We start from the raw sequence: 408,114 nt of genomic DNA, 5'->3' as shown, positions 1-408,114 counted from the left end.
TCACACCGCTTGCACCCACCTCCTGCTCTTCTTACCACCAATCGGCAAGCGCTTATTCGTTTTTTACTTCCGGGAAGTCCGCCATTGATCTGAACCACAAGAAACCTACCGGCGCTAATAACGCTAGCTCCCCGCCGGCCACGAGTAGACTACCAGCGCTCTGCAAGATGACTAAACGAGGCATAATGATTTTACTGCAACGAATGTTATAATAAAAGCTTTTCTATACATTTGTCTGATTGAAAACTTTATTAACAGATTGCAGAATGGGTACAATTCAGTACGGGCTCTCTGAGCAAAGGAAGGAAGTGAGAGATATGAATGAGTAATGCTTGCTATGTTCGGGTAAATATGCTGATGTTATTGAACGTGTAACTATATAACGTTAATGCCACAAAACGAATGCCTTTGTTAATCATAAGTAACTTTGATGCAGTAGCGTGTAGGCTTGGGCGGTATGACGGTATTACGGTATATCAGGGTATTTAGAAATCCAGACGTATTGAAAATCAATACCGTCTAAACGGAGTTTTGTTGTAGTGCACACACGCGCCAGCAGAGGGCGAGACCAGTCCTCACTAATGGAGCGAGCCATGCAAAACGGACATATGCTGATAAACTGGAGACACAAATGGCACAAAACGACACAAGAGGCTTATGGCGGGGACTGAAGACAATAACTGACTACAAAGTCAGCGCCCCCTCAATGGGGAGCGACGACGCCTCTCTCGCGGACAAACTCAACTCCTTCTACACACGGTTTGGTGCAAACAGTGGTGACGCTAGCCCACCGGCTAGTGACGTCACTGGCGCGCCGGCTGTTGTGGAGGGGGGGGGGCAACCGCGGGGACGCTCTCGTTGTCGGAACACAGTGTGAGAAGAGCATTTATGCAGGTGAACACCAGGAAGGCTGCTGGCCCAGATGGTATAACAGGACGCATACTTAAGTCCTGTGCCAACCAGCTAGCCCCGGTGTTCACCGCCATATTTAATCAATCCCTGGCGGAGTCAGTGGTCCCTGCCTGCTTCAAGATGTCTACCATCATCCCTGTACCGAAGAAACCCTCCCCAACATGTCTCAATGACTACAGACCGGTGGCACTCACCTCTGTGGTCATGAAATGTTTCGAGAGGCTGGTCAAGGACCACATTTGTGCCTCCCTCCCCAGTGATATGGACCCTATGCAATTTGCATACAGGACAAACAGGTCCACTGACGACGCGGTCTCCCAGGTACTGCACAGCACCCTCTCTCACATTGACCGTCAGAAGGGGGGCTATGTGAGACTGTTGTTCATTGACTACAGCTCAGCGTTCAACACCATAGTCCCCACCAGACTGGTGGACAAGCTGATCGAGCTGGGTCTGAGCTCCGCCCTGAGCGCCTGGGTACTGGACTTTCTGAGTGAAAGACCCCAGGCGGTCAGGGTGGGGGGTCAGACCTCCAACACCATCACCCTGAGCATCGGGTCCCCCCAGGGCTGTGTTCTGAGCCCCCTGCTGTACTCACTCTACACACACGATTGTGTGGCCAAGTTCAGCTCCAACTCCATAGTGAAGTTTGCAGACGACACGGTGGTGGTGGGGCTGATCTCGGACAACGACGAGAAGGCCTACCGGGAGGAGGTTGAGGTACTGGAACGCTGGTGCCAGGACAACAGCCTGCTCCTGAACATTGGTAAAACCAAGGAGCTGATCGTGGATTATAGGAGAGGACAGCAGGAGACACACACACCACTGATGATAAACGGGGCTACCGTGGACAGGGTGAGCAGCTTTAAGTACCTGGGGGTCCACATCTCAGAGGATCTGACATGGTCAACACACATAGACACAGTCGTAAAAAAGGCGAAGCAGCGCCTCTACCACCTGAGACAGTTAAGGAAGTTCAGAGTATCGGGGAAGATACTCCAGCAGGGACCGAAACTAAAGCCCGCCGCCCGCCAGGGGCGGTCTGTTTTTACCTTTGGCGCATGACACTTAGAGGGCTGCCCGCCGTGTGGCGTGTAGACGTGTAGTTCATAAGCAGGCCCTTAAAAATATTTGTATGCGAACGGTAAAAATCAATTACGCGCACGCTGTGCGAATACAGATTATAGCCTCTCTCGTCTTTTTTTTCCTCCGCTGCGAGATCGTTAAAAAACTACAAGTCCCACATTGCACTCAAGCCAACGGTCCAATCACAGTAGAGTGAAGTGACTGGTTTCATGGGAAATAAAGCAAATGACCAATCAGAAGCTCTCATTTTTCTTGTTTACTTCCTGAAACTCCGCGATCAGGGCTCTCGTTTTCCGAGACACCAATTTATTATAGTCTCTCTTACCAATAGCAATAGATTTTAGAACACCTAGATTTATCGATAGCAATAGTAATATAACGTTAATGCAACAAAACGAATGCCTTGCTTTGTTAATCATAACGTTGATGCAGACAATAACATAACGTGTACACATTAAAATTGCGATAATCTATTCTAACATTTTCAAATCGATGCAGTTGAATTTCCCCCTTAGGATCGATGCATTGTTACACCCCTACACCAAAGTCACTGGCCCACTGTGTATCTGTGTGTATAATAACTTGGCTAGCGTTATCAACAGCAGAGGTGGGCAATGGGTCCAGCTGCAGCACCGGAGTGCAAGCGATGTGATGTAATTGGCAGACTCGACTGTCAATCAATGGTCTACCTGACACGCAAACTCAAACAATGTTTCTGTACTGGAGGTGTGATTGATTGATTGATTGAAAACTTTATTAACAGATTGCAGAATGGGTACAATACAGTACAGCTCAATACACACAATTGTTAAGGGGATGCAGACCAGAGAAAGACTTTCGTCTTGTTTACATCAGGGTCCCCCATTTCAATTAATCAGGAAAGTGTACAGTAGGAAAGTGTACAGTATTTCAATAGGCAACCCTGAAAGGATTATTTTTCTAGAAGAGCAACACAGCCAAAACAGACAGTGGAGCTGTTTGCAGATAGCAAGCATTTTGACTTATTGCGTGGTGGCGATGTCTCGCAGATAATACAACTACAAGTATGATTATATAATATATATTTTATTTAAAAAAAAAAAGTATATATAAAATATATATTGGCAGGTAAGAAATATGCTTGGCGGGTAGACTCTTCCCATCTACCCGCCACTGGCCGGTGAGTAAAAAAGTTAATTTCGCTCCCTGTACTCCAGTCCTTCTACTCCGGAGCTGTAGAGAGCATCTTGACTGGAAACATCACTGCCTGGTATGGAAACAGCACGGCACAGGACAAGAAGGCCCTACAGAGAGTGGTGCGCTCAGCCGAGCGTACCACGGGTATTGCACTACCTCCCCTGCAGGTGCTATACAACAAGAGGTGCAAATCCAGAGCCTGCAGAATAATGAAAGACCCCCACCACCCCAATAACAGCCTGTTCCAGCTGCTGAGGTCAGGCAGACGCCTGCGAACCCCAGCTACTAGGACAGAGAGGCTTCGGCTCAGCTTCTTCCCCCAGGCCATCAGAGCCTTGAACAATGAACACTGAGTGCCACAGAACACTGAACTTCTCACACACAAGCACACATGAGCACACACACGACACGCACGCTGTGCACGCTCACACACTAGCAGCCACTTTAACATGAGCAGGCACACTCATGCCGCACACGCCCACACTTATGGCCAAAAAGGAAAGGTCACTTTAGAAATAGTATAACAACAGTAACAGTGTATTGCACTACCAAAGGACCCAGCATGTCCTATATGCTCTGTAAATAACTATGTACAGATACCGAGATGTCCCACCATGTTACCTGTTACCTGTTTATTGCACAATGTTGTTGTTTTATTGGATTCTATTATCAAATCAAATCAAATCAAATTTATTTATAGGGCCCGACAACACACGTTAATGTCCCCATGGGCCGTACAGGTCTTCTTTAAACAAGTCAAGAAGACAACATAACAATAAGTCAAGAACAGAACAAGAACACAATAGGGTCCAAACATTTTTTAGATGAATGCAAATAAATGAAAGAATGCAAGCACTCCCAGACATACCCCACGCGAAGGTAAGGAAAAACTCACTAAAACCTAACAATAGGGAAAAAAGCTCCACAGGCAGTGTGGAGGAGAGAAACCTTAGAAGGGCCATTCAAGGGGGGATCTCCCTTCTTAGATGTTGGTGATAGTAGTGTTGCAGACGGACAGTTGGTAAGCATGCACTCATGTGTGTGGTGAAACACAGATGAGTGCATGCAATAGCAACTGTACATTTTGAAAAATTAAAGATAGAGCAAATAGCGATAGCAACTGAACATTTTGAAAGATTAAAGATAGAGTTGATAGCGGATCTATTTGAGGCACAGGGGCGGCGCAAAGAGGGTCACGTCCAATTATATGTTGTACCACTGTATTGCACATCGTTGCGGGCAAGACCACCCGCATTTCATTGTATACTTGTATGCCGTGACAAATAAAACTCTTGACTTGACTTGACAGAGCTGGTTGTCTACACACAGGAGGAGGAGGAGGAGGAGGGGAACCCCGCTTCAGTGGGTGAAATTAAATGAGACACGCTTACCGTTGCTGGTGCTGCAGGCTAACTGGCTATTCTGAGAGCTAACTGTAGTGTTGTGTATGATCACAACGGTGTTCACGCTTTACGGTAATGTTGCGACAGTGTGAAAATACCGTAAAGCGTTGTGGTAACGAGAGTGTGTGTTGTTGTGTGTAGGATGCTGCGGGCGAGCTGCTACCATTTTTTTTTTTTTTTTATCTTTTTCCCCCTCCATTTTCCTCCGATTTTCTCCCATCCCAATGTTAGTCGTATGCCAATTCCCAGTCCCTTCCTGGTCGCTGCGCACTTACCCCCCACAGTCGGTCTGGGAGAGTGGAGGCTACCACGTGCTTCCTCCGACACACGTCCAGCCAATCACCGCTTCTTTTCACCTGGCAGCGCGGATTCTCATCGAGAGGGCGTAGCGTGTGGGAGGATCACACTATCCCGCTCAAGTCCTATCCGCGCTTAGCAGGCGCCCCGACCGAACTGTAGGAGTCGCTGTTTACAACGACCCGGACCCACCCCGCCAGCTTCTCCCACCCTCTAATACAGCCAATTGTATTAGTGCAGACGGCCAGCCAAGCTGGTGACAACCCCGGAGCTGTGAGCTGGACTCGAACAGGCGAATCCAGCTCACAGCTCCGGGGTTGGTGACGAACGCAATCTCCGCTCGGCCACCTAACCGCCCCCGAGCTGCTACCATTCTGAGAGCTTAACGATAGCACTAGATGCTGCGGGCGAGCTGCTACCATTCTGAGAGCTAACGTTAGCACTAGATGCTGCGGGAGAACTGCTACCATTCTGAGAGCTTAACGTTAGCACTAGATGCTGCGGGAGAACTGCTACCATTCTGAGAGCTTAAGGTTAGCACTAGATGCTGCGGGAGAACTGCTACCATTCTGAGAGCTTAAGGTTAGCACTAGATGCTGCGGGCGAACTGCTACCATTCTGAGAGCTTAAGGTTAGCACTAGATGCTGCGGGCGAGCTGCTACCATTCTGAGAGCTTAACATTAGCACTAGATTGCTGCGGGAGAACTGCTACCATTCTGAGAGCTTAAGGTTAGCACTAGATGCTGCGGGCGAACTGCTACCATTCTGAGAGCTTAACGTTAGCACTAGATGCTGCGGGAGAACTGCTACCATTCTGAGAGCTTAAGGTTAGCACTAGATGCTGCGGGCGAGCTGCTACCATTCTGAGAGCTTAACGTTAGCACTAGATTGCTGCGGGCTAACTGCTACCATTCTGAGAGCTTAACATTAGCACTAGATTGCTGCGGGCGAACTGGCCATCTCCGTGATTTGTTTACTTGGTAACACCCCCCCCCCCCCCCCCGCTGATGATAATGAAAGTCATACCGTCATGTGTGGGCGGGGTTGTGCAGGTTGCTTGACTGAAACTTTTTTCAAAGTTTGAACATGTGGACCAAATTGACGCGACACAAATTGACGGATATTAATCGGCCACTGCCATCTGCAAATTTGAGCTTATCGGCCGAAAGGCCGATGGTAGTCAACAAGGCACTTATCGGCCGATACCGATACCCGACCGATATATCGGTGCACCCCTTAACAACAAAATACCACTTACAGCAGCACCTTTAATTTATTAGGCTATATTTTTCTGTGATTGTGCGGTACTGCACAGCCTATCGCACCCAAATGGAAATTCCAGCTGGCAAAAAACAAACGCTGCAAATGATTTGACACCATCGACTCCCAGTGTATCTTGATGAGAGCGCCATCGTTCATACTGCCATTGTTCTTGCATGTGTGTGTGTGTGTCTGTCTGTGTTGGTACTCTGTAGTGATTACATTCAAACTATTGTTTGCCCTCTAGAGAAAGACAGGTTGGTCTGTTGTCTACAGGCTTTTCAAGCCGGCAGCCGCACAACAAAGAAGCTCCGCTCGAAACGCCAGATCAACCGTAACATCACCGTGACAGAGGAATGGAGTGGCGTTAAAAAGGGCCACTTGCTGATTTAACAATGCTGATTTATTCTGCTCATAAGCTCACACATACACAGCCCAAAACTCAGTTTTTGCACACATTCATTTAGTTTGACATTAGTCATCGAGGGTAATATTAATAATAAAATAAAGCTTTATTTGTATAGCACCTTTCATACAGAAACTGCAGTTCAAAGTGCTTCACAACAGAAAAAAGACAGGAAAATGAGCACATGAAGTGCAGACATATAAAATCACAGTTTTTCACATTAGGATCTAACATCCCAACAGGCCACCTTGTTTATGGTTTGATTCAGTTTAAAAAACTGACAGCGACTCCTACAGGTCGGTTGGTGCGCCTGCGCAGCAGAATCAGGAAGCGACGGGGGCGGCGTGACCCTCCCACGCAGACCCTCGCCGCTGAGAGATCGCGCTGTGCAGGTGAAAAGATGCGACGGCTGCCTCCTCGTGTACCGGAGGGGACGCGTGATGCAAGGCTTTGTCCACATTGCAGCCGGCCTGTGGGAGGCATGGCCTAACAACGTTCGAGACAGGGGAGGGGAGAATTGGACAATACGAAATTGGGGATGGGAGAAAAATTGAAAATGGGAGAACAAGTTGATAAAAAAAAAGACAATAATAAAAAGAGTAAGATAGAATCAATAGACAGAGTAAAATAGTGCAATAAGTAGTGGTATAGAATAGACATGAAATGAGCACATAAAGTGCAGACATATAAACGTTTTTTTTTTTTATCCACTTTTTCTCCTTATTTTTCTATTTTTCTCCCATCCCAATTTCGCCTCGCCAATTCTCCCTTCAATTCTCCCCTCCCCTGTCTCAAACGTTGCTAGACTATGCCTCCCACTGGTCGGCTGCAGTGAGGACCAAGCCTTGCATCACGTGTCCCCTCCGGTACACGAGGAGGCAGCCGTCACATCTTTTCACCTGAACAGCGCGATCTCTCAGTGGCGAGGAGTAACGCGTGGGAGGCTCACACTACCCCCGATACTTCCTGATTCTGCTGTACAGGCGCACCAACCGACCTGTAGGAGTCGCTGTCCACAACGTCCAATCCCCACCCACCGGCTTTCCCACCCCCTAATACTGCCAATTGTGTTAGTATGAACGACCAGCCAAGCTGGTAGCAACGCCGAGAGCTGGGCTCGAACCCAGCATATCCTGTGTTAGTGGCGAGCGCCTTGCCCACTGCGCCACTTAGCCGCCCGATATAAAAGTGTTTTTTAACAGTGCAATAAAATAGTTCTGGATTACTGTTTAACAGTTTAAAGTCGTCTCTACCTTCTCTGTTTGGTATCCACAGTTTAAAACCTGACAGTCTTCCCTCCTGTTTGATACCCACTTTGACCCTTCGAACCTCCCTCTCAGGGCAAACCTCCCTCTCAGGGCAAACCTCCCCCTCAGGGCAAACCTCCCCCTCAGGGCAAACCTCCCTCTCAGGGCAAACCTCCCTCTCAGGGCGTAGTTCCCCCTCTCAGGGCAAACCTCCCTCTCAGGGCAAACCTCCCTCTCAGGGCAAACCTCCCTCTCAGGGCAAACCTCCCTCTCAGGGCAAACCTCCCTCTCAGGGCGTAGTTCCCCCTCTCAGGGCAAACCTCCCTCTCAGGGCAAACCTCCCTCTCAGGGCAAACCTCCCTCTCAGGGCAAACCTCCCTCTCAGGGCAAACCTCCCTCTCAGGGCAAACCTCCCTCTCAGGGCAAACCTCCCTCTCAGGGCAAACCTCCCTCTCAGGGCAAACCTCCCGCTCAGGGCAAACCTCCCTCTCAGGGCAAACCTCCCTCTCGGGGCAAACCTCCCTCTCAGGGCAAACCTCCCTCTCAGGGCAAACCTCCCTCTCAGGGCAAACCTCCCTCTCAGGGCAAACCTCCCGCTCAGGGCAAACCTGCCTCTCAGGGCAAACCTCCCTCTCAGGGCAAACCTCCCTCTCAGGGCAAACCTCCCTCTCAGGGCCAACCTCCCTCTCAGGGCCAACCTCCCGCTCAGGGCCAACCTCCCGCTCAGGGCCAACCTCCCTCTCAGGGCCAACCTCCCTCTCAGGGCGCAGTTCTAGGCCTGGGTCCTACACAGTTTTAAAGCCCGACAGTATTTCTTGTTTGACACCCACACAGTTTAATACCCGATAGCCTTGAATCTGTAATGAAAAGCAATAGACAGAGTAAAATAGTGCAGTGAAATAAAATAGTAGAATTAAAATTATGCAACAGTGCAGTGCAATAAAAATAAAAGGTTAAATAGAAGTGCAATAAAATAGAATGGACAGAGTAAAAGGGTAGATGAGTTTAAATGTGGCCACCGGTGATGTTGAATCCTTGTGTTGTGTTAATTACAGCTCAGTGGTAAGATAAGGTAACAGTTCCCTATAAGACGAGGTGTTGCTATTTTCTCATCTACATCATTTCATTGAGCTGTAATCAACACAACACAGGGATTCAATGTAAATGGACTGCATTTATAAAATGTAACATTTAATATAGGCCTAGTGCTTTTATCCAAAGCGCTTTACAATTGATGTCTCACATTCACTCACACTCATCGGGAGCAGTTAGGGGTTAAGTTAACGGTTAACTTTGACCCACTGAACGGGAATCCAACCGAGAGGACGGGGTCTCTGAGTGAGTGACTGAGTGAGTGAGTGAGTAAGTGAGTGAGTGAGTGACATGGTGAGTGAGTGAGTGAGTGAGTGAGTGAGTGAGTGAGTGAGTGAGTGAGTGACATGGTGAGTGAGTGAGTGAGTGAGTGAGTGAGTGAGTGAGTGAGTGAGTGACATGGTGAGTGAGTGACAGAGTGAGTGAGTGAGTGAGTGAGTGAGTGAGTGAGTGAGTGAGTGAGTGAGTGACAGGGTGAGTGAGAGGGTGAGTGAGTGAGTGAGTGACAGAGTGAGTGAGTGAGTGAGTGAGTGAGTGAGTGAGTGAGGGAGTGAGTGAGTGACAGGGTGAGTGAGAGGGTGAGTGAGTGAGTGAGTGACAGAGTGAGTGAGTGAGTGAGTGAGTGAGTGAGTGAGTGACAGGGTGAGTGAGAGGGTGAGTGAGTGAGTGAGTGACATGGTGAGTGAGTGACAGAGTGAGTGAGTGAGTGAGTGAGTGAGTGAGTGAGTGAGTGAGTGACATGGTGAGTGAGTGACAGAGTGAGTGAGTGAGTGAGTGAGTGAGTGAGTGAGTGAGTGAGTGACAGAGTGAGTGAGTGAGTGAGTGAGTGAGTGAGTGAGTGAGTGAGTGAGTGAGTGAGTGAGTGAGTGAGTGAGTGAGTGAGTGAGTGAGTGACAGGGTGAGTGAGTGAGTGAGTGAGTGAGTGAGTGAGTGAGTGACAGGGCAGGGAACAAAATTTACTTTTTGACTTACCAGCCATTTGGCTGGTAGATTTTAAAAACTACCAGCCAGGCAGATTTTTTACCAGCCAAAAATTTAAAATAGCTTTTTAGTATATCGCCATGTGTTATTATTACTATATAATACTCTCATATGCTATTTTCAATTAATATCATAAACAACATAAGGAATATTAGCATAATTTTGAGTGGACTGAAGGAATGAGTCAGCGTTAATAGTTTTAAATGCAAATAATTTATTGAAACATAGAAGTGGGGTCGGGGACACACACACTGTTTCAACTCACCACCCCCGCATCATATTGTAGTCTAGTCTGTCTTCAAACTTCCACTCCTCTCGAAACCTTTTTATATTTGAATATCAACATTATCTGTGCATCCTCAGTAATCCTCAGTTTACTACAATATACTCCTCTCCTGAGTCCTGACTAGTGACTTCATCGTCTTTCCAAACGCACGCACACACACAGAGAAAGGGAGAGTGCCCCCCCCCCCCCCCCCCCCCATTTCCCTTTCCCCAGTCCACACTGTCTGCTGTTCTCTATGGCTCTGCCGCTGATCAGGATTAGCTTGTTAGCTTACGCTAACATAACGTTCATTTCGGGCGATGTGGGCATAAAGGAATGGCGACGATGCAATGCATGTTAGATGCATTTGACCCGTTGTGAGAAGAAGAAAAAACCACAGACTTATTTCGGCTCACAAAATAGGCGCACTGCTATGTAGCTCTGCTCTCAGGGAACAAACTTAACTTTTTGACTTACCAGCCATTTGGCTGGTAGATTTTAAAAACTACCAGCCAGGCAGATTTTTTACCAGCCATTGGCGGTTGGCTGGTACTTATTTTGTTCCCTGTGACAGGGTGAGTGAGTGAGTGAGTGAGTGAGTGAGTGAGTGAGTGAGTGAGTGAGTGAGTGAGTGAGTGAGTGAGTGAGTGACAGGGTGAGTGAGTGAGTGAGTGAGTGAGTGAGTGAGTGAGTGAGTGAGTGAGTGAGTGAGTGACAGGGTGAGTGAGTGAGTGAGTGAGTGAGTGAGTGAGTGAGTGAGTGAGTGAGTGAGTGAGTGAGTGAGTGACAGGGTGAGTGAGTGAGTGACAGGGTGAGTGAGTGAGTGAGTGAGTGAGTGAGTGAGTGAGTGAGTGAGTGAGTGATTCTTGCTCAAATGTGAATCACGATTTTTCTCTCTAAGAATTGAGATCACAATTCTCTCACATGATTCTTATTTTTTCAATAAAATCATGTATTGCACTCTTTCAGACAACATAACATATATGAAAGTGCTTGACTTAAACTTAAACATAACATATATGAAAGTGCTTGACTTAAACTTAAAAGTCTCATCGTCATAATTTAAAAAAGTAAAGTAAAAAGTAAAAAAAAAAAAAAAAAAAATCATAATTTAGAAATTAGATTGCATAGGTCTTATGTCTATGAATCGAGATCGTGATTTCCGAGTAATGGCCAAGCCCCAGCCGCTGGATCCCATTCGCTCGATATTTTCCGCCCTCACCCTTCGTCTCTCGGGAGAATCCCCCTCGAAACGGGGTGACGTTTTTCTCGCATCGCAAACCGTCGGTCGGATCCATCATCCATGAAATAACGCGGGTCAAGTTCAGTAACAACACACCCTCAACCCTCGAGCAAGCGGGCGGGGCAGTTCAGTAACAACACACCCTCAACCCTCGAGCAAGCGGGCGGGACAGTTCAGTAACAACAACACACCCTCAACCCTCGAGCAAGCAGGCGGGCAGTTCAGTAACAACACACCCTCAACCCTCGAGCAAGCAGGCGGGCAGTTCAGTAACAACACACCCTCAACCCTCGAGCAAGCGGGCGGGCAGTTCAGTAACAACACACCCTCAACCCTCGAGCAAGCGGGCGGGACAGTTCAGTAACAACAACACACCCTCAACCATCGAGCAAGCAGGCGGGCAGTTCAGTAACAACACACCCTCAACCCTCGAGCAAGCAGGCGGGGCAGTTCAGTAACAACAACACACCCTCAACCCTTGAGCAAGCGGGCGGGCAGTTCAGTAACAACACACCCTCAACCCTCGAGCAAGCGGGCGGGACAGTTCAGTAACAACAACACACCCTCAACCATCGAGCAAGCAGGCGGGGCAGTTCAGTAACAACACACCCTCAACCCTCGAGCAAGCAGGCTGGACAGTTCAGTAACAACACACCCTCAACCCTCGAGCAAGCAGGCGTGGCAGTTCAGTAACAACACACCCTCAACCCTCGAGCAAGCAGGCGGGGCAGTTCAGTAACAACAACACACCCTCAACCCTTGAGCAAGCAGGCGGGGCAGTTCAGTAACAACACACCCTCAACCCTCGAGCAAGCAGGCGGGGCAGTTCAGTAACAACAACACACCCTCAACCCTCGAGCAAGCAGGCGGGGCAGTTCAGTAACAACACACCCTCAACCCTCGAGCAAGCAGGCGGGCAGTTCAGTAACAACACACCCTCAACCCTCGAGCAAGCAGGCGGGGCAGTTCAGTAAAGTGCTGTCAAACGATTAAAATATTTAACTCGATTAATCGCATGATTGTCCATAGTTAACTCGCGATTAATCGCAAATTAATAGTTTTTTTTTTTTTTTTACCTTAAACAGATCTTTTTCAAGTTCCAAGTTTTAATACTCTTATCAACATGCGAGTCAACAAATGCTTGCTTTATGCAGCCATTTAACACAAAAGGATGACCCTCATGCATTGCAAATTTGCATCAAATTCAAAACAGAGTGATGCACAAAATAACTTAAAAGAAAATAATAATTTAAAACAATGAATAAAGTGTGCATGAAATAATAGGGGAAAGAAAACGTTAGGAACTTGTTACATTCACACACACAAGGGCTGATTAATCACTCACCCCCCCCCCCCCTCTCCCTCACACACACACTCTCCCAGCTCTCTTTCTCTCTTGCCCCTTCCTCATCTCTCTCACCCCCCTCTCTCTCTATATCACACACACACACACACACACACACACACACACACACACACACACACACACACACACTTCAGAAACAAACATAGTATCAATGAGAGCATCAATAATACACCTGAGTGAAGTCTAGTAAAAAAAAAAAGATTTTTTTTTTTTTTAGTTAATCTTGAGTTAAAAAAAATAGTGGTGGAGGGGAGCTCCAGTAGCTCACCACGTACCGCGAGTGCTATTTCAGCGCCGTGGACAACCGTGCTCGTCACGGATCTGGGGCTGAGCGAGTTCGAATCCCGGACTGCAGCCGTGCCTTTCCCAGAGTGTCTTCCCCCCCATCTGAACCCTTTCAGCCTGCTTCTGTCGGTCGAACTTGACCAAGTATAAATGCGATAAACGTATAAAAGAGCCAGGGAAATGGACAAAGAAAAAAAAAAAAAAAAAAAAAAAAAAAAAAAGAAATTAGTGGCATTAATAGAATCGGGAGTTAACGCGTTAATATCGCGTTAACTTTGACAGCCTTAGTAACAACACACCCTCAACCTCACAGAGAGCACGGAACATCATCAAAGACACTTCTCACCCCAACCATGGACTGTTCACCCGCCTGCGGGGTACTCGCTCTGGGGCACGCTACCGCAGCCTCCCAGGCAGAACCAACAGGTCAGGACCACGAATAGTTTCTTCCCCTCAGCTGTCAGACTTCTGAATCAAAACTATACTTAGCCCACACTGTATACCTGTGTATATAGCCATAGCTTATGTAGACTTTATTTTAATGGTTATTTTAATGATTATTTTTTATTCTCACAATTGCACATTGTGCTAACCATTGCACTTTACTGTACAGTTTTATGTATATGTGTCTTATATTGCAACTGACTGTTGATTGTCACATCCTGGTTGGACGTACACAATCTCGTTGCACTGTCTTGTACTGTGTAGTGACAATAAAGTGAATCTAATCTAATCTAACCCTCGAGCGAGCAGGCTGGACAGCGGCAGCAACAGAACGAAGGTTTCTCACTTAAACCAGATTAAACACATTTGGAGAAAATTGAATTACATGATGTGATGTGATTTTACGCTGAGTAAACTTATAATGTAGCGCAGCTTGAGGTGGAATGTGACTTTTCCAAACATGTTCCAAATTAATAGAAATCTCTGCCAAGACGCTGGAATTGCAGTTAGTTACAAATATGTAACTAATAATAATAATAATATGTTTCACACGACGGCCTAGTGGCATGGGTGTCTCACTTCAGTTTGTCGCAGCACCCCCCCACTAGGGTCTAGGGATGAGTTAGAATAGTCGTCTCTCTCTCTCTCTCTCTCTCTCTCTCTCTCTCTCTCTCTCTCTCTCTCTCTCTCTCTCTCTCTCTCTCTCTCTCTCTCTCTCTCTCTCTCTCTCTCTCTCTCTCTCTCCCTCTCTCCCTCTCTCCCTCCCTCCCTCCCTCCCTCCCTCCCTCCCTCTCTCTCTCTCTCTCTCTCTCCCTCCCTCCCTCCCTCCCTCCCTCCCTCCCTCCCTCCCTCTCTCCCTCTTGAGAAAGGTGGAAGGGCCACCACAAGGCCGACGTAGAGAAGAGCGAGAGACCAACTGAACTGAAGTGTCCCGGTCTGTTGCGCTCGTCTCTCGTCTCCGCGCTCCCGTTCCCGTCGTCGGTTAATTAACCCGCGCGCCGGATGATTACTGGAGCCTCACCGAGCACCGCGGCCGAGAGCACAATGAACGCCTTCTTCTCTGCCGCGCGGAGAGATGAAAGGCCCCTCCGCTCGGTCCGTCTTTGTGTCTTTCTGTGCATGAACTCTGAGCGTGGTGTGAAGGGAGGGAGGGGGGGGGGGGGGGTCGGGGTCTCTGTGTGTGTGTGTGTGTGTGTGTGTGTGTGTGGGGGCTGTATTGTGCTGGATTTGGGGCACGGTGGGGTCTTCGGCAAAATAGGTCACGTTCCACCAGCCGGCCGGCCGGCCAATCCACTTCCTCCCTGTGGCCACGCCTCCCGTGGACAGGAAGTCCCCGCGGTCGTTGTTAGGAGGGTTACAACCGCGGCAACTGACCCCAAGACCCTGCTACTGCACTGAGAGATGCCGGCCTGTCAGAACCGTTAACTCATTCAGTGCCAGGGATTAGCCTGATCGTGTTGAACACTACAGAAGCCGATCAGCTAGATGGATATGAAAACATTGTTGGATCAAGCTGAAATTTATGTCAGATAGTCCTTACCTGTGGTCGGTGGTATTCCAAAAAGAATATTCCAATTGTCTGATAGCGATTTCCAGTATTGGTGTCCATCTGGTCCCGGACATAATTTGGCACAATTTATGGATCGAGTGTGCCAGATGCGTTTCGAATAGCTCGGATGAAGCGACTTACTCGGCTCTGTCTAAATATAGCGCCCGGAGACATTTGAGAGTAACACAGAGTTAGATATAAGGTTTCAAAGGGTGGGCGACACTGCCATCTGGCAGGATGCGGCCGGTATTGCACTTTGGCGATCTCAAAATCCCTTCATATGGCAACACCGATGTCAATGGATGAATAATGAATAAAAATTGCAAATAAAAGAAAAAATTACCAAAACCCGAGATATCTCGGGTCTGGCGTCCAACACATGGCGAGTTAACCAGAGATATCTCGGGTCTGGCAATTAGAGTTAAGAGGCCGCTGCCGGTGTCAGAACAGTTAGGATGCCGGTGCCGGTGTCAGAACCGTTAGAGGGTATTATAAAGAGTCTCTGCCAGGGAGTATTTTTTATTTCAATTATGTTTTTTTTTTATGTGTCGTTATGCCAATTCCCCCCTCCCCTACCTGGTTGTTGTGCGCATGTTCCTCCTACTGGTCGATACAAGGGAACCCTGAAGTCTACCGCATGCTTCCTCCGACACATGTGGAGACAGCCAGTGGCTCTCTTCTCACCTGGCAGCGGGGACTCTCATTGGTGAAGTGTAACGTGTGGGAGGTCACGCTGCCTTCACCACTTCCTGCCTTTCGCTGAGCAGGCGCCCAGACCTGACCTGTAGGTGTCGCTGTCCACAACGCCAGATTACCACCCACGACTTCCCTCCCGCTAACTCAGCCAAACGAGTTAGTATGACGATATGCCCAAGGCGCAGGGCAATGCTGACTCCGGGAGTCGAGACCGCAGCCTCTTGCATTGGTGACGAGCGCAATCTCCGCTACGCCACCCGACCGCCCCTATTTCAACCTTTATTTGAAAGTATGTTACTAAGAACCTCCAGGAGGAGGGGTCACAGCGTGTGTCATCAGACACCTGTTGGGTCTCTCTCACCTCCCCGACAGAACACTCCCAGCCATATTTTCACAACGGGTCAGTACCAGGGGAGGAAATTAGGCCATTTTACTCGCCAAATGAGAGTATTCTTTATGTTTGGCGAGTGATTCATGAAGAGCACTCGCCACACTGGCGAGTAGTAAACAAAACCAAAAAAATCATTCTGCAATCTGCTGATTCACTCACTGGCACAAGCCGAACTCCGACTCCCCCCTTATGATTCCTCCCATTTGCGCCTCATAATAATCCATAACCAATGAACATCATCGTTGCGCTCTAAGCTCCTCCAATGAACACTCGTTTTCTAGAAGATGCCGCCCATCTAGGGGAAGTGGACAGATCACTGCGCGCGGACCTACAGACTCCTGTCACCGGCTTGACAACGTAGACAAACTTAGACAAAAACACATCAGTGGATGAAAATAATTGCATGTAGAGTCGTCGCTTTCGGATATCAGTGCGGTCTGACATGGGGGCGAACAACAGCACGCAACGCATCTCCTTCGAGTCTGATGAGAATGACAAGTGGGCGTGAGGCTCACTCAAGTCAACCAGCATTAGCCGGCTAGCTACCTAGCATGTAACAAGCTACCATAACGCGCGTTCAACATAGTGGACGACTATACTGAGCGGCTTTGCTTAAATGCAGCCGAGTGATATTTTATTATTACCGGGTTTCCCCCATATCACCACTCGCCCATATGCCCTTCACAACGGTGATGTTGTCATACTTGTCATTCAGAATACACCTGCTGAACCCCTAGTGTTGTCATGAGATTCGATTCCAATGTGTTGTTGTCATCATACAGCACAAGTACAGTACAACCAGAATACGTTTGGCATCCAACCAGAGTGCAAATGTAACAAGTCAAGTTCAAGTTGTTTTATTTAGCTATTACATTACAGTGAAATGCTTGGTTCTTTCACTGCCCAGCCCAGTCCAGCCCAACCCAGTCCAACCTAGACCAGCCCAACTTTCCCTGCCCAACCCAGCATCTTTCACTGCCCAGTTCAGCCCAACCCAGTCCAGAATAGTTCCCTCTTTCATGTTAATATGTGATATCCTAATATTTTGAAGAGTAGAGACGGTGTGATTAATATATGTTTTATGCTAATATTGTGAAGAGTAGAGACACTTATTTTTTTTTTAAGATAAATTTTTTGGCGTTTTATCGCTTTATTGCTACTGGGCAGTCCAGTAGGGAGAAACAGAGGAGGAATGGGAGACAGAGTGGGGGGAAGACATTCGGCAAATAACGACGGGTTCGGGAGTCGAACGCGGGTCGGCCGTGTCGCGGCTGAGCGCGCTATGTGGTTCGCCACTGGGGCGCCCGAGTAGAGACACTTATTAATGTTTTATGCTAATAAATATTTTAAAGAGTAGAGACACGGTGTGATTATTACTATGATTCAATTTAGACGAAGACATACAAAGAGGTAATTATCACAATTAGCGATTTACTTATGGCTGGTAAAAAATCTGTTAGGCTGGTAAAAAAAAAATCATATACTCGCCAGTTGGCTGGTAAGCCAAAAAGTTAGTTTCCTCCCCTGGTCAGTACCCTGCCGGTCCACCCGATCGGTCGCCCTGCCCCTGCGCTGCTGCTGGCTACTCTCCTCTGCCATCTCCCGTCTAACGCAACTCCCAGAACTGTCACTCTCCTCCCTCGAATATCATGCAGTATCTGTCTCTAATCCTTTCAATCTCACCATTGTTACACTCTATCGCCCTCCAGGTCCCCTCGATCACTTCACAGATGAGCTGGACATGCTTCTAAGCTCCTTACCGGAAGATGGTACCCCGCTCCTTCTATTGGGCGACTTCAACCTGCCTGACTCATCTCAGTCGGTCCCAGTGGTCTCCCTCCTACAACAATTTGACCTGACTCCCACTGCCATGCCTCCCACCCACAAAGCAGGCAACTCCTTGGATCTCATATTTTCCCGTAACTCCAGCATCATTAACACCATGGTAACTCCCCTACATGTATCTGACCATTCCTTCATATCCTTCTCACTAACTCTCATGCTTAACCGAAAAGTCTTCACCCCAACTCAAACCGTCTCACTCAGACGCAACCTGCCCTCCCTATCCCCCTCCACCCTCTCCTCTGACATAATATCCGCTCTACCTTTGAGGGACACCTTCTCTGCTCTCCCCACAGAGATGGCAACCTCCACCCTCCTCTCAGCCCTTGCAACCTCCTTCGACAAGCTCTGTCCCCTCGTTGAGAAACCTGCCCGCCGTTCCCCACCCAGTCCATGGCTGACGGATGCAGTGAGAGAACAAAGACAGGTCCTGAGAGCGGCTGAGAGGAAGTATAGAAAGTCACGCCTCACTGCTGACATCGACACATATCACAACCACTTGTTAACATTCTCCAAAACCATTACTAATACCAAAGCTTCTTTCTTTCACCATAGGATCGAGGCCTCTGCCAAGAATCTTCGCAAACTGCATGCTACCATGTCCTCCCTCCTCACTCCCCCCCCACCTCCTCCTCCCTCATCTTTTTCTGCCGAAGACTTTGCGATCTTCTTTGAGGAAAAAGTGGAGAACATCCGCAGCTCCTTCTCCCAACCCCCACCCATTCCAAACGCTGAATCGAGAACCTCATCCTTCACTCTGTCATCTTTCTCTCCCATTACAGAAGCCGAGACCCTGACACTGGTAACGTCGAACCGTCCGACTACATGCCAGCTGGACCAGCTACCCTCCCCACTCCTCCAGACCATAGCACCGGACATCCTCCCATTCCTAACTGCAACCATCAACTCCTCACTCAACTCGGGGGTGGTCCCCACCTCCCTAAAACAAGCCAGAGTCACGCCCCTCATAAAAAAACCAACCCTGAATCCCACCGTCATAGCCAACTATCGCCCTGTCTCTCTTCTCTCCTTCCTTTCTAAAACACTTGAACGTGCTGTATCCAACCAACTTACTGCTTATCTCTTACAGAATGACCTCCTAGACCCCAATCAGTCTGGCTTCCGGACTGGCCACTCCACAGAAACGGCCCTCATTGCGGTCACAGAGGCACTTCACTTAGCAAAAGCGAAAGGCCTCTCCTCTGTCCTGATTCTCCTAGATCTATCTGCAGCCTTCGACACAGTCAACCATCAGATCCTCCTCGCGGCCCTCGCAGGAATGGGAGTGGCTGGATCTGCGCTGACATGGCTGACATCATACCTCAATGACCGCTCCTACCAAGTGTCATGGAGAGGGACTCTGTCGGCCACCCGCCCCCTCCGGACGGGTGTCCCCCAGGGCTCGGTCCTAGGACCCCTTCTCTTCTCCCTCTACACTAAATCACTGGGTAACATTATCACATCTCATGGCTTCTCATATCATTGTTATGCCGATGATACTCAACTCTTCCTCTCCTTCCCTCCCTCAGATATCCACGTCTCTGAGCGGATCTCGGCCTGTCTGTCCGACATCTCCGCCTGGATGACGACCAACCACCTCAAACTGAACCTAAGCAAAACAGAATTGCTCCACCTGCCGGCCAAATCCTCCCCCCTGACCGACCTCTCCATCACAGTCGAGAATGCAGCTGTGACCGCGTCGCCGACCGCCAAGAACCTTGGTGTTGTCCTCGACGACCAGTTGAACTTCTCTGCTCACATCGCAGCGACAACCAGAACCTGCAGATTCCTCCTGAGCAACGTCAGAAGGATACGCCCCTTCCTGACAAAAGAAGCCACCCAACTCCTCGTCCAATCAACAGTCATCTCCCGCCTCGACTACTGCAACGCACTGCTAGCTGGCCTCCCGGCCACTGCCACCAAGCCTCTTCAACTCATTCAAAATGCAGCGGCCCGCCTGATCTCAAACCTACCGAAGTCAGCCCATGTCACCCCACTTCTTAGGGACCTGCACTGGCTCCCCATTGCTGCACGTATCCGCTTCAAGGCCCTCGACCTAGCATACCGTGCGGCAAAGGGAACCGCTCCCGCCTACCTCCGGTCAATGGTCTCTAACTACACACCCTCAAGACCCCTACGCTCTGCGTCTTCTGGCCGCCTCAGATCTACTCCTATCCAAGCTCCCGGAGGGTCATCAAAGAGAAGCCGCCTATTCTCAGTCCTTGCCCCACAATGGTGGAATGAACTACCCATCCCAGTTAGGACAGCCGAATCCCGTCCAATCTTTCGCCGTCGACTAAAGACTCACTTCTTCAACCATTATCTGAAATGATAAAAAAAAAAAAAAAAAAAAAAAAAAAAAAAAAAAAAAAAACCCGGCTAACCTTAATGTCATGCACTTGTCCTAATAAACTAACCTACACTGTAACACGCAACACTTTGATGAACATTGTTACTCAGCTGATAGAGTTATACCCTTCTTGCTGTCTTGTCGCACAGAACTTGTAAGTCGCTTTGGATAAAAGCGTCAGCTAAATGACTAAATGTAAAATGTAAATGTAAATGTCTCTGTCATGGACGTTTCTTTTAGAGGCTCGAACCCTGAAGCTACGTTTATCTCCATATCTATGAATCACCCAATCTCTCAGGAAGGAATGTGCTGCTCTACGCTCCCAGGAATACACAAACACAGACACAGAATGTCCTAGTTAAATGTGCTGTAAGTCAGCCATCAATGATATAGAGTGTCTGATTAGTAACATGGGTCTCCCAGTCCCTCCACTCTGCAGTAAACAGCCATCACTGATACAGAGTGTCTGGTCAGTAACATGGGTCTCCCAGTCCCTCCACTCTGCAATAAACAGCCATCACTGATACAGAGTGTCTGGTCAGTAACATGGGTCTCCCAGTCCCTCCACTCTGCAATAAACAGCCATCACTGATACAGAGTGTCTGGTCAGTAACATGGGTCTCCCAGTCCCTCCACTCTGCAGTAAACAGCCATCACTGGTACAGAGTGTCTGGTCAGTAACATGGGTCTCCCAGTCCCCCCACTCTGCAGTAAACAGTCATCACTGATATAGAGTGTCTGATCAGTAACATGGGTCTCCCAGTCCCTCCACTCTGCAGTAAACAGCCATCACTGATACAGAGTGTCTGGTCAGTAACATGGGTCTCCCAGTCCCTCCACTCTGCAGTAAACAGCCATCACTGATACAGAGTGTCTGGTCAGTAACATGGGTCTCCCAGTCCCTCCACTCTGCAGTAAACAGACATCACTGATACAGTGTCTGGTCAGTACCATGAGTCTCCCAGTCCCTCCACTCTGCAGTAAACAGACATCACTGATACAGTGTCTGGTCAGTAACATGGGTCTCCCAGTCCCTCCACTCTGCAGTAAACAGCCATCACTGATACAGAGTGTCTGGTCAGTAACATGGGTCTCCCAGTCCCTCCACTCTGCAGTAAACAGCCATCACTGATACAGTGTCTGGTCAGTAACATGAGTCTCCCAGTCCCTCCGCTCTGCAGTAAACAGACATCACTGATACAGAGTGTCTGGTCAGTAACATGGGTCTCCCAGTCCCTCCACTCTGCAGTAAACAGACATCACTGATACAGAGTGTCTGGTCAGTAACATGGGTCTCCCAGTCCCTCCACTCTGCAGTAAACAGCCATCACTGGTACAGAGTGTCTGGTCAGTAACATGGGTCTCCCAGTTCCTCCACTCTGCAGTAAACAGCCATCACTGATACAGAGTGTCTGGTCAGTAACATGGGTCTCCCAGTCCCTCCACTCTGCACTAAACAGCCATCACTGATACAGAGTGTCTGGTCAGTAACATGGGTCTCCCAGTCCCTCCACTCTGCACTAAACAGCCATCACTGATACAGAGTGTCTGGTCAGTAACATGGGTCTCCCAGTCCCTCCACTCTGCAGTAAACAGCCATCACTGGTACAGAGTGTCTGGTCAGTAACATGGGTCTCCCAGTTCCTCCACTCTGCAGTAAACAGCCATCACTGATACAGAGTGTCTGGTCAGTAACATGGGTCTCCCAGTCCCTCCACTCTGCAGTAAACAGACATCACTGATCCAGTGTCTGGTCAGTAACATGGGTCTCCCAGTCCCTCCACTCTGCAGTAAACAGCCATCACTGATACAGAGTGTCTGGTCAGTAACATGGGTCTCCCAGTTCCTCCACTCTGCAGTAAACAGCCATCACTGATACAGAGTGTCTGGTCAGTAACATGGGTCTCCCAGTCCCTCCACTCTGCACTAAACAGCCATCACTGATACAGAGTGTCTGGTCAGTAACATGGGTCTCCCAGTCCCTCCACTCTGCACTAAACAGCCATCACTGATACAGAGTGTCTGGTCAGTAACATGGGTCTCCCAGTCCCTCCACTCTGCAGTAAACAGCCATCACTGGTACAGAGTGTCTGGTCAGTAACATGGGTCTCCCAGTTCCTCCACTCTGCAGTAAACAGCCATCACTGATACAGAGTGTCTGGTCAGTAACATGGGTCTCCCAGTCCCTCCACTCTGCAGTAAACAGACATCACTGATCCAGTGTCTGGTCAGTAACATGGGTCTCCCAGTCCCTCCACTCTGCAGTAAACAGCCATCACTGATACAGAGTGTCTGGTCAGTAACATGGGTCTCCCAGTCCCTCCACTCTGCAGTAAACAGCCATCACTGATACAGAGTGTCTGGTCAGTAACATGGGTCTCCCAGTCCCTCCGCTCTGCAGTAAACAGTCATCACTGATACAGTGTCTGGTCAGTAACATGGGTCTCCCAGTCCCTCCGCTCTGCAGTAAACAGACATCACTGATACAGAGTGTCTGGTCAGTAACATGGGTCTCCCAGTCCCTCCGCTCTGCAGTAAACAGACATCACTGATACAGAGTGTCTGGTCAGTAACATGGGTCTCCCAGTCCCTCAACTCTGCAGTAAACAGAACAACAACAGAACAACAACAAACCATGAAGTGCTTTGAGAAGCTAGTGAAGGGCTACATCTGTTCCTCCCTCCCCATCAACCTGGACCCCCTGCAATTTGCATACCGCCCTAACAGATCCACGGAGGATGCCATAGCCCATGTGCTGCACACAGCAGCATCACACCTGGACAAGAGGCAGGGGAACTATGTGAGAATGCTGTTCATTGATGTCTGTTTACTGCAGAGTGGAGGGACTGGGAGACCCATGTTCAGGGATTAAAGCAAAAAAAATTCTCCTGACTGAACTTTTTTTCTGGCCAAGTCATATTCTTATTTTAACCTCCACTGTATTTTTTTTAATAGCGTTAGCGTTTTAAGGGAGCCTACTTGTAGAGCCTACTGTCCTGACTGTGACTATAGACCCTACTGTTGTGGTTGTTGTGCCAGGCAGGGAGGCTGTGTGCTGGAGAGCGTGAAATAATGCAAGTCTTGTGGCTAGCTTCTGATTGATGGCGAGCTAGCACCCTTTTCCCATTACTTTGAACCATGAACTAAACGGCTTGTTGCATACAAAAAAGGGACTAAACACGTTTCGCAATTATGCCACAACAACAATGGACAGTCTCCTCCCCACCGTTTGTATATATTTTTTTACCACCCACTCACCCCCTCCTAATGTACAGTCTCCTCCTCATCATATGTATATATTTACTGTTAGGATCTCTGGGTAACAGTACTGTATATTTGCATATCGTATATGTGACAAATGTAACAGTACTATTACTATATACCTGTAAGGCATGTATGTCCCTATGTCATAAATGTCATGATGTCATGTATGTTGTGTATGTCATAAATGTCACTATGAATTGAAAATGGGGGACCCTGATGATGTAAACAAGACAAACGCCTTTCTCTAGTCTGCATCCCCTTAACAATTGTGTGTATTGCTACTGGATTTACAAGATCCAGAGTGAATGAATGAATGAAAACTTTATTTAATACACGAGACCCTCTCCTTGGGACCAAGTAAGGTTTTGTCGATAATCCAATGTACAGTTACAACCCCCCCCATCCCTGGCCCATGTTACTGACCAGACACTCTTTAAGTGAAAGCTTATTAGGATCAGACACTTGGAAAGAATAACTGCTCCAGGGGCGCAGCACTGCAGACGACCCTGCACTCTGACCTCTCTGATGAAATGCATAATGTGTGGAGGACTGTGTGTAACTAGGAGGGATATGAGGACTGTGTGTAACTAGGAGGGATATGAGGACTGTGTGTCACTAGGAGGGATGGACTGTGTGTAACTAGGAGGGATATGAGGACTGTGTAACTAGGAGGGATATGAGGACTGTGTGTAACTAGGAGGGATGGACTGTGTGTAACTGGGAGGGATATGAGGACTGTGTGTAACTAGGAGGGATGGACTGTGTGTAACTAGGAGGGATATGAGGACTGTGTAACTAGGAGGGATATGAGGACTGTGTGTAACTAGGAGGGATATGAGGACTGTGTGTAACTAGGAGGGATATGAGGACTGTGTGTATGTGTAACTAGGAGGGATATGAGGACTGTGTGTAACTAGGAGGGATGGACTGTGTGTAACTAGGAGGGATATGAGGACTGTGTGTAACTAGGAGGGATGGACTGTGTGTAACTGGGAGGGATATGAGGACTGTGTGTAACTAGGAGGGATGGACTGTGTGTAACTAGGAGGTATATGAGGACTGTGTGTAACTAGGAGGGATGGACTGTGTGTAACTGGGAGGGATATGAGGACTGTGTGTAACTAGGAGGGATGGACTGTGTGTAACTAGGAGGTATATGAGGACTGTGTAACTAGGAGGGATATGAGGACTGTGTGTAACTAGGAGGGATATGAGGACTGTGTGTAACTAGGAGGGATGGACTGTGTGTAACTAGGAGGGATATGAGGACTGTGTGTAACTAGGAGGGATGGACTGTGTGTAGCTAGGAGGTATATGAGGACTGTGTAACTAGGAGGGATATGAGGACTGTGTGTAACTAGGAGGGATATGAGGACTGTGTGTAACTGGGAGGGATGGACTGTGTGTAACTAGGAGGGATATGAGGACTGTGTGTAACTAGGAGGGATATGAGGACTGTGTGTAACTAGGAGGGATATGAGTAGGGATGGGTACCTTTCACATTTGAACCGATACCGGTACCGGTTCCGGTACCTGTGAATCGATACTAGGGGTGGGACTATACATCGATCCAGATCGATATATCGATCTATTATCAATAATCAAATAGGATCGATGCAACGTAAAAAAATCGATTCATATTGCGATACTCTTATTTTGAAAATCCCGCGAGTCATATCCGCCGGCGCCCAGTATTGTGAAACTCCATGTAGACATTACAGCAGTGTTTGCGTCTGCTGTAAAGCACTACAGAGCGTCTATTTTGCGAGCCGATATAAGTCTGTGCAGTTTTTTCCCCGCAATGGGTCAAATGCATCTAACATGCGTTGCATCGTCGCCATTCATTTATGCCCACGTCGCGTTAAATATCTAAATGAACGTCGCGTTGGCTGCTTAAGCTAACTGAGCTAACCGTGAGAGAGAACAGGAGAGGGGAGAGGGGACTTGGAAGGAGGAGGGGTGGGGGCTGTGGGGGACTGTGTGTGTGTGTGTGTGTTACTGAGGATGGACAGATAATGTTGATATTTAAACATGAATACATAATAAATGTATTCATGATCATCATGCAACATAAAACAATTGTAGGAAGTTTGGGAGAGGAAGGGGTTTTACTTAAAGTTTAAAGCTCAATATATAAAAAGTTAACAGGCGGTCTATTTGTATTAAAAACAATAGATTGTTTTTCATTTAAATGTCTGGAAGAGCTCAAAAATAAAAACATCAATTGATATTTCCGTAGCCTTTTTTTAGTTGATCTAAATGTGACTGATTGTGTTAAATGGGCACATAATATCGCCTCATATCGATCGCAGGCACCTGAATCGAATCGTATCGTATCGTGGCAGACTTTGTGATATCGGCAAATATCGTATCGTTGTCCAAAGAATCGATATCATATCGTATCGTGATGAAACTGGTGATTCCCACCCCTAATCGATACCGGTACCCAACGGTACCTTTTTTCGGTACTTTAGTCTCAAGAAATTAAATTTACCTACCTCAGTCGTAAAAAAAAAATCCAAACTTCAAATAACTACAATTTCGACAGTTTTCGGCTTGTCATTGCTCCGACTGCTTTGTTGTTGAATCAAGTCAAATCCTAGGTAAGCATATATTGTGAGTGTGAACGTTGACATGAAAAGAAAAAAGAAAAAGTAAAAAAAAACAAAAAAAGTTTTTTTTTTTTTTTTTTTTTTGTATCTCACTTGATTCGATACTCGGTAGTACCGACATGTTTCGGTTCGGTACCTCAAAAGTACCGAATTCGGTACCCATCCCTAGATATGAGGACTGTGTGTATGTGTAACTAGGAGGGATATGAGGACTGTGTGTAACTAGGAGGGATATGAGGACTGTGTGTAACTAGGAGGGATATGAGGACTGTGTGTAACTAGGAGGGATATGAGGACTGTGTGTAACTAGGAGGGATATGAGGACTGTGTGTAACTAGAAGGGATATGAGGACTGTGTGTAACTAGGAGGGATATGAAGACTGTGTGTGTGTGTGTAACTAGAAGGGATATGTGAAGACAAATTTCAATTGCCTTGTGTACATCGACAATACAGTAATCTTCTTCTAATGCGATTCTTCTTCTAAATAATCGTATTCATTGGTGTCAAGCCCCAAACTAGTGATATCCAAGTCAAGGGGTTCAACAGAGTACCTTTGGCACAAGAGACAGTATGATACAGGCCGTCTGGTCTCTCTCTCTTTGGGAGGAGCTGTATGATACAGGCCGCCTGGTCTCTCTCTCTTTGGGAGGAGCTGTGTGATACAGGCCGCCTGGTCTCTCTCTCTTTGGGAGGAGCTGTATGATACAGGCCGCCTGGTCTCTCTCTCTCTGGGAGGAGCTGTATGATACAGGCCGCCTGGTCTCTCTCTCTTTGGGAGGAGCTGTATGATACAGGCCGCCTGGTCTCTCTCTCTTTGGGAGGAGCTGTATGATACAGGCCGCCTGGTCTCTCTCTCTTTGGGAGGAGCTGTATGATACAGGCCGCCTGGTCTCTCTCTCTCTGGGAGGAGCTGTGGGACGGCTGTATGCAAATGTGCTCACAGAGCAAAGTCCATCACCCTGCAAACCATAACGTCCTGTTCCCACATGGCTGCGTGCAACATGTTGCATTTAACCTCCTAACTACCAGGAAGTATTATAAAGAGTCTACCAGGGCGTGTTACAGTATTTTAAAGAGTCTCTCCAGGGAGTGTTACAGTATTATAAAGAGTCTCTCCAGGGAGTGTTACAGTATTATAAAGAGTCTCTCCAGGGAGTGTTACAGTATTATAAAGAGTCTCTCCAGGGAGTGTTACAGTATTTTAAAGAGTCTCTCCAGGGAGTGTTACAGTATTATAAAGAGTCTCTCCAGGGAGTATTACAGTATTATAAAGAGTCTACCAGGGAGTGTTACAGTATTTTAAAGAGTCTCTCCAGGGAGTGTTACAGTATTATAAAGAGTCTCTCCAGGGAGTATTACAGTATTATAAAGAGTCTCTCCAGGGAGTGTTACAGTATTATAAAGAGTCTCTCCAGGGAGTATTACAGTATTTTAAAGAGTCTCTCCAGGGAGTATTACAGTATTATAAAGAGTCTACCAGGGAGTATTACAGTATTATAAAGAGTCTCTCCAGGGAGTGTTACAGTATTTTAAAGAGTCTCTCCAGGGAGTGTTACAGTATTTTAAAGAGTCTCTCCAGGGAGTGTTACAGTATTATAAAGAGTCTCTCCAGGGAGTGTTACAGTATTATAAAGAGTCTCTCCAGGGAGTGTTACAGTATTATAAAGAGTCTCTCCAGGGAGTGTTACAGTATTATAAAGAGTCTACCAGGGAGTGTTACAGTATTTTAAAGAGTCTCTCCAGGGAGTGTTACAGTATTATAAAGAGTCTCTCCAGGGAGTATTACAGTATTATAAAGAGTCTCTCCAGGGAGTATTACAGTATTATAAAGAGTCTCTCCAGAGAGTATTACAGTATTTTAAAGAGTCTACCAGGGAGTATTACAGTATTATAAAGAGTCTCTCCAGGGAGTGTTACAGTATTATAAAGAGTCTCTCCAGGGAGTATTACAGTATTATAAAGAGTCTCTCCAGGGAGTGTTACAGTATTTTAAAGAGTCTCTCCAGGGAGTGTTACAGTATTATAAAGAGTCTACCAGGGAGTGTTACAGTATTATAAAGAGTCTCTCCAGGGAGTATTACAGTATTATAAAGAGTCTACCAGGGAGTATTACAGTATTATAAAGAGTCTCTCCAGGGAGTGTTACAGTATTATAAAGAGTCTCTCCAGGGAGTATTACAGTATTATAAAGAGTCTCTCCAGGGAGTGTTACAGTATTATAAAGAGTCTACCAGGGAGTATTACAGTATTATAAAGAGTCTACCAGGGAGTGTTACAGTATTATAAAGAGTCTACCAGGGAGTGTTACAGTATTATAAAGAGTCTCTCCAGGGAGTATTACAGTATTATAAAGAGTCTCTCCAGGGAGTATTACAGTATTATAAAGAGTCTACCAGGGAGTGTTACAGTATTATAAAGAGTCTACCAGGGAGTATTACAGTATTATAAAGAGTCTCTCCAGGGAGTATTACAGTATTATAAAGAGTCTCTCCAGGGAGTGTTACAGTATTATAAAGAGTCTCTCCAGGGAGTGTTACAGTATTATAAAGAGTCTCTCCAGGGAGTGTTACAGTATTATAAAGAGTCTACCAGGGAGTGTTACAGTATTTTAAAGAGTCTCTCCAGGGAGTGTTACAGTATTATAAAGAGTCTCTCCAGGGAGTGTTACAGTATTATAAAGAGTCTACCAGGGAGTGTTACAGTATTATAAAGAGTCTCTCCAGGGAGTGTTACAGTATTATAAAGAGTCTACCAGGGAGTATTACAGTATTATAAAGAGTCTCTCCAGGGAGTATTACAGTATTATAAAGAGTCTCTCCAGGGAGTGTTACAGTATTATAAAGAGTCTCTCCAGGGAGTGTTACAGTATTATAAAGAGTCTCTCCAGGGAGTGTTACAGTATTATAAAGAGTCTACCAGGGAGTGTTACAGTATTTTAAAGAGTCTCTCCAGGGAGTGTTACAGTATTATAAAGAGTCTCTCCAGGGAGTGTTACAGTATTATAAAGAGTCTACCAGGGAGTGTTACAGTATTATAAAGAGTCTCTCCAGGGAGTGTTACAGTATTTTAAAGAGTCTCTCCAGGGAGTGTTACAGTATTATAAAGAGTCTACCAGGGAGTATTACAGTATTATAAAGAGTCTACCAGGGAGTATTACAGTATTATAAAGAGTCTCTCCAGAGAGTATTACAGTATTATAAAGAGTCTCTCCAGGGAGTGTTACAGTATTATAAAGAGTCTACCAGGGAGTGTTACAGTATTATAAAGAGTTTACCAGGGAGTGTTACAGTATTATAAAGAGTCTACCAGGGAGTGTTACAGTATTATAAAGAGTCTCTCCAGGGAGTATTACAGTATTATAAAGAGTCTACCAGGGAGTATTACAGTATTTTAAAGAGTCTCTCCAGGGAGTGTTACAGTATTATAAAGAGTCTCTCCAGGGAGTGTTACAGTATTATAAAGAGTCTCTCCAGGGAGTATTACAGTATTTTAAAGAGTCTACCAGGGAGTATTACAGTATTTTAAAGAGTCTCTCCAGGGAGTGTTACAGTATTATAAAGAGTCTCTCCAGGGAGTATTACAGTATTTTAAAGAGTCTACCAGGGAGTATTACAGTATTATAAAGAGTCTCTCCAGGGAGTGTTACAGTATTATAAAGAGTCTACCAGTGAGTATTACAGTATTATAAAGAGTCTCTCCAGGGAGTATTACAGTATTATAAAGAGTCTCTCCAGGGAGTATTACAGTATTATAAAGAGTCTCTCCAGGGAGTGTTACAGTATTATAAAGAGTCTACCAGTGAGTATTACAGTATTATAAAGAGTCTCTCCAGGGAGTGTTACAGTATTATAAAGAGTCTACCAGTGAGTATTACAGTATTATAAAGAGTCTCTCCAGGGAGTATTACAGTATTATAAAGAGTCTCTCCAGGGAGTGTTACAGTATTATAAAGAGTCTCTCCAGGGAGTGTTACAGTATTATAAAGAGTCTACCAGGGAGTGTTACAGTATTATAAAGAGTCTCTCCAGGGAGTATTACAGTATTATAAAGAGTCTCTCCAGGGAGTGTTACAGTATTATAAAGAGTCTCTCCAGGGAGTATTACAGTATTATAAAGAGTCTCTCCAGGGAGTGTTACAGTATTATAAAGAGTCTACCAGGGAGTATTACAGTATTATAAAGAGTCTCTCCAGGGAGTGTTACAGTATTATAAAGAGTCTACCAGGGAGTATTACAGTATTATAAAGAGTCTCTCCAGGGAGTGTTACAGTATTATAAAGAGTCTCTCCAGGGAGTATTACAGTATTATAAAGAGTCTCTCCAGGGAGTATTACAGTATTATAAAGAGTCTACCAGTGAGTATTACAGTATTATAAAGAGTCTCTCCAGGGAGTGTTACAGTATTATAAAGAGTCTACCAGGGAGTATTACGGTATTATAAAGAGTCTCTCCAGGGAGTGTTACAGTATTATAAAGAGTCTCTCCAGGGAGTATTACAGTATTATAAAGAGTCTCTCCAGGGAGTATTACAGTATTATAAAGAGTCTCTCCAGGGAGTATTACAGTATTATAAAGAGTCTCTCCAGGGAGTATTACAGTATTATAAAGAGTCTCTCCAGGGAGTGTTACAGTATTATAAAGAGTCTCTCCAGGGAGTATTACAGTATTATAAAGAGTCTCTCCAGGGAGTGTTACAGTATTATAAAGAGTCTCTCCAGGGAGTATTACAGTATTATAAAGAGTCTCTCCAGGGAGTGTTACAGTATTTTAAAGAGTCTCTCCAGTGAGTATTACAGTATTATAAAGAGTCTCTCCAGGGAGTGTTACAGTATTTTAAAGAGTCTCTCCAGGGAGTGTTACAGTATTTTAAAGAGTCTCTCCAGGGAGTATTACAGTATTTTAAAGAGTATCTCCAGGGAGTGTTACAGTATTATAAAGAGTCTCTCCAGGGAGTGTTACAGTATTATAAAGAGTCTCTCCAGGGAGTGTTACAGTATTATAAAGAGTCTCTCCAGGGAGTGTTACAGTATTTTAAAGAGTCTCTCCAGGGAGTGTTACAGTATTATAAAGTCTCTCCAGGGAGTATTACAGTATTTTAAAGAGTCTCTCCAGGGAGTGTTACAGTATTATAAAGAGTCTCTCCAGGGAGTGTTACAGTATTTTAAAGAGTCTCTCCAGGGAGTGTTACAGTATTTTAAAGAGTCTACCAGGGAGTGTTACAGTATTATAAAGAGTCTCTCCAGGGAGTGTTACAGTATTATAAAGAGTCTCTCCAGGGAGTGTTACAGTATTTTAAAGAGTCTCTCCAGGGAGTGTTACAGTATTTTAAAGAGTCTACCAGGGAGTATTACAGTATTATAAAGAGTCTCTCCAGGGAGTGTTACAGTATTATAAAGAGTCTCTCCAGGGAGTGTTACAGTATTTGAAAGAGTCTACCAGGGAGTATTACAGTATTATAAAGAGTCTCTCCAGGGAGTGTTACAGTATTATAAAGAGTCTACCAGGGAGTGTTACAGTATTTTAAAGAGTCTACCAGGGAGTATTACAGTATTATAAAGAGTCTCTCCAGGGAGTGTTACAGTATTATAAAGAGTCTCTCCAGGGAGTATTATATTATTCTCTGCCATCTTCTTGGTACATTTTCTCTCCAGGTCCATGTGTACAGTAGGAGCAGGTCCATTACCCTGTGACTCACAATGTCCTGTTCCTACATGGCTGTGTACACCTTGTGCGTGAACACACAGGCCTGGGTAGGTAGGTGCACCCAGGGGTAGGTAGGTACGAGCAGCCAAACAATCACCCAGTGACAGAAACCACCAGCGATCACGGCAACAACAACCATTACGTAATGCCAATCGGTCTAAAGGTCACTTTGGAGCAGGCATGCTTTTTCCTGTGCCGCTTATGTTATGAATGAACCTCTCAAAAGGAATGTGCTGATCCACGCTCCCTGTGATACATAAAACACAGACGACACACAACACAACGGCCTGGTTGAGTGAAATGATTATTAATATCGGACACCTTGAGAGAAGGAGGGGTAGTAGGGAGTGTGAGCCTTACACAGCTGTTATAATAATCCCCAGAGCCCTGGCCTGTAGTAGCCTCCCGCGCAGTGGTTTTTAGTGACTTCAGATATATTATTCGGTGTAATGAAATATATAATAATAACAGACGAGGACACGAGTAGGGATGCCCCGATCGATCGGCCACTGATCGTTATCGGCCGATAATCAGTATAAATATGCGATCGGTGATAATGCTTTATTTTCGCCGATCGTCAAAGCCGATCTCATTCGCTGAGTCTGCTCCTCCCTCCCGCACGCATGTAAACATGGGTCTAGTCTAGTGAGACGGGACACGGGAGGACGGCATCGGCGTCTCCCTGAGCTAACGTTAGCTTAGCTACCGTTACAAAATGACCCAGTCAACTATTCACTTTTAGTTTAATACATGATGAGGCATTGTCTAACCGAACGGTATCTAGCCGGCTAGCGATAGCTCCTGACATCAACAAACGCTCCACAAAGTCTAGTAGAGTGTATGATACCTGTTAGCTGTTAGCTCACGTTAGCGCAAGCTAGTTCACTGTTCAAAACGAAATGTCCCATTGAACTAAATAATTCACTGAGGCGTTGTATTAACGTTATATATCCGGCTAGCAGTAGCTACAGATAGCTCCTGATATCAATGTCTTATAACACTGATTCGATGCGTATTCGAGCTGAGGGCTTGTGAATGTGATTTAACGTTATACCAATACTAGGGTCCAGCTGCAGCGCCGGAGAATCCTTGCCGTAGCTCGAGGCAGTATAGGGTCCAGGTGCAGCTCCGGAGAATCCTGGCCGTAGCTGGAGGCTACTAGAGTACACACAGACAGTGGAGCTTGTTGCGTGGTGGCGATGTCTCGCAGATAATACAAGTACAAGTCTAATTATATAATATATATATTTTATAAAAAAAAAGAAAAAATACAAAAAAAATTATATAAAATTAATTTTAATTTCTTTTAATCAAAAACGATCGGATCGGATCGGTATCGGCCGATATGGCTCACGACGATCGGTGATCGGTATCGGTGGCAAAAAACGTGATCGGGGCATCCCTAGACACGAGTGCACAAGAGTGTCGTCTCTGTTCCCCAGGGCTGGCTGCGTGGCAGGCGGCACAGCAGCTCCTCTCCCCAAGGCCACAGAAACACAGTAACACATTCTCCAAACTTTACAGACTACTAATAACCAGACAAGCCCAGTCTGAGCTAGTATAACCTCCCAGCCTCTCTCTCTCTCTCTCTCTCTCATCGTGACATGAATATGAAAGAGACTGAGGGCAGACACGACTCAGACATACTTACAGACACACCCAAACTAATGTAAAACACATCTAAAATATCAGATTCTCTCTCTCTCTCTCTCTCTCTCTCTCTCTCTCTCTCTCTCTCTCTCTCTCTCTCTCTCTCTCTCTCTCTCTCTCTCTCTCTCTCTCTCTCTCTCTCTCTCTCTCTCTCTCTCTCTCTCTCTCTCTCTCTCTCTCTCTCTCTCTCTCTCTCTCTCTCTCTCTCTCTCTCTCTCTCTCTCTCAGCAGGTCGGTCTATATAAAGACTAGCACAGTAAAAGAGTAATTAGCTCTTGCCGCTGCCAACAGAGCATTATTCCACCGCTGCTGTCTTGGGGTGGGATCCACAAAGAATGGATTGCACGGTGCTAATTGCACCCTTACTTACAATTCATTATGAATTGAAAATGGGGGACCCTTTGTAAAGTGACACTAATAATGCAGCCCAGGATTGTGTTTTTGTTATGTCTTGTTGATTGTGATTGTTTGCTTATTGTGAAAAACAAGAAAAAAAAGAAAAGAAGAAAAAGAAAAATGGGGGACCCTGATGTAAACAAGACGGTCTCTGGTCTGCATCCCCCTTAACAATTGTGTGTATTGAGCCGTACTGTATTGTACGCATTCTGCAACCAATCAATCACTGTGCGATCCATTCTTTGTGGATCCGCCCTCGGTGTCTCTGTTGTGTAACACCCAGGCTTCCCTCGTCGCCAGGGAGACGCAGAGATAAATGAATGAGTAGAGCTTTGAGTATTTTAGGTAAACGGGCCTGCCGGCCTGTCTGAAGCGTCCTTAACCCTTTCACGACCACACTACCAAAGGGTTAACCCTTTCACTACCACACTACCAAAGGGTTAACCCTTTCGCTACCACACTACCAAAGGGTTAACCCTTTCACTACCACACTACCAAAGGGTTAACCCTTTGGCTACCACACTACACAAGGTTAACCCTTTTGCTACCACACTACAGACGGTTAACCCTTTCATTACCACACTACCAAAGGGTTAACCTTTCACTACCACACTACAGACGGTTAACCCTTTCACTACCACACTACACAAGGTTAACCCTTTCACTACCACACTACACAAGGTTAACCCTTTCACTACCACACTACAGAAGGTTAACCTTTCAATACCACACTACACAAGGTTAACCCGGTCACTGCCACACTACCAAAATGTTAACCCTTTCACTACCACACTACCAAAGGGTTAACCCTTTCACTACCACACTACAGAAGGCCAACCTTTCACTACCACACTACCAAAGGGTTAACCCTTTCACTACCACACTACAGACGGTTACCCCTTTCACTACCACACTACCAAAGGGTTAACCCTTTCACTGCGACAATACAGAAGGTTAAGATAAGCGTGAGTGACGGGCAGACGACTCTCACTACTACAAATGGATTCTTTATAATTGGATCCGGCCCAACGGAGGACATCAAAGGGCTCCGACAACCTCATCGCCCTCCTCGCCGGGAGAACAGAAGGGGTTAATAGCATTTACTCAAGGTCACGAGTGTTTGATTAGGGACAGTACGGTAAAACATTCCTGGGAAACACTAGCGCTGTTCCGACCCACGGCTAACAGCGCTCAGCCTTCAAAGCGTCGGCGGTAATTATCAGCGGATAATCAAAAGTTCCATTGTTCCTAAGTTGCAAACATCTCAATGCCGCGGGTAAACGAGAGCTATCGGGTAGGTTTCCTGAACGCCCTCATGATGAGTAAACGAGAGCTATCGGGTAGGTTTCCTGAACGCCCTCATGATGAGTAAACGAGAGCTATCGGGTAGGTTTCCTGAACGCCCTCATGATGAGTAAACGAGAGCTATCGGGTAGGTTTCCTGAACGCCCCCATGACGGGTAAACGAGAGCTATCAGGTAGGTTTCCTGAACGCCCCCATGATGAGTAAACGAGAGCTATCAGGTAGGTGTCCTGAACGCCCCCATGACGGGTAAACGAGAGCTATCAGGTAGGTTTCCTGAACGCCCCCATGATGAGTAAACGAGAGCTATCAGGTAGGTGTCCTGAACGCCCCCATGATGAGTAAACGAGAGCTATCAGGTAGGTTTCCTGAACGCCCCCATGATGAGTAAACGAGAGCTATCAGGTAGGTTTCCTGAACGCCCTCATGACGGGTAAACGAGAGCTATCGGGTAGGTTTCCTGAACGCCCCCATGATGAGTAAACGAGAGCTATCAGGTAGGTTTCCTGAACCTCCTCATGACGGGTAAACGAGAGCTATCAGGTAGGTTTCCTGAACGCCCTCATGATGAGTAAACGAGAGCTATCAGGTAGGTTTCCTGAACCTCCTCATGACGGGTAAACGAGAGCTATCAGGTAGGTTTCCTGAACCTCCTCATGACGGGTAAACGAGAGCTAGGCCTAACAAAATTAATAGTTGGTTTCAGGTTGCCGACCGACCCTGCCGATTTAGGTGCGACCCAATATATTTTATGAGTTTTTAAAAAAAATTTAAAAAAAAAGAAAAAAAAATAGATTTTTTTTTTTTTTTTAGAATAAAGTTTCATAGAAATCTTAGTCAAACATTTAGTATTATGGATATTAAACATGCTGGCAGAGTACATGCATCCATGTTGTTGTGAACATTTTAATTAAATAAAGAAATTCCCTATCCATAGTGGGAAAGAATAAAATAAAAAAATAAAATAAAATAAATTCCCTACCTACCCATGGCCAAACTGACAACCAACCTGAAACCAACTATTAATTTTGTTAGGCCTTATCAGGTAGGTTTCCTGAACGTCCTCATGACGGATAAACAAGGGCTATCAGGTAGGTGTCCTGAACGTCCTCATGACGGATAAACAAGGGCTATCAGGTAGGTGTCCTGAACGCCCCCATGACGGGTAAACAAGGGCTATCAGGTAGGTGTCCTGAACGCCCCCATGACGGGTAAACAAGGGCTATCAGGTAGGTGTCCTGAACGCCCCCATGACGGGTAAACAAGGGCTATCAGGTAGGTGTCCTGAACGCCCCCATGACGGATAAACAAGGGCTATCAGGTAGGTGTCCTGAACGCCTCCATGACGGGTAAACAAGGGCTATCAGGTAGGTGTCCTGAACGTCCCCATGATGAGTAAACAAGGGCTATCAGGTAGGTGTCCTGAACGTCCCCATGACGGGTAAACAAGGGCTATCAGGTAGGTTTCCTGAACGCCCCCATGACGGGTAAACAAGGGCTATCAGGTAGGTGTCCTGAACGCCCCCATGACGGGTAAACGAGAGCTATCAGGTAGGTTTCCTGAACGCCCCCATGACGGGTAAACAAGGGCTATCAGGTAGGTGTCCTGAACGCCCCCATGACGGGTAAACAAGGGCTATCAGGTAGGTGTCCTGAACGCCCCCATGACGGGTAAACAAGGGCTATCAGGTAGGTTTCCTGAACGCCTCCATGACGGGTAAACAAGGGCTATCAGGTAGGTTTCCTGAACGCCCCCATGATGAGTAAACGAGAGCTATCAGGTAGGTTTCCTGAACGCCCCCATGATGAGTAAACGAGAGCTATCAGGTAGGTGTCCTGAACGCCCCCATGATGAGTAAACGAGAGCTATCAGGTAGGTTTCCTGAACGCCCCCATGATGAGTAAACGAGAGCTATCAGGTAGGTTTCCTGAACGCCCCCATGACGGGTAAACGAGAGCTATCGGGTAGGTTTCCTGAACGCCCCCATGACGGGTAAACGAGAGCTATCGGGTGTGATGAATCACGGTTTATGTGGGTTTTATTTTTGTTTATTCTAAGGTGCTTTAACTTTATTTCGTTTCTGTGAGGGACGGCTGTCTATTTCGTCTTTCTGTGAGGGACAGCTGTCAATCACTGGCCTCTGCAGTTAATTGCCATGCGGCATGGCAGGTGTGTGGGCTTGATTGCCACCTGATTGGTGTCAGGTGTGCAGTGCCTTTAAGTAGGCTTGGTTGACTGTGTTCGGATATTCATGTTTTTCCCTCAATAGTAGAGGAGTGTCCCAAGCTCATGCTTCTAGGGTGTTCTCTGTCTACAGTGCTGTTTTTCTTGTTGTTTTCAACTGCTAGGCAGTGGTGGTTATTTTGGGATTTTTACCCAGTAATTTTATACTGGTGTTTTGTGTTTCCTACAGTTTTAATTTAATTTATTTTATTCTTGTGTTTTCCCCCACCCTCTCTCATCGCTCAGCTATTCCAGTGGTTACCCCTCTGGGGTCACTTTAAGATTCCCCTTTTTGTGTGTGTCCGCGTGTGTGTCCTACACCCCCCCCCCCCCCCCAATCCTGACAATCGGGTAGGTTTCCTGAACGCCCTCATGACGAAACGACCTCATCTGAGAGGAACTGATGAAAAAAAATTATGTAGAAAAAGTCATCCATGATTTACTTTCATTCTGGGCTCGACTACTGTACTGGGATCAGCCAGGCGTCCAGGTCCCGCCTGCAGCTGGTCCAAAATGCAGCGTCCAGGCTTCTGGTTCCAGAACGAGGCACCATATCTCCCCTGTTTTGGCCTCTCTTCACCGGCTTCCAGTTCCATATAGAATTGTTTTCAAGGTCCTGCGCCTGCCTTCTATGGTTTTCAATGGTTTTGTCGCGACAGTCTCCTCCAAACTAATGCGCCTCGCGTTTCTTTGAAGCTCCACTTTTTCGGGCGCTCTCAGTTGAAAGAGTTACAACTTTAGCCGTGGAGACACAAACGATGTCGATTGAATCGACCGAGGGGAGGGATTACAAACCTGAGGCATCTGAAGAGAAATCGACAGCAAAACAAACCAGGTCTTACAACGACCGAGATATGAACAGCAACGCCTGGGGGGCTGTGAGCATGGAGTCGAAGTAATGCACAGTATGTGACGTATGTAATGATAGCTGAGGTAGCAATGTTAATCAGTGGTTCAGAGAGTTAAGTACCAAAAAATTGTACCGATACCAAACTCCGGGAACTGGTACCGGTTCAAATGTGAAGGTACCCAACCCTACCTGTGGCCACTGTGAAACCACCCCCCCCCCCCCCCTCCCAGAGGTGCTTCCAGTTCGTTCCTCTCTCTCTCTCTCCCTCTCACCCCCCTCTCCCTCTCTCTCTCTCAGGTCTCTATCTCACCCCCCCCCCCTCTCGCTCTCTCTCCCCCTCCCCCTCTCTCTCTCTCTCTCTCTCCTCCTAAAATATGAGGTGACCGTGAGCTCAGCCAACATCAGCAACTCAGCAGTAGCAAAGCCGCAATCCTACTGAGCAGCGCTCCCCCATCCCCCCCCCCCCCCCCCCCAACTTCCTGAAGTAACAATTCGAGTGAAAGGTCAACGTCACAGTAGCGGACGAAGGGGAAGTGGACGACGGCACAGCGGTTTCTTTATTTTCTTTTATTCCCTCTTTATACCGAGACTGTGCCATATGTCTCAGAGGAGTCACGGGCGTCGGGCAGCAGACCTGCTGACATGGCAGGATATCCATCGCTCCTACATCACAGCGGTAGCGTCTCAAGAAGGTGCTGTAAGTTGTTAAAATAAGTGGTCTGCATATAAAAGTTACAGCTCTATATTCCGACAACCATCGCTGAGTGTCTGGTCAGTAACATGGGTCTCCCAGTCCCTCCACTCTGCAGTAAACAGACATCACTGATACAGAGTGTCTGGTCAGTAACATGGGTCTCCCAGTCCCTCTACTCTGCAGTAAACAGACATCACTGATACAGAGTGTCTGGTCAGTAACATGGGTCTCCCAGTCCCTCCACTCTGCAGTAAACAGACATCACTGATACAGAGTGTCTGGTCAGTAACATGGGTCTCCCAGTCCCTCCACTCTGCAGTAAACAGCCATCACTGATACAGAGTGTCTGGTCAGTAACATGGGTCTCCCAGTCCCTCCACTCTGCAGTAAACAGTCATCACTGATACAGAGTGTCTGGTCAGTAACATGGGTCTCTCAGTCCCTCCACTCTGCAGTAAACAGACATCACTGATACAGAGTGTCTGGTCAGTAACATGGGTCTCTCAGTCCCTCCACTCTGCAGTAAACAGCCATCACTGATATAGTGTCTGGTCAGTAACATGGGTCTCTCAGTCCCTCCACTCTGCAGTAAACAGCCATCACTGATATAGTGTCTGGTCAGTAACATGGGTCTCCCAGTCCCTCCACTCTGCAGTAAACAGACATCACTGATACAGAGTGTCTGGTCAGTAACATGGGTCTCCCAGTTCCTCCACTCTGCAGTAAACAGACATCACTGATACAGAGTGTCTGGTCAGTAACATGGGTCTCCCAGTCCCTCGCTCTGCAGTAAACAGACATCACTGATACAGAGTGTCTGGTCAGTAACATGGGTCTCCCAGTCCCTCCACTCTGCAGTAAACAGACATCACTGATACAGAGTGTCTGGTCAGTAACATGGGTCTCTCAGTCCCTCCTGCTCTGCAGTAAACAGACATCACTGATATAGTGTCTGGTCAGTAACATGGGTCTCCCAGTTCCTCCACTCTGCAGTAAACAGACATCACTGATACAGAGTGTCTGGTCAGTAACATGGGTCTCTCAGTCCCTCCTGCTCTGCAGTAAACACAAAATACATTTTCTGGTATCCCGTTCCCATTTTTTATCCAATCAGGAGACAGAAGTCCATGAGCGGTCGTCTGGTAATCAGAAGGTTCCCGGTTAGATTCCTGCTCCTCCGGGCAGCACGTCGAAGTGTCCTTGAGCGAGACACTTAACCCCTCTAACTGCTCCCGATCAGCAGGTTGGCATGCATGGTCGCCTCTGCCGTGAATGGGTGAATGAATGGGTGAATGAATGGGTGAATGAATGGGTGAATGAATGGGTGAATGAATGGATGAATGAATATGAGGCATAGGTTGTAAAAGCGCTATATAAATGCAGTCCATTTACCATTTGTAAGAAAGGTGGGAGGACAGGTTCCCTCTGGTCCTCTTCCACTGCTTCCCTCACCGTCCCGTCATCCAAACTCAAAAGTGTTGGTGACCGGGCTTTTTCACGCGCTGCACCCCGACTCTGGAACACCCTCCCTCCCTCAGACCATCAGAGACTCTCCCTCACTCTCCACTAAGGCTGTTTCCCCGAAGCCTGTTTTTGGGATTCGAACTTCGTCAGGGTTTTTCCGAACAGACGTTCAAAACCCTTGTTTTTAATAAAAAAAAAAGAAATAAAAAAAAAGAAATTCTAAATACTTTTTTTTTTTTATATATAAATATCCTCAAACTAAATCCTCAATTTGAATAAAGTGATTAATCTGATTAAATTCGTTTTTTTTTTTTATTAAATCAACTTTCTTTAACACTAGCACAGCCGACAAGGGGTTAAATGACCCCGAGGCATTTTCAATAAATGTGTCCTCGTCACTCGGTCGAGCTCCAGCTCGGTCGCTCAATGACTTTTCCTAAAAGTACCCGTTTTATTCTCATATAAGCTGTCGTGTCATCTGACCAGTTCCGGCGGGAATCAGTGACATTTTCTCCATGGCTGTTCTAGTGTTAATGAATATAACTCATCAGTTTTTAATACTATAATATTAGTGTAGCCTAATCTTTTTTTTTTATTAAAAATATAAAATTCGAATGTTGATTTAGAATTCAAATGCCAATGTAACGAACGAAAGTAACAAACAAAGCCCTACTCTCCACCTTCAAATCCTGACTCAAAAACGACCTGTTCTCCCAACAGCATTCAACCTTCCCTACCCATAACCACCATCCTCCAACCTACCACCTCCTTTTACCCTGCCCTACCTTCTCTCCTCTCCTGTTTGACTGATGAGAGATACTCAGATACCTGAATTTCCCCAAGGGAATGAATAAAGTATCTCTCTATCTATCTCTCTATCTATCTATTTAAGCATTACATCACACGCAGGAGTGGTTTGTGACCAATAAACCATGCCTAGGGGTGGTTGTTAGGCCCGAGGCGCAGCCGAGGGTCGTTAGACCCCCCTAGGCATGGTTTATTGGTCACAAATCACGACTGCACGTGGTGTAAAGCTTTTATACAACTGCCAGATTCATCCAACCTTATTTCTATACAATAAACACACATTAATCGAAGATTTATTGAAAAAACCATCCGCCAGAAAAAGTAGTTCCCACAACTCCATGTGGAAGCAGCTTGAAGTGCATCCAACCAAACTAACACATCCAACTGTGTATTATTGGAATGATTGAGAGAAGTTGCCTCATGTGGAAGCAGCTTGAAGTGCATCCAACCAACTAACACATCCAACTGTGTATTATTGGAATGATTGATTGAAAAATTTATTACCAGATGCAGAATATAAAGTAGGTAAAACAAATTAAAACGTTTTCTTTGCCCTATAGGAAAAAAACGTTTTCTTCGCCCTATTTTTTTATTTATTTCTTTTAGCCTAAACTTAACCAGTTGGAAACCAGGGGTACAGTAATAAAATTAGCAATCAACCAATCAATCAATTCAATAGACCATGCTCACTTAAAACAGCGCTGCTTCTCTCTCAGTCTGACTCCCCCGCTGTTGCAGACAGGAGTGTGTGTGTGTGTGTGTGTGCGTGTGTGTGTGTGTGTGTGTGTCACAGTGTGTGTGTGCGTGTGTGTGTATGTGTGTGTGTGTGTGTGTGTGTGTGTGTGTGTGTATGTGTGTGTGTGTGTTTGTGGGTACGCCAGCGACAGTGTGAGAGAGAACGCTGCAGTCAGTAGAAAGTAGGAAGGAAGAAATTTAAATCAATCAATTAATCTATCAATCAATCCGCGATTTTTCTTTTGTTCTAGATTGAGTCAAGACCCATCAATTACATCATCCAACATTGTTTAAAGGACTAACACATTCCCCTTGACAGAATCGCTTCATATTTAGTCGTTATGGTGCTTTCAACATAACCATTTATTGTCCGCGATCTTGTTTTCTCCCGGAGTGAGCCGGGGAGGGTTATGTGATTTGGTTGTGGGCGGGTCCTGAGCCCAGGACCGTGGATTGTTGCCAATAAAGACGTGTGAATGGCCAATCAGAATCGAGAAATTTGCATGCCGTTGTATAAATCTATCTAGTATCTACTGTATCTTTCTATCTATGTATCTATCTATATCTAGTATCTACTGTATCTTTCCATCTATGTATCTATCTACTGTATGTATCTTTAAAGTTTGTATATATTTATCTATCTATCTATCTATCCATCCATCCATCCATCCATCCATCCATCCATCTATCCATCTATCTATCCATCCATCCATCCATCTATCCATCTATCTATCTATCCATCTATCTATCCATCTATCTATCTATCTATCTATCTATCTATCTATCTATCTATCTATCTATCTACAACATCTCTGGCCTGAGGCCCGACAACAACATTCATAACCCCTTTTTTTTATTTTTTTAAATAAAGTAAAATTACTGGGCATAATAATTGATAGCCAGCTGTCATGGGCAGAACACATTGATACCATAGTGAAGAAGATGGGGAGTGGTATCTCCATGGTGAGGAAATGTCTTTCTTATGTCCCTACATATATTGTGGGACAGGTGGCGAAATCTTTAATTTTATGTCACCTAGATTATTGTGCACCAGTATGGTCCTCTGCATCCAAAGGTCAACTAAAGAAATTGCAAACTGCCCAGAACAGAGCTGCAAGGTTAGTTTTACATTGTTCCATGAGAACAAACACTATAACTATGAACCGGCAACTCTCATGGTTAACGGTAGAGAATAGGCTGGTTTTCAACAGTTAAATTTTTCAGGAACACTGTCTTTTCGTCTCAACCTGTTTTCTTATACAAACAAATTGTCAGATGCAGTCAGGTTCATTCTTATTTTACTAGGTCAGCTGATGATGGACAGATTATGTTACCTTACCACGTCCAAAATCAAATGCTTTAAAGAGGACTGTTGTTTATTGTGCCATCAATCATTGGAATAACTGCCCACTGAACATAAGTAAATTGAATAGTAAAGTGTCTTTCAAATACCACCTGAGAATGCACTACTTAAATATGTGAGCAAAATATTCTGATGTTGATAATGATGTCTACAATGTTTTACTGTTTTTAGATTATCATTGTTAATTGTGATTGTCATATGTATCTCATGTTGTTATGTTTTGTGTTTTCTGTTGTCTTTCTATGTGGACCCCAGGAATACTAGCTCGCCACTTAGGTGACAGCTAATGGGGATCCTTTTAAACAACAATAAACAAACAATAAACACCTGACATGCAACCCGGCCTAGATGTCACGTCTCATTGACCAGCTGTGTCATCGACGCAGAGCCTTTTCAGGGCCGACGTCGACCACCGGTGGGGGAAAAGTCAGGTCTCTCTGTTCCCCGTCAGCCTGCGAGCAGTCTGTGAGAGCGGCATGCCAGCACTCGCTGTGTCCGCGTCTGTGCCTGTCAGCATTTCTGGAATCATCGGGCTCCCGGCATTCCTTCTGGAGCTGCATCGACCTCTGATAACGCACAGTCACTGTTACTCCCAGCATTCCTTCTTGGAGCTGCATCGACCTCTAATAACGCACTGTCACTGTTACTCCCAGCATTCCTTCTGGAGCTACATCGACCTCTAATAACGCACTGTCACTGTTACTCCCAGCATTCCTTCTTGGAGCTGCATCGACCTCCGATAACGCACTGTCACTGTTACTCCCAGCATTCCTTCTTGGAGCTGCATCGACCTCCGATAACGCACTGTCACTGTTACTCCCAGCATTCCTTCTGGAGCTATATCGACCTCTAATAACGCACTGTCACTGTTACTCCCAGCATTCCTTCTGGAGCTACATCGGCCTCTAAAGCCGCGGTTCGGGGGACCCTCGGGGGTCATCAACAGGGTCCCAGGCCGGACTCCAGCGGGAAAGGAAATAGTTCTTCCCACTCTCCAGGACATTTACACCAGGCGTTGCAGGGCCAAAGCTAAGAGAACAGCCTCTTTGCAGTGCTGCGGTCAGGCAAGCGCTACCGGAGTCTCATGGCCGGTACAGAGAGACTCAGAAGGAGCTTCTATCCCCAGGCCATCAGGATGCTCAATCCGTCTACATTCATTGCACACACATCCACATGCACACACTCACTTTAAACACTCACCTTAACACTTACACTTTAAACACTACACCATATTTGATCTATTTATTACTAAAAGATTTGCACTACAAATGTTATTCTCTACCTAATATCTTTTTTTTTTTTTTTTGCATTTTGTACTTTAGTTTTGTATATTGTATATTTAGTATAGTGTTTGGTCTTTATTCTTTTTACTGCATGAAGCACAATCTCAGGAGGCTCATACAGAACCAAGCATTTCACTGTAATGTGCATGTACCTTATATGTGACAAATAAAACTAAACATGAAACTCAGTGAGACAACGTATGAGAATTATCATTGTCATCATAAGTTTTACTGTCTCCATGTTATCGTGTCCAGTACAGACGGCTGTGCGCTTCTGGACCAGAATCACATCAAATGTGGGTCCATGGCCCAAAGAAGACAAACCAACTTCTGGGTCCTTGACATGGAAAAGTTAGGGGTGGAGGGACTGGGAGACCCATGTTACTGACCAGACACTCTGTATCAGTGATGGCTGTTTACTGCAGAGTGGAGGGACTGGGAACACTATGTATCAGTGATGGCTGTTTACTGCAGAGTGGAGGGACTGGGAGAATGAATGAATGAATGAATGAATGAATGAATGAAAACTTTATTTAACAGATTGCAGAATGGGTACAATACAGTACGGCTCAATACATACAATTGTTAAGGGGATGCAGACCTGAGAAAGACGTTTGTCTTGTTTCCATCAGGGTCCCCCATTTTCAATTCATATAGACATATATGACATACATGACATACAGATAGTCAGTACTGCTACATCTATACATTTATGACATACCAGATTTGCAAATACAGTACTGTTTGTGATACAGAAGGAGTCAAGAAAAGGGAGTATATACATTTGACGTAGAAACTGTACATTGGAGGAGGTTGGGTGGGGGGGGTTGGGTACATTGGGATATTGACAACCATACTGGGTAATTTACATTGGAGGTGGTTGGGGGGGGGGGGGCCGGGAGGCACACTGTATAAACAAGTAACACTGTACATTGAGGGGGGGGGGGGGGGGAGACACTGTACAAACAAACACAATTGTACATTGAACTATTGACAAAACCATACTAGGTAAATGACTGTACATTGGAGGGGGTTGGGTTAGGATATTTACAGGGGCCAGTGTTGAATTGCAGTCTCCCGTAGGTGTCCCTTGAGAGAGGTTTTGAAAGTGGGTAGTGATCCACATTCCTTTACAGCTTTGGGTAGGGCGTTCCACATTGATGTGGCATAATTGCGAAACGTGTTTAGTCCCTTATTTGAGCCGAATCTGGGTTTAACATGATTTGTGGAGCTCCCTCTGGTGTTGTGATCGTGGTATTCACTGACCTTTGGGAAGTATTTTGACATGTACATGGGTACCTTGGTCGTGTAGTGTATCTTGTAGACCAGGCCCATTGCAAGTTGTTGTACTCTGTCGTCTACTCTAAGCCATCCTAGGTTGTCAAAGTGGGCAGGGGTGAGGTGGGTTCTAGGAGTAAGGTCAAGCAGTAGTCTGACCAGTTTGTTTTGAGATGTTTGTAATTTTGTTTTTAGCGCCTTTGAGGTGCTTTGGTACCATGAGGTGCAAGCATAGTCGTAGTACCCCTGAATGAGTGCTCCTGCCAGAGTCTTCAGGGTGTTCTTGTTTACCAGAGAGGAGATCCGGTACAAGAATCGAGTTCGTTGGTTGACTTTTTTTATTACATTGGATGCCATTTTGTCACAGGAGAGATTAGCCTCTAGGATGGAACCCAGGTAGGTAATTTCATCTTTCCTTGTGACAATATTGTCACCCACTGTAACTGAGAAGCCGTCGGTCTTGCTGAGTTTGTTATTTGAACCGAAGAGAATGGACTCTGTTTTGCCCATGTGTAATGATAGTTTGTTATCAGCGAGCCATATGCAGATTCTGCCTAGTTCCGAGCTGAGGGTTTTTTCAACCTGTAACTTGTTCTTGTCAGAGACCAGCAGGGCTGAGTCGTCCGCAAACAGGAACAAGTTGCAGTCACAAGCTGACGACATGTCATTTGCATAAATTAGGAACAGTAGCGGTCCTAGTATGCTTCCTTGTGGAACACCACAGCTCACTGTGAGGGGGGGGGATAGGGTACCGTTTACCTCCACCATCTGTTCCCTCCCCTCAAGGTAGGATTGCATCCAGCTCACTGATAGACTATCAAAACCAATTGCTTTTAGCTTGTCAATCAGAATGGAGTGATTGACCGTGTCAAAGGCCTTTTGTAGGTCCAGCATGACCATGCCGCAGTATTTGCCTGCGTCCACCTCTTGTTTTATGTGGTCATTCAAATAGAGAAGGCATGTGTCAGTGGAGTGGGATGTTCTGAAGCCAGATTGGAATTCGTAGATTAGATTTTTTTCCGCTAGGTACTTTTCGACCTGTTCGTAGACAATTTTTTCCATGACTTTCGAGATGGAGGTGAGAATAGAAACAGGGCGGTAGTTGCCTGGGTCTAATTTGCTGCCCTTTTTGTGCAGAGGGGTTACCCTCGCAATTTTGAAGTCCTTGGGGACGTGTCCCTGTTTTATGGAGAGGTTTATTATGTGTGTGATGATTGGTGTGATGGCGGCTGCTGAGTCTCTGAGGAATTTGGAGGGGATGTTGTCATGGCCAGTGGCCTTGTTAGGTTGGAGGGCGCTCAGTTTATTGAGTACCTCATCTGTTGTTACCATTTCCAGCTTGAAGTCGTCCTTGCGGACCCCTAGGTTTTTGTAGTAAGACCCATGTTACTGACCAGACACTCTATATCAGTGATGGCTGTTTACTGCAGAGTGGAGGGACTGGGAGACCCATGTTACTGACCAGACACTCTATATCAGTGATGTCTGTTTACTGCTGAGTGGAGGGACTGGGAGACCCATGTTAGTACTGACCAGACACTCTGTATCAGTGATGGCTGTTTACTGCTGAGTGGAGGGACTGGGAGACCCATGTTAGTACTGACCAGACACTCTGTATCGGTGATGTCTGTTTACTGCAGAGTGGAGGGACTGGGAGACCCAGGCCTAACAAAATTAATAGTTGGTTTCAGGTTGGTTGTCAGTTTGGCCATGGGTAGGTAGGGAATTTATTTTATTTTATTTTTTAATTTTATTCTTTCCCACGGCGACTATGGATAGGGAATTTCTTTATTTAATTAAAATGTTCACAACAACATGGATGCATGTACTCTGCCAGCATGTTTAATATCCATAATACTAAATGTTTGACTAAGATTTCTATGAAACTTTATTAAAAAAAAAAAAAAAAAAAATATATTATTTTTTTTTATATAATTTTTTCTAAAAACTCATAAAATATATTGGGTCGCACCTAAATCGGCAGGGTCGGTCGGCAACCTGAAACCAACTATTAATTTTGTTAGGCCCCATGTTACTGACCAGACACTCTGTATCAGTGATGGCTGTTTACTGCAGAGTGGAGGGACTGGGAGGCCCATGTTACTGACCAGACACTCTATATCAGTGATGGCTGTTTACTGCAGAGTGGAGGGACTGGGAGACCCATGTTACTGACCAGACACTCTGTATCAGTGATGGCTGTTTACTGCAGAGTGGAGGGACTGGGAGACCCATGTTACTGACCAGACACTGTATCAGTGATGTCTGTTTACTGCAGAGTGGAGGGACTGGGAGGCCCATGTTACTGACCAGACAGACACTCTATATCAGTGATGACTGTTTACTGCAGAGTGGAGGGACTGGGAGACCCATGTTACTGACCAGACACTCTATATCAGTGATGGCTGTTTACTGCAGAGTGGAGGGACTGGGAGACCCATGTTACTGACCAGACACTCTGTACCAGTGATGGCTGTTTACTGCAGAGTGGAGGGACTGGGAGACCCATGTTACTGACCAGACACTCTGTATCAGTGATGTCTGTTTACTGCAGAGTGGAGGGACTGGGAGACCCATGTTACTGACCAGACACTGTATCAGTGAGGGCTGTTTACTGCAGAGTGGAGGGACTGGGAGACCCATGTTACTGACCAGACACTGTATCAGTGATGGCTGTTTACTGCAGAGTGGAGGGACTGGGAGACCCATGTTACTGACCAGACACTGTATCAGTGAGGGCTGTTTACTGCAGAGTGGAGGGACTGGGAGACCCATGTTACTGACCAGACACTCTGTATCAGTGATGGCTGTCAGAATGTAGAGCTATTATTTTAGCATGTAGACCACTTATTCTAACAAAGACAAAAACAAAAACACTTACAGCACCTTTAACTAATCCCAGACCACTGCTGGGATGAGAGAGAGGCTGATGTGGTGGACGTGTAACCAGAGGGGGAGGGCAGAGTGCTGGGATGATGATGGCCCCAGTGGGTGTCTCTCACACCATCATACGTCTGCAGACTAAACGGGGGCCCTGTGGCCGTTATCGGTGCCATCGCCGCCGCCCAGCTTCCTGTCTGTCGGGAGGAGAAACAAACATGCGACCAGCAGGCCTTCCACCCTGCGGCACCGAGGAGAGGAGACAGACGCAGAGGAGACCCGCGCAGCAGACGGAGAGGAGACCCGCAGACGGAGAGAGGAGCAGACGGAGCGGAGACCCGCAAAGTTGAAAAGTCCGAAAACTTTCACACCGCAGTTTTCTTCCTGTTTTTTTTCCAATCAAATGTGACTCGGGTTTTCTTTGTGAACATTTGTATTTAATGAAAATGAAAATGGAAAAAGAAAAAGACACTAACCTTCTTACTGTTTTCTACTATCATGCACTCGTCCTACTATACTAATATGACTCTCTAGTATCTACTACTATGCACTCAACACTGCAGCGCCCAAGTTTCAACACTGTTTGATGAACATTGTTACTCAGCTGATAAGAGTTGTACCCTTCCTGCTGACCTGTCGTACAGAACCTGTAAGTCGCTTTGGATAAAAGCGTTTCAGCTAAACGACTAAATGTAAATGTAAAATGTGTGAATGGCGCAAATCTCAAATGGAATCTGATCTTTTCAATTCAGATTCGGGCCACTTTTTTCTTTTTGCAACACGTCCGGAGTCTGAACAGTCATGTCAGAACCCATGCGACTTTTACGTCACTCTAGTTTGACATTCAACGCAATTCTGTGGCGGGAGTCACTCTGTGAACACAAACGTTCTCAGAAAAGTGCTGCAGGATTCACTGTGTGTGTGTGTGTTTTTTTGGGGAGGGGGGGGGGGGGGGGGGGGGGTACCGCTTGTCTCTATCTCTATAATGCAGTCGTCCCACCCAGTAGGGATGACCGGATGTCATTAGCCAGAAACCCAGAGGGAATCAGATGCAACTCAACACTGCGGCCAGTAGCGTTTTAGGAGGTATTGAACGAGAGAGAGAGAGAGAGAGAGGGGGCCCCATCACAGCTGTCAACCCCCCCCCCACACCACACCCACGCACCTGCCGCCATATGCTAGATTATCAGGTTCAACAGTGTAAGCTTGTTGTGTAAGCTTGTTGTTTTCTTTAGTATGGGATGATTTATTTTTTTTGTCCACTTTTTCTCCTTATTTTTCTATTTTTCTCCCATCCCAATTTCGCCTCGCCAATTCTCCATTCAATTCTCCCCTCCCCTGTCTCGAACGTTGCTAGACTATGCCTCCCACTGGTCGGCTGCAGTGAGGACAAAGCCTTGCATCACGTGTCCCCTCCGGTACACGAGGAGGCAACTGTCTTTTCACCTGAACAGCGCGATCTCTCAGTGGCGAGGAGTAACGCGTGGGAGGCTCACGCTGCCCCCGATACTTCCTGATTCTGCTGTACAGGCGCACCTACCGACCTGTAGGAGTCGCTGTCCACAACGTCCAATCCCCACCCACCGGCTTTCTACCCCTAACACTGCCAATAGTGTTAGTATGACGACCGGCCAAGCTGGTAGCAACGCCGAGAGCTGGGCTCGATACCAGCATCTCCTGCATTAGTGGCGAGCGCCACTCAGCCGCCTAGTATGGGATGATTTAAACAGACTATGCAGCCGTGTGTTGTAGGGCTGAGCCCAAACGTTCGAACGTTCGAACCTTCGTTCGTTACGTTGGCATTCGAATTCTAAATCAACATTTGAATTTTTTATTTTTTATTTAAAAAGAAATATTTAAAAAAAATTATTCTATTAATTCTGTTTAAACCAATGGGGTTTTTCTTCACAGTTGCAGATAAAGATTAGGCTACACTAATATTATAGTATTAAAAGAAACTGATTAGTTATATTCATTAGAAGCTGTAGCCCTATTTTCAGAAATCTCGCCTATAGGTACATGCCTAAGTAAATGGAAGATTGCTCCACTTCTACAAGGCCAATTTGCATGTTCTTAGTATCTAGGAACATCTAGGGACCTGGGGGTATGTATTCCCAGTGTCAGAAATATTGTGTCTGTTACTAGGCTCGGGTAAACTGTAATGAAAAAAGGGAGAATATAAATTATGATTTATTTTTGCATCTGTGCCGGTGAATAACACCATGTTACAATTGTGAGCAAGCCGAGCTCGCTCACTGAGCTCATTCAGCACCTTCTTTTTTTTTATCCACTTTTTCTCCCATTTTCTATATTTCCTCCCATCCCAATTTCGTATCATCCAATTCAACCCTCCCCTGTCACGAACGCTGTTTCTTGCCTCCCACAAGCCGGCTGCAATGTGGACTAAGGCTGGGGTTACACCTTTCGTATCATCTTCGTATTGTTTTCTTATGCGTATCGCCGCGTATCGCCGCGACGTCGTGCGCCTGAGTCACACTTTCGTTTTTTTTTAGTTTTGTCAGCCGAGCACACAGATGTAGTACACTGCCAAAGCAGTAGGTGGCAGTAGGTGGCAAACATGAAGGCAATTTCAACCAATCAGAACGAATGTGCCAATACACTTCCTGGTGGAAGCTCCAGCAAAGAAAATGTCAATAAGGCAGGCGCCTATTTACTCAATGCAGCAATTCTTTTTTCAGCAAAGCCTAATAAAAGTGCAATAAACAAAACGGATACATTCACTGTGTGTTCTGCCTGTCATTTGTTGATGAAACAAAACTAACATCAACACAAGTGACCACCAAGAGCGGATAGTTTAGTCTAAAAAACGATCGGTAGCATTGTTAGCTGCATGCTAACGTCAATGGAGTATGCCATTATAACAATATAGCATTGTGGCTAGAAGCTAACGTTAGCTCACGCTACTTAGCCTGCACCAAAACTGATGATATCGCGAGCTATCAGTAGTTAGATAACATTAGAGACAACGCTGTGTGTATTAAACAAAGGTGAATAGATGACTGGGCCATTTTGTTTAATGCTTGTTAAGTTGAAAGAGGAACTCTGAGCTAACAGGGTCTGAATCCTGATAGCTCACGTTAGCCAGCTGCTCATGCAATCGGTAATGCTAGCAGAATGAATGGATGTAAACTTTATTTAACATATTGCATATGGGTACAATACAATACGGCTCAATACAAACAATTGTTAAGGGAATGCAGACTGTTGTAGCTTGGACTGGGGTCCTTATAACAATAACTTGACAACACATGGTAGCTGAAGCTATTTGGGACACGGAGCTCTGTCCCAAACACACACTGTTGTCACCGGAAGGGCACGCAGATATCTACTGCGCATGGGCGTTTTCGCAACAACTGCTCCGTGCTGACTACACACTGTTGTCGACTCGTTTTTTTTGCGTATATCCAAACGCAAACACAATTTTGCGTTTCAGCCGTATCCACAAAAAAACGCCAAAAAACGCATTTCTGTGTAGATAGGACATGAAACGTCGTCAAAAACGTATAAAAAAACGCCAGGAATACACTAGTCCAGGGGTGGCCAACCAGTCAGAGACTAAGAGCCACAAAAAAATGACTGTGGTACCACAAAGAGCCACACCATATACCAGCGTTTCTCAACCTTTTTTTTCAGTCACGGCACCCTTCATGTGTTTATAGGTCTCACCCTCTGGCCTCTGAAGTTGCTAATGTCTTTTTTATTTGGGCCTCACAGGGTTAAAAGTACCCTGTGAGACCCACGGTTGCAAAATTACAAAATCACTTTTAGCCATTTAAAAAAATAATGTTTATTTAAAAAATGTTAAAGGGGAACTATTATACTACTATTTACTATTTCTTTCACTATTTGGGCACTTTTACACAATTCCTGTGAGTCTATGGAACACCTAGGTTTTTTTTCAAAAAAAATGCATTGTTTTGTATTTCTAATCAAGTACTAAAAACCGCATTTTTCTACCTCAAGATCTTAAGCCGTTTTGAGGCTGGGCTCCAACCACTGTGTGGCCTGGTGCCAACTGCCACATCAACTGCCACATTATTATGCAGCTGAGAAATCTCTGACATCACAGATATGCACATTTTCAGATGATTCAGTTCAGTGAGGGTGAATATTGTGAGAGGAGAATTGGAAGAATTCGCCAATATGAGAATTAGAGACATATATCCTATTAATATAAGTCCACATAGCTAAGAAACAATGGTAAACACTGAAAAAAGCCATTTATAAGATAGTTCCCCTTTAAGCACATGTATAGTCAATTGGTCCTGTTGTTCAGCCTCACAATGCTATTTGATAGTAAATGTGTTTATATGTCCCACCCTCTGGCCTCTGAAGTTGCTAATTTCTTTATAATTTGGGCCTCACAGGGTTAACCTCTTAAGCCCGAGATATACAGTAAAAGTGTATATTTTCAGCATTATGTTTGTTTACCAATTATTTTAACTGTTATTAGTGAAATATAAGATTATAGAAATCTCAGGGCATTGAGTCGGAAACCGGCGCATATTGACAGGAGGAAGTGGCACAGCCAAAAGTGAGTGTAGTCTTTTGAAGGAAGAGACTCAGGGCTTTCAAATTTCGAAAAACTACCCTACCCAGCTCACACCAGCCCCTGTCAATCATCTGACTTCTGGATTTACTTTTTAATTTCTCTTATTTTTTGGGATTATCTCCCACAAACCTGAACGTTATTGCCATAAAACAGAACGCAGTTAGTTTCTCTACCTTTCTGTGAACGTCTTGCAAAAAACGGTGTTGCAATATGATGAAAAATGGTGGAGAAATTTACATTATAAAAAAGATGGCAGAATTCAGTACTGTATCTACAAAACCTTCTGTTTAATCATCTTCCCTTTATTCATTTGCTTAGATTTTTCAGGTCTGGTCAATTTTAGCATGGTGTTATTTACAGTCAAAGATATTTTTTTTTTAAATAGAATTGATATTCTCCTTTGGTTCATTACAATTTACTCAAGCCTAGTAACAGACACACTATTTCTGACACTGATCCATATGTCCCTAGATTCAGATACCAAGAACATGCAAATGGACCATTTAAAAAAAAATTGTAAATGTTTATTCTACGTCCTTATGGAATGAGTGACATAAAAAAAAAAAGTAAAAAAAAAAATAAAAAGTAAAAAAAAAAAAAATAAAAAAAAAAAAAAAAAAAAAAAAATTTTATGGATGGAAGAGCCGCACATTGACGGGCAAAGAGCCGCATGCGGCTCGCGAGCCGCGGGTTGGCCACCCCTGCACTAGTCTAACCATAGCCTAAGTCATACATAGCACAAGTCCCCTCCGGTACTTGAGGTAACAGCAGTCGCATCTTTTCACCTGCGCAGCTCGATCTCTCAGTGGCGAGGAGTAACACGTGGGAGGCTCACGCTGCCCCCGACACTTCCTGATTCTACTGCGCAGGCGCACCAACCGACCTGTAGGAGTCGCTGTCCACAACGCCCGATCCCCACCCATCAGTTTCCCACCCCCTAATATGGCCAATGTGTATTAGTACGGACGACCAGCTAAACTGAAAGCACAGCTAAACTGAAAGCAATGTGGAGCGCTGGGCTCGAACAGGCGAGCCCAGCGTCTCCGCATTCGTGGCGAGCGCCTTGCCCACTACGCCACGTAGCCGCCCGCAACCTTCTTGAGATCAAGTGTAAAAAAAAATCTAAGCAAATGAATAAAGGGAAGATGATTAAACAGAAGGATTTGTAGATACAGTAATAAATGATAATCGATTTTAATTATAAATTCATATTTGACCTTGACCTTATTATGGCCAAATCATACATCTATGGATAGGGAAAAGGCTCCTCTTTACAATGGCAGGGTTGAATCTGGATTTAGTAATGTCCTTGCGGTTTTACGATACAAGAGATATAATTAGCATTTTTTCGATAAATTCGTATTTTCTGTAAATCGTATAAAACAATCGGTAAAAATGAAAATATACACTTTGACTACTGTTTTGATAGGGTTATGGTATTTACTCTTGGCTACAAAAATAAAATAAAAAAAACAGAACCTCTTAACACATTGAATGAATGCCCATCACGAGAATTCTCGTTTTATTTTTTTAATTAGTGATCTGAATTCATATTTCATCAACCGAGTCTACCGTTGGTAAACCAGCCCCACCAGGCGCTCAGATGTGAAAAAAGCGCCCCCTATCGTCTCCCAGATGGTAATGCACCCTTTTGGATTGGACTCCATGAAAATGGATGAGAAAAAAAAACTCCGGAATCCACATTTTACTTCTCACGCATGTAACCGGAGCCGATCAGATTCATGCTGGACCCTCAGCACAGCGTGTAATATGTGTTGTACAGTATGTAGCGGTGGATCAATAAAAGGATCGATTTTTGGAATGGCGATCAGGAATTGGACTAATCCATTTGGATACCATCTGATCTCAGGTAAAGAATCTATTTTACCAGTCTTGTCTTGGGATGATCAAACCTATTTTCACGGAGATATAAGCTTTCCCCCTATGTGTCCCCCAGGCTGTTTGACTGTGCGAGCGGTCAGGAACTAGGAGAATCGATTTTCAGCGCGCGGCACCAGCGTGCATGCGTACACATATACTATCGATGGTCTATCGTTTATTTGGAAACGATTCATAAATAGGCCGAAAAATGACAACGTTCTAGAATATTACAGCACAGGGCGTTTATCAGAGAATCTTTATTTTTTTCTTGAAAACGAGGGCTTTTCAAAATGCTATAAAACGGAAATGAACCGATAAAAAAACAATCCGCTTCGACAATGTTGACTGACGTTAACATTGAAGCGGATGGTGGGCATTCAAGCATTAAATGTGCGCCCCCTGCTGGGCACTGAAAGTGTTAACATCCAAGGGCCCACATGTGGGCCCTCATGAGGACGATTCGCGATGCGCCACTTTGCCGACCTCTAGCGGCTTGGGTGTGCATTTCTTTTAATACAATATATAGATAGAATTAAAGCGCTATTTGTTGCCTGTCAATTGCCCTTTCAGGTGACAAAATCCGTTAAGCAGTTCTCGAGTTACATGCCGATAATGTGAGGCATGAGCCAAAGTACACATTACCACCCCCGACCTCCGGGGGCTCTAGCTCCGTCAATCATTTGGCGATCTCGAAAAAGGACAGGGTTGTAGCCAATGAGTGTGGCTTTAGTTTCCAATGATACCGCATGATATGATAATTGGGGATCTAATACGGTCTCTATTGATCGATTTATGATAAAGAAAAGCATGGTCCCCCTAAAGGGGGACCTACAGGCTTAACAGGTTAGAAAGTTGATTTAGTTGGGCTGGGGCTTCTCCCTGGGCTGGGTCTGGGTCTGGAAAGTTGATTTCATAAAAAAAAAAGACTCATTTAATCAGATTGATCACTTTATTCAAATTGAGGATTTAAAAAAATAAAATAAAGATTATATAAAACATAAATTTGAATTCTTATTATTATTATATTTTTTTTTATTTAAAACTGAGCTAGCTAACGAGGGAACGGAGGTATTATGCACTCGAGTCGACTATTGCTGGAGCATTTGTTGATATCAGCAGCTATCAGTAGCTAGCCAGCTAGATACCGTTAGACAATGCCTCGTCATGTATTAAACTAAAAGTGAATAGTTGACTGGGTCATTGTTTAAACAGTAACGGTATCTCATGGAGGTCCGCTCTTCTAGACTAGAGCAGACTGCCTCTGTGTTGATACGAGCAGAAGCCCTTAGCCAATAGTATCCCGCTGCAGGGCTGGGCGGATATGACTCGTTGCCACGTTTTTTTTTCAAAATAAGAGTATCATACGAACCGAATGTTGCTAACTGCCGGAGCCATCGATATTATGACTGGAGATGCGCTTGGGGCGGAAATGAGACTCGCACAGATTTTCAAAATAAGAGTATCGTTATGAACTTGATTGATTGATTACACGCCACACGGCGGGCAGACCTCTCAGTGGGAGGCGCCAAACGTAAAAACTGAGCGCCAATGGCGGGTGGCGGGCTCTAAATTCGCTCCCTGTGTGTGTTGTTTCTTTTTTAGTACGGGATCATTAAAACCTTTATTTCAACTCGTAAGACACTGAGGTTACCCTCATTTACAGCGACGACGAGCTTACAAAACAAAGACACGGTTTATCAGCATTTTCAGACATATAGGCACAATAAATAAGAATAAACAATAAAAGATCAGCTAGACGGTTACAAGTCGACACAGTGGTCGAAGATCATACTTTTAAATGCAGCAAAAGGAGGAAAAAACCTGAAGAAACTCCTCAAGATATGACCGTTTGAACGTACGCAGTGTTGTCCTATGAGAGTGACAGCCGTGTTGTCCTATGAGAGTGCAGCCGTGTTGTTGTCCTATGAGAGTGACAGCCGTGTTGTTTGTCCTATGAGAGTGACAGCCGTGTTGTCCTATGAGAGTGACAGCCGTGTTGTTGTCCTATGAGAGTGACAGCCGTGTTGTCCTATGAGAGTGACAGCCGGTTGTCCTATGAGAGTGACGACGTTCCACTTCCCTTGCAGTCCTCCTTCTAATCTGGCCGATGAGCGATAAGCTATTTCCTGATTTTTAAGAAGAGCACATGAAACGAAAAAGCGAAGTAAAACCTAAGCGATGCTGTGACAAGAAAGAGCAGGATTTCCTTCACTCCACCCTGATAAATATATATATCCTGATAGATAGATAGATAGATAGAGAGAGAGAGAGAGAGAGAGAGAGAGAGAGAGAGAGAGAGAGAGAGAGAGAGAGAGAGAGAGAGAGAGAGAGAGAGAGAGAGAGAGAGAGAGAGAGAGAGAGAGAGAGAGGAGAGAGAGAGAGAGAGAGAGAGAGAGAGAGAGAGAGAGAGAGAGAGAGAGAGAGAGAGAGAGAGAGAGAGAGAGAGAGAGAGAAGAGAGAGAGAGAGAGAGAGAGAGAAGAGAGAGAGAGAGAGAGAGAGAGAGAGAGAGAGAGAGAGAGAGAAGAGAGAGAGAGAGGGAGAGAGAGAGAGAGAGAGAGAGAGAGAGAGAGGAGAGAGAGAGAGAGAGAGAGAGAGAGAGAGAGAGAGAGGAGAGAGAGATGAGAGAGAGAGAGAGAGAGAGATGAGAGAGAGAGAGAGAGAGACTAACTAAACTAAACCATACACTGTGACTTCGTGTCTCCATGTTATGTCCGTCATCATTATTGTTCATTTGCTCAGGCTGGTCAGTTCAGGGGCAGTGACCAGTTCACCACACTGGAATCTGATATTTAAAAAACTAAAGAAACAATGTGAACACAGGCGGCTAGGTGGCGCAGTGGGCAAGGCGCTCGCCACCAACGCAGGAGATGCTGGGTTCGAGCCCAGCTCTCGGCGTTGCTACCAGCTTGGCTGGTTGTTCATACTAATACAATTGGCAGTATTAGGGGGTGGGAAGCTGGTGGGTGGGGATCGGACGTTGTGGACAGCGACTCCTACAGGTCGGTTGTCGCGCCTGCGCAGTAGAATCAGGAAGTGTCGGGGGCAGCGTGTCCCTCCCACGCAGACCCCCGCCACAGAGATCGCGCTGTGCAGGTGAAAAGATGCGACGGCTGCCTCCTCGAGAAAGATGCGACGGCTGCCTCCTCGAGTACCGGAGGGGACATGTGATGCAAGGCTTCGTCCACATTGCAGCCGGCCTGTGGGAGGCATGGCCTAACAGCGTTCGAGACAGGGGAGGGTAGAATTGGACGATACGAAATTGGGGAAGGGAGACAAATTTAAAATGGGGAGAAAAAGTAGATAAATCTTTTAATCTTTGCTTTTCTGTTCTTGGGGAAGCGAGGCTTTCTGCTGCCTGGTGAGAGGAGACCCCCTGAAATCAGCGCCACATCGAGTCGAAATCACAACATACATCTGTTGTTTAAAAAAAAAGACAAATGTAAAAGATTTTTTTTTTTATTATATATTTAAATACTTATAACAATCTCGATAATTATCGATATCGATATCGTTACCGTGATATCATTTTTGGCCATATCGCCCAGTCCTAGACTGTGTGTGTAACAAAGAGGGATATGAGGACTGTGTGTAACTAGGAGGGATATGAGGACTGTGTGTAACTAGGAGGGATATGAGGACTGTGTGTAACTAGGAGGGATATGAGGACTGTGTGTAACTAGGAGGGATATGAGGACTGTGTGTAACTAGGAGGGATATGAGGACTGTGTGTAACTAGGAGGGATATGAGGACTGTGTGTAACTAGGAGGGATATGAGGACTGTGTAACTAGGAGGGATATGAGGACTGTGTGTAACTAGGAGGGATATGAGGACTGTGTGTAACTAGGAGGGATATGAGGACTGTGTGTAACTAGAAGGGATATGAGGACTGTGTGTAACTAGGAGGGATATGAGGACTGTGTGTAACTAGGAGGGATATGAGGACTGTGTGTAACTAGGAGGGATATGAGGACTGTGTGTAACTAGGAGGGATATGAGGACTGTGTGTAACTAGGAGGGATATGAGGACTGTGTGTAACTAGGAGGGATATGAGGACTGTGTAACTAGGAGGGATATGAGGACTGTGTGTAACTAGGAGGGATATGAGGATCTTGTGTAACTAGGAGGGATATGAGGACTGTGTGTAACTAGAAGGGATATGAGGACTGTGTGTCACTAGAAGGGATATGACTAGAGGACTGTGTGTAACTAGGAGGGATATGAGGACTGTGTGTAACTAGGAGGGATACGAGGACTGTGTGTGTGTGTGTAACTAGGAGGGATATGAGGACTGTGTGTAACTAGGAGGGATATGAGGACTGTGTGTAACTAGGAGGGATATGAGGACTGTGCAGGGTTCGAAATTAACGGGGGCTCGGGGCAAAATGCCCTTGAAAATGGACAAAATGCCCTCGAAAATCAGTTAAGGGGGGCAGAAAATGCCCCCGACAGTTTACTAATTATATATATAATTATATATATGATCTACAGTGCGAGCATTTCCCTTGTATTTGCCCCTAATAATATGTGTGTGTGTGCGCGACCCGGAAAAATCATTTACTCGAGACGAGTGACGATTAAAAAACAGCTCCGCTGTTAATAGTCCCACATTACACAAGGCGCATAAACGTCCAATCACAGTAGCGCCCGAAAACAAAGTCACGGTACCGGCTTAGGCAAGTTATACATTCAGAATCAGACAACGCAAAAAAATCAGCCAGCCATGAAGCCCATTCATTTTTATTTTGAGCAAAAGAGAGACGAGGAGAAAGAGGAATCCGGCTGACATGGTTTTTTGAAGTGATATTCGCACGTGTTTTTGCGGGTCCAGTCCCCACGGTATGTTGACAGAATTCGCAAAACACCTTATCGACTGAAGCATAAAAGTCATTAGGATACTGCTCTGCTCTGAATTTAGGGCTTAGTGGGGAATTTCTTCCGACGTTAACGTTAACGACGCACCGAAGCAGCTAGACGCTTGGACATTTCTCCGTGTTGTGTGTAACACGCAGCGGTCCCCGCCTCCCTAGCTCCTTGCAACAAACGTTCCACCCAAAAACGGAATTTCTATTTCATAATGAATTAAATAATTGTATAAAGAATTTTCAATGTTCTGTCATCTAATAATATATTCCATTACCTTTCCTATCTGTATCAAAGTCAAAATGTTGGTATCATAACAACACTACAACATACAAAAGCAGCTTGACAACCGATATCCTTTGCGTTTGATTGATTGAAAACTTTATTAACAGATTGCAGAATGGGTACAGTACAGTACAGCTCAATACACACAATTGTTAAGGGGATGCAGACCAGAGAAAGACTTTCGTCTTGTTTACATCAGGGTCCCCCATTTTCAATTCATAGTGTGCACACGCACAGTATAATATGCATGTGATAAATAGTTAATAAACTCTGTGTTACTTGAACAATTTTCACTGTGCTCCTAAATTTCTTTGTGTGCGCCTAAATTTTTATTTAGATTTTATTTATTAACATTTTATTTAGGAGCACATACATTTACATTTACATTTAGTCATTTAGCTGACGCTTTTATCCAAAGCGACTTACAAGTTCTGTACGACAAGCCATCAGGAAGGGCACAACTCTATCAGCTGAGCAACAATGTTCATCAAAGTGTTGAGTGCTACAGTGTAGGTTAGTTTATTAGGACAAGTGCATGACAGTACGGTTAGTTAGGGTTAGATTTTTTTTTTTTTTTTTTTTTAATTCAGATAATGGTTGAAGAAGTGCGTCTTTAGTCGACGGCGAAAGATTGGACGTGATTCGGCTGTCCTAACTGGGGTGGGTAGTTCATTCCACCATTGTGGGGCAAGGACTGAGAATAGGCGACTTCTCTTTGATGACCCTCCCGGAGCTTGGATAGGAGTAGGTCTGAGGCGGCCAGAAGATGCAGAGCGTAGGGGTCTTGAGGGTGTGTAGTTAGAGACCATTGACCGGAGGTAGGCGGGAGCGGTTCCCTTTGCCGCACGGTATGCTAGGTCGAGGGCCTTGAAGCGGATTCGTGCAGCAATGGGGAGCCAGTGCAGGTCCCTAAGAAGTGGGGTGACATGGGCCGACTTCGGTAGGTTTGAGATCAGGCGGGCCGCTGCGTTCTGAATGAGTTGAAGAGGCTTAGTGGCAGTGGCCGGGAGGCCAGCGAGCAGTGCATTGCAGTAGTCGAGGCGGGAGATGACTGTTGATTGGACGAGGAGTTGGGTGGCTTCTTTTGTCAGGAAGGGGCGTATCCTTCTGACGTTGCTCAGGAGGAATCGGCAGGTTCTGGTCGTCGCTGCGATGTGAGCAGAGAAGTTCAACTGGTCGTCGAGGACAACACCAAGGTTCTTGGCGGTCGGGGACGCAGTCACAGCTGCATTCTCGACTGTGATTGAAAGGTCGGTTAGGGGGAGGATTTGGCCGGCAGGTGGAGCAATTCTGTTTTGCTTAGGTTCAGTTTGTGCTCCTTGGGAAAAAGGTTAGCGTAGAGCCCTATATATGGAGACATTAACATTACATTATCAAACATAGGGACGAAGACTGTAAAAAAAGTGTCAACAATGTTTTATAATCCTTATGTTAATTATCATTAAAATTCAGTGCCCCCGAAATACAAAAAAAATCCCCCGAAAATCAATTAAGGGGGGGCAAAAAAAGCCCTTGAAAAAAAATGTTAATTTCTAACCCTGGGACTGTGTGTAACTAGGAGGGATATGAGGACTGTGTGTAACTAGGAGGGATATGAGGACTGTGTGTCACTAGGAGGGATATGAGGACTGTGTGTAACTAGGAGGGATATGAGGACTGTGTGTAACTAGGAGGGATATGAGGACTGTGTGTCACTAGGAGGGATATGAGGACTGTGTGTAACTAGGAGGGATATGAGGACTGTGTGTAACTAGGAGGGATATGAGGACTGTGTGTAACTAGGAGGGATATGAGGACTGTGTGTAACTAGGAGGTATATGAGGACTGTGTGTAACTAGGAGGTATATGAGGACTGTGTGTAACTAGGAGGTATGCAAAAAGACATTTAAATTGCCTTGTGTACATTGACAATAAAATAATCGATGGGTAATTCGGTGCCAATACCCAGCTGACAGTTTGCCGAGGCGACATTACTGCAGATCGCAGGACTGAAGTGCATCATAATCACCATCATCATCATCATCATCATCGCAGCGTGGAGACCAGACCCCCGGTCAGCAGAGTGTGTCGTCAACACGGGGAGAGAGAGACGGGCCGGTTCACTCTGCTGCTTGCTCATCAGTCCATTCAGACCGGAGCTACAAGAACCTTCATCTCAGCAGCAGAGCTCAGCTCTTTCTTGGGTGTGTGAGAGGTGGGGGGGGGGGGTGGGGGGGGGGGGGGGGGGGGGGTATCTTTAAGCAAGGGGTCTGGTGGGTCCTCCCCCCCCGCCCACCCCCAGGAGGTTTTGAGCGTCAATCACACTTAATTTCCTGCATTCTGGTGAACTTTTATGCACCAATTTGTGCCTTTTTTATGCATCAATTAATTGGTGGAAATGTATTTAATTAAGGAAAAGATAACATTCAGCTACCCGCTGACACAAATATAATGAAATATAATGCAGTAAGGCTCTGAAATTGTTGGTTAATATATAGTTACAGGTATGAAGGATATATAAGTGTTTTAAAGAGGTTATTTTTTACCTCCTTTGGGGTTGGGGGCTTGTCTTTCATACTAGCTATATTTTTTGGAGGTGGACACATTTACCTCTTCTGAGGGGGACATGTCTCCCTTGGGGGGGGGGGGGGTCAGAAATGGATGAAAGGATATGCCATCACCCCTTGATAGCAAAACGATACTGAAGTTTGTTATAAACTGTCAAACGGTGTGTCTTCTTCAAACATCGTCACGTGAGACGGTGAGTTGGAATGTTTAGGTGATGCAACAACGTTCATGCTCGTAATCGTAATGCCGACTATTCAAAACGTTTCGAAAATGGACTCAAGCAGGCGGCTGGGTGGCGCAGCGGACTAAGCGCTCGTCACCAACGCGTGAGACACTGGTATCGAATCCGGCTGTCAGCGGTGCCTCCGGCTTGGCCGGTCGTCATACTGGCTCAATTGGCAGAGTCAGCGGGAGCAAAGCCGGTGGGTGGTAATCTGGTCATTGTAAACAGCGACCCCTACAGGTCGGTCAGGGCGCCTGCACAGCGAGGAAGGGAGATGGTGAGGGTAGTGTGAGCCTCCCACACGTTACACCTCACCAATGAGAGTCCGCGCTGGCAGGTGGGGGGCACATGTGAGCAACGACCAGGAAGGGGAGGGGGGAATTTGCACGACTAAAATTGGGATGGGAGAAAACACAGAAAAACAGGGGGAGAAAAAGTGGATCAAAAAGAAAAGAAAATGGACTCAAGCTATTTATGGCTCATTAACCCATTCACTGCCACACTACCAAACAGTTAACCCTTTCACTGCGACAATACACAGAAGGTTAACCCTTTCACTGCCACACAACAGCAGGTTAACCATTTCACTGCCACACTACATAAGGTTAACCCTTGCACTACCACTCTACAGAAGGTTAACCTTTCACTACCACACTACAGACGAAAACCTTTCACTACCACACTACAGAAGGTTAACCTTTCACTACTACACTACAGAAGGTTAACCTTTCACTACAGAAGGTTAACCCTTTACTATCACACTACAGAAGGTTAACCTTTCACTATCACACTACTAGGGCTGTACCGAATGTAATTATTTAACATTCGAAGCTTCGATTGATTCGAACAAAGCTTCGAATGTCTATAAAAAGAAATTTACTAAAAGAATAAATACGATTTTTTTTCTTTTTATAAACTAAATCCTCAATTTGAATAAAGTGATTAATCTGATTAAATTAGTCTTTTTCTTTTATTAAAGGGGAACTATTTTACTATTTCTTTCACTATTTTGGGCACTTTTACACAATTCCTGTGAGTCTATGGAACACCTCTGTAATTTTTTATTTTTTTTTATTCATTGTTTTGTATTTCTAATCAAGTCCTCAAAAACAGCATTTTTCTACCTTAAGATCTTAAGCCGTTTTGAGCCTGGGCTCCAACCACTGTGTGCAGCTCATCTTGTACCTCTCCATTATCATGCAGCGGTGTCTTTCTGACATCACAAATCAGCACATTTTCAGATGACTCAGTTCAGTGAGGGTGAATATTGTGAGAGGAGAATTGGAAGAATGCGCCAATATGAGAATTAGAGACATAGATCATATTAATATAAGTTCACATAGCTAGGAAACAATGCTAAACACTCAAAAAGGCCATTTATAAGATAGTTCCCCTTTAAATCAACTTTCTTTAATGAATATAACTCATCAGTTTCATCACCATAAATAATCCAATAAGGGCACGGTTGGTATGAAAGTGATGGTGACGTCTTATAGTATAATATTAGTGTAGCCTAATCTTTAACTGCAACTGTAAAGAAAACCCCCATTGGTTTAAACAGATTGAATAGACACAAAAAAAAGTAAAAAAGAAAAAAAAAAAAAATTTAATATTCAAATGTTGATTTAGAATTCGAATGTCAACATTATGATCGAAGCTTCGAAGCATTCGGTACAGCCCTACACACTACAGAAGGTTAACCCTTCACTACCACACTACAGAAGGTTAACCATTCACTGCCACACTACAGAAGGTTAACCATTCACTACCACACTACAGACGATTAACCTTTCACTACTACACTACAGAAGGTTAACCTTTCACTACCACACTACAGAAGGTTAACCTTTCACTACCACACTACAGAAGGTTAACCTTTCACTACCACACTACAGATGATTAACCTTTCACTACCACACTACAGAAGGTTAACCTTTCACTACCACACTACAGAAGGTTAACCTTTCACTACCACACTACAGAAGGTTAACCTTTCACTACCACACTACAGAAGGTTAACCTTTCACTACCACACTACAGAAGGTTAACCCTTTCACTACCACACTACAGAAGGTTAACCCTTCACTACCACACTACAGAAGGTTAACCATTCACTACCACACTACAGAAGGTTAACCTTTCACTACCACACTACAGACGATTAACCTTTCACTACCACACTACAGACGATTAACCTTTCACTACCACACTACAGAAGGTTAACCTTTCACTACCACACTACAGAAGGTTAACCCTTTCACTACCACACTACAGAAGGTTAACCCTTCACTACCACACTACAGACGATTAACCTTTCACTACCACACTACAGAAGGTTAACCTTCCACTACCACACTACAGACGATTAACCTTTCACTGCCACACTACAGAAGGTTAACCAGTTTCACTGCCACACTACCAAGGGTTAACCCTTTCACTACCACACTACATAAGGGTTAACCCTTTCACTACCACACTACAGAAGGTTAACCCTTCACTACCACACTACAGACGATTAACCTTTCACTACCACACTACAGACGATTAACCTTTCACTGCCACACTACAGAAGGTTAACCTTTCACTGCCACACTACAGAAGGTTAACCAGTTTCACTGCCACACTACCAAGGGTTAACCCTTTCACTACCACACTACATAAGGGTTAACCCTTTCACTACCACACTACACAAGGTTAACCCTTTCACTACCACACTACCAAAGGGTTAACCATTTCATTAACCAGGAAGGCTTATTGACTTAGTTCACCTGTCCGCCACAGATGTCCCCCATGTTAAAGGTGAACGCCACCCATTTTAAGAATTAACATTCATGTCCACCCCCCCCCCCCCCACCCCCTGTGCCCCGGGACAGTTCAGACCACTCTCTCCTGAAGCTAGAGAGAAAAACCCTCCAGTCTGTGATGGATCTGTGATGTCATTGGGATGTAAAAAGCTGGGGCTGCTTCTCCATAGATAATTAGATTAGGTTAGATTAGATTCAAATTGTCATCATCATACGGCACAAGTACAGTATATACAACGAAAAGAAGTTCGGCATCCAACCAGAGTGCAAATGTAACAGTAAAGTGCAACAGCGATATATACAATGTACAGGTGATTAAACTGGGTATAAAACGTATGAATTAGTACTACTGAGTAATAGTGCTAATAATCAGATGTACAGAGCTGTAGTAGTAATGTGTACAGACAGTGATACAGTTATAAAGAGGACACGGCTTATGGTTTCATTTATAATGAATGGGGCTCAGACTTAAGGGGCACCTACACCCAGGAGGTCTGAATAAGGGAAATAACAATAATAATTAAAACCCACTTAAGTGTAAGCAAGAGCTCACTAAAACACGTGATGGCCTTTGGCCTTTTGCGGTCGCATTTACTGCCCGCCACTCTAAGCCGAAGGAAGTGTCGCTGTTTGGATTACGAGTTGGTGGCGACAACATAAGCATGACACACACAATGGACTCCCATGTGCACCACTTCCTCCACACCTGGTGCCAGCAGGAACTTTGATCACATCCCCTCCCATCATTTATAGCAACTCTATGGGTTTAGGAAGGACCTTACACACACACCAAAGGAAATGATAACAATACACCAGATATATCATAATCCTGATGCAGAGGAAGTGAAGATGACACAAGCTCTAGCGTCAGCATGCCGTGATAGAGAGAGTTTTATTTGTCCACTTTCGTGGATATTTGTCTTTGGCTTCACCATGGTTGCAATCGACAAGACAACACAGTACAAACACCACACAGGCACAAAAGACTATTGGCTCAAAACAGCCCAATACATCTAGACACTAGACAGAAGAGAAACAACAACACAAACACAGACGGAGCTTCACTGGTAGTGGTACCTAACCAGTACCATGGTAAAAATTAAGCATGGGGGTTTGAGATGTTGGTGTTTACACAGCTTGTGTTAATACGGTAATGGGTCCATTCAGTAGTTCATCATCATCATCATCATCATCATCATCGATCTCTGTTTACTAACCCGCCATAGAAGAAACAAGAACAATAACTGTCAACAACAACACAATATTATCACCCAGAGGCACTGGTTCTACATCATGTGACCTTGGGACCCCCAGGTCAGGGACATAGACCTGATAGTGTCCCAGGGAGTGGACCCCAGCCTGAGAGAGAGTTGTTGTTGCACAACTGTCTGTCTGTATTGTACACATAGGCGTGGATATAATAACAGTAAAAGCTATGATCAGAATAGTCCTCCTCATAGCCTACATTATCTCTATCTCTCTACTACTCGTTTGCCCTGCCCCTGGCACCTCAAGGACCCACGACGGGTCCCAGCCAGGACCCCACTTTGAGAACCAATGCCCTGAGGGGGGAGCGTGCAACTTCGTTGTGTGTCATCTCCTCTCCCAGCAGCTATCATAGCTCTATCATGGTATCTGTTTTAGAATGTACTGTCGCAGTAAAAACGTTCTAATAATATTATAAACTAGATAAAACTAGGAGGGAAAGAAGTTCAAGAACCCATTACAACATCACAACGTGTTGCCGCTCGCAGAAAGAATCCCCTCCCAACTCTCTTGTGACAGATCTCTCTCTCTCAGTCTCTCTCTCTCTGTGTCTCTCTCTCTCTCTCTCTCTCTGTGTGTCTCTCTCTCTCTTTCTCTCTCTGTGTCGCTCTCTCTCTCTCTCTCTGTCTCTCTCTCTCCCCCCCTCTCTCTCTCTGTCTCTCTGTGTGTGTGTCTCTCTCTCTCTCTGTGTCTCTCTCTCTCTCTCTCTGTGTCTCTCTCTCTCTCTGTCTGTGTGTGTGTCTCTCTCTCCCCCTTCTCTCTCTCTGTCTCTCTGTGTGTGTCTCTCTCTCTCTCTGTGTCTCTCTCTCTTTCTCTCTCTCTCTCTTTCTCTCTCTCTGTGTGTCGCTCTCTCTCTCTGTCTCTCTGTCTCAGTGTGTGTGTCTCTCTCTCTCTGTGTGTGTGTCTCTCTCTCTTTTTCTCTCTCTCTCTCCATCCCCCCCTCTCTCTCGGTCTCTCTCTCGGGTCTCTCTCCCCCCGCTCTCTCTCAGGTATCGTATCTCTCTCTCAGGTCTCTCTCTCTCTCAGGTCTCTCTCTTTCTCTCTCTCTCAGGTCTCTCTCTCAGGTCTCTCTCTCTCTCTCTCTCAGGTCTCTCTCTCTCAGGTCTCTCTCAGGTCTCTCTCTCTCTCTTTCTCTCAGGTCTCTCTCTCTCAGGTCTCTCTCTTTCTCTCTCTCAGGTCTCTCTCTCTCTTTCTCTCTCTCAGGTCTCTCTCTCTCAGGTCTCTCTCAGGTCTCTCTCTCTCTTTCTCTCAGGTCTCTCTCTCTCAGGTCTCTCTCACTCTAAATTCTTGGTGGGAGGTGTCAACAAGAGTTCAGACAACAAGACGGAAACAACAGCCCCGTGTTGTTGTTGTTGTTGTTGTTGTTATTATTATTATTATTATTATTATTATTATTATTATGAATATAATAGTTAGTTTACCTGTTGATCTTCAGCGCGAACGCTCGCCGATCGCTGCTCTGCGAGGAGGAAGACATGAAGAAGAGTATAAACTCCCGGTGGGTGCGCGAGGCGCTGTGTTCAGGCGGCGCTCCGCACGCGCTGCTGCTGTGTCCTCGCGAGCCTCATGTTAGCGGTGAGTGGCAGGCGGGGGGGGCGGGGCCTCATGGGTGAGTGGCAGGCGGGGAGGCGGGGCGGGGGGGGGGCGCGGGAGGGAGGGAGAAGTTCTGGCCCTGGGTCCGAGATGCATCACTCCAATAGGGTCCAGCTGCAGAACCATACTGGGCTCCTCCCACTGCCACATTGTCAGACCCCACGCTTTCCGGCCCCTCTCTCCCAATGGCTGATTTGGGTCACGTGACCATCACAGGCCCGCTCAGCCATAGATATCTATAGAACACTAGATAGCTTAAGGCGGAGTCACCAGCGTCACTGAACCGCCGCCATCTTGCGCAGGTCAGCCTTGAGTGAGAGTGAGTGAGCTGCACAGACAAAAATACTCATAACTCGCTGAAATATTGACGGATTTACAAACGGGTTGGTTTGCTATAAACATCAAAGATGTAGTTATGATACTGCATACTTATAAAAAAAAATTTAAAGATGTTTTTTTTTACAAATCGCTTGAATCATAGCCACGTTAATAATGCTTGTAATAAACCAAACCGTTTGTAAATCCGTCAATATTTCAGCGAGTTATGAGTATTTTTGTCTGTGCAGCTCACTCACTCTCACTCAAGGCTGACCTGCGCAAGATGGCGGCGGTTCAGTGACGTCGGTCACGTCGCTCTCCATTGGCCGGCAGCGCGGGCAAGCTATCTAGTGTTCTATATATATATCTATGCGCTCAGCAGCGCCACCCACCCAATGGCTGGGGTGAGCAGCCACGGGAGGGCCGCGAGATGATTTCAAAAAGAATTTAAATTAAAAAAAAAGTCCAAAAAAAAAAAGTAATTTTTTTTTCAGGCCACTGAACTTAGAAGCAGGCCAGGGCAGTGTTTCTAGTTGTATTCTAAAATTATATTCTATTGTATTCTAAAATGTGACTATATGGTTTTATATTAACTTAATAAATAAACAAAAACGAAAAATCTACTTATTTCAACGAACATTTCACACTAAATAACAGATTATGCACATAAAACGCTGAAAACAACCGAAGCAACAATAGTATTTTAATGAGGCTATTATTATTATCATTATTATTTTGCAACAAGTTAGCCCTCTCATAAATAGCACATATAAATGAATAACTAACTTGAACTAACTTAATAGGATTGAAGTGATATTTGGCTTAAAAAATCGGTCGCCTGGCAAAAAAAAAAAAAAAAAAAAGCCTGACGATGTGCATTGGGCCGCGGCTCTCTGACGCCTTATTTTCTGGGTCCTGGCCTGAAAAGTTTGGGAACCCCTGGTCTATTGCACTGTGCAGGATTGATTGATTGATTGAAAACTTTATCTCAGACCCCACACTTTCCCAATAGGGTCCAGCTGCATCCCCGGAGAAATCCGCTCACGGGCAACTTCCGCCAGCCACAGGACACGTCTGCCGCTGACAGGACACGCGCGCTGATTGGCGGAAAGTACGGAAGTATCTCGAAGTACATCTGGCGTAAACTACGGACGTTTCTCTACGTTAGCAAACGTTAATTGAACGCCAAAAGCAGACGCAGTTAGTTAGCACGCAGGTTCATTAGCAAACAACTTTAACAAAGATGGAGAAATGCAATTACAAGGTAAGCCTTATTATTACCTTGTATTCATTTATAAGATAAGATAAATTCAGCAGCATGGGGAGGGGGGAGGGGAGGTACAGGTAGTAGAAGACATAGAGGTACAGGTCACATAATTCCTACAGTGGAGAAGTAAAAATAGAATAAAAAGGCAGTGTAAACAATATAGGATTCTTAATAGGACTAGTTGTTAAAGATCCCTAAATATTCAGCACAACAATTGAATGAGGTTGGAGTGGGGTGGAATTTGGCAATGATCACGTGATGATCACCAGTACGACACATCTTCAGTTGTGTTCCCCGACCTCATTGGGTGTTTCGGCCATTTATCACAATACACCCTCTGCCGAGGTTGGCCCACCACAGGCTGATCAGGCCTGGGTGTGTGTCGCACAGTGGCACCACGTGTTCATTTAGCAGCCCATGATGCGTCTCTACGTTTCAGCCACAACCAGTGACTGCTCCGTTCTGCTGCAGTGGCAAGTTCTTTGATTGCCTTTCGTTGGGCCTGTCCTCTGATCCCTACTTCCTTCAGGAGCCTTGTGGTGGAACTGGCTACAAAGCCTCTGCAGCCCACCTCCACTGGCCACACCTTCACGTTCCAGCCCCGCCCCTCTGCTTCAGCTGCTAAGTTGGCATATCGCAGCCTCTTCCGTTCAAATGCCTCATCGATGGCTTCCTCCCATGGGACCGTCAGCTCAACGATGAAGACACGCCGGCAAGATTTGGACCAGAGGACCAGGTCTGGGCGCAGGTTGGTCGCTGCAATTTCAGATGGGAAGGTAAGCCTCTGGCTGAGGTCTACCCGCATTTCCCAATCCCGGGCTGCGTTCAGTGGGCCTGAGTTCGGAGGTGACGGCTTGGTCCGCCGTTTCTCCCCTTCCCGGATGAAGGTTGTTTTCCGTGGGAAGGTAGTTTGGGCATTTAGAGGCATGGCGTTGGTGGTTACTCTCTTGTTCTCAAGTTCGGCAGCCAAGCACTTCAGTACCTGGACATGTGCATATGAGCAACAAGGTGCGAGATGAGGGTATGTATATCAGTTATTTTGCCCTACAATAAATATAGTTGGAATATATAATCTAATAATCCAATAGTCTAAATCTAATCCTAAATTATCTAATTATCACGGTTGTGTTTGGAACGCAATATAGAGAGATGGAGAGAGAGGGAGGAAGCGCTGCCTGGCAGGAACCATGACACTAATAATCTAAATGCTAAACGCATACAACTGGACACCCTGCAAAGTGACTGTTTATGTCTTTCTGTTAGATTTTCTATGTCAGTAATGCATATGTAGCATGGTTTTTGTGTCTGGGTGATTATCTGTTCTTGAGAAGTGTTTTTGCAACTTGTGAGATTACGTTTAGGTGTGGCAGAGCCTGTGTGGTTTCTAAGGGGATTATTGGTGATTACTACTGGTTGCTACATGGTTAGTTGATGATTAATTATCACAATTCTTAATTAACCAAAATATCCCCTCCCCTCCCCTCCCCTCCCCTCCCGCACTGTACTGTAATGTACTCTAGTTAGGCCTACACATTACAGTTCAGATGAGGGGAATCATTCCTCAGCTGGAACCATGTGTCAACTGCTGCACAGCATACCATTGCCCTTTCTGCAAGCCTGGTGTGTTTAAGCCAACGTTTAGGAGCAAGGTCCTAACACATCTGGACAGACACAAAAGGCAAGCAGTGCAGCACAAAGGTATTCCCTGTTGTATTCATTGCATGTTGTTTTCTTGCACTGGTAACTCCTGTAAATGATGGACCAACATGTGGAAACAAAAGCATTGCAGTTTGACATGCACCGCCACCATCAGCCATAACATTAAAACGACCTGCTTAACATTTTCTTTCATGATTAAAAATAAACACTCTATAAACACGGGTTTAAGCAGGTGGTTGGTTTTAATGTTATGGCTGATCGGTGTACATATCTTTTCCAGATCACACCATCTTTAAGTGCAATTTGGAATGCAGGGGCAATGGTCACTTCCACTGTCCCTCCTACAAAACCACACATTTTGAGAAGAAAGACCGGTTTATAGCGCATGTGGCTGCACTGTGCAGGAGCAGCTTCCACAGTACAGAAACACTGCATGTGGATGGAGGTGTCGGAGAGAGTAAGGTCAAAGAACTGCTGTCGTATCAATTCGAGATGACTTCTAATAAAGTGCTATATAATTAAAATGTATTATGTTGTCCTTTTGTATTGTTTCAGTGAGGTGGAGGAATTTGACCGGAGGATAAACAAACAAATGAAGAAGGAAGGGAGACCATGGCACATTTGGTAGTTAGTGCTTTTGCCTACTTCCTTCACAATCATAGGTTTGAATATCAGCTTAGGCCATGTTGTTATGCGTGCCAAGTTGTGTGTTGGGTCCACTTCAGATTTATGATAACCTTTTAAGAATGTGGAGATGTCCCTGCCCTTTCTCAACCTCAGTTTGATCTGTGGTGATGAGCGGCCAATTTCTTGTGTGCAATATTACTTGTCCTATTATTGTCCCTTATTTGAAGAGATTAATGCACAAGAGCTGTACTGGCCTAACAGAAATTATGTTTGTGCTTTCTTCTAGATAACGCCTTCAACCGTCATTTGGCCATGGGACTGGTTCTCGGCAATGGAAATAATTTTTTTTTACAAATTGCTAAAAACACTGTCGACTGATTTCTTCTGCAGTTTATTATTGCATTTACATGTTGACATAACTATTGCTTAGATCAATAACACTTGTGTTACCTAAAAGCTGTAAATAGTACTGTACAACTGTACAAGCAAAACTGTACATTGGAATATTGACAACCATACTTGGTAATTTACTGTACATTGGAGGGGGTTGGGTTACAGCACAGGAGCAGAGTATAAACAGTACAGGAATGAGAAACAGTCTAAATGGGTTTTAACATTTTCGTTTATTTCATGCGCATATCTGTAATACCTGATCGGTACAATATCTACTAACCTGATCAATACAAGATATTCCTACCAGATCGATATACGTTCGGTAACAATCGCGTGACGAGCTGTGTCTTTGCCCAAACTACCTGGCGTTCTATCGCCATGCTCTAAGACAAACTCTAACCTTAACCAACTTCGAAAGAGTGCCTAAGCTTAACCGTCGAAAGAACTTGCCGTCACGCTCTAAGACAAACTCTAACCTTAACCTACTTCGAAAGAGTGCCTAAGCCTAACCAGTGTAGAAACAATTACTAAAGAGCAATCACTCCTCACCCACCAGCAGGGGACAGGGGGGGACACAGGGACCCCCCGAATGCCTTGGGAGCACTTTATGTAAAGTTTATGTTTTTTATTTATGTTAATCATTATATGTATTCGGTGAAGAGAGCGGAGGCTACAACCGGAGGGGGGAATGAATGTGACATGGGGGGGACTGACAGACGAAAGAAGAAGAAAGATGACAATGGTTAAAGGTATAAAAATGATGTCGTTAAACGTTAATGGAATGAATAATGTGATAAAGAGGGGCAAAGTGATGTTGAAATGTAAAAAAAGTGAGATGAAAGTGATTTTTCTGCAGGAGACACATTTGGTAGCACAGGATCATGAGAAACTGAAGAGGTTCGGATATGAAAATGCATACCGCTGCTGTCGGGACAAAACCTCATAACTCCATTTTTTTATTTATTTTTTTATTATATAAATCAACTCCGTAGATCATCCTCCATATGTGTGTGTGGGTTTTACAAAGTTTAAACAATGGGAAAGCATTAAACCGATCATCTGTCTAAACCTCCTAACTCTATTCACCCTCAAATCTGTATTAGTTTTTTTCATCTGCTGAAAAGTTGGGTTTTTGGAGTTATGAGGTTTTGTCCCGACAGCAGCGATACTATAGTTCCTTTAAACGGAACCTGAGGAGAGGAGTAATCACGTTAATCAAAAACACAGTCAAATTTGAATTGATCAAGGAGGTAAGAGACAAGGAGGGAAGGTTTGTTCTGGTGAAGGGAAAAATGGAGGGTCAAATGATTATGTTAGTGAATGTTTATGCACCCCCAGAGAGTGAGAGGGATTTATATGAGACCATTTTTGATATGATAGTGATGGAACTAGAAGGGATATTGATATGCGCGGGAGATTTTAATGTAGTACTGAATCACGACCTAGACACCACGAGTACTAGAAAAGGACGGGCACCAATCAGTAGATATATGAATATTCAGATGACGGAAATGGAAATTACAGATGTTTGGAGGGGGATGCACGCCATGGACAGGGAATACACACATTACTCACACCCGCACGTGACATATGCGAGAATAGACTACTTTTTGATGACGACGGGGGACAGTTACAGGGTATGGGAGAGCAGAATAGGAGTAGCGGACATATCGGATCACAGTGCCATATATCTGACAGTAGATCTAGAAGGGAGAAGGAGGAACACAATCTGGAGACTAAATGTAGGAATATTAAATAACAAGGGGGTGGTGAGTCAGATCAAGGAGGAGATAGCCAGGTATAAGGAAGAAAATGACAACGGGGCGGTAGATCCGAACATTCTATGGGACACACTGAAGGTGGTGATAAGGGGGAAATTGATGGAGAAGACAGCAATGCTGAAGAAGGCCAGAACGGAGACATATCACAATCTGATAGGGAAGCTGAAGAAGCTAGAAGGGAGACACCAGATATCAAAAGAACAGGAAACGCTCTGAGAAATCAAAGAAGTAAAGGCCAGGATAAATAGGGAATTATTGACGGAAATAGAAAAGAAAGCGAGGTTCATGAAACAAACGTACTATGAAGGGGGACCAAAATCGACCAGACTGTTGGCTAGGAGAATTAGGACGCAACAGAAGTTGAACACGATACACACAATAAGGGATATAAAGACTAATGAAATATTGAGAGACCCAGCTGAAATAGAGAGGACATTTAGAGAATACTATGAGAAACTATACACACAGCCAAAAGCAGCGGGAGAAGAGGAAATAGAAGCTAGAGTTACCATCGATAGGGAAAGAACAGAATGAAGAATTAAATAAAATAATTACGGAACGAGAACTGGAAGAGGCAATTAGTAGAGCTAAAAACAACAAGTCTCCGGGGAGCGACGGATTCCCATCGGAATTCTACAAGACATTTAGAACGGAATTAGCACCCATGTTAGGGGCGGCGTTCAGACACACGATGGAAGAGGGAAAAATGCCCCCCTCGTGGAAGAAAGCCATAATCACCAAGATACCGAAGGAAGGGAAGGATAGAGAATTATGTAGTAGTTTCAGACCTGTGTCCATACTCAACGTGGATTACAAGATGTATACATCGATAATATCAAAGAGATTTGAGACGTTTATGCCAGACATTATAGATGAAGATCAAACTGGATTTATTAAAGGGAGACAGACACAGGACAACGTGAGAAAGACATTACACATAGTAGAGGAGATACAAAAACAAGGTGGTAGCGCGGTACTGATTAGCCTAGATGCAGAAAAAGCATTCGACAGTGTGAGCTGGACATTTTTATATAAAACATTGATGAGGTTCGGACTGAACGGGAGGGCGATGAAGATGATCAAGGCACTATATCAAGAACCGACAGCGAGGGTTAAGGTGAATGGCAGCTTGACGGATAGAATCAGATTAGAGAGGGCTACCAGACAGGGATGTTGTCTCTCACCGACGCTCTTCGCCGTTTTCATAGAACCACTGGCACAACTGATCAGACAGACCGAGGACATTAAGGGAGTAAGGATAAAGGGAACGGAATATAAACTAGGCCTATTTGCGGACGACGTGATAGTATACATGAGGCAACCAGACAAGAGCTTCCCGGCACTGATGGATCTACTGAAGGAATATGGCCACTACTCAGGATACAAACTAAACGTGACAAAGACACAGACCTTAGCATGGAACTATACCCCAACGACGGAAATTAGGGAACAGTACGGGATAAGATGGGACATGGACAAGATTAAATACTTAGGGGTGAACATCACGAGAGGGGTGGAGAAACTGTTTGAGGCGAACTATACACAGATAAGAGAGACTTAGAGAGATGGACAGTAATGCCCTTGGACTTCAATTCAAGAATAGAGGTCATTAAAATGAACATACTATCAAGGTTACTGTACCTATTCCAGTCACTACAGATACAAATACCACAGAATCAATTCAGGGAGTGGGACAGACTGATATCGAGGTTCATATGGGCGGGGAGAAGACCACGGGTCAGATATAAAACACTACAACTAACAAAGGAAGAGGGAGGGATGGCAGTACCCAGCCTACAAGATTATTACTATGCAGCACAACTGAGAGCAGTGACGTGCTGGTGTAACGACAGATATGAGACAAGATGGAAAGACATTGAAAAAGAAGGGGAGGGATACAAGGTACAAGCTCTGGTGGGAGATAGGGAACTATTTAAAGAAAAAGAGGGACTATTAGATCCAATCACCAAATGCACCTTGACCATATGGAACAGAGTAGTAAAAACACACAAATTGGAGAAGCAGTCAGGGGTTCTGAGATGGGTAGCACATGACAAGAGATTCAAACCAGGGAGGTTAGACCATGGATTCAGAAGGTGGGAGAGGGGGGGGGGGGGCAACAGCGATATGCAAAATGATAGAGAAGGGGGAAATGCAGACACTACAAAAATTAAAGGAGAAATTTGGACTAGAAAACAGGGACCACTTCAGATATCTACAGGTTAGAGACTACTACAACAAAGAAATAAGGGGGGCCAAAGACGAAGAACAGAATGGAATAATAAATATGATAGTATGGGCATACGAAGGGGGGCAAGGAAGAGTAATATCAGCAATATACCGGGCTATAATGAACAGCAAGGGACACACGACCGATTACATAAGGAAGAAATGGGAGAGAGAGCTAGAGATAGAAATAACAGGGAAGGAATGGGGGAACATATGCGAGGTACAACATTCAACAACAGGATCGAGGATATGGAAAGAGTTTGGATGGAAAAACATAATCAGATTCTTTATAACCCCAGAGCTGAAGGGAAAATATGCACCAACACAAAGAGCATGCTGGAGGATGTGTGGGAAGGAGGGGGCAAATCACACGCACATATTCTGGGGATGTCAGAAGCTGAAGGGGTATTGGGAGGAGATAGGGGAGGCAATGATCAGAATATTAGGATACGGATTACCACAAACAGGACTGGTGCTTTACTTAGGAGACCTGACACACGAGGGAATACAAGGGGGGGACAAGTATTTAATAAAGATAATGTTGATAGCGGCCAGAAAAGCAATAACGAGACTGTGGTACAAGGAAGACCCACCGACAATAGCACAATGGGTAGGAATAGTGGAAGAGATACAGGATATGGAGAGGATAACACACATGCTGAGGTTACAGGAAGAGAAATTTGGAGAAAGATGGGGTAAGTGGGAGGATTACAAGGGGAACGAAAACGACATCACAGAGGAAGAACCAAATACACCACAAGAGGGCGAAGGGTAAAGGAGGAAAGAGGTTCAAAGAGGGTCTCTGAACCCATGTCACACACTTAATGTTTTCTAATTTTATTTTGGTTTAAGGTATGACAACTGTTTTATGTTTTTTATTTGCTTAAGTCAGTATTTTTTATTTTTCGTCTTTTGGGTATTACATTTTTCTTTATTATTTATGTCTGTTTAATAGTGTTGTTGAGGGTATTGTATATGTCGTGTTGTTTGTCTATAAATGTTTAATAAAAAAATTTAAGTTTAAAAAAAAGAAACTGTCGTCGGCCAATCAGAGAGCGTCCTGCAGAAATGCGGCTACGGAAAGTATAGACGCAGCGCGGATGTACTTCGAGATACTTCCGTACTTTCCGCCAATCAGCGCGCGTGTCCTGTCAGCGGCAGAAGTGTCCTGTGGCTGGCGGAAGTTGCCCGTGAGCGGATTTCTCCGGGGATGCAGCTGGAGACTACTCCACTTTCCGGCCCTCTCTCCCAATGGCTGATTTGGGTCACGAGACCGCCACGAGACCTCCGCCATCTTAGCGCCACCCACCCAATGGCTGAATTTGGTCACGAGACCGCCGCCATCTTAGCGCCACCCACCCAATGGCTGAATTTGGTCACGAGACCGCCGCCATCTTGGGGAAACGGATGAGATAAAGCTGGGAACGAGATAATAATAATAAACAAATAAACCTGTTCCGTCCTCTGAGCTTTTAAAATTGACAAACTGGTTTAGGCAACTTAGATTACAAGTCAGTTTTGGGAAAGTTATGTGAACACAGAGGGGCAGAGCTCGAGTTTTATATTAAGATATTATGTGAGCAAAAAAGAAAAGAGAAATCTATAAAGTATCTATTTTACTCATACAGTATGTACATCCTCTGGCCTGTTTGTAGAACTTCCCTGTGTTGACAAAGCTAAACCCTATTGATATGAAGTCTAAATAACATGAGAGGATGCCGTCATTATTGCACTACTGAGTTATTTTGCTATGTTTCAATATTATAAGAAGAATTATAATAATACTTTTGAGTTTTATATTGTTTAAAACTTCAACAGCAGAAGCTTATATGCTAACCATCAAAACATTAAAGAATATTTGGAGCAATTCCATAAACCTTTCAATATCATAGCAATATCCGAAACTTGGTTTAGCTCTGAGAAAATAGTTGACATTGAGTTGAATGGATATGAACTCAATTATATTAACAGGATTGGGAAAAGAGGTGGGGGTGTAGCCCTATATATAACAAATAGCCTCAAATATAAGGTTGTAGAATGGAATTATTATTATTATACATGACTATTATATGCAAGTAGGCTATGTCTAAGCTATTTTACAATATTATACATGAACTGCTTTTTTTAATCTGTTTATTACTTGTTTTTTATTATTATTTATTTTCAATTTATGTTCGAAATAAATAAACTCATTTATTCAAGATATTGTGTGAGCAAAAGTATAGTTACTGGCTGTACAATACTGCTGTAGGCCTATAATACTTATGTAAATAAGTAAGGCAATTGAAATATATCTGCAGTACAGCTCAATACACACAATTGTTAAGGGGATGCAGTCCAGAGAAAGACTTCCGTCTTGTTTACATCAGGGTCCCCCATTTTCTTTTTTTAAAGATTTATTTTTTGGCGTTTTATCGCTTTATTTCTACTGGGCAGTCCAGTAGTGAGAGACAGAGGAGGAATGGGAGACAGAGTGGGGGGAAGACATTTGGCAAATAACGACGGGTTCGGGAATCGAACCCGGGTCGGCTGTGTCGCGGCCGTGTCGCGGCCACTGGGGCGCCCAGGGTCCCCCATTTTCAATTCATCATAAATTAAAAAAATCGCGATTTACCCGGTGGCTACAACAACACGGTAAATCAAATTTTTTTATTTGTTTGTCATGACAAACCAATTACATAATACAACATATGTGTAAAGGCACAACATATTCCAGTTAACGGTATCTTTTTTTAATGATTCGTTACGGCGCAATCAATACTTCCATGCGTTCGGGACCTCCATGTTTTGGGGGTATTCATCAGAAAAATTGGATCCGGGATTCGGCTCCCATCAGTCGGGCAAGAACTGCAGGTTTTCAGCCTCTCTCCTCTCTCCTGGAGCTTATGGGGGAGCTTAGTATTCCTTCCTCTGAGGAGCGCGTCGCGGCTCATGCGCATGCGCGCGCTCGGCCAATCAGAGAAACGCGGAAGTGCATGTTGGTTGCCTTAAGTGCCTGCCGGCCAAGCGAGAGCGACATCGTCGTAGGGCGGCCATCTTGCCCCAGGCAGCTCAGCTACTGATAACATTAATGTCTATGGTGCATGTACTATTTAAATAACCATAGATTGCTCAATTCTTTACCGATTTTCAAACGGGTTGGTTTGCTATAAACATCAAAGATGTAGTTATGATACTGCATACTTATCAAAAAAAATTAAAGATGTTTTTTTACAAACCGCTTGAATCATAGCCACGTTAATAATACTTGTAATAAACCAAACCGTTTGTAAATCCGTCAATATTTCAGCGAGTTATGAGTATTTTTGTCTGTGCAGATCACCAGGGGTGCAGTCGTGCACACACGCGGTTACACGCCGTGTTATTAGATCACTGAGGCAGAACTAAGTACGCGCGATCGCGCACGGATGTGTACTCGCGTGTACGCGCACACAAAAATGCGCTGTATCCATTCGTTGTGACTAAGTACCCGGCCGGCGGCCACCGTTTTACATAACAAAAAGCGCAAGTAGACTAGGTGTCTGGGTGTTGGCTATCTGAATGCATCTCCCCCTTCATTCTGTGTGACGGGCGGCAGTGGAGGTGAATACTAATGTGGCTCGGAATTCGTGATGGGGGTCTACCTGCTTATGATTGAATCAAGCGTCTGCCGTGCTGCGCGCCAGCTTTCCAATTGCTCTTGCGCGCGCACATTCACACAAATAGAGAGCAAGGAGAGCGTGTATGATAGAAAGATTGCACTTGCGTATATGCGCTTGTGTGTGTGTGTGTGTGTGCGTGTGTGCGTGTATAACTGCGCACGCGAGTGGGTGTGAGCGCACCACAAGGTTCATCACCAAACCTCCCTTGCTGTGCACTAGGAGTCATGCACACACAAACTTCAAGTAAACACAAGTTGTCTGATTATTTTAAGTTTGCTTTTGTGTTTGTGTGTAAAACAATTTATTTAATTGAATTAACTTAAACTAAAAGTAAATACAAACTAAATTAACAATGTAACATACATTGTTAATTTAGTTTGTATTTACTTTTCTAGTTTAAGTTGATTCAATTAAAGAAATTGTAACTACTATTACATTTAAAACATTGTTTGTTTTTCAACCATATCTGTTGACAATATAATTTCTTTATATATTGAAGGCTACATCCTGCTACCTTTTTCAGCTTCTCTATTTAAAAAAAAAAAAAAAAAATCTGGTCTGTGCGCGTGCACGTGTCGTGGCGTGTTACCAGTTCCCATATTACGACTGCACCACTGCAGATCACTCACCCTCACTCAAGGCTGACTGGGGCAAGATGGCGGCGGTTCAGCGACGCTGGTGACTCTGCCTTAAGCTATCTAGTGTTCTATATATATCTATGTCTGACAGTGTGGGGTCTGACAGTGTGGCAGTGGGAGAAGCCCAGTATGGTTCTGCCGGGCTGCAGCTAGATACTATTGCTGGGTCCTCGCGAGCCTCATGTTAGCGCGGTGAGTGGCAGGCAGGCAGGCGGGGGGCGGGGGGGGGGGGGGGGGGGGTTCTGGGTGGAAACTTCCGCATTTGATTGATTGATTGATTGATTGAAAATTGTATTAACAGATTGCAGAATGGGTACAATACAGTACAGCTCAATACACACAATTGTTAAGGGGATGCAGACCAGAGAAAGACTTTCGTCTTGTTTACATCAGGGTCCCCCATTTTCAATTCATAATGACATATATGACATACATGACATACAGATATACAGTACCGTTTCATCAAGACATTTATCAAACACAAGACATACAAATATACAGTACTGTTTGAAAGAGATCATAAAAAAATATATATGTAGATTCGAAGGGGAAGAAACTGTTTACTGTTGTATTGTATATGGTATTCACCAAACTCTTGTAATGTTACTTAATATGCTGGATAGAGCAATATTTCTGTTGTATATTTAGCAGAGGGAGGGGATGGATCAGACACGCGTAGCTCACCCACACTCGCTGAGGAATAGTTGTTGTCTCTCTCTCTGTGTCTCTCTCTAATTCCGTGTGTACACTACTGCATGTGTGTATGTGTGTGTGTGTGTGTGTGTGTGTGTGTGTGTGTGTGTGTGTGTGTGTGTGTGTGGGGGGGGGGGGGGGGTCCTGGAAAGTTTTCAATTTGTGAACACGTGTCAATTAAACATTATAATAAACGTTGAAACATAGCCAACATTAAACATTTAGAAGTATATGATATCAACATTAGAAGTGTATGATATCAACATTAGAAGTGTATATGATATCTGTTCGAGCCCAACGCTCCACATTTGCTTTCAGTTTAGCTGGTCGTCCGTACTAATACACATTGGCCGTATTAGGGGGTGGGAAACTGATGGGTGGGGATCGGGCGTTGTGGACAGCGACTCCTACAGGTCGGTTGGTGCGCCTGCGCAGTAGAATCAGGAAGTGTCGGGGGCAGCATGAGCCTCCCACGCGTTACTCCTCGCCACTGAGAGATCTAGCTGCGCAGGTGAAAAGATGCGACTGCTGTTACCTCAAGTACCGGAGGGGACTTGTGCTATGTATGACTTAGTCCACATTGCAGCCGGCTTGTGGGAGGCAAGAAACAGCGTTCGTGACAGGGGAGGGTTGAATTGGATGATAAGAAATTGGGATGGGAGAAAATATAGAAAATGGGAGAAAAAGTGTATATGATATCAACATTAGAAGTGTATATGATATCAACATTAGAAGTGTATGATATCAACATTAGAAGTGTATATGATATCAACATTAGAAGTGTATATGATATCAACATTAGAAGTGTATGATATCAACATTAGAAGTGTATATGATATCAACATTAGAAGTGTATGATATCAACATTAGAAGTGTATGATATATCAACATTAGAAGTGTATGATATATCAACATTAGAAGTGTATGATATCAACATTAGAAGTGTATGATATCAGGCGGTCAGGTGGCGTAGCGGAGATTGCGCTCGTCAGCAATGCAAGATGCTGCGGTCTCGACTCATTGCCTGGGGCTTGGGCTGATCGCTATACTAACCCGTTTGGCTTGGTTAGGGGGAGGGCAAGTCATGGGTGGTAATCTGCCGTTGTGGACAGCGACGCCTACAGGTCAGGTCTGGGCACTTGCTCAGCGGAGGCAGGACTTGATGAAGGCAGCGTGACCTCCCACCAATGAGAGTCCTCGCTGCCAGGTGAAAAAAGAGTCACTGGCTGTCGCCGCGCGTGTCGGAGGAAGCGTGCGGATGACTTCAGGGTTCCCTTGTACCGACCAGTAGGAGAACATGCGCACAACAACTAGGTAGGGGAGGGGGGTAATTGGCACAACGACTAAATTGGGACGGAGAGAAAAACAGAGAAAAAAATCGGAGAAAGAGAGGATAAAAAATTAAAATAAAAAAAATAAGTGTATGATATCAACATTAGAAGTGTATGATATCAACATTAGAAGTGTATGATATAGGGGTGTAAAGGTACACGTATCCGTACCAAACCGTTCAGTACGGCTGTGTACCGAACTAATACAACTGTATGTTAACCACTAACAACCGCCCACCGGGGGCTGTTTTTTTCACAATCTAATATAATAATTTTTTTATTTTTTATTTAACAAATCGATTATTAATTTCAATATAGAATATTCGTTGACAGCCCTACAAGTACAATTAGTTACTGCACACTACATCACCCCTGAGTGGAACATGGAAAGCCAAACTTTCCCCCACTGTACCGAAAACCCGTACCGAACCGTGACTTCAAAACCGAGGTAGGCCTACGTACCGAACCGTGGTTTTTGTGTACCGTTACACCCAGTGGCGTCCTTTCACTAAAAGGCAAGGTATGGCGAGGAGGGGGGGTGGGGGGGGGTTAGTGGGGGGGGCGGGGAGACGGGTGAAGGGCTTGGTGGATTTTTTTTGTCAAATCAGTTGTGCAATAGTCACTTTTGGTGAGTTGTTTCTATACAATTCAGTTATATGACATTTAGGTATGACACAGGACTACACAAGCATTTTTAGTATAGAAATGTGTCAACAGACTAAAGCAGGGAACCACAATATTTTGCATACGAATTATGCAGAATGTAATATCATAACTGTCTATTACTTTTCTTGCAATTGAGCCAATTTTCCTTAGGTACGGTTTTGAGGTGTGTGTTCAACAGAATGTAGTATCAAAAACACATTCACAAAAAGTATGGGTTACTGAATGCTGAACTGCACTATTATAATCACTAAGCCAGACCTTACCTGTGTCCCTGTATCACTTGTCTCTGCTGCCCTTTGATAAAAAAAACTTCCCCATGTCCATTTTCCTTTTTTTTGGGCATATTTCAGTTAGTCACAGCAAAAGTCACCTAGTAAAAGTGAGATAATTGACAATATCAAAACATGCTAGGGCTGTACCGAATAGTTCGAAGCTTCGTTCATAATGTTGACATTCGAATTCTAAATCAACATAAAAAAATTGTAAAAAGATTTTTTTTTTCTTTCTTTTTTTACATTTTTTTTTTATACCAAATGGACGCCCCTGGTTACACCCCTAGTATGATATTTGTATTATTTGTATTTATTTATTAACACAGTTAAACAAAAGTTAAAACAATACATAATAAGTTATAACCATTGTGAAGGAGAAGTTAGAAGCCTAGTGGCTTATCAAGAACTTCCCCTGTTTTTATAAAATCAAACATACAAAAATATACATATTATAAAATATCAGAATACATTCAAAAGATACGTGTTAATACAAACATACACAAACAGTACATACATGCATATACTGTATACTGCGTACATAATAATATATAACAACCCACCCACCTGCCTACAAACCTACCCACCCACATAACCAAATGCATACATGTATGACCTATCTATCTATCTATCTATCTATCTATCTATCTATCTATCTATCTATCTATCTATCTATCTATCTATCTATCTATCTATCTATCTATCTATCTATCTATCTATCTATCTATCTATCTATCTATCTATCTATCTATCTATCTATCTATCTATCTATCTATCTATCTATCTATCTATATTATATCTATTTATTGATATCAACAATAGAATCTGATTTCAACAGGTTACGGACTTTTGGGCTATGAAAGCCAGAGACAAAAAATGCTCTGAATTTCGTAAAAGTCAGTCAAAGCTTACCAAAAGCACGAGCAGTGAACTCCAAGCCCTCCAAGTGACTGAACTCAAACTAGAAAGAAACAGACTAAGAAATGACGTAAACTCCATGATAAAAACTGCAAAAAAAATCAATGACAAAACTGAGGAAAACAAAAATAAACCACGTGAACTTTGGAAATTACTCAATAATCAACTAGGCTGCAGTAAAAAACCAGGTTCTCAAACATAAACATAAAGACGGACAACACGCTCATCACAGACAAACTGGATGTAGCCAATTACTTAAACACTTTCTTCACAAACATAGCCACAACACTGGTAAACAAACTACCCTCCCACTCAGGGCAGTATGGGGTAGAACACATAGCAGCATACTACAAGAACCTAGGCGTCCACAAAGACGATTTCAAACTGGAAATGGTAACTACAGATGAGGTACTCAATAAACTGAGCGCCCTCCAACCGAACAAGGCCACTGGCCATGACAACATCCCCTCAAAATTCCTTAGAGACTCAGCAGCCGCCATCACCCCAGTCATCACACACATAATAAACCTCTCCATAAAACAGGGACACGTCCCCAAGGACTTCAAAATAGCGAGAGTAACACCCCTGCACAAAAAGGGCAGCAAATTAGACCCAGGCAACTACCGCCCTGTTTCTATCCTTACATCCATCTCGAAAGTCATGGAAAAAATAGTATACGAACAGGTCGAAAAGTACCTTACGGATAAAAATCTAATCTACGAATTCCAATCTGGCTTCAGAACATCCCACTCCACTGACACATGCCTTCTCTATTTGAACGACCACATCAAGCAAGAGGTGGACGCGGGCAAATACTGCGGCATGGTCATGCTAGACCTACAAAAGGCCTTCGACACTGTCAATCACACCATTCTGATTGACAAGCTAAAAGCAATTGGTTTTGATAGTTTATCAGTGAGCTGGATACAATCCTACCTGGAGGGGAGAGAACAGATGGTGGAGGTAAACGGTACCCTATCCCCCCCCCCTCACAGTGAACTGTGGTGTTCCACAAGGAAGCATACTAGGACCACTACTGTTCCTAATTTATGCAAATGACATGTCGTCAGCTTGTGACTGCAACTTGTTCCTGTTTGCGGACGACTCAGCCCTGCTGGTCTCTGACAAGAACAAGTTACAGGTTGAAAAAACCCTCAGCTCGGAACTAGGCAAAATCTGCATATGGCTCGCCGACAACAAACTATCATTACACATGGGCAAAACAGAGTCCATTCTCTTCGGTTCAAATAACAAACTCAGCAAGACCGACGGCTTCTCAGTTACAGTGGGTGACAATATTGTCACAAGGAAAGATGAAATTACCTACCTGGGTTCCATCCTAGAGGCTAATCTTTCCTGTGACAAAATGGCATCCAATGTAATAAAAAGAAGTCAATCAACGAACTCGATTCTTGTACCGGATCTCCTCCCTGGTAAACAAGAATACCCTGAAGACTCTGGCAGGAGCACTCATTCAAGGGTACTATGACTATGCGTGCACCTCATGGTACCAAAGCACCTCAAAGGCACTAAAAACCAAATTACAAACATCTCAAAACAAACTAGTCAGACTACTGCTTGACCTGACTCCTAGAACCCACCTCACCCCTGCACACTTTGCCAACCTAGGATGGCTTAGAGTAGACGACAGAGTACAGCAACTTGCAATGGGCCTGGTCTACAAGATACACTACACGGCCAAGGTACCCATGTGCATGTCAAAATACTTCCCAAAGGTCAGTGAATACCACGATCACAACACCAGAGGGAGCTCCACAAATCATGTAAAACCCAGATTCGGCTCAAACAAGGGACTAAACACGTTTCGCAATTATGCCACAACAATGTGGAACGCCCTACCCAAAGCTGTAAAGGAATGTGAATCACTACCCACCTTCAAAAACACTCTCAAAGAACACCTACGGGAGACTGCAATTCAAAACTGGCCCCTACAAATGTCATAACCCAGTTGTACAATAAAGACCAAGCATGGCTTTGTCAGTATTCCAATGTACCCAAACCCCCCCCCCCCCCCCCCCAATGTACAGCCCCACCCAACCCCACCCCACCTACCCAACCTCCTCCAAATGTAGGTCAGTATTCCAATGTACAGTGTCCCCCCCCGAACATTAGAAGTGTATATGATCAACATTATAGAAGTGTATGATATCAACATTAGAAGTGTATGATCACATTAGAAGTGTATGATATCAACATTAGAAGTGTCTGATATCAACATTAGAGCCTTTGTGAGGTGGTCTGGGGAGGCAGGTAGGCCACGTGTGCGACGTGCTAACTAAAACAATAGCTGGTATGGCGCGCCCTCTGCCGTTCAATGCTATACATTACACGTTGCCAATCATTATTGCCAGAAATGAAAGCAACACAAGTGTATTTATTCGTTGTGTGTATTTATTGAAACTCAGATTACTATGACCATCGCCACGCTAATTATTTACAGACAACATACATGTAATAATATTCGTCAGGCTCGACGGAGCTGGCGTGCAGATGCGTCGTGGTGGTGGAACCGTTCTGGTACCTCCTCTCTCGTTTTAGACGGAACTTTCAAAAACCGCTGCACACTCTCACCATTCTGACCACTGCACTTCCGCGTTATACGGAGCTCGTGAGGGCTGAGGGGGATACAATGTTGTGTTTAGAGCCTTGGTGTAAGTGGTTGTAGCGTTGTAGCTACCTAAACAGAATTTCACTGCCACACGACAGCCGGTTAATTCATTGTATCCAGCGCTCGTTGTTATTTTATCCCCACCAGAGCCCTTTAATTAGCTCGTGATACCGGAAGTGTTGCTGCGGTGGTCTATATCCGAAGCAAAACAACAGAAGCAGCACTCTCAATTTATTTTGTCTGTGCTTAGGTTTTATTTAAATTTGTATTAGGTTTGTATAGGGTGGTGATGTTAGGGTTGGTGTTTGTTGGTTTTTCTTTATTGTTTTATTTTCTTTGCCGGGTTCTTGCATTATTCGCTCCAGTTGCGGGGTTGTACAGTAGGTGGCGGTATGCGCCTTTCTGTAGTTGCGACCCGCCATTAACTCCAAAGAAGAAGAATAATAATAATAATAATAATAATAATAATTGTGTATTGTTTTTTTTTAATCTTGTAGTTGTAAAGTCTTTTAAACGCTTTTTGTAAAGGTTTTTGATACAGTACAAAATAAAGTACTTTAAAAATTAAAATTAAAATCTCCCACGAGCTCGTGATACCGGAAGTGTTGCGGTGGTCTCTAATCTCTATCCGCAGCAAAACAACAGAAGCAGCACCCTCTCTCGCTCGCTCGCTCTCTCTCTCTGACAGAAGCGCCTGCGCCTGTCATACTACACACCTGGGATTCTGCACCGGTAAAAAAAACACCGAATAATAAGGTACTTGCTTTGTAAGTCTCATGAATTAAAAACGGTATATATGTGATTTGCTTGCTGTTAGGGGGCAGGATGCAGACGGCATAACTAGCCGTGTAGCGTTAGTTCAATATTATGATGATGAGTAGTGACTGAGGAAGAGGACAGCAGCACTGTAGCTACCAGCTCAGCTAACGTTGCATGTGTTGTTTTTAGTCGAGACGACATTCGTGAATATCTGAACTGTACGTTTCAAGTGTTGTTGTATTTGTCACACATAAGGTACATTACTGTGGAATCCTTGGTTCTGTATGAGAGCCCCTTGAGATTGTGCTTCACACAGTAACAAGAATAAAGACCAAACACTGTACAAAATATACAAAATAAACTACAAATGCAACCAACAAAATGCAAACGTTTTACTTCTGAATGACATTGACACGGACAATTTCCCCTTTGTCTGTCTCTGTCTGTCTCTGTCTGTCTTTGTCTGTCTTTATCTGTCTCTGCCTGTCCTTGTCTGTCGTTATCTGTCTCTGCCTGTCCTTGTCTGTCTTTATCTGTCTCTGCCTGTCTCTGCCTGTCTTTATCTGTCTCTGCCTGTCCTTGTCTGTCTTTATCTGTCTCTGCCTGTCCTTGTCTGTCTTTATCTGTCTCTGCCTGTCTTTATCTGTCTGCCTGTCCTTGTCTGTCTTTATCTGTCTCTGCCTGTCTTTATCTGTCTGCCTGTCCTTGTCTGTCTTTATCTGTCTCTGCCTGTCTCTGCCTGTCTTTATCTGTCTCTGCCTGTCCTTGTCTGTCTTTATCTGTCTCTGCCTGTCTTTATCTGTCTCTGCCTGTCCTTGTCTGTCTTTATCTGTCTCTGCCTGTCCTTGTCTGTCTCTGCCTGTCCTTGTCTGTCTTTATCTGTCTCTGCCTGTCCTTGTCTGTCTTTATCTGTCTCTGCCTGTCCTTGTCTGTCTCTGCCTGTCTTTATCTGTCTCTGCCTGTCCTTGTCTGTCTCTGCCTGTCTTTATCTGTCTCTGCCTGTCCTTGTCTGTCTTTATCTGTCTCTGCCTGTCCTTGTCTGTCTTTATCTGTCTCTGCCTGTCTTTATCTGTCTGCCTGTCCTTGTCTGTCTTTATCTGTCTCTGCCTGTCTTTATCCGTCTCTGCCTGTCCTTGTCTGTCTTTATCTGTCTCTGCCTGTCTCTGCCTGTCCTTGTCTGCCTGTAGACGGTGAGACTCATAAAGCTGCCCCAGGCCAGGATGGACAGTATGCTGATCGATGATGATGAAGATGACTGTCCTGATTTGGTCCCCATTGAGAGCAAGCCCTTCTCACCCGCTGAGCAGATACCTGTCACCATCATCACTGGCTACCTGGGTAGGGGACTGACTTCCGCTCACGTCTTCATCTTGAACATTTACTTTATTGTCATTTGTCGATTTTACTTTATTGCCTAGGGAGGGGAACTAGTTGGGGGGGGGGGGGGGGGCTTGAGTCTCGTCATAACGATGCAACCATTTATAGCAGCAAGCGCTTATTACGGGTTGTATTAATAGGCGGTACAGGCTCTAGCGCTCAAGATGCCCTCAGTCGCTGCAAATCCACGTAAGCCCTGCAAACGGATTTGGCTGAGAGCGCCAATAATAATCCCCTCTGTAGGGACATCCTGAGCAGAGCCAAGGAAACTACAAGAGGAGGAAGGGTCATCACGTCGCTGTGTAGCGCATGGTAGAAACGTTCAGTTTCGGCCGACGTCGAGTTGAATGGGATCAGCAGCCTCCTCGTTTATTATTTTTTTTGGCGTTTTATCGCTTTATTTCTACTGGGCAGTCCAGTAGAGAGGGACAGAGGAGGAATGGGAGACAGAGTGGGGGGAAGACATTCGGCAAATAACGACGGGTTCGGGAGTCGAACCCTGGTCGGCCGTGTCGCGGCTGAGCGCGCTATGTGGTTCGCCACTGGGGCGCCCAGCCTCCTCGTTTATGATGTTTAAAACAGGTCGTTACCTCGGATGTCAGGATCACCTGCAATTTGTTAACTAGCTAAAACGTTTGATATCGGTTGATGTATATTTCCTCAGATAGCTGCTATATTCGAGCTCGAGCTATATTCAAGATGGAGCTTTCTCCGTAGCTGCCCCCAGGCTGTGGAACTCTCTCTCCCCCTCCATCCATGGCTCGGACACCAACATCAACATCTTCAAAACACACCTAAAAACACACCTGTTCACACTTGACTTCGCGCAACACGGCCCTGCTCCTAAGTAGCCCACCCCCTTCCCCCCTGACTCTTTTCTTTTAAACTACCGATCCTGTTGTTTTTGTTTTTGTTAATTTTTCTGTTACTGTTCGTCCAATTGGACAGCACCTTGCTTCCTTTTATAATTTTTTTAATTAAATTTTTTTCCTGTTACTACATATATATTCATATTTTTTATTCATACTCTTTTATATAGCTTCTCTCTCATTGTAAAGTGTCATTGAGTCTGAGAAAGGCGCGTCTCTATAAATCCAATTTATTATTATTACATTTACATTTTGTCATTTAGCTGACGCTTTTATCCAAAGCGACTTACAAGTTCTGTACGACATTTCCTTGGCCAAATAATAATAATAATAATAATATTTTTTACATTTTAATACAGGCTTCAATAGAACTGGCACCAGAAGTCTGGCACCAAGCAGAGCATTAGAAGAACGCTGTTGTTAATCTAATCTGACGACCCTTCCTTCTTTTTATAGTTACCTTGAGCTCCTTAGTGAGCATGTCCTCAGATGATGCAACACTGACAACTGAGACCTGGAGCCAGCGTGGCGTGTGAGAGAGAGAGCGCGCGTCTCGATGATAAAATAGAATGATGCAGGTGGAGGCGGGGGGCGGAGACGTTATTTATGACATGACGTGGTATGCGAGCAGCGGCAGAATGCAGCCGCGCACTGAAAAGAGGGGGAGAGGCAGGGAAGCTTAAAGGAACACGCCACATTTTTGAGGAAATGTAGCTTATCGTCTTCTCCAGAGAGAGACAAGATGATGGATACCGGGCGTCCTTGTGCCTCGCACACCCACGCTGCCGTCCCAGGTTCGCCTCCCACTCCCGGGGGATCATTTGTCGCATGTCTTCCCCACCTCTTCTCCCGTTCACCCTCTCCTCCTCTGTCGGTCATGTCTGACCATGAAAAACGCTGGAAAACGTGAGAAATAAATATATAAAAAAAAAAAGAAGATGGATACCAGTTTCCTCTCTGTGCATTCAGTGAATTTTGGGAAATTAGCTTACCGTCTTCTCCAGAGAGAGACAAGAAGATAGATACCAGTTTCTTCTCTGTGCGTTCAGTAGAAAAAAGCTATCTGGCTGCACGTTAGCCTAGCTTAGCACAATGAATGGAAGCGGACATGGCCGGTTAGCCTATTATAGGCATTGTCCAACTAACGCCTCTCCCCCGAAAGCAAAGTATTTAATTTCACAACAGCCCCAATAGCTTGATATCACTAGAAAACAACAAACATACAAACAAAAAAAGATTTTGTAAATTGAGATAAAGTGACAATTCAGTACGGTTAAAAATGGTTAGTACTCCTACCTGAGCTCAGACTACCTGAGCTCTGACTACCTGAGCTCTGACTACCTGAGCTCTGACTACCTGAGCTCTGGCTACCTGAGCTCAGACTACCTGAGCTCTGACTACCTGAGCTCTGGCTACCTGAGCTCAGACTACCTGAGCTCTGACTACCTGAGCTCTGACTACCTGAGCTCTGGCTACCTGAGCTCTGGCTACCTGAGCTCTGACTACCTGAGCTCTGACTACCTGAGCTCTGGCTACCTGAGCTCAGACTACCTGAGCTCTGACTACCTGAGCTCTGGCTACCTGAGCTCGGACTACCTGAGCTCTGACTACCTGAGCTCTGACTACCTGAGCTCTGACTACCTGAGCTCTGGCTACCTGAGCTCAGACTACCTGAGCTCTGACTACCTGAGCTCTGACTACCTGAGCTCAGACTACCTGAGCTCTGACTACCTGAGCTCTGACTACCTGAGCTCTGACTACCTGAGCTCAGACTACCTGAGCTCTGACTACCTGAGCTCGGACTACCTGAGCTCGGACTACCTGAGCTCTGACTACCTGAGCTCTGACTACCTGAGCTCTGACTACCTGAGCTCTGACTACTCTGACTATCTAGTTCCTCTCCTTAGGATCAATGAAAATCTGTTCACTTTAACAGTCTTGTTTGATTTGATTGCTTTTTTGATAAGAATAACATCTAATGTTGTAAGAGTTGATGTACTGTATTCTACCTAGTTTGGACCCAATTTTCTTACAGCTCAAACATGTGTGTTTATAATTCAGGAGCTGGAAAGACAACGCTATTGAACTACATCTTAACAGAGCAACACAATAAGCGAATTGCTGTCATCCTCAATGAATTTGGAGAAGGTAAGTCCAGTCACCAGTGTTATTCCTCGGGGGAATGAAATCATTGGTGGGTGTTGTACTTTTCTTATGGTTAAAGTGGCTGTAAGTGGTATTTTTTTGTAAAAATAAGTGTTAAATAGCTCAACAGCCATCACTGATATATATATATATACACTAAGGCTGTCAAATATATCGCGTTAATATCGCGTTAACTCCCGATTCTATTAATGCCACTAATTTTTTTAACTCAAGATTAACTAAAAAAAAAAAAAAAAAAAAAATGTTTTTTTTTTTTACTAGACTTCACTCAGGTGTATTATTGATGCTCTCATTGATACTATGTTTGTTTCTGAAGTGTGTGTGTGTGTGTGTGTGTGTGTGTGAGATATAGAGAGAGAGGGGGGTGAGAGAGATGAGGAAGGGGCAAAAGAGAAAAAGAGCTGGGAGAGCAAGCATTTGTTGACTCGCATGTTGATAAGAGTATTAAAACTTGGAACTTGAAAAAGATCTGTTTAAGGTTAAAAAAAAAAAAAAAAAAAGAAAAAATGCGATTAATTTGCGATTAATCGCGAGTTAACTATGGACAATCATGCGATTAATCGAGTTAAATATTTTAATCGTTTGACAGCACTAATATATATATATAGGCGGCTGGGTGGCGCAGCGGATATTGCGGGACATTGCGCTCGTCACCAACGCAAGAGACACCGGGTTCGAATCTGGCTGTCGGCGTTGCCTCCGGCTTGGGCCAGCCGTCATACTAACTCAATTGGTAGAGTTAGCGGGTGGAAGTCGATGGGTGGTAATCTAGACGTTGTGGACAGCGACTCCTACAGGTCGGTTGGAGGACGCCTGCACAGCAGAGACAGGAAATGGCGGGGGTAGTGTGAGCCTCCCACACGTTACACCTCGCCAATGAGAGTCCACGCTGGCAGGTGAAAAGATGCGACAGGCTGCCTCCTCGTGTATCGGAGGGGACACGTGATGCAAGGCTTCTATCCTCCCTACAACCGGCCAGTGGGGGGCATATGCGAGCAACGTTCAAGACGGGTGAGAGAAAATGGTGGTTTTTTCAATGTATATTTGGTTATAAACTGATATAAAGAGACGCTTTAAGAGGGTAATATCATTATCATCACGGGATGATATTGACGGTGGTGGAACCAGTGGTTTCACAGGCACAGGCCGCGTCAGCGAGGGTGTTTGTTTTGAATTCCTTGTAAGAACAAAGATAACGGAGCGGTACAGAGCGAGGGAGAGGGGTGACCTCTTTAATGCAACAGTGAATGAAACGTTTTGAAGTGTGTGTAAAGGTTAAACGCGGTTGTCATGACAACCAGAAGAGGGGCGGGGCTATCGTTTCTACAACGAAGATCTATAAGTCGAACAGTGTTTCCGGGTGTAAGGCAGACTAAAATCTGACTGAGACTAAGAGGGAAGAAACCAGGAGAGACTCTCTCTCCTCTCATCACGAAGGGGGGGGGGGGGGAGAGGAAGAATGCCACATCATCATTAGCTTCGGCTACCACAAGGATGGTCTTGGCTAACGAACAGGCCTGACCATTGTTGGACTGAAATAGCAGAGGGACAATAGACTGGACCGAAAGATCATTAGATAGACTGAACACACCGAAAGATCATTAGAATAGACTCTTCAAGGACAATACAATCTGTTAACATCTGAGCTGAGGTTTCTGTTTATAGCAATAAACAACGCTTTTCCTTGTAAGGTATTTCACGTTGTCGAAGTGTCGAATTCTTACGGAGGTGGAGAATTATTATGGTTTGTGGATTGTACTAACGGGGAGAGATAAGGATCTTATCAGCCAGTGTCGGAGACGTCAGGACCATTAAAATGACACAACGCAGAGGAATTGGATGCAGAGCCAAACAGACGAAGACGTGATACTGGCCAGTTTGATCAGGATCTAACACAGGGGAGGGGAGAATTGGCACAGCGAAATTGGGATGGGAGAAAAATAGAAAAAAGAGGAGAAAAAGTGGATAATTTTTTTTATATATATATAATTAGTGTATATATCAACCCCCTACCTACACCCAATGGAAATTACATTTTCGTCTCTCGACCGGCGGCGCGCCGGTCTAAATCACATTGCATGTGTGCATGACAAAGGATAATAGTGATGATCTAGCGTTGATTTCAGGAAGATCCGATAATCAGGCGAAAGATTACAACGTGTTTATTGAATTACACAAAAACGCAGTTTTCGTGTATTTTCCCTGGAATTGCTCAGAAGCGGCCGGACTATGTTCATATTCAAAACGGTATGGAACGGAAATGTACGGATGAAAAAAGAATGTTTTTTGCACGTTGACCGGAAGCGGCTCAATGAGACTCGACAGCGTTATTGGACCCATGGCTATGCTATAAACTAAAGTATAGGTTTAGCTCTACAAAGTACAACTACGTTTGCATGGGGTTGGTGGGCGTTATTTTTTTTCGTAGCTGCATTTTGCGGAGACGCTCTCTGATTGGCCACTGACTGACGCTCTCTGATTGGCCACTGACATGTGCACCCAATCGCGTGACGAGCTGTGTCTTTGCCCATTTCCGCCTCGAACAGCATGCAAACTACCTAACGCCTAGTAGTTTATCACTGGTTAAGCTTAGGCGACTCTTTCGAAGTTGGTTAAGGTTAGAGTTTGGAATCAGGGCTGGTGTTCTATCGCCCTGCTCTAAGACAAACTCTAACCTTAACCAACTTCGAAAGAGTGCCTAAGCTTAACCGATGTAGAAACAGGCGTCACACGATTGGGCGCACATGTCACATGAAGTGGCCAATCAGAGAGCATCTCCGCAAAATGCGGCTACGAAAAAAAATAACGCGGTTGGTGAACGGCAAGGCCAGGTCACTTCCTGGAAGGGGCGTGGCACTCAATGTGTTAAAGAAACACTGATAGTTTCCTCCGTTGAGAAACTCATTGTGTTTTAATGCTCGCTAATGATTGTCATGTTTTGACCATGACTGGCCACCAGGGGGAAGCAAACCTACAGTTTACACCATGCAACACTGCATTCATCCAGGTTACCCCAACCTTGACAGAAGTCAGAGGGCCAACCCGTACCCCCAGACCCCTGATGTGAAAATGAGTTTGGTTGAAAAATAAATCCTGCAGTGACCACAATTATATGTGATCGTTATTCACAAATTAAAAAGTTACAGCATAATATCTTCGTGGGACAAATTCTACGTGTGGAATTCGTTTGTTGGTTGGTTGGGAGGGAAGGAAGGGGTTAATCACATTTGGCGTGTTCGAGATGGGATAGGCGGACGCAGATCTGCGCAGGTTTTACTACGGCCTTGCCAAGTGCGTTGCATGACTGTTAGAATGTTGTCCGACTTGCTCTGAAAATCTGATGATGAGGCGCGGAAATATCGCGGGACCGAGCCACGCACAGCCTTCAGAGCGAGGCGCCACAGTACCTCTCACCCGGCTGCTCCACGCAAATCCATGATGGGGAACGACTTGCTGTCGTTGCGCAAAGCGCCTATTGGCTCAGAAAAGTTGTCACCTGGTTGTCACCACTAGCCACGCCCACAAGAGGAAGTTATGAGACGTTTGATTGATTGATTGATTGAAGACTTTATTACAGTACGGGTCCCGTCTACCCGTCTATCAGATATATTTACTATTATTATTATTATTGGATACAGGAGTTTGGGTACCAAGAGCTTCTTCAAATAAAGTTTTCATTCATTCATTCATTCATTCATCATATCATCATGATAAACTTCAAGTTGCGTGTTGTGTGTGCGCGCACTGCGGTGGCCAGGAGCGCGCAACAAGATGGTATACATTATGGTATATGATTTATGAATAGTATATTCCACTATCAGTATATGGTGTGCTGTACATTTTAATCTAATCTAATTTTGCACACGGCCATCGCATTATAATGAGCTGGACAGTATGTGTAATGTGTGTTGTGGTGACGTGAAAGCGTATCTGCCATGCGAGACGAGAGGCTCTCGTGAAATCTGAAGTGTCCGACGTTCTGACTCCTCCCCCGGCTACTCTTGTCTACTTTTGAGGCGAACCGAAATCCATCTCGAACACGCCTATCGTCTCTCTGATGTCTTGTCTGTATGTCCATCTACGCTGTAACATGGTTGTCTTATGTCTTGTGTGTTCTGACACAAAATACATTTCTGTATCAACAGACAATAAAGAACTACCGTATCTGTACGATATCATGTAATCGCGTATCTACTTTACATTTAGTCATTTAGCTGAGCGCTTTTATCCAAAGCGACTTACAAGTTCTGTACAACTCTTTCAGCTGAGTAACAATGTTTGTCAAACAGTGTTGAAACTCGGGCGCTGCACAGTGTTGAGTGCAGAGTAGTAGAGACATGTTAGTATAGTAGGTAGTGATATAGGCAAGGAAGATTATTTAGTGGAAGAGTGCATGATAGTAGAAGACAGTGAGAAGGTTGTTAGTTTTTTTCTTCTTCAGATAGATTGAAGAAGTGTTTTTTTTGTTTTTAAACTTTGACCAGTCAGCTGGTTCTTTTAGCGTTTATCGCTTTTTTCTGGTCAAGTATGACCGACAGAAACAGGTTGAATGGGGGTATAGATCGGGGGAAAGACACTCTGAGAAAGTACGGCTTGTCCGGGAGTCGAACTCGCTACCCCAGATCCGTGACGCGCACGGTTGTCCCCGACGCCGAAATAGCGTTCGAGGTACGCGGTGAGCTACTGGAGCTCCCCTGAAGAAGTGTTTTTAGTCGATGGCAGAAGATTGTTCCTGTTTCGGCTCCTAACTGGTGGGAAGTTCGTTCCACGCGAGGACCGAGAATAGCCTGCTTCTCTTTGATGACCCCCCCCCCCCCCCCCACCCCCCCCTCCATGCTATTGTGATCTTATCTTACGCAGCAGTATGTGTGTGAAGAGAGGTTTGGATCTGAGCAACAACACAAGCTGTTGAAGTTTTCCTTGATTTGATTTAGATTTGAAATATTTATTTCGAACATAAATAAATAAAATACAAACGATGTAAAATCAAAACAAATCATTGATCTCAAGAAATTAAATTAAAAAAATATATAATAATAAACAAAAGCAAAACATAACTCAATTTACATGTTCGAAAAGGAGTAGGAAGAAGTATACACTTATTTAATCCTACCCCTTTTCCACTACTCAAATGAGTGTACTAATTTAAAACCTTACATAACAAATATATATATATAGATATGCAAAATCCGGGTGTCAGCATTGCCTCCGGCTTGGGCCAGCCGTCATACTAACTAAATTGGCAGAGTTAGAGGGTGGAAGTCGATGGGTGGGGATTTGGATGTTGTGGACAGCGACTCCTACAGGTCGGTTGGGGGACGCCTGCACAGCAGAGACAGGAAGTAGCGGGGGTAGTGTGAGCCTCCCATGCGTTACACCTCGCCACAGAGTCCGCGCTGGCAGGTGAAAAGATGTGACAGGCTGCCTCCTCGTGTACCGGAGGGGACACGTGATGCAAGGCTTCTATCCTCCCTACAACCGACCAGTGGGGGGCATAGTCGAGCAACGTTCAAGACGGGAGGGGAGAATTGGAAACACGAAATTGGGATGGGAGAAGAAGTAGAAAATAAGGAGAAAGTGGATAAAAAAAATATATATATATATGCAAAACAAACTATATGTAAAACATGAAACAAATAAAATAAAAATGTAAACACCCGTGAATGTCAAATCCCTTCCTCATCCCTGTACCTCGTGAACATCATTTCCTTATAATTCAGATTGAATTGGCTCATATTTGGACATTGCTTTAGCACCATATTCAGACTGTTCCACAGTTTCACTCCACATTATTGAAATGCAGTGTCTTCTCATGGTAGTGCGTACACTAAGAACTTTTAAATTGAGTTCTCTCCTCAGATTATAACCCACATCTCTATCAAAGAACAGTTCTTGAATGTTTCCCGGAAGTACATTACCTTTTGCTTTATACATTAATTGTGCTGTTTTAAATTCCACAAGATCATTTAACTTGAATGTTTTTTACTTAAAAAATAATGTATGTTTGTGTGATCTCGATAACCTGCAATGTGAACTATCCTTATGGCTCTTTTTTGGAGTATAAAACGTTTTCCTTCGCAGCCATGCTAGCACCACATGGCTGTAGCTAAGTGACCTTTGGTAGGATACTAGTATTCATTCATTCATTCATGTATTTCTTAAGATAAGATATTCCTTTATTGATCCCCTTGGGGAAATTCAGGCATCATAGCAGCATGGGGGTTGGGGGGGGGGGGGGGGGGGGGGGGGTACAGGTACGGGCAGGATAATGGTAGAAATACACCAATACAAGCAATACAAATTATAGTACAGTAGAATAGTAAAAATAGGCAGTGTAAACAATATATTTAACTATATGCATATGAGCAAGTAGGCAGTGTGATCAAAGTTGCAGATGAGGGTCTGTATGCCCTATCAGTTATATTATGCATTACAATAAATATAGTTACAATAGACACTAGAATCTAAATATATACTATGAGTAAGTAAGTATACAGGATACACGGGTGCAGTACACATAAGGTACCCTAACCGACGTTATATATGTCGTATGTACATCATGGCAACGTTACGCAGGGCATCTCTATATATTTTCAGCCAACACCATTAAAGGGCCACTTCACTAAAAAAGGATGCTGATTTATCTTGCGTATAATCTCACACCACACGCATCCAAAAGTAGCAATATCTTGTCTTATAGGGACTGCTACCTCAGTCGGACATGTGATAACCGGACATGTGATAATCAGAAGTGTGATAATATAATAATGCATAATAATGCAGGACCTCTTTAGAGACGTCTTTATTAGGCATGCAACGACAGCAATGTGCGGCACACACACACAGGAATACACACATGCATTGACTTTCTCAGGGTCGCCAAGGCGATTGAGCTCTGCGCTTAACCCATCCCGTTGTCCTTCGCCCCTAGCACGGCGCGGCAGACATCTGTGATATATAGTGTTTGTCCAGTAACATGGATCTCCCAGTCCCCCCGATCTGAAGTAAACACTAAATACACCCCTTTCCACTTTATCCAATCAGGAGAAAGAACCCTAGATATTTTTTACTTATTTTTACTATCTCAAGAAATCTTGCAGAGTCACATTTCTCTCTCCTGATTGGATAAAGTGAGAACAGGATACCAGAAAATTTATTTCCTGTTTACTGCAGAGCAAGAGGGACTGGGAGACCCATGTTACTGACCTGACACTATGGATCAGTGATGGCTGTTTACTGCAGAGTGGAGGGACTGGGAGACCCATGTTACTGACCAGACACTCTGTATCAGTGATGTCTGTTTACTGCAGAGTGGAGGGACTGGGAGACCCTTGTTACTGACCAGACACTATGGATCAGTGATGTCTGTTTACTGCAGAGTGGAGGGACTGGGAGACCCATGTTACTGACCAGACACTCTGTATCAGTGATGTCTGTTTACTGCAGAGTGGAGGGACTGGGAGACCCATGTTACTGACCAGACACTATGTATCAGTGATGGCTGTTTACTGCAGAGTGGAGGGACTGGGAGACCCATGTTACTGACCAGACACTCTATATCAGTGATGTCTGTTTATTGCAGAGTGGAAGGACTAGAAGACCCATGTTACTGACCAAAACACTCTATATCAGTGATGGCTGTCGGAATGTAGAGCTATTCTTTTTAACATGTAGACCAGTTATTTTAACCCATTCTCCGCCATTGACGGATTAAGACGTCATTCCTCGCCATGCTTAATCTGCCAATGGCGGATTACGCCGTCATCGAGATCAATATTTCAAATTTTCTTCATGGTATTCACATTTCACCCACGGAGTCATGACTGGTGCTGTAGATCTCCACTCAACTCTCCAGCGCTTCAATACCGCCACCTGGTGGCCGATCGGCGAGTTGCCAAACCGGAAGTGGGGCCGGAAGTGCTTGGTGTCACCCCTATTCCGTCCGCCACTCGCTATCGCTCGCGGGACTCCATTTGGACACACTGGATAATCGATCCGTTGCCATAACTCGATAAACAACATTATTTGGACGTATATAGTATTTATACAACCTGGAAATGGAGCGCATAGATCAACATCCCATAATAGCGATCTTTTTGCTCCAGTATCATCCCCCATCGCTACGAGGAAGCTGCGGTGAGTTTCAGCATTTTTGATTATTATTATCCATACAAACTGCTATGATCAATATATCACCCATACTACATGATTCATTTAACGTCGGTCATTGCATTATAAACGACCCCCCCCTCCGGTCAACCGCGCATGATGAGTCATAACGTCTGGGACCTTGTACAGTTGAAATTTTTAATCTGGCGTCAACCGGTATCAAATTGCATTTGATGATGTAATATATGAATTTATGGCTATAACTCACGTTCTATGAAATACTGCAGAAAACGATAAAAACATATTTATACTCTAGACCAGTGTTTCTCAACTGGTGGGTCGCGACCCAAAAGTGGGTCGCGGGGCCATTTTGAGTGGGTCACGGATGTATGTGTAAAAAAAAAAAAAAAAAGAGTAAAAAAAAAGATTTTTTTTTTTTTTTTTTTTTTTTTAGCTTTTTTTTTCCACTACCTATCTTTGTGAAAGTGGCTTCTCAGCTCTGGTCCAGCTGAAGACAAAGCGGAGGAACAGATTAGACATTGAGCATGACCTCAGAGTTGCTTTTTCTACCATCACCCCAGACTTTGAGACTCTTGTCAGGAGCAAACATCATCCCCAGTTATTCCATTAGTTCCCTGCATGTTAAGCTAAGAAGTCTGCTAAGAAGGATATATTATTTATTATTATTATTATTATTATTATTATTTTATTTCATTGTGTTTTTAGCCCTTAGTTGCACTTTTGTTGCAACCCCAGTTATCCCATTAGTTCCCCCAAACGTAGGTCTGTTATGTTAAGCTAAGAAATCTGCTAAGAAGCATTTTATTTATTATTATTTTATTTCATTGGGTTTTTAGCCCTAGTTGCACTTTTATTGCAATCCCAGTTATCCCATTAGTTCCCCCAAACTTAGGTCTGTTATGTTAAGCTAAGAAGTCTGCTAAGAAGCATAATTATTTATTATTATTATTTATTTTCATTGGGTTTTTAGCCCTAGTTGCACTTTTGTTGCAACCCCAGTTATCCCATTAGTTCCCCCAAACTTAGGTTTGTTATGTTAAGCTAAGAAATCTGCTAAGAAGCATATTATTTATTATTTTATTTCATTGGGTTTTAGCCCTAGTTGCACTTTTGTTGCAAACTCAGTTATCCCATTAGTTCCCCCAAATTTAGGTCTGTTATGTTAAGCTAAGAAATCTGCTAAGAAGCATATATAATGTATTATTCTTTTATTTCATTGGGTTTTTAGCAATAGTTGCACTTTTGTTGCACTTTTTTGTGTTTATTTCATGTTTCGAAAGATTGCGTATTACTGCAAATTTTTTTTTTTTTTACATAAATCATAGTGGTTAAAAATTTTGGGTCGCGACTTAATGACTAAGGAAAATGTTGGGTCCCGAGGCTAGACCAGTTGAGAACCACTGCTCTAGACCGTATTTTTGTGTGAATGAAAAAGTAAAACTTTCCTACATCCTGAACGATAGCTAATCGATGTTGAATGGGCCATAGTAATGTCAATTTAGCAATACAATTAAAAAAGTTATAACCCTGCAAAGTAGGTGAACATCTCCATAGACAAATAGAGCTGGCAGAGGATGGTATAAGAAGGGTACAATGCCTGGCGAAGAATGGGTTAACAAAGAAAATACCACTTACAGCACCTTTTTAAAGTTTTACGTCCGATAATCACATGTCCTCATAATGGAACGACCGGAATCGGGTGTAAAATTGCCTCTAAGTGTAATACTCTTCTTCCCCTCTAGGCAGCGCTCTGGAGAAGTCTCTAGCCGTGAGCCAGGCCGGGGAGCTGTACGAGGAGTGGCTGGAGCTGCGGAACGGCTGCCTCTGCTGCTCAGTCAAGTACGTCCACTCATGTAGCCAACCTCCTCCATCCACAGTGTCCACTCATGTTCCTTGAGCAAGACACTTAACCCCTAATTGCTCCCAATGAGCAGGTTGGCACCTTGCCTCTGCCGTCGGTGTGTGAGTGAATGTGAGGAACATAATTGTAAAGCGCTTTGGATAAAAGCTGCTATATAAATGCACCCTTTACCATTTTTTTTTTTTTTGCAGTGAAAGCTTGGGGCTAGCTTAGAAACAGACGCGTCATTGTCTACTACGTGATTGATCTGTCTGTTCTGTTCCACTGTGTTTGTCTTTTCGTGGTCAAAGTTAAACTATTGTGCAACCTTATACGCTGTACTTAATGTTTTTAAGTTGCAGGAAATTACAGCAAATGGCTTCCATGATTGCACATTTTTGTGGATGGGGGGGGGGGGGGGGGGGGGGGCATTTACATTTACTAATTTAGTTGAATGCCTTTATCCAAAGCGACTTACAGGTTCTGTACGACAGGTCAGCAGGAAGGGTACAATTCTTATCAGCTGAGTAACGATGTTCATCAAACAGTGTTGAAACTTGGGTGATGCAGTGTTGAGTGCATAGTAGTAAAGACATTAGTATATAGTAGGTATTATTTAGTGGGAGAGTGCATGATGGTAGAAGACGATAAGAAGGTTTGTTGCTTCTTTTTGGTTGAGACACCAACCCCTGCGCTGAATACACTCAGTTTTCTTTTCGTGGCATTCTTCATCACAATGCTTCCCTTTCTCACATCTCAGGGACAACGGCCTCAAAGCCATAGAGAACCTGATGCAGAAGAAGGGAAAGTTTGACTACATCCTGTTAGAGACCACAGGACTGGCCGACCCAGGTAACTCATATTGGAGAGAACTTAGAAGATGAGGCCTTGTACTCCTCTACAGTATCTTCACGGTCAGCTAGCATGAAACCTCTGGTGCTCTCTCAACCGGTTAGCTAGTGAAACCTGGTGCTATCTCAAAACTAGTTAGCTAGTGAAACCTGGTGCTATCTCAAAACTAGTTAGCTAGTGAAACCTGGTGCTATCTCAAAACTAGTTAGCTAGTGAAACCTGGTGCTATCTCAAAACTAGTTAGCTAGTGAAACCTGGTGCTATCTCAAAACCAGATAGCTAGTGAAACCTGGTGCTATCTCAAAACCAGATAGCTAGTGAAACCTGGTGCTATCTCAAAACTAGTTAGCTAGTGAAACCTGGTGCTATCTCAAAACCAGATAGCTAGTTAGCTAGCTCAAATTATTGTCGAGCTTTGGGTTTTGGCATAACTTGTACTAATTGTGGCATAAGATATTCCTTTATTGATCCCCTTGGGGAAATTCAGGCATCAGCATGTGGGAGGGGAGGTACAGGTAGTAGAAGACATGGTACATGGAATTATAGTACAGTGGAGAAGTAAAAATAGAATAAAAAGGCAGTGTAAACTATATAATTAACTCTGGACATGCGCATATGGGTAACAAGGTGCAAGATGAGGGTATGTATGCCCTCTCGGCTATATTTGCCCTACATTACAATATATAATCTAAATCTAATATATAATCTAAAAATGCTAAAATGCTAAATATATGCTCTGAAGTATACAGTATACACATAAGGTGCGGTATGCATAAGGTATATTGTCCTTTTAGGTGAGAGTCAGCTACTAGGTTCCTAGTAGTTGGATGTCTGGCAGCAGTCCCTGCCCACTGTTGTGGAGCCTGATGGCCGCTGGTATGAACTTATACTAATCAAGGAAGCAGGGCGACATCAGCGCCGAACAAAGTTGAGTCAACATCACGATCGGCCAGCAAAAAACTCAAACAAACCGAATACCGGTATCTCTTTAGTAGGGCTGTCCCATACTAAGGATTTTGATAGTCTACTTTGATTGGCCGGTAGTACCCCCCTGAATGCAAAAAAAATCACCTGTGGGGCGTGCTTAACACTTTGGATGCCAAGGACGACATAACACGTGTTATCAGCCCGCCCCCTGAATGCCCACGACGACAAATATTGTTTCATTTTTTTATTAGCGATCTGATACATATTTACATATTATTGAACATATTTCATCAACCGAGTCTACCGTTGGGAAACCAGCCCCATCAGGAGCTCAGATGTGAAAAAAGCGCCCCCTATCGTCTCCCAGATGGTAATGCACCTTTTTGGAATGGACTCAATGAAAATGGATGAGAAAAAAAAATCTGGAATCCACATTTTACTTCTCACGCATGTACCCCGAGCCGATCGGATCCATTGTGGAGCTTCAGAACAGCGTGTAATATATGTTTACAGTATGTAGCATTGGATCAATAAAAGGATCGATTTTTGGAATGGCGATCAGGAATTGGAATAATCTTTTTGGATACCATCTGATCTCAGGTAAGGAATCTATTTTACCAGTCTTAGGATAATCAGACCTGTTTTCACGGAGATATAAGCTTTTCCCCTATGCGTGTGTGTGGCTGTGCGAGCGATCAGGAACTAAGAGAATCGATTTTCAGCTCGCCTATATAGCGTGCACATAGACCACACATTATACTATCGATAATCTAGCGTTTATTTGAAAACGATTCATAAATAGGCCGAAAAATGACCGTTCTAGAATATTCCAGTACAGGGCGTTTATCACGGAATCTTTTTATTTTCCTTGAAAACGAGGGCTTTTCAAAATGCTATAAAACAGAAATTAACCGATAAAAACAATCCGCTTCGACAATGTTGACTGGAAAATGAGTCATTGATAAGCGACGGGCAGATTAGACACATAGCCATAATTTAAAACATAGATTAGGTGATATTAACGCTAACATTGAAGTGGATGATGGGCATTCAAGGGGGTAAAAAGGAAAACACGGCCGGCTCTGAAAGTGTTAATGTCTGAAGGAGTCGACTGAAGGCTCCTTGTCCTCTGCTAAAGCATGCAATTGGTCCACTGTTGGATACATCTTGATATTTGTCTACTCTAGTGTGTTCATTAGATGGGTGAAATCCTCTTTCAGTGCCTTCAGTGTTTTCTTGGGCAGTTAGCCTCTGGTATGCGCGCCATTAGCATTAGCCATGCTTCTAAGCCTCTTTGCTTTTGGAAAGAATGATAAAAAAAAAATATGTAAGTATAATATTTTTAATATTATTAAATATATATATATTTTTTTTCTAATTATGTTTTTGGTAGATTTTTTTATTTGTTTGTACTACCGGGCAGTCCGGTAGAGAGAGAGAGAGAGAGAGAGAGAGAGCGGGGGGAAGACATTCTGCAAAGGACGCCGGGTCCGGGAATTGAACCCGGGTCGGCCGCTTCGCGACACAGCTTGTTGCATGGGTCGCCACTTGGGTGCCCATTATTAAATATTTAAATTTTTTTTGCATTAGACTAAGTGGTTGTCGACTACGGCTCCTTTCGATCGATTATTCGACTAATCGGGGTCAGCCTTACTCTTTACAGTAGCTGCTCTTGATTCCTAAATTGATTGTTATTGATTCCCCAATAACAGCCTGTTTCAGCTGCTGAGGTCAGGCAGACGCCTGCGAACCCCAGCTACTAGGACAGAGAGGCTTAGGCTCAGCTTCTTCCCCCAGGCCATCAGAGTCCTGAACAATGAACATTGAGTACCACAGAACACTGAACTATCCACACATAAGCACACATGAGCACACACACGACACGCACGCTGTGCACGCTCACACACTAGCAGCCACTTAACACTTTAACATGAGCGGGCACACACTCATGCCGCACACACGCACACTTATGGCCAAAAGGAAAGGCCACTTTAAATTAGTATAACAGGAACAGTGTATTGCACTACCAAAGCTACCTAGCATGTCCTATATGCTCTGTAAATAACTATGTACAGATACCGAGATGTCACACCATGTTACCTGTTACCTGTTTATTGCACAATGTTTTTTTTTTTTTTTTTATTGGATTCTATTATATGTTGTACCACTGTATTGCACATCGTTGCGGGCAAGACCACCCGCATTTCATTGTATACTTGTATGCCGTGACAATTAAAACTCTTGACTTGACTAAATGTCTTTCCCAAACATGACCTCTCACTGTGTGTCCATCATTGTCCACATTACCATTCTGCACCGCGCGCCAAGCAGCGCTTCGTTAACGCCTCCCCTCCCCCGACACGCCCCGTCTCTCCTCGTTAGCCCAGACAGGCTTTCTGTTTGCCAGTATTGACCACTGAACAAGGGAGCGCTGGGGAACGGGTTAGAAGGATAGACCACTAAACAAGGAGGCGCTGGGGAACGGGTTAGTATTGACCACTGAACAAGGGAGCGCTGGGGAACGGGTTAGTATTGACCACTGAACAAGGGAGCGCTGGGGAACGGGTTAGTATTGACCACTAAACAAGGAGGCGCTGGGGAACGGGTTAGTATTGACCACTGAACAAGGGAGCGCTGGGGAACGGGTTAGTATTGACCACTAAACAAGGGAGCGCTGGGGAACGGGTTAGAAGGATAGACCACTAAACAAGGAGGCGCTGGGGAACGGGTTAGTATTGACCACTGAACAAGGGAGCGCTGGGGAACGGGTTAGAAGGATAGACCACTAAACAAGGAGGCGCTGGGGAACGGGTTAGTATTGACCACTGAACAAGGGAGCGCTGGGGAACGGGTTAGAAGGATAGAAAAGGCTTTAATAGCGTCCTCTGTTACTTAAAGTTCAAGTAACTTTAAGTCGGGTACTTAAAGTGGTAATCCGCAAGATCCTCGTTGTTTGTTTTGGTGATAAAACAAACCACAACCACTGATAAAACTGTGCTGACCTGCTTTCCATTGTGACAATCCATGCTAACTACTGAGTTAGTCTTCTATGCATTCCAAACAAACTGCTGATGTTGCTGCTGGTGATGTAAATATATAATATTAAATATTCAAGTTGTTTTCTGTGGGGCTACCGGGAGCTTGGTGCGTCTGGCGCAGTGTTAATTTAGTCAATGAAAATGATGACTAAATATGGTCGTCAACGAAGCTTTTTCCCCTGGCGACAACGAGACGAGACGTCACGTTAATGTAGATCATGTGACACTAACGTGACTAAATAATGAATGCAATGTTGTTGACTACAAACGACGACACAAAATGTAGTTTACAAAATAAAATCTTGCCGAAATCTCTCCATTTTAAAGTCGAGACAAAATAATTATAACTTTTAGAATAATTCATGTTATTTGTAGCGGCTATCTTGATGTTCTGATAGACGCTCGGTTGGGTGCCTCGTCTTTGACGCGCAATTAGAAAAAACACAATGTCGAGTCCGTGTCACCTGCCGTTGGGTGAAGTTCCCATTTAATTGAAGTATTCAACTTAATACATGTGATGAGCCAAACAATAATGTCTGCATAATGCTGTTAATAATACTGAAAACGAGCGAGGGTACGTGCGTGTGTTCGTGCGGTAAAAACCGTGAGATCTCTCCGTCACCCATACCTAGATACCTTGATTGAACATAGCCTACACCTGTGCCTTTATTCAAAACATATACGCTCTGTGCTGCCACCCAGTGCTCCGTGCTGCCACCCAGTGATGAACTTAACAAACCACAAACTAAGCACAAAAACCATCAAATAGCTCCTACATTATTAGTGCAGCATTTCCGTTTCTTGTATGCAGCGCAAGCGCTTTGATTAATTTCCTCACTCGCGTTATTTGTTCTTAGCCAGCATTCTAGATAGCAGTAACTAGGGATGGGAATTGATAAGATTTTATCGATACGATTCCATTAACGATTCTGCTTATCAATACGATTCTTTATCGATTCCCTTATTGCTCCCTGATAAATTTATAATTTTAATAAATAAATTGGAAATGCAACAGAACTAAGCTGGTTAGAATAACAACATACAACTTGACATTTCTGATTGTCATTTATTGTTGAGCCCCCATGTCAGAAAAATACAAAAACTGTAAACAATTTCTTTTTAACTATAGCCTACACTTAAATAAAATAATGTATTTGAGATTCTCTTAAAATGTGTGTGTGTGTTTTTATTCCTCTGACTTCTCTGTCTCTGGTCTTTCAGAACGCGCGCACACACACGCACACGCACACAGCTCCCTCCCCGGCCCCCGCTCGCCCCTGTAATGTATTGTAAACGGACATGTTTGTATGTTGCACGGTACTTCCTGACTTACCTACTAGTAAACAACAGTCAACGTGATCACACGCTCTCCGTCTCTTATTATATGTGAACTAAAGAGTACAAGGTTTTAGGGGAGCTCCAGTAGCTCACCACGTACCGCGAGTGCTATTTCAGCGCCGTGGACAACCGTGCTCGTCACGGATCTGGGGCTGAGCGCGTTCGAATCCCGGACGGCAGCCGTGCCTTTCCCAGAGTGTCTTCCCCCCCATCTGAACCCTTTCAGCCTGCTTCTGTCGGTCGAACTTGACCAAGTATAAATGCGATGAAAAAGCGATAAACGCTAAAAGAACCAGCTGACTGGTCAAAGTTAAAAAAAAAAAAATAGTACAAGGTTTACACAACAGCCCCCATCCACTTTTTTTTGGTATTTGTACCTGTACTACCTGCTGTCAGCTGTTATCTCTCTCTGTGTGTCTGTATGAGCTTGGTTAGCTAGCGTTAGCTTCGCGGCTGTTAGGTTGCCCCGAATTAAATGAATGACTGTTCTAAAGCATTCGAGTAGTTTTCAATCACTGCACTTAGAAACAGTCAAACAGCGGGAGCGTTTCGGGAGCATATGACCAAAGCCCAGGCAATTTCGAGCCCTTAACACTTTCCGTGCCAGCCATGCGGTGCCTAGGAACCCTGTTGCGTGCCACCGCTATATTCAATGACGGAGCTCTCATATTTGCGAACGCATAAACTATATCTTAAATTATGGCTATTATGCAGCCATTTAACACAAAAGGATGACCCTCATGCATTGCAAATTTGCATCAAATTCAAAACAGTGATGCACAAAATAACTTAAAAGAAAATAATAATTTAAAACAATGAATAAAGTGTGCATGAAATAATAGGGGAAAGAAAACGTTAGGAACTTGTTACATTCACACACACAAGGACTGAGTAATCACACCCCCCCCCTCTCTCTCACACACACACTCTCCCAGCTCTCTTTCTCTCTTGCCCCTTCCTCATCTCTCTCACCCCCCTCTCTCTCTATATAACTCACTTACTCACTCACTCACTCACTCACTCACTCACTCACTCACTCACTCACTCACACACACACACACACACACTTCAGAAACAAACATAGTATCAATGAGAGCATCAATAATACACCCGAGTGAAGTCTAGTAAAAAAAAATCGTAAACGTTAATCGTGAGTTTAAAAAAATTGTGGCGTTAATAGAATCGGGTGATAACGCGTTAATACCGCGTTAACTTTGACAGCCTTAATTATATCACATTATATTATATCGATGTATGTAAGCAGTGAGCCCTAACAGGAAGTAGAAAGACAAGCTGGCAACATCCTTGTTGCCTAGAAATGTGAGGTCAATATATAACAAATATATTACATGATATTATATCACATTATTTTGCTGCTGTGCACACCATTGATTTAATTGCCATATAAATCACATAGAAAGATCTAACTTACTCCTCTCTGAACATTAATATAAAACAAAGGTGATCTATTAACTGTGTAAACCTTGTGCAATATTCATCATTGATATTTGGATACTTGAAATCTGTATGAACTGAGTAGTTGGTATCAAATTAAATAAGATGAACGGCTCCATGCATTCTTTGAATAAATATTTTCTCATTACCAGTATGGTATTGTTTAAATTGTACAGCTTTTTGCACATCTTTGTCAGGGAATTCCAACAATTCTGGACCTGAATGTACCAGTTAATTGTAATCATCTCTCTCTCCTTATGTCTAGTCAAGCCAGGTTGTGGATGAGAGAGACAGGGAGGAACAGGCTGTAGACTGAGCCTGCTATGATGCAGATGTTTTTACATCACCACCCAAAACAAGATTCAGCCAAGAGTGAGTGAGTACACTGGTACACTTGTCCATGGCACTTACTACCCAGCTTTGTAGTGGTTTGGGGAAATAGTACAGTAGGTACGCATATTTAAGGGGACCGCAAGGATGGTGTACCGGTGGGTGGTGTCCGACCAATTGTGATGGGCCGGTCTGGGCCAAAAATGCCACGGCCAGAGGGAGAGAGAGAGGGAGGGAGGGAGGGAGGGAGGGAGAAGGAGGGAGAGAGAGAGAGAGCGAGAGCTGTGACGGGGTCATGTGTGAAGGAAATATCTGAGGACCCCATTTCCATCAGAACCAGTCAGGGAAGCTATCAGGCTCGAATTAGGAAATCAATAGTGGACCATTACTGGGCTCGGGCCCCCGTGGCGACCAGGGGCCGCATCGTTAAGTGACAGGTGTCCGGAGGAGGCGGGGACACAGAGAGAGAGAGAGAGATAGAGAGGGAGAGAGACTACTCTCCTCACCCCCTCCTCCACGTCATTGGCAGAGACAAGCTAGTTACTGAGCTGTCATTGGCCCAGACAGTGCCGTCAGTCATAGAGCTCCCAAGGCCCCCCCCCCGTCGCGGAGGAAGAGGCGGGATGGGGCGATGTGAGGGGTGTCACTCAGGAGCAGTGTTTTTCATTACCCGCCTATCAAATATTTACAGTGCTTTCTTATTCTCGCCTGACGCTTTGACAAAAGTGCATTATGTGAACAAGCAGGAGGGCCGGAGGAGACATAGGGTCTTGGAATAACCGGCGCCGCTCCGGGAGATGGGAACAAACCAAATGTACCAGTACTGGGAGGGAAAACAATTTAATTGAAAAGCCTCCGATATTAGTTTTATCTGGTCCACAGAGTTCTAGCAGAATGTGTGAATATCTCTCTCTTGACGGTGGAAGTTTGAAGTTTAGGACGGTAAAAAAGTCCTAAAGTCTAAATATTTAGGCCTTAAAAGGTATTGAAAAGTATTAAATTCATAATTATCATTTTAAGGCCTTAAAAGGTATTAAAAAGTATTAAATTCATAATTCTCAATTGAAGGCCTTAAAAGGTATTGAAAAGTATTAAATTCATAATTCTCAATTGAAGGCCTTAAAAGGTATTGAAAAGTATTAAATTCATAATTCTCAATTGAAGGCCTTAAAGGGTATTGAAAAGTATTAAATTCATAATTCTCAATTGAAGGCCTTAAAGGGTATTGAAAAGTATTAAATTCATAATTCTCAGTTGAAGGCCTTAAAAGGTATTGAAAAGTATTAAATTCATAATTCTCAATTGAAGGCCTTAAAAGGTATTGAAAAGTATTAAATTCATAATTCTCAATTGAAGGCCTTAAAGGGTATTGAAAAGTATTAAATTCATAATTCTCAATTGAAGGCCTTAAAAGGTAGTGAAAAGTCGTACATTTCTTTTGCACAGGTATTAAATGTTTTGGGGTGGCAGCTTGGATGTTGGCCGGTGAAATAATGTTAAATATATGAAATGTTCTTGTATTCAAGTGGTTGTTTTTTGCGGGGCTACCGGGAGCTTGGTGCGTCTGGAGAGAGCTTGTATGGAACACACGAGAATTTAAATGGGCACGTAAGTGCAGCCGCCAGTTCAGTGTCGCTATGTGTTTTTTTTGCTAGTATGGTCGTGAAATTGGTATTACATTTAGCTCTAATTGGTATTAAAAAGGTGTTAAAAAGTCTTAAATGTAACTTGTTGAAACCGGCAGATACCCTGGCCTGTTCATTTAATTTCAAACCTTTATTTCACCTCGTGAGACACTGAGGTTAAACTCATTTACAGCGACGACGAGCTCACAGAACAAGACAGGTTATCAGCAGTTTCAATAAAGTTCACGTTTCAAGTTTGTTTATTGTCATAGTAAAATACAGAATGTTTTATCATGAAATGCTTTTTTCTGTATGAGCCCCTGGGAGTGTGCTATAAAAAGTATAAAATAGAAAAAGTCAAAAGTACGTAAAATAAAGTGTTCAGTCAATATACATAATATACAATACAGAGTAAAAAGAGTAACAGTGAGGTACAATGCAGAAATGGAATGAGGTACAAACTTAGGGTAAGGTGCAATGAGGTATGAATTGTAGTGCAAATCTCTTTACTAATAAATATAAAGTGTGTTAAAGTGAGTAAAGTGGGTGTTAAGGTGAGTGTTTATTTAAAGTGAGTGTAGATGATGGGTTGTTACATAGTGTCATTGTCATTGAGCATCCTGATGGCCTGGGGATAGAAGCTCCTTCTGAGTCTCTCAATAAAGAAGAATAAACAATAAAATATCAGAAACAAGGCCGTTACAAGTCGACACACGGTGGTCGGAGATCATGCTTTTTAAACGCGGCAAGAGAAGGAAGAAGCTTCAGAGTCAGTCGGAGGGCATTCCAGGTGTTGGAAGGAAAGAACAGTCTTTACTAGTTCAGAGCAAACTGGAGGAACCCTAAGACAGCGTTTCCGTTAGCCGGTAATTACCGGTATTTGACCGGTTGAAGTCCGACATATTTAATCTCTCCGGTCATAATGTCCGGTGAAAATAATTCCCTCTAAGCACAATTTGATTATTTGAATTGTACTAAAATAGGCTAAAATTAAATAGCCTATGCGATGAACGAAACAATCATTACATTTGTTTCATCGTTGCTTCTAATAATGACAACGACGTTGTCAGCGAGAGCTTAGTGCTGGGTTTGCTAGTGCATGTGCAGCTGCAGAGCCGGAGCAACAGCGGCACAGTGCAGTACTCCAATTCAGCCATTGGCAATTCAGCTGTTGGGTGGGGGGCGCTGCTGAGCGGTCCCCAGATAGAGCCAGAAAACAGCTGAATCTGCTGCTCTGCAGCGACATACTCTCGCAAATAAGTCGTTGGGAGGTGGAGAGAGAGAGTCGTCACGCAAACCCACGATAATGTTGCCGTCTCTCTCTGCCAAATTTCTCAGTTCTTCGCTTGATATAATTAATACAAATGTCCAATATAACGGAATTCGTTAGCTCATAAAAATGTGATTATAACAGACTGCTGTTTATTAATGTCGGGCGACTGCCCACAGACACCTATTTGATTTAAAGTCGGCAGCAGCACGGAGTCTCGGGACTTATTTTATTTGGAATATAATGACTGTATACGCAAAAGTAGCCTATAGTTTTAAGTTAAAATATTATAAATCTACATGCCTTGATGATGTCATTATTTTGTTTTGTTGTCATTCTTTTGCCTATCAATTGTTTTTAAGCTCAATAAACTCTGACCGGAAGTTCTCTCATTTGACCGGTAGATTGAAATCGACCGGACACTGAGGCCGGCAACAATTTTTTCTAACGGAAACCCTGCCCTAAGAACCAGCCAGTCAGTCATGCGGTGTTAACTACAGGAGAACATCGCTTAACCCGAATGGCAAATGTGAGGAGGATTTGATCTATACTGAACCAAACCTTGGTTAACATTTGAAACATGCCCTCAGAAACCCGCTTCGTACTTACTTACGCCTGCTACCCCTTCTGGGGCATAGGCCGTCAACAAGTGGTATCTCCAGGCATCTCTGTCTTGAGCTGTTCTCTCCAGTTGGTTCCAGGTCATCTTCATGGTCTTGGTGTCTGCCTCCAGGTCTCTGCGCCAGGTGTTTCTTGGGCGACCCCTTTTCCGCTTGCCCTGCGGGTTCCATGTTAGGGCGTGTCTGGTGATGGTACTTGCAGGCTTTCACAGGGTGTGGCCTATTTGACGCTTCATACAGTCACATTTATTTAAATTTCATATATCGACAAAGACGCCCAGAGAAATGTGCAATAAAGAAAGATATTTGCTGTCATTTCCTGCTACTTAAAAACATAATTTCAATAAAATAGCAAATAAATGTTCCAAATAAGTTATTTGTTTAAGGGGAGACACTGCAGGTGAATAGGGTAAAAAAATTAACTAATAGATATCACAATGAAACTTCCCCAGTTGATTACTTATATTAAGACAAGACTTTTTTGTATTATAAGTTTTCTGAAATTGTATGTTTAAATATGCAAATGAGGCATGATCTACTTAAATATGCACTAATTTGCATATAATTCCAGGACAGAAATCTGAACATTGGATAAAGCCATTTTCAAAATTATAGTTTCATTTTGTTGACATATTAGAGCCAAAGGTTATTACAGAGGGGATTTTGGATATCTCTTTTTATCACTCCATAAATCAGAAAATACTCCATTCAGTCCATTTTTATGGTAAAATTCCATATTTCGCCATGTTTTTAGGAATAAAATGTGATATAAATCAGGGTATGAATGTGATATCAACAAACCCTTCTGTAAATACCTTCAGAACATAGATATGAATAGAACTGGAAGGTTTGGTGTATGTGTGTGCTTCTGAAGTGGAGATTTCTGGCTCAGAGTATGAGGAAAAACTCTTAAAACTCATTTTTGGGAAAACGCCTTAAAAGTTCTGTATTGTAAAATGCCATACTTTTTTTTTTTTAACAGATATTTACAAACACAATACCTAATCAAACCATTAGTAATAGACAACCTAAAAACATGCCTGATAACTGAATAATAATAATAATGATGTTATTGAACTGAACAGAACTACACACAGGCTACAATAGACAGGGTAAATTTTCAGAAAATCATAACCCTGAAGGCATTTCGTGTTTATTTTTGGTACACAACATTTCTAGGGGTATTAAGGGGTGCTGAATCCAAATCTGCTGTATACCAAGCTCAAAAATGTCAAATAAGGCCTCAAAATTGAGAAATCCAACATGGCCGCCAACGCAGGCTGAAATCTATTTAAGTGCATATCTTTTTTACTAAACAAGGTAGAAACATGAATGAAATGTGTTTTTATATGTTTGCATACATGAGGAATTTAAAATCATATCCTGATTTTAGATCAGTTGTGAAAATGTTGCTTGAAACTCATATTTATAGCAGAAACTGTGGTTGTTATTGATGCATAACTCATCAACCAAATAAGAAAGAAAAGCAGGATGATCCCAGGCCATGGATTTATTCATCAAACTCTTTTCTCTTGAATTTTTTTAATCAACATGCCATTTATGCAAGTTAGATAGTCCTTAATATGCGTACAGTAGCTTAGGTACAGTAATTTATTGTCAGTCATCAATCGTATTCAGGCAGGTGTCGCAGGTGTCTTGCAGTTGCATGATTCATCCAATGCCACTTTTCCTAAATAGAATAGAATAGATTATAATATAATATAATAAAATAAAAATATTATTTTACCATATCAATATAAGTGAATGTTCAAGTTTCTTTATTAGTTGTCATACAGAATACTTTGCATAAAATGTTTCTTTCTGTGTTGCTCCTGAGAGTGTGCTAGATAATAACAAGATAGTATAAAATAAGTATAATAAGTATAAAATAGAAAGTCAAGTACGTAAACAAGTGTAAACAACAACATTTTTCAGTGTATATATACAGTACAGCTGGTACAAGAATGGTGAAGTATAGCTTAGCTTGTGGTGCCACCTTGTAGTGGTGAGGTGCAATAAGGAATGAGAATGATGTGCAATTTCCTTACCAATAATATAAATATAAAGTGTAAAGTGTGTCTAAAGTGGTAAAGTGGGTGCTACAGTGTGTTGTTTATTTAAGTGAGTGTATGTGCGCTGTGGGTGTGTTGATGGTTTGCTTATTGTTCATTGTTCATTCATTGAGCATCCTGATGGCCTGGGGATAGAAGCTCCTTCTGAGTCTCTCTGTGCTTGCCATGAGACTCCGGTATCTCTTGCCTGACCGCAGCAGTTCAAAAGGCAGTTGTTTGAGTGGCTGGAGTCTTTGATTATTCTCTTAGCCTTGCCCATGCACCGCTTGTTGTAAATGTCTTGGAGAGTGGGAAGCCCACCTTCAATTGTGCGTTCGGCTGAACGGGCCACTCTCTGTAGTCTGCTGCGGTCTTGTGCAGTGCCCAAGTTCCCAAACCAGGAGGTGATATTGCCAGTCAGGATGCTTTCTATTGTGCATGAGTGGAAGTTCTTGAGGATCTTCTGACTCACGTTGAACTTCCTTAAGCACCTAAGGAAGTAGAGGCGTTGTCGTGCCTTCTTGATAACACTGTCAATGTGTGTGGTCCATGTCAAGTCCTCGGATATGTGGACTCCGAGGTACTTAAAACTGTTCACTCTCTCAACCGGTGCCCCGTCGATGCTGAGGGGGCTGTAGTCCCTGACCCCGACCTCCTAAAGTCCACAATCATCTCCTTTGTTTTGCTGACGTTCATGGAGAGGCTGTTCTCTTGACACCATCCCGCTAGAACCTTAACCTCTTCCAGGTAGGCCCTCTCGTCGTTTGCAGAGATCAGGCCCACCACTACTGTGTCGTCAGCAAATTTTATGATTGTGTTGTTGTTCCGCTGTGCCACACAGTCATGTGTGTACAGGGAGTGGAGGAGGGGACTCAGTCAGGACACAGCCCTGGGGGGCCCCTATGTTGAGAGTGATGGATGAGGAGGTGCAGTTGCCTGCTCTCACCACCTGGGGTCTGCCCGTCAGGAAGTCCAAGCATCCGAGGTTGGTGGCAGAGTCTCTTGTGGACGGCCTTTGCAGAATAACTCAGGCACACCATAGATCTTGCAGATGAATCTCTCTGTTGATGTCACAAGATCTTCTGTGAAAGGGCCCTTCCCAAGGCCAGCAAGATCAGTGTGATGGTGCTTGAACACCTGCCAGGCTGTTTTCTTTCCGTGACCACTGAACTGGGACACACTGTCACATCCGGTGAGGGCATGGAAGGCAAGGATTGTGTCCAGTTGATCATCAGATAGTAGCTTTCTAATGTCATGTACTGGAAAATATTTTGGATCCTTCGATGTCCCAGCTTTCATGTAGAGATGCGTACATCGGATTCTGTCATAGTGAGCCAAGAGTAGAAGCAGCACATCTGTGTCACGCGCTGACACAACGATTGTTTCCACTGGAGCCTGGATGAGAAAATCAGACGTGTATCAGCTTCCTCATGGTCAGCACTCAGAGAGGAGACTTCAAGATCTGGATCTGTTGACTTGACAGTTGTCCCTTCAGCAAACCTCTCTGATACTACAACTACAGGTTCATCATCCGGGCTGTGCTCTATCAGGTGGTTTGAGAGTAGTTGAGCGATATCTGATTTGTTGTCTTCAAGGGCCATGAAGCTCGACCAATCGGCAGGAAGTGGAACAGACTTGTTTTTGATTTCATGACGTACTGGCCTGTGGCGCTGTTTGCGTTTCACCCTTGTGCCTGTTTTGATGGATTGGTCATGGTATCTATCAGTCAAAGACGACATCTACCCTCTGGTATTTTGCTCCCATCTTCAACACGGTATCAGTGAACTTGTTGGCATAGTCACCAAATGTTGTAGTGTCAGGTGGCTTTCCGAGTGCCATTACCAGAGCTTGGCCATCAATGACCAGGCAGCTGGGTCCCTGAAGGGTAAGATCTGCAGGGGTTTTAACTTGTTTCGTCAGTATATTTGCGAACACAGACTTGTTGGTGGAATGTAGACTCCCGTTAGTTGTGGCCAGAGATGGCGGGATGGGCATGAGCTCATGCTGGAGGATATTGTCAAGGTCTACCTTACGACCTGCTCTGTAAGCTGTGATGAGCATTTGTAGAATCTGCCTGTCAACTTTGATGGTGTTTTGCTTGTTCTTGGAAAGTTGCACAACTTCATACAAAGAGGCAAATGTCTTTGGCTTTGTTCTTTCGAATGGGTGATTTCAGGTTCAGGTGCTGGTCACTATCTGGAGGTTCACACAAACGTTTGTCCACAAACATGTTCAGTTGTGCCTGTCCAAGGTGTTCTGCGCCAAGTATGGATTCTTGAATCTCCGGTGTGACTACGTCCTTGTTGATGTATGTAAGAAAACTTACAAAAGCACATTTAATTCAGGTTTGTACCTTGTGTAGTCACACTTAACTCATTAAGCCCCACCATTTATTTTTTGAAAATTCGCCTAAAACAGCATGCTTACATTAAAATGCTTATATATCCAGATTTATAAGAGCTACTTGCATAAACTTGGTACCCGAAGAAAGCTAAGCCTTTGGGGATTCTAATGTTGGTGTCGAACACTGTACAGTTATTACCAAATTGCTGTAGTATTCCTGCAAACACTGAAGAAATGTCATTTTTTGTATCCTCACCTGTACAAAGATTACAGTTAGACAGTCAAAAACACCCTGTTACTCATGGTTACACCCCATCTATATTCCTACTTTCTTCCTCCATAGGTGCAGATATTCTGTGCAAACTTTCATGTCAGTAGAATAAAAACTGTGGGTTTAGCACCTGTTTTTGTGGAGAGAGGGCCTGGTGCTGGCGGCCATGTTGGATTTCTCAATTTGAGGCCTTATTTGACATTTTTGAGCTTGGTATACAGCAGATTTGGATTCAGCACCCCTTAATACCCCTAGAAATGTTGTGTACCAAAAATAAACACGAAATGCCTTCAGCACTTTATACAAGCACATTTTCTGAAATTCTGCCTAGTCTACAGTGTAGTACCCCCTAATAGGCAAAAAATATTTGAATAGATATCACTATGAAACTTTCCCAATTTGTTATGTACATATAAACTAAGAAAAAATATATTGCAAGTTTTCTGAAATGTATGTTTATATATGCAAATGAGGCACTTCCCCATTAAATATGTGCACATTTATAATAATAATAATAATGGATTGGATTTATATAGCGCTTTTCTCTGACTGACTGTTGCTCTGACTCAGAGCGCTTCACAGAGTCCATTATTCGTTCATACACAGTCATACCGGTGGTGGTAAGCTACAATTGCAGCCAGAGCTGCCCTGAGGCAGACTCACGGAAGCGTGGCGAATAATCAACGCCTACGGCCCCTCCGACCACCACCAACATTCATTCACATGCATACACATTCATACGAGGCAAGTAGGTTAAGTGTCTTGCCCAAGGACACAACGGCAATGGGATGGACATGGGCTCGAGCGGGATTCGAACCACCAACCCTTCGATCATTGGACGCCCCGCTCTACCCCTGAGCCACGCCGCCCCACTTATGGATGCAATAAGGCAAAATGATGTAAAATAAACAACTAAATGTGTGTTATTGACGTTTTATTGTCACTAGTTTCATAGAAGACATGTTTAGGAAGCAAAATATAACAATCTCAAAATCAACAAAAAAAGTATATTTGACTATTCACCTGCAGTGTCTCGCCTTAAGTAAGGTATAAGCTGGCCCCAAGCTTTCACTGCAATTATTTTTTTATATATATATTTCTTTTTTTAAACACATGGTGGCGCTGGTGCGTTGTCATAGTGGCACTGCGTCTCTATACCATTGTTTAGGGCAGCGGTGCTCAAACTTTTTGAATACCACGACCCCATTTTATTTAGGATTTCTTTTGGCGAACCCACACTTATTAATGTATTGCGTTATTTCAACGTGGAATTTAAGGAATATCAAAATAAAAGCACACATTGTTGAACTTGATCATGCATATTTATTAGAACATTTTATTACAGCACTATGTTATCAATACACATTTATAAAACATGGCATATTTAGCCAAAATATGTTGCCAGAACTAAATATATTTAGCCAAAATATGTTGCCAGAATAAAATATATAATAATAAAAGAGTATCCATGATAAAACTATGCGTAGTCTATAGCAGTGGTTCTCAAACTTTTTACACCAAGTACCACTTGAGAACGTAGCTGGCTCTCCAAGTACCACCATATAACCGGCGTTAAAATACAGTCTATTCAGCTATGCACAGTTCACGCAGGAGGCAAATGTATTCCTAATACTATTATTTATTGTTAACTTTTGTCAGACACAGCCACAGTACAAAGGGTTAGCACTAGAACTAGCAAACGCTTCCACACAACTCATACAATGCAAGGGGCATTGAGAACATAATAACTAACATTCTCACATAGCAAGTGAGAAAATTAAGAACTGTATTTCAGCAAATGTACTTAATTCTCTCTCTCTCTCTCTCTCTCTCTCTCTCTCTCTCTCACAGCAAGCAATTGTCTGTCATTCTCTCTCTCTCACACTCACACTTTACCCTTTAAATGCCAGTGTTTGTAATGGGCATCACAAATTATTGTAAAAAAGAAAAGAAAACGCATTCAATACATTTTTTAATGTTTACCCTTTAAATGCCAGTTTGTGTGATGGCATCACAAATTATTGTTAAAAAAAACACACAAAGTAAAATATATTCAATATATCAAATGCAAAGTACATTTTTCTGGGGGAGATTATTACAGGCTAGGCATGTGTCAATGATTAGCAGCAACACAGATTTTGATGGTTTTTTTGTAATGTCAGATTTAACACCAACTCTTTTCAGAAAAGTGGGAGTATTTCATTTTTTATCTGACATTATAAAAAGAAATTGTTATGATCAGGGCTGAAGTTGAATTAAAGATTTATGACTGTTTAGACTGCATTACGCTCTGTCACTGGTTGTTCCCCACTTAGGTTATCTAACTATCGCGCCGCCGCAACCAGAAACACTGGCCTGGCCTGCTTCTAAGTTCAGTGGCCTGACTGCAAAAAAAACAAAAAAAATGTTGTGCTTTTTTGCAAATGTTTTCAAGTACCACCAGCAGTACCACCAAGTACCACTAGTGGTACGCGTACCACAGTTTGAGAACCACTGGTCTATAGGATTTATAAAGGGGAGGTGCCAAGCTACCTTCAAAATTACTTCCAATATGTTAAAAACAATCATAGCCATGAAACCAGAGGTAGAGACGCAAACATAGTTCCGTTTAGATTCAAACTACATAGTAGTAGTAGTAGTAGTAGTAGTAGTAGTAGTAGTAGTAGTTTATTCAGTCATCATCTCATACAATACAATATACACCATCATTTAACAATATTTGATTTTACAGTGATTGAAAAGGTACAGACTGAAGCATAATGCTTATATATGCCTGTCCTATATTCTTAACAAAAATTACAAAAATTAAGACTCAAACAGTATTCTAAAAGAAAATAGCAAAAGAAAACAGTATTATTCACCCTTGTAGTTTTAAAAAATAGCTTTACAAACTATTTTCTTAAAAACCAAAAGCGAATTACTCATTCATAACTGTATATCAGTATTGTTCCACAAGTTAACCCCAATAATAGAAATACACCTCCTTTTAATCCCGTTCTTAGCTTTTTGAACAGTAAATTTACAAATATCTCATATTTTCTTTCATGTATTGAAAAAAACCTTTGCACCCCGTCTGGGAGTAACTTTGCTTTAGCCCTGTACATTATTTGCATCGTTTTATAATAAACCAAACTCATTTTGTACGGCCAGCAGACCTTTCTTTACTCAGCTGCAGTACTGTGGAACAGCCTGCCCAGGGTAGCATATTTATTTATTTATTTATTATTATTATTATTTTATCTTCAACTGTATAATTATGCATATTGTATCTTAATGTTATATGATGTTGTTTTATGTATGTCCTGTATTTAATACCAGGGACCATGATGGAAATAACTGCTTGCATTTTATCATGTTTTTATCCCTTGGATGATGTCTCTAATCCACAATAAAATCAATCAATCAATCAATAATATATATACTTTTTTTTTTTTTTAATATATAAACTATCACCTACCCACGACCCCACTTTGGGTTGCAACCTGTAGTTTGAGAACCGCTGGTTTAGGGAAAGCCCTGGAAATGGAACAAGTGACTTGGTGTTTTCATTGACAGTCGACAAGACTTCGAAGGCTCATTTATCCCTCTGTAGACAACGTGTCGTGAGCTCACAGGAAGTAGAAAGACCAGCTGGCAACGTCCTTGTTGCCTAGAAAAGCGTGAGGTCAATATGTCACTTTGCATTATTCTTTAAGCTAGCATAGTAAAATCGCTAATAAAATGACTAATAACTGTTAGTTAGCTATATTAAACACTTATTTAGCTAATTTCCTATTCACAATAGGCGGCGGCAGTGTGTCACCGTGGTAACGACACATATTTCACGTCTAACACATTTTAATGACGTTTATGATATTGCGACTATGATATTTAATTAGGTTTTTTTAATGTCTTCTTCTAATCTCTCCTGAAAGGTGCCGTGGCCGCCATGTTCTGGGTGGACGCTGAGCTCGGCAGCGACATCTATCTGGATGGTGAGGGACTGCAAGAAGCACTCGCTTAAACGGGCACTTCACCAAGAAATACAAATAAAAAATGCCAATTCATTTTGCACATGATCTCACACGCTTCCAAAACGGTTTTGCACACATTGATTTAGTTTGACAAGTTATTGAGAGTAAATCGCTTTTAATATGGCCGCCTGTGTGATGTCATCGGGGACATTGAATCCCTGTGTTGTGTTAATTACAACTCAGTGAAATTATAGCAGGCCCTATAAGACTAGGTTGTTGCTATGTTTACATTGATCTACATCATTGCATGGAGCTGTAATGAACAACACAAGGATTCAATCTCCCAGATGACATCACTGGGCCACGTTCAAACTCATTTACTCGATAACTGTTGAAACTGCTAAATCATTTTTTCTTAGAGTTTATACTGTTTATTTTTCTCTTGTTCAGAGTTAATTATATAGTTTACACTTGTTTATTCTTCTCATATTATTATATGCATAGTTAATTATATTGTGTACACTGTTTATTCTTCTCATATTTTTATATTCAGATTTAATTATATAGTTTACACATGTTTATTTCTTCTCATATTTTTATATTCAGATAAAATTTTATTGCCTATATTTATGTATTTCTACTATTGCCCTGCCCATACCTGTACCTCACCCCCCCCCCCCCCCCCCCCATGCTGCTATGATGCCTGAATTTCCCCAAGGGGATCAATAAAGGAATATCTTATCTTATCAGTTTGTTGACATTTGTCCATCTGTCCTCAGGCATCGTTACTGTCGTCGATGCCAAGTATGGAATGCAGGTATGTGTTCAAAAGACTTTTTCAAAAGATCACATTCGTTTCAAGTTTCATTAATAGTTGTCATAGTAAATACAATACTTTTCCATGAAATGCTTTTTTCTGTATGAGCTCCTGGGAGTGTGCTAGATAAAATAGATAAAAAAGTATAAAATATAAAAAGTCAAGAGTACGTAAAATAAAGTGTTCAGTCAATATACATATATACAATATACAATACAGAGTAAAAAAAAGTAGCCGTGAGGTACAATGCAGAAATGGGATGAGGTACAAACGTTTAGGGTAAGGTGCAATGAGGTATGAATTTTAGTGCAAATCTCTTTACCAATAAATATAAAGTGTGTTAAAGTGTCTAAAGTGAGTAAATGTAATGTAAAAGTAAAATGTAAAGTGGGTGTTACGGTGAGTGTTTATTTAAAGTGAGTGTGTGCGTGTGAATGTGTGTGCTGTGAGAGTAGATGATGGGTTGTTAAATAGTGTCATTATCGTTGAGCATCCTGGTGGCCTGATTATTTATATTTCAATTGCTGCACAACTTTTATTTTACTAGTTGTGAATTCAAAGCCGGTCGGCTACTCTGAACTTTTATTTTGTACCACTCCGCTGAACTGGTCACTCTTTCTCTCACACACACACACACACACACACACACACACACACACACACACACACACACACACACACACACACACACACATACACACACTTGACACCCTCACACCTCCTGTCCTCCCAGCGCTGAGTATTTAGGAGAAACAGGCCCATTGACACCTGGATAATAGGCTGTAATTTGAACGTGTCTGGCTGCTTGGAGAGGAGACACATCTCACCACTCGGTCTTTGGCCATGACTACACAGAGAGGGGGGGGGGGGGGGGGGGCAAGAAGGGTGAGGGTGAGAGGGAGTGGGAAACAGATAGGGGGTTGGGGCGAGAGGGTGGGGGGTTGGGGCGGGGGGTAGGGTGAGGGAGTAGGAAAGTGATGGGGGGGAGGGAGGAGAGAGAGGGGTGGTGGGAGGAGGAGGAGGGGGGGAGAGAGAGAGGGAGGGAAAGAGAGGGGTGGTGGTAGGAGGAGGGGGGGGGAGAGGGAGGGAAAGAGTAGCAAAGAGAGAGAGAGGGGGGAGAGGGAGGGAAAGAGTGGGAAAGAGGGAAAGAGAAGAGAGTAGCAAAGAGAGGGGAAGAGAGGGAGGGAAAAAGAGGAGCTGATTTAAAGTGAAAGAGGAATTGATATCGGTGATGCGCTCATTCTAATGGGGCTGTCGCAACCACTCTCCCTCCTCACCCAGAGATACCCACCTGACCGTGGGCTTGACGAGAGCACTCCACCCCCCTCCTCTCACCCAGAGATACCCACCTGACCGTGGGCTTGACGAGAGCACCCCACCCCCCTCCTCTCACCCTCACCCAGAGATACCCACCTGACCATGGGCTTGACGAGAGCACCCCACCCCCCTCCTCTCACCCTCACCCAGAGATACCCACCTGACCGTGGGCTTGACGAGAGCACTCCACCCCCCTCCTCTCACCCTCACCCAGAGATACCCACCTGACCGTGGGCTTGACGAGAGCACTCCACCCCCCTCCTCTCACCCTCACCCAGAGATACCCACCTGACCGTGGGCTTGACGAGAGCACTCCACCCCCCTCCTCTCACCCTCACCCAGAGATACCCACCTGACCGTGGGCTTGACGAGAGCACTCCACCCCCCTCCTCTCACCCTCACCCAGAGATACCCACCTGACCGTGGGCTTGACGAGAGCACCCCACCCCCCTCCTCTCACCCTCACCCAGAGATACCCACCTGACCGTGGGCTTGACGAGAGCACTCCACCCCCCTCCTCTCACCCTCACCCAGAGATACCCACCTGACCGTGGGCTTGACGAGAGCACTCCACCAGGGTTGGGTACCTTTCACATTTGAATCGATACCGGTACCTAACGGTACCCCTTTTCTGTACTTCAGGTCGCTTTCACATAGAGTTCTGGTGGACTCGGTGCGGTTCTGGGGGTGAAGTTGCAACATTGTTGCATTCTTCATTTGGTTCGCCTGCTTTCACACAGGTTTCTGTGAGGCGGACCGAGACCTTCTGAACAATGTCACGCGGTCGAAAATGGCGCTTGTCTATTGGACAGTGGAAATGTGTGTGTGGCTGCGATCCCGTGTGTGTGCGCGCGCGCGCGTGTGTGTGTCTGTGTGTGTACTGCGGAGCCCAGATCAGCGGAGCCGAGTTTTGACATGGCATTGATCCATTGTTCTATTGAAGCACATTACCACCATCCTCTCGCTAAACAACTTGTAGACCACTGTGTTTTTATGAGTGCCCACAAGTAGCTGTTTTAATAATATAATAAGCCGCGCGCCTCTGTAATAATAATAAGCCGCGTTTTTTCTTCCTTCAAGATGCACAGACATATATAGATTAGATAGATAGATAGATAGATAGATAGATAGAGAGATTAGATGCAGTGTGCTTGTTTTGCAGTGAATGCTGCGAGCAGTGGTAATAATAATCACTTCCTATATTTGGTTCGCGTTTGGTCCGATGAAGCCGAACCGAGACCTACGTTTTCAGGCGGACCAGAGTTCGCCTGCTTGGTCCGCGGACCGAGTTCGACGCGCATTCACACAGACCCGAAAAACCGGACTATCGAATTCTGGTCCGAAAGTCCGGACCAAACAGCCCCTGTGTGAAAGCGACCTTAGTCTCTAAAAATGTAATCTACCTACCTCAGTTGTAAATTTTTTTTTTTTTTTTTTTAATTATCCAAACTTCAAATAATTTATTATTTATTTAGAACAATTTGTTAATATATACTGTATATAATATTGCAGCGAGCGTTGTTTGCATCTAACTTTGTAAAGTGTAACAACACTTGCAACCGTTTTCGGCTTGCCATTGCCCCGACTGCTTTGTTGTTGAATCAAGTCAAATCCTAGGTAAGCGTCTATTGTGCGCGTGAACGTTGACATGAACGTGCGGCACACTTCATAGGTTTCGTTTCGCGGTAAACAAAACGTTGACGTCATCGGACAAAAATATTATTAAATTTTTTTTTTTACAGTACCGAAATGTGGCACCGGCGGATCTCACGTGAATCGGTCGGTATCCCTAATTCGGTTCGGTACCCATCCCTACACTCCACCCCCTGCTCTCACCCTCGATCTCCAGGTCCTGGGTCCTGAGGTGTAGGGGGGTGTAAAGTGAGATCGGTCATTCTTTTTATTATAATAATTTTTTTCTCTTTTTAAATGTAATTTCCATCACTCTCTCCTTCTGAGACGGAAGCGTCAGAGATGCAGAGACTGACAGCTGGGTGTCAGGTTGATGTCAGGGGGGGTTAGGGGGGGTCAGTCTGTTGTTGCATATTAAAACGATGGAGGTGGGAGAGAGTCTGTCCCCCGATGGCTCCGTGTGGACAAATAGAAATTGGGATGAGATGAGGGTTTGTTTTCCAGAGAATGGATTCGGCCTGAGATGTCACAATTCATCCGTGAGCATTTTTTTGTGTGGGCTGTGATATCATGACAAGCTAAACATACTACTTGCTTTCTTTTACTCTTACTCATAGTATTCAGATAAAAATTCTTTGTTGCCTATATTAATTTTTTGTATTGTCCTTTTTTGGAGGGGGGAATCGCAAGATCGAATCAAATTGAATCGGGTGATCAATGCCCCGCAGCCTGACTGTAAAGCTGGGTGATCGATGCCCCGCAGCCTGACTGTAAAGCTGGGTGATCGATGCCCCGCAGCCTGACTGTAAAGCTGAGTGATCGGTGCCCTAAAGCTGGGTGATCGATGCCCTCTGCAGCCGGACTGTAAAGCTGGGTGATCAATGCCCTCTGCAGCCGGACTGTAAAGCTGGGTGATCGATGCCCCGCAGCCTGACTGTAAAGCTGGGTGATCGATGCCCTAAAGCTGGGTGATCGATGCCCTAAAGCTGGGTGATCGATGCCCTACAGCTGGGTGATCGGAGCCCTAAAGCTGGGTGATCGATGCCCCGCAGCCTGACTGTAAAGCTGGGTGATCGGAGCCCTAAAGCTGGGTGATCGATGCCCCGCAGCCTGACTGTAAAGCTGGGTGATCAATGCCCCGCAGCCTGATTGTAAAGCTGGGTGATCGATGCCCTAAAGCTGGGTGATCGATGCCCTCTGCAGCCTGACTGTAAAGCTGGGTGATCGATGCCCCGCAGCCTGACTGTAAAGCTGAGTGATCGGTGCCCTAAAGCTGGGTGATCGATGCCCTAAAGCTGGGTGATCGATGCCCTACAGCTGGGTGATCGGTGCCCTAACGCTGGGTGATCGATGCCTGACTGTAAAGCTGGGTGATCGATGCCCCGCAGCCTGATTGTAAAGCTGGGTGATCGATGCCCTCTGCAGCCTGACTGTAAAGCTGGGTGATCGATGCCCCGCAGCCTGATTGTAAAGCTGGGTGATCGATGCCCTAAAGCTGGGTGATCGGTGCCCCGCAGCCTGACTGTAAAGCTGGGTGATCAATGTCCTCTGCAGCCTGACTGTAAAGCTGGGTGATCAATGTCCTCTGCAGCCTGACTGTAAAGCTGGGTGATCAATGTCCTCTGCAGCCTGACTGTAAAGCTGGGTGATCAATGCCCTCTGCAGCCTGACTGTAAAGCTGGGTGATCAATGCCCTCTGCAGCCTGTCTGTAAAGCTGGGTGATCGGTGCCCCGCAGCCTGTCTGTAAAGCTGGGTGATCGGTGCCCCCCAGCCTGTCTGTAAAGCTGGGTGATCGGTGCCCCGCAGCCTGTCTGTAAAGCTGGGTGATCGGTGCCCCGCAGCCTGTCTGTAAAGCTGGGTGATCGGTGCCCCGCAGCCTGTCTGTAAAGCTGGGTGATCGGTGCCCCGCAGCCTGTCTGTAAAGCTGGGTGATCGGTGCCCCGCAGCCTGTCTGTAAAGCTGGGTGATCGGTGCCCCGCAGCCTGTCTGTAAAGCTGGGTGATCGGTGCCCCGCAGCCTGTCTGTAAAGCTGGGTGATCGGTGCCCCGCAGCCTGTCTGTAAAGCTGGGTGATCGGTGCCCCGCAGCCTGTCTGTAAAGCTGGGTGATCGGTGCCCCCCAGCCTGTCTGTAAAGCTGGGTGATCGGTGCCCCGCAGCCTGTCTGTAAAGCTGGGTGATCGGTGCCCCGCAGCCTGACTGTAAAGCTTACCGTAGTTATTCGTTTTTGAATTAACTCTTTTTGGACTTTGTGAAGAAATGTCTTAACCTGACTCTACTCTCGTCTCTCTCTCCCCCCCCCCCTCGCTCTGTCTTCTCTCTCTCTCTCTCTCTCTCTCTCTCTCTCTCTCTCTCTCTCTCTCTCTCTCTCTCTCTCTCTCTCTCTCTCTCTCTCTCTCTCTCTCACTCTCTCTCTCTCTCTGTAGCATCTGACTGAGGACAAGCCTGAGGGACTGGTCAATGAAGCTGCCAGGTACAGTCTGTCTCTCTGTCTGAGTTGGCTGTCTGTCTGAGTTGGCTGTCTGGCTGTCTGTGTGTCTCTCTGTCTGTCTGTGTCTGTGTCTGAGTTGGCTGGCTGTCTGTCTGTCCGATTTGGCTGTCTGTCTGAGTTGGCTGGCTGTCTGAGTTGGCTGTATGTCTGTCTGTCTGAGTTGGCTGTATGTCTGTCTGTCTGAGTTGGCTGTCTGTCTGAGTTGGCTGTCTGTCTCTGTCTGAGTTGGCTGTCTGTCTGAGTTGGCTGTCTGGCTGTCTGTGTGTCTCTCTGTCTGTCTCTGTCTGTGTCTGTGTCTGAGTTGGCTGGCTGTCTGTCTGTCCGATTTGGCTGTCTGTCTGAGTTGGCTGTCTGTCTGAGTTGGCTGTATGTCTGTCTGTCTGAGTTGGCTGTATGTCTGTCTGTCTGAGTTGGCTGTCTGTCTGAGTTGGCTGTCTGTCTCTGTCTGTGTCTGAGTTGGCTGTCTGTCTGTCTGTGTATGTTTGTCTGTCTGTCTGAGTATCTTATGTCTGTCTATCTATGTCTGTCTTGTCTCGTCTCTCGTCTTTTCTCTCTGTCCTCCACTCCTGTCTCTCCGTGCAGCAGCTGCCTCGTGTCTAATAAGACCAGTCAGGTCTCATGACCCTCTGATGACCTCTGACCTTCTCATGACCCTCTGCTCCCCAATAAGACCAGTCAGGTCTCATGACCCTCTGCTCCCCAACACACTTTGTTTGTGTTTTTTCCCTCTTGACTAAACAACGGTCAGCTTCCATTTGCCTTTGGCATGTGCACACAGACAGACACGCAGACACACACACACAGACACGCACACACACTGGGGGGCCACGGGGGGGGGGGGGGGGGGGTGTTGGGGTTTTCTGTATTTGACCAAATGCACAAAGATGTCTACCTTCTGGACGGTTAATTCAGTCCTCCTGACCCAGTCTGCCATGCAGTGTTAGCCTAGCGTTAGCCCCAGCGGTACCTCCCTCCCTGTGGATGCAGTGTGGCCTAGCGTTAGCCCCAGCGGTACCTCCCTCCCTGTGGATGCAGTGTGGCCTAGCGTTAGCCCCAGCGGTACCTCCCTCCCTGTGGATGCAGTGTTGGCCTAGCGTTAGCCCCTAGCGGTACCTCCCTGTGGATGCAGTGTTAGCCTAGCGTTAGCCCCAGCGGTACCTCCCTGTGGATGCAGTGTTAGCCTAGCGTTAGCCCCAGCGGTACCTCCCTGTGGATGCAGTGTGGCCTAGTGTTAGCCCCAGCGGTACCTCCCTCCCTGTGGATGCAGTGTTAGCCTAGCGTTAGCCCCAGCGCTACCTCCCTGTGGATGCAGTGTGGCCTAGTGTTAGCCCCAGCGGTACCTCCCTCCCTGTGGATGCAGTGTTAGCCTAGCGTTAGCCCCAGCGGTACCTCCCTGTGGATGCAGTGTGGCCTAGTGTTAGCCCCAGCTGTACCTCCCTGTGGATGCAGTGTGGCCTAGCGTTAGCCCCAGTGGTACCTCCCTGTGGATGCAGTGTGGCCTAGCGTTAGCCCCAGCGGTACCTCCCTGTGGATGCAGTGTGGCCTAGCGTTAGCCCCAGCGCTACCTCCCTGTGTGGATGCAGTGTTAGCCTAGCGTTAGCCCCAGCTGTACCTTCCTGTGGATGCAGTGTGGCCTAGCGTTAGCCCCAGCGCTACCTCCCTGTGTGGATGCAGTGTTAGCCTAGCGTTAGCCCCAGCTGTACCTCCCTGTGTGGATGCAGTGTGGCCTAGCGTTAGCCCCAGCGTTAGCTCTCTGTGGATGCAGTGTGGCCTAGCGTTAGCCCCAGCTGTACCTCCCTGTGGATGCAGTGTTAGCCTAGCGTTAGCCCCAGCGGTACCTCCCTGTGGATGCAGTGTTAGCCTAGCGTTAGCCCCCGCTGTAGCTCTCTGTGGATGCAGTGTGGCCTAGCGTTAGCCCCCGCTGTGGACTGATTTCCTGAGAACTTTCAGGGAAAAATTGAGCTTTGATTATTGGCTGATAATTACTTCTTAAGTGTCTTTTTATTATAATTTCTTCTTCTTCTTTTCCGTCCGCGTGGTGTTTCCAGGCAGGTTGCTCTGGCCGACCTGACCATCATCAACAAGACGGACCTGGTGGCCGAGGAGGACCTGGATCAGCTCAGAGACACTGTCAGGTTAATATCACTGTTGATTCACCCGTCAGTCCTCACATGGTTAATACTATAGACTGTTGATTCACCTGTCACAGTCCTCACATGGTTAATACTATAGACTGTTGATTCACCCGTCACAGTCCTCACATGGTTAATACTATAGACTGTTGATTCACCCGTCACAGTCCTCACATGGTTAATACTATAGACTGTTGATTCACCCGTCAGTCCTCACATGGTTAATACTATAGACTGTTGATTCACCCGTCACAGTCCTCACATGGTTAATACTATAGACTGTTGATTCACCCGTCACAGTCCTCACATGGTTAATACTATATAGACTGTTGATTCACCTTTATTTTTTATTATTATTATTATTTTGTACATGAATGTTTTGCCTATGTCTTGTAATACCCTACTTTCATTATTATTCGCTGACGACACCAATCTCATAGTCATAGCTACTCATCATGATTTCAAGTCCCTGATTGATGAATGTGTGAGTGAGGAATTAGAAATGGTCTCTAATTGGTTTAAACTTAACAAGCTTACTCTAAATGTAATTTTTGCAACAAAAACAAGTACTACCCTAAAGAAGAATCTAAAATATTAATTAATGGAAATGAAATTCTCCAAGTGCCATATAACATCTTTAGGAGTTATTGTAGACAAAGGTTTAAATTTGCATAACCACATTGATAATGTCTGCAAAATAATCAATGATGATGCTTGGTATATTGAGAAGGGTCTGCCCCATGATCCATCCCTCTGCCCATCTAACCTTGTATTATAGCTTTTTATTTCCTTACCTTAACTACTGCAATATAGTCTGTGCTGCAACATATCTAAACAGATTAGTCATAATCCAGAAGAGGTTCCTCGGGAGGATTTCTCACTCTACCAGATATGAACCATCTGCACCTCTGTTCAGCTAATATAATATAATATAATAATAATATAAATATAGGGGCGGCTAAGTGGCGCAGTGGGCAAGGCGCTCGCCACTAACGCAGGAGATGCTGGGTTCGAGCCCAGCTCTCGGCGTTGCTTCCGGCTTGGCTGGTCGTTCATACTAACACAATTGGCAGTATTAGGGGGTGGGAAAGCCGGTGGGTGGGGATCGGACGTTGTGGACAGCGACTCCTACAGGTCAGTTGGTGTGCCTGTACAGCAGAATCAGGAAGTATCGGGGGCAGCGTGAGCCTCCCACGCGTTACTCCTCGCCACTGAGAGATCGCGCTGTGCAGGTGAAAAGATGCGACGGCTGCCTACTCGTGTACCGGAGGGGACACGTGATGCAAGGCTTGGTCCACATTGCAGCCGACCAGTGGGAGGCATGGTCTAGCAACGTTCGAGACAGGGGAGGGAAGAATTGGATAATACGAAATTGAGATGGGAGAAAAATTGAAAATGGGGAGAAAAAGTAGATAAAAAAAAATATATATATATATATATATAAATATAGTGTGAGAGAGAGAGAGTCACACTCTTATTGGTCTATTTGAGCAGTAGTGTCAGTCATTTTGTTCTGTCATTCTAGGTCTATGAACGGTCTTGTGAAGATTCTGGAGACTCAGAAGTCGAGGTGAGTGAGTGTCCCTGGGGTCAAGGGTCAGGGTTATATGACAACATGTTGTGTCCATGGTTTATGTTTATTAGGATCCCCATTGTCATCATCAACGTGTTGACTATTCTTCCTGGGGTCCTCACAGATATACACATACAAATATGAAACATTCGGTGTAAATCAGTCATATATCACATACATAATCAATAGAAAATAAAACAAAAGGTCATAGGTGAATCCATTCCAAAAAACACAAAGTAAACGGAAGAAGTTTGGATAACATGGATGCAGCTACACTCATGCATGACATATATTGATTTCCTTCTGGATTATGGCTCCTTTAAGTTTCTTTTTGAAACTGTTGTTGTTTTCCGTCTGTATGATATGTAATGGGATCCTATTCCAATATGTTATGGCTCTATACATTGCAGTTTTCTTTAGAGATGGTGTTTTACATGTGGTTAGGGTTATATGCCAACATGTTGTGTCCATGGTGTTTTAAATGTGATAAGGGTTAAGGCTATGGAGGAGTATAAGGCTTCAGTCTATACTCTACGCAAGGCTGTTAAACTTGCTAAGAGGACATATGCTGACAAACTGGAGACACAAATGGCACAAAACGACACAAGAGGCTTATGGCGGGGACTGAAGACAATAACTGACTACAAAGTCAGCGCCCCCTCAATGGGGAGCGACGACGCCTCCCTCGCGGACAAGCTCAACTCTTTCTACGCTCGGTTTGGTGTAGACAGTGGCGCTGCTAGCTCTCCGGCTAGTGACATCACTGGCGCGCCGGCTGTTGTGGAGGGGGGGGGGGGGGGGGGGCAACCGCGGGGACGCGGGGACGCTCTCTCGTTGTCGGAACACAGTGTGAGAAGAGCATTTATGCAGGTGAACACCAGGAAGGCTGCTGGCCCAGATGGTATAACAGGACGCATACTTAAGTCCTGTGCCAACCAGCTAGCCCCGGTGTTCACCGCCATATTTAATCAATCCCTGGCGGAGTCAGTGGTCCCTGCCTGCTTCAAGATGTCTACCATCATCCCTGTACCGAAGAAACCCTCCCCAACATGTCCAAATGACTACAGACCGGTGGCACTCACCTCTGTGGTCATGAAATGCTTCGAGAGGCTGGTCAAGGACCACATTTGTGCCTCCCTCCCCAGTGATATGGACCCTATGCAATTTGCATACAGGACAAACAGGTCCACTGACGACGCGGTCTCCCAGGTACTGCACAGCACCCTCTCTCACCTTGATCGTCAGAAGGGGGGCTATGTGAGACTGTTGTTCATTGACTACAGCTCAGCGTTCAACACCATAGTCCCCACCAGACTGGTGGACAAGCTGATCGAACTGGGCCTGAGCTCCGCCCTGAGCGCCTGGGTACTGGACTTTCTGAGTGAAAGACCCCAGGCGGTCAGGGTGGGGGGTCAGACCTCCAACACCATCACCCTGAGCATCGGGTCCCCCCAGGGCTGTGTTCTGAGCCCCCTGCTGTACTCACTCTACACACACGATTGTGTGGCCAAGTTCAGCTCCAACTCCATAGTGAAGTTCGCCGACGACACGGTGGTGGTGGGGCTGATCTCGGACAACGACGAGAAGGCCTACCGGGAGGAGGTTGAGGTACTGGAACGCTGGTGCCAGGACAACAGCCTGCTCCTGAACATTGGTAAAACCAAGGAGCTGATCGTGGATTATAGGAGAGGACAGCAGGAGACACACACACCACTGAGGATTAACGGGGCTACCGTGGACAGGGTGAGCAGCTTTAAGTACCTGGGGGTCCACATCTCAGAGGATCTGACATGGTAAACACACATAGACACAGTAGTAAAGAAGGCGAAGCAGCGCCTCTACCACCTGAGACAGTTAAGGAAGTTCAGAGTATCGGGGAAGATACTCCAGTCCTTCTACTCAGGAGCTATAGAGAGCATCTTGACCGGAAACATCACTGCCTGGTATGGAAACAGCATGGCACAGGACAAGAAGGCCCTACAGAGAGTGGTGCGCTCAGCCGAGCGTACCACGGGTATTACACTACCTCCCCTGCAGGTTCTATACAACAAGAGGTGCAAATCCAGAGCCTGCAGAATAATGAAGGACCCCCACCACCCCAATAACAGCCTGTTCCAGCTGCTGAGGTCAGGCAGACGCCTGCGAACCCCAGCTACTAGGACAGAGAGGCTTAGGCTCAGCTTCTTCCCCCAGGCCATCAGAGCCTTGAACAATGAACATTGAGTGCCACAGAACACTGAACTATCCACACACAAGCACACATGAGCACACACACGACATGCACGCTGTGCACGCTCACACACTAGCAGCCACTTTAACCCTTTAACATGAGCGGGCACACACTCATGCCGCACACACCCACACTTATTGCCAAAAGGAAAGGCCACTTTAAATGAGTATAGCAACAGTAACAGTGTATTGCACTACCAAAGCTACCTAGCATGTCCTATATGCTCTGTAAATAACTATGTACAGATACCGAGATGTCACACCATGTTACCTGTTACCTGTTTATTGCACAATGTTGTTTTTATTTGATTCTATTATATGTTGTACCACTGTATTGCACATCGTTGCGGGCAAGACCACCCGCATTTCATTGTATACTTGTATGCCGTGACAAATAAAACTCTTGACTTGACTTGACTCTTGGCTGTCAATAGATTAAAATATTTAATCTGATTAATCGCATGATTGTCCATAGTTAACTCGCGATTAATCGCAAATTAATCGCATATTTTTTTATCTGTTCTAAATCTACCTTAAACGGACCTTTTTCAAGTTTTAATACTCATCAACATGAGTCAACAAATGCTTGCTTTATGCAGCCATTTAACACAAAAGGATGACCCTCATGCATTGCAAATTTGCATCAAATTCAAAACAGAGTGATGCACAAAATAACTTAAAAGAAAATAATAATTTAAAACAATGAATAAAGTGTGCATGAAATAATAGGGGAAAGAAAACGTTACTTGAACTTGTTACATTCACCCACACAAGGGCTGAGGACTCACACCACCCACCCCCTCTCTCTCTCTCTCTCTCTCACACACTCTCCAAGCTCTCTTTCTCTCTTGCCCCTTCCTCATCTCTCACCTCTCTCTCTCTCTCTCTGTCTCTGTCTCTGTCTCTGTATCTGTCTCTCTCCCTCTCCCTCCCTCTCTCTCCTCTCTCTCTCTCTCTCTCTCTTATCTCTCTCTCTCTCTCTGTCTGTCTGTCTGTCTGTCTGTCTGTCTCTCTCTCTCTGTCTGTCTGTCTGTCTGTCTCTCTCTCTCTCTCTCTCTCTCTCTCTCTCTCTCTCTCTCTCTCTCTCTCTCTCTCTCTCTCTCTCTCTCTCTCTCTCTCTCTCTCTCTCTCTCTCTCTCTCTCTCTCTCTCTCTCTCTCAACAAACATAGTATCAATGAGAGTATCATTAATACACCCGAGTGAAGTCTAGTAAAGAAGTCAATTATTTATTTAAAAAAAAATTGTAAACGTTAATCTTGCTTTAAAAGAATTGTGCGTTAATAACGCGTTAACTTTGACAGCCTTATGGCAACATGTTGTTTCAGGGTGTTTTTAAATGTGATAATGGTTAGGGTTATCTGACAACATGTTGTCAGGGTTATGAGCAGGATGAGTGAGTGTTTTTCCTCTGGAAGCTCCAGTTGTGTTTCTCTGTAAACAGATGAGCCGCCTGCTCTGCTGCTTAGATCTCTGTATCAAAGGTGAAGCGCATTAGTGACACTGCATAGACAAGACACACACACACACACACACACACACACACACACACACACACATACTGACACACACACATACTGACACACAAGTCACACACACAGTGGTGCAGTGCTCATGGGACGCGGTAGCACGCCGTTCCACCTCATTTCTGAGCAGAAGCACGGTCGCGCACGCACATGCACACAAAAATGCGTTCACAACTTTCACTCGACTCGCCGTGCCGTGCGCCAAGTACCTGGCTACTTGTCTTTGCATAACAATAGCATAATGATAGCATAACAAAGAACGAGAAGAGCAAAACCAAAATACAAGCCCTGTACCAATTGGTGGGGGTTTGCTTGAGCTGTGGAACCTCTCACTATGTGACAAATGGTCCCGACTGGAAGGATGAGACCTTTCTTAAGTTGTGCTTCAGAAGGCAACTGTCCTCCTCTGGAAGATAAGGGTGTTGTACAGAGGGCTAACATTTTCAACAAAGGCAAATATTGATTAAATAGCTTTGATAAAGCAGGTCTTACTGTACCCATTGGTGGGGGCTTTAATTGATTGATTGATTGAAAACTTTATTAACAGATTGCAGAGTGGGTACAGTACAGCTCAACTCAATACACACAATTGTTAAGGGGATGCAGACCAGAGAAAGACTTTCGTCTTGTTTACATCAGGGTCCCCCATTTTCAATTTATCATAATATTATGACACACACGACATACAGATAGACAGTACTGCTACATCTATACATTTATGACATACCAGATTTGCAAATACAGTACAGTTGCTTTACTGTTTTGAAACCACTCTGTTGTGAAACAAGTTTTTTTTTTTTTTGTATTTACTTTTCTAGTTTAAGTTAATTCAATTAAAAAAATTACATTTAAAACATTGTTTGTTTTTCCTGTTGACAATCTGTTGACAATATAATTTCTTTATATATTGAAGGCTACATCCTGCTACCTTTTTCAGCTTCTCTATTTCAAGGCAATATTTACAAAAACTAAACTAAAACTAGTAATTTCCTATACAAACATGTTTCCTACTATTTATGCACATAATAATCATAATGCTGGTCGGAGCTGTTCTGTGCGCAGGCGAGGGAACATTTATGCGCATGCACGCGTGCACGTGACGTCATTAAAACACAGTGCAACCCCTTATGAAATCACCACTGCACACACATATTGACACACAGACACATACCGACACACACACACACACACATACTGACACACACATACTGACACACACGCATACCGACACACACACACACACACACACACGCATACTGACACACACACACACACACACACACACACACACACACATACTGACACACAGACGCATACCGACACACACACACACACACACACATACTGACACACACATACTGACACACACGCATACTGACACACACACACACACACACACACGCATACTGACACACACACACACACACACACACACACACACACACACACATACTGACACACAGACGCATACCGACACACACACATACCGACACGCACACATACCGACACACACGCATACTGACACGCACACACACACACTGATACACACACACACACATACTGACACACACACAAACACTGACACACACACACATACTGACACACACACGCATACTGACACACACACACACACACACGCATACTGACACACACACACATACTGACACACATGCCCGCACCCATACTGACACACACACACATGCTGACACACACACACACACATCACACACACATCACTCCCCTTGAGAACAAACACTAACATCTAGAGTGTCCAGTTTCCCACAAGTCTTTGCTCTCTGACCCTTCTTTTATAGCATACTGAGGGGTGTGTGTGTGTGTGTGTCAGTATGTGTGTTTGTTTGTACATGTGTGTGTGTGTGTGTGTGTGTGTGTGTGTGTGTGAGAGAGAGAGAGAGAGAGAGTGTAACTATTCTTGTCTGTGTGAGTGTGTGTGTGAGAGAGAGAGAGAGAGTGTAACTATTCTTGTCTATGTGTGTGTGTGTGTGTGCATGTGTGTGTATGTGATGGAGCCAGGTAGAGTGACTAATGGAAGCCGTCTTGTTGTCAGCGGGTATCAAAGGCGGGGTGTGTCTCCTGTGAACCCCGGCGAGCGCGGCACCAGGGTGAAGACATGAAAGACACGTCCCACGAGGGGTTAATCAGAAAAAGCTTCCCACAGCCCCCCCACCCCCTCAGCGAGATGCTGGCCCCGGTGCCGTTGGGCAGGGCATGTTTTGAGGGGACGTGTTTGAGGAGTCCGTCAGGCTGCTCTCACAGACTCGATATTGATGTAAGACTTTGAGTTCGGGGGCCACTTGGCGCCGGTCACTATGTGAGAGCGTCCTGTTGTCGTGGTAACATTATCTCCCGCGTGCTTCATACTGTAACGGACTTCATGTGTGATTCAAGATTCAAGAGGTTTTTTCGTTACATACACATACACGAGACATTTAGTGAAATGAAGGTGGCCATGCCCGCCTTGATTGTGCAAAAAAATACAAATAATAGAATAAAATAGAGGTATGGGCAGGGTAATAGTAGAAAGACATAAATATAGGCAATAAACTTAGATCTGAATATGAGAAAAGGGAACTGTGTAAACAAAGGTGCAGATGAGCATCTGTGTGCCCTATCGGTTATACTATTATGTTACTCTCAATAAACATATTAATTATGTGTGTGTGTGTATATATATATATATATACACTATGTTGTAGTCGTGCAGGTTTTGGTGGTTAAGAGTCCGACACACTTAGTCAGACATTCCTAATAGTTCACGAGTTCTGCAGCCATACATGGTTTATGAGGAGGGTTTGGCCTCCAACCAGAGTGCAAATGTAATGGTAAAGTGCAATAGTAATATACAAGTACAGTTGATTCAACTGGATATAACATGTATAAATTAGTACTACTGGGTGCTAATCAGATGTATGTACAGAGTTGTAGTATTATTAATATGTACAGTGATACAGGTATAAAGACACTATGGTAGTAAGTCGTACTGGCCAGCAGAGTAACTAGTAACAGTAGGTAAGGGATATGTACAGTTATAGATATAGTATCTACAGATACTGTATGTAAAAAGGATTATATGCAGGTATTTACAGACAGATATGGATATATATATACGGTATATACAGCATTATTGTAAACACTATCATACAGTTATATGTGGGTTTATAAGTAGGTATATTCAGACAGATATTGATATATATATATATATATATTAAGGCTGTCAAAGTTAACGCGATATTAACGCGTTAACTCCCGATTCTATTAATGCCACTAATTTCTTTTAACTCAAGATTAATTTTTTTTTACTAGACTTCACTCAGGTGTATTATTGATGCTCTCATTGATACTATGTTTGTTTCTGAAGTGTGTGTGTGTGTGTGTGTGTGTGTGTGTGTGTGTGTGTGTGTGTGTGTGTGTGTGTGTGTGTGTGTGTGTGTGTGTGTGTGTGTGTGTGTGTGTGTGTGTGTGTGTGTGTGTGTGTGTGTGTGTGTGAGATATAGAGAGAGAGGGGGGTGAGAGAGATGAGGAAGGGGCAAGAGAGAAAGAGAGCTGGGAGAGTGTGTGTGAGGGAGAGAGGGGTGTGTGTGATTAATCAGCCCTTGTGTGTGTGAATGTAACAAGTTCCTAACGTTTTCTTTCCCTATTATTTCATGCACACTTTATTCATTGTTTTAAATTATTATTTTCTTTTAAGTAATTTTGTGCATCACTCTGTTTTGAATTTGATGCAAATTTGCAATGCATGAGGGTCATCCTTTTGTGTTAAATGGCTGCATAAAGCAAGCATTTGTTGACTCGCATGTTGATAAGAGTATTACAACTTGGAACTTGAAAAAGATCTGTTTAAGGTAAAAAAAAAAAAATGCGATTAATTTGCGATTAATCGCGAGTTAACTATGGACAATCATGCGATTAATCGAGTTAAATATTTTAATCGTTTGACAGCACTAATATATATATATATATATATATATACAGCATATGGTAAATATATATATACAGCATTGAATTAAGCAGCGCAAAAAATAAAGATGTGAAAAAGCTGTTGCGTGAAAGTGTACTTTGTAAGTGGGAAAAACTAATCCTGTCCGGTATGGTTACAGCGATGAGAGGCAACGGTGTCACGTGATATTCTGTCCCCCGGGCCTCACTGTGTTCATGCTCTTGTTCCACAGGGTGGACCTGGCGGAGGTTCTAGATCTACACGCCTTCGACAACAAAGATGGAGCTAAGTAAGTACCAGGGTTTCAACCAGGAGATGCTAACGTTAGCTAAGGCCTTGTCCAGACTAAAATGATTTTCGTTTTCGTTTCGTTTCGTTTTAAGGTTTCCGTAAAAATGAAAGCGTCTCAAGATAATAAGTGCATGCCACAAATTTACAAAATAAATGTCTTTCCTGTTTCTTTTATTTTGAAACCCCCCGACCGGAAGTGTTAGTGTCTGTTGCCAGTCATTTCGACTAGCAAACGTTGTCATAACGTTATCTCAGGATACCACTGTCTATTGTATTTAGTTGGTTAGCTATTTAGCTAACAGCTTTATTTACTAAATTATGGAGGCTTTTTAATCGTCAAGGTAAGAGAGGATTTGTCATGATCAACTAGGGATGGGAATTGATAGGATTTTATCGATACGATTCCATTATCGATTCTGCTTATCGATTCGATTCCCTTATCGCTACCTGATCGACTTATAATTTAAATAAATAAATTGGAAATGCAACGGAACTAAGCTGGTTAGAATAACAACATGCAACTTGACATTTCTGATTGTCATTTATTGTTGAGCCCCCATGTCAGAAAAATACAAAAACTGTAAAAAATAAAACATTAACTATAGCCTACACTTAAATAAAATAATGTATTTGAGATTCTCTTAAAATGTATTTATTTTTTTGTCGTTATTCCTCTGACTTCTGTCTCACACACACGCACACGCACACACAGCTCCCTCCCCGGGCCCCTGTCCTGTAAGGTATTGGCTTGTGTTGCTACACGGACACATTTGTATGTTGCACCACGGTACTGCCTGGCTTACAGACTAGTAAACAAACACTCCGTCTCTTATTATATGTGAACTAAAGAGTACAAGGTTTACACAACAGCCCCCACCCGCTGTTTTATTGTATTTGTACCTGCACTACCTGCTGTCCGCTGTTTATCTCTCTCTGTGAGCTTGATTAGTTAGCGTTGGCTCACGTTAGCTAGCGTTAGCTCCACGGCTAATATTACCTTACCCTGAACTAAATCAATGACTAGGTTCTAAAGCATTCAAGTAGTTTTCACTGCACATAGAAGTAGCCAAACAGCGGGAGCATTTCGGGAGCATATGACCAAAACCCAGGCAATTTCGAGCCCTTAAGGCAGGGGTGCCCAACCTTTTTTGAACCAAGATCTACTTTTTTATTTACCACCTAGCCCGAGAGCTACCAGCCAAAATTGTATATTGTAAGCCGTCATTTGAGGCTTTATAAAAGCAGCATAATGAACACAAATCTGTCAGTGCCGAGTCCGACCTCATCTTAAATAACAAGCGGCATTGCTTGTTGTAGTTAACAAGGAGAGGAAGAGTTGATTTAGCAAATAATCGAATTTTATTAATCAAGATCTACTTGAAATCAGCCCGCGATCTACCTGTCTTAACCACTGCCTTAAGGAATCAAATAAGTCTGCCATGGCTACATGCTAACGCTAACGTTGTTTTGAAAACCTGGCAGCGATAAGGGAATCGAAAGTCACGGGAGGCACGCGGTTCCAGGCATCGGACAATTAGGAACCGATTCCCATCCCTATGATCAACTGAAGGCGTATGCTATGGAACAATATGTGCTTAGGTTTTCAGAAAAAAAAGGCCAGCTATGTGACGCTAATCTCTAGTTAGTATCGTGTCATCGCTTCAGGAGAAGACGCGTATCGATTGTAAAGATGGTGACGCAATGGGGAGCGTCTTCAGAATTACGCACTCTGGGAGCTGGTATCAGAAAGTATCGTCTTCAGGCTGCCAGAACGCAGTTCCGTGTGGCAGAGCGGTGCAAACGATCAAATACTTTGCCTAAAACGACCAAAATCGTTTTAGTCTGGACATGGCCTAAGTAAGCGGATCTCTGGATCCTCTCTGGTAAACAAGAATACCCTGAAGACTCTGACAGGAGCACTCATTCAAGGGTACTACGACTATGCTTGCACCTCATGGTACCAAAGCACCTCAAATGCGCTAAAAACAAGATTACAAACATCACAAAACAAACTGGTCAGACTACTACTTGACCTTACCCCCAGAACCCACCTCACCCCTGCCCACTTTGACAACCTAGGATGGCTTAGAGTAGACGACAGAGTACAGCAACTTGCAATGGGCCTGGTCTACAAGATGCACTATATGACTAAGGTACCCATGTACATGTCAAAATACTTCCCAAAGGTCAGTGAATACCACGACCACAACACCAGAGGAAGCGCAACAAATCATGTTAAACCCAGATTCGGCTCAAACAAGGGACTAAACACGTTTCGCAATTATGCCACATCAATGTGGAACGCCCTACCCAAAGCTGTAAAGGAATGTGAATCCCTACCCACATTCAAAACCGCTCTTAACACTTTCAGTGCCAGCAGGGGGTGCACAATTTAGTGCTTGAATGCCCAGCATCCACTTCAATGTTAGCGTTAATAACGCCTAATCTATGTTTTAAATTATGGCTATGTGTCTAATCTGCCTGTCGCTTATCAATGACTCGTTTTCCAGTCAACATTGTCGAAGCGGATTGTTTTTTTATCTGTTCATTTCCGTTTTATAGCATTTTGAAAAGCCCTTGTTTTCAAGGAAAATAAAAAGATTCTGTGATAAACACCCTGTACTGGAATATTCTAGAACGTTGTAATTTTTTGGCCTATTTATCAATCGTTTTCAAATAAACGCTAGATTATCGATAGTATGTGTACGTATGCACGCTATATAGGCGATCTGAACAATCGATTCTCTGATTTCCTCAAAGCCATCGCCCACACACACACACATAGGGCGAACGCTGAGAGCTCAGCGAATACAACTCTGATTATCCCAAGACATGTAAAATAGATTCCTTACCTCAGATCAGATGTTCTCCAAAAAGATCATTCCAATTCCGATCGCCATTCCAAAAATCAATCACTTTTATTGATCCAACGCTACATACTGTAAACACATATTCCACGCTGTTCTGATGGTCCACAATGAATCCGATCGGCTCTGGGTACATGCCTGAGAAGTAAAATGTGGATTCCGGATTTTTCTTTTCTCATCCATTTTCATTGAGTCCATTCCAAAAGGGTGCATTACCATCTGGGAGACGATAGGGGGCGGTTTTTTCACATCTGAGCTCCTGATGGGGCTGGTTTACCAACGGGAGACTCCGTTGATGAAATATGAATTCAGATCGCTAATAAAAAAATAACACGCTAATTGTCGTGGTGGGCATTCAGGGGGCGGGCTGATAACACGTGTTATCACGTGGTGGGCTCTCAAAGTGTTAAAGAGCACCTACGAGAGGCTGCAATTCTAAACTGGCCACCGTAAATGTCCAAACCCCCCACCCCCTCCTAATAGACAGTCTCCTCTCCACCGCATGTATATTCTCTCCCCACCGTATGTATATTTCTCTCCCACCCACCCACCCCCTCCAAATGTACAGTCTCCTCCCCACCGTATGTATATTTCTCTCCCACCCACCCACCCCCTCCTAATGTACAGTCCCCTCCCCATCATATGTATATACTCTGTCAGGATCTATGGATAACGGTACTGTATATTTGAATGCCGTTTATGTCACAAATGTATCAGTACTAAATACCTGTATGTCCCTATGCCATAAATGTCATGTATGTTGTGTATGTCATAAATGTCAATATGAATTGAAAATGGGGGACCCTGATGTAAACAAGACAAACGTCTTTCTCTGGTCTGCATCTCCTTAACAATTGTGTGTATTGAGCCGTACTGTATTGTACCCATTCTGCAATCTGTTAAATAAAGTTTTCATTCATTCATTCAAGCACCAGGGTTTCAACCAGGAGATGCTAACGTTACCAGCAGGTGGGCTGCATGCAAAGTGACGAGGCACTGATTTAGATACTTGTATTTTTCTCTCTTCTATAATATATATATTTTTTGGTCACATATACTGTATATATAATGTGTGTGTATGTATGTATATATGTATATATGTATGTATATCGTAATTCCTCTAATAGTAACCGGTATTCAATTAAAAACCGGGTCTCTATTAATGACCGGGTGCGCTGTTGAGCTAAGCAATTATAAGCCGGCCTCCTAATACAAGCCGAGTTTCATGTATATTAGAGTTATTGTTGTTATATGCTGGCCTGGCTGTGCAGTAAATACCATATAATGGTATGGTGTTAATGTTTACCAAGAGAGTAAGCCTACCTCAGAATTGTATAAAACGAAGTTATTATTATTATTATTATACCAGTATTGTGATTGCACTCTTTTACTTTATTTAACTTTTTTTGACCACCTGTAATTGCACTGTTTACTACCGTATTTCATACAGTACTTGCTTGGTTTCAATAAATGAACCCAGTACATTTTACTGGGTTCAAACTGACACAAAATGTTGATTTATTCATTATGATCTGTTTGAAAATTAGAAATATAGGCCTCTCTCTTATACATGCCTCCTCCTAATACAAGCCTGGTATCCGCTACAGTTGAAACAAATACAAGCCGGGGTTACTATTAGAGGAATTACGGTATATATATATACATGCATACATATCTATTTTTTTTTCTTTTTTTTTCTTACCTACGATAAAGAAAATATAGTTTTGGTCACATATACTAATACAATATGAACTAGACTGAACGGAAATACAATGTAAACTAAACTGAACAGGAAATACAATGTGAACATACGGTTATCTCTATAACCATAGTTATACGAGTATAGCGAGCGCTCTGCTCTATTGGAACATATTCCATATCCAGTCTATATACTGAATACATTTCTCCACATGTACCTATACACACCCATCCGTCTGGCCACACCCCCATCCGCTCCTCTACATAAGCAGGGGTGTGGCCATAATAACAGCTTCTTCCCAAGTCTTTCACCACCAAGGCGAAGACCACGGGGTCCTCAGTGAGTCAGAGCAGAGCGCTCGCTATACTCATATAACTATGGTTATAGAGATAACCGTATGTTATATTATCGTATAGCTTACGCTCTGCTCTATTGGAACACAGGAGCTGAGCAGAGCGGAAGCTCGACAAATGTACCCGCTGAGGCCCCCCACAACCATCAGAACCGGGGAGGACCCGAGCCCCCGGACCCCCCTAGTGGAGGACGGGAGGGAATCGGATCCGACTGTGCGAAGAGGGGTTTAGCAACTCAAACGCACAGGGTGAGCAGACCGTGGGACTTACCTTCCCACAGAAGAACCCACGACTACACAAACGCGCAACCCACATGCCACTAGGGAACGAACGGGAAGAAATAAAACCCCTGTTACAACCCCTAATATCACGGGGTCAAGGGCAAAAACCCAACCCCGTGGCAAGGCCGTAGCAGCGGAGCGCAAAGGAGGACCCAGCCCCAGGAAGGGACTGGACCCCCCCGGAAAAGGGGGCCTGGTGAGGCCAACGACGCCGCAGCATCGAGACCCCACCAGGCGGTCACTAGTGACACCACCCCCCACATCGCCAGCGTATTCTGACAGGGCCCATCCAAGAGCAGGCCCTTCCCCCCTACAGCATGCCGCCCTGAAGCACTCAAGAGGCTACACCCACAGCGGGACCAGGCAGCGCACCGGGGAGACAACCCCCAAAAGAGGTCGATCCCTCAATCCAGGCAACAGGTCACTCGACCTGAGCCTGGAGCACTGCGGACTAGACAGGCACCAAAGGGGTCTGCTGAAAACAGCACCCCGGCGGAAGGGGCGTATGGTATGCTGTGCACCATGTCGCAGCCTCCACAAAAAAAACCCGACCCTCTAGAGGGGCCGAGGCAGAGAAGGCAGACACGATTGGCAGACGTCATGAAAGGTGCGGGGGCACACTCACAGGCAGACGGGGTCAAGCCCGGCCTACCCCGAGAGTCGACTCCGCTACCAACACACCTGGAAACCAACCACCACCTTGGTTCTAACAGGAGGCGGTTGTTCCTATAACCCCCCCAAGAAAAAACTCAAACACAACTGCGGGTATACACTGGCTATACAGCAGTACAAGTGTTCCAGTTTCCAAGAAGGGGTCAACCCAGGCCAACAGGTAGACGAGAACGAGTTCGGACCTGGGCCCGGCGGACCGGGACGTACACAGGGATGCCAGAGGGGAACAAGAACCACCTCGACAGCCCCCTCCCAGCCCCGCCAAGCAGGAGAAGAGAGCGGCGAAAAAAGAATGGAGAAGGACCAGGCTCCTTTAGCACAGCGCAAGGTACAACACAATATGGACCAAGCAACAGTGAAGGATCACACGCAGTGACATAATCACGAACATCTCCATAACATCAAACCCTGCAACGCCTGGGCCGACCCAGCATTTTCCCCCCGAAAGTCCCTCAGGGTACCAGAACAGCAGATCTGCGCCCCGGCACGACCAGAACCAGTCCCGTGTCCTAATTACGCCGCCATCCCCAGTCCCAGGAGGGGGGTAGGTACGCGTGTCGATCTAAAACATCACAGAGGGCGCCACCAAGCCGCGCCCGGTGGCCCACCCCAAAGGCGTGAGACCCCTCCGCCAATGCTTTGATATATTCCGTTATCTCCCTCCAGAGATGAACGAGAATTCATCGAGACTAACCTAGTACACTGGCGCTTGGAAGAGACAAAACTCCATCCTAGTTGCCCCATAAAAACGCTGTTTCAATTATGAGCAACCAAGGCGCGCAAGCCCATGCGTGGTTCCACACAGAAGCACCCAGGGCCAACACTATGTACACGTCGAGACCCAAAACATATCAATAGTAATTCTAACAAGAACCCAGATAACGTTCCCTCCAAGCCGCCTGGGAGAGCGGCAGGAAGCCGGCCAAGACACAGATATGGGTCCCAGATGACGCGCCCGAGGGAAAACACCCCTGTCAACCCTGCCCTATAAAAGAGAGGAGACTGGGAACCCCCAGAGAGACTTCCCACGTGAGTAATAATTGAAAAGACATATGCAACATTGAGCTACATGTCCAAAAAGATTCATGTAACAATTGGACTAAGACTCTCTGAGGAGGAGGCTCTGAAACTCTTGAGGAGGCTCCCTCACTGAGAGGGAGGTTCTGAAACTCAGAGGAGGCTCTGACCCAATATACACTACTAGTAGGGAGCAGAGCAGAAGAACAAATTGTCTCTACTGCATTGCATCACCTACCAAGCTCAAGACACATACAACAGAGCAGAACTTCTTTTTAAGTTCTCACGCACCGCATAACTCATCTTGACAATAACAGAGGTCCACAACATGGAGCCTGAAAAGAACTCACGGAAGTCTCACAACCAATAGAAACGCGCCCAGTGACATACTCTATGGCGGGGGGAATTCCGTGACCCACCGCCCAAATATCGCGTGGGACCAGGAAACTCCCCCCCCCCCCCCCCCCCCCCTCCCTACCATGTGACGCGCTGACCCAGCAACGTGACAGGAAGCCCGAAGGACAGGAGGTCCAACCCCCTGACCAATCAGAAAAAAAGGGGAGGGAGGGTTTATCAGTTCACCCCCTCATGACCCCTCACCCCTGATACGATGCAATGACAAAGCAGAGCCATGACACCAGTCATAGCGTACTACATGAAGCGCATGTATACCTGTCAAGGGAACAGCTTCACATAGGCTCATGTGCGAACCTGCCACCTGAATTTGTACACCTTTTCCTAAAGGAAGAAAAAACACAGACCAAGAGAGGGCCAAGGGCCCTGGTACAAGAGCTTACACATGTAACTTCTGTAGGCCAACACCTAACCCAGTTGTGGATCTTAACACTTTGATTGCCACTCACGAGTTTTCTCGGATTTATAATAGTCACGTTGAAAGCCACTCACGAGATTTCTCTGATTTTTTTTTTTTTTTTTTTTTCAAATCATATTGCATCACGCGAGCCTACCCTAGCCTACCCGAGAGCCGCCGGCGATCAGATGTGGAAAAAAGCGCCCCCTATCGTCTCCCAGATGACATCAGGGATTTTGGAATGGACTCAATGAAAAAATCCTGTACTCCACATTTTCCAGTCCACTGATGCAGCCGGGGTTACCAGAGTTCATTATGGATCCTCTGAGCGCCGCGGATCATGAGTTCTACTGTATACACGTTAGATCTATACACTTATCGATTTTTTCGAATAGTGATCAGGAATTGGAATATACCAGTTGGATACCATCTGATGTCAGGTAAGGAATCTATGTTATCAGTGTTAGGATAATCAGACTCGTTTTGATGAAGATATAAGCTGTTTTGTGAAATGTGCTATCGGTTTCACTGTAAAATCCATGAGGAAATGAAAACGGCTATTATCAGCGCGCGGCTCGAATGGGCGTGCGTGTACGTATAATATTGATCATCTAGCGTTTATTTGAAAACGATTCATAAATAGGCCGACAAATATCAACGTTCTGGAATATTCCAGTAAAAGACGATTATCACAGAATGGCCCAGAATGGGCTGTTTTTTACCTCAAAACGGGTGCTTTTCAAAATGCTCTCAAACGGAAATGAAGTGATAAAAAACCAATCTGCCTTGACAGCACTGACTGGAAAATGATTCTTTGATAAGCGACGGGCAGATTAGACACATAGCCATAATTTAAAACATAGATTAGGCGATATTAACGTTAACATTGAAGTGGATGGTGTCATTCAAGCACTAAGTCGTGCGCCCCCTGGTGGCACTGAAAGTGTTAACGACACACACAACCCTTCATCACAACAAAAAAGGGCGAAAGTACACTCTCACTACCGTAAGAGGAACGCCGTTTTTCATAACGATAGAAGACGCAAGTCCTCGATTAAGTACTGGCCACAGGCCTTGCTAAGTCCACATGACAGCGACCAAAACATTTTCAGAAAAAAATTGCCTCTCTAAGCAAGAGCACAACCCCAGCAGAAGCTGAGGGGTTACACCGTATCCCCAAAAACATAGTGAAACAACACACATATTTTTTTTTATCCACTTTTTCTCCCATTTTCTATATTTTCTCCCATCCCAATTTCGTATCATCCAATTCAACCCTCCCCTGTCACGGATGCTGTTTCTTGCCTCCCACAAGCTGGCTGCAATGTGGACTAAGTCATACATAGCACAAGTCCCCTCCGGTACTTGAGGTAACAGCAGTCGCATCTTTTCACCTGCGCAGCTCGATCTCTCAGTGGCGAGGAGTAACGCGTGGGAGGCTCACGCTGCCCCCGACACTTCCTGATTCTACTGCGCAGGCGCACCAACCGACCTGTAGGAGTCGCTGTCCACAACGCCCGATCCCCACCCATCAGTTTCCCACCCCCTAATACGGCCAATGTGTATTAGTACGGACGACCAGCTAAACTGAAAGCAATGTGGAGCGCTGGGCTCGAACAGGCAAGCCCAGCGTCTCCGTCATTCGTGGCGAGCGCCTTGCCCACTACGCCATGTAGCCGCCCGAAACGACACATATTGTAAACAAAATCATGTTTGAGGGGAGGGGGGGGGGGCCCAGGGGAAAACCGGGAAACCCACCCCTCACCACCTTACCCCTGATACGACGCCAATGTGTAGAGTAAGCTTTACATCATGCACAGCCGAAGACCTTGTTTGAACAGGTACAGCCCTGTTCATGTGTGAAAAAACTTGCCACCTGTTTATTGTCATCACAAGCTGAGAGAGGGACTCATCCCTCGATCACATGCCACTATGCACAGCATTGTAGGGTAACTCAGCCAGTTGTGGGCTCAGCCACGTTGTCTAACGTTACATGAACACACACAACTTCTCATCATACAACAAAAACCCAGTTAATTTTTACTCACGTAAAAAACAACGCTGTTTCTAGGTAGAGAGAAAAGCACAAGCTTTGGCCAGCGGTACCCAAGCTATACAAGCGACCAAGACAATTCACACATAGCACATGTCGTATCTCCAAATGTAGTGAAGCAACATACATTTTGGAAAAAACAATCGTTATTAACAAAATATTCGGGAGGGGAAGGAAGGAAGAGTGGGGTAATGTCCAATGGACCCTTACCTGCACCAACGAATGCAGGATGAGAAGGCCGCAACACAGGCTGGTCTCTACGTTGACGAAAGGCCTCTCGCTGACGGGGCAAAAGAAGCTATGGCCGGTGCCTCGCTCCGGCGAGACGCCCCCCTCCAGCAGCCGGTCATGGTGCAGGCCCGACTACATCTTCTGTCAAAGATGATGTCGTAGTCAGAGTGCTAGCGCCTGCTATTCTCACGGCTAATGTTCAACGGTTGTAGCACAAGCTAACAGCTAACTCTAGGCTAACTGATAGCATCAGGCTAACGTTCCCAGCCGAGCAAACGTACGGAGCTAACGTCGTAGCTAACAGTTAACTGGCTAACAGGTAGCTCAACCCGGCTAGGAAGCAAGCTAAGCAGCTACCACTGAAACTGTACAACGTGAGAACAATATAGGCCAACACTTCAGACAACCGCTGTCTGTCCCTCTCCTCATCCGAAGAGAGAAGAGAAAAAGAAGGCAACACAGTCTTCAGAACGGTGTTTATCAGACACAGCGGTGTCTGCAACAAGTCCCTCACGGGCTGCAGCCGACTTGAGCATGGGGATATTCTCATAATGAAACACCAAGCTCACCTCCCTCGCGCCGGGTATTTTTCATCTTGAAAAGCCCCAGTAAACAAAGTTCTCGATGAGAAGCTCATGTTAACGTGGGGATCAAACCAGAACCCTCTCCACGCCGCTAGAGCAGTGAAAAAAGAATACCAGCCTGGGGCAGGATCTTCGTAAACTGTGTAGTTGTTCCCCCCACAACCAACACACCTGGCGCCCGCGCTGCAAACACATCACCCGCCCCAGAGAGGCCGTCAGCCCTCACACGGCCGAGCGCCTCCCAAGCAAAGTCCAACTGCAGAGCGGAGGAAATGCAGGCGGGGATTTGCTCAGCGACGCGAGCCCCTACTACGAAGCTCCAATGGAGGTCAGAATGATCATCATCTTCTAGACACTCCGGTGGCGAAGACATTATCACTGTATTTCCTCGAAAAATAGTGAGAGAGAAAACAAAGATATAATGTCAACGCAGCTCCTTCTCTTCAACGTAGCTCCTTTCCAACTGTTTTACACTAAACTCAAGTGGTGTATACAGACACTCGCCGTGGTGAAAATAAGGAAGGAGCCGTTAGTATGGCCACACCCCTGCTTATGTAGAGGAGCGGATGGGGGTGTGGCCAGACGGATGGGTGTGTATAGGTACATGTGGAGACATTTATTCAGTATATAGACTGGATATGGAATATGTTCCAATAGAGCAGAGCGTAAGCTATACGATAATATAACTAGCCTCAACAGGAAATACAATGTAAACTAAACTGAACAGGAAATACAATGTAAACTAAACTGAACAGGAAATGCAATGTGAACTAGCCTCAACAGGAAATACAATGTAAACTAAACTGAACAGGAAATGCAATGTGAACTAGCCTCAACAGGAAATGCAATGTGAACTAGCCTCAACAGGAAATGCAATGTGAACTAGACTCAACAGGAAATACAATGTGAACTAGCCTCAACAGAATATAACGTCCCGCCTGATATCAACCAGTGTTGTTTTTAAACCCCCGCCCTCTAAACGGGGCCTCGCTTCATCATATTTCCATTGGCCCGCCAGGCCGCCACTCCGGGCCGGGTCCTCTCTGTGCCGCGCAGACGCTCTGATACGAACCGGGACGTTTACCACGTTCCTGCTCTTAATGAACACGCTCCTCTATTGGGAGGAGGGGAGCCGGTGAATAGGAGCGGCGCTCGTCCTTCCAGGGGGATAAAAGAGGCAGCTCTGTTTAAAGCTGTGTCCTCCATGCCTCTAGTCTGAGACCAGCTGCAGAGGATTAAAGCGGTGTGTGTCCATGGTCTCCCAAGGAGTCCCTCTTGCCCCCCCCCCCCCCCCCCCCCGGCCTTTCAGGGCCCCGGGTCCCCCCCTCCCCGGGACCCACACTGGCTGTTTGAAGCGCCCCCCTGCCAGTCCTCCTGTGTGGGGCTAACGGCACTGTGGGCTCAAGCCCCTGGACAATGTTTAGCCTCCTTGTGAGGTCAGAGACCTGAGTGGGGCTATAGGGGAGGGGGGTCAGCGAGGACAACGGGGGTATCAAGGGGGTGTTTACAGCGTGTCACACACACACATGCAGGGGGGGGGGGGGGGCTCATCTGTCCTCTGTTATTGTTTCACCTCACCCAACAAGCAAACATGTAAACAAATGAAGCCAGGCCCCCGAGAGCACAGACTTCTCTCCAGGGTTTAGGTTAGATTCAAATCTATGGTCATCATCATCATTACAGCACAAGTACATTACAACAGGCATCCAACCAGAGTGCACATGTAACGGTAAAGTGCAATAGTAATATACAATGTACACGGGTGATTAAACTGGGTATAAAATATTTAAATTAGTACTACTGAGTATAGTGCTAATCAGATGTACAGAGTTGTAGTATTAATGTGTACAGTGATACAGGTATAAAGACACTTTGGTAGTAAGTCATACTGGCCAGCAGCGTAACTATAACTAGTAAGAGTAGGTAAGGGATATGTTGAGATATACAGTAGATATAGTATCTACAGGTATGTAAAAATGATTATGTGCAGGTATGTACAGACGAATATATATATATATATATATATATATATATATATATATATATATATATATATATATATACGTAAGAATAAATATATATATATATATACAGTATGGTATATACAGCATTATTGTACATGCTAAAATGATGTAGTAGTTACACTGCTGGCCAGTAGCAGTCATACTGTCTATTTATATAAATATATAATACACTCTGTACATACATCTGATTAGCGCTACAGTAGTACTCATTTATATATTGTGTACCCAGTTTAATCACATTGTATATTAAGGTTGCACTTTACTGGTTGGACGCCAAACTTATTTTCGTTGTACTGTACTTGTGCTGCATGATGACAATACATTCTAATCTAATCTAATGTCAGCGATGGTTGGTTTGATTGAGTCAAACCCACACGTCGACCTACCACACCTCCTGACTGCAGGTGAACCGAATCCAAAAGTCTTTCAAATGTTTGCACGTCTGATGACCTCATCGTCCGTCTCTCCCTCCCGGCAGCTTGGCTGAGAAGCTGCAGCTGGTGAAAAACACACGGCCGCATCTGGACAAGGTACGTTTATGTTTGAGATCCAGCGCTTGATTACCCAACTGTTGTCTGGATTCGTCTCAACAGAGTCCGCAGAGAGAGTAAAGGGAATGTGTTCTTCCTTCCTTCCTTCCTTCCTTTCTTTCTTTCTTTCTTTCTTTCTTTCTTTCTTTCTTTCTTTCTTTCTTTCTTTCTTTCTTTCTTTCTTTCTTTCTTTCTTTCTTTCTTTCTTTCTTTCTTTCTTTCTTTCTTTCTTTCTTTCTTTCTTTCTTTCTTTTCAAGATTCAAGATATTTATTTGTCATAATATAATGGAATGGAAATCTTAAAAGAATCACAAAATATAGACGAATGTTTAAATAAAGAATCTTAAATGAAGTGGAGAAATAAGGCGGGAGTGACAGAGTAACACATTCAGATGTCCAAAGGTGCATCCCTGTGGCATCTCACTGTTGCCTGCGAGAACATTTAAGATACAAACTAAGGCCGTAATAAATAATGGACAAAGCTGTTGTCGCGAGGACGACGCAAAGACGTCAGCCACGGTGGCCCTCGAGCCACGACACTTTAGTGGAAAAACAGAGGACTATATAACCCCCCACCACCTCGCTTTGTTTTTATTTGTGTCAGGATCAACCTTTTGTTGTCTTGTTACATCACAAACAGCCCTGTCCAGGGTCATATACAGTACAGTCTCTCTCTCTCTCTCTCTCTCTCTCTCTCTCTCTCTCTCTCTCTCTCTCTCTCTCTCTCTCTTTTTCTCTCTCTCAATTAAATTCAAAGGGGCTTTATTTAACTAATCTTGCTGCTGTGTTTGCACATTGTTGTACTTCAGTAGGTACAGTATGTTGTTTGCCATGTTTTCAAACTCTCTGAGGGCGTTTGCAAATTTGTGGGAACTGGGAAGTATAATAGAAGTACTTTATTCATTCCGAGGGAAATTCAGCCCTACAGATCGCTCACAATGAACATTTAGGTAGTCAAAAATCACAATTAACACTTTGATCGCCATGGGTTAAATTCATAATTTACCATCCCTAGCCAGCTCTATTTGTCTATGGAGAAGTTCCCCTTCTTTGCAGGGCTATAACTTTTTAAATTCTATTGCTAGATTGCCATTATTATGGCCCATTCAATGTCCTATATCCATTGTTCAGGGTGTAGCAACGATATACTTTTTCATTCACATATTCATACTAAAATATGGTCTAAAGTATAAGTATGTTTTTATCGTTTTCTGCAGCTTTCTCCAGAACTTGATTTATAGCTCCAAATGCATTATATTGATGATGAAATACAGTTTGATAGCAAACGGCGCGAGATAGAAAATTTCAACTGGACGTGGTTCTAGAAGTTACTACGTATCATCTGATATTGACCGGATGGGCGAGGGGGCGTTTATAATTCCGTGGGCAACGTTATACCATTCGTCTAGTGTGGGTCATATGGTCATCAGAGCAGTTTATATGGAATACGTTAGAAAATAACGCTGGATCTTACCGTATGTTCCTCGCGCCGTTGGACGATCAGCGTGGAGTAGACTGTTTTCGATTATGGGATGTTGATCCTGATGAACCATTTCCAGGTTGTATAATACTATATACGTCCAAATAACGTTGTTTATTGAGTTAGGGCGAGCGATTGATCATTCAGTGTGTTGAGATGGAGTCCGGCTACCGATCGCGAGTGCCCGGACGACATATGGATGAGCACTTCCTGTTTGGCGCGCCCCTCCCTCTTGGCCGATCTGCCGATCGGCCACCAGATGGCGCTCTCGAACCGTTAGACAGTTGAGTGGAGCTCACCAGTACATCTCATGGCTCCGGAGGAGAAATATGATTTCGATCACAGATTTTTGAATTATTGATATCAAAGACGAGTTACGGCGTCTTCGGCAGAATGAGCATGGCTAGGAATGACGTCTAAACACGCCATCGGCGATTAAAGTGTTAAGAACACAAATACAGTCAGGGATATACATTCTAAAATATGTATATATAATATATATGTCTCTGATGTCTTGGTATCTTGGTCTCTCTCACGCTCTCTCTCACTCTCGACTAGACTGGCCACTCAGTGCCTTGGCTAGACGTCCTAGGTTTACGAGGTTAATTGGGCTGAAGTAATAAAAGGCTGTATCCACTCCAGCAGCATCTGTCTGGAGCCTCCATGTGGGCTTACATGATTCCAGCCTAGCAGAGGAAGATACTAGCTGTGTTGCTGCATGACTCTGAGTTACACTGAGGGACTGGGAGACCCATGTTACTGACCAAACACTCTGTATCAGTGATGGCTGTTTACTGCAGAGTGGAGGGACTGGGAGACCCATGTTACTGACCAGACACTCTATATCAGTGATGTCTGTTTACTGCAGAGTGGAGGGACTGGGAGACGCATGTTACTGACCAGACACTCTGTATCAGTGATGTCTGTTTACTGCAGAGTGGAGGGACTGGGAGACCCATGTTACTGACCAGACACTCTATCAGTGATGACTGTTTACTGCAGAGCAGAGGGACTGGGAGATCCATGTTACTGACCAGACACTCTGTATCAGTGATGACTGTTTACTGCAGAGTGGAGGGACTGGGAGACCCATGTTACTGACCAGACACTCTATATCAGTGATGTCTGTTTACTGCAGAGTGGAGGGACTGGGAGACGCATGTTACTGACCAGACACTCTGTATCAGTGATGTCTGTTTACTGCAGAGTGGAGGGACTGGGAGACCCATGTTACTGACCAGACACTCTATCAGTGATGACTGTTTACTGCAGAGCAGAGGGACTGGGAGACCCATGTTACTGACCAGACACTCTGTATCAGTGATGACTGTTTACTGCAGAGTGGAGGGACTGGGAGACCCATGTTACTGACCAGACACTCTGTATCAGTGATGACTGTTTACTGCAGAGCAGAGGGACTGGGAGATCCATGTTACTGACCAGACACTCTGTATCAGTGATGACTGTTTACTGCAGAGTGGAGGGACTGGGAGACCCATGTTACTGACCAGACACTCTGTATCAGTGATGGCTGTTTACTGCAGAGTGGAGGGACTGGGAGACCCATGTTACTGACCAGACACTCTGTATCAGTGATGTCTGTTTACTGCAGAGTGGAGGGACTGGGAGACCCATGTTACTGACCAGACACTCTGTATCAGTGATGTCTGTTTACTGCAGAGTGGAGGGACTGGGAGACCCATGTTACTGACCAGACACTCTGTATCAGTGATGGCTGTCAGAATGTATAGAATAGAATAGAAGTACTTTATTGATCCAGAGGGAAATTCAGCACTACAGATCGCTCACAGTTTTTGATTGATTGATTGAAGTTTATTTCAAATATGCAACACAACAAACAAACATCAAGTACAGATATAGCCATAAGCCGTTCAAATAATAAATGTATATAAAAAATAACAAAGAACAAAAATGTATTTACATATTTGAAAAGGAGTGGGAAGAAGCATACACTTATTTAATCCCACCCCTTTTTACTCATCAGAACCTACTATATTATATTTACTAATTCATACATTACTAGACTTATATAAAAGTCAGTATACAGTAAACATTTAGGTAGTCAAAAATCACGAATAAGAATAAAATACAGTCGGGGACATACATTCTGAGATATTTATATACATTATAAAATATACAGCCAAAGATATACAGTAAAATGTACAGTAATAAGTGTAAAATGTCGATTTTGCCAGAGTTGTACCGTCACTCTGTGCTCAGTGATGCAGTGAGAGCTAGAGCTATTTAACACTTATCCTCACAAAATAAATACCACTCACAAATGGTCTGTAATGTAACATGTCATGAAACACTTACAACACGTTACTTGCATATCATACATTAAAAGGGATCGTTCAGATTTTTAGAACCCTAGCCTAGAGTTCTAATAATAATAATAATAATAAATTGTATTTGTATTGCACTTTTCGTTCACTAGGATCCCAAAGTGCTACGGGGTTAAAACAGTTATTTTTTTTTAATAATTATTCATTATAATAAAAATTTAATACAGAATAAAAAATAAAATAAAAATAGAACATAGTTAAAAACATAGTATAAACAGAAAATGTAATCTAAAATTAAAGAAAATTAAATCACAAGAAGAAAAAGCTAGCAATCAAAGGCCTTTTGAAACAGATTTTCAGGCCTGTCTCAGCCCGGCCCACTAGAGTTCTGTCTCAGCCCGGCCCACTAGAGTTCTGTCTCAGCACGGCCCACTAGAGTTCTGTCTCTCAGCCCGGCCCACTAGAGTTCTGTCTCTCAGCCCGGCCCACTAGAGTTCTGTCTCTCAGCACGGCCCACTAGAGTTCTGTCTCAGCCCGGCCCACTAGAGTTCTGTCTCAGGCCCGGCCCACTAGAGTTCTGTCTCTCAGCCCGGCCCACTAGAGTTCTGTCTCAGCCCGGCCCACTAGAGTTCTGTCTCAGCCCGGCCCACTAGAGTTCTGTCTCTCAGCCCGGCCCACTAGAGTTCTGTCTCTCAGCCCGGCCCACTAGAGTTCTGTCTCAGGCCCGGCCCACTAGAGTTCTGTCTCTCAGCCCGGCCCACTAGAGTTCTGTCTCAGCCCGGCCCACTAGAGTTCTGTCTCAGCCCGGCCCACTAGAGTTCTGTCTCTCAGCCCCGCCCACTAGAGTTCTGTCTCAGCCCGGCCCGGGGTCACCGGGGGTCAAGCTCTTGTCCTGTGGGGAGTGAACCTCGGCGCAGACGGGGAGGTCGTGACCCCGTGGGACTCTGCATTGGTTTTGTGGCTAACTAGCCGGAGAGGCACTATGAGCAAGGCATGGATTGAGAGACGGGACTCTTTACCTGGTCGACAACAACATAATTTCTAAGGAATAGGGTTTTTGGTTCACACAAAAATCTGAACTGTCCCTTTTTACATTTTAAATGTTGGTCGTCTGTTGTTTTCTGTACTTTTATCACAGGATGTGGGGGCATTAGGGCTAGGGGAGGGGGAGGGGGGCGGGTGAGTAAATAGATGGTATTGTTATCTGTTTTCTCCTGATCCTCTTTCCCGCATGAAGCTGAACCCCCCCCCCCCCCCCCTCCTCCTCCTCACCCCCCCTCCTCCTCCCCCTTGCTGCTCTTTTTATGTTAATGAGAGGCTGTTATTCTGTTGTTATACCAAATAGAAAAGGGAAGTGTGTAACCTTAACACGTCAACACAAAGACACAAATATCTGCTAAGTGCCCCTTTAATGCTGCGAGGAAGTTTGAGGTGGAGAGGGAGGGGCAGAGGGACATAGAGAGAGAAATGGAGAGAGAGAGGGAACGAAAGAGAGGGGGAGAGAAAGAGAGGGAGAGTGAGGAAGCGAGAGAGAAAAACGGAGTGGGAAAGAGAATAGGGAGGTGTAGTGGTGACGTCATTGCTGTTTCCGGCCGGTCCACCTCGCAAAATTGCAACGTATTTCCCCCATTGCCCATTTCTAAATCGTCTCGTTTAAAACAAATAAAGCATGAACATTTGCATGGTGTACCTTTCTGTGTGTATTCATCCACAATCTATAGCTCAACATGAAAATATTCACAATTAATCGTAATTTTTTTTATTTCAACCACAAATGCTTAAACAATAATGTTAGTGATAGAAGGGAACTAATTTTGTGCAAAAATGGAAAGCTTTCCGATGTTCATGCGAGGGGGGAAGGGAGAGAAATGGAGAGGGAGGGAACAAGAGAGAGAGAGAGAGTGGGGAAAAGAGAGAGAGAGAGAGGGCGGGGAGAGGGAGAGCGGGTGGGAAAGAGAGGGAGAGAATAGGCAGATCAAGAGAGGTGTCAGTGCTGGTAGTAGAGTTGTGGTTTTTGACACGTGTATCGACAGTCATCAGGGACGGTGTAAATAACTGCTTGGAATTTTACATGCTGTTGTGGAATATTTAAATGAGCCATGACAGTAAACTGTAGGAATTTCAGATAGTCAGTTTGTATAAAAAAAAATATAGAACATAGTTTATTATCTACGGCCATAGCCGATCAGTTTATCATCAGACACAACATGCTTTTTCATATACGATTGGATACAAGTATGTATCGAATGTTGGCTTTAAAAGTTACATTTCTGCATTGAAGCCTTGCAGAAAGCAGGTTGTTTTAAACTGTTTAATAAAACATTTAAAAACGAAGTGCTGTAAGTGGTATTTATTTGTTAAGATAAGTGTTCTACATTCTGACAGCCATAACTGATATAGAGTGTTTGGTCAGTAACATGGGTCTAATTAATACACTTTATCCAATCAGGAGAGAGAACTCCACAGTGGAAAAAATATCAGATCACTCTATTGATGGCTGTTTACTGCAGAGTGGAGGGACTGGGAGACCCATGTTACTGACCAGACACTCTGTATCAGTGATGTCTGTTTACTGCAGAGTGGAGGGACTGGGAGACCCATGTTACTGACCAGACACTCTGTATCAGTGATGTCTGTTTACTGCAGAGTGGAGGGACTGGGAGACCCATGTTACTGACCAGACACTCTATATCAGTGATGTCTGTTTACTGCAGAGTGGAGGGACTGGGAGACCCATGTTACTGACCAGACACTCTGTATCAGTGATGTCTGTTTACTGCAGAGTGGAGGGACTGAGAGACCATGTTACTGACCAGACACTCTGTATCAGTGATGTCTGTTTACTGCAGAGTGGAGGGACTGGGAGACCATGTTACTGACCAGACACTCTATATCAGTGATGTCTGTTTACTGCAGAGTGGAGGGACTGAGAGACCATGTTACTGACCAGACACTCTATATCAGTGATGGCTGTTTACTGCAGAGTGGAGGGACTGGGAGACCCATGTTACTGACCAGACACTCTGTATCAGTGATGTCTGTTTACTGCAGAGTGGAGGGACTGGGAGACCCATGTTACTGACCAGACACTCTGTATCAGTGATGGCTGTTTACTGCAGAGCGGAGGGACTGAGAGACCCATGTTACTGACCAGACACTCTGTATCAGTGATGGCTGTTTACTGCAGAGTGGAGGGACTGAGGGACTCATGTTACTGACCAGACACTCTGTATCAGTGATGTCTGTTTACTGCAGAGTGGAGGGACTGGGAGACCCATGTTACTGACCAGACACTCTGTATCAGTGATGGCTGTTTACTGCAGAGTGGAGGGACTGGGAGACCATGTTACTGACCAGACACTCTGTATCAGTGATGGCTGTTTACTGCAGAGTGGAGGGACTGGGAGACCATGTTACTGACCAGACACTCTGTATCAGTGATGGCTGTTTACTGCAGAGCAGGAGGGACTGGGAGACCCATGTTACTGTCCAGACACTCTGTATCAGTGATGTCTGTTTACTGCAGAGTGGAGGGACTGGGAGACCCATGTTACTGACCAGACACTCTATATCAGTGATGTCTGTTTACTGCAGAGTGGAGGGACTGGGAGACCCATGTTACTGACCAGACACTCTACCAGTGATGGCTGTCAGAATGTAGAGCTATTTAACACTTGTTTTAATTTTTTTTAACCCCAACCCTTAAGTTGTGGTTTAAAATGAGAGTCAAAATATTTATTTCTTAAACATGAGGGGAGAGAAAACCGTTGTGGAAAAGCTTCTCTCTCATTGCTGGTTTTAGGCCGAAAAATATTTATACACGTTGATTATATATAATAATAATAATAATAATAATAATAATAATAATTCATTACATTTATATAGCGCTTTTCTAGACACTCAAAGCGCTCCCCACAATGTAGGGTGGAAACCGCCTCCTTCACCATATAACGGAAGATATGCACTTCAGATGCAAATAAATAAATACATAATTGTATCAATATTATGCCAAATCTATCCAGATAATTATTGATATTGTTTTATTGGCTAGCCCTTGATTCAGGTAAATGTCAAAGCCCAACTTTTTTTTTAATTTCATACGTTAAAAGTCCTTCCTATATAATATGTGTTTTCTTTACATGGTGTGTGATTCTCAGAGTATCGTCACGGTGACCTTTGAAGTGGAGGGAACTCTGTCAGAGGATCTCTTAAACATCTTCGTCCAGGTACACACACACACACACACACACACACACCGACACACACACACCGACACACACACACACACACACAGACACACACACACACACACACAGACACACACACACACACACACACACACACACACACACACACACCGACACCCACACACACCGACACACACAGACACACAGACACACACACACACACACACACCCACACACACACACACACACACGCACACACACACACACCGACACACACACACCACGTGACGTTCAAATGTATTCCCCCCCCCCCTCTTCATTCAATGAGTCGTCTTTGAGCGGAGAGGGTTGAGTGGAGATATAAATTAATACAAAATAATGTTATAAAGAATGTTCCATGTTCTGTTCTAATATTATATTCTATAACTTTTCCTGATGTTTTAGGTTTTTGCCGTGGTATCATTTTAGAATCGGTATCGAAGGGACTGGGAGACCCATGTTACTGACCAGACACTCTGTATCAGTGATGACTGTTTACTGCAGAGTGGAGGGACTGGGAGACCCATGTTACTGACCAGACACTCTGTATCAGTGATGTCTGTTTACTGCAGAGTGGAGGGACTGGGAGACCCATGTTACTGACCAGACACTCTGTATCAGTGATGGCTGTTTACTGCAGAGTGGAGGGACTGGGAGACCCATGTTACTGACCAGACACTATATCAGTGATGGCTGTTTACTGCAGAGTGGAGGGACTGGGAGACCCATGTTACTGACCAGACACTCTGTATCAGTGATGTCTGTTTACTGCAGAGTGGAGGGACTGGGAGACCCATGTTACTGACCAGACACTCTGTATCAGTGATGACTGTTTACTGCAGAGTGGAGGGACTGGGAGACCCATGTTACTGACCAGACACTCTATATCAGTGATGGCTGTTTACTGCAGAGTGGAGGGACTGGGAGACCCATGTTACTGACCAGACACTCTGTATCAGTGATGGCTGTTTACTGCAGAGTGGAGGAACTGGGAGACCCATGTTACTGACCAGACACTCTGTATCAGTGATGGCTGTTTACTGCAGAGTGGAGGGACTGGGAGACCCATGTTACTGACCAGACACTCTGTATCAGTGATGTCTGTTTACTGCAGAGTGGAGGGACTGGGAGACCCATGTTACTGACCAGACACTCTATATCAGTGATGTCTGTTTACTGCAGAGCAGGAGGGGCTGGGAGACCCATGTTACTGACCAGACACTCTATATCAGTGATGTCTGTTTACTGCAGAGCAGGAGGGACTGGGAGACTCATTTTAATTTATTTTTTATTTTTAACCTTTATTTTACCCAGGGTAGGTTAGCTGAGCACAGATGCTTTTTCAGCTACGCCCTGCTTCACATTCACACAGTTCCATTCATACCTGGGAGCTGCCCAGTACAACCACAGTCTGACACCATTGGCCACTGAGCAACTCCACTGGAGCAGTTGGGGGTTAAGTGCCTTGCTCAAGGGCACTTCAGCGGCAGATTTTTCCTGCCGGTCCGGGAGATCGAACCGGCGACCTTCCGGTCACAAACCTGCTTCTCTAACCATTAGGCCACCGCTGACCAGACACTCTTGAGAGAAAACGGGGTTTATTCAATGTATGTGATGTATAGATTGGGGGGAGATGACCACAGCTAAAACGGTGCCGGGTCAGAGAGATCAAAATGTGCATGGTTTGCCTTAGAAGAGGGTGATAGAACAGTGGTTCAGAGCAAGCAGGGTGATTGTGAGCAGCACACTGCCAGCGAGAGAATGTTTTGAATTCCTTGGAAGAACACATAGATAAGAGTGTACTGTAGGCCCAGAGCAGGAGGGAGAGAGGTTCATCTTAATGAAACGTTTAATGGTGTGAAAGGTTATTAGCAGTTGTCATGAATAGCACGTCGCATGACAACCAGAAGGCGGGGCCGTCGTTGCTACGACGAAGATCTATAAGTCGAACGGTGTTTCCGGGTGTAAGGCAGACCAAAGAAACGAATCCCACAGGAGGGAAGAGACCAAGATACTCTCTCCTCTCATCACAGAGAGGGGGGGGGGGGAGGAAGAATGACACATCATCATTAGCTTCGGCTAACGCTCACTCCTCCCGGCCGGTCAGGTGGCGGCAAAAGCCGGCTTCTGGAGCCTCCGGGGCAGACAGAGGCTCTCGCGTCGCCAAAACCACCGTTGCTAATTGGCTCTAACTTGCGGGGTTAACAGCTATTTTCCGCCGTTACAGAACCTGTTGTGGGAGAAGACCCTGGAGAACAAAGAGGGACGCCCCATGAGTGTCATCCGCTTGAAGGTAACGCGGAACATACACGCCCCCGGGCCGACGGCCACCAATCAGTAACCAGCCGCTCTATTGTCTGTTCTCTCCACCAACCTCATTCAGTGTCAGTTAATGTGTTACGTGTGTGTGTGTGTGTGTGTGTGTGTGTGTGTGTGTGTGTGTGTGTGTGTGTGTGTGTGTGTGTGTGTGTGTGTGTGTGTGTGTGTGTGTGTGTGTGTGTGTGTGTGTGTGTGTGTGTGTGTGTGTGTGTGTGTGTGTGTGTGTGTGTGTGTGTGTGTGTGTGTGTGTGTGTGTGTGTGTGTGTGTGTGTGTGTGTGTGTGTGTGTGCTAATGGTCCTGATATCGGGCAGCCTTGCCAGTGTCCATTAATGTTGTTAAAAGTGCAGGTTTATCAAAGATCAAGTTATAAGAGATCAAGCTTTTAAGTTTTGTTTTATTTGTCACTTATAAGGTACATGTACATTACAGTGAAATACTTGGTTCTGTATGAGCCTCCTGAGATTGTGCTTCATACAGTAAAAAGAATGAAGACCAAACAAACACTATACAAAATATACAATATACAGGGCGGCTGTAGATGCTGGCAGGAGATGCTGGTATCGAGCCCAGCTCTCGGCGTTGATTCCGGCTTGGCCGGTCGTCATACTAACACAATTGGCAGTGTTAGAGGGTGGGAGAGCCGGTGGGTGGGGATTGGACGTTGTGGACAGCGACTCCTACAGGTCGGTTGGTGCGCCTGTACAGCAGAAACAGGAAGTATCGGGGGCAGCGTGAGCCTCCCACGCGTTACTCCTCGCCACAGAGTTCGAGCTGCTGCGGTGAAAAGATGTGACAGCTGCCTCCTCGTGTACCGGAGGGGACACGTGATGCAAGGCTTCTATCCTCACTACAGTCGACCAGTGGGAGGAGAAAAAGTGATATATATAAAATAAGGAGAAAAAGTGGATAAAAAAAGATATATACAATATACAAAACTAGTATAAGTAAAGTACAAAATGCAAACAAAATGCAAAAAATAAATATATAGAATATGGTGTGGTGTCAATTTAAGGCCTTAAAAGGTATTTAAAAGTCTTAAAGGGGAACTATTTTACTATTTCTTTCACTATTTGGGCACTTTTACACAATTCCTGTGAGTCTATGGAACACCTCTGTAATATATATATTTTTTTTATTCATTGTTTTGTATTTCTAATCAAGTCCTCAAAAACAGCATTTTTCTACCTCAAGATCTCGAGCTGTTTTGAGCCTGGGCTCCTAAACCACTGCGGAGCGTCGTCGTCTATCTCAACATTAACATGCAGCAGTGACTATATGACATCACATATAGGGCACATTTTCAAACGACTCAGTTCAGTGAGGGTGAATATTGTGAGAGGAGAATTGGAAGAATGCGCCAATATGAGAATTTTGAGACATAGATCATATTAATATAAGTTCACATAGCTAGGAAACAATGCTAAACACTCAAAAAGGCCATTTATAAGATAGTTCCCCTTTAAAATGTCCTACATTTCTTTTGCACAAGTATTAAATTATTTGGGGGGGGGGGGGTGGGGGCAGCCCGGCTGTCGGGAGATGAAATAATATTAAATATATCAAATGCTCTTGTATTCAAGTCGCTGTTATTTGCGGGGCTACCGGGAGCTAGGTGCAGCCCCAGTTCAGCTAATAGCTATGTTTTTTTTTGCTAGTATGGTAGTGAAATTGGTATTACATTTAGCTCTAATTGGTATTAAAAAGGTGTTAAAAAGTCTTAAATGTAACTTGTTGAAATCTGCAGATACCCTGTTAATTTTTATTAATTCTTTATTTCACCTCGTGAGACACCGAGGTTAAACTCATTCACAGCGACGACGAGCTCACAGAACAAGACAGGTTATCAGGCAATTTCGCACAATAAATAAGAATAAACGATAAGAAATCAGCTAAGACGGGTTACAAGTCAACACAGTGTCAGAGATCATACTTTTAAATGCAGCAAGAGAAGGAAGAACCTTCAGGGTCAGCGCAGTGTCACTGTGGATATATCTTCAATTAAACCTGTTGAACATTCAGGGTCAGTTCAATGTCACTCAGTCTTTTTTTCCCCTAGTATGGTTGTGAAATTGGTATTAAATGTGTTTTTTTTTCTCTTCAATTTAACTTGTTGCAGATACCCTGAATGTATTAATTGAATTAAATTAATTATAATAAACTGTGTGTGTGTGTGTCCAGGGCATCGTGTGTGTGGCAGGCAAGGCCCAGCAGGTGATGCTGCAGGGGGTGCATGAACTCTACGAGCTGGACGAGACGTCACAGCTCTGGGGGGACGAGCCCAGGGTCAACCGGCTGGTGTTCATAGGTGAGACACACTCACTCTCCCTTTAAAAGAGCTGTATGTGGTGTTCATAGGTGAGACACGCTCACTCTCCCTTTAAAAGAGCTGTATGTGGTGGAGGTAAACGGTACCCTATCCCCCCCTCTCACAGTGAGCTGTGGTGTTCCACAAGGAAGCATACTAGGACCGCTACTGTTCCTAATTTATGCAAATGACATGTCGTCAGCTTGTGACTGCAACTTGTTCCTGTTTGCGGACGACTCAGCCCTGCTGGTCTCTGACAAGAACAAGTTACAGGTTGAAAAAACCCTCAGCTCGGAACTAGGCAGAATCTGCATATGGCTCGCTGATAACAAACTATCATTACACATGGGCAAAACAGAGTCCATTCTCTTCGGTTCAAATAACAAACTCAGCAAGACCGACGGCTTCTCAGTTACAGTGGGTGACAATATTGTCACAAGGAAAGATGAAATTACCTACCTGGGTTCCATCCTAGAGGCTAATCTCTCCTGTGACAAAATGGCATCCAATGTAATAAAAAAAGTCAACCAACGAACTCGATTCTTGTACCGGATCTCCTCTCTGGTAAACAAGAATACCCTGAAGACTCTGGCAGGAGCACTCATTCAGGGGTACTACGACTATGCTTGCACCTCATGGTACCAAAGCACCTCAAAGGCGCTAAAAACAAAATTACAAACATCTCAAAACAAACTGGTCAGACTACTGCTTGACCTTACTCCTAGAACCCACCTCACCCCTGCCCACTTTGACAACCTAGGATGGCTTAGAGTAGATGACAGAGTACAGCAACTTGCAATGGGCCTGGTCTACAAGATACACTACACGACCAAGGTACCCATGTACATGGCAAAATACTTCCCAAAGGTCAGTGAATACCACGATCACAACACCAGAGGGAGCTCCACAAATCATGTTAAACCCAGATTCGGCTCAAATAAGGGACTAAACACGTTTCGCAATTATGCCACATCAATGTGGAACGCCCTACCCAAAGCTGTAAAGGAATGTGGATCACTACCCACTTTCAAAACCTCTCTCAAGAGACACCTACGGGAGACAGCAATTCAACACTGGCCCCTGTAAATATCCTAACCCAACCCCCTCCAATGTACAGTAATTTACCTAGTATGGTTTTGTCAATAGTCCAATGTACAATTTTGTTTGTTTGTACAGAGTCTCCCCCCCCTCAATGTACAGTTTTGCTTGTTTATACAGTGTGCCCCCCCCCCCCCCCCAACCACCTCCAATGTAAATTACCCAGTATGGTTGTCAATATCCCAGTGTACCCAACCCCCCCCACCCAACCTCCTCCAATGTACAGTTTCTACGTCAAATGTATATACTCCCTTTTCTTGACTCCTTCTGTATCACAAACAGTACTGTATTTGCAAATCTGGTATGTCATAAATGTATAGATGTAGCAGTACTGACTATCTGTATGTCATGTATGTCATATATGTCCTGATGAATTGAAAATGGGGGACCCTGGTGGAAACAAGACGAAAGTCTTTCTCTGGTCTGCATCCCCTTAACAATTGTGTGTATTGAGCTGTACTGTATTGTACCCATTCTGCAATCTGTTAATAAAGTTTTCAATCAATCAATTCAATCAATCAATCAATTCATAGGTGAGACACGCTCACTCTCCCTTTAAAAGAGCTGTATGTGGTGTTCATAGGTGAGACACGCTCACTCTCCCTTTAAAAGAGCTGTATGTGGTGTTCATAGGTGAGACACGCTCACTCTCCCTTTAAAATAACTACGTGGTCTTCATAGGTGAGACACGCTCACTCTCCCTTTAAAATAACTACGTGGTCTTCATAGGTGAGACACGCTCACTCTCCCTTTAAAAGAGCTGTACGTGGTGTTCATAGGTGAGACACGCTCACTCTCCCTTTAAAACAGCTGTACGTGGTCTTCATAGGTGAGACACGCTCACTCTCCCTTTAAAAGAGCTGTATGTGGTCTTCATAGGTGAGACACGCTCACTCTCCCTTTAAAAGAGCTGTATGTGGTCTTCATAGGTGAGACACGCTCACTCTCCCTTTAAAAGAGCTGTATGTGGTGTTCATAGGTGAGACACGCTCACTCTCCCTTTAAAAGAGCTGTATGTGGTGTTCATAGGTGAGACACGCTCACTCTCCCTTTAAAAGAGCTGTACGTGGTGTTCATAGGTGAGACACGCTCACTCTCCCTTTAAAAGAGCTGTACGTGGTGTTCATAGGTGAGACACGCTCACTCTCCCTTTAAAAGAGCTGTACGTGGTCTTCATAGGTGAGACACGCTCACTCTCCCTTTAAAAGAGCTGTATGTGGTGTTCATAGGTGAGACACGCTCACTCTCCCTTTAAAAGAGCTGTATGTGGTGTTCATAGGTGAGACACGCTCACTCTCCCTTTAAAAGAGCTGTACGTGGTGTTCATAGGTGAGACACGCTCACTCTCCCTTTAAAAGAGCTGTACGTGGTCTTCATAGGTGAGACACGCTCACTCTCCCTTTAAAACAGCTGTATGTGGTGTTCATAGGTGAGACACGCTCACTCTCCCTTTAAAAGAGCTGTATGTGGTGTTCATAGGTGAGACATGCTCACTCTCCCTTTAAAACAGCTGTATGTGGTGTTCATAGGTGAGACACGCTCACTCTCCCTTTAAAAGAGCTGTATGTGGTGTTCATAGGTGAGACACGCTCACTCTCCCTTTAAAAGAGCTGTACGTGGTGTTCATAGGTGAGACACGCTCACTCTCCCTTTAAAAGAGCTGTATGTGGTGTTCATAGGTGAGACACGCTCACTCTCCCTTTAAAAGAGCTGTATGTGTTGTTCATAGGTGAGACACGCTCACTCTCCCTTTAAAAGAGCTGTATGTGGTGTTCATAGGTGAGACACGCTCACTCTCCCTTTAAAACAGCTGTATGTGGTGTTCATAGGTGAGACACGCTTACTCTCCCTTTAAAAGAGCTGTACGTGGTGTTCATAGGTGAGACACGCTCACTCTCCCTTTAAAAGAGCTGTACGTGGTGTTCATAGGTGAGACACGCTCACTCTCCCTTTAAAACAGCTGTACGTGGTCTTCATAGGTGAGACACGCTCACTCTCCCTTTAAAAGAGCTGTACGTGGTCTTCATAGGTGAGACACGCTCACTCTCCCTTTAAAAGAGCTGTACGTGGTCTTCATAGGTGAGACACGCTCACTCTCCCTTTAAAAGAGCTGTATGTGGTGTTCATAGGTGAGACACGCTCACTCTCCCTTTAAAAGAGCTGTATGTGGTGTTCATAGGTGAGACACGCTCACTCTCCCTTTAAAAGAGCTGTACGTGGTGTTCATAGGTGAGACACGCTCACTCTCCCTTTAAAAGAGCTGTATGTGGTGTTCATAGGTGAGACACGCTCACTCTCCCTTTAAAAGAGCTGTATGTGGTGTTCATAGGTGAGACACGCTCACTCTCCCTTTAAAATAACTACGTGGTCTTCATAGGTGAGACACGCTCACTCCCTTTAAAAGAGCTGTACGTGGTGTTCATAGGTGAGACACGCTCACTCTCCCTTTAAAAGAGCTGTACGTGGTGTTCATAGGTGAGACACGCTCACTCTCCCTTTAAAAGAGCTGTACGTGGTGTTCATAGGTGAGACACGCTCACTCTCCCTTTAAAAGAGCTGTATGTGGTGTTCATAGGTGAGACACGCTCACTCTCCCTTTAAAAGAGCTGTACGTGGTCTTCATAGGTGAGACACGCTCACTCTCCCTTTAAAAGAGCTGTACGTGGTGTTCATAGGTGAGACACGCTCACTCTCCCTTTAAAAGAGCTGTATGTGGTGTTCATAGGTGAGACACGCTCACTCTCCCTTTAAAAGAGCTGTACGTGGTGTTCATAGGTGAGACACGCTCACTCTCCCTTTAAAAGAGCTGTACGTGGTGTTCATAGGTGAGACACGCTCACTCTCCCTTTAAAAGAGCTGTACGTGGTGTTCATAGGTGAGACACGCTCACTCTCCCTTTAAAAGAGCTGTATGTGGTGTTCATAGGTGAGACACGCTCACTCTCCCTTTAAAAGAGCTGTACGTGGTGTTCATAGGTGAGACACGCTCACTCTCCCTTTAAAAGAGCTGTACGTGGTGTTCATAGGTGAGACACGCTCACTCTCCCTTTAAAAGAGCTGTATGTGGTGTTCATAGGTGAGACACGCTCACTCTCCCTTTAAAAGAGCTGTACGTGGTGTTCATAGGTGAGACACGCTCACTCTCCCTTTAAAAGAGCTGTACGTGGTGTTCATAGGTGAGACACGCTCACTCTCCCTTTAAAAGAGCTGTATGTGGTGTTCATAGGTGAGACACGCTCACTCTCCCTTTAAAAGAGCTGTACGTGGTCTTCATAGGTGAGACACGCTCACTCTCCCTTTAAAAGAGCTGTATGTGGTGTTCATAGGTGAGACACGCTCACTCTCCCTTTAAAAGAGCTGTACGTGGTATTCATAGGTGAGACACGCTCACTCTCCCTTTAAAAGAGCTGTACGTGGTGTTCATAGGTGAGACACGCTCACTCTCCCTTTAAAAGACCTGTACGTGGTCTTCATAGGTGAGACACGCTCACTCTCCCTTTAAAAGAGCTGTATGTGGTCTTCATAGGTGAGACACGCTCACTCTCCCTTTAAAAGAGCTGTATGTGGTGTTCATAGGTGAGACACGCTCACTCTCCCTTTAAAAGAGCTGTATGTGGTCTTCATAGGTGAGACACGCTCACTCTCCCTTTAAAAGAGCTGTATGTGGTGTTCATAGGTGAGACACGCTCACTCTCCCTTTAAAAGAGCTGTATGTGGTGTTCATAGGTGAGACACGCTCACTCTCCCTTTAAAAGAGCTGTACGTGGTGTTCATAGGTGAGACACGCTCACTCTCCCTTTAAAAGAGCTGTATGTGGTGTTCATAGGTGAGACACGCTCACTCTCCCTTTAAAAGAGCTGTACGTGGTCTTCATAGGTGAGACACGCTCACTCTCCCTTTAAAAGAGCTGTATGTGGTGTTCATAGGTGAGACACGCTCACTCTCCCTTTAAAAGAGCTGTATGTGGTGTTCATAGGTGAGACACGCTCACTCTCCCTTTAAAAGAGCTGTACGTGGTCTTCATAGGTGAGACACGCTCACTCTCCCTTTAAAAGAGCTGTACGTGGTGTTCATAGGTGAGACACGCTCACTCTCCCTTTAAAAGAGCTGTATGTGGTGTTCATAGGTGAGACACGCTCACTCTCCCTTTAAAAGAGCTGTACGTGGTGTTCATAGGTGAGACACGCTCACTCTCCCTTTAAAAGAGCTGTACGTGGTCTTCATAGGTGAGACACGCTCACTCTCCCTTTAAAAGAGCTGTATGTGGTGTTCATAGGTGAGACACGCTCACTCTCCCTTTAAAAGAGCTGTATGTGGTGTTCATAGGTGAGACACGCTCACTCTCCCTTTAAAAGAGCTGTATGTGGTGTTCATAGGTGAGACACGCTCACTCTCCCTTTAAAAGAGCTGTATGTGGTCTTCATAGGTGAGACACGCTCACTCTCTTTTTTTTTTGGTCCACTTTTTCTCCCATTTTTCTATATTTTTCTCCCATCCCAATTTCGTATCATCCAATTCAACCCTCCCCTGTCACGAACGCTGTTTCTTGCCTCCCACAAGCCGGCTGCAATGTGGACTAAGTCATACATAGCACAAGTCCCCTCCGATACTCGAGGTAACAGCAGTCGCATCTTTTCACCTGCGCAGCTCGATCTCTCAGTGGCGAGGAGTAACGCGTGGGAGGCTCACGCTGCCCCCGACACTTCCTGATTCTACTGCGCAGGCGCACCAACCGACCTGTAGGAGTCGCTGTCCACAACGCCCGATCCACACCCATCAGTTTCCCTCCCCGTAATACGGCCAATGTGTATTACTGTGGACGACCAGCTAAACTGAAAGCAATGTGGAGCGCTGGGTTCAAACTGACGAGCCCAGCGTCTCCAGCATTTCGTGGCGAGTGCCTTGCCCACTACGCCACGTAGCCGCCCAAGAGAACATGTATTTTAACACAGAACTATGGACATGATAATATTTTCAGCACCTTTAACATCACAAATCAGCGTCTTTGGGTTCTTGAAAAGCTCTATATAAATAAAATGTATTATTATTATTAAATCACTATGCATCGCGGTTGCAGTCTTGTACCGTTGCCCACTGAGGAGCTATGCCCCCACATAGTGGCTAAGTGCCTTGCTCAAGGGCGCCTAGACAGTAGGATTTCTCTAATCTGGACGACCTCAAGCCTTTTATGTGGAAAGCTAGTCTGACTGACAGGATGTTGACTGTGTGTATAATTATGTCCACCTGCAACTTTCCCCTTCTGCCTCGTTGTTGTTGGTAAATGGATGCTTTTTTATATAACAGTTTTTATATAACAGCTTTTATCCAAAGCGCTTTACAATTTGTTCCTCACATTTTACCCATTCACTCACACATTCACACACCGACAATTAGGGGTTAAGTGTCTTGCTCGAGGACGCATCAACACGCTGCCTGGGAGGATTGCCAGACGACTGCTCTACCTCCCAAGCCACTGTTGTTGTTGTTGTTTTTGTATCTCCGTCACAACAAGTCTTGGCCCTAACGAGCTGCACTCTCACAATGGAGAACCTTGATGGAGGCCACGTAATACAGTTTCAATTCAAACCTTTATTTAAACTCGAAGGGCAACTGAGGTTTCCCTCATTTACAGTCACGTCGAGTGTACATACAGAGTTAAGCAAAGAACACGTTCAACTTGGTCGACAGAGGTAGGAGATCAATGTTTTAAACTGCGGCTAGGTGGCGCAGTGGGCAAGGCGCTCGCCACCAACGCAGGAGATGCTGGGTTCGAGCCCAGCTCTCGGCGTTGCTACCAGCTTGGCTGGTCGTTCATACTAATACAATTGGCAGTATTAGGGCGTGGGAAGCTGGTGGGTGGGGATCGGACGTTGTGGACAGCGACTCCTACAGGTCGGTTGGTGCGCCTGTACAGCAGAATCAGGAAGCAACGAGGGCGGCGTGTCCCTCCCACGCAGACCCTCGCCGCTGAGAGATCGCGCTGTGCAGGTGAAAAGATGCGACGGCTGCCTCCTCAAGTACCGGAGGGGACACGTGATGCAAGGCTTCGTCCACATTGCAGCCGGCCTGTGGGAGGCGTGGCCTAACAGCGTTCGAGACAGGGGAGGGGAGAATTGGACAATACGAAATTGGGGAAGGGAGAAAAATTGAAAATGGGGAGAAAAAGTAGATACAAAAATAAAATAAAAAATTTAAACTCAAGCTTTAACCCTTTCACTACCACTACCGAACAGTTAACCCTTTCACTGTGACAATACAGAACCCTTTCACTGTGACAATACAGAAGGTTAACCCTTTCACTGCCACACGACAGCAGGTTATCCATTTCACTACCACACTACAGGAGAAGGTTAACCCTTTACTATCACTTTAACCTTCTGTAGTGTGGTAGTGAAAGGGTTAACTGTTTGGTAGTGGTAGTGAAAGGTTAAAGCTTGAGTTTAAATTTTTTATTTTTTTTTATCTACTTTTTCTCCCCATTTTCAATTTTTCTCCCTTCCCCAATTTCGTGTTGGAGTTCATTCCACGAGCTAGAGGGGCATCATAGCAAAATGCAGATTTACCCTGTTAGGAGCCAACTCTGGGGACCTTAAGGCCAGGCACTAGAACGGGTTCCATAGGTTCCAAAATTCCATTCCAATAATGATGTAGTATAAGGAGGTAGCTTACCAGTAAGGGCCTTAAAATGAATAAATACCAGTGTTTGTTGCGCCTCTCCGTCAGAGAGGACCAACCAACCTTCTCATGAAGGACACAGTGAAGAATGGCGTATCCATCATTAGGGATTCCTCCGAGTTGTAGTGTGTAATTCCATAGTAAGTATTTATCGGCACGTTAGACTTTCTCTTAGCAATGGGAGGGTTTCTTCACTGAGCGCTCTTCCTGATCATTAGGGCACAAGTATCTGCTGTTTTACTATAAACTCAAGTTTCATTTTGTGCTTAGCATTACCCCTAGAAGCAGACGCAGAAAGGTCTTTATTGCCAAGTACGTTTGCATATACAAGGAATTTGGTGCCACATTCATAGACAATTGAGGTAGGATAAAATAAAATGGAATATATAAACTAAATTAAAATAAAAGTAGAATAGAATATAGGACAAGGGAGCATCAATAGATGAATGTGATTTGGTTTGAGAAATACAAACAACCCAGAACTGCCTGCATGGTCAACAAGATACACTACACCACTAAGGTACCCATGTACATGTCGAAATACTTCCCAAAGGTCAGTGAATACCATGACCACAACACCAGAGGGAGCTTCACAAATCATGTTCAACCCAGATTCGGCTCAAACAAGGGACTAAACACGTTTCGCAATTATGCCACAACAATGTGGAACGCCCTACCGACAGCCGTAAAATAATGTGAATCCCTACCCACATTCAAAACCACTCTCAAAGAGCACCTTTGGGAGACTGCAATTCAAAACTGGCCCCTGTAAACATCCACCCCCCCCCCCACCCAACCCCCTCCAATGTACAGTTTATTCACCCTCAAATGTCTATACTCTTTTAGAAACTCTGTCTCTTAAACAGTACTGTATATTTGTTTATCTGTATGTCATAAATGTTATGAATTGAAGATGGGCGACCCTGATGTAAACAAGACGAAAGTCTTTCTCTGGTCTGCATCCCCTTAACAATTGTGTGTATTGAGCTGTACTGTATTGTACCCATTCTGCAATCTGTTAATAAAGTTTTCAATCAATTCAATCAATCAGTCCCTCTTGTACACTGTTAAACTAACGCTGTGTCTCTGTCCCTGTAGGGAGAAACCTGGACAAGGACGTGTTACAGGAACAGTTCATCTCCACGGTGATACACGGGGGAGACAGGAAGTAGACGCCAGACCCCGCCCCCTTCCTTCCTCCCCTCCCCCCTCATGGTGAACTACTCTGGTTTACCCCTGGGGGAGCTCTTCGCTGGGACCTCATATTATACCTCCTCCAGACGACCTCCGGCCCGGGACTGATGGAGACATTCGGGGCAATTCTGTGTCCTCTTTATTGACTGGTTTGTGTGGATGGCTGAGACCTTTGACCTGTATGTCAAGTGGGTTCCCAAATCATTACCCCCACACCACGGTGACCCCTATATCGAGGTTTGAACAATTCCTGTGACCCCAGCGTTAGACCAGAGGACCTTCCAAAGGGAGACGAACCAAGTCCTTCTCACTTCCTGTAATGTGTCACGTGATCTACACAAAGCGTGTCATTGGAGGGCTCACCGCCCGCCCCCCCACTACCTTAGGAGACTTAGGAGGCTCCACCCACCCCCAGTCAGGGATGTAGAGGTTTTGGCCGAATGTGGCTATTTTTAATCTTACAAGATGAAGGTGTTGATTTTTTTTCTCCCACCCCCGTAGATCCAGCGCAAAAGTTTGTTTGAGATTTTCTTTTGTTTTCACTTTTTTGTTTATTATATTTTTTTGAGGACATACAAGTCAAGGTATATGCATTATTGTATTGTCATTGTCCACATAGAACAGATAACAACATTAAACTGAGAAAAAGAAAAAGTAAACAAGACAAACAAACACTGACTTGGTTGCACAACACAGTTATCTCAAAAGTGTGTATATATATATATATATATATATACACATATATAAAAAAAAAAGTATATGTTTGAGATTTTCCGATCTCTCACCGCTAATGGCGCTGCCTGTGTGAAAGTCCCACCCACTTAGGGGACAGGAAGTGTTCCGTTTTCATCCCGTTGGCACAGCTTTTAAACGCGTCATCTTCCTCTATTAGAGGAAAATTGTTTTATTTTTTTTTAATAGGAGGCAAAAGCAGATTCTCTGCATCGAAAAGCTGCCGCTGCTGGTTTTTCACATCAATGTAATGACGGAATATTATTACAGTCCCTGTTTTCATATGACCACCATGCAGGTTAAACCCTGCCTTGTGTGCTGGTGATTTGCTAGAACATTCTTTTTTAATAGATATATATATTTTGGTCATTAACGTTATCAGTGGTTCATTAATACCTACTTGCCAAAAGCCCCAACAAGTCAACACCTGTTGCTGTTAACAGGCTTAGTGATCTGAGTACAACACTTGAGCTAATAGCTGGTGACTTGTTGGGTTTTTTGGTACAACAGAAGAGCTTTTCATCCAGGATATTGACCATCCATAATTTCACTGACCTGTACAGTGACCCTGACTTCATACATAAGATGTTGCAGGTATTTTATCTGTAATATCTTTACTGTAATAGCTATACCCCCCCCCCCCCCCCCGCATTTCAGTTCAAGCTGCCTTAATTATCCCCCGACAATTAATTGTATTCAGCGGTTTGTAATACAGGCGATCAAGTTGCAAAGCATTACCCATTTCAGATTGGTCAAATATTTAACTCCTTTGTAAATGATTGTATCTTTTCACTTGAATTCCACTGATTGGTTGATGACCTTGTTGGCTTTAAGTTATAAAAATAAAGAGTTGGAATACCATTCAATGTGACTTCTCCTTGATTATATCCAATTAAAGCGAGGTGTTTTGAAATGTGTCCTTTTAAAAATAAATACATAATAAATGAGGTGTTGTTTTATTATTATTATTATTATTATTATTATTATTATTATTATTATTATTATTATTCGTAGCTGACAACTTTGGACAATCAAGAGAACAATGGGGATAGAATACAGTTGTGCGAAGTGTTAAACTAACGAAAATGTAAAAAGTGCCCTCGAGCCATTAACACGTTGGTTTATTGTTACGAAGTGACAGATTCACACGCAGTGCCATTTACATTCTGCACCTTGAGTCAGCCGGGCATCATTGAGAAAACTCACTATGGAACGCTTATTGCAAATGGGAACATCTTGCAATACAAAAGGCCGCTTGTAAACCTAATTTTGTATGTGCGCTTATTTATTGTTATAGGTTATTACAGAATTCACTCGGATAGCATTTACATTTTAGTAATTTAGCTTGACTCTTTTATCCAAAGCGACTTACAAGTTGTGTACAACAAGTCAGCAGGAATTCGGGTGCAACTCTGGACTTTCAGAGTAAAATTAACAGTAAAATTGTTCTTCGAACTTGGGTGCTACAGTCTTGAGTGCATAGTAGTTTAGACATAATTAGCATATAGTTAGTAATATAGGCAAGGGAGATCACTATAGCAGAGTACTAGTAAAAGACGGTACAACGGTTAAGTTGTTCTTTTCACACCAAACTCAATTCCGCTTCGTGTCATATAGGCTATTTGTTGTATTGTGTTGTTTGTATTTGTTGTTGTAAGTCTTATTAGCGCACTCAGTTTGTCAGTCACACACACACACACACACACACCAGGACACAGAGAGAAGTCCGATGAGGAAGCAGTGGGTGGAGTTTTCGACCAATTTGGTCATTTGCAATGGATAGTTTTCCTATAGACGACCTTTAACACGTATCCGTGTGTTTGTTGGCTGGTTTACTTTGAGGATCGCACTGGTTATTATTTATTATTCATCCCGGTCGTAAAAAAACACAGCGCTGAGCTCCATGCATGGCCCCCGGGCGACCAGCCGCAGCTGTGGGCCGTTTCCTACCCGATTCTGATGCTGATCGCCTCGTTAAGGCCCCTATAGTCCGCGGGCCCCCGGGGGAGCCACCGTGCCACGGCCATCTTCACGGTCACACCGCCTGCGGGCATGATGATCCAGAGGTGGCAAACTAAACGAAACTGCGGGGGGGGGGGGGGGGGGGTGCGAGAGAGGGACACGTTTATGTTTCTTGTTATCAGGGGGGTTGGTTAGGCGTGGTGTTAACCCCTCCAGAGAGGATCCCACCTCCAGCCGCGCTACTGTGCCAAACCTATTCTTCACCGGGAGGCCGACGAGATGTTTTCATGAATAGGTCCGATTAGACAGGAAATCATGTGACCAGGTTCAAAGTGAGACGCTATTAACATTAATCCGAGCAACACAACACCGTCAGTGGTTTAATAAAACGCTGACACTGAGTATGCCTATTTTTGCAGTTTGATTTCCCATGACAACATTTTATGATGTATTAAACTGTTGCATGGTATGGGATACTTGCGAAATATTTTGGCTTTTTATTTGGGCCTATCGTATAGTTAAACGTTTCTTCAAAACGTATACCGCTGTTTTAAATCATCCTGCAAACTTTGTGTTCGCTTGAATAGACTCATTAGCATTTGACGATTTTCTCACAGAAGCTACCCCCCCCCCCCCCCCCCCCCCCCCCCCCCCCCCCCCCCCCCACACACACACACACACACCCGCGTGCTGGTCAGCTCCGACTCCCCCGTGGCGAGGGGCTGTTCTGATAGGTCGTGGGGGTGGATGGGACTGCCCCCAGGGGGGACCCCGCAGTCTTCCACAGATATAAACCCCTGAACTCCCACCACCACCACAAACAGCCTGGACACTTGGACAGTTGAGAGAGCAGCAGCGAGAGAGAGAGAGAGAGGGACATATTCCGCTCACTCCATCCATGTGCCTTTACGCATGAACACACAGCTTTTACGCACAACAACAAACCATTAACGCGGCTTTGTTGTTATTATAGTCGAGCCATTTGCGCGTCTTTGAACACATTCCACCTCCTCCGCCGCCAGCATGACTCTGTCCAACGAGTTTGAAGCCAGCTACCATCCCGCCGCCGACCTGCCCCTGGATGAGGATGAGCTGGACGTGGTGGGAGAGGAGGAGGAGGAGGAGGAGGAGGACGAGCCGTCCCGTGCAGGTCATCATCATCTCCGGCTGTATCAGAAGAATACAGATCCCGGCTCCTCGGCCGAGTCGGGAGCAGAAATGGACTGTTGCTCCGAATTCGACTCCTCCTCCGGGGAAAGCGAGAACAGCTTCCCCCTCTCCTCCTCCTCCTCCATCACCTCCTCCTCCTCCCAGCAGGGCGGCTCCCCGGTGAAGCCCCCGTACTCCTACATCGCCCTCATCACCATGGCGATCCTCCAGAGCCCCGTGAAGAAACTGACTCTCAGTGGCATCTGCGATTTCATCAGCGGCAAGTTCCCGTACTACCGGGAGAAGTTCCCCGCCTGGCAGAACTCCATCAGGCACAACCTGTCGCTCAACGACTGCTTCATCAAGATCCCCCGGGAGCCCGGGAACCCCGGTAAAGGGAACTACTGGTCCCTGGACCCGGCCTCCGAGGACATGTTCGATAACGGCAGCTTCCTCCGGCGCCGGAAGCGGTTCAAGAGGAACCAGCCGGAGTTCGGGAGGGATGGCGGACTTGTGTTTTACCCAAACTTCAACTGTTACCGACCGTACGGGCGACCGTATTGTGTCCAGCAGCAGGGTCCGGTTAGTAGCCCCCCGCCGGTGGCGGCATCACCTATTCGGTACATGCCGGTCCAGGAGGCGGGGGTCGCGGTGATGCCCCCTGCTGTGACCTTTCACCTGCCCCCCTACCCGACTCATGTGAGCAGCCATCATCACGGGAAGCTCGACCACGGCCCTAAAGACACCGGCGCCGCGCGTCTTTACGCGGCTTTACCGGCGGCACCGGCAGCGGCCAAATGCTCCTTCAGCATCGACAGCATTATGAGCAAATCCGCAGCCCCCCCCACCCGCGCGCCACTGACCCCCTCCGGTCAGCAGAGTCACCCGCTGGGTTCTTCTTCTGTCGGTTACCACGGTCTGGTTCAGAACCTCCTGCAGCCCCCGTTCTCCCCGGTGCACGCCCTGCTGAGCGCGGCTCCTTCATCACTACCGTGGGGCGGCGACAGTAGAGCGGTCGTCTGGTAATCTGGAGGTTCCCGGTTCGCATTCCCGCACTGACTCCTCCCGGGCAGCGTGTGTCGAAGTGCCCTTGAGCAAAGACTGCCCGATGAGCAGTTTGTTGGCACCTTGGCATGGTCGCCTCCTCCGCCCTCGGTGTGTGAATGTGTGAGTGAATGGGTGACAATGTGAGGAACTAATGTTGTAAAGCGCTTTGGATAAAAGTAGCTGAATTAATTTTTACCATTTTTATTTACCCGCGTTTCTTTTCTAAAGAGACGCGTCAGTGTCTGCGCAACACGTTCCCATGCGCGTGTATACGTTTCTTAAAGAAATCGATTAATTGCATGTTATTTATTCATGTACGTGGATATACTCCCGAAGTCATGTCCGATAGAAGTGATGTAAATAAGAAAATCGATAATATATTTGTGAAAGTCCCAAGTGAATGTCTTTTTTGTGATGTTTCAACCTGTGAAAATAAATAACCTAAATGGCTGAAAACTTACTTCTGATGTCTCGTCACATTGTTCTTTCTCAGTTATAGCCTAATCATTTATAAATGTCTACACACTTTATTTTTATTATCTGACACGTCAAATTTACGCCGCAGAATGTGTATTTACTTACTAATTGTGGGGAAATCGTTCATATGTTTAAATGAATATGACAGGTTAATTGGTACTATAGGTTAAATTAACTGCATTCTAATTACTGCATACTAATTACAGCACACTCACGAATGCAATTAAACATATATGTGAAATTGAGTGGTTTTAAAAACAATGATTCGTTCGAAAGATGTTCACACCATTTGAAACCAGTGAAAGTAACAAAACGATTACCTATAAAGATAATCACTGCAGTCAAAATGTATACAAACAAAATCTGTATTTCTGACTATATTAATTTCAGTGTTTTTAGGGTGGTGAAACACTCATGGTCAAATTATTTGGCAACATTGTTGGGTAAAACAGACTTTACTCATAACGGATTGCGCGGCAGCGCCCAGATACATTATGTTATATGTTGCCCCTATATGTACAGAACTTGTAAGTCGCTTTGGATAAAAGCTAAATGTAAATGTAAAAATGCCCAGTGTTTCACTTACTGTCCTGTTTGCATACCCATTACCCTATATCGCTGCCCAAAACGTTAGTCTATATTATTCAAAAACCCTTAACTTTTGAAATACTTCATTCAAATGGCTATGCCCTATTGATTGATTGACATTTGTATTAGCAGAGTGGGTACAATACAGGATACACACAATTGTTAAGGGGATGCAGACCAGAGAAAGACTTTCATCTTGTTTACATCATGGTCCCCCATTTTCAATTCATAATGACTAGTTTCAAGTTCAAGTTTCTTTAATAGTTTACATTTACATTTACATTTAGTCATTTAGCTGACGCTTTTATCCAAAGCGACTTACAAGTTCTGTACGACAAGCCATCAGGAAGAGCACAACTCTATCAGCTGAGTAACAATGTTCATCAAAGTGTTGAGTGCTACAGTGTAGGTTAGTTTATTAGGACAAGTGCATGACAGTATGGTTAGTTAGGGTTAGATTTTTTTTTTTTTTTTGTCATAGAAGTACAGAATACTTTTATACAAAATGCTTCTTACTGTTACGCTCCAGAGACTGTGCAAGACAAGATAAGTATGAAATAAAATAACATAGTATAGCATGTAAATTAGAAGTAAAAAAATGAGGTCACAGTGTTCAGTATAGACATATGTACAATGTTCGATGCAGAATAGACGTAACTGAGTTACCATATAATATACAATACTATGCAGTGTACTAATATACAATACTATATAGTGCAAGGCAGAAATGGGATGAGGTGCAATTTAGGTACAATTTACAGTAGGTGTACGGGTGGGAAGCCCCCCTCCAATTGTGCGTTCGGCTGAACGTGTCACTCTTTGTAGTCTGCTACGGTCTTGTGCAGTGCTATTCCCAAACCAGGAGGTGATGTTGCCAGTCAGGATGCTCTCTATTGTACATGAGTAGAAGTTCCTAAGGATCTTCTGACTGACTTGGAACTTCCTTAGGCGCCTGAGGAAGTAGAGGCGTTGTCGTGCCTTCTTCACAACACTGTCAATGTGTGTGGTCCATGTCAAGTCCTTGGATATGTGGGCTCAGAGGTACTTGAAACTGTTCACTCTCTCAACCGGTGCCCCGTCGATGCTGAGGGGGCTGTAGTCCTTGACCCCCGACCTCCTGAAGTCCACAATCATCTCTTTTGTTTTGCTGACGTTCAGGGAGAGGCAGTTCTCCTGACACCACTGTGACAGATTCTCTACCTCTTCCAGGTAGGCCCTCTCGTCGTTGGCAGAGATCAGGCCCACCACTACTGTGTCATCAGCAAATTTGATGATTGTGTTGTTGTTCCGCTGTGCCACGCAGTCATGTCATACATATTGCTCTGTAGCATAATTTGCAAATGGTTGAACATTTAAAAGGTGCTGTAAGTGGTAATTTTTATTTTTATTTTTATTTGTTTACCTCCTAGTGGGGGTCACGGCTCTCTGACACCGTTTTTTTGGGTCGCGGCCTGAAAAGTTTGGGAACCCCTGGTCTAGCGCCTGTACCCCCCAGACATGTTGCTGGCCCCGTCAAAACAGTATCCTATCAGCCTCTCCATGGGCAGGTCGAGGCGTAAAAGTCTTTTATACACAAAAACAGCGTCTCGGCTGTTGTGTCTGGGGCATTGTAAAAACCCCAAAAGAAGTTCTGAGCTTCCAAGTTGTCATCGGCGAACTGTATATTACACGAGAATTGTTCTTTTCCAGTGAGTGACATCAGTGGTTCCATCAGCGCTCAAGCCAAAGAATGGGCTTTTGGATGCTTTGCCTCTAATTTGTCGCTGAATATCATGGGCAAACAGCTGTAAGATTTCGTTTTGGATGTTGTTGGACATCCAGTTGTCTCTCTTTTGGAGCCAATTCTTCAACTCGGGATCAGACTCGGTGCGCACTCTTTCCATCATGAGCTGCCATAACACCCCATCCCTATTTGCATCACCCCTCAGTGGAAGCCCCTGGCGCCCGAGGGGGGGTATAGGGGAACAGACTCAGTTAACTCTTCAATACCTGATGCTGAGGCTGAACCTGTCGTCTCTGTCTCTCTCTGACGTTTATCAGATTTAGTGGGACTGTGACTGTCACTGGGACCGGCGGGACGTTTAGAAAATAAATCTGATATTTTTCTTTTCTGCGAGTGAGACATTCTGTGCTAGCAAAGTCTGACTACTAGCTCAAATCGACTGACTGCGCAAGCACTGTATCACAGTAGCTCAGTGGTTCGTTGCGCGTGGGAAGGGCGGGAGACGGGAGGTGAATACAATTAGTTGTTTCACCTGTCATTCAATCAGTCTGTGACAGTCTGTCATCACTCGAAAATCTACTCTGCTGCAATCTTGTCGGTTTTACACGTATGATTGTGTACGTACAGTAGTGTAATGAATGAATGAAAACTTTATTTAACAGATTGGAGAATGGCTACAATACAGTACGGCTCAACACACACAATATTAAAATGGTGAAGTGCTTTGAGCAGGATAGACTTATAATATACAGTGTTACAGTTATACAGTTACAGTATATAATATACAAATATATAAATACTGTCATAAAAAAAAACATAATTTATTTTTTGCAATAACCCCCCCTTCCAACGTGCATCACTGACTGCAGTAAACAGTTATCACTGATACAGAGTGTCTGGTCAGTAACATGGTCAGTCCCTCCGCTCTGCAGTAAACACAACATACATCTTCTGGTATCCCTTCCAACTTTATCCAATCAGGAGAGAGCACCCTAGATCGTTTTTACTTAGTTATACATATTCCAAGCACACATTTAGTTAAAACTAGTTTGTATTTCTTATTTTTGTCTGACAAGTTCTCTCTCCTGATTGGATAAAGTGAGAAAGGGATACCAGAACATTTATTTTGTGTTTACTGCAGAGTGGAGGGACTGGGAGACCCATGTTACTGACCAGACACTCTATCAGTGATGGCTGTTTACTGCAGAGTGGAGGGACTGGGAGACCCATGTTACTGACCAGACACTCTGTATCAGTGATGGCTGTTTACTGCGGAGTGGAGGGACAGGAAGACCCATGTTACTGACCAGACACTCTGTATCAGTGATGGCTGTTTACTGCAGAGTGGAGGGACTGGGAGACCCATGTTACTGACCAGACACTCTGTATCAGTGATGTCTGTTTACTGCAGAGCGGAGGGACTGGGAGACCCATGTTACTGACCAGACACTCTGTATCAGTGATGGCTGTTTACTGCAGAGTGGAGGGACTAGGAGACCCATGTTACTGAGACACTCTGTATCAGTGATGGCTGTCGGAATGTATAACCACTTATTTTAACAAAGAAAATACCACTTACAGCTCCTTTAATTTAAATCAGTGATAAACCTTTGTTCTGCCAACCACAAGGTATTGTTTTAAAAGTATTCATCCGTCATTGTTTGATTAGTTACACAAACTAAGCAACGTTTGCAGGCGCCTCTGGATCGTGATTAGGCCAACTGTTATTGTGTCACTCAATAACAGCTTTTTGGAATACATAACTATTAATTATGTAAGCTTTGCCTCGTCTGAAGTGGATTTGACATCTCAAACTAAGCCTTCATACAAAATAAAACGAAAGGGTCGAGAAGCTCTGTGGTGCCTCAAGATGGCGTTGTTCAACAAATGTGTGCCCTGTGCCCTGGTGTTCCACAAGGAACCATACTAGGGCCGCTACTCTTCCTAATTTATGCAAATGACATGTCGTCAGCCTATGACTGCAACTTGTTCCTGTTTGCGGACGACTCAGCCCTGCTAGTCTCTGACAAGAACAAGTTGCAGGTTGAAAAAACCCTCAGCTCGGAACTATAGGCAAAATCTGCATATGGCTCGCTGATAACAAACTATCATTACACATGGGCAAAACAGAGTCCATTCTCTTCGGTTCAAATAACAAACTCAGCAAGACCGACGGCTTCTCAGTTACAGTGGGTGACAATATTGTCACAAGGAAAGACGAAATTACCTACCTGGGTTCCATCCTAGAGGCAAATCTTTCCTGTGACAAAATGGCATCCAATGTAATAAAAAAAGTCAACCAACGAACTAGATTCCTGTACCGGATCTCCTCTCTGGTAAACAAGAATACCCTGAAGACTCTGGCAGGAGCACTCATTCAAGGGTACTATGACTATGCGTGCACCTCATGGTACCAAAGCACCTCAAAGGCGCTTAAAACAAAATTACAAACATCACAAAACAAACTGGTCAGACTACTACTTGACCTGAACCCCAGAACCCACCTCACCCCTGCCCACTTTGACAACCTAGGATGGCTTAGAGTAGACGACAGAGTACAGCAACTTGCAATGGGCCTGGTCTACAAGATACACTATACGACCGGGGTGCCCATGTACATGTCAAAATACTTCCCAAAGGTCAGTGAATACCACAACCACTACACCAGAGGAAGCTCAACAAATCATGTTAAACCCAGATTCGGCTCAAACAAGGGACTAAACACGTTTCGCAATTATGCCACAACAATGTGGAACGCCCTACCCAAAGCTGTAAAGGAATGTGAATCCCTGCCCACATTCAAAACCGCTCTTAAAGAGCACCTACGGGAGGCTGCAATTCGAAACTGGCCACCGTAAATGCCCAAAACCCCCACCACCTCCTAATAGACAGTCTCCTCCCCACCGCATGTATATATTCCCTCCCCGCCGTATGTATATTTCTCTCCCACCCACCCACCCCCTCCTAATATACAGTCCCCTCCCCATCATATGTATATACTCTGTCAGGATCTAGGGGTAACAGTACTGTATATTTGAATACCGTTTATGTCACAAATGTATCAGTACTAAATACCTATATGTCCCTATGCCATAAATGTCATGTATGTTGTGTATGTCATAAATGTCTATATGAATTGAAAATGGGGGACCCTGATGGAAACAAGACAAACGTCTTTCTCAGGTCTGCATCCCCTTAACAATTGTATGTATTGAGCCGTACTGTATTGTACCCATTCTGCAATCTGTTAAATAAAGTTTTCATTCATTGTATATGGCGTGCTTTTTTTTTACGTAGCCTCTGTGAGCGAAGACGCTCTTTGATTGCAGTGAAGAAAAAGACACTCCGATTGGCTAACCCTAACCCTAACTTTAAGCATAACCACGTCGAAAGAGGGCCTAAGCATAACCACTTCGAAAGAATGCCTAAGCATAACCACTTCGAAAGAATGCCTAAGCATAACCACTTCGAAAGAATGCCTATACATAACCACTTCGAAGCAGAGAATATATGTACAAGGCGGAAGAGACCCTTCGGAGTTAAACCAGTCAGAGAGGGTCTGTTCTTCTTCGCTGTACGCGGCCTAGCCAATCAGAGAGCGTCTTCGCAAACAGAGGCTATGGAAAAAAATCACGCCTGTATATGATCGTCTCTCTCATATCTATGGTCTCTCTGCCCACTGAGACACAGCTGTTATTTTCTGTACGTCATGGGTAAGAACAGGTGCGCATGCGTATTTGTCAAATTTATTTAGAATAAAAATGTTCACCTTTCTCTTTCGGATGGAATAATTTGTGTTGCTCTCACTACTATTTATAAGACTATGCTATAGCTATTATTTAATTCTTACTAGTAATGAAAATGTATAATATGTCCATCTTATGTATTATTTCCCCATAACATTGAATACATATTATATTGTCCCCCCCCCCATATATGTTTTATAAATAAGAACCGAAAATTAATTGGAGAAAAAAAGTTAAATAATACAATTTCACGGCGTCCATGGAAACAACGATGAACGCAGCCATAAAGGCATGGTTTAAACTTTACATGGAAAAGACAGAACCAATTTCTCAGCGAGCGTTGAAGCTGCTCGTTCCATTGTCAATAGGTCCATGAAATCTCTCATCCAGGGGGCGGCTAAGTGGCGCAGTGAGCAAGGCGCTCGCCACTAATGCAGGAGATGCTGGGTTCGAGCCCAGCTCTCGGCATTGCTACCAGCTTGGCTGGTCGTTCATACTAACACAATTGGCAGTGTTATGGGTGGGGATCGGACGTTGTGGACAGCGACTCCTACAGGTCGGTTGGTGCGCCTGCGCAGCAGAATCAGGAAGCAACGGGGGCGGCGTGTCCCTCCCACGCAGACCCTCGCCGCTGAGAGATCGCGCTGTGCAGGTGAAAAGATGCGACGGCTGCCTCCTCGTGTACCGGAGGGGACACATGATGCAAGGCTTCGTCCACATTGCAGCCGGCCTGTGGGAGGCATGGCCTAACAGCGTTCGAGACAGGGGAGGGTAGAATTGGACAATACGAAATTGGGATGGGAGAAAAATAGAAAATGGGAGAAAAAGTAGATACAAAAAAATTAAAAAAATCTCTCATCCAGGTATCAATGCAAAAACCATTTGGTTTTTGTATCTTCCAATTCAACATAATTGTACGATTAACTCACCAATGCGCTAGTACAATGATGCGTTGCGTGAGTGCTGATTGTATACCAGCAGGAAGTTGCCTAGGACCTTTGCTCTTCTCTGTATTTACGAATGACCTATCTTGGGCTACCAAATGTGCTACAACAGTTCTTTATGCAGATGATTCAACATTGTATTACGCGGCACCATCATGCAATGTACTTAATGCAGTTTTGAGTAGAGAACTTAAAGTTGTGCATGACTGGGTAGTATGTAATAGACTTGTCCTTAATATCTCCAAGACTAAATGTATTGTGCTGGGAACAAGGCACAGGTTATCTACAAATCCAAAGCTTCATTTAAACTTGTGTAATTCAGCAGTTCAACAAGTTGAAAGTACTAAACTCCTTGGAGTGATGCTGGATTGCACTCTGTCTTGGTCTCAGCATATTAATTATATTGTTTTAAAAATGGGAAGAGCAATTGGTATTTCCAGGAAATGTGCTTCTTTTGTTGCCCGTCCCCTTTTATGTCAGATAGTGCAAAGTTTAGTTTTATGTCATCTTGACTATTGCTCTGCGATGTGGTCATCTGCTGCCAGTGGTGACCTCAGGAAGCTCCAGGTGGTCCAGAACAGGGCAGCACGGTTGGTACTGGGCTGCTCACTAAGGTCTAATGTGAGCCGTATGCATGCCCGCCTCTCTTGGCTTAACGTTGAAAATAGATTGTCTTTTAATATACTTGTGCTGTTCAAGTTGGTCATGAGCAGTAAGACTCCTGTTTTTATACATAATCAGATTGTTTTTAGTAATACTGTGCACGAGCATTACACTAGAGGTTCCAGTAGTGGGCAGCTTGAATTGCCAGGTCCTAGAACCAGCGCTCTGGGGAGATCTTTTATTTTTAGAGCATTAACTCTGTGGAATGGCCTGCCTCGGAACCTCTGCTGCATTTACAGTAGATTCACTTTTAAAAAGAATCTTAAATAGTTTTTAAATTGTTTTTAACACTGTAAAGTAATTTTTTGTTTTTGTTTACACTAATGTAATTTTTGCTATATTAATTGTTACAGTAGGTTCATTATGCATTGTGTGTACTGACTTTTAATAATTTTGTTTTTTGCAATAGTGATTGTTTTTGTGTGTTTTTTTGTGTGTGGACCCCAGGAAGACTAGCTGGTTGCTATCGCACCAGCTAATGGGGATCCCTAATAAAATCAAATCAAATCAAATCAAATCAAATCAAATCAAATCAAATCAAATCAAATGCCCAAGAGGCAGACTTTTGGACATAAGGGTATTTTAACATCGAGAATAGAGGATAGTCTTAAAATAACCTTGTGCCGGGCACCAAAGTGGCGACCCATGTAACACGCTGCGTCGCGAAGCGGCCGACCCTGGTTCGATTCCCGGACCCGGCGTCCTTTGCCGAATGTCTTCCCCCCGCTCTGTCTCCCGTTCTTCCTCTCTCTCTCTCTACCTGACTGCCCGGTAGTACAAACAAATAAAGATCTACCAAAAAAATCATAAAAAAAAAAAAAAAAAACTTGTGCCAAAAGCACTTCACTGTGGGACAATGCCACAACATGTGGATGAGCGTTCCTACCTCCCCACATCCATGCCAGTGTAATATAGGCTCGATGAACTACCTTTAATTGTATGATTTTGTATCTTACACATTTGGATGAAGTTGTTGTATTTTTTAATACGGTCTCCCATTGTGGTGCAGTCAAGGAAACAGCCAAATCCCTCTTCCACTGCTGTTTAATGGAAGCTAGGTTATCTGATGGGTTAAGCGACAGTAACCTGTACATCTTGGAAACTGACTTCCCATCTTATTTATTTAACCTTTATTTTACCAGGTAGTCACTTGAGATCAATGATCTATTTTTCGAGCAAGACCTGGCCAAAAATGGCAGCAAAACAAAAACAAACATACAAGACACAAACACAGACAAAAACATAATAGGCAAAGTGGGGCAAGGGGATACATTTGAGCTGCAGCAAGCAAGATTGAATGGGATTGGGGGAGATTGGAGGGTATAGGGTAAAAAAGGTAGAAAGAGGAGGGAAGGTGAGGCTTTGAAGGAGGTTGCTGGGGAGAGAAGGTCAAGTTAATAAATATAACACCACATTATACAGTGAAGCATCGACATTCTCCCATCTCATTTCAGGTGACTTTAAAATGTCTGTAATTTGAACTTTAAAATCAGATATGGTAATGTGGGCCTGCAGTTTCAAAGTTTTTTGAAGTCCATTCCAGGCAGAGGGAGCAGAGAACATGAAGGCCCTTTTCACAAACTCTGTGTGGTTTCTGGATACTGAGGCATATAAATAGTCCTGGGATCGTAAGCTGTAAGATGGGTTTGATGTGATGGTGAGGTACCGAGGTAAAAAGGGAGCTGACCAATAATTGAAGGTGTACCAATGAAGCAGTCTACGGGCAGTCACTTTAGCGTACAGAGTGCAATGATGGGTAAGTGATCTATAACCGGTAATACACCTTAATACACCATGGTAAGCACGAAGCAGTGTCCAACATGTGTAGTGAGGTGGAACCGGCATTCATGTATAAAACATCACCATAATCTAATACTGGTAAAAAAGTGGCAGCAACTAGTTTCTTTTTTGCATTAAAAGAAAAGCACGATTTATTTCTGAAAAAGAAACAAATCAAATCAAATCAAATCAAATTTATTTATAGGGCCCGACAACACACGTTAATGTCCCCATGGGCCGTACAGGTCTTCTTTAAACAAGTCAAGAAGACAACATAACAATAAGTCAAGAACAGAACAAGAACACTAGATGAATGCAAATAAATGAATGAATGCAAACCCAACCTCACTTTTAGTTTCTTAGCCAGACTTTCAACGTGTGGTTTAAAAGACAAGCTGTCATCAAGTATCAGCCAAGGTATTTAAAAGTTGACACAATCTGAATTGGAATACCTTGCGATGTGTGTATAGAGGCAAGACAAGGCACTTTTGTTTTGGATTTAGTAAAAATCATAATTTTATTTTTTCCGGATTTAAAACAAGCTTTAGTTGCTGCAGTTGGGATTCTATTTCTTTTTAAAGTATTTTTCAAACGTTCCAGAGCTTTTGTCAAAGTAGTAGCACAACAGTAAATGACAGTGTCATCAGCATACAAATTAAAGTTTGCATCTGGAACACTGAGCAATGGTCCTAGAACAGAACCTTGTGGTACCCCCTTGTGGACAGATAAAACATCAGAATAAAAGCCATCAGCCTGAACACATGCCAGCAAGATAACTACAGAACCAGCCAACAGCAGAGTCAGACAGTCATACATTAATTAGCCTATGCTTCATTATATTATGAATTCTTATCTGAAGCGATCCTTCTTAATCTTCATTTTGTTGTACTGTACTTGGTCTACAAGATACACTACACGACCAAGGTACCCATGTACATGTCAAAATACTTCCCAAAGGTCAGTGAATACCACGATCACAACACCAGAGGGAGCTCCACAAATCATGTAAAACCCAGATTCGGCTCAAACAAGGGACTAAACACGTTTCGCAATTATGCCACATCAATGTGGAACGCCCTACCCAAAGCTGTAAAGGAATGTGAATCACTACCCACTTTCAAAAACACTCTCAAAGAACACCTACGGGAGACTGCAATTCGAAACTGGCCCCTACAAATGTCCTAACCCAGTTGTACAGTAAAGACCAAGTATGGCCTTGTCAGTATTCCAATGTACAGTGCCCCCCCCCCGTACCCAACCCCCCCCCCCCCACCTCCAATGTACAGCCCCACCCAACCCCACCTACCAAACCTCCTCCAATGTACAGTTTCTATGTCAAATGTATGTCAGTATTCCAATGTACAGTGTGTCCCCCCCCCACCTCCAATGTACAGCCCCACCCAACCCCACCCCACCTACCCAACCTCCTCCAATGTACAGTTTCTATGTCAAATGTAAGTCAGTATTCCAATGTACAGTGTGTCCCCCCCCCCACCTCCAATGTACAGCCCCACCCAACCCCACCTACCCAACCTCCTCCAATGTACAGTTTCTATGTCAAATGTATATACACTCTTTTTCTGGATTTTTTTTAGTATCACAAACAGTACTGTATTTGCAAATCTGGTATGTCATAAATGTATAGATGTAGCAGTACTGTCTATCTGTATGTCGTGTGTCATATGATGAATTGAAAATGGGGGACCCTGATGTAAACAAGACGAAAGTCTTTCTCTGGTCTGCATCCCCTTAACAATTGTATGTATTGAGCTGTACTGTACTGTACCCATTCTGCAATCTGTTAATAAACTTTTCAATCAATCAATTCAATCAAACTTGTGCTGTAAGCCAAGAATCTCATCTTTCTAACAGTGTATGAATATGTTTTTGGGGTCAACGTGACTGAAAATGTTAGAGCAAGTCACATCTTCTTCAACTGTGCCTAATTCCTCATTTCAAAAAGGGACAACGTTGTGAAGTTAAATTCTTTTATTGCATAGTTTTTAAACAAGAGAGAGCAGGAAATGATCCAACATGAAATTCACTAGGGTCGGAAAAAAACGCAATCCTCATCACTTTCATACAAAGACAATAAAATAAACAGTAGAAACATTCACTCCTCTCCACGTAAGGCACTCTTTAGCGACAAAGCAGCGGCAATCAAGGGTGAAAACTAAAACGAAACCAGAAAGCGACAGGAAGGATAATCACACCCGGTAACACAATTCAAAGCCCCTGAAAAGCAAAGAGAAGCATCTAGAAGCCTTTGTTTTGTAAATGGACACAGCCTCGAATTAAGTGTTTCACTGAAAAGACCTACCAAATAATAATAAAAAAAAAAAATTCACAGCATCTACAGAATTATTGCGTAATTCCGTTCATTGTGTGAGGAAGTACAGCGACGAGGAGTGGGGACTTAAAGTGAGGTTCTTTGTTAAAATAAGTGTCTACATGTTAAAATAACAGCTCTACATTCCAACAGCCAGTGTTTGGTCAGTAGTCTCTTAGTCCCCTCCGCTCTGCAGTAAACAGCGCCATCTGGAGGCACAACCGAGGAATGACGCTTCTCGAGCCTTTCGTTTTATTTTGTATAAAGGCTTAGTTTGAGAGTATTGAGGTTTGAGAGTCATGTCAAATCCACTTCACACGAGGTAAAGCGCCTGCAAATGTCGCTTAGTTTGTGTAACTAATCAAACAATGACAGATGCATACTTCTAAAACATTATACAAGGCCTTGGTTGGTAGAAAAAAGGTTTATCACTGATTTAAATGAAAGGTGCTGTAAGTGGTATTTTCTTACGTTACGATAAGTGGTCTACGTGTTAAAATAATACTCTACATTCAGACAGACATCACTGATACAGAGTGTCTGGTCAGTAACATGGGTCTCCCAGTCCCTCCTGCTCTGCAGTAAACAGCCATCACTGATACAGAGTGTCTGGTCAGTAACATGGGTCTCCCAGTCCCTCCACTCTGCAGTAAACAGCCATCACTGATACAGAGTGTCTGGTCAGTAACATGGGTCTCCCAGTCCCTCCACTCTGCAGTAAACAGCCATCACTGATACAGAGTGTCTGGTCAGTAACATGGGTCTCCCAGTCCCTCCACTCTGCAGTAAACAGCCATCACTGATACAGAGTGTCTGGTCAGCAACATGAGTCTCCCTCTGCTCTGAAGTAAACACAAAATACATTTTATTATCGTTATCCAATCAGGAGACAGAACTCCACACTGCAAAAATGGTCTGACAAAAATAAGAAATAAAAACTAAAATATACCTGCCAGCTAATTTAACTGTTTAAATAAGTAAAATATATCTAGGGTTCCCTCTCCTGATTGGATCAAATGAGAGGATACCGGGGCGCCCCAGATGCGAACCACATAGCGCGCTCAGCCGCGACACGGCCGACCCACGATTCCCGAACCCGTCGTTATTTGCCAAATGTCTTCCCCCCGCTCTGTCTCCCATTCCTCCTCTGTCTCTCTCTACTGGACTGCCCAGTAGCAATAAAGCGATAAAACGCCAAAAATAAATCTTAAAAAAAAAAAAATTAGAGGATACCAGAAAATGCATTTTGCATTTACTGCAGAGTGGAGGGACTGGACACCAGACACTCCATTTCTATATCAGTGATGGCTGTCGGAATGTAGAGCTATTTAACACTTATTTTAACACATCCAGCGCCAAAAACGCTGTCCAGCGTTATTGCCCGCCATGCGTTGTCTGCCAGGATCGCTGTACAGCGTTTTTGAGATCAATATTTAATTTTTTCGCCATGGCATTCATAATTCATCCACCCACCCCCGGTGCTGCAGCGGGACCCTAGATGTGACTGCAACGACGGCTCAATACCGCCGCCTGGTGGATGGTCGGGCGAGTTACACTATACATCTATCACTATACATTTATAGTTAGTGTAATCAATCATTTGACCTGATGTACACTAGAATGTGCAGCATACCATTCTCTGACGTCTCACCCCTTTATGGAGGATTGTTGGCATATTTACCTGGGTCACAAAAGAACCAACATAGCATGTTTACAAAAGAGGTGGATTATTCTGGTTGCAGAATGACAGCTCTCACTTTTTTCCTCATTCTAGTGACTAGTGACAACTGTCGGGTCTAGCTCGTATACTGGGTTGGACCACTAAACTAAATGTATCAGCAATAGTAATCATGGATTATCGTCATAGTTCTTGTAATCTTCAATCAAGTCAACTAAGTAATGCTTGAGACGTTATCTATAGCTAATGCTTGCATCACCATGGAGGTCTAAGGTAAATGTGTATCTCATGAACGTACTTTTCCACTGCATATTGTAACCCCCTGTCTGCTTCTAGATGAAATATTTGTGTTATCTTTAAAAAACAGGTCTATTACGTGCTGTGGTAAATCTCCAGCGGCCTAGCCCCTTTCGTGACTGTGAAGCAAGGCTTGCATCACAGTCAGGAAAGGGGCTGCCTGCAGCCATCGTCAACGAGAGTCATTTACACGGTCGGCTCTGTGTCAGAGTTTTCAAAGGGGGCGTGGCTTAGCGATAGGTCTATTGGGATCTTTCACCGCCAGGCTCATTGGCAGGCATGCGTTCTTCATGGGACGGGGGTGCACTAAGTGCAAGCCCAGATAAGTACTCGCTATTTGCATATCAATAGCGCCGGTCGTATTTAACACACCTGACGACCGGCGCTATTGATATTCAAATAGCGAGTGCAATCCCAGTTGATTTCAGGAACGCACCACTGCTCATTGGCCCACGGTAAGGGGAATATAACGTTATTTTCAACCCGATTGTGCGTTTCCTTGTTTGTAATCAGTCTGATCAATATATCCACCCAACCTACATAAAGCAGTTACTGATGATCAAGGAATTATAAACGACCCCCCCCCCCTTTCCTTCATGCATGATGAAGCATAATGTATACCGATCATATACATTTGAATTTTTTAATATAGCGTGTATGGGAAAGAAACGGCAATCGATAATCTATATATGCGTTTGGGCCTATAACTAGCATTTTTGGAATTACAGCAGAAAAGATTAAAAACATACTTATATTCTAGAAGGTATTAACACAACAATGTATGAATGAAAAAATATAACGTTACACACATCCTGAACGATAGATAATCGATGTTGAATGGGCCATAGTAATGTCAATATAGCAATACAATTTAAAAAGTTATAGCCCTGCAAAGAAGGTAAACATCTCCATAGGCTTTCAACAGTGGCAGAGAGGGGTATGAGATGGGCACAATGCCCGGCGGGCAAAGTGTTAACAGAAAAATACCACCTGCTTTGCACTTTGCCGAGTAGTGCTAGCCAGTCAGAGAACTTTGACGTGATCTTATTACATTTCTTCCCCTTCCGAATGACGCAAACAAAGATGCCCAATGCCCACCACCAATTTAGTAAAGGCTGTGATTATCCATATAATTATTTTTTAAATACTAAAACAATGAAAATCACTTTTAATGAAACCTTTCCAGGGTCACGAGTCCACGAACAGCATTGATTCATACAGTAAGACTCAAGAGGAGCCTGAGGCCCAGGCGGTCCAGACAGAAGCTGGTCTCATGAGACCCTGAGTGAGGCCCAGGCGGTCCAGACAGAAGCTGGTCTCATGAGACCCTGAGTGAGGCCCAGGCGGTCCAGACAGAAGCTGGTCTCATGAGACCCTGAGTGAGGCCCAGGCGGTCCAGACAGAAGCTGGTCTCATGAGACCCTGAGTGAGGCCCAGGCGGTCCAGACAGAAGCTGGTCTCATGAGACCCTGAGTGAGGCCCAGGCGGTCCAGACAGAAGCTGGTCTCATGAGACCCTGAGTGAGGCCCAGGCGGTCCAGACAGAAGCTGGTCTCATGAGACCCTGAGTGAGGCCCAGGCGGTCCAGACAGAAGCTGGTCTCATGAGACCCTGAGTGAGGCCCAGGCGGTCCAGACAGAAGCTGGTCTCATGAGACCACGAGAGCCCAGAAAACCAGAGGAGTGATTCATACAAAACACTTTAAACAATCAAAGTTTTTGTTATTCATCTGTAAATTATCTCCAGATAGCCGTAGGTTTCAACAAGCAGACAAAAACAAGAGAAAAATATCCCATTGGGTCCCGTAGCACATCCCATAATATCAAAGGGGAAATATTAGCAATATATTACTTTTAACATGATCCCTGCCAGTTATTATAACATCTATACAGATGGCTTTAAAATCCCAGAAGAGTAAAAAAAAAAAAAAAAAGTATCAAGGTTCTGCTTAGAAAGGACAACAAACCACATTTAAAAAGAAAACGCATGTAAACGCACCCAAGTAGAATCTGAATCGGACCTCTCTAAAGTACCAACACAGGTGGTTCAAGAAAATCCACATCCGCTCCTTATCGAGTGCATTCACACTGTGTTTCAATGTGGCTTTTGCTCGCCATAAAACGTAAGCACATAACACCGCAAATCACAGACGCACCTCTTGTATCCACATTGGGATTTTAATGGCAGTTGTACACATCATAAAAATGATAAAAAAAAACCATTTAGTTGGAATGTAATCCCTCTAAGAGGCATCCCTAAGGTATAGTGCCACCACCCGACACTGCCGTATGGACATGATATCCGCTCTGCACTACCCCTCCGCCCCGCAGTGTGCAAAAATAGGCCTAACCTGGGGTCAGAGGGCATGAGAGAAATGGGACGACAGTTGCGGACGATGGAACTAGAGAAGGCCAAACTGGAATAGGAAATGGGGAAACTTATGAGGAGAATTCCATTCATGGAACTGTAGCGGAAACGCTCCCACCCCAAAACCCGACGCGGCCCGCCTCAGTCCGAGTCCTCGTCGTCCAGGTAGTCCTCGGCGTTGCTCTGACTACGGGTGATGGCTGGAACAGAGAGAGAGATGAGGAAATGAGGAAAAACAAAAAGCGGATTTTGTTTGACATGTACAAAAATTAAATAAGTAAAAGGTATGAATAAATAAACGATTATAAATAATAAACCTATAGGGAGGTGTAGTGGTTATGACATTGCCGTTTCCGGCCGGTCCACCTCGCAAAATTGCAATGTATTTCCCCATTGCCCATTTCTAAATCGTCTCGTTTAAAACAAATAAAGCATGAACATTTGCATGGTGTACCTTTCTGTGCGTATTCATCCACAATCTATAGCTCGTAATTGTTTTTATTTCAATAGCTGATGCATCGTTATCTGCTTTAGTGTCCGGTTGTTGACTGTAGGGAACTTCAGGGTAAAGGACTGCCCCACTTCCAGTGATGAAGCTAGGCGTTCCCTAAGCCTACTGCACGCACAGAGAAGAAAAGGGTATCTATCTTCTTGTCTAACTCCAGGGAAGATGGCAAATAAGCTAATTTCCCAAAATGTTGGCGTTTTCCTTTAACAAATAAAATACCACTTACAGCACCTTTAAATGTCTCTGTCTTTTAAATTGACTAAAAACAGCTATCAAGTGTTGCAATGCTGCCACCTGGTGGTGGTGGAGACTTACTGCTTCCTTGCTTCCTCTTGATCAGCGAGGCACACTGAGCGTTGGTGGCCATCTCCAAAGCCAGCTTCTTCTCATTGTTCTTGATGTCAATCCTGGCGTCTGAAATACACCACGTCACACAAAACCCACCCCCCAGAAATAAATCATCAAATAAACACAGAGTCCCTTCATTTGCTCTCAATCATAATTTTTATGATCGTTTTTCCCCCTTGTAAAAGATGGACAATGCATTTTGATGGAGAGAAATTACATAATAAATGGAATTATTCTATCTTTTGTTTTCATGAATCTAAATAAAATTATTTTGAGGCACTGTGTGTGAACCAAACTTTCTAGTTGTGCAGATTATATCACACACACACACACAAACCTGCCCCCTCTCTCCCATCCTACCTCACACCACAGAGTTCTATGCCTTGAAGCAGTGGTTCTCAAACTACAGGCCGCGACCCAAAGTGGGGTCGTGGGTAGGTAACAGTGGCAAGTAAAATAAAAAAAATATACATATTTATAATATATATATATATTTTAAAATGTTCCGGCAACATATTTTGGCTAAATATGCCTCATTTTATAAATGTGTATTGATAACATAGTGCTGTAATTACATTTTCTAATAAATATGCATGATAAAGTTCAAAAGTGTGTGCTTTTATTTTGATATTCCTTAATTCCACATTGAAATGACGCAATACATTAACACATTGGTTGCCAACAACGAGATTTCTTGTTATTTCTCGCCATGCGTTGGTTGGCAATAACAAGATTTCTCGTTATTTAATCGTTATTTCTTTTATTAGCGATATCCATTCATTTTTCATCCGTCCAGCCTGACGTTATCATTGGGAATGGCTCAGAGCTCGAAAAGGGGAAATACCACCCCCTATCGTCTCCCGGATGGTAATGCACATCATTGGATTGGATTGAGTGGCCATGTGCATCAGAGAAAAACTCCGGTCCAGGGTTTCCCCATCTCTGGCAAGCAGTGTCTGTTACCAGATTCACTGGCGAGGCTCGGAGCAGCTTTCGATTATGCGTTTCGGACTATAACATCAATAAACACGATCAATATTTGGAATGGCGATCAGGAATTGGATTCATCTTTTTGCAGAACATCTGATCTGAGGTAAGGACTCATGTTACCAGTTTTGGGTTAATCAGAGTTGTTTTTCACGGCGCTGAGTGCAGCACGAATAAATGATTTTTCAGCCCGCTTTTGTATCGTGCATAAGAACACAAATACTCTCGATAATCTAGCGTTTATTTGAAAGCGATTAAAAAATCAGCCGGAAAATGACAACGTGTTTTGTGTATTCCAGTAAATGGCTATTATCGCGGAATCTTTTTTTCTTTCTAGAAATCTCCAAAACTATACTCTTATTCAAAACGGTATAAAATGGAAATGTACTGATGAAAAAACAATCCGTTTCGTACATGTTGACTGCAAGCAAGTCATTGATAAGCGACGGGTGTATTAGACACATAGCCATAATTTAAGATATAGTTTAATCGCTCGCAAATGTGCTTGTCCTCCCATTGATTAACGTGCTGGCATCCAAGCGATAAATAGTCATATCTGGCTAGCACACAATGTGTTAAGTGTGGGGTCACCAAAAAAAAATTATAATAATGGGGTTGTGGTATAAAAACGTTTGAGAACCCCTGCCTTAAACACACACAGGCCTGCAACTCTTTTCCATGACAAATTTAATGAAGGAAGGGTGTGACACACTGACACACACACACACGGTTCTCAACTTGAACTGATAGAGATAGGATTTTGTCGACTAAGTTGAATAGTTCATTTAACTGACAAATCTTAAAAATTGTGTTTGCTGCATTCTTATTTTTCTGCAAATGAGTGGAATCTTGCAGATGGACAACTGGAAATCTATTTGTGGCGGGTCAATCTGTTGTGATGGTCAATCTGATGTTGTGATGGTCAAACTGATGTTGTGATGGTCAATCTGTTGTGATGGTCAATCTGATGTTGTGATGGTCAATCTGTTGTGATGGTCAATCTGATGTTGTGATGGTCAATATGATGTTGTGATGGTCAATCTGATGTTGTGATGGTCAATCTGATGTTGTGATGGTCAATCTGATGTTGTGATGGTCAATCTGATGTTGTGATGGTCAATCTGATGTTGTGATGGTCAATCTGATGTTGTGATGGTCAATATGATGTTGTGATGGTCAATATGATGTTGTGATGGTCAATCTGATGTTGTGATGGTCAAACTGATGTTGTGATGGTCAAACTGATGTTGTGATGGTCAATCTGTTGTGATGGTCAATCTGATGTTGTGATGGTCAATCTGTTGTGATGGTCAATCTGATGTTGTGATGGTCAATATGATGTTGTGATGGTCAATCTGATGTGATGGTCAATCTGATGTTGTGATGGTCAATCTGATGTTGTGATGGTCAATCTGATGTTGTGATGGTCAATCTGTTGTGATGGTCAATCTGTTGTTGTGATGGATGGGTCAATGTGATGATGTGATAATCTGATGATATGATGGTCAATCTGATGTGATGGTCAATCTGATGTGATGGTCAATCTGATGTTGTGATGGTCAATCTGATGGTCAATCTGATGTTGTGATGGTCAAACACACTCACTCACTCACTCACTCACTCACTCACTCACTCACTCACTCACTCACTCACTCACTCACTCACTCACCCTTGTTAAGCAACATCTCCACGATGTCAGAGTAGCCTTTCCAGGCGGCTGCGTGCAGAACAGTGTCCCCCAGTTTATTCTGAAACACAGTCAGTCAAATATCATTATTATTATGTACAGTAGCATAACACTAGACAACATGCTGTCATTCTCTAGTTGACTGAGCTCTAGATACAAGGACTAACACTAGACAACATGCTGTCATTCTCTAGTTGACTGACTGAGCTCTAGATACAAGGACTAACACTAGACAACATGCTGTCATTCTCTAGTTAACTGAGCTCTAGATACAAGGACTAACACTAGACAACATGCTGTCATTCTCTAGTTGACTGAGCTCTAGATACAAGGACTAACACTAGACAACATGCTGTCATTCTCTAGTTAACTGATTGAGCTCTAGATACAAGGACTAACACTAGACAACATGCTGTCATTCTCTAGTTGACTGAGCTCTAGATACAAGGACTAACACTAGACAACATGCTGTCATTCTCTAGTTAACTGACTGAGCTCTAGATACAAGGACTAACACTAGACAACATGCTCATTCTCTAGTTGACTGAGCTCTAGATACAAGGAATAACACTAGACAACATGCTGTCATTCTCTAGTTGACTGAGCTCTAGATACAAGGACCAACACTAGACAACATGCTGTCATTCTCTAGTTGACTGACAGAGCTCTAGATACAAGGACTAACACTAGACAACATGCTGTCATTCTCTAGTTGACTGAGCTCTAGATACAAGGACTAACACTAGACAACATGCTGTCATTCTCTAGTTGACTGACTGAGCTCTAGATACAAGGACTAACACTAGACAACATGCTGTCATTCTCTAGTTGACTGAGCTCTAGATACAAGGACTAACACTAGACAACATGCTGTCATTCTCTAGTTGACTGACTGAGCTCTAGATACAAGGACTAACACTAGACAACATGCTGTCATTCTCTAGTTGACTGAGCTCTAGATACAAGGACTAACACTAGACAACATGCTGTCATTCTCTAGTTGACTGAGCTCTAGATACAAGGACTAACACTAGACAACATGCTGTCATTCTCTAGTTGACTGACTGAGCTCTGGATACAAGGACTAACACTAGACAACATGCTGTCATTCTCCAGTTGACTGACTGAGCTCTAGATACAAGGACTAACACTAGACAACATGCTGTCATTCTCTAGTTGACTGAGCTCTAGATACAAGGACTAACACTAGACAACATGCTGTCATTCTCTAGTTGACTGAGCTCTAGATACAAGGACTAACACTAGACAACATGCTGTCATTCTCCAGTTGACTGACTGAGCTCTAGATACAAGGACTAACACTAGACAACATGCTGTCATTCTCTAGTTGACTGAGCTCTAGATACAAGGACTAACACTAGACAACATGCTGTCATTCTCTAGTTGACTGAGCTCTAGATACAAGGACTAACACTAGACAACATGCTGTCATTCTCTAGTTGACTGAGCTCTAGATACAAGGACCAACACTAGACCGAGTGTAAATATAATTTTGTTTTAAATCAAACCTTTAAAGAATGTGTGTGAATACACCCCACATGGATATGGTTGAACAGAATCACAGATTGGGGCTTTTGTTCCTACCTTCTGGTTAACACTTTTCACTGCCGCACTACCAAACGGTTAACCCTTTCACTGCGACAATACACAGAAGGTTAACCCTTTACTATCACACTACAGACGGTTCCACGTTGGACTGGTTCCTACCTGCTGGTTAAGCTCCACGTTGGACTGGCCCAGTAGCAGCTCCACCACATCTAGAAAACAAACGCACCTTCCATTAATTCACTACACAGGGTTTCCCACAGAGACATCGCAAAATGAAATTCAAGGACTTTCAAGTACTTTTCTAAGCACTATTTTCCATTTTAAAAAGGGCATTTAAAGGGCGGCTAGGTGGTGCAGTGGGCAAGGCGCTCACCACCAATGCAGGAGACGCTGGGTTCGAGCCCAGCTCTCCGCACGCATTGCATTCAGCTTTGCTGGTCGTTCATACTAATACATTTGGCAGTATTAGGGGGTGGGAAGCTGATGGGTGGGGATCGGACGTTGTGGACAGAGACTCCTACAGGTCGGTTGGTGCGCCTGCGCAGTAGAATCAGGAAGCGACGGGCGCAGACCCCCGACGCTGAAAGATAGCGCTGCGCAGGTGAAAAGATGCGACGGCTGCTACCTCGAGTACCGGAGGGGACACGTGATGTATGGCTTTGTCCACATTACAGCCGGCTTGTGGGAGGCATGGCCAAACAGCGTTCGAGACAGGGGATGGTAGAATTGGACGATACGAAATTGGGATGGGAGAAAAATAGAAAATGGGAGAAAAAGTAGATAAAAAAAAGGGCATTTAAAAGGATAAAATTCACTTTTAAATGCAGTTTTATATCGAAAAGAAAATCGCATCAAATATTTATGGCTTAAAACCAATTTCTGACAATTTGTTACACTTCAGATTATATATAAATTATATTTCTCGATAACTATTTTATCATGGATGAACAAAACGTACAATTCGAATGGTTGATTTGAATTTCAAGGATTTTTTAAGGACCTTGTTAAAAGGTTGGCTGTTTTCAAGGAATTCCAGGCATTGACCTTTTTTTTTGGACAAAAATCAAGCACTTTAAGCACCTTGTGCGACCCCGACTACATGACCGACACGTTAGAAACAGGAATACCAAGGGGGCGGCCGGGTAGCACAGCGGACTAAGCGTCTGTCTACCACCGCAGAGACACTGGTATCTCTGGTCAGTGGTGCCTCCGGCTTGGCCGGTCGTCATACTGACACAATTGGCAGAGTCAGCGGGAGGGAAGCCGGTGGGTGGTAATCTGGTCATTGTAAACAGCGACTCCTACAGGTCGGTCAGGGCGCCTGCACAGCAAGGGAGGGAAATGGTGAAGGTAGTGTGACCTGCCACGCGTTACACTTCACCTCGCTGTCAGGTGAAAAGAGGCTGCTGGCTGTCTCCTATGTATCGGAGGAAGCATGTGATAGACGTCAGGGCTCCCTAGACCGACCAGTGGGGGGCACATGCGCGCAACGACCAGGAAGGGGAGGGGGGAATTGGCATAACGACTAAATTGGGATGGGAGGAAAATACAGAAAAATAGGAGAAAAAGTGAAAAAAAATTAAATAAAAAACAGGAATACCAATTAGTTTTACACACAAGTTTAACTCAGTTCGAAAGTTTTAAATGACTGTTAAATAAATGTGTCTCTGTTTTTGGAATGATAAAATGTAAACAAGCAACAAATACCAGTGTTGGATTAACACATTCAGGGCCAGACCCGAGATATCCCGGGTTAACTCGCCATGCGCTGGGCGCCAAACCCGAGAAAAGTCAGGTTTTCATCGTTATTTCTTTTATTCGATATTTCCATTCATAATCCATCCATCCAGCCTGATGTTATCATTGGGAATGGGTCTGAGATCGCAAAAGTCCAATACAGCCACCTAACGCCTTGCGGCCGCTATTGCACTCAGTTTGAAACGATGTGGCTTGTTGTCTGGGCCGAGCTGCGGCATGCGGGCGGGATCTAACTACTCCGGCAAGACAAGCACTTATAACTGATTACTGACGGGCGGTCAGGTGGCGTAGCGGAGATTGTGCTCGTCACCAATGCAAGAGGCTGCGGTCTCGACTCCCGGAGAGTCAGCATTGCCTTGGCTTGGGCTGATCGCTATACTAACTCGTTTGGCTGAGTTAGGGGGAGGGAAGCCGTGGGTGGGTCCTGGGCGTTGTGGACAGCGACCCCTACAGTTCGGTCGGGGCGCCTGCACAGCGAGGGTAGGATCTGGAGAGAGGTAGTGCGACCTTCCACACGTTACACTCTCCCAGTGAGAATCCGCGCTGCCAGGCTGGCTGCCGGGTGCGCAACAACCAGGAAGGGGGTTGGGAATTGGCATAACGACTAACAGTGGGATGGGAGAAAAATCGAAAAAAAGGAGAAAAAAAAAAGAAAATAAAAATAAAATTGATTACTGACTGAGGGTCATGTTCAATGCTGGATTACGTTGGAAACACGATCGCGATCAGTATTTGGAATGGCGATCAGATAATTGGATTATTCTTCTTGCAGTACATCATAGACAAGGTAAGGACTATACGTTATCAATCTTGCGTTGATCCGATAAATCTTTCCCCGCTATCGGAGCGTGTGTCTGTAATGTACTGTGTAGCGTATTCCGTTGGTGGCGATCGAAGCATAGAAAAACGACCCCCCCCCCCTTTTTTTTTTAAACTTAAATTTTTTTATTAAACATTTATAGACAAACAACACGACATATACAATAACATCAACAACACTATTAATCAGACATAAATAATAAATAAAAAATTTTAATATCCAAAAGACGAAAAATAAAAAATACTGACTTAAGCAAATAAAAAACATAAAACAGTTGTCATACCTTAAACCAAAATGAAATTAGAAAAACATTAAGTGTGTGACATGGGTTCAGAGACCCTCTTTGAACCTCTTTCTTCCTTTACCCTTCGCCCTCTTGTGGTGTATTTGGTTCTTCCTCTGTGATGTCGTTTTCGTTCCCCTTGTAATCCTCCCACTTACCCCATCTTTCTCCAAATTTCTCTTCCTGTAACCTCAGCATGTGTGTTATCCTCTCCATATCCTGTATCTCTTCCACTATTCCTACCCATTGTGCTATTGTCGGTGGGTCTTCCTTGTACCACAGTCTCGTTATTGCTTTTCTGGCCGATATCAACATTATCTTTATTAAATACTTGTCCCCCCCCTGTATTCCCTCGTGTGTCAGGTCCCCTAAGTAAAGCACCAGTCCTGTTTGTGGTAATCCGTATCCTAATATTCTGATCATTGCCTCCCCTATCTCCTCCCAATACCCCTTCAGCTTCTGACATCCCCAGAATATGTGCGTGTGATTTGCCCCCTCCTTCCCACACATCCTCCAGCATGCTCTTTGTGTTGGTGTATATTTTCCCTTCAGCTCTGGGGTTATAAAGAATCGGATTATGTTTTTCCATCCAAACTCTTTCCATATCCTCGATCCTGTTGTTGAATGTTGCACCTCGCATATGTTCCCCCATTCCTTCCCTGTTATTTCTATCTCTAGTTCTCTCTCCCATTTCTCCCTTATGTAATCGGTCGTGTGTCCCTTGCTGGTCATTATAGCCCGGTACAGTGCCGATATTACCCTTCCTTTCCCTCCTTCGTATGCCCTTACTATCATCCTAATTATTCCATTCCGTTCTTCGTCCTTGTCCCCTCTTATTTCTTTATTATAGTAATCTCTAATCTGTAGATATCTGAAGTGGTCCCTGTTTTCTAGTCCAAATTTCTCCTTTAATTTTTGTAGTGTCTGCATTTCCCCCTTCTCTATCATTTTGCATATCGCTGTTGCCCCCCCCCCCCCCCCTCTCCCACCTTCTGAATCCATGGTCTAACCTCCCTGGTTTGAATCTCTTGTCATGTGCTACCCATCTCAGAACCCCTGACTGCTTCTCCAATTTGTGTGTCTTTACTACTCTGTTCCATATAGTCAAGGTGCATTTGGTGATTGGATCTAATAGTCCCTCTTTTTCTTTAAATAGTTCCCTATCTCCCACCAGAGCTTGTACCTTGTATCCCTCCCCTTCTTTTTCAATGTCTTTCCATCTTGCCTCATATCTGTCGTTACACCAGCACGTCACTGCTCTCAGTTGTGCTGCATAGTAATAATCTTGTAGGCTGGGTACTGCCATCCCTCCCTCTTCCTTTGGTAGTTGTAGTGTTTTATATCTGACCCGTGGTCTTCTCCCGCCCATATGAACCTCGATATCAGTCTGTCCCACTCCCTGAATTGATTCTGTGGTATTTGTATCGGTAGTGACTGGAATAGGTACAGTAACCTTGATAGTATGTTCATTTTAATGACCTCTATTCTTGAATTGAAGTCCAAGGGCATTACTGTCCATCTCTCTAAGTCTCTCTTGATGTTCTGATTTATCTGTGTATAGTTCGCCTCAAACAGTTTCTCCACCCCTCTCGTGATGTTCACCCCTAAGTATTTAATCTTGTCCATGTCCCATCTTATCCCGTACTGTTCCATAATTTCCGTCGTTGGGGTATAGTTCCATGCTAAGGTCTGTGTCTTTGTCACGTTTAGTTTGTATCCTGAGTAGTGGCCATATTCCTTCAGTAGATCCATCAGTGCCGGGAAGCTCTTGTCTGGTTGCCTCATGTATACTATCACGTCGTCCGCAAATAGGCCTAGTTTATATTCCGTTCCCTTTATCCTTACTCCTTTAATGTCCTCGGTCTGTCTGATCAGTTGTGCCAGTGGTTCTATGAAAACGGCGAAGAGCGTCGGTGTGAGACGACATATAGCGCCTTGATCATCTTCATCGCCCTCCCGTTCAGTCCGAACCTCATCAATGTTTTATATAAAAATGTCCAGCTCACACTGTCGAATGCTTTTTCTGCATCTAGGCTAATCAGTACCGCGCTACCACCTTGTTTTTGTATCTCCTCTACTATGTGTAATGTCTTTCTCACGTTGTCCTGTGTCTGTCTCCCTTTAATAAATCCAGTTTGATCTTCATCTATAATGTCTGGCATAAACGTCTCAAATCTCTTTGATATTATCGATGTATACATCTTGTAATCCACGTTGAGTATGGACACAGGTCTGAAACTACTACATAATTCCCTATCCTTCCCAATCCTTCGGTATCGTGGTGATTATGGCTTCCTTCCACGAGGGGGGCATTTTTCCCTCTTCCATCGTGTGTCTGAACGCCGCCCCTAACATAGGTGCTAATTCAGTTCTAAATGTCTTGTAGAATTCCGATGGGAATCCGTCGCTCCCCGGAGACTTGTTGTTTTTAGCTCTACTAATTGCCTCTTCCAGTTCTCGTTCCGTAATTATTTTATTTAATTCTTCATTCTGTTCTTTCCCTATCGATGGTAACTCTAGCTTCTCCAGATATGCTTCTATTTCCTCTTCTCCCGCTGCTTTTGGCTGTGTGTATAGTTTCTCATAGTATTCTCTAAATGTCCTCTCTATTTCAGCTGGGTCTCTCAATATTTCATTAGTCTTTGTATCCCTTATTGTGTGTATCGTGTTCAACTTCTGTTGCGTCCTAATTCTCCTAGCCAACAGTCTGGTCGCTTTTGGTCCCCCTTCATAGTATGTTTGTTTCATGAACCTCGCTTTCTTTTTTATTTCCGTCAATAATTCCCTATTTATCCTGGCCTTTACTTCTTTGATTTCTCCGAGCGTTTCCTGTTCTTTTGATATCCGATGTCTCCCCTCTAGCTTCTTCAGCTTCCCTATCAGATTGTGATATGTCTCCGTTCTGGCCTTCTTCAGCATTGCTGTCTTCTCCATCAATTTCCCCCTTATCACCACCTTCAGTGTGTCCCATAGAATGTTCGGATCTACCGCCCCGTTGTCATTTTCTTCCTTATATCTCCTCCTTGATCTGACTCACCACCCCCTTGTTATTTAATATTCCTACATTTAGTCTCCAGATCGTGTTCCTCCGTCTCCCTTCTAGATCTACTGTCAGATATATGGCACTGTGATCCGATATGTCCGCTACTCCTATTCTGCTCTCCCGTACCCTGTAGCTGTCCCCCGTCGTCATCAAAAAGTAGTCTATTCTTGCATATGTCACGTGCAGGTGTGAGTAATGTGTGTATTCCCTGTCCATGGCGTGCATCCCCCTCCAAACATCTGTAATTTCCATTTCCGTCATCTGAATATTCATATATCTACTGATTGGTGCCCGTCCTTTTCTAGTACTCGTGGTGTCTAGGTCGTGATTCAGTACTACATTAAAATCTCCCGCGCATATCAATATCCCTTCTAGTTCCATCACTATCATATCAAAAATGGTCTCATATAAATCCCTCTCACTCTCTGGGGGTGCATAAACATTCACTAACGTAACCATTTGGCCCTCCATTTTCCCCTTCACCAGAACAAACCTTCCCTCCTTGTCTCTTACTTCCTTGATCAATTCAAATTTGACTGTGTTTTTGATTAACGTGATTACTCCTCTCCTCAGGTTCCGTTTAAAGGAACTATAGTATGCATTTTCATATCCAAATCTCTTCAGTTTCTCATGATCCTGTGCTACCAAATGTGTCTCCTGCAGAAAAATCACTTCCATCTCACTTTTTTTTACATTTCAACATCACTTTGCCCCTCTTTATCGCATTATTCATTCCATTAACGTTTAACGACATCATTTTTATACCTTTAACCATTGTCATCTTTCTTCTTCTTTCGTCTGTCAGTCCCCCCCATGTCACATTCATTCCCCCCTCCGGTTGTAGCCTCCGCTCTCTTCACCGAATACATATAATGATTAACATAAATAAAAAACATAAACTTTACATAAAGTGCTCCCAAGGCGTTCGGGGGGGTCCCTGTGTCCCCCCCTGGTGGGTGAGGAGTAATTGCTCTCCTAGTGAGAGGCCTCCTCCTGACGGCTTGGGGGTTTGAAACCTTTGCCCCCAACCGCTCGTCATATTTGTCCAGCTTTCTTACTGTTTTTATTGCTGTCGTGCTCCTGGTCAAAAGCGCTCTGTCCTCCATTCTCCAAGACCCCCATTTCCTAGGTCCCCCTCAATGCGGCTCATATGTTCCAATGTCCCTCTTTCCTCCCAAACCCGTGTGTGGTGTCTTCTGTGTACCCCTTTTTATTTTATTTTCCTCCTCTCTATTTTCTATGTGATGTCCATTTATCTCCTTAATCCCTTCCAACTGTGTTACTCTCAGCGTGTGTCTATGTATTTGTTTCAATATGTTCTGTGTTCCGTCTATCATACCTAATTATATTTCCATTTATTTCCTCCGTCGGCCTGTGTATTATGTGTCCATGTATACGTTATGTTCGTTCCTATATCCTGCCTCTACCTGGGAATGTGTGTTTATGTATATGTTATTTCAGTTTCTATATTTTGTCTCTATTTGGATAGTTTTTCAATCTCTTGTGCGTGTACTCATCCGTTCGTCTCCTCCCACCTCCTCTCCCCTCCTTCTCCGTCTCTGGCCTCCTCGTCCGTCTCCGCCTTCGGTCTGTCACGTCTCACCTCGGCCTTCTCCTCTCTCCTCCCTCCTCTCCCGGGCCTCGATCTCCCACTCTGGTCCATCTGCGTGCCCCCTCCAATCTCTGCTGCAGGCTCCGCGTCTGGCCCTCCTGTCTCCTTCCCTCTCCGTCCTCCGCCATCTGCATCCCCCGTCGCCTCATCTCCTCCGCCGCCTCCCGCGCCGTCGCGTATGTCACCGTCCCTTCCTTCCAGTGAATCCTTAGCGAGGTCATGGGTGACTGGAATTTCATTCCGTTTTCTTTCAGAATTCTCTTCAGTCCCGCGTAGGACCTGCGTGTTATTGCCACCGCTGTCGAGTAATCTTGATCAAACGACAGTCTTTTCCCCTCGATTTCTATTTTCTTGGTCCACGCTGTTCTGAGTATCAATTCCTTAATCTCAAATCTCAGAAAGTTAATAATCACCGCTCTCGGAGGTCTGTCCGGTTTCGGTCTCGGAGCCAACGCCCTGTGGGCCCTCCGCATCTCCATTTTTTCCAGTCCCGTCTCCTTCAGTTGTTCCTTGATAAGCTCTTCCACATATTGGATCACCGATTCCCCTTCGACTCCTTCTTTCAATCCCCATATTCTGATGTTATTTCTCCGTGACCTCCCCTCCATGTCCGATATCTTTGTCTCCATCTGTTCTTGCTTTTGAATCGCACACGTTAACACCTCGTGTATCTCTGTGCTCCATTCCTCCATCTGCGCCGTTCTAGTCTGTACCTCTGTTACGTTTCTGTCCTGTTCCGCAATCTTCTCATCCACCCTTTTGATTTCTGTATTCATTTCACCTCTGAAGTCCTCCTGTTCCTTCCTCAATTCCTCCCGTAACTTCCCAATATCATTTTTTATCGTGTCCGAGTTCAGTTTCATGTTCGCCTGCATCGTGTCCGAGTTCAATTTTATGGTCGCCAATATCCCGGCCTGCATGAGCACGGCCCATCCTGGCATTTCCTTGTCTGTCTCAGCCGAGACTCCCCCTTCCTCCGCCTGCTCCTTCTCGGTCTCGCCTCGGGGGTTCTGCTCCATCGAACTCTCCTCTTCCTGTGAGTTCTCCATTTCTCTTTCCTTCATATTTGTTTTCTCCTCCTTCCTTCTCGTTTGCATCTTCATTTTTAATCCCTTTTCGTCACTTTTCGGGTCCTTATTTCTCCGTTTTTCGCTCTTTTGACCAGGAGCCTCACCGCATGCGTGCTACTCTTCCGCTCTCATACCGGAAGCCCCCCCCCACCCTTTCATGACATAATACCGATAATCTAGCGTTGATTTCAGATTGATTATTGATCAAGGCGAGAAATGGCACGATTTATAATGAAATGCAGTAAAATGCTGTTTGGCGTCGTTTCCTGGGATTACACAGAATAATAAAAAAAATGTTTATCTACTTTTTCTCCCCATTTTTCAATTTTTCTCCCATCCCAATTTCGTATTATCCAACTCTTCCCTCCCCTGTCTCGAACGTTGTTAGACCATGCCTCCCACTGGTCAGCTGCAATGTGGACGAAGCCTTGCATCACGTGTTCCCTCCGGTACACGAGGATGCAGCCGTCGCATCTTTTCACCTGCACAGCGCAATCTTTCAGTGGAGGAGTAACGCGTGAGAGGCTCACGTTGCCCCCGATACTTCCCGATTCTGCTGTACAGGCGCACCAACCGACCTGTAGGAGTCGCTGTCCACAACGTCCGATCCCCACCCACCGGCTTTCCCACCCCCTAATACTGCCAATTGTATTAGTATAAACGACCAGCCAAGCCGGAAGCAACGCAGAGAGCTGGGCTCGAACCCAGCATATCCTGCGTTAGTGGCGAGCGCCTTGCCCACTGCAAGTCCACTACACAGAATCACTCTAAAACTATACTCATATTCACCACAGTATAACACGGAAATGTATGGATGAAAAAATTATCTGTCTTTTGCATGTTGACCGGAAGAAACTCACTGACAATCGACTATGTTATTAGATCCATAGCTATAATATTTAATATAGTTTTAGCACTGCAAACACTGGCATTTATCCCCATTGAACAAAGCGCTGGCACTAGGGATGGGTATCGTTAGGATTTTATCGATACTGCTTAACGGTTCGGTACTTTATCGATACTCTTATCGGTTCTTTTTTATTTAGCAAAAAACTATATTACTGCACATGGCTACTTTTTTTATCAATTAATACAAGCAGTCAGATAAATTAACTATTTTGGGACTTTCTATTTTATTTAGAAAGTTCTTAAATCAGAATGTCCCACCCAATACCCAGCTGTTAAAAACGGTTCAATACTCCATGTTATTAGTAGAGGCTGTGTGTCTTGGTGCGCTCCGGGTTCTGTTTACGGTTTGCGCTTTGAGCGTGTAAGCTTGCCGTAGGCGATGATGTCACGCACAGGAAGAGTTTAACACACGGTGATGGAAACTGGATGCCCGATATAAAGAAACAAATAACCAATAAATATGAAGTTATATTTGAACCTCTGTTGTCAAGCCTTGTCAATATAAACCACCCCCTTTTCTCACGAATGGAACTGGTGTCGTGGAGTCCGCTTTGAGCGTTTTCCATGGTTAACGCTAAGCTAAGCTAACGCTAGTTAGCTTAGCCTATTTATTACTAGTTAGCAGCTAACATTGCTTGCATCAATTATATTGCATGTCATTGATCTACCGGTCGATCACGGCCGACTGGTTGGGCACCACTGGTCTATAGAAATAAATGCATTCGAACAAGAAACCAATGTATAGTAGACATAGCAATGGCAAAAAAAGTTGAGTGTGAGTAATAATGGCCTGCTTCTCATGCAGAGACAGAGAGAGGAGAGATAGTTCGCAACGTTTAAATTCCTCGAAAAAAAATGTATAGTAATAATAATTTCTAGAGTATCGATAGCAGTAGCAGTCAATACGTTTTTTTCTAATTTAGTACCGGTTCCCGTTTAAAACCGGGGTCTGGGGGGCATTCCTAGCTGGCACACAACGGCCATATGCCCACAGCGACTTCTGGTGTCCAATGAGTTAATGAGGTGACAGAAATCCGGAAACAGTGGACAGTGAACTATTCTTTATTTTAAGATACATTTTCTTAGACATTTATGCTTTAAAGGTGACATGCATTATAAATGTCTTTTTTCAGTGTCCAGCATTGTATTATAGTAATAGGAGTTAGTATCAATGGGTTTGTGTCTCTAAATACCATATTGGCGGATTGCCGTCATTCATTTCCTGGTCCATTTTAATCAGGTCGTTCTGATTTGTCGCGCATGGTGACGTCACGTGGCGCTGGAGAAGCGGATAGTGATCCGATTGGCTCTGTGGTTGGAGCCAATGCCCGCCCACAATCTACCTGGGCAGCCCTCAACATACAGCAGGCAAACCGCAGGAAAGAAGTGCAGTAACTTGCCTGACGTCCACGATGAGCAAAACACGCAGGACATGTGCTGTTCCTGGCTGTAAAGCTCCTAATACGTCTTTGCACACTTTTCCTGAGGATGTCGTGCTTCGCCAGCAATGGACCAAGTTAGTTTTTGGATTTTTGCAAAGACGAGGGACTTTATGCTTCCGTGATTTCCTGGCTATTGCTAAAGAAGAAGGGACCTAGCCTTAGAGCTGCCGCGATTACCGCATTATAATCAGTTTGGTATTCATTTCGCAAGTGCTGGCTAGCGTTGGCTAACTAGCTATCGCTTGTGAGCTACCGAGCTAACGTTACTGTTTAAACAAAACTACACAGTGACATTTTTTTTGTTTAATACATGATGAGGCGTTGTCTAACTGGCTAGCTACTGATCGCTCCTGATATCAACAAATTCGCATTTCAGTTTAAGAATGATAGGGATGCGGGCTGCGGCAGCATGAGACCTCCGTTAGCATAGGTAGCTCACGTTAGATCACAATGAAATTATCCAGTAAACTAAATAGTTCACTTTATTTTAATACATGATGCATTGTCTAACGCCATCTAGCCGGCTAGCAGTAGCTACAGATAGCTCTTGATATCAATGTCTTATAACATAATTGACATTATTCGTTTTTGCAGCTGAACATTGGCTAATTAGCTATCATGCTTCATAACAACACTGGGAAGATGGCAATGCTGAATGTGATTTGACACACAGACAGTGGAGGATGGAGCTGTTTGCAGATAGCAAGCATTTTGACTTGTTGCGTGGTGGCGATGTCTCGCAAATAATACAACTACAAGTATAATTATATAACAATTATATGCTATAAAGAATAGAAAAAAATAAATAAAATGCATTCAAATTTGGAAAGGAAAACATCAATACCGCGGCAGCTCTACCTAGCCTGTAAGTCTTTGAGACCGAAAGAAAGCATCGAATCAGTAAGTACATACAGTACGTCGTAATTAGTTAATTAGCAGTAGGACCTCGTTCATTGATCCGTTTGTGCATTACGGTACTCTTCCATGTAAGTAAGTAAGTATTTATAAAGCACCTTTCATACATGTCATGTAGCTCAAAGTGCTGTACACAAACATAGGCATATATAACGATAAAAGCGGAGGGCGGAGCTAGGCGATCATGGAGTAGACGTGTTTCACGTGAGCTCCCTTCTACCGTGCGGAATATACGTTTTCCCCCATTAGTCTTTATTTTATTTTTATTTGTTTTTTGTCTGCTTGTTAAGTCGTCGAGTTGCAACTACTGTCGTCAACTTTTTTCGACTTTCTGCGATGTCGGTGGTGGAAACCAGATCCATGAGCGCTCCAGCCAGCAAACTACCACCGGGCCTGGCCGCACCATCGCCCGGTGTCGGGGAGATAAGCGAAGCTGTGCTCTCGGTCATGACCAAGTTCCATGCAGAATCTGAGACACGCTTCGCTGAAACACAAAGAAAAGTGCTGGCGGATTTTTGTGATAACCTTCATCGAGAGATCAGAGGAAATAAGGTTGGCGGTCGTCCCGTTGATAGACAAGATGGAGTCGCTGCACGCTGTCTCCTCGGCTAATGCTATCGAACTAGCTGCGCTAACGACAGAGGCCTCACTACAGGGCGAGAAGATGGCGGATCTGGAGCTCTCCCTGCTGGCTAGGCAGGCCGAAGTTGCCAAACTACAGTCGGTAATTGTGGAAATACAGTCCCGGGAGAGACGCTACAACATCAGGTAGGCCTGCTGCGATAAGCAATAAATCGATTAATTGCTGCGATAATTAAAATGAATGCAATGATTTTGACGGGGGCGATTAATTGCTATTTGCGCGTTTGTTTTAATGAGGCGGAACCAGTGCCCCTTGTCAGTCACTGTCCGTGTTGGGAGGCGGGCCGCTGGCTTTACTACAGAGCACAGCACAGGAGCTCCATGGGGCTAACGTTACCCCTCATTAATCAATAAATGAGGCAGAATACACAGTGACTGTATCCTTTGTTTATTGCACTTGTGGCTGCTGCAAACATAATGATTATGAAATCCTATGCGAGACATTAAAGATGGCGGCTTTCTGTTTTCGTTCAGACTCTCCAACGAGTGACGCGTTTCTATTCTGACCAATCAGTGGTCTGCAGTGTTTCACGTGACTTTTCTGGTACCACTTCTACTCGCTTGGAACCACGACAGAGCAGGGACTAAAAAAGTACCCAAAAAGTACCTGATAATCACAACAATACTTCCGGTCCGGTCGGTGGGCTTCAAAATAAAAGTCTAAAACACCGGAAAAGACGGAGCGGTGGGCTTCAAAATAAAAGTTTTGGGAAATAAATTTCTCCAAAAAAAAATTCTCTAACCGGTCGCAATAATATCGCTTATCGCGATATTTTCGGGGGCAATTAATCACCCAGCAAAATGTGTTATCGTGGCAGGCCTAACATCAGGATTGTTGGAGTACCGGAGGGCAGCGGGGAAGGCCGTCTCTCTGAGACCATGCCGGAATTGCTGCAAGAAATACTGGGGAATGACGTCCTCCCCTCCCCTCCCGTATGTGAATCGGCCTACAGAGCGGGCAGGACCACTCCTGGAGTGAACAAGGAACCGAGGCCCATCATTGTCAAGCTGAACAGGCTACAGCAGAGAGAACTCATCATGCGGTCGGCTCGTGCCAGAAGGGGTAATCTAAGGCTTGGCGATCACAAAGTGGCCATTTTCGAAGACTTTACGCCGGAGGTCCAAGCACAGAGAGGCGAATACAAAGTGGTCCTGTCCAAGCTATGGAAACTAGGCCTGAGGCCCACGCTATTCGCTCCCGTGAAATGATCTGTGTTGGATAAGGTCGATGGTCGGCGTTCATTTTGGTCGTTGGCTAAAGCGAAGGAATATCTCGAGGGGATAACCGAGACTGTAGCTTGATATCTATGACGGGTAAGTGACTTGGCGATGTGGGCCTGAATACATTGATAGGGCCGGCTATTCATGCTGTCATGCCTAGACATGCTAACTGTCCACTGCCCATCCAACTAGCGGGGCTTCCCAATGACTTCTGTTAACTTGCTAATGCTGACCTCATGGTCGTACTTGTGTATCGCCTCTTTGGAAGCTAACGAGCTAGCTGAACAATGTACATAACAGACTCTAACGTGCTATCCGGATTCATCACTAGCTTACGCGCTAGCCTCGGGCTAGCTAGCGGGCTGCGTCTATCGTCTGCGCTGAGACATTCGAGACCGTTAATATTTACGCACTTTGGTTGTTGTTGCTGTTTAAGTGTCATCGGTTCGCACAATTCAACAGTGATCGGGTCCTTAACTAACTTCTTGTATGCATTTATTTAATATCCAGGCTGTTTTGAGCTTTGGGCTCCGGTAGGAGAAGATCGGTTGAATATATATATAAACAATATATGATAACAGGCTGTGTCAGGTATTGCTTATTACCATCCCCGGGTTAATGAATGTGTTTAATTCTATTCTTACAAAGGTTATGTCATTCCAGCCGTTGTGCCTGATCAGAGGGGCACTTACAGGTGTGCACTTTGACCATAACCCCCTTTTTTCCCCTTTCTTATTATTGTCGTTGTTTAAATGACATCTGTTTGCACAATTTACCTGTGACCCGATCCTGCCTTAGACTATCGGCTGGTATGCTTTAATTTAATTTTGTTTTGAATTTTCCTTTATCCATTTGTGCTATAACATTGCGACGTTGATGCGCAGACTTGGAAGCAGTTGGTTGCAGGGTTGATGTTGAGTTATTATATAATAATGGCTATTTTTTCCATTATAGTTATCTCATGTTAGGGCCAAGGCTCACGGTGGTTTTCGACCGATATCTTTATTGAAACAATATATGATAACAGGTTGTGTCAGGTATTGCTTATTACCATCCCCGGGTTAATGAATGTGTTTAATTCTATTCTTACATAGGTTATGTCATTCCAGCCGTTGTGCCTGTTCAGAGGGGCTGTTACAGGTGTGCACTTTGACCATAACCCCCTTTTTTCCCTTTCTTATTATTGTCGTTGTTTAAATGACATCCGTTTGCACAATTTACCTGTGACCCGATCCTGCCTTAGACTATCGGCTGGTATGCTTTAATTTAATTTTGTTTTGAATTTTCCTTTATCCATTTGTGCTATAACATTGCGACGTTGAAGCGCAGACTCGGAAATAGATGGTTGCAGGGGTGATGTTGAGTTATTATATAATAATGGCTATTTTTTCCATTATGGTTATCTCATGTTAGGGCCAAGGCTCAGGTGGTTTTCGACAGATATCTTTATTGAATTTTATTTTTATTATTATTTGTGTTTATTGGACTAGTGGGGGTTTAATCAGGGGTTTATCTAGAGGGGGGTCGGAGTGGGGAGCGTCTTATTGGATCCATGACTCCAGTGGGAAATGATAGGAAGATGACCATCCTTAGTGGATGGGGCATAGGGAGGGGATTGGAGAGTGGGTATAGGAGGGCTTATAATAGGACGGGTGGGTTAGGGTTTAGAGTAGAAGGAGGGGGGGTTGTAACTGGGGTGGTATTTTTATGTGTTTTATGTACTGTTGTCTTATATGTGTGTAATTGTTCCTCCTCTGAACTCCTGGGATTGACCGTCTGGGCCCGCCTGAATCAGCGCCTCTGTACTCAGCCTGGCTGCACTGGTATGTTCTCTACGCATTTAGACAAACTCGACCATGGCTAAATTGAATATTTTAATTTGGAACGCAGGAGGTCTTAACGCCCCACACAAGCGTGCCAGTGTCCTTTGGTTATTGAAGAGAAGAAATATTGACATTGCTCTCCTTAGTGAGACGCATTTATTGGTGGGTGATGTGTCAAGGCTAGCAAATCGACAATATCACGTTATCTCCTCATCCTCAGCCGATGATAAGACGAAAGGAGTCGTCATAGTTACAAGACGTAACCTTGATATCAAAGTCCTGGATGTGTGGTCGGACACGGAGGGAAGGATTACTATAGCAAAAGTTGAGTTCTCTCATAGGAAGATGGCAATAATAGCATTGTATGCCCCTAACACATTTGATTCAGCGTTCTATAATACAATCACGAAGAATATGTTGGAACTTACTGGATACGCTCTCATTGTGGGTGGCGATTTTAATGCGTGCTGGGATGCGGAGATGGATAGGTCCGGATCCTCTGAAACAAGCGACCAAAAACGGTCCTCTAAAGGCGCTCCCATAGTCCAGCAGACTGTACACAGAGCAGACTCCGCGGACGTCCGCGCGGACTCTTGAGCTTTGATCTCAGCGGACAGCAGACCCACAGGTGCGACGCTCCTATTTTCTGAGGCGCGGACATGCTCGGCGTTTTGGTTGACATCGAACTGCATTAAATGTGACACTGCGCGAGCGATTGGTGGCGCGAGGAGAGAGATGAGCCCGTGAATCGCTCTCTCTCTCTCTCTCTCTCTCTCTCTCTCTCTCTCTCGCTCTCTCTCTCGCTCTCCCGCTGATAATGTTCCCTCTGATCTGCCAGTACAGTAGAACAGACAGAATTGTGGGAAATGTAGTAAAACTGGTGCGAGAAATGTAGGAAATAGACCGCGGACGTCCGCTGAGATCTGCTCGACTATGAAAGCTCAAAGAGCCGCGCGGACATCCGCAGAGTCTGCTCTGTGTACAGTCTGCTGGACTATGGGAGCGCCTTAAGGCCCTCAGGATGTGGGCCCAGGACACTGGGCTCGCAGACCTATGGCGCTTATCCAATCCCACCCTCAAGGATTACTCTCACCCGTCTGCCAGACACAAAACCTTCTCTCAAATAGACTATGCATTCGCATCCCCTAATTTGTTTGATAGTTTCGACGTCTCATTGGTTCCCCTGGCTCTCTCGGACCACAAGGGGATTTTCCTTGTGGCAACCTTTGGCAGGCTCTCCACGAGAGCTCCCAGGTGGCGTTTTAACTCAACCTTATTAAAGAACGATGATTTCTGCTCTGAGTTCGGGAGTAAACTAGCGGAATTCTTGCAGATCAATGTTGGCACGGTCGATGACCCCAGGGTCCTATGGAACGCATTGAAAGGATTTATCAGGGGTCATGTCACACTTTTCTCCTCCAACTTACGTAAATCCCGATCAAAAAAACTAGAAGGACTGGAAACATTATATGCGGATCTATACGCATCTTTGCAAACTAACTATAGTGAACGGCTAAACACACAACGTAAGATAGTCAAGAAGGAAATAAACTCCATACTTAAACAACAGTCTGAGTTCTTGATACATAGGACAAGGCAAAATTACTACTTTCACGGCTCCAGGCCTAGCCATCTATTGGCAATGAAAATACGCTCGAATGATCATTTCTCGGATATCCCCTCGATCAAGACGCGACAGGGTACAATCACTACTGATTCGAAAAAGATCAACGACACTTTTAAAGAGTTTTACTCAGTTATATAGCTCAGATGTTAATCTCGACGACCTCTACATTTTAATCGTTCATTGGCGGGCTTGAGATACCCCACATTTCTGAGGAAGAGGCTAAGGAACTGGGGAAACCGATCACCCTTATGGAACTAAGGGAGACGATCGCTGAAATGCAGAGGGGTAAGGCACCAGGCTGGGATGGTATTCCACCCGAGGTGTATTTAGCTTTCTGGGACCAACTGGGCCCATTGATGCTCGATATGATCAATTACGCTATCGAACAGGGGGAGTTCTCAAGAGATGTCAACATGGCGCTGATTTCTTTACTTCTCAAGAAGGACAAAGATCCCAATGATTGTGGTAGCTATAGGCCCTTGAGTCTTAACTAACTTCTTGTATGCATTTATTTAATATCCAGGCTGTTTTGAGCTTTGGGCTCCGGTAGGAGAAGATCGGTTGAATATATATATAAACAATATATGATAACAGGCTGTGTCAGGTATTGCTTATTACCATCCCCGGGTTAATGAATGTGTTTAATTCTATTCTTACAAAGGTTATGTCATTCCAGCCGTTGTGCCTGATCAGAGGGGCACTTACAGGTGTGCACTTTGACCATAACCCCCTTTTTTCCCCTTTCTTATTATTGTCGTTGTTTAAATGACATCTGTTTGCACAATTTACCTGTGACCCGATCCTGCCTTAGACTATCGGCTGGTATGCTTTAATTTAATTTTGTTTTGAATTTTCCTTTATCCATTTGTGCTATAACATTGCGACGTTGATGCGCAGACTTGGAAGCAGTTGGTTGCAGGGTTGATGTTGAGTTATTATATAATAATGGCTATTTTTTCCATTATAGTTATCTCATGTTAGGGCCAAGGCTCACGGTGGTTTTCGACCGATATCTTTATTGAAACAATATATGATAACAGGTTGTGTCAGGTATTGCTTATTACCATCCCCGGGTTAATGAATGTGTTTAATTCTATTCTTACATAGGTTATGTCATTCCAGCCGTTGTGCCTGTTCAGAGGGGCTGTTACAGGTGTGCACTTTGACCATAACCCCCTTTTTTCCCTTTCTTATTATTGTCGTTGTTTAAATGACATCCGTTTGCACAATTTACCTGTGACCCGATCCTGCCTTAGACTATCGGCTGGTATGCTTTAATTTAATTTTGTTTTGAATTTTCCTTTATCCATTTGTGCTATAACATTGCGACGTTGAAGCGCAGACTCGGAAATAGATGGTTGCAGGGGTGATGTTGAGTTATTATATAATAATGGCTATTTTTTCCATTATGGTTATCTCATGTTAGGGCCAAGGCTCAGGTGGTTTTCGACAGATATCTTTATTGAATTTTATTTTTATTATTATTTGTGTTTATTGGACTAGTGGGGGTTTAATCAGGGGTTTATCTAGAGGGGGGTCGGAGTGGGGAGCGTCTTATTGGATCCATGACTCCAGTGGGAAATGATAGGAAGATGACCATCCTTAGTGGATGGGGCATAGGGAGGGGATTGGAGAGTGGGTATAGGAGGGCTTATAATAGGACGGGTGGGTTAGGGTTTAGAGTAGAAGGAGGGGGGGTTGTAACTGGGGTGGTATTTTTATGTGTTTTATGTACTGTTGTCTTATATGTGTGTAATTGTTCCTCCTCTGAACTCCTGGGATTGACCGTCTGGGCCCGCCTGAATCAGCGCCTCTGTACTCAGCCTGGCTGCACTGGTATGTTCTCTACGCATTTAGACAAACTCGACCATGGCTAAATTGAATATTTTAATTTGGAACGCAGGAGGTCTTAACGCCCCACACAAGCGTGCCAGTGTCCTTTGGTTATTGAAGAGAAGAAATATTGACATTGCTCTCCTTAGTGAGACGCATTTATTGGTGGGTGATGTGTCAAGGCTAGCAAATCGACAATATCACGTTATCTCCTCATCCTCAGCCGATGATAAGACGAAAGGAGTCGTCATAGTTACAAGACGTAACCTTGATATCAAAGTCCTGGATGTGTGGTCGGACACGGAGGGAAGGATTACTATAGCAAAAGTTGAGTTCTCTCATAGGAAGATGGCAATAATAGCATTGTATGCCCCTAACACATTTGATTCAGCGTTCTATAATACAATCACGAAGAATATGTTGGAACTTACTGGATACGCTCTCATTGTGGGTGGCGATTTTAATGCGTGCTGGGATGCGGAGATGGATAGGTCCGGATCCTCTGAAACAAGCGACCAAAAACGGTCCTCTAAAGGCGCTCCCATAGTCCAGCAGACTGTACACAGAGCAGACTCCGCGGACGTCCGCGCGGACTCTTGAGCTTTGATCTCAGCGGACAGCAGACCCACAGGTGCGACGCTCCTATTTTCTGAGGCGCGGACATGCTCGGCGTTTTGGTTGACATCGAACTGCATTAAATGTGACACTGCGCGAGCGATTGGTGGCGCGAGGAGAGAGATGAGCCCGTGAATCGCTCTCTCTCTCTCTCTCTCTCTCGCTCTCTCTCGCTCTCTCTCTCGCTCTCCCGCTGATAATGTTCCCTCTGATCTGCCAGTACAGTAGAACAGACAGAATTGTGGGAAATGTAGTAAAACTGGTGCGAGAAATGTAGGAAATAGACCGCGGACGTCCGCTGAGATCTGCTCGACTATGAAAGCTCAAAGAGCCGCGCGGACATCCGCAGAGTCTGCTCTGTGTACAGTCTGCTGGACTATGGGAGCGCCTTAAGGCCCTCAGGATGTGGGCCCAGGACACTGGGCTCGCAGACCTATGGCGCTTATCCAATCCCACCCTCAAGGATTACTCTCACCTGTCTGCCAGACACAAAACCTTCTCTCAAATAGACTATGCATTCGCATCCCCTAATTTGTTTGATAGTTTCGACGTCTCATTGGTTCCCCTGGCTCTCTCGGACCACAAGGGGATTTTCCTTGTGGCAACCTTTGGCAGGCTCTCCACGAGAGCTCCCAGGTGGCGTTTTAACTCAACCTTATTAAAGAACGATGATTTCTGCTCTGAGTTCGGGAGTAAACTAGCGGAATTCTTGCAGATCAATGTTGGCACGGTCGATGACCCCAGGGTCCTATGGAACGCATTGAAAGGATTTATCAGGGGTCATGTCACACTTTTCTCCTCCAACTTACGTAAATCCCGATCAAAAAAACTAGAAGGACTGGAAACATTATATGCGGATCTATACGCATCTTTGCAAACTAACTATAGTGAACGGCTAAACACACAACGTAAGATAGTCAAGAAGGAAATAAACTCCATACTTAAACAACAGTCTGAGTTCTTGATACATAGGACAAGGCAAAATTACTATTTTCACGGCTCCAGGCCTAGCCATCTATTGGTAATGAAAATACGCTCGAATGATCATTTCTCGGATATCCCCTCGATCAAGACGCGACAGGGTACAATCACTACTGATTCGAAAAAGATCAACGACACTTTTAAAGAGTTTTACTCAGTTATATAGCTCAGATGTTAATCTCGACGACCTCTACATTTTAATCGTTCATTGGCGGGCTTGAGATACCCCACATTTCTGAGGAAGAGGCTAAGGAACTGGGGAAACCGATCACCCTTATGGAACTAAGGGAGACGATCGCTGAAATGCAGAGGGGTAAGGCACCAGGCTGGGATGGTATTCCACCCGAGGTGTATTTAGCTTTCTGGGACCAACTGGGCCCATTGATGCTCGATATGATCAATTACGCTATCGAACAGGGGGAGTTCTCAAGAGATGTCAACATGGCGCTGATTTCTTTACTTCTCAAGAAGGACAAAGATCCCAATGATTGTGGTAGCTATAGGCCCTTGAGTCTTCTCGGGGCCGATTTAAAAGTGTTTGCCAAGGTGCTGGCCCGCCGCCTGCAGAGATTTATGACGGTATTGGTACACTGCGATCAAACTGGTTTTATCCCGGGGCGCCTGGCGGCAGATAATCTTAGGAGGCTGTTGCATGTAGTCGATAACAGTAAAGACAATACAGCTCCGTCCACTGTTCTGTCTTTGGATGCCATGAAGGCGTTTGACAGACTAGAATGGTCATACCTGTGGAAGGTACTTGAGGTCATGGGTCTGGGAAAGAATTTTATTCATATGATTAAAGTCCTGTATGCCTCGCCGTCGGCAATGATACTGACAGGCAAAAACTGTTCCACACTTTTCCCAGTCTCCAGATCTTCTAGACAGGGTTGTCCTCTGAGCCCGGGACTATTCGCACTTTCCCTCGTACCATTGGCCCAATTTATTAGGCAATCAGAGGACATCGTCCCCATAATGATCAATAATACACCACACAAAATTGCTCTCTATGCGGATGACCTACTGATTTTTATGGATGACCCTTCCCGGTCGGCCACAAAATTATTGGAAATAATCGACGACTTTGGTAAATTGTCAGGCTTTAAAATTAACTGGAACAAATCAGCCTGCCTACCTCTTAATGAGCTGGCCAAGGCGGTGCGACTACCAGCTGATATCCTCATAGTGGAACATTTTAAATACTTAGGTATAGAGATATTCCCCACGCTGAGTCAAACTACTAAGTACAACTTCACGGGTACTTATGATAAAATACGCCAGGATCTAGACAGATGGTCGTCCCTTCCTAACTCCCTACAAGCCCGAGCTTCCATAATCAAAATGAACGTTCTGCCTAGGATACATTTTGTTAGCTCAATGCTCCCCCTGCCCCCTCCAATAGACCACTGGCGCAAGGTACAATCGATGGTATCTAAATGTATCTGGAATAACAAACGCCCGAGAATCAAAAGAGCTACTACTCAACGTAGGAAACAAGATGGGGGCCTCGCAATCCCTGATTTTAAGCTTTATTTCTGGTCCTTCTCACTGAGACCTCTGATGTGCTGGCTAGACCCTGTAGATGCTGTATCTTGGCGCTCCTTAGAAGCGGCGGCGGTCTCACCGCTAAGATTGCAGGATGTGGTGTACTCCACTGTCTCTATTTCGAAATGCCGGCTGAGGTATGGACCGATCATAACTCACGTGATCCAAACGTGGCGTAATGTACAGAGGTCGTGTGGGGTTAAATGCCCATGGCACCAGGGCCCTCATTCATCAACCTGACTTACGCACAGATTTGTGCTTACCCTGTGCGTACGATCATTTCTAAGCAAAGAGTGGGATTCATCAATTTCAACTTGAACTTGACTCCGTGCTTACGTGTACGCACAGCTCGGACCACACTTAGCTGACGCCCAGTGGTAGAATATCGTTACTACGCATAAGCACTCCTCAGTTCTGCATTAGTTTCAAGGCGGAAATAAAGACACTGGCGCGTGTTCTGTATGACCCCCGTGATTCATTATAGTTCATTGTGAAATAGCGATATTAGTGTAATTATTGTCAAACCCTAAATAGCATGTGGAATAGGTCTTTCTCTCCGAATGAATGCAGGTTTATATATATAGCGTTATGGGGTGCACTGACTGCGCTCGCAGGAACTGTTTTCAGAGATAGCATCAGATAGGGATGAATGAGGGGCAGTCTAATTGCAGAGAGAACATAATATTAACTAGAGTCCACTACCCGAGACACCTCCTTCATTTGTACCGCAATTTGGGACCCAAATTGGAGCTACGAGCTTAAAAGCTTTTCCGTGCTTATTTGATCAAGGTCCAGCTGCAGAGCCGGAGAGACAGACAGCAGAGAGACAGACAGACAGACAGATACACTGTTCCACAGTGTGTGTGTGTGACCACTGACCACTAGTCTCCTAGTAGAGACCCCCCCCCTCTGGACCACCTCCCAGTAGAGACCCCCCCCCCCCCCCCCCCTCTGGACCACCTCCTAGTAGAGACAAGTTTTCTGAAATGTATGTTTATATATGCAAATGAGGCACTTCCCCATTAAATATGTGGACATTTATGGATGCAATAAGGCAAAATGAAGTAAAATGAACAACTAAATGTGTGTTATTGACGTTTTATTGTCACTAGTTTCATAGAAGACATGTTTAGGAAGCAAAATATAACAGAATCTCAAAATCAACAAAAAAGGTATATTTGCCTATTCACCTGCAGTGTCTCGCCTTAATCCTCATCTTCGTCTTCTTCCTAGAGAAGTCTCTACTAGGAGGTGGTCCAGAGGGGGGGGGGGGGGGGGCTGAGTCTCTACTATTCGACTAGTAGTCACGCACACACACACACACACACACACACACACACACACACACACACACACACACACACACACACACACACACACACACACACACACACACACACACACACACACACACACACACACACACACACACACACACACACACACACACACACACACACACACACACACACACACACACACACACACAGGAACAGTGTCTGTCTGTCTGTCTCTCTGCTGTCTGTCTCTCTGCTGTCTCTCTCAAAATAGTATAAGTGCTATCTTGGCCCTGAGAGTTGCTCTCCGGCTCTGCAGCTGGACCCTCTCAAATCAGCACGGAAAAAGCTATAAGCTTATAAAACGATTTAATATGCTAAACTTCGTTTTAAATTCCTTAATTCACTTTTGTTTATTTCATAAAGATTTTCCCGACATAATGATACCTGCCCCGACCAGATCCGTGACTCTGTTGCGATACAGATGAATTATCTACTCAGAATAGTATTATAAAGTGGCTATCTTTTATGCTGTAGATCACAGCTAGTGCAGAACCTTTATTTCAGCGGGGACTGTAGTATTTATTTGACGTTACTGTACAATATATGTGTATTAAAAGACGGAGCTGTCTTTTATTGTATTATAATAATTATTAATATTAAAAATAGATTAAGAAAGGCATTCTTATTCCAGCATGCATTAATGACACTAACGGGCAACGGCAAAACAGTGGTTAATGGTCTTTATTAGTGTTTGCGGTGTCCAGGCAGCAATGGTCTTTTAGGAAGTTAATAGGTATAATATCCGACAGTGTACAACACCCTCGGTTTAGTCCATTCTTCCACATTTCATGGGGGTGTCCATTACCGTATATGGTTAATCGGGGCGGTTTTGGTATGCAAATACGTGAAAGTGTGCACGAGCCTCGGCGCAGGGCCAAGGTGGGATTCATCATGACAGGTGTGCGTAGAACCTGCGTACGCACGTGTGGTGAATCCCGATTTTCCTGTGCGTACACTGATTCTACATTCTGTGCTTACGTGTGGAAATAGAACATGTTCTACGCACACGTTGATGAATGAGGGCCCTGGACTCTCCAATTTTTAATAAGCAGCAATTACTTGTTGGGCACAAGCCGGTTAATATTCCTCAATGGCAGAGGAGGGGAGTTCATACTCTGGAGGATATTTATGATAAGAACGGCCTCCGTGCGTTTCAGGACTTAAGAGAATTTTATGATCTTCCCGGCAAGTCCTTTTTTCTTTACCTTCAACTAAGGTCAGCGCTGAGGGCGCATGGCGTGCCGTGGGCTCAAGCTTTGCACCCACACCGCTTCCTCAGGCTCATAGTGGACAGGACGACCTCCAGAGGGTTTGTCTCAGACTTTTATACGCTCTTAATTCAATCCACGTATAAAAATGTATCATTGGATACAATCTGGCGGGTGGATATCCCGGAGTTGGACCCCGAGTTTGACTGGGATGATTGATTGATTGATTGAAAACTTTATTAACAGATTGCAGAATGGGTACAATACAGTACAGCTCAATACACACAATTGTTAAGGGGATGCAGACCAGAGAAAGACTTTCGTCTTGTTTACATCAGGGTCCCCCATTTTCAATTCATCAGGACATATATGACATACATGACATACAGATAGTCAGTACTGCTACATCTATACATTTATGACATACCAGATTTGCAAATACAGTACTGTTTGTGATACAGAAGGAGTCAAGAAAAGGGAGTATATACATTTGACGTAGAAACTGTACATTGGAGGAGGTTGGGTGGGGGGGGTTGGGTACACTGGGATATTGACAACCATACTGGGTAATTTACATTGGAGGTGGTTGGGGGGGGGGGGGGCACACTGTATAAACAAGCAAAACTGTACATTGAGGGGGGGGAGACTCTGTACAAACAAACAAAATTGTACATTGGACTATTGACAAAACCATACTAGGTAAATGACTGTACATTGGAGGGGGTTGGGTTAGGATATTTACAGGGGCCAGTGTTGAATTGCAGTCTCCCGTAGGTGTCTCTTGAGAGAGGTTTTGAAAGTGGGTAGTGATCCACATTCCTTTACAGCTTTGGGTAGGGCGTTCCACATTGATGTGGCATAATTGCGAAACGTGTTTAGTCCCTTATTTGAGCCGAATCTGGGTTTAACATGATTTGTGGAGCTCCCTCTGGTGTTGTGATCGTGGTATTCACTGACCTTTGGGAAGTATTTTGCCATGTACATGGGTACCTTGGTCGTGTAGTGTATCTTGTAGACCAGGCCCATTGCAAGTTGCTGTACTCTGTCATCTACTCTAAGCCATCCTAGGTTGTCAAAGTGGGCAGGGGTGAGGTGGGTTCTAGGAGTAAGGTCAAGCAGTAGTCTGACCAGTTTGTTTTGAGATGTTTGTAATTTTGTTTTTAGCGCCTTTGAGGTGCTTTGGTACCATGAGGTGCAAGCATAGTCGTAGTACCCCTGAATGAGTGCTCCTGCCAGAGTCTTCAGGGTATTCTTGTTTACCAGAGAGGAGATCCGGTACAAGAATCGAGTTCGTTGGTTGACTTTTTTTATTACATTGGATGCCATTTTGTCACAGGAGAGATTAGCCTCTAGGATGGAACCCAGGTAGGTAATTTCATCTTTCCTTGTGACAATATTGTCACCCACTGTAACTGAGAAGCCGTCGGTCTTGCTGAGTTTGTTATTTGAACCGAAGAGAATGGACTCTGTTTTGCCCATGTGTAATGATAGTTTGTTATCAGCGAGCCATATGCAGATTCTGCCTAGTTCCGAGCTGAGGGTTTTTTCAACCTGTAACTTGTTCTTGTCAGAGACCAGCAGGGCTGAGTCGTCCGCAAACAGGAACAAGTTGCAGTCACAAGCTGACGACATGTCATTTGCATAAATTAGGAACAGTAGCGGTCCTAGTATGCTTCCTTGTGGAACACCACAGCTCACTGTGAGAGGGGGGGATAGGGTACCGTTTACCTCCACCATCTGTTCCCTCCCCTCAAGGTAGGATTGCATCCAGCTCACTGATAGACTATCAAAACCATGATGTTTGGGCAAATGTGGCATTATCTTCCCGCAACCCCAATCACCAGCAAATTAATTTTAATTATATTCATAGGACCTATCTTACACCTAGGAAGCTATTTGCTATGGGACTGATAACCGACTCTCGGTGCACTTTGTGCTCTCAAAAGGCCACTGGCACTTATATGCATATGTATTGGGATTGCCCACCAGTGGCCCGCTTCTGGAGGTCAATAACGGACAAACTTTCAGATCTGTGTGGCTTAACTATCCCATTCACAGCTGTTACGCTACTCCTGAACGATATAACGACACTACCTGCGTCCGTTCAACTAAAAAGGGTTGTCCTAGCGGGTGTCACAGCAGCGAAGAAGCTAATAGCAATGAGATGGAAGGAGCCTGAGAAGCTTACAGTGATTAACTGGTCCCTACGCTTAGTTGTCAGGCCAGTGATGCTACACATTGTATGACGTTATGCTTTAGCACATTTACCCCCGATATGTTTGGATGGATGCCATCGGGTCTGTAATGGTCTTTCCTGGACCAGAGCAGATCAAAGTTATTTATATAGCAAAGTCCTGTAGCAGTACAATAGGCCTGCAGCCACTGGTGCAACCAGAACAGACGGCTAAATCGTTCAGATCCACGACCTATGGATGGAATGGGGCCGGACACAATGCATATTTTGCCCAGGCTCTCAATAGTGAGTATGAGAGATTCAAAGTCAGATTGGAGTTTAGCGGATTGTCTAGCCATTATGTCATTTGCTCCGATATGAATGATAACGGTGTGGGCGGAGGGATATCCGTAGATGATTTCAGGAGTACACTCTAGTAAGTCAGTAACCTTTAAACCGGAAAAACAATATGTAATGCCGTGTGGTATTTGCAAAAACCTGGTGATGGAATCTCCGATGAGTAGGATCTCTGGCTGTTCATGGATGCATCCCCCGTCGTAGATGGCCAGGTTTCTATGGTGAAAAGCCACGGGAGTAGCGTCTGTAGACGGTTTGTCGGGCAGCAGCGCCGTGTGGAGGGGCTCGTTCACAGCGGCATTTCCATCGATAACACTCGCCGTTTGAATGACCGTAGTGGCATGGGCTGTAGAGCACCGCAGGCGAGGACGTTTCATCCTCGGGGAGTCGGACCCATCACCCGAGCCTGGGGAGTTTGGCGATGCGAGAGCACATATGGCAGAGCGCTTTCTGCTCTGGGGCGCAGCTCTACTTCCATGGCCGAGCCGTGAGCTGGAGAGGGCCGTCCTGGCAGCTTCGCTTGGAGCCTGGCTAGTAGCTAGCATCGGAAAGTCATTGAGCAAGGCTACAGCACTAGCAGCAGAAGACTGAAGCGAGGGAGAGCCCAGGAGGCCGGGATCATTACACAGAGGATTGAATCGGTTGGATAGTTGAGGTGAATCAACGGGATCGTAGAGAGGAAGGTAGAGCTTCCTTCGGCCCCTCACCACTGTCGCCCAGGAGGGACTACTGGAGCAGCCCGCATCCGCTTGCTCCATGCTAGCCAGCCTGGACATGATCGCCGTTTGACGCTTGAGAAGATCCATTACTAGCATCTCAATGGACTTCAGTTCCGTTCGTATTTCTGCGACATCCGACGTCGGAGCCATTTCCTCTGGAGAGTTAAACACTGTGAGTACTGTAGCGTGTAGCTGTAGCTATGGTAACAACAAGCTTCGATAGCTTAGGTCACGTCCAGTAAAAAGTCACATAAAACCAATAAATCCAACAGCATAAACGATAAGAGCAAAAGTCACAGTGATCAGTTAAGATCAATGGTTAAAAAATGGTAGAAAGAAAGAAAACGTTTATAATTCCGTGATCGTCAGTAAATGCTGTATGTAGTATGGGTGATATATTGATCAGAGCAGTTTGCATGAATAATAATAAACACTCACGCTGAAAATGACGTCAGCGTCCTCTTACCGTTCGCCGATGAGACTGGAGGAAAAAGATCCCACTTATTTGACGGTGATCTCCTAGATCCATTTCCGGTTTGTATAATCATAATAAACGCCCAAATCATATCGATTATTGAGTTATGGCAGCGATCCATATACACGATGTGTGTCTAGAGTCCCGCAACAATATGTGAGTGCCGGACGCATTTGCCCGGTGCACCGAGATCACAAGAGATCCATTTCCGGTAGTAACTCGCCGATCATCCACCAGGCGGCAGTATTGAAGCGTTGCAGAGTTGTGCAGGCTCCCACTGCATCAGACCAGGCTCCGTGAGGGCATTCTGAATACCATGGCGAAAAAATTAAATATGATCTCAATAACGTTGTACGCCGTGGAATGGCAGAATTAGCATGACCTTGAAACACGTTGTACGACGGTTTTGGCGCAGGATGTGTTAATTGCTTGCCTGGGTAAATAAAGGTTAAATAAAATGTAAAAGAAAATATATGTAGTGTACGCCTCAGCTTGGCGAGACAACTGGGAACCTGAGTGTACCAACTTGTGGAAGAATCCCAGGGTCTTTGACAGAGAAAGGTTTTTGAGAAGCTCTGGCCTAAAGAAGGTTACCTTTGTGTCCTCCGTGGCATCCCCAGTAGAGGGCAGTGTTTCCTGCCTTGTCCAGTCCATTAATGCCCACCTTCATCTCCAGACACTCCCTCAGCCAGCTCAGATTACCTGACACACACACACACACACACGGTTCTCAACTTGAACTGATAAGAGATTTTGTCGACTAAGTTGAATAGTTCATTTAACTGACAAATCTTAAAAATTGTGTTTGCTGCATTCTTATTTTTCTGCAAATGAGTGGAATCTTGCAGATGGACAACTGGAAATCTATTTGTGGCGGGTCAATCTGTTGTGATGGTCAATCTGATGTTGTGATGGTCAATCTGATGTTGTGATGGATGGGTCAATGTGATGATGTGATAATCTGATGATATGATGGTCAATCTGATGTGATGGTCAATCTGATGTTGTGATGGTCAATCTGATGTTGTGATGGTCAATCTGATGTTGTGATGGTCAATCTGATGTTGTGATGAGTCAATCTGATGTTGTGATGGTCAATGGGTCAATTTGATGTTGTGATGGTCAATATGATGTTGTGATTAGTCAATCTGATGTTGTGATGGTCAATCTGATGTTGTGATGGTCAATGGGTCAATCTGTTGATGTGATTGTCAATCTGATGTTGTGATGGGTCAATAAATGAATGGGTATGTATGGTAAACACTGCCAACCAACAGATATAATGTGCAGGACACTGACTGAGCTCACCTCGCTTGGCCGCCTCGTGCATTGGGTTGTCAATGGACTCCGCTTGTTCCGCCACTGTGAGAGAAACCCAACGACAAAAACACATAAATGACCCTGACGAAGACGGACCCAAGTTGGCTGCAATGTGAAGGTCTAGTTCCTTTTTAAATACAGTACGTTCATGCTATCTTAGTCTAGTTTTAGAACAGAGCAGTTGCAGAATAGAGAAGTATTAAAGGTCAAAAATATAAAGTGATGCATTTTCCTTTCAAAGAATGTTAGGTCACATTATACTTCCTTTGTTATCTTAATTGTGGGTTATTTTGTGGGCGATTCCACAAAAGATACGAGGAAGAATAATAAAATCGATAATGCCCCAAATGCATTATATTGATGATCAAATACAGTTTGATAGGAATCTGCGCGAGATAAACATTTTCAAATGGACGTGCTTCTAGAAGTTACTACTGATCATCTGATGTTGACCGGATGGGGGGGGGGGGGGTCGTTTATAATTCCGTGGCCAACGTTAGATGATTCATCTAGTGTGGGTGATATGATCATTAGAGCAGTTAGTATCGAACACGTTAAAAAATAACGCTGAATCTTACCGTAGCTTCCTCATAGAGTTGGGCAATGAGCGTGGAACAGAAATATTCCTATTATGGGATGTAGAAATATACGATCCATTTCCAGGTTGTATAATAGTATATACGTCCAAATCATGTTGTTTATCGAGTTATTGGTAACGGATTGCTATCCGTTGTGTCTAGCTCGAGTCCTGGGACTATTACCGAGTGATCAGACCGAATTGAAATGAGCACCAGCTTCCATTTCCTGTTTCCGCTCTGGGCGATCCGCCGATCGGCCACCAGATGGCGCTCTTGACGACGGTCATTTTTGTACATGGTAAAAAAAACTGACCTGATCTCATGTAACCTATCAAATGCAATGAACAAGGTCCAACACTGGTTGCAAAACTCATGCCTACTGCTAAATACAAAAAAAACGGTATGCATGATGTTCAGGAAACGACCAGTCAGAATCACAAGATCTAATGTGTTTCTGGGGGGGGGGGGGGGGTTACTGGAATTGGTTTCCCATTTCAAGTACCTCGGCATCATCTTGGACTCGAACCTATCCTTTAAGAAACATGTCAAAAAAGTTAAACGCACAATACATTTTAATTTAGTTAATTTTAGACAAATCCGGCCTTTTTTAACAGTCGATGCTGCAAAAACGTATCTTCATTGCATGATATTCTCACATATTGAATACTGCTTCACAAACTGGTCATTTGCTGGTGTCACTGTCATGAAACACATTGAACAGCTTTATCATAGAGCCATCAAGGTATTTGCAAGGAAACCATTGTCAAAGTCTTAAAAAGCTCTTGTTTCATCTACAAATGCCTACATGGACTAGCTCCCCCTCCTGTACAGGAATTCATCTACAAAAAAAGAAACATTGGACTCTGCACCAGGTCAGACACCAGAGTCCAAAAAGAAGAAGAAGTCCAACCAGTCATGTGAACACATGTGACATGCTGTTATGTATTTGTAATTTTTTTTTACTGTTTTTATGTGTCCTGTTTTTATGTATTTGTACATTTCTTACTGTTTTTATGAGTCCTGTTTTTATGTTTGGGGACAACGGATGGAAATTAGCCTCGTGCTAAATCCGGCAATTTTTACACTCCACAGTGTTCATTAATTTTGCATTGTCCCGTCCAAATAAACGAATAAAAAAAAATTGAACCATTGGAGAGTTGAGAGGGGATCAACAGTAGATCTCAAGTCTCCGGGGGAGAAATATGATTTCGATCACAGATTTTTGAAATATTGATATCAAAGACGTGGTACAGCGTCTTTGGCAGAATGAGCATGGCGGGGAAAGACGTGCTACGGCGTTTTTGGCGACCATAGTGTTAAAAGGTGAGGTTAGCTTTCAAAAATATCATTTATTCAAGGGGGGCCGATGGGCGTGGGGTGGGGCTCTCGGGGGCATGGGGAATAGCGGGCTTGGCTCGGTGGGGGGGTCCCCTATCCTTTCCTCTACTGGGCCTGGCCCAATTGATTCAAGGGACCCGTGTCGATGGGGGCCCGGCTACGGGCGCAGCGGCCTAAGATATGGGGGCGCCAATGGGCTCAACTCGGGGGGGGGGGGGGGGGGGGGGGGAGTCGGGGGTCAGCGTTTATGCGGTTTGACCCGGGAGAGTGGGATCCCGTGGGTTGTGGGTTGGTTGTGCGTGGGGTGGGGGCTTGGTGGCATGGGAGGTAGCGGGCTTGGCTCGTTGGGGGAGTATGCCCTCGCCCCTCTACTGGGTCGGGCCCAATCAGATTCAAGATGCTGGTGTCGCTGAGTGCTGGACCCCGCGTGGGACGGACCTGGGATGCGGGGGAGCCCGGTTCTAGGGGGGGGGGAGGGTGGGGGGGGGGGGGGGTTCCTCTTGCGGGGGTCTGGGAGGATGAGCGCAGCCGAGTTCAAGGGGCCTACATCATTGTACTGTTGTGTTATTGATGTTATTGTATATGTTGTGTTGTATGTCTATAAATGTTCAATAAAAATTTAAGTAAAAAAAAATATATATATATATATCATTTATTCAAATAGAATTTCCAAAATGATACTCATTTTCAGTCACATTAATAACAAAGGGCATTTTGAGTTTCATATACTATTGAAACAAGGATTTTCTTAGCTTTCTAAAGACATCACATCATCTTTGTAGCCAAAATAAACAAGACATGTGACTGAACTGTGTAAAGAAAAGTGTCCCAGTTTTGTAGCCTTTTTGACTTTACATGCCTATATTAAACATTTAATGTTTTCAGAACTGTGCAAAAAATATATATATATATATCATGTGTCCCATTTCACTTGTTATATTTCCACATTTTAGTGTTCTTCAGTTCTTTTTTTTCATTCAGTGTGAGAAATCCAGTCTCTTTTGAGCTTTAACAAGTCCATCAAAGTCAGGTTGAATGTCTGAGGTGGAGATGCGAAGCACAGCTGACAGATGTTCATCAGTGAGAAAGGATCTGTACCTGGATTTGGTAAACGTCATGACTGAGAATGTCTGTTCACATATGTAGGTGGATCCAAAGAGAACCAACATCTTCTGAGCATGTCTCCTCATGTTTGGAAAGTTCTCCTCCTTGAGAGCAGAGTAGAACTCTAGTAGTGATGCTGACTTAAAGTGCTCTTTCAGTAGTTAATCAGACTGCAGGTCAATGAGTTCAAGCTGAACAACTATCAACACTGCAGGTAAAGGGAGAGGAAACCAGCTGCATTTCATCCTCAACCTTTTTGAAATCTTGAAAACCGGTGATCAGCTGATGGTTTGACTTCTTTCAGGGTTTTCATGTGTTTGAGATTGTTGCTGCCTAGTTGCCTTGAAATTAATTGCAACTTTGTCATGAAGGCTTTCACATGGCTATGCATTTCATGAGCAAAAATGCCCTTGCCCTGCAGTTGTGTGTTCAGTAGGGATGGGTACCGTTCACATTTGAACCGATACGGTACCGGTACCTGTGAATCGATACCGGTACCCAACGGTACCTTTTTTCTGTACTTTAGTCTCTAAAATGTAATCTACCTAAAAAAAATCCAAACTTCAAATAACCACACTTTCCTAGGTAAGCGTATATTGTGCGTGTGAACGTTGACATGAAAAGAAAAAAGCAAAAAAAAAAAGAATCACAATTAAAAAATATATACATTTATTTATTATTATAATTTTTTGAATTATCATGTAATCTTTTGCGGGCCGGTCAGAAACATCCCGCGGGCCGTATTTGGCCCCGCGGGCCGTACAATGCCCAGGTCTGGGCTAGCATATGTATGATTAGCAACAACACTGATTTTTATGGATTTTCAGTTTTTTTTTAATGTCAGATTAAAAAAAAATACAATCTTTTATTCAACTTCAGCACTGATCATATTCATTTTATAATTCTAACCCTTTAAAACACTTTGAATGCCATCCATGAGTTTTCTCGTGTTTACCCCCCGCGGGTTGAATGCCCACTCACGAGAATATTCGTTTTATTCGTTTTTTTATTTATTAGCGATCTGAAATCATATTGCATCAAGCAAGTCTACCGTTGGAGATCCAGTCACCCCAGGCGCTCAGATGTGAAAAAAGCGCCCCCTATCGTCTCCCAGATGGTAAATCACCCTTTTGGATTGGACTCAATGAAAATTGGTGAAAAAAACCCGCACTCCACATTTTACTTCTCACTCATGTAACCGGGGTCTACCAGAGTTCACTCTGGAGCCTCGGAGCCGCAGGGAATATGTGTTTTACTGTATACATGATGGATCAATCAAATGAGCGATTTTTTCGAATGGCAATAGGGAATTGGAATAAACCATTTGGATACCATCTGATCTCAGGTAAGGAATCTATGTTATCAGTATTAGGATAATCAGACTCGTTTTCACAGAGATATAGGTCGCTTTCACATATAGTTTTGGTGGACTCGGTGCGGTTCTGGTGGTGAAGTTGCAACATTGTTGCATTCTTCATTTGGTTCGCTTGCGCTCACATAGCAATCTGTAAGGCGCACCGAACTTTCTGAACAATGTCACACAGTCGAAAAGGGCGCTCGTCTATTGCAGGGGTTCCCAAACTTTTCAGGCTGGGACCCAGAAAATAAGGCGTCAGAGAGCCGCGGCTCAATGCACATCGTCAGGCTTTTTCTTTTGCCAGACGACCGATTTTTTAAGCCAAATATCACTTCAACCCTATTAAGTGGCCCCTGTAAATATCCTAACCCAACCCCCTCCAATGTACAGTCATTTACCTAGTATGGTCTTGTCAATAGTCCAATGTACAATTTTGTTTGTTTGTACAGTGTCTCCCCCCCCCCCCCTCAATGTACAGTTTTGCTTGTTTATACAGTGTGCCCCCCCCCCCCCCCCCAACCACCTCCAATGTAAATTACCCAGTATGGTTGTCAATATCCCAACGTACCCAACCCCCCCCACCCAACCTCCTCCAATGTACAGTTTCTACGTCAAATGTATATACTCCCTTTTCTTGACTCCTTCTGTATCACAAACAGTACTGTATTTGCAAATCTGGTATGTCATAAATGTATAGATGTAGCAGTACTGACTATCTGTATGTCATGTATGTCATATATGTCCTGATGAATTGAAAATGGGGGACCCTGATGTAAACAAGACGAAAGTCTTTCTCTGGTCTGCATCCCCTTAACAATTGTGTGTATTGAGCTGTACTGTATTGTACCCATTCTGCAATCTGTTAATAAAGTTTTCAATCAATCAATCAATCAAGTTAGTTCAAGTTAGTTATTCATTTATATGTGCTATTTATGAGAGGGCTAACTTGTTGCAAAATAATAATGATAATAATAATAATAGCCTCATTAAAATACTATTGTTGCTTCGGTTGTTTTCAGCGTTTTATGTGCATAATCTGTTATTTAGTTTGAAATGTTCGTTGAAATAAGTAGATTTTTCATTTTTGTTTATTTATTAAGTTAATATAAAACCATATAGTCACATTTTAGAATACAATAGAATAGAATTTTAGAATACAACTAGAAACACTGTCCTGGCCTGCTTCTAAGTTCAGTTCTAAATTATTTTTATTTTGGAAATCATCTCGCGGCCCTCCCGTGGCTGCTCGCGGCCCACCTTTGGGTGGCGACCCCGACTTTGGGAACCACTGGTCCATTGGACAGTGGAAATGTGTGTGGCTGCGAGCCCGTGTGTGCGCGCGCGCGCGTGTGTGTGTCTGTGTGTGGACTGCGAGCCCTCCAGATCAGCGGAGGCGAGTTTTGACGTGGCATTGATCCAATGCCGTGCGCCTCGGTAATAATATAATAAGCCGCGTTTTTTCTTCCTTCTTCCCAAGATGCACAGTTAGATATATAGATAGATATATAGATAGATAGATGCAGTGTGCTTGTTTTGCAGTGAATGCTGCGAGCAGTGGTAATAATATGCACACCCTATATTTGGTTCGCGTTTGGTCCGATGAAGCGAACCGAGAGTTTTTGGTCGGACCAGAGTTAGTGTGTTTGGTCCGCGGACCGAGTTCGACGCGCATTCACACAAACCCGAAAAACCGGACTATCGAATTCTGGTCCGATAGTCCGGACCAAACAGCCCCTGTGTGAAAGCGACCATAAGCTTTTATGTGATTGTGTGTTATCGCTGTTTGACTGTGCGCGCCGTCAGGAAATAGGAGACTCGATTTTCGGCTTGCCGCAAGAGCGTGCGTGCGTACACATATACTATCGATAATCTAGCGTTTATTTGAAAACTATTCATGACATGGCCGAACAATGACAACGTTCTAGAATATTCCAGTAAAAGGCGATTATCATGGAATGTGTTGTTGTTTTTTCCGTGAAATCAAGTGATTTTCAAAATGCTAGAAAAAAGGAAATGAAGCGATAAAAAAAACAATCTGCCATGACAATGTTGACTGGAAAATGAGTCTTTGATAAGCGATGGGCAGATTAGACACATAGCCATAATTTAAAACATAGATTAGGCGATATTAACGTTAACATTGGAGTGGATGTGGGCATTCAACGGACTAATAAGAAATTACACTTGGGCAGTCAAAGTGTTAAGTGTGTGTGATGGCATATATTTGCAATATATCAAATGCAAAGTAGATTTTTCTGGGGGGGGGTTATTACAGGATAGCATGTGACAATGATTAGCAACAACAGTTTTTTGTAAGGGTCCCGCCTCCACCAATCACATGCATCCCTTTGCTGCAACTGGAAACACCGGCCTGGCCTGCTTCTAAGTTCAGTGGCCTGATTTTTTATTTATTTTTTTTTAATCATCTGGCGACCACTTTGGGAACCCCTGATCTATAAGATCTTTCTCCTGGGTGCTGTGTGTCATCTATAAGATCTTTCTCCTGGGTGCTGTGTGTCATCTATAAGATCTTTCTCCTGGGTGCCGTGTGTCATCTATAAGATCTTTCTCCTGGGTGCTGTGTGTCATCTATAAGATCTTTCTCCTGGGTGCTGTGTGTCATCTATAAGATCTTTCTCCTGAGTGCTGTGTGTCATCTATAAGATCTTTCTCCTGGGTGCTGTGTGTCATCTATAAGATCTTTCTCCTGAGTGCTGTGTGTCATCTATAAGATCTTTCTCCTGAGTGCTGTGTGTCATCTATAAGATCTTTCTCCTGGGTGCTGTGTGTCATCTATAAGATCTTTCTCCTGGGTGCTGTGTGTCATCTATAAGATCTTTCTCCTGGGTGCTGTGTGTCATCTATAAGATCTTTCTCCTGGGTGCTGTGTGTCATCTATAAGATCTTTCTCCTGGGTGCTGTGTCATCTATAAGATCTTTCTCCTGGGTGCTGTGTGTCATCTATAAGATCTTTCTCCTGGGTGCTGTGTGTCATCTATAAGATCTTTCTCCTGAGTGCTGTGTGTCATCTATAAGATCTTTCTCCTGAGTGCTGTGTGTCATCTATAAGATATTTCTCCTGGGTGCTGTGTGTCATCTATAAGATCTTTCTCCTGGGTGCTGTGTCATCTATAAGATCTTTCTCCTGGGTGCTGTGTGTCATCTATAAGATCTTTCTCCTGGGTGCTGTGTCATCTATAAGATCTTTCTCCTGGGTGCTGTGTGTCATCTATAAGATCTTTCTCCTGGGTGCTGTGTGTCATCTATAAGATCTTTCTCCTGGGTGCTGTGTGTCATCTATAAGATCTTTCTCCTGGGTGCTGTGTGTCATCTATAAGATCTTTCTCCTGGGTGCTGTGTCATCTATAAGATCTTTCTCCTGGGTGCCGTGTGTCATCTATAAGATCTTTCTCCTGGGTGCTGTGTCATCTATAAGATCTTTCTCCTGGGTGCCGTGTGTCATCTATAAGATCTTTCTCCTGGGTGCTGTGTCATCTATAAGATCTTTCTCCTGGGTGCTGTGTCATCTATAAGATCTTTCTCCTGGGTGCTGTGTCATCTATAAGATCTTTCTCCTGGGTGCTGTGTGTCATCTATAAGATCTTTCTCCTGAGTGCTGTGTGTCATCTATAAGATCTTTCTCCTGGGTGCTGTGTGTCATCTATAAGATCTTTCTCCTGGGTGCTGTGTGTCATCTATAAGATCTTTCTCCTGAGTGCTGTGTGTCATCTATAAGATCTTTCTCCTGGGTGCTGTGTGTCATCTATAAGATCTTTCTCCTGGGTGCTGTGTCATCTATAAGATCTTTCTCCTGGGTGCTGTGTGTCATCTATAAGATCTTTCTCCTGGGTGCTGTGTGTCATCTATAAGATCTTTCTCCTGGGTGCTGTGTCATCTATAAGATCTTTCTCCTGGGTGCTGTGTCATCTATAAGATCTTTCTCCTGGGTGCTGTGTCATCTATAAGATCTTTCTCCTGGGTGCTGTGTCATCTATAAGATCTTTCTCCTGGGTGCTGTGTGTCATCTATAAGATCTTTCTCCTGGGTGCTGTGTGTCATCTATAAGATCTTTCTCCTGAGTGCTGTGTGTCATCTATAAGATCTTTCTCCTGGGTGCTGTGTCATCTATAAGATCTTTCTCCTGGGTGCTGTGTGTCATCTATAAGATCTTTCTCCTGGGTGCTGTGTCATCTATAAGATCTTTCTCCTGGGTGCTGTGTGTCATCTATAAGATCTTTCTCCTGGGTGCTGTGTGTCATCTATAAGATCTTTCTCCTGAGTGCTGTGTGTCATGTATAAGATCTTTCTCCTGGGTGCTGTGTCATCTATAAGATCTTTCTCCTGGGTGCTGTGTCATCTATAAGATCTTTCTCCTGGGTGCTGTGTGTCATCTATAAGATCTTTCTCCTGGGTGCTGTGTCATCTATAAGATCTTTCTCCTGGGTGCTGCGTCATCTATAAGATCTTTCTCCTGAGTGCTGTGTGTCATCTATAAGATCTTTCTCCTGGGTGCTGTGTGTCATCTATAAGATCTTTCTCCTGGGTGCTGTGTGTCATCTATAAGATCTTTCTCCTGAGTGCTGTGTGTCATCTATAAGATCTTTCGCCTGGGTGCTGTGTGTCATCTATAAGATCTTTCTCCTGAGTGCTGTGTGTCATCTATAAGATCTTTCTCCTGAGTGCTGTGTGTCATCTATAAGATCTTTCTCCTGGGTGCTGTGTGTCATCTATAAGATCTTTCTCCTGGGTGCTGTGTGTCATCTATAAGATCTTTCTCCTGGGTGCTGTGTGTCATCTATAAGATCTTTCTCCTGGGTGCTGTGTGTCATCTATAAGATCTTTCTCCTGGGTGCTGCGTGTCATCTATAAGATCTTTCTCCTGGGTGCTGTGTGTCATCTATAAGATCTTTCTCCTGAGTGCTGTGTGTCATCTATAAGATCTTTCTCCTGAGTGCTGTGTGTCATCTATAAGATCTTTCTCCTGGGTGCTGTGTGTCATCTATAAGATCTTTCTCCTGGGTGCTGTGTGTCATCTATAAGATCTTTCTCCTGGGTGCTGTGTGTCATCTATAAGATCTTTCTCCTGGGTGCTGTGTGTCATCTATAAGATCTTTCTCCTGGGTGCTGTGTGTCATCTATAAGATCTTTCTCCTGGGTGCTGTGTCATCTATAAGATCTTTCTCCTGGGTGCTGTGTCATCTATAAGATCTTTCTCCTGGGTGCTGTGTCATCTATAAGATCTTTCTCCTGGGTGCTGTGTCATCTATAAGATCTTTCTCCTGAGTGCCGTGTGTCATCTATAAGATCTTTCTCCTGGGTGCTGTGTGTCATCTATAAGATCTTTCTCCTGGGTGCTGTGTGTCATCTATAAGATCTTTCTCCTGGGTGCTGTGTGTCATCTATAAGATCTTTCTCCTGGGTGCTGTGTGTCATCTATAAGATCTTTCTCCTAAGTGCTGTGTGTCATCTATAAGATCTTTCTCCTGGGTGCTGTGTGTCATCTATAAGATCTTTCTCCTAAGTGCTGTGTGTCATCTATAAGATCTTTCTCCTGGGTGCTGTGTGTCATCTATAAGATCTTTCTCCTGAGTGCTGTGTCATCTATAAGATCTTTCTCCTGGGTGCTGTGTCATCTATAAGATCTTTCTCCTGGGTGCTGCGTGTCATCTATAAAATCTTTCTCCTGGGTGCTGTGTCATCTATAAGATCTTTCTCCTGAGTGCTGTGTGTCATCTATAAGATCTTTCTCCTGAGTGCTGTGTGTCATCTATAAGATCTTTCTCCTGGGTGCTGCGTGTCATCTATAAGATCTTTCTCCTGGGTGCTGTGTCATCTATAAGATCTTTCTCCTGGGTGCTGTGTGTCATCTATAAGATCTTTCTCCTGAGTGCTGTGTGTCATCTATAAGATCTTTCTCCTGGGTGCTGTGTGTCATCTATAAGATCTTTCTCCTGGGTGCTGTGTGTCATCTATAAGATCTTTCTCCTGGGTGCTGCGTCATCTATAAGATCTTTCTCCTGGGTGCTGTGTGTCATCTATAAGATCTTTCTCCTGGGTGCTGTGTGTCATCTATAAGATCTTTCTCCTGGGTGCTGTGTGTCATCTATAAGATCTTTCTCCTGGGTGCTGTGTGTCATCTATAAGATCTTTCTCCTGGGTGCTGTGTGTCATCTATAAGATCTTTCTCCTGGGTGCTGTGTCATCTATAAGATCTTTCTCCTGGGTGCTGTGTCATCTATAAGATCTTTCTCCTGAGTGCTGTGTGTCATCTATAAGATCTTTCTCCTGGGTGCTGTGTGTCATCTATAAGATCTTTCTCCTGGGTGCTGTGTGTCATCTATAAGATCTTTCTCCTGAGTGCCGTGTGTCATCTATAAGATCTTTCTCCTGGGTGCTGTGTGTCATCTATAAGATCTTTCTCCTGGGTGCTGTGTGTCATCTATAAGATCTTTCTCCTGGGTGCTGTGTGTCATCTATAAGATCTTTCTCCTGGGTGCTGTGTGTCATCTATAAGATCTTTCTCCTGAGTGCTGTGTGTCATCTATAAGATCTTTCTCCTGGGTGCTGTGTGTCATCTATAAGATCTTTCTCCTGGGTGCCGTGTGTCATCTATAAGATGCATTCTTAGACCAGAGGGATGACATGTATGAATTCTTAGACCAGAGGGATGACATTAGGGCTGCACGATTTTGGGAAATAATCTAATTGCGATTTTTCGGACAGATATTGCGATTCAGATTAAATTTGCGATTATAATAAAAAATTATTTAAGCAGCCCCACAGAGGTTTATTGTAAAATGGGGCTCTCATCTGGCCTACGCATGGGTCTTTTCGGGACACAGAGCCTGACAATTTTTCTTTTTACCTGGGAATCGATACCGGTACCCAACGGTACCTTTTTTCTGTACTTTACTCTCCCTTTCTGAGGTCTAAACTTCACAACACACAATCTAATCAAACTTCCCTCTCCCAAACCGATCTTGTATCTCAATGGGACTTCCTGGTTAAACAAATGATTTTTTTTTTTTTTTTTGATAATTGCATCATTCCAAATCACGATTTCGATTTAAAATCGATTAATCGTGCAGCCCTAGATGACATCATGTATGAATTCTTAGACCAGAGGGATGACATGTATGAATTCTTAGACCAGAGGGATGACATGTATGAATTCTTAGACCAGAGGGATGACATTGCAGTGCTCATACTGGGACTGGAAAGGGTGAAGATGGTGCATCAATAAATAAACGTCCTCTACTCACCATAGTTACTTGGGATCAGGCCGGTCCTCCCCCTGCATGTCCCCTTCCACCAATTACTGTCACTCTGAGGATGACAGACAGGCAGTGAGAGAGAGCCAATCACAATGCGGAAATCATTTGCTTTCTCGCAATCCAGAGTCACTGACGAAGTGGAAGGGAGAGACGGAGAGAAAAGAAAATGAGAGAAACAAGATGGAGGGAAAAAAAGAAAGCAAAAAGGGAGAAGAGAACGAGACAAGAGACTAGAGCAGGAACCAAGCAGAGAAGGACTTGGGAAGACAAGAGACTAGAGCAGGAACCAAGCAGAGAGCGACTTGGGAAGACAAGAGACTAGAGCAGGAACCAAGCAGAGAGCGACTTGGGAAGACAAGAGACTAGAGCAGGAACCAAGCAGAGAGCGACTTGGGAAGACAAGAGACTAGAGCAGGAACCAAGCAGAGAGCGACTTGGGAAGACAAGAGACTAGAGCAGGAACCAAGCAGAGAGCGACTTGGGAAGACAAGAGACTAGAGCAGGAACCAAGCAGAGAGCGACTTGGGAAGACAAGAGACTAGAGCAGGAACCAAGCAGAGAGCGACTTGGGAAGACAAGAGACTAGAGCAGGAACCAAGCAGAGAGCGACTTGGGAAGACAAGAGACTAGAGCAGGAACCAAGCAGAGAGCGACTTGGGAAGACAAGAGACTAGAGCAGGAACCAAGCAGAGAGCGACTTGGGAAGACAAGAGACTAGAGCAGGAACCAAGCAGAGAACGACTTGGGAAGACAAGAGACTAGAGCAGGAACCAAGCAGAGAGCGACTTGGGAAGACAAGAGACTAGAGCAGGAACCAAGCAGAGAGCGACTTGGGAAGACAAGAGACTAGAGCAGGAACCAAGCAGAGAACGACTTGGGAAGACAAGAGACTAGAGCAGGAACCAAGCAGAGAGCGACTTGGGAAGACAAGAGACTAGAGCAGGAACCAAGCAGAGAGCGACTTGGGAAGACAAGAGACTAGAGCAGGAACCAAGCAGAGAGCGACTTGGGAAGACAAGAGACTAGAGCAGGAACCAAGCAGAGAGCGACTTGGGAAGACAAGAGACTAGAGCAGGAACCAAGCAGAGAGCGACTTGGGAAGACAAGCTAACCCCCCCCCCCCCCCCCTCCACAAGACATTCTGTTTCCATAGTAACATCACAGTGAAATAGGTCAATTAAGTCTAGTTATTAATACCCAGCATTATCGGCCATCACACGTGTTAATTCACTTCTAGTGAAGAGATTATGAACATCCTTATAATAATAATACACATCCTTGTATGCATCCCTCAAGTCAGGTGTTATCAATCAGTGACAATCAAACCGTAAACAAAGAGGATGTTAGATCTTAATATGAAAACCGATGTGATTTAATGTTCTATGCCTTCTATTTAGTTGCCGTCTATTTTATGCTCATTTTATGCCTAATTCTACGTCGGCACTTTATGCATTGCTCTTGATCTGCCAATTTTGTGCACATTTTATACCCATGTCTTTTTCTACTGCTGTGAAGCACGTTGAGACGCAATTATTGTATGAAAAGGTGTTATACAAATACAGTTTATTATTATTATTATTATTATTATTATTATTATTATCAAAGTTAGTACAAAGTGAAGGGGCAGAGAGAGAAGGCGGAAGCAGGCAGCGCAGCGGTCTAACTTACCGTGTCAGAGATGTACAGGATGTCACCTTCTTCAAAGTACAGCTCGTCAGGCTGTGGACACAACAAGCCACAGGGTGAGTCAGGCCCGAGACGCAGTTCCAGAAGCAGGCAGAGGCAGAGTTAAAGTTTATTTCAAATATGCAACATAACAAACAAACATCAAGTACATATATAGCCTTAAGCCGTTCAAATAATAAATGTATAAAAAAAAAAAAAAAAAAAAAGTCAAACTACATTTTTTGTGTGCGTCATTTACATCTTTGAAAAGGAGTGGGAAGAAGCATACACTTATTTAATCCCAAACCTTATAATATTATTTTTTGTTTTCCCTTATAATGAGTTAACTTATTTTTATATGTTTTATATTTATTGTCCCGCTTCTTTTGTTTTCAATCTTATAAATTCCCTATAAAGAGTATTTTTCTAGGCGGCTGAGTGGTGCAGTGGGCAAGGCGCTCACCACTAACGCAGGATATGCTGGGTTCGAGCCCAGCTCTCGGCGTTGCTACCGGCTTGGCTGGTCGTTTATACTAACACAATTGGCAGTATTAGAGGGTGGGAAAGCCGGTGGGTGGGGATTGGACGTTGTGGACATGGACCATCAGGGTGAGTCAGGCCTGAGACATGGAGCATCAGGGTGAGTCAGGCTGAGACATGGAGCATCAGGGTGAGTCAGGCCTGAGACATGGACCATCAGGGTGAGTCAGGCCTGAGACATGGAGCATCAGGGTGAGTCAGGCCTGAGACATGGAGCATCAGGGTGAGTCAGGCCTGAGACATGGACCATCAGGGTGAGTCAGGCTGAGACATGGACCATCAGGGTGAGTCAGGCCTGAGACATGGAGCATCAGGGTGAGTCAGGCCTGAGACATGGACCATCAGGGTGAGTCAGGCCTGAGACATGGAGCATCAGGGTGAGTCAGGCTGAGACATGGACCATCAGGGTGAGTCAGGCTGAGACATGGAGCATCAGGGTGAGTCAGGCCTGAGACATGGAGCATCAGGGTGAGTCAGGCTGAGACATGGACCATCAGGGTGAGTCAGGCCTGAGACATGGAGCATCAGGGTGAGTCAGGCCTGAGACATGGAGCATCAGGGTGAGTCAGGCCTGAGACAGAGTTCCATCAGGGTGAGTCAGGCCTGAGACATGGAGCATCAGGGTGAGTCAGGCTGAGACATGGACCATCAGGGTGAGTCAGGCCTGAGACATGGACCATCAGGGTGAGTCAGGCCTGAGACATGGAGCATCAGGGTGAGTCAGGCCTGAGACATGGAGCATCAGGGTGAGTCAGGCCTGAGACAGAGTTCCATCAGGGTGAGTCAGGCCTGAGACAGAGTTCCATCAGGGTGAGTCAGGCCTGAGACAGAGCTCCATCAGGGTGAGTCAGGCTGAGACATGGAGCATCAGGGTGAGTCAGGCCTGAGACAGAGCTCCATCAGGGTGAGTCAGGCTGAGACATGGACCATCAGGGTGAGTCAGGCCTGAGACATGGAGCATCAGGGTGAGTCAGGCTGAGACATGGACCATCAGGGTGAGTCAGGCCTGAGACATGGAGCATCAGGGTGAGTCAGGCTGAGACATGGAGCATCAGGGTGAGTCAGGCCTGAGACAGAGTTCCATCAGGGTGAGTCAGGCCTGAGACATGGAGCATCAGGGTGAGTCAGGCCTGAGACATGGAGCTCCATCAGGGTGAGTCAGGCCTGAGACAGAGTTCCATCAGGGTGAGTCAGGCTGAGACAGAGTTCCATCAGGGTGAGTCAGGCCTGAGACATGGACCATCAGGGTGAGTCAGGCCTGAGACAGAGCTCCATCAGGGTGAGTCAGGCTGAGACATGGAGCATCAGGGTGAGTCAGGCCTGAGACATGGACCATCAGGGTGAGTCAGGCCTGAGACATGGACCATCAGGGTGAGTCAGGCCTGAGACATGGAGCATCAGGGTGAGTCAGGCCTGAGACATGGACCATCAGGGTGAGTCAGGCCTGAGACATGGAGCATCAGGGTGAGTCAGGCCTGAGACAGAGCTCCATCAGGGTGAGTCAGGCCTGAGACATGGAGCATCAGGGTGAGTCAGGCCTGAGACATGGAGCATCAGGGTGAGTCAGGCCTGAGACATGGAGCATCAGGGTGAGTCAGGCCTGAGACATGGACCATCAGGGTGAGTCAGGCCTGAGACAGAGTTCCATCAGGGTGAGTCAGGCCTGAGACAGAGTTCCATCAGGGTGAGTCAGGCTGAGACATGGAGCATCAGGGTGAGTCAGGCTGAGACATGGAGCATCAGGGTGAGTCAGGCCTGAGACATGGAGCATCAGGGTGAGTCAGGCTGAGACATGGAGCATCAGGGTGAGTCAGGCCTGAGACATGGAGCATCAGGGTGAGTCAGGCTGAGACATGGAGCATCAGGGTGAGTCAGGCCTGAGACATGGACCATCAGGGTGAGTCAGGCTGAGACATGGAGCATCAGGGTGAGTCAGGCCTGAGACATGGACCATCAGGGTGAGTCAGGCCTGAGACAGAGTTCCATCAGGGTGAGTCAGGCCTGAGACATGGAGCATCAGGGTGAGTCAGGCCTGAGACAGAGCTCCAGAAGCAGGTCAAGGCCAAGTTAAACCACCGTCACAATATCTCACACATTTCCAGGGCCCTATTCCCCGTACCTGGTTCAACTAAGTTGATCAAAAGTCCCATTATCCAGATTCAATTAACCCGATGTTTGAATCCGGGCTTTCCCTGTTCCTCGAACGCTGATTCAGTCTCGTTAATTCAAACCAGACTTGATACTCAGGATAATTGCGTGCGGCCGCCTCACCTGAAAAGACAGCAGGTGCGCAGAAATCCTGATTTTCTAACGGCATTGATTGATTAACAGATTGCAGAATGGGTACAATACAGTACGGGTCAATAGCCTCGCTGACAAGTTAAATGCATAATCTATAGGCTAATTTTAAATCCCTCATTACCCCAATCAATCAGATTATATTTCTTTAAATGTGCCTGCTGGCAGTAGGCTTAATGGAATGAATAATCGAATGAGATCTTGCTAGGGAAAATAATTAGTTAAACTATTTCTGAATAAGTAGACAAAAACAAGCCCAAAGAGTATCTAATTGATACGCATTAATAGATACTATATATATAATATATAAATACATGGTTCCCAAAGTTTTCAAGGCGCGACCCCCGAAATAATGTGTCAGAGAGGCTTGGAGGGAGACTATACAGTTTCACTATTAATCAGGTTTTAATCTGTTTTGGACATCATCCATACATGCATTGAATTGATTAACCTTTGGTTTATACCAGTGACACCAGTCATGTTAATCACCTTCTTGTTCATCATCAGATAACACTAACAGTGCTTAAACAGATAAATGCATTTTCTCAAATTCATCAAAACGTCAAAGGCTTGCAATTGCTCATTCATTTTCTCAAGTCACGTCCACGTCATCAAATCAAACAGTGCATCTCCTCAAACATTTTAATCCCAGTTACAATATCACAATAACGTGTGAGTGACAATTCAACAATGCACATATTCCGATCCGTCGTAATTCATATCCACAATCCACGCATGAAGACGCTTCAATTTATGCTTGAATGAAAAAATTCGGGCGCTCAGTTAAGCAAATACATCAACAGCGGAGAATATGAAACTAAATCAGAGCCAAACGCCCATTCATTAAAAATATCCCCGCGAGATTCACATTTGCAATATTCCGTTATTAAAATAACCACATAGTGTGTGTGTCGCGACGCGCAAGCGCCGTATCCGTATATGACGTGCATTATTTAGGACAAAGTAAATCTATAGGCTGAATATGATTTATTAATCAGCATTTTATTTATATTATTTTACATTTCAAAAGCCCCCTCTAGAAAAACGAAGCACAAAAACATAATTCAGAATGGTATAATGGGATCTAAACTGTGAGGATTATTTCAGGAAGCGAGCTGCATTTCTTTGCGAGGGTGTGGCCATGCAGGTTATAGTCTATCGAGCTAACTGAACTAAACCCTGCCCTTGACCAGGTTCAAACTTTTCGATATGTTGCCATGGTGATTTAGACAATCCGACGTCGGGGAACGGAAAGGTCTGGCTTAAGTCAAGCTATGCTGAAAATGATCCGGCTAACTCAGTTAGCCAGGTACGAGAACAGGGCCCTGGTCACATTCCAAATATTTCAGAAGTAATTTTTACGAGAAATCTGACTTTTACACATTTTTACAACAAAATTGTGTATTCACACCATTCACTAGATCATAAAACCACTATGTGATACGAGGTACGTGATAAATATACCTGTAAAAAGTCATGTCTCCAAGATGAGTTAACCATAGTTATTACATGGCGTTTTCACATTCACCGAAATGCTTGATTGTGATTGGCCAATAGCCCCCGACAGCGGTGAATTATTTTTCGATAACTGACCGCTGCCATGGGCAACGCGCAATAGTCACAGGTGATTATTGCTTTTCGCAGCTGGAGCAATCAAGCCCACTGACACACACTGCATCAGTGCAATCAGACACACCTGCCGGCTGCCGGCGATAATAATAATCACTTTATTTGGGCTGACAGAGCCACAGAACAACTGCGTCTGCATTTGATCTCGTCTTGTCGATGGTGTAAAATGAATTAGGTATATTGTTAGTAAGTTAGCCATGTAATAAGCGGGATAATGTATAGCTATACTCTGTCATTGTCGCAAAATAATTGACCTTCACTGACGTTTAAAACACCTCGGCGAGGCGCCTCAGTGTTCTAAACTCCGTGTCGGTCAATTATTTTGCGACAATGACCTCGTAGCTATACATTATCCCTTACATAACAACCTGTATAGTGAAAGCCATGCCTCCAAGGAGTTAAACATTAATAACAACCTGTATAGTGAAAGCCATGCCTCCAAGAGGAGTTAAACACATTAATAACAATCTGTATAGTGAAAGCCATGCCTCAAAGAGGAGTTAAACATTAATAACAACCTGTATAGTGAAAGTCATGCCTCCAAGAGGAGTTAAACATTAATAACAACCTGTATAGTGAAAGTCATGCCTCCAAGAGGAGTTAAAAACATTAATAACAATCTGTATAGTCAAAGCCATGCCTCCAAGAGGAGCTAACCTCTTAAGCCTGAGCCATATTTTCAGAAAATTCGCCCAAAGGTACGAAATGTAAAAGTAAATGGAAGATTGCTCCACTTCTACAAGGACACATTTTCTTTTCCATCTTTGACGGTGAATAACACCATGCCAACATTGACCAGACATGAACAATTCAGCTCATTCAGCACCTTCTTGAGATCAAGTGTACAAGAAATATAAGCAAATGAATAAAGGGCAGAAAGGTAAAGAAACAATATATGTTGTATTTTAGTTTGTTCGACCTGTGAGATACTGTATAATAACGAAAATAACATTCAAAAATCATTTTCACGTCAGCCCCTCCAGCTTAGACAGGGGCTGGTGTGAGCTGGGTAGTGTAGTTTTATGAAATCTCGACATCCGTCAAAAGCCCTGAGGCTACGTTTAGACGGAGAGAGTCTGAACAGAAACCGCAAAAGTCGTCATACGGTTTCACTTTTAATTTTGCGTTTAGACTATCGTTTTGGGGGCGGCTACGTGGCGTAGTGGGCAAGGCGCTCGCCACAAAATCTGGAGACGCTGGGCTCGCCTGTTCGAGCCCAGCGCTCCACATTTGCTTTCAGTTTAGCTGGTCGTCCATACTAATACACATTGGCCGTATTAGGGGGTGGGAAACTGATGGGTGGGGATCGGGCGTTGTGGACAGCGACTCCTACAGGTCGGTTGGTGCGCCTGCGCAGTGGAATCAGGAAGTGTCGGGGGCAGCGTGAGCCTCCCACGCATTACTCCTCGAGTAAAAAAAAGATGCGACTGCTGTTACCTCGAGTATCGGAGGGGACTTGTGCTATGTATGACTTAGTCCACATTGCAGCCGGCTTGTGGGAGGCAAGAAACAGCGTTCGTGACAGGGGAGGGTTGAATTGGATGATACGAAAATTGGGATGGGAGAAAATATAGAAAATGGGAGAAAAAGTGGATAAAAAAAAAAAGACTATCGTTTTGGGATGGAATTCTCCGTGCAGACGAGGCTGTAACGACTCCAGACGACTGAGCCCCGCTGTCACACGATTGGCGCATATGTCACATGACGTGCTGTGAAGACCCGCCCTACTCTGCCTCTGATTCGCAGACTGTGGGTGGGGAATGTGATTGGACCAAAGCAGAGTCACTCACAGACAGTGGGTCCAGTCACGCCGCGGGACAGATTCTTGTGTATTTAAAAGTACTGCCAATGTAGCCTTCAGGTGATCGCCATGGATAGAATCAGACATGCTTTGTTTACGCTTCTAGGCTACTGACGCATGCCTGTGATGTAAGCAGTACACGCGACGAGAGCCTTGACAACCCTTTCGTCATCGTTTTATGCGGTTTGACAGTTTAGATGAGAGCGCAAAGGTTTATCGTTTCTAGGAATTCCACCCTGGAAGGTAGTCTCACTTTTTGGCGGTTTCACCCCGTATAAACGAAAGGCACATCCGAAAAAATATTGTTTGCGGATTCACCTGCTAGCGTTTCCGTCTAAACGGGGCCTAAGTCTCCTCTTTCTTAGGACTACAACGGTTTCATGATGGCTTCCTTTATTTGTGTCTAATTCATCCGGTTTCCGATCCAATGCGCTGAGATTTCTATAAACTCATATTTAGCTAATAACACTTCAAATCATTGGTAAACAAACACTCGTAGTGATGAAAATATACACTTTGCCTGCTGTTTTGATAGGGTTAGAGTCTTTACTCTTGGCTACATTTGAAAAAGAACCGTGTTAATCTATTTATGACGTAAAATAAATCTCGACCCGATACCGGGCCGGTCGGGCTTAACAAACACAAATGATCACAATACGCAGTGTCATCATAAGATGAAGAAAAGAAAACCTTACCGTTCTGGGGTCGAAGGTGAACATGGCTCGGAACACCTTGACTTGGCCTGGATGTGACGACAGAGACACAGGTTAGTTAGAATGAGCGTCAACACTGACTGCCTATTCATTCAAATCAAAAAGGTGCAAGTTGGTCTTGCACCAAGCGAAATGCAGTTCAGTCTGAGTAGGCACATTTTTACGAATCCTACTAGGACTTCCCCCCTTGTAGTCGATTGACTCATCTCACCCCGCCCTCTTTTCTTGGTCCTTGGTCCTGACAAACCGAGGAGGGAAGAGGCTTGGAATTAATTAATTAGTTGATCAATCGTTCGGCTTGGTCTTAGTCGACCTTAGTCTTAGATTTGTATGCTTTCCCCTGTGCTGAATGAGTACCTTCCTGAGAAAGGACATCACTGGTAAGCACAAGATTTAAAAAGAGGTGTAAAGGAATGTGAGGCTGTAAAGGAATGTGAATCCCTACCCCACATACCTAAAAAACAGATTCGGCTCAAACAAGGGACTAAATACGTTTCGCAATTATGCCACATCAATGTGGAACGCCCTACCCAAAGCTGTAAAGGAATGTGAATCCCTACCCACATTCAAAACCGCTCTTAAAGAGCACCTACGGGAGGCTGCAATTCGAAACTGGCCACCGTAAATGTCCAAACCCCCCCCCCTCCTAATAGACAGTCTCCTCCCCACCGCATGTATATATTCTCTCCCCGCCGTATGTATATTTCTAGCCCACCCACCCACCGCCTCCTAATGTACAGTCCCCTCCCCATCATATGTATATACTCTGTCAGGATCTATGGGTAACAGTACTGTATATTTGAATATCGTATATGTCACAAATGTAACAGTACTAAATACCTGTATGTCATGCATGTCCCTATGCCATAAATGTCATGTATGTTGTGTATGTCATAAATGTCACTATGAATTGAAAATGGGGGACCCTGATGTAAAGACAAAAGTCTTTCTCTGGTCTGCACCCCCTTAACAATTGTGTGTATTGAGTTTCAAGTTCAAGTTTCTTTAATAGTTGTCATACAGAAGTACAGAATACTTTCATACAAAATGCTTCTTACTGTTACGCTCCAGAGACTGTGCTAGACAAGATAGTATCAAATAACATAGTATAGCATGTAATTTAGAAGTAGAAAATGAGGTCACAGTGTTCAGTATAGACATATGTACAATGTTCGATGCAGAATAGACGTAACTGAGTTACCATATAATATACAATACACAATACTATGCAGTGTACTAATGTACAGTACTATATAGTGCAAAGCAGAAATGGGATGAGGTACAATTTAGGTACAATTTACAGTAAGGTGTACGAGTTGTAGTGCAATCCTTCATCAATAAATATAAAGTGTGGGGAGTGGGTGCTACAGTGTGTTTGTTTAAAGTGGGTGTGTGCTATAAAGTGTGTGGAGTGGGTGCTACAGTGTGTTTGTTTAAAGTGAGTGTGTGCGTGTGGATGTGTGTGCTATGTGCGTTTGATGGTTGTTGTTGTGTAGTGTTCATTGTTCGTTTAGCAGCCTGATGGCCTGGGGGTAGAAGCTTCTTCTGAGTCTTTCTGTGCTCGCCTTGAGACTCCGGTATCGCTTGCCTGACCGCAGCAGTTCAAAGAGGCAGTTGTTCGGGTGACTGGAGTCTTTAATGATTCTCTTAGCCTTGCCCTTGCAACGCTTGTTGTAAATGTTCTGGAGGGTGGGGAGCCCCCCTCCAATTGTGCGTTCGGCTGAACGTGTCACTCTTTGTAGTCTGCTTCGGTCTTGTGCAGTGCTATTCCCAAACCAGGAGGTGATGTTGCCAGTCAAGATGCTCTCTATTGTACATGAGTAGAAGTTCTTAAGGATCTTCTGACTGACTTGGAACTTCCTTAGGCGCCTGAGGAAGTAGAGGCGTTGTCGTGCCTTCTTCACAACACTGTCAATGTGTGTGGTCCATGTCAAGTCCTCGGATATGTGGGCTCCGAGGTACTTAAAGCTGTTGACTCTCTCAACCGGTGAGCCGTACTGTATTGTACCCATTCTGCAATCTGTTAAATAAAGTTTTCATTCATTCATTCATTCAGGTCCTTCTTCATTATTGCATGTCGAAAACAAATGAAATCAACAATTATCCTATGGCTATTAGTTGAGGAAGAATTTCTTTAGTCATGAACACAGCCCTAAATCAAACTGATAACTCAATCTGTATCACTTACAGTATGTAGAAAAATGTACATGCAATAAGGACCGATGTAGAAATAATTAATGTATCGTTCTAATTTCTTTTGAATGAATACTATTATTAACTTCAGTCCTCGCCATACATATCAAATATGCATTCCTTTTCAGAATTTTAACCCCTTAACACAGGGGTGTCAAACTCATTTTCACAGAGGGCCACATCAGCATTATGGTTGCCCTCAAAGGGCCAAAGACCGTATAAATGTTAATGTAATGTAAAATAAATGTCACAGTCAAGAGGGGCAGAACTAACAACTGTGAGCTGCAAAGAACACGTGGGACAGATGTAGCAGATGTTACAAAAATAAATGGCTGCACACAACCTTGCAGAGGCCATACATCCAACTAATGGAAAATAGTTTAATTAACTTTAATTAACAGATTACAGAATGGGTACAGTACAGTACAGCTCGATACACACAATTGTTAGGGGATGCAGAACAGAGAAAGACTTTCGATTTGTTTACATCAGGGTCCCCCATTTTCAATTCGTAATGAAATTGCTATTATGTGTCTGCATGAACACACAACTGTAACTGTATTCAAAAATAACAAAATAAGGGTTGTCTCAGTTCACAACTATATTGGTAAAGTTTTGGGTGGGACTTGTTTGCGTCCCTACAGCTTCTTATTCAATTGAGCGAGATGCTCGGTTATGTCACACAGCCAGTTTGCATCTGACAGTTCAGACAATATTTCTTCAACCCTTTGTTACCTATTCCGCCTGGATCTTTTTTGTATTTTGGGCTGTAAAATTGTCAAAGAATGTCTGAGGAGTAAGTGCTTTTGGCTTTTTTCCTTTGTTACTTCATCAATACCTCAGATGTTCAACATACATGTATGTGTAAGAATGTGTAATAACTAAGGCTGTCAAAGTTAAAGCTTTATTAACGCATTAACCCACAATTATTTTAACGCCGCTATTTTTTAACCCAAGATTAATGTTTAAAAAAAAAAAAAAAAATTACCAGAGCTCTTGGGGGCCACATCAAATGACGTGGCGGGCCACATTTGGCCCGCGGGCCATGAGTTTGACACCTATGCCTTAACACTTTCAGTGCCCAGCAGGGGGCGCACATTTAGTGCTTGAATGCCCACCATCCACTTCAATGTTAGCATTAATATCGCCTAATCTATGTTTTAAATTATGGCTATGTGTCTAATCTGCCCGTCGCATTATCAATGACTCATTTCCAGTCAACATTGTCGAAGCGGATTGTTTTTTTATCGGTTCATTTCCGCGCTGAAAATCGATTCTCTCAGTTCCTGATCGCTCTTACAGTCAAACAGCCATATCACATTATAGGGGAACAGCTTATATCTCTGTGAAAACGGGTCTGATTATCCTAAGACTGGTAAAATAGATTCCTTACCTGAGATCAGGTGGTATCCAAATGGATTATTCCAATTCCTGATCGCCATTCCAAAAATCTATCCTTTTATTGATCCCACGCGTATACTGTAAAACACATATTACACGCTGTGCTGAGGGTCCAGAATGAAGCTGATCGGCTCCGGTTACATGGGTGAGAAGTAAAATGTGGAGTTTTTTTTTCTGATCCATTTTCATCGAGTCCAATCCAAAATGGTGCATTATTACCATCTGGGAGACGATAGGGGGCGCTTTTTTCTAGGGATGCACGATAATTATCGGGCCGATATCAGCAATTATGACGTCATCCCGATAACGTTATTGATAGCTCCGATAATATATAATACATTTTTTGGTTAAAAGAAATCCGGTGTGGGTGGATTTGGATGAAGGGCTAACCCTCTCTGCCTATTGGGACATCATAATCAGGCTACCAACTTGAAGACGTGGTCATTTTTGGATTATCGAAGCTTTTGGACTGCACTAAGAAGATTTTGGATCCGTTTACCGCGCACAGGATCTACCAAAATGAACTGATAAGACACTTGGACACTTGGACTAATAATGCATTCAGTCATTTGGACGGAGTTGTTAAAACTCACTCCACTCAAATCAATAGTTATATTTCACTCTATTCAAATCAAATTTAAAGTGACGTGGCTGGGATAAATGGGCCAGTCAGTCAGCCAAAACAAATTCCTGGACCAAGGTCGAAACAGGGAGCTGCTGGAGTCGAAGGCCCTCTGGGAGATAAGAGTGGCGAGCGGCTTCCCCACCCGCAATCCCTACCTCCCCCACCCAGGACTTGGCTTGTGCACTCCCCCCCACCTTCCCCCCCTTCCTCTGCATTGGCGCTGCACTGTCGGCTGCTTCGTGTGAGGGATCACTCCCCCCCCCCCCTACAGCCCTGTAACAACCCCAACCCACTCCGCCCTCCTTCCGTAAATGGCGCTGCCTATGACGGCTGCCAGTCTGTTTGCGGTGGTGAATATGCATATGTTTGTCTCAAGGCTCTGTACCATTATTACTATCTAAAATGTAATAATTGTGGAATATTACTGTAATGAGCTGTATGTGTATGATCCAAGCGTCCTATGATCCTCATAGGAGCATAACAGAAAAAAGCATTCCATGTGAAGGTATTCTGTATCTTTGCATGTCAACTAATAAAGAAACTTGAATTTGAACTATTATAGCCTCCTCCCGTTTTGCCAGTACTGTGGTACGACTGACAGCATGTGGTTTAGGAACAGGGAGTTTTTCACAAATCCAGCGCTCCCTTTCTTGGCTGTGACGTAGTCACGTTACATTCGGAGGCAGACAGTCGATCAGCCAATTACATCCCACCGCTTGCACCCACCTCTTCTTCTTACCACCAATCAGAAGCTCTCGTTCGTTTATTTACCTCCGGATTGTCGGCCATTATTCTACTCGGAGCTCAGGCTAATAACGTTAGCTCCCCGCCAGCCACATTGACAAGTACCAGCACTTATACATTACTGGCAAATGTCTTGTTGCACTTGTGGCAACGAGCGTTGTCAGCATCGACTTTAGTAAAATAGACTCAGACTTTTGAACGTTTCGTTCTGTCCGCCATGATGAGAGCAGAGCTGTCTGTACTCCGCAGCACCCGTGTGTGTGTGAGCACAGCCCGCTCCTCGCGCAGGCAGAGACACCGAGGCAGGAGAGATATAGAAAACGGCCAACAAGATTAGTTTGCAACGTTTAAATTCCTCAAAAAAAACCTCCATAATTTCTCGAGTACCGATAGCAGTACCAATGACGTCGGAGCTTATAAATACTAAAAAAAAAAAATCAAAAGAAATCAAAAAAAAAATATATATATCAAGTTCAAGTTCAAGTTTCTTTAATAGTTGTCATACAGAAGTACAGAATACTTTTATACAAAATGCGTCTTACTGTTACGCTCCAGAGACTGTGCAAGACAAGATAAGTATGAAATAAAATAACATAGTATAGCATGTAAATTAGAAGTAAAAAAATGAGGTCACAGTGTTCAGTATAGACATATGTACAATGTTCGATGCAGAATAAACGTAACTGAGTTACCATATAATATACAATATACTATGCAGTGTACTAATATACAATACTATATAGTGCAAGGCAGAAATGGGATGAGGTGCAATTTAGGTACAATTTACAGTAGGTGTACGAGTTGTAGTGCAAATCCTTTATCAATAAATATAAAGTGTGTTTGTGTGATCTAAAGTGTGGAGAGTGGGTGCTGCAGTGTGTTGTTTGTTTAAGTGAGTGTGTGCGTGTGGGTGTGTGTGCTGTGTGCATTTGATGGTTGTTGCATAGTGTAGAGCTGCCGCGATTACCGCATTACCGCGGTATCGCAGTTACATCACGCCCACCGCAAGAGTAGGCTGAATACCGCATCACCGCTGTTTTTTTATAATAATAATAAAGTACCCTCCTCTCGTTGGGCTTGCGGCTCTGCAGATATACCCTACTCCTCTATCGAGGTTCCAAGCGACCCTATTGGGTACCAGAAAACTCACGTGAAACATTGCAGACCACTGATTGGTCAGAAGAGAGACGCGTCACACGTTGGGGCGTCCTGCAGTGTGTTACCACCAATCGGCAAGCGCGTATTAGTTTTTTACGTCCTGAATGTCACCAATTGATCAGAGCTCATCACAACACGGCTAATAACGTTAGCTTTAGCTCCCCGCCGGAGTGGACTACCATCGCTCCTCAGGAGTACTAAACGAGACATAATGATTTTACTGTCTGCAACGAATGTTATAATAAAAGCCCTTCGTTCTATACACTTGTCTGATTGAAAACTTTATTAACAGACCGCAGAATGGGACAACTCAGCACGCTCTGAGCAAAGAAAGGAACTGAGATATGAATTGAGTAGGCTATTGCTTGCCTTGCTATGGTCCGGTAAATACGCTGATGTTATTGAACGTGTAACTATATAACGTTAATGCCACAAAACGAATGCCTTTATTATAAAGTAGTAACTTTATAATAATAATAATAAGAAAGGGTCGGGGGGGTAACCACCCCTGCCCGCGACACCGAGTGAACGGCGCATGACCAGAGGGGAAACTTCGAATCCGTGTTTCACTTTCAATAACGAATGCGTGCTTGCCGAATCCCAAACAATATTCATGCTGCAAAGTCATCCTCTAAAGATAGACATTTAGACTAGAGGCAGGCTATATGCTATAAAGAGTAGACTACAAAAAAAATGCATTCAAACTTTTTTTTAAATTTTTTTTGTGTGCGTGCGGTAATAACCGCGGCGGTAGGAAATATTTCGCAAATTTGTGCGGTAAGGAAAACATCAATACCGCGGCAGCTCTAGCATAGTGTTTTTTTTTTTATCCACTTTTTCTCCCATTTTCTATATTTTCTCCCATCCCAATTTCGTATCATCCAATTCAACCCTCCCCTGTCACGAACGCTGTTTCTTGCCTCCCACAAGCCGGCTGCAATGTGGACTAAGTCATACATAGCACAAGTCCCCTCCGGTACTTGAGGTAACAGCAGTCGCATCTTTTCACCTGCGCAGCTCGATCTCTCAGTGGCGAGGAGTAACGCGTGGGAGGCTCACGCTGCCCCCGACACTTCCTGATTCTACTGCGCAGGCGCACCAACCGACCTGTAGGAGTCGCTGTCCACAACGCCCGATCCCCACCCATCAGTTTCCCACCCCCTAATACGGCCAATGTGTATTAGTATGAACGACCAGCTAAACTGAAAGCAATGTGGAGCGCTGGGATCGAACAGGCGATCCCAGCGTCTCCACATTTGTGGCGAGCGCCTTGCCCACTACGCCACGTAGCCGCAGCATAGTGTTTATTGTTCGTTTAGCAGCCTGATGGCCTGGGGATAGAAGCTTCTTCTGAGTCTTTCTGTGCTCGCCTTAAGACTCCGGTATCGCTTGCCTGACCGCAGCAGTTCAAAGAGGCAGTTGTTCGGGTGGCTGGAGTCCTTGATGATTCTCTTAGCCTTCCCCCTGCACCGCTTGTTGTAAATGTTCTGGAGGGTGGGAAGCCCCCCTGAAGTCTATGATAATGTTGCCGTCTCTCTGTCAACTAAGTCGGCACGAGACACGCACCGTTTGACAGCAATATGTGCGCGCACTGACAGTCGGCTAATTGACATTTCCTGTGAAAAAAAAAAAATCCTCTTCGTCCCGTTTGTGTCCCGGCAATGATTTCTGTTCGTCCCAAATCAATATTTAATCGTCCCCGGGACGACGGGACATCGTTAGTCTCGAGCCCTGACGCCAAAGTGAACCCAATACACAAACAAATATGGCTCAAGCATACGTTTTCGATACAATACAATCCACAAAGGGATGACACCGAAGCAGGTACCCATACCATACGATTTTGGGAAAACAAATGCTCGGAAGAATAAGATTGCTCTCCCAACACACACACACACACACACACACACACACACACACGTACTAACAACGTTAGTTAGGAACATAATCATTCATTCGCAATACACACAAGTAGGTCTACATATATACTGTACAACGAAGCACAGAGCTAAGAACGTTAGCTAAGCTAGCTTGCTCTCTCAGTCCGTCTAACAAACACACACACACACACACACACACAGTGCTTGCACTAACGTTAGACTGTCTTGACGCACACACATGGAAGAGTACCGTAATACACAAACGGATGAATGAACAAGGTCCTACTGCTAATTAACTAATTACGACGTACTGTATGTACCTAACACTTTCTTCGCCAGGCTTATGTACATCATTATACCATCCTCTGCCAGCTCTATTTGTCTATGGAGAAGTTCCCCTTCTTTGCAGGGCTATAACTTTTTAAATTGTATTGCTAAATTGACATTACTATGGCCCATTCAACATCAAGTATCTATTGTTCAGGGTGTAGCAACGTTATACTTTTTCATTCACATATTCATACTAAAATACGGTCTAAAGTATAAATATGTTTTTATTGTTTTCTCCAGCTTTCTGCAGAACGTGATTTATAGCCCTAAATGCATTATATTGATGATTGTATACAGTTTGATAGCGATCGGTGCGAGATAAAAAATTTCAAATGGACGTGCTTCTAGAAGTTACTACTTATCATCTGATGTTGACCGGATGGGGGGGGGGTCGTTTATAATTCCGTGGCCAACGTTAGATGATTCATCTAGTGTTGGTGATATGATCATTAGAGCAGTTTGTATCGAACACGGTAAAAAAAACCCGCTGAAACTCACCCCAGTCTCCTCGCGCCGTTGGGTGATGAGCATGGAGCAAAAATATTCCTATTATGGGATGTTGAAATATGCGATCCATCTCCAGGTTGTATAATAGTCAGGGGAGGAAATTAGGCCACTTTACTCGCCAAATGAGAGTATTTTTTACGTTTGGCGAGTGATTCATGAAGACCACTCGCCAGTCTGGCGAGTTGACAGTGCCACGAGAGCACTGCACAAGACCCGCGGACATTATATAATGTTTAATAAAAGTTCCCGCAGTACTGGCCAACCCGCGGACATATATAATGTTTAATAAAAGTTCCCGCAGTACTGGCCAACCCGCGGACATATATAATGTTTAATAAAAGTTCCTGCAGTACTGGCCAACCCGCGGAAATATAGAATGTTGAATAAAAGTCCCGTGGTACTGGCCATCAGTCAAGGAAGCACTCGCAAACAGATAACGTTAAACACAGAAGATGGAAAACAGACAGACTGAGCAACGGGGAACTGCATCCAACCCTAGTACAACTCTCGAGTCCAAGGCAAGGACACATTTAAATTACAGAGGTGTATGTTAGTCTATTGCGCACCGGACTACGACGTAAGGTTAGACATTTTATTTCATGCTCAAAAGCCCCTGGCTTGCACATCGCAGTCACGAAAGGGGCTAGCTCAACCAGTGCACAACAGCAGACCAACCCAACTGACGTTACCACAACACTTGAGGTACTTCACAGCACTGTCGTAAGGCCACCGTGCCGTCTTAAAGGCACAGTGAACACTCGGATGCATACACAACATTGACGTGGCTTGACAACCAAGGTTCAAAGTTAACTTGATTGACTGATTGAAAACTTTATTAACAGATTGCAGAATGGGTACAATACAGTACGGCTCAATACACACAATTGTTAAGGGGATGCAGACCAGAGAAAGACTTTCGTCTTGTTTACATCAGGGTCCCCCATTTTCAATTCATCATAACATATGACATACAGATAGACAGTACTGCTACATCTATACATTTCACATCTATCCATCTATACACTTCACAACATACTTCGGTTTTTTTCTTTCACTGCCCAACCCAGTCCAACCCAGCATCTTTCACTGCCCAGTTCAGCCCAACCCAGTCCAGAATAGATCCCTCTTTCATGTTAATATGTGTTATGCTAATATTGTGAAGAGTAGAGACTGTTATTAATGTTTTATGCTAATAAATATTTTAAAGAGTAGAGAAACGGTGTGATTATTACTATGATTGAAAATCAATTTAGACGAAGACATACAAAGAAGTAATTATCACAATTAGCGATTTTTTTTGGCTGGTAAAAAATCAGTTTGTCTGGTAAAAAAAATCAGATACTCGCCAGTTGGCTGGTAAGCCAAAAAGTTAGTTTCCTCCCCTGAATAGTATATACGTCCAAATCATGTTGTTTATCGAGTTATTGGTAACGGATTGCTATCCATTGTGTCTAGCTTGAGTCACGGGACCTATAGCGAGTGATCGGACCGAATTTGGATGAGCACCAGTTTCTGTTTCCGGTTTGGGCGATCCGCCACCAGATGGCGCTCTTGAACCGTTGGAGAGTTGAGAGGGGATCAACAGTAGATCTCAAGTCTCCACGGGAGAAATATGATTCAGGGCTGTACACTGCGACGAGATGATCGCGAATTGCCCCTTTAATTGGCCGTTGCGATTGGTAAATATTATCTGGGGGCGGGCTTGCGAGTAGTGCTTTCAAGCCTTGCATTCGCATTTCACTCCTAAATTATCCAAGGCGTGTGATGACGCGATGACGTCAGTCACGCGAGCTGAGCAGTGAGCACTCAGCAGGTATGATCAGCGGGAACAATCGACTGAGCACTCACTCTGATAGACTGGCTGACTGTCTGATTCATTTAGCTATGAAGAAAAGTAAAGTTAGTATTGCTTCATATTTTCGACGCGTTCGACCTCCTATAGTGAGCCGAACTGAACTGAACTCAGACACACGGAGAGAGCTGCAGCGTCTGCTGCTCCTCCTCCTCCCTCCCGCACCCGTGGCTGTTGTAAACACTAATCTCTAGTGGGACACTGGGACCTCGGTGAGCCTGCCAGCCGGCTAGCTACTGATATCAACAAATGCTCCAGCATTTAAGTGCATGATAGCTCGCGTTAGCTCACTGTTCAAAACGAAACGTCCCATTAAACTAAATAGCTACAGATAGCTCCTGATATCAATGTCTTATAACACTGAGTCGATGCGTATTCGAGCTGAGGGCACGCTGAATATAGTCAATAGGGTCCAGCTGCAGCGCCGGAGAATCCTGGCCGTAGCTGGAGGCTACAGTATAGGGTCCAGCTGCAGCTCCGGAGAATCCTGGCCGTAGCTGGAGGCTACTCGAGTACACACAGACAGTGGAGCTGGTTGCATATAGCGAGCATTTTGACTTGTTGCGTGGTGGCGATGTCTCGCAGATAATACAACTACAACCCAAAAACAATCGATATAAATAATGGTAAAATTGTTATTTAAAAATTTGCCCCTAAAAAATATTTTTTGCCCCTAAATTTCTCATTTAGGGGCAAGTGTGCCCCTAGTGAAAAAGCTTAGCGTACAGCCCTGTGATTGCGATCACAGATTTTTGAAATATTGATCTCAATGACGTGTTACGGCGTCATTGGCAGAATTAGCATGGCGGGGAATGACGAGTTTAGGCGTCCTTGGCAGAGAAAGTGTTAATACTGATTCGATGCTTTCTTTCGGTCTCAAAGACTTACAGGCTAGGTCCCTTCTTCTTTAGCAACAGCCAGGAAATCACGGAAGCATAAAGTCCCTCGTCTTTGCAAAAATCCAAAAACGAACTTGTTCCATTGCTGGCGAAGCACGGAATCCTCAGGAAAAATGTGCAAAGACGTATTAGCAGCTTTGCAGCCAGGAACAGCACATGGCCTGCGTGTTTTGCTCATATTATTTACGTTAGGCTAAGTCACTGCACTTCTTTGGTCTGCTCTAGGTAGATTGTGGGCGGGCATTGGTTCCAACCACAGAGCCAATCGGATCACTATCCGCATCCCCAGCGCCATGTGACGTCACCATGCGAGTCAAATCAGAACGACCTGATTAAATGGAGCAGGAAATGAATGACCTGAATGACGGCAATCCGCCAATATGGTATTTAGAGACACAGACACATTGATACTAACTCCTATTACTATAATACAATGCTAGACATTTATAATGCATGTCACCTTTAAATCAAGTTTCAATTTTATTTGAATTTTTTTAACAACAGCAAACAACACAATATAAACAACAGTAAAACAATAATAATAATGACAAAAACAATAATAAATACAGATCTAAACTTATAAATACAAAATACAAATATACCAAATACAAATAACAAAAAACACACCACCCACAAACACAAAGGACATTAGACAGACATCCCCCCCCCCCCCCCCAAGTTTTTATTACTTGAAGGTAGGGCTGCACGATTCTTGCTAAAATGTGAATCACGGTTTTTCTCTAAGAATTGAGATCACGATTCTCTCACGATTCTTTTTGTCATAATTTTAAAAAGTGAAGTAAAAGAAAATTCTAAGTAAAAATAATAATATCATAATTTAGAAATGAGATTGCATAGGTCAATGAATCGAGGTCGCAATTTCTTTCCGATTAATCGTGCATCCCTACTTGAAGGAAGGTGTGTCTGAAAGTGTATCATCTCTCTACAATGTTTGTATTACTTGAAGGTGGACGTGTCTGAAGTGTATCGTCCCCAGAACATGTATTTAGTGTTTACTGCAGAGCGGAGGGACTGGGAGACCCATGTTACTGACCAGACACTCTGTATCAGTGATGGCTGTTTACTGCAGAGTGGAGGGACTGGGAGACCCACGTTACTGACCAGACAGTATCAGTGATGGCTGTTTACTGCAGAGTGGAGGGACTGGGAGACCCATGTTACTGACCAGACACTCTGTATCAGTGATGGCTGTTTACTGCAGAGTGGAGGGACTGGGAGAGTAGACCCATGTTACTGACCAGACACTCTGTATCAGTGATGGCTGTTTACTGCAGAGTGGAGGGACTGGGAGACCCATGTTACTGACCAGACACTCTGTATCAGTGATGGCTGTTTACTGCAGAGTGGAGGGACTGGGAGAGTAGACCCATGTTACTGACCAGACACTCTGTATCAGTGATGGCTGTTTACTGCAGAGTGGAGGGACTGGGAGACCCACGTTACTGACCAGACAGTATCAGTGATGGCTGTTTACTGCAGAGTGGAGGGACTGGGAGAGTGGGGAGACCCATGTTACTGACCAGACACTCTGTATCAGTGATGGCTGTTTACTGCAGAGTGGAGGGACTGGGAGACCCATGTTACTGACCAGACACTCTGTATCAGTGATGTTTGTTTACTGCAGAGCTATTTAACACAAACAAAAGATGGCACTTACAGCACCTTCAATCAAGATGGCTGCAATGCAGAGTGAAGTCAGTGAACACTCAGACTTCTCGTTAGACCGACCTCTGCTCAAATGACAGCCTCCATGTAGCAACCGTGGCTAGCAGCTCTACCCTGAGGGCCTGTGATGACATACTGTACAGGCTGGTCTGAGATCTGCTGGAGGAATGCCACCAGGCCAAACTAGTTCAGTCTCTTCCTTATCGAATACCACAACCACTACACCAGAGGAAGCTCAACAAATCATGTTAAACCCAGATTCGGCTCAAACAAGGGACTAAATACGTTTCGCAATTATGCCACATCAATGTGGAACGCCCTACCCAAAGCTGTAAAGGAATGTGAATCCCTACCCACATTCAAAACCGCTCTTAAAGAGCACCTACGGGAGGCTGCAATTCGAAACTGGCCACCGTAAATGCCCAAAACCCCCACCACCTCCTAATAGACAGTCTCCTCCCCACCGCATGTATATATTCCCTCCCCGCCGTATGTATATCTCTCTCCCACCCACCCACCCCCTCCTAATGTACAGTCCCCTCCCCATCATATGTATATACTCTGTCAGGATCTAGGTAGGGGTAACAGTACTGTATATTTGAATACCGTTTATGTCACAAATGTATCAGTACTAAATACCTATATGTCCCTATGCCATAAATGTCATGTATGTTGTGTATGTCATAAATGTCTATATGAATTGAAAATGGGGGACCCTGATGGAAACAAGACAAACGTCTTTCTCAGGTCTGCATCCCCTTAACAATTGTGTGTATTGAGCCGTACTGTATTGTACCCATTCTGCAATCTGTTAAATAAAGTTTTCATTCATTCATCGTCTATGTGCTTCGGAAATCCTGGAGCTCCGCGTTTGCCTCCATTTAAAAAAGGAGTGGTATTTTTCTGTTTTGTTAAATTAAGTGTCTACGTGTTAAAATAATAGCTCTACACTCCAAAAGCCATCACTTATACAGAGTGTCTTGTCAGTAACATGGGTCTCCCAGTCCCTCCACTCTGCAGTAAACAGCCATCACTGATACAGTGTCTGGTCAGTAACATGGGTCTCCCAGTCCCTCCACTCTGCAGTAAACAGTAGGGGTGGGACGATACATAGATCCAGATCGATATATCGATCTATTATCAATTATCAAATAGGATCGATGCAACGGAAAAAGGTCGATTCATATTGCGATATCTCCGTGTGTGTAGACGTTAGACAGCATTGCTTCAGAGTCCGCCTATTTTGCGACCCGAAATAAGTGCCTGTTGTTTTTTCCCCCACAACGGGTCAAATGCATCTAACATGCTTTCCATCCTCGCCATTCCTTTATGCCCATTAAATACAGAAATTAAGGTTGCGTTAGCGTAAGCTAACTAAGCTAAGCTGATAGAGCCATAGAGAGAACAGCAGAGGTCCATTAGGGACTGCGCCACTACCAGGATCTGGCCGGTACTGCACCTTCGGACTCCCAATATGCCTTTTCCAGCCAAAATACAGCTATGTGACAGTGAATAGGATATTAATATCAAAAAAACTAAAAAAAAAACTAACCAAAAACAGTGAACAGGAGGTCTATAAAAACAATAGATTGTTTTTCATTTAAATGTCTGGAAGAGCTCAAAAATAAAAATGTCAAATGATATTTCCATTGCCTTTTTTTTTGTTGATTTAAATGTTACCGATTGTGTTAAATGGGCATATAATATCGTCTCATATCGATCGCAGGCAGGGCACGAAATTAGAGCCCGCCACCCGCCAATGGCGGGCATATTTTAGGTTTGGCGACTAACAATGAGAGGTCTGCCCGCCACCTGGCGTGTAGTTCATATCGATACTCTTATTTTGAAAATCCTGTGCGGGTCTCATTTCCGCCCCAAGCGCAGCTCCAGTCATAATATCGATGGCTCCGGCAGTTAGCAACGTTCGGTTCATATGATACTCTTATTTTGAAAAAAACCTGTGGCAACGAGTCATATCCTGGGGCGGATATGACTAGTTTCTGCTCTGCTCTGCTCGCTTCTGCTCGTATCAACACAGAGTCTGCCCTAGTCTATTGCGGACCTCTGTGAGCTAACGTTACTGTTTAAACAATGACCCAGTCAACTATTCACTTTTAGTTTTAATACATGAGGCATTGTCTAACGGTATCTAGCTGGCTAGCTACTGATAGCTGCTGATATCAAGAAATGCTCCAGCAATTATAGTCGAGTGCATAATACCTCCGTTGAAGTCTGTTCGCTCGGTAGGCAACGTTAGCTCACGTTAGCTCTATATGTCCCAGTAAACTAAATAGTTCACTGAGGCGTTGTCTTAACGTTATATAGCCGGCTAACAGTAGCTACAGATAGCTCCTGATATCAATGTCTTATAACATAGATTCGATGCGTATTCTAGCTGAGGGCAAGGCATGCTGAATGTGATTTGACCAATAGGGCCCAGCTGCAGCGCCGGAGAATCCTGGCTGCATCTGGAGCAGCGTTTCCGTTAGCCGGTAATTACCGGTATTTGACCGGCAAAATCTGTTGAAGTCAGACATATTTAATCTCTCCGGTCTTAATGTCCGGTGAAAATAATTCCCTCTAAGCACAATTTGATTATTTGAATTGTATTAAAATAGGCTAAAATTAAATAGCCTATGCGATGAACGAAACAATCATTACATTTGTTTCATCGTTGCTTCTAATAATGACAACGACGTTGTCAGCGAGAGCTTAGTGCTGGGTTTGGAAGTGCATGTGCAGCTGCAGAGCCGGAGCAGCAGCGGCACAGTGCAGTACTCCAATTCAGCCATTGGCAATTCAGCTGTTGGGTGGGGGGCGCTGCTGAGCGGTCCCCAGATAGAGCCAGAAAACAGCTGAATCTGCTGCTCTGCATCGACATACTCTCGCAAATAAGTCATTGGGAGGTGGAGAGAGAGAGAGTCGTCACGCAAACCCACGATAATGTTGCCGTCTCTCTCTGCCAAATTTCTCAGTTATTCGCTTGATATAATTAATACAAATGTCCAATATAACGGAATTCGTTAGCTCATAAAAATGTGATTATAACAGACTGCTGTTTATTAATGTCGGGCGACTGCCCACAGACACCTATTTGATTTAAAGTCGGCAGCAGCACGGAGTCTCTGGACTTATTTTATTTGGAATATAATGACTATACGCAAAAGTAGCCTAGTTTTAAGTAAAAATATTATAAATCTACATGCCTTGATGGTCATTATTTTGTTTTGTTGACATTCTTTTGCCTATCAATTGTTTTTAAGCTCAATAAACTCTGACCGGAATTTCTCTCATTTGACCGGTAGATTTGACACTGATGCCGACAACAATTTTTTCTAACGGAAACCCTGATCTGGAGGCTACTAAGTATACACACAGACAGTGGAGCTGTTTGCAGATAGTGAGAAGTCACTTCAGAGAGAGAGAGAGAGTACAAATTTAACTCTGGCCTCTTTAAGTGTCTATTCTTCAACGTAATAGCTTATCTACTTGAAATGTACTGAAAAAAAATTATATATAATGAGACACAAAAATGCGTATTCTTTTTGGCCGGTAAGAAATATGCTTGGCGGGTAGAATTGTCCCATCTACCCGCCACTGGCCGGTGAGTTTAATTTCGTGCTCTGATCGCAGGCACCTGAATCGAATCGTATCGTATCATATCGTGGCAGACTGTGATATCGTTAAATATCGTATCGTTGTCCAAAGAATCGATATCGTATCGTGATGAAACTGGTGATTCCCACCCCTAGTAAACAGCCATCACACTGATACAGAGTGTCTGGTCAGTAGGGGTGTAACGGTACGGCCGTCACGGTGGGGTACGCGTTGCGCACCCATGCGACGAATACGCCCCACAGCGCAAACACACCCACATGCAGGCACTCGCGAGGTCCGTGTGAGAACAGCGCGCGTGGCCGGGCACACTGAGTCAGACTTCAGAGCGGGCGAAAGTGCACGGAGGAGAAAGGCACATTTACGGAACAGCTGCAGGGTCATTACAGTTTTCTTTCGTTTTCTTGTGCGCCCAATAACGTTAACCAAATGAAACCAATGGAAAGAAACACACGCGTCGCCGACACACACGCGCCAACAAACACATCAACATTCTCCCCCGCCGGACTCACAGGCACAATCAAATAAAAAGAAGAAACATACTTTTCCGGATAGATCAACTGAGATCCACTGTGTTTAAATCCAAATAATCCTCTGCCATTGTTGTAATATGTCATCTGTTCTCTAGTATTCTGTCTGGTCGTGAAGTTAAATTCTCTCTGGAAGTGAAACTTAGCAAGGATAAGTTTAAAGGGGCAGTAGGCAAGTGGATGCCTGAACACAGAATGACACCAGTATCACTAATTACCACGGCAAGCCTATAGAAAAATATATAAATTAAAAATATAAAAAATTAAAACGTTTATTTTTTATTTTTTATTGATATTTTTTGCACAAATCTCAAATATTCAAAACATATTTTTCCACATCACAGTATGCAACGTCCAAGACTTGCCTTTTTCTTTTTTTGTAAGAACATACAAAACATGTACAAGACTCATACAAATACATTAAAAACTGACATGGAAATTAAAAAAAGACTTACGAAAAAAGAAAGATACTATACATTGTGCACATATATCCCTGATGCATATACTTTACATGTAGACCGATCTACCTGTGAGCAGGTATGTGCTGCATACATAAAATCTATGCATATACATACATAATACAATATAAAGTACAAGTACCATCAGATCAGATCCCCTTTTTTATATTCATCCTTGATACCATTGTAACCCCACCTTAGTCATTTGTCCCCAGACCGTTCAGTCAGGTGTAGAAAACTGTCCCATACCTCAGCGAAGATATCCTCTCTTCCTGCGACTCTATATGTCACCCTTTCATATGATGCTGTCCGGAACATTAGTTCCATCCATTCTTTAAAAGTAATATCAACAGGTGATTTCCAATGTCGTAATGCAATTCTACATCCTGATATCATGGCCATTCTATACCACATTCCCCGGTATTTAGGCAGTTTAATCCCTTTCGGTACTATACCCAAAACACATGCCATTGGGGCGTTATTTATCTTCACATTCAGAACCTTACTTAGGAATATCACAATTTGATCCCACATTTTCCGGACCTTCTCACATTCGTATAGCATGTGTAGTAAAGTGCCTGTCTCCTTCTCACATCTCCAGCAGATGTCACTGTCCCTTAATTTCAGTCTGGCCAGTTTACTTGGAGTCCAATAGCTTCTGTTCAACACTTTGTAAAAAATAAGTTGTGATTGCGCCTCCCGAGAGAATTTACCCCATTTGGACACCAGTTTCTCCCACATTTCCTCAGTAATATCCTCACGTACATCGTTCTCCCAGCTCAGCCTCAGACCCGCCAACTTGGGTGCATTGTATTCTCTTATAACATCATAGAATCTTGACGCACCGCCTTTCCTACGCCATCCTTTATAAAATATTTCTTGAATTGCAGTAATCGGGCCACACTTTGGCCCTCCCATTGATGACGATATACAATGTCTAATCTGTAGGAATTTATAGACGTTTTTATTATCTATACCAAAATCCTCTTTAATATCCTCAAAAGGTAAAACCCCATCTTCCTCGGCTATATCACCCAGTACATGTATCCCCCTTTTAATCCAGTCGTCCCATATGACTGATTTCTTACCAATCTTTAGTTTTTTATTATACCATATAGAGGCTCTTGTAGTCAGATATGGGCTATCACCAGTCAGCCTGTGTGACTGATTCCAAGTTTCCCTGGCAAACGCCATTAGAGGGTTCTTAAGAGGTATAGGTCTGTCTGATTGTGTCAGGAAGGATTCCAGAGACGAGGGATATACCATTTCCTCCTCTATCTTGACCCAAGCAGGTGCCTCCTCAGTCGAGTGATTCAATTTGGAGAGCTGGGAGAGCGAGAACGCATAGTGATACCAGTCTAGCTTAGGCAGGGACAAGCCGCCATTTTCCTTTGCTGCATACATTTTGGCCCGACCAAATAGTGGCCTTTTGCCCCCCCATAAATACACATTAATGACTTTGTCATACTGTTTGAGTAACTGAGTCGGGAGAGTCAGCGGCAGCATATATAGGATATAATTTAATTTGGGAGCCAATATAATTTTTACTAAGTTTATCTTCCCAAGGAGGGACATATTCATCTTGGCCCAATTCTGGGTCAGAGCACTAACATGTTCGATTATAGGGGCAATATTGGCTTGTACTATCTCTTTCAGACCTGGGATCAGCTTTATTCCTAGGTATATCAACCCTGACGGCATCCACCTGTACTGCCATCCCCTCCTAATAGCAGGGGGACAGCACTTAGAGAGAGGCATTGCTTCTGATTTGCTCCAGTTGATTGTGTATCCAGAAATTTCGGAGAAGGACTCGATAACAGTTCCAATGACCCCAGCTGCTGTTTGGGGATTGCTGGATACCAATAAGATATCATCCGCATATAAAAATAGTTTATGTTCCACCTGCCCCGCTATTACCCCTTTGATGTCTTGATTAGTCCTTAGTGCGATAGCAAGTGGTTCGAGGAAAAGCGCGAACATTTGGGGAGAAAGCGGAGAATCTTGCCTCGTCCTAGATTAAAGGGCGAGGATACGATCCCGTTAGTCAAGACAGAGGCCATCGGATTTGTGTATAACAGCTTTACCCATCCAGTAAACGATGGTCCAAATCCGAAGCGCTCTAGCGTGTGAAACAAGAATGCAAATTCCACCTTATCAAAGGCCTTTTCGGCGTCCAATGAGAAGGCTACTGTAGGCTCTACATCATTCCTAACCTTCCACATTATGTGTAGGAGTCTGCAAATATTATCAGCTGAGTTTCTCCCCTTCACAAAACCCACTTGGTCTGAGTGTACCAAACTTGGTAAGTTGGTAGTACATCTTCTATTCTATTCGCTAGTATTTTTGCCAATACTTTTTCTTCCAAATTGCTCAGGGATATAGGCCTATAGTTCCCACAGTATTGAGGGTCTTTGCCCTTTTTCTGTAGTAACGTAATAGTGGCCGATCTCAGGCTAGTGGGCAAGCTCCCTTTTAACAGTGAATCTTGATATACTTTCAATGGTCTTGGAGAGATTATATCACTGAATGGTTTGTAGAAATCGGGAGTAAACCCATCGTCTCCTGGTGCTTTGCCTAATTTAAGGCTGTTGATTGCCGCATGTATTTCCTCTATTGAGACCTCCCCCTCCATTGACTTTACTTGTTGTTTCGATAACGACGGTAATTCAATCTTGTTGAAGAACGCGTCCATTTTTACCTGATCCACCGCCGCCTGTGGGGTATACAAATCCTGGTAAAAGCACCTGAAAACATTATTAATTTCCTTTTTGTCCGTAATAATTTTGTCATTCTTATTACGAATCGAGGATATAATATTTTGATTTTGCATTTGTTTAACCCGATTTGCTAGTATTTTACCCGCTCTCTCCCCTTGTTCATAATATCTTTGGTTGGTCCTAAATAAAGCATATTCAGCCTTTTTTTTTTATATATGTTGTTCAATTCATATTTGGATTTGTTCAAATTTCTCCACGTTTCTGGGTCTGGTCTCTTGACTGTGCTGTTTCGAGAGTGCTTTAATTTCCTCGTCCAATGCTGTAATTTTTTGTTTCTCTGCCCTTTTTAGTATTGCACTGTATTGTATGAGTCGTCCTCTCATGTATGCTTTACATGTGTCCCACATTATGCCACTATCATCTATTGACCCTTCATTAAGTTCCCAGAATTCCTTAAATATAGTTCTAATGTATGCACATGACACTTCATCATTCAACATTAGGTTATTGAATCGCCATCTCCGAGACCGTTGCCCCTCCTCTATGGATGTGATTACCAAATCAACCGGAGCATGATCAGATATTACAATGTTCCCTATCCTACTATCTGCTACTTGTTCTACCAATGCGCTAGAGATCAGGAAATAGTCTATTCTAGAGTATGAGGCATGTGGGTGAGAGTAAAACGTGTAGTCTCTTTCCTGTGGGTTCAGAACCCTCCAGATATCCACTAGACCCAATTCCTCTACCAGTACACCGACCGCAAGTCTCCCTGCGTTGTCAGCGGTCCTGGGTTGAGATGATTTGTCCAGCAAGGTGTTTCCAGCCAGGTTGAAGTCCCCCCCTATGATTACGTTGCTATTCCCTATCTTCCTAATCACCTCACATACTTCATGAAAAAAGTCTGAGGACGACACGTTGGGCGCATATATATTAGCTAATGTAGTTCTCGGTCCCTCCAAATCAGCATCCAATATAACCCATCTCCCCTCATCATGCGAGAAACTGTTGTGCACCTTAATGTCTATGTTTTTTCTCACTAATATTGCCACCCCCCTCTTCCTAGAAGAGAATGTACTATAGAATATTTGTCCCACCCAATCCCTCTTAAGCTTGGCCGACTCTTCCTCATTCAGGTGTGATTCTTGAATTAGTGCAATATCCGTCTTTTTTTGTTTCAAGAACGTCAGTATTTTTTTTTCTCTTAATGGGATGATGACATCCGTCTATATTCCACGATACTATTTTAATCAGCCCCATATCCCTTGTAATGTATCTCCCCTGTGCATTCCTGCACGTAGTGCTTCTATGTCTGGGGCGCTATATCCCATATTTCCATATCTAGGACCTGAGACTGTGATGATATACATACAACAGCATAGTATATGATGAAATAAAAAGGAACACATAAAAACATAAATACATTCCCCCCCCCCACACTTACCCAAGCTACGTTCGATATGACCCCAAATAGAACAATTGCACCGAGGGTGAGATCGATACTCACCCGTGCACTTTGGTCCCCCTCGTCTAGCAGAGGAGTGCATTTGGCACAAGGCAGGTTGCCCACAACTGTGCCCCTACTATTTTGTATACCCTAATGTAACGTATGGCTCACACTGTAGTCTATACACAGTGTGATCAATTCAACTGAACTTGTCAAAATGGTGACGTTTTTTTCTCTTCCAACAATTAACATTTGTATATCCCCTAGATATATATTGGTACATTGTAACTTCCATGCCATATCCATATTGGACTATGGTTCATTTCGCCATCCCTTTTTTATCTATCCAGGATATATATATATATATATATTTTTTTACACAAATTGGCACTTTGCGATGTATGTTACTCTATGACGATGCCCCTGCGACTTATCTGTATCCATGTGCTTCTTGATCGTTATCTTAATTGTCCGCCTCCGACTGTCCCCGTGTGAATCCCTGGAGTTTCTCCCGGTACCCGTGATGTTCATTGCCCTGCTGTGCGGGGCCTTCATTCCCCGTCGCCTGTATGCCGCCTCCCGGTCCCCGTTTTCTTCCCACTGTCTGCCAGGTAGACAGCCGCAGCATCTCCCCTCGATCCGGGTCGGCAGCAGGGTTCACCACGGTGATCTTGAAGCCACGTCTTGCCATATCCGCCGTCGCCTCCGCCGCGCTCTGGTACAGGCGGGTGCCATCTTCGTAAAACACCCTCATTTTCGCAGGATACGGTGTCTGGAACTTGAGATTCTTCTCCTTCATCATTCTCTTGGCCTCGGCATATTCTCCTCGTTTCTTCAGTATTTCAGTGGGGAAATCATGATCGACATAGAAACGTTCATCGTCACATGAGACGTTTTTCTTCTGCCACACGTCCGGCGTATTATCTCTTCCTTCATTTTGTAGCTCCCAAACTTAACCACGATTGACCGTGGCTTCAGCTGCGGGCTGTTAGGCCTTGGGGCTAATGCCCGGTGTGCTCGTTCGATACGAAGGTCCATGTCCTGAGGCAGGCCGAGTGCGTCCTTAAACATGCCGTCTAGAAGTCCTTTCCCTCTTTATCCTCTGGGATACCATATACCCGTAGGTTGTCCCTCCTCGTTCTGCCCTCCTGGTCGAGCAGTTTAGCCTCCATGTCGGCCTGTCCCTGCATTAGCCACTTGATAAACACCGTCGCCGCATCAAGCACATCCTCATTTTCTCCGATTCTTCCCTCCGCCTCATCGAGTCTGTCGCCCATTTTGTTCATCTCATTTTGTATTTCCCGAAATTGACGCTCATTATCTCTTCTGAACTCTTTAAGCTCCTTGAAGATGTTCACCAGCGTGGCCTCTCGTTCAGAATCATCGTCGCCATCTTTTCCTCCCGTTGTATCGCCATTCTCTGCCATTCCGTCGTCTTTTCCAGTTGTAATCGTGTTCGCCCTACGTCTTGTGACAGCCCCTTCTTTCATCCCTATTAAATATATACCCTGGTGTTGTTAATAAATGTTTTCCGGGGCTATATCATTTTGCTGTCGGGGAGCTTGTGAGTTAAGCTGCCATGTTCTTCCGCGGTCAAACCGGAAATCCTGTTTTTTTTACTTTTTATTATATTAACTCATTCCCTGCCAACAACAAGTTTACTCATTATTGGGAGCCGACGCTTGAACGCCAACAATGAGTATACTCGATATTTGTATTCATTATTCATCCAGGGACCTTGGTGTTACCATAGGGAATGAGTCTGAGATCGCCAAAGTGCAATACCGGCCGCATCCAGCTAGACGCCGGTATCGAGCACCCTTTGAAACCTTGTATCTTGGCCTGTGCAACGGTCAAATGTCACCGGGCTCACTTTTCTTTGTCGGGCCAGTCTAGCGGTTCTCCCGATTGCATTGAAGCGCGTCAAATATCCCCGATCCATATGTTATGGTGGGTTATGTCGTGGATCAAATGGACATCGGATGTACCAGATGGCGATCAAACAATTGGAATATTATTTTTGGAATACTCCCGATCACAGGTAAGGACTATCTGATGTCAATTTGAGCTTGATCGTGCAATGCTTTTATACCGATCGGGCTGATAAGCGTTTTTAGTGTTCAATACGAATGCCGTTACTGGCAATCAAATAATCAGAAACGACCCCCCCCCCCTTTCATGCATTCATGATGAACCATAATACCTATGATATAGATTTGATTTGGGAATAATAGCGTGTACAGGCAAGAAATGGCAACGTTTATAGTAGAATTGACGTATAAGGCTATTACTCAGCCCTTTGGGAATTACCCCAGACCACGCTATAACCATACTTATATATTCACCACGGTATCACAGGTACATATGGATGAAGAAATTAATTCTTTTTCACATATTGAACGATAGATAGGTGATGTCATATGGGCCATAGTATTGTATCCATAGCTATAATATAGAATATAGTTATAGTTCTACAAACAAGGTGACGCACTCCTATCTTTTAAAGCGTGGCAGTGCTAGAACGGGGCCCGACTAATAGCTGGTGGTCAATGAGTTAATAATAATTATTATAAATATATTTTTTCTGTTGTACCGAACTCGTACCGAACCGTGACCCCAATACCGAGGTAGTGAGGTACGTACCGAACCGTGGCTTCTGTGTACCGTTACACCCCTACTGGTCAGTAACATGGGTCTCCCAGTCCCTCCACTCTGCAGTAAACAGCCATCACTGATACAGAGTGTCTGGTCAGTAACATGAGTCTCCCAGTCCCTCCACTCTGCAGTAAACAGACATCAGTGATACAGAGTGTCTGGTCAGTAACATGGGTCTCCCAGTCCCTCCACTCTGCAGTAAACAGCCATCACTGATACAGAGTGTCTGGTCAGTAACATGGAGGGACTGGGAGACCCATGTTACTGACCAGTCATTCAAAAAACGCTATAAAACGATTATTGTGCCGCATGCCCCCCCCCCCCCACAGTAGTTTCAGCATGGTGTCGAGAGGGAGGAGGGAGCCACGGCACGTTTCTCCAGTTATTTTGAAAGGTCTTTTGTAACTTGTAGAAGACGACATAAAAAGCCTTTGGCCGAGAAGAGAGGTCAAACTAATTCAGTCGTCGTCGTCATACGATGTTCTCAAATCAATGAGTAATCGTGTTTAATAATCATCGTGATTTCAATAAAGAGAAAGTAGAGAAAGGTGCAATTTCAGTGAATTGTTTCTTGTCCAAATTGACTAGTCGATGCCAATGGAGATATGAGACAGGAGAAAGTCACGGAGAGTCGCACACAGAGCCAAGAACGACTATTCTATGGATTTGATTCTATGCTAAGCCACCATTCACTCTCTCTCTGACCGGCACACTGTGCGTGTGTTGTGGAAAGAGCTGGGGGTGTTTTTAAAGCTGCAGAGCCACTAGACAAGCCCGGCTCTGTTCAGCCCAGAGAGAGAGCGAGAGAGGGGAAGAGGGAGGGAGAGAGAGAGAGAGAGAGAGAGAGAGAGAGAGAGAGAGAGAGACCTCTGCAGGCCCAGTCATGTTGCAGAACTCAAGCCCGGCTCTGTTCAGCCCAGAGAGAGAGCGAGAGAGGGGAAGAGGGAGAGAGAGAGAGCGAGAGAGAGCGAGAGACCTCTGCAGGCCCCGTCATGTTGCAGTGTGAACTCAGAGGCCTGTGCTGACTCGCCTATACCTGCTAACTGCTTTTTATGACCACCTAAAAAAGGACAACTTGAACCCAAATACACAGCATATTATATATATATATATATTCAGAGTTAATTGTTTACACCGTTATATGTTTATATATATATATAGTGCTTTTATCCAAAGCGCTTCACAACTTAAGCCTCACACTCACACACCGACGGCGGAGGCGACCATGCGAGTGCCAACCTGCTCATCGGGAGCAGTTAGGGGTTAAGTGTCTTGCTCAACTTTGACTCGCTGTGGGGGAGGAGTCGGAATCTAACCAGGAACCTTCCGATTACCAAACGACCGCTCTCCCTCCTGAGCCACTTCCCTTAACACATTAACTGCCACGGAGTTAGCCCGTCTCATACCACTCTCTGCCACCACTCTAAGCCTATGGAGATGTTTACCTTCTTTGCAGGGCTATAACTTTTTTTATTGTATTGCTAAATTGACATTACTATGGCCCATTCAACATCGATTATCTATCGTTCAGGATGTAGGAATGTTATACTTTTTCATTCATAGATTTATACGAAGATACCGTCTAGAATATAAATATGTTTTTATCGTTTTCTGCAGTAATTCCTAGAACGTGAGTTATAGGCATAAACGCAGGACGCATTTCCCCCGGTACACCCCGGAGATCACCAGAGATCCATTTCCGGTTGTAACTCGCCCGATCACCACCAGGCGGCAGTATTGAAGCGTTGCAGAGTTGTGCAGGCTCCCACTGTATCAGCCTAGCTTAAGAAAACAGAACAGCAACACATGAGGGTGCTACACTGTAACTCAGCTACGTTAGCCTAGCTTAAGAAAACAGAACAGCAACACATGAGGGTGCTACACTGTAACTCAGCTACGTTAGCCTAGCTTAATAAAACAGAACAGCAACACGTGAGGGTGCTACACTGTAACTCAGCTACGTTAGCCTAGCTTAAGAAAACAGAACAGCAACACATGAGGGTGCTACACTGTAACTCAGCTACGTTAGCCTAGCTTAAGAAAACAGAACAGCAACACGTGAGGGTGCTACACTGTAACTCAGCTACGTTAGCCTAGCTTAAGAAAACAGAACAGCAACACATGAGGGTGCTACACTGTAACTCAGCTACGTTAGCCTAGCTTAATAAAACAGAACAGCAACACGTGAGGGTGCTACACTGTAACTCAGCTACGTTAGCCTAGCTTAAGAAAACAGAACAGCAACACGTGAGGGTGCTACACTGTAACTCAGCTACGTTAGCCTAGCTTAAGAAAACAGAACAGCAACACGTGAGGGTGCTACACTGTAACTCAGCTACGTTAGCCTAGCTTAAGAAAACAGAACAGCAACACGTGAGGGTGCTACACTGTAACTCAGCTACGTTAGCCTAGCTTAAGAAAACAGAACAGCAGGCGGTTAGGTGGCGTAGCAGAGATTGCGTTCGTCACCAACCCCGGAGCTGTGAGCTGGATTCGCCTGTTCGAATCCAGCTCACAGCTCCGGGGTTGTCACCAGCTTGGCTGGCCGTTCACACTAATACAATTGGCTGTATTAGAGGGTGGGAGAAGCTGGCGGGGTGGGTCCGGGTCGTTGTAAACAGCGACTCCTACAGTTCGGTCGGGGCGCCTGTTAAGCGCGGATAGGACCTGAGTGGGATAGTGTGATCCTTCCACACGCTACGCCCTCTCAGGGAGGATCCGCGCTGCCAGGTGAAAAGAAGCGGTTGATTGGCTGGACGTGTGTCGGAGGAAGCACGTGATAGCCTCCACTCTCCCAGATGATCTGACTGTGGGGGGTAAGTGCGCAGCGACCAGGAAGGGGATTGGGAATTGGCATACGACTAACATTGGGATGGGAGAAAAATCGGAGGAAAATGGAGGGGGGAAAAGATCAAAAAAAAAAGAAAAAAAAGAAAACAGAACAGCAACACATGAGGGTGCTACACTGTAACTCAGCTACGTTAGCCTAGCTTAAGAAAACAGAACAGCAACACATGAGGGTGCTACACTGTAACTCAGCTACGTTAGCCTAGCTTAAGAAAACAGAACAGCAACACGTGAGGGTGCTACACTGTAACTCAGCTACGTTAGCCTAGCTTAAGAAAACAGAACAGCAACACATGAGGGTGCTACACTGTAACTCAGCTACGTTAGCCTAGCTTAAGAAAACAGAACAGCAACACATGAGGGTGCTACACTGTAACTCAGCTACGTTAGCCTAGCTTAAGAAAACAGAACAGCAACACGTGAGGGTGCTACACTGTAACTCAGCTACGTTAGCCTAGCTTAAGAAAACAGAACAGCAACACATGAGGGTGCTACACTGTAACTCAGCTACGTTAGCCTAGCTTAAGAAAACAGAACAGCAGGCGGTTAGGTGGCGTAGCAGAGATTGCGTTCGTCACCAACCCCGGAGCTGTGAGCTGGATTCGCCTGTTCGAATCCAGCTCACAGCTCCGGGGTTGTCACCAGCTTGGCTGGCCGTTCACACTAATACAATTGGCTGTATTAGAGGGTGGGAGAAGCTGGCGGGGTGGGTCCGGGTCGTTGTAAACAGCGACTCCTACAGTTCGGTCGGGGCGCCTGCTAAGCGCGGATAGGACCTGAGTGGGATAGTGTGGTCCTTCCACACGCTACGCCCTCTCAGGGAGGATCCGCGCTGCCAGGTGAAAAGAAGCGGTTGATTGGCTGGACGTGTGTCGGAGGAAGCACGTGATAGCCTCCACTCTCCCAGATGATCTGACTGTGGGGGGTAAGTGCGCAGCGACCAGGAAGGGGATTGGGAATTGGCATACGACTAACATTGGGATGGGAGAAAAATCGGAGGAAAATGGAGGGGGAAAAAGATTAAAAAAAAATTAAAAAAATAAAACAGAACAGCAACACGTGAGGGTGCTACACTGTAACTCAGCTACGTTAGCCTAGCTTAAGAAAACAGAACAGCAACACGTGAGGGTGCTACACTGTAACTCAGCTACGTTAGCCTAGCTTAAGAAAACAGAACAGCAACACGTGAGGGTGCTACACTGTAACTCAGCTACATTAGTCTAGCTTAAGAAAACAGAACAGCAACAGTGGGGACACCGCTAGTGCTCCAGCTGCTCACTAAGGTCTAATGTGAGCCGTATGCATGCCCGGCTCTCTTGGCTTAACGTTGAAAATAGATTGTCTTTTAATATACTTGTGCTGTTCAAGTTGGTCATGAGCAGTAAAACTCCTGTTTTTATACATAATCAGATTGTTCCGGTATGTCAAGTATTTGAGCCGTGCCGTTTATTAAAGTCGCCGCGGCGTAAATATGGCAATTCAGGGGGGTAGAGGTGCGTGTTCAGTTCACCGGCAGAGGGGTCGGCGACAGGCAGCAGGCTTTTGCCCCGCGGGACTCAAGCCGTCAACACGGAGCTCTGCTGCACGAGAGAGCAGTTCAGCACCTTGGACAGCGTGACAAATGCACCCATTTCATTTGCTGTCACTGTTACACCTATACACGGCTGGCCCCGCAGGGGTAGACTAGAGGTGTGTGTTTCTTCTGACTCGAGTGACACTGACACACTTAATTGGAGCGAGGCATTAAATTAATAACATTTAAAACATTTTTAAAATAATAATAATAATTATTATTATTGTTTTTACCATGATATGCGGGACATTGTTCTGTTGTAGTGGGACGCGGGACAAACGTCCCATTAGCGGGACTGTCCCGGTGGCCTGAATACTTTCCACAACAAATTCGTGTTTCCGTGTCTCTGATTGGCCACGTGCGTTTCTGGTCATGTGACATGTGCGCCAATCGTGGGACCGCACGTTTTTGGATGGTTAAGCTTAGGCGCTCTTTCGAAGTTGGTTAAGGTTAGAGTTTGTCTTAGAGCATGGCGATAGAACGCCTGCCCTGATTCCAAACTCTAACCTTAACTAGAGCCATATGAAATCTGTTTGATTATTTTCCAAATTCCATTTTATTTTTTCCCAAATTCCGTTTTAATATTTCAGAATTCTGTATTTTGCTTTTTATGCTCATTTTACCATCAGAAATTGTGTCTAATAAGTGGGAATGAATAAATGTCCACAATTGAATATGATATAACAGTCCATTTAATGTTTTTAAGTGCTGCAACCCAGAAATAGTTACATTTTACACAATTACTTTTCAAATAATATTGTGACAAAATAAAAATACACATTTCAAGTGTAAACAATAGATACAGCTAGCTACTACTGACATTATCACAATGACAATGTCAGTAGCCTAGCTATATCTATTATATTGTGATGGTAATGCATAATTTAGGCACCTTTAGTTTAGTTTATTTTGTTTATAAAGGGCAGTGTATAATGACAATCGTTTGCATTAAACAAATGGATGAGTGCACCAGATTTAGCAAGAAGCTATCATTTCCATCTATAGTCCTATGTACTGTAACGTTTCATAGCTATTTAAGTTTATTTAGATTATAAAGGGCAGTGTATAATGACAATCGTTTGCATTAAACAAATGGATGAGTGCACCAGATTTAGCAAGAAGCTATCATTTCCATCTATAGTCCTATGTACTGTAACGTTTCATAGCTATTTTTTTTTTTATCCACTTTTTCTCCCATTTTCTATATTTTTCTCCCATCCCAATTTCGTATCATCCAATTCAACCCTCCCCTGTCACGAACACTGTTTCTTGCCTCCCACAAGCCGGCTGCAATGTGGACTAAGTCATACATAGCACAAGTCCCCTCCGGTACTTGAGGTAACAGCAGTCGCATCTTTTCACCTACGCAGCTCGATCTCTCAGTGGCGAGGAGTAACGCGTGGGAGGCTCACGCTGCCCCCAACACTTCCTGATTCTACTGCGCAGGCGCACCAACCGACCTGTAGGAGTCGCTGTCCACAACACCCGATCCCCACCCATCAGTTTCCCACCCCCTAATACGGCCAATGTGTATTAGTACGGACGACCAGCTAAACTGAAAGCAAATGTGGAGCGCTGGGCTCGAACAGGCAAGCCCAGCGTCTCCAGATTTCGTGGCGAGCGCCTTGCTCACTACGCCACGTAGCCGCCCACGTTTCATAGCTATTTAAGTTTATTTAGATTATAAAGGGCAGTGTATAATGACAATCGTTTGCATTAAACAAATGGATAGGTGCACTAGATTTAGCAAGAAGCTATCATGTCCTAACGTTAGGGATGCACCGAATTGGGAAATTCTTGGCCGAAACCGATACCGAAAATAGGAAACAGTTGGCCGAAAACCGAATGCCGAAAGGCCGAAAATGATTAATATAAATATATATATGTTTTTTTTTTAGCTACCTGATTATGGCAAAAGACATGATTATGGCTAAACTTAACTTAAATAATATTAATAATCACTATTATGGGACCATAAAACATTTATTCAGCACTTTTGAATGCATACATTAATTCCAGACTGTTAAGACTAAAAGACTACAACGATTGATGACTACTTCCTGTCCTCGCATTTCCATTTCCGGTTTAACGATACATTTTCAACAACAGATTGCTGCTAATTAAACACTTCATTTAAACGGAGTAACGTTAACGTTATGTCGAGTTCATACGTGTAGTGTAGTATGAACTCATCATAACGTTAACATTACTCAGTGTCCACTGTTGCTGCCACCGTTGCGTCGCAGATGGATGGTACACTGTTAGCTCCGTAGCTAATCCGCTCCTAGACTACTGATAGCAGTACCCTTAACACTTTCCGTGCCACTCACGAGATTTCTCTGGTTTTTTTATAGGTGGTTGCTAGCCACTCACGAGATTTCTCGGAATTATTATTATTATTTTTTTTTTAGCGATCTGAAAAATTATTGCATCACCCGAGCCTACCCGAGTATAGCCGAGGGGCGCCGGCGATCACTGTGGAAAAAAGCGCCCCCTGTCGTCTCCCAGATGACATAAGTGATTTTGGAATGGACTCAATGAAAATTAATGGGGAAAAAAATCCGGTACTCCACATTTTCCAGTTCACTGATCCAGCCGGGGTTACCACAGTTCATTCTGGAACCTCAGATCCCCGCTGATCATGGAGATCTACAGTATCGCGTTGGATCCATACACGTATCGATTTTTTCGAATGGTGATCAGGAATTGGAATATACCAGTTGGATACCATCTGATGTCAGGTAAGGACTCTATGTTATCAGTGTTAGGATAATCAGAGTAAGTTTGATGAAGTTATAAGCTGTTTTGTGAAATGTCTTCTTTCGGTTTCACTGTAAAAGTCTGTGAGGAAATCAACGGAGCGATTATCCGTGCGCGGCCGTAATGTGCTTGCGTGCACGTATAATATTGATCATCTAGCGTTTATTTGAAAACGATTCATAAAAAGGCCGACGAATATCAACGTTGTGGAATATTCCACTAAAAGACGATTTTCATAGAATGCTCCAGAATGAGCTGTTTTTTATATCAAAACGGGGCTTTTCTAACTGCTCTGAAACGGAAACGACGTGATAAAAAAAACAATCTGCCTTGACAGCACTGACTGGAAAATAGTCTTTGATAATGCGATGGGCAGATTAGACACAGCCATAATTTTAAACATAGATTAGGCGATATTAACGTTAACATTGGCGCCGATGGTGGCATTCAGCCGGTAAAACGGAAAACCAGGTGTGGCGCTCAAAGTGTTAACGTCGGAGCTGATCAATACTCTGTTTTTTTCTAATTTAGTTTAGAACCGGGTTTCGGGGGGCATCCCTACTCCCAAGAGGAGTTAGTTATCACAGGCTGTAGAATGCAGGAAGAGCTGCCAAGCTGCTCACGTTACATGTTGCGCATGCTACCGGTATGTCTGTAGTCGCGTTTTGATGACGTCATCACAACAACACGTTATTTGACTGTGACGGTGCTAAAACCCTTTCGGTCGAAAGCCGAAAGAGCCGTTTTAACCATTTTCGGCCGATAATTTTCGGTGCATCCCTACCTAACGTTATAGCTATTTAATCACAATAGTGTCGCAAGTGTTTTTGTGGCTCCAGTCCACGGAACGTTGACAGAATTTGCAAAACACCTTATCGCCGGAGGCATAAAAGTCATTAGGATACTGCTCTGCTCTGAATTGAGGGCTTATTGGGGAATTTCTTAGCTTCTTGACGATGTTAACACCGAAGCAGCGAGACGCTTGGACACTGCTGTGTTGTGTGTAACCCGCTCTAGCGTCCGCCTCCCCGGTCGCGTGTGCACCAAACGTTCCACCCAAAAACGGAATTTCAGTCCAGATTAGGCCAAATTCTGCAATATTCCATGTTTTGCAGTTGATTCCATTTTTATTGGTTAATTCCACGATTCCGTCCGCGATTCCGTGAACGCGGATTTCATATGGCTCTACTTTAACCAACTGCGAAAGAGATAAACTAGGCGTTAGGTAGTTTGCAGGCTGTTAGGTGCAGAACTTGCCGTCCCACGATTGGTGCACATGTCACATGACCAGAAACGCGCGTGGCCAATCAGAGCACAAAACTCGAACGCGGAAACACAAATTTGTTGTGGAAAGCATCAGACCACGTGAGCGGATCGGCGCGGCCGAGAAATCCGCTCTTCGCTCTTTAAAGCTTGGTCCGCTCCGCTAATCACTCATGTTGACCCCGCCCCCAAGTCGCTCTCCGCTCGCTCCCCGCTCACCTTGAATCGAGCGCTCCCCGCTCCCCGCGCCAGATCGCTCGGCAGTTTTTGTTCTTCTTTTTTTGGAGCATGGTGTAAATGAGCTCAAACTACAACAGTCTACACCCCCTGGGCCCCTTAACAATTGTTTGTATTGAGCCGCATTGTAATTGTAGCCATTCTGCAATGTTAAATAACGTTGTTTATCCATTCACTATCTCTATTAAGCGATGATAGGCTAGCCGAGCCACAATGCTATGGTCGCTGCCATTAACGTTAGCATGTAAGCTAACGTCAACAACAATGGCGTCGATATACTTTTTCTAACTGGAGTGAGTGTGGGCGTCTCTACAGTGACAAAGCCTGAACGAACAGCCTATCACAGGTTCACCCTTCTCATTGGTTGAAAATGGCCTTCATGTTTGTACATCGCCATCTGTTGCTTTGGCATTGTACTGCATGTATATATTACATCAGTGTTAAACCACTGTGAGCGGCCTGGAGTGGATTGGAGCGGAGGAGAACTCTCGCTCCGGACGTCGCGCCGACTCATTTTAAAACCCACTCCTCGCTCACGTCAAAACCGGCCGCTCCGCGCCCCGCGCCGCTCACGCTCCGATCCGCTCACATGCACTGGAAAGCATAGACGCGTCCCGGTGGGCACCCTAGTGTGTTCTTATGAGCTATAAGCAGCTTTGGGGCAAGCACAGGCTGGGCTTTATTTAACACTTTGGTCGCCAGGATAATATTCTTAATAAACCATCCCACGCCAGCTCTATTTGTCTATGGAGAAATTCCCCTTCTTTGCAGGGCTATAACTTTTTAAATTGTATTGCTAAATTGACATTACTATGGCCCATTCAACATCAAGTATCTATTGTTCAGGGTGTAGCAACGTTATACTTTTTCATTCACATATTCATACTAAAATACGGTCTAAAGTATAAGTATGTTTTTATCGTTTTCTGCAGCTTTCTCCAGAACGTGATTTATAGCCCTAAATGCATTATAGTGATGATTGTATACAGTTTGATAGCAATCGGCGCGAGATAAAAAATTTCAAATGGACGTGCTTCTAGAAGTTACTACTTATCATCTGATGTTGACCGGATGGGGGGGGGGGGGTCGTTTATAATTCCGTGGCCAACGTTAGATGATTCATCTAGTGTGGGTGATATGATCATTATAGCAGTTAGTATCGAACACGTTAAAAAATAACGCTGAATCTTACCGTAGCTTCCTCGGGTCGTTGGGCGATGAGCGTGGAGCAAAAATATTCCTATTATGGGATGTAGAAATATGCGATCCATCTCCAGGTTGTATAATAGTATATACGTCCAAATCATGTTGTTTATCGAGTTATTGGTAACGGATTGCTATCCGTTGTGTCTAGCTCAAGTCCTGGGACTATTAGCGAGTGATCGGACCGAATTGGAATGAGCACCAGCTTCCATTTCCTGTTTCCGATTTGAGCGATCCGCCGATCGGCCACCAGATGGCGCTCTTGAACCGTTGGAGAGTTGAACAACAGTAGATCTCAAGTCTCCGGGGGATGAAATATGATTGCGATCACAGATTTTTGAAATATTGATATCAAAGACGTGGTACGGCGTCTTTGGCAGAATGAGCATGGCGGGGAATGACGTGGTAAGGCGTTTTTGGCGACCATAGTGTTAAGCAGCTCTGGGGCAAGCAGGGACTGGTGGGTGGGCTTTATTTAAGCAGTTCTGGGGCAAGCAGGGGCTGGTGGGTGGGCTTTATAAGCAGCTCTGGGGCAAGCACAGGCTGGGCTTTATAAGCAGCTCTGGGTCAAGCACGGGCTGGTTGGTGGGCTTAATCTTCCAGCCTCTGGCAGAGAGAGAGCGAGAGTAGCCTGGGTCTTGCTTTCCTCCGAAATGCCTGGGGTGTCTTCTGTGGTTGCGTCAATGTAACCAAATACAGACATCACAGACCCTAATTTATTGTCGTTATACGAGTACAGAGGAATGAAGTTGGCATCTAACCAGAGTGCAAAGTAAGGCTGAGACCACCAATTTTTTCCCCAATTTTTTTAATACTTTCTTTTATACTATACTAAAATACTAGGTCTTGTGGCATGTTTTAGTTAAAACATCCCCATTTCATGTACATTCAGTTGAATTGCAACTCTGCACTGTGCATTCAATATGCAGTGCACTCCTCAATCACATCCAGAGACCACCGACTGTAACATGAGAAGGATCACTGTGGTAGTTTTGAATGGGGAATCTGTAACACTAAAGATGTGGGACCTTCCTTCCCCAACAGAGAACAGTAGGGCTGACCTTCGAATTTCTTTTTGGCATTCGAAGCTTCGGGCCGAGATTCAATTAAACATTTTTTTTATAATATATTCAAATTTTATTTTCCCATTCGAATCCCATGCCCATCGAACGAAGCCTAGAAGTATTTAAGGGCGTTTTCACACCTAGCTCGTTTGGAGCTGTTGTTCCGAAACCTGGAGCGTTTACCCCCTATTTTGGTTCAGTTGGGCATATATGAACACAGCAATCACATTCTGTTGCGGAACAAAACAAGCGGGCCGAGACCACCTAGAGAGGGTGGTCTCGGCGCACTTCCAAACAAACCCGACTCGTACGCTGTGAGAATGCAATCGATTTAACAAACCGACACAACTCACTTGCCGTACTGTATACGCGCTGCATGATGACGCAACGCACACGTGCCCTGGACTGTTCCATCAGAGGGGGGAGCTTCGGTGGCCAGTGTGAGTGGCTACAGACCACTGCACTTAAATATAAACATTAGTCTACCTGGGGGGGCGGAGCCAGGCGTTCATGGAGTGAGACGTGTTTCACGAGAGCTCCCTTCTATCGTGCAAAATACACTTTTCTCCCCATTAGTCTTTATTTTATTTTTTATTTGTTATTCGTCTGCTTGTTGAGTCGTCGAGTTTAAACTACTTTCGTCAACTTTTTTCAACTTTCTGCGATGTCGGTGGTGGAGACCAGATCCATGAGCACTCCAGCCGGCAAACTGCCACCGGGTCTACCCTCGCCGTCGCCCGGTATCAGTGAGATAAGCGAAGCTGTTCTCTCGGTCATGACCAAACTCCATGCAGACTTTGAGGTACGCTTCGCTGAAACACAAAGAAAAGTGCAGGCGGAATTTTTTGATACCCTTCATCGAGAGATGACAAGAGGAAATTAGGTTGGCGGTCGACCCTTTGAGGGAGAAGATGGAGTCGCTACACGCCAGGGTTCGAAATGAACAGGGGCTTGGGGCATAATGCCCTTGAAAATGGACAAAATTCCCTCGAAAATCAGTTAAGGGGGGCACTTAATGCCCCTGACAGTTTACTAATTATATATATTTATCCGGTAATGGAGCGTCTGTGTATCGTACGGTTCAGATGACGCGCAAATAAAAAAATTCATTTGGCGGAGCCGGTGTTCTGCACTGGTTGCAGGCAGCAGCAGCAGCACTGCAGCCAGCCAGGTGCTAGTCAGTTTGTGTAAAAATGGCACGCACAATATAAATCAATCTTCATTACGACTTTAAAAACATAGCCATTAACATTACATAGGCTTACACACATCTTGCCATAGCGTTAGCAGTTTGTACAATGTTTGTAGCTGTTAGCTAGCTAGCCCTTCACAACAACAGCTAACACCGTAGCTACTAGCTACTGTAGCAGAGGAGGAAATGGGAGTCTGAGAGGCGGGGTGTTTAAAGACAATGATAGGCGTTTATTTAACATCCAAGAAGGCTAACATACAACTGTGTTTTACTAACTCCAACCGGGACTATTATCGCTTTCGCGCTGCTTGTTGATGTTATGAACTGCTCCTAACGTGACCGGAGCTGAAGGTGCCACACGCTAAAATGTCCGTGGGGACCCGGCGCCAACCCATAGATAGTTCCAACTCACCGAATTACGTAATCCACCACAGTTGCACTCAATATTTAAATAATGTTAGTCTAAATATATGTAGACAGAAACATAATAATTTCAAGCAGAAAACGAATCTTTCCATTAAGAACTGACAATCAGGGAATTTAAACATGGTTGACATTGTTTTTGTGTGTTTATATTAATTAAAGAAAGGAAAGTCTAGTGCTGGCTGAGCATAGTTTGTTTGCACTAAGTTAATACTTTGACAAATGTAGCCTATATTTTTCAGTCAGTTCGGTCTTTGTGTGCCAAACATTATTTAAGGCTGTAAACACTGTAAACCTTTTATTTTATTTTTTATAAATGAGAAGCATGTTTAGATTTGAGTGTTAAATTTTTTTTTAATAAAAATTAACGTATATCGAACTGAAAACCGTGACCCCAAAATCGTGATACGAACCAAACCGTCCATTTTGTGAACCGTCCCACCCCTACCGTTTATCATAAAAATTCAGTGCCCCCGAAATACAAAAAAAGGCCCCGAAAATCAATTAAGGGGGGGCAAAAAAAGCCCTTGAAAAAAAATGTTAATTTCTAACCCTGCTACACGCTGCCTCCTCGGCTAATGCTAACGAACTAGCCACAATAACGACAGAGGCCTCACTACAGGGCGAGAGGCTGGCGTGTCTGGAGAGCTCCCTGCTGGCTAGGCAGGCTGAAGTTGCCAAACTACAGTCGGTAATTGTGGAAATGCAGTCCCGGGAGAGACGCTACAACATCAGGATTGTTGGTGTACCGGAGGGCAGTGAGGGAGGTCGTCTCTCGGAGACCATGCCGGAATTGTTGCAGAAAATACTGGGGAAGGATGTCCTCCCCAGCCCTCCAGTATGCGAGTCGGCCTACAGAGCGGGCAAGACCAGTCCAGGAGTGAACAAAGAGCAGAGGCCCATCATTGTCAAGCTAAACAGGCTACAACAGAGAGAGCGCATCATGCGGTCGGCCCGTGCCAGAAGGGGTAAACTAGGTCTCGGCGATCACAAAGTGGCCATTTTCGAAGACTTTACGCCGGAGGTTCAAGCACAGAGAGGCGAATACAAAGTGGTCATGGCCAGGCTATGGAAACTAGGCCTGAGGCCTACGCTATTCGCCCCCGCGAGATTATCTGTGCTGTGTAAGGGCGATGATCGTCGTTCATTTTGGTCGTTGGCTAAAGCGGAGGAATATCTCGGGGGGATAGCCGAGACTGTAGCTTGATAACTATGTCGGGTGAGTGACTTGGCGATGTGGGCCTAAATACATTGATAGGGCGGACTACTCACAAATGCTTGTTGTCATGCCCAGACAGGCTAACTGTCCACTGCCCATCCAAGCTAGCGGGGCATCACAATGACTTCTGTTACTTGCTAATGCTGACCTCATGGTCGTACGTGTGTGTCGCTTCTATGAAAGCTAGCGAGCTAGCTGGACAATGTACATAGCAGTTTCCAGCGTGCTAGCTGGATTCATCACTAGCTTACGCGCTAGCCTCGGGCTAACTAGCAGGCTGTGTCTATCGCCCGCGCAGAGACATTCGAGACCCGTTAATGTTTACGTATTTTGGTTGTTGTTGCTGTTTAAGTGACATCGGTTTGCACAATTCAACGGTGATCGGGTCCTTAACTAACTTCTTGTATGCTTTAATTTTTTATATCCAGGCTGTTTTGAGCTTTGGGCTCCAGTAGTAGAAGGTCGGTTGAGTATATATATACAATATATGATAACAGGTTATGTCAGGTATAGCTTATTACTATCCCCGGGTTAATGAAGGTGTTTAATTCTATTCTTATATAGGATTATGTCATTCCAGCCTTTGTGCCTGACCAGAGGGGCTGTTAAATGCGTGCACCTTGACCATAACCCTTTTTCCCTTTTCTTTTTATTGTTGCTGTTTAAATGACGTCTGTTTGCGCAATTTAACTGTGATCCGGTCCTGCCTTAGACTATCTTCTGGTATGCTTTAATTTTTTTATTTTTTTTTCCTTTATCCATTTGTGCTATAACATTGCAACGTTGATACGCAGATTCGGAGGTAGATGGTTTCAGGGATGATGTTGAGTTATTATATAATAATGGCTATTTTTTCCCCTTATAGTTGTCTCATGTTAGAGCCAAGGCTCACGGTGGTTTTCGACCGATAACTTTATTGAATTTAAAGTTTTTATTTTTTATTTGTGTTTATTGGACTAATGGGGGTTTAATCAGGGGTTTATCTAGAGAGGGGGTCGGAGTGGAGAGCGTCTTATTGGATCCATGATTCCAGTGGGAAATGATAGGAGGATGACCATCCTTAGTGGATGGGGCATAGGGAGGGGATTGGAGAATGGGGATAGGAGGGTTAATATTAGGACGGGTGGGTTAGGGTATAGAGTAGAAGGAGGGGGGGTTGTAACTGGGGTGGTATTTTTCTGTGTTTTCTGTACTGTTGTCCTATATGCGTGTAATTGTTCCTCCTCTGAACTCCTGGGATTGACCGTCTGGGCCCGCCTGGATCAGCGCCTCTGTCCTCAGCCTGGCTGCACTGGTATGTTCTCCACGCATTTAGACAAATTCGACCATGGCTAAATTGAATATTTTAATTTGGAACGCAGGGGGTCTTAACGCCCCACACACATAAACTCACAGGAATTGTGTAAAAGTGCCCAAATAGTGAAAGAAATAGTAAAATAGTTCCCCTTTAATTAACAATTGTATGTATTGAGCTGTACTGTACTGTACCCATTCTGCAATCTGTTAATAAACTTTTCAATCAATCAATCAATCAATCAACCGTGGGCTCAAGCTTTGCACCCACACCCCTTCCTCAGGCTCATAGTGGACAGGACGACCTCCAGAGGGTTTGTCTCAGACTTTTATACGCTCTTAATTCAATCCACGTATACAAATGTATCATTGGATACAATCTGGCGGGTGGATATCCCGGAGTTGGACCCCGAGTTTGACTGGGATGATGTTTGGGCAAATGTGGCATTGTCTTCCCGCAACCCCAATCACCAGCAAATTAATTTTAATTATATTCATAGGACCTATCTTACACCTAGGAAGCTATTTGCTATGGGACTGATAACCGACTCTCGGTGCACTTTGTGCTCTCAAAAGGCCACTGGCACTTATATGCATATGTATTGGGATTGCCCACCAGTGGCCCGCTTCTGGAGGTCAATAGCGGACAAACTTTCAGATCTGTGTGGCTTAACTATCCCATTCACAGCTGTTACGCTACTCCTGAACGATATAACAACACTACCTGCGTCTGTTCAACTAAAAAGGGTTGTCCTAGCGGGCGTCACAGCAGCAAAGAAGCTAATAGCAATGAGATGGAAGGAGCCTGAAAAGCTCACAGTGATTAACTGGTCCCTAACACTGTTGGATGTGATTTATCTTGAGATATCCACGGCGCGGGTGATTGGGGTGGGGCAGGCTGGGATTGACCTGTGGTTCGCAGCAGCTGAGAAGGTCAGGACCGCCGTGTGCGGCTGAGCGGGGTGGGGGTGCTTGTTCGGGGGAGTCCGGCGGTCTCGTGGGAGGGGGAGGAGGAAATGTCTCGTCTGTCTCGTCTTTTGTGATGTCTTGAATTTAACTGGGGATTTTATTGGGGGGCAGCTATTTAGCTATTTCTTCACTATTTGGTCATTTATTAGATAGTACCCCTTGAATTTAAAAAGGTTGAACTCTGTTTTCTTTTCTTTTTGTCTTTATAATTTATAAATTGTTATTTCTGTATTATTATTGTTTTTGTTATTTTCCTGTGAAGTTCTGTGTATTGTGATTGTGATTGATGTGTTGTCTTGTTTCATGTAAATAATAATAAAAAGTAATTTGATAAAAAAAAAAATAAAAACATTAGTCTACCTGGAGACTCAATGAGGTAATTGTAGATGTTGCCATAAGTTTCAAGTTCAAGTTTCTTTAATAGTTGTCATACAGAAGTACAGAATACTTTCATACAAAATGCTTCTTACTGTTCATTACGAGTCTGGTCATTTAGTGGGATCATTGTTTCATTATCCTGTTCGGCTAAAAGGACACTGGCCACCGAAGCTCCCCCCCTCTGATGGAACAGTCCAGGGCGGGTGTGCGACTGCGTTGCATCACAATCCGTGGGCAATCTGCGCATGTGCATGGGGGATGCTCTGCTTAAAAATGGGCTTTTTCGCTGCCGAATTAGTTCTGATCGATTAGGAATGGCTTGCGCCGTGTTCAGGAGATTCTGGCGCATACAAGTCTATTCGATCATGTCTCTAGCACCCCCACAGCCGTATCTGCAACCACTTACATCACTGCTCTCATCCACATTCATTCATTTGCTCCCCCCGCTCTCCCCTCCCCGATTTCAATGTAACGCAGAGATTCAGGGTTAGGGGGGGGGGACACCCCAAAATCTGACCAATGAGTGACAGTTTGCTCGCGTGTGCGTTTTGTTTTGGTCCGCTGTTAACACAGCCGTGTGAACACAAACGAACTAAGGGACAAGTGCAACATATATGTATATAATACTGTATATTATGTTGAGACAGAGATGATAGATCATAAAAGAAAATATATACATAGGTTTGGTTTTAACATGGGGGGGGGCACTGTAAGCGGGGGGTCTGGTGGGTCCTTCCACTGGAGATTCTGAGCATCAAACACTTCCATTTGCTGCATTCTCGTGTACTTTTATGAGGCACGTCTGCAATGGTTTAGATGGTACGGTCCTGTAGGGGTGTCTGTCTAATGGTACGGTCCTGTAGGGGTGTCTGTCTGATGGTACGGTCCTGTAGGGGTGTCTGAAATTGTTGGTTAATATATAGTTACAGCCAGGTAAGTAGGATATACTTGTTTTGATCCATTTATTTTTTACCTATTTTGGGGAGGGGGTTGTCTTTCATATTAGCTATATTTTATAATTGACCTCTTCTCAATATTGAGGGGGACACATGTCCCCTGCAAACCCCTAAACACTACACCTAAGGCTGCCATAACTTGATTGATTGATTGAAAACTTTATTAACAGATTGCAGAATGGGTACAATACAGTACGGCTCAACACACACAATTGTTAAGAGGATGCAGACCAGAGAAAGACTTTCGTCTTGTTTACATCAGGGTCCCCCATTTTCAATTAATAATTAAACACCTGAAGGAATGTGACGATGGAAGCCCTAAATATAATATACATTATATCTTTGTTGCCTAATAAAGTGGGCTATGTCTGTAAGAAGGGAAGCAATGACATGAGGTTTTTGGTAGAGGAAGCAGCAAGAATGATGCCACTGCAAACCACCACATTGATTCATACACACACACACACACACACACGTGCACGCGCATCAACACTTCTATCCTCTCTCTGGCGTGAAGTGGAAGAAGACAGAAATAGGGAAGTCCAGTAGGGTAGGGGTTGTTATTATTATAGGCCTGTGTTGCTGAAATATAGAGATATCTCCCTTTGTAGCGACGAGAGCTTGACTGCTTTAACAACACACATGTGGTCGTGGAATTCGATTAGATGGTTAACCCTTTCACTGCCAAACAACAGCCGGTTAACCCTTTCACTGCTGCAGTGCACTACCAAAACAGTTATTAACCCTTTCACTGCGACAATACACAGAAAGGTTTGATTGATTGATTGAAAACTTTATTAACAGATTGCAGAATGGGTACAATACAGTACAGCTCAATACATACAATTGTTAAGGGGATGCAGACCAGAGAAAGACTTTCGTCTTGTTTACATCAGGGTCCCCCATTTTCAACAACACACATGCAGTTGTGCTAAACAGTGTTGGTCGTGGGGGAATTCAATTAGATGGTTAACCCTTTCACTGCCGCACTACCAAAACGGTTATTAACCCTTTCACTTGCGACAATACACAGCGGGTTAACCCTTTCACTACCACACTACAGAAGGTTAACCCTTTCACTACCACACGACAGAAGGTTAACATTTCACTACCACACTACAGACGGTTAACCTTTCACTACCACACTACAGAAGGTTAACCTTTCACTACCACACGACAGCGGGTTAACCTTTCACTACCACACTACAGAAGGTTAACCTTTCACTACCACACTACAGAAGGTTAACCCTTTTATATCACACTACCGCCGGTTAATCATTGTCACAGACTGAAATCTCGCCCCACGCGCGCGACCTCCCACCATAAGGTGTGTTGTTGTTCTTAACGCTCGCGAGAGAGAGAGAGAACTTTTCACTAAAGAAACGAACATATAACACAGTTACCGGTGGGTATAATTGTTTGTTTGTTCTTACCTGGCTTGGCCGGCTTGGGAGGAGGCTTGGACATGGTTTGAGTTACTAAAACAAAATTGGACACACGTTGTTGCGGTGTTGTTACCGGAGATAACAGATAAACGTCTCTCGTTATGAAAGAAGGCGGGTTCTCGCTGCTCTCGCGCTCCCAATGAGGAAGTTCAACCCTGCTACGCGGAAAAGTCAAACTGCGCATGCCCAGCAGAGACGACTGTCAGTGCTTATGTTATTATTTATTTTTTGTTCTATTTTATTCTATCTCGCGAGATCATCAATGTAATTATGACAATTTTTTTTTCTAGCTCCGGAAAATATATTTTTAAAAGGTCGCAGTGATTCATAATTTAATACCCAAACGAATATACGTATACATAAAATGAATTTTATATATTTAAATAATTAATATTTGTTTCTTTATCAACAACGTCGTAGAGGACAACAGATAGTTTCACTCAATTAATTTCAACAAGGCGGCCATCATCATCATCATCATCATCATCATCATCATCATCAATATTGCCATAATATTATATCACACAGTAGCAGTTTAGAAGTTTGTTTTCCTGGGGGGGGGGCGTCAGTGACGTGTGACCTCAAATAGCAAATCGCGGCTAACCGGAAAGTAGAGGGAGGGACTGGGAGACAAACTGGTACAGTAATCCTATGTTGTTCTGTGTTGCAACTACCTCGACCTGCCCTTCTGCTCTTTAGGAAACACAATAGCTTTTTATGACTGTTGCATTCTTCCAGTAGTCAGTCACATGCACTGCCACTACAAGCTTCAATGAAGACACTGGTTGTTGGAATTGGCGGGTGAGTCAGATGCATTTGTTTTCTGTTTATGTTCTATCTAACTGAACTGCACACCCCCTTTCTCTCTCTCCCCTCTATCTCTGTATAGAGGCAAGTATATATGAGACATTCCAGAATTGGAGGACATTTTCAGTCCCACCCATGACATTTCAAAACAATCCATGCACAAATTACTAAAACAGTTTTCAGAGTTTGCTCCAGAAGTTCAGGTGCCATCTCTACAACATCAGGCAGCAATATGCTTTCTCACACAGGCTCTGTGCCTGAACCTCCCTGCAAATTAATGTGCAGTCCATATCGACTTATCTGAGAACTACAGCTCTGAAGTACAGGCTGTGCATTTTGGTGCATCACACCAACAGGCCACTTTGCACACTGGGGTTTACTATGCATACAAAATATTGATCAGTTCATGACTATTTTTGATGTGCTGTGAGGAATGCAGCAAGAATGCCAGGTTGTCAGCCTGTTCTGATCCAGTTTGTTTGTGGTTTTGTTGACATAAAATAATATTAAACAACATTTCTGTGGTCTGACTCCTGAGTATGCATTTGTCACATATATGTCATGATCTACAATCAAAAGTAATGTAATCATTCAACTGTTACTTAGCGCAACCCTGTTACTCTAATTTGAAGGCTGTTACCTTATAATCTTTATTAAAATAATCGATTTTCTCAGCTCACATGGGTTTAACCTATATTGTCATTTTAATAGTTTGCTTGATTATATGCATAATGTATTTGTGCAAATATTTGAAATATATATATTGTAAAGAAAATTATCAAATAACTGATTCACCCAGATCAAAGTGGTTTTGTTAAAAAAAGACTTTCGTCTGATAATTTGCGACGTCTCCTTCACATTGTCAACTCCGCCTCTCAAGCTAAAGTGTCGTCAGCTGTTCTCTCTGTTGACGCAGAAAAGGCCTTTGACCGTCTGGAGTGGACCTATCTTTGGGCTGTACTGAAACATATGGGACTAGGTAAAATTTTTATAAATATGGTAAAAATAATATTTTTTAATCCATCAGCCAGTGTTATAACCAGAAATATTAGTTCTCCTCCTTTCAAAATCACTCATGGAAGTAGGCAAGGGGATCCGATTTCTGCAAGCTTGTTTATTTTATCCCTTGAACCTTTAGCCCAAGCTATACGGCAATCAGAAAACATTAAGCCAATCTCTGTAAATTCTACTGATCATATTTGGCTCTATGCGGATGACATCTTGTTATATATGGAGAATGTATCTCAGTCCCTCAAGCCTCCTGCACATTTTTGAAAAATTCAGTTCAATTTCAAGTTATAAAATAAACTGGACCAAATCAGCACTAATGTACCTAAGAACCACTCCTAACTCTGTGCTTGACCATGAGATCCCGGTTGTAACCCAATTTAAATACTTTGGTATTGATATATTTCCTTCAATTGAAAAAATTGTGTCTGTAAACTACAATAGAACCATTAGGTCATAGACGATCTCAATCGATGGTGTAATATACCTGTCTCCCTTTCCGGAAGAGTCTCTATTATCAAAATGAACATATTACCTCGAGTAAACTTCTGTAGTTCCATGATTCCTATTGCCCCACCTGTTGCTCATTGGGAAAATGTACATAGAGCAGTCTCAAAATTTATATGGCGAGGCAAGCGAGCTCGGGTTAAACTTACTACCTTACAAAATGAGCGGCAATCTGGTGGTTTAACTGTGCCAAATTTTAAGTTATATTTTCAAGCGTTATCATTTCGTCCTCTGTTGAGTTGGTTTAATTTAAATTCTGATGCCCCCTGGCTTAATATTGAAAAACATATTGTCTATATCTATCTAAAGTATTACAAAAACATATTCCCTGTTGTCCCAAATTATTGCTCCTTAATGATGATGATTCTTTAGCTTTAAGTATTGTTCAGAGCCGATTTTGGCTGGCAGGAAGTACCGCTGCAAAAAAAATGTTGGCACTGCGATGGCAAGCTCCACATTCTCTGCCCTTTAATCACTGGAAACGGTTATTAGCTGATGTTGTAACAATGGAGCTTTCTACAGCTAGATTAAATGGTGCAAACTATCAAACAATAGATAGCTGGAACCATATTCTCTATCAAGTTAGGACCTCTACTATATAACTAGCAGGACATAACTAATTATATCTGTATAATTCCCCCCTTTTTTTTTGGTCTTTGTTGAAATCTTTGCTCAATTCTTTTTCTTTTCAGGCCTATGACGGGGTGGGTTGGGGGGGATTATTATTATAATTTTTTGTCAACGGTGGTTGGTGCAGGGGTTAGGGGGTAGGATTTTTTTTATTTTAAATGAGGCAAGGGGCAAGCCAATGCTTGTAGTTAGCAAATAATTTAAATTATGTTTTATGTGCATTGTATGCCTGTACCTGCCAATTTTTTTAAGTATTGATGCCTAATTGTCCTCCAATTCTGGAATGTACCATATGGCCATACTTCTTTGGACCAAAATCTGGAATTCACATTATTATTATTATATTAGGTAAGTCAGGTATAGACTCAAACTACAAAGGTTAAATATGAGTGTGAAGAATCAATATCAATGAGACTGTGATATCTGTGTGCAAGCCCATGAGCAAAGACAGGTAAATAATTAACATGGGTATTTTCTGCTGTGTGCTGTGTCTTTGCTATGTGCTGTGTCTTTGCTATGTGCTGTTTATTGTTGTTGTTTATTGTTTAAAAGGATCCCCATTAGCTGCCACCTAAGTGGCGAGCTAGTCTTCCTGGGGTCCACACGGAAAGACGACACAAAACATAACAATATGAGATACATTTATGACAATCACAATTCACTTAATTAACAATGATCATCTAAAAACAGTAAAATATTGTAGACATCTTTATAACCATCAGAATATTTTCAGAAAAGGTTATTACATACATGGGTAGACATGAATATTTTCAGAAAAGGTCATTACATTCATGAGTAAATATTTCATTATTACATTCCTACAGTAGGTATTTCCACTCCCAAACATGAACAGTATTTGCTCACATATTTAAGTAGTGCATTCTTAGGTGGTATTTGAAAGACACTTTGCTATTCAATTTACTTATGTTCAGTGGGCATGTGCCGCCCATGGATGCATGACGAGGACTCCGAGTTCTTTAATTACAGATAGCTGGTTTTATTGATGCAAGTTCTTGAATGAGGCTAGCTAGCATCATGTGACTGTAGCACCACGTTCATCACCACCGTATAACTACAATGCAGTAAATAATGACAATTGATATTCATACAGTCACATGATACATGATATACATTCAGTCAATAGAATTACAAAAACAAAACGAAAATGTGTGAATAAACTCTACTAACCACTTTGGCCTGCTTGCAGCTCAATGGGAGGGGGTTTATCTTCAAATATCTAATATTTAGTCTTTTAGCTTTGACAAAATAAAGTGCACAAATCTGCTGCGCTGTCTTCTTCTACACGTCTTGGCGCGTTCTGCCTGATCTGATCAAACTACGGCAAGTCAGAGCGGGACACCGGAAGTGATCTGTCACATGAAATAAAATGAAATATCAAAATAAACATGTGCCCTCTATCGGCGTCAACTGCATTTACACTCCCACCAATCACATAACGTGTGATTTTCAACATAACCATTTAAACATCAGGAACCCTTTAAACATTGGGAACCCTTTAAACAAACCAAACACACAAAAACAAAAAGGTTTCACTGAGCCTTTACTCGGCTTCCAGTAATAGTACCGTTTTCAAGTTTCTTTAATAGTTGTCATACAGAAGTACAGAATACTTTTATACAAAATGCTTCTTACTGTTACGCTCCAGAGACTGTGCTAGACAAGATAAGTATGAAATAGATTTTCGGTTTTCACATGACTATTTGATTTGAGCGCCACACGGCGCTCAGACGTCTCAGTGGGAGGCGCCAAACGTAAAAACTGAGCGCAAATGGCGGGTGGCGCTCTCTAATTTCGGTCCCTGTGAGTGAGCCATGGTGGTAGGTGTGACTTGTTTTGTGATGATGCGATGAGTGACACCTATGTCATCTTCGTAGTCAGTGGCAGCCCTGTTGTAGCCAACAATGCTCCAACCCAGTGCAGACTTGAGCGCGAAAGGCTGATCTTCGCTGCCATGGATAACATCTCTGGGAGCTAGGGCTTGGGAACAGTTATAGCCGATTAATAACCCTACCTCACAGTCGAGTACTGGAGACATCTCATCTGCAAGATGCTCCAAGTGTGACCAGGACTTTGCTGTTTCTCTTGTGGGTATATGAGATCTGTTTGCTGGTATGTATTCCCTAGTGTAGCTTACTGGGAGCTTGATCTTGATTTCAGACTGGATACCTCGCACTTGTAGACCTGTCACCTTTGCGCTGGACACAACCTTTGTTCTTGATGTGATGGTAGATATCTTGAGCTTTACTGGATCTTGTGTGATGTTCAGTTTGTCAGCTACATCTTTCAGAATGAAGGTAGTGTCTCTCTGAGTGTCGAGCAGAGCATACACTAGCACTTCCTTGTCTGGTTCAGTCGGTGTGGAGATATAGACTGGAACGATTGGTGAGGTGTGAGTGCCACTCTTGTCTTGGACGATTCTAAGAGCGGTAGCTTCATCTGACTCTTGTTTCGTCTCTGGTTTAGACCCCTTGTCTTTGTCTTTTTCTTTTGGCTGGTCTTCCTTCACGGTTTTGATGTAAGAATGTTGGGTGGGTTTTTTCACATGTGTCGCATTTGCTTCTAGATTTGCAGACCTTGGAGTGATGGCCAGTTTCAAGGCAGCCAAAACAGAGTTGCTCCTGTTGTACAAACTTGACTCTCTCTTCCATAGGTTTTTCGATTAACTTGTAACACTTATGGAGAGTTTGTTTTACTTTCTTGCAGAACAGACACTTGTTGTCTGTCTTTTCACTCAAGCTTGTAGTGAAGGTTTTGGCACCAATGTTGCGTTTTTGATATTCCTTAGAATTGTCTTGCTCGCTTGGCTTTGTTTTATCTTCTTTGGGGTTCATAGCTTGCCATGAAGTGATAGGGTGACAGGCAATACAAGCCTCTTTTCTGAGAAATGACACGAAGACCTTGAAGTCAGGGAACACCTTGGTTTCGTCCTGGATTGTTACGACTGTGCGGTTCCACCGTGAGCTGCACCAGTCAGGTAGTTTTGCCGCTATCCTTTGGTTCTCGACACAGTCATTGAGAACTTGTAGTCCTTGTACATAAGGCATAGCTGATTCAATGCTGCTGAGAAAGTGCAAATTCACGCAGATCTTGATTATCCTTAGGGCCGATTTTGCGCCATGCGTGGATCTTGTCCCTATATGCTTGACCGATTAGGAAGGGATCACCAAATCTGTCTTCCAGCACATTCCAGGCGGCAAGGTAAGTGGATTCTGTTCTGACCAGGAAATGCCCTTCAATAGCCTTCTTGACAGCACCGCCGACGTACTGGTGTAGGAAAAACAGCTTTTCTGGAACCGGCAGATTCTTCCTATCAATTAGAGTGGAGAACGAAAGCTTCCAATCATTATACTTTAGCAGTTTAGCGGATCTCCCATGTAGACCGCAGGCTCTGGGATTGGAATGCGATTCGCTGTTATGGCTTCGGCTAAGACTCTCACAAGATCATTAGAAATGTTGTGAGATGTGGCTGTTTGTGGCACAGACACTGGGGTAAAGATGGGTGCAGGTGAGGTCGAGTTATTAGTAACTATGGCCTGGTAGGGCTGTGGGACTTGGGCTTGACTTGCCGGATTGGGGTTGGGTTGATACACTGGAGGCGCATGAGGACGCAGTTCTTCTTGTGGGGTGAGAGCTAGCGAATGTGCTGAAGGATAGTGTAGAAGAGGTAACCACAGATGATCTTCTTCATCGTCATTATGAACGCTTTCAGTGTAAACCTTTAGCTTTGCCTTAGCTGCGTTGAGCTTCTTGAGTTCCTCTAACCCAGGGGTCAGCAACCTTTACTATCAAAAGAGCCACTTTTCCCCTGTCCCACAAAATAAAATGCTCAGGGAGCCGCACAACCTATTTACCCTTAAAATGAAGATAACACAGTGTATAACATTTTATATATCCCCAAGCATACCCCACATTTAGCATAAAACGCCTGACAATTGCATACCCAAAGTAATTTGCGATTTATTATACTTTATACTTATAGCACACAGTTTGTTGCATTAATGGGATTATAAAGCAACAAAAAGAAAAAATTTGACTTTAATTGCTGTTTTTACCTGTTATAACAAAGGAAAACCTCAAACTCTTATGAAGTGGAGAAAAAATACTGGCTGTGTAGACCTATTTTTTAATAAAAAACAGAAGAGGAGACAAAACACTGGTGTCTGTAGACCGACTTTGAAATAAAACCCTGAACTATTCAGGTATATTTGAGTCCTTCCCTTATTTGTGGAACATTTATAAAATAAAAGTAGTCCACTTTGAAAAAAGACTACCATGTGTACTGTAGACCTACTTTGAAATAAAACACAGAAAAGGAGAAAAAACACTTGCATCTGTAAACCTACTTTGAAATAAAACCCTGAACTATGCAGCTCTATTAGAGTCCTTCCCTTATTTGTGGAAAATCTATAAAATAAAAAGTACATTTTTCGTTGTTCGCAAATTTCGCACCACATATCAGGCATACAGGTAAGCCTTTTGTTGACTAAATATCTTAGTTGATGAAATATCTTTTCATTTCAGTGTCACAGTATGACATCGATATTGGGCCAGGGAGCCGCAGCTGATTGGCTAAAGAGCCGCATGCGGCCTCGAGGCCGCAGGTTGCCGACCACTGCTCTAACCGTTCCACTTCTCTCTTTTTCTCTTCTAGCCTTGTTTTTCTAGCAGCACTTTCCGTGATGAATAGAACTGTTTTCTTGGCGTTCTCTGCGTCATTTTCAGCCGTCAGCCTTTCATCTTCCCGCTCCAGTCTTCGGATTTCTCCTTCTTGCTCATTCTGTTCTTTCATTATTTTTAGTACCTCTGTAGTTGCGGCTGCTTCTGCTGCAGCTTGTCTTGCGTCGTGTGTCACACGTGTGAAGACTGTGTGGACCGTCTGGTCCTTGATAAGGAGACGTGGGAAATTGTAGATTCGAACACAGATTCAGCATCAGGCCAGGCTGAGATATCAGAACCACCGTCGTTGAGGAACTGCTGAGCCTTTTTATTAGCAGTCCTGGTGAGCGATTGGCATGTATCATTCCTTCTACGGGTTTCTGAGTCTGGATGATCGGGATGCAAAGTGTCTCTTATTTTTAGATAAATACCATCGATCTCAACTTGGGCTGAATTTATTCTGGCCATGATCTCCATTAGGTCAGAGTCGTCCTTATACTTGATGGATATTTTCAGTCCATTTATGTTGTGCTTCCACCTCTCATATGCCCTTTTGAAGTTCACTTTTAGATCCTTCACCTTATCGTCTACAAGAGCCTGTCCCTTTTCAGAACGTGTCCGAGTGCGTTCACTTTTCCTAGGCTGTGTAGAATCTGCCTTAGTCAGAGGAGGCAAGTCTGATGTGGTAAATACGACTGGCTCGCTGGAAGCGTCTAGCTTGTCTGTCTTAATCTGAGATTCATTTGCGGTTGTGGTAGATACGACTGACTCGCTATCGTCTAGCTTGTCTGTCTCAACCTGTGTTTCAGTTTGCTCTATTTCACCCTTTTGTGACATGTTTACTGTGTAGTAATAATGTAGTAATAAAGTTGAAAATAAAATCTACCTTTTCTTCAGTGTGTAAATATGACTTGTCACTGTGTGGAAAATAAATCAATTATGTATTCATTAAATATTTATTAACCATATCTATGGAATAAGAAATAGGGCGGCTAGGTGGTGTAGTGGGCAAGGCACTCGCCACCAGTGTGGAGACGCTAGGATTCGCGTGTTCGAATCCAGCTCTCCACATTGTTTTCAGTTTAGCTGGTCGTCCGCAGTAATACACATTGGCCGTATTACGGGGAGGGAAAACTGAAGGGTGGGGATCGAACGTTGTGAACAAGCGACTCCTACAAGTCGGTTGGTGCGCCTGCGCAGTAGAATCAGGAAGTGTCGGGGGCAGCGTGAGCCTCCCACGCGTTACTCCTCGCCACTGAGAGATCGAGCTGCGCAGGTGAAAAGATGCGACTGCTGTTACCTCAAGTACCGGAGGGGACTTGTGCTATGTATGACTTAGTCCACATTGCAGCCGGCTTGTGGGAGGCAAGAAACAGCGTTCGTGACAGGGGAGGGTTGAATTGGATGATACGAAATTGGGATGGGAGAAAATAGAGAAAAATGGGAGAAAAAGTGGATAAAAAAAAAAAAATCTATGGAATAAGAAATATGAACTGTAAATAGAGGGGTAGGCTAATATGAATTTAGTCTATGAAATGTGTAAGCCTAATCATGAGTGTCAACAAAGTCTTAAGTATTCAAAAATAAAAATGCTTAATTTAGTTGAAAATTGTAGGCTAATTCAAATCTACACCTTTCTTCAATTTGTGTTCAAATAAAATATGTCTATCAATGTGAAATACAAATTATGAAAAATTAAATAAACCATAGGCCTACGTTTATATTATAGTAGCCTACTATACTGGGATATAACTAATAAAATGTGTAGGCTAATATGAAATTCAAAAACTAAATGAAAATGTAAGCCTAGTAGGCTATTATGAAATGCAAGTATCAAGTTTGAATATACCCTTTAGGATTGGCCTTTTCTAAATTAACCTTATAAAGCTAGACTTCATGAATGAACATCAAGCAATTCTTAAATGGCCAAAAATATTAAACTGTAAACAACCTTATATACAGTCTCAAGAATGTGCGCACTTGCAATGCAATTGTAGCCTACAACAATACTTGGATATGAAAAGTCAATACCTGAGACGTGTAGTCAGTCAACTTGGTGAATGGCATTTGCCTACAGTCCAATATAGGGAAAAGTCTGCTGCTTCTTTAAGATGGATGCCGTGAAATTTTACTGATACGTGGAAAAGTTCAGTGGCAGTCCTGCTGTACACGTGCCAACCTCGAGCCGTCTTCTTCCACGAGCTCGCTTGTTTAGCTGTGTGCACACTGCTGCAACTCCTTCCCAGCACAAAGGTTCACCAAACAGGACGATACATCTTCGACTGCAGACAATCCTCTACCCGACGTCCTCATAGCCAACTCGATTCATTCCTCACTTGGAGTCTTCAACTTCACGGTGAAGTGTTCTACTGTGCCGCCCATGAATGCATGACGAGGACTCCGAGTTCTTTAATTACAGATGGCTGGTTTTATTGATGCAAGTTCTTGAATGACGCTAGCTAGCATCATGTGACTGTAGCACCACATTCATCACCACCGTAGAACTACAATGCAGGAAATAATGACAATCAATATTCATACATTCAGTCAATAGAATTACAAAAACAAAACGAAAGTGTGTGAATAAACTCTACTAACCACTTTGGCCTGCTTGCAGCTCAATGGGAGGGGGTTTATCTTCAAATCTCTAGTATTTAGTCTTTTAGCTTTGACAAAATAAAGTGCACAAATCTGCTGCGCTGTCTTCTTCTACACGTCTTGGCGCGTTCTGCCTGATCTGATCAAACTACGGCAAGTCAGAGCGGGACACAGGAAGTGATCCGTCACATGAAATAAAATGAAATATCAAAATAAACATGTGCCCTCTATCGGCGACAACTGCATTTACAGGGCAGTTATTCCAATGATTGATGGCACGATAAACAACCGTCCTCTTTAAAGCATTTGATTTTGGACGTGGTAACATAATCTGTCCATTATCGGCTGACCTAGTAAAATAAGAATGAACCTGACTGCATCTTGACAATTTGCCATGTCTCTGCTATGTCTTTCTTGTCCTCTCAGGATGACGAATGGAGGGAAGTCCACTCTGTCCAACAGTCTACACCGACGGATCCCCAACAGCTCCATCATCGCACAGGATACTTTCTTTAAGGTGGATCAGTAGACCTACTAGATCTTTAAGGTGGATCAGTAGACCTAGATCTTTAAGGTGGATCAGTAGACCTACTAGATCTTTAAGGTGGATCAGTAGACCTACTAGATCTTTAAGGTGGATCAGTTGACCTACTAGATCTTTAAGGTGGATCAGTAGACCTACTAGATCTTTAAGGTGGATCAGTAGACCTACTAGATCCTAAACACAGTAGCAGTCTGTGGTTTAGTTGAGGATAAACACAGGTATCTCTTTTTCTATTAGAGTTTATAATAACTTTATAATAACTTTATTTGTATAGCACTTTTCATACAGAAATTGCAGTTCAAAGTGCTTCACAAAAAATACAGGCATAAGCGAGCATAAAAATTAAATAAAAAAAGATAGAGAGGTAGCAAGGTAAGGTAAATTACAGTTTTTCAGTAATACAAATAATAAAATAGAATAGATTAGATAGAGTAAAAAAGTGCGGTTTGATTATGTTTAAAAATAGGCTAAAAATAATCAAATAGAACAGACAGTAAAAAGTGTGATAAAATTGTTAACAGTGCATCGCTCTTAACACTGAGTTTCTTTACAAAGTACAGTTCTAAATTACCTTATAGAACAACTTAACAACAGAGCAGTGCATTTTAGAGCAATGTTTCTTAAACTATGGGTGTGGACCCAAAACTGGTCGCAGGGTTGAATCTTTTTGGTCTCTATGTGACTGGAATACAGTATGTTTTGATGCCACCCCACTATGTATGTTCCATGACCAAAAACATAATAACATGAAATGTTGTTGTTGTTATTTGGAGGGTGGAGAGATGGAGAGAATGAATGGTATGAAAACCAGAAAGGTCTGTGTGTGTGCGTGTATGTGTGTGTGTGTTTCTGCCTATTAAGCATGTGTATGAGGACAGGGCAGGCTAGGACAAGTCAGAGACGTAGACACAGACAGCAGGAAGACGTGAGGGCACACACAATGAGCACTTCATACGGTTATTCAATCACCACGAGGAATGTTTGAGGCGGATCTGCGTGAAACACAAACCGGTTTCTGTGGGGAATATGGGGACCAGAGCCGGATGTTTTCACACATGCACCATTTTGTGACCCGAATGTGATTGAAACAGAATGCTTACCAGAGAAGGGACGAAAATGGTATGGTAATGTTAGGGTAGTAGGGTATCTCCCGTTTTCATGTGATGTCATACTGCCCCTCTCGACAACCATCGTTAGCGGCCCTTTTCAGTCCCTTCTAGTAGTCAAAGTCAAAGTCAGCTTTATTGTCACACCTCGTGGCTGTGGAACATGCATAGTGGGGTGGGTAGGGTTGGGTACCTTTCACATTTGAACCCGGTACCCGTGAATCGATACCGGAACACAACGGTACCTTTTGTAGATACTTTAGTCTCTAAAAATGTAATCTACCTCAGTTGTAAAAAAAAAATCCAAACGTCAAATGATTTATTATCATTATTATTTATTTAGAACAATTTGTTAATATATATGTATATATATACACACACCAGGCCATGTGAGCGGATCGGAGCGTGAGCGGCGCGGGGCGCGGAGCGGGCGGTTTTGACGTGAGCGAGGAGTGGGTTTTAAAATGAGTCGGTGCGACGTCCGGAGCGAGAGTTCTCCTCCGCTCCAATCCACTCCAGGCCGCTCACAGTGGTTTAACACTGTTGATGTAATATATACATGCAGTACAATGCCAAAGCAACAGATGGCGATGTACAAACATGAAGGCCATTTTCAACCAATGAGAAGGGTTCAGGCTTCGGCACTGTAGAGACGCCCACCATAGATATCTATGACGCCCACACTCACTCCTGTTAGAAAAAGTATCGACGCCATTGTTGTTGACGTTAGCTTACATGCTAACGTTAATGGCAGCGACCATAGCATTGTGGCTCGGCTAGCCTATCATCGCTTAATAGAACTAGTGAATGGATAAACAACGTTATTTAACATTGCAGAATGGCTACAATTACAATGCGGCTCAATACAAACAATTGTTAAGGGGCCCAGGGGGTGTAGACTGTGTAGTTTGAGCTCATTTACACCATGCTCCAAAAAAGAAAAAGAAAAACTGCCGAGCGATCTGGCGCGGGGAGCGGGGAGCGCTCGATTCAAGGTGAGTGGGGAGCGAGCGGAGAGCGACTTGGGGGCGGGGTCAACATGAGCGATTAGCGGAGCGGACCAAGCTTTAAAGAGCGAAGAGCGGATTTCTCGGCCGCGCCGATCCGCTCACGTGGCCTGACACACACACATCTTTAAATAAAAAATTATGTTTTACAAAATAAGTATTATAAATAAAGTATAAAATGATTAAACAAACCTACATGAGGGAGTGGCTGTGTACCACTGTAACCAGCGGTGCGTTGGTCGCCAAGTACTCGCCAAGTACCCACCAGGCTACTTTGTATAACAATAGCTCAGGTTGTCAGGTGTGTTCAAATACGTCCTCCGATACATTCACACAAAACGTTGTTACATTCCGTTGCTAGAGGCATTGTCTTTATTTTGTGCGCACGCGAGGGAACATTTATGCGCATGCATGGGAGCGTGCGTGCACGTGGCGTCATTAAAACACAGTGCAACCAGGTATGAAATCACCAACGCACCCCTGACTGTAACATGATGATAATGGTAGAGCCTTCTGTTCGTCTCTCTCCAGGATGACCTGGTGGTACCTGTGGATGGCAACGGCTTTAAGCAATATGACGGTAAGGGCTTTAAGCAATATGACGGTAAGGGCTTTAAGCAATATGATGGTAAGGGCTTTAAGCAATATGACGGTAAGGGCTTTAAAGGATAACTCCAACATTTTGGGAAATTGGCTTATTTAACATCTTCCCTGGAGTTAGACAAGAAGATACATACCTTTTTTGTCTCTGTGCATGCATTAGGCTTAGGGAACAGACGCTCCGTTAGCATAGCTTAGCTTCATCACTGTAAGTGAGGCAGGACAGTACCCTGACGTTCCCTACAGGTTTGTTGATATTCTCATTTCTTCAAAGGATCTGAACCGATTGAAGTTTATGGATACCATGACTTAAAATCCTCTTACCTTGACGATTAAAAGCCTCCCCAATTTAGAAAACAGTAATCCAATGGCTGGTATTGATAATATACTACTAACTACTGGACGCTCGGAGCTAACCGGAGCTAACGCAGAACAGGATGTGTAAAGCAAATATAATTACTTCCTTTCTGGGGTTTTCAAAATAAAAGTGCGACGTTTATAGCAGCGGAAAACGTTTATTTTGTACATTATCTAACGTTAACACGAACCTAAACTAACGTTACAACTAACCTAAAGTTAGTTTAGGTTCGTGTTAACGTTAGATAATGTACAAAATAAACGTTTCTGCTGCTATAGACGTCGCTCTTTTATTTTGAAACCCCCCAGAAAGGAAGTCATTGCTCTCGTTATCTGGTTGAGTGTCCGGTTAGCTCCGTTAGCGTGCAGTAGTTAGTAGTATATCAATACCAGCCATTGGATTACTGTTTTCTAAATTTGGGAGGCTTTAAATCGTCAAGGTAAGAGGATTTTAAGTCATGGTATCCATAAACTTCAATCGGTTCAGATCCTTTGAAGGAATGAGAATATCAACAAACCTGTAGGGAACGTCAGGGTACTGTCCTGCCTCACTTACAGTGATGAAGCTAAGCTATGCTAACGGAGCGTCTGTTCCCAAAGCTAAATGCACGCACAGAGACAAAAAAGGTATGTATCTTCTTGTCTAACTCCAGGGAAGATGTTAAATAAGCTAATTTCCCAAAATGTTGGAGTTATCCTTTAAGCAATATGACGGTAAGGGCTTTAAGCAATATGACGGTAAGGGCTTTAAGTAATATGACGGTAAGGGCTTTAAGTAATATGACGTAAGGGCTTTAAGCAATATGACTGTAAGGGCTTTAAGCAATATGACGGTAAGGGCTTTGCCTTTAAGTAATATGACGTAAGGGCTTTAAGCAATATGACTGTAAGGGCTTTAAGCAATATGACGGTAAGGGCTTTGCCTTTAAGTAATATGACGGTAAGGTGCTTTAAGCAATATGACGGTAAGGGCTTTAAGCAATATGACGGTAAGGGCTTTAAGTAATATGACGGTAAGGTGCTTTAAGCAATATGACGGTAAGGGCTTTAAGTAATATGACGGTAAGGGCTTTAAGCAATATGGCGGTAAGGGCTTTAAGTAATATGACGGTAAGGTGCTTTAAGCAATATGACGGTAAGGGCTTTAAGTAATATGACGGTAAGGTGCTTTAAGCAATATGACGGTAAGGGCTTTAAGTAATATGACGGTAAGGTGCTTTAAGCAATATGACGGTAAGGGCTTTAAGTAGGGATGCTCGATATTGGCTTTTTTACCGATACCGATATTCCAATATTGTCCAACTCTTAATTTCCGATACTGATATCAACCGATATCAACCGATACCGATATATGCAGGGTTTCCCCGTCCAAAAAACGGAATAATTTCAGGTAACTAATAATTTCACTGGATATATATATAACAAATATTGTTATTGTTTTTTTTTGTTTTTAAACTGATACCGATATTTTCCGATATCACATTTTACTGCCGATATCGGCCGATAATATCGGTCGGCCGATAATATCGGACATCCCTAGCTTTAAGTAATATGACGGTAAGGTGCTTTAAGCAATATGACGGTAAGGGCTTCAAGCAATATGACGGTGAGGACTTTGTATTTGCAGAAGTCTTAATTTATACTTGGAACGTGAAAATGTCATCGGGGCTAACCTAGGCCCCTCTCCTAAAATCGAACTGCACAGCGCTCTAACCTAGGCCCCTCTCCTGTATGTAACTGCGCAGGGCGACGCAGCGCTCTAAGTGATGTGATTGGCCCACTCGCCTTAAGCTGCGCATTTCTTATATTGGATTAGATTCAAATGTGTTGTCATCATACAGCACAAGTACAGTACAACGAAAATACGTTATTTGCAGTGAAAGCTTGTGGCCGGCTTAGAAACAGATGCATTGTTGTCCAATAATGTGATCGCACGTTCCTGTGTGTGTGTGGGTGTGTGGTGTGTGTGTGTGTGTGTGTGTGCATTTTTGTGTTGTCTCTCTCACTCTATTACAGACACAACACACAGCGCCCTAAACGTGTACACTACACATTAGGGCTGTCCCCGACTAAGGATGATAGGCCAAAATTTGCCGTTAGTCGACTATTGGTCAACTACTAAAAAAAATTTAAAAGTATAATATATTTTATTTATTTATTTATTTTTTCATTCCATTTGGGCTGTGGGGGGGTGCTTAATGTCTGAAGGAGTCGACTGAAGGCTTCTTGTCCTCTGCAAAAGCATGCAATTGGTCCACTGATGGATACATCTTGATATTTGTCTAGTCGTGTGTTCATTAGATGGGTGAAATCCTCTTTCAGTGCCTCTGTGCCTGTTTTCGTAGGCAGTTAGCCTCTGGTATGTGTGTCATTAGCGTTAGCCACGCTTCTAGGCCTCTTTTCTTTTGGAAATAATGATACAAAAATATATATATATTATTTTTTATAATTTTTTTTGTTGTTGTTGTTGTATTCGACTAAGAGGTTGGCAGTCGACTACGGCTCCTTTCGACCGATTAGTCGACTAATCGACTAATGGGGGTCAGCCCTACTACACACACACATGCAGACACACAACACACAGAGCCCTAAACGTGTACACTACACACACAGACACAACACACAGAGCCCTAAACGTGTACACTACACACACACACATGCAGATACAACACACAGAGCCCTAAATGTGTAGACTACACACACACATGCAGACACACACACAGAGCCCTAAATGTGTAGACTACACACACACATGCAGACACACACACAGAGCCCTAAACGTGTACACTACACACACACATGCAGACACACACACACAGAGCCCTAAACGTGTACACTACACACACACTTGCAGACACACACACAGAGCCCTAAACGTGGACACTACACACACACATGCAGACACACACACAGAGCCCTAAACGTGGACACTACACACACACACATGCAGACACACACACAGAGCCCTAAACGTGTACACTACACACACACACATGCAGACACACACACAGAGCCCTAAACGTGTACACTACACATGCAGACTAGAGCTGTTTCCCCGAAGCCTGTTTTTGGGATTCGAACTTCGTCAGGGTTTTTTCTAACGGACTTTCGAACCTTCGTTTTTAATTAAAAAGTTATAAAAAAATAAAAATAAACTTAATTTATTTTTTATTTTTTTTATAAATATCCTCAAACTAAATCCTCAATTTGAATGAAGTGATTAATCTGATTAAATTAGTTTTTCTTTTTATTAAATCGACTTTCTTTAATGAATATAACTCATCAGTTTTAATACTATAATATTAGTGTAGCCTAATCTTTATCTGCAACTGTGAAGAAAAACCCCATTGGTTTAAACAGAATGAATAGACACATAAAAAAAAAAATATATATATATATATATATATATATATAAAAATATATTTCTTTTTTATTGAACATTTTAAATTCGAATGTTGACTTAGAATTCGAATGCCAACGTAACGAACGAAGGTCTGAACGTTCGAACGTTTTGGGCTCAGCCCTAATGCAGACACATAGCCTTCTATCTATGTCACTCTCTAGTCTGTATATCATATCTATAACTCATAGTACACCTATGAAAACCCATAGATTACCTAATCTCCAGATAAAATGTTACCGCCGTCTTTTCTTTTTCCTGCCCATTATCGGAGTGTTGGGCGGGGGAGGCGGCTGGGGAGGGGTTACACCACTCAAATAAAGGGCACGACCACGTAAATTAAAGGAGAGATTAATTTAATTGGAATCTATTTGTTCTTTAAACAAAAGTCCTTGTCAGTGTGTTATGCTTTTTATTAACTTTGCTCGTGTATTTAGTATGTTTCTACCTGTCAGAAAATATGCCAATTCTACAATCGGGCCAAATATTGACTTTAAAAATGAAGTCAGACCTGTTGTCCTTCTAATAGATCGTATGAGACAATACCTGTTGTCCTTCTAATATACTGTATGAGACATTATACAACGGCATGCAAATTTCTCGATTCTGATTGGCCATTTACACGTCTTTATTGGCAACAATCCACGGTCCTGGGCTCAGGACCCGCCCACAACCGAATCACATAATCACTCCGCCGGCTCACTCCGGGAGAATGTTGATAGCGCCAGAATGTTGATAGCGCCATAAGCCCATAACGACTAAATATGAAGCGATTCTGTCAAGGGGAATGTGTTAGTCCTTTAAACAATGTTGGATGATGTAATTGATGGGTCTTGAGTCAATCTAGAACAAAAGAAAAATCGCGGATTGATTGATAGATTAATTGATTGATTTAAATTTCTACTTCCTTCCCACTGACTGCAGCGTTCACTCTCACACTGTCCGACGCTGGCGTACCCACAAACACACACACACACACACACACACACACACACACACACACACACGCACACACACACACACACACGCACACACACACACACACACACACACACACACACACTCCTGTCTGCAACAGCGGGGGAGTCAGAGAGAGAAGCAGCGCTGTTTTAAGTGAGCATGGTCTATTGAATTGATTGATTGGTTGATTGCTAATTTTATTACTGTACCCCTGGTTTCCAACTGGTTAAGTTTAGGCTAAAAGAAATAAATAAAAAAATAGGGCGAAGAAAACGTTTTTTTTCCTATAGGGCAAAGAAAACCTTTTAATTTGTTTTACCTACTTTATATAGAAGCATCTAAGAATGAAGTTCTATGGAAAGTAGGTCTGCATTCCCTTAACAATTGTGTGTATTGAGCCGTACTGTATTGTACCCATTCTGCATCTGGTAATAAAATTTTCAATCAATCATTCCAATAATACACAGTTGGATGTGTTAGTTGGTTGGATGCACTTCAAGCTGCTTCCACATGAGGCAACTTCTCTCAATCATTCCAATAATACACAGTTGGATGTGTTAGTTTGGTTGGATGCACTTCAAGCTGCTTCCACATGGAGGCAACTTGTCTTTTTTGTAGTTGTGGGAACTACTTTTTCTGGCGGATGGTTTTTTTCAATAAATCTTCGATTAATGTGTGTTTATTGTATAGAAATAAGGTTGGATGAATCTGGCAGTTGTATAAAAGCTTTACACCACGTGCAGTTGTGATTTGTGACCAATAAACCATGCCTAGGGGGGTCTAACGACCCTCGGCTGCGCCTCGGGCCTAACGACCACCCCTAGGCATGGTTTATTGGTCACAAACCACTCCTGCGCGTGATGTAATGCTTAAATACCTGTTGTCTTCTAATAGATCATATGAGACAATACCTGTTGTCTTCTAATAGATCATATGAGACAATACCTGTTGTCTTCTAATAGACCATATGAGACAATACCTGTTGTCTTCTAATAGACCATATGAGACAATACCTGTTGTCTTCTAATAGACCATATGAGACAATACCTGTTGTCTTCTAATAGACCATATGAGACAATACCTGTTGTCTTCTAATAGACCATATGAGACAATACCTGTTGTCTTCTAATAGACCATATGAGACAATACCTGTTGTCTTCTAATAGATCATATGAGACAATACCTGTTGTCTTCTAATAGACCATATGAGACAATACCTGTTGTCTTCTAATAGACCATATGAGACAATACCTGTTGTCTTCTAATAGACCATATGAGACAATACCTGTTGTCTTCTAATAGACCATATGAGACAATACCTGTTGTCTTCTAATAGATCATATGAGACAATACCTGTTGTCTTCTAATAGACCATATGAGACAATATCTGTTGTCTTCTAATAGACCATATGAGACAATACCTGTTGTCTTCTAATAGACCACATGAGACAATATCTGTTGACTTCTAATAGATCATATGAGACAATACCTGTTGTCTTCTAATAGACCATATGAGACAATATCTGTTGACTTCTAATAGATCATATGAGACAATACCTGTTGTCTTCTAATAGACCAAATTCCTCAGAGACTCAGCAGCAGCCATCACCCCAGTCATCACACACATAATAAACATCTCCATAAAACAGGGACACGTCCCCAAGGACTTCAAAATTGCGAGAGTAACACCCCTGCACAAAAAGGGCAGCAAATTAGACCCGGGTAACTACCGCCCTGTTTCTATCCTTACATCCATCTCCAAAGTCATGGAAAAAATAGTATACGAACAGATCGAAAAGTACCTCGCGGAAAAAAATCTAATCTACGAATTTCAATCTGGCTTCAGAACATCCCACTCCACTGACACATGCCCTCTCTACTTGAACGACCACATCAAACAAGAGGTGGACGCGGGCAAATACTGCGGCATGGTCATGCTGGACCTACAAAAGGCCTTCGACACTGTCAATCACACCATTCTGATTGACAAGCTAAAAGCAATTGGTTTTGATAGTTTATCAGTGAGCTGGATACAATCCTACCTGGAGGGGAGGGAACAGATGGTGGAAGTAAACGGTACCCTATCCCCCCCCCTCACAGTGAGCTGTGGTGTTCCACAAGGAAGCATACTAGGACCGCTACTATTCCTAATTTATGCAAATGACATGTCGTCAGCTTGTGACTGCAACTTGTTCCTGTTTGCGGACGACTCAGCCCTGCTGGTCTCTGACAAGAACAAGTTACAGGTTGAAAAAGCCCTCAGCTCGGAACTAGGCAAAATCTGCATATGGCTCGCCGACAACAAACTATCATTACACATGGGCAAAACAGAGTCCATTCTCTTCGGTTCAAATAACAAACTCAGCAAGACCGACGGCTTCTCGGTTACAGTGGGTGACAATATTATCACAAGGAAAGATGAAATTACCTACCTGGGTTCCATCCTAGAGGCTAATCTTTCCTGTGACAAAATGGCATCCAATGTAATAAAAAAAGTCAACCAACGAACGCGATTCTTGTACCGGATCTCCTCTCTGGTAAACAAGAATACCCTGAAGACTCTAGCAGGAGCACTCATTCAAGGGTACTACGACTATGCTTGCACCTCATGGTACCAAAGCACCTCAAAGGCACTAAAAAACAAATTACAAACATCTCAAAACAAGCTAGTCAGACTACTACTTGACCTGACTCCTAGAACCCACCTCACCCCTGCCCACTTTGACAACCTAGGATGGCTTAGAGTAGACGACAGAGTACAGCAACTTGCAATGGGCCTGGTCTACAAGATACACTACGCGACCAAGGTACCCATGTACATGTCAAAATACTTCCCAAAGGTCAGTGAATACCACGATCACAACACCAGAGGGAGCTCCACAAATCATGTAAAACCCAGATTCGGCTCAAACAAGGGACTAAACACGTTTCGCAATTATGCCACATCAATGTGGAACGCCCTGCCTAAAGCTGTAAAGGAATGTGAATCACTACCCACTTTCAAAAACACTCTCAAAAAACACCTACGTGAGACTGCAATTCGAAACTGGCCCCTACAAATGTCCTAACCTAGTTGTACAGTAAATGACCAAGTAAGGCTTTGTCAATATTCCAATGTACAGTGTAAAATGTGTGTGTGTCCCCTACCCAACCCCCCACCCCCCCCCCCCCCCCCCCACCTCCAATGTACAGCCCTCACCCAACCCACCCAACCCCACCCCACCCAACCAACCTCCTCCAATGTACAGTTTCTACGCCAAATGTATATACACTCCTTTTCTGGACACTTTTGTATCACAAACAGTACTGTATTTGCAAATCTGATATGTCATAAATGTATAGATGTAGCAGTACTGTCTATCTGTATGTCATGTATGTCATATATGTTATGATGAATTGAAAATGGGGGACCCTGATGTAAACAAGACGAAAGTCTTTCTCTGGTCTGCATCCCCTTAACAATTGTATGTATTGAGCTGTACTGTACTGTACCCATTCTGCAATCTGTTAATAAACTTTTCAATCAATTCAATCAAAACCATATGAGACAATACCTGTTGTCCTTCTAATAGACCATATGAGACAATACCTGTTGTCTTCTAATAGACCATATGAGACAATACCTGTTGTCTGGTGGAAGAAAGAACGGACTAAAGCATCAGATTGTCCACAGTATCATTTGATATGGTTGTTAAAGTGTGTTCTGCTTGAACAGTGCACGCTGCGCTCCACATGGACAGGATGATGGTGTGTGTTCTGCTTGTCCAGTGCACGCTGCGCTCCACATGGACAGGATGATGGTGTGTGTTCTGCTTGTTCAGTGCTCGCTGCGCTCCACATGGACAGGATGATAGTGTGTGTTCTGCTTGTCCAGTGCTCGCTGCGCTCCACATGGACAGGATGATGGTGTGTGTTCTGCTTGTTCAGTGCTCGCAGCGCTCCACATGGACAGGATGATAGTGTGTGTTCTGCTTGTCCAGTGCTCGCTGCGCTCCACATGGACAGGATGATGGTGTGTGTTCCAGCGTTTCCGTTAGCCGGTAATTACCGGTATTTGACCGGCAAAATCTGTTGAAGTCCGACATATCTAATCTCTCCGGTCTTAATGTCCGGTGAAAATAATTCCCTCTAAGCACAATTTGATTATTTGAATTGTATTAAAATAGGCTAAAATTAAATAGCCTATGCGATGAACGAAACAATCATTACATTTGTTTCATCGTTGCTTCTAATAATGACAACGATGTTGTCAGCGAGAGCTTAGTGCTGGGATTGCGAGTGCATGTGCAGCTGCAGAGCCGGAGCTGCAGCGGCACAGTGCAGTACTCCAATTCAGCCATTGGCAATTCAGCTGTTGGGTGGGGGGCGCTGCTGAGCGGTCCCTAGATAGAGCCAGAAAACAGCTGAATCTGCTGCTCTGCATCGACATACTCTCGCAAATAAGTCGTTGGGAGGTGGAGAGAGAGAGAGTCGTCACGCAAACCCACGATAATGTTGCCGTCTCTCTCTGCCAAATTTCTCAGTTCTTCGCTTGATATAATTAATACAAATGTCCAATATAACGGAATTCGTTAGCTCATAAAAATGTGATTATAACAGACTGCTGTTTATTAATGTCGGGCGACTGCCCACAGACACCTATTTGATTTAAAGTCGGCAGCAGCACGGAGTCTCGGGACTTATTTTATTTGGAATATAATGACTGTATACGCAAAAGTAGCCTAGTTTTAAGTAAAAATATTATAAATCTACATGCCTTGATGATGTCATTCTTTTGTTTTGTTGTCATTCTTTTGCCTATCAATTGTTTTTAAGCTCAATAAACTCTGACCGGAATTTCTCTCATTTGACCGGTAGATTGAAATCTACCGGACACTGAGGCCGGCAACAATTTTTTCTAACGGAAACCCTGGTGTGTTCTGCTTGTCCAGTGCTCGCTGCGCTCCACATGGACAGGATGATGGTGTGTGTTCTGCTTGTCCAGTGCTCGCTGCGCTCCACATGGACAGGATGATGGTGTGTGTTCTGCTTGTCCAGTGCTCGCTGCGCTCCACATGGACAGGATGATGGTGTGTGTTCTGCTTGTCCAGTGCTCGCTGCGCTCCACATGGACAGGATGATAGTGTGTGTTCTGCTTGTCCAGTGCTCGCTGCGCTCCACATGGACGAATTACACGATCATCTCAACAGACACCAGATCAAACACCCAGACGCAGCGATGGTAGTGGCCGGCGATTTCAACCAGGCCAACCTGAAGAAAGTGATGCCGTCCTTTTTCCAACACATCGCTTGCTCCACCAGAGGGAAGAACACACTCGACCACTGCTATTCCCCGTTCAAAGCGGGTTACAAGGCAGTAGCCGCTCCGCCATTAACGGGGTCCACAAGCTCGAGCGATCATGACTCCATCTTGCTATTTCCGGCATATCAACAGAGATCACGTGACGCCGTCGTGTCACGTGAGACTAAGAAGTGGACCGACGAATCAGAGGCCACGCTCAAGGACGTGCTTGCAGACACGGATTGGGATATGTTCATAGGAAGCGCCAGTGACGTCAGTGAACTAGCAGACATAGTGGTGTGCTACATAACAACAATAGCTGATGGTATTGTCCTCAGGAAAACGGTGCGGATTTTCCCAAACCAGAAACCGTGGGTGGATAGCACTATTAGAGCAGCTCTGAACTCTCGTACCACCGCCTACAACCTGGGTAGAGAGTCAGGAAACATGGAGGAGTATAAGGCTTCAGTCTATACTCTACGCAAAGCAGTCAAACTTGCTAAGAGGACATATGCTGACAAACTGGAGACACAAATGGCACAAAACGACACAAGAGGATTATGGCAGGGACTGAAGTCAATAACTGACTATAAAGTCAGCGCCCCGTCAATGGGGAGCGACGACGCCTCCCTCGCGGACAAGCTCAACACCTTCTACGCTCGGTTTGGTGTAGACAGTGGCGCTGCTGGCTCTCCGGCTAGTGACGTCACTGGCGCGCCGGCTGTTGTGGAGGGGGGGGGGGGCAACCGCGAGGGGGGGGGGACGCTCTCTCGTTGTCGGAACACAGTGTGAGAAGAGCATTTATGCAGGTGAACACCAGGAAGGCTGCTGGCCCAGATGGCATAACAGGACGTATACTCAAGACCTGTGCCAACCAGCTGGCCCCTGTGTTCACCGTCATATTTAATCAATCACTGGCGGAGTCAGTGGTCCCTGCCTGCTTCAAGAGGTCTACCATCATCCCTGTGCCGAAGAAACCCTCCCCAGCATGTCCAAATGACTACAGACCGGTGGCACTCACCTCTGTGGTCATGAAATGTTTCGAGAGGCTGGTCAAGGACCACATTTGTGCCTCCCTCCCCAGTGATATGGACCCTATGCAATTTGCATACAGGACAAACAGGTCCACCGACGACGCGGTCTCCCAGGTACTGCACAGCACCCTCTCGCACCTTGACCGTCAGAAGGGGGGCTATGTGAGACTGTTGTTCATTGACTACAGCTCAGCGTTCAACACCATAGTCCCCACCAGACTGGTGGACAAGCTGATCGAGCTAGGTCTGAGCTCCGCCCTGAGCGCCTGGGTACTGGACTTTCTGAGCGAAAGACCCCAGGCGGTCAGGGTGGGGGGTCAGACCTCCAACACCATCACCCTGAGCATCGGGTCCCCCCAGGGCTGTGTTCTGAGCCCCCTGCTGTACTCACTCTACACACACGACTGTGTGGCCAAGTTCAGCTCCAACTCCATAGTGAAGTTCGCAGATGACACGGTGGTGGTGGGGCTGATCTCGGACAACGACGAGAAGGCCTACCGGGAGGAGGTGGAGGTACTGGAACGCTGGTGCCAGGACAACAGCCTGCTCCTGAACATTGGCAAAACCAAGGAACTGATCGTGGATTATAGGAGAGGACAGCAGGAGACACACACACCACTGATGATAAACGGGGCTACCGTGGACAGGGTGAGCAGCTTCAAGTACCTGGGGGTCCACATCTCAGAGGACCTGACATGGTCAACACACATAGGCACAGTAGTAAAGAAGGCGAAACAGCGTCTCTACCACCTGAGACAGTTAAGGAAGTTCAGAGTATCGGGGAAGATACTCCAGTCCTTCTACTCAGGAGCTGTAGAGAGCATCCTGACCGGAAACATCACTGCCTGGTATGGAAACAGCACGGCACAGGACAAGAAGGCCCTACAGAAAGTGGTGCGCTCAGCCGAGCGTACCACGGGTATTGCACTACCCCCCCTGCAGGTTCTATACAACAAGAGGTGCAAATCCAGAGCCTGCAGGATAATGAAAGACCCTCACCACCCCAATAACAGCCTGTTTCAGCTGCTGAGGTCAGGCAGACGCCTGCAAATCCCAGCTACTAGGACAGAGCGGCTTAGGCTCAGCTTCTTCCCCCAGGCCATCAGAGCCATGAACAATGTACATTGAGTGCTCAGAACATCGAACTGTCCACACACAAGCACACATGAACACACACACGACACGCACACTGTGCACGCTCACACACGAGCAGCCACTTAACACTTTAACATGAGCGGGCACACACTCATGTCGCACACACGCACACTTATGGCCAAAGGAAAGGACACTTTAAATTAGAATAACAGGAACAGTGTATTGCACTACCAAAGCTAACTAGCATGTCACACATGCGCTGTAAATAACTATGTACAGATACCGAGATGTCACTCCATGTTACCTGCTATCTGTTACTGCACAATGTTGTTTCTTCTTTTGATTCTATTATATGTACCACTGTATTGCACATCGTTGCGGGCAAGACCACCCGCATTTCATTGTATACCTGTATGCCGTGACAATTAAAACTCTTGACTTGACTTGACTTGACTTGGACAGGATGATGGTGTGTGTTCTGCTTGTCCAGTGCTCGCTGCGCTCCACATGGACAGGATGATGGTGTGTGTTCTGCTTGTCCAGTGCTCGCTGCGCTCCACATGGACAGGATGATGGTGTGTGTTCTGCTTGTCCAGTGCTCGCTGCGCTCCACATGGACAGGATGATAGTGTGTGTTCTGCTTGTCCAGTGCTCGCTGCGCTCCACATGGACAGGATGATAGTGTGTGTTCTGCTTGTCCAGTGCTCGCTGCGCTCCACATGGACAGGATGATAGTGTGTGTTCTGCTTGTCCAGTGCTCGCTGCGCTCAACATGGACAGGATGATGAGCGAGGTGGAGCGCTGGCAGAGGGACCCCGTGTCCTTCCTGGCGTCTCGAGGATGGGCCGCGGACCACCCAGGGGGCGCAGACCACCCAGCGGGCGCAGACCACCCAGCGGGCGCAGACCACCCAGACCACCCAGGGGGCGCAGACCACCCAGACCACCCAGGGGGCGCAGACCACCCAGACCACCCAGGGGGCGCAGACCACCCGGAGGAGGTGTTTGTGTTGTTGGTGGAGGGCTTCCTCGTCTACAACTACAGGTAAATGACAGCGACGCGTCAGGAGACGTTTTCTGTTCAGAACCAAGATCAAATCAAATCAAATCAAATCAAATTTATTTGTAAGGCCTGTTAATAATAATAATAAACACACGTTAATGTCCCCATGGGCCGGACACGTCTTCTTTTTTTTTTATAAATGTTTTTATTTTCCTTTTTCAGAACATACATAGAACAAGACATCACAATACAGTAGACTTAATAACAAAGACACCAACAACACTAGCACTAACAACAATAATGACAATAAGCATAATAAAGACATAATATAAACTATAAAAGTACATTAACAGACATGACAAAAGACAAACAACAAAAACATGGCTCAGATGGCTTCATATGTTATACAATGTATATATAGCAATAGTAGCGATTAGGGAGTCGGCTCCTGGCCAATGATAGCACCCAGTGGACTGATACAGACTGTGTGTGTGGGGTGTGTACGTTTGTTTTGTATGTGTGTGTTTTATATCTGTGTGTGTGTTTTATGTATGCGTTTAGTACAGTATGCATGTGTGTTTTATGTGTGCATGTTTTATATGTGTGTGTGTGTGTGTGTGTGTGTGTGTGTGTGTGTGTGTGTGTGTGTGTGTGTGTGTGTGTGTGTGTGTGTGTGTGTGTGTGTGTGTGTGTGTGTGTGTGTGTGTGTGTGTGTGTGTGTGTGTGTGTGTGTGTGTGTGTGTGTGTGTGTGTGTGTGTGTGTGTGTGTGTGTGTGTGCGAATAGGCATGCACTTTTAAATACATTATGATACCTTCTGGAACGACACAGAGCACCTACATACAAGACATTAGTGATCTCTAGGGAGGCTAAGAGTAATGGGGAAATCCGGCGAGTACAGTGGTGGATATCACAGGTCCAATATGAGATAGATATGGGTCCCATATTTCATAAAAAGTGTCCAACTTGGAGTGCAGCATACACGTGATGTATTCACAAGGGATACAGTCCATAATGATGTTGTGCCATGACCTCTTTGATGGAACCTCATCCTTGATCCAGAACAACAGAATGTTTTTCCTAGCAGCAAATGTCAACAAATTGAACAGTCTCCTATGTTTGAAATTGGCAATATGAATATCTGGGAGGCCTAGTAAGAGGCAGAGGGGATCCAGTTTGATGGGGGTATGGAATATATCAGATAGTTCCTCTACGATGTCGAACCAATAGCTCTGGAGCTTTACACAGGACCAAAAGCAGTGGACGTGGTTTCCAATCTCTATCTTGCATTTAAAGCAGAGTGGGGATCCATTGGGATCCATTTTACTCTTAAGGGCAGGGGTAATATGAATGCGGTGTAGGATTCTAACTTGGATAGACTTGGTGCGGTTGCAAACAGATTTTCTTTGCGTAAGTCCATGCATCCTGCCAGTCCATCTGCCAGTCCAAATCCATCCTGTTTTTTAGGAATCTGCAAGGAGAGGGCTTTCTCCACCTGCGAGGTGGAACTGTTTTTTTTTTTTTTTTTTTTGTCTTTCCCCCCCCTCCTTTTTCCGATTTTTCTCCCATCCCACTGTTAGTCGTTATGCCAATTCCCAACCCCCTTCCTGGTTGTTGCGCACTCCCCCCTACTGTTGGTCCGGGAGGCCAGAGACTGTCACATGCTTTCCTCCGACGCATGTGCAGCCAGCCTGGCAGCGCAGATTCTCACCGGGAATGTAACGAGTGGAAGGTCACACTACCTCCCTCCAGATCCTACCCTCGCTGTGCAGGCACCCCGACCGAACTGTAGGGGTCGCTGTCCACAACGCCCAGGACCCACCCATCAGCTTTCCCACCCCTAACACTGCCAATTGTGTTAGTATGAACGACCAGCCAAGCTGATAGCAACGCCGAGAGCTGGATTCGAACCCAGCGTCTCCAGCGTTGATGGCGAGTGCCTTGCCCACTACACCACCTAGCCGCCTCGAGGTGGAACTGTTAATTAACAGTGAGGTGTCCTTGGTGATAAACTGCCTAATTTGTAAGTATTTAAAAAATTCCGTTTTCAACAGGCCATACCGCTGCTGCAGTTGTAGAAAGGACATTAGGGTCTGGCCATCAAACAAGTGGCCAAGATCAGTTATGCCCTGCGTATGCCAGGTCTTGAAGCCGCAGCCAATTTGGTCTGGCTTAAAGTCAGGATTGCCTACGATCGGGCTAAGAGGAGAGGTCAGCTTAGCTCGGCCCTCCACCTTACGGACAGTCTTCCAGGCCTTGACGGAGCATAGTGTGATGGGGTTAGAGCATATTTTCCTAACAGACTTAAAGTCTTTGATAAATAGTAGGTTCCACAGGGGGGACTTAGATTGTGAGGATTCAATGTCTAGCCAGATTGATAGTGGGTCTGATCTGAACCAACCGACAAGCACCCTAAGGTGTGCTGCTAGTTGGTAATGTCTAATATTAGGCCGGTCTAGACCCCCATCTTCACCATCCATCTGTAATTTGGCCATTTTCAGACGTGGTTTCTTCCCATTCCAAATGAATGAGCTTAGCCAGCCTTCTAGCACCTTGATAACCTTGTTTGTCAGCAGCACTGGAATCATTTGGAGAGGGTATAATAGTCTGGGGAGTATGTTCATTTTGACGAGGGATATCCTACCCAGCCAGGAGATTGGTAAAGGGGCCCATCTAACTAAGTCTGCCCTTATGGTGTCTAAAAGGGGGGGAAAGTTGGCCTTAAACAATGTATCATAGGTGGGTGTCACAAACACTCCTAAGTAAACAAAGCCGGAGGGCGACCAGCAAAATGGGAAGGGCTCGGGCAGGATCGGAATGGATTTAAGTGTCCCAAGTGGCATTGCTTCGGATTTGGAAAAGTTAATTTTGTACCCCGAGAAGGTTTCAAATGTGGAAATCATGCGGGTTAGACATGGAATGCTCAGGTTTAGATATAAAGATCAGTATGTCGTCCGCATAAAGATTGATTTTGTGCTCCCTCTCGCCCACCCTAATACCTGAGATCGCGGCTGACTGCCTTATGGCCTGATAGTGGTTCTATGGCCATGTCAAATAGTAAAGGGCTACAAAGGGTTCCCCCGTTGTAGAGGAAAGTTGTTAGACCTAAGCCCGTTAGTCAGAACTGCCGTCATCCGTGAGTTGTAGAGAACCTTGACCCAGTCAATAAAAGTATTTCCTAGGCCAAATTCAGATAGAAACAAATACGGCCATTCTACACAGTCGAATGCCTTCTCTGCGTCGAAAGACAGAACCACCGCGGGGTGGTCTATCTCACGGGTCATTTGGATGATATTAAGGAGCCGTCTCATGTTGTTGGTAGAGTTCCTACCCTTAATAAAACCAGTCTGATCTTCGTTAATAATGAAAGGGAGCACTTTTTCTAGGCGCATGGACAGGATCTTGGAGAGCAATTTTTGGTCCGAATTAAGTAGGGCTATAGGCCTATAGGAGGCGCACTTTTCAGGGCATTTACCCTTTTTAAGGAGAAGGCAAATATTAGCCTCCCGTAGGGACTGGGGTAATATCCCAACCTCAGAGGAGTGATTAAGCATTGCCAGCAGGGGATCTAATAGAATATGACTGAATACCTTATAGAATTCGCATCCGAAACCGTCCGGGCCTGGAGCCTTACCAGATGGCATACCCTTAAGGGCGCACAGAGCTTCTTCCTTCATAATTGGGGCGTTAAGGAGCAAGTTCTGATCTTTCGATACCTTAGGGAGGTGCAAGTCAGCGAAAAAAGCTTGCATGTCAGAGAGAGCACCATCGGGTCATTCAGTCCTATAGAGTTGGGCATAGAAAGAGGCAAACTCTTTATTAATAGTTTTGGTGTCAAAGGCCCTGACCCCGTTTTGAGTCCGAGATTGAGGCTATTACTTGGGTGTCAGCCCTCTTTTTTGCCAAGTTAGCTAGGCACCTGCCAGGCTTGTCACCATGTTCGTACATTCTCTGTCTGGCAAATTTAAGAGAGTATTCGGCGTCCTGGATCAGAAGAGTGTTTAACGCAGTTCTGGTGGCCGTAAGCTCTATAAGCACAGCCGGGGCTGGGTTTGAAACATGTTGATTCTCAAGGTCGGCTAGTTTGGATTCAAGAAGTTTGCATTGTTCATTTTTCTTGCGTTTCTTGGATGATACGTAAGACATAATCAGTCCGCGAGAAAAGACCTTGGATGTTTCCCAGAGCAGAGACGGGTTATCCGTAGAATGTGAGTTAATTGAGTAGAACATTTTTAATTCCGATTCGAAATAGGAGACAAACATATCATCCTTGAGGAGGTATGGGTTAAGACGCCAACGTCTCGACAGCGCCCTCTCTTCTGACAAGGAGTAGACCAGATATATAGGGGCGTGATCCGATAAAACAATACTTCCGATTGTGCAGGACAATACTAGAAAGAGCTTAGAGGAAGGGATGAAGAAATAGTCTATTCTACTGTTGCTCTTATGTGGGCCGCTAAAAAAGGTGAACTTCAGTTCTCCAGACATCTGAGAATCCGATGTCTGTACATAGGGAGGAGAGCATCTTTGCTTGCCTAGAGGGGGGAGCCATAGGGAGGAGAGCATCTTTGCTTGCCTAGAGGGGGGAGCCAAACTGGGTGGGAGTTTGTCAAGAGATGGTATAAGGTGACAGTTAAACTCTCTGCCCACAAAAGCATTCTCAGAGGCCAGGCCATTATATTCAGTAAATATTTTGGATAGAAAGTCAGGGGAGTAGCCCTTCATTTCTTTACCCTTAAGAACCCCTTTGATAATCACATAGCGACCTTGGCTATCTGAAGAGGAAGTTATGAGTCTAAAGGGGAGATTTTTATTGATCAGTATGGCCACTCCCCTACTAAATGTAGAATAGTTTGTGGCGAAGACCTGTCCCACCCAACTCTTTTGGAGTTTAGTGTCGTTGGGTCCCATATGGGTTTCTTGTAATAAAGCAATAGAAACATTCTCCTTCTTTAAAAAGGTCAGAATCACCTTCCTTTTCGCTAGTTTCTGAAGACCTCGAACATTCCAGGAGCAGAGCTTAAAGCTCTCAGAGTTAGCCGTAGCCATAGAATATTAGGGGGTGTGTAGACAGGGCAGACCTAAAAAGGCCTGTGGGCACACCAAATTCACCTATTTTAGCCACTAAGCATAATTATGTACCTAGAGCCATACAAAAAACTAATATTTTCAGTAGTAGAATAGAATAGAATAGAATAGAATAGAATAGATCTTTATTGTCATTGTTACAGTTGTTACAACGAAATTAAAAAAATGCAACCCTAGGTGCTAGTAAAATAAGAATAAAAACAGTCCTAAACACAGTGTTAAATATAAAAACAGGGTGGGGCGTAAATAACATTAATAAAACAGGGGGGTATAGAATATAAAATATATATAATTGCACTATCTCTTAATGTTGTGTGTGTGTGTGCGTGTGCGTGGGGGGGGGGGGGGTGCAAGGAGACTGTTGTTTTAAAATTTAGCTGAGTTTAGTGCACATATGGCCCTGGGATAAAAACTAAACTTCAGTCTGTTAGTCCGGGTGGGCATGACGCTGAAACGCCTGCCCGAGCGCAGCCGCACGAGGTGCTTGTTGCCCGGGTGGTGTGGGTCCTTCAGTATTTTTACTGCTTTTTTGAGGCAGCGGGAGTTGTATAGTCCCTCCAGTGAGGGGAGGGGGCAGCCGATGATCTTCTGGGCCGAGTTGACGACCCTCTGGAGCGCCTTTCTCTCTGCGGCTGTGCAGCTGAGGAACCACACATTTATGCAGTAGGTGAGGATACTTTCCACGGAGCAGCGGTAAAAAGACACAAGCAGGTCTTGTCTGAGGTGGTAGTTTCTTAGTACTCTCAGGAAGTAGAGTCTCTGCTGTGCCTTTTTTCCGTGGTGTTGATTCTCCAGGTCAGGTCATCCTCCAGGTGGACACCCAGGAACTTGATGACCGAGACTCTCTCCACACATCCCCCGTCGATATACAGGGGCTGTATGTCAGTCTTCTTCCTCCTGTAGTCCACGATCATCTCCTGGGTCTTTAGCTTGTTCAGCTGTAGGTTGTTATCCTTGCACAGGGCTGACAGCTGCTCTATTTCATCGCGATACGCGGTCTCGTCACCTTTTGTGATGCAGCCCACCACGGTGGTGTCGTCAGCGAACTTGATGATGGTGTTGCTGGGGTGGACTGCATGTGTCCTGAGCCATACATAAAACATACATAAAAAACACATAAAGGTGCGGGACCGGTGGGCCTTTCCCCAACAACACAGGGACTCACAATAGGGCCTAAAACCCTCAAACCTACCATAAGTAGATTACTCTCTCAGTGGCTGCTTGCCACACTCTCAAAAAAAAATAAAAAAAAAAATAAAAAAGTCTCAAAACGTAGAGTAAATGGAAAAGTTCACATTAAACCTTATAAGAACATGGCTAGGTTCAGACAATAGACCTAGAACAGGAACCATAGCAAGAGAAAAAAGGGGGGGGGGGGGTAAGTGACCTGTGTACTCCATGATAAACGTGTGCAGTATGTCCACCAGGCCGGAAGAGGGCGATACTCTGCTGACAGTTCCGTTGTTTCCTATGGTTCACACAGAGTAGCTTGCTGCCTTGTCATAGCGCAATTAGGCAGCCGTGTCAGGAGAGGGCGTTGTGCAAAAGTTCGCCTGACATTTTAGCGGCCTAGCAGGTCAACAGCAGATGATGACGCCTCTGGCCGCAGGCGCGACCATTTGCCATGTGTGTGGCTAGCAGAACGTAGCTGGAAGAGCGTGGCTGATGGATCCATGAGACCCCAGTCCGAAAAAATATATACACACACACTAAAAAAAGAAGAAAAAAAGCATCACGGAGGCATTAAGCCAAGTCGTGACGAGGCGTAAGTGCAGTGGCGGAACTTTGTTCCTAGCGGTGGGGGGGGACATATTAGGGGGCGTGGTCAGTGACGTCGCAGGGGGGGGGGGGGGGGGGGGGGATAGGGAGGGGCGCCCCCCCTTCCCATTTTATTTATTTTTTTTTTGCAATACGCATTTTCCCAGGCGGTGGCGCCTCTTGTAAGAAGTGGTCATCGTGGAGCCAGGGCTTGTCCAGCTGCACGTCCGCTAATTTAATATAATGATCCTAGTGAATTTTTTTTAACTCTGTCAAAATAAACGAGCTGCATAGGCATAATAAACTGTAAGCGACATATACATGTTTGCACTGTCTTTTTTCTATTATAAAGTGCCTCTCGAGACTCGGGTCCATAACACATAACAGATCAGTCATTTGATTGTAATGCAGGTGCTCGCATTATAAATCGAATGTATGCGAGACAAACAATGTAATCGTTTTGATGCATACATCTCTGCCCAGCCTACCCCACCTGTTGCTGTTGCGCCCCCGCACAGAGAGACCCATATCCCCGCACCAGAACGCTACGACGGGGACGTCTCTAAATGTCATGCCTTTATTTTTCAATATTCACTAGTATTCGGACAACAGCCGCACACTTAAAGTGATACATCTAAAATCGCTTACCTTACCTGTCGGGGGTCCAGGACTCCTGCGTTAGAATGGGCGACAGGCAGCTCTCCACTTCCCTCTGCAATTCGTTCCCTGCATACATCGCAAAAGGTATTCGACCACCCTCCCGGGGGCTCGGATAGTTCTTGTAACTGCCTCCGTGTTCAAGTTTAAGTTAAGTATGATGTCATAGACTATGTCAAATGTCATGACTCATAGTAGAATCGGCTGGCTTGTTCGCCATCCGCCAGGGAAACCACAGATATATTCCTTTACTGCGAATTGAGAGCGTCCCAAAAATGATTCCAGGCCGCTATTTCTTTACCAACGGCCCGCGTCTATTCGAATCCCAACTGGTTCAAGCGTCGGCTACACGCTGCTTTAATAGCACTGCATTATCGAGACAGTGCCCCTATGACTTTGAGTGGCAATGAATTCCAAGAGTAGGGTAAATCTGCAGTGCCGGCACTGTGTAGTAGCGAGTCACAGTGCTGGCCGCCAGGCCGCGCAGTTGCAGCGGTTTGGGGGTAAAAACATGGGGGGGACAAATACTGCATTCTTAAAAGCAGAACCTCAGCCCTCCTGGAATCACTCTGTACTGACAAGCTGTTGTGACAGGACATCACATTCACTGAGAGACATTAGACTACACCCAGATTCGGCTCAAACAAGGGACTAAACACGTTTAGCAATTATGCCACATTAATGTGGAACGCCCTACCCAAAGCTGTAAAGGAATGTGAATCACTACCCACTTTCAAAAACACTCTCAAAGAACACCTACGGGAGACTGCAATTCGAAACTGGCCCCTGTAAATGTCCTAACACAACCCCCTCCAATGTACAGTAAATTACCAAGTATGGTTTTGTCAATATTCCAATGTACAGTTTTGCTTGTACAGTTGTACAGTGTCTCCCACCCACCCACCCCTCCTACCCAACTTAGGCACTCTTTCGAAGTTGGTTAAGGTTAGAGTTTGTCTTAGAGCGTGACGGCAAGTTCTTTCGACGGTTAAGCTTAGGCACTCTTTCGAAGTTGGTTAAGGTTAGAGTTTGTCTTAGAGCATGGCGATAGAACGCTAGGTAGTTTGCAGGCTGTTCGACGCGGAAATGGGCAAAGACACAGCTCGTCACGCGATTGGGCAAACATGTCAGTGGCCAATCAGAGAGCGTCAGTCAGTGCCAATCAGAGAGCGTCTGCCAGAAATGCGGCTAGGTTTAGAAATAACGCCCCCTAGTCACTAGGGGGAGCTCGATGATATCCGCTATCAGCACCGGCGGGTCTCTGCTGTCTGTCATGAATAATGATCCCAATCTGCCTTATTCGTGTCGGGGCTGTGTCTATTCTTTTACCAACGAATTTCCAGTTTTGCGTTCGCGTTCTGCGATTTGATTGGCCACTGACGTTTCTTAGGCGACTCTTTCGAAGTTGGTTAAGGTTAGAGTATGGAATCAGGGCTGGTGTTCTATCGCCCTGCTCTAAGACAAACTCTAACCTTAACCAACTTCGAAAGAGTGCCTAAGCTTAACCGGTGAAAGAAAGAGGCGTCACACGATTGGCGCTACCAGAAACGTCAGTGGCCAATCAGAGCGCAGAGCGCGAACACGGAACTGGAAATCCGTTGGTAAAAGTATTCAAGCGTCGGGGCTGGGATGTGGAGATGCAAGTTTTGACTTTTTATTGCTGTTTTTACCTCAAACGGAAAACCTCAAACTCTTATGAAGAGGAGAAAAAATACTCAAGATTAGACACTTGCAGACGGCAGGGTGTGACGTAGGCTACTGTATATTTTAGTTGATGAAATATCTTTGTTGACTAAATATTTTAGTTGATGAAATATGTTTTCATTTCAGTGTCACAGTATGACATCGATCTCCAAAATAAGAAAACAATAAAATGTGGGGCCTCTAGTGAAGAGGGGCATCCAAAACAATTTAAAATTAAAGTTAAAAAAAAAGAAACAAATATTTGGGGCCTCTAGTGACAAGGGGCCTCCAAATTTTCTTTTAAATAAAAGTAAAAAAAATAATAATAATAATTTGGAGACTCTAGTGACGAGGGGCCTCCAAAAGGCCTCGAGTGACGAGGGGCCTCCAAATTTTTTTAAAATAAAAGTTACAAAAAAAATAATAATAATTTGGGGCCTCTTGTGACGAGGGGCCTCCAAAAGGCCTCTAGTGACGAGGGGCCTCAAAAAAAATTAAAAAATTAAAAATAATTTTTTTGGAGGCCCCTCGTCACTAGAGGCCCACGGGCCGCGGCCCGGACGGCCCGCTCGTTAATCCGGCCCTGGTGGTACCTGCCTGCTTCAAGGTGTCCACTATTATCCCGGTACCAAAGAAATCCTCCCCAACAGGTCTCAATGACTACAGACCGTTGGCACTCACCTCTGTGGCCATGAAATATTTTGAGAGGCTGGTTAAGGATTACATTTGTGCCTCCCTCCCCAGTGATATGGACCCTATTTAATTTGCATACAGGCCAAACAGGTCCACTGATGATGCGGTCTCCCAAGTACTGCACAGCACCCTCTCTCACCTAGACTGCCAGAAGGGGGGCTATGTGAGACTGTTGTTCATTGACTACAGCTCAGCGTTCAACACCATAGTCCCCACCAGACTGGTGGACAAGCTGATCGAGCTGGGTCTGAGCTCCGCTCTGAGCGCCTGGATACTGGACTCTCTGAGTGAAATCCCCAGGCGGTCAGGGTGGGGGGTCAGACCTCCAACACCATCACCCTGAGTATCGGGTTCCCCCAGGGCTGTGTCCTGAGCCCCCTGCTGTATTCACTATACACACATGACTGTGTGGCCAAGTTCAGCTCCAACTCCATAGTGAAGTTTGCGGACGACACAGTGGTGGTGGGGCTGATCTCTGACAACGACGAGAAGGCCTACCGGGAGGAGGTTGAGGTACTGGAACGCTGGTGCCAGGACAACAGCCTGCTCCTGAACATTGGTAAAACCAAGGAGCTGATCGTGGATTTTAGGAGAAAACAGCAAGGGACCAGCGTTTCCGTTAGCCGGTAATTACCGGTTTTTGACCGGCAAAATCTGTTGAAGTCCGACTTATTTAATATCTCCGGTCTTAATGTCCGGTGAAAATAATTCCCTGAGTCTAAGCACAATTTGATTATTTGAATTGTATTAAAATAGGCTAAAATTAAATAGCCTATGCGATGAACGAAACGATCATTACATTTGTTTCCTCGTTGCTTCTAATAATGACAACGACGTTGTCGGCGAGAGCTTAGTGCTGGGTGTGCGAGTGCATGTGAAGCTGCAGAGCCAGAGAGGCAACGGCACAATGCAGTATTCCATCAGTACTCCAATTCGGCCATTTTCAGCCAATGTTGGGTGGGGGGCGCTGTTGTGCGGTTCCCAGAAAAGAGCCAATAACAGCTAAATCAGCTTCTCTGCAGCGCCATACTCTTTGCAAATAAGTCGTTGCGAGGTGGAGAGAGTCGTCACGCAAACCACGATAATGTTGCCGTCTCTCTGCTTTCTCAGTTCTTCGCTTGATATAATTAATACAAATGTCCAATATAACGGAATTCGTTAGCTCATAAAAATGTGATTATAACAGACTGCTGTTTAGTGTCGGACCGACTGCCCACATACGCGGTCTATTTTATTTCAAGTCAGCAGCAGCACGGAGTATCGAGGGACTTATTTTATTTGGAATATATTAATTAATGACTGTATACGCAAAAGTAGCCTAGTTTTAAGTAATAATATTATAAATCTACATGCCTTGAGGATGACATTCTTTATTCTAAACTATGACCGGAATTAATCTCATTTGTCCGGTAGATTGAAATCTTGCAGGTCACGGAGACCGACAACAATTTTTTCTAACGGAAACCCTGCAAGGGACACACACACCACTGAGGATAAACAGGGCTATCGTGGACAGGGTGAGCAGCTTCAAGTACCTGGGGGTCCACATCTCAGAGGATCTGACATGGACAACACACATAGACTCAGTCGTAAAAAAGGCGAAGCAGCGCCTCTACCACCTGAGACAGTTAAGGAAGTTCAGAGTATCGGGGAAGATACTCCAGTCCTTCTACTCCGGAGCTGTAGAGAGCATCTTGACTGGAAACATCACTGCCTGGTATGGAAACAGCACGGCACAGGACAAGAAGGCCCTACAGAGAGTGGTACGCTCAGCTGAGCGTACTCATAGCTGTCAACATTGGGATTTGAAAATACGTGCCGGTTTTAGCCCCGCCCCTTCTCCTGGCCCCGCCCCCTCAGCCCGCCCCCTCCCACCCGGCCCCGCCCCCTCCCAATGGAGCTGCCTCGTCGCTGCCATCTGCTGGTCAAAACCGGTATTATTTTGTTTTCCTACTGTGTAGAGTGTAAATGCTATAAAAATACAGTAAATGACCTTTTATCAAAATATTAACCATTAAATAAAGGTTGTAATCTGTAAATGCATTTGATTTTACTGTAATTTGACAGTATTTGGAAACCATAGATGCCAGACATTTAGTTTTCTTGCAGCTTTTTTTCTTACAGTCTACAGTCAGTGAATCCTAAATCTCCACTAGGCAACCACTTATCAGTCCAACAAGGACTGGGTGAACTAGTTGCTACATTAAATTAATCAGATACCTGGTTGAAAGTGAAATGCTGTGAACATCCCTGCATTAAGTGTAAGACAAATTCAGTATAAATTCAGTTTATGTAGTAGTAGCATTAACATGTTCATATTTATTGAAATCTTACAATTCATACATAAATGTTATGATGAATTGAAAATGGGGGAAGAAGTCCTTCTCTGGTCTGCATCCCCTTAACAATTGTGTATTGCACAATACTGTATTGTACCCATCTGTTAAAGTTAGCAATCAATCAATGTATTACCAGTGTCTTTATACCTTCATCACTGTAGGCTACATATTAATACGACAACTCAAGAAGAATCAAGAGGTTTATTTGTCACATACAGTGAAATGCAGGTGGTCACGCCCGCATTGATTGTGCAAAATGCAAAAAATATAGGTAACAGGATATGCATGATAAAAAAAGACATGCCATGTTCCTGAAAAAGCTATAAAAAATACCTATGGTCATTAATTTAGCAGTGGGAATATCATTTTTATTGCACATAACACGTTTTAGCTCACGATCAATGAAAAAATACTGTATTGTCTTGGAAATGGGCGATGTTTAGCGTGTAATAAACTACAAACTACAGCATGTGGAAACAAACTATTATTCCCATGCTGGACTACAAGTAATGTTTGTCAAAATGAGCCACACCGTGTCTCTACAGCTATATTACAGAACACACACACAGCTTCGCATGAATGAATGAATGAATTAAAACCTGCGAGTTACCAGTAACTGTATTTGTCATACCATGACAATTCACGACAACTTTTAAAACGGATCAATTTATATTTATAAATCGCATTCAGGAAATTGGGCGTCAGTGAAGGAATGTGGAGGAATGGCAGGAGGGGACAGTGGAGGCGCAGAGCAAACGGCTGTTCACCAACCAACACATTTACACATTCCTGCATCACATACAGTAACTTTGTATTGTTTTATCCACAGAAGATTTGCAAACCTTTTGTTCCAGAGACAAAAGCCACAGAGTGGGCAATCAAGAGACACTGGCTAAGTTGATTTGACACCCTCGGTCTGCCTCGGTGCATCAGTCTACTCTCTCCCCTGAGCTCTGAGCTTTATCCGGTCGCGTCGCTGTTATTCTTCTTCGGATCGCAACGGTCTGACTTCCTGTGATAACGGTCTAATCTACACTGCTGCCACCTGTCGTCACGGAGGAGAATTGCAGCCATTTTGTAAAAGTACAAAATACGTGCCAATCCGTGAACCGTGAACATGGCGTGAAGAGGGTAAAAAAAACAGGAGAATCCCGGGAAAAACGGTAGGGTTGACAGCTATGAGCGTACTACGGGTATTGCACTACCACCCCTGCAGGTCCTATATAACAAGAGGTGCAAATCCAGAGCCTGCAGAATAATGAAAGACCCTCACCACCCCAACAACAGCCTGTTCAAGCTGCTGCGGTCAGGCAAACGCTTGCGAACACCAGCAACTAGGACAGAGAGACTTCGGCTCAGTTTCTTCCCCCAGGCCATCAGAGTCTTGAACACTGAACTCTCCACACACAAGCACACATGAGCACACACACAACACACACACTGTACACGCTCACACACTAGCAGTCACTTTAACATGAACACTCATGCTGCACACGCTCACACTTATGGTCACTTTACAAAATGAAAGGTCACTTTAAAAAATAGTATAGTATAACTTGAGATTGTATAATAGCAGTGTACATAAAGACCCAGTGCCTCATCCGTAGCTAACAGTGTATTGCACTATCGCAGGACCTAGAATGTCTTGCCATGCTCTTGTAAAACTCATGTACATACCTGATATGCCCTACTTTGATTACTTGTATTATTGCACAAATGTCGTATTCTCATCCTATTGGATTCTTATTATTGTATTATGCACAATCGTTGCGGGCAAGACCCCCCGCATTTCACTGTATACTTGTATGCCGTGACAAATAAAACTCTTGACTTGACTTGACTTCTACTACTTCTACTATTTCTACTACTACTATAAGATATTTAACTGGGACAGAGCACACGGTCATCCCTGGTCAAGAGAGATGTCCATGATTTTTTCTTCTGCTGACTTAACACTTTGATCGCCATGGTTAAATTCATAATTTACCATCCCTAGCCAGCTCTATTTGTCTATGGAGAAGTTCCCCTTCTTTGCAGGGCTATAACTTTTTAAATTATATTGCTAAATTGACATTATTATGGCCCATTCAATGTCCTATATCTATTATTCAGGGTGTAGCAACGTTATACTTTTTCATTCACATATTCATACTAAAATACGGTCTAAAGTATAAGTATGTTTTTATCGTTTTCTGCAGCTTTCTCCAGAACTTGATTTATAGCCCCAAATGCATTATATTGATGATCAAATACAGTTTGGTAGCGATCGGTGCCAGATAAAAAATTTCAACTGGAGGTACTTCTAGAAGTTACTACGTATGATCTGATGTTGACCGGATGGGCGGGGGGTCGTTTATAATTCCGTGGGCAACGTTATATCATTCATCTAGTGTGGGTCATATGATCATCAGAGCAGTTAGTATAGCAGACATTAGAAAATAACGCTGAAACTCACCGTATCTTCCTCGCGCCGTTGGGGGATGAGCGTGGAATAGAATTTTTTCTATTATGGGATGTCGAAATATCCGATCCATTTCCAGGTTGTATAATAGTATATACATCCAAATCATGTTGTTTATCGAGTTATGTGCACCGATCGGTGTTCACTGTGTCAAGATGGAGTCCTGCTAATGATAGCGAGTGCCCGGACGAAATATGGGTGAGCACCACTTCATCCACATGACTTCCTGTTGGTCGATCTGCCGATCGGCCACCAGATGGCGCTCTTGAACCGTTAGAGAGTTGAGTGGAGCTCAGCAGTATATCTCAGGTCCCCGGGAGAGAAATATGATTTCGATCACAGATTTTTTAAATATTGATATCAAAGACGTGTTACGGCGTCTTCGGCAGAATGAGCATGGCGGGCAATGACGAGTTTCGGCGTTTCCGGCGATTAAAGTGTTAAGTATGATTTTTATGAACAATCTGCAGTGTAAGGTTCAGGATAAGTGGAAGGTGGAGTCCCGATCCGACATTTATATTTTCTAGATAATATAGCAGCACACTTCAAGTACATTAAAGTTAGTAAAACCATTTCAATGTAGGTAAGATATGCATGGTTATTGAATAGTTCTGCTTATAGAAAGAACTAGTCAGGACAGCTGAAACCCGCCCAATCTTCCGTTGTCGACTAAAAACACCACTTCTTTAACCAATACCTGAAGTGAAGAAAAAAACAATAATACTAACCTTGTAACCTTGTACTGTCTTTCACTAGTGTGCACTCTCCTACTAAGGAATCTACCTTGCCTATATTACTACCTACTATGCTAATGCACTCTAGTCTGTAGCACTCAAGTTCGACACTGTTTGACGAACAATCTTACTGACCCTTAGCTGCCAGAGTTGTGCCTTTCCTGCTGACTTGTTGTACACAACTTGTAAGTCACTTTGGATCAAAGCATTCAGCGAAATGACTAAATGTAAATGTAAATAGCCTACATCACAGCTTTCCCTTACTGGTTTTAATACATTTCTAAGCAAAAAAGGATCAGAATTTGATTGGGCTTAATATACCTGATGATACCGATCGATACAGATCAATTAAAATATGCCACGATCGGCTCTGATTCTGAACTGTCCGATCGGCCGGGACATAATACTAGAAATTCATACGTTGACTCTCTGGCTTATTTAGTCTTTTTTTACATTTTGATTGGCAGGCCTTTGAATGAACTGATGGACAGAAGATACTTCCTAGAAATCCCTCGTGACGTCTGCAGGGGGAGAAGAAGGTGGGAGGCATGTCTCTCCTCCATTAACCATTACGTACAACTTAACATGGAGTCATGTCGAATATTTACCCAAGATGTATGAATACTGTGACAAACAGTTGATAAGGAATATGAATATTCAAACAGGAGATAAGGAATATGAATACTGTGACAAACAGTTGATAAGGATTATGAATATTCAAACAGGAGATAAGGAATATGAATACTGTGACAAACAGTTGATAAGGAATATGAATATTCAAACAGGAGATAAGGAATATTAATACTGTGACAAACAGGAGATAAGGAATATGAATATTCAAACAGGAGATAAGGAATATTAATACTGTGACAAACAGGAGATAAGGAATATGAATATTCAAACGGGAGATAAAGAATATTAATACTGTGACAAACAGTTGATAAGGAATATGAATATTCAAACGGGAGATAAGGAATATGAATATTCAAACAGGAGATAAGGAATATGAATACTGTGACAAACAGGAGATAAGGAATATGAATACTTTGACAACCAGTTGATAAGGAGTATGAATACTGTGACAACCAGTTGATAAGGAATATGAATATTCAAACAGGAGATAGGGAATATGAATACTGTGACAAACAGTTGATAAGGAATATGAATATTCAAACAGGAGATAAGGAATATGAATACTGTGACAAACAGTTGATAAGGAATATGAATATTCAAACAGGAGATAAGGAGTATGAATATTCAAACAGGAGATACGGAGTATGAATAATATTCAAACAGGAGATAAGGAATATGAATATTCAAACAGGAGATAAGGAGTATGAATATTCAAAAAGTTGATAAGGAGTATGAATATTCAAACAGGAGATAAGGAGTATAAATACTTTGACAAACAGGAGATAAGGAATATGAATATTCAAACAAGAGATAAGGAGTATGAATATTCAAACAAGAGATAAGGAGTATGAATATTCAAACAGTTGATAAGGAGTATGAATATTCAAACAGGAGATAAGGAGTATAAATACTGTGACAACCAGTTGATAAGGAATATGAATATTCAAACAGGAGATAAGGAGTATGAATATTCAAACAGGGGATAAGGAGTATGAATATTCAAACAGGAGATAAGGAGTATGAATATTCAAACAGGAGATAAGGAGTATGAATATTCAAACAGGAGATAAGGAGTATGAATATTCAAACAGGGGATAAGGAGTATGAATATTCAAACAGGAGATAAGGAATATGAATATTCAAACAGGAGATAAGGAGTATGAATATTCAAACAGGGGATAAGGAGTATGAATATTCAAACAGGAGATAAGGAATATGAATATTCAAACAGGAGATAAGGAGTATGAATATTCAAACAGGAGATAAGGAGTATGAATATTCAAACAGGAGATAAGGAGTATGAATAATATTCAAACAGGAGATAAGGAGTATGAATATTCAAACAGGAGATAAGGGTTATGAATATTCAAACAGGAGATAAGGAGTATGAATACTGGGACAAACAGGAGGTAAAGCTTGTCTGTCTGTGAGTTGAATGTCAAACAACACTCTCTTACCTGCTTACTCTTCTTGATTGACAGCTCAAGAGTGTACACGCCCCCTGACCCCCCTGGATACTTTGACGGACATGTGTGGCCAATGTACCTGAAGAACCGACAGGAGATGGAAAGCGCGGTGTCGGAGATCAGTGAGTGACCGCAATGGTGCTCAAGCTGGGGGTCGCGACCCCTGAGTCGGGTCATGAGATGGAGAGCACGGTGTCGGAGATCAGTGAGTGACCGCAGTGGTGCTCAAGCTGGGGGTTGTGACCCCTGGGTCGGGTCAGGAGATGGAGAGCGTGGTGTCGGAGATCAGTGAGTGGCCGCAGTGGTGCTCAAGCTGGGGGTTGCGACCCCGGAGTCGGGTCATCAGATGATTTTGCTGGGTTGTGAAAAGATATCCACATACGTTATCATATTTATAATACTATATTTCTATAATACTAATACAATATACTTATATATTTGATATCGTTTTTTTCTTTTCTTGTGAATGCAATGAATATCTGAAGTCTAAAGTCCTCCTCCAGCTGATATAACTCTGGTTTTAAGTTACGTTTCTTTATTATCTAAAGATGGTAAGTTAGTGTTGTGTTCATTCATAGTTAAAGACAGTAGAGGTTGAGTACTTTATTATCTAAAGATGGTGAGTTAAAGTGTTGTGTTCATTCATAGTTAAAGACAGTAGAGGTTGAGTACTTTATTATCTAAAGATGGTAAGTTAGAGTGTTGTGTTCCTTCATAGTTAAAGACAGTAGAGATTGAGTACTTTATTATCTAAAGATGGTAAGTTAGAGTGTTGTGTTCATTCATAGTTAAAGAAAGTAGAGGTTGAGTACTTTATTATCTAAAGATGGTAAGTTAGAGTGTTGTGTTCCTTCATAGTTAAAGACAGTAGAGATTGAGTACTTTATTATCTAAAGATGGTGAGTTAAAGTGTTGTGTTCATTCATAGTTAAAGACAGTCGAGGTTGAGTACTTTATTATCTAAAGATGGTAAGTTAGAGTGTTGTGTTCATTCATAGTTAAAGACAGTAGAGGCTGAGTACATTATCTAAAGATGGTAAGTTAGAATGTTCTGTTCATTCATAGTTAAAGACCGTAGAGGTTGAGTACTTTATTATCTAACGATGGTATTGGTAAGTTAGTTGTGTTCGTTCATTTACATTTACATTTAGTCATTTAGCTGACGCTTTTATCCAAAGCGACTTACAAGTTCTGAGTTCATAGTTAAAGACAGTAGAGGCTGAGTACTTTATTATCTAAAGATGTTAAGTTAGACTTCCGGTATGAGAGCAGACGGGTAACACGCATGCGGTGGAGCTCCTGGTCAAAAGAGTGAAAAACGGATAAAAAAGGACCCGAAAAGTGAATAAAAATGAAGATGCAAACGAGAAGGAAGGAGGAAAAAACAATTGTGAAGGAGAGAGAAATGGAAGACTCACGGGAAGAGGAGAGTTTGATGGAGCAGAGCCCCCGAAGCGAGACCGAGAAGGGACAGGCGGAGGAAGGAGGAGGGTCGGCTGGGACAAACACGGGAATGCCAGGATGGGCCGTGGTCATGCAGGCCGGGATATTGGCGACCATAACAGCGACCATAAAACTGAACACGGACACGATAAGGAACGATATTGGGAAGTTACGGGAGGAATTGAGGAAGGAACAGGAGGACTTCAGAGGTGAAATAAATACAGAACTCAAAATGGTGGAGGGGAAGATGGCGGAGCAGGACAGAAACGTAACCGAGTTACAAACAAGAATGGCGCAAGCAGAAGAATGGAACACGGAGATACACGAGGTATTAACAAGTGCGATTCAACAACAAGAAAAGATGGAGACAAAGATGTCGGACATGGAGGGGAGGTCACGGAGAAATAACATCAGAATATGGGGATTGAAAGAAGGAGTCGAAGGGGAATCGGTGACCCAATATGTGGAAAAGCTTATCAAAGAACAACTGAAGGAGACGGGACTGGAAAAAATGGAGATACAGAGGGCCCACAGGGCGTTGGCTCCGAGACCACAACCGGACAGACCACCGAGGGCGGTGATTATTAACTTTCTGAGATTCGAGGTTAAGGAATTGGTACTCAGAACCGTGTGGACCAAGAAGATAGAAATCGAGGGGAAAAGACTGTCGTTTGATCACGATTACTCGACAGCGGTGGCAATAACATGCAGGTCTTACGCGGGACTGAAGAGAATTCTGAAAGAAAACGGAATGAAATTCCAATCACCCATGACCTCGCTAAGGATTCACTGGAAGGAAGGGATGGTGACGTACGCGACGGCGCGGGAGGCGGCGGGGGAGATGAGGCGATGGGGGATGCAGATGGCGGAGGACGGAGAAGGAAGGAGACAGGAGGACCAGATGATGAGCCTGCAGCAGAGATTGGAGAAAGCACGCAGGTGGTCCAGAGTAGGAGACCGAAACCCGGGAGAGGAGGGAGGAGAGAGGAGAAGGCCGAGGTGAGACGTTACAGACCGAAGGCGGAGACAGACGAGGAGGCCAGAGACGGAGAAGGAGGGGAGAGGAGGCGGGAGGAGACGAACGGATGAGTACACGCACAAGAGATTGAAAAAACTATCCAAATAGAGACAAAATATAGAAACTGAAATAACATATACATAAACACACATTCCCAGGTAGAGGCAGGATATAGGAACAAACATAACATATACATGGACACATAATACACATACTGATGAAGGAAATAAATGGAAATATAATTAGATATAATAGACGGAACGCAGAACATATTGAAACAAATACATAGACACACGCTGCGAGTGACACAGTTGGAAGGAATTAAGGGGATGAATAAACATCACATAGAAAATAGAGGGGAGGAAAAGAAAGTAAGAGGGGTACACAGAGGACACCACACACGTGTTTAGGAGGAAGGAGAGACATTGGAACATATGAGCCACATTGAGAGGGACCTAGGAAATGGGGATCTTTGAACAGAATGAAAGACAGAGCGCTTTTGACCAGGAGCTCGACAGCACTAAAAACAGTAAGAAGGCTGGACAAATATGACGAGCGGATGGGGGCAAGGGTTTCAGACCCCCAAGCCGTCAGGAGGAGGCCTCTCACTAGGAGAGCAGTTACTCCTCACCCACCAGCAGGGGACAGGGGGGGACAAAGGGACCCCCCGAACACCTTGGGAGCACTTTATGTAAAGTTTATGTTTTTTATTTATGTTAATCATTATATGTATTCGGTGAAGAGAGCGGAGGCTACAACCGGAGGGGGGAATAACTGTGACATGGGGGGGACTAACAGACGAAAGAAGATGACAAAGGTTAAAGGGATAAAAATGATGTCGTTAAACGTTAATGGAATGAATAATACGATAAAGAGGGGCAAAGTGATGTTGAAGTGTAAAAAAAGTGAGATTGAAGTGATTTTTTTGCAGGAGACACATTTGATAGCACAGGATCATGAGAAACTGAAGAGATTTGGATATGAAAATGCATACTATAGTTCCTTTAAACGGACCCTGAGGAGAGGAGTAATTACGTTAATCAAAAACACAGTCAAATTTGAATTGATCAAGGAAGTAAGAGACAAGGAGGGAAGATTTGTTCTGGTGAAGGGGAAAATGGAGGGTCAAATGGTAACGTTAGTGAATGTGTATGCACCACCGGAGAGTGTGAGGGAGCTATATGAGACCATTTTTGATATGATAGTGATGGAACTAGAAGGGATATTGATATGCGCAGGAGATTTTAATGTGGTACTGAATCACGACATAGACACCATGAGTACTAAGAAGAGACGGACACAAATCAGCAGATATATGAATATTCAAATGACAGAAATGGGAATTACGGACGTTTGGAGGGGGATGCACGCCATGGACAGGGAATACACACATTACTCACACCCACACGTGACATATGCGAGAATAGACTATTTTTTGATGACGACGGGGGACAGTTATAGGGTACGGGAGAGTAGAATAGGAGTAGCGGACATATCGGATCACAGTGCCATATATCTGACAGTAGATCTAGAAGGGAGACGGAGGAACACGATCTGGAGGCTAAATGTAGGAATACTAAATAACAAGGGGGTGGTGAGTCAGATCAAGGAGGAGATAGCCAGGTATAAGGAGGAAAATGACAACGGGGCGGTAGACCCGAACATTCTATGGGACACACTGAAGGTGGTGATAAGGGGGAAATTGATGGAGAAGATAGCAATGCTGAAGAAGGCCAGAACGGAGACATATCACAATCTGATAGGGAAGCTGAAGGATCTAGAGAGGAGACACCAGATAACAAAAGAACAAGAAACGCTCGGAGAAATCAAAGAAGTAAAGGCCAGGATAAATAGGGAATTATTGACGGAAATAGAAAAGAAAGCGAGGTTCATGAAACAAACGTACTATGAAGGGGGACCAAAAGCGACCAGACTGTTGGCTAGGAGAATTAGGACGCAACAGAAGCTAAACACGATACACACAATAAGGGATACAAAGACTAATGAAGTATTGAGGGACCCAGCTGAAATAGAGAGGACATTTAGAGAATACTATGAGAAGCTATACACACAGCCAAAGGCAGCGGGAGAAGAGGAAATAGAAGCTTATCTGGAGAAGCTAGAGTTACCATCGATAGGGAAAGAACAGAATGAAGAATTAAATAAAATAATTACGGAACGAGAAATGGAAGAGGCAATTAGTAGAGCTAAAAACAACAAATCTCCGGGGAGCGACGGATTCCCATCGGAATTCTACAAGACATTTAGAACAGAATTAGCACCCATGTTAGGGGCGGCATTCAGACACACGATGGAAGAAGGCAAAATGCCCCCCTCGTGGAAGGAAGCCATAATCACCACGATACCGAAGGAAGGGAAGGATAGAGAATTATGTAGTAGTTTCAGACCTGTGTCCATACTCAACGTGGATTACAAGATGTATACATCAATAATATCAAAAAGATTCGAGACGTTTATGCCAGACATTATAGATGAAGATCAAACTGGATTTATTAAAGGGAGACAGACACAGGACAACGTGAGAAAGACATTACACATAGTGGAGGAGATACAAAAACAAGGAGGTAGTGCGGTATTGATTAGCCTAGATGCAGAAAAAGCATTTGACAGTGTGAGTTGGACATTTTTATATAAAACATTGATGAGATTCGGACTGAACGGGAGGGCAATGAAGATGATCAAGGCGCTATATCAAGAACCGACAGCGAGGGTTAAGGTGAATGGCAGCCTGACGGATAGAATCAGATTAGAGAGGGCTACTAGACAGGGATGTTGTCTATCACCCACGCTCTTCGCAGTTTTCATAGAACCACTGGCACAACTGATCAGACAGAACGAGGACATCAAGGGAGTAAGGATAAAGGAAACGGAATATAAACTAGGCCTATTTGCGGACGACGTGATATTATACATGAGACAACCAGACAAGAGCTTCCCGGCACTGATGGATCTACTGAAGGAATATGGCCACTACTCAGGATACAAACTAAACGTGACAAAGACACAGACCTTAGCATGGAACTATACCCCAACGACGGAAATTAGGGAACAGTACGGGATAAGATGGGACATGGACAAGATTAAATACTTAGGGGTGAACATCACGAGAGGGGTGGGGAAACTGTTTGAGGCGAACTATACACAGATAAATCAGAACATCAAGAGAGACTTAGAGAGATGGACAGTAATGCCCTTGGACTTCAATTCAAGAATAGAGGTCATTAAAATGAACATACTATCAAGATTACTGTACCAGTTCCAGTCACTACCGAGTACCGATACAAATACCACAGAATCAATTCAGGGAGTGGGACAGACTGATATCGAGGTTCATATGGGCGGGGAGAAGACCACGGGTCAGATATAAAACACTACAACTACCAAAGGAAGAGGGAGGGATGGCAGTACCCAGCCTACAAGATTATTATTATGCAGCACAACTGAGAGCAGTGACGTGCTGGTGTAACGACAGATATGAGACAAGATGGAAAGACATTGAAAAAGAAGGGGAGGGATACAAGATACAAGCTCTGGTGGGAGATAGGGAACTATTCAAAGAAAAGGAGGGACTGTTAGATCCAATCACCAAATGCACCTTTACCATATGGAACAGAGTAGTAAAAACACACAAATTGAAGAAACAGACAGGGGTTCTGAGATGGGTAGCACATGACAAGAGATTCAAGCCAGGGAGGTTGGACCACGGATTCAGAAGGTGGGAAAGGGGGGGGGGGGGGGGGGGGGGCAACAGCGATATGCAAAATGATAGAGAAGGGGGAAATGCAAACATTACAAAAATTAAAGGAGAAATTTGGACTAGAAAACAGGGACCACTTCAGATATCTACAGATTAGAGATTACTATAATAAAGAAATAAGAGGGGACAAGGACGAAGAACAGAATGGGATAATTAGGATGATAGTAAGGGCATACGAAGGAGGGAAAGGAAGGGTAATATCAGCACTGTACCGGGCTATAATGACCAGCAAGGGACACACGACAGACTACATAAGGGAGAAATGGGAGAGAGAACTAGAGATAGGAATAACAGGGAAGGAATGGGGTAACATATGCGAGGTGCAACATTCAACAACAGGATCGAGGATATGGAAAGAGTTTGGATGGAAAAACATAATCAGATTCTTTATAACCCCAGAGTTGAAGGGAAAATATGCACCAACACAAAGAGCATGCTGGAGGATGTGTGGGAAGGAGGGGGCAAATCACACGCACATATTCTGGGGATGTCAGAAGCTGAAGGGGTATTGGGAGGAGATAGGGGAGGCAATGATCAGAATATTAGGATACGGATTACCACAAACGGGACTGGTGCTTTACTTAGGGGACCTGACACACGAGGGAATACAGGGGGGGGACAAGTATTTAATAAAGATAATGTTGATATCGGCCAGAAAAGCAATAACGAGACTGTGGTACAAGGAAGACCCACCGACAATAGCACAATGGGTAGGAATAGTAGAGGAGATACAGGATATGGAGAGGATAACGCACATGCTGAGGCTACAGGAAGAGAAATTTGGGGAAAGATGGGTAAAGTGGGAGGATTATAAAGGGAACGAAAACGACATCACAGAGGAAGAACCAAATGCAACACAAGAGGGCGAAGGATAAAGGAGGAAAGAAGTTCAAGGAGGGTCTCTGAACCCATGTCACACACTTTTGCTTTAGTTAGTATTTTCTAATTAATTTTTTTTTGGGTATTACAATTGTTTTATGTTTTTTGTACTTTATTATTTATGTCTGTTTAACAGTGTTGTATTAATATTCAGGGATGATGTGGTTTGTATATGGGTGAATCAAAAGGCAAAGAGAAATTTAATAAAAAAAAAAAAAAAAAAAAAAGGCGAAGGATAAGGGAAGAAAGAAGTTCAAGGAGGGTCTCTGGACCCATATCACACATGTATGCCTTAGTCAGTATTTAATCTTTTTGTGTAGGTATTACATTTTTATACCTGTTTAAGGGCGGTACACAATCAGCCTTTGTATTAAGTACCTGGAAAAACAACTGTAGTGGAACCAGATAACTAACCATGCTACCCATGTAACCATTTATGTGCACTGCATTCTTTCTTATTGTGTCGTTAGTTTCATTTTTGTGTAAGTGTTGTTTGTCTATAAATGTTAATAAAAATTTAAGTTTAAAAAAAAAAAAAAATTAAGTTAGAGTGTTGTGTTCATTCATAGTTAAAGACAGTAGAGGTTGAGTACTTTATTATCTAAAGAGGGTAAGTTAAGAGTGTTGTCATGTATCACATTCACACTCCCAAGTCATTTGGATTTACTTTACAACTGCACGTACATGGACTTTCCAAAGAATTTCAAAACAAAGTTGTATATATATATATATATATAACTACATTGTATTTATTTTTTTAATCTTTCTCACCTGTCCAGTCTTCCTGGATGGATTGAGATCGAAGGAGGATCTGTTGACTTGTGTGTACGAAGACGTCACTAATGAAACACAGAGGCTCATGGGTACGTTTCTCAAGTTTCTTTATTAGTTGTCATAGTAAAAAATACTGAATACTTTTCCATGAAATGCTTTTTTCTGTATGAGCTCCTGGGAGTGTGCTAGATAAAAATTGATAAAAAGTATAAAATAGAAAGTCAAAAAGTACATAAACAAAAAGTGTTCAGTCAATTAATATACATGTAACGGATGGTATCGTGAAGCGCAGTCAAGAAGGGCTGGGGTGAGTAGCGGTGCTATGGGTTAAACTCACTCTCACATCCTCAAAAGACTCATAGACACGGTACAAAGAAGTGAATTCACCTCTTGGTATAGCGGTCTGTGTTGCTGCCAGCGGTGTGGGAGACCGGGGTTCAACTCCCACTCGGGGCATCGAAGTTTGAGGTGACGTTGTCACAACCGTTACATATACAATATACAATACAGTAAAAAAAGAGTAACGGTGAGTTACAATACAATATACAGTACAATGCATAAATGGGATGAGGTACAACTTAGGGTAAGGTGCAATGAGGTATGAATTGTAGTGCAAATCTCTTTACCAATAAATATAAAGTGTGTTAAAGTGTCTAACGTGAGTAAAGTGGGTGTTACGTGCGTGTTTATTTAAAATGAGTGTGTACGTGTGGATGTGTGTGCTGTAGTTGATGTTTTGTTACATAGTGTCATTGTCGTTGAGCAGCCTGATGGCCTGGGGATAGAAGCTTCTTCTGAGTCTCTCTGTGCTTGCCACGACACTCCGGTATCGCTTGCCTGACTGCAGCAGTTCAAAGAGGCAGTTGTTTGGGTGGATAGAGTCTTTGATTATTCTCTTAGAACTTGTAAGTCGCTTTGGATAAAAGCGTCAGCTAAATGTTAGCCTTGGCCCAGCAACGCTTGTTGTAAATGTCTTGGAGAGTGGCCCACCTCCAATTGTGCGTTCGGCTGAACGGGCCACTCTCTGTAGTCTACTTGTTAGAGTTGTGTTTGTTCAGGATTAGAGTCGGGCATGAAGTGGGGAGTAAGATCACACTGTTTTAGGCCTACACCTACACTGTAAATTAATCTCAGTGATGTTGGTTTTTATAGTATTAACAATCAGCTTTGTTTTAGAGACTTTTCATGAAAATGTCCAGTTTCCTCATTTTACTTATCCGGCAAGCCAAGTCTTCGCCGACCATCAGAACAGCGTGGATTGGAATTGGAATTGGAATAATATTTTTGGAGAACATCTGATCTGAGGTAAGGAATCTATTTTACCAGTCTTAGGATAATCGGATCTGTTTTCACAGAGATATCAGTGTGTGTGTGTGTGTGTGTGTGTGTGTGTGTGTGTGCGTGTGTGTGTGTGCGTGCGTGCGGTGATCAGGAAATGAGAGAATAGATTTTTCAGCTCGCTTCTCTAGCATGCATAAGTACACATATACTATCCATAATCTAGCGTTTATTTGAAAACGATTCATAAATAGGCAGAAAAAATGACAACGTTTTTTGTGTATTCCAGAATATTCCAGTAAAGGGTGATTATCACGGAATCTTTATATTTTCCTGAAACTTTCAAGAAAACTAGGGTTTTTCAAAATGGTATAAAACGGAAATGAAGCGATTAAAAAAACAATCCGTTTCGACAATGTTGACTGCAAACAAGTCATTGATAAGCGACGGCCAGATTAGACACATAATTTAAGACATAGATTATGCATTCACAACGCTATCATTGAAGTGAGTGCTGGCATTCAACCATGTTCTGGGGTACCAAGCTCCGGCATCCAAAGTGTTAAGGTACTGTATCTCATGTGACCACTTGACTCTGTTAGATGCTAATTGGCGCCACCTGCTGGACATAATACATTATTACACGCTGTTGCCACATTAAAGGAGAATTCCACTAAAAATCTACTTTTTGTCTGCAAAAGTCATTTTCTTGGATTTCATTTTCCAAAGAATAACCAGATGTATATATATGTATATTTATTTTTTTGTGAGTTTCCATATTACATTTCGAAGCATGGTTCATGGTTCTGCAAACGAGTGTCACTGTATTTTGTCTGCAGGGGTGCGCTTATAGTCCCACGCCTAAGTGTGGACAGTGGATCAGTGATCAGAGGCTCATTAAGGCCCCTGCAGTCTGCACCCCAGGCCCAGCAGCCCAGGAGGTCGAAGCCCCATCAAGATTCAAGATTCAAGATTCAAGAGATTTATTTGTCACATACAACCTCAGAGGACCATTGAACTTCAAAAAACCTGGGCAGCTAGGTGGTGCAGTGGGCAAGGTGCTCACCACCAATGCAGGAGACGCTGGGTTCGAGCCCATCTCTCCGCATTGCTATCAGCTTGGCTGGTCGTTCATACTAATACAATTGGCAGTATTAGGGGGTGGGAAGCTGATGGGTGGGGATCGGACGTTGTGGACAGCGACTCCTACAGGTCGGTTGGTGCGCCTGCGCAGCAGAATCAGGAAGCGACGGGGGCGGCGTGCCCTCCAAACGCAGACCCCCGACGCTGAGAGATCGCGCTGTGCAGGTGAAAAGATACGACTGCTGCTTCCTCGAGTACCGGAGGGGACACGTGATGTAAGGCTTAGTCCACATTGCAGCCGGCTTGTGGGAGGCGTGGCCTAACAACGTTCGAAACAGGGGAGGGTAGAATTGGACGATACGAAATTGGGATGGGAGAAAAATAGAAAATGGGAGAAAAAGTAGATAAAAAAAAAATAAACAAATGTGATGAAAACCAACCTGAAAATAATGTGTATCTCCTCTTACGGAGCCACCCTGTGGAATGGGCTAGAAGAAGATGAACTAAAATATTGTGAAAACATGAATCAATTAAAATCTAGACTAAAAAAATCTATTTTTGATAGGTACAGAAGAAAAAAAATACGTATGATACTGTATTGTATGTCATAATGAATTGTAAGTAAGGGTGCAACTTGCACCGTGCAATCCATTATTTGTGGATCTAGCCCACAGTATTTCTGACACTGGGAATACATTCCCTGAGATTCATAGATGTCCCTAGAATCAGATACCAAGAACATGCAAATGGACCATATTAAAAAAAAAATCTGTAAATGTGTATTCTACATTATTATGTAATGAATGAGATACAAAAAAAATATTATAAATCTTTTATTTTTATTTTTGTAATTAATTTTGAGTTAATTTTCATAACGCGATAATTTGCTGTGTAATTAATTAATCTAATTAACGCGCTAAACTGACAGCCCTATACATTATATAATCATATTATAATTAATTTGTATATTATATGTAAGGGATCATGTATAGCTACGCGGTCATTGTCGCAAAATAATTGACCGACACAGCGTTCTGGAACACCGAGGCGCAGCCGAGGTGTTCTAAACGCAGTGAAGGTCAATTATTTTGCGACAATGACCGAGTATAGCTATACATTATCCCGCTTATTACAGGGCTAACTTACTAACAATATACATACTTGTTGCTATCAGCTTGGCTGGCCTCTCACACTGATACAATTGGCTGTATCAGGGGGTGGGAAAGCTGAAGGGTGGGTCCTGGGCGTTGTGGACAGCGACCCCTACAGTTCGGTCGGGGCGCCTGCTCAGCGAGGGTTGGAACTGAGGAGAGATAGTGTGGCCTCCCACACGCTACACTCTTCCCGGTGAGAACCTGCGCGGCCAGGTTGGCCTGCCCCAGGCTGCACATGCGTCGGAGGAAAGCATGTGACAGTCTCCGGTCTCCCGGACCAACAGTAGGGGAAAGTACGCAACAACCAGGAAGGGTGGGATGGGAGAAAAATCGGGAAAAAAGGAGGGGAAGAAAGATAATAATAATAAAAAAACAAAACAATATACATACTTCATTTTACACCATCGACAAGACGAGATCAAATGCAGACGCAGTTGTTCTGTTGCTCCTCTGTCATCGCCGATGGCAGGTGTGTGGACTTGATTGCAGCTGTGCATAATGGTAAAGCTTAGCTTTCGTGACTGCGATCAAAATGCTTGATTGTGATTGGTCAATAGCGCTCTGTTGCCCCTAACAGCGGTCATTATTGTGCGTTGCCCATAGCAGCGGTGAATTATCGAGAAATAATTTACCGCTGTTAGGGGCAACCGAGCGCTATTGACCAATCACAATCAAGCATTTTGGCGAATGTTAAAACGCCATGTAATAATGAACTATATTTGCAGTATATACTATTATATTATGGTACTATATTATATTGTATATATCATGTACTATATATCTCATATCACATTATATATGTGCTGTATACACTATTATGTACTGTATACTATTATATATACTATTATATACTGCAGGTATACTATACTGTAATGTGTACTATATGTATGTACTATGTATGTATGTAAATGAAAAAACTAAACGTAAGTCTTCAGGGGTAGGGCCCGACAAGCCTAGTGCTTCTGCCCTTTTCGGACAATTGGACAATGCTGCAATAGCAGCTGGTAAAACTTTGGCGATTTATGGAATGACCGTTGTTATGTGTCCAAAGCCTGAAATAAAAAATAACTGAACTGAACTGAACATGAGACATGTAGTGAAATGAAGGTGGCCCTGCCCGCCTTGATTGTGCAAAAAAATACAAATAATAATAGAATAAAATAGATAATAAAATAGACAAACTCCTTTAAAAAACTGCTAAAACACACATGTTCAGACAGGCTTTTGGTCATATATAGGCACCCTTTGTCCTCATTGTTCCTATAGTTTTTAGTTATTGACTGATGATTTTATTTAAATTCTTTTTATTTTATTTGGTTCACTGCTTTTAACTGCTGTCTGTTATTGTTGTCATTTATTTCAGATTTATATTTTCATATGTATATAGTGTAAAGCACCCTGTGCATTCGTGCTGTGAAGGGTGCTATATAAATAAAGGTCATTCATTCATGATAAAAAGTACTAAGATCAAATATAATACAATGCTAAGCTTACGAATTAAAGGTAATGAGTCCTATATACACTACTATACTATACAATGTACAGTTATACTATATATAACTACTATACTAGCTATACTATACAAAAAAAGTGACCTTTAACTCATTGGGCGCCATTCACGAGAAAAGTGGGGTTAACTCGCCATCGCTTGAGCGCCAATCACGAGAAAAGTCGGGTTTTAATCGTTATTTATTTTATTCGCTATATCCATACATTTTTCATCCATCCAGCCTGATATCATTGGGAATGGGTCTGAGCTCGCAAAAGGCCAATACCGCCGCCTAACGCCTTCCGGCCGGTATTGCACATCATTGGATCATTGGGCTGTACGCTGATCTAAGAAGTCCAGTCCAGGTTTTCCTTCTCGGGGCATGCAGTATCGTTATAACACATGGACTGGGGAGACTGGGAGCAGCGTGGATTATGTGTTTTGGTGGAGAAACGTTGGATCAATAAACGCAATCAATATTTGGAATGGCGATCAGGAATTGGATTATTCTTTTTGCAGATGTGAGGTAAGGACTATGTTACCAATCTTGGGTTACTCCGATGTTTCTTTCGTAACGATCATGTGTGTGTGTGCGTGCGGTTGGCGCTGACCAAGGCACGGAGAAGCGACTTTTCAGCCCCCGCTTCTGTTCGTGCAAGAGGACACATAATACCGATAATCTAGCGTTTATTTCAGAACGATTCATAAATCAAGTGACAAATGGCACGATTTCTAAGGAAATGCATTGAAGCGCGGTTTGCTCAAGTTTCTTGAGATTAGACAGAATCACTCTGGAACTATACTCATATTCACCACGGTATAAAACGGAAATGTATGTATGAAAAATTAATCTGTTTTTTGCATGTTGACTGGAAGAAACTCACTGACAATCGACGTGTTTATTAGATCCATAGCTATAATATTTAATATAGTTTTAGCACTCGCAAACACGGCATCCTCCCCATTGCATTACAGCGATGGCGTTCTAACCAGAAGGTAAACAGCGCCCCCTTGGCGTCCATTGAGTTAAAGTGACCTTTTTTTTGTGTTTAATGTGACCTGTAGTGTGTGTGTGTGGAGAGATCATTGTTCAGTGTTCTGATGGCCTGGAGGAAGAAGCTGAGCCTGAGTCTCTCTGGTCTTGCAGTGTGTATGTGGAGGCGCTTGCCTGACCGCAGCAGCTTGAACAGGCTATTGTTGGGGTGGTTATCTGCAGGCTCTGGATTTGCACCTCCTGTTGTATAAGTCCTGCAGGGGTGGTAGTGCAATACCCGTAGTACCACTCTGTAGGGCCTTCCTATCCTGGGCGGTGCAGTTGCCAAACCAGGCAGAGATGTTCCCAGTCAGGATCAATCAATCAATCAATCAATCAAATTTATTTATATAGCACATTTAGGGTGTGTTCACATCTGAAAGTCCAGGGATAGTCCGGACTTTCTAATTTGTTTACAAATTAGATCCGCACCAAATGTGAAAATGATACATTGTTTAATTTTGGTCTGCGTTCACACTACCCTGTTTGGTGCGGATCTAATTTGTAAACAAAGGACATGCTGTCGCATCTATTGGACTAGTCTATAGCACTCACAAACGTAATCAGTTGCCGGCAGCGTAATGAGAGAGATACTATTATGAGCATGGGCCGGCGCTAGTCGACTAGAGAGGAGAGGAGAGGAGAGGAGGGGGGGGGGGGAGAGAGAGAGAGAGAGAGAGAGACCTTTCCTTCCTGCGTAAGCTTTTTTTTTTCTTTATCTGAGAGAATGTCCGCGAATGTCCTCCTCAGGAGAAAGTTTGGGGGTCCGCGCGAGTCTAGAGTAGAGAGAGAGAGAGGAAGAGAGAGACTGCGTCTAGAGAGGAGAGAGAGAGAGGGAGGAAGAGAGAGACTGTCCGCGTGCGGCGCCAGTCTAGAGAGGAGTAGGCTACTTTGCTTCCTGGATTAGGTACTATAGTTCGATTGAAACGAACCGAGTCCCAACTTTTCAAGAGGACCATGGTTCGGTTGTTTGGTCCTCATTATAGTTCGGTTTGCGTTCATACCTGTACAAACCAAACGGACTATCGATCTAAAGGGACCATGGTCCACTTAAAGGGACCATGGTCCACTTAAAGTGGACCAAACAGGGTAGGTGTGAACGCGCCCTTAGACATGACACTTGTCAACCAAAGTGCTTCACATAGCTAAGAACAAAGAAAAGTAGAATAAACAGAAAATATAAACAACCAACGGATAGACAAGGAAACAAAACAACACGTCAACAAGCAAGGCAAGAGTCAAAGTGAGTCAGGGAAGGCCAGGCGGTATAGGTGGGTTTTGAGTTTCGATTTAAAAGACTCGATGGAGGGGGCAGATTTGATGGGCATGGGGATGCTGTTCCAGAGGTCAGGAGCTGCGACAGCAAAAGCACGCCCCCCCCCTAGACTTGAAGTTGGACCTACGGGTGGTTAACACTTTCAGTGCCACGGACGACATATCTCGTTTTATTAGGCCCCCCACTGAGTGCCCACGACGACAAATATCGTTTTATTTGTTTATTAGCGATCTGATTTCATATTTCATCAACCGAGTCTCCCGTTGGTACAGCAGCTCCTCCAGCAGCTCAGAATGGAAAAAAGCGCCCCATATCGTCTATCCCTGTGTAACTGCAGGTCAGTCGCTTAGACGCGGGACGGGAATCAGCCTGGAATATATATTCACAGTAGCCAATACTCAATCAATAAGCGTGATCGATATTTGGAATGGCGATCAGGAATTGGAATGATCTTTTTGGAGAACATCTGATCTGAGGTAAGGAATCTATTTTACCAGTCTTGGGATAATCAGAGTTGTATTCGCTGAGATCTCAGCGTTTGCCCTATGTGTGTGTGTATGTGTGGCTGTACGAGCGATCAGGAAATGATGAGGAAATCAGAGAATAGATTTTTTTAGCTCGCGTCTCTAGCGTGCATACGTACACATAATATACTATCGATAATCTAGCGTTTATTTGAAAACGATTCATAAATAGGCCGAAAAATGACAACGTTTTTGTGTATTCTAGAATATTCCAGTAAACGTCTTTGATCATGGAATCTTTATATTTTCATTGAAAACGAGGCTTTTCAAAATACTATAAAACGAAAATGAACCGATAAAAAAACAATCCGCTTCGACAATGTTGACTGGAAAACGAGTCATTGATAAGCGACGGGCAGATTAGACACATAATTTAAAACATAGATTAGGCGTTTTTAACGCTAACATTGAAGTGGATGGTGGGCATTCAACCGGTAAATCAAGGTTAAGCAAGGGCTCTGAAAGTGTTAAGAGACCCTTGTCAGCCGATCTGAGGGCCCTGACGTTGGTATAGGCCCTAGGCCTAGGGGTGAGGAGGTCTGCTAGGTAAGCAGGGGCCTTACCATTAAGGGCTTTGTAGACCAATAGGAGGACCTTGAAGTCTATTCTAAAGCGCACCGGGAGCCAGTGGAGGGAGGCAAGTACAGGGGTGATGTGAGCTCTCTTCTGGGTACCTGTCAGCAGTCTAGCGGCAGCGTTTTGGGGTAGTAGGCGGGCTATGGATGATTTATTAAGCCCCAGGTACGGGGAGTTTGTGGTGTTCTCCATTAGGCCTGTAGGCGGAGCTCTAACATAGAGTATGTCGTACACCTGGCTGGGTGTGTGCTCCTGCAAGACACACAAAGTAGAGTGCATGACTGAGCAATGCAGCTCTCGGTATGGATGTGAATAAAGTAAGACGCTAGTACTAAAGTGTCCATTCATCGTTCTTATTACGACATAACATATTGGCGACGAGTGATGTCGATGTTGAACCTAAGCCAACCGGCACCTTTTCTTCAAAACGCCGGAGAGCCAGCCATTCCATTCAAGGCATGGATCCGCACGTTCGAAAATTACCTGCTAGCCATGTCCGAGAAGGAGCTACCTGACACGTGAAAGCGTGCCTTGCTCGTCCATTGTTTGGGAGTGGAAGGACAGAGACTTTTCTATACAATGACGGTTGCAGATGATAAGTACACCACAGCTTTATCAGTTATTGGAAAGTTCTTTACACGGAAAGTTAATGTAGTGGCGGAGCGCTACCGTTTTCGCCAACGTAGCCAACGCAATGGCGAGAGCACGGGCCAGTACGTTGCCTCTCTAAAAGAGCTAGCTACAACTTGTGAGTTCGGGGTGATGGAAGAGGAAATGATCCGGGACCAGCTGGTCGAAAAAACCAACTCAGCACGCATCAGGGAGCGACTACTACTGGAAGTTCCACTGACACTGACCAAGGCTGTAATGATTGCTGGTCAGATTGAAACTGCGGTGTCGGAGGCAAAAGTCATGCTTCATGGACAGCCGGAGAGCACGGTAGAGGCGGTCCAGTTCTCCCGCTCGCGACAGTACAGGTCACAGCGGGGTAATTTTAATGCATCACCGCAACCCTTGCCTACGCAGTTAATGCAGGGTAAGACATGTTACAGATGTGGCTCTCCTCAACACATCGCCAGCTTTGATGGATGCCCTGCTAGGGATGCACTGTGCAACACATGTAAAAAGAAGGGACATTTTGCAAAAGTTTGTCTGGGTTCTAACAGAGTGAGTGAGATAACCGAGTCTGAGACTGTACCTGAAGTGACTGTATTGTGCATGGTAGATGGGGCACGTTCTGTTGAAAAGATAGTGTGTACAGTTCAGGTTAGCACAAATGAACGAGACGGTCAGGACATTGAGCTCATGCTAGATACAGGTTCAGCTGTGTCTATTTTGCCCAGAGCGAGTTACATGCAATTATTCCCTAATGCATCTCTTACAACACCAAAGCTAAGTCTTGTCAGCTACGGAGGTAATGCAATCCCCGTCCATGGATGCTTAAAGGCTAGCGTAGTTTTTGGTGACCGCTGCACAGAGAGAGAAGTAAAATCCTGCTTCTGTCATGACCATAATATATGGAAAGTTTGATTGATTTATGACCCCTAAGCCCACCCCCTTTCCCCCCACTTCCTCTAAATAAGCACCGCCCCCTTTTAAGCACCTCCCCATTTTCACTTCCTCTAAATAAGCCCAGCCCCCTTTTCACTTCCTCTAAATAAGCCTGCCCCATTTTCACTTCCTCTAAATAAGCCCCGCCCTCTTTTTCTGGCTGTCACTCTGAAGCCCAGATGTTTCTTTGAAGTAGGGCACCCCCTGGTGTTCACAGTACCTAGGGCATGTGCGCTAGTTGGTGATGAGGGGCCTACAAATAGCCGGTCTCCCTAAAAAAGAAAGCCACACAGCTAGCCAGGTACTGCTCAGTATCAGTATTTGGTATTATTTTTCACACAAAATCATTACAGTTTATGAAATGAATAAGTATAAAAGTTATATGATAGGGGGTTTGGCTAGGCGGGTAAATGTGTGTCTGTGGGTGTGTGTGTGTGTGTGTGTGTGTGTGTGTGTGTGTGTGTGTGTGTAAGATAAGATAAGATAAGATATTCCTTTATTGATCCCCTTGGGGAAATTCCAGTGACACACACATACAGCTCATCGTCTCATTAACAACAACATATCACAATCATTAAATGTTTACAGTAACAACGGCACAACATAAATTCAAACAGACATGTACATTTGTTGACACATGTCGACTACAGAATGCCTGAGACACCATATGCGATAGTCGGCTGCGACAACACCGGGGTGTCGTTGCGCCAGGTGGCGGGAGGGAGGGTGGAAAGATTGTCCAGCGGGAGGGGGCAGGGATGGGTGGGATCGGGCTTTGGTGATGAGACAGTCATTTAGGCTCCCCCTCTCCAGCGCGCGTACTAGTCGGCTGTCGTCACCATCACGTGGGAGTGGCGCCGGGCATACACGCGGGAGGGGGGATTGGGTAGGGAGTGGGGGTGGGGGAAGCCGCTTGCCACTCTTATCTCCCAGAGGGCCTTCGACTCCAGCAGCTCCCTGTTTCGACCTGTCCTTGGTCCAGGAATTTGTTTTGGCTGACTGACTGGCACATTTATCCCAGCCAGGTCACTTTAAATTTGATTTGAATAGAGTGAAATATAACTTTTTTTTTTTTTGATCAAATTTTTTATTATTATTCACATGAAACAAGACAACACATTAACCACAATCACAATACATAGAACTTCACAAGAAAATAACAAAAACAATAATAATAATACAGACTAACAATTATACAGACAAGAGAAAAGAAAACAGAGTTCAACCTTCTAAATTTTAATTCCAAGGGGTACTATCTAATAAATGGTCTTTCCCAGTGTTCAGCCCCGATTCCCGGCCGTGTGACCCTATATTAATAAAACGTACATCTCTAATCCACCACAAGGACCATTTTTTGAGAACACGACCCGAAAACAGAGCAATGAACCTTCATGAAAAAACAAAAACCTGTAGAGGTGTTCCATAGACTCACAGAGACCGTGTAAAAGTGGCCAAACAGTGAAGAAATAGTTAAATAGCTGCCCCCCCATAATATCCCCAGCTAAACTCAAGATGACAAGACAAAAGACAAGACAGACAAAACATTTCCTCCTCCCCCTCCCAAGAGACCGCCGGACTCACCCGAACACGCACCTCAACCCCGCTCAGCCGCACACTGCGGTCTTTACCTTCTCAGCTGCTGCGAACCACAGGTCAATTCCAGCCTGCCCTACCCCAATCACCCGGGCTGTGGATATCTCAAGATAAATCACATCCAATAGAGTTAGGGACCAGTTAATCATTGTAAGCTTCTCAGGCTCCTTCCATCTCATTGCTATCAGCTTCTTCGCTGCTGTGACGCCCGCTAGGACAACCCTTTTCAGTTGTATGGAAGCGGGTAGTGTCGTTATATCGTTCAGGAGTAGCGTAACAGCTGTGAATGGGATAGTTAAGCCACACAGATCTGAAAGTTTGTCCGTTATTGACCTCCAGAAGTGGGCCACTGGTGGGCAATCCCAATACATATGCATATAAGTGCCCGTGGCCTTTTGAGAGCACAAAGTGCACAGAGAGTCGGTTATCAGTCCCATAGCATATAGCTTCCTAGGTGTAAGATAGGTCCTATGAATATAATTAAAATTAATTTGCTGGTGATTGGGGTTGCGGGAAGATAATGCCACATTTGCCCAAACATCATCCCAGTCAAACTCGGGGTCCAACTCCGGGATATCCACACGCCAGATTGTATCCAATGATACATTTTTATACGTGGATTGAATTAAGAGCGTATAAAAGTCGGAGACAAACCCTCTGGATGTCGTCCTGTCCACTATGAGCCTGAGGAAGGGGTGTGGGTGCAAGGCTTGAGCCCACGGTACGCCATGCGCCCTCAGTGCTGACCTTAGTTGAAGGTAAAGAAAGAAGGACTCGCCGGGAAGATCATAAAATTCTCTTAAGTCCTGAAACGCACGGAGGCCGTTCTTATCATAAATATCCTCCAGAGTATGCACTCCCCTCCTTTGCCATTGAGGAATATTAACCGGCTTGTGTCCAACAAGTAATTGCTGGTTATTAAAAATTGGAGAGTCCAGGTGCCAAGGGCATTTAACCCCACACGACCTCTGTACATTACGCCACGTTTGGATCACGTGAGTTATGATCGGTCCATACCTCAGCCGGCATTTCGAAATAGAGACAGTGGAGTACACTACATCCTGCAATCTTAGCGGAGATACCGCCGCCGCTTCTAAGAAGCGCCACGATACAGCCTCTACAGGGTCTAGCCAGCACATCAGAGGTCTCAGTGAAAAGGACCAGAAATAAAGTTTAAAATCAGGGATTGCGAGGCCCCCATCTTGTTTTCTACGTTGAGTAGTAGCCCTTTTGATTCTCGGGCGTTTGTTATTCCAGATAAACTTAGATACCATCGATTGTACCTTGCGCCAGTGGTCTATTGGAGGGGGCAGGGGGAGCATTGAGCTAATAAAATTTATCCTAGGCAGGATGTTCATTTTGATTATGGAAGCCCGGGCTTGTAAGGAGTTAGGAAGGGACGACCACCTGTCTAGATCCTGGCATATTTTATCATAAGTACCCGTGAAGTTGTACTTAGTAGTTTGGTTCTGCGTGGGGAATATCTCTATGCCCAAGTATTTAAAATGTTCTACTATGGGGATATCAGCTGGTAGTCGTACCGCCTTGGCCAGTTCATTAAGAGGTAGGCAGGCTGATTTGTTCCAGTTAATCTTAAAGCCTGACAATTTACCAAAGTCGTCGATTATCCTCAATAATTTTGTGGCCGACCGGGAGGGGTCGTCCATGAAAATCAGCAGGTCATCCGCATAGAGAGCAATTTTGTGTGGAGTATTATTGACCATTATGGGGACGATGTCCTCCGATTGCCTAATAAATTGGGCCAAAGGTTCGAGGGAAAGCGCGAACAGTCCCGGGCTCAGAGGGCAATCCTGTCTAGAAGATCTGGAGACTGGAAAGAGTGTGGAACAGTTTTTGCCTGTCAGTATCATCGCAGACGGCGAGGCATACAGGACTTTAATCATATGAATAAAACTCTTTCCAAGACCCATGACCTCAAGTAGCTTCCACAGGTATGACCACTCAAGTCTGTCAAACGCCTTCATGGCATCCAAAGACAGAACTGTGGATGGAGTTGTATTGTCTTTACTGTTATCGATTACATGCAACATCCTCCTAAGATTATCTGCAGCCAGACGCCCCGGGATAAAACCAGTTTGATCGCAGTGTACCTAAATAAATCTCTGCAGGCGACGGGCCAGCACCTTGGCAAACACCTTTAAATCGGCCCCGAGAAGACTCAAGGGTCTATAGCTACCACAATCATTGGGATCTTTGTCCTTCTTGAGAAGTAAAGAAATCAACGCCATATTGACATCTCTTGAGAACTCCTCTTGTTCGATAGCGTAATTGATCATATCGAGCATCAATGGACCCAGTTGGTCCCAGAAAGCTAAATACACTTCGGGTGGAATACCATGCCAGCCTGGTGCCTTACCCCTCTGCATTTCAACAATCGTCTCCCTCAATTCTACGAGAGTAATCGGTCTCCCCAGTTCCTTGGCCTCTTCCTCAGAAATGTGGGGTATCTCAAGCCCGCCAATTAACGATTCAAATTTAGAGTCATCAAGAATACCCTCTGAGCTATATAACTGTGAGTAAAACTCTTTAAAAGTGTCATTGATCTTTTTCGAATCAGTAGTGACTGCACCCTGGCTCGTCCTAATCGAGGGGATATCCGAGAAATGATCATTTGAGCGTATTTTCATTGCCAATAGATGGCTAGGTCTGGAGCCGTGAAAATAGTAATTTTGTCTTGTCCTATGTATCAAGAACTCAGACTGTTGTTTAAGTATGGAGTTTATTTCTTTTTTGACTATCTTACGTTGTGTGTTTAGTCGTTCATTATAGTTAGTTTGCAAGGATGCGTATAGGTCCGCATATAATGATTCCAGTCCTTCTAGCTTTTTTGACCGGGATTTTCGAAAATTGGAGGCAAATAGAGTGACATGACCCCTGATAAATCCTTTCAATGCGTTCCACAGGACCCTAGGGTCTTCTACTGTGCCAACGTTGATCTGCAAAAATTCAGCTAGTTTACTCCTGAACTCAGAACAGAAGTCATCGTTCTTTAGCAAGGTCGAATTAAAACGCCATCTGGGAGCTCTTGCGGAGAGCCTGCCAAAGGTTGCCGTAAGGAAAATCCCCTTGTGGTCTGAGAGAGCCAAGGGGACCAATGAGACATCGAAACTATCAAACATATTAGGGGACGCGAATGCATAGTCAATTCGAGAGAAGCTTTTGTGTCTGGCTGACAGGTGAGAGTAATCTTTGAGGGTGGGGTTGCATAAGCGCCAAAGGTCAGTGAGCCCCGTGTCTTTGGCCCACATCCTAAGGGCCTTAGAGGCCCGTTTTTGGTCGCTCGTTTCAGAGGGCCCGGACCTATCCATCTCCGCATCCCAGCACGCATTAAAATCGCCACCCACAATGAGAGCGTATCCATTAAGTTCCAACATATTCTTCGTGATTGTATTATAGAACGCTGAATCAAATGTGTTAGGAGCATACAATGCTATTATAGCCATCTTCCTATGCAAGAATTCAACTTTTGCTATAGTAATCCTTCCCTCTGTGTCCGACCATACATCCAAGATTTTGATATCAAGGTTACGTCTTGTAACTATGACTACTCCTTTCGTCTTATCATCGGCTGAGGATGAGGAGATAACGTGATATTGCCGATTTGCCAGTCTTGACACGTCACCTACCAATAAATGCGTCTCACTAAGGAGAGCAAGGTCAATATTTCTCCTCTTCAATAGCCAAAGGACACTGGCACGCTTGTGTGGGGCGTTAAGCCCTCCTGCGTTCCAAATTAAAATATTCAATTTAGCCATGGTCGAGCTTGTATAAATGCGTAGAGAACATACCAGTGCAGCCAGGCTGAGTACAGAGGCGCTGATCCCGGCGGGCCCGGACGGTCAATCCCAGGAGTTCAGAGGAGGAACAATTACACACATATAAGACAACAGTACATAAAACACATAAAAATACCACCCCAGCTACAACCCCCCCTCCTTCTACTCTAAACCCTAACCCACCCGTCCTATTATAAGGCCCCCTATACCCACTCTCCAATCCCCACCCTATGCCCCATCCACTGAGGATGGTCATCTTCCTATCACTTCCCACTAGAGACATGGATCAATAAGACGCTCCCCACTCCAACCCCCCTCTAGATAAACCCCTGAGTAAACCCCCACTAGTCCAATAAACACAAATAATAATAAAAATAAAATTCAATAAAGATATCGGTCGAAACCCACCTGAGCCCTGGCCCCAACATGAGACAACCATAATGGTAAAAATAGCCATTATTAAATAATAACTCCACATCAACCTGCAGCTATCTATTTCCGAATCTGCGCTTCAACGTCGCATTATTATAGCCCAAAAGGGTATAGGAAAATTCAAAACAAAATTAAATTAAAGCATCCCAGCCGATAGTCTAAGGCAGGATCGGGTCACAGGTTAATTGTGCAAAATTGTGTGAACAATGTCAATTAAACAATGACAAAAAAAGGAAGGGAAAAAAAAAGGGTTATGGTCAAAGTGCACCCCTGTAGCTGTCCCTCTGATCAGGCACAACGGCTGAAATGACATAACCATATGTAAGAATAGAATTAAACACATTCATTAATCCGGGGATGGTAATAGGCAACACCTGACACCACCTGTTATCATACATTGTTTCAATAAAGATATCGGTCGGAGCAGTTAGTCCAAGGTAGGATCGAATCACAGTTAAATTGCTCATTCAAATGCCATTACAACAGCAACAATAATTATTATATAATTACTCAGCATCAACCCTGTAACCATCTACCTTGGAGTCTGCATATTAATGTCGCAACGTTATAGCATAAATGGATCACGGAAAATTCAAAACAAAATTAAGGCAAATCAGCAGTTAGTCCAAGGTAGAATCGGATCACATTTAAATCGCGCATACAGATGACATAAAAACAGCGACAATAAGAAAGAAAAAAAAGAAAGGAAAAGAGGGTCAAGGCTAAAGTGCAAGCCATATAACCATATAGCCATGAAGTGCAAGCCATACCCGACCCAACCTGTTATCATATATTGTATATGCATATTCAACCGACCTTGGCTTCTACTATGGATCCCAAAGCCCAAAACAACCTGGATATAAAAATAAAAGCATACCAGAAGTTAGTTAGGGATTCGATCACTCTTGAATTGTGCAAACCAATGTCCCTTTGAACAGCAACAGCAACCAAAATACGTAACCATTAACGGGTCTCGAATGTCTCAGCGCAGACTATAGACGAAGCCCGCTGGCTAGCCCGAGGCTAGCGCGTAAGCTAGTGATGAATCCGGATAGCACGTTAGCCTATTATGTACATTGTTCAGCTAGCTCGTTAGCTTCCAAAGAGGCGATACATTTTTATCATCAATTACTAACGTCCTCGTATGAAACCCTCCAACTTGACTCTGTCTGGAGGAGGGATATACCAGACCTGGAAAATGACTTTGATTGGCAAGGAGCCTGGGCAAATGTCCGACTTACATCAAGGAACCCGGATCATCAACAAATCAATCTTAACTATATTCACAGGACATACTTGACTCCTATAAGACTGTGCCGAATGGGGCTCAAACAAGATTCCAAATGCACCCAATGTACAAATGGGGACGAAGGGACATTTATGCACATGTATTGGGACTGCTCACCAGTTAAGGCATTCTGGAAAGATGTGACCCAACAAATATCAAAACTCGTATCTTGGAATATACCTGTACACCCCTCGGTATTGCTGTTGAATGATGTTTTTGAGTTTGCAGTGAATCCACAGCTAAAGAGATTGGTTTTATCGGGTATCACAGTAGCCAAAAAGCTGATCGCATCACGCTGGTTTCAACCGGAAAAAATTTGCCGTAAAGTTTGGTTTCTTACATATCTCGATGTAATTTACCATGAAATATCTACAGCAAGAATTCTGGGTCTCAATGAATCCAAAATGTCAATGTGGTTAGAAGTGGTGGAGAGAATAAAAGCTAGCTTATAATGGTAGTGTCTGGTTAGGTGCGAGGGATAGTGGAGGTACTTCTCAAGGTGGGGTCCGGGAGGGGGGGGTTCGAGCTGAGCATATGTGTGTAGGTTTTTTTTTTATATAACAGGTATTATGGGTATATCTTATATAAAACAACTAACCAAAAGGTGATCTCATTGGATGTGCCCTGACAATTAATGCTTGTATATCTTATCGTGTGTTGTCATGTTTGTTTATATGTTTGTTTAAAAAATAATAAAAAAATAAAATACAAAGAGGCGATACACAAGTACGACCATGAGGTCAGCTTTAGCAAGTAACAGAAGTCATTGGGAAGCCCCGCTAGTTGGATGGGCATTGGGCAGTTAGCATGTCTGGGCATGACAGCAAGTATTTGTGAATAGTCGGCCTAATCAATGTATATAGGCCCAAACCGCCAAGTCACTCACCCGCCATAGATATCAAGCAACAGACTCGGGTATCCCCGCGAGATATTCCTTCGCTTTAGCCAACGACCAAAATAAACGCTGACCACCGACCTTCTCCAACACAGATCATTTCGCGGGAGCGAATAACGTGGGCCTCAGGCCTAGTTTCCATAGCTTAGTCAGGACCACCTTGTATTCGCCTCTCTGTGCTTGAACCTCCGGTGTAAAGTCTTCGAAAATGGCCACTTTGTGATCGCCAAGCCTCAGATTACCCCTTCTGGTACGAGCCGACCGCATGATGAGTTCTCTCTGCTGGAGTCTGTTCAGCTTGACTATGATGGGCCTCGGCTCTTTGTTCACGCCGGGAGAAAACCTGCCCGCTCTGTAGGCCGATTCACAGACCGGAGGCGAAGGGAGGACGTCCGTCCCTAGTATTTTCTGCAGCAGTTCGGGCACGGTCTCAGAGAGACGGCCCTCACCGCTGGTCTCCGGTACTCCAACAATCCTGACGTTGTGGCGTCTATCCCGGGACTGCATCTCATCCATTGCCGACTGTAGTTTGTTGACTTCAGCCTGCCTAGCCAGCAGGGCGGATTCGAGACCCGCCATCTTCTCGCACTGTAATGATACCTCCGTCGTTAGCATGGCTAGTTCGTTAGCATTAGCCGAGGAGACAGCGTGCATCGTCTCCATCTTGTCTGTCAGCGGTACTACCGCCAGCCGTATTTCTTCTGATATCTCACGACGGAGGCTGACACAAAAATCCGCCAACACTTTCTTCTGTGCTTCAGCGATGCGTGTCTCAGAGTCTGCGTGTAGCTTGGTCATGACCAAGAGCACAGCTTCGCATAACTCCCCGACAACGGGCGACGATGCGGCCAGGCCCGGTGGTGATGGTTTGCTGGTTGGGGCAGTCATGGCTCTGGTTTCCACCCCCGTCATCGTAGAAAGTCGAAAAAAGTAGATGAATGTATACTAAACACGACGACCTAGCAAACAGATAAAAAACAAATAAAATTAAAATAAAGACTAATGGGGAGAAACGTATATTCAGCACGGTAGAAGGGAGCTCATGTGAAACATGTCTACTCCATGATCGCTCCAGGTGTCGCCGAGTGAAATATAACTCTATTGATTTGAGTGGAGTGAGTTTTAACAACTCCGTCCAAATGACTGAATGCATTATTAGTCCAAGTGTCCAAGTGTCTTAATCAGTTCATTTTGGTAGGTCCTGTGCGCGGTAAACAGATCCAAAATCTTCTTATTGCAGTCCAAAAGCTTCGATAATCCAAAAATGACCACGTCTTCAAGTTGGTAGCCCGATTATGATGTCCCAATAGGCAGAGAGGGTTAGCCTTATTCTGCTTCTTGAAGAAAATATGCAATCCACTGATTAGATCCATTTAGAGTTGATTTGAGTATAGTCCGGCAACCGGCACGAAGCAGAGCATAGCAGCGTGGGGCTCCATGGAGCAGTAGAGGCGGCGGTAGGAACGGCCTTGAGGAGCCTGGGGAGAGGAGAGAAATGCGACTGTCTCTGGGAAGGGCTGGGACGTGTGTGTGTGTGTCCATGCTGTTTCAACTGGTGTTTCAGCTGTTTCAACTGTTTCAACTGTTTCAACTGGTGTTTCAGCTGTTTCAATTGCTGTTTCAACTGGTGTTTCAGGTGTTTCAACTGTTTCAACTGGTGTTTCATATGTCTGGTGTCTTTTTTTTTTACAGCACTAATATTATAACTTGAATGTGCAGCTGAGGTTATCCTATAATACAATCTCACTAAGTCTAGAAACATGTTTTAAACATTTAATTTCTTATGCTAGAGAGAGTTGATGAAACGATCCCCCCTGCCTTTCTCCTCCAGATTTGAATTTCTATTATTTCCTGTTTGGTGAATTCCCACAGGTTGGCGTTAGAGATGATGTAGGGCCTGTATATTCCCAGGTGGCGTCTGAGGCATCGGCTGGTGAAGGTCTGCAGCTTATTGAGTATACTGGTCATGTTTTTCCTGGATTTTGAGCCATATAGAATGGTCTTTACGTTTGAGTTGAAGATTTAGAGCTTGGTCCTGAGTTGTTTTTGCCTTCCAGATAATGTTTAGCAGGATGAATGTTGTCTGTGCCTTGCCAATCCTGGCTTGGCCGTCGTCTTCCGTACCCCCTTCAACAGAAATGATGCTTCCAAGGTATGTGAAGCTGTATGCATCCTCTATTGGGTTTTGGTCCGTGGTTATGGGTGTGTGAATGAAATATAAGGGAAGAAAATAGTTAATTACACAGAGATGTAGACTAGTTTTCTTGTTTCCATTTTAGCAGGATGTATGTGAATAAAAATCTATACTGTACTGTATATGTTAAAAAGTATAGCACCTTTCATACAAGAATTACAACTCAAAAGTAAAACAGACATAGCCATAACATTTGTTCTAAACAGTATTGTTCTAAACAGTGCAATGCAAAAATCTTTTATTTATTTATTTACGTGTAGACAATGTGCATTTATATCATTGTCACACAAAAACATGTTTGCACCATATTTAGCAGAAACTAACTTCCAACTTCCACCAGAGGTGTAGCCCTCCTGCTGACAATATTGTACACATTTTGTAAGTCGCTTTTGGATAAAAGTGTCAGTTAAATGACTAAATGTAAATGCAAAAAACATTTTAGCATTTGTTAGGACCATAATCAAATCAGATCAAATCATATTTATTTGTAAGGCCCGACAACACACGTTAATATCCCCTTGGGCCATACACGTCTTCTTTAAACAAATCAAGAAGAAACATCACAATAAATCAAGAACAAAACAAAAACACCATAAAGTCCAAACAATTTAAAATAAATTAAATAAATGAATACAATACTCCCAGACATACCCCATGCGAAGGTACGGAAAATCTCACAAAAACCTATCAACAGGAAAAAAAATGCACCACAGGCAATGTGGAGGAGATAAACCTTGTTCAAGGGGGGGTCTCCCTTCTTAGATGTCGCTGATAGCAGTGTTGCAATAAAACAGGCTATCAGTTGGTAAGCAAGCTCCAATACTGTACATCTTACACATTGTAATCACTGAGGAAATTAATTAACCTTTAATTTAATTTAATTTAATTAACCTTTGTATGACTGTTTTTAAGTGGAAATTATGTTATGAGTAAGGAACATAACTTGTTGAAAATCACATCTGTAACTGAGGGGTACAATTCCCTGACTGTATTGATAAGTATGGTATCATTAAACCACTACCGCTTTATGTACTTTAACTACTGGCCATACAGTACACGATATCTAAATATGATGAACACTTTCCCACAATGAAATCGGGTCCACACAAAGGTAATAATCAAATATTTAATATAGCAAAAGGTACATATGATAGTTACTATTACATTTATGATTTGAATGCACTTGTAAGGCAAATGAGTACTCGTAGGCAAATCAACACTGAATGTCCAATCTCTGGTTACGCAGGAAGCAAGTATACAACCTGGCTCTTAGGGAATTATATCTATGGTACTCTTAATGATATAGCAGGATATTCTGGAAGGGGTCCTCCCGGTTGTAAGCCGGTAGGGGGGGTAGGAGAGCCGTCGGTAGTAGACCGTCTGGTCAACGATATCTAGGGAGACTTCAAGTACAGAAGACAGTGCAGTAGACTCTTGATCCGCAGATGAATACACCTTGGTTCTCTTGTAGGCTGTAGCTCCACAGTGAAGAAGAAGCTAGGCGACCTCAGTCTCTTTGAGCGCCGACTCAACTTGACTCCTCTCGGGGGTAAATCCAACACTCACGGGTGTCGGCGATTATCCGCTCCACAAATCACAGTACCAAAGCAAATATATTCCAGCCGCATAGGGCTCAGCAGTCGTCGGGTAGGTAATCCAGTGTACATGTCCCTCGGTCCTCGTCTAGATCTCCTCGGATGAAAGCGCCATGTGTGGTCGGCCCCAGCCTGGATAAGACTCTAGATAACACGAGGAAGCGTTGGAGATGCTGGTCACTTTAGAACTCTAACCGCACGATGCACCATACACGATAGACTATTATTACTTAATAGAAATACGTCGCACTCGACGGTACAGTGCCAAACTCTGACAATTCAGCTATTAATTCGCACGAAGTCTCGATGCTATTCTAAGGCCAAACAGGCCATACTACACCGCACGCGGTATCGTGGGTGAGGCTTCACGTTCTGTTACTTAGTTGGGTAGAAGGGTAAAGGACTAAGGATAAGAGGACTTCTACATTTACTTGCGCCATATTTATATGCACGGTGAACAAATAGTGCCACTCTCCTTGGGGTAGCCGTATCCCTGAGCGGAGCCGGGGCTAGTACGGACATGTCTCGTCGGTACCTTTGAACTTGACGTCAGGGGCTGGTCCCCTGGCGCCTGGTCCTTTTGTCCAATAAGAGAATGAACTATTATGGGCTATAGTAGGCTAAAGGGATATTCCGTGTATATGTACAAGGAATATACAAGGGATATCAAACGATATACAAATACTATTCAATATATATCCATAAATAAATATATATATTCGGTTTAATCTGATCCTTCGTAACAACATCCATGCATCATTTGCTGTGTGTTTAGCCGACCGGTCATTAAACAATTATAATAATTACAACTGTAATTTTAAAACATACAATGCCCTTGTAAATAAGAGCATACTTTCCTTTTGTTAAATTCTAAATTTTCTTTCAGAGCTTATTTGATCCCTCCTTAAAATGAAATACCTGGATGAACAGCTTTTTTTTATTGTTTAAAAAGGTAGAATACTGATAAAACTATGCTACATGTCTTAGTTAACTATACCCTCCCTGTATGGTATAGTGTACAACTCCTGTTTACTCACAGATGGGGATCCGGGTTCGATTCCTGCGGGTATAGGGGTATATGTGTTTATTTTTTTTATTTCTTTATTAAAATGTTTGTACTAGGCCTACATATATATATTTTTTTTAAATCTTTTTTTAGTTTTTATAGTTATTTTGCTGTCTAGGTCATGCTGTATATTGAATTTCCTTCTACTATCATCTGGACAGGGAACAAACAACCTCTGTATATTTGCTGGTAATACTCTGCATTTTGCTCTAGAACAAAACCCCTAAAGTCTGTATTTCAGCTAACTATTTAAGTTTCAGTAGTCTAGATTTAATAAATAATTTGTTGGTATGTTCTCTTGCTTCTACTTTGTGAACTATTGTTACACAATAACAACTCTAATGGCGTTATGTTACTTTCATACGTGTTACCCATACTGCACACTACCTCAGATATGGTATGGTTGAGTGAGTTAAATTTTAATTTGCCCCTAGAACTGTCAACCAACTTTGAGCTGTTTGAATATTTCCTGTTGTGTGTAACTGAACTTTGTAATGCAGCTCAAAATATTAAGAGCAGAGACGCTGGGTTCGAGCCCAGCTCTCTGCGTTGCCACCAGCTTGGCTGGTCGTTCATACTACAATTGGCAGTATTAGGGGGTGGGGAAGCTGGCGGGTGGGAATCTGGCAGTGTGAATATTTTCGGCAACCAACTTGTGTTTAGCGTTTCTCTGATTGGCCACTACGCCCATGTGACCGCGGCAGCGCGAGAGAGCTGCAGCGTGGAAATAGGCTGTCTATTGCCATTCTCTAAGACAAACTCTAACCTTAACCAGCTCCTTAACAGCGCCTAAACTTAACCCTTATAACCTTAACCAACTCCGAAACAATGCCTAACCTTAACCTTAACCATAACCAACTCCGAAAGAATATTGCCATTCTCTAATACAAACTCTAACCTTAACCAGCTCCTTAACAGCGCCTAAACTTAACCCTTCTAACCTTAACCAACTCCGAAACAATGCCTAACCTTAACCTTAACCAACTCCGAAACAATGCTTAAAGTTAACATGCCTAAACTTAACTGGCGAAAGAATGCATGTTAAAAAAAAATTGAAATTGGAATCGAACTTATCACCAACGGACCGCAGGATCCACAGCAAGGCAGCGCTGCCAGTTGAGCTAGTTGTCGATGGTAAAAAAGGGGGGATTACTGCTACATAATGCTGCCGCGACGGAGCTCCGCCGCTACGCTCCGCTCTGCTGCTGCCACGTCGCCGCGGGGGCGTGGCTAGACGCAAGTTGGGCGTGGCTAGACACAAGTTGGTTGCCTTTAATATTTAGGCAATCTGGCGTTGCGGACAGCGACGCCTACAGGTCAGGTCTCGGCGCTAGCGTGCCCTCCCACGCGTTACACTTCACCAATGAGAGCCCTCGCTGCCAAGTGAAAAGACGTCACTGGCTGTCGGTGCACGTCTCGGAGGAAGCGTGCGATCGACTCGGGACAACCTTGTACGCCCTTAGTGAGATTGTATTATAGGATAACCTCAGCTGCACATTCAAGTTATAATATTAGTGCTGTAAAAAAATAAAAAAGACACCAGACATATGAAACACCAGTTGAAACAGTTGAAACACCTGAAACACCAGTTGAAACAGTTGAAACAGCAATTGAAACAGCTGAAACAGCATGGACACACACACACACACACACACACACACACACACACACACACACACACACACACACACACACACACACACACACACACACACACACACACACACACACACACACACACACACACACACACACACACACACACACACACACACACACACACACACACACATTTACCCGCCTATAGCCAAACCCCCTATCATATAACTTTTATACTTATTCATTTCATAAACTGTAATGATTTGGTGTGAAAAATAATACCAAACACGCTATTGCTAACTTTTTTAATCTCCTCCTGATTGAACGGCTTCCTATAGTTACTGATACTGAGCAGTACCTGGCTAGCTGTGTGGCTTTCTTTTTTAGGGAGACCGGCTATTTGTAGGCCCCTCATCACCAACTTGCGCACATGCCCTAGGTTGTCAAAGATAAAAACTAAGAGTTTACTTATGTAGCCTTACAGGGAGATGGTCTGATGTAGCTGTTGTTATTTCAGCATTTTGGGTAGAAAGCCTTCTTCTACGCTGTAATCAATAGTATCGCCACCCTCAAACTTGGGCACACACACACACACACACACACACACACACACACACACACATACACACACACACAAATCTGCCAAATCTGCATATGGCTCGCCGACAACAAACTATCATTACACATGGGCAAAACAGAGTCCATTCTCTTCGGTTCAAATAACAAACTCAGCAAGACCGACGGCTTCTCGGTTACAGTGGGTGACAATATTGTCACAAGGAAAGATGAAATTACCTACCTGGGTTCCATCCTAGAGGCTAATCTTTCCTGTGACAAAATGGCATCCAATGTAATAAAAAAAGTCAACCAACGAACTCGATTCTTGTACCGGATCTCCTCTCTGGTAAACAAGAATACCCTGAAGACTCTAGCAGGAGCACTCATTCAAGGGTACTACGACTATGCCTGCACCTCATGGTACCAAAGCACCTCAAAGGCACTAAAAAACAAATTACAAACATCTCAAAACAAGCTAGTCAGACTACTGCTTGACCTGACTCCTACCGACCAAGGTACCCATGTACATGTCAAAATACTTCCCAAAGGTCAGTGAATACCACGATCACAACACCAGAGGGAGCTCCACAAATCATGTTAAACCCAGATAGAGGGAGCTCCACAAATCATGTTAAACCCAGATTCGGCTCAAACAAGGGACTAAACACGTTTCGCAATTATGCCACATCAATGTGGAACGCCCTACCCAAAGCTGTAAAGGAATGTGAATCACTACCCACTTTCAAAAACACTCTCAAAAAACACCTACGGGAGACTGCAATTCGAAACTGGCCCCTACACATGTCCTAACCTAGTTGTACAGTAAATGACCAAGTATGGCTTTGTCAGTATTCCAATGTACAGTGTACAATGTGTGTCCCCCCCTACCCAACCCCCTACCCAACACCCCCCCCCACCTCCAATGTACAGCCCCCACCCACCCACTCAACCCCACCCCACCCACCCAACCTCCTCCAATGTACAGTTTCTACGTCAAATGTATATACACTCTTTTTCTGGACACTTTGGTATCACAAACAGTACTGTATTTGCAAATCTGATATGTCATAAATGTATAGATGTAGCAGTACTGTCTATCTGTATGTCATGTATGTCATTATGTTATGATGAATTGAAAATGGGGGACCCTGATGTAAACAAGACAAAAGTCTTTCTCTGGTCTGCATCCCCTTAACAATTGTATGTATTGAGCTGTACTGTACTGTACCCATTCTGCAATCTGTTAATAAACTTTTCAATCAATCAATCAAAACACGTATCAGGCACGACACGTCTGTAGGGGGGCCCTACAGACAGACGCACCCCTCCACACCCTTATCTTCACACCCATACCTACACACACACACACACACACACACACACACACACACACACACACACACACACACACACACACACACATACACACACACAGGGATGATAGGCACGACACGCCTGTAGGGGGGTCCTACAGACAGACGTTCCCCCTCCACACACACGACTCTTCTCTGAAGGCAAAAAAAAAGTGGGGGCTATCCAATCATATGTTTAAACCGTTCTTTTATTTGACGTTTTTATTACACCAGGGGGCGCCCTACTTCAAAGAAACATCTGGACTTCAGAGTGACAGCCAGGGCGGGGCTTATTTAGAGGAAGTGAAGGGGGCGGGGCTCATGGGTCATAAATCAATCAAACTTTCCATATATGGTCATGACAGAAGCAGGATTTTACTTCTCTCTCTCTCTGCACTGACGCAGATATTTACATTGTGCAAAATGGGTCTCCAGTGCTAGGGAGGGACCTGTTTACTGCGTTACAGATGCAGATACTACGTGAGATACTCACCTCCAGATGGCCTAAATCCGAAAAGGATCTAGACCTGGACCTACGGATGTTCTTCAAACTACAGAACGAACTCTCTCTACAGGATGACTGTGTCGTGCGAGGCACATATAGACTGCTCGTCCCAGATGGTCTACAGCCCAAACTGATCTCCCTGGCTCACGACACTCACCAGGGAATCGTGAGGACAAAACAGAGACTCAGAGAAGTATACTGGTGGCCTGGCATGGATGCCCAGGTTGAGTCGGCTATCAAAGCATGCACCACATGCCAGTCACATGACAAGTCAGCAGTCACATGCACCTCTCCACTGCAGCCTGTGCCCTATCCTACTGGGGCTTGGGAGAAACTGGCAATTGATGTGGTGGGGCCCTTTGATAAAGCACCCCTGGACTGTCGCTTTGCAATCACACTAATAGACTACTACAGTAAGTGGCCTGAGATAGCTTTTGTGCCACAGGTCACATCACGGACTGTGACAATATTCCTATCTACAGTTTTCAGCAGAGAGGGCAACCCGAAAGAGCTCGTCTCTGACAATGGCTCTCATTTTGTGTCTCAGGAGTTTGAGGCGTTTCTCCAAGACAGGGGCATAGTGCACAGGAAGTCATCTGTGTATTATCCATGTGCAAATGGTGAAATAGAACGCTTTAACCGCAGTTTGAAAGACAGTTTGCAGACTGCCTCGCTGGAAGGCAAGCAATGGAAGGAGTTTACAACAGACTTCTTACAGGCCTACCGGTCTACTCCTCACTCTGCGGCACAGCACTCACCAGCAGAACTGTTGCATGGGAGGCCTATGCGCACCAAACTCCATGTGGCTGGATTTCAAATTCCACAAGCCACACCACACTCGTTGGAGGACATAACCGCCAGAGTAGCCGTGCAACAGGACAGAAGCAAGGCGTACACGGATCAAAGGCGAGGTGCGAAGAGTGTGTCATTCCCATGTGGCTCATACGTTCGGGTTAAGAAACCTGGCATTCTTCCTAAGACTCAGTGCAAGTTCTCCAAGCCACTCAAGGTGGTGGGACAGAAAGGACCGCACACCTACAGGCTGTCTGATGGACGCTGTTGGAATGCTTCCCATCTGGCACCGGTCTCTCTTTGGAGAGGAGAGGGGGACGGCGAGGGGTCGCCTTTGGATGGTGACATTACAGCAGTGCCACCTTCTGACACACACACAGAACCTGTAAGACAGGCCAGGCCGAGACGAGCACCTGTGTGGACTCAGGACTTTGTGATGAGCCACTGAGAAAAGTCTTATGTAATATTGATGTTGGTAATGCTGAAAGGTGAAAGAGTTAACAGTTCTGGTTAATTATAATTGTGGCAGACTTGAATGCTAGTAATGCATAGAATTGAAATATGTATGGGCGGCTACGTGGCGTAGTGGGCAAGGCGCTCGCCACGAAATGCTGGAGACGGTGGGCTCGTCAGTTCGAGCCCAGCGCTCCACATTTGCTTTCAGTTTAGCTGGTCGTTCATACTAATACACATTGGCCGTATTAGGGGGTGGGAAACTGATGGGTGGGGATCGGGCGTTGTGGACAGCAACTCCTACAGGTCGGTTGGTGCGCCTGCGCAGTAGAATCAGGAAGTGTCGGGGGCAGCGTGAGCCTCCCAGGGTCCCACGCGTTACTCCTCGCCACTGAGAGATCGAGCTGCGCAGGTGAAAAGATGCGACTGCTGTTACCTCAAGTACCGGAGGGGACTTGTGCTATGTATGACTTAGTCCACATTGCAGCTGGCTTGTGGGAGGCAAGAAACAGCGTCCGTGACAGGGGAGGGTTGAATTGGATGATACGAAATTGGGATGGGAGAAAATATAGAAAATGGGAGAAAAAGTGGATACAAAAAAAGAAAATTGAAATATGTATACAAATGTTGATTCTGTTTTTCATAGGCCGGAATAAGAAAGGTAGAGCAAATGTACTTTTTACTGCTTAGCCTTAATGGACTTAATGTTAGTTATAAAAAAAAAAAAAAAAAAAAAAAATGTTCTTTACTGTTTAGCTTTAATGGATTCTATGTTACAGTTATAACCAGGCCTGTAAGTGCTGTCTTATTGAGAAGGATATGTGGTGTTCTCCATTAGGCCTGTAGGCGGAGCTCTAACATAGAGTATGTCGTACACCTGGCTGGGTGTGTGCTCCTGCAAGACACACAAAGTAGAGTGCATGACTGAGCAATGCAGCTCTCGGTATGGATGTGAATGAAGTAAGACGCTAGTACTAAAGTGTCCATTCATCGTTTTTATTACGACATAACAGAGTTACAGTAGTCTAAGCGTGAGGATATGAAGCAGTGGCGTGTGTGTCCCCTGCTGCTCCATCAGCCCAGGAGGTTGAAGCCCCATCATCCCAGAGAGCCCCACACAGAGCCCCGCCCACAAGTAGTGGCGCCGAGGAGAGTGGCAGCCTTTTCATAGCAGCTCCCACCCCCTTTACTTCTTATCCCGTTTACTACTTTCTTACTTATTTCTTTTTGTGATTCTACTTACTTAATAGGTGTCTAAGTGACTGTGCGTTGCTTTAGACCAAGTTAAGGCATTTGTAACAACTTCTGTGAAGTTAGAGTTAGGCAAGTTCGGTCGAGCACAGCTGAACAATGGACAAGAACACCGGCGGGCTGGTTTACCCGCGGCAGGACAACAACAACAACAACAACACTGGCGGACTGGTTTACCCGCGGGAGGCTCTCCTCTGCTTTCGAGACAGAGTTGCAGAGCCACCGAGGGATCTTCCAGCCGAAATAAGGATACGAAGACGGGGAAATAGAGCTGGCACGATCGTGAGAGGCAGGAGGAAGGATAGCAGGAGATTCAAGCCTTACCTGCCCTCTGTCGTCATGGGGAACGTGCGATCGCTGGCCAACAAGACGGACAAGCTCTCAGCCCTGATGAACAACCAGCGTGAGTACAAAGAGGCAAGCCTACTGTGCTTTACAGAATCCTGGCTGAACGATAACATCCCGGACAGTGCAATCGAACAGGAGGGCTTCACGCTGGTGCGCGCCGACCGGACGAAACAGAGCGGCAAGCGGAGAGGCGGAGGGCTTGTTGTGTTTGTTAACTCCAAATGGTGCCACCCGGGGCACATCACCATTAAGGAACGTATCTGTGCCCCCGACATTGAACTATTGGCACTGAGTCTGCGGCCATACTATTTACCGCGAGAAATAACACACATCCTGGCTCTGACTGTTTACATCCCACCCAGCGCGGCGGCGGCGCAGGCGAGTGACGTCATACACTCCACTGTCGCGGCGCTTCAGACAAAACACCCGGATGCATTTATTTTTATCAATGGGGACTTCAATCATGTCAGACTGAACAAGACCCTGACAAACTTCACCCAGTATGTCAACTGCAAAACCAGGGGAGACAAAACACTGGACCTCCTGTATGCTAACGTGAAGGAGGCCTTCAGTGCGACTTCCCTGCCCCCCCTCGGCCAGTCAGACCACAACCTTGTGAGGCTTGTATCCACATACACGCCTCTCATTAAGAGACAGCCTCCGACCACCATGTCTGTCCCACAGTGGTCTGACGACGTCGAGGAGGAGCTACAGGAGTGTTTCAGGTCGACAGACTGGGACATGTTTGAGAGGGCCCATGGTGATGACATTGATGGACTATCCCACTGCATCACAGACTACATCAGGTTCTGTGAGGAGAGCATCGTACCCACAAAGAAGGTATGCTGCTTTTCAAACAATAAACCCTGGATTAGCAAGGACATTAAACACCTGCTAAACAGGAAAAAGAGGGCCTTCAAGGCAGGGGACACTGAGCAGGCCAGGGCTATCCAAAGGGAGCTCAAAAAAGAGCTAAGGGCAGCCAAGGTCAGCTACAAGGACAGGCTGGAGGGCAGACTACAGGCCAACAACACCAGGGAGGTGTGGGCGGGGGTCAGGAAGATCACTGGTTTCAAACAGCAGGGCACAGCTGTTGAGGGCCCGCCAGAGCGTGCAAACGAGTTCAACTCGTTTTTCAACCGCTTTGACCAGAGTGGCCTCCCCACACCCCTCCCCCCACCCATCGACACCAGCACCAGATCACACCTACAAAGCAGCCCCCCCACCCCCCACCCACCCACACCCATCAGCACCGGCACCCCACCGCCAACATCAACAGGCTGCCTACCACCCCCAACCCTGACGATCACAAGCAGTCAGGTCAGTAGGCAGCTCTCCAGGATTAGTATAAACAAGGCCAGAGGACCGGACAACACCAATCCCAGGGTGCTCAAAGTATGTGCGGAGCAGCTGGCAGCACCGCTCCAGCATCTTTTCAACCTCTCCCTGAGGCTGGAGAGGGTGCCCCAGCTCTGGAAGACCTCCTGCATTGTCCCGGTGCCCAAGAAGGGACGTCCCAGCACCCTCAACGACTACAGGCCAGTCGCTCTGACGTCACACATCATGAAGACGTTTGAGAGACTGGTCCTGCAACACCTCAAGCCCCTGGTGCGTGACTCCCTCGACCCCCTGCAGTTTGCATACCAGGCAAACATCGGGGTGGAGGATGCCATCATCTACATGCTCCACAGAGCGTACACGCACCTGGAGAAGCCGCGCAGCTCAGTGAGGATTATGTTCTTTGATTTCTCCAGCGCCTTCAACACCATCCAGCCGTCACTGCTAGCGGAGAAGCTCTCCGTGATGCAGCTGGAGCACGGCTTGGTGGCCTGGATCAAGGATTACCTCACTGAGAGGCCACAGTACGTCAGACTAAAGGACAGTCAGTCTGACGTACTGGTGAGCAACACCGGCGCCCCCCAAGGAACTGTGCTGTCACCCTTCCTCTTCACCCTCTACACCTCAGACTTCTGCCGCAACTCAAGCGGGTGTCACCTGCAGAAGTTCTCAGACGACTCCTCCATCGTAAGCTACATCACCGACGATGATGAGGAGGAGTACAGAGCCCTGGTGGAGAGCTTCGTGGGGTGGAGCGACAGCAACCACCTCCAACTCAACACCAGTAAGACCAAGGAGCTGGTGGTGGACTTCCGGAGGGGCAAGAAGAGGCCCCCCCCGATTCCCATCTCCATCCGAGGGGTGGATGTGGAGATGGTGGACTCATACAAGTTCCTTGGGGTACACCTGAACAATAAACTGGACTGGTCGGATAACACAGAGGCCCTCTACAGGAAGGGACAGAGCAGGCTGTTCTTCCTGAGGAGACTCAGGTCCTTCAATGTGTGCAACAGACTGCTGCAGTCTTTTTACCAGTCTGTTGTGGCCAGCATCCTCTTCTATGCTGTGGCATGCTGGGGAGGCTACATCAACTCAAGGGACACCAACAAGCTCAACAAGCTGGTGAGGAAGGCTAGCTCCGTGGTGGGAGTCGAGCTACCTAGACTTGAGGTGATGGCAGAGAGGGGGATGATAAGGAAGCTGGCTGCCATCATGGAGAACCCCTACCACCCCCTCTACAACGAGCTAGTCAAGATGAAAAGCTCGTTCAGCCACAGACTCATTCCCCCACGACACTCAACTAACCGCCTCGGACAGTCCTTTATACCAGCGGCCATCAGGCTCCACAACAGTGGGCAGCGACTAGCAGCCTCCAGGCTCCACAACAGGGGGCAGCGACAGCGACTGCTACCAGACATTGACCTGGGACTTATAGGAACCCAAGGAGGACAACCTACACTACCTTAGACTTACTGCACCTTATGTGGATACTGTGATACTGTGAATAATGTATATTTCAGTGGATACCGTGATACTGTGAATAATGTATACTCAGTAGATAGTAAATTATAACACTACCTTATGCATACTGCACCTTATGTGACACTGTGAATAATGTGAATATTTCTTCAGCTAGTCAGATAGTAAATTATATTGACCATATTGACCAAATTGTTTACACTGCCTGTGTTGTTTTTACTACCTGTACACTGTGTTGTTGTTTTACTACCTGTACCCCCCCCCCCTCCCCCCCATGCTGCTATGATGCCTGAATTTCCCCAAGGGGATCAATAAAGGAATATCTTATCTTATCTTACATTCTTACTAGCAGTGATGCCAGTAACTAGTTACTAAGTAACTAGTTACTCTAATCTGATAACTTTTTCAGTAAATAGTAATTAACTTACGTACTTTTTAAAAGCCAGTAATCTGATTACAGTTACTTTTCCAAGTGGCTGTGCGTTACTATTTAGTTATCTCATAATGCTGATAAAAAGAGAGCCAGGGGTACAGTCAGCTAGACCGGAGATGGGACGTGCGCTTGCGCACGCACACACACAGCCACACACACATGTTTACGTTTATAGCTGATTTTAGAATGGCTTCAGCATGAAGTTGTGGTGGACACTAGATGGAGGTGTCTCACTTCAGAATGGACACTGATTTGGTGGTAAGGAGGAGTTGACTTAAGGGTGTGGCTGTACCTTGGTTCTGTTGGATTTGTTTGGAAGTAAAGTTCAGAGACTCGATACTCCGTCTGCTCGTCTCATTGATTCACTTGCACAGTGAGAGTTTTGGCAGCATGACCCGGCCCCGTGGTTTCAACACATCGAGGCACAATTTCACCTCCGCGGCATAACGGCGGTTGACACTAGATATTATCATGTTGTCGCAGAATTGGATTCCTCCACTACACGCCGGGTGATGGGATCTCTGAGAGAACCACCAGCAGCCGGCAAATACAACAAGCTCAAAGAACAGCTGTTGCGGTTGTTCCAGCTGTCAGATGCAGAGCGCCATAGGCGGCGGTATATAAGGCCAGGGGAGGTAATGCCGACCCAAACGAGCAGCCCCAGTCTGCGCATTATTATAGGCAGCCTAGGCTACGATATTGTGTGTGTGTGGGCTGCTGCAGCCCGGTGGTGACAATACGCAAGGGTCGGCCAACCAAGGTGTCAATGGCAGTAGGTGTGGTGGCCGTTTTAACATTCCAGACTGCAGGCAGTAACCAATCACACCGCATCATCAAACTAACCGATGCCAGTCTGGTCTTCAAAATCCTCCATGGTCCCACCCCCACTTTCCGATTTTTCACCTCCAGGTTTGCGTGTAGTCTTTTACCAACAAACTTGCAGTTCCGCGTTCGGGTTCAGAACTGTTGTACCGGGTGACTTGGCTGTTCCATTAAGGACAAGTACATTTAGCAAATCAGCCCTCTCCGTGAGAGCTGCCAAGACCTGGAACTCCATTCCAAGTTACATGCCGCCTGGGCATAACACGGATCACCTGAGGCCGAGGGCATGATGAGACTGAGTCAGAGTTAATCAAACCGTGGAAACTTTTTAGAGCTACTATGTACATTGTTTTCAAAGCATGAGATCCATATTACGGAAAACGTTTCCTTCATTGCCGTCGGCACCGCAACTTGTGAACGGCCTTTCCCAATGAGGCGCATCCGAAACTGGCTAAGAAGAACAACAATATGCGCCAGGAGAGACGGTCAACTCTGAGTCCGCTTCACATTGAAAGTGATCTCACAGACAAACTTAAAGCAGAAAAGATCATTGATGTGCGAAACGTCGCATTTTTTTTGTTGCATTAAGGTAAGACAATGGTTAATCATATTGGATGCCTTCATTTGAACAATTAATTTGCACTATATGAAATGAGTGGGGCTCACTGTAGTAGCCTAGTAGACGTGGGTGTGTGTATTATATGAAATCAGAACCTGGACAGCACCGTTTGCGTGCACCGTTTGCGTGCAAGCAAAAAAGAAAAAGGCCCATCCCATCTATAGCCTACCCTAATGTCCAGCTCAACCGCCGCCTATGCAGAGCGCCTATTGTCTCTCAACGGATTAGGGGACAGTAAACCAACAGAACTCATGGAGAACATGCTAGCACTGCTCGGTTCAGGTGACACTACTTTTATTTTTGTGCAGCTTTTCCTGCGTCAACTCCCGACTCCGGTGCGCACGGCTCTGGCCAGCTCGCCTCTCGTGCGCACCAAGGATTACCGGGGATTGGTGGAGGAGGTAGACAAAATACTACTGGCCTCCCGTCAGTACTGTGTGGCTGCTGTGTCTGATCGGGTGTCTGATCGCAGGGATCAGACACAGAGGGATGATAGAGGGCTTTGTTACTATCATCGCCGTTTTGGCAACAAAGCGAAGAGCTGTGTTACACCATGCAACTTTGGTAACCAGGGAAACTCAAGAGCCGGCGCTCGTTAGCGGCTATGAGCGCTGGCGTCAATATCAACAAGCTGTTGTTGGTTGATTGATTGATTGAAAACTTTATTAACAGATTGCAGAAGGGTACAGTACAGCTCAATAGATACAATTGTTAAGGGGATGCAGACCAGAGAAAGACTTTCGTCTTGTTTACATCAGGGTCCCTGTTGTGAAGGGCCAGATTAAACCGAATATATATATTTATTTATATATATATATTTAATTGTATTTGTATATTCTCTAATATTCCCTGATATCCCTTGTATATTCCTTGTACAATATGCATTGAATATCCATTCTAGCCTACTGAACATCCCATAATAGTCTCCATTCTACTATTGGTCGAGACCTTGGTGCCAGGCTGCCATACCCCTCAGACCCAGTTCAAACGTACCGCTCCACATGTACGAACAAGTCCTAGTTCCGCGTAGGAATCTGGCTACCGCACCACTAATGGGACTATTTGTTCATAGTGCGTATATATACTGCGCTACTAAAGTAGGACTTCCTTTTTCAGTCCAGTTTCTTACCCTCCAATAGAGTCACAGACGTAAAGCCTCCCCGCGACGCCACGTGTGGGAGTAAGGCCAAGTTCGCCTACCATCGGTATTGAGACATCGTGTATATTAATATTTGAATAGTCATATTTGGCACTATATCGTCGAGTTGGACGTAGTCTATTAAGCTAATAATAGTCTGTTAATATATAGTGCTTCGTGCGGTGAGAATACTACCGTAGTCAGTACCCCATCGTTTCGGGCAGAGAACTGGCTGCTTACCCAGGGTGGTTGACCCCATGTGAAGCTGCACCCGAGGAGCCCCAGAGCCGACGAGCGAGTGGACCTGTATACCGGATTATTCTACCGACGACAGCCCGCCTTCCCAGGCACGGATTATGCTTTGTATACTTTGATTATTCCATGGATAAAGACCCCCGACACTGCCGTGTGTTGGAACCCCCCCCCCTGGAGAGGACGCAAGGTGAGGAGACGCTCTGCAAGACGAGGTCGCTTCACGTCTCTCCCCCGTGGACCGGAGAGAGCCGGCCCACAAAGAGTCCACCTGCTTTCATCTGTGGTCCAAGGATCGCCGGCGCATTGAACGGCACTACAGTGGGTTCACCTGGGATACCCTTGGCCGGACGAGGCAGCCGGATTCTACCCCCCCCCCCCCCTCCTACTCCTGTCGGCTTACAAGCGACCGGATTAACCCCCCCTAGTGTATCCAGTATATAATCATTAAAGTATCATTGCTGTTATTCCTTAACTATTCCAGGTCGTATATTTACCACCTGCGCCATCAGAGATTGGACATTCTCTATTGATATACCGACGAATACTCTTTGCCATAAAAGTGCATACTATTTCAATTCATAAATGTAATTAAGTGATTAAGTGCTTGCTCTACACACCATTGCTGTGTAGTAATAAACGCATACTTCGACTTCGTACATTTGTGTTGGATCCGTTTCATCTACGTGAGAGTGTTTATGATAATATATTTATGCCGTGTACTGGGTGGCCGAATATTAAGTACAAAGGTAGTGGTAGTAAGTATCATATCTAGTAATACAGTCAGGGAATTGTACCCCTCAGTTACAGTCCCCCATTTTCAATTCATCATAACATATATGACACGACATACAGATAGACAGTACTGCTACATCTATACATTTATGACATACCAGATTTGCAAATACAGTACTGTTTGTGATACAAAAAGTGTCCAGAAAAGAGTGTATATACATTTGACGTAGAAACTGTACATTGGAGGAGGTTTGTAGTATGTAGTTGTGAGTTTGTTGTGAGTTTGTCCCCTCCAGGGTACCGTAGTCCAGGAGGGGAGTCACGTGTTGTGCTGTACAACGTCAGTTGGAATCGGGCAGTGAATAAACAACCAGCACGAGAGAAGTTGTCCAATGTCGTTATTGTAATACTGTGTGTTACATAACATAGCCATAAGGCGCTACATATTACATGGTGTCAGAGTAGAGGTTTAAGTACCCACGTTGACGAAATTTAAAAAATAAATGGATTCGTACGGCGTTCCAGCTCCACGGATGGACTGGGAGTCGGCAAGTTTACCCGAGGCATGGAGACGGTTTCGCCAAACAACAGAACTGATGTTCAAGGGACCCCTGCGCGGAAAGAACGAAGAGGAGAAGTGCAGTTACCTTTTGCTATGGATTGGTGAAAAAGGGCGCGACGTGCACAATACTTGGACACTCACCAACGAGGAAGCCAAGAAACTGCAGACATACTACGATAAGTACACGCCAGTTAGAAGATGCAGAGTGTAGGGGTCTTGAGGGTGTGTAGTTAGAAGATGCAGAGCGGAGGGGTGTTGAGGGTGTGTAGTTAGAAGATGTAGAGCGTAGGGGTCTTGAGGGTGTGTAGTTAGAAGATGTAGAGCGGAGGGGTCTTGAGGGTGTGTAGTTAGAAGATGCAGAGCGTAGGGGTCTTGAGGGTGTGTAGTTAGAAGATGCAGATCGTAGGGGTCTTGAGGGTGTGTAGTTAGAAGATGCAGAACGTAGGGGTCTTGAGGGTGTGTAGTTAGAAGATGCAGAGCGTAGGGGTCTTGAGGGTGTGTAGTTAGAAGATGCAGAGCGTAGGGGTCTTGAGGGTGTGTAGTTAGAAGATGCAGAGCGTAGGGGTCTTGATGGTGCAGTTAGAAGATGCAGAGCATAGGGTTCTCGAGGGTATGTAGTTAGAAGATGCAGAGCGTAGGGGTCTTGAGAGTGTGTAGTTAGAAGATGCAGAGCGTAGGGGTCTTGAGGGTGTGTAGTTAGAAGATTGGCATGGATTGTCTTATTGAAGTATTCAAGCGCCATCTAGTGTTCTCTAGAATATCACAACATGTCCCATCCTGACCGCGCCAGAGTATTAAAAATGTCATTTATTATAGTAATGTCAGTGTCAAATCAATGATCATCTCACATCTAAAGCATTACTAAACTAGCACAATGTCAGGCAGGCACGTGCACACATAGAGCCCAATGGGTGCTTGAGGACCTGCCCTTTTGAGCCTCATAAAAAAGTACTATTTAAAAAAGAAATCTTATTTTTTTGTTTTGTTTTTGTTATGCATATAGACTGCCCTGTCAGGATAGAATCAAAATATTAGGTAAGGAGAGAGATGCCCCATATTCCATTACAGTTTGCACGGCCTCCTCAGCGTGCCTCTCCGCGGACCTATATATTTTATGCATAGCGTGGGTGATGATGATGATAATAAAAACCGCTGTGGTGCATACAGTTGAATGCTGGTATTACACTCATTGAGGGACACGAAGAAGTGAAGTCCGATGGGATTTGGGAATCTCAAATAGAAATCGGGATTGGAATAAAAGCATTTATATTAAACAATACAGAATATACAGCACTTCTTGGGGTCTGTAGGGTAAGCACTTATTCCCTCCCCCCTGAACATTTATGGAGATGTATGGGCCTTTTAAGTCAGTGATAAAAGTGTCTTTCAAGGATAAGTGAGCTCCTGCACTGATTATCATAGTTCAATATTCAATATTTGATCACCAAAACCCCCCCAAAACCATCACCAAAACCGCCCAAAAACCATAAAAAGGGGGCCCCCGCCCGAAAAGGGCCCTTAAAAATCGGGCCCTTTTCAGCCTTTGAGCACCTGCCCCTCTAAAGTCCTGTGCACGTCCCTGATGTCAGGGTCAAATCAATGATCTCACACCTAAAGCATTACTAAACTGATGATCATGGTTTTCTATACCACACATCCTGACACACAGACACTACAAACACCCACGTCCACACACCAGTACATGACTCCACGGACACCAATGATGAAGGACCGCAATGGAAACAAGCCTATGGCTTTATTGTGTTTTTTAATCCTATTGGTAAAATGGTGGGCCGATATGTATACCTGTTCAATTGTATGTGTTATCCATTTAAATCAATCAACTATTCAATCAATCAATCAACTAGCACAATGTCAGTGTCAAATCAGTGATAATCTCACACCTAAAGCATTACTAAACTATAGATTCAGATTCAGAGTTTTATTTGCCACATGGAAGCAATACAATCATACAGTTCATACAAAATCATGAATACAGTTCTACCATGGGCAAAAGGAGCAGGAAGAAGAAGAATTCTTATGGTTACCTGCCCCCTATTCCTAAACTAAACAAGTATTAATTGATGGTCGGCGTACAACCTAATTTACACAATAATAATTCATACCATATGCAAAGAAACAAACAATCCACAGATTAAACAAGAAAGAAAATTCAATAATAATAATAAAAAAGAAAAGGAAATATCTCACTATTCAGATTCACATTTGAATTGCATACTGACAATTTTTTTTTTTTATAATTCTTTTTGAATTGACAAACACTATTACATCCCTTAACCTCGCTGTGGAGAGAATTTCACAACTTTACACCAATAACTGAAGGACACATCTGTTTAAGTGTGGTACGTGCAAACTGATGTTTAAAATTGAATTTCCTCCTACTAAACTCACTTTCTAAATGAAAAACATTTAGCAACTTTTCTGGCTTTTCTTCATGTCTTATTTCTTGCCCTAAACATAATTAACACTGTTTGAAACTTAACCATGTCTTCAAGTTTAATTATTCTAGATTTAATAAATAATATGTTTGTGTGTTCTCAATAATTTACTTTATGTGTGATTCTTACAGCCCTCTTCTGTAGTATATATAATTAGGGATGCTCGATATTGGCTTTTTTACCGATACCGATATACCGATATTGTCCAACTCTTAATTTCCGATACCGATATCAACCGATATCAACCGATACCGATATATGCAGGGTTCCCCCCCCCGCCCTCATTGCGGTCACAGAGGCACTTCACTTAGCAAAAGCGAAAGGCCTCTCCTCTGTCCTGATTCTCCTAGATCTATCTGCAGCCTTCGACACAGTCAACCACCAGATCCTCCTCGCGGCCCTCGCAGGAATGGGAGTGGCTGGCTCTGCGCTGACATGGTTGTCATCATACCTCAATGACCGCTCCTACCAAGTGTCATGGAGAGGGACCCTGTCGGCCACCCGCCCCCTGCGGACGGGTGTCCCCCAGGGCTCGGTTTTAGGACCCCTTCTCTTCTCCCTCTACACTAAATCACTGGGTAACATTATCACGTCTCATGGCTTCTCCTACCACTGTTATGCCGACGATACTCAACTCTTCCTCTCCTTCCCTCCCTCAGATATCCACGTCTCTGAGCGGATCTCGGCCTGTCTGTCCGACATCTCCGCCTGGATGACGACCAACCACCTCAAACTGAACCTAAGCAAAACAGAATTGCTCCACCTGCCGGCCAAATCCTCCCCCCTGACCGACCTTTCCATCACAGTCGAGAATGCAGCTGTGACCGCGTCCCCGACCGCCAAGAACCTTGGTGTTGTCCTCGACGACCAGTTGAACTTCTCTGCTCACATCGCAGCGACAACCAGAACCTGCCGATTCCTCCTGAGCAACGTCAGAAGGATACGCCCCTTCCTGACAAAAGAAGCCACCCAACTCCTCGTCCAATCAACAGTCATCTCCCGCCTCGACTACTGCAACGCACTGCTCGCTGGCCTCCCGGCCACTGCCACTAAGCCTCTTCAACTCATTCAGAACGCAGCGGCCCGCCTGATCTCAAACCTACCGAAGTCGGCCCATGTCACCCCACTTCTTAGGGACCTGCACTGGCTCCCCATTGCTGCACGAATCCGCTTCAAGGCCCTCGACCTAGCATACCGTGCGGCAAAGGGAACTGCTCCCGCCTACCTCCGGTCAATGGTCTCTAACTACACACCCTCAAGACCCCTACGCTCTGCATCTTCTGGCCGCCTCAGACCTACTCCTATCCAAGCTCCGGGAGGGTCATCAAAGAGAAGTCGCCTATTCTCAGTCCTTGCCCCACAATGGTGGAATGAACTACCCACCCCAGTTAGGACAGCCGAAACACGTCCAATCTTTCGCCGTCGACTAAAGACGCACTTCTTCAACCATTATCTGAATTAAAAAAAAAAAAAAAAAAAAAAAAAATCTAACCCTAACTAACCATACTGTCATGCACTTGTCCTAATAAACTAACCTACACTGTAGCACTCAACACTTTGATGAACATTGTTACTCAGCTGATAGAGTTGTGCTCTTCCTGATGGCTTGTCGTACAGAACTTGTAAGTCGCTTTGGATAAAAGCGTCAGCTAAATGACTAAATGTAAATGTAAATGTAAAACGGAATAATTTCAGGTAATTAACATTATATAACAAACAGAAAACAATGTGTCATGGTTGATGGTGTCAAATCTCCTTATCTTGACAATCCAGTCTGTGTGCCGCAGGGATCGATCCTTGGGCCATTGCTGTTTTCCCTGTACATCAATGACCTGCCCTGACTTCAATGTACAGATATATACTGACGACGCAGTCATTTTTGTACATGGTAAAAAAACTGACCTGATCTCATGTAACCTCTCAAATGCAATGAACAAGGTCCAACACTGGTTGCAAAACTCATGCCTACTGCTAAATACAAAAAAAACGGTATGCATGATGTTCAGCAAACGACCAGTCAGAATCACAAGATCTAATGTGTTTCTGGGGGGGGGGAGGAACTGGAATTGGTTTCCCATTTCAAGTACCTCGGCATCATCTTGGACTCGAACCTATCCTTTAAGAAACATGTCAAAAAAGTTAAACGCACAATACATTTTAATTTAGTTAATTTTAAACAAATCCGGCCTTTTTTAACAGTTGATGCTGCAAAAACTTATCTTCATTGCATGATATTCTCACATATTGAATACTGCTTCACAAACTGGTCATTTGCTGGTGTCACTGTCATGAAACACATCGAACAGCTTTATCATAGAGCCATCAAGGTATTTGCAAGGAAACCATTGGCATACCACCATTGCAATATTTTGAAACAATATAGCTTTTTGAGCTTTGAAAATTTCAAAGTCTTAAAAAGCTCTTGTTTCATCTACAAATGCCTACATGGACTAGCTCCCCCTCCTGTACAGGAATTCATCTACAAAAAAAGAAACACTGGACTCTGCACCAGGTCAGACACCAGAGGTGACTGCATGGTCCAAAGTAGACTGACCACGTTTGGCCAAAACGTCCTGTCCATAAAAGGCAGTCAAACATGGAACAGTCTCCCCATTTCCATAAGGGAAAGCCCCACCCTTGCTTCTTTTAGAGGGCAACTAAAAAAATGGCTGAAGTCCAACCAGTCATGTGAACACATGTGACATGCTGTTATGTATTTGTAATTTTTTTTACTGTTTTTATGTGTCCTGTTTTTATGTATTTGTACATTTCTTACTGTTTCTATGAGTCCTGTTTTTATGTTTGGGGACAACGGATGGAAATTAGCCTCGTGCTAAATCCGGCAATTTTTACACTCCACAGTGTTCATTCATTTTGCATTGTCCCGTCAAAAAAAAAAAAAAAAATCTCTTGTTGTGGAATTAACACAACATTATGCATACTTTTGACAATAAATCAAATCAGAATTTGTTCTTACTTGTTTGCCTGGGTAAATAAAGGTTATAGAAAAGGTTATAGAAAACCGATACCGATATTTTCCGATATCACATTTTAATGCCAATATCGGCCGATAATATCGGACATTCCTATATATAATGGTTTTATATTAGTCCCATAAGTATTCCCCCATACTTCAACACAATAACTAAGATACGGTGAGATGAGTGAACAGTAGAGTGTTCTCATTGCCTCATACTCTAACACATCCTTTACTTTATTCATAACAAAAATACTCTTGGACATTTTTTTTTTTTTTTAACGATGTGCTACTGTACGTGAGATTTCCATGTTAGTTTATCATCCATAATTACACCAAGAAAACGAAATTCAGTAAACTCTCAATATCAACTCCATCTATGGACAATACTATATTTTAGTTTTCGATTGCCAAAAATCATACATTTAGTTTTTTTCAGATTCAGTGATCTTATTTACACCAAACCATTTTTTTTTAGCTTTCTCAGTGAAGGTGTGTTCATGAGTGCAGATGTGAGTCATGTCTTCAGGGTCGTAGAAGGACAGCTTCCCCCCGTCATAGTCCAGCTGTACTCTGACCCTCTGGAGGCTCCTCTTCACTGTGAGGATCACCAGACCATCATCGTACTTACCACTCTCATAACTTAGAGGCCAGATACCATGTTGTGGTGTTATCTCTAGCCCCTCTCTCTTGTTGTCAAATGACTCTTTAGCTACACCTATAATCCAGTCAGGATGGTCTCCCACTTCCACCTCCCAGCTGTGTTTCCCTGAGCTGAAGTTCTCAGAACCCAGAACAAAGGGATACTTAATGTTCCTCTCTGGGTTGTCAGGGAGCTGCTGCGGTGTGACTGTGCGTCTCACACTGTTCAGATCATCAGACAGAGAGAGCCAGGGGCTTGCAGTGTTTGGGTCCAGAGTGACAGGAGTGAACTTGACCCTCTCCTTCATCTTCTCCCAGACTCTGAAGGTCAGGTTGCCCAGGTGTTTGGCCTCGTCTATCAGCGTGCCTGAGACCAGCTGTGGACGAGGCAGGTTGCACTGAGCTCTGTTCAGTGTGGTCTTGTAGTTCTGCAGGAAGGAGATGTCTTCAGCTCTCAGCTCCTGCTTTACGACTCTGAAAGGTCGTAAAGGGTCTGAAAGGGTTGACATCTCTCTCTCCAGCCCCTCAATCCTCTCCTTTATTGTCTGACTCTTCTGCTCCTCTTCCTCCTTCAGTGCAGCTACCCTGGCCTCCTCTTCCTCGTGGAGAAACTTGTGAAGCTTCTTAAACTCCTCCTTAATCTGCTTCTCTGTGTGCAGGGTCTGGACCTTTAAGTGTTCTGCTGTGCGGTCGCATGTTTGTTTGATTTTATTAAAGACCTTTAGTTTGTCACGCAAGGTCTTCAGTGGAGCCTGGAGCTCCTTCTTGTGGTCCTCCGAAGCTTCCTCTATGAGGCAGCAGTTGTGGCTCTTGTGTTTTCTGGAGGACTGACACACCACACAGATTAGCTGGAGGTCATCCAGACAGAAGAGCTTGAGTTCTTCTCTGTGCAGACTGCAGAGCACCTCAGGACCTGCTGGAGCTCCCTGGCTTCTCTCCCTGAAGGCCTCACACAGGTTCAAAGCCAAGTTACGAAGAGGATTTAACATTGAAGAGATTTCCCTACAAAGTGGACAGTTCTTGTCTTTTTTGTCTCTCCAGAAGTCCTGCAGACAGGCTTTACAGAAGCTGTGGCTACACAACTAGAGGGCAGGATCGTTATAGATGTCACAGCACACGGGACAAGACAGATCCTCTTCACAATGAGACGAAGCCATTTTGTCACTCAGTAACACGCCCTCCTCTGGAAAGACCCCTTAATTTTACTTTCACTTTGAATGATAACTGTTATAAACTTACTTAGATTCAGTCAGCAGCTGGTTGAAGACACTGTTTGATCACTATTCCTTCCTGTGTTTGTCTAAAGCTAGTCCTACTCCTTCAGTACGAGCTGTGGGTTTTATCTGGAGTCTTTTACAGCAGGCATGTGTATCTCAGTGTCGGTCGAAAAGGAGTGTAGAAACTCTGATGTTTATTTCCTGTATATCGAGTCAGACAAGAGGTGGATCTTTGACAGAACAGGAAACTGTAGTGGGGTTAGGAAAGATTAAAGGTGCAGTAAGTGGTATTTTCTACCTGTTAAAATAAGTGGTCTATAATATAATGTAATGTAGCTGATTGCTGCAACACAGGAGATAGTGGCAAACAGCCTGGCACGTAACATCCCCACCCTTAAAATGGTTGCCCAGGAGGCAACCACCACAAAACATAGCATCTGAAACACAAAACAATCATTAATACAACATTCAACTATACAAAATATTGTGACCCATTAATTGTCATGGGCCACTACCACAACAGTGATAATGGGTTGGCCCCTGTCGAACACGACCTTCAACCTTGTTGAATGCTCCCCACTGTGGAACATTCGACAATGTTGTTTAAAACAAAAAACAACACTGTCCCGACTCTCGGGCAAGCGAGACCTCACAAAAGGTTCCTCCACTGTGGTAATTGGCTGGAGTGGAGCAGGCTCATCCTCCACTGAGGCGTAAGGCCTAGGACCCCATCCACAAACCAAGGCCTTATCACACATAAGCTCCATTTCAACAAGCCTCTCCACCGATACCGACCTGTCAAAAAGAGACAGCAAACCAAAATCAATATGAGAGCTAAGCTCACTGCGCTCAGCAGGACAGAAAACAGGAAAACAAAAATCATCATAGGTCTCTGGTACCACCACAGCGCCCGTATCCATTCCTCCTGGCACTGGCAGTTCAGGAGACTGTACATTATGAACATCCAGAACAGGATGTACTGCCTCAGGCATGTCACCACCCTCCCTGGAACACAGCAACACATCATTCACAGAAGCATTACCAGAAACAGCCATGACATTCTCACCATCCAAAATGGTGGCACACACATCAACATCATCACGATCAAAATGGTCGCCACACATTAGGCTAGACCGTGGAGGTTGCTGCTGTACAGGACACAGGTAACTAGGTTGACAAGCATACCCAGCATACCCAGTGCCTGTTAGAGTGTCAGTGTGGTCACGTGAATCAAGGTCAGAACTATTAAGCAATGTACTGGAAACAAGTGATTCATCATGATCATGTGCTAGATGCAGTATCTCAGGACGGCACACGGCTGGAACTACAATCTGAAACACACTGCCCCAGTCATCCTGACTGGACAGGTTAGGTGGTGTCCACTTTCTCATGAGCACATTATTGCTAACAAAGTATCCTTGAGACGTATCTATCATTGCATCCTCTAAAACCGCCTCTTCAAAGAGGGACGACAAGGAGACATCTTTATTTTGCTCTAGCACTAGCTGCTCATGATGAGACTGTATCACCTTTCCAAATCCCTCAACAGGGTCACTTTTCAATCCAACAAAGAACGTGTCACTAAGTGTAATGTCACAATTTGAGTTATCAACATGGCTGCCACTTTTGTCCTTTGATATTGCCCGTGTTACAGCACACACAGGAAACACTCCTGGATGTTTCTGTGCCAGCTCATCAGGGACCTCAGAAACTACAGGGATGGGAATTACATCTGGAGTAGCCAGCACTTTGCCACCAGCCAAATCATTCCCTAGAATGAAGGACACACCTTTTATGGGGATGTGAGAACATACCCCCACAACAACATTGCCTGATACTAAGGGAGAGTTGAGTGTGACATCATGCAAAGGTGCATTCACAAAGCCTCCTCCAAAGCCTTGAACAATGGCACCGGAATGCAATGAAGACTTTTCCGAAAATGGCAAAATCTCATCCAGAATGAGGGACTGAAAAGCTCCTGTATCTCTCCATATTGTTATAGCCTGCTTTGACTCTAGTGCATCAGTCAGGGAAACAAATCCATCCATCATAAATGTTGAGGAGCCCTCTAGCTCTCTGTCCCCACCTTTGATACTCCCCCCATCACCCTCTAACGTCGGCATAGGTGTTCTGCTTACGGTTTCTACCAGAGCCACAGTTTTTACATTTTTCTGTTTAAGCACAGGGCACCCAGCAACGATATGACCAGGCTCCGTACAGTAGAAACATATAACTCCCTCTGGGAATGCACTAGCAGAACCACCATGCCTAGGAGTTGAAGTAAACTGACCAGTAGACACAGGTTTTGGGAAACAGCCCCCCTGAAAAGGATGCCTACCCCAGGACTCAACACGGTATTCCTCTACAAAGACGGATTTGTGTGTCAACACAAACTCATCAGCCAAGACCGCAGCGTCGCCTATCACCAATACCTTACGCTCGTTTAGATGAGTGGAAACGGTATCAGGAACACAGTTTTTAAATTCCTCTAGGAGAATCAACTGTTTAAGCTGCTCTTTTGACTCTGCTTTATGAGAGGTGCACCATCTATCAAACAGGTTCTCCTTCTCTTTTCCAAACTCAACATACGTTTGTCCCTCCGACCTGCGATAGCCCCTAAAATGCTGACGATAGGCCTCTGGCACTAACTCATAAGCCCTCAATATGGAAGCTTTAACAAGCTCATAGTCAGCACTTTGTTCAAGGGACAGAGAAGTATACGCCTCCTGTGCCTTACAAACCAGGACACACTGCAGCAGCAGCGCCCAGGCCGTATTAGGCCACTTCAACGTGGTTGCCACCCGTTCAAAATGGGGAAAGTACCTATCCACATCCTTCTCCAAAAAAGGAGGCACCATTCCAATATGTTTGCTGACATCAAAAGTTGAACACGACTCTGAATGCACATAACCCGCCTGCAAGGCAGCATGCTTAAATGCAAGCTCTTTCAGCCCACGTTCATGCTCCAGCAACATTTGTTTTTCCTTAAGCTCATGCTCTTGTTGTTGTAGCTGTTTTTCCTGAAGCTCAAGTTGTCTACCCTTAAATGCTAACTCTCTAAGCCTCCATTCAATGGCAACGCCTTCTGCCACACCAGAGAGTTGTGGAGACACCTCAGACAAAAGAGGCTCCTCCACCTTCGCCACAAGCACACGCTCCTCAATGAGTACAGCCCTCAAAGTATCTAAGGCAGTTGTTTTTAAACGTTTCTCACTGGCAGTAAGCTCAATATCATAGTGTACAGCAAGCTTCAGAATTTGCTCTTTGGTAAACCTCTCCAACAGCTCATCAGAAAGGTCACCAATAAAATCCTCTATGGTAGCCATCCTTACTGTACCAGTCACTACAATTCACTTACTTTACAGTTTGGCACCAAGAGCTGCCAGAGCCCAAAACCACCCTAGTATACACATATCTATTCGAAGAACCACTAAAGAACCACAAAGAACCACTGAAGAACCACAAAACACCCCTGAAGCACTGCTGAAGCACAGAAAATGGCAAACTATACAAGAGAATCAATGCCCTTCAGTAACACAAACCAATTGAGGCAAAATCCCTTGTGTTACACTCAAGAAACAACAGAAAAATTCAAACAGGTGCCCCTCATAATCTGATATGACCACAAATAGCTTCTAACATCTACACTGCAGTCAATGAAGGACTGCTAGGCCCACCACATGTCTAATAAAATAAAAAATAAAAACTTACATCAGGCCCTAACACACTAACTATATTTTCTGGCACCCTAACCTACCTATACTGAAAGCTAAAGCACTGTAGACATAGCCCTCTTCAACCACACCTGCTACCAGCCAAAGATCATAGACCACAAACCCGTCAAGTATATGGTATGGTACAAGACAAGTAGATGGTACTAATCCCTTCAATGACTGCCCCAGGGTTAAGTGGTACACAGGAAGCTAAAAACAGCCAGAAAACAATGAAACTACCTACTTGTGGTGTCCACTAAACTAAATATTTTAACAGCATACAAGTAGTCAAATCAAATTATAAAGTAAGGGCATACTCACCTGTTTGAAGACTGGCTCAAGCCCCCATGTTACATAACACCTAACATAACTAACCAAACTATAGCACCAAGACACACTATTCAAGATACATTTTTTATTTTTATTTTTTACTAAAGGCAATTGCCTACTTAAACAAGTCTAGGGGTATATGTCTTCCAAATTCAATGCCGGACGAGCCCCCAATATGTTACGACCCTGGCTCAGAGGGATGCAACATGAAGGGGACACAGACACCAACGGTCAAGTTTAAACCAAAAGGTTATATTTATTACTATAACTAGCACAAACAAAAGGTCAATGTGGTGGAAGGGAGGGAGACACTGCTCCCACAGTGTCTTCCAGCAGTAGTGTGTCAGTGTGTGGGGCGGGGGAGGGCCTTTTGAGCCCAGACAGGCAGCTTCCCAATTAGCAGCTGATTGCTGCAACACAGGAGACAGTGGCAAACAGCCTGGCACGTAACATATAGTATAGTATAATAATATAATAACTTTATTTATATAGCATCTTTCACACATGGATTGCAGCCAAAAGTGCCCCACAGCACAAAATGAACATGGGCATAAAATGAACATACAGCTGACAGAATAAAAGCAATGCATGAAGTGCAGACATAAGAATAGGCATAAAATAAGTACTGTTAGAGCCAGTATTTAGATTTTATAAGAAAAGCCACTTAATTGTGATGTCTGTAATCAACGCACTATAAAGAACTACAAATCCCACGGCGCCGGCACTAAAAGCCGCAGTGAAGGCAACCTGTTGAGAGACGCGGTCGGGAAACAGTTTTTAACTTTTCATACCTTTTCATAACGTACCTTTTCGTACTACACATACCGTATCGTACCCGTACGCGTATGAAGTAACAGTTATGTTAATATGGCAAATAGATTTGATACCATAGTGTATTTTTGATTGATTATCAAATAGTTATTCAGCAGCATTATAGCATAATACTAGTTACTAATGTGTATGGCCAAAACAGACCCGACCTATTTGTTTATTGAGAACACAGCCCCCAACTGTCTCATCACTCAACAGGTTACACTGGTCACTCACGCACCTCGAAAGAGCCAAATGCAAATGATTTAATCAGACACACTCAGTCACACACACTCTCACATACAAACACCACACACTAACCACACACACACTCCCACACACACAGAGACACACACACTAGTTTCATGTGACAGACACTCTCACTCACACACCCATCACCCCAGACTGATTTTATCACACATTATACAACGGCATGCAAATTTCTCGATTCTGATTGGCCATTCACACGTCTTTATTGGCAACAATCCACGGTCCTGGGCTCAGGACCCGCCCACAACCAAATCACATAACCCTCCCCGGCTCACTCCGGGAGAAAACAGGATCGCGGACAACAAATGGTTATGTTGAAAGCACCATAACGACTAAATATGAAGCGATTCTGTCAAGGGGAATGTGTTAGTATTTTAAACAATGTTGGATGATGTAATTGATGGGTCTTGACTCAATCTAGAACAAAAGAAAAATCGCGGATTGATTGATAGATTAATTGATTGATTTAAATTTCTTCCTTCCTACTTTCTACTGCGTTCTCTCTCACACTGTCCGACGCTGGCGTACCCACAAACACACACACACACATACACACACACACACACACACACACACACACACACACACACACACACGCACACACACACTGTGACACACACACACACACACACACGCACACACACACACACACACTCCTGTCTGCAACAGCGGGGGAGTCAGACTGAGAGAGAAGCAGCGCTGTTTTAAGTGAGCATGGTCTATTGAATTGATTGATTGGTTGATTGCTAATTTTATTACTGTACCCCTGGTTTCCAACTGGTTAAGTTTAGGCTAAAAGAAATAAATAAAAAAATAGGGCGAAGAAAACGTTTTTTTCCTATAGGGCAAAGAAAACGTTTTAATAAATTTTCAATCAATCATTCCAATAATACACAGTTGGATGTGTTAGTTGGTTGGATGCACTTCAAGCTGCTTCCACATGAGGCAACTTCTCTCAATCATTCCAATAATACACAGTTGGATGTGTTAGTTTGGTTGGATGCACTTCAAGCTGCTTCCACATGGAGTTGTGGGAACTACTTTTTCTGGCGGATGGTTTTTTCAATAAATCTTCGATTAATGTGTGTTTATTGTATAGAAATAAGGTTGGATGAATCTGGCAGTTGTATAAAAGCTTTACACCACGTGCAGTCGTGGTTTGTGACCAATAAACCATGCCTAGGGGGGTCTAACGACCCTCGGCTGCGCCTCGGGCCTAACAACCACCCCTAGGCATGGTTTATTGGTCACAAACCACTCCTGCGTGTGATGTAATGCTTAACTACACACTAGACTATCTCATAGACACACACACTCCCACACAAACACACAAACACATATAGACACACACACACACACACACACACTAGACTCTCACACACACACACACACACACACACACTAGACTCTCTCATAGACACATACATACTAGACTCTCACACACACACACACACACACACACACACACACACACACACACACACACACACACACACACACACACACACACACACACACACACACACACACACACATACACACACACTGTCCCCGACTAAGGATTTGAATGGTCGACTATGATTGGCCAAGATTTGCCGTAAAAAAGAAAAAAAATGCGTGCCATTAGCGTTAGGCCTCTTTTATTTTGGAAAGAATAAAAAATATATATAAGACTAAGAGGTTGGCCAGTCGACTACGGCTCCTTTTGACCGATTAGTCGACTAATCGACTTATAGGGGTCAGCCCTAACACACACACACACACAAATACACTCTCTCATGTGACAGTTCAGTGACCATTCTACACCATCTGAGGCCACAGACTGAACACGCCCTTGACCCCCTGCAGTTTGGGTATCGAGAGCATCGGGGTGGACGACGCGGTCCTCTACATGCTCCACCGGGCCTACTCCTACCTGGATGAGCCGGGGAGTTATGTTAGGATTATGTTTTTAGATTTTTCTAGCGCTTTTAATACTATTCAACCTCCCATACTTGAAGACAAGCTCAGGAAGATGGGGGTGGATCCCTCCTTCACTTCCTGGATCACGGAATTACCTGACAGACCGACCACAGTTTGTCAGAATGGGCAACTGTGTCTCGGAGACAGTGGTCAGCATCACTGGGGCTCCACAGGGGACTGTTCTCGCTCCGTTCCTGTTCACCATCTACACGGCAGACTTCACTTACAACTCTGAGTCTTGCCACGTCCAAAAATACTCGGACGACACAGCGATTGTGGCGTGTGTGAGGAAGTGACAGGAGGGAGAGTACAGGGACCAGGTGCAAGCCTTCAGCGACTGGAGCGAACGGAACAGCCTTCTCCTGAACGCAACAAAGACCAAGGAGATGATACTGGACTTCCGCAGGTCGAAACCACCTCTGCAACCAGTCAGCATACAGGGAAACAACATTGCGACGGTGCAGACATACAAATATTTAGGTGTGTGCACCTTGACGATAAACTGGCCTGGGCTGCAAACGCGGAAGCGCTCTACAGCGCTCCTTAGGAGGCTCAGGTCTAACTCTTCCAGAGCTTTCTTGTATTTAGGAAATCCCTGAACATGATATTGCATTGGTTTGTGATAGATTATTAGTTACTGGGTATTTCAAAGTACCTCATATTTGGTGCCATTTTAAAGCTAACAACTAGGGCTTTCCAATGATATAAAATAAGTGTATGATTATCATCATAATTTTTATTATTATGGTTCATATGTAGTTGCACTTGAACTTGTTGAAATTAAACTTGGAAGATAAAAATGTATTAAATTACACTTTCCTTGCTTAAATCAGATTTATGTATCTTGAATGGAATGTAGACAATCTTGTTGGTAATATAGAACAGCTGACAGATTAGAAATAGCATCTATTGTTCAAAAGTTATTAATTAATTAATGAAACTAGATTTGATAAAAAAAATATATATTTTTTTTATTTACATATTGTGATGATAATTATAAAACGTTCATGTGTGTGTTAAAATTTTTCTTCAAACTTACCCCATTATCTTCATAGAGCCTTGTCTTCCTTCTAGAACCTCGCCCTTCTTGAGCGTTTTGTCCTGGGTAGGAGAATGACGGCGCTGTTCCTGGATCTCAGCCGGTGCTGTTAGCATGGGAGCTAGTTCCAGCATCTAGACACTGCCGTCAATTCTAAGTTGATAAAATGAGATATGTTACATATAGGAATATAACCCACTAATGAATACACTAAATACAGCAATGTGGCTTATTTGAAAACACTGCATTTGCGAAATAAATACGACAACTGTGTTGCCGTTAGCCTGCAGCTAGCACTGAATGTTAGCCAACTCACAGGTAACTCTCCCTGGGGGGAAATTGCTAGTCGCACACGGTAGATTTCAAAACAAGATTTTTGATGGAAAATATGACCAGAATCTCTGTAAAAACATCTCACAAACACTATAGACGGTCATAAAAGTTAACGAATGCTATAAGAAGTCCAACAGATTAGTAAACACAGTACTTACACGGTCGTTTCGAAATGTACAGGCAGGCGCGGAATCCCCGGAGAAAATTCATTGTGCGACCGCTCGCTCTGGGGGAAAGTTTGGAAAACGGGAGCTGCGGTTGACGTTTTTTTTTATAGACTTCTGGTCAGAGCTGCGGATTGATACTTGCTGTGTATGTGGGGGCCGGTGTTCGTAATATGGCCACAAAAAATGGTGTCCCTCCGCCAAAAAATTAGAAAATAGTGCCGAAAATAAAAAACAGTGCGCCATTGGACGGTACCGCGTTGGGTGCTTTAGAAGAGTGTGTGTGGGGAAATGTTGTTCATGTTCTATCAGGCAGTGGTGGCAAGTGTGCTCCTCTATGCCGCTGTCTGCTGGGGTGGTAATACCACGGCCAGGGATACCAGGCGGCTGGATAAGCTGGTGAAAAAGGCTGGCTCAGTGGTGGGGAGGAGACTGGACCCACTGGGGACCATGGTGGAGAGCCGCACGCAGAGCAAGCTGCTGGCCATCATGGACAATACCAACCACCCTCTCCACCACACCCTGGTGGGGCAGAGCAGCAGTCGCAGCGGACGGCTAATCTCCCTGCACTCACGGACTTGTCCCCACTGCCATCAGACTGTACAACAGCGTAATATAGTGCGGGGGACCTTGACCTCTGACCCACACACCTGTTTTTACACCTGTTTTTACACCTGTTTTTATACACGGTTTTTCATACACCTGTTTTTATCTCATCACGCTCTTATTGATATTGATAGATATGATTTAATTGAATTTTATCATGTGCTTATTTTCTATTCATGATGCAGACATAACGTGAAACAACTGAATGAGAACTGTAAATGTCTGTATACTGTGTGAGCTGCGAGATACCCTGAATTTCCCCAAGGGGATTAATAAAGTATCTATCTATCTATCTATCTATCTATCTATCTATCTATCTATCTATCTATCTATCTATCTATCTATCTATCTATCTATCTATCTATCTATCTATCTATCTATCTATCTATCTATCTATCTATCTATCTATCTATCTATCTATCTATCTATCTATCTATCTATCTATCTATCTATCTATCTAACAAGACAGACTGGTTCTAGATTAAGTGGACCACACACACATCGTCCCAGATTGATGAATGACACACACACACACACACACACACACACACACACACACACACACACACACACACACACACACACACACACACACACACACACACACACACACACACACACACAGAGAGAGACACACACAGACATCAGGTGACAGTACACCCACACAAACCACAGAGACACACCAAACCAGTTTATCAACTATTTAGGCCAAATGGCAGAAAAGGGCCAGACTCACTTGTATATTGGAGATTTAAACCACTTGTTGAAAACAGTAAGACACACAGTCTGACCGAGGCTGTGGCAAAGATGGACCTGTTGCTGCTGTGCTGTGGAACCTATATGCTTGTATGCTGAATAAAACACCTTTTCACCAACTGGGCCATTGCCTCTGAAAACCACCTCCTGTTTGAATTATTCTTGGAACCAGCGCTCTCACTCACAAAATCTACTTCACGTACATACAAATCGTACAAATACCCTTTAAGTTATAAAGTTATATAAGCATTATCAAGAAAGAAAGAAAGAATACCTAAGTTGTTTGTTATTTTCTTTGAGTTTTGCCTATTTTACTTTGAATATTGTAAAGGCCTATTTTCTTTGTTGCATGTGCAAATGTTTGGTACTTTATTTTTAGCAAACACATCGCAACATCATCGAAACCATCGGAGACCAACCCACACTTCGAACTGTGAGTAATTTAAAGAAAGAAACAAGTTAGAACTGTCTCTTTAAAGCGTCTAGTGGAGTAGTCGTCCGGTCCAGGGTCAGTACACAAGGGGGTTTCTCAGCCAGTCTAGGGTCCAGTACACAATGAACACCTTCTCGCCTTCACCTCTCCTCTCACTACCTCTCACCTAGCAAAACTCTGTACTACACAACAATCTCTCTCTCAATACAATAACTCCAACCGCACCTCCTCTCAACTCTCTCTATAGTGTATTTGTAGTGTGTGTGTCTGGGGTGTGTGCATGTGAGATGTGGGTGAACTAATGAGGCACAGGTGTGTTCTATCAGTACTAATCAGCTACCTAATTGTTTACACTCTTTCCGTGGCAGTAATATCTCCCGTCCTTCACATATCCATGAGAGGGGGGGTGATATCTGCCACATATGTGATATGGTTCGATTCCCGCTCCTCCCAGGCAGCGTGTCGAAGTGTCCTTGAGCCAGACACTTAACCCCTGAATTGCTCCTGATGAGCAGGTTGGCACCTTGCACGGTCGCCTCCGTCGGTGTGTGAATGTGTGAGTGAATGGGTCAAATGTGAGGAACAAATTGTAAAGTGCTTTGGATAAATAAATGCACCATTTACCATTTCATCGTCCAGGGAGCTCGGCTGTGCATGGGATGAAGACTATGTTGTTCATTATGGAAAAAATAAGAATTGATGCTATTTCTTATTTAGCTGAGGACCTCGTGGAACCCCCTCATGCAACCTCGGATGGACACAGACCCTGTTTTGGAAACCACTGGTGTGTGCTTCTCCAGTATGCTATTAAAATAAAATTTGTATTCACCTTTCCAGTACTTCTTATCTTTCAAAAAATATAATTCAGTAATCTGTGAGGGACGTCTGAGTGTATCTATACCTGCATATAATCTTTCTATATATACTTATACACCTGCATATAACCCATATAACTCTGTATGATAGCATGTAGAATAATGCTGTATATACCGCATATATATTTATTTGTTTATTTATTCTTACCATAGATATATCTATCTACATCTGTCCATACCTGCATATTGATTGATTGATTGAACATTTTATTAATGGATTGCATAATGGGTACAGTACAGTACAGCTCAATACACACAATTGTTAAGGGGATGCAGACCAGAGAAAGACTTTCGTCTTGTTTACATCAGGGTCCCCCATTTTCAATTCATCATAACATTTATGACATACACAACATACAGATATACAGTACTGTTACATCCAGACATTTATGACATACAAGATATACAGATATACAGTACTGTTTATTTACAGACAGAGTTGCAAAAAGAGAATATATACATTTGAGGGGGAGGAAACTGTACATTGGGTGGGGGGAATATAATCTCCAACTCAACATCAACAAGACCAAGGAGCTGGTGGTGGACTTCCGGAGGTGTGAGAAGAGCCCCCCCCCCCTCCGACTCCCATCACCACCAGGGGATGAGGTGGAGGTGGTGGAGACATACTAGTTCCTTGGAGTACACCTAAACAGTATCCCTACCTCAGTCCATCTTGCCCCTTCGATCGAGTCCTTTAAATCCCAGCTCAAAACGTATACCTTTATTCTCTAGCGTTTCCTTGATCCTGACCTGTACCTTGCCTGAGCTATTGTACTGATGTGCAATTTTGTTGTCTGCCTGCCTTTGTAAAGCACTTTGTTTGTCTTGTGTCATGTAAAATGTGCTATATAAATAAATCTGATTGATTGATTGAAACAATAAACTAGACTGGTCGGACAACACAGAGGCCCTCTACAGGAAGGGACAGAGCAGGCTGTTCTTCCTGAGGAGACTCAGGTCCTTCAACGTGTGCAATAGACTGCTGCAGTCATACTACCAGTCTGTAATGGCCAGCGTCCTCTTCTATGCTGGGGGGGCTATGTCAACTCGAGGGACACCAACAAACTGAACAAGCTGGTGAGGAAGGCTAGCTCTGTGGTGGGAGTCGAGCTGGTCAGACTAGAGGTGGTGGCAGAGAGGGGGGTGAGAAGGAAGCTGGCTGCTATCCTGGAGAATCCCTCCCACCCCCTCTATGAGGAGCTGGTCAAGATGAGAAGCACGTTCAGCCACAGACTCATACCCCCCCCGACACTCAACTAACCGCCTCGGCCAGTCCTTCGTACCAACGGCCATCAGGCTCCACCACAGTGCGCAGGGACTGCTGCCAGACATCCAACTACTAGGAACTACTATCACTGAGTGTGTCTGACTCCCACCTAAACGGACAATGTATAACGTATGAAGTATATCACGCCATACGTACCTTATGCATACTGCACCTGTGTATACTGTATACTTACTTACTCATAGTATATATTTAGATTATAGTGTCAATTGTAACTATATTTATTGTAATGCAAATATAACTGAAGGGGCATACAGACCCTCATCTGCAGCACCTTGATTTATTTACACTGCCTACTTGCTCATATGCGCATACTCAGAGTTAATTATATTGTTATATTGTTTACACTGCCTATTTTTATTTTTACTTTTCTACTGTACTATAATTTTATGACCTGTATCATGTCTTCTACTATTACCATGTATACCTGTACCTCCCCTCCCCCCTCCCCCATGCTGTTATGATGCCTGAATTTCCCCAAGGGGATCAATAAAGGAATATCTTATCTTATCCTTCTTACACTATATCTATATCTGCACATATCCCTTACCTACTCTTACTAGTTACACTGCTGGCAGTATGACTTACTACCAGGGCCGGATTGGGGAAATAATTCATACCGGGAGATATAGCGCGAAATATAGCCCCAATCAGGCCACTTTTTAAGCGGGGGGTCTGGGGGTCCCCCACCAGGAAATTTTTTGTTACAAAGACTTAATTTCCTGCATTCTGGTGAATTTTAGTGCATGTGAATCACAAACTAATGAGCCAACAATTGCTTAGTACAATGTACTGTTATGGACCTCAAATAAAACTGTTGTGGCACTAGCAATGCTACTCTCTCCACCTTCAAAAAGAAAAAAGCAAGAGCACAACATATTTTTCTATTTACTATTATAATACAGTTAACCACTCTCTCCTGTAAGGGCCTTTCTTTTTCTTTGTTTTATCCCTCTCTCCTCCACCCTTTCTCTTTCTTCCACTGTCCATCTTGACATCAACGTTAATTGACTTTCGCTCTACTGTATCTCTCCCGAGTCCCTCACTACCTGGCTCATTGCCTGGCTGTTATTCTGCATCTGAGTGCCGTCTGCCATTCCATTCGCCGCCTCCGCTGTCAATCAGTTGTATCGCCTGGTCCCGCCTCCACCAATCACAAGCGGCAGCACGGCTCCATTGTGTGTGTGTGATCCGCGTGAGGGAGAGAGAGAGTCAGATAGTTCTCCAACTCTGTCGCAGACAGTGAAATTCTGGTTGTTCCCCACCCACCTAGGTTATCTAACTGCGCCGCCGCCACAACTAGAAACAATGGCCTATTTTTTTTTTTATATATATTTTTTTTAATCTGTGCAGGCCAGGCCACCGGGAAAACTCCCGGTGCTCCCGATGGCCAGTCCGGGCCTGCTTACTACCATAGTGTCTTTATACATGTATCACTGTACATATTAATACTACAACTCTGTACATACATTTGATTAGCATTATACTCCTTAGTACTAATTTATATATTTATACCCAGTTTAATCATCTGTACATTGTATATTACTATTGCACTTTACTGCTACATTTGCACTCTGGTTGGACGCCAAACTTTTTTTCTACCTTTTCTCCTCCTTTTTTCTGTGATTTTTCTCCCATCCCAATTTCCTCTCGTGCCAATTCACCCTCCCCTGTCCTGATTGTTGCTCGCATGCGCCCCCCACTGGCCGGTCGTAGGGAGGATAGAAGCCTTGCATCACATGTCCCCTCCGATACATGTGGAGGTAGCCAGTCACTTCTTTTCACCTGCCAGCGCCATTGGCGAGGTGTAACGTGTGGGAGGCTCACACTGCGCCGCCATTTCCTGTCTTTGCTGTGCAGGCGCCCTGACCGACCTGTAGGAGTCGCTGTTTACAACAACCAGACTACCACCCATCGACTCCCCTCCCGCTGACTCTGCCAATTGAGTCAGTATGACGGCCGCCCAAGCCGGAGGCAACGCTGACAGCCGGATTCGAGACCGGTGTCTCTTGCGTTGGTGACGAGCGCAATGTCCGCTGCGCCACCCAGCCGCCCTTCAAACTTATTTTTGTTGTACTGTACTTGGGCTGTATGATGACAATACATTTGAATCTAATCTAATCTAATAGACCCTGTGTTGAATTGATTGATTGATTGAAAACTTTATTAACAGATTGCAGAATGGGTACAGTACAGTACAGCTCAATACACACAATTGTTAATTAAGGGGATGCAGACCAGAGAAAGACCTTCGTCTTGTTTACATCAGGGTCCCCCATTTTCAATTCATCATGACATTTATGACATACACGACATACAGTACTGTTACATTCAGACATTTATGACATACAAGAACAAGATATACAGTACTGTTTAAGAGACAGAGATCCTAAAATAAAATATATACATTTGAGGGGGATTTGATGTTATGAAACACCAACCGGATCCTGTGAATGATTAGCTAGCAAATGTAGGCTACGTACTATGCGTATTAATAAAAGTTCAATATATGTCATGGGACCGTGTCCTGCCTTGGCCCTACCCCCGCCCCCCGTTCAAGATGTCACGGGGAGGAAATGAGAGAGAGAGAGAGACCTGGTCTAATAGGCTGCATGAGTTCAAATGAAGTATTTCATATCATTTTTTTTTATATATACCATGACCGTATTGAGTAACTGTAAGAACTGGATTACATTTATTCTCCATTCAGTCTTCCTTTTTTTGGTTCCAGCCCGTCCTACAGAAAACAGAAGACAGCTGCAGGTTGGATATGTCTTGGACGTGATAATAATATTATTTTTTCTTGCCGCCTGAGGACAGGAGATCCACTAAAGAAAGCCCACCACTCATCTCCGTCACAATTAATTTAGTAGGATGTCATTCTAGCTATATATTATAATATAATCCAAGTAAAAAGGTATAGTCGGACCACTCTGGTCGCTACAAACAACTGACAGATTGCGGCTCGCTGGCAATAATTTGACAATGACTTGAATGCTGATTGTGGAGGAGATCGACAAAGGCGACAAGAAGAGAAGGAGGCGAGAGATGCATCGCTTCCTGAGAGGGGAGGATGGAGGAGGAGGAGGAGGAGGAGGAGGAGGGCTGCAGCTGACGGACTGTAGGGAGCTGTCAGCCCGCAACGCGAACACCACCGCGGCGGCGTCTGGAGGACCCGACAGAGAGATGAATCCGGCGACGGGCCTGAGAGACCCCAACAACAACACCAACACCACCACCATCATCTCGG

General features: G+C 44.2%; 6 protein-coding genes and 1 pseudogene across 8 annotated transcripts in view; 4 read left to right on the top strand and 3 right to left on the bottom strand.

The window, feature by feature from the left end:
• Positions 1-68,785, bottom strand: part of dock8 (dedicator of cytokinesis 8) — a 334,288-nt gene extending 265,503 nt beyond the window's left edge. Inside the window, 1 exon segment of the mRNA XM_084323164.1 lies at positions 68,663-68,785. Coding sequence (XP_084179290.1) covers positions 68,663-68,718 — 56 coding nt within the window. The 5' untranslated portion in view covers positions 68,719-68,785.
• A 19,743-nt stretch (positions 68,786-88,528) lies between these two features.
• On the top strand, positions 88,529-177,387 carry cbwd (COBW domain containing). The gene is made up of 16 exons (XM_084322361.1): positions 88,529-88,649; positions 89,840-89,990; positions 92,960-93,046; positions 102,937-103,033; positions 103,795-103,886; positions 123,069-123,128; positions 123,887-123,924; positions 129,298-129,344; positions 131,411-131,497; positions 133,020-133,064; positions 141,011-141,067; positions 154,140-154,191; positions 162,136-162,204; positions 164,432-164,497; positions 166,703-166,829; positions 175,700-177,387. The coding sequence occupies exons 2-16, from the start codon at positions 89,873-89,875 to the stop codon at positions 175,771-175,773; spliced, it is 1,116 nt and encodes a 371-aa protein (XP_084178487.1). The 5' UTR covers positions 88,529-88,649; positions 89,840-89,872; the 3' UTR covers positions 175,774-177,387.
• A 2,125-nt stretch (positions 177,388-179,512) lies between these two features.
• foxd5 (forkhead box D5) lies at positions 179,513-180,664 on the top strand (the record flags this gene model as incomplete). The annotated part of the gene is made up of 1 exon (XM_084323163.1): positions 179,513-180,664. One exon carries the CDS (start codon positions 179,513-179,515, stop codon positions 180,662-180,664), a length of 1,152 nt encoding a protein of 383 aa, XP_084179289.1.
• Positions 180,665-192,576: 11,912 nt separating this feature from the next.
• Positions 192,577-296,046, bottom strand: ostf1 (osteoclast stimulating factor 1). Its single transcript, XM_084323895.1, has 10 exons — positions 295,907-296,046; positions 252,382-252,428; positions 245,422-245,472; positions 243,742-243,805; positions 232,091-232,144; positions 231,377-231,484; positions 202,534-202,583; positions 200,788-200,866; positions 198,099-198,197; positions 192,577-197,475 (listed from the first exon to the last, which is right to left on the bottom strand). Exons 1-10 carry the CDS (start codon positions 295,938-295,940, stop codon positions 197,417-197,419), a joined length of 645 nt encoding a protein of 214 aa, XP_084180021.1. The 5' UTR covers positions 295,941-296,046; the 3' UTR covers positions 192,577-197,416.
• A 531-nt stretch (positions 296,047-296,577) lies between these two features.
• Positions 296,578-351,217, top strand: LOC311236049 (nicotinamide riboside kinase 1-like). Of its 2 annotated transcripts, none has more exons than XM_084323635.1 (8): positions 296,578-296,719; positions 306,572-306,662; positions 309,334-309,382; positions 322,284-322,572; positions 338,410-338,481; positions 340,057-340,163; positions 347,939-348,022; positions 350,051-351,217. In XM_084323635.1, the coding sequence occupies exons 1-8, from the start codon at positions 296,691-296,693 to the stop codon at positions 350,062-350,064; spliced, it is 735 nt and encodes a 244-aa protein (XP_084179761.1). In that variant the 5' UTR covers positions 296,578-296,690; the 3' UTR covers positions 350,065-351,217. The 2 variants fall into 2 exon arrangements, with proteins under 2 accessions (XP_084179761.1, XP_084179762.1); XM_084323636.1 differs by lacking the exon at positions 296,578-296,719 and adding an exon at positions 297,663-297,704.
• Positions 351,218-390,854: 39,637 nt separating this feature from the next.
• LOC311235695 (E3 ubiquitin-protein ligase TRIM35-like) lies at positions 390,855-392,228 on the bottom strand (annotated as a pseudogene). Its single transcript has one exon. The product of its transcript is annotated as an E3 ubiquitin-protein ligase TRIM35-like (transcript).
• Positions 392,229-407,858: 15,630 nt separating this feature from the next.
• znf608 (zinc finger protein 608) overlaps positions 407,859-408,114 on the top strand; it is a gene marked incomplete at both ends in the record, with an annotated part of 165,340 nt that continues 165,084 nt past the window's right edge. The window contains one exon of the mRNA XM_084323162.1: positions 407,859-408,114. This exon is cut by the window's right edge and continues 419 nt beyond it. Within this exon, the coding sequence (XP_084179288.1) occupies positions 407,859-408,114 (256 nt within the window).

This window comes from Notolepis coatsorum, assembly GCF_963971535.1.
Source record: "Notolepis coatsorum genome assembly, chromosome: 10".
NCBI lineage: Eukaryota > Metazoa > Chordata > Actinopteri > Aulopiformes > Paralepididae > Notolepis > Notolepis coatsorum.
This window is presented reverse-complemented; position numbering and strand designations above follow the sequence as displayed.

What these genes read in the sequence shown, in the direction of transcription:
- ostf1 (XM_084323895.1), bottom strand. Translation starts at nt 295,940, where the DNA reads ATGTCCAAGCCTCCTCCCAAGCCGGCCAAGCCAG. An exon ending in CCTGATCCCAAGTAACTATG is followed by an intron (nt 232,145 to 243,741) that starts GTGAGTAGAGGA and finishes TTTCTCTCACAG; the next exon opens with TGGCGGAACAAGCGGAGTCC. An exon ending in GGAGATGTTGCTTAACAAGG is followed by an intron (nt 198,198 to 200,787) that starts GTGAGTGAGTGA and finishes GGTGTATTTCAG; the next exon opens with ACGCCAGGATTGACATCAAG.
- LOC311236049 (XM_084323635.1), top strand. Translation starts at nt 296,691, where the DNA reads ATGAAGACACTGGTTGTTGGAATTGGCGG. An exon ending in CTGGTTGTTGGAATTGGCGG is followed by an intron (nt 296,720 to 306,571) that starts GTGAGTCAGATG and finishes TTGTCCTCTCAG; the next exon opens with GATGACGAATGGAGGGAAGT. An exon ending in GTCTGCAGGGGGAGAAGAAG is followed by an intron (nt 338,482 to 340,056) that starts GTGGGAGGCATG and finishes CTTGATTGACAG; the next exon opens with CTCAAGAGTGTACACGCCCC.
- cbwd (XM_084322361.1), top strand. Translation starts at nt 89,873, where the DNA reads ATGGACAGTATGCTGATCGATGATGATGAAGATGACTGTCCTGATTTG. An exon ending in CACAGGACTGGCCGACCCAG is followed by an intron (nt 103,887 to 123,068) that starts GTAACTCATATT and finishes CTCTCCTGAAAG; the next exon opens with GTGCCGTGGCCGCCATGTTC. An exon ending in GACAACAAAGATGGAGCTAA is followed by an intron (nt 141,068 to 154,139) that starts GTAAGTACCAGG and finishes CCCTCCCGGCAG; the next exon opens with CTTGGCTGAGAAGCTGCAGC.